The sequence below is a fragment of the Microtus oregoni genome, unplaced genomic scaffold (genome assembly GCF_018167655.1).
Source record: "Microtus oregoni isolate MIOR12 unplaced genomic scaffold, Mior012 000022F_ref0000154, whole genome shotgun sequence".
Taxonomy (NCBI): domain Eukaryota; kingdom Metazoa; phylum Chordata; class Mammalia; order Rodentia; family Cricetidae; genus Microtus; species Microtus oregoni.
In genome coordinates, this window is record NW_024543081.1 from 6,983,075 (window position 1) to 7,426,790 (window position 443,716).

A 443,716-nucleotide genomic window follows, 5' to 3' on the forward strand; every position below is an offset into this window, starting at 1 on the left:
AGTAGTGCTGTGATGGCCAAGCCAGGGGCGGGGAGGGAGGGGGCCGGGAGGTGGGGAACAGTAGGAAACTGAGGCAGTGTGAAGCTGCCGCCGAATGGATTATACATGATGTCATGAATGGGAACTGAAGGAAAACATTGGTGGGAATGACGGGGCATCTTGAAGACTTCACTTGGTACTGAGACATCTTGAGGGAGAAATCTGAATCCTGGCATGTTGATGGGGCAGAGAATCAGAAAGACAGAGAGAGAGGGAGACATTCTAGACCCTTGGTGCAAAAGCCACTCTCTGTTGTGAGTTACTAAGTTCTGTAGCCCATGGCCCCCTCTGTGATTCTCTTCCCCTCTTCACTCCGCTCTCCAGACACATACTAACCCTTACCACATCCCATGACCTCCTTTACGGACTCCTGTAACCCTGCCAAGCACACATGGGAGATGAATACTCTTGTACTCCTTCCAAGGGCCAAGTCCACCCCTTGTGTCCCCCACACACTGTCTCTCTGCTTCTACTCCACACAAATGATGGCAGGAGCAAGTTGAGGCCATCAGAGCGCTCCCTAATCCAGCAGCTGTGGCCTGTCATCTCACCATGGGGCTGGCTAACTGGCTTTCACCAAAAAAAAAAAAAAAAAAAAAAAAAAACACAGACTTCCTGGCAGGGCATCCCCATCTCTCACCTGCTTTTGCACATGGTCTCATCCATCCTGCACTCCTGCCTCCAGATGCCCTTGGCACCATCCCAGCTCCAAGCCCCAGCCAGTGCTTGCCCACCCAAGACAGTCAGAGCAGCCATATTGAAACAGCAGACCCCAACAGGCCAGAGCCAGAGTCTGCCCACTTTCCCAAATACACTGGGTATTGGTGATGTAGACACACTGGGTGTTGGTGATGCAGACACACTGGGTGTTAGAGATGCAGACACACTGGGTATTGGTGATGCAGACACACTGGGTATTAGTGATGCAGACATACTGGGTGTTGGAGATGCAGATGTAACACGAGGGTAGGCTTGTTGGGGTTTCTGTCCTGCCCAGTTCCCACAGCTGGTAAGCCCCCAAAGAAAGTCACACAGAGGTCTCCATGAGTAATAAACTGATTGGCCCATTAGCTCAGGCATCGTATTAGCTCTTATAACTTATATTAACCCATTGTCCTTATCTATGTTAGCCACATGGCTCAGTACCTTTTTCAGTGGGGCAGGTCACATCCTGCTTCTTCTGTGATCTGGGTAGAACTGGTGAGGGAGCTTCCTGCTTCCCAGAATTCTCCTGTTCTCCTTGACCCACCTCTACTTCCTATCTGGTTGTCCCACCTGTACATCCTGCCTGGCTAATGGCCAATCAGTGTTTATTTAAATCATAATTGACAGATATAGGATTGTTCTCCCACACCATGCAGTCACACTGGGTGTGGGAGACACACACACATTGGTTGTTGGTGATGCAGACACACTGGGTATTGGTGATGCAGATACACTGGGTGTTGGAGATGCAGACACACTGGGTGTTGGAGATGCAGACACACTGGGTGTTGGAGATGCAGACACACTGGGTGTTGGTGATGCTGTGAGCCTTTTGAGGCGATGACCCATTGATTGGGATGAAAATGACAGGATGTATGCACTTTGGTTCCTGATGACATTGTTTAAATTGCTTCTGATTTATCACTGAACCAACATACATTGTCATTTCTAAGTAATTAAAGGAAATATTGAAACGTAAGCATCAGTACATCAGGAACGCAACTCCTCCTCCAGTCAGCCTGGCAGCAGCAATCAATAGCTACTAGTTTTTCAGGGTGAACATGTTGAGAGGTCTCACATCCCCATTACTGTGGCTGAGCTATAAATCCTTCTTTGTTAGAGAGCAAGGAGCCCACAGGCATCCTGCACATGCACACACAGGCGCGCGCACACACACACACACACACACACAGGTTCATCCTTCCTGCAGACTTCTCCATTTACCCTTTAGCTGATGCCACTTAGAGGCCAGCTTGGGACACAGGGTCCCAGCCTCTGTCCCAGGTGCACAAAATCGGCCTCCTCCTGGGCAACCTTTGTCAAAGATTTGTCATTTGCTGGTGTCTACCCAAAGCCCAGGAGCATGCTTGGGACACCAGGACCATGAGGGACACCAGAGCTAGGGTAGAACGCATTAGGTATTGCTGAACATGCATGATACCCTGAGACCCATGCCCAGCACTGTATAATGAAGAAAAGAATCCCACGAATGATCTGAAGAAGATGTGAAACAGAACCCAGACAATATCCTAGGACCAGCTGGCGGGTCGCATACACGTACCTGTGTCATGTGATGTTGTCCAAGCATGTTTCTGCTCTGCCTCTCACAGGTTAGGGCCCAGGGCAGCCTAACCCCTTGAACCCATCTGTGTCCTGGTGAAATACAGCTAGTACCATCCCACCTCCTTCACACTGCGGCTAGTCAAGACGATTGAAGAGGCGATGAATAAGAAAATGCCCACGGTCACAGATGAGGATGGTCCTGGTGTTAGCACAGAAGAGCAGGAGTACAGATAGTAGGGGCCCAGAACAAGGACATGGAAGCTACAGCATCTGCCTCTATCTTAACTGCAATGGTTTAATGCTGTACTTTGTCAAAATGTATTCTCATGTATCATGGACAGCTCCTGTGTGTACAGTCAAAACTCATTTTAAAGGGGAAGGAAAACTCCTACTGCTATATCACAAAGGCAGGAGATTTACTTCTAAAAGTAAATTTCAAAATTTAACATGAAATAAAAGTATATTCCACTAAGATGCGCGAGCCTGACAAGTAGAAGGAAACTATGGATTGCTGTGTGCTGTGCATGGCGTGGCTGCTACAGTTGTGAACTCCCGGCATCTGCAGTCACCTGCACTAGACCTATGCGAGATCAAGGTGGCCAAATAGTCCCATTAGAGGCAGACAAGCCCAGGTACCAACACTCACTGAGGAACAACTGGCCATGGATAGCTGCCGGAGGTATGGCTTTTTCTTTTTGAGGGTGTGGCCTCCCCTGGGTCTCACCCACTGAACAACAGAATCTCACTCCTTAATGTAAGAACCAAATCTAAAATTCTATGAAAAAGAAGTCATAAGCATAACTCAGGGCAGTGTCAGACCAGGAAGTGGCTTCAAACTGCAGATGAGAAAGGGACATGCTGGGTGCCGTGTAGGTGGGGGAGATGAAAAGGGGACTGGAGGTGGAAATGATTAGATTTCATTGAACATAGATGTGAAATTCACAAGAATAAATAAAAATTATGAATAAAAATGGATAAAGAGAAAAAATAATCTTCCATAAAATATAGAGAAAAATAAAATATCACACCATAGTCCCCAGGTTGTATAGGGGACCATTACTAAGTTGGGTTTTGCAGTAATGGGTCTATATTTAAAAAAAAAAAAACTATTCTTGCCAGACACAAAGATAGCAGAGTATAAAAGAGCACATATAATCACAAAAATAGAGATGAAAACAGCACTTGATAAAACTCAAAATGCAGGCAGAGAATAGAAGCCAATGAAAGGTGATCAACACTTTAACCTACAACAAGCGTGGCTGCCTCTTCATTCAAGTGAGTGGCCAACAAGTACGTGGCTTCACACTGATGTAATGAAGACTGTGAGGATGACAAAAATCTGTATAATTTCTGAAGCACACGGCGCACATGATTGGCCCACTGGAGATGTAATTCGCCCCGGTGTATAATCCTCTTGGGCAAAGTGAGCCATCCAGCAGCTTGTCATAGAGTCACGCGGCTGTAGACCCACACAGTACATTCTAGAACATTTTCACCACCATGAATAGGAGCCCACCACCCCTCAACTCATTGCAAATATCTATCCATCTCCTCTCCCTCTTGAGTAGCCAGCTCTGAACATTTTACATACACAAAAGCATATACTATGTAGCTTTTGTGGTCCAATTTCTTTTTTTAACCTGGCAGCATTTACAAAGGGAACTCACAATGTAGCATAGGTGGCTACTTCATTTCTCTTTATTGCCAAATAATATTCCGGGTATGGCTGTCCCACACTTTCATTCACAAGCTAGTGGGCAGCACTCAGACTTAGTGCTCCAGATGTCTATTGTACTGAGCACACACCATCAGGGCAATGCGCATCCATCACTTCGGGGAAGGAAAGGTGGGCTTTCTGTGTTGGCAGTTTTCATGTTTGGGAAGCTTCTGGGTTCGTCATCCAAGAACCTACCGCATTTAAACCCCTGGGAAGCATCCTCCCCTGAGGGGTTTGCCCTCTCCACATTTTCTTTAATGCCCATAGTCTTGTTTTGGCTCAACAGTCACCCTGAAGAGCTTGAGGGAGTGACCCACCATGATTTAAACTACCTCTTTCTGATGACTGTGGGTGACCGAGCATGCTCTGGTGTGCAGAACTATTTATCTGCCTGAGAAAAAAAGTGTCTAGTCAAGTTTTTGCCCACCTTTGTGGTTCTGGAGATGGAATCCAGGGTCTCAGGCATGCTAAGCAAGTGCTTCCCCACTTACCTATACTCTCAGTGACAAGGTCTCACGACATGACCTGGCTGATGTCAAATCCCTCTGTAGCAGTGCAGGCCTCAGACTAGAGGTCCTCGTGTCTCAGCCTCCAGAAGAGCTGCAATAATAATGCGTTGTGAGTTTTTAATTAGATCACTTGTCTTTTTATTATGGAGTTATTATTATCTCTCCCATATCCTGGGCATCAGTTCCTCTATCACATACATAATTCACAGAAGGTCTAGAGAGACAGCTCAGAGATAGAGAATGCTAGTTAATCTCCCAGAAGGCCTGAGTCCAGGTACCAGCACCCATATAAAGGTAGCTCACAATACCTAGAACTCCAGTTCCAGCGATCTGATGCCTCTTCTGACCTCCGCAGCCATGAGCACTCAGGTGCACATACTGACAACAGTACATATACATACACCCATTTATTAAAAGTCCTTAGAGACAAAGATGTTTAATCTGGAGTGGTGACTGAAGCTGAAGGATCGACATGCTTATGGGACAGCCTGGGCTACATAGTGGATTCTAAGCCAGTCTGGGCTTCAGAGGGGTGGTCCTTATCTTAGAAAGAAGAAGAAAGAAAAGAAAAGGAAAGAATAGAAAAGAAAAAAGAAAAGAAAAGAAAAGAAAAAAGACAGGAGGCCTCTGCAAGGGAGAGAAGCAAGTCCGTGAGATAATAAGGGGGGAGAAGCAACCCTTCACTGTGCATCCTCTCTAGTTGAAAACCTGACACAGCCTAATGACAGCACTAGCAGTGGGTATGCACACACACACACACACACACACACACACACACACACACTCCTGAGGCCAAGGTAGCCAAGCCCCACTGTGCCCACACTCCGCTTTGAGCTGTTCTATGTGCAGGGCAGAGTGTGGCAAGCCTGACTTCCCCAGGGCCCCTCATTCCAGCTAGAAAGCAACGAGCCCCCTCCAGAGGAAGCTAACAAGACCCGGGGCCTAACATAAACTACAGTTCTCAGACACAAGGCCTATGATGCAATCAATACCCATGCGCGCAGCAAGGCAAAACCAAAAAATCGGTAGAGAACAAACACATTGTTCCGTAAATGCTGCCAGAATGAATGTCAGCGTTCAAGAAATAAAATCGAATTTAAACTCTGGGATAGCCCTGCAGTGCACCAGCGGGGACTTTCCTACATATTTAAGTTCAAAGGTGAGTTCAAGCTAAGCCCTCTGGCCAGTCAGGCAGCGGTGGGTATGCAGAGAAACTCCCAGGTTTCCAGCGGCCATGCCAGCCACAGTGCCAGAAGCAATGGTGGCAGAGAGCAGCCGTCTATCCCAGGGTAGATCTGCATTGTCACCAGTCCAGGTACAGCGTCTCATATCTCTGAGGAAATCACACTGCAAGTCCTGCATACTTTACATGATGGAAGGAAATCTCCTTTAATGTCGCAGGCCTGAATCGAATCCTTTTCTGGGTGTACTGTTTCTATACAGCATCAACTCCAGCTAGCTGCAGCTGCCCTAGAAGAGGCCATCAGAGGCAGAAAATGCAGCTGATCTCAATTCAGGAGCTCACCCCAGACTTGGGCCAGCAGGGTCCTCAGCTCTAGGGAAAGGCCACGCATACAAGGTGCCACTGTACCCCTATATCACTCAGCACACAGGGCTACCTTGACTGACTGGGGAAATGACTCCAGGACAGAAGGAAAACTAAAAACCTCATTGGAGAGAACATGGGAGGATGTCTTTAGGACCTCAAAGCAGGGAAAGATTTCCATAGACACTTACACCACACATACACACATATACACACTACGCATGTACACATACACATAGCACACATGCACACACACATACATCACATGCAAACACACTTACATATCCACACATACATTCTCACACATGCACATATACATACATACACATAAACACACCACACATGCAAACACACACACACACATGCATACATAAAAAAATAAAGGAATATTGTTCTCCAGTGCTGGGTATTAAACCCGGGACCTTACACATGCCAAAGAAGACAGTTTTACTCAATGTAAAGACAGCATCCAGGATGTCCTAAATGGAGGGTCCTAAACGGAGGGAAGAATATGGCTACCTGGAGTATTGAAACCACACAAAGACAGGTCCCGGAAGACGGGGTGCTCACCCAGCGTTTTCCATGTCCCAACCTAATAAGGCATCTGTGTGGTACATTTGAAGAAGGGCCACATGGCCTTGGATACTGGCAAGTTTGAAATCCATTGGGTATGCCCAGGCTGGAAACACAGGCATCCCCAAGGCAGGGTTTCTTCATCTCTAGCAACTTCATTTTCTGCTGAGGAGTTCTGCAGCTGAATTGCAAAGTGACTGTTTCTTTACTGGAAGCCAAGGTGACAGACCACGTCCCCCAAATGCCTTTAGTGTAACCCCTGCATTAGGGTCCCATCAAACAGCTAAGTGCTAGAGGGTGCCGAGGTGGCCCCTAGGTGAGGGGAGCAGGCTGCCATCACTAACTGCAGGGGAAAACACAGGCACAGGTAAGGCTATCAGAGCACAGAGCTGTAGGGGCTTTGTATTTCTGGCTGGTGTTAAGTCTCAAAACCTGGGACAAATGGCTGAAGTGCCTGTTTAACAAATCAAAACAGACCTGGCAGCCAGGTTCTCCCAGAATTCCTGAGTCCCTACCTGTTATAGGTTATAGCTGGCATACCCCACTCGCTAAACTTCTCCACTCCAGGGGCTGGGCTACCCTTCCCCGAACTTCCCTTCCCTATTTAATCCAGCCATTTGACTATCAGGTGGTCAAAGCTTGGCTCTGTGACTTCTTGCTTTGGCGTGACCTTGGGGGATGTAGCGTAACTCCCTATTCTCTCGGTGACATTGTAGAGCAGCTACATGGATCTAGAAGCCTGTAGATGTCACACATAAGGGGACCAGGGACATGCACGCTGCAATTACTGGGTACACCAACCAACAAACACAAGCCAGACATGCAACCCTCCCATTTCCATATGGTCCCCAAGACTGGGCTGGGAAGATGGCTCAGCAGTTAAGAGCACTTGTTGCTCTTTCAGAAGGCCTAAGTTCAGGTCCCAGCACCCACACTCATATCAGGTGGCTCACAATCACCTGTAACTCCAGCTCCAGAGAATCTAATGTCCTTTTCTGGCTTCCCTGGGCACTTGCATACATGTACACATAGCTGCTGACAGACACTCACAGAGCCCATTAATAAAAATTAAAAACAAAACAATACAAATCCATAGAAGCTCATGTGACAGTGAAATGGGAGTGGTCTGTGTGCCTGGAGTGGGAATCTGGGTGATACCTTCTCCCAAATTTGTAAAGTAACAGCCAGTGGCCCCTCAGTTAATGGGCAGGACCATGTTCTTAGAAGACTTTGTTTTCAGACTTTTCAAACCACACAGTCACTAACTCTGACCCATGGGTGGTGATCTGCCAGCTCCTACACTGCATAGTTGTAGCATCTCTCTCTCTCTCTTTCTCTTTCTCTCTCTCTCTCTCTCTATCCCTCCCTCCCTCCCTTCCTTTTCTTCTTTATTTCTTTCTTCCTTTCTTTTTCTTTCTTTCTACTTATTTCTGGAGCCCTGGCTGGACTGGATCTCACTATATAGACCATGCTGGCCTCCAATTAGATGGCGTCTTCCTGCCTCTGCCTCCCAGCTGCTGGGCTCACGGGTTCTGTGTGCCAGCAGACCCATCTTACTTCACTAGCCTTCCAACTCGGTTCACTGCTCTAAGCTGAACTTTACCGTGAAAATAGATATAACTAAAGAGTCAGATCCACCCGTATGTAAACGTGCACTGAGAGTAAAGACCCTCACTTGGCCCTCACTCGTTGACCATACTCCTTCTCCAGCACCTTCTTATGGGTTTCAAACAGACTGTACTACAGCAATTGCAGCTCCCATGCAGAACTTCCAATGTCCTTCACTCCAGATGGCATCAGAGTCCCCTTCCCCAGAGAAATATATGCCAAATGGCATGAAAATAACCCCCAAACCCTCAAAGTGAAGAACCCCACTTCTGGGCAGGACAAGAGTCATCCCCACGATATAGGACACACTGTCCTCATTGACACCAACAATGCCAGCAACCAGACCAGAGAGAGCCAGCCCTCTTCCTGCCCACCTATCTCCAGGTTCCACTCACCAGCATTTAGTTGCCACACTGGACCCCAGCAGAGCTGGGACTGGACAGCTGCATGTGAGCTCCAAGGGGCAGAGCCTATGCAACAGGATGAGATCCTCTACCCGCAATGGGCACTTCATGTACACTCCTACAATTTGTGGCATGGCCAAGCCCGAAGTTATCTATCCATCCTAGGCCTACAGCTCCCTGAGTTCCCAATAACAAACTTCTTGTACCCATGAACTCCACAGCAGAGAACAGGAAAACAAAGCAAATGACACACTAAAAGCTGCAGTGTGGCCCTCCCGCAAGGAGAGGAACACTCAGAGTGTCTTTTCCCACTGGGGCCTTCTATGGACTGCTGCTGCCTGCCGGCTGCTGCTGGGGAATGAGAATCCCCAGAAGATGACTCTGTGGTGTTGCCATACCCAGGGGCCCCATTTCTGTCTCAGAGACATCCCCTGAGGTCTAAGCCCTAGGCTCAGCTTAGGAAGCCCACCCTCCCGATGCCTAGGCACAACTCAACCCAGAGGAACAAATGGGTCTCAGAGGCAATGTCGCTCACCTTGGTGAGAGACAGGGCTTCTTTTGAGATGAAAGTGGGTTGGCTGCCTCCCAGGTTTTAGGTTCTCACTGGGTGACAAGCTGAAATGGGAAAGGCTATGTCTTGGTGACAGAGCCCCATGACACTGGAATGATAAGCAGTGGGGCCAAGGTTTGGAAGCAAGGAGAATCTTAACACAGGCAAGATTTATCTGCCTGTCACACGCCAGATGTACTTACAATAAAACCTGACATCACAAGGCTTTCTGGAACAAATATTTATTTGTTCTGTGCACTGGCTTAGGGGCCAATCCATCTCTGAGTGGCACCATGTACAAGGAGAAATGCCAGCCTCTAGATTTGGCAACTGTGAAGATTGGGATCATCCCTTCCAGGCCCAGGAGCTCTGGGATTGGGACATCTGGGGACAGCATACCCACACTACCCAGTGCTCACTGATGGTGATACCTGCACTGTAGGCCTGCACAAATACCTGGGTAGTAACCTGGAACAAAGATCTACACTCAGCCCCACTGGCACCTGCTCTGTGTCTTGGCGCAGGTGACAACCTCCCGACTCAGGACTCATTATGCTTCTGGTATAGTCATCTGGGTAGACTTGGAGTGAGACACTAAGTGAACCAGAACCTGGAGGAGGGACAGAGACACCATGTCTGGACAAAGCAAGGCAGTAGATGATTTAAGAGGACAAGGTCAATCAATATGCCTGGACCAACTGTGGATGCATTTATCATGGCAAGGGACCCAAGGGGAGCCCAGACTTTGGAATGCAGAAAAAAAGAGGAGACTATGAGACAGAGGGAAGAGATGAGCTCTGTGGTCCTTCTGAGGAACTTAGATGGGGACTATCCTCGTGTCACTCCGGATTCTGTCACTTGGAATTAAGCCTACACCAAGCCCTCGGAGGGCCGCACAGCTTTCTGAGATCACGTGGTCAGCACTATGGACATAGAGCTTTGAAGCCAGGGCCACCCGTCCCTCATCCAGCACTATATTCCTACAAATGCCTAATAACTCATGTACGCTATGTCCCCAGGACACTGGCGGGCACTGGTGCTTGAACAATTGCATGTCCTGGGACCCTCCAGCATCCCTAGCATCTCTAATGACCTCAGAGTTCCAGAAAACCCTGGGCCTCTACCCAGAAGCACCCACTCCTCTGGGCCACCTTCCTCCCTCTCCCTGGCACAAGCAGTGCTCCCGCTGTGCCCCACCCACTTTCTTTGCCCACAGGGATAGTTCAAATGAAGGTGAACAGGAGGATCCAGAGCCTGGCCCTTCTGTTAGCCCAAGGCCAGGACAATAGAGAGGAATAGTAGGTCTGTGGTAAGCAGGAGGCTACCTGCTCTTTTTAGGCAGGGGTCCATGAAAATCGGGCCAAATATGGCTAACCCTTTTGAAACATCAAGGAGAAAGCAAATAGAAATACAGGGTTCAGATGGATCCGATCAAGTTCAGGGGTGGCTTTGAAATTTTGTTAAAACTCTTAGTCTCACGGACCTGTTTGCAGAAGTGGGCATCGTGGTCTATATTGCAATGGTGATCTCAGAATGGACGGAGATGTCGGGCATGTCTGAGCAAAGCCATTCCTGAAAACACCGTGGCAGGAGCATAGAGACAAAGCATCATGATTGACACAGGAAAGCCACCACTCGGCAGAGGAAGATGGAAGCCCCTCCTTACCTGGGCTTCATAGAACAAACAGAGCATGCTCAGGCCAGTTCACAGAGGAAGACTCCAAGCCCCTCTTCACCTGGGCTTTACACAACAAACTGAATATGCTCGGGCTAGAGGGCCAGGGATATATATTTTTGTACCCTTAGAAATGCACCTAACAAAATCAAATTACCCCATTGTGTTATGATAGCCTAATAAGAGTCCTTGACTAGAAACTATAGGATTGTGTAGGAACAGTGTGATTGCAGGTTTTAATTAAGTGTGCGGGGTTGTGATAGCTTAGTAGAGACCCTTCCTATTATGAGAAGCAAATGCTTTCCAGAAAGCGCCCTAAGGAATTATTGCCACAGCTGCCTGGCCAAACCATAGATCCTGCCGGGACTGCTCCCTGCGATGTTTCTTTCAGCAAGCGTCTGGAACTATAATGGAAGTTTCCCTCAGTGGGCATGGGACCCAAAGACCGCCCTCTTAGACGGCCACAAAGATAGGGGTTTCCATAGTGCAGTCTGTCAGCGCTGGGGTGCTGGGAAACTACCAAACTAGGTTACTCTGTGGGAGGAAAGAAAAGTTTACTGGGGGATCAAACTGGCAGGCTCCTAGCGTAGAGGACAGCAGCTGGCAGGAAAGCTTTGCCAGTTTTATGGGGAGCAGATAGCATGGGGGCAGGGGGCAGTCAGCACAGCCTGGGAGTTGGCTGCCAGAGGTGGCTTGCAGGGCCAGAATAGACTGCGGGCTAGCATGGGAATTTCGAACTGGGGTAGGCTGGGTTAATCAGGAACTAGATGCCCTTTGCGAGAGTAGCTGGCTGTAGGGACAGATAAGGGAAGTACTGGCTTTTCCTGACAAGCAGAAACCCCAGTTCCCAAGATTTCTGAGGAATGTTACTTTAAGTAGCAATCCTTCTATTTACCTTGTCCACATCCAGCCAGAGCTGAGCCCACACCATCATTTAGGGTATTGTCAGCAGCAATGCCATTTTGGGTCCCACTTTGGACCTAACACGGTCTAACTTATAAAAGCTGAAACTGTGGACCACTGCTGGACTTGCATAGAACATTAGCTTGGGTCCAAGACTGTGCAAATAAAGCTGAATTTCTCCAACTTTTTGAGTGCCTGCTTGTTTTTTCAATGATTAAAATTGCCATTTAAAAAAAAAAAGCCCTTCCCAATCTAGGCTTCATCTGGCTAACAGAACATGCACCAGAACAGCCCAAGACGGACCAACTTGGGAGAGACAGTGCTACAGAAACCTCCTAGAAAGGACTATGTAGCTCCTGGGCCAGCTCTTCTCGTTCTTCCCTCCTTCCACTTGCCTAGTTCCATTCTTAAAAGTGGCTCTCCTTTCTTAATAACCTGTCTCTATTTTTCCTTCTTTTATTATTTTTATTTCCTGTGAGTACAACAGTCCCATCATATCTCCCCTCTCTCCTATCTCGAATTCCTCCCGTGTCCCCTCCCACTCAAATTCATGACCTGTTAATTTTTACTATTGTTATACACACTACACTCATACACACACATGCACATGTGCACGCGCACGTGCACACACACGCACACACACACACACACACACACACACACACACACACACTACAGAGTTCATTTAGTTTTATCAGGCTGTATATGTACATGTCCGATCAGTTCTTTATCCTGGGAATCAAGAGCCTGGAACCAAAAGTCTTCTGAGCACATGGCCTGGTGATAAGCGTGGTTTTTTCCTACTCTTAACCTAATTTTCATGGACTGGCCTCAGTGAGTGCACTTGCCCTGACGATTTGGGCTTTTTCCTGCTGTTTCTCTGACCTTGGTGTCTAACTTCAAAGTCATTGCTTTTTCTCCACCAATCCTTCCTGGCAGCTTCTTAGATTTACAGCCTGCCTGCCTTGTTGGTTTGCTCCCCGACATTAGTAACATTGCTCCCCAATTTCTTTCAGAGTCCATTTTTAAACTCTTTCTCATTAGTGAGGCTAAGAACCCCCCCCCAAAAGACCTCATTCTCCCCAGTTCCATGGTCACCTTTGGAAAGGAAAGTTTTGTCAAGGAAGGGGACTCACAGAGGCTGATAGATGTCGACAGAGCCCAGGCCAGGCTGGTGGAGCCTAACTCAGCTTCCCAAGACAGAGAAGCCTTCTAGCCCTCTTCATTCAGATTGGAGTGCATGAACCTCAAATCGCAGGGCCCAGGGACTGAGGCCCACAGGTATCACCCCCACTCACCCTGGCTTCCTCCTCGGCATTATCCCCCCCTAGCCAGCCATCTCCCTCCTGGAGTGGAAGGCTCTTGTTTGCTGGGGAAGAATGCCTGAAAAGCTCCCCAGGCTGGAACAAAGAGCACTCTGAGATAAAGCTGTTAATTACAGCAGTGCTTCTGGCCTCCACCTGTTACCACGGGGCTGGCAGGAATCCCTCAACCAGCAGGGAGAGATGTTAGCAGGCTCCAGCAGGGCAGCATGGGACCTCCCCTGCCTCACTAGACCCAGAAGTCAGTCTCATTACAGCGAGGTGGTATCCAGGAACACGGAGAGAGGTCAGGGGACACAGACCCTGATGCACAGGAAAGAGGGTCTTTGTCCCCTGCCTACTGCAAAGACCCAGTGTGCTTGGAGCCCACAGTGCTGGATGGATGTGGAGGAGAAGAGAGCCTGAGCATTCGCTTCTTGGCACAGAGTCAACAGATAGAACTTGGGGGCTGTGGCTACAGAGGAGAGTCAGCATCACCTGCCAAGCCCTGCCTGCCATGAGCTCGGTCTTCCGCTAAGGACACTTCCGCTAATGCCCAGCTGGAGTGTTGATGGATGCATCTGGACAGGTAGGCTGCTCTAGACAACACCCAGCACCCAAAGCTTAGAGAATTCAACGAGGAGGTTTCTACAGTGGAAAGACAAATTCTGAGCCAAGATCCCTGGGATCACAGCCCGACAGCAACACAGTACCCTCTGTGACCATAGGGAGCACCCTGACCTTGCTCCTCTGTCACCATAGGGGAGCACCCTGACCTTGATCCTCTGTCAGCATGGAGGAGCACCCTGACCTTGTTCTTCTGTCAGCATGGGGAGCACACTGACCTTGTTCTTCTGTCAGCATGGGGGAGCACCCTGACCTTGCTTCTCTGTCAGCATGGGGAGCACCCTGACCTTGCTTCTCTGTCAGCTTGGGGGAGCACCCTGACCTTCCTCCTCTCCTAAAGCAACCATGAAAGAGAGATGCTGGGATGTGGTCCGAGATGCTCCTGGGTCTCCCTTCCTCATCTTTCTGCTCTTCTCTGCATCTGCAAAGACTCCCATCAGCTCCTACCGTAACCCCAAAGCTCCATTAGCAAAGACAACGGGAACACAGTGGTCCCTCTGGAGGAACAGCTGGGTGATGGCTTGACCCCTAGATGCCATGAATGAGTGGGTCCTGCTTCTGCTTCTCCAACTGGCCTGGGGTCCATCTCTCTCTCGCATCAACAAGGCTAGGATGCCACAGACCTCAGGCAACCTCCCAACTGCAGAGCCAGAGGAAGAGGGCAGATGAATGGCCTTGTCACGGTAAGCATTTCGGAGGACATGCTTAAATGAAACAAATCCTTCTATTAGAAATAAACCTCAAAAACATTTTTAACAAACGGGCGTTAACGTGTCTCCTGGCAGTGGGAACGTGAGACTCTCAGCAAACTTTTGGCAATCATTCAGACACATTTCCCTACCACGCACAGCAACGATTCTCAGTGGATTATCCTGGAATAATCGGCCCATTCCGGTTGTTAGGACGTGGTCTTTTAAACTGAGTTATTCCCAGACATCTCAAAAAACCGGGGCTCTTCATCTCACCAATTATGAAATACTGCAGGTACTGCCTGCTATCAGGGAGGGAGATTTATTTTCCACCATGATGGCAGGCGGCCGCTCCTAGGCCCTAGGATGCTGCTCTAGGGTTTCTATCATGTTACAAGTATCAATAGGGCAAATTTAACTAATGGGGGGGATGACTTCACAGCCACCATAGAAGGGCTGGGAGAGGCTCTGATGAGGACCACAGTGATGCTCCAGTGGGCCTGAAGGCCCCTTTAGCTGTTCCGCTGTCCTCCATCCCACCTCAATCTCCCTGGATGCTAGAAATAAGGTACCACCTCCCAGAGTTCATACTCAGAGACCAGTTCTGATGGGTAAGTGCTCAGCAGATGCAGCAGGATGCAAAGAGCCTGCTCCACGGGGGTGGGAAGCGTGATTCCAACCCAAGCGCTCTCTGAGCCTTATGACCTCATGAAAGGCTAGCACAGTGATTCTGTGGGAAAGGGACCTTGGCGGTGGGTGAGAGCTCAGGGTGGGGAAGGACAGACAGATTCGCCTCACAGACAAAGCCTAGGTGAAGAGTGTGTTGAGAGAAGAGGGAAGGGGATGGAAGAGAGAGAGAAAAAAAGAGAGAAGCAGAGAGAGGGGAAGAGGTGGGGGAGGGTGGCAGAGACCGGCTTACATCTTCAGAAGAACAGCAGAAAGAGAGAGCAGAAATGGGCACATCTTGTCACTTAAAGGAACCTTTTGCATCTGCATACAAATAACAGCCATAGGACCCTGGACTGGCCAGGGTACTGCCTTTGTGCAGCCTGCCAGGTGACAGGGGCCGGCATAAAGCCTGAATCCTAACAGCTAGTATAACCAGACGAGTAAAAGGCTAGGGTAATGGCTTCACAGGCCCCCAGTTGTTCCTCTCATGAGACTGAGAAGCTGCAGTTTGGTCTTTTGTCTTGCTGGTTAGTCAGCTTGAGACGAGAGATGCTTAGGGCCAGTGAGACACACCTGGGTGTCTGTATGTGGGGAAAGAGTTGACATGCAGGACAATTTCTAAGAGGAAAATAGCCACCTTCGACATGAGCTGTACCTTACAGCAGGGTACAGACTCCCAGATGAGAGGGGAAGGAAGGGGAGTCCAAGGAAGACAAAGCACGCAGGACCAAACGTCCATCAAACACCAGCTTCTTTGGCCTTTTACCAGGGACTCGAATCCGGCAACTGTCCAAGGGTTTCTGGGCCCTCTGCACCAGACTGGGACTGCTAAGATTTGTGGACTGTGTAGCCTCTAAGCTAGCTGGTTCTCTAGTCTCTGTGGTATAAACCAACTCAATAAATCCTTTTTATAATACATATGCACTATTGCTCTATTCCAAAATAAATAAATAAGAAGCCTGCCCAATTTAGAGAGTAGAGAGTTAGAAAAGCCCCTGTGGAGAGGCAAATGCCATTTACCCCAAACCCATGTATGCCTCGGAAGGCAGACCATGACCTTGCTTGGTAATAAAGAGAAGGGTCGAAAGGCAAAGTCACCACCGAGAGATGTGTTCGCTACTAAAGGTGGAAGGGCTCCTTTTGGCTCATGGTTTGAGGCCACCAACTATGATGATAAGACACAGGCGCTTGAGGTCACGAGGTCATGCTGCATCTGTAGTCAGAAGCTGCTACTCAGCTTGCTCCTTTCACACAGTTAGACAGCAGCCTAGGAAATGGTGCCACCCACAAGGAGGGCGGGCCTTTCTTCATTGCAAGGCCTCCTGGTAGACCCTGTAGAATGTGTTTCTACAGTGATCCTGAACCCAGCCAAGTTGACAGTGACGGTTAATCTTAACAAGTAGGTTTGACCCCAAATCTAATAGCCAGGATCTATTGGGGGGGGCACTCACAGACATAAAAAGAAGTCAGTCATGTGAACATGGAGGCAGAGATCCAAGTAACCTGACCACAGTTCAGGGACACCTGGAGTCACAAAGAGCTGGAAGAGGTGGGAAAGTACCTCTCAAGAGCCCCAAGAGGAGCATGGCCCCACTAACACCTCTGCCTCACACTTTTGGCCTCAGACTGAGGGAAGAGATGAGTCTGTTGTTAAAGTTTCTGCTGTGTGGTCATTGGTTAGAGCCATCCAGGACATCCAACCAGGCCCAGGAGACTCCTCTTCCTCGTGAGTACTCTAGACTAAAAAAGCTGAGCACTGAGCACCCACCTCCTCATGTGCTCCCAACACCTCACTCAGGGAAGGGTTCTGTAACCTCAGCCTCCCATACAGGACCATGACAGGGTGACTGAATGATGCCTGTACCCAAAGGGAGGATGCTTGTCCCATATGGTCCATGGATGAACTGAAGACACACTTGCTGTGATAATCATATCAACAGCTTAACAGGATAGAGGCTCACCTGAAAGATGCAGCCTCTGAATGTGCCTGGGAAGGAGTTTCCAGACTAGAATAACTAAATCTGGAAGACCCGTTCTAGATGTGGGTGGCGCCATTCCCTAGGCTTCGGTCCCTGGCTGTGTAAAAAGGAAAAAGCAAGTTGAGCACTAGGATTCATGGCTCTCTGCTTCCTGACTGCGGGTGCAATGAGAAGCTGCCCAGAAAGCCTGCCGCCGTGCCTTCTCCACCATGAAGGACTACACCCTCAAACCATGAGCCGAAATAAACTGTTCCTTCCTGAAGTTGCTTTCGTCGGGTATTTTATCATAAAAGTGTCTAACATGCCTGCAGAGCTGGGGAGACGCACGAGGAAGAACTTGTCCCTGGGAAAGAAATGACTAGGAAGACATGGAGGCCTGGACAGTGGCAAAGCTGCCCTTAGCCAGACCAGGTCAGTGCAGGGACCAAGCCTGGATCCCAGTCTAGCCTGGCTCCCCACCCCTGTATGACTCTGGTATGCCTGGAAGAGGGAGGGATTGGCTGCCTGAAAGGCAGAAGCAGTGTGGACAGTTCCCTCCCGTTATTGCTCCTGCTGCACAGCCGCTGCCGCAGAACTGAGCGCTAAGTCAAACGTGCGCAGAACTGGGGCTCTCGCTCTAATTGCAATAAATTAATTTCAAAGCTCTGCAGTGGTGAAATGACTTTCTTTCCCTCAAAGAGAGCCCGGTTCGTGTCTCTCTGGGCCCGCCCCCTTCATTTTCAATAGTGGCTAGCCCTGTGTGACCTCCTGTACATCTACCCCACCCCAGTTATTCCGGGGCCTCTATGAAGGGCTGGAGAAAGAGGCCGTATCCTTTCCTGCTCTGTCCAAGCTCGCTGTAAATCAGCTGTCCCTGCTAAGGATGTCTGCATGTGAAGGACAAAGCTGTAATGCCATCTCTCTTGTCACCACTGCCACCACCACTGAATGGGAGGCTCTGAGAGTCTTCCAGACCTGGTATGAAGCCTTTCCCGTAACACCATCTTTGGGTGGAGCCCTCTGAGAGATCCCCAGATCATGGTGTCTGCATCCAGGGCTGAATTGGGGGAAAGGAGAAGAATGAGTCACATGTGCCCCCACCCCCCACCCCTCTGGACATAACTCTTAACCCTCCACCCTCCACTACTTCAAACTCTGACTCTGTCATGTTCCGCAAGTTTTCCTTCATGCTCTGTCACCTCTCTTCCCCCAAAACCAGACCCCTTTACCTCCCCATAACCTGCATCACTTAAGACCCTCCCCCAGTTGCTTTTCCTGGCACCTAGAACAGAGTACTGGTCCTTAGACACCTATGAGGGAGCTCACAGTGGCATAGCCCTGTAAGCATCCTACATTATCTAAGCAAGTGTCTGTGTGGCCTGCTAGACAGATCCTCCCAAAGCAGGAGCTCCTTCCTACAGCTCGCAGCCTTGCAGAGCCGGCTCCTGACTCTGCTCTGAGCACAGAGGGCCCCAGAATCCTTGAAGCAACCCACAGAATAAAGCACCCTGCTCTCTGGGCTTCTGTGGAAGGTGGTCTAAATACTGCTTTAGAGGACTAACGAACAGGCAGAGATCCTCTTGGGTGCTGCCCGTAAATATGCAAGGCACAAGGTGAACATGAAGATAGGGTCCCTATGAGACTCATCTGTCCCTCAGTTACAGGAGAGAGCAGGAGGGCAAGCTGACTCAGAGCCGCCACACCTCACATTTGGCAGGGCTTAGGGAGGAGCTTCTGCCCAGTGTTAATTTGGGAGCTTAGGCCCCATCCCCTTGCATCTATCCTAGCCCCCTGACCCTGAGAGTTAGCACTCTGGACTCCAAATCCCAGCAGGCCAGATCTTGACCCCCCCCCCCCCACACACACACTCCCCCCAGAGTATTTAAATGAACTCCCAAAAGAGGAACACGTGGTCTCTTTTCCTTCCTCCCCTTGGTCACATTCGCGGCCCCTAACGGCCACCTGAGAGCACAGAAACTCCCATTAAACCTGGATGTTTCTTAATTTGGCTTGTTTTGATTTGGCTTGATTGGGAATTTGCATCGGCAGAGAGCTCATGTTAGGAACATATTCCTAACACCCAGGACCAGAGTAAACAGGATGCGAGAAGGCAGCTGAGGGCTCTGAGGTGGGAACAAAGACTAAGATGTTTAAACATCAAGGGTCTGGCTGAGTCATGAAGCCCAGAGCCTGGACTTATAGGCCAGGATCATTGAGTGACTCAGAATCAGTGGAGAGGGAAGGGGACAGGACAGGACAGGGTAAAGAACCATTCCCCATGCCTGAACAGACCCTACATAAAGACGGAAGGAAGGGACCAGTCCTCAAGAGACTACCAGAGGACAGCCTTGGCCGAGCAAGAGGGAATGAAAGAGCTTGTCAAACAAATGTAACTATAACGCTAACCCTCAAACCAGTCAGGCACTGGAGAAGGGGTCCACACACTTGTCTGTGGCACACATACTAAAAACAGTGCAGGACTTTAGTTTAGCAGATATGATACCACTGTTAGACACAAACATCTTAGAGGTATTTAGCTTTGGAGTACTAGAAGGGAAAGGGCAGGGAGGGTTGAGAAATAGTATAAGGCACAGATTTCAACAGCTGTCATAACCAGAGAAAAATTCTCACTTCAATGTGATAAGCATTTATGTTGGTGTGTACAAATTAGCTGCTGCATAATTAGATCTATCAAGCAACAGGGACATGCCTAATCTGACAAATATGAAAGCAGCCTAGAGATGTTTAATATTTACATAGATGTAGACATTAATTAATGGGAACATAAATCAACTTTAAAAAGTGCAAAAGTGAACGCCGAGATTTTAAAACAAAGGCAGACGGAACACAGGAGCTGGGGAAGTCGAGGTAGGGACGCCTCTCTCACTGTCTGTGGTGTCAACAGAGGAGGAAGTAGACTTGGGGGGTTTAGAGATGGTCACTGAAGCAAATGTCCCACCTTCCAAATTAAGAAAAAAAAAGGAAGGAAAGAAGGAAGGAAGGAGGAAGGGAGAGAAGGGAGGGAGGGAGGGAAGGAAGGAAAAAAAGGAAAGAAGAAGGAAGAATACTAAGGCACAACCCTGGGGAAGCAGTGCGAGCGCCCCCAGGATGAATTCAGAGGTAACGCAAACAATGACAACAGACCCAAGCTTTACCTAATTCAAGAAGGAAACCCCAGGGACAGAGATAAGCTGAAAACAAGCTGCTCACAGAGGTCAAAGATAAAAAGCACAGAAGGTAAATGCATTGTTTAAAAATGCAGGGACAACAATCAATACCAGACAGGCCTTATTTGGGAACAAAATGCATTATTTAAAACCAGTCACTTTATAATGATAAACGGGGCAACTCACTAAGAAGCCCAGCAATTACCACCCTTAGCAGGTCTCAGGGAGTATCAGCATTCAGAGTGCAGCGCTCAGGGACTGGGTATAGCACCTCAGTCCAGGGCGAAGCTAAGTGGAAAGGAAGGAAGCAGATGTCTAGGAATGCCAGGCAAGGGTCCCCGGGCTTCCAGGGAGCCTGGAAAACAAGGGAGCCCACAGAGTGACGGGTGAGGGCTCACTACCCATCACATTAAGTGCAACACAAAACCCAGAGTCTATAGGAGAAAATAAATTCGCTGACATTAAAATTGTTCATTTGTTTCAGTTTGGTTCTGGTTTTTGTGGTTTTGTTTTTATTTCAGTGTGTGTGTGTGTGTGTGTGTGTGTGTGTGTGTGTGTGTGTGCATGAGGTGTGGGTCAGAATACAACCTCTTTTGTTGGTCTTCATCTTCTACCTTGTTTGTGGCTATAGAAGCCTGGATAGCTAGCCCAGGAACTCCAGAGCCCTCCATCTCTACCTCCCATCTCTCCATAGGATCGCTAGATTACAGAGTGTGCTACCAGTTCTGGCTTTATACGGGTTCTGGAGATTCAAACTTAGGTTCTCACAGTTGCACGCCAAGCATCTTACACACTAGGTCATTTCCACAGCCCTCCAAATTATCTTAATCTTAGTGTCAAACACTTCATATGAATTAACCCAAAACCTAGTGAAAAGTTAAGAAGGAGGAGGAGGAAGAGGAGGGAAGAGAAGAGAATTGTTCATCATCATTGATAGGTTTTGGCTATGTAGGTTATTTCTACTCTCCCCCCACCCCTACACACTAATGGTTCTGGTTACGATTCTCCTTAGAGAATCCAGTACCCTGTGTGGAGTTATCCATGGGTCCTAGGTTGTGTCCCCAAATTTCTGTTCTGAAGTCTACCTATTTATTCTCTCAACCACAATATGGGACCGCATCAATTTTTTTAAAAAAATAGAACTAAGAATCTCCTCTTGGTATTTTTCAAGTGGATATAAAGTGGGACCACATTATTCTTTTTACAAAGCGCGGTAGCTGTGTGATGTGTTGGCTGGGGTGGGTCTGATTCCAAGAATCCCCCATGCGTTTCTGCCACAAGAGCCACAGGGGTTCTCATGGGGCTATGTGGACAGGAAGGATGCTCTCTCCTTTGGTAGAGGAGGCATCCGTCTGCACAGACTGGCCTGCCTCAGGGCTGGGAGGCAGGGCCAGGTGTCTGCTCTCCTTTTCTCCCCATCACCCACCTCTAATCTCCTCACTTCAGTTCAAAGAGAAGGGTTCAGCTTCAGTAAGACATCACCAAGACAGAGACCTTGCGAGAGAAGGGTCCATCCGCTCTGTGGGCTCTGCTCACGCCGTGACCTACAGCTTGTGCTTATCATATCCATCTCACACCCTTCCTTCTGCTGTCTGACCTGAGGACTCTAGGCTCCAGTACTAGGGATGAAGATAGCATCGCTGGGGGACTGTTTAACCAGCCCCATAGCAGACCACAGAGAAATCTATAGCCACCTCCATTACCTCCTCCCCATCATCTTCTTCCCATTACCTCCCTCACCTCCTTCTTCTTTATCACATCCTTCCTCCTCACCTCTCCCATCACTTCCCCTTCCTCCTCACTTCCTTCATCTCCATCACCTCCTTCCCCATCATCTCCTCCCCTTCCCCATCATGTCCTTCCCATCACCTTCTTCCTCCCCATCCTCATCACCTCCTTCATCATCTCCTCCATCACCTCCTTCTCCATCACCTCCTCCTCCTTCCTCCTCACCTCCTCTCCCATCACATCCTTCCTCCCCATCCTCATAACCTCCTTCATCATCTCCTCCATCATCCCCACAGCATCATTTCCATATGTTTCTGATCCTCCACTGATTTAAAAATGTTTGCTCACATCTAAGGACATAACTCCCTAGTTTAGATCCGTGTCTAACAGGTATCAGGACCTGAATTTGATCACCAACTAACCCCAGAAAAAAATCCAAATCCCTCAAAGTTAAACCACAGCAAGAAACCCCCAAGCCAAAAACTATTGCTTACTTGTGACTAGATCATACACAGACCCCGGGCAAACAGTGGTGGAGAAAGTGACCCTCCTGCCTGGCCCTGGCCAGCGCTTGCTGTTTCTCATAAATACGGAAACATTTTGTATGCATTCCATAAGCTTTTATATGTTAGGTGCTTTTGATCTGTACACAAATCTCCACTTTCCATGTACATGGAAACACACCACATAGGCAGTCTTGCTTTGCTTACTCAACAGTGCGTCCTGGAAATGGAGCCATCGCTGTCTCCTGCGCTTACCTCAGCATTTCTCTCAAGTGCTGAGACTTCACTGTGACCCACTCCTGCTGCTGTCTCCACTGTCCTGTAGTAGTGGGTGTTTACAGTTCTCCCATCTTACGTCACAAGCAGTTCTGTGAAGAACGCCCATGCCTGGGTCATTTTGCACACATGCTAAAATTCTGTGGGTGAATCTTGGCTCTGGTGGAAGCACTGGTTTGGTGGGTGTTGTCCACAGATACCACACTGTGCTCTGTAGTTTTTTATTGTCAAAGTAACATAGCTTTCAGTCACCTGGAAAGAGGGAACCTTAATTTAGAAATTGCCTACATCAGATTGGTCTGTGCCTGTGCCTGTGAGAGATTGTCTTGATGGATTGATGTGGCAGGGCTCAGTCCACCACAGGCGGCCTCATTCCCTGGGCAGGTGGTCCTGGCATATATAAGAACGTTAACCGAACATGAGCTTGAGCAATCCAGCAAGAAGCATCCCACTGCTTTCTGCTTCAGTTCCTGCCTTGAGTTCGCTGTGACTCGCTCGGGGAAGGACTGTGATCTGGAAGTGTAAGCTAGATAAACTCTTCCCTCCCTAAACTGCTTTAGATTAGAGTGTCTGTCACAGCAACAGAATGAAATTAGAGCAGACATCAGCAAACACATCTTCCATCTAATCCCGTCTCCTCATCCATCATCTCTGGGCATACCCCTCTCACGCAGGAGTCAGAGCCTGGGAGGATTCCCCACAGTCTTTCCTCATCACAGATCCCATTAGCTTCTGCGGTGAAATCTGCCCATGAAATCTGGAGCCCGACAGGACCAGAAGCCGACTGCGTGACGATGCTTTGAGGCTTTGGCATCAGTGAAGGCTACATAAGTTCTACCAGAAGCTTCTTAGGGCAGCACTGCATATCGCCTGTGCACACAGTCAGGTCTACAATGCTGGCTTCCCGTGGCTTCCACTCTTCGTGGAACTACAAACCTTTACTCCTTTCAAAGCTTTGTTGTTGAATCAGTGAGACCCCTGATTCTGAATTTCTTGTAATCCCCTGATCTGAGTGCCTACAGCTGCTCTGAGCACGAGACCTTCAGGAGTTCCTGATGGCAGGAGAGTGGTTTCTGGTGGGTTTGGCTGGGGCGTGGCTATCTCTATATAATCTGCCCCTGAACACAATAAAGGGGACATTCTTGGGGAATTCAAGGATGACCCGTGTCGCTGTCTCTCTGTCTGTGTGTGTCTGTGTATTTTAACCTCCAGCCCCCTTGCCCGAAGCTCACGAACTGGGTGCCAGCGCACCGAGTGCAGACACAGGGGCGCGGTATGCAGCACTTTGTAAACCTGTGGTCCCCTGCATAAAACCCGCTCTTGATGGAAGGACCTGAAAGGTTTCCCTTAACCCGGCTGAACCCTGACTGACAGGGTTGTGTTCTCTACAGCACAGAGCCAAAGTCAGCGTGTTTCTGCTTTTGTAAATGACTTTCCTATCATCAGTTGGTATTGGTGTTCTTATGCTGTAAAGATGGTTTTGTTTAACAAGAGAAACAAATTGGTCCATATAGTCCAGGTCGGCCTCAAATTCTCTACATAACTGAGGATGACCTTGAATTTCTAGTCCACCTACTTCCATCTCCTGAATGATAGGGTTACAAGAGTGTGCTACCATGTTGCTCCAGTGTTGGGGGCATGACCCCATGCTTCATGCTTGTTGGCCAGCACTCTCCAGCATCATCTTACTGTATGGAATCATTGAATGCTGCTTATGCAGCTCTTGCTACATGGCAAATGCTAGCAGTGCTGCATGAAGGAAAGCTCAGGAACCACCCTGCTTGCCCAACGCACCCATGTGATGAGCTACCCAAAGGCAGAGGTCTACTTGCAGGGCCTGGAGATGCCACTGCCCTCCAGGCTGAGGAGCTCCCAGGAAAATTAACCTAGCCTGCTGCCCTTCATCCACTCTGCACAGTGATTCTGGGTCGTGGCACTGTTCCACAGCTCAGCTAGGAGTGCTAAACCACAACACCAGCATTAGGCACAGGCTTAAGCACCTCAGGTCACATGACCAAAGCCTCTTCCCCTCCCCCCAACCCCCAGCATGGCAGCCCCAGGACAGGAAGTTCCTGTTCAGTTCCAAAGCTCCCAACACACCGCATCCCCACTCCCCTTCCTCTTGAGTCTCTGAGGCAGGGGAGGCAGCCGCCTGCTGACTGCTTTTTGCAGATTCATCTAATTTTTCATCCCGCTCAAGGTAGGGACTTGGCAGCGATTTCTATTCCCTTGACAAGTCCATTTGTGTTACATGGAAGAGATTTCCAAATTGATTTAAGAGAGCCGCTCCCAGGTGGCGGGTCCCAGCAGGTCGGAGATACTTCCAGCCTGGCTTCTAGGCTGTTCCTACTTACCTCCGAATAGCACTGACTTCGGGGAAGAGGCTGGACTGTGAAGCCTGAGGAGGGTGGCATCTCAGGAGGAGGACCACCAGCCTGCACAGAAAGGACCTAGCAGCCCCTTCCTCCGTAGGAACGATACTCAGAGACTCTGTAGCAAGGAGACAGTGCCCCTGTTCCTGTGTGTTAACCCCTTTTCATCCACCTTCATCCCACCAATAAGGGCTCGGTGTTCAGCTTCTTGCCAGTGTCCTAGTAGGGCCCTGGGGTAGACTGGCTAAAAAAGCCAACCCCCCCCCCAAAACCTACCATTGTGGCAATGTATCTTGGTGTCCATAGCAATCTAGGTCCTAGTCTTTGCCTATTGTGATGGAATGCTACAGACTGGGTGATTAATAAAGAAATTTGTATCTCAGAATCCCCTGGAGGCTGGGAAGTCTGATATGGAGGTGTTATATTTGATGAGGGCCTTCTTTCATGGTATACTGTGGCAGAGGGCAGGAGGAAGCAGAAGTAGGCACACTAAGAAGACTGGACTGAGCCCTACAGTGGCCTGCTCTCAGCAACTAGCCAGCTTCCGCAGCAGCAATAGCAACTCGATCCACTGGACAGATAGCGCTCAGAGTCTAGTGACTTCTTGAAGATCCTACCACCTACTAGAATGTGTCACACCTGCTAACCAGCCCCTTCATCCCACCTAGCCACAGCATCTAGTCGTCTGTCCATCCCCACTCCACTGTCCCATCCCCTTCTGTGGACATGCATTGTCCATGTTGCCTACAGATCTACTAGACTTCCATCTCTACCCCCTGGACCAGACCCAGAGTGGGGATCCAGGCCTGGTTCCTGCCCACCCATTCACCCACACATATTCCCGTGCAGCTGGTATCCCAGCCCCTGGCCAAACTTTCTGCTTCTCACCCAAGTGTTGAGCGAGCGGAGGGGCTGCATCTCTGGCACCCAGCCACCCGCATGGCTTATGCCCTGAAATAATTACCCAGAAACTGTATTCTTTTAAGCACTGCCTGGCCCATTAGTTCCAGCCTCTTATTGGCTAGCTCTTTCATACTGATCTAACCCATTTCTAATATTCTGTGTAGCACCACGAGCTGGCTTACCAGGAAAGAGCTTAACCTGTGTCTTTCTGGAGTGGGAGAATCATGGCGACTCACTAACTCAGCTTCTTTCTCCCAGAATTCTGTTTTGTCTACTCCGCCTACCTAATTTTCTGTCCTATTAGGGCCAAGTAGTTTTCTTTATTAATTAACCAATGAAAGCAACAGATAAATACAAGACCCACCTCCATCACCCAGGAAAGTTCCAGCCACATTTTTTAATATAATGCAACCAAAATGCCCATATGTCTGGTCATCTACAGATCAGGTTGTTGCTGGAAGGGCAACATATGAGAACACTTGACACACTGGTGAAGTCTGAAATGTTGCTCCATCCAAGATGGGCTTCCTCCAACTGGTCAGAAAGATGGAGGCTATCCTAGGAAGAGCGAGTCAAACCCACACTGGCCTTCAGATGCAACTGCACATCTCTCCTGGTCTCTTATGGCCTCTGCAGAATTCAGACAGCCAAGTTCCACCATCACATGAGCCAATTGTCTCCTTTATCTGCCTCTCCCTGCCCCCACACACAGTGGAGTACCACATCACATCAGGTCTAGGTCCTAATAAGCATCATTAGGCAATTGTGTCATCATCGGCATAGAATACACTGACACAAACTAGGATGACCGTCTTAGCGTTTCTACTGCTGTGAAGAGATGCCATGACCACTGCAACTCTTATAAAGAAAACATTTAATGTTTAATGGAGGGTGACTGGCTTACAGGTTCAGAGGTTTAGTCCATTGCCATCACGATGGGGAGCATGGCGGCATGCAGGCAGACATGGTGCTGGAGCAGAGAGTGCTACATCTTGCAGGTAACAGGAAGCTGACCTATTGAGGGAAGCTTGAGAAGAGACCTCAAAGTCCACCCCTACAGTGACACACTTCCTCCAACAAGGCCACGCCTCCTAATAGTGCCACTCTCTTTGGGAGCCATTTTCTTTCAAATCACCACAATGACCAGGATTGTGATGGGGCAAGATAGTGCAAAGGTTCCTTCAACCTCTATTCTTGCTGAGGCCGTTCCAGGTTTAGCTGGAATCTGATCTTGATGACAAACCCCATGGAAAACATTGTAGTTTTCATCTAGGAACCAAAGGTCAGGGTGTCTTAGCTAACGGAGATTCTGTTAAAACTGCTTGCTTCAAACTGCTTCCTTCTGCAAAGTCCCTTGCAGCTGCCAAGTGAGATGCCAGGATGTGGTTTCTGCCTTTAAAAAACCCATGCTCTGGACACTCAGAGATACACCCAGGTCCCCAAACACTTGAGTATGGTCCCAATAGGCTGGAATAGAAACTTTGAATTGGCCACGCATTGTGTCTGAGTGGTCATCTCTGGTGCGTGCCCCATAATGTGATGTCACGAGGTGACATTATGTCACATGAACACTGTGGAGGACTGAAGTGTATGGAGTATAAGCATGTGTTGGTATGTAAGTGCGTACATGCTCACAATCCTATATGCACTTACACACATCCCACTGGTTCCATTTCTCTGGATGAACCCTAAGCACCACCCCTATGCATTTCAGCCTAGACAACTATCCTCCCTTCAGAAGCCTGTATCCCCAGGCCAAGATGCCACAGAGTCCTGTGCCAACTCTTTGCTCTGCCTGAAGCCCTGGGACCTGCCCAGCATGCTGCCTTGCCCTGGACTGCCACCTGCAGGGCCTCCTGGACTAGGCTCCTGTGGAAGCAAGCACTCTGGTCAGGGAGTGGCTGCTGGAGAATCATGAATCATCAGGCAGTTTTCTTTCCCCGAGGACAATGGACGTTTATAGGTTTTCCTTCAGGGTGGAATCCTTATCTTGGGATCTCACTCTGGAGCGCTGTCATTGTCGAGCTGAATGGCAGAATGGTTGGCGAAGTTGGTGGCCTCTTCCCCTGGGATCTCCCTTTAAGCAAATCGATAAATCGCTTCTGAGGGCTTTAGCATAGATTAACCAAGTAAGTAAGTCAAGCCGGGGGTTTATTTAGCTTCCCTGGGTTCTGTCGGCTCTGAGGTTAAGTAAGTAACAAGGGACCAGGATTTCGAGGCCCAGGGGGCTGATCACTGCAGATACATCATCCCTGAATCACCAAGGGATTCCCTCCTCTACCCATGTGAAGCCAGAGTCAGATTGACCTGGTGTCATCTGGTGCTGGGGGTAGTGTCAGAGAGTACCGGGCTGGAGAGATAAAGCTTCAAATTAACAAGGGAGAAGCAGTCGGCAGAGGTCTGGGAGCCTTTCCCTACCTGGACTATGGGCAACAAACAGAACACGCCCAAGAAAGCCTAAGATTTACCAACCAGGAGAAACCAGGTCCTTAAAGACCTATAAAGGATCGCGCGGCTCATGGCCCATGCTGAGTGCCCACTGCCCACTCGCTCACTTCCATTTCAGTCTTAATAGACTCTCTATTTCTGCTCCTAACCACGGTGCAATCCTTTGCACTGGGAAGCAAAAACCTGGATGCTTGAGTCAGGGATTCTGCTCTTTCCGGGAGCATGTATTGTATGGCCCTCACTGGGGTGAGGGGAAGCACTTCCCTGCCTGAGCTCAGGCTTGGACACAAAGGACATCCTAGAGCACACTGACCTACTCAGCCCTTTCTGGCCCCTCAGGTGTGACCCAGCTGGATAAACATGGCCATCCAGGTCACGTGCTCTTGACCTTGCTCCTTGGTGCTCATGGTGCCATTCTGAGTTTGGAGTGATACTCATGGCTCCTGAAGAGTGTCAGAACTTGGGTCCGAGCTGCAGTCTGACTACACTCTGTGCTTGCTGTCATTGCAGATCCCAGCTGGGCTCCTTCTGCTCAGCATTTGTGACTTCCTTCATCCACAGCACAGCAACCTGCAGTTTTTGGTTCTTCTCATTGTTCCCAGAAGGTTCTGATATCCAGAGAGTAAATCCTCATTTCCCCAGCACCCCGGAGTGGGAGAAGAGCTGGGCATTGAACATTCTCCCCAGCAGTGAGAGAGGAGCTTCAGGGGGAAGTGTAGGAGACAGTCCTGCCTAAGCCATTATTAAATGCTTCTGGGGTAGAGGGCGCTTCAGAAAGGTGGCCTAGCTCAGCAGGAGGAGGGCACTCCAAACTGTGCCATGTCCCTAACTCAGTGTTTCCCAGATTTCTCCCATCAGCAGGAGGGGCAGAAGGAGAAGTCTGCATTTTATGTTTTTATGCATTGGTCAAAATACATTTAATTAAGAATAAACCCAAACACCTGATAGGGACCCTATAAGAAAAGAAAGCGACTGACCAACACTTCCCTGTACATAGCTACAAAGGCTTTTAGCAAAGTCGCAGCCAAGCAAGCCTAGGACCATATTGACTAATGTAATGTTTCTAAAATGAGCCGTTTTGGGCTAGAGAGTAGCTCAGCTGTTAAGACGCTAAGAGCACATACTGTTCTTCCAGATGACAGGAGTTCAATTCCCAGCGTCCCCACCACTTGACTCACAGCTGCCTGTAACTCCAGCTCCCGGGAATCTGATCCCACACTCGTGTATACACAGAAATATAATCAAAAATGAATCTTTTTGGAAAATGAATTTATCGTGCTAGTGGGACATGGGCCCTGATATCCTCTTCTCTGTCCACACAAAAGAGTTAGCATTCACCCCTCTCCACTTTCTGACTCTGGGTGCGATGTGACCACCTGTCTCAAGTTCTTCCCCTGTGACTCCCCCACCCTAACGGAATGCACCCTCACACTGCAGGGCAAAATAAGTCCCTTCTTTCTTTTTTAAAGTCAATGGAACGTGAAAAAGAATCTGGCTGCAACCTTACCCACCTCCTCCCCCCTTCCCCTCACCCCCACACTCTAGAGCCCTGAGGCAGGAGAATCATGAGTTCAAGACTAGACTGGGGAAGAGACCTTATCTCAAAGGAACAAAAATGTGCTAAATCCCTAAGTGTCACTAGTCACCTGAGAAGTGCCATTAATATAACTAATGCCAGTTATATAACTACATGGTAAAAATATAGTCCCAGGTGAAGAGAATGTGGACTGGATGGGGCTCTGTCTCATGACAGGCGACAGCTATCGTGACACTCCTCGGCTGGCCGCCCACTCACCTGCTCCAAATTTTATTTCCACTTTTTGCTTAGATCCACACATGCTCGGGACAGTTTATTTCTAACCACAAAATTCTGTGGACAACTCAAGCCACCGTCGGTGGGTGAATGGGTGACGCACAGACGGTGACATAAATTGATAGCACAATATTCTTCACCACGAGAGCAAATGAACCCACCACAACATGCATGCAACGGCACAGGAAGCAGTCACCTCACTAAGCAAAGAAATCCACACACGTGGTTTGATATTGGTGAATAATTCTGGAGCACACGAAACTCTCTAGAGCAGTGGCTCCCACCCCTCCTAACACTGAAACCCTTTAACACAGTTCCTCTTGTTGTGACAACCCCCAACCAGAAAATTATTGTTGCCGCTACTCCGTAACTGTAATTCTGCTACTGTTGTGACTCGTAATATAAATATTTGATGTTTCCAATTGATCTTAGGTGACTCCTGTGAATGGGCCATTTGAACCCCCCAAGGGTCACAGCCCACAGGCTGAGCACAGCTTGCTCCAGGCACAAACTTGCACAGGACTAGAGGTGATTAGGAGCTTGACTAGGGACAGCAAGAGCAAGTGCTAGTGAAATATTCCAGCTTTTGACTAAGGTGGCTGCTAGCATTCACTGTCAAAAGTCGTCCAACAGAACTTAGCTATGACGTAATGCGCTTCATAAGTGATAAAGCAGTTTTCAGAACCAAAGGGCGCTTGACCAGACTAACCATTGAAGAATTTACGTGAGTGCACCATATGCTTTGAAAAGAGGCTCAGTATCCTTACAGCCTGGAAAAGTCCAGACAAGAACCAGTGTGACTTCACCCATGCTGAGGTCAAAGTTCCTCACCACATACCACCACCAATGTGAGGGTGTGGGGAGAGCCGGCTTGCCCAAGGGGTGCACCCCACTTTCAAAACCTTTACATCTCCTTACAAAGTTGAGGCAAACTCCATCCTATGAGCCAGAAATTGTATTTTTTAGATGTTTGCCCAAGGAAATGAAGACACAAACACACATGAAGCTTTTTCCCAGGTCGGTTATAGAATCCGTACCATTCATGATTGCCCAAAGCTAAGATCTACCCAAATAACCATCAGCAGATGAATTCAAAAGCAAATGATAGCAGGTCTGTCTGATGAAACACACAATAAAGATGAACGACTACGGATGAAGGGGACAGCAGAGATGAGCTCAGCGAAGGTGTTCACCAGAGCAGACAAACACTAACGGGTGAGTCTGGTCAACACAGTAAAGCTCGTTGCTGTGACAGAAAGCCACGCAGCAGTTCCCTCGGCAGGAGGGACAGGACACTGGCCCAGAAACAGCACTGGGGAAATTTCTTGGTTGAGACTTTCATGACTTGAGTGTGCACAGATGTCAAAACCCGTTGCTCTGGAGTTTACGTTCTGTGTGATTTACTGTATGCAAATTACCCCTTGACAAGCTCAAGAAATAAAATTTTACAATACCATCTGAAAATATGAGAAAGAAATTAATCTAACAAAATGCAAAAGGTCTTTCTTGAAGAAACTATAAAGCACTATAGAGAGTGTCGAAGAAGCTTTGAAACTGGGAGGAAGCGATTTGCTGTGATTAGAGGCTCTGGCCTCCACAGACGCGCATGCTCATATTCTTGAATTTGTGGACACCACAAAATATGAACCAGAATCCCCAAGAGATGTCTGTGAGACTTTGACAGACTAATTCTAAGGTTTTGCTCGTGTGTGTGTTCAGGCATGTGTGTGTGTGAGTATGTGTGTATATGTGTGTGTGCTTGTGCACGCGTGTGTTCATTAATATGCTTATATAAATGTGTGTATATACATGGGGAAACCCATCTCAGGCATTCTCCCTCAGCCGTCCATCAACCTCAGTTTCTGAAATTGGGTCTCACAGTCTGAAACTTATCAATTCATCTGGGCTGGTTGGTGAGAGGGCCCAGAGATCTTCCTGAACACTAGAATTTCAAGTGTGTGCCATTGTGCTTGACAATCTATGCAGTGATGAATTCTGAGACCTAAACTCAAGTCTTCATGGCAAGTACCCTATCAGTTTCCTCAGCCTCTGGCTCAACCATTTGGATGGAAATACAAAAGGCAAGATTCCATTGGCAAATGAAACTGGAGACCATTTGCTCTGCCCGCACGTGGAGCATCATGAAGCCCCTGCAGTGAAGACATGGTGGGTTTCAATACAGTGAAAGAGAAGAGGGAGATAACACAGCCCGTGGTGGACGACACCTGGCTCAGGAGCAATGACTATGAGGAAAGATGGCCTTGGGACCAGCAGCTATCTACCTGGGGGTAAGAAAATGAAACTTGATTCCCAACTCCTTCATCCTCAAAGTATTAATTCTAGACAGAACCAGTTCCAAATTCAAATGTCAAAACACTCACTAAAGCTTTTAAAATATGATGGAGGTGGACATCTTCGTGACCTTTGTATGGGAAAACATTTTGGACAGGAGTCAAAATGCAATAACCAGAGAGGAAAAGTTGGGTGTGTTTGACCACGCAAAAATTAAGTATCTAGGCCCATCTAAAAGTGTCAGAAAGAGTCAAAGGGGGAAAATATTAGCAGGAAATATTTGCAGCACACACGATTGACCAAGATCTCTAATCTACAGTTAACTAAAGACACATTTAGAAGAAAGGCATGGCAGACACTTGAACAACCTATGCACTCCTGAGTCTTCACCAGTCAGAAACATAGGAAGTGGTACCCAATGGTTGTCAAGGAAAAGCAAGCTGGAAACTCAATAGAAAATCACCACCGACCCCTACAAAGAGCAAGACCAAAGAGAGGGCGACAATTTAGAATGACAAAACACACGCTCATAGGAGGAGTTCTGGCTGCCCAGGATTCACACACACACACACACACACACACACACACACACACACACACACACCCTTGCATACTCACATAATACATTCTCACACACCCTCTTACACACTCTCACTCACATGCACACACATGTGGACTCACACTCATATACACACACGTACACACTCATACACTCTGTCCCTCTCACATACACCCTTACACATCCACACACACAGGCTAGAGAAATAGCTTAGTCAGTAAACTACTCATGTGAGCAGGAGAACCTGAGATGGAGCCCTGGGGCTCACACTGTCAAAGCATAGAGATTAAGTGTCTGTGGTATACTCTGTTCCAAGTGGACATCTCCAGCATTCTCTTGCCATAGGAGGGTGTGGCTGGCCCAGCAGCCAGAAAGCAGAGCGATCACTATTCATTCTCAAGAAGGAAGTAGAAAGAGGGAACAGGAAGTAGAGCCAGTTATAAAACCCTTAGTCACATACTTCCTTTAGCAAGGCTCCATCTCCTAACAGTTCCACAACCACCAGGGGACCAAGGGTTCAAACACATGAGCCAGTAGGGGGTGTTCTCATCCATAGGGAAGAGCCTGGGGTGGAGAACCCACATGTAATCTCTGCACTTTGGAGCCCAAGGTGGGAGAACCAGGAACTTCAGGCCAGTCTAGTCTACATAGAAAATTCGAGACTAGCCTAGGCAACAAAAAGAGACTAAAAGTTCAAAACAAAATGAACTATGTAGGCTTACATGTGTAGCTTTACACGAAGGCTCTGTGTTGTTTTATAGATGGGACTTGAGCATCTTCAGGTCTGGGCATCTGCAGAGTATCCTGGAACTGGCTGTGCACGGATGCTGAAACTCTTGTGGGAGACACTGGGATAGGGTGGGGACTTTGCAAGGAGAAGAATCACATAGCAGAAAGAGGTGCTAGCCAGAGTTCCTGTAAGGTCAGGAGAGGATTTTTTCTTCAGCTGTGGGCCAGTTAGGTTTTTGTCCATGTGACACAAGCTGGGGTCATCTGGGATGAGAAAATCTCAATTAAGGAAGTTCTTCCTGCAAATTTGTCTGTAGGCAAGTTACTAGAGTGATTTCTTGATTAATGATAGATATGGGAGGGTCCAGCCCACTGTGAGCAATGCCACCCCTGGATTATATAAAAGCCGAACAGAGTAAGCCACAAAGAGGAAACCAGGGTGCGGCATTCTTCCATGGCTACTGCTTTAATTCCTGCCTCCAGGTTGCTGCCCTCCTTGAGTTCCTGCCCTGAATTCTCTTCATGATGGACTTTGATTTGTAATATAAAATAAGCCCCTTTCTCCCATATTGCTTTGCTCAGCATCTTTTATCATGGAAACAGAGAAGCAACGGGGATAAGCTGGGAACGAGAGCAGTCAGTCTGCAGCTGGCCATCGTGGTCAACAGAAAGAGAGATGGCCTCAGAGAGCCAGGAGCAGTGGGAGAGGAGGAAGAGATGCCCAGCTAGGCAGGGGGATGATTAAGTGAGGTCAGAGGGAGGTAGGTGGGCCTTAGACTTTCAGGGAGTTCACCTAACAAAACATAGGCCCAGAACAGATGCTCATAGACATAAAAGGGGTGCCTTTTCTGTCTCAGGGAAGATGTATGTCGTTCATTCTATCTTGCCATGACTTCTGGGAGAACAAGGCTTCTCTGCAGCTCTGAGCTTTCCTGTCCCAGTTGCTCCACTTGTCCCAGCTGCCCCATCTGTCCTGCTCACCAAGACAACATCTCTCAGGTATGGAAAGTACAAAGTTCCTGTGGAAAACCCTGCAAAGATGGAGAAAGCAGCATTTGCTGGGGGCTTCTGCTCGAGCCTGCAAATGTGATCCCTCAAGAAGAAGGCACAAAGGAGCATCTCCCACCTAGACAAACTTCAGCAGATAGAGTTCTCCAAGTGGCTCAGAGATGTGCCCAGTGCTCTTGTCAAATTGTACAACCAGACCGAGCCAGTGACCTCTGCAGGACCAGGCCTGAGCCAGGGACATCTGCAGAAGCAGGCCCAATCCAGTGCCCTCCGCCTGAGCAGCTCCAGCCAGAGACCTCTGCAGGACCCCCCCCCACCCGGAATAGACCCAAGTCAACAACCTCTAAGGGAGAAACTGCCAACGGAGCAGACACGAGTCAGCACCTCAGTGGGACCAGCCCTGGGGCAGCAACCTCAGCGGGACCAGCCCTGGGGCAGCGACCTCAGTGGGAGCTGGCCCAAACAAGTGACCTTGGTGGGAGCAGGCCCAAATGACCACAAAGTTGCAGAGAAACCCTTGGGAGCACCAAGTGATCTCCAGGAATGTGGAGTGAACTCTGGGGTGACAGAAGCCATGGCCCTGACTACACCACAAGGAGCAACCATCTGAGCCTTGGATCCACTGGTACCTGGAAGATTGATCACCAAAGACATGACCCCAACTACATCAATCAGAGGAAAAGATGGGTAGACAAGGTAAGAACACACTCAAAGCCACAAAAAGTAACAGAACACCAACAAAACTCTACAGCAGCAGGACTTGAAAACCCCAATATAGATGAAGCAGAAGAAAATTACCTAAAAATAACTTTATGAGAATGACTGAAGCCCTTAAAGAGGAAATGAAAAATTCCCTCAAAGAAATGGGGGGGGGACAAAAAAAATGGATATCAATCCACACACCTACAAACCCCTGATTTTTGACAAAGAAACAAAAATAGAAAATGGAAAAAAAGCATATTCAACAAATGGTGCTGGCATAACTGGATATCAACATGTAGAAGAATGAAAATAGATCCATATCTATTGCCATGCACAAAACTCAAATCCAAATGGATCAAAGACCTCAACATAAAACCAACCACACTGAACCTCATAGAAGAGAAAGTGCGAAGTACACTTGAATGCATTGGCACAGGAGACCGCTTCCTAAATATAATACCAGTAGCACAGACTGAGAAAAACAATTAATAAATGGGACCTCCTGAAACTTAGAAGCTTCTGTAAAGCAAAGGACATGGTCAACAAGACAAAATGGCAGCCTACAGAATGGGAAAAGATCTTCACCAACCCTTCATCTGACAGAGGGCTGATCTCCAAAACATACAAAGAACTCAAGAAATTGCTCCTCAAAAAACAAGTAATCCAATAAAAAAAAAATTAGGTACAAACCTAAACAGAGAACTCTCAACAGAGGAATCTAAAATGGCTGAAAGACACTTAAGGAAATGCTCAACATCCTTAGCCATCAGAAAAAAATGCAAATCAAAACAACTCAGAGATTCTATCTTACACCTGTAAGAATGGCCAAGATCAAAAACACTATTGACAATTTAAGCTGGAGAGGTTGTGGGGTAAAGGGAACACTCCTGTATTGCCAGTGGGAGTGCAAACTTGTACAACCCCTTTGGACATCAGTGTGGTAATTTCTCAGAAAATTAGGAAACAACCTTTCTCAAGACCCGGTAATACCACTTTGGGGAATATATTCAAAGGATGCTCAACTATACCTCAAGGCCATGTATTCAACTATGTTCATAGCAGCAATATTTGTTATGGCCAGAACCTGGTGTAAGGGAATGGAACAAGGTCGCTCCATTGCCTGTGCAGGAGTCACACTGTTAAGGTGTTTTGGGGATAAATCCCATTTAGAAGGGAAGAATCATGGCTTCACAAGGTTTCCACAGATACGACAACAACTTTCCCAAAAGACAAGTGTTCCTGCAGCTCTGCAAAATGGGTGCCCCATAAGTTGTACACTGTGGTCTGCGTTTATGAATCTGTCAGTTGTACATTTACTGTATAGTCTTGTGGGCTCCAACACAAATATAATATATACTCACTCATAAGTGACTTTTAGACATAAAGCAAAGAAAAACCAGCCTACAATTCACAATCCCAGAGAACTAGACAACAAAAAAGATCCTAAGAGAGACATACATGGATCTAATCTACATGGGAAGTAGAAAAAGACAAGATCTCCTGAGTAAATTGGGAGCATGAGGATCACGGAGAGGGTAGAAGAGGAGGGGGGAAGAAGGGAGGAAGCAGAAAAATATATAGCTCAATAAAAGCAACTTAAAAAGGGGTTGTATAGGGTTGGGGAGATGGTCAGTCAGTAAGGTACATACAAGCACTAAAAAAAAAATGTACAACCAGTGTAGCTGCAGGGATGGTGTGGGGAGGAACGCCTTCCAGAAAATTCCAAGGTCCAGGGCCTTGTGTGCCTGCAGCTCTGAGATGATAGTATGGCAGCTGCTGGGGACCCGGTTTTCTCCAGTCAACTGCAGAGACCAGGGTCAGAACCTTAGAACTGTGGCCTCTACAAAATAAACTACAGGCAGTGAGGCTGACTTCTGATTCGGTGCTAGGACAGGAAAATTTCAGCCTAGTGGATTCACTGGGGCATAGAAATTGCCTTCCCTGGGGCCTACAGCACAGACTTGTAAGACCAACACAAATTCATTTGAAAATAGAAAGAACCACACAGAAATGCAAAGACATTTCACAATGTAGTTTATGGGTTCAAAGCAAAAGCATCATCTCTGGGAAAAATGCAAGCTGAGACAGCTCGTCGGTGACGTTGAGTGAGGCTTATAATTTGATGCCGGAAGAAAAATTATTAAAGTCCTGGGAGCAACATCTGTGGATGGTGAGGGAAATGTCATCATTATTTTGAAATATTTGATATAAAATTTCAGTTAGATTCAAACCCATTTGCATAACTACACCACACACACACACACACACAAATCTCAACATTATATTTGTCAATGAAAGAGAAGGACAACTCATTAAATTGGAAGAGCAAGGACACCACCAGGCCCAGAGGAGAGAGCTGGGTCCAAAATCTGGGTCAGCCCCGAGGTGATCTTGCCAGTGGGAAGGACGACAGCAAGTGGTGTTTGGTCACACGACCTGCGTCTGGCGAGAGCTTCGCATCTACACTGTGAGAAGAAGGAAGCAGAAGTCTCCCGAGGCCATTTCGAACACAAGGTCATGCACCAAGTGCACTATCTGACTTTCATTTTTAATCTCGTTTTTATTATATTTTATTTATTTATAGAGGGTGTACATGCCATGCAACACATGTGGAGACCAGAGGACAACTTGCAGGAGTTGATTCTCTCCTCTTATCTCGAGGACCCAGGCATTGAACTCAGGTCATCAGACTGGGCAACAAGGCTTCTACCTGCTAAGCTATGTTAGTAGCCCAATTTTCATTTTTTTTAAAAAGATTTCATTTTGAAGCTTAAATTCAATGTGCAATGTCTGCACCATGTAGTACTTTTTTTCTTACCATTCCACGATGTAAACATATAGATATTGTCACCAAGGGGTAAGTGTTCGGCCCTGGGGATGAAAGCAGTACTCAGAAGATTTCAAATGGTGGCCAAAGGACTGGGCAGCCAAGCTCCAGGAAGAAATGCTAATGCAAACCCTACTCCTCACTGACAGGTATTCAGACAGTAGAAGTGTCTTTCTGAGCCTGGTTCCTCGTCTGGAGACTGGAACACCTGACGAGTTGCATCAGCATCCAGAGGGCAAATTCACTAAGCAGAGCAAAAGGACTGTGTGGCACACATCAGAAACCACATTGCAGATGTAAGACAGACCAGAAAGGCAGTGGTCACTGGGTCGACCGGGCTCTTCGGGCTTCAGTGCTCATGTCAAGTCCCAGCTGGATGAGGGCAGAGCTACATCTTCCAGACCAAGGCTCTACTAAGCACATGAACCCAGTAACTATGGCCAGCTTAACAGCGTTAGGTACTCGCCCTGAACATGGCTGTCTGAAACAACCCAAGGTCCATTTGCCTCTGCTGTTACAGGGAGGGATTAGCTCAGGCAGGGTCCCTGTGGGCCAACAGCCCTGGAAGATGGATCAAAGAGGATGGAGATGCAGTGGCCCCTTCCCACAGTTGCTCCTCATCACAATTCACTCAAGCATCTTGAACCAGTTGCAGACTCCTAGACACACTATGGTTCAAGTCAAGACCCTGTCAGGCCCACTGAGGTTCTGGCAGCATCGCCTATCCAAGAGATAGGTCCTTATCAGTTCTTGGACCTAAAGAGAATTCTGGGAAGTCAGCAAGGTGCAGAGCATTCTCCCACTCAGATCAGATGGAGGCAGTCCCTCGGGACATCTTATCACACCCCCCCCCCACACACACACCCGCTGACTCCCTGGCACCATGCCTGGGAATGCACAGGCACCATGGGCGTCTGGCTCATCTCTGCCTCTTGCCAGCTCTGTTGCCTCTAGCCAGTGAGCAAGCCTCTGTGAACCAAATGCCACAGTAGATGCTGTTAGAATGGGCTTTGCCTTAGCTACGAGCAAGGCTGGGGAGACCAAGACAGCAGGGGGAGGTCACACACCCAAGCACAAGGTGTGAAGCCTTTTTCTAGCCTTAGACACCACCTTCTTCTGTGCGCTTCCAGCTCAACCATCTGTACCTATCTAGATCCTTCTATAAACATCATTGATGCTGGGTGGAGTCCGCCCGCATTACTTCATTTAGTTGAGTCAACTCTGCAAAGTCCCTGTCTCCAGACACAGTCACATCCTCGGTCCTAGGGTTATTCCACCTGACGGATTTCAAAGACTACCCTCAGCCACACAACAATTAGCGCCCTTGTACTTTGCATGTCTCTGGACCCTCCATCTCTCTTGTCTGCTGACAGCGGTGTGAGCCTCTCTGTGCCTCGCACGGCCAGCATTTTCACGGGGGTTTTGGAGCAAGGCACTCACAACTTGCTTGTTGCCTCGGCAAGCCTAGCCCACCTTCCCTCCTTACAAAGTGGAGAAAGCAGGAAGCAGGGACAGTTTGGGCAAGAATGCCTGCAGGTGAATGCCTGTTGCAAGAACTTAAGCCATCTGCCTCTGTCCCCTGTCTTGCTCATCTGCCTTGGGTGGGTCCAGGAGCCATTAATAGATACTGTGTCTAATTGCCACATTAGCCAGAGGAGAGGGCTCCCAGGGGGTCTGTCCTGTTTCCCCAAGACCACTAGTCCCCCAAGGAGTCAGCATGAGCAGGGATGATAGCCACATCTGCCACCACCAAGCTGTCACTCTGGGTCAAGAACTGCTCCTGTCACTCCTGTCTCACTTCTTCAGCACAGCAGGTGCCCACAGAGCTCCATTATGAACTTTCTCCACGGGGACACAATGGAGGCTCAAAGAGATCAATTTACTCATCCAAAGTCACACAACAAAAGCAGAGGCACCTTGAACAAGACCTTCACTCTACCGCACTGCCCACCAACTCAGCACGCCAGGGTTAGTTCTCATAGGGAATATCGAAACCAGCAGTGACAGGGAGGTGGCTCTGTAGGTGGAGGGTTTGCCGCAGAGCACAAAGGCCTGAAGTTGGCTCCTCAAAACCCACACAAAACCCAAACAGAGTAGAGTGTATCCATAATCCAGGCGTGGTTAGTAGAGATGAGGAGATCCCTGGTGCCCCCAACTGGCCAGCTGGTGAGCTCCAAGTTCAATAAGAGACCCCCATCTCAAAACACAAGGTAGAGAACAACTTACTGAGACACCCAACACTAACCTCTCACTTCCACATGCAGAAACACATGTGCCCATGTACACACACACACACGTGCACACACACAAATACATATTCCTATATACAATACACACACACACACACACACTCATAACTTTAAAATATGCTCAAAGCAAAGACCCTCTTCTTTACACTCTGGAATCTGAGTCAAGCTGAAACTCTCTAAATAGACATGCTCTCAGTCCCAGTCTGAGGCCTCACAGCTGGGTTGGAGGGGGTCAGGCCAGGCTTTGCCATAGAGATGGGACTCCCTGGAACTAGCTTAGAGTCCTGGGAACTCAGCTGGCACCAGGCTCTAAGAGAGTGAGGTCAGAAACATAGGGTTCTCAGATCCCCAGGGCTCAGCATATAAGTGAGCACCAGTGGACAGCCCCAGGCATTGCACTCACGTGGTTAAGGCCTTAGGACAAGACATAGCAGGAGGTATGGAGCAGCTCTTCACAGCTGGCCAAAGGCAGCTGAGTGCTTTCAAAGTGCAAACTTTTCAATCCAGTATACCCTTGCCTAAGAATTCACCCCCAGAGAGGCACCAGGGGTTGGCACAAAAAGTGTATCTACAAAGCCAGGCATGGTGGTACAGGTTTATAATTCCAGCACTCTGGGTACTGAGGCAGGAGGATTACAAGCACAAGGCTAGTGTGCACTACATAGAGAAACTTGAACAAAACACAAACACTCTCTGGCCCAAGAAGGGAAAATTTTCTTTTCTGAAAAGAATTTATTTATATGTATGTGTGTATAACTATGCATGTATGCATATGAGTGCATTGCCCAGGGAGGCCAGAAGAGGGTGCTGAATCTCTTAGAGCTGGAGCTAGAGGTGGCCAGATGTGATCCTTCCTGCATGGGAGCTGGGAACCAAACTCCAGAAGAGCAGTGTGTGCTCTCAACCTCTGAGCCATGGAGAGAGACATTTTCAAAGTTTAGATGCACAGCACAGTGCATGTGTATGCTGAGGGCATGTGTGCTCTCAAACCTAAGGCAAAGCAAGACTTTCCTTCTAAGGGAGAAAACTGGGCAAATACTGACTCCTGTCAGTGGATGGTGAGTCGTATGCCTTCTCCCCGAGCTCCTCACTGTCTCCCGGGCTTTTCATAACAAGTATGTCACTGTATCTAGAAAAGTGAGCATTTTAGTAAATCAGCAATATTCAGTTTATGGGACCAATCATAACTTAGTCCTGGGGACCTGGATAGCTGCCCTCAAATAAAGTATATGTGTATGTATATGTGGACTATGGTTTGCAGGAAATCCAAAAGAGACACCTGTGCCCCAGGATAGCAGCTACTCATGTGCCCACCCTGGCACTGTGTCAGCATCCAGCCTCACCTGTGGGACAGCCTTCTCCATCCTCCTAAGAGAGGAATGGCCTGAACTGTCAGTCAGCCCACTCCTACCTTCCTTCTGTGTGACTCAGCTTAGCGGGAAGCCATGGAGAAGGGGACTTTGAACCAATACAACAGGGGGGCCTGAACCTGGCCATCTTTCTGGGTTTGGGAGCCGATCAGAGAAAGCCAAGGCATGCTATAAGAGACGGGGTTCTGATCACCTCACCAGTGAGCCCTAGGTGCTTAATTCTACTCCCCCAAGCAAGGTGGACTTGTCACCCTAGCAGCCATAAGGCCTTTCTGAAAACTGAAGTGAGTGGGACTCTGGGCTAGCACCCCTTTGAACCATGAGACCCCATTTCACCCTCTCCATCACAGTAGCTGTAATGAATTCTGGGGATGAGGCAACCGAGGCTCAGAGAGATAGCCACAGGCTATGGTAGGGATAGCTGGCACAGTGGGGTTGTAGAAGTAGAGTCGCTGAGGCCCAACGTGTGTCATGCTGGGCGCATCTGGCCTGTATTGCAGCCTGATCTGATTAGCATCACTGTCACCTGAGAACTCTTCTGCCACCGAGACCACAAGCACCTTACCCATGGTGATACACCTGGCCAGGTACTGAGCCAACGTCAGACCCAGAAGGTGGAAAGTTGACTATGGCTACCAGGCCTCCTGTATCCAGCACTCTGGTACCCATGTGGTAGTGCCATCTTGTACCCATAAGGCTCAATCCTGAGGTCCTGATGCTAAATGTTCTCATGTTGGCAAGACACCTGAGCTCAGCCGACCAGGTCAAGTTCAGTAGAGTGGTTCTGGGGTGGGCACAGATCTCAGCTGGTCTGAGCTCTTCACACAGGTCAGATTAGGGATGTTCCTCCCCTTCAGCAGCCCAGGCTGAAGGCTCAGGAGAGATCCAACAAGTCCCAAGAGTGAGATCAGCCTTTCAGACTCAGGTCCTGGGGCCTCTCAGTTGCTGGAGTGGAAGGATGAAAGAGAGACTAGGAAGAGCCTTCCGGAGTGTTCTGGAACTTTCAGGGAGAAGAACTAACAAAAGCAGAAAGTTAAAGAACTAAAGCCCACCAAAGACAAGTGTGGTCTAGGAAGCCTGGAAGACCCAGACCTCGTCCAGCGCCCTGTGCCAGGTACAGCTGCCAGTGGGAGCAAGCAGAGACATTCTGAAGGAGCCCAGCTGCACGCTCTCTACGGTCTCTGATCTGGAGAGGCACAGAATTCCAAATGAATCCATCCACCAACTCCTTACACTTCCTCAGACTGCTCAGAAGCTGAGCTCAGAGAGGCCCTTCCCAACAGGGAAGGGGAATGAGGAAAGTTGTATTGCTAACGATATAAAGAAGCAAAGCCGACTTTCACCCCTCAGATGCCAACAGTGGACTCGCAAGTACAAAATCGGCATGGCGTGCATGTCCTCACTTCACCTTCCCTTCAGAGCCCCAGTTTTCCCTGACCTCCCCCCTCAGACTCACACACCCATCATGGCCAGATGCACACTGGTAATTATCTCCCCAAACCTCTGGTGGAGACCAGTCTTCTTTGATTCTTGTCAAATGCCTTTAATTATAAGTTTGCAATTGGTGCACTCACAGACTCACCTGGGAGTGGGAGGCCTGCTTTCCACCATGCCAAGTTAGAAAAAAGTTGAGCAAGTTGAATTTTCAGAAATAGGTGGATTTTGTGAAGCGCAAGTGTGTTCAGGGCTTGGCAAAGACCCAGCACCCCCAAGTACCAGGCTCTGCCCTGTTTTCTTCTTCTAGATGTTGGGAAGCTATGGTCTGAGCCAGCTGCAGACAGAAGCTTTGCTGAGGACAGTTGACAAGGACAAAGACAGTCTGTGAGGTTTCCAGAGTCATTCAGGGTATGCCCTGACATATGTACATGTATACACATATATGCATGCATGCACAAACACACACACACAACTTGCCTGTAGCTCAGATACTCCTCCCTTTGTGTATGGGTAGCCTGTGACTTGCTTTGATCAAAAGAATCTAGCAAAAGTATTGTCAGGCACTGACAGGCTTCAAGGGACCTTATGGGATCCCATCCTACCCTGCCCAGAATATCTGCTGAAGGGACTGTAAGCAGGGAGAGTAGAAGTAAGCTGGCCCACCTCTGCCCATGAGACCCGATGGCCCAGGCAGGATCAGCCACTATGGCCTAACTGAACACACAGAGATGACAGGCACTCTGAGGGACTGGATCAGGGTGTCAGTTATGCACCAACAGCTGATTGATGCTGACATCCCCCTCAGCCTTCTGAGCCTGTCCCAAAAGTCAGTGCTTGGACAGGGCAGGCATCTCTACCCAGGCTGTCCACAGACACCCCAACTCTGAGGACACAAGAGAGAACTCCCAAAGCCTACTCTGTCTTGGAATCCTAACACTTTACACGTGATCGTAAGAGCACTTCAGGCCCAGGATGACATCTTGTCTCGTAGATGTACAGGAGACCTTCCTCTGGCCTCACTGAAGTCACAGGTCCCATGTAATACATCATACACAGCCCTATCCAGACATCCAGTATCCAGCTTCTTATAAGCACCCCAGTACTCCAAGGAACCAATCCCCCCAACCCAGGCTACATCCTTCTATGGTGACTTAACTGTCTTGCTATTCACAGCAGCCAGCATGCTGCCCAGAGGTCAGGGTACCCTTGCTTCTGCCAACAGCCAGCTAGTGACCCAATATCTGTTTTGCACATGGACAAGGGTTTAGGATCATTACAGCCTGGTCACAGGGGTGAAGTCCTCATGTCAAGGGCGGTGCTGATGCAGGGAAGGTTCGGGAATTTGCATACCAGGACATCCTTCCCCACTCATCCCTGCAGGCCAGCTCCTGCACAAACCTGCCAATGTCTAAACTTGACTCCCTAAGGAAGAATGTCTTATGCTGGGCTTGCAGCTACAAGACTGGGTGCAGGAGATCATGACCCAGACAGTCAGCCGCTCTGCCAAACCAATGTCCCCAGCGGGCACCTCTTCAGCTTCCCACCTGGCCATGTGGAGCAGGTAGACATAGCCTCCCTCCAGTCCATCCTAGGCAGATAATTAGTCCATGGCCTTGCAATCTCTGCATTTTGAAATTCATCCTGAACCCTCGTAACCCGCTGGGCTTCATCTCAAATGCCCGCGTACTTTCATCTTGCCTTCATTAATTCTCACACCCGCACCCAGGCACCGAGCAGCCGTCTCTCCTCGCAGGACCGTCTGCAGTCTCGGCCCTGCAAATTGATCGGCGCTTCCTCCTCCCTGGCATTTGCACAACGGGAGATGGTCTCTGTGTCTGTGACTGGCCCGTGTCTCCTTTCCCTTCAATTTGCAGACAGCTCAGCTCCCAGAAAAGAAGGTGAGGTGAGATTAATTGGCAGAACCAAAGGAGGACCGTTCTGCTCCCAAACTGGGCATGAGGCCACGGACAAGTCACTGTTTAATTGGTTACATGTGACCCCGTCCTTTTTTTAAAAAACTTAATTCTAAGTTTTAACATTTGAAGAATCATCAATATTAATTATTGCTGTCTTTCTCTGACTCACCTCTTACCCAGGAAAGGGCATATCCATTTCTCACAAGGAGGAAAACAGACTGGAGAGTGACCTTGAGATTTCAGAAAGAAAAGGCCTAGCTCCCTGTTTATGGGGAAACTGAGGCTCCACGAGCAGCTCACTCCCCTGCCTTCTGATGTCTATCTTGCTGTTTGCCTGCCAAGAGGGAAAAGGGCAGGCCCAGTACTGAGGGAATGGCAAGAGATAAATTTCTACTGTGAGAACCACGGAGTTTCGGGGGTTGACAACATTCTGGGGAATTAAGACAAAACCCATAGTGGAATCCCACCTGACTAGGGGTATGGCTTGCTGGCAGAGCACCCATACTGAGGTCCTGGAATTCCTCCCCCATGCCACAACAAAAGAAAGACGGGATATCACACTGACCACAGATAGGAACCCATATTCCGTCCATTTTGTAAGAAAGCTAAGTTAAGGCACAGAGGTGGGAACCTAGCCAGGGTGACCAGCAGTGGTCCCCGTGCTCCTATACCGTGCTCTGTTCTACATCCCAGTGAGGGGAAGGCCACTTGCAGCACCTCAGGGACAGAATGCATGGCTTCAATTCTCACTGCCCACATTCAGGTGTGACACATCAGCGATTCTCCTATGTACTGAGAGACAAGTTAGGCAGCTGGGTTACCTGATTTTTTTTTTTTTTGTGAAGATTGAGCAACAGAGGGTCCTGGATGAGAATCATGTCATTAACCATCGACACCAGGGGAATGGCGAGAGAAAAGAGGTTCAACAGAGAGCTATGCTAGGACCACTAGCATGCCATAGGTGACTGGACACAAGGACCTAGTCACCAGACACTGGAACCTGAGCTCACAGCTTGCCGTGTGGGCCTGCCTTCCCAGCAGGCCCTGGGATACCTGCTCCAAGCTTCAGGCCTCAAGTTCCAGAGTTCACTGATTACAAAATATGGTTCTCTGAGCCGCCTGCTCTAATTGCAGGCAGCGATTACTCCCACAGTTTCAGGGACAGCAGCTAGGCTAAGTGGCCGTCCCCAAAAGCCATTTCCTGCCTGGCTGGGTACAGAATGTTCTTTCCCTCTAAGTAAAATAAACAGGTCTGAACTCATTGGAGTTTCTATCTGCTGTCCACTAAAGGCTCCTAGCTCCTGAGTTTCCACACAACTAAGATTTATAGTGTCTATTCTCCGCAGAGCAGAGTCCCCAGATAATGTTAATAGATGGCTAGTTTCGTCAATAAATCCCTCTGGCAATGGAAATATCTATTTCAGATGAGTTCTCTGGAGCCATGCTCCAAGTGTAGCGAGCACTTAGGCGGCTGCCACTCACTCCACCGGCAAGAGCACATCTGCAGAGCTGGCTTGTGCCACTCTCTGCATCTCAGGACCCAGAGAGGTCTCGGGGCTTAGGGCTTAGGTGAGAAGTGTCCCTGAGACAATAGAGCACCAGCCATCCTTGGGCTTAAGGAATGGGGACCTAGAGGTAGTCTCACTGAGTGCTCACCATGCTCACTATGTGAGTGATGGATCTGTCCAGATGTCATGGTTCCTCTGCTCAGGCTTCTCTCCCTCCTAATCCCACCAGTTTAGGGGGTGCCTATCTCTCTCTGCTTCTCCCTGCACCTCCTGACCCTGGGGCCTCTGAGGGGGCTCTTACAGCTTCCTGACCTTGGGCTGTCAGGCCACCCCTCCTCACCCTGTGGCCATATCTCTTGTCCTAAAAGTTGTCCTTCCTTAACAGACCCCTGCTGAGCTCCGGGGTTTCCATTCATATTAAGAATGAGGCTACCAAGAGCATGTGAGGGCAATCCTCTGCTACCTGAGACCTGCACAGCTGGGTCCCCAGCTTCCCTTCACAAGTGGACAGCATCAGGACCACACCTCTGTCCCCTCTGCAGTAGGACCTTCTCTGTAGTATCCTGTCCCCCTGCTGAAGGCACCTAATCCTGAGGCCCAGGAGGAACCACCTTCTTCAAGGTGTTTTCCTGGGGCTGGAAGATTGTAACTTCAGCCTGAGCCATATAATAAAATTCTGTCAAAGAAAAGGAAGCAAGAAAAGGAAGGGTTATGGAAAGAAGGGGGAAGGAAGGAGAGAGGGAGGAGGAAAGGAGGGAGGGAGGGGAGGAGGGAAGAAGGGATGGAGGGAGGGAGAGAAGGAGAAAAGGAGAGGAGGGAAGGAGGGAGGGAGAGAGGGAGGGAGGGAAGGAGGGAAGAAAAGGAGGGAGAGAAGGAGAAAAGGAGAGGAGGAGGGAAGGAGGGAGGGAAGGAGGGAAGGAAGGAGGGAGGAAGAGGAGGAGAAAAGGAGAGGGGGAGGGAGGCAAGGAGGGAGGGAGGGACACAGCTCTGGTTAATCCTAGAACAGAAGATGGAGACAGATTCTCTGGTATCAATAATAAGAATTAATGGGGAAGGCAGCACTCACATTTACCTCTGTGTTCTGTATTAAAATTGCTCTCATGCGTCACTGCCAGCACACAAGTGACACATTTACTTAAGTCAGTCACTGCTATTGTCAGAGTATTTGCCTACAGGAGGCACAGACAGACTCGCCCAATGACTTTCCTCCGTAGCCAGGTTCCTTTCACATAAACGGTAAGGAATGACCACATGGATCCAGAAGCAGTAGGGACTGGCTGGGCTGTTTCTAAGCAGAAGCCCTGTAGCCTGGGAATCCAGGCTATGCTTTCGCACATCTTACTGTCTCTGGGGACAAGGGACATCAGAACAAAGCTGGTCTCCACCCCCTACCTCCAACACTGGTGTTGCCCAGATCTAAACCTACTTAGATCCACGCATGCTGGGAGGGTGTCTGGCCTCCACTCCACCAGGCTTCCAAGCTGATGTCATGGTCCTGGACACTGTCTCTTGCTTGCTTAGTACATGGTGGGACCCAACTGGGCCAGTGAGGACAGAACAGAAATTCCCTCAAAAGCCTGTTGGGTATGTAGGCTGGACAGTAGAGTCATTTCTGGCACATTAGGCTAGCCTCAGAAATCAGGTCCTAGGGTGGGCTGACATTCCCAGATAGTTCTCGCCTTTTCCCTATAAACCCCTGAGTTGAAACAACTTCTCCCAGTATCCTCTCTGCTCCTAGTCCCCCCTCACACCTAATCAGGGGGATTCCCTCCACCTCGACCTTCCCAGCATCCTCCTCCAAGGTATCCTCACAAGCACTGGGTCCCATGGGACATCCCTGTGTGCTTGCTTTCTCTCCTGGGTACCATCGTGCTTCTTCCCTTGTCATGAGTTGCAAGCTGCTCAACACAGGGCAGAGGCTCCTGGAACGTGAAGTTCAACACAACAGGGTACAACAGGAGCTGGGTTAAGCTCTGAAAAGAAGGGGATTTGTGGAAGGTCAGGAGGGGTCATAAAACAAAGACCCCAGGGCAGAAAAATGCCACAGAGAACAACGCTGCAGCCCAGCCAGGGTATTCTCCGGCTCCAAGATCAGCACTGCTATCAGAAAGCCAGCACCCCCACCCCCAGCCTCCCTCACAGGGCTCATAGATTCTGGCTGTGCAAATTTGTGGTCCAAGACCTTTTTATGTCAGGAAAGTGCAGCCTTGTCACACTAGAGCTCTGCCAAGAAGATGGTCTGCTAGGCAAAAACTAAGAGCTCGGTCAGTGGTGCAGCTGCTCTGTCCTGAGACCCAGGTTGTTTCCAGTGGTGGAAGGAGAGGTGAGTGTGGGGGACAAATGGATGGTAGACAGGATGGGTGAATAGATAAGTGGATGGGAGCGTAGATAGGCAGATGGGGGAACAGATGAGAGAATAGATGAATGAGAAGATAGGTGGATAAATGGATGGATGGATGGATGGATGGATGATGTATGTATGTATGGATGGATGGATGGATAGATGAATGGATAATGAATGGATGATGGATGGATGGATGGATGGATGGATAGACAGATGGATGATAGGCAGACTAATGGGAAATGGATCCATAAAAAAATGTTAGAGGCTCCAGGCATGGTACTTTCCTTCCCCTGTAATCCTGATGGCCCTGCTACTCATCAGGTCAAAGAGTTCCTGGATCTTGCCACAGCCAACAGACCAGGTTGGTCATACCACATGACTTCCTAGTGACAATATTGGCCCTCTATCCCCTTCTACATGGGACTTTCCAGCAGAAACACAAACTTGTATGTTGAAGGTCCTTGGTCAGCAGGGATCTCAGGCTAGCTTCCCACTATGCTCACTGAGCACCTTTGCATTTGTCTGGTACCCTTTGCCTCCATGGTGACTGTCTCCTGCCTGGGGAGTTGGTGATGCATACTCCAGGAATGGAATAGGGGAACTCAAAACCAGCTGCCTATGTCTCTAGACTCAGGAGGCCACCACTATCTCAAGGAAGCCCCATGGAAACAGTGGAGCCCCAACTTTACTCTCTGGGATGTTCAGATAGTGAGAAAAGTCCATTTCTTGGCTTCAGGACCAAGGACCATGACCCTTAAATCCACTGCAGCTTTCGGGACCATCAATCACCATGAAACACATGCACATGGCAGCATGAGGATGGGAACACCCAACCCAGCTGCACATCACTCATGCAAATCCTCCTCCTCTCTGTGGACACGTTGTCTCCCCCCTCCCTGTCCCCCCGTCCTAAATACCCCAGAGGACATCCATTCCGGGCAAACACAGATGATTTTTCTGCAGATTGGAGAGATGCCACAATGTCCCCAGAGGGACCTATGCGCTCTTAGTCTCCCTCTCAGCTAAGTCCCCTGTTCTGGAGTCTGCACATGGTACGTGTATGTGAGACAGAGGACCCAGGCCAGAAGTGTCCAGAGTTAGAAGTGACCTTCTGGCCTCCACGTTCTGATTCTGAGTTTCTCCATATCCAGTGCTTTACCTCAGTCAGCTCCTAGGGATGCATCTCCATTCAGGGGTCCCCATGTCTTCCACAAAACCAGGCGTTGCTTGCTAACATGAGACTCTCGAAGCCACTGGCAAGGAGATGCCTGAAATCTGCTGGGCCTTGGAGGAGCTGGGAAGATGAGTTGTCCTAGGCAAAAGTAATAGCTGTTTGGTCACATCAAGGCCTTCAGTGCAGGCGAGGCTATTAAGGGCTGAGATGAGAAATGGAGAAGGCTCGCAAAGTACTGTGATGTGTCATTTTCCTGAGAAAGAGGTGGCTGTCCTCAGGGTACCCAGCACAACAGGCCCCAGAAACGGAAAGAGCCTCTCTTTCCTACCACACGGAAAACAAGCAGCTCCCCCAGTGGGTCACCATGTCCCAGGACTAAGGATCCATTTTCTCTCCATGTTCATCTCCACTAGGACAGGATGGAACAAGTCAGATCCCGTAAGCACTGGAACTGGTATACTGAGGTTCAGGTAAGAGCAGAAAACTGGCCTGCATCCAGCTTCCATGTCCTGCAACAGCACAGCCACCACACTAAGGAAATACAGGGGCATGCTTCGGGGAAATGCGCCCAGGGGGATGCCTATCCTTCAGTGGAAAGCGAGAGGGACCCCCGCAAAGTTGTTGGTCTGGGCTGCTGCAGTGGCCTCTCCCTACTCTGCCACTGATTCACGAGTACATGCAGTTCCCCTGTCCCCAGCACAAGCAAGTCAGGTTGCAAGGACTCTACAGCTGTTGGATTAGTAACAGCCATTTCTATCCACGGGTAGCCAACTTGACTTCCTTCTAGAGAAGACTAATAAGATAAGGAGTGGGTGTGGCCCATGCTGTGCCCCTCTCCCGAGAACTAGGAACTGACGGGCAGCAACTGAATCCACCCGGGCTCTAGAATCTGGCGCTGTGTAGCTGAGGACAGAATACAAGAGAAGGCACCAGATAGACCCCAGACAGACATCACACAGTTGTCGCCTTCATGGAGAGTGAGCTAAGGACCAGCAAGCTTCCTCATGGACCCAGATATTTGTGTCTTGCTCCCCAGACTTCCTGAGGTGCCTCATGAAGGTTCCATAAGATAGTGTAACAGGAGATGGAAGACAGCCAGATCTAAGAACCAGGGGTCTGTTCTCCACTCTTAGTTCATCAATAAGGGACTCGGTTTCTCTGCTGGGTAAAGGAAAGGTCAGCAAATTTCAGGGTCAGGGGCTTTCAGATCCTTGAAGTTTTGATAATCTGCGAAGGGGCAGGAGACAGCTAGGAAACCCCACCCAGCCACACAGTCTCCCTCTTGCTAAGCCTTGAGACACCCTCACTTTGCCCAAGAGGGGTGGTAGAAAGCTTTCTGGATGCACCATGGGGTAGGAATCCTGCCCCCTCCACTCCAGCATGACCCCACCTAAAGCCTCACCAATCACAGCCCTTAGTCAGCTTCCAGTCACTACCTTCCCCCCATCTCTGCCTTCCCCTCTTTTGCCCAGGCCTCTCCTAAGCAGCCCTGGCTTGGGATCCCAGGGACCCTTGGTTCCCACCTACAGAAAGACCCAAAGCTGAGGAGGACTCATTAAGCTAAAATCGGGGCATTACTGACAGAGCTACGCTCCTTCTGAGGCCCCGAGAAACACGCTTCTCTTCCTGCTTCTAAGGTGCCCGTGTTCCTGGTCTCCCAGTCCACTTTCCCCATCAGAGTCAGCCTCCACCAATGGAATCTCGCACACCTGCACAGCTCTGATTCTCAGCCCTGAACCTCCTCTTTCATCCCGAGGACTCTGAAGATTAGGGTAACTCATCCAACACCCCCAGAATGGTCTCTGGCCCAACACCCTTAGTTAGCCACATCCGCAGAGACCCTTCCATCGTGTGTGTCGACTTTCCTATTGCTATAACGGACACCATAACCAAAGGCAACTGAGGGGAGAAAAGAGTTTATTTGAGTTGTATTTTTTTTGGTTTTTTTTTGTTGTTGTTGTTGTTGTTGTTGTTTTCGAGACAGGGTTTCTCTGTGGTTTTGGAACCTGTCCTGGAACTAGCTCTTGTAGACCAGGCTGGTCTTGAACTCACAGAGATCCGCCTGCCTCTGCCTCCCAAGTGCTGGGATTAAAGGCTTGCACCACCACCGCCACTGAGGGAAGTCGGGGCAGGAACTCAAGGCAGGAACCACGAAGGAACACAATTTGCTGGATAGTTCACTCCATCTCACTCCCTGGCTCATGCTCTGGTACCTTGTCTATACAGGCCAGGGCCATCTGCTCAAAGAATGGTGCTGCCCACAGAGGGCCGAGCCCTCCCACCTCAGTTAATAACGGAGACTGACCCTCACAGATGTGTCCACAAACTAACCTCATCTCGGCAATTCCTCAGTTGAAGAGTCCTTTCTCAAAGGGTTTGAGGTGACGATTAAGGCTAATCAGAACCCTCATCCCTGGGCTCAGGGGGTTAGAATGCAAACATCTTTAAGGGTCCTAATTCTGACAGCCATATAGGTCCTAGGCAGGTTAACCTAGGGTCAGTCCCGGGGACTTTTCCCCGGGGAAAGACCTCTCCAGGACCCTGGAGACAGAGATAGGGACAGCAAGTGCCATCTAGCTAGCTCCTGCTGATAACCAGCCTGAAGATACTGAAGATTGAGCTAGCTCCCCAGTGTGCAGGAGTCAGGCAAGGGGCATGAACCAGCTAAGGACCCCCAGGCACTGGCAGAGGTCACAGGCAATACTTGCCACACAGCCATGGTAAGCAAGAAGACGTCAAACTCAGAGGTCAGAGATGTGGCCAAGGGCAGACCCTGATTGGCCCGTGTAGCTTTAGCCAAGAGCATCCTTATCCTCCCGACAGTCTCCTGGGACTCATCTTTTCTCCTTTGTCCATTTTCCCAGCATAACAATGGTTCGATAGTGTCCCAATTACTCAGGAGTCGCCCATCCATGAAATAGCCAAGCCTGCATGCCGTCCAGATAAACTGACCATTTCTTAGAACTAGCTTGGACTCTCTGGAGGCCCCCCTCTCAGGCTATGCTGAGGCAGGGGCTGTTGTGACACCATCCCCAACTCCTCCTCACTGAGGCAAAGTCCCAGCCCCTTCCCCAGTCAAGATGGAATAGCATCGAATGCTGTTTTTTCAACTTTGCTCTGAAGGGATTTCCTTGATCTGGAGCTAATTGTATTGGCATTAACCTGTTTTAACAGGACTAAAGTATCAATAAATCATTTTTTAGTAGCTCTTCTTATTACAGCCCTCTGTTAATGCATCGCACTCACGGTGACAAACAGCCATGAAACCATGGCTTTCCTGTAATACACTTTGTCTTTTTAAGCCTTTTGTCCCCCTCTTCCTGCTACTTCAGAGACTTCTAAAGTTGATTTAGAGGCGAGTAAAGATGAACGCAAGGCCACCACGGTGCCTTGGCCATGCCTGCCTGCTCTCCACCAGAGCGCTATCTCTCGATGACCACTTGCCTATTCCGCCATCACCGAGTGCTCTCAGGACTAACTCACAGTAAACAGGGACTTGGGGAAGGAGCTCAGAGCTAAGTCTCACACAGAACAAGTCTTCGAGGAAATTTTGTTAAGCAGCCAAACCCAAATGCCAAAATATCAGCACCGAGATTGCCAAAATCTAGTGTGGAGTTTCCTGGCAGACAGGGCAAAAAAGGAAATAGTTTCTGTATTTTATTTGTCACCAATCAAAAAGGAACTGACTGACGGATGTTTCAGGAGATGCTCATTCATAGTTCTGGGTTCTAGGAGGTCTCTGCCACTTTATTTAGGAACACCATGAATGAACAGGTAGCTCCCCCTTACTGAGCTTCCAGGAGGCACAAGCATGGACGCAGACCCTACAAGATAGGATCTGTTCTCCTCCCAGATGCACATGAGAAGTTATGGCACAGGAAGGACAGAAAACTGGCACCTCTCAGCTCCCATCTTGCCTGCTGACATCTACAGAGAATGTTCCAGAACATGCCGGGTTGGTGTTGAGAGAATAAGCAACAGCAGGCTCATGCCGTTAGGGTATGTTTGCTCCCAAGATACCTCCTTCAGCATCACCCCAGGGACAAACTGGTCCTGAACATGAAATGCAGACGACACGGGTTCAAAGCACCCCAGCACTTATCACCCGGGCAAGCCCCTCCGAGACCACATGGCTATGGCCACAAAATGTACTTTGCTATTCTGCACAGCTAAATGAGAAAGTCATGCAGGGCTCTGGAGCATCATGGCAGATGGCGAGCTCTTGGTGGCTGGTGGCCAGAGTCAGACGACACAGTGCCCTCCTTGCCTAAATCCAGGGGCATCAGCTAACGGCAGCACTGAGGTCCCCCGGATTCATTTAAATCATACAGGCTCAGGGCTGTTCATGGGATGAATACCTTCTTTAACAGCTCCAATGGGGGTGTCTGTGCTTCAATCTCACTCAGACTCTCCACTGGAGACCCGTGGGGGGCGGGGAGCAGCCCTTGCCACCCAGAGCCCTGCAGCTTGTCATTTGTCTGGATATGCATCAAATGAGCTGTCTCCTTTAGTGACGTTCCCCACCCAATAGGTCGCAAGAACAAAGGTCTCCGAGCTGTTTTAGAAGGCCTGATGCCGGGAGCATGCCCTGAGATGTACCCCTTACCACAGGCCTCAGCACCTGTGCCACGGGGGCACTCACCCATGACAACCAGCTCTGAAAGCCTGGTCGCCATGGAGAGAGGGCAAAGCCTGAGTTGGGCCACTTGGTTTTGTAGGAGGGTACATTTCCGTCTGGGACGCACACCCCTCTAGAAGAACCTAACTATGCAACGGGACACTGCCAGCAGACAGCTGTCCTGGAAAAGCCAAACACCAGAGGGAAGTGGCTCACACCCACACCTGGAGATGGCTGGGACCCAAACCCATGCAGAAGGAGCCAGGTAAGCTGGTCAACCCTATCGTGGCCAAGTACCTACTGTCGGTCATTGGTCAGCCACCAGAGAGCAAGACAGAGTAGATATGTCCTGAGAGCTTAAATCATCAGGAACTTTATGCCTGTTACCTGATAGACAATAGCATAGAGTAATCTGCTTGTATTTGAACTTAGATATTTAGTTCATCATGGATTTGGACATTCATTTTGGTATTTAAAACTATTAAAAGGTATTTATTTTGGAGCTGAAGAGAACTCTGAGTTAGTTAAGGCTTGCCCCTGCAGCATGAGGGTCTGTGTTTAGTCTCCAATACCCACATATAAAAGCTGGTTTTTTTTGCAACTGTAATCCCAGCCCTGGAAAGAAGGAAGCAGGAGAGTGTCTGGAGTTCACTGGCAAGTCAGTCTCACCAAATTTATTATCACCTGAGCAGTGACAGACTCTGTCTCAAAAAATATAGTGGAGAGGAATTGAGGATGACACCCGATATCAACCCCCCACTTATACACACACACACATACACCCCACACATACATACACATACCACATACACACACACACATATACCCCACACATACATACACACACACACATGCACCCCACACATACATACACACACACCATATACCACACATACACACTACAAACACCACATCACACACACACACGAACACCACACACCATACACACAGCACACACATACACCACATATGCACACAACACACACACAAACACTCTTCATTGTGATGGTGGAGTTTTGAGGGCCCCTTGCAGATTAGCTGGAGATGGCCCTAGGCCACTTAGTACCTAGATGGTGCCACACTTCTGGATCTGGGCCACCTGTGTCTGTCAAAGCTTTGTCTCTCCCCACTGAGGGTTAAGGATGCCCAATTCTCTAGGTTCCCACTTCCTGTTTTCAGCCAGGAAGGATAATTAATCCTGTTGATCCCTAATTGACTCGAGGTGGCTCAAATAGCAAACATGATATCATTTCCTTCATGAGGGATTTCTTTACTAAACTGGCTTTCAGTCTTCTTTGGAAGAAAAGAATAAGAAAATTAAAGCCACAGGAAGATAAGAGAGCAGAAAATAACCAGAGCGTATTTACATATGCAATCAGGCGCTGTGGAAGGCTGGGAACAAAGAAGAACAAAGCTCGCGCACACGAACACACAGGCACACACACATGCGCACAAACACACACACACACACACATACACACACATCAGGGAGGCTGTGAATACTGAGCAGGGAGCCAATAGCTGTGATCCTGGAGGCTGGGGCCACTGCTCAGCATCCCATGGAGACAGTGTCTGGCATCTAGAAGGTTCTGGGGATCCTCTGTCACTCCAGATAGATTCTTCCCCTTGGAAGACCCCCCTCACACACACTTACTATTCTAGAAAAGTCTATTTCACAATGTACAGTCCACAGGGGTTCTGGAAGTGGGAAAGGGAATTCTCAGTGCTGGTTACTTTAGGAAGTGGGGAGAGCGGCTGTGGTGGACGGGAGGACTGGGCTTGCAGACACAAGTCTTTAGTAGTCTTCAGTTCCGGGACACTGTTCTGAGTGAATGGGTGCCGTGCATGCTGCCAGGGGGAAGACACTAACTGTAATGCTCCACAGAGGTCTTGTGTCCATCTCCCACACTGGTAGTGTATTTCATTTGTTTTTTAACCAATAAAGCTGGCCTGACGACCAGAGAGTGAAACAGCCCCACTGGCCAGCCTTACAGACCAGGCAGTGGGGACACACACCTTTAATCCCAGCAGCCTCACTAGTTGCCATAGAAACTGGGTGGTGGTGGTGCATGCCTTTAATCCCAGCCTTAGAGAGGAATATAAAATGGGAGGAGACAGCTCTCACACTCAGTCTCATTCTGAGATTCCCAGAGGCAGAATCACCATTTCAGACTGAGGCAGAAGTAAGAGCCAATAGCAGGTTGTTTTGCTTTTCTGACCTTCAGGATGAAACCCCAATATCTGTCTCTGGGTTTTTATTAATTATATTACACACACTGATGTGACCAACCCACCCCATGCCTGCCACCACAGGGTCTTTTGGGGTGCTATTGTGTGAAAAGGTACAAGGCATTGAGCCAGGCCTTCTTGTTTCTGCTGGTACTCAGAGAGGGTGACTCTGACCCTGTCACACAGCAAGGAGGCCACCACACCTGGATGAGAAGCCACATAGGTCACATGGTCTCTATCATAATATGCAGCTCTGTCATTGTAAGATGAGTATGGTATCCATGATACATAAATGAATGAACATGGATATATTCCAATAAAGCTTTATTGGCAAAAACAAGCCATGAGCCACATTTAACCCCTGCTGGACCATCTGCAGTTCTCTGAATGAGTGTGGACAATGTCCTGTCTCTTAACCCTTAAGTCATCTTTTCAGCCCCAAGGTTAAATTTGGAACGGTCTCAGAACCACAGCGACTCAGGGAGGGAATATGTGATGTGTCCCTGTTGTCAATGAAAGGCAGTTATGTAAAAAAATTTAACTATAATAGTTTAATTAGTGATATCATTGTACTTTGGGGAAGAAAAATAAACTATGTAATAAGCATACAATAATTTGTCACTTATGCATTTTTTGTTTTATCATTCATCTTGGTCTGTCAACAGCCCACACAGGCAAATGCACTAATAATCAAACTCCATTTGCTTAGATATTTTTCCAGCTTTCAGTTATCAAAAGGATAACCTGTACATTTTTCCATGCTGTTCTTACAAAGGTATATTTTTCAAGACAGAAAGCATGGAAACAGTTCACTGGCTTGAATTATAATTCATAAATACTTGAAAGTATAGTAGGCAGGTCTGTGTTTATACTTTTGCCCAAAGCCTCACAAATGTGAGAGTTGGGGCAGGGTAGTGGCAGGGAAGGAGGGAGATGGAATTAGGAAAGGGAATTAGAGGATTCTACACTTCTAGAACATTCTATTTCCCACAGGGCTGGTGGCTGTGTGGGAAGACATTGCTACTTTTCTCTAGAGTAGTCACAGGGTTTTTTTTTCCTCATTCTTTTGAATGCAAGACACCAAAAATAGTGCATAATAAAATGGAAGAAATGTAGAGATACAAGAAGGGTTTGCCTCACGCAGGGGTCGGAAGAGTCACACATGCAGGATGAGCAGAATGGGAAGAGACACACAAGAGCCTGCTCTGCGGGCTGGAGCGACTGTCTCCGAGCCGGGGTTTGACTGTGCATCAGCTCTGCTGGGAGACGAGAGCCTGTTGACATTTCCCCTACCAGAATTGTTAATAACAGGTTTTCTTCCCTATCGATTCTAAACACAGTGCTTTCCCATTTTGGGAAATTCAGAGACAAAGACTAAAGAGCAAGGATCTAACTCACGACCCCAGGGAGAAGCACTGAAGACTGCATATTATAGCCTTTTGGAGCATGTCTGTCTTTCCATCTGTAATTTTCCATGATTGAGATCAGTCTCCCAAGATAATTTCTACCTTGTTTTTCCCACTTAATATGCTAGACGCTCCCTCTGTGTTATTACAAACTCATTGTAAGCATCTTTGGCTGCATAATTTACTTAATCATCTTCTCATTAGAGGACATTTAGGCAGGCTCTAGTTTCTCACTCTCGCAAATTACCAGGATATGAACAGCATGGAGGATCCCCACTCGCATCTCAGGACCGACATCTGGAGATGGCCCGAGATGGCCTGGGAGAGTCCTTAAGATTCCAGAAGCAGCTACTGAAGATTCTAGGCGTGCATGGCCCCTAACTTCCCCATTTGTACGTTGACACGCACCCCTTACTAAACATATCTGAATGCCAAAGGGAGGCAGACAGATTTAAAATTGCATCCCAGCTGTGCAAAACATTGTCCGGGCCCTCTCCAGTGCCACCGCCTCTCTGAGCCTTGAGTTTCTCATCTTTCATCGAGGCAGACAGACTCATGAACAGGTACAGCACTCAGAGAAAGGCTTAAATCACTGGGGGTGAGTACCTCACCCAGTGACCACATCTCATAAGTGATGGCCAACACTAATGTTATTAAGCCTGTCTCCTTAGTGATTTCATCAAAATGTTTCAGGGAAGTCCCTGATTGGCCTGGCTCGTGTCATGTGTCATCCCCTGAGCACTGGCAACGACTGTGAACTCTGATTGGCTTTCCAGACCTGTGCTCGCCTCTGAGCCAATGACCTATGACTCTAATGCAAAGTGCAGGGTGTTGTGCCCACCCTGAAGCTGCAGCTAGGTATGGGGTCAGCCCTACCCAAACTGTAAGAGCTGAGAATTCTGAGTCCCAAAGAAATGAATTATATTCTGAAAGGGAATGAGCTACACAAAACAACTATAACAATGTCCAGGCTACCCTGATGAACCCCTGAGACCACAGGGACACAGGAGTGTAACCTATACAGTATGTGTTTCCATTGGAGGAGACTCAGAACAAAGCAAGGGTGGAGGAGGCTGGAGGTTGCTGCCGTGGCTTCTCAAGATGAAGAGAGTAGAGGCTGGACGGTGTAGAAAACACTCGCTACACAAGCATGCAGGCGAAAGTTCAGACCCCCAGCATCAGCCAAAGTGTCAGGTACACATGGCAGCTACCTATAACCACAGCACTCAGGAGGACAGGGACAGAGGTTCCCCAGAAAACACTGGCTGGCCAACCTAACCACATCCACAATCACTGGTTCCAGGGACAGATTTTGGCTCGTGAATAATGTGGAGAGCGATCAAGGAAGACTCTCCACATCAGCCTCAGATCTTCACTCTTCCACACACTTCTGTACCTGCGCATGCACACAAATGAGAGAGAGAGAGAGAGGGGGGGGGGGGAGGGAGGAGTATATCTGATTTGGGTGGGCATGCTACCCCAAAGACAGCAGGCCTTCCCTGCCCAGGAATCAGCCCCTCCATCAGGAAAGTGTGGGCACAGCCTTTGCCAACAGGTGCTCCCAGACTGTTCTGACAGACACATTCACACACCCAGCTCCATCCCAAAGCCTCCTCTAAGAAGCCCTGCTGAGCCTATCACACAACCCTGGGCACCAAAGGCAAACAGACATACATGGGATCCACAGTAGAAATGGGCATCTCCAAGCAACTCCTAGGCTCTCCTGACACCCACCACTTGCCCAAGAAGACACAGGAGCCAGGGAGCCCACTATGGACACGGAACTCCTCAAAGTACCAAGACCCATGATAAAGTCCAAGATCTGAGGTAAGTTTTGGGTGAGCCTTCAGTCAGTGTGGACTCACATTTCATCCTGCTGAAGTTGTATACAGTCCTGCTTGGCTAGAGCCCTATGGGTTAGCAACTGGGGGGCGGGGGGACAAAGACTTGTCTGCCAATACCACAGTCCCCAATGAAACATTAAATAGACTCATTCCTGACTCTTTCACAGGAGCCACAAGTCATGCAGGAAGGGACTTTAAAGTTTCAAGGCCACTGAACTCCCATCAACTCAGGCTGTGGGGACACAGAGGCCTAAGGTGACCCAGGCTGTCCAGAACCCATGTCCAGGCTTCTCTCTTTCTACTCCTTCCCAGATGCCCAGTTCGATATTCTTGTCATAACTGAGCCCCTCTGGGTGAGAATATTTTTGTCACCTCACCAAGACAACTAATGGGTGGGCTTCCTTTAAGAGCCTGGTTTTGCAGAACTATAAAACAGAGGTGTCCAACTTGCCTGCTTACAGGCTCCCTGACAGTATCTAAAATCCCATCAGTAATAGCTAAACTTCTGGCATCATGATATAATGTTGTCTATAAAATCTGCACTCCAAACTGCACAGTAAGATTGCAAAAAGCCATACACACCCTTCAAATCTCTCATAGTGTTTAAGTGAGTTTATAATTTCATATGGGGCTGATTCGTAGCCATCCACAGCTGCATGCAGCCACAGGTTGGACACATCTGGAATTCAGAGCAGCAGTGACTTTAAGGACAACAGCAAAGACATGGAGTGGCAGGGAGAGTCACCACGCCTAGCAGACACAGAGACCTCCTCCTGCCACCACTGATTAAGTGGCTTCATCTCCACCTTGAGTCACTCGGCTTCTGAGCTGGCAGATTAATTTTATCTTAAATCTTCAGCTCGCAAGCACATCAGAATGGAGGTTATTTTTACAAGCAGATATGGTAACAAAACAGAAATTATATCTGTGTTTGGGCAGCATCTGCCAACACCACTGAGCACACTGGGAGAGGCTGCATGGGCCAGTAGCTAGCAGTCCCTTCTCTGCTGGAGAGGAGGCACTGAAGGCTGCCTCTCTGCTCAGGTCTGCTGAGTCCCAGGAACAAATCAGTCATTCCCCGAGCACGGATGAATTTGGACAAATGATGAATTACCTGCTAGACACCCTGGTGGTCCACTATGCGACCGCCTGATTGGAAGCAAGCATTCTAGCAACACACAAGGTAAAGGATGCCCTGGGCCATGGGAGACCCTGGCCAGAAAGAAACTACCCAAGGATGTTTCCCAGAGATTGCAATGTATCCCGGTTTGGGTTTTTTATTGCTGTGAAGAGACCCCATGTCTATGACAATTTTTATAAATAAAAATATTTAATTAAGGGGTCTTGCTTACAGTTTCAGAGGCTCAGTATATTATCACCATGGTGGGAAACAGGCAGATATGGGGCCGGAGCTGAGAGTACCACATCTTGACTCAGAGGCAACAGGAAATTGACTGTCACACTGAGGGAAGGAAGCTTAAGAAAAGAGATCTCAAAGCCCACTCCCACAGTGACTTCCTCCAACAAGGCTACATCTCCTAATAGTGCCACTCCCTTTGGGAGCCATTTTCTTTGAAACCATCACACCATGGCTGGTCTTGAGAACAAACAGGATTCAGATTCACACTGAATAAAAAGAAGGGGAGCATGATGACCAGAAAGAAAGATCTGCAATGGGGAATGTCCAGGACGGAAGATGGGAAAGACCTGAAGGGACAGCACACCTACAGGCAGAACTTGGGTTTGCACCTGGAGACAGGAGATGGTAACACAGGAGGAAGTCATACAAGGGTCTTCCCTCTGCCTCCTACAGAAGAACAGAGCAGAGCCCCAGAGGGGAAGTGCTAGAACTTTAGAAAAAAGAGGAGGCAGTGGCTTCAGAAGGCATTAGAATGAGGTATGGTAATGATTTGACCCTTATAGGTTGAGGCTCCATCCAGGAGCACTGCCCCAGCCAGGTCAATCCAGACATCTTCCCCTAAACTTGTAGCCCAGAGCCAAAGAAATAAATCATTCTCTGTGCACACACACACACACACACACACACACACACACACACATTTAGAATAAAAATAACACTACATGAAGGTTTTCAAATCCTCACCTGCTATGGAATAATCCTCTTGTACACTGTAAAGAATTGTCACTTGAATTGGTTTAATAAAATGCTGATTTCCCAGTAGCCAGGCAGGAGGTTTAGGCAGGGTGATCAGACTAAAGATTCTGTGAAGAGGAATTGTGGAGTCAGAGAGTCGTCAGCTAACACAGAGAAGCAAAATGAGAATGCTATACTGAGAAAAGATGCCAAGCCTAGATAAACCTAGATAAAAATTATGGGTTAATTTAAGTGTAAGAGCTAAATAGTAATAAGCCTGAGTCACTGACCAAGCATTTACAAGTAATATTAAGTCTCTGAGTGGTTATTTGGGAATTGGAGGGTGGGAAAGAATTGTCTATTTTCACCCAAACCAAGATCACAAGAAGCCTCAAAGACAGATCTTGTCCTCGTTCATCTGAATCTGTGAATCTGACAGAAGTTGTCAAGGACCCTTAAAGGCAGAAGAAGGGGAGGAGAGAAAGAACACTTGTTGCCACCTCCAGGGCTTCATGGCAAGGCAAAGCCATTGTGTTCTTGCCGTATGCCACTGGGTCTTCCCTCGGTCATTTGAGAAGGGGCCAACACTTCACTCTTACTCATGTTGCTGTGTATCAGTATGCTACCACAGCATTTCCCATCTTGCCCACTGGGTAGGGGATTACCTGCACAAGTGATGTTTAGTCAAGGGTCTCCTTGACCACAGGGTGAGAAAGGAAGGGTGTTAAGTCATTGGAGATTCTTTCTTCTTTTCTCCTGTTGTTAACATTGCTCCAGGGAGAGTGTGCTTCATAGTCCAGGGCCCAGATGAAGAGCCAAAGCTATCATGATGAGAGTGTCTTGTGAGCAAGAACTTTCAGGGATGCTGTTGCTGCAGCAGAATTTAACTTAATCTGTCTGTTTGATATGAAGCCAGAGTTGAGGTAATGGTTTATCAAGAATTCACAGAGCTGGCAGCTGATCCCAGTTTGGACCTATCTCTCTATGTGATGTGGGAAGGTCACATCTGTTGATTTCATTGGTTAATAAAGAAACTGCCTTGGCCCATTTGATAGGCCAGCCCTTAGGTGGGTGGAGTAGACAGAACAGAATGCTGGGAGGAAGAAGGAAGTGAGACAATCGCCATGCCTCTCCTCTCTGGTCAGACGCGATGAAGCTCCAGCCCAAGATGAACGTAGGCTAGAATCTTCCCGCTAAGCCAAATCTTGTGGCGCTACACAGATTACTAAATATGGGTTAAGCAAGATATGAGAGTTAGCCAAGAAGAGGCCAGATATAATGGGCCAGGCAGTGTTTAAATGAATACAATTTGTGTGTTGTTATTTCGGGGGCTAAGCTAGCCAGGCAGCCCATAGCCGGGTGGCAGGAACGCAGCCTGCAGCTCCTACTACATGTATGCCTTGTCTGGCTCTGTCTACCTCTCCTGGCAACTCCCTAACAGAAAACAATGGAACCAAGGAGACAATCAAACATGGCTACACTAGAGTCAACTAGGAACAGGAAACTTCAACTCTGAAATTGCTCCCATGTGAAAAAGTCTATGGGGTAATTTCTTGATTGATGGCTAATGCAGGAGGGTCCAGCCTATTGTGGGCAGTGCCCCCTTGGGCAAGTGGTCCTGGAAGGAACCGTAGAGAGCAAGTCAGGAAGCAGCATTCATCTGAGGTCCCTGCCTTTGGTTCTGCTGGGACCCTGTTCTGACTTCCCTTAGTGATGGATTGTAAGAAGAAATAAATCCTTCCCCCTCCCAAGTTGCTTTTGATCATGGTGTTTATCATAGCAACAGAACCAAAACTAGAATAATGGCAATGACTTTTCAGATGGGCTTGCCTGTGTCTCTTGATCTCTTCATATGCCAAGCACTGTGTCAAACGCTCTTTGGGTGACCCCAAGGAACAGAGGAGAAGAGGCCCCTCAGCTCAAAGGTAGGAACACTGAGAGCACACCATGGCATTCCAATATGAGTTTACCTGATTCTGTCCTAGCATCTGTTCAGCACCTCACAGGATGAATATGGTTGTACATAAGGACCAATTCCCCCGCCAATAAGCATATCAGCAGCTTCCAGGCTCTGGGGATCACAAGCAACACGGCTGTTCTGGTGTAGATCACGGGTGAGAGAGCACACGACTCCAGGGGAACCAGGATCTGGAAGTGGGACTACAGAGATGAAGAATGCATACATACATATGCTCAGCTTTGACAGACACCAAGATATTATCCATTAAAACAAAACAAAACAACCCTGCACTGATGGGAACAATCTCCACACTCACTGACAGTATAATACCAGTTGGTTCCCAACATCATTACCAACCCAGGCTGTCAGCAATATTTAAAACACACAAACCCAGCATCTAAAAGGCAATATTTAGCTGTGTTTGACCTCCCCCCCCTTCTGAAGCCTCTTTGAATGATGAGCAGCCACTGGGCTCTGTCCTTACCAGATGTCTTCTGAAAGCACCTTTTTCTGGTGGGGCCCTTCCTCAGGCCTGTGGCCTTCTCCTCCATCCCACACCGGTGTGCTCTAGACAGAGGCGCTAGACATCTCTGCAGCTCCTCATCTTGCGGAAGATGGTACCCTAGCCACATGTGCTCAGACTGAGCATATCAACGCACATGCCTGCAAAGCACACACTGTGTCACTGTGTGTCCAGAACTTTGATTAGCATTCTACCCCTAGGATCTCAGAAAATGAGACCATGCAGTTTTGGGAAAGGGGTTATATCACCCCAAGTTTCAAAGTTTGCCCAGGGTTTATATGTAACAGGGAGGAAATAGAGACCCCCCCCCACCGCCATGCTCACTGCAGTCTTCCGTGCAGTTCTGTTTTTGAGAGAAGATATCACGTATCACAGGCTGGCCTCAAACTCACTATGTAGTCAAGGGTGACTTTAAAACACTGACCCTCCTACTTGACATTCTGAGTGCTGGGATTACAGATGTGAGCCACCACACCCTGCTTCCACCGTTTTTAATAGCCAATATATGGTTCAACATGAGTGCCCATAAGGAAAATGTGGCATCGATAGGCTAACACTGGGGGCTGGAGAGATGGCTTAGCAGGAAAATTGCTCAGCACATAGGCATGAGGACCCGAGTTCAGATCCCCAGAACCCCTGTAAAGCTGGACATAGTATATTTACAATCCCAGTGCTCCTTCAACAAGCTGGGAAGTGGAGACAGGATGGGAAGCTGTTGAGCCAGCACTGTACCCAGTGGTCAACAAGAGATCCTGCCTCAAAAAAGATGAAGGTGACAAGCAACATACAAAGTTGTCGTAGGCCCTCCACACATGCACACCATGGCATGTGGACATGATGGCATGCATGTACCTGTACTCACATATGCAAACATGCATACACACATACATAAAAACAGGTAAAATACTTGGGTGACTTAAGGATAGGCGAACACAATAGGGTAGCCTAGCCTTGCCTAGCATCTGTAAGCCTTGGGGTTCAATCCCCAACACCACACAATAACAAAAATAATAAGGTCTCACTCTATATCCCAGGCTATCCTAGAATTCACTATGTAACTCAGGCTGGTCTCCTTCCTTGACCTCCCAAGAATATGATTCCTTTTTTTCCATTCCAAAGTCTAAAGCGAACAAAATAAGAAAGATTTTTCATAAGTTACTTGGCCAAAAAAAAAAATCTGTCCTGATGTCCCACAAGACAGCCTGGAAGCTTTGCTCTACTTTCTTGGTTTGAATAGTCATGCTTAGCTTCTAAAATAAATTCGATTGGGGAGTATTTACTCTGGACCCCACAGGCAATGCTAGGAATTGTGTTGCATGCTATATGATCTTCCCCAACTGCAGTAGGAAGAAGCAGCAGCAATGGGAAGCCTACCTGTCACCAAGGCTGCAGCTAATAAATTATAGCCCTGTCTGTACATCCTCGTGGTACAGACGAGAGAGAGAGAGAGAGAGAGAGAGAGAGAGAGAGAGAGAGAGAGAGAGAGAGAGAGCAGAGAGACAGGTGCCTCTCCTCCAGAGCATGCTACCAAATGACAAAGAGTTCAACTCTGACCCAACTGGGCCCTTGCCTCAGCCTAGTCCTGTATCTGCCCGGCTTCCACAGGAAGCCTCTGACTTGTGAAGACTACAGTGAACACTTGGTAAGAACCTCACATTAGTTTGGTTACACTTGGCCTTATTTTGAGGGACAAAGACGGGCCCCTGAAGCTTACTTGTCTCATTGGGGTTGCAGTTCCAGGATGACATCATGGCTCATCAATGCCCTCGAGGTTCTGGGATCCCTAGCAGGGTCTGGGACCCCACAGCCTGTGGCTAGGGGACAGAGGAACCCAGGCGAGGCCGAAGCCTGCCCATGGGAGGATGGCTGGCTCCCTCCCTAGCAGGCTAGTTTAATTAAAAGCAGGATGAATGCAGGGTGCTTTTGGAGACATCATTAGCCGATCAAAGCCTCAGGTAGAAGGCTGTAATTGCATTTCACAGAAGCTTCACTGCTATCAAGGCAGAAGTAATCGATAATTAAATTTAAAATGGAAACAGGTTGCTCCCTGACTTAGCAGATACCCAGTGAGCTCCATGAGGTGCCAAGGCCGGGAGAGCAGGGGGGTTCAGCCTCAGCACCCAGTCCCTGAACCACCAAGAGAGGACCGCTATGAACAGTTTACTCCCATCCAAGCCTGGAATGGCCTTTGACACAACTAGTTCTGAAATATTATCATAGTGTGATTCCACATCCAGCATGACAGATGGGTGAGGGGAACGGAGGAGCTGGCTACAGAGAAACCACCTGGGTGCTGAGGGCTCCTTGAAGCTCTGAGAGTTCTGTGTTCTAGGGATGACTGACAATCTGTCACCATGTCCTCCCTGATCTTGTTCTCCCTCCCCTCTCCCTCTCTCCCTCCCTTCATCCCTCCCTCTCTCTCTCTCTCTTTGTCTCTCATTCACTCACTCTAACTCTCTCTCTCCCTCTCCCCCTCTCTCTTTCTCTCTCTCCCTCCCCCCTTCCTCCCCCACCCCCACCTCACACACACAGCCCTCCCCTAGCTCTCTGACAGTTTGTTACACTCAAGGTCATGTGATGTCCCTACCACAAGCAGTGTGAGTCGCTGTCAACCTGTGAGACCCTTCACTTTGCACAGTGTCTGCTCACCCAGCCCCGTGAGGGTGGCTCCACTTGCGGCACAGGTGGAAATGAGCCCTCTGAGAGGACAAGAATACTTCAGAAAGATGTGAACTGTGATAGACAGACCTCGGCAACAAATGTCTTCTGTGCTGGTATCCAGGAACTGGGTTCTAGGTTTAACTCTCCAGAGGCAGAATATGAAGCCTGGGGTAGGGACACACGGGTGACACATCTTTAGCCTCACTCCTGAATGCCCACAGTGGGTGTGGCGTAGTTGAGAGGAAGCAGAGAAGCTGGGCATCTCCCAGGCCTTCTCTGCTTACACTTATCCCTTATGGGAAGCCTGGGCACCTCTCTGGCTGCTGAGGAGAGAGCTGGCAGGAACAGAGGGTTTCTACCTATGTGTCCAGCAGCCTTCCTCCCCCAAGGCTCTAAATGCAACCCCTCCTCTCCGCCATGCTTCTCAGTCTGCAGGACCAGCTGGTAGAATTCTTGAAGGTCTATCAAAGTCACCTCCTCTGTTCAGATCTGCCAAGTCTGAGAGCAGATCCTCAGTTCGAGATGAAGGTGGGGAGAGGAGGGAGAGCAACCCCTTCCACCTCAACTGCCAAGATCGAAGTTTCTCAATGTCATGTGCACTGACTCGCTGAGCATGTGCTCTGTCCTTGGCACTGGGCCAGCGTGAGGAGACAGACTGAACAAGAGGACATGCATGGCTTCTGTCCTCAGGAAAGCCCAGCAGTGACAGCCTGAACTGAACAGACCACCTGATAGCTGGCGGAGAACCCAGAATTTGGGGACTGATAGTGAACTCAGTGGAATGACTCCAGCAACTGAGTAGGGCCACCGACCTGGCCTCCGGACACCAAGAAAGGTAGACACTGGACCAACTGCACCCAAAAAGGCCAGGAGTCATGCAAAACCTTGGCTACCTGCCTCAGCAGGACATCAAGGGCACATGAAATGGGAAGAATTGCCCTAGGTGACCGATGGGGACCAGAAGGAACAGGTCAGTCTATTTAGAGAGCTCAGTCCAGAGCAGAAGGATATAGATAAGCTGCCTCTGGGACACGGGGACTCCGATCACAAGGGAGATCTGGGAGTGTCAAGGAAGGTTTCGTGACTGTGACCAGAGGAAGGACGGTAGGTGCTTCAGAGGCCATGCTGAGAAACCAGCAGCAGAGGAGAGGCTCAGAGGAGGAACTGGACACAGAACACCACCAGGGCACAAAGAAAGGGGTCCCTGAATTCTGGGTACAGATAAATAACTGTGAAATCCCCAGCAATCCTGGGGGAAGGAGAGAGAGAGATGACGTGTGTTTTAGAAACATTCATCGAAGCCAACAGGAACATCTGAGAAAATTCAGCTTCATTAAGTGAATATGAACACAAGCGAAAGCAACCGTGTGTCCTTGCAGTCCACTTTGCTATGGTCCAATGACACCAAGTAGAGAGAGCATCCTGGAGTCACAGCAACCTGCACTCCACGTGAGAGTCTCCTAGGCATCCAGACACTTGCGGCAAGGAACCAGTAACTGCAGAAATCATCTGACCATGGTCTTTTGGCAGGAAAGAAGCAGTCTCTACACAGGTTACACCATGTCCTGAAGGTCACCGTTCCTGTGGGATGGTTAGCGAAGGTTCATCTCACTACTGCACAGATGCTTTATGAATGTTGTGCTGAATTTGCTCAATATATAATTACAAATAACAAATGAAAGGACTCCTAAAATGACAGACATTGGAGGAAGATGCACAAAGGAAGGAAGGGTCCTGGCTACATCAGGAAAGTATTATCAGTGATTTTTTTTCTTTTCTTCTTTTTTTGTTGGGGGGCGGGTTGAGACAGGGTTTCTCTTTTTTTATTTTTTTTATATATTTATTAAAGATTTCTGCCTCCTCCCCGCCACCGCCTCCCATTTCCCTCCCCGTCCCCCTGAACAAGTCCCCCTCCCTCATCAGCCCGAAGAGCAAACAGGGTTCCCTGCCCTGTGGGAAGTCCAAGGACCACCCACCTCCATCCAGGTCTGGTAAGGTGAGCATTCAAACTGCCTAGGCTCCCACAAAGCCAGTACGTGCAGTAGAATCAAAAACCCATTGCCATTGTTCTTGAGTTCTCATTAGTCCTCATTGTCCGCTATGTTCAGCAAGTCCGGTTTTATCCCATGCTTTTTCAGACCCAGGCCAGCTGGCCTTGGGTAGTTCCTGATAGAACGTCCCCATTGTCTCAGTGTGTGGGTGCACCCCTCGCGGTCCTGAGTTCCTTGCTCGTGTTCTCTCTCCTTCTGCTCCTGATTTGGACCTTGAGATTTCTGTCCGGTGCTCCCATGTGGGTCTCTGTCTCTGTCTCCTTTCATCGCCTGATGAAGGTTAATATTCAGGAGGATGCCTATATGTTTTTCTTTGGGTTCACCTTCTTATTTAGCTTCTCTAGGATCATGAATTATAGGCTCAATGTCCTTTATTTATGGCTAGAAACCAAATATGAGTGAGTACATCCCATGTTCCTCTTTTTGGGTCTGGCTTACCTCACTCAGGATAGTGTTTTCTATTTCTGCCCATTTATATGCAAAATTCAAGAAGTCATTCTTTTTTACTGCTGAGTAGCATTCTAATATGTATGTATTCCATACTTTTTTCATCCATTCTTCCATTGTAGGGCATCTAGGTTGTTTCCAGGTTCTGGCTATTACAAACAATGCTGCTATGAACATTGTTGAGCATATACTTTTGTTGTATGATAGGGCATTTCTTGGGTATATTCCCAAGAGTGGTATTGCTGGGTCCAGGGGTAGGTTGATCTCGAATTTCCTGAGAAACCGCCACACTGTTTTCCAAAGTGGTTGCACAAGTTTGCATTCCCACCAGCAATAGATGAGTGTACGAGACAGGGTTTCTCAGTAGTCATGGAGCCTGTCCTGAAACTTGCTTTGTAGACCAGGCTGGCCTTGAACTCACAGAGATCCTGCCTCTGGCTCCAGAGTGCTGGGATTAAAGGCATGTGCTACCACTGCCCGGCATGAGAGATATTTTTAAAATTTGATCGTATCTTGATTTCTTTCCCAGTTACTGTGATAAAATGTCCTGAAAGGAGGTAACTTAAGGGGAGAGAAGGGTTGTTTGGGCTCCCAGTTCCAGGCCACAGAGCACTGGAGAAGTCATAGCGGCAGTATCTTGAAGCAGCTGGTCAGACACCACAGTCAAAAAACAGAACAATGAACACATGCACAAACTAGTTCTCAGCTCAGCCTCTCCAATCGGGCACAGTTCTGGATCCCTCTGGCCAAGGAAAGGTGCCTGCCACTCACTCACAGTGGATGGGTCTTCCCATTGTAATAATCTGCTCTGTCCCTCCCCTGTATGTCAAGGCAAGCTGATCTTCAGCTTCCAACCTGAGTTCTCTCTCTCTCTCTCTCTCTCTCTCTCTCTCTCTCTCTCCTCTTCCCCCTTCTCCCCTTCCCTTCCATAACCCACTAAATAAATATCCAACTTCACACTGCATGGCATGCCTATCCATGTCTCTGTCTCTCACCCACCACGTGGCTCCTTGCCCACTACCTGCCACTGCTCGGGGACCTGCGGTGTGGTCTCATGGCCTGCTGCCCACTGCCACCACTTGGGGACTTGCAGCATTTTACTTTTACCATTTCATTGGTGCTGTGACTTGGCCAAGGTCTCCACATTCTTTCTGGCCCACCCGTGGGCTGGCTGAGGACACGTGGAAGCCTGGGCTCGGGAACCAGGTTTCTTTACAACAGCTCTCCATTCCATCTGCCTGGGTGCAATTTCTACGCACATCACCAGCTTCAGTTAGTGAGTTCCCCCATTCTGGTCAGCTTAACTGAAGTCAGGTGACCTTACCACCATCTTAACTGAGGTCATGTGGCTTTACCATCATCTTAACTGAGGTCAGATGACTTCACCACTATCTTAACTGAGTGGCTTTTCCATACAGCATGTGACCACTGCCATTTTGACTGAAGTCAGGTGACCTTACCACCATCTTAATTGAGGTAAGGTGACCCTACCACCATCTTAACTGAGGTCAGGTGACTTCACTGCCATCTTAACTGAGAGCCAGGTCAGGTAACCAAGTTCTGCCATCTTTACTGAGGAATTCCCTGTCTGGTTCCCCAGTGCTGACTCTGTTGCATGTGTGTTTTGCGCAATGGCATGCCATTGGTTAGGGCCCACCTAGAGCATCCGCTTCTCCCGATTCCTGTTCACTCTGTGTGTGTTCATACATGTAACTTAAATGCACCTATGTTTACTGATACATGTTACAATTGTCTGTTCATTGCATCTCATTTCAGACTACAAAAACAGTAAGTCTTGTGTTTTAAACTAGTATGTACTTTTAAGTCTCTTACAAACATACTTTTTATAAACCCCTATTTCTCTACTATTGTCAGTTCTGCCATTAAGCTTCTGTTGCAAGCAGTTTTTTTTTTCTTTTTGTGTTTTATGAGTGTAAATCTTACCTGTTAAGTTAGGAGCCAGTACAGTCAAGCTCAGATCCTGCTCTCCAGACAGCTTCTACACTGTAGTTAAACCTGATAAACAGCCCTGAACTGCTCAGAGATCTGGGGAATATGGATTCAAATATTTAATTATTAAAAGATTTTTTCATAACAAAAAGAGACAGGTTAGCTCCTAGCAGCTGCACTTTACTTTTTCCAAAGAAGACAGAAGACAAATGGGCACAGAACAACGTCCATCCACAATTTGTTTCAACTGCCAAACACTGACCATAGGGCAAAACTGTCTTTCATCTAAACCAAAGATCTCCAGACAGTGGACAGAATCACTGGAATCAACAGCCTAGCTGCTCAGGTCAAGGTTGGCTTATCTTCCTAGAGGTTTATTATCCCACAGGATCTTCTGGAGCCTGGCAGGCCCTTTGCTAAACAGTAAGAGGCAAATACAACCTTCAGTGAACATGGAGGACCCTGAGGAGTAGCTCTAGGTGAGAACAACCAAGTAAGTTCTCTGAAGTTTTTAATCAGTAACTCAACAAATTTCATCCTTCTTAAAGATCTCTGATACAGTTTGACAGCTGAGAGGTTTTATCAGTTTAAAAGGACAACCTCACCAAACAAATTTCAGTAAAATACAAATACAAGTTATTAAGGTGTGTACCTGCAAGTTATAAAGGTGTGAGGACAAGTACAAGTTAAGAAAATTCTCTCACGCTGCCTTCCACAGTTTTAAAAATACTTTTCATTGTACAAAAACATCTGTCACAGTCATTCTAATATAAATAATGCTGCCGTTTAAAACTTATGTTTTCATAAATGCAAAGAATTCTTATGAGTTCCAGAGAGCTGAATTGAAGGCTACACCTTAAACAGGTCAGATACCCCCCCCCCCCCGCAAGTCCCTGATCCTAATTTTTTTTTCCTAAACTTAACCTTGTCCTCTGTTCTGCCAATATCTTAAACAGGTGTAAGAGACACCAGACATTTCCATACCACGAACACTGGATAGGAACAAACAGACCAGATGTGCCAGGATGTGACCATTATCCAGTTCTACTTCGTGGTGACTAAGCATTGAAATATAAGTCTATGGGGTCAATCTCATTCATACCTCCATAGTCCATCTCTAGCTGGTAAACCGCAGAGGCAATTCCACAGCCCCTTTCTTATACCCTTGATTCTAAAGCCAGAGCCATGTGATCAAGGCTGCCAACTTCTTCTGCTTGCTTGGGCTGTAACCTGGCCCTCTCCTTGAATTAGATTTGCATAAACATTTAAGTGTGTGAAATACCTCAGACTTTCCCTTTCAAAGCTTGCAGGATTTACTGGGTAGGGTCTTGCCCTGGGGGCACCATTCCCTTTATTTCACTTAGCATCAGGATTTTCTTTCGACTTTTTATCTCCTTTAGCACAAGACTTGGCTCCAACACCATCTTTCCTGGTGTCCTTTTGCTCCTCACATTGTACATTTTTAAAATTTCTCTTTGTCCAGCTTGCTTCTTTTCATTATTGATCTACATAAGAGTGATCACTAATAACCATGTGACACAGTCAATACGAGGCTGTCTGGAAGTCTCCTCTGCCAATGACATTAGTCCAAAACTCTTCCATTTTGCCTCAGGCAGATTTTTAGGACAAGGGCAAAAAGCAGTCACATTCTTTGCCAAAACATTCCACGAATGGTCCCCCGTAAAACCTCTGAAGCTGGGGCCCTAGAGTCCACATTACCCTCAGCACCACTGTCTTCCATGTTCCTTCAAAGATGATCCATTAAGCCCCTCTTAAGTCCAAATTCCCAAAGTTCTAATTCCTTCAAACAACAGTATGGCCAGGCTGGTCACAGCAATACTATCACAGCAATACCCTAGTCCCTGGTATCTGTTTCTGTCTTAGTTACTGCTCTATTACTCTGAAGAGACACCATAACCATGCAACTCTTAGAAGAGAAAGCATTTAATTGGGAATTTGATTACAGTTTCAGAGGGCAGTCCATGATCATCATGGCAGGAAGTAGACCATCATGGAGCTGGAACCGTAACGGAGACTAACCTGATCCACAGGTAGATAGTCTGCCAGATAATCCTAGGTTCTGGGAAGTTAACAGTTCACACCGCCCATCACATGTCTGTGCACACGCATGTGCGCACACACACACACACACACACGTCATTTTCCTCCAGGGTCTATCTCTGTCCTGCATCTGTAGTATTTTTAGAGTCATGTGTTGGGCTGGAGAGATGGCTCAGCCGTTAAAGGCTAGGCTCACAACCAAAATATAGAGTCATGTGTTTTAGTATGATTTTAAATTTTTATAAAATATGATTCATGAGCTTACATGAACTTTTAATCAATGCATTTTACAACCCCCTTTTTAAAAGACATACTTCTAGCTTAGAAATTCTTCTCTCTGTAGAAATGTAGGCTCCTCCCAAGCCCAGAGGGAGTCATGGTGAGCAGTAAGTATTTCCCAGATTGATGCTTCTGCTGTTCAGCAAGCAGAAGAGTACTGCTATCTTTGACCTCTATTCATGGTGTGTGTGTGTGTGCGCGCGCGCATGTGCATGCACACACACATACAGGCAGATGTACCTGTGTATACACACTACACACACACAAGCAGAGGTCAACCTCAGGTAACACTGTCCACATCTCTTTAGAGACAAGGTCTCTTACTGAGAGGAGATTCACCCAATCAGGCTAGGCTGGCTACCTTGCAAGTGCAGGGATTTCCCTGTCTCCACCACCCAAGCATTGGCATTACAAGCGTGCTCAAACAAGTCTGGTTTTGTCATGGGCACCAAGGATCTAACTTGGATCTTCACGCTTGCGTGCCAGGCCCTCGAATGTCTGAGGCATCTGCTAGCCGAATCCAGGTAGGTATTTTTTGATGCACAGTATTTCCTAACAAAATGTGTAGAAGAAAGCCTAGCTATTCATGATTCTCCTTGACAACTGGTCCAGTCATGGATGCCAGATATTCTGGGCCTTCCTACAAGCTCCCTCCCCACCTTATCACAAATGGACCTGAGGAGAGGAAAGAACTATGCTTACAGGCTCCTCCCACAGGCCAAGAGATGCAAACTGTGAGTCAGAATTACCTGTCCTGGAGTTTCACTTTGTGCCCCATGCAGCCCCCTCTCATCTCACCAGGGCCACGTGCACACCCCTCCCACCTCAGCAGATCCCCTGTGCAGCCCCTCCCTCGCCTTCTTGGGATAAATGGCAGCTGTGTTCCTGCCTGAGAGCTTTGTTTCCCATAATTACAATTTGCTAAAAATGTTAATAACTGACATTGGTGGATTCTATTCATGATTGCTTCAATTAAGGATTTCCAACTGATTTTTATACAACTGTGTCCAAAACTTAAAGGTTTGGTTTACAAAGGGCTTGGTTCCATCACAGGGTACTGGAGTCAGCTTGCCAAGTAATTGTTCAAGGGCTCGAATTCTCAGGAAATCTGATGCTTGGGAAAACAGGAGTACTGTCATTCGAAGTTATGGTAGATTTTAATAAATGTATTTTTAAGAGCACACGGTGGTTGATTTCAAGGTTCTCTGGGTGTAGGTGTTGAGGACGACTCCCGTTCAGGCAAGGAGATTGCTGTGCCTCATTGGAAAGGACTACGGCCGCCCAAGCACATCTCCACACTCAATAAGGGAGAAATATTTCTACTGTGTGACATTAGTTTTGCCAAAATTTGTTTTCCTGCTGAAACGGTGAGAGCGGAAAACATGGTTTCCACTCTGAGTTTTCAGATGAGTTCACAACAGCATCCTGATGTCACCAGCAACAAAAGGGGTTTAAATCCCCATAAACCTGGAATTCAGAAGAAATGATAGAGACAGCTTGCATGCAGCAAGGATGTAAGCCTGGGATCTTTATGTGGCTTCCAAAGTCTTCCTTTATGTGGCTGAGATGCAGATCAGAAATGGTACCTCAGCTTTTGTGTATCAGAAGAGCAACTGGAGGGGAAACTGAGAAAATTGGTGCTGAGGATGGGCAATGGGTCCAGGTGAAAACTCATGACTCACAAGGGCCTGCGATTCTCCTATGACTTACCAACATCTTCAGAGATGCTGCCTCTGCAGCTGTTCCTGCACGGTATCTGCATCATGTGTTGGGGTAGGAGCAGGGTGTGAATGCCAACCAATGAACATTCAATTTGAGGTTTTTGAGTTCTGTGATCCCAAACAATTGATGAGTGGCTTGAGAACACAAGTGGTCAGTGGTTGGAGAATTAGCAAGGTAGGCCATATCACATGTGGTACAAATCTCTGCAATAGGCTTGCTGACCACTCCCAGACTTTGCCATGGACAACTTGACTCTCTAAAAACCCTTTATAGACATGCTTTACATGCTCCTGACTTTCTCCTACTCTCTGGGACAGCCTGCTCCAGCAGGCAGGGACAAGTCTCAGGTGGTGACCAAAGGGCCACCAAGTTCACTAGTGCCCAAAGTTGTCCCTAGCTATTGCAAACTGGATTCCCAGGAATCAGACTGGTTCATAATCAAGTCCATTGCTACAGTTTAGACTTGAGCTGTTTCCCCATGGCATCATGCCTTGATTACTCATTCCCCAGCATGTGGACCTAGTATGAAAGCTACGGAACCATAATGTACTGAGGCCTGTTGGCAGAAGCAGGTCCTTGGAGGTTCTAGCCTGTGCTTTTCCGTCTGCTTCCTTCTGTCTGATGTCCACCTCTGACTCCCACCAACACAGACAGAGCCAGTCCACATGCTATCTCCACTCTGAACAAAAATCTCTCAGAAATCACAAGTCAAAATAAACCTTTTAGCCACTGAATCAACAACAAAAGACCAAGATGGAGAATAGGTAATCAAAGAAGCGGAGCTGGCGTGTGATAAATAGCCATGTGGTTCTTAAGTCTTTGGAATGAGTTTTTGTGAAGAATTTGGAAAAGCTTGAGACCATTGGCTGGAGATGCCGTAGGATGCTGAAAACAGAACTCAGTGAGTGGTTCTGTAATGTGGACAGTTTATAGTCAGATCCAAAGCTCTGTCAGGAACTGATCTAGACACCAATCATGCTACTTGCTGGCTAATAGCTGAGTAAACTCTGTTCAGGTCCTAAGAATATGAGACAGAATAGATTTTTAAAAGTGAACTAATTTGGGTTTTGAGTTTTTTAGGAGGGTGTGTGCACATGCCCATGAACCAGAGGCCAGAAGAGAAATAAGATCTAATGGATCTGGAGTTCCATCTGGTTGCAAGCTGCCCAACCTGCATACTAGGAACCAAAGCCCACTTCTCTACAGAAACAGCAAGTGCACTCAGGCCCTGAGCCACCTCTCCAGCCCATAGAATGGATTGGTTTGTTTGGGAGAGGACACCTCAAGATAGAACAGCATTACGGTAGTGGCATGGCTGTTACTGGCTGCTTTTAGCCATGTTTAGAGTGTGAATAAAGACAGAATGCCTGCTCCTATGAGCTCCCTTTGTTTCTGAGCAAGTGTGTCTGTTGCTACTTTCACTGTCTAAGGACACTAGAATCCAGCTTCTTCGGTCTGTTAACACGGGGAGCCTCTGCCCTTCAGCCCTGGATTAACTCTCCTGAAGTATTCAGCTGCTTGGACTGAGAAGCCATAGATGGCCATTTGGAGGCAATCCAGCCTCCATCATATAAGCAAATCACCCAAAATCTTTTATGACATGTATATGTGTGTGTGAGTCTCTCTCTCTCTCTCTCTCTCTCTCTCTCTCTCTCTCTCTCTCTCTCACACACACACACACACACACACACACACACATTGTTTATTCTATTTTTCTAGAGAAATCTGACTAGCAGAGAGGTCATTGGGGTTGAGTGGTATTAAATGAGAACCTGTGTCCTGCCAAGACAATCTGGCCCTTATACCTTGGATGACTGTTGTTAATACAGCTGCCCTTGCTGGGCAAGAAACATATCTAGCCAGGTTACCCTGAAGGGAGTCCAGCAAAAGGCTGGCCTGCTTAACCATGCTGTCTTTACACAGACAGCTGTTTTTTTTCCAAAGGAACGCTGGGTACTTTCATCTGTGCCCCTCTCTCTCCAGGGCTCCACTAGCCCACTGCTTGCTTAGATTAGATTCTTAAAAATATAAATTTATATCTCAGCTGGACAGAGCCAAGATGGCATGGTGGATTGCAGCCTGATAGTCTAATTTGATGAAACTCATTAGCTTGTCCCTCCCACTCCTGGTGAGACTGGTACACAGGCATGTGAGAATGCTCACACATGTTGACTAAACCCAGGCCTCTTCTGGCTGACCTGCATGCACTCTGGCAGCAATACTTCATCTAAACAGCAGAACCTTAAGCAGGCTATGCAGAGTAGCTGTGATAGGCACCACTTTGGAAGGTAGGGGACATAAGGGAAGCTCCCTGCTAATGGCACACTCCTCCAATACCAGGCCCAGCTGGGAGAACCCTGCACTGCACTTTTCCCTCTCTTCCTAGGAGGACTTTTTTTTAGGCTCCAGGCAGAAGCAAGGGGTAGGGTATGGGGAGGGCTTCCCACCCATGGTGATGGGTCATTGGCAGGAGCCTCAGGTGAGCCATGGAATCCCTTGAAATAAAACACCAGTTCTCATCCATACACAACCCTCTACCATAGAGAAACTGGAGCTATGGTGATAGGGGAGCCATTTGGAATTTCCAGAGCTGAAAGACAGAATCGGGGTATCGCCAAGACTTACTAGGAATCCTGTCACCCCTGGATTTATTGCAAGGGCTGTATGTTGTAGGAGACAAAGGTGGCAGTCTTGAAGCTGGAGGAGGGAAGGACCTATAATCCCCAAATCTGATGGAAATCAAGATCCAGAAAGAGCCTTGTGTCTGTCTCTCTTTTGATGACTCCATCTGTGCTGGATGGTCACACAGGGAGGTGACCACAGTCTAAGAGCTGCGATTCTGAGATAATAAGATTTAACTGCCACAGGGCTAGTTGTTCTTGGTATGCTTCTATAGGTGGTACAAAAAGATCCCAGGGTTCCTTTCTGCCTAGCTCCATAGTCTACAATATATACAGTTTATGCAAGCATCTCACCGGAGTGTCAAGGAGCCCATGACAACCAGCTGTCCCCTCTATGTGCAGGCATAAGGTAAGAGTCTGTATGGTCTTATGTTGGCAATGAGGTCTTGATAAGAGAAATATGGAGTTGAGAAGTGGCAACTTATAGGGTCTACTACCCAGCTCTGTAAACTCAAAACACAGACAGTGACTAGTGACTCTGCCCTCAAGGGACAGGTTTCCTCACTCGGTACCTGCATTGTCCCAACTCAGCTGTCTCCTTCATCCCTGAATCTGAGGCCTCTGTGGTACAGCAGTCTCCTGGGACTCTGAGCCCATCATATTTCTTAGTAATGGAGATTGTGCAGAAGAGCTAATTTGAGAAATGAAGACAATGCCCTCACACTAAATACAGCCCAGGCCTTTACACTGGGCTTGTTGAGCCATTCCCTAGATCCTGAGAGGCTCTGACTTCAGGGAAAGTACATGGGAAGGCCGGCCTTTTCTGAGACTCAAGAAAGGAGATGGGAGAAGACCCAATTCACACCTCTATCTGCTCTGCCTTGTCCATGCAAGGTAACACATTGTCACTGTGCCAAAAGAAACCAGGAGCAAACACCCTCTCAGCACTGGCACCAAAAGGGAGGGAAAAAGACTCAGGGCTGCCAGCAGACATGGTAAGACTGCAGTGTTGCTGCTCGGCTGGGCTTGGCAGACACAGCGGGAGGTGGCCTTTCATCTTCCCCTCTGTCTGACCTCCTGCCCTGCACGCTGGAGCTGTCTTCCCTGGGCACCTTATCAACAGCAACAAAATATGTCTGTCTGCACATCTGTCTGTCAGATAAGAGATACAGACAGAGAGAGCACCCTGGGGACTCATTCAGGCAGACTGCTGGGAGGCCCGAGGAGCCGTCACCACATTTGCAGGAGGGCACAGATGCTGCAGGCCAGCCAGCCTTGTTCTAGTCTGGCCTCAGACTTTCCAGCCTCCAATGTGGACCTTAAGTCACTCCTTTCCAAGGACACCCAGGAAGCGGCCCAACCAGTGGCCTCTTCTTGTCCCAGTTCTTCCAGCTCCGTGCATTGACCACACACTTCACAGAGGCCACTGTCTATCTCTGGCTCATCCTCTGTTCTGGCGAGTCTAGAAGGCCCAGGCTAGGTCCCATCCATTGGTCATGAACTCACCTTACACAAGTAACGGCTGCTGAGTGTCTGGTCCTGTCCATGGTGCTGAAAACAGGGTCCACCCTCCCTCTAACCTGACTTTGACTCTGACCCTCCCTCACCCACACGTTACTACCCACCTCAAAGCCTTTTCCTGGCACAGACAGAGGCGTGATGAACACAGAGAGGGGGGGTTTGACTCTATATACAAAGCAAGGTCGTGAATCACGTGCGGCACACCATGGCTCTCTGGAGATACAGGCTGGCGGAGACTAATACGTGCCCCATAAGCCCAACCCTGGTCCTGGGGCAGAGTTCATGCATATACGCCATCTGGCTACCAACCTTGGTTTGTACTGAGAAAACTGAGGCTAGGAGGTGGGAAGTTTAGTTCAGAATCCCATTTTTCACAAGTGTTGAATCCAGGAAAGCCACCATTGGGAGGTGGGTGGTGTCAGACTCAAGAACAGGCTTCTTCCCCATAAGAAGCACAGTATCTCACAGGAGGGGCGGAGGGCATCACAGCACAGCAATCAGGAGGCAAAGACTCTCCTGAATGCCTTCCCATACCCAAACCGTAGGAACATGGCCCATCCCAGAGCCCTTTTCCAGAGACCCTGCCCAAAGAAGACCTGCAGAGGACAGCTGAGCACACACAAGGCTCCAACCTGAAGTCCACTTAGGCACCCCTATAAATCACAGTGTACACCCTTAGTCATGGCTCCGTGTACCGAGTCTGGGGCTTTAGCCGTGGCTCCATGTACTGAGTCCAGTTAGCCCTTGAGCAACTCCCCCGACCTCTTCGTGCCTGAAGCTGGTGTCCAGGGTCAAGTATTTTGTGAGCCTAGACATTTCTTACCCTATGACCATTATGTTTATCCCTGTAAGTGTATATGTGTACTGTGTGTGTTCATGTTCAGGTGTACACACATGCATGCATTATTGTATGTGGAAGCCAAAGATGACCCTTGGGTGTCATTCCTCAAGCCCTGTGCACCTTTTTTTTCTGAGACAGAATCTCTTACTGTGGCCTAGGAATTGCTTATTCAGCTATGCACGCTACCCAGCAAACCTCAGGGATCCTTCTGCCTCTTCCACCCCCATGTTTGAATCACAAGAGCTCACACCAATGCCCAGCTTTTTACAAGGTTTCTGGTGACCGAACTCAGGTCCTGATGCTTACACAGAAAGTACTTAATTGACTGAGCCATGGCTCCAGCACTGTGACCATTGTTTTTAAGCCTAGACAACCACAAATGTCCTTTTCTGTCTTTGTATTTGTTTTCTGTGATGACACTCAACATTCCTGAAGTATTAATGAACTATTAATATGGAAGGCTAGGGAAACAGCAGGATTGTAAAGAGCATACATTTTTATTCAAATAAATTACATGGATTTTTTATTAAAATGCTCCACTTATAATAGACACTTAGTCACAGCCCTTTCTGGGCATCCACTACCGGTTCCCCGCCTTCAACGCAGCCACACAGAACAAAAGGTCTATTCAGAGCACAGGCTATTTGGAAGTCCAGGATGGTCCAGATTGTGGCATCCTTGCTGCCTTCCCATTTGGTACACCTCATCTCTCAAACCCACTTCTTTGGAAATAAATCACCTCTGAGAACCAGTGCAGAAAGAGAAAAAAGATCTCCCCACCTCTGTGCCTGCTCTTCCAGAATCTTCTCTCCCAGGGCCCTTTCAGACTCTCTTTGGCTCTGCCTGAGCTTCCTTCCATCTTGCAGCTGACAGCAGCTGGCAGAAGGCTGACCAGCTGGTCCAAGCATCCTCTCAAGTAGGACCCCAGGCACATATCTATTCTAACTGTTCAGAGAGCCCCATTTCCCTGATGACCTGGCTTTGTACTCATTCTTTTGTCATGATGGATGCCAAAGCAGCTGGTAACCCCATCTTCTGCAAAAAGGTCACCCAGTCCAATCCAAACTTGGCTGAAGAGCAAAGCCTGCCAGTGTTTCTTTGGGGAACCCTCCCTTCCTGGGTGTGCAGCTCAGAGTATCATCTCACCAGCTCCTGAGGGGCAGGACCAACTTTCTCCTTCTTCTGCCTCTGAGATTCAGATCCCAGCTCATGGTTGCCCCATCACCCACACAGTGTTCACAGTCACAAGCTGGATATAGTCCTGTCAGTCTTCTTATCTGTAACGGAGAGTCAAGCTCTACTGGGGCACCCTTGTCCATGTTGGAAACCCAAATACAGTCTGACAACCAAGATGTGATATTTCCCATTGAGGACTGACAGGAGATGTAGGCAGGGTCTGGATGCTGCAGTATCCCACATTGGGACTGGATACTGCAGTATCCCACACTGGGATGGATGCCGCAGTATCCCACACTGGGATGGATGCCTCAGTATCCCACATTGGGATGGGGCCCTTGGTTCAAGGTGGGAAGCATTATTAAATGCTTAATCTCACCTGCAGATATGAAGGCTAAACACTTGGAAGCATGGTGTCTTTGAAGCATGGGATAATCTTGCTGGCATAGTGCTAGCCTCACCAGTTCCCCGGTCCAAAGCCTGGCCACAATGCTTCCTGCTTGGGCAGTCTCCTCTACTGATGATTCCTTTTCCCTCTCTGACATTTGCCCTCATAGGTAACTGCCACCCTCCGAAATGATCTCCCTTCTCCTAGATGGCATCTGTCCTTCTAAGTGACTTCTCTCATTTTGATCTGCTGCCCCCTTAGTGACTACCCTTGGAGCCAGAGCCCTATAGGAACTAAGGACTATGCTCTCCTGGACACGCCTGGTTCTTTCACTTCTGAAATGTTTCGCACAATAAACTCTCATGGCCTGCCTCTGATCAGTCTCGAATATAGCTGGAGCGCTTGGTATCCTGGTGACACCTTCACCTTGAATGTATATTCTTTGCTGGTGTGTGTCATGAAGGCCTAGCTGGGGTTATCCTACTGTGGGACAATGGCCTTATACCTTGTCACTTATATTATATTGTTTTAATAAAACACTGTTTGGCCAGTAGCCCAAAAGAAAGTATAGGCAGGGCGACCAGGCAGGAAGTATAGGCGGAGCAACCAAACAAAAAAATTTTAAAAAGAAGAAAGGCCAAGTCTACAGTCGTAACCCAGATACAGAAAAGGCAAGATAAACATGTCTCACGAATAAAAGGTACCAAGCCACACAGACAAAAGTACAAGCTGACACAGACAAAAATTATGGGTTAATGTAGGATATAAAAGTTAATAAAAAGCCTGAGCTAATAAGCCAACCAGTTTATGATTGTAGACCTCTGTGTGTTTCTTTGGAACTAAACAGCTACAGGGCCGGGTGAAATAAAAACCTTTGTCAACACTACCCCTCCAGTGGGGTTGTGCTTTCTTCTCCAGAAGCCTGGGCTGTGTCCTGTCAGGATCTCGGGCTTGCTGAGGAAGCACTGGATTCCCTCTGCCACCTGCTGGGCTGGGAAATATGTTCCTCAAATCACAGGCTGAGTGGTATGTGGTCCAGCACTCTCAGCAGCCCAGAGATGCTCAGTTCTATGCTTGCCCAAAATGTCCCGTGAGTGACATCTCCCCATGCTCACCTACACTCCAGGTTGTATGCAGTGGAGATCTGCCTTGGGGACAGGAGACAGTGATGGCCACTCACCATGACAGCAGAAAACATCATGAACATCACAGTGTCACCTGTGCGTGCCCCTAAACACATCTAACCAAACCAGTTTCCCAGTGTAGCTCAGCAGGCACAGAGAGAGCATGCAGCCTGCTTTTGTATTAGGGCAATGACCATGTGGGAGCCTCAGCCATGTGAGACAACAGCCTGGCATATCACAGATACCTAAGAAAATGAATGCATGAAGAGAAGACTCATTTGGGCTCAGGGTTTGAGAGGCTGGTCTCGTCATATTGGGCCGTGGCAAAACAATATACCATGGTGGTATTCAAGGCAGAGCAAACTGTTCCTCAAAACCAGCAAGCTAAAAGGCAGAAAGAGGAAGGGGCCAGCACAATTGTCTTTAGGATACCCCGACAGTGGCCAGATGGCTTCCCACTGGGCCCCACCTCTTAGAGTTTCCACCGCCTCCCCATAGTACCACTCTGGGGACTAACCACCAGGGCCCTTCCTAGGGAGACATCTGATAGACAAACTATAGCAGGTGAAATATGCGAGCCACCAGCAAAGAGGCACAAGCCTAAGGGATACCAGCCAACTGCTAAAGTCCTGTAAGCCTAAGCAATAGATGAAGTGTAGCCTACAGGTAAACAATCCCCATGAAAGAGGGTCTGAGAAGAGACAAGGCAGGGAGGAGGGAGGGAGGGAGAGAGAGAGAGAGAGAGAGAGAGAGAGAGAGAGAGAGAGAGATCTTGGGGTCTGGTATAGTTGCAGTTCAGATTCCAGGCCCCTCCTGGAGGTGGAGATGGATGGGATGCCATCTCTATTCACAACACTACTGAATCCAGAAGCAGACTGACACCTCCAGAGCTGTCCCTCCACCAGCACACTCCCGGTAAGGTCACAGAGGCCAGCCCCCCAGGGGCAGATAGAAGAGAACATGAAGCTGGGGTTGAAGGAAATTGGGCAATGTCCTCATGCCCAGAACCCACAGCCTTAGGATTTCAGAAGGACAAGGACCCTCCTTCTCCCTTGCTACCTGGAAACCAGATACAAAGTGAGCTCAGCTGAAGAGATGAATAGCATCAGCACAATGGAACTTTGGGTGAAAATGTGACCAATAATCAAGGTAACAAATTAACACAGTTAGAGAGACCTAGCCCAGGTGTGAGAGGCAGCATGTGACTACTTTAAATCGTTACTGTGAATTTGTTAATTAATTTACAGAAAATTGTGGCCAGAGTGAGCCAAGAGAAAGTTTCAGCAGCAGCACAGAAGTTCTGGCTGGAAGACTCACCTTTCCCCTAGGAAAAAAAAAAACAAAATAAAACTAAAACTCTAAAAATGTTATTAATGGGACAAACAATTATTGAATAGATTGGAAATACACTCAACATGTCTAAAAACCAGGAAAGGACTAACTGGAGAAATTTAGATAAAACCACTCTTCGGCAAATCCTAGTCAGACTGTTGAAAGACAAAGAAAACTACCAAAATTATCTCAGAAAGAGGGAGGGGAAAGAGGGTTGGTTGGCAAAACGGCTCTTGACCCTTGTCTCCAAGCTTGACTACCTGAATTCAATCCCTGGGACCTATAGAGTAGGGAAATAACTAACTATCCAAAGTTGACCTCTGACCTCCACATGCATGTGCACATATACACAGATAAATAAATAAAACAATTTTTAAATGTTTTAAGAAAAGCACCTGAAAGGGCACGGAGAATGACGGCAGACTTCGTAGGCAACAATGGCAGCAAGAAGACGATGGAGGGTGGTTTTTTTTTTTTTAATGCAGAACATATGGTCAACTGCCAATTCTGTATCAAGCAAAGAAACATTTTTAAATTTTTTTTATATTTATTTTTACATGTGTAAGTGTTTTGCTTGCACATTGCATGTGCACCATTTGCATGGCTGGTGCATGCATCAGATCCCCTGGAACTGGAATTACAGATAATAATAAGTTAGCAAAGATATACTTTTAATTAAAAACAAAATAAAGATATATCAGACAAAGAAAAGTAGAGAAAATAAGTATGTGTGGGAGCAGGGCAGTGACTTCCCAATGTAGGGTCAGGGATAAAGCAGACTCTCCTACAAGAGCCCATAAAAATCTCCTTCCCACACACTCTACAGAGGTCAAGGTAGGTGTCTTGGACCTTGTTTGCGTCAGTGTGTTCTCCTACAAGCAGGGGTCACTACAAACAAAGGAGCGACTTCTCTAAAGAGTCTCTCCAGATTGGAATCCAGAGGGCAGACTTCATGAGCTGGACTGGAGTCCTATATCCCTTCCTACTTCAACACACATACCCATCTCCTCTGCCATATAAAATGGCCTTGCCATCCTCGGGGCCTTGAGCACATGATGACATCAGCCCTGCTGGGCTTCAATGTTCGGTGCTGAGTCATCACCTAGCATTTCACAGGCTTCAGATACATGAGTTGAAGAACTGTTGCCATTAGACTTTTGAGTAGGTGATTACTGGGTGAATTCCTCCCACCCCCAAAATGTGTATAGCTGGAAACAGGCCAAGGGAAGCAGTGCCAATGACCAACCCAGGTTAACAGGCAGTCATCCCTGCCCAGGGTGACTTCAAGGTCAACAGCAGGTCATGGATTTCAGCTGTTATTTGACCTTCAACTTCTTTCTTGGCTGGGCAAAAGGGAAAGTTGAGCCGGGACCCTACTTATGTCCTTGTGGTAACTAAAAGCTATCCCTTCTGCCTGTAGCCAGGACCTCAAGACTCTTATGGAGTCCTGAGACTAATCATGGACAGTTCATACCATCAGCACCCCAACTCAATGCACAACCCGTGTTTCCTGCCAGGACCCACTGTTCATCACATAACTTTGTTCCACAGCCAAGATTCCTGCCAGTGTGAACTGGAATCAGCACGCCATCTGGCAGGAAACTTGCCTCACACTCCCCAAAGAGCAGAGCCCAGCTCCTAACACCAACATCCAGTCATGGTCTCTCCACTCTGGCCATTATGAGGACTGGTTTTTTTTTTTTTTCCTTTAGAGAAAATGGATTTGTGTTTAGTTGCTTCTTGAAAGGGTAGGGGCGGGGCATCTGGGGGAAGAAGGATGGAAGCAAAGGGACAAGAAGGTTCCTGACTGTTTCCTTTTGAAGAGCCTACCATAAAGTAACCAGAAGTCAAAGTATACAGGAAGTCACCCAGAACAAAGAACACCCCATTAGATGAGTGGCAAGATGTGGAGGGATTACAGCAACTGCAGCTGAGAATAGAGGGCAGGGTGAGGGTGGGTGGTGGAGCCCAGACCCCAGAAGGCACTTACCCTAGGGAGCAGCAAATTCTCTTGCAGGGAACCCCGGAACCCTCAACCCCTCCAGCTGATGCTACCCAAGGAAGATCAGGCACCCTAAGAGCAGCAGAAAGTGCCCCAGCCTCAATGCACTGAAGACTCATCTCTGCAACATTGCTTATTCATCCAACAAACATTGCTTGAGTCTAAGCCCATGCTGGGAGCCAACAAGGATTACCTGTCCCTGACCTTCCTGTAGCAGTGCCTACATGGGGGAGGAGGGCAGACATGTGCCCAGCAGGCCTCATTGGAAAGCTGGCTTTCTTGGTGGGAGAGGGCGAGCCTTAAAGGGCATCTGCAGACCATAGACCAATTGACATCTGCACTGAGGGCAGAGGGAGAAACCAGGCCAGTGCCATGGCCATTGGCACCTTGGGCTGTGGGGTGTGAGGTTCCCATGTGAAAGATGGAGTGGGTAGTGGGTGGGGTCTGCTCAAGCTACCTCGATCTCATGCTCGTTATCCAAAGACCCTCACCTTCCATCTCTCCTCATCCTTAAGACAATTTCACCTTCTAAGTGAAGAGCCCAACCATGAGCAGGCAATCGGTCTTCCCAAGGTCACATAGCAATTGACTCCAAAAACTTCTCTTCCAACCCATTAGGGTCCTCAAGCAGGCCCTTCCAAGATGAGCCAGTTTGAGATCTGGTAAGGGCCAGGTCAGTCGAGTTGGCTATTTAAAGCTGCTGGGTTGTTTTTGAAGAGCAAGCTGTTTCTTCCAGACTCGGAAGTGCTACATCAAAATTGTCCCTCCACGTGGAGATGCGGAGTGAATAAACGTTCCTTGCTATCAGCTAGGAAGTGTGCTGAACAGGAAAAACCCTAGGTCTAGTGTCGGCCTCTTACAGCTGTTGCATTCACAGACCAGACACCTCATTGAGCTACAGTTTCCCATGGCCAGGGGTGGGGATTGAGAAACTTCTTTTACAATTATTCCAACACTATCATCTTACTCCTAGAACCACAGCATCTTCCAAGAGGCCTCTGCATCCTCCTCCTGACTTCCCATGTCGTCTAGGCTATGAGCAGCCTCTGCATCCTCCTTCTATCTTCCCATGCCATCTAGGCTATGAGCAGCCTCTGCATTCTCCTCCTGTCTTCACATGTCGTCTAGGCTATGAGGAGCCTCTGCATCCTCCTCCCGTCTTCCCATGCCATCTAGGCTATGAGCCTGACTCCCATCAGGGGTCAGATTCTCTGCATCTCCACTCAGAGGGAACAGCCCACTTCTCTACTCTTGGCCTTCACCTTATAGACTTGTGGATGGTATGAAAGCTGATACCTATCACCCACTTTGCTCTGAGGATGGGCTTTGTGACATAAGCCAAGTTGATCAGCCACCCTGTGCCTCAGGTTTCCCACACATAAACTATCCATGATAATGTCTCCAGGGCTTTGATGAGAATTAATTGAGCCAACTTAGCAGTTTAGAATAGTGGCTATCACATAGTAAGAAAAATATGTTTTAGTAATTACAGACACTACTACCAATATCATCACCACTATCACCATCATAATTACACCATTATCACCACCACTAATATTGCCATCACTACCAAGATCACCATTACCACCACCATCACCACAAATACCTCTACCATCATCATCACCACTATAATTACACTGTCATTATCACCATCACCAATTCCATAACCACCACCATCACTATCACCACCACTATTTTCATCATCTCTTCACTCATCATTACTATCCCCACCCCACCATCAGCACCACCAGCATCACCACCATCAGCACCACCAGCATCACCACCATCAGCACCACCAGCATCACCGCCATCAGCACCACCAGCATCACCGCCATCAGAACCACCAGCATCACCTCCATCAGCACCACCAGCATCACCACCATCAGCACCACCAGCATCACCGCCATCAGCACCACCAGCATCACCGCCATCAGCACCACCAGCATCACCGCCATCTCCACCACCACCATCACTATTATCACCATCACCATACCCAATACAACCACCACCATAATCACCATCACCATCATTTTGGCCCCGGTTTGTTCAGCCATCAAGCAACCAAGTGCCAGGGGTGCTTTAGAACTCCCCCATGGCTCCTTGACCTCTGGCTAAGCTCCGGTGTGAACAGGACCTTCCTGTGTTATCTCAGAGTGCAGCTTCCCCATGCCCTGTCACAGGCCTCTGCCAAGTGTCTGCTTTGCCGCAGAGTTATGAGAGGCCATTCGTCTCGCTGGTGTAATTGACCTGAGCAGCCTAACGAACTCAGCGCCGCCCTGGCCCACCCTCAGGATGAAAAGGCTGCTTCAGCTCTGCTCACCCCTGACCCGACGGTGTCTTTCCCGAGCAAAGTGTCGCTCAGAGGAAAGTGGTGGCACGTAACTCATCAGCAATATTCATTTGGGCTCCACAGAACCGCCTTTATGCCCATAAAGTCCAAGGCAATTTGGCCCACTCCCTGCCAACCCTGTTCAGGTAGGAATCGTCTGATGTTACCATGGCAACTCCCTGACCCATATGCTCACAGGCTGTGCCAAGTGCATCTTCCTAACATGCCATGGACTTGGGATCTTCACTGTCGTGTCCCCAAACCACCAGCTCTCACTGGACCTTTGCGGAAACCTCCAGGCTTGCCTCCAGTCCATCCTCCATGTGACCCCTCCCTGGTGATTTCTATAAGTCAAATGTGGTGAGCCCATGCCTGTATTTAGGAACTTGGGGCTCCCTATTATTTTAAAGCCCAAATATCTCATCCTGAAATCCAGGGATTCCCCTAGGCCCTGCCCCTCATTTGCAGTAGTTCTATGACTGCCCTTACCCACAGTGGTCCCCTGCCACACACCACACACAATGAGGTGCTTGCTCCCTCTAACAAAGAGACCTCTCCGCCCTCTCTGCTCACAGCCTGCCACACAGTCATTTCTTAAGGCCCAGGCTAAAGCAGGTACCTCTTCTTGGAAGCCCTCCTACTCCTGCTACTATAATATATTTTGATAATGTTTCTAGGTGATTCTCCAAAGAAACTCCAGGGTGAAAAACAGAGTATCTCCATCTCTGAGTCTCAGAGCTCATCATAAAAGAATGGCCAGGAAAAGGTCAATAGTCAATGGCTGGAGAATGTATGCATGATGGGTGAGTAACTGGCAGATAGGTTGATATAAACGCTGGATGGATGGATGGATGGATGGATGGATGGATGGATGGATGGATGGATGGGTGGATGGGTGGATGGGTGGATGGATGGATGGATGAATGGGTAGATGATGGATGGATGGATGGATGGATGGATGGATAAATGGATGGATGGATGGATGGATGGATGGATGGGTGGATGGGCGGATGGACAGATAAGTACATGTACAGACTTGTGGATACAAGTGATAGATGCCTGGGTGGCAGATGGGCATAGTTGTAAAGAATGAATGGGTAGGTGGGTGAATGGGAGGATTTAGGGAGCAGAGAAGAGGGTGAACTGTGGGATCTGTGGATGGATGGTATATTCCCAAATGGATGAGTGAGCAGATGCATCGGTGGCTGATGGATGAATGCATTTGTGGGAGATTCATGGTTATAAGGGTGGGAGACTATAAACACACCAAGAGTGTTTAAAGCTGTCTGTGTGGGGCCTGAGTGTATGTTTGTCTTCGACACCGCTGCTATGCTTTTGGGGGCATTGCACTTACATCTTAGATTTCTTCTTTTCTTAAAAACATTTGAGTAAGGTTGTGACCATTTGGGAATTACATTTAGCCAGTCTAAAGGTCGAAATCCTGGTTTTCTCGGCTCCATACAAGCTGTCCTCACACTGCTAAAGATATTCTTCAGTGTCCACATCTCAGGGTGAAAGGCAAAGATGAGACGGCATCTTTTCATACTTCCCTTTTCAGGAAAATCTGACTCTACTTTCTCTCCTGTTGACCCTTACAGTAAAGACAGTGGAGGCTCCAGGGAGGACAGCGCACCAGCTGTTGCTAAGAGGGACAGCCAGGTGCAGGAGCACAGAGCCTTGACTCTCTTCTTGTCTTGGTCCCCAGATACCTCCCTCACAGAAACCCCTGTGTTCGTCTAGCCCTGGCCATTAGTTCCATAACTCTGTCCACAGCAGAACTATCATCATGTTCCAGCCTCATACACGAGTCCCATTCCTGGGAAGATGACTTCAAGACAGTATTCACACATTCTGAGTAGAAACACACGCAGGAGAACTGGAGCCTAACAGGAGGAAGTTCCAGGCTAGTCATCTCTTCCAGTGGGTGCTCACACCCTGCAAAGGAAGACCACAGCCGAGCAAATGCATCCCCTGGCTGGAGGGGAGCAGGGTATACCGGCACCTTATGGGTGGTGTTGACACTTTTGTACACATAGCCATTCAATCCACCATGACCCTGAGAGAAGGGGGTGATACCCTATTTCACATGTCATAGGAAGATGTGAGACTAACCCCATATAGTAACAATTACACGACAGAGTGGATTCCAACCCTCAGAAGAGAGCTTGTTCCATGGAGACCCTTCATCTCTGCTAGCCAGGAGGCTCTGCCCTGCGCCACTGCATCTAACACCTAATTCCAGGCTGCCCGGTACTGAAGCGGTGCCTCCCCTTTCACTTAAGGTAGACTGGTTTTCAGTATTGTAGCTCTGTAGTAGAGTTTGAAGTCAGGGATTGTGATGCCTCCAGAAGTTCCTTCATTGTACAGGACTGTTTTGGCTTTCCTGGTTTTTGCTTTTCCATATGAAGTTGAGTTTTGAGGTTTGTGAAGAATTTTGCTGGGATTTTGATAGGCATTGCATTGAATCTGTATCTTGCTTTGGATAAGATTGCCATTTTTACTATGTTTATTCTAACTACCCAAGAGAATGGGAGATCTTTCCACTTTCTGGTATCTTCTTCAATTTCTTTCTTCAAAGATCTAAAGTTATTGTCATACAGGTCTTCTACTTGTCTGGTTAGAGTTACTCAGGTATTTTATGCTATTTGTGGCTATTGTGGAGGGTGATGTTTCTCTGGTATTGGCATAAAGACCAGAGGACCAATGGAACCAAATCAAAGACCCAGATATCAATCCACATACCTATGAACAGTTGATTTTCAATAAAAAGAAAAAAATATCAAATAGAAGAAATAAAGTATATTCAACAAATGATGCCAGCATAACTGGATATCAACATGTACAAGTGAATATAGATCCATATCTATCACCATGCATAGAACTCAAGTCCTAAAGGATCAAAGACTTCAACATAAAACCAACCACACTGAACTTCATAGAGAGAAAGTGGGAAGTACACTTGAATGCATTGGCACAGGAGACCACTTCCTAAATATAACCCCAGTAGCACAGACACTGAGAGAAACAATTAATAAATGGGACCTCCTGAAACTGAGAAGCTTCTGTAAAGCGAAGAACACAGTCAACAAGTCCTAAAAAGAGAACTTTCAACAGAGGAATCTAAAATGGCTGAAAGACACTTGAGGAAATGCTCAACATTCTTAGCCACCAGAGAAATGCAAATCAGAACAACTCTGCAATTCCATCTAACACCTATAAGAATGGCCAAGATCGAGGCCTCAAGGACCCCCGAAAGGGAGCCCGGGCACCTTCAGCTTGTGCTCCAGGGGTGCCTGTGCACTCCTGGATCTCGTCCCACCTGCCCGGTTTCTTCCTTTTGTCCCCGGATCATCGGGCTACCAGGCAGCCCTGTTTAGGTACTGAGGAGTTCCATCTGGACTGGACGGTTCCTGCTTCTACACTGAAGAGTTACAACCAGAGAGTCAGTCACAGCAAAGACTGGACCAAGACACCAGGCCTCTCCTGGCTCCATTTGAAGGAAGAGATGGGAAAGCGCCAAGGCAAGAATTCCTCCAACAACCTGAAAGGCAACATGACATCACCAGAATCCAGAGATCCCGAAATAAGAAGAATTGTACACCCTACTCTAGAAGAATTAGAAGAAATCGACTCAAAAGTGAATTATATGAAAATAATAGAAGAACTTAAACAGGAGGAGAAAAACTTCCATAAACAATTAGAGATCACAAACAAAAAGGTAGAGGAAATGAATAAAGCGCTCAAAGATACCCAAGAAAACCAAGAGAAACAAGAAAAAGCAATTAAACAGGTAAGGGAAGTGGTTCAAGACATGAAGAATGAAATGGAAGAAATGAAGAAAACACAAAGCGAGGGAAGGATGGAGATGGAAAATCTGGGTAAATGAACAGGAAAGACAGAGACAAGTACTACCAACAGATTACAAGAGATAGAAGAAAGAATTTCAGATTCAGAAGATACCATAGAGAAAATAAACACACTGATCAAAGAAAACAGCAAAGCCAACAAATTCTCAACACAAAACATTCAGGAAATCTGGGACACAATAAAAAGACCAAACCTAAGAATAATTGGGATAGAAGAAGGAGAAGAAGTACAGCTCAACAGTCCAGAAAATATATTTAATAAAATTATAGAAGAAAACGTTTCAACCTAAAGAATGATATTCCTTTGAAAGTTCAAGAAGCATACAGAACACCGAATAGACTGGACCAAAAAAAAAAAAACATCTCCTCGCCATATAATAATCAAAACACAAAACATACAGAAAAAGAAAGAATATTAAGAGCTGCAAAGGAAAAAGGCCAAGTTACTTATAAAGGTAAACCTATCAGACTCACACCTGATTTCTCTATGGAAACAATGAAAGCCAGAAGGTCCTGGATAGATGTACTTCAGAAACTAAGAGACCATGGATGCAAGCCCAGACTACTATACCCAGCCAAGCTTTCATTCACTATAAATGGAGAAAACAAAATTTTCCAGGATAAAAACAAATTTAAACAATACGTAGCCACAAATGCAGCCTTACAGAAAGTAATAGAAGGAAAATCACAAACCAAGGAGTCCAATAATAACCACAATAACTCAAACATCTAGAGACCCTTCACCAGCACAACTCAAAGAAAGGAAACACACAAACTCTACTACTAAAAAAGTGACCGGAATTAACAACCACTGGTCATTAATATCACTTAATGTCAATGGGCTCAACTCACCTATAAAAAGGCACAGGCTAAGAGATTGGATATGAAAACAGGATCCAACATTCTGCTGTTTACAAGAAACACACCTTAACCACAAAGACAATATACGTTCTTCTCTGAAGCTCATGGAACCTTCTCGAAAATTGACCACATACTGGGTAACAAAGCAAACTTCCACAGTTACAAAAAAATATTTGTAACCTCCTGTGTCTTATCAGATCACCATGGATTAAAGTTAGAATTCAACAACAATGTTACCCCCAGAAAGCCTACAAACTCATGGAAACTGAACAGTCAACTACTGAACCACACCTGGATCAAGGAAGAAATAAAGAAATTAAAGTCTTCCTCGAATTCAATGAAAATAAAGAAACAACCTACTCAAACTTATGGGACACTATGAAAGCAGTCCTAAGAGGAAAGTTCATAGCACTAAGTGCCCACTTAAAGAAAACAGAAAAAGCACACATTGGAGACTTAACAGCCCACCTGAAAGCTCTAGAAAAAAAAGAAGCAGACTCACCCAGGAGGAGTCGAAGACTGGAAGACTGGAAATAATCAAACTGAGGACTGAAATCAACAAAATAGAAACACAGAAAACAATTCAAAGAATCAATGAAGCAAAAAGCTGGTTCCTGAAGAAAATCAACAAGATTGATAAACCCCTATCCAAACTAATCCAACGGCAGAGAGAGAATATGCAAATAAATAGGACCAGAAATGAAAAGGGGGACATAACCGCAGACACAGAGGAAATTCAGAGAATCGTTAAATCTTACTACAAAAGCCTGTATGCCACAAATCTGGAAAATGTAAAAGAAATGGACACTTTTTTAGATAAATACCATATACCAAAGTTAAACCAGGACCAGGTGAACGACCTAAATAGACCTGTTAGTCGCGAAGAATTAGAAGCTGTTATCACAAACCTCCCTACCAAAAAAAAAGCCCAGGACCAGATGGTTTCAATGCGGAACTCTACCAGAACTTCCAAGAAGACCTAATACCTATACGCCTTAATGTATTTCACAATATAGAAACAGAAGAGTCATTGCCAAATTCCTTTTATGAAGCTACAGTCACTCTAATACCAAAACCACACAAAGACTCAACCAAGAAAGAGAATTACAGGCCAATCTCACTCATGAACATCAACGCAAAACTCCTCAACAAAATACTGGCAAACAGTATCCAAGAACACATTAGGAAATTATCCATTATGATCAAGTAGGCTTCATCCCAGAGATGCAGGGCTGGTTCAACATACGAAAATCTATCAATGTAATCCATCATATAAATAAACTGAAAGAAAGAAACCATATGATCATTTCATTAGATGCTGAAAAAGCATTTGACAAAATCCAACATCCCTTTATGATAAAAGTCTTGGAGAGATTAGGGATACAAGGGTCATACCTAAATATAATAAAACCTATATACAGCAAGCCGACAGCTAACATCAAATTAAACGGAGAGAAACTCAAACCCCTCCCACTAAACTCAGGAATACGACAAGGCTGTCCACTCTCGCCATACCTCTTCAATATAGTGCTTGAAGTTCTAGCAATAGCAATAAGACAACATAATGGGATCAAGGGGATTCGAATTGGAAAGGAAGAAGTTAAACTTTTGTTATTTGCAGATGATATGATAGTCTACATAAGCGACCCACAAAACTCCACCAAAGAACTTTTACAGCTGATAAACAGCTTTAGTAATGTGGCAGGATACAAGATCAACTCCAAAAAATCAGTCGCCCTCTTATACACAAAGGATATGGAAGCAGAGAGGGAAATCAGAGAAGCTTCACCTTTCACGATAGCCACAAACAGCATAAAATATCTTGGGGTAACTCTAACCAAAGAAGTAAAAGATCTATTTGATAAGAACTTTAAGGCATTGAAGAAAGAAATTGAAGAGGATACCAGAAAATGGAAGGACCTCCCTGCTCTTAGATTGGGAGGATCAACATAGTAAAAATGGCAATTCTACCAAAGGCAATTTATAGATTCAATGCAATCCCCATCAAGGTCCCATCAAAATTCTTCACAGATCTTGAGAGGACAATAATCAACTTTATATGGAAAAACAAAAAACCCAGGATAGCCAAAACAATCCTATACAATAAAGGATCTTCTGGAGGCATTACCATCCCTGACTTCAAACTCTATTACAGAGCTACAGTAATGAAAACAGTGTGGTACTGGCATAAAAACAGAGAAGTCGACCAATGGAATCGTATAGAAGACCCGGATTTTAACCCACAAACCTATGAACACCTCATTTTCGATAAAGGAACTAAAAGTATACAATGGAAGAAAGAAAGCATCTTTAACAAATGGTGCTGGCACAACTGGATGTCAACCTGTAGAAGAATGAAAATAGACCCATATCTATCACCATGCACAAAACTCAAGTCCAAATGGATTAAAGACCTCAATATCAGTCAGAACACATTGAACCTGATAGAAGAGAAAGTGGGAAGTACCCTAAAACAGATTAGCACAGGAGATCGCTTCCTATGTGAAACCCCAGCAGCACAGACATTAAGGGCAACATTGAATAAATGGGACCTCCTGAGACTGAGAAGCTTCTGTAAAGCAAAGGACACTGTCACTAAGACAAAAAGGCAAACTACTGACTAGGAGAAGATCTTCACCAACCCCACAACAGACAAAGGTCTGATCTCCAAAATATAAAGAGAACTCAAGAAACTAGACTTTAACATGCTAATTGACCCAATTAAAAAATGGGGCACTGAACTGAACAGAGAATTCTCAACAGAAGAAATTCAAATGGCTAAAAGACACTTAAGTTCATGCTCAATCTCCTTAGCGATCAGGGAAATGCAAATCAAAACAACTTTGAGATATCATCTTACACCTGTCAGAATGGCTAAAATAAAAAACGCCAATGATAGCCTTTGCTGGAGAGGCTGTGGAGGAAGGGGTACACTCATCCATTGCTGGTGGGAATGCAATCTTGTGCAACCACTTTGGAAATCAGTGTTTCTGTTTCTCAGGAAATTCGGGATCAATCTACCCCTGGACCCAGCCATACCACTCTTGGGAATATACCCAAGAGATGCCCGATCATATGACAAAAGCATTTGTTCAATTATGTTCATAGCAGTATTATTTGTAATAGCCAGATCCTGGAAACAACCTAGATGTCCTTCAATGGAAGAATGGATGAAGAAAGTGTGGAATATATACACAGTAGAGTACTACGCTGCAGTAAAAAACAATGACTTCTCGAATTTTGCATGCAAATGGATGGAAATAGAAAACACTATCCTGAGTGAGGTAACCCAGACCCAAAAAGATGAACATGGGATGTACTCACTCATAATTGGTTTCTAGCCATAAATAAGGGTCACTGAGTCTACAATTGGTGAACCTAAAGAAGCTAAATAAGAAAGTGAACCCAAGGAAAAACATATAGTTATCCTCTTGCCTATGGGAAGTAGACAAAATTGCTGGGGAGAAAAGTGGGATCTTGGGGGTGGGGTGGGTTGGGGGTAAGGGGAGATGGGGAGAGAAAAGTGAGAAGGGGAGGATGGGGGAACTTGGGGAAACAGGATGATTGGGATAAAGGAAGGCTGGATAGGGGAGCACGGAAGCACAATTCTTAGTTAAGGGAGCCACCTTATGGCTGGCAAGAGACTTGAACCTAGAGTGGCTCCCAGGAGCCCAAGGCGATGTCCCCAGCTAGTTCCTTGGGCAGCTGAGGATAGGGAACCTGAAACGACCCTGTCCTATAGCAATACTGACAAATATCTTGCATATCACCATAGAACCTTCATCTGGTGATGGATGGAGATAGAGACAGAGACCCACACTGGAGCACTAGACTGAGCTCCCAAGGTCCCAATGATGAGCGGAAGGAGGGAGAAAATGAGCAAGGAAGTCAGGAGCACGAGGGTGCTCCCACCCACTGAGACAGTGGGGCTGATCTATTGGGAGCTCACCAAGGCCAGCTGGACTATGACTGAAAAAGCGTGGGATAAAACTGGACTCTCTGAACATGGCGAACAATGAGGGCTGATGAGAAGCCAAGGACAATGGCACGGGGTTTTGATACTATTTCATGTTCTGGCTTTGTGGGAGCCTAGCCAGTTTGGATGTTCACCTTCCTAGACATGGACGGAGAGGGGAGGACCTTGGACTTTCCACAGGGCAGGGAACCCTGACTGCTCTTTGGACTGGAGAGGGATGGGGAGAGGAGTGGGGGGAGGGGGAGAAGGGTGGGAGGAGGGGGAGGGAAATGGGAGGCTGGGAGGAGGGGGAAACTTTTTTTTTCCTTTTCTCAATAAAAAATAAATAAATAAAAAAAGAATGGCCAAGATCAAAAATACTGATGACAACTTATGATGGAGAGGTTGTGGGGTTAAGGGAACACTCCTGCATTGTTGGTGGGAGTACAAGCTGGTACAGCTCCTTTGGATATCAGTATGACGATTTCTCAGAAAATTAAGAAACAACCTACCTCAAGCCCCAGCAATACCACTTTTGGGTATATATCCAAAGGATGATCAATCCTGCCACAAGGACATGTGCTCAACTATGTTCATAGCAGCATTGTTTGTCATAGTCAGAACCCAAAAACAACCTAAATGCCCCTTGATTGAAGAATGGATAAGGAAAATATGGTACATTTAAACAATGGAGTAATATACAGCAGAAAAAAATAATGACATCTTGAAATTTGTGGGCAAATTGATGGATTTAGAAAACATTATACTGAGTGAGGTAGCCCAGACCCAGAAAGACATCATATGTACTTGCTCATAAGTGGCTTTTAGACATAAAGCAAAGAAAAGAAAACCAGCCTGTAATTCACAGTCCCAGAGAACCTAGACAACAATGAGGACCCTAAGAATGGCATACATGGATCTAATTTACATAAGAAGTAGAAAAAGACAAAATCTTCTGAATAAATTTGGAGCATGGGGACCATGGGGAGGGTAGAAAGGGATGGGACAGGAAGGGAGGGGACTGAAGAAAAACATATAGCTCAACAAAAACATTAAAAACAAATAAAAAAATTTTAAAGGTGGACTGGGTTGCATGACCTCTGTGCTTTCCCTGCTGGGGCAACCCTGTTCCTCACCAGCTCTCCATCAGGATGGAGAAGCCTCCTGCACAGAAGCAGAGAACACTGGCCTGCAGTAGCTCAAGAGATGCTTTGCTACGTCTTCCACTCCTGCTTTGAAATGCTGTAACAATCTGGGGCCTTTAAAGCTTGTATCACATCTATGTCTAAAAGATTCCATACTTTTTTCCCCTTAAATGAATGATTGTCCTCACAATGATGTCGCTTAGCTGACACTGTGGCAGGGTTGAAATCTTCTGTCACACCAGCCACAAAAAAACAAACAGAAACATTCAGGTGGCTGAGGGAGTAGCTGGAAGCTCAGGGAGAATCTGGAAGCTCAGGGAGTAGCTGGAAGCTCAGATAGTAGCTGTCATCAAATGTCTCTAACTGAGGTCAATGCTGTCTTCTATCTCTTCCTACATTAGTTTTTGAGACTGGCTCTCTCACTAAACCTGGAGCATACCAATTTGGCCAGACTGATTGACCAACAAGTCCGCCCCCAGGACCCCTGTCCCTACCTCTCAAATGCTGAGAGTACAGCGCATACCACCAACTTGGGTTTTTATGTCTGTGCTGGGGATTTGAACTCTGGCCCTCATCCTTGTGCAACAAACACCTTACCCACTGAACCATCTCCCCAACCTATACAATCTTCTTTGACAGCAAATATTTGGTTCTGCTCAAGCCCCAGAATGACGTGAGACAGTAGGCTCCTGAGCACGCAAGCATATTGGTATGTGGAACAGCCTGTGTACATACGTGAGGGTGTGTGGAAGTCAGAGGTCAATCTTGGACCTCGTTCTTCAGGTCTTGTCCATGTTGCTTTTTGTTGTTGGTGCTGTTGCTTTCTTTTCTGAGGCAAGGTCTTTCATTGGCTTGGAGCTTGCCAATTAGGCTAACCTGGGTGACCCAAGCAATCCCTCTTCAGCTCCAGGGCTGGGGTTACAAGTGGCCATGGTACTAGGGTTCTCCATTCTCTCTGTTAACATAAAGTACTATATCTGGCTTTTTTTTAGGAGGGTTCCAGGGATCAAACTCGGGTCCTTAGGCTTGTATGTCACACTTTTTACCCTCTGAGCCATCTCCCTGCTTTGAGCTTTTCTTTTCTTTACTAATTTATATTGATTGTCTACAATGCAGGCTTCATTGTGCCTTTTACAAACACTGGTGTCTTTAGGAATTCACATGCGAGTTGGATATTCACGTTGTAGAAGTGTATCTCCAGAATTGAAAATTCATATCTGTTTTCCATCCTACAGGTCCCAGCAGCCACTATGCCAGCAGTCCTGATAGTCTGACATCACCAACAGTGTACAGGTCCCAGCAGCCACCATACAACCTGGGCCTGATAGTATGACATCACCAACAGTGGATGTTCAGGCTATGCCTCCTTATATGACTGGCTGATCTTACTCAGTATAACATCCTCTACACTGATCCATGTTGTAGTCTGAGACACAATTTTCTTCCTTACCACGACTCTGTAATAACCCATTGCATTTATGTCCAAAATCTACTACTTGGCAAATATATTAAAGTCTATCTACAGCATAGAAATTAGAGAAAAAAGCAAGATACATCTCAGAGCAAACAAAGAAACAAGCAGGAAAATTTAGGGATTTTTGTGTTAGATAACCAAGAGAATGTTCCAGTAAACCAATATGTCTCACCTGGAGTTTTGTTTGCCTGTGAGAAAACAGACAAATCTCTGGGAAATGTAACTCAAAGCATAAAACACAAAGATGCATAAATTATAAGGGTTCTGTGTGTAGGTTTGATGTTGTGTAATACAGTTTTGAATTCTCAACGAAATGGAGCATTTCCCTGGAAAATCAAAATTCTAAAAACCCTAGACAAACTCCATGCTTAAAAATAAAGCAAAGAAAAATGCAAATGTAATTTAAACACCTCCCTGCTGTTCCTGGCTTAGCCAGCTTCAAATAACATATCTCCAGTGCCAGACAAATCGCTCCAGACCATTGCAGTGGGTCCCTCGCTTGTCTGATAACAGCAGTTAGCCCTGAAACAAAACCTTAGCTGTGGGATATTTGAAAAACCACAAGCCGATCTCACTTGTTCACAGGGCATGCCAAAAGTCCCTCCTTTCATTGGGCTGTGGCAGTGTGCAGAATTTGAGCTTTGTTCCCAGACCCAGCCTGGAACAGGGTCGTGAGGAAGTAGACACTCTACATACAAGTCCACAGGCAAAGAGTCCTGAAAGGCTGGGAGTTGGGGTCATAAGCGATACCCCAGGCCAGAGAGTAGAAGGTAGACAGAAACGGGCCTGCCTCATGCTAGAGAGAAGGGACCATGCAGGAGGGGAGAGATGCTGAGTGATGTGGATGCCGTAAAACTGTCATGACTCTTCGCAAGGGACCTCACAGCATAGGCAACAGATAGTCACAAGCCCAGACCCAAGATGTGAGCCGACAGTGCCTACTCATCATACTAGATAAAACATGCTGGTCATCTTCAACATGAGATACACTTAGTGCTCGTGAGAGAATCACAGGTAAGCAGTGGACCCTGAGATTCCCTAGCTGGCAGCTGGCACCTGTTTGTCCAGGAGTTCTCAGTTTCACTCTCTGCTATATGACTGAGTCCACCAGCCAGAAAAGGGGGAAATCTTGGGCCCCAGGATATGCAGTAAGTAAAGCTCTGTGTGTCCTGAATCAATAGGACAGGGATCTGAGAGGGGGCTATGCTTGACACTGGGAAAGTCGCACCTCCCTGTAGAACCCAGATGAGGAGAAATTCAAGGGCGAAGGAGGATGTAGTTAGGAATATAAAAACCACCGCTTTGTGCCAGGTAGGGTTTGGACCATTTTTGCTTTCTCTAGGCTGATGCCTGGAGAAGGTTTTAAAACAAACTGCGCCACCCTCTCTACTGCATCATCAATGCTCGTTCTAACACGAGAAGCCCCGCCTCTCACACAGCCACCCAATCTGCTTCACCCCAGGGGCTCTGGGATGGCAGCTGCTGCAAAGTCAGACACAAGCTCTGAAAGATTAGGACCCTCCAAATGGACCAACAGGACACCCTCTTCCTAACATCAACCATCGAGGTGCCCCCATGAACAGTGGGTGCTAGCCCAAGAGTGTTTACCTTTGTCATGACAGTAAAGTTAACCCCCATCTCCTAGACCCACACGGGTGCCAAGAGCAGAACGGGTGTGTGGTGGTTTGAAAGAAAATGGCCCCCAAAGGGAGTAGCACTATTAGGAGGTTTGGTCTTGTTCCAGGAAGTTGTGTCATTGCTGGGGCAGGCTTTGAGGTCCTTTTCTGCTCAAGCCTCCCTCAGCATGACAGCCAGTCGACTTCCTGTTGCCTCTGAGTCAAGAGGTAGGACTCTCAGCACCACATCTGCCTGCATGCTGCCATGCTCCCTGCCACGATGATAATGGACTGAACCTCTGAAACTGCAAGTGAGCCCCCTCAGTTCAATGTTTTCAATTATAAGAGTTGCCATTGTTGTGACCGAAGCATAATTAATAAAAACTTAGCGAGAAAAATTGGCACTTACCTTGACCTCAGTCCAAAATGGTGATCCTGCCTTCAGGAATCTCAGAATGAGACTGTGTCTGAGAGCTGTCTCCTCCCATTGTATAGTCCTGTCTAGTTCTGGGACTAAAGGCTTGCGCTACTGGAATTAAAGGCCTGCACCTCCCACTTTCTATGACAAACTAGTGTGGCTTCTGGGATTAAAGGTGTGTGTTGCCATTACCTGGTCTGTAAGGCTGATCAGTGGGGCTATTTTACTTTCAGATCCTCAGGCAAGCTTTATTTACTAAAATACAACTGAAATGTCCCTGTATATGGTAACTCTTCACAGCAATATAACCCCAAACTAAGACAGGATGGGATGTCTCATACCCTCAGGTGAGTCTGCAAAGGTGTTTCCAAAGAGGCTGACTGAGGGGGGAAAGACCCAATCTGATTGTGGGCAGCACCATTCCCTAGGCTCGGGTTCCAGGTTCAATTAAAAGGGGAAAGCAAACTGAGCACCAGCACCCGTCTCTCTCTGCTTCTGAACTGCAGGTGCCATGTGACCAGCTGCCTCATGCCCCTGCCACCATGTCTTCCCCATCACGATGGACTTCCTAACCCAGGGGTTAAAATAAGCCCCTTTGTACTTAAGTTGTTTTATTGAGTATTTTACCATAGCCACAGAATAGCAATTAAAGCCAGGTGTGGTGGCATCTGTCCTTGATTCTAGTACTCAAGGGGCAGAGACAGGCGGATCTCTTCGTGTTCAAGGCCAACCTGATCTCAAACAAACAAACAAACCATCATTGATATTGTTGGTTTAAGAAAAAGAGGTTCTGGCATCGTGCTTACCAAAAAGACATCTCTACATCTCCAAATAACCCAATAGAAATGACCTTAAAGCAATACACAATTGAAAATTTAGCTATTCGACTTGATTGTAAATAAATATTTTTAAAAATCTACGCTTCTCCTCTACAATAGCATATATAAGAGCAATGGGCAATTAATGTCCACAATGGGAAAAAATAGAGCAGTTTGCTCAAAATAGCAATAGAGAGAAAGCATATTAGACCTAGAAGTCACTGCAGTTAAAAAGTCAGTCCTTGTGGCAGGGAAAAAATACTATGAGTTTCATTGAGAAAATATGAATGTATACGGAGAACTTGATATATCATGGAGAGTCCCAACATCATAAACAGGTCAGTTCTCCTAAATATGTTAAATATTTGGCCCAGTCCTAGAGGAAGTTCAAGCTGAGAAACAACAAAATACCACATAACACATGTCAGCTCTTTCCTGGCACACAAGCAGAAGAGAATGAAACAAGAGTTTGGGATTGGAGGGGAACAAGGACCCCGCTCCCGACCAACTACTAAAATACATGCAAAAAAACAAACCAATGTGACAAATTCCCCTTTAGAACGTGTGTGCATGTGTGTGTTTGCGTAAAATGTAAATATACGTACATAGACACATATTGTATTGGTTCCGATCCCCTAGAGCTAAATAGCACATGTATACCACACAAGAGAACTCTCAAGAGGAGGCCATGATTGTCCCCCACTCCCTGTGTGGGGATGCCAACATCACCCTGTGGACCAGTCAAGTCACTGAGGCATCCCCATGAACCCAGTCTAGGAATCACAGAACATGCCTCCCTGGAGCTGTGTCTAGGTGAGGGGAGGCACGAACTTCAGGAAACTTCAGATGGACAGGGGTCTCAGCTCAGCTATTGTCCCATCGCAACCCACTCGATGATATCAGATGTGGGCCTCAACATGGCGCTGGGAAGCGGGTGAGTGGACGAACTGGAAATCGCAAGAACCCAGGCCAGGCAGCCCAGGAAGGCCCTGGAAGACACCCTCAACTGGCGGACTCTGCTAGAGACATAGGGAGGTCCTGGTTTAGAGGGACCATCTAGGGAGTCACGGTAGATGGATCAAAGGCCATGGAAGCTGAGATGGAGCAGAGTTGAACCAAATAGTGGCGGCCATGGCAGCTCCTGCTATAGCTGCCTGCTCACGCCCAGTGAGATTCACCAAGAAGGGGATGAACCAACAGGCACCCATGGGAGTCAGAGCAGAGTTGCAAACCTCAGCTCTGGACCAAGAATGAGGTTCAGTTTGGATAGTCATATTCATACCAGGCTAGGCTATTGGCACTAACTGAATATCACTCTGTGTTCAGTGGCCCGGGGGACTAATGACAGAGGCCATCGGGCCACAAAGCCAGAGCTATTAATGCTGTGGTTCTTTCCAGAAACATCTATCAAAGTTGAAGAGAAAAGATAAGCCTTGTGGCTGCTCCCAGGCTTCTGCAAGCTATGCCACCAGAGAGAAACACATTCACCCAGACAGCTGGAAGTGCCACAGGGCAGCCAAATGCTACAGTCACATCTTTAAAATGACCCAGCGAGTCACTAATCCTCCGCGGAGCTGGATTAATGCAGGAAATGGGGGGAATTTGAAATTTCTGATTAGCATCCCCAGAGAGACTCAAAAGAATATCGTATCTATATAAAACAAACCAGCTGCGATGTTTCAAGTGCAGGATTAAAGAGCAAGAAATAAGTCTTTGATACTGAAAACCCAGTCATCGGGGGCTGGAGAGGCGGGTCAGTGGTTATGAGTGATTGCTGCTCTTGCAGGGGATCCAAGTTCAGTCTCCAGCACCCACATCAGGTGACTCACAGCCACCTCTTATTCCAGCTCCAATGGATCTGACTCCCTCTTCAGACCTCTGCAGGCACCCCTACATGTCAATCACACACACACACACACACACACACACACACACACACACACACACACATCTTTTTAGAAACCTTTAGAAAAAGAAAGGAAAGAAAATGTAGTTATTACAATAATAGGAGCTATGGCTGGCACAGCTGGATCCCAGCTGAGGAATTCGGCAACATCACTGAAGTCACCGGGAATATCGAGGAGAGAAAGAGACAGGAGTTAGGAGCATGAGGTTAGGAGACACTGATTCCAGATCCAGAATAGCCATATTCCAGTGGGGTACAAGGCAGGGGTGGGATGGGATGGAGGCAAGAATCGGTTTTAAAAATTAAGCAAAGAAAACAGCCTCTGAAATGAAGTGTATCTCAAGACCTTGGGTCACAGCGTCCTAATGAGGAGACTTGGAAAAGTGACACACATCCATACAGACATGGCCGAAAGCTCTGACTCAGGGCTTAACAATTTCTTCAAGATTTCAAAGTAAAATAAAATAATAAAATAAAAAGGGCTTGGCTTGGAATAAAAGAAAGAAATCTGGTTCCCACTGGCCATCCTTGTCTGGCATCTGATGGATAACGCCTGCGCACTGGCCAGTGTTTCAAGGTGGCAGGACTCAAAGGCACAATTCTGTCTCCAGACAAGCACAGACCCATCCTGAGGGCAAAATGAACTTGGACCAGAAAGCAACTGTACATTGCTCTGTCAGACAGAAAAATAACCGTGGGGGGCAATTCAGTAGAATGAAAGCAAAATAAGAAGGGGATAGAATTAGCATAGAAAACAATGGTGAGCAAATAGATCATTAAAAGTTATGGCTAAGTCCAAGTAATTACTGAGAAAATGAGGTTTAATGCCGTTGTTAGGAAATAATTCCCCAAATAGACAAGACATAATGTTCTTAAAGTAATTGGCATAATGTAAAAGAAACTTGGAGATACTCTGCAAAGTAAACTCCAAATGATCATGACAAAATTGTGCCAAATGTCTTATCATATTTGAGTGGCAATTTGTGGCAGCCGCACGATGCTTGAAGTTGATGAGAATATATGTTTTAATATTTTATTAGTGAGGGTTATTTTGGTCTCTTGGAGCAGAAACCCAGTTCACCTGGCTTAATGAAAACTGGATACTTTGAAAGGACGCTGCATTGACTCACAGAACCCCTGGAAAACATTAGAGTTGGCTCTCAGGGACAAATGCAATTGAAGACTGTAACACCAAAGGTCCCCATCATTCTCCTCCCAGAGACAATCATCTTCCTCTGCTCTTGAGAGCCACCAGCAAGTCCTGGTCATAAGGGCACTTACTCCACAAATCTGCTTCTTCCATTGGCCCTCAGGGAAAGTTTGGCTTCTTCCTGCTCAGTTCCAGGTCCGGAGCCTCTGGGGGAAGACTCTAATCAGATGAGCTTCAGTCAGTTCCTACCCCAGAATCAACCAGCTGGGACCAAGCGTCAAGGTCATGTTGTTCATACAGGAGGCGGGAGGAGGTTTCTGATACATGATGTGGGCCCGTGGCTTTAGAGAATGGGTTCTGAGTAGCCCCGTTGCTGTGTGAAGCAACCCCTGTCAGCATGACAACGGGACACTTGCACATCCATGTTTATTGCAAGAGTCCTCACGATGATTGAGAGGCAAGACCAGTGGAGGGGTCCTTGGTGGATGAGTACACAAAAAGCGGTAGGACTGAGGATGTAGTTCAGTGGTACTGGCTTGCCTAGTATGTGCAGAGCCATACTCTCTCCCAAATTCACTCCCAGCACGGCAAAAGGAAAAGAGAGGAGGAGGGAGAGGAAAGGCGGTGTTTGTACACACAAGGTAATATTGTCAGCCATAAAAAGAACCCAAAGGCCATCCCTCATAGTATTGGAAGGTGCTATGCAAGCTGCCAGGAGAGAAAAAGAAATCAATAGTCCTACCCAGCTGAAAAGTCTGTGAACCACAGCAACCATCGTCCTGGGAAAATATCACCAGTGATACAGCAGCAACACCTGTGCCTTAGAACTATCTAATTGGACTTCAGAATTGCTCAATAGGAGGGAAGTTATGTCTGTTTCTGTAAACCTAGCCAGGAACCTGTAGCTGGAGAGGTCACAGTTGTTACAGGAGAATCTAATACTGCCATTTTCCTAAATCAATATGTTTTCTATCTGCATCCTAGATGCCCTATGCCCATAGATTAGTGGAGCTCTCAATCCTCTTCAAAGAAGTTTCTTTTTGCAGCAGATGGATACCATTATAGAAATCCACAACTTGCCAAAACGCAGAGAATAAGTGACCACAGGGTGCCCGGCCCCAACATCTCAGAAGAGGGGGCAGAACGATTGTAAGAGCCAGAGGACCAGGATGCTTGCTGTGAGACGGTATCTTCAAAACGTGACAGGGAAGCCACATCCTTGTAATCTCAACAATGTGGCTGCCTGCACAAGACTTGCATGATGACCACAGTGTTGACATGTCACTGTGGGTGAGTGACATACTCACAAGGCCCCACCCCTAGATGAAGAGCTCCAGGTAACCAATGGCTACTGGTGGTGGAATCAGGTTTCTCAGGAGACAAGCCTCCTGCAGTGTCAGCCCTAAATACATGCACGTATGTAAAACATTGAGTTGACTCAGTAGGATATATGTATGTATATATATATATACAATATATATTGTATATATATACAATATATACAATAATTAGGAAAAAGGGTGGTGAATTCAAGAGAAAATGGGCAAGACATGGAAGGAGTTGAAGGGAGAAGAAGGAAGGGTAGAAATGACATAAGTACAATATTGTTCAGGTATGAAATACTCAAAGTATTTTAAAATATATAATCCTGTAGTTCGAAACACCGTGGATGAGCCAGGATCATTATACTAAGCGAAATAAACCGGACACAGAAAAGCAAATACTGCATGCTTGCCCCCAAATACAGAGTCTTTAAAAGTTGGTCTTGACGCAGAAAATAACAAGATAGTTATATTACTAGAGGCTAGGAAAAGTGGGTTAGGGGAAAAGATTGATGGAAGGCTAGACACACAGCCAGAGACGTAACTGTCGTGTTCATAGTACAGTGTGACTCTAGCTCACAATAACATCCTACTTATGAGATTCTACACATACAGCACTACATGGAATGTTACATGTAGCATATGTAGAAGTGAAGTTTGGAGTCTCCAAACATAGAGAAGCAATGAGGGCTGAGTAAAGTGATGTATACCCGTGACCCCAGTACATGGGAGGTAGAGGCAGGAGGGTCATAGTTCAAGAACATCCTCAGCTACTTAGCAAGCTCAGGGTCAGCCTGAGTGACAAGAGGTGCTACCTCACAAAAGGGGAGAATTAAGAAGAAAAAGAGAAAGGGAAGGAGGGGGAGTAGGAGGCAGAAGGAAGAAGAGAAAGTAAAAAAGGAGGAAGGGGGAGAAGTGGGAAGAAGGAAGGGGAGGAACAAAAAGAAGGAAGGGGATGAACAGGAAGAAGAAAGGAGAGGAACAGAAGGATGAAGGGAAGGAAGAGGAAGAAGGAAGGGGAAGAACAGGAATGAGAACGGGGAGAAACAGAAAGGAGGAAGAGAAGAAGGGGGAGGAACAATAAGAACAGGAGAATAAGAAGGGAGGAGGAGAGAAGAGAAGGAGGTAGAATTGTGAATGACCCTGACCTAACCATTACACATAGCACACATGATGTGAAATACCACATACACCACATAAATACATCCAATTACATACTAAATCAAAAGAAAAATTAAACTTCAAAAATAGAAAGAAACCAGGTGCTGGGGTTTAAGTTCATCCTCATCAGAGAGCATCATATTCCTCACCTGCCCACCGATGGTGAGCTCACTCACCCCATATACACCCCCTTATAAACCTAGCTCTGCCTACCAGGACTATAGCCCAACATGAGGTCGACAATCAGGCCTGTCTGCTCTCTGGGTGGGGTGGGAGAGCTGGACAAAGAGAATCCTACGCCTGTTCTATTGGTTGACCCTTTCTGCCAGGTCCAGAGCCCAAAGTAAGCTGTTGAATCATCACGGAGCCTGAGTTGGAGACCACAGATGTGACCATGAGCAAAGACACTCAGGGTGTGACCTGAGGTCTTGTAGCAATGAGGGGCACAGAACTCACAGCCAGGAATAACTACTTGGCACTAAGATGATGCTGTAAGCTAGTGGTTCTCAACCTGTGGGTCATGACCCCTTAGGGGATCAAAATACACTTTCACAGGGTCACCCAAGACCATCAGAAAACACAAATATTTACATTATGTTTCATAGCAGGAGCAAAATTACAGTTATAAAGTAGCAACAAAAGTAATTTTATGGTTGGGGGTCACAACATGAGGAACTGTGTTAAAGGGTCACAGTGTTAGGAAGGTTGAGACCCACTGCTCTGGGCGGTTGGTAGAGACACACAGACACATTGGAACATCTCAGCGCTACACCAGCACCATACTGTGACTGTTGGAGGAAGAAGGGGCTCCTCTCAATCCTTTGGGAAGGCATTGCAATGTCTAGAGGAAAGAAAACTGTCAGAAGCAGGCTTATTTAGGGGTGCAATGATTTCCAGGCCACCTCCCTCTGCTTGGAAAGCCACCTCAACTCTATCACCCCACCGTGTCCTAGTTTCCATTGCTTTCCATTGCTGTGATAAACACCGCGGCCCAAAACAGGCCCAAAACACCCCACGGCGGGGGAGCTCATTTCATCTTAACACATGCAAGTCCCAGTCCATCACTGACGGAAGTCAGGGCAGGAACTCCAGGCAGGAACGTGGAGGCAGGAACTAAAGCAGAGATTCTGGTGGAAGCCTTGCTCCCCATGGCTTGCCCAACTACCTTTCTTATATGGCCAGGCACACCTACCAGGAATAGTGCCACCCCAGTGGTCTGGGCCCTCATGCATCAATTAACAATGACAAACCATGCCCACAGGCATGCCCAGGGGTCAGTCTAATGGAAGCAATGCATCTTTGAGAGTCCCTCTTCCCAGGAATGTCTAGGCTCATGTTAAGCCGACTAAAAGTAAGACACGTAAAAAAAATAAATTAATTAATTAAAAAAATTAAAAAAATAATAAAAGTAAGACACGTGTTATAGCCACTGCATTCAGCAGAGCAGTCCGTACCTCAGTGCCCCAGACAAGGCTGCTTCCTCTCGGGTCAGGTACCTGCTCTGTGGGCTCACAGCCTGGTTGGTGGTCTTTAGGTTGGGGACAGTCAAGAGGAGAGGTTTCATACTCCCAAAAATTCAGCTCCAGATACCACAGAAATCACCCCCGTACCCCTCCCAGAGGGACCTCAGGCATCCACAGTGCTGTCCCTGGTGACTTATGCTGGCACCTGCTCCCTACCCAGCCCTCCTGATCCAGAGCAGTCCAGAGGCAGGGCACACAGGAGACCAGATTTCCTGGGAAATGAATGAGTGACACCATTTAAACAGCTGCCAGTCCCCAGAGATAGAGACAAACACATTCATTCCTCTCAGGGAACAGCAATGACTGTAAAGCCTCAGAACTTGAGGAAGCAGCCCGCAGGGGAGGGTTGCAGGGAGCTGGGAGCTGGTTAATGTTGCGGGGGTTCAGGGGCGGTAACTCTCAGAGCAAAAGCCACATGAAGCGCTTGGTGCTAAACACACTATGCCACATGGAACAAATAGAACCAGGTGGAAGAGTGTGATGTAAGACCCATCAACAGAACACTCTACAATTATTTTAACAACAGGTTATTTCATCTTTATCTCAGCATTTCCCATCTACTATAAAAACCTCCAAGTGTACTTCCCTGCATATAATTCATAAATGCATGTATCAGGCACAGAGTCCGGCTTACCTTCAGTAAAGCGTGATCCAATATGCACCGAATGAGTCACTGCTTAGGGCAGAAACGAGGAACGCTGTGTTTGAATCCTGGCAGCACACTCAGCATCCGTGTGCCCTTTACCTCTGGGTCTCCATCACCTCACGCGGAAGCTGGGTACTGAGTGGCAGCCTCAGAGGGGGAACTGAGGCCTACAGGATCTGCCCTTGGCTAGGAACTCAGAAAGGACATTGTACCGAGTTCAGCACACTGTGAACCCCCTTGTAGTCCTTCATTGAGAACTCACTGTCCCCAGACACCCATGTCCCCACACATACATTGCTGTGTGTGACACTATTCCTGAGGAAAGGCGAGCAAAGCCCTTCCCTCCTGTTAAGAGAACTGACAGCAGACCCGTGTTAGGATTCCATCTGAGTCCAACTTGGTGATGCATTGAGGTTTGGCAGGGGGTTGGGGAATATGGGTGAGAGGTTACTTATAGGAACAGAAATGACTCAAGGACAGCTGTGTCACCAAAGGCTACTCGAGCATGGGGACAGCTCATGTAGTCTGGAAACCTCGAGCGCACTTCACAGGCTGCAGGTGCTTCCACAGGTGAGACAGTGTCCTTTCCAGGCAGCCCAGCTGGTCTGAGCTTCCTCAGAAATCCTTCCTGCTCGTATATTCACAGGGAGGCTTCTCAGTTATTCGCTTCCGGAGCCTCCCTTCAGAATTTCCTGAGTCGGGAGAACTTGCTGAGACTTAATAGCTTCCCTCTAAGATGGAATGCTTTAACTTGGAGGAAATTGCTACACGAAACACGTGTGCACAATCACATGCTGACACACACACCATGCACCATCTACCACACGTTCCTTCTATACCACATACCCCACACAGACTACACATACATACACAGCATGCCACATACCTGCCTATCATACCACATAACACCACATACGTAAACACACACAACGCACCTCCCTCCTGCATCATACGTCACATACATGCATGGATTCACGACATACATACACACTACACACACCAAATATACATGATGCATATATAACACATGACATACACCATCATACATGCACCACACACAATATCCACACAGCATGCATCACACACAACATCCACACATCATGCATCACTCCCTCCCAGTATCCACCCAGTATAACCCCAATAATATTTCCTACATCTTGACCCCAGGTGGCAAAGCCAGGACCAGCTCACCTGGGGAAGATGTGGCCATTAGCAACTCAAGGCATACCATCTGACAAGCCTTATTCATCTTGGTCTTCCCCCCAATCTGACAAGTACCAGGATCACCCCCAAAGAATCAGTGAGGATTTGAGGCCCAGAGAGCAGACACAATCAGTTGAAGGCACACAGCTGGTCATTTCACTACTATTGCATCTTGGATCTGAAAGATTTCTTTAAACATTTTATGTGTATGAGGGCTTTGCTGCGTGTATATGTGCTTGTGGAGGTCAGCGGAGGTCAGCCGAAAGCAACAGATTTCCCGGAACTGAAGTACAGGTGGTTTTCGGCTGACATGTGGTCACAAGGGACTGAACCTGAGTCGGTGGAAACATTTGCTCCGTCTCCTTAGTCTGACCCTCAACTTGTGTTCCTCGCTAATGTTCTAACCCGCAGATGTCCCCGAATTTCATGGGACCATCTGCTTCAGGATGCGATGACTGAGGCCTTAAATGTGTGACCCCCCCCCCCCACATGACTTCTGTAAGATTATCCATGTGAATGGATTTGAACTCCCATCCCGTGCTGAAGTCCCAGCTCTTCAGAGGAAGCCACCATCCAGAGTCAGCAGCTTGTCCCCTCCAGAGTCCGAGGAAATACTGCTGGGCAATGACTCTGTGGCCAGCCTGGAGAACAGGCATTAATGAGCACGAGACTGGCCTCCCCAAGGACAAGTCCCAGAGTAATTGACCAGACGCCTAATGAACGCGACAGCAAAGCATTTGGCTTAATGGCAGCCTATAAAATAAACAGGGGAAACTGGCACTTTCTCAATCCCCACACAGCAGTCACCGACTGACAACTGGGCCATCTTCCCGAGCCACTCCGTCATTAAGGACGGCCTCTAGCAGAGGGATCCACAGGGTATGGTGGCCCTGGGCCTTCTGTAGGGGTCAATCCTGGACCACGCGGCCATTCACAGGTACGTGTTCTCCCAATTGCTGAGTGGCTTTGAACTTTGCACCGCTGGACTTGAAGCACATGAGCCATCATGGGTAGGATGCTGTCGTCACTGGAAGCACTGGTTTACTTGTCAGTGCGGGGAGGGGACCACGGGGAGCACAGTGACATTCTGCATGTGCCCAGTAAGGAAGACCCCCTCAGCTATAACCATGGTGGTTCCACTCTACGTTTGCTGCCTTGGTTTCCCCAAGGAGCAGAACAGGCTTTTCCCATTCAGCTACTGAAGATTCACCGATAGAAGATACACACATGTGATCCCCACCCTGGGGCTTTCCAACACTTATAGAAGCTGGCAGAATTGGGAACTGGGACATCAGAGTCAGCTGGTGTTGAGTGAGCCAATGGCGAAAGTCAGCATCCCAGGATGGATACAGTGGTGTACACAGCTGTCGGCTGAACTCCAGGATGGATACAGTGGTTACACAGCTGTCGGTTGAATCCCAGCATGGATACAGTGGTGTACACAGCTGTCGGCTGAACTCCAGGATGGATACAGTGGTTACACAGCTGTCGGCTGAACTCCAGGTGTAGCCAGGTCCTCACTGAGGCCCTGGATAGAGCCAGAGGCTCACATTGTAGGGGGCCCTTCAAGTTATGAGGGTGACACTGTAAGGTGGCAGTGGGGCCTGGGCCAGCCATCAGCAGGGTCCGTGATACCCGTGGTCATAGGCTCCCTGCCTTTGGTTCCTCATAGGCACTCCACAGCCAAGGGTCAGACAAGGAAGAAAGGAGGAGCCAAGAAGTCAGCCTATGAAACTGGCAATAGGTAAACCACGTTCTGCAGCTGCAGAAAGCCCAGGGGAAATTGAAATGACATGGTGACCATGGTGGTGGCACCAGGGAAGTCTGAGCTAAGTGTGAGCAATAAAGGAGCCCCTAAGAATCTGAAGGAGACAGTTTAGAAAGGAGGAAGAGCTGGAGCAGAGGCCACGCAGCTAGAGGCACTGAGATCGTGTGGCCAGAGTCAGGGGACAGGAGGGAATGTGGTGGGGACGAGCTACAGCAGCTTGTACCGTTGAACCTTGCAGTCTGTTCTAATTTGCTTCCTGTTGCTATGGTACAATACCATAGGAACCAAGGCAGGAAAGGGTTCATCTAGCTCACTGGGATGATTGCAGACACAGACAGGAGAAAGAATGGCCAGTGGGCTTCTCATGCGACACCCATCTAACCCCAAATGCCAAGGTGCACTTGGCCTATGTCCAGGGGCCCAGATGTCAGGATGAAAACCCATGTCTCTTTAGATCAGTGCTGGCCACAGGGCCCGCACACAAGCAATTGGATAAACTGCTTTGATCCAAAGAGCTGGAGAAGCTGGGACTCATTAACCAAGGGTGGGCTCTGCCTCAGGCTGGGCCTGCCTGCTGTACCCAAATTGCCAGAAGGAGCCTGTGCTGTCCTCCTTCGGTCCAGTTCCAAAGGTGGTGGCTTGGAATGGCAGGCAGGTGCTAACCTTTGCAGAGCAGTTATTATCCTCAGAACCTCGGCCACATGTCTTCATTAGGTCACCAAATAAATTATTACATTATTACAGTTGAAGTTGACGAGTAAATCTTATTATCCAAGTGTAATGACACTATAAAAGACGTTTTATTCATCCGCTTCGTCCTCGCGTTCCTGGTGACACTTCATTACGGCTCCCAAGACGCAGAGAACTAAAACATTAATTTGGAAAATCGATGGAAATCTTTCAGGATCTGTGCTCCCTGAGTTCAGCCATGGAGCTCTGGTGGCTGCTCTGGGCCAGGACCAGCTCAGAGATCAGGGCAGGCCTCCAAGCTTTGACCCTCTGTGTGGATACTTTAAGGGCTCACCCAGCCAGCTTAGGTGTTCCCATCTACCCAACCACCATGAGCCTCTGTCAAACTGGTCATGTGACCTTGACTGTGATCAGACACCCCTCCAGTCCTCACCCTGCCATCTTTAAATGGCTCGGTGACTGGAATGTACCTGTAGAGTTGCTGTGAGGACCTGTTGTAGGAAGAGCATCAACTCTGGATTCAAATTCCACTCTGCCCTACCAGCTCCACAGGCCTGGGTACAGGCCCGAGCTCTGACCCTTGGCTTCCTTGACTAGATGGGATGTGTGTAGAACTGGAGCTGGCATCAAGGACATAGCACTGGGGACATGTCCAGCTAGAAGAAGGGCAGGGAGCGAAGAAACACAGCCTGTATGACCCCGGTCCTGGAGATTACAGCCAGATGCATGGCCTCGGCAGAAAGTGTAGCTCCAGGGCCAGAGGACTTTTGTATGAGTCCCAACCAGAAGGCCGGGATTCAGTGACAATGCCATGGGGACACACCCCACTCACAGAAGCAGAATCTGGGGGTATCTGGGGAACTTGCCTGACCTCCCACCCAGTTTTCCATATTGCAGGACATTCCTGGATCTTCTAGAGAATCCCGGAGGAAGCAGATGACAGACGCAGGATGTCGCCACCACCTTTGTCTCAGTCCCACAGGCTCAGCTGCAGCATGGCCTCTCCCCCAGGAACTGTCACCCTCCTCCCCGGCAGAGCCAGTGACAGATGTGTTTGGTGTCTTCTAAACCACCTCTAATTGGAGACAGCGTTCTTGAAAACAGCTCGATTTCAAGTTGTGATTCTAAGGTTGATCATTTTTCCTTCTTGCTGTCACCATTAGCAGAACACCAGAGACATTGCTAAGCAAATTATTTGAAACTAAAAAGAAAGGCAGTAAATGGTCTCCAGAGGGCCCTGGGGAAAGAGGACGGCGGTGGGTAGGTGGAGGACTGCCAGGGAGCTAGGCAGCAGCTCTAGGTCCCATACCCCTCCCGAGGCCATACCCCGCATGCCATATTCCCTGCCACGGCTTTCTCTGACCTCCACATTGGACCCTGGCCCCTTGATGCTGTCTGCTCAGGGGTGATCTAGAAGGTTCCTCGGGCTTCTGCCTTCCCTGTCACAGGATGTACGGACCCCTCTCTGAGCAGTCTTTAGGCACAACTGTCTTGTCATCATTGTCCCCCAGTCATGCTGCTGGCTCTGTTTCCCTACAGAAGAGCCACCAGTGATTGGGTCCTGTCCCTGCCACAGGTAAGGTACCAGCTATGAGTATAGCTCTATACTCACTTCTCTCCCAGTCCCTAAGTCCTTAAGTTCAAAGCCACAGGGACAACCTCTCCGAAGACACTGAAACCAACAGAGAACAGAGACCCTGGAGGCTCTCTCTTCAGTCAGCTCTATACACAGGTAGGTACAGCAAGGAGGACCAAGATGGGCTGAGTGGGGACACATGGTTCCTTCAAGAGCACGCCTCTACTGGAAGGGTGGAGAGAGGAAAGGCCTGAGCACAGAGATCTCAGCCCTGGTCCCTACAGCTCTCATGATGCTGGCAGGCAGACACAGAACTGAAGACATCATTGGACTTTAAAGGAAGAATCCGAGTCCCAGAGAGACCGGGGCACATGGGGTCTTCAGTGAGCATGACACGGCTTGTGTTCCACTTGCCCTGAATCGACCCATCCCCTCTCCAGGCTGCTGTCAATGGACCTGGAAGCGAATGAAGGTTGTGTGGGTTCACGATGGCCGTGGGGGCCGTATCTGTTTGCTATGCAGAGGCGCCTCTTTCCCTTGTCCCTCTGTCCCTCTTCTATCTATTCATCCTTCCCACCTCTCTCAGGAGAGTACCCAGCAGTCTTCACCGGACTCGTGGATTTAAATAGCTGAGAGACAGTCCCAACTCATCTTGGTTTCCATGGCAACATGAGAATAACTCACATTTCCCAGCCAAACTGAGAGCGAACACATTTTTCCTCCGTGTTATGGGTGGCCAATTATTTTTAATAGCCAGGTCAGCAGCAGCTGTCCCCAGATCCCCAATCTTCATTAGCATTCCCAGGCAACGACCACATGAGAATGCCGGCCTCTCAGAGGTCACTTAGATTGTCCTGGAGTGGGGACCAGAAGTATATACTCTTCCCGTATGCTCCCTCCATCCCCCCGGGAGCATCATGGTCAAACTGCACCATGTCCACCTCAAGGCTTCCAACACTACTGGAATGGCTTCAAGATTCTGATTCCCTCATTCCAGGGTCACTGATCTCCAAAGAGCAGTGCCCAGAAGATGCTAAATGTTCAATAAACGCCACGCAGGTCTACCACCACCAGTCTCCACCTTATCAGGCCAGGCTCAGCCATTTGCTAGGCAAAATGTAGCCGCCCCAGAAGATCACTGAAACAGGGCCCAGCAGGCCTGGGCTTTAGCCGTGGCATACTGGGAAAGGTGACCATCTAGGGTACGTCAGGGACACCCTGAAGTTGCCATGAAGCAGAAGTCAGACAGCCTTGACCTCCCTGGATATGAGCCCTGGGCATGCTCATTAGCCTCTCTGAACTTCATTACTCCATCTTCCAATTACCGGCAGGACAGGACTGGCCATGTGTCTGACTCCATTCTTTCTGGGAACAAGAGAGGGAGAGGCACAGCCTGCTCTCAGAGTAGGGCAGCCTGGTAGGGAGATGAGCATTCTCTAGCAAATGCAGAAGGGGAGGTGCTAGTCAGGGTGTTCTAGAACAGAGTGAAATCGTATTAAAATGGGTGCTTACACCATGCCCATTCAGTGATGGCCACCCACACACTGGAGAGGCTGAGAACCCAGTAGCTTCTCACTATATAAGGTTGGGTGCGGTAGGAGTCCCACTCCTGCCTGAAGGCCTGGGGGATTTGTGGAAAGTCACTGTTCTTCATTCAACCTTGGAAAGCCAAAGACACTAGGCTATTCTCATGGCAGCGATGGATGGCAGCAATAGGGTAGATGAACTCACCAGCACAACAGGAAGGCAAGCAGGCAAAGAGCAGGAAAGAAACCCCCTTCTATCTAAACTCCTCATATCTGGACTGCTGCTAAAGGAGCTGACTACATTAGGGGTGAGTCTCCCCACTTCAGTTAATGGAGTACAGAGAGTCCCTCACAGGTGTACCCGGAGGGCTGTCTTTTAGTTGATTCCAGATCCAATCCAGTTGACAATGAGATTAGACATCAAAGAGAAGGAAGAGGAGGAGAGGGAGGGAGACGGGAGGGGCGGCCTCTGTAGACCTGAAGCCCAGGCTTGCTCTACTGTCTGTTCGGTAGGTTCTGACCGTCTCTGAGGGTGCCTGTTCCTGCCTTGCCCCATGAGGAACCATCTTTGCATTCCACTACCCACCTCTGCCAACACTTCACCTTCAGCTCTGGAAGTCCTCCTTCTGGTCCACATTTCCATGTCTGCCTCCCACTGGCCATCCCCCAGCCCAGGATACCCTCCCTCCCCCCAACTTGTCCCTTCCCTCACAGTCTTATCCTCACTGGTCCTCTTCAGTGACCTCCCCGCCTCCCCCAATCTGGTCAACCAGCCCCTTCTACCTCCATCCAAATCCAGCGAGCCCACTACCCCATTCCTTTATTTGTTTAGAATAAAATCTATTCTGAGTTTGGGTCACTAAGCTGACAGGCCCTTCTCACAGGCTCTTAATGAACTAAGCCAATGGGGGAGAGAGGCTTTCTTCCTCCACACTGGAATCCAGTCCGAAACCACAGGAAGGGAATACATACGGCCTCCACCTGCCTGGCTGCCTCGCCTGGCCACTGACATAGAAGCTGCTCTAGCCCAACAGGGGTCAGGAACTGAAGACTCAAAATGAATAAAATTCCTAGAGCAGGAACTAGCCGCTCAGTTAAAGTCCCATTTGTCAGGTTCCTTCAGGCTCAGAAGTCAAAAGCCAACCACCACCAGACTATAAGGTCCAACTCCATGATCACACATGACAAATATCACATGTAGTCTGGTCAGGGGCAGCCAGGCTGTGTAATCAGCTGCTATGCTGGAGCTCTGCTCATAAACCACTGTGCTCCTAGATTCTGACCATGGATGGCATTGACACAGAATGCCGTGAAGCTGTCTAAGCTGTGTCAGACAGGGAAGACTCTCAGACAACACTCCAAGTCATTTATTGATTTACCAATGTTCAGAGTTTTCAGTTTCTTCTTGGGTCAGCTTTTGGAATGTGTATCTCCTTTCACTTCAACAAGTTTTCTAACTCCGGGCTTTTCTTCTTTCTCCTTCCTTCCTCCTGCCTCCTTCCACAGCCTTCTTTTCCTCCTTTTCTTCCTCCTCCTTCCTCCTTCTACATCCTTCTCCTCTTCTTCCTTTTCTTCCTTCTCTTTCTCTTCCTCCTTCTTACTCTTCCTCCTTCTTACTCCTCCTCCTTTCTCTTCTTCCTCTTCTTCCTTCTCCTTCCTTTTCTCCTCCTCCTTTTTCTTCTTCTTTCTCCTTCCTTCTTTTCTTTTCCTCCTCTTCTTTTTCTTATTCCTCCTCCTTCTTCTCCTTCTCTTCCTCCTTTTCCTCTTAGTCTTTGTGCCAGAGAGATCTGTGCATGGCTCAGAGTGTAGATACAGGCTCATGTGCTCATGTGGAGTGGTTAGGGAAGGTCATGGCGCCTTTACGAGGAAGAGCCCCTTACCCCCAGAGAAGAAGTGAATCCTTGGACGTGGGTTCCTAGGGGCAGCCCTTCAGGCTTTATATCTGAGCCCCACTTCCTGTTCACTCTCTGCTTCCTGAATATAGCCAGTCAGCCTCCTGTGCCTGCTGTCACGACTTTCTCACCACATTGGGCAGATCTCTCTGGAACCGCAAACCAGAATAAACCCTTTCTCCCCTAAGTTACTCTGGCAGAAGAATTTATCACAGCAATGGAAAGGAAACTAAGACAAATGATATAAAAACATAGGTGTACAAATAAAACATTTATCAATAATAAATCACAAGAATTTTATTTTGGAACAACTCTGAAATAGACGTATAATTTTACCAGTTACTGAAGACTAAAGCAAATCGGCATCTAGTGAGATGGATATGTTTATTTTTACATAAAGATTAATTAGATCTTGGTTGAATATTTCTTACTTCAGGATTCAGAGTGTCTTTAAGATTTTTGTAGAGTTAATCATAGTTTGATTTTGCAATTGTCAATGCTGAGAACACCACTTCACACAAATATATAGGTCAAAATGGCAGGCGTATCTTTAGGGCCATTTTAGAATTGTTGGAAATTCTGTCTTAAGTCCAAGCCAAAATGTATTTAATGGTTTTCATTTTAATGACTCTAGTCCACAACGGAAGCAGGAATTTTCAAGCTCTGCCATTCAGATGGAAGATAACCCAGTGCTGGATTAACTCTCGCATGCTCTGAGGAGTGCCAGCAGGGAAACGTGAGGACTCTGTGCTCTCAACTTGAACCATGTAAGAGCAGAAAGCTCTGGACTCTTCACAGTGTACGACAGCCTCAACTCTGAGCCCAGGCAGTGTTGGCTGGCACCATGCATGTGGTACACAAAGCATAAGAGGCTCGCGCTGGGCATTCAGAACTGAGGCTGCAGTGAGTCCAAAAGACGCCAATGGGCCAGGGCTGCAGAAGCACCCCCATTCGCTATGCGCTTGACTTTGCATTCACTGGCAGTTGCTGCATGTTCAGAAATGTTTACTCTCACCCTGTTTGCAAACTGCGTTCTGTTTAGTGACCTCACAGGGGGCACGAGCTACAGCTGGGCTCTCGCAGTCACTCAGAGACGCACCTGTGCTTTCTCTGGCTAATTGATTAGTCTTAGAGCAATTTGGGGATTGTAACACAATTCCGCAAAAATATGTCATTCTCAGTCCTCCTTCCCACGCTCTATGGGGATTCCCTGTATCAGTGTCAAAACAGTGGCAAGGTAGACTCAGTAGAGCAACATAGATCGACACGTTTCTACTACTCAAAGTCCATCCTGTACCTTGGGCTCACTCTTGGTGGCCTATGGCTTTCAGAAAAAAATATATGACACCCCCTCCATTACAGGTACAGAATGATCTCCCTGCTGGAGACCCTCTGTGCGCATGCTCATCCCTCCGCTCTGACCTGTGGCCACCACTGATTTCCTAGGTGTCCATAGTTTGACCTTTTCCAGAACTGGTTTTGTTCAATGTGCATGAATTTCCCATTTGCCATTGTGATTTCTGAGCTCATTTCCCACAACCCCTGAAGAAAATGCCATGGTAGGGATGTACCACATTGGCAAGGTCACTTCTTAAAAAATATCTTGGTGCCTTTACCTTTGGCAATTACAAATAAACAGCCACCTGTGGGTTTGCACTGACCATTATGAAGCGCCAAGTCAATTGACTGCTCTTGGAGCACACTGTGGAGTTCTATGTGCTAAGACACAGAACCACCAAACTATGGCTAACGTAGCTGCACCACATGGTCTTCCTGTCTGTGGTGAAAGAGCATGCTGGAGGCATCACATCATTACTAGATCTGTCAGTGATGTGAACTTTGACCCTTTTAGCAGATGTAGGGGAACCTCACTGTTTAAATTTGCAGTTCTCTAATGATCTATGGGAGTGTGGGGTGGAGGAGCAGGAGGCAGGAGAGGGGTCAGGTGGGGATGAGGGTGGAGGTGGGATGGGGAGGGAAGCTCGGGGTGGGGTGGAAAGGAGGGTGTGTGAGGGTTAGTGGATGTGGAGGCAGGGATGGGTGGGCATGGGTATGGGGCAGAGGTAGAGAAGAGGGTGGAAGTACGATGGGGAGAGAGTGGAGTTGGAGTGCTGGTGGGACCAGGGTGTGGTTCACTAGCTCAGGCATATGGCAGCAAGGACTGAAGGACCCCACTGCTACAGCTCTGTGGAAGAGTCCTGGGAACCCACAAAGTTCCTCACAGCCACACAGGCAAAGGCAAAGGAAGCCACTTTCCTTATAATAAGAGAGTAAATGGATTATGTTAATGAATGCAACTGGCTATAGGCAGCCATTAGAGTCAAGTTTAAAAGAATTTTAATGATTGAAGGTGGCGCCTCTGGCATCAACACATCCAGATGTCCCAAGAGGTCTATGTCTGAGCTGCAGAAGGAAGGACCAAGAGGGGCCAGAGAGGTACACTGAGTCATGAATGGGCAAGGTGGTTGTACAGCCCACCCTGCGGCAGCCAGGTTAACCACCCATCTCCAGGGAAAGTGGGGAGCAAGAGTCCCACACCTTGCTGTGTGGGAAGGTAATTTGTCAGTACCCATTACTGTGACAGATAGCCACCATCTGGCCCTGCAATTCCACTTCTCGATGAATGCTCAGCCCAACAGTGGGTGCTGGCCCTCCAGGAGATAGGTGCGCAGATGTTGTGAGCAGCACCGTTTATAACAGCTCCAACTAGAAACATCCCAGATGCTCACCAGACTAAGTGTGATCTCCTTATACAGCATCACGAGTGACTGGGCTCTCTCATAAAGCTACAGTATCAAGCCACCCGGCAATGGGAAAGCATGGGCAATGATCCCACAAGTCAGAAGGTAACCCAAAGAAGCTGGTCATATTAGCAGATACTGAGAGCCAGTGGGATGGTTCAGAGGGTAGAGGTCAAGGCTGCTGACCTAAGTGCCATCCCTGGGACCCACATAACTTAAAGAGACAACTCCTGCAAGTTGTCCTTTGACTTCTTCACAGGCGTTGCAAACACACACCTTGACACCCGGATAAATAAATGGTTTTATGAAAGTGTACATTGTACCCCCCATGTATACAATGAAGGCACAGGCAGACTGAAGTGTGATTGGCAGTTAGGGTGTGCTATGTATGCTTGTGAAGAGAAACCCTTCAGGGCTAGACCTGCTTCGTCCACTTCACCTGTGGTCTCTTGCTGCATACTTGGTGATAATCTGCTGGGTGCTACAGTCAGGTCACACCCTCTTTGGCTGTGACAACCTTGACAGTGTTGAAGCAGAGAGCAAGCTTTATTTTAGCAGAAGCATCGTGTAGCATAGAGACTGAGAGTGGTTTGGTTTTCTACTGCTGTGTAACAAAGGAGCCCAACTGTAGCCCAAGGTCAGGAGGCAGGTACCAATGTACACAGATTTCCCAGGTCAGGTCAGAAGTCAGGCACTGATGGACACAGACATCTCAGCATGGATTCCCCCACCCCCATTTCTTAAATGATTAGAGACGTGAATACGTTACAGGCACTTATGCTGCTTTTCTTCTTGAAGGTCAATGGTCTGGGCTCTACTCACTTTTATTGATTGCCAATAACCATATGTGCTAAGGAATTCTGGGCAGTTGAGGGGGCCAAGCAGGTAAAGGAACCTGACAACCCGAGTTCCATCCCTGGGCCCCCACATGGTAGAAGGAGAGGACTGACCCCTGTAAGCTGTCCTCTCGTCTCCACTTTCCATGGCAGCTGTGCTCACACATTAATTAAAAAAATATTATTCTAAGGAATTTCAGTGTCCTCTCGGTTGAGAACATGCTCACTCAGCTTGGCTATTGCTTTCATTCCCTAAGTTTCTCAAGTCAGGCAGGGCTTGCTGCCCAGGGGTTCCTCCTCCTATTCTGGTCTGTCTTCACACTGGTTCTCCTGTTGCCATGGGGTTCAACCCCTTGTCACTGACCCCTAACTATAAAGACAGCCATTGGCTCTCCACCAGGGCATTTGGAAGGTTTGTAATTTTCATGGATCAACCTGTTCTCTAGCAGTTCATTTGAGCACTCACCTTTTTCTTCAAAGAATAACTTGCTTTCAATGCATGGCTCCACTTGTAAGTTCTTTGTTCTGTTTGGCCAGGCAGTGTGTTATATCTGTCAGGGCCGTTCTTGGTTGTCTACCTGATTACTATCTAGTATTAACTGAAACCCAAGCAATTGGTACACTTGTGAGGGATTTTTCTTAATTAAATCACTTGGCGTGGGAAGACCCACCTTAAATCCAAATCTTTTGAAGTGGGAAGATCCATCTTAAATCTGGGCCACACTTTCTGCTGGCAGCCTATATAAAGGACATGGAAGAAGAAAGCTTGCTCTCTTTGCCTGCTTACCCTAGCTCTCTCTGGCAAGTCCATTCCTACACTGGCATTAGATTTACCTCTTTAGGATTCCCCCACACACTGAAGACCAGCCAAGACATCTAACCTTGTAGAATGAACAACTATTGGATTCCTGGAATTTTTGTTGTTAGACAGCCATTGTTGGACTAACCTAATCATACCCTGTAAGACAGTGTAATTAACGTCCCCCCATACATACATACACACACACACACACACACACACACACACACACACACACACACACTCTATCAGTTCTGTTCCTCTAGAGAACGCTATTATACAACAAGCTGCATTAAGGCCCATGTCTTTGAATATAGTTGGCACCAGACAGTATGATGCCTCAAGTTTTGCTTTCAGCTCATCGGACAGGCTGAGTTTCACATTCCAAATGAATTTCAGGGGTTGTTTTCTTTCTTTGGGCTGTGGCCGGGATTTTATTGCAGTCAGTAAATGAAGACACCGGCAATCTTGGCTCTTCAGTCCACGGACATGAGGCGTCTTTAGGTGTAGTTGTGCCTTTGTCAGTTTCTTTCATCCATGCTTTAGCCTTTAGGACCTAGATTTCTTACCTTCTTGATTTTATTTATTTCTATTTTATGCTGTATTTTGTTTTATTGTAACCATTGTAATCGGGACAGCTCTATTGAGTTCTTCCCCAGAGCTTGCTGTTCTCACACAGGTGTGCTGTGGCTTCGACTGCCAGGTCTAATTTCTCGCTTTTGGGAGAATCCTTCATGCCAACAGCAAATGGGGATGGGCTCATTTCTTCTTTCTCCCTTTTCATTCTCTTCCTTATCGCCTTGTCCAGGCAGGACTTCCAGTACTGGACTGCGTACCTCCGGAGTTGTACTAAATACTTCCAGCGCTATGTAGAGTATAAGCAGTGAGAACAGACAGCCTTCCTTGCCTCATCCAGGTCTTAAAAGAAAGGGCTTCAGCTTTCCACTGTGGAATTCTCACACAGGGCCTTCCCTGTGCAGAAGTCTATTCTATCTACACTGCACGTAATTCCTTGAAGTAAGTTTTTTTGTTGGCTGCTGGCTTACAGGGACTGACACAGGGACTTATTGCTAATCATGAAAGCTTAGCCTTTCGCTTGGGCTTATCCCATCTCGCTCTTCTATACCTTAAATTAACCTGTTTCTGTTCATCTATTTTCTGCTACACAACTTGGTTACCTGTCCTCTGTAACCAAATGTCTGATTTGTTCCACGTCTCTCGAGCATCTCCTCCGTACCTAGATTCTAGTGCTCTGAGTTCCTCTCTCTGCCTGGAAGTCCCATCTAACCTCTCCTGCCTAGCTATTGGCCATTCAGCTCTTTATTAAACCAATCAGAAGGCGCCTTAGGCAGTGACACATCTTTACAGTGTAAACAAATATTCCATAACAATTCCTCTATACCCAGTCTGAATAACTGTTTGTTTGTTTTTTCAAGACAGGTTTCTGTGAGGCCTTGGTTATCCTGGAACTTGCTCTGTAGACCAGGTTGGTCTCGAACTCAGAGATCCATCTGCCTCTGCCTCCTGAGATCTGGGATTAAAGAGGTACACCACCATGCTCAGCTTGGATCATTTTTTTTAAATGAAAGAATATTGAATTTTGTCAACTGCTCTTACTGTAAGACTTGATCACATGGCTTTTTTATTGTTAATCAGGCGCACCACATTTACCGGCAGGCTTAAACTGAACCATCTTTGTATGCAAGGAACAAATTCTCCTTGGTTCTCATGGACTGTCTCCGTGTGTCATGAATTCAGCTTGTTAGGATTTTCCTGGGGACATCTGTTCTTCTTTTGACTTTTGCTCAAGGACCTTGGCCTGCAGTTTAATTGTCTTTGAATGTCCTTGTCTAGTTTTTGTACTGAGGAGACTGAATGCTGGTTTTGTAAATGGAGTTTGGAAACTTCCCCGCCCTTTTGGGTTTTCGAAGAAACACGAGGAAGGCTGGTGCTGGCTCTTGAAATGCTTGGTAGAATCCAGCAGGAAAACCATCTGGCCCACACTTTTCTTTGGTGGGAGATATTAATCAGTCTCAACCTGTCAATGAACGGACCCAAAGGCTCATTCATCTGTGTGCCCCTGAAATTATTCCCTGCTAAGGATCTCCCAGGGCAGGGGCTGCAGAGTGGATCTGGAAGGCCTCCACATTATGTGGGGGCAGACCTGTGTGGCCTGGTCCTCGTGAGCTGGGTGCTACACTGGGGGGAAGCATGACTGGGGTGAGAGATGAGTGGGCCAGGGCAGAGAAGAGAGGGTAGAAAGACTCCAGGAGGAGGGCTTTCTGTCCCTGCACACACCCTCAGGATAGGGCAGGCAGATCCCTGGGGTTGCCCAGAGCTGCTGGCCCAGGGTGACACACATCTGGAGGCTGTCCGGGTGCACTTGATTCAAAGCCTACCTCCATGCTGCCACGTAAGACTTGCATGAGTGCTTCCACATGATCAAGTCACCCCAGAAAAACCGCTACCCAACACAGCTGCCCTTGCCGGAGGTTTGACTGCTCCAGGGGGTCACTTCAGGCATTTAACAGCAGTAGAGCTCAGCAGGTAGGGTCTTTTCTGTGGACTGGGTGTTCCTGGGTACCACTCAGGGTGGGGTCTTATCTAGGAACCCTGGGACTCGGGTACCAGTGTCAGCAGGGAAGACCTCAGGTAGTAACTGAGCATCACTCATGGAAAGAAAGTATGTGGCAGCTGTTTGACCGGAGCTGGAGTCTTACGCCTGGCCTCAGGGGGGATGACGTGCCCTGAGTTCCTAGGAATATGGAAGAGGGACCCAGATTCCAGGGTCAACTCCGTGAAGGCTTTTTACAAAGGAAACTCGGGGAGCTGCCTCTTGTCCAGAGCCTGATGGAGGGTCTGTCTGTGCTGGACCTCGACACTTACTCTGCCGGGTCCTGGGAGCACCAAGTCCTGGCTTCAGAGGATCAGGGCCAGGTCTGTGTCCCACCCTAACCCCAGGCAAGTGGCTTCCGGAGGCCATCTGGACAAGTACTCCTTCCTCTTATGAGGCCCCAAGTATGTCACTGAGGCCACAGTACTGCTGTGATGAAGGCACGGCCTAGAGCACAGGGCCCAGTGCTGGGGCCTGGGCCTTGAAGAGTGGCTCGTGGGTAAGCCATCAGGCTGACCATCTTGAGTTTGATCCCTGACACCCACATAACAGAAGAGAAGAGACTCCAGCAAGCTGTGCTCTGACCCCCACTCCTCGGCCAGGGCAGACACACTAGCTCCCCAAATAAATGGAATAAAAAATGTAAAGACCAGGGGCCATATGAAGTATCTTTATTTTCTGTTTCCAACACATCACATTCAAAGCACACATCCTGCTTGGCTCAGACGCAGGACTGTCGCCAGCGTCCCTTACACCCAGTCAAGCATTTGCACACATTAAAATACATTCAGGGCTTAAGTTAACCGCATGGGTCCTTGTCATATCATAAAAACAACCCACCATGGAGCAGTTCTTCCTTTTGTCTGAGGGGCAATCTGCACCATAGGAGGGTCAGGAAGGATGGTGCTTCCCCACAGAGCCAAAGACGAGACCGTTTTCCTCATAGCTGGGTGCCCCTCACCCAGGATAGGCACTGGTCTGAGGGAGCATGTCCCCCTACTGATCCAGGACATGAACTGCCTACCCAGCACTGCTGATGTCATGCCCTATCTGACCCAGGATAATCGGAATAGAAGCAGACACGCATCTTCCCTGTATCATCCCCCACAGCCTCTGGGCAGTGTCCTAGTGCCTGGGCAGTGGTACGCTGCTCCTGAGGGAGGGACAGGCCAGAGTGGGCCACGGTGGGTAACTGAGGACAGGAGCCTGCTCTAGGAGTCCGAAGCTCTTGTCCTACGGATGGCCTGGTAGTCCCTGGGGATCCTACATCATAGAGGCCAGGCAGCTTGGGGCATGCCTAGGAGCACATGTGGGAAGCCAGTCTGAGGGCCCTGGAGCAGCCAGGGCAACGGCTCCAAACCAGTGGATCCTGAAAGGGCAGCAGGGTAGGAAGGGATCCCAGCCCAGCAGCTCCTGGTTGTTCCTATGCCGATGATGGGAAGAACCTCCCCAGAGGCTGGGACGGCAGAACCACTCATCTGCCCTGTCATGGCCAAGAGTGGGCCATGACTGACAAAGACTCCTGCCTCCCTGGAGGTTCTTTGACCACCTCCCTGCCGGGATAAGTAGTGGGGTAATTAAAAACAGAGTAAGGTGCGGTGAGAGGCCTCTTCTTGTCTCCCAGCCTTCCAGGCCTGTGTAAACCAGGTCTGAACATGGCGGCCACTGGAGGCTCTGTGTGCGCAGCCCAGTCGTGTTCAGCTTTTGTCTGGACTTCGCTCTTTCAGTCAGAGAACAGATCTGTGCATTTCAGAGCAGGCCCGAGATGGCTGCCCACCTCTGCCTGGCACCCACAGAGCAGGCCCTAGGAGGGAAAGCTAGGGGCCCAAGGGTGGGCATTTGGCAAAGAAGGGCCAGGGTGAGGGACACTCCTGGCCGCATTGAGCTTCTGAAGCTAGGATTCTCTCCCGGACTCTCTTTGGTATCTCATCAAACTGAGGCTGCCAGCTCTGGACCATGCTGAGGCCCATTCTGCGAGGCCACACCAGGAAAGAACCAATCTAGAGGCCAGCATCCATCCAGGTAGGGAAAGGATGCCACCCCCAGGGTGAGGCCGCTGCCATGGGCCCCACGCTCACTTCTTGTAGTGATTCGGGGCGTCTGCGAAGGCAAACTTGAGGCGGTAGGCTTCAGCCAGCAGCAGGCTGACATCCTGGTCATCCCAGCGAGCAGTCGGCAGGTTCTGGAGAAAGAGCAGCAACTCCTGGAGGAGAGACAGACAGTTAGGGAGGGTCCAGGGCTGCAGACCAGATCCCAGCAGCAGGCACCTGGGAGAACTCAGTCAGTTGCAGAAGAAAGCATGGGGCAGTGCCCTCAGTTGTTGTGGTCCCCCCCACTCACTCACCCTTCAACCCCACCCAGTCAGACTATGCCCTCTATAGTCTTATGTGTCCCCAGCTCAGCATCTGAGAAGCCACACAGTGCATCTTCTTAGCACCGCAGTTGTGACCCATTTTCTAAACCCTTTTATACTCCAGGGACACAGCATCCTTGGTCCCCATGGCCAAGAAGGCACCATAGGCCAGGCTGCAGGAGAATTCTAAGAGCTCAAAGCTTCTCTGTAACCAGAGAGTAACACACTAATTCTCAATACACTCCCTCGTGTGTCCGGTGACCACCTCAGGTCTCAGCAATATGTTTGTACCATAGGCAGAGTCAGCACAGAAGCCCCACAAAAGAACCACCTGTCCCCTCTCCGCTCTTCTCCAAGACCAAAGGGAACAAGTTCTGACACTGGGGGCTGGACAATAAGATAGTCAACTGGGAACAACCATTCATGTCACCCTAGAAGCCTAGGGACCTCCTTTATAAACAGAGTAGCAGGACTGTCCTGCCAGCCATTGGGATGACACATAGACCACAGTGGACATGTCTGCCACCAGTCAGGCACAATGAACACACTAGACACATACTGCACACAGTGCACACACAGAATACAGGCTGAGTACACACTGGACAGCACCTGCCACTGTCACTCAGTTCTGCTGGCATCAGGGATGAGAAGGCTCTGCTTTGGGATTTTCATGCTGCAGCTCCTCGGCTTCATCCAGCATCCCAGGTCTGCACTGGGCCATTTCTTAGAGGGGGAATGTGGGGGTATCCCCACAGGCTCAGGGATATCCGAGAGCTAAGAACATGGAAGCAGGACAGACAGTGCTGAGGCTGAGTTACTAACAGCATCTGAGGCCAGTGACGGGAGGGAAAAACCACAGGGCCTTGGGGGCATCCATGGTGAGATGTAAGTGACCCCCATACATCATGGCATCAACAGCCGGGCCTCTCCTATCAGATGATGACTCACAGAGTCTCTGGGGACTTCATCCAGGACAGGACAGGTCTCGGGAGAGAGACTACAATACTTGTAGGAATTAAACTGACATGGGCCTAAGAGGTCTGTATGGTTATAACAGCTTCCCAGACAGGAGTCTCCCAAGATGAATGGGTGTGAGCTAGGCCACCACCTCCAGGGAGCAGCACACTCCTTTCCAATGGTTCTGCAGATACCAGTTCTACAGGACTTGGGTCCTAAAGCCATCCCATCCCAGCTCTAGACAGCTGACAAGAGACACAGAGCAGCTGGCTTCAAAAAAGCACAGCCCAGCAGGGGCTGATTCCCAAACTATGGCAGCTGCTGGACTCTGGCCCACCAAGTTTCCAACCCTACTTAGATAGCAGGGAAGTACCTGAGCTGCCCATTAATGTGGACTCAGGACAGCACTATCAGTATGGGTGGAGCCAGGAGAGGCTACAGTGGTTGATCAGAGCAGACTTCCCGTATCATCTCCAGCTCAGGAGGGAACCTCCAGCCGACACACGGAGCATACCCCAATCATGAGTGCCATGTGCCAGGACATTCTTCAACCACCATTTACTGTTGTTCCCCCACCCCTATTTCCTTTGCATTTTGGATACTTTCTGTGGGTCTTTAAATTGAATTCATGGAGCAGGTCTCCCTGGCAGCATGTCCTCGGGGATACATCAACATCAATCTACTGTCTTCAACCATTAGATGCAACTTACACGGATGCCAATCCAATTCTGAGCAGGTCATAAATAAATACCTTTGGTTTTATTTTTAATCCACTTCGCTTCATATTATCATGACCTCGCTACTTGCAAGGTGAGAAGCAATACCCTCCCATTACGGTAACATACCGACTCCACTGCACACTCAATTTCAGAATCTAATTTAGTCCCCCAGGTTCACTGGATGGAGGGAGAATGGAAATGCCCAGCTCTTCATGGCCTGCACTGCTAAAGAAGGAAAAATCTATCTGCGTGACCTTTAAGGCAGGCAAAGAACACAGACAAACACGGCCTTAAATACAGATTTCGTTTTTAAAAAGGCTTGTCTTCCTGTTGCAGCAGGCAGCGTTGCCTCTTCTCTGGGAAACACAGTGCATTTATTAGAGGCTGCTGTCTGTCACTAACATGGTACATGAGGCAAGCAATGACTCACTAAGCCATTGCTGGAATGTTATAGGGGCAGTGGCTGGCAGGGGACAGCTCTGTATTCCACAACTATGGTGACTGGGAATGTCCCTCCATGGAGCCCACACTAGAACTCTGTAGGTGGCACTTGACCCTTCTCCTAACCCCAGAACCAAGCCAGTGCTATGGCCACACTGGCGGCTGTGAAAATAAAGGGAGATTTCTCCTCTGCCACTGCCACTGAAGCAACTCAGGGACACTGCCCACTTTCGAAAGCCACCGAGCGGGTACAGCGGGGTGTTCCACACCTGCCTTTCTTGGCTAGCCTTGTCTTTCAAATAACAACGGAGGGCTCCAGTGGGGTCTGAGGTCAGTGAGAAGCAAAAGTGACGGAAGCCACTACAAGCAAGCCCTGTGGGTCAGTGCTTCTCAGCCCTGAGCGCATGCTGTGGGTGTGGTCACCAGAAGAACTCTAGATGGACACCAATGCCCAGGATGCAACCCAGGCAGACATCCCAGAGGAATGGGCTTGGAGCCCCAGCAGTGGCCTTGGTCAAGGGGATGACTGGGACACATCCTGGACACTATGGCCCCTTTACAGGACAATGCAGATGCAGACAGTTTCCATTCTACCTAGCAGCCTAGTCAGGGTACTTCCTGACAGCAGGGTGAACAGGGCTTCCCCTCAGGCATGGCTGCTTTGGAAGATGGTAGATCAAGCCCCACAAGCTGGGCTGCTTCAGTCTGCTCTGTATGCAGTGCTAAAGGGTACCCTCTTCGACAGTCTCGCCGCCATGTCTGGCCCCTGGAGAAAAGCCGAGAGATGAGGCTCCGAATGCTAAGAAGAGAGACTGTGGTTCTGTCTGCTCCTTGACAAAGAGTTTAGCTATTCAGAGTCAGTGCTCTGCAGTGTCGTATGCACGGGGGGAGGGGGAGGGGTCACTCTTACACACAGGTCCTTCCAAAAGGACAATGTGCTGACCGGATTACATTCTTGGTCTCTCTTAGGATCCAATGCTGGGGCTCTGAAAGCTGAGGCAGCAGTGGAGGAGAAGGATCCTGGGGTCAGATATCATGGACTTTTGTTCAAGCTATGGCTCTGACCACACCAACCCCACAATCATGTCCCTGATGCTGTCATGGAGATCTGCCTTCTCTCCACCATGAGCAGCTCCATGTGAACTCTGAGAAAACTTGGTGCACAGCCCTTGGTGATCACTGGGTACAGGGACCAGACAGTATATGGAATCACTGCCTACAAGTGCTGAGCAGCCAGGGCCTTTGTTGCTGTGTGACCCTGGGTAAACCTTATACCTCATTTGTCTCTGTTTCTCATCTGTAAAGTGGAGACAGAGCTGGGACCTCCCCTGCTGGTTGCCTAGTGTGTGCACAGTGTCCCAGAATGCTTGGAGTAAAACTCAGTGGCAGCAGCTGGTTAATAGTCCAACTGTCACTAGCGAGGTGACCAGCATCCCAGAGACAGCAGGCGCTGTGCAGCAGTGCTAGCCTTGAAAGAAGAGACCTGCTGCTGAGTAAGTTCCTTGTCTAGGGGCAATGACGAGTCAGTGAGCAGACAGGCTGTGTATGTGTGTGGGGGAGGTAGGGAGATAGATGGATGGATAGAGAAACAGATGAACAGATAAATGTATGTGCACGTGCATGTGGAGCCCAGAAGACAATCTTGAGTGCTGCTCCTCAGGAGCTAGTCACCTGAGTGAGACCTAGAGCTCACCCCAGGATTAGGGTAGGCTGGCTAGCCAGCAAGTCCTAGGGAAGTGCCGGTGTCTGCCTCCTCAATGCTGGGATTACAAGCATATGCCACTGTACTTAACTTTTGACACGGGTTCTAGGGGTCAAACTTGGGTGCTCGACAATGCTTTATCAGGTTATTCATCTCCCTAACTGGCAGACAAGCAATCAAGACAAGTTTAGCAGAACGTTCAAGGATGGAGGGGAGTAGCACCTTGCTTTCCTGCTGGGGGGGGGGTAGGGCACTGGATGCAGCAGGGGTGAGGAGGTTCTGTGGGAAGGAACTGCCAACGAGGGTTCTAAACCTGCTGTGGGCAGGAATCCACGACCCCAGGGAGCCACTGTACCTGCACACCTGCCAGGGTTGGCAATCTTAAGAGACGGCTGCTCTGCATGCCTGTACCATACCTGGTGCTTCTGAGGCCACGGAGAGGCAGAAGGTGGTGTCCTTCAATCTCGCTAAATCTGTTCTTGGAATCCTAACCAAGGTGCAAACACGAACTGTATTTAATTAAAAGTGTTTCCAAAGGGCTAACTGGGGCTTGAACTGCCAAGTGAAGAAAACAAAGCTCTCCCACCTCCACCCCTGCCTGTGTCCTGGGAAAACTGCATCAGACCGCCAGGGCAGGTGTGCTCAGATCACACAAGGACAGTGTTCTGTCAAGTGCTCTTGTACATGGCCTAACTTGGCTTGGTAGAAATTCATATGACTCTTCCGCATGGATGACATATACACCTGACTTGGCTGAAGAGGGCTACAGCCTGCCAGCACTACGGGCATGGACACAAAGCTCCAAGACACAAGATTTCTTATATAAAAGCCAAAATGTGCCCAACCCTGAAAGGTGCCATCAATGTGGCCCTGCCTTGCACCCTGCAGAAATGTGCTGGTAACAGCTGTCAGCACATGCCCAGGACCCTGCTGGACTCTAGTCAGGGTGCAGTGGGACGGACTGGGGAGGGAAATGGAGGGTAGATAACAAGCAGGGAAGATCTAGTCTCTGCTTCGGGGTGTGGTCACCTGCAGAAGATCAACAACTGAGCCAGAGAAGGGCCCGGCACTGCACCATCCAGATGGATGCTCCCAGCATGAGGGCTGGACAGAGAAGTACAAGCCCAGGACCTCCACAGACACAGAGACCCCCTAAAAGCAAAGTGCTGGGACAATGGGTCGAAGCTATGTGGTCAGCCACATGGGCCACAGAGCAGCTATCTGCCAGTGTCATGATGAGGCAGGGGCTATGTGAACTCCTGGGCACACCTTGGCCTCCATTCTCTGGAACACTGTTGTCTGTAGATGGGGAGTGTGCTGCAAGTATGCCTGCATGTTCCTGCATGGCCACGTGGATTCACAGGCCTGTGTGACTGGGATCTGATGTGATTGGTGAGGGAATAAGGTGGGCTCTTGTTTAAACAAAACTAAACAAAAACTCCTGTCTGCACTTTCTAACCTTTTCAAAATTACACACATTAAGAAAAGCTAAATGGAAGGTCTAGTTTGAGTCAAGGGGAGGCTTCACTGCTAGAGTGACATATGTCTGCTCCACACAGGTCCTCCGACAGTTTCCCTGCACGGCTAGAGGCTCTCTATTTATGGGGACAGGGAGAAAGCCTGGGTGGTGTGGGGCATCACCCTTCCCTCTAGCAAACAGGGTAAGAAGGGTGAATCATCCATTCCCTGGGGTTTCCCAGGTGCACAGAGGACTGCACCCTACCGCTGGGCCAGTCCTGCCGTGACAAAGTCAAGAGTAGAGATTATGCTTAGCAGAAGCAAGTGGGTATAACTGAGCGGTGTGCCGGCTAGCTGCTATGGTCCACGGGATATTTGAAAAGGAGTGACCAGCTGATATGTACTGCTGTCAGAGCCTGGATACATTTTGGATGGAGGGTACAGACAAAAGAAGGCAATGATTTTCTTCAATAATTCTATATGGAGCACAGGTTAAAATGAGAGCATTTTGGCTTTGCTAAACTAAATAAAGGGTTTTGTTAAACTTCATTACATTAAAATTTTTAGTTAGCATATAAAATGGGTTTCATTGCCACATTCTCATACATACAGATCGCTGTACCTCACTCTTATTCACCTCCACTGCTCTCACAATCCCTTCTCTTGGTCCCTTTCCTTCTCCTGGTTACCCCACTTCTGCTTTCACACCATGCACAGATAGTTAGAGCCAGTGTCTGCACAGAGGGAAGTCTGGCTGTCACCTTGTATTAGTCAGGGTTCTCTAGAGGACCAGAAATATACATATATTATTGTGCATGTGTGTGTGTGTATATATATATATACATATATATATACACACACACATCCTATCTACATATAATATATTCTCATATTCTATCTATCTATCTATATCTATATCTATCTATATATATATATGAGACTTAGGAAGCTATGTCAGTGAAAGAACAAGAGCAAGTAAGCAGAGCAAGCTTTCTTCTTCCATGCCCTTTATATAGGCTGCCAGCAGAAGGTGTGACCCAGATTAAATATGGCTCTTCCAACCTCAAAAGATCTAGATTAAAGATGTATCTTCCCACCTCAAAAACCCAGTTTAAGAGTGGGTCTTCCTATTTCAGATGTTTAAGGGGAAAAAACATCGCAGGTATACCCAGATTCTTGGGTTTTAGTTAATTCCAAATGTAGTCAAGCTGACAGCCATCACCCACCTTCTCTTGTCCCTCCTTCCCTTTACAGTTCTTAAGTGGCACCAGACACGTTAGTACATGTTTGTATTCTAGCACTTGAAGGCTGAAGTGGAAGGAATCCAAGTTCAAGGCTAGCCTGGACCATATATAGAAACCCAATCTGGGAAAACAAATAATTATGTGAATGAATGAATCTAAGTGGCTCTGCCCTGGGTCACGCTGCCTCCTGGCACTCCTGAGGCCCTGTGCTCAGAAAGACCGTGAGGCGTGGAGGCCAAGCTCAGCAGCAGCTCCTGCGCTGTAGAGAACACACAGGTCTGCTTAAAGCTACTCAGGCCTGAGGTTTACAAATTGCCAACACACAAAGATGAATACGTTAATCAGGACAGGGCTAAAGGGCCTGCTTGTCTCTTCTCATTGCTTTCTTCCCTAACTGAGAAAGATGAAGGAAGGGCCTCTGCCCTCACACACGAGGCAGGCAGTGGGGTTAATTGGTTTAACCCATCTCCCATCCAGCACAGCTCAGCTCTGTGCCTTGGCTAGAAACCTCGAGGGCTGGAGGTGCTGCAAAAAGCCTACCTGACCTATGCTTAGAAAGGAAGCCAGGTGCCACCTAGGCCATTGTTGGGGACATCCAGGGCAGAGCACAGGATCTCCTGGGAGATGGATTCTTGACTCCTTTCTTCCAACTTGTCAGTCTTTTAAGAAGAGGAAGCTGAGGCATGGAGAGGCTGGAAGATGTTTGGCAGCAGTGAGGAGAGGGAGTGTATGGAAGGTACACCTGTAGCAGAATCCTGCAGCCTGTCTGCATCCACTTAGGAGGCAGCAGTGAACAATCAGCACCACACACGGTCCCTTTGAGGGCCACCCTGATATACACGTGAAGACAAAGGATCGCTCCAAGCAGGACCAGTCACACAGAGGCAGTGCCCCCCGGAACCCGCAGTTTCCTTGTTACCTGTGGCAGTCGATATGATCCCCTCCTCAGGGCAGAGTTGAAGATAAATAAGATACACATGAAGCATTACATACAGGTTTTGTTGAGGTGCTGTCCCACTCCATGTCTTCATTACTACAGCCCTGGCTATGTGAACCTTCACACACCCCCTTTACAGAGCAGGAAACAGAATCTGGTATCCACGAGAAGATGGAGCAAAGGTCAGGGCAGAGGCCTCCCTGCTCCTGGCTCTGGGACCGGAACTGTCACACTCTCGGCCCTCCTTAGGGGGTCTGTGTCTCAGACAGTTGTTCCTGGCTCCCTCATCCCCATCCTGGTCCAAGCCTCTAAAGGCTCTGCAAACCTTGGGCTTGAGAAGCCACAGACTTCAAGCAGAAGGCAGGAGGACAGGACATTTGCACCCATCCACACTGGATTGCAAGGGTTGTGCCCAAAGTCAACGTGAAACGTCTTCTTGTGTTAGGCACATGCGTAAAGCGGAAGTATGTTGGGGGAGGAGGGCAGGACACAAACACTCTGAAACAAATAGGCAAAGGACAGGAAAAGAAGATTTACAGACACATGGGGCCACGTGGGCTTTAAGCCAGTGAAGAGATGCTCTCATCAATGGACTGAGATGACAGTCTGGAGACATCACTGGCCACCCACATTCTGCTGGCAAGAATAGTTGTGGAAAACAGATCTGGAGTAGGGAGATGGCTCAGTGGGTGAAGTGCCCATTGCCCAAGCACGAGAACCTGAGCTGGATCCCTAGCAGGCATGTTAAAAAGCAACAATAAGAACATGGGACATGGTGGTGTGTGCTTGGAATCCAGGGAGGCAAGATTCCTGGAACTTGTAGTCAGCGGCCTCCCTTACTTGGCAAGTTCCATGTCAATGACGTACCCAAGGTACGTCACATTACACATAATGTACACACCCCCAAATCTGGGGGGGAAATGGAGAGCACCTGGCACTGGCTGACAGCAGGGAATGTGCGTGGACTCTGCTGGGGTGGCCCAGTTCCCAGGACTGCGAGTGTGCATGCATGCAGACTCCCTCACTTCTCTTGCTGCTGTGAACAACTGAGACACTCAATAGAGGAAGGGTTGGTTCTCCTCAGGGTTTCAGAGGCCTTGGTCCATCAGGGAGGGAAGGTGCAGCAGAACAAGGCAGCCCTCACTTTGGTGGTCGGATGGCAGGGAGAGGGCTGCGCTCGCTGTATTTCTTTTTCCCCATGAGCCCATGGGATGCTGCTGCCCATATCCAGGGTGGGTCTCCCCTCAGTTAACTATTTTTGAAAGCATCCTCACAGTGGCACTCAGGTGTGCACCTCTTCAATCTCCTAGGTGATTGTGAGCCCATCCTGTGGACAATGAGGACTGGTGAAGATGCTGGCCTTAAGAGCTCACTAGCTAGCTCACCATCTGCTCAAACCCTGACTAGCAACCAAGTAGCTGAATAAATCTGTCTGCTTGCCAAAGCAAAGTGGTACTCATTCAACCATGCCTTCCATTTTTCCATATTTAAATTTCTTTAGTAATAAAATGTTAAAGAAAAAGACTACCCCTGTTAGTGTACAAAAAGCCTTGGCACAGCCATACAATAGGGTGTTTATCTAGGAGTTTAAAAATACGTTCTCAAGAGGCTTGAAGATATCCTAGAGCGTGAGAGCAAGTGAGGCGATGAGGGGGCTACACAGGCACTCATGGCCCTTTTTATGCCAACAGAGGCAGAACAGCAGGAAATGGTCCGTCTTTTGAAGAGCTGGGCTTGGGGTGGGAAGAGCTATCCCGTGGCTCCCTTTTTATAAATGTTATTTTCCAAGGGTTATATTTTTGCAGTGGAGAGTATTCAAAACATGGTTTCCATTTGCAAAGGCAAGCCAAGCATTTCGTCATTCGGAGCGGTTCCTGGCAGTGTCTCCTCGCCAGCAGGACTAGGCAAACTCTCCACTGCCCAGGTGGAGGGATTTAAGTCACATGCCCTGAAGGAGGGCTGCCTTCTCACTGCTCAGCATCCTGGCAGCCACAAGGATTCTTGAGCTTGACCACCAGGGCCTCCTGGGTGTATACCACCATCTATATGGTCCATGAACTTAGAAGCTAGGAGCCTTGGTCAAAGCTGTCTGGGACTTCCTGCATGACTCAGGCATATGTAGAACAGGCCTTTTCTGTGGTATAGGAACCATGACTGTTTCTCCAAGGTTAGGAGGTTAGGTTAGGAGGGCCAAAGCCCCATCTCACGCTAGGTGCTGGCCAGCGGGAGGGAGGCCACACTCAATAAGTTCCCTGTCACTTATCCATTCCCAGGCAGAGGAAGAGCTGCAGAGGTTCTGCCTCTTACCTCACAGGGTCACTCAGTGGCTATCAGCCAGTAAACCAAAAGCATACAGAACTTAATCTGACAGGCAGTGACAGGGAAGGAACCAAGGGCAGACTGCTGGCCCACACAATGCCTCTGTGGTAGACATTTTGTTGGTGGTCTAAATTCATCTGTCTAGGGATCTCTGCTTTCCAACAGAATCCACAACTCAGAGTGGGGTGACCTCACTGCCAGCTGTGCAGTGCAGACTTTCACTGCCTCAAGTGTCCCGGGCCCCAGCTGGCCCCAGGCCTGCAAGAGGAGCTGGAGGGCGCCATGGTACCACTACTTGCCCCACAGGGCTGTTGATAGTGGACTCTGGCCCTGAAGTCCTTTCCTGCCTCACTCTCAGGCCATCCCATGGGCTCAACTCCAGCTTTGACAGCTGACTTCTTTGACAATCCACTTATTAGTTTGAGAATGTTGTCAACTTTGGGTCCAGACCAGGACTAAAAATAGGAGAGTGACAGCCAGCTGGGACTGACCGGTGGCAACTGGCTGACAGCCCACTCAGGGTAGAAAGAGGAAGTGACGCCCCAACAGAGCAGTCCTCTGAAGAGCCCACCACAGCATGGGGACATGGACTGTCCTTGTAATTATTTTCTTCTCCTAAAAGGAATTCTAAAGAGAAAAACAGCATTTGGTGGTGACAACGGGCTGGCACAAAGGCTCCAACTGAGCTGGCTTCCCTTTCATCTCCCAGCACGGCTGAGACTTCTGATCAACATACAGAGAATGCTCACATCGAAGCACTGCGATTAGAGTCTGCTTCATCCCTAGCAGACTTCGGCGGCACCTGGGGCCGGGATGTGGGGTTATGTGGTCCTGAGGCATCACTTGGGAGGTAGTAGGGCTTAAGGCAGGATGTAATCACAGGGAAGGAGCCTACGCCTCCACTCTTATCTACAAGGCGGCAGACTCGCTGCCCTCACACCAGGATCCCTAGAGAGCACGCCTGTGCAGAGGGCCTCTGTGAGGTCTCTGCCAGCTCCTAATCTCAGAGCTATCACTGGGAGGCAGACACACGGTGGACAGAAGGGCCAGCAACACTAGCTTTGGGCCTGACACCCTGGGCCTTTCTGAGAGCAGCTGTCACTCCCCAGTCTGATTCCAGGCCCACAGGCGGAGGCTCTCAGCTATCGGAAAGTTGACTGGGAGGCACAGAGGGCATCCGCAGGTCCACTAGCCACCGAAGTCCAGCAAGTCAGGCCTGACTCTACTGCACTACACAGAGACAGAAGGCATCTATTCTGGGGCGCCTCAAGCAGTGCATGGACTTGATCTGGTCATCTAGCCCTGCCATCATGCCCATGGGGCATCTCGGCAGCAGAACAAGAATGTAGAGGGGCACTGGATATCCTGCTTGCTTCAGCAGCAAGGAGTGGAAGGCTCAGGGAGAACACGGTCCTGGGCTTAAGCAGACCTAGACTTGACCAGCCCGTGCTGGCCATATGTCCTGTCTGTACTGGTCACATTTCTACTCATTTATCTTGAGATGCGTCTACCCACACTCCACCAGAGGCCCTCAAATGGTGCCTTCTACCTTTTCATCAGACTGAATGTGTCCTCGCAGCTCTGCTTTGGAAATGACAGAGAGAACTCGGGTGGGCCATGAGAAACACTTTGCTCTCAGAGTGCCAGGTAGAAGCACCAAGTCTCCAACTAAAATGAGAACAAGGAGCAGATTCACCTTATTAGACATACTCAGGGGCTGTGGGTAAGCATTGCCCCATCACAGCCCAAAGGAACTCAATGTGCAACTGCTACACAGCAGGCAGAAAAGCCAGAGTTTCAGGCAGCTCAGCCCCCTGTATCGCAGGACTGAGAGGAAGCTGGAACCCCACTCAGAGTCTAGTCCAGGCAGCCTGCAAATGAGCAGCAGGACAGAAGCCACTGGGTCATGGCACCTGGATTCTGTGTGACGTGTGCCGTGACACCTACACTCGGGACAGGGTCTCTCATTCCTTTTGTATGTACCCAAGGTTCAGCCCTCTGTTCCTTGCTCATCAAGGGTCCTTTTAACCCCAGGGTGAGATGGGACCTTATAGGTAAGGCTTTCTGTGACTGCAGAAGTTAGAAAGAATTCAGGGAAACAATATCTCAGAAAATCCTCAAGCACAGGGAGAAGCCAGGCCTAGCACCCACCACAACCCAGAAAGCTAGCAAAACCCAGCAGCCAGCACAGCTCTGTGCCCCTGGTCAACCAGGATTCCAGCCAAGGGATGGAGGCCCTGCCCTTCAGAAAGGGTCAGAGAGAACTGGGCTTCAAGCTCCCTTCCCAGAAATGGTCCAACACTGAAGACTGCTTTCAAGGTGCATATTACCGACTGTTACAGAGTTGAGTTCACAGGTTTAGAAGCAAAATGGCATTTTCCTTGTAATACACTTTGTAAAAGTTCTTCAATTTCTGGAGTCATCCAAGTCTTGAGTTCTCACATTGATTTTCTGCTGTCGGGGAAGCCAGGTGGAAAGATACATAGGGTGGCTGAGGTCTGGAAAGGTCAGTTTTCACGATAGTGCATCTGAAGAGCCATGATCTGTCTCCCTTGGAAATGTGGGGAGTGGGCACAAAATCCCTCACTGACCAGAGCACCAGGTGCCAGGCATCACAGAAATCTCCTCGGAGTGATCAACAATTTATTGAGAACGAGAGCCCAGCCCCTACAGCCCGGCTTGTTGTGTACATGTGAAGACCACACATGTGTGATAGCGCCTCCTCTCCTCAGCTGAAGCGGGAGCTGCAGTGCACAGGCTGTGCTAAAGGAACAGGCACTAGTGCGGGCACGAGCCCAGGGAGACAGGCTGCTCTGCAACACCTTGTCCACATCAAGACACGCTAGCATTCTGAGCCCGGGCATCTTTCCTGAGCTTAGGATCTCTCTGTGTATGCAGGGAGAATGGGCTACAGGCACCATGTACCAACTTGTGCACGTAACCATCCTATTGCTCACATCTGTGAACTGCCCGCCAAAGAAGAGAGACACAGGTGGAGTAAGGCTGGTCTTCTACCTGGTCCTAAGGGAACGTTACATATGGGCGCTTTTGGGTGCAGAGGAGGCAGAGTATTGCATACAAGAGTCCAAAAGAGGGACCTGCCTCAGGCTAGGGCAGGCAGTGGGTAAGAGATCAGAGAGAGGCCTGGAGGTCAATACTGATGCCCGCTCACTATTTCTCAGAGGTCAACCTGGGCTGGCCTGTTAGTTTGTCCAGCAAATGGGAGATCTGTGAAAGAGCAGACTAAGGAATACAAACTCGTCAGGAGAAAAGGCTTGGATAAGCAGGCACGAGGATGAGCAGGGGACCAAGGTGCAGGGCATCCAGCTTAGTATGGGTGAATAATACTAAGCCATGAAAATGATGATGCAATAAGTATTTTGGATGGAAGGGACAATCCTGGCACAGGCTGGCATGCAGGCAGAGCCCTGGCTTGAACCCTTTCACCCCAGAAGGGTTTAGAAAGAGCAACTCGTAGGTTTGATTCTGACAGCTCTGAGTACTCCTGCCTTAGTGCCACTAGATAAGATTTCCCAGTGCTGGCAATAGAGGCCGCCCACCTGCTTGCAAGGCATGCACTCTGAACAGGGCACTGACAGTGCCATAGTGCCCCAGTCTTGTTGGTCTCGGGGGCCTGCACAGCCCTATAAGGTATGAGGTCCTTTCTTTGGCTTTCTCTTACTCTAAGAACAGGCTTAGAGAATGCACCAGTGGAGAAAACTATGCAGAGAAGCCGAGCCATACCCAAGGCTCTGACTGCCCTTGAGCGTGCAGACAGTCCTCAGTGCCCTGAGGAAGGGTTCTGTGGTTTCTGCCATGAACCTCCTGGAGGCACCTGGTGGGCTCACCTGAGTCTGGAGAGAACTGCAGCAGACATGTGTGTTGCACAGCCTTTAACTAGGAGATAGCATCAGCAGTGGTCACAGGCAAGTCACACCATTAGGACACTTCAAGAAGCCATTAAACCCTTAAGGGATCAAATGCGCAGAGCATGTACATCTTCTCAGGTGCCCTGCCTCCAGGGTTTCTCCTTCTAGAACTTTCCTTCTTGAGCCTCCACAATGGACACCTGCAGCTTGTACCAACCTCACTCTGTCACTCCCCCACCCAGCCTACCTGTAGGACACCTAGGCACAGGCAGCTGCCAGGGTACTAACCCATGGTGTGTTCCGAGCGCCACCCCACTGTGTGCTCAGGTGCACTGCTGCAGGTACAGGGGTATTCGCTTCTGCAGAACGAACGACGCAGCCAACTCTAGGGATAAACACTGGCTAGTATTTTGCTAAATGTCTAATTAAATTCCTATTTTTAGAACTTGGGGAAAATTATATGAGGAAGACAAATGGAAGCCGCATGACACACCATGATCCAGAAGCTTGTGTGCCATACCTGTTTTTTACTAATGAGGCCTGGGCCACAAGTACACCCCTGCAAGCTCCGAGACTATGCCATCACAGAGACCAAGTATGTCCTTACCAGATCATGGAAAGGTCTCCAGGCATGCCTGTCAGCATTGGTCCTGCATGCATCTCTAAGAGAGAGACCCCTAGTAAAACATGCCCCAAGTCTTGGTGAGACTGGAGATTAGATACTGATCACGAGCAGGAAGGGGGAAGTCTGACCCCACTCCTCTGCACTTGTTCTGTTCTTGCACCCCTAGCAGCTACACCAAGAGCTTCACGGAAGGCTACTGCTGGCAGGAGGCAAGCTGAGAAGGATTATCAGGCGTTGGCACATGAGATGGATGGGAAGTGAAGCAGGCAGTGAGGCCCTGGGAGACAGGATGAGCGCGAACACTAAGAGTTAGCCTGGAAGAGTAAGGAAGAGTAAGGTGGGGAGAGTGAGCCAGAGAGAGAGAGAGAGAGAGAGAGAGAGGGAGGGAGGGAGGGAGGGAGGGAGAGAGAGAGAGAGAGAGAGAACCCAGAGAGCGAGACTGGAAGAAAGAACTTGGAAGTGTAAGTGAAGAGAGTCTGGGAGAAGCTGGGACAGTGAGCCTGAGTAAGGTACCACATGAAAAGGAAGTGGCACCATGGGAAAGAGGCCCTGGGAGAAGTATGTTTCTTGCTATCCCCCACTTCCTCTGGGTTTTCCTCAGCCTGTCAAGGCCAGGGTGCAGCACTGCCCATGGGAAAGGTGATACTGGAACTCACTCACTGTCTAGGGTCTCATACACAATCTATGAACTGTTTACAGCCATTTTTTTTTAAAGATTTCTGTTAAATCCAACTGTTCTTTTCCTCTTATGCCAAATGCTGTCCCTTTCTGCCTGTATTTGTTTCAAATCTCTCTCAAGTATTTGCAGAAAGATCTCTAGATTGGGAACAACCTCCTCATGGCAGATCTTCAGTAGATCATGGCCCTGTGATGGGCTCTCACCTTTTGGGGGGCACTCAAGGGAACCCCACTTGCTGCCACAGAGGACAAAGAGGGGCTCTCCCTATTGATTCTGGATCTGCTGAGAGAAGTACTTCCCACCTTTCATATGAGTGTTGCAGGGCTCCCTCAGGTTGGCAGTCCTTCAGCATCCTTCCCCTGCTGTACCCCTGGGAAGAAGAAACTGCTGGCTGCAGCATCAGCCCCTAACACAGCCGAGGAGGCTCCAGATCCCTACTACCCCTCATGGACTCGATCCCCTACCCGAGGGGAGTGGAGTCGAGTACTTAATGAGGGCCAGACCCCAGGTGTAGCTCTGCTCCTCTTCTTTCTAGCCCCAAGGGCACTGCTCCCTGCTGAGCCATTTGGAGTCAGAAGCCACATCTGCCCCTGTTGATGTGCCCAGCTGGTTTTACAGGAGGGCAAGAGGGTGGCTCTGCAAAGAGGTCCCTACAAGAGGAGGTCCTCAACCTAAGTCTCACTGGCCACCCTACAGCCTCCAGAAGCCTATCAGAGCAACTGCTGGTCAAGGGCCCTAGCACGGAAGACCACCGCTTTAGCCTTTCCTTCCGACTCAAGGATACCCACTGGTCAAAGCAGCCAACATGGAAGTCCACTCCCTTCTGAGCTTTTCCTTAAGACTCAAGGACACAAAGCAGTGTCCTATGAAGGTGAACAGTGTTTCGCTCCACCAGTGTTTCTCCCCCTCAGTGGACAGCCCACAAATGTGGACAACAGTGATGGTCATGAGCACCAAATGGGTACAGGGAGCACAATGGACAGGAAGAGGGTAATGGACAGAGAGGGTAACAGATGCGAAGGTGTAGCGGAGGTGCCACTGCTTTGGAACTTTTCTTTTTATTTAAGGAGACACTCGTACAAAAATTAGCTCAAAGTGGATCAAAGACCTTAACATAAGACCTGAAAGTCTGAGTCACTAATGGAAAGCTGGGAGCATGTGAAATCCAGATGTGTGCAAGGGCTTTCTGAGATGGACCCCACTGGCTCAGAAAATGACAGCAACAGTGAAAAATGGACTGCATTAAATTAACGTAATTCTGCACTTCAAAGACGACAGCCAACAGTATGTACGGGAAAGACCCGTACATCAGAAGGAGGCCCTGCAGACAGACATTCAGCCAACAGAGGATTAATACTCAATACAGAACTTCACCAGGGAAAACAATCTGATCAGTAAGTGGACAACTAACTGAGCACACTTTTCACACGAAGACCTGCCCAGGCTCAATAAAGCTGGGGCTGCACCTTAGTGTAGAGTGATTACTGAGCATGCTCAAGACCTCGGTTCCCAGGGCACCCCCCCCCCAAAAAAAAAAAGCATATGACAAAAAAGTTCTTCTTTAGCCACCAAGCAAATGCAAATCAACCATGTTGAGATTCCATCTCACCCCAGTCAGAAGAGCTTCTTATCACAAGACAAACAGCAGATGCTGGAAAGGACTGGGGAAGAAGCAGAAGCACCCTCATCCACTGTGGTTGGGATGCAGCTAGTGCAGCTGCCATGGAAATCAGGGGTGAAGTCCTTCAAGAAACTGAGAAGAGACCTAAAGTGTGACTCAGCTACACCACCTCTGGGGACACTGAGAATAATCACCATCCACTTACACAATGATACACAGTAACCACCTAGGAGAACCAGCCATGTGCCTGTAGGTGGATGAAGGGATTAAAAACAAAAAAAGTGCTGTGTACACACACAGTGGAGTTTTGTCCAGCCTTGAAGAATGAAATTTATCTGCAGGAAAATAGAGCTAGAGATTATCACGTTAAGTGAAATAAATCAGGCTCAGAAAGGCAAATGTAGTTACTCTTCCTGTTGCTGTAGTGAAAATACCCTAACAAAAGGGACTTAAGGGAGAGTTTATCTTGGCTCATCCCCCGTGACGAGAGCTGAAGCTTGAAGCAGCCAGTCACTCTACATCCACAGTCAAGAAGCAGAGAGTGATGGATGTTGGTACTCAGCCCACTTTCGCTGTTTATTCTGTCCAGGATCCCAGGCCAGAAAATGGGTCTTCCCCAAATGACTTAACCAAGAAAATCCCTCCCAGGTGTGCCCAGAGGCTAAGAAACCTAATTTAGATATCCCCTCCCAGGTGTTCTTGGAGGATGCCTCCTACACAAATCTAGATTCGGTTGCGATAACAATCAGTGTCAAAAATCAAAATGAGCGTTTTCTATTCTATGTGGAATCTAGGCACATGACAGTAAAAGAGGGATATGGGGGCAGAAGGGACACACAAAGGAGGAGCGCTAGGTAAAGCAATGGAGAAGTGAAGACAATCAAAGTACATTTATGAAAATGTCGTAATGAAACACCCTCTTCATCCAACTAACACACACTAATGGAAAATAAAACAACAAAAGATTCTACTAGTACAGGCATGAAGTTATTTCCTTTTTTTGGTATATAGTATTTGCTGGCCTTTTAAAAGCCTATAATCTGGCTCTGACTTCTTTTCCTAAGCAAGGCTAACCTGCTCCTTCAGTTTTGTATTCGTGTTTTATATTTTCTTACCGAGAGAAGTCCTCCAAATGCTGTGGCCTTCAGGGCCATGCCCACTTAACTGTCATGTGCACGTGCCTTCCACAGACAGGTGTCTGAGAAGAGGAGCTTTCCAGGTAGCACATGGGCATATAGACCCTATGCACCTCCCTGACTGTGTGGCCCCAGAGCAGGCAGCCTGGCCTGTCAAAGAGTGGAAAGGCCGGTAATTGGTGAAGACTCCCACATCTGTCTTTGTGAGGCCAGGCCCTTGGGACCATGCTAGAACTGATGAAGAGATTCTAGGAAAACTGGAAGCCTCATTCCACAGATGAGAAGGACTGGCCCACAGTTCTTGGGCCAGGCAGACACAGCTGTTATCTTCCATGTCGTCCCCACCAGCAGGACCTCTTAATCTCCAGGCAGGGTGTCCAGCACCTCCGCCTTTCTGTAATAGTTCAGAGATAATCAAATCGGATTACCTCTCAGACAGGAATTGATTCTGGCTGGGTAGTGGAGCAAGCGGCCAGATGTTTCCTCTGATATATGGTCTGTGACTCAGTGGCCAATTCTAGATCTGACCAGAGGAGGCCTATGCATGCTGGGAAGCAGGAGGTCTTCTCATGGAAGCAGGGACTGAGGCCAAGGCTGTTCTGACACCGAGTGTAGTAGCTAGGGGCAGATGGGGCTCTGGCCACAACCATGCACTGTGGGACATCTGTCACATGCAGTGAGTCCATACCTCATCTTCATTCAGAAAACACGTTGGGCCAGCAGCCTGAGGGTTCTCTGCCTGACCAGACTTAGGCTGCTCTGGAGTTGCAGGCCATGGGGGATGGGGCAGGTGGGAAAGCTGCACTGCTGACCATATGGCCTGAAGGGAAGCTGCACAGGAGAGGACAGAGGAAGGAAGAGTGTACTGAAAAGGCGCAAGCACCCCAGGGGCTGAGTCAGTGGAGAATGCAGACCAGGCTCGAGAAGTGGCTGTGAGGGAGGTCAGTTTTTTTCCTAAAGAAGCCAAAGGGATGATACTCTGAAAAAGTTCTTAGTGGGTGTGTGGGAACTCTCTGGCCTTTGATTCCCTAAAGCAGGTGAAACCAGTTACCTCGAGGTGTTAACCCGTGCAGTGTATCCAGGCACTACTAGTAGAGGAGAGAGTGGCTAGCACCCCACACAGGAGAAGTGGTTCAGGCAAGAGGTGAGCTTTCCAGTTTTCCCTGTCTCTATAGGAGAAGGGCTGAACCAAGCCTCTTGTCCTACATCTGAAATGTCCTAGGCAGGGCTCTAGAGACCAATATTGGGCAGGTTCCTCCTGAATGGTACCACAGTGCACAGGTATAGAGGTCCCCCGGGGATTTTAGGTAGGGCCACCTGCTGGGAGAAGGACTCTGCCCTTCCCAGGGCTTGGTTCTGTAAGCCACTGTAGGCTGTGCTGCACTGAACGTGTGCAATGGTGCTGATGGTGATACTTAAAATGCAAGCTTATTCCTGGAAGCTGTTCAAAACTAATTAAGTAGCCTGGACTGCAGGGTTTTTCACTTCCTGGTTCCAGTAAAACGCAGGTTGTAAATCCTTTGCTGTTAGGACACTTTCCTTTTGTTTTCAAGAATGTTAAAGGGTCACTGCCAAGCACTCCAGCCTGAGATTTACAGACTCATGAGGGCAAACACTGCTTTTAGGGCTCTATCAATTTGTAGACCTGCATGTCTGCTCCTCAGAGGCATGGCTTGAGCTCAGAGGGGCGGGGCAGTGCTGGCTCTGGGGTCCTGGCACACCTGGATGGCCACCCTGCCTGAGAAGCCAGAGATCCTTTCAAAGTCAAGGCTGAGAAGGGCCACACTCCTCTGGGAAGCTGTGTGATTCTCAGTATTTCCACAGCATGTGCCTCATCCTTATCTCCAAGTGCCCAGATGCAAAGGCCCAGGATGTGGCGTGGGGAGTAACCAAAGGAACAAAATGGGCTCACATCTGGGTGAGTTAAAGCCACACAAGAATGGCCAAGATGAAAGAATGGAGATTTACGAGATGCAACAGGTAAAGAGAGTTGTTTCTCAAGCAAAGCCTCCTCTAACAAAGAGAACATGTAAACTTCATTTAGAGGGTCAAAACACATGCCCATTCGTGAGCATTTGTAGTTAAGAAATACATTTCTGAGCCTGCTCAGTGTATCAGAAATAAGATGGAAAGAGGGTGGACACATTTGGGGATACACTTAGCTCAAGGTCATGACACACATGTGTAGAAAGTTAAAATGGTAGACAAGAATTCCAGGAATTCTCAGTTTTCATAAAAATGCTTTAGCTGAAAATAAATGCCTGTTTGAAGGTCCTTTGACATAGAGGTTTGGCTCTAAAAGTGCCTATCTCACTAAGTCCCTAAGAGTGCTGTCCAAATGGATGCTGGGGGAGGACTGTGTGCAACTAAGTGCAAGGGTGGGTTATGAGAAGGATGACGTGTGTGAGTGGGCGAGAAGATGGATGGGCGGTGGGGTGTGTGAGTGAATGTGGGGAGTGAGTAGGTGGATAGCTGGGCATGTGGGTGGATGAGAGAAAGTAAACAATCTGGGCTCTACAGCCCTAATCTTCCCACTGGGAATGTAAAAGCCGGCCAGTTCTAGGAGGAGCCAACCTCTGCATGATGCCACCAGGCCCAGCAGCAGCAGGTACAGGAACACATTACCAGACTGGCAGAAGGCTGAGCATGCAGGAGGCTGATATCATTAATGCTCTATCAGTATCATCAATGGCAAAACAATACACAAAAAGCACAACAGACGAGTTTGGAAAAGTAAGAATTTAGTTATGGCTTTAAAATATCAATGGGATAAGCCCTGCTTTAGAACCAGTAGAGTCCAATAGATGAAACTATGATTTTAAAACCAAGTTACTGGCCGTTTCCTTCTTGCTCTCCCTTCCTAGGAAACCAAGCTCTTTGAAACAGACAATTGGTAAAAATCCAATTTCTTACAGAATTGAGGTGCCTGGCTGCATAATGGCATGCTGCCCAGGATTTCCCAGGGAACCTAGGCTAACAAAGCCAGGTGCCAGCTGTGTGACCCTGGCCAAGTAACTACCTTTGAGCCTTCAAATGGAGGCCATTCTACCTCCATAATGATTAAAAACACACATCCACACACAGTACACTGAGCGCCACACAAGAAGATACTTAGGTATTATACATACTAGTGACTCTTGGGACAGCCGCTTTGGGAAATGAGAAAGAGAAAGAAAGAAAAGCAAAGTCATCCCATCCAAGTGTGCCAAGGAGGACCACAGCTGATGGCCCCAGCTCTGGAGCCTAAGGTCCAGGTCCTTTTGGACTGCATACCTGTTCTAAGCTGCTTGTGCAAGTAGGTAGGGAGTGTATATGTATGCATGTGCATGGGTGTGTACATATGTACATATGTGTGTTTGAATGTGTGTGTGTTTGTCACTGTACAGACCAGCTACTTCATCATGGATCACCCAGCATAGGGTCTTGAAGGCCACAGTAATTGAGATCCCTCAGGATCACCCTTGGGCTATGGCCCCACATAGGCTTCCAGGGTCAGCAGGGGGCCCAACAAAGGAAGCTTGTGGACAAACAAGCCTTGTTTCCTGAACTGGGCTCAGTCATGAAGCATTTTTCACAACTGATGAGATCCAACTGAAAATAAGTGGAGCAAGCAGTGCTGCCCTAGAAAGAACAGACAGATTTGGCAGTCACATCCAGAGCTGAGGGATGTGATCTTTTCAATTGATTTCTAAATACATACAGCTCAATTTCTGCTCCAAGTGATGTCCACTGTGCCCAGCGAGGAGAAACTGCTTTAAAAAAATTGCCGAGCTTCATTTGGGGTATTACTGCTGTTCTAGAGACCAGTCTCCACAGTGACAGTGTCAGCAGATAATGATTATAAAAGATGCTAATGTGGCGGCGAGCACAGGCAGAATCATAGATGGATACTTAGAGCGAGATTCCAATCCTGAGTGATAATGGAAGGAGGGATGTCAAATCATTTGACTCTGTGACAGGTTCACAGGCTGCTTTTCGTATACGCCAGGAATTAGGCTTATTATAAAGGATTATCAGGAGACATAATCAGTACCAAGGACAGGGCTCTCTCAGTAAGGCAGGATGGGTGAGGGGAAGTGCAGCTTACCTCTCTCCTTCCCCTGCTAAGAGGATGTCACTGTAGACCAATGGCATGCCCAACATGCCCCAGGACAGGTGCCTCCTCTCATCCAGACAGTGGGAAGCCCTTGTATCCTGTACTGTACATGCGAGAGGGGAGGTGACATCCTGTGTGAAGCTGGACAGTGTCCAGCACCTTGTGGGGCTACTCTGATCAGCTTCCCCAGGCAACTGGTCATCCTGAGCAAAGTGGATCTAGGACCAACTCAGCCAGGAAGTACTCCAGAAATCAAAGTAAATTCTGACTCATGAGGCAATGAGAGCTGTGATTACCATGGCATTTGTGGCTCATGCAAGGGGCAAAAACTCTGTCATGCGGTTATGGTAACCTGTCTTTGGAGGCTTCAGGTCACTGTATCCAAGTGAAATAGTGATGGATAAATAAACACAGTCATCCAACAAACAAGTCAAAGGGCTCCAGTCTAGGCTGGGGCAACCATGGAGGCTGGCCATAATCAAAAAACTTGGGAGGGTTGATTGAGTTTATGATGAACAAGGTGTCCAGTGTCACCCCAGGGAGGAAGGTTCTCAATTCAGTCAGACCTCACAAAAGGGCTGATGGCACTCCCTGTTGTGTTACCTGCTCTTGGCTCTCAGTGCTGCCAGCTCAGTCAGGATAGAAGACATAAGAGGCTAGGCAGATCCATCCCAAGGCTTACACTGTAGCACAAGGGGATGGCGCCCTTAGATACACTGTAGCAAAAGGGGATGGTGCCCTTAGATACACTGTAGCAAAAGGGAATGGAGACCTTAGATACACTGTAGCAAAAGGGGATAGCGCCCTTAGATACACTGTAGCACAAGGGGGATGGAGCCCTTAGATACACTGTAGCAAAAGGGGATAGCGCCCTTAGATACACTGTAGCACAAGGGGATGGAGCCCTTAGATACACTGTAGCAAAAGGCGATGGCGCCCTTAGATACACTGTAGCAAAAGGGGATAGCGCCCTTAGATACACTGTAGCACAAGGGGATGGAGCCCTTAGATACACTGTAGCAAAAGGGGATGGTGCCCTTAGATACACTGTAGCACAAGGGGACGGAACTCTCTAACAGGCTCCTTGAGGACTGAAGAGTGAAGCCTACAGAGGCTGAGGTGGGCTGGTTGGCACCTGTTCAGACCACTGTGCTCCTAATGACAGTTCTCTGCTTGGGCACCAGGTCTGCACCACCTCCACGCCTGTACATGCTGTTTTGATCTGCATGTGCACAGTGGGTTGTATGCATGCACTCAGCTGTCCTAAGATGGAGGTGCTCACATTCTTTGGCAAGCCTTGAAGGCCACCACCACCACCATCAGGTCTGTGGCAGCAGAAGTGGTAGCTGTGGTCACCACAGTATCTGCAGAAGAGGTGGTGATGGCAGTGATGGTAGTGGTTGTCTCGGTCGCTGCATAAATTAGCAGTGGTGGTGACTAGGGCCAGTGTACAGCAATTCAGGCAGCATGGCCCCAATCCTGATTCCTGTCATACCTCTACCCTGTCCTGAGGTGTGGGAGGGCCCTCAAGGTATAGAGTGGTGGTGACTGTCGGCTAGGTCATGGAGATGGGGGCTCCTGATGGCATAAGCATCTCTGGCTATCCCAAAAGCACTCTCGGGAGTGTCAGGCCTTTTTCCCTTCTGTCTCACTATGATCTGAATATGAGAACAGGGAAAGGACTGAGGTTACAGGGGTCTTCATGGGATTAGTGATCTAATAAAAGACTCAAGAGACACCTTGCCCCTTCTTCCAACTGAGAACACAAGAAGAAAGCCTGGCCTCCCAGACCCCAGAGCTCTATCATGGACATCTAGTCTCCAGACTTTGAGAAGCACCTGCTTGCTTTTTTACAGGCTCCCATGGCCAGGATAACTAGTTCCAGAAGTCTGTGGCCAACACAGACAGCACTAGAAGCATATGGATGCCAGATGGACACTCAGAAGGCCAGAGGAGGCACTCAAAGAACAAGCCTTAGCCAAACCTGCTCAACATCTTGGGGAAGAAAACCAGCATGGTAAACTGGGAACAGGGCTGGGAGCTGAAGACATGGTCCCAAAGCTTCTCCACAAAATCTGCTGCTCATCACCACTGCTTCCTCACCTGTTCCCCTGAGGGCCTCGGACCATGCATTCTCAGCTGGTACATAAGGGTACTTGTTTGATAAGCTGTAACTGCAAGGAAGTTTTCCTTGGCAAAGGACAAGGTGACCACTGGGCTTTCTCTATCTGGTGATCCCCCTAAGCATCTGAACTACAGGGAGATTAAAGGGCTCATTGGGTGATAGACAAGTGATCATGGTGGTGACAAGCCATGGGCAATTATGCTCCAAGACAGTCTTGACTCCCCTAAGAGGGATGTCAGCACACCTCACCCGCAGATGGAAACTCTAGCCTTACAAGGAAAGCACTTAGCTCTGGTGGGCTCAGGGAAGCAGAGGCAGGACTCAGTCCCTGTCAGAACAGGCAGTGTTCTAGTCCCTCTGAGTTTGTGCAACCCACCTTCAGCCAGGACCCAAGGTCCTCCCTGCCCACTTCATCTTGGGCTTTGTACAAATGTTCTTTACCCCAGATAAGCATCCCAGAGGCACTGGGCTGGAGTCTGTCCAGCACAGATATTACAAATCTGAGGTAGCTACAGTGAAGAAGCCATGGAGAGAAGCAGGACCCAGCTTCAGGATGCTGAGGGCAGATATCATACAGCTTGTAAAAGTTGCCGCAATGGAGGATGGAAAATGGGAATGTGGCGAGAAGTCAGCTCTTTCTGTGATGGGCCTGAGGCTCAATGTCAGGTCTGATGAACCCACTGTCGTGCCAACCACACTGAGAATCCTACACACTAAACACGACAAGAGCAAATAGTTTTTCTTTGCATGAGGAATTAAAAGATCAATGCAACTTCTTCTGTGTGCTCTATATCAAAAACCAAACACCCCAAAGTTGAATTGAGAAATCCTGTCATATTTGCCCTGAAAATCCTCAAACCAATTAGGGTAACAAAGTGAGCATGCCATGCAAATCAAGGGCCTCTTGGATGGGAGGCGGATGGTGAGACAGTCCAAAGACTCCCTCAGCACCTTCCTCCTATTTCATTTAATTTCATTCTTTCCTTTTGTGCTAGACACGGGTGAAGATTAACAAGGACCCTGTGACAGTGTCCACTCCCTGCTCTACCCATGCTCTAGTAGTGGTTGCTCAGCAACACTAGGCACCGGATAGGCCAGGTCTGCAGGGATTCAGACAGAGGGCATGTGTATCATTCACAGCCACTAGTCTGGGTGTCAACAGCTCATGTCACATAGGGCTCCTGTGACCTGAGTATCAGTAGCATCATCAGGGGCCTACTCATCCTTCTTAGTATTGCCCAGGTCCAAGGGGGACAGCAGGTAAACAGGTATTTAGGGTCCCACAAGGACCTAAACTTGTCTAAAGCTTGGGAAGTAAAGACATGTGTATTCATTCTGGCACCCCAGGTTTCCCTTACCACTGAACTAAGCCTCCCCTAGCAAAGCCAAAGCAGAGAGTATTCCACTCCCCAAATATACCCCAATTTCCAGACAAACTATGGACAGCCAACTGACATTTCAGTTTCCTACAGTTTTGGTCAAAGTATTGTGCTGGATACTATGAGGGCTATAACCCAGGGAGGAAGAGGCCCTACCACAAGGCACAGTCAAGTCCATTAACCAGGTCCAGGAGAGGAGGGGAAGGGAAGGCAGTAGAAGAGGATGCTCAGGGACCTCAGTGGAAGAAGCCTAGCACTGGCACCTGTGTCTGCGTGTCTTTCATGTCACCATGCCATTTCCACTTCGTTAGTGCAGATCTGAGACTCTCAAAGCTACCCACCACATCCTCCATGGCTCATAGTGAGAATCTGCCAACTCTTACCAACAAGTGCCACCCCAAAATGCTCCTTGCCCATCCAGCCAGCCAGAGCAATCCTCGTATGTGAGATCACACCACATGGGCCTAGGGCATGCCTGCTGCAGAGATGACACTCAGTGGACCACCTGTCGAGTCTCCAAGTGCTTTCCCCTTACTTCCTCTCCCATGGTTTGGACTGAATCTGCTCTGGACACTTGGATCTGTCACCAAGCTAGAGATGAAGCATATTCCTGAAGTTGAATTGCAGGAGTCCTCCTCACTTCTCTCTGATAGCCACCAGGCCTTAGCCAGGCCTAAGGACACAGAGTGCCATAACCAACCTAGCTCTTGAACCCAGCTTCCTGACCTTGGCAGCTTCAGTGCCCTACATGTGGGACTGGCACTGCCCCATGCTGATCACAACTTATCCTTGACTCAGCCATGGTGGCTATCTTCCTGTTCTCACCAAATTCACTTTATGGTCACTGGGCTTGGTTTCTGGTTTGCTTCCCCTATAGCTTGCCAAGATGCTCAGTGGTGGCCAATGCCACGAAAGCTGGCCCTACTTGGTATCCATAGGGACAAGGTTCCTTTCTCCCAGGATGGAGGACAGAAGGGTTGAATCCAACAGGATCTTAGAGTCACTGGGAGGAGGCAGCAATGATTCCTATAATGCCAGCTTAGATGGTAAGCAGGCTCTGTCTGGGTCTAGCCACCAATGCAGTGGGCAGTCATAGACCTGAGTAGGCAAGAGAGTCAGAGAGCCAGCAGATGGATTAATGGAGGTACTAGGTGACACATACCCTGGCTGGAATTAACCCAGTCTGAAGCTCCAGTTGGGGGACTCCACTGTATGGCCAGCCCCTTTGGTGCTAGCTGCCCTACCCCAGCAAAGTCCAGGAGGCTGTCTCCCAGCCTGCACTCATTCTCTAGATGTGGCTAAGTGAGGATAAGGACAGAGACCACACAGTACCAGCAGCTCTCTGCCAAGAAGCCCAGCGGCTTGCCAACCAAGCAAGCGATGGAGAGTATGGGAGACATTGTACACCTGAGCCAGCTTCTTCCAGCTCCTTTTCACTCAGGTGACCTAAGAATGTTACTCTCTCTCTTTCTCAGCCTTTCAGCTCTTTGACTGTGTCTACCAAAGTTGGCTAAACCCTCCGAATGTTGTCAGTGGGTTCTGAGCAAGTCCTGCTTCATCACCTAACCTGCAAGGACATCAGGAGACCTTGGGTCTCAGGGAACCTGCAGGCTGCAGGCCCACCAGTACTCCAGCAGTGCTTCTCTATGACAGTGTCATTTGTATTTTCAAGGCAGACTTCTTTCAGTGTCCAAAACAGGAAGCAAAATAGGACTTGAGACAGCAGAGAGGGACATCTTAATAATGCCCAAGTTGTAATTACGTTTCTTTGAGGGCCAAACAGGTTAGATTCCCCAAGTTCATCTGCCTTAGATATCAAACACCATTAATAAGCTAATAAGGGTCTTTTAATTAAGGATCTGAATGGTGTGAATAATTTTTTTAATGGCAAGATTAATTCAAAGGCATGAGTGAGTGATGATGGCAAAGTCTTGAACATTCAGCTGCCTTCCACGTTACCCGTGGGCACATTTCCTTTGATGCAGACTTGAGCTGGCCCTTCTGAAGTACCTGGAGATGCCCATGGGAAAAGGTCCTGGGATCCAGATACCAACTTCACCCCACACGAGGAGAGCTCTTTCACAAAAGGGAGTAGGAAGGATACACAGGACCAGGAGAACTGGTCAAGGCTGCTGCTGTATGAAACCTGACTCACCCACAAGCCCACAATGTCACAGGCACAGGCCAGGTTCCAGTTGTCATGGCTGAAGCCCCACTGCCCTACAGCCACCTGCTAGACCCAGGCAAGAGCTCCAGATGGAGGCCTAGGGACACAGAGAAGCACTGCACACAGGGGCCTGCCATGCTCTTAGAGAGCTGTCTTCTAAGCTACTCCACACAGCCACAGTCCCTTTCCAAGAAAGGCTGTCCCTAAGCTATTCTATATAGACATGGTCACTTCCCAGGAATGAATGACCCCAGGCTACTCTATATAAACACTTACTAAGGTACTCTAAACAGCCACACTCTCTTGCTAATGAAGACTTTTCCCTAAGCTACTCCACACAGCCACAGCCATTTCCCAAGGAGGACTGTCCAACGATACTCCACACAGCCACAGTTACTTCCTAAGATTTTCAGTTCTATTGGGGAGCTGAAGTTACAACCAAACCATACAATATGTCAGTTAGTGATAGACAACATACAGGACAATGGTGTCATGAGATTATACTACTCAGTAATGTCATAACCATCTCTGCCACCGTTTGTGTGGGGGGATGATACCATCACCCTTTGGTGTTGGGGGGAGATGCTGTTGCTCTTGGGTGTAAGGGGATGATACTGTCGCCTTTGGTGTGGGGGAGAGATTCTGGTACCCTTTGCTGTGGGGATATAATACTGTCGCCCTTTGGTGTGACGGGGAGATGCTGGTGCCCTTTGCTGTAGGGGATGATGCTATTGTCCTCTGGTGTAGAGGGATGATGTTGTTGCTCTTTGGTGTAGGAAGATGATGCTGTTGCCCTTTGGTGTAGGGGGACAATGCTGTTGCCCTATGATGTGTGTGTAGGGGGAGAGATGCTGTTGTCCTTTGATGTAGGAAGATGATGCTGTTGCTCTTTGATGTGTGTGTATGGGGGGATGCTGCTGCTGTATCTTGCCTTTATACCCAATATTTCATTTAAAACATGAGTGGAAGCCTCTGCTTGCATTCATCACGCCTAGAAAGTTAGCAGCACACGGGGTACTAAGGTCTACAGTGATGTCAAGTAGCAACCAGGGCTCGTTAAGACCATAGCTGCAATAGCCTGCACACCTGGGCTTCTCAGAACACTGAAATGAATCTTCCAAGGTGGTCCTGTGTGTACAATGTGCCAGGATGGCTCGGCCTTCTCAAAGGAAAGTCTTTTTAATGTATTCATACTTTTATACTCTTTAGTGCCATAGGAAGCATCCTGCCATCCTTAAGATGCCCTAAAGGCAGCTTTCCTACTGCCCTTGTGCAAAATACTTGGTTTCTTTCTGATGTCACTAATCCCTTCAGCCAGCAGGTTTCTCACTCTTGACTTTACATTTACATTTCTTCTGGACAAGTTACTAACACCCTTCTCCTGTTTTTATCATCCCCATTGCAAATCTAACTAGAAACAGCCAGTAATGCCTACACCAAAGCCTGCAAGTTCAGTGGTCTTGAATTTCGTCCAAATTCAGCTTTAAGCAAAGTCTCTAGGCACGGATAAAATGCAGGCAAGTTCCCCACCACATTATAACACAAATGGCCTTGGCTTTCCCTCCCAACAGAGTCTCCCTTCCCATCAGAACCCTGAGAAGTCTTTACTTTCCACATTCCTGGCCTCATTCTGGTTCTGAACTCCCTTGAGAGCCACCCACTAAGCTCTGCTTAAAGCACCTCTAGTCTACCTCTCCAGACTTCTCCAAAGCCCTCCTGCAAGCCAGTTCCCAAAGCCCTCCATCCTTTCCATAATCACAGCAATGGCCCTGTTGTACCAGCTGTCCATGCCAACCAACTTTTCATCACTGTGACAAGACACCTGGGAAAATTACTAAAGACAAAAGGCACATCTGGCTCAGCTTCAGATCCTGGTGCACTAACTCCATGGCTTTCAGGACTGACGGCAAGGCAGAAAAACCATGGTGGGAGGGCATGGTGGGGCAAAACTGCCTATATCATGGAGACCGGGCACATCCTGAAGATCTTGGGATTTTCTTCATTAAGGCCAATGAGGCTGAATAGTTAACAGTCTCTGTAGTGGTTTGAAAGGAAATGGCCCCCACAGGTTCATAGGGAATGACACTATTAAGAGGTGTGGCCTTTATGGAGCAGGTGTGCTGTTGTTGGAGGAAGTGCAACCTTGGGGATGGGCTTTAAGGTCTCAGATGCTCAAGCCAGGCCCAGTGTGGCACTGTCATATCCTGCTGCCTACAGACCCAGATGTAGAATTCTCAGCTATCTTTCTAGCACCATATCTGCCTGCAGACCACCATGCTTCCCATCATGAAAATAATATACTAAATCTCTGAACTGTAAGCCAGTCCCAATTAAATGTTTTCTTTGTAAGAGTTGCCATGGTCATGGTGTTTTTTTACAGCAATAAAACCCTAAGACAGTCTTCAAACTTTAACTGCTATTCACATGAAGCTATGACATATTACTCATTGAAACACTCAGTGACTGGACCTAGTGACATGGCTATGTCTAAGAGAGGATAGGACAGCCCTGGTAAGCAGATATGGGAAACAAGAGCCCAGCAGACAGCCCATGCAGAGACACAGGCACAAAACATAGATAGACAGTCTCGGTCTTTGAGGTTATCTGGCCATGTTCACACTTCCTCACTGACTATACCTGCTGGCAATCATGACTCTGGAAGCACTGAGCTTTCCCATGTGCTCGGAGGTGCACTGACACCTGACCACCTTGAACAATACCTCATATGTTTCAAATGTCTGTGTTGACCATGAACCCAGCCATGGCCAGGCCATGTGGGCTGAAGTTGTAGCCGCTCATCCTGCAGAGAAGGTAAAATCCAACACAGAGAGATGACTTAATAAAATATGTAGGTGTGTCTGAGCATAGTCACAGGACTCAAATTGATTTTCTGCAGGGCCAGACTTCCACTTCTTTCTCTGAGAACTGCTGGTGGGTTCATTTCTTAAAGGAGAAGCAACCGCAGTAAGCCTGCACTAACAGCCATCATACCTTTCCATGGTCGGTGACTATGGAGAGGTGCATGAACCCTGTTGTGAGGGTTGGGGTAGTGTGGGGTGGGGATGGGGTAGAAACTCGGGGACTGGAATGGAAACAGACAACTCCTCCTTCAATCAGCAATTTGGTGTGTCTCTTTCCAGGGCACTGCCCTCTTGAAAAGAGTGAGAAACTGAGGCAATGAGGAAGATAATCTAGGTGGGAAAGGATGGGTAGATAACACAGGTCAAAGGTGAAGACTGTATGTCTCAAAAAGAAAGGTCACCGGGTACTCCCAAGAAGGTACCTCAACTTCTGTGGCCCAAGTGCCTCTCAAGGCTCTAGAGAGCACATAGCCACTGCCACATGGCATTTGGGTAAAGGGTCACGAAACAGAGATTCTTCCTTCCCACACACAAGCATGCCACCTTCCCTTATGAACAGAAAAAGTGTAAACTGGCCTCCTGTGAAAGTCAAATGTCTCTCGAAGACATAATAACTAAATAACAAAAGCACAGGGGGTCATTGTGCCAAAGGAAATTCAAACAAATTCTAGACAGGCAAGCAGTTTTCTTTACGCCTATTTCAGCAAGAATTTCCCATTTGTAAAAAGAAAGGGCTTGTTTAAGAGAAAAGGAACAGCAACATTTTCCATACCTTGTTTCCTAAGAAATACTAAGGGTATGCATGCGTGCTTGTCGATACATGCCTCCATATGTGTGCATACTTATCTGCTGGTATCTGCACACATACACACACAAACACACACACACACTATGTCACGATATGGATGCATATGGTTGTGTGTATATATGTATGTGTACTCTGTGTGAATGCATGTATTCATTCACTTGTCTATATATCAACATAGGCACTGTGTGTGTGTTAATGTTCATAAAGAAGCAGCAGACTGAGTCCCTTCTCCTCAGATTAAAAATACAGACATAGCAGAATATCCCCTCACTATCCTGCCTCTCTCTGTGGACTGCCATACAGGCAGGAAAAAGGAGCCCCCAGTATCAGTGCTGCCAGTCTCTGGGGCAGCAACCCCCAGACTACAGCTTCCTAGCACTGCAACCCCCAGGCCACGGCTTCCCAGCACTGCTCCTGAGGCTCTGCTCTTTGATGCTGTACCCTCCGGCAGCTAGTATGAGACAAAGCAAGCTTACTCTGCTTAGGGCCCTGAAGCCTGGTACAGACCACGCACAAGCCCTCAAGCATCCTTGCAAGTCGCATCCTGCAGCAGCAAGGAGGGTATTCTTTGGTGTGGCCCGTGTTTTCCCTGCATCAGCTGAGCCACAGGAAAGAAGCACTCATTACTCTCCTTGGACTTAAGATCCTGTAAGCCACTGGGCCCACAATCTGCTCCTTTCATCTTTCCTCACACCTCATCTCCAGCCTTTAATCACTTCTCCTGATAAGAAAGTTGCTATTCAACTTTGTAGCCCACAGGACACTTCCCGCAGAAAGGGCTCAGATCTTCAATGCCTGCCGCCATTACCATAATGAGCAGTAGGGCTTAATAAGGAAGGCACATCTTCTGAGGTCTGAAAAGAAAATTACTGCCTGTACTTGAATGTGCAGACCAGGAAACAAACATTCTACACAGGCACAGGGCACGGGAAGGGAGGAGAAGGGGGGTGGGGATGACACATGACCACACTCAGGCTGCCCATCCTCTGTGAAAGCCTGCCCCGTAAGTATAAAGTAAGTTTGGGATGGCAAGCTCTGTGGAATGGCTCTAAGTACAAGGAATGAGCCTAGATCTCCTGTGAGAGGTGGACAGCTCAGGCAAAAATTTCTCACTGTCTCCCCTTACCTGTCTTCAGGCTCTCTCCCTGAGCACAAACGTCTCCAGCCCTATACTACACCTAGGGCTTGGCCTGACGCTTCTCTTCTGCAGGTCCTGTGGTTGGTTACTCTGGACCTTTCCCTGCCCCCACACCCCTACAGCTGCTCAGCTGGGAATCATCAGTCACAAGCTCTGTTCTACTCTGGACCCTGACTTACCCGCCCTGGGGGCCTAGAACTCAGCACCCTGTGACTCACTGGTTCCTCTTAGAAAGTGATTGATCATCTGAACCCAAACCCATCTCTCTCTGCCATGCTATGGGGCTGGAGCAGCCTGTCCCCTCAGTCTGTGGCCACTGCTCCCCCACATCTCGACCCAGTTCCCACAGTTCTGTTCTGTACATCCCTCTGCCTCCTTCAACCCAGCTCCTACCCAGCTGCCTCACCAGCCATACTGCAGGCTGCAGGGCCTGCTCAGAGCTCCTGCTTTTACCAACTGCTCCTTGCTCTCCTGAAGGCTGTGTCCACAGCCTCTCCAGGACATGTTGTCCCCTCAGGACCGTGGCTCTTTCATTCTGGAGGACACTACAGTGCCTGACTCCCACCTTTGTTGCTGTATCATCATCTGCAAATCCCCAGACCCTGATGGTCCACCAGTGAGCAAGTGGTAGACAGAGAAGTTAGATGGCTCCATGGAGCAAGCCTGGGTGTATGCAAGGTCTGCTGTAGCCTGCCCAGCCCACACACTCATATGTGCCCTTGTGTGCTACCCAACTAAGGGAAGGCCTGCTGCCCCTTAGCTCCCAGACAGCCCTTCCTCCTGACCAACAACATCATCATTGTCCCATCTTACTTTCAGTCTGCTGGCCTTGCTGCAGACCAAAGCCCACCTGCCAATAGAAGAGTCCAGTCATTCCAGTGGTCCTGCCCTCTCCATGTGGTCTAGAAATCTGTTCTCTCTCTGCAGATTTGTCTGAGGCCAGGAAGTATCCACAACTGATCTAGTACAGTAAGGGCGGTGTTCCTAATGCATTTCACTATATACCATCAGGACATGGCAGGTCAGGGGTGCTTGGCCCCAAGGTCCTGTTCAAGAAGCTGAAATAACACACCCACACTACAGCATATAAGCCTCATGGCAACACACCCACACCATAATACACGAGCCCCACAGCAACACACCCACACTAGAATACACGAGCCCCACAGCAACACACCTACACGACAGCACATGAACCTCATACAACAACACACCCACCACACTACAGTGCACCAAGTGCATACAGTAACACACCCAAACTACAGAATGCAAGCCCTGCACAGCAACACACCAGTCACACTCCAGAGCAACAGCTCCACACAACAGCGCATACAAGTCCTACACAGCAACACTTACTACACTATAGTGCACCAGCCAGCTAGCACAACACACTCACACTACAGCACAGGAGCCTTATCCACGGAGCACCACAGGCTGCTCTACCCACCCCCACACTCCACTGTACAGCTACCTGCCAGAGCAAAGGAAGCAATAACAATCCACTTCCAAGATCCCTTTTCAATCGACCAATTTTGTCCTTAAAATGTCTAGAAACAATGAAGAAGACAACTGATCTTTAGTTTGGCATTTTGTGACATTTGCTGCTTCAAGGGTACAATGGGTGAGACATCAACCTGTATAAAACCATTAGCCCGCAGTGGCTATTCACATGTCCAGTTAGCTACTGGAAAGAAGACCATATGCTATCTCAAGTCCACTAGATGGCCCAGGAGGCAGGACAGGACCTCTGAATAATTAGCTGGGCTAGGCCTGAGGACCAGGACAGCAGCGGCCCATCCACAGAGATGCTGGAAGGCCGTGCCAGCAAGGCCATGAAGATGCAGGTCTGCCAGAACCAGCACACATCATCAACCTTGCCTGTGTATAATGACTGCAGGATTTGATTCTCCCCGAATCAGAGGAGAGAGACTGGGAGGCAGGGTGAGAGTGGGGTAGGGGAAGAGGTGAATGCTGCTTCTAGAGTCTTTCCAGTGGAGTCTTTCCAGTGGCTTCTTACCGCAGCTTCTTCTGTGTAAGGTCTGGGCACTTAAGAAAGCTAATGATTCAGGAATGGAGCCCTGGGAGGGGGGCATCCTTGGGGAGGTCCCAAAGAAGAGCTGGGCTCTGGGTGTGGCCCAGAGAGGGGCCTGGAAGGTGATGTGTTGAGGTTTGATTCATTTGTATGAAGATCCCACATCCATTTCTCAGAAGTGACTTAAAATTCACTACTCTGCAGAAGGAACACTGGGACAACAGTTCCAGAAGTTTCCTCACAGTAGCTACCAGAGAGAAGGGCCAGCTGCCCCAGTACTTCATGCAGCTTGGGCTCTGTGGGGGAACTGCATCATTCTCTTCTGCCTCTGTGTGATCTCCGTCCCACACCCCATGCCTCCCAGTCTCTCCTGTGGTTCAGACAGAACCGCATTCTTTTGTGTCACTATACACAGGCATCTGTGAACATCAAGGTCCACAGAAGAGTGGGCATATGCCTTACCTTAGCTCCATCAGTAAATTCTGTGCATGTGTCCACATGCCTGACTTCTGCACTGCATCCCAGAAAGGCTGTGGGCTCAGAGCCCAGCATCCCTCAGTACCTGCCCTGAGCCATGAACTCACAGAGCAGGGGCTGCCCTGAAAGTGAACACTGCCCTGGTTAGAAAACCACAACTATGCACATCGGTCAGAAGAAGGAGAAGGCTGAACAAGAGAATGAAATCATCTGGACACCACTAACCCAAACTGATCATCACTCACACTGGGGCTTGCTTTGTTCAGTCTCCTCTGTGCTTTAAACACAAGCCAATCTGGGATCGTCTTTGCACTGCTGGTTATGTGTGGAGGAATGCAATTCCGGGCCAGGTTTCTCCACAGAAATACGTCCAGCATCCCTAAATCCACCAAGGTTATTTAAGACCAGGTTTGGGTAGTTACAAAGTATTCCAAACAGCGATTCATGTGGTTTGGAGACCTGCCTCTGGCCCTTCAGACTGCTATTGACCTGTTCTCCCTGGATCACAGGCTAGTACTGGGGCAGTGGTCAGCCGGGGACTTGAACTTCTGGGATGTCTCCAGAAAGGCTCTACACTTAGGTCTCCAGGAGGCGCAGGGCAGTCTGCTCCACTATACACCTGCTGATCTCCATGTCACAAGTGCTGTTTGTCGACAGGCATCACCTATGCTCATTTTCCAGTGCTGTATTAATGACTAAAAGATACTTCACATTTTCTTAACAGTTGCATAATTCTTCAGTGGCATGTCTGACCGCTCTGAGTGTTTTCATCCATTTTCCATGAGGACATTTCCTTTTCATTAGTTCTGTGTATGAATTCTTTGTATATTAAGGACACAGGGTGGGCTTTAGTCCCAGCTGAGAACAACCAAAAAAAAAAAAAAGCAATTTCTGAGTCTCACCTGCCCTTTAATTTGTGCTGCTTCAGACAAACATTTAGGTTGTCTGCACGTGCTCAGAATAATCTTGGGAGATACCTTCCCTTGGGGATCTCGTCAGTTAAAAACCAACATTATAGTATCAAGTGTCACAAAAGCAATGTAAATGTGTGCGGAGTGAGCTTCAGCAAGTGGTGCTGGAAGGGTCTCCCATTCAGCTACTCAGACAAGCAAGACCCAGGAGCCCAGGGCTGCCTGTGCATCCTGGTTCCCAGGCAGGATTCTAGGTTCCCACTTCAGGGGAAGGGTCTCTGACTGCCCTTTGCTAGGCCTGCTTCCCCTGACCCCATGTATACAGGGGATGGGTCCCAGTAGGAAGAAACATGTGCCTTCAGGGCACAAGCTGATTCTACTGCTGGGCTACCCTGGAGAGTTCATGGGTCTGAACTATCCACGGTTTAGAATAGAGGGAAGCAAGCCTTCCCAAGCTGCCTCCTCACCCTACGGATAGGATGTGCACTCCTGTTTCCGTCACTCCCTAGGAATGAAGGCTATGGGTTTCAGACATCTCTCAGCACGCTAAGAAAGTATGGCTACTTCTACTTACTGAGAAGTCAGTTGTTTTCTTTCTCTTACATCTGGAAGAGCTACTGTACTTGTAGGAGACCCCGTGACTGCCTTTAGCTTACTGTCAGAACGTCCTATCAGCAGTATGTGGAAACACAGCACCTAGGAACATAGCTTTTGATCTATTCTGTGGGTGCTAACGGTAAGGAGCAGGCCGTGTCTGGTGCCAGCATACCTGGACTACTCTCACACGTGGCTTACCTGGTGTTAGAGGGCAGAGGACGCCCTGTGACCATCACACAAGAGCAGCTTTAGTTCCTGGATCCCTAAAGGGCATGGCCCCCATTTTCTGTTGAGAGAATATGTTCCATGCATCTCTTGTAAGGAGTATGCGGGGAGTCTGCTCTGGGTGCCTTTCATTCCACTTGATCTGGTCATGTCGCAGTGACATTCCCACTCAGCATAAGTGTAACTGGGATTTACTGGGGTGCCCACCTAAAGGAACCCAGATGTAAAGTGATCAATACCAATAAACTTGTAAGCAGCAAATCAGCCTGACAAGACTAGGTAACTATGGATTATGAACTACTAGATCAGTATATTAACACTTTCAAGAGTATTTGTATTTGTATTGTGAGAGGGGAATTAGATTGTCACCTGATTTGTGCACAGGCTTTCTTTCATAACTGATACCTTTACTTGTCATGTGTACATTCCTACCTCGTTCCTGGTGAGTAGTCTGTGAGCTATCCCTGACCTGTGGACCTCATGTAACCCACATACAACTTTACCCACAGTCTCAATGCCCTCAACATTCATACAGAAGGCACTTAGTCCCCAAGGTGCTAATACTAAAAAGAATTTAGTACTTGGTGGGAAATTAAGTCCCCTTCACAAACAGAGCAGAGCCCTCACCAAGGTGTTGAGTCCTAGTGCCTTCTGTTCTCTGTGGCAGCTACATAAGGACACAACACCAAGGCACCACTTTGGAAGCAAACTCTGAACCTGCAGCACACTCTTAGACATCCCCCATTCTAGAACTGTGAAAAATGTGTTTCTATTGTTTATAAATTACCTCTCTCAGATATCAGCAGACATGGAGAAAGACTAACGAGCAGTCAGAGGCATACTGCACAGTAGTCCAGTGACTAAGATGAGGACAGACCAATGTGCCTGAGCTCTGTAAAACAAAACATGGAATTCTGTTTCCTTCAGGGGGACCATGTGAGCACACTCCCAGAAAGACATGTGCGGGCTGGAATAGCCAAGTTCCAGCCTTATCCTAACCTAGCCACAAAGAATGGTCCTACCCAGGCTGCAGGGTTAAAGAAAAGTCATCAGGCAATTTTAGCATTGTGTATTCTCCCCAAATATCTAATTTCCCCCTTTTCACACACCTGCCTCTTGGCCTGCCTGTCACTGGCAGCTTTAAATCCTCCAACATATACTTAACAACCTACTTCTCAGCTCTAGTTTCTTTCTTTTTAATTGTGTGTATGACAGATGTGTGTATGTACATATGTGTTCATATGTGTGGAGGCACATGTGTGGCAAAGGTGCAGATGGAGGCCAAATAACATCTTCAGGTGTCAGTCCTTGTCTTCCATCTTGAAGAGACAAGGTCTCTTATGTACACCAGGTTAGCTGGATCTCATAGGTGGGGGGTGGGTCGTCTCCTGTCCCCGCTTCCTATCTCATGGCAGAGGAGAATGAGTGCAGGATTACAGAATGCACTACAGCCCCAACTCTACATGGGCTCTGGGGACCTGAACTCAGGCCCTCACTGGTGCATGGCAAGTGCTTTACCCACTGAGCCATCCCTCTAGCCCCTCAACTCCAATTTCTAGCCCATTCATTTTCACTTATTAGTTTCTTTATTGTTATAAACTGGCCTCATTGTTCCTTGTTTTGAGCTAAAGGTGACTGTGTTTCTTCTGGAAATTTTTAAATAAAATTACTTTAGCTTTACATCTATCTACAAGCCTGGTACCAGCCATGTAGCATGTTTAAAACCCTGTCTGTGACTCTGCGATCATCTTCACCTTCATCATCTGTTCTCAGCTTGTTGGCGTCTCTGTTTTGAAGCACTTCACTGGGGAAGACAGTCCACATGGGATGGCTGCTCTGACCTGCAGGCTCTCTGACTGAGGCTGATGACTTGCTTCTGGAGATGCTGTACCAGCTTAGGAAGATGCATTCTCTGTTGAGAATCAGTGTTTACTCAGAGCTTCTCATCCCTCTCTATCAGACTCCCAGTCAGCATTTTATCCAGACGATACAGGGCTTGGTTTCCTCCTGCAGCTCTGCTGGACTCCTCTGGATGCCTCACACAGGCGGGAAAGTGCACAGGTCATGACTTCCATGGTGGTACATTCATGGTTACCACGTGGCACCACAGAAAGGCATGTGGTCCTATACCATCAAGGCTGTCTCACTACCATCCCTCTCAGAGATGCTTCTGGACTCTAAGCTGAGGTGGCAACTCCAATGCAGAATCTACGCATGAACCACCTAGGATCCACACTGACTGGCCCCATGGTGACTGTGTAAAACCACACAAAACATGTTTTCTCTTCACACCAGAGTGGCCATCGCCCAGCTCCTGTTCATGGTGAAGTCCCTGTCCTTCCACTGTGGTCTCCAGGCTCTTCATAATTATCTGCCTCTCCCACCCACTGGCTCTCCCTGGAAATGTTACTCTCTTCTGCCCTGTAGCTCCTTCATTTGTTCCCCATCTTGTCCCAGCAGGCTCTTCTGTCAGCCTCACTGCTGTAGCTCCCACACGCCTTTGCTGGGGGTATCCTTAGTCCTCATTCTAATGTGTCTGTCTGTTCACCCTCCCCTGCTGAACCTCAATGTTCCTTGTCCTGGGTACATGTTCCATTGTCCCTGTCTGCCTTCCCTCTCTCCTGTCCCCAAAGCCCGCAGCCCTTTTATAGGATAGCAGTCACCAGACCCATCCACAACGGCAGTGCTATTCTGTCCTCTCTCCTGCCAGTTCTCTACTCTGTCCCCAATCCAGGTTCCCATTGCAGAGTGTCCCATGCTACCCCAAAAAGAACAGACCCCTCATTGCCAAGCTACCCTCCATGGACCTGGGCCAAGTAGGATTCTGGGAGTGATTACTGAGCACATGTAGAAAAACATAGATGGAGATTGAGGGGACAAGGGACAACACACAGCCTGGAGCCCACACCCAGAACTGCCCTTATCTGTCCTATCTAGTTTTCAATGAGCAGCCACAGATACCTCTGGTATCTACTCGAGACCCAGATGAGAGCAAGAGGAGGTACCAGGTCATTCCCTACAGTCTGGCTAGGTCCTGCAATCCTTCTAGTGCCACCAGGAACATGGCCTATCCAGGAAGGCAGGGATTTGACATGGAACATGGCTTCCAGAAGTAGGCTGCTGTCCCTCATCCTGTCCCTTGCTGAGCACTCACCATGGGCACACAGATGTCTCTTCTCACAGTGACGCTGGTGGCCATGCAGTAACAAGGCACAGTGGTGTGTTTATCTACAAGAGTTGTTCACAGACCACTAAGTTTGTGGGCTCCTCAGCAGCTCGGGTCCACAGAAAGACAACAACTGTCCTCCAGACTTCATCTAAAACAACACTGTAGGTGGCTGTCACCTCTTGTTTCTTTAGAGCTTCTGTCTTTAAGACTGAGAATAAAGGTTCTATTCTTTCCACAGGGGAAGCTCACCAACATAATGCTCACTACTCCTCTGGGCCAGCTGTTTCTGGAGGTTGGTAGGACACAGTCAACACTGTCTGGGCTAAGCACAAGCGTGCCAGGCTCTAGAGGCAGGGAGGATCAGAGTATGACTGGATAGAGTCTACTCAAAACCTCAGGCTAAAACCCTGGCTAGAAATCTCAGAAGTCAGTTAATAAGACAAGACACAAAGCACATTTTACAACATTGCACTTGATGCAGTCCAAAAGCCAGAAAAGGCAGCATCTAGAGCCCCAGCGCTAGCACTGCAGGTCATGGTGTGCAAACAATGCCTCCTGAGGAGGTATCAGCAGTCTTGCATGGGGTTTTGCATGGTCCGTGTCTCAGCTATGCAGTCTACTCAAGCCTTCTGATTTTGTATCACACTACAGCAAGCCCTTTGGGGTTTATTTTTATTTGCTGTTCCTGGCGTGGGGGGACAGCAGGCACTGAAGGAAGGCACAGGTTTCCTTCCCCTCACTCCCAAGGTCACTTACTGTTAAACAATCCCACAGAAAACAGAGGAAGCAATGAGTGACAAGTAGTCCCAAGGGGATACAAGGCATTCTACACCCTGGAGCTTATTTCACCTGAAAGACCCCTTCGAAATCTGGCTAAAGAAGGACACACAGGAACACAGAATCTCCCTTGCTAGCAGAGATAATGTAGCTTGTGGAGAGACCATAGTCAGACACTCACTGTGCAGAGCCTATGGGCATCATGGGTAATGTACTGAGGGGCACCAGAGATAGAGATGGAAAAGGAGGTGACTGCCTGTAGGAGGGCACCTTCACATAGTATACAGATCCTTGTGTACCTAGCCATGCACACTCCCTCAGAGAGGTGCCTCTACTCAGGGCCCAAAGGCCCAGTGCATAGCCTGAATTTTTGCCTGTTCCACTCTCCCAAGGTGGCCCAACACAGCTACAGAACCAGCCCACAGCCAGCACCCTAGCTGCCACCTCTCTGTTCTGGCCTAAGGCTAGTCCCTGCCTTGCCCTGGGTGTGCCTCCTCCTCAAGCACAATCCTGCTCCTATGGAAATGACAGGCGGCAACACATTACTGCCTACACAGCAAATCTCAGGGAACAAAGCAGGGGCTGTGGAGACCATTGCCAGGAACACCTCACTGCCAGAGGCTCACCCCACCCTATCCACAGGGCAGAAACATTTCCTAAAATGTCACAGTGGCAAGCACAATCTCTTGAGCTCACCAGCACCCCAGGGTTCTTCATTTAATTTAATTCAGTTCTCTACAACACACACTGGGTTCATGACACACACTCTTTCCAGCCTCCAGGATATCAAAGTGCCACTTTATTCTAGCACAGAAGAAAATCTACCCTGTGGCTCCCTGCCCTCGCCATCCACACCCAAACTGCAGGTTTGTAGGGTGGCTTCCAGGCAGCACCCACACCCTGTACTGGCTGTGTGAGGAGGTGGAGAGGAGGAGGACAACACCCTCAGGAGGCCAGCAACACACTGTGCTCAGACTCTCAAGGTGAACTCAGTAATCATAACAGCACAGCTCCAGCCAAACAGCAAATAAATACATCTCTTAAGAGAGTGCTGAAATCACGCAGACTGAGCAAGAGCAGGGGATGCCATTACAGCAGCCTGTCAGGATGCCATGGGTCCTGTCTATCACACACATAGCCACAGTGGCCCCAGTCACTCCCAGTGGCTAGTAGCTGCACATAGCTTTTGATTACCTCTCAAGGGGCATAGGTACTGCTGACCACATGACACTTCACTGCATATATTCACAAGATAAAGGCTGCACCACGAGCCCGTGACCAGTGTTTCGATCTAGTCCGAGCCAGTCTGTAGGGAGAGGACTGACAGCCCTTTGCTGAAGGTGGCTCATGAAAGAACTCTGGGGCAGGCTGTGCTGGGCACATGTGGTCTAAGGTCTTTCCAGAAGGCTGCAGAGGTATTGCTGTAGAATTGGGGGATATCTCTCCTAAACACATGGCTGTGTATAACATGAGTTCTCTACTACCCTGTATCCTATGACCCTAGGCTGGCCTAGCCTGGAAGGTATTGCAATCTGCCTTGAGCCTTCTTAGACACCGTTGCCCAACCTGAGAGATCAGATTCGAGGTGGCAGTAACCTGACAGGCTAGCTCAGCTGAGACCTCTGGCCCTCAGGAAGATGGGCAGTAACGTGAGTCTGGGACAAGTTCTCTGGGGCTCCTAGGAACCGGTCAGGCCAGGAGTGCATATTGTCCAGCAGGAACATAACGCCCCGGCCAGCACACTGAGTGGTCACTGTACACTGGGAAATCAGGAAAGCAGGGCCTTCTCTCTTCCATAAACAGGTAGTTTGGTCAAATGGCCAGGCAGGTGCCTGTACAGCCAGCCCTGCTTCCCAGAGCTTCCTGAGGACAAACAAATGTACTATGGGAGACAGCTGAGCATTCAAGTATACTATAGGAGCATCCTCCCAATCCTACAGCTGAGCATTCAAGGAGTTTACTCCAAATCACTTGGTGACAGGACGAGTCATGTTCCCTAGAGCCTCTATGTTCTCAGGATGCAGCAAGAAGGGCCAGGTAGGCCAGCAACCTTGCATATGCCTAGTGGGGCAGGGAGCCAACATATGTCAACCATTCATAAACCATGTCCACAAGGCTAGATGAGGGAGCCTGGAGTGCTGTCCAGCCAAGGACCCCAGTCAGCACACTGAGCAACCCACAAGACAACTGAGCTCTGTAATGACAAGGGCAGCAACTTAGGAGGACAGCCTCATGTCCCATGTACTTAAACACTAAGGATTGGTGGGCAGGCTGGTCTCTGCCTGCCAAGCCAAAGGTCCTACTGGAAGCTCTTTCCCCTAGCTTACACCCTCACCTGTCCACAGGCCTTTCTTCTACTAGGCCCTTCTTATTTGAGCTGCTGCCAGAAAGTGCCAGCCTCACCCAGAGAGGGTCTTCACACATCTGTTGAGGCCATCAGGGCAGTTTTTCAGGTGAGGCTTCCTACTCAGGTCATTCTAAGTTGTGGCAAATGGACACTAAAAGCAACTGTCACCCCTGAGATCCGAGCAGGACTCTTGTGACTATGCAGGACTTTACCAACACCTCCAACAGTTATCAGATGGGAGGCAGGGAGCTCAGAGTCATCTGAGAAGCTTAGGGTTGAGGAACAAGACTGCCGAGTTCCCCCGAATTACCATACTGGGAACTTGGAACTGTAGGCCCCCTAGCCTATCAAGAGCTGGGTGGCCAAGGGAGTGAGGTGGAAGACAGTGACCACAGATAGTGCAGAGTCCTGTCCCTCCAATGTTGGTGTCTTCTTTGCTCACCCTAAATCACCCCACCCTGCCCAGCAAGGCCTTTCACCACTAGTCCTCTGAGATGGATTCAAGGACTCTCTGACATCTTAGCAATAGCAGAAAGCACCTAGGAAGGGTCAACAGTACTCATAATACTTTGGCCACCTCTTGGTGGCACTCAGGTTGTCCAGGATGTGGGGATCTGGACACATGCAGTTTCCTGGATGCAACACAAAGCTGGCAGGATGTACGTCCAACAAGGCCTCTGACAACTGGGCTCTCTAGCAGCTTTACTGTTAAGCTGGTAAGGAAACTTGCACAGAGAGTTAAGTGATGTATCCCAAGTCACACAGCCACCAGGTGACTGATGAGATGGGAGCTCGGGCTGTGTGGTTTCTTATCCCAAACAGCCTCTAGCGTATCACAGGGGCTGAGATAAAAAGGTCCTGGGAGCTGGAGGTTACACCAGGCCTTCCAATGTCACACTGGTGATGACACATGGCTCAGGGAGTCTAGGTGAGGGCTTATGAAGCTGGCCCAGGCCCAGTTCCCACCACAGTGGCCAGTGCCACCAGCTCTGTGTCTCAGCGGGAGGAACTTCCCAGCAGCAGGAGGTCAGTAGTGACGACAACTAGCTCTCCTCACAGCTCCTCCACAAATCAGCCGTGAACGAGAACTTAATAAACCTTTCAGCAGAAAGCATAACAGGGGCTCTTCTGAAGAGCAGTTACTTACTTGGAAATCTCTTTCTTCTAGAATTTCTCTCCGCCATCTCACGAGGAAAGCAGCACAAACATACAAGTGGAAATGAGAAAAGCCCTCGGGTTCAGACTGAAAGAGAAAAAACATGGAGCGAGCCGCTTAGTGCGGGGAGACAGCAGCCAACAGGTGAAGCTGTCCTGGTGGGCTTTCTAGTCAGGGTTATGGGGAGAGCTCACTGTTACTCAGAGACTGGACTGCAGCATGCTCAACCCATTACCATAAGTGCCATTTTAAAACCAACATTCTGGTAAGCAGAGTCCCAGCCTGGGCTTTCAATATTGCCAAAAACAGTGGATTCACGGATGACAGCCAGGAATAGTGTCATTAGATGTGGCAAATGCCCATCCTACACCTGAGCCTTGGAGAGCAGCCCCCACTTCCCAGAGGAGAAAGCAAGCCTGAAAGTTGAGGAACCAGGTCAAGTGGGAACCGAACAAGCTGTGGGGCAGGAAGTTGTCCTGTGGCATTAATAGGGAATGCAGCCGGCAGGACAGGAAGTCTGGTGGCATCTGCCTGAACTCCCACCTCACGACTCTTTCCAGTACAGTCAGATGCACCCTTCCCTCTGTTCTCATCATCTCATACTGTTGCCACCCTTGGAGGCCTGAGCAACTGCCCAGACCACCCCTTCGGGCCCTCCCAGCTCCTTTCTGGAAGGCTCTCCTTTCTTCAACCCCCTGCAACTCCTATGTGGCTCCAAGGCCACACACAAACTACTCCGACCGGGGGTCCCAAGCTTAGGGCTCAGTTTGTTAGCTTCATGGTTCTGCTATGTCCACACAGACCTATGTAGTCACTGTTATTGGTATATTATAATGAAAGTATACAGTGCATCAGAAGGTGACAGCTATGGAGGAAATACAGCAAGGGAGAAGGTGGGTTAACAAGAGGGGTGTCTCTACACAAACTTAGGGGCTGACCCTAATTTCTATACAGTGCTCAGTCAGCTAAAGAGGAACTCAAGCAAAGAACCAAGGAGGGCATGCCAGGCGGACACATAGAGCACACCAACATCCTGAAGTCAAAAAATGTCGGTGACAGCCCCAAAGCACTGGGGTCGCTCAGCAGCACTACAGCAGACAGCATGGCTGGCAGTGCGGGGAAGCTTGTGGAGGACAGACCTGCGGGTCCCAGGTACCAGGTGCCCTCATGAGCCCAGGAAGCTCTGAGGAGGGAAGAGACACTCAAAGGCTTCACTGGTGTCCCACTGAGAACATGGCACAGGGCAGGCAAGGTGGAGAGGCAGAGCTCACGACAGGCAGGGACACATCCATCATAAAACTGGCAAGTGTTAGTGCTGCACACCAAAAGGAAGCAAGAGCTTGTAACTAGTGTGGAACTTCTAGATCCAGGGTAAAGGGTGAGCCCACAAAGTACTGCTACATGTGATGTATTCAGGTCTAAGGGAAAGAGGGGGAAGGGCTTTAACTAGGATGGATTTGCCACTTTCAAAGACAAGAGGCTTTGCAGCTGAAGCAGGACACCCTTGATGAGATCGCTGTGACTCTGCTGAGACTTAGAGTAGGGTGCACAAGGAGGTAACCAGTGGTCTAGACCAGAAACACCCTGACAGGAGTCAGGGAGCCCCAGGGATGCCAGAGGCCCCATGCTACAGAGAGTCCAACTAGGAAGAGTGGGGAGGTGGCCAGTGGTCTTAGTGACCTGCAGGCCAATAGCAGAGCAGGCTGCCCACTATCAGTCCTAGAGGTGGGCATTGCTTCTTCGTCTCCCTGCACTGCCTGCCCAGCGCTGTGTTCGTGCAACTTGCACAGTCCCTTGCTCTACTTCTTGCCTGTGAGGGGACCGACTGCCACCATTTCATCACAGGGAATGATGTCTGCTGAGGCCTGCCATCACAGCAGTTAGGAAAGTCTCTTCCAGCTCCAGGCTGAAGAGAGCTCTTATCACAGTCACAGATGACTTCTGCATCCGCCGAGATGATAAATTCATCTGGTAGTGGGAAGATGCCTTGAGAGTCATGGTTCCTTTGACTGAACCACCTTGAATTCCCAGGGTAAACTGTATTCAGTAATGACGAACTCCAGCTTTTAATCCTGGCTATGTCCTGACTGCACTCACCAGGCAAGAGGCAATTCTCGTTTCCTCTAACTGCCTTTGTAGAGTTTAAGCGTTAGGCTGTTTGCCTCTCTCCCCTTTTCCTTTCTCAGAAGAGTGTACACAGCTTTAGGATGCTTCCTTCCGATTCCCGAGAGACAGCCCCTGTGTGGTGAGCGGGGTTTGATGACTTCTCTGTGAGCAGAACTACACCCCAGAATTAATTTCTATATGGTTACAAAACAATTCAGACTTCCTCAAAGTTTTTTATACTCTTATTTTTCCAGAAATTTCTCATCTGGATTTCTGTGCATTTACAGTAATACCCTATTTGGAAATGTGAACTCCCCTTCATTTTTTAGGTAGGCTCTCACTAAGTAGCCCAGGCTGACCCGGAGCTCATAATCCTCTGCCTCAGCATCCTACTGCTGTTTGGAGCTAACAGAATTCCACTCCCAGTTGCCATTTCTTCCATCTAAGCTGTTAACCATGCTGGAGTTTTCTAAAATCCAGTGGTTTCCTAAAATCCAGTCATTTTCTAAAATCAATCAACCAACCAACCAATCAGTCAACTTAAGACTCTGATGATGAGTATTGTATTAAGCTCTCCTGTTATCTTGATTATTTCCTTCCTGTAAGTTTGTCTCTCTCCTTCCTGTAGTTTGTTGTGGGCATTCTCAAACACATACAGAATTAGAGTACTTTCTTTTTTCAGTTCCTTTTCTAACTTAAGGGAGATGGCGGCAGGCTCATTAGTGTCTGGCTTTTCTTCATTTCTGATACAAGCAAGCAGTGCAAGCCTGTCAGTCACCCTTAGAAGCCCCACTTCAGCTGCACTCCAAGACTTAATGAGCCTTTATTATCCCAATGTCTAAGAACATGCCACTGGCTTTTATGATGTCTTTTTTGAATCATACCTGATTTACCAGTACATCTTTTCAAATCTGTAAATGCACGGTTCATTTCTGTCCCTTTAGCTTTTGAGTTATTGACTGTGACTTAATCGAGTTCTTAGAAAATGGGACTTAAGGACTCCAGGTCTTTGAAGGTAATTTGGAATTGGGTTTAGGATAGAACACATCTTCCAAAATGTTTTATGAGGTAGCATACTTGAAGGACAGGGATGGACACTGAGGCCACAGGCCTGACTCTGACATGACTGAGCTGTCAGTGAGTGACCCACGTGGATGGGCCAATACTCTGTAAGTAGACAGAATAGACTCCCTGACTCACCAACCTGGACCTGGGCTGGGTCCTTTTTGCTGGTGTGGAATGAGTAGATGTTTCTTGACATCTCCACAGAAAAAGTTACACCACAAAATGTCTGCTGTTTGTAAACACCGGACTAGAGCTCCTGGAGGCAGCAGTTCGTTTATGTCTATTAAAGAAAATTAGCTCAAAGTGTTAATTCATCTTAGTGGTTTTTAATCTGCATACAATCTACTAGAAAATAAGGATTATTAAAAATTTATATGACAATGGTAGATTTTCTCCTTGTAGTTCTACCAAATTTGTTTTCTATATTGGAGGTTATGTTATTGGGTACATACAGATTCAAAGTTTCTTCACTATCATTGTCAACACATATGACCCCCTTTATCTCAAGCAATCCACTGCATAAGTCTCTGGCTTAGGGGAGCGATAGAGCAGGAAGACACACCTGTGACCATCTATCTATCACGTGTGCTGCATCATCTATTTTATAATTAGCTACGTTCTGCTATATGTGACCCTGTGAAAACATTATCACAGTTAGGATAGTGCACTTGTCTGTCACCCCATATGTGTCCTTGTGGCCATTTATAAATCCTCTCAGTCTCCAGGTAACCATTGAGCTATTCCTCAATGCACACCAATTAACATCCGACACTTGTACGGAGGTGCTACTGTACTATATGTACTGTTCTTCATAATGTCCTTCACTTAGAGCTACTATTTTGAAATTTTTCCTTGGTATTCCATGCATTCATTCTTTGCAAATTCCACAGAACATTTCCCTGAATGGCACACCACACTTTGTTAATCTCTGAACCATCAGATCAGCTTGTTTGTCCATTCCTGGCAAATGTTGAGGTAGGTTCCCCTGAACCGGCGGGCACACCAGAGTTTATCCCTGCAAATGCTGAGGTGTATTCTTCTGAACAGGCATGCCACAGCTTGTCTATCTATTCCTGCAAATATTGAAGCACGTTTCCCTGAATGAGCACACCACAGTCTGTCTGTTTATTCTGCAAATGCTGAGGTGTGTTTCCCCTGAAGAGGCACATGTTAGCTTGTCTATCTATTCCCTACAAATGCTAAGGTGTGTTTCCCCAAATGAGCACACCACAGTTTATCTATTCCCTGCAAATGCTGAGGTGTGTTCCCCTGAATGGGCACACCACAGTCTATCCATTCATCAATCTAGAGACACTGAGCTGCTTCCAGCTCAGGACTATGAAGCAGAGCTGTGTGTACAAATGCGCTAGACTCCCTATGGACTCGTGCTGTCGAGCTACTTCCCAAAGAGGCTCTACCACTTTATGTTCTGAGCAGCAGTAAACAAGACTTCATGTTCCATCCTATCATAGCCAGCATCTACAGTCAGACAAATGCTTTAATTGAGCTTCAACAGCCTGCAGTAGTAGTGTCTCACTGTGGCTCCCAGGTGCCTAGCCACACTTCCCAAAACCAGTGACCAAGCATCCCTCATGATACCCAACATCCTTTGGTTTTCGGAGCTTTTCCTCACTGTTCTCTATTCTTGTATTTTACAAATTGTTTTCTTATATTCTACATGGTAAATCTCTGGTAAGCCTCTGCTGGGAACATGTAGTTCTCAGATTAGAGCTCGACTTTCCACACTCCAAACAGTGACTGTCGGGAAATGTGTCTTAAATTCTGATAGAGGTTCCACTTATTCATTTGTCACATTTAAGAAATCTTCCCCCAATTCAAGGGCACACAGGGCTTGCTTCTATTAGAATATTGTACTTTCTGTTTAGGTCTCTGGTCCATTGCCAGTTGCTTTTTCGCATGTGAGAAGAAGCTGAGGGGGCACTTGTGTACATAAACATGAACAATACTTCAGCAATTTCAGAAGTCTATACCCAACCCCATAAGTTAAGGCTGAGGCCACCCTGGTTTTCATTTTTACCCTTCTCTAGAGCTCTGCTGGCCCCCATCTCCACACTCATATCAATTTAACTGCCAGTTTATCAATGAGTGCAGAAAAGACCTTGTGAATCTATAGATCAGCTTGTGTGTGTGTCTCTGTGTGTGTACATGCGTGTCTTTATATATGCTCCTCTCTGTGTATATGTGTGTGTATGCATGTCTCTGCACATGCTTCTCTCTGTGTGTCTATGTGTGCTTCTCTCTGCGTATGTATGTATGTCTCTGTATGTCTGCAGGCTTACCTGTGTACCTGGCTATGTCTGAGTGTGTCTCTATGTGCACACATGCCCATCTTAGAACCTGAGTCTTCTGACCTATCACTTACTTAGGTCTTCTTTATCTTCAGCAGTATTTTATAGCTATCAAAGATTCAGGTTTGTTAGATATTCCCTAAAATGCCATTCAGTGATGACACTGAAAACACTGTCCTGAGATCTTCCAATTCTGTTTCCTTATGCTAGTTGCTGGCCAACTTCCAGAACATGTGCTTTGTTTTTTGGGATTTTTTTTTCATCCCTAAGTCTCTATAGTGACAGGTCTTTCCAAATGCAGTCAAGGCCCCTATTCAGCACTTGACCCCAACCAACCATGACTGAAACTCTCTGGTTAGTCTGCACCCTCGAAATCTCAGCCTGCTGGTGGTTCCACATCCTCACTGCTTTTCTCCTTGTTGTAGTGAACTAACTTGTCTTTATTCACTATTCCAGTGTCTACTTCTAATGGACCTAGAAATTACTAAGTTTCTGCTGTTATCTGAACAGCAGCCCTATTTTAGCAGACAAACTTAACTTGATGGTCTAAAGTGGGGTCTGCAAGATGACATAGGGGGTAAAGGTGACTGTCACCTGCCTAATAACCTGAAATAGATCACTGGGCTCCACACTGGGAAGGAGAAAACAGACTCCTACAAGTTCTCCTCTGACCTCACCTCATGTGCACTGTGGCACACACACACACACACACACACACACACACACACACACACACAAGATGTTCAGTAAAAGAAAATAAATCATTATCTTTATTTTGATCCCAAACAAAATAAGAAATTAGGACTATCTCCTTTGTGGTCATAGCCAAGACACACAGTACTCTCCCCTTCCCCAGCTTCACACTGGTGTTCTGGTGCCACCCTGGTTATTTCCCCTAGAAAACAGGGTGCCCTTTGTGCTACTTTCTGGATCAGCACTTACTTTGATTTGCTCAAGGATCTGCCCTTTCTTTCTCACCATGTCTTCTTGGGTCAGACCCTCCCAGTCATCAGCTTTCATGAAACCCAAGATCCTGACTTTCCTCTAATGTGGGAGCTTTTGACTGTGGTCCTGACCCACAGTTTTCATCGTTACTCCACTGTCATCCTCTGGGCAATTCTACACTGCCCAGTGTTAAAGAGTTCATTACACTGTATTCTAGCTTCAGATATTTAATGCTCTCGATCTACTTGTTATTCTGCCCCAGGAAATCTCTGGCTGCTTTCTAGAACCTTCTTGGTCTTTGGTCCTTTGCAGTTCCTTTATTATGGTTATTTTGTCAGAGATGTCTTATCCTTTGGAATCTAGGGGGCAGCTCTGATAAGAGGAAACCATGATCCAATTCATTAAGTTCACATAAAGAATTCACCTGTCCCTCTGATGGTCTCTGCATTTTCTCAGATGCTGGTGAGGCTGATTTCCATTCCAACCCCTATTTCTTTTATATTCTACATTCCTCTAGGAAAAGTAGTTTCTTTACATCTTTATTCCTACTCACTAACCTCTCCTTTTAAACCTTTTATTATTAAGTGTATTTGCCTCTTTGTGTACTCATGTACCACATGCACATATATGCCACAGCATGTGGGGGTCAGAAAACTGCCTGTGGAAGTCCTTCTTTTCCTTCCACCATGTGAGTTCTGGGGATCAAACTCAGATCACTAGGCTTGCTGGCGAGCACCCTTATCTACTGAGGGATCTCGCGGGTGCCTTGTGCTATGATTACTGTTTAATCTGTTTATTAAGTTTGAATCTGAATCTTTTCAGTCTAGAACACTGACAGTTTCCTTTCCTTCTCCTTCCATTTAGTATCTTCCTTGTTCCATCTCCAGCAGTCCAAGCATATTCAGGGTACATCTCAGGTTCCTCCCTGCAGACCCCTCTCTGAAGCTGTCTTTTCTTCTGACTCCTGCGACTGTGACTTCTTTCGTTGGAACATGAGCCTGTTGGGATCCCCCAAAGCCTGATTTCAAAATGCCTTTATTTTTGCTGGTGCTTTATGAGACTCTGACCCAGGCTACTTAAACTAGATTGTCAGTGGAGACTTTTCCAGGCAATTACCATGTGACCTGGAGCCCCAAACCCACCTGAATGTAGGACAATGGTTGGAAAGTGTGGGTGGGTGGACCCTTCTCTTTTTCATGAACTTCACAGCCAAAGACAAGAAGGGAAAGTCTAGCACCTGCTCTCTACAGTGTCTAGGTGCAGCAGTCGGCTCATTAAAAGTAGGTTGTGGATCGCAGAAATCACAGGGCAGACATCTGGGCAACGCAGCTTTGCAGCCAGTATTTCAAGTCTAAGTCTCTCAACAGGGCTCCCCCAGATGTCTGGTCTCTGAAGTGCTGTTTATGTTTGTGAGAACCACACCAGCACCTGTGGTGCATTCTGGGACAGGGGGACCTCATGGATTTTGTCTCTGCCATCTTATTTCCTTCTAATGGACTTCTTGGGAGAGCTGCACTGGATCCTGCTAGCCTTGTAGCATGTCACGGCACCAACAGCACATAACATCTTTCTATGCAGAAACTGATAGCAGCTGAGTGAGTGCTGTGAGGTGCCATTAGACTTTTACCCAGCGACCTTACCACTCTCCACAGAATGACTGGGATGTCTCCTCTAAACAAGGAGGGCTCCTATCATGTCATCTTTACCATAGAGGACCAGGCTATCACAGTTACTGCTAGCCTCTTTTTTTTTTTTTCTTCGAGACAGGGTTTCTCTGTGGTTTTGGAGCCTGTCCTGGAACTCGCTCTGTAGACCAGGCTGGTCTCGAACTCACAGAGATCCGCCTGCCTCTGCCTCCCGAGTGCTGGGATTAAAGGCGTGCGCCACCATCGCCCGGCACTGCTAGCCTCTTATCTGACGTCCCTGACCTTCAACCTTCTCCTGCTTCTTCCAGGGCACCAGACCTGCAGCCTGCCAGTATTGTGCAGGGCTGCTGGCTCAGCTGGCTCAAGGGGAAGCACCGCACAAAACCGTGCTCTGCCAGAGAGGCCCACTCCCTCTTTCTATCAGCTGAACCCCACCTCTTCTCCTGGGTCCTAACCACGTCTGCTTCTGTTTCCCACACTGTCATCATTGGTGGTCGCACACTTTGGTCCTCTAGTTTTCTGTACCACCCATTCTGGAGTCTCTGGGCCCCCTTTTTCTTTGCAATCCCTGCCCCCAAACCCAAAAGTAGGATTAGAGACAGAATGAAATTCCATTCCTCCAAAGTTCTGGCTCCCCTGTGAGCCCCATTTGGTTGACAGGCAGCATTAGCGAACAAGACACTGAGCGGTATCTAAAGAAACAGGGATTTGTTTCCCTTTCAAATGAACACTAACGGTGACCTGATCCTTAAGGATTGGAGGAATGTTCCCTAAGGAATGAAGGACAGAACTCAGCATTGCAAACACTGAGAGAACCAGAGGCTCATGCTGGGGATATTCCAGACTGATAGATTTTCTACAGAAACTTGGTCACACTCATCAGCCTTTTATTAACCAGGGAAAGTTCAGGTGGGCTGCAGACATCCTCCAGGCCAACCCCACTAGGAACTCAAGAGTTGGGCTGTGAATCTCGCAGCCCACACTGTCTCCAGCTGAGATTTGAACAAGGCATGGGCTGCACTTCTGCCAAAGCAGGCGCTGTAGACAAATGGAATTTTACGGCTTGGTCTAAGTGGATTATTTGTCTTCAGTCACTTAGTAAATTATATTAGAGTAACAATTTGATAAATAAAAAATTCCCATCACAAATGGAAAATGGACCTCTGCTTTAACGAAGCTTAACCCAGATGATTCATACCAGCATCCCGTGAAGGGTATTGCACAGTGGGGGAGGAGGCAGCACTCTAAGACACACCAAAGGCCAGGCCTGCTCAGTCTGCTTCATCCACATGCTTGGCACCATTCAGGACAAAGGTCAGGCCAACAAGCCTCTTCCAAGCCTTTAAAGAGCACTATCCCAGCCAAAAAGGTTGTGGCTTCCAGGATCCCCTTGTTCAAACCCTAGAGAATTACAGTATAGGCCATTTCAATGTGGTCATGCTGGACAGCAGGACCACAGGCTTCTGGGAGGGTCTGACCTTGGTCCAATCTTTCTAGCTCTGCTTCTGTATCCTCTCTGACTTCCCTGTCTATAGCCATGACCACCAGGCCTAACTCAATTTCCCAGGCTCTAGGCTCCATGGAAGGAGAAAGGGGAGGGACAGAAAGGAGGACAGGAAGAATTGTCCTATGAGCCCCTGGACAACTGTGATCTTGTTTTATCCAGAAATTTCATGGGTGGAGCAGGACTGCCTCCCTTAGCCCATGTACCAACGAAACTGTAGGGGTTCTAAGGATGCCCGGCTTTCCTAGCAGAAATCCAGAAATGAGAAAACACTGTCACATGTGTAGAAATCTCTGAATGGGGAGGGAGGATGAGGTGTTTGCTGGGTTGTCTTGTCAGCTAGAAATAATTATGTAATTCCTGCACCTTGTTAGATTAAAGGGCCCCAGCTACCCATCCAAGCCTCTATATTTCAGGGATCCCTCTTCAATGGTCCCCAATGATGAACCTACCCTGCTTCTATCCCCCTGTAACTAAAGCCTCAGAGGCCCGAAGAACAAACCTTGGAACATGCTGGCTTACAACCATGGTGTGTCCTGAGTGGAACACCTTAGCACAACCTCCGCTGTGTTCACACGGGTGTCTGGATCCTCATGCAGAAGGCTCCCACAGGCCAGGCACAGAGCAGAGGTGTGGCCAGAAGGAGGAGTGCCAAGGCCACCCCGAGAATGGTGCTGGTGGCCAGTGTCTACCAGTCTTAGCAGAGCACCCTCCCTGTAGGGGTGGCACCAATGTCCTTGTGCCTCTAGTCTTCAGAGGAAACACATCACAGGTTCACTGCAGGCCAACTCAAGGTCCATGGCTCTTATTATGTGCTGTGTTAGTAAATGTCTGCTGCTATGATAAAACACCAAGACCAAAAATGACTGTGGAGGAAAAAATTTACTGGGGCTTTCGGTTCGAGAGGGATAAGAGTTTTCATGGTGGGAAGCATGGCAGCTAGGAGGCAGGCATTGTGGCTTGTGCAGAAGGCTCAGAGAGCTCAGAGAGCTCATATCCTAAACTACAAGCATGAAGGAAGTAGTGAGAGCAAGCAGAACTAGAGAGAGTATATATACTTCCAGTCCAGTGACATACTTCCTCCAGCAAAGGCTGCGCCTCCTAAACCTTCCCCAAAGCATCACCAACTGGGGACCAAGTGCTCAAATACCTGAGAATGTGGAGACATCTCATTCACATCCCTATGCTCGATAACAGCAAAAGAGCAGCCTTTATTCCAGATCATTTCAGCATTACCCTGTCTTATCACTAGCTAAGGAAACAGCGGCTGTAACTCCTCAGCAGTGAGTCTGCCAGGGCCAGACTCGGGCCCACTGCTCCACTGTGAGCACTGTCTACGTCGGGAGATGCGCCTGAGCTTTGAGAAGGAATGATGTTTGAAATATCCTGCTGGGCTCATGTGCTGCCTCACAGAAGCCCAGAGCTAATTTAGATGAAATTCTTTTGGTCTGCCCAGAGACCGGCCATCATTCTGCCGCCCACCATTCGGAGAAAAGAGCTCCTCCCTGGCAGGGGCTAGTGAAGCACTGAGGACAAGCCAGGACTAGTCTGTGACAGCAGAGACAGGCTAAGCACAAGCTTTAGAAGCCACCTAGCTGGGCTTTAACCTCTCTAGTCTATAGTCCCAATCACTTCCCTGCAATGGCAGCCCCATTTGTGGCTGTCAGCACCTGCCCACCCACCATCTACACTATGGTTTATGGCCTTGTCCTTCAGCCCTAGCCTCCTGAACCCAGGCCTCAGGCTCTCTGTCCTCATGATGAGAGTATATATCCAACACCCTAGCTGGGCAGGCCCTTAGGATTAGCTTGGGTGTCTTAGCTAGGATCCCACTCCAGGGCTGTAGGGTTGCAGCCTCACGGTGTGCAATGCACAAAAGTCCCGGTATGAACAGTGACCCTGACATCTGTTGCAATGTGACAATACCTACACCACCCTTAAAAAATAAACAAACAAAAAAAAACCCACCTTATTTTTATACACCAAGGATGGGGCTGAATATTGACCTGGAGCTCTGTTGCAGCACCTTCCCTGGAACAGCCTGCCCTGGCTTCTCCATCCAGAGACATCCTATATGTCTCTGGAAGTGAGAGTAGACACACCTTGTCTAGGCCCTTCTTGCTCCTAGTCACCTACTAAGGTCACAGAGAGCCAGCTCCATATCCTAATACTCTCCAGCCTTGGCAACCCATGCTCAGTCTCAGGAGTGCTGGCTTTGTGAGGGCTGGACTTCCTCCTCTGCAGTGACCTTGGCAATGTGAAAGCCTAGAATGGGTGGTGGAACTGTTTGCTCTAGAAATTCTTCTCCCAGACTGGGAGAAGGAAGGAATTCCTCTTCAGTCCCTCTCTAGCTGTGACTTTGGCTCTACAGTGTGTGAACTCTGAAAGTCAATGCAGTAACCACTGCTCCCACACCTACAGGCCTCCCAGAGCCACCTGGTCCACACACATCAGCTACCAGGGACAAAAAGCACCGAGTGCAGAGATCATGGAGTCTACACATCACTCCATGGGGAAGAGATGCTGGTGAAGGTGACGGACAACAATGACTCATCTAATCCAGCCTAGAGTTGTGGGATGGAGGAACAGGCTTACTCTGTTGCACAATACGGAGGTGAAGCATGGTGATGCTGCGGCCCCGTCACAGTGACGTCAGGGTGAAAAGATGGCTACATGAGTCATGGCTGCTTTTGAACGCACTCACTGCCCCGCTGGCCCTTTGTAGAGAGGTCTGCTGGTAGAGGGCCCTCCTAACTTGCTTACCCCTGGAACAGCAGCACCCTTCCTTTGGCATGGTCTTCCTCAGTCATCCAGAGTCACTCTTAGCAATCCTGAGTCTCCCAGAAGAGACAGACAAGTCTGGCGGAGCCTGGTGCACTGAGAAAGGACCACTAAGAAAGCCTCAGCCCACGCAGCTATATCAGACTCTGGAGTCTCCCAAGTGCCTTCATCAATGGGTGCTCCTGCATCTCTCAACTTTACCAGGAATAAGTGTCAAGAAGAAACTGAGTAGCCGGGCGGTGGTGGCACACGCCTTTAATCCCAGCACTTGGGAGGCAGAGGCAGGCGGATCTCTGTGAGTTCGAGACCAGACTGGTCTACAAGAGCTAGTTCCAGGACAGGCTCCAAAACCACAAAGAAACCCTGTCTCGAAAAACCAAAAAAAAAAAAAAAAAGGAAGAAGAAGAAACTGAGTATAGAGGCTGTGCAGTGGAAAAGGCTCTGTGTGCTGAGTCACCACAATCAAGTTCATCAGCACAGCTGTCACCCTGCAATTACCTGTATATGTGACAAAACTTCTTCAGACCCACCTTCTAAGCAAGCTAGGAGTCTCTATATAGAATTGTAAGGAAGTCAACAGGCTGTGTTCTCCATGACAGAGTTTACTGGTCCTGGATAACTAAAGCTCTGCACCCTTTCAGCTCTCCCCATCCTCCACCCCAGGCCCTGGCAACCACCATCCTGATCTATGCAACTGTGAACTCTACTGATTTAGCTTCCACATACTAGTGAGCTCATGCAGCCACATACTAGTGAGACCATGCAGCCACATACTAGTGAGACCATGCACTCACATACTAGTGAGATCATGCAGCAGTCTTTCTGTGTATGGCCTAGTGCAGGGTCTTCCAAGGTACTATAAAAGGCAAGATCTCCTCCCTGGGTAATACCCACGCATTTAATGTACATATATGTTCCACATTGATATACAGAATAGGCATATCACTGCATGCCACACATGGCTAGAATCACACGCAATTTTGCATACCATCACTTGTTGAGAATGGGCATGCAGGACCTTTCCTGTCTTGGCTGTTGGGAATAATGTTGCAAAGAACCTGAGTGCAGACATCCCTCAGGACTGACTTCACCTCCTTCAGACTGATCCCCAGAGCGGGATCATAGATCATATGGCACTTCTATCTCTAATATTAGGAGCCTGCATACTGTTTTCCATAATGACTATGCCAACTAAAAAATCCCACCAACCCTGTAAAAATGAAATATGATTCCTCAAGTTCTCTAGGAAAGGGCATGTGAAGATAGGTACAAGGTCAGTGGTGGGGATGGGTACAAGGTCAGAGGTCAAGCTGAGTTATTTGTAGTTGCAAGATACTCAGGAAGTACTGGCTGTGTGACTGAGGAACAGTCAGAGCCCAACCTCTCCAGCCAGCGTGGAACTGAAGTACAGGAACAACACAGTCAAATCCATCATGATGGACCAACACTAGCAACACAAAGTTGCATTAATCATGCTGCGAATGATGTTTAAGCGCTGCTATTAATGGACTGTGTATCCAGAGTAGTACTAAATTGTTTATGGGTATATATTTGATTAATAGACTAACAGTTTACAAAGGGAATATAAAAGCCAATTTCAAGGCATTTCGCTATAGAGAGGAAGAGGAAAGACTTTGCAGTACATGTAAAATTTAATTTCTAAGTAAATAAACAAAAGACCTAAGGTAGGAAATTTTTTAAAAATCTCTTTTAGATTTGATATCCTGGGTATTAAGTAAATGGGTATTTGTTGAATTATCACCTAGACTTTTATGTATATTAAACATTTTTCATAATTAAGAAAAACACCAGGGAAAATTTTGCACGGTCTTGCCTAGTCATCAACAGTCTTACCTATTTGTAGGGTCTCCTCATGATGTGGGAGTGTCATATATCAATTTCATTGGTTAAGCAATAAAGAAAACTGCTTGGCCCTGATAGGTTAAAACATAGGTGGGAGGAGTAAACAGAACAGAATGCTGGGAGGAAGAGGAAGTGAGCTCAGACTCGACAGCTCTCCTCTTGGGGGCAGATGCCTCAGAGAGAGGCCATGCTCCTCTCTCCGGACCAGATGCACGCGATGAAGCTCCGACCCAGGATGGACGTAGGCTAGAATCTCCCTGGTAAGCCACCTCGTGGGCTACACAGAAATGGGCTAGTCCAGGTGTGAGATTTAGCCAAGAAGAGGCTAGATAGAAATGGGCCAAGCAGTGTTTAAATGAATACAGTTTGTGTGTTATTTTGGGCATAAGGTGGCTGGGATGCTGGGGACGCAGCCCCGCTGCTCCTTATTACAACACCCTCATCTGGGTATCTCAGGCCTGAGGACCACAGGACATGAAGACAGAGAAGCAGATTGGTCAGCTTCCTGCCCTGCCAAGCAGGCTCCACAGGCTCATCTCCTCACAGCCTGGCCATCATAACCTTGGAGCCCTGCCCAGTGCCTTTGTTCTGGCAGATGAGCACTGTAGAAATGTTCCCAGTGGCTTCTCTTCTGCTGGGCACATTCTGCTCTGGCCCTGCACTGTGGGACTTCTACCCACTTGTTCTTTGAGAAACTGCCTCTGGTCTCAGTACCCTGCATCCTGGATTATAGAGACACCCAAGGGAATGCAAAAGCTCATAGAGAAGTTTTTTTTGCTGTCCAGACTCAGTCTGTCAGCTACTCATGTCTGTCATCTACTCTTGTCGCCTTACTTAGGGTTTCTACTGCTGTGGAGAGACACCATGACCATGACCACTCTTATAAAGGAAACATTTAATTGGGGTGGCTTACAGGTTCTGAGGTTTAATGCATTATCATCAAGACAGGAAGCATGACAACATGCTGGCAGACATGGTGCTGGAGTAGGAGCTAAGAGCTCTATATCTTGAGCCACAGGCAACAGGAAGTGAGCTGTGTCAATGGGTGTAGCTTAAGCATAGGAGACCTCAAAGTCCACACTTCCTCCAATAAAGCCACACCTCCTGATAGCGCAACTCCCTTTGGGAGCCATTTTCTTTCAAACCACCACACTTGTCCATTAGCAACTGCCCTCCATCAGTTCCTAGAGGAAGGGAGAAGGTAAGCCCTGATACTAGCGACACCAGACTTCCCTAAAGCGGCATACCAGCTTTCTGGCAGTTTCTATTTGATTTACAAAATAAAATGAAGTTCAAAGGTGACTACAGATTAACTAAATGCAAATTACATATGGCATATACTTTTAAAAAATGTGGTAAATAAGGTAAAAAAAAAACCCACCTACAATCTTCTTAAGGTTTTTTTTTTTTTTGTAATAGCAAGGAAGTAAAAGGAACATTTTTTTCACCTTTAATTACATCATTAAATTTTACTTATAACTTTTGGCACTGGAAAACCAAATAGCCTTCTGGTACTGGGAGATTCCCCAGTGCACATGTATTTACACAGAGGTATTTCTGACCATTCAAATGAAGGGAGCTATTTCCTAGTCTTTGCTCAGATTCAAATACACCAACTTCAGCTGTACAGGCAAACGCTGGGCCATGATTTCCTTTGAAATATTCATCAGCAGGCCACTTCATGACACAATTACCTACTGGTAATGCAGAGCACGGCCCTTTTAAAATCACACCGATATCCCTGTGTTTGGTACATAGGCCAGTAATGAGAACTGTAAATCATACTTCATTATGCGGCCAAATCCTAGAGCACAAATGAGCCAGCTTCAAAGTGACCGATCTATCAACTCCACGCCAACCTGCATTAGCTCTGGCCAGATACTTATTGGCAGGTGTCTGTCCATGTCTGAGAGCATTCCAGCTGCTTAAATGACAAAGGTCACAGGCTACATCTGTGTATCACAAGGCAGACTCACATCTCTGCAATCTCAGGAAGGAGGCCTAGGGGAAGGAGATGACCCTTACGGTCTGCACCAGCTTCTGGGACTCTGGTTAGCGCCTTCAATATATAAGGAATCTCGGACTGAAGCCAGTCTTTGAAAGCCAGTGGCTATCAGAACACAGGAAATAATACTGTCGGGATTTGTAAGTTCTTAATTGACATTGGTCCTTCGGTTAATGTATTGATGAGGGTTCTCCAAAGAAACAAAGCCAACTGTGTGTGTATCCGTCCATGCACACCTGTTCATGCTAGGAGCTGAACTGAGGAAAGTGACACATGCAACCAGACAACCAGAGAAAGCAGTTTAAGGCCAAAGGCCATATACTAGCATTTCTTCTTGCTCATAAGGTCAGTCTCCAATCTATTCTGGCCTTCACTGAGTAGATAAGTCCCCCCTATATGATATGGAGCCATCTGCTTTATACAAAGTCCCCTAGTTTAAGTGTTATCTCACTCCAAAAATACTCACTAACTTCTGGAATACTGCTTGTCTAAATATCTGAGCATGATGGATCAGCAACTGAAATAAAAATTCATCATCACAGTCAGGGGCCAGGCAGGTCAAGGTCTGCTTGCGATTTTGAAGGTGCTTTCCAGTGCTATGTCCCCAGGTTCCTTTAATATTCAATCGAAATCAGCACTCCCTCGACAGCTCCACTTCCTATGTGGCTGGTGACTCAGAAGGCACTGACCAGTTCTAGACTGTCTAGAAGAATCTAGAGATCATGGGGAGCAGGGAGCAACTTTGAGTACCCCAAACTCTAACTATAGGATCTGCTTCTGGCCCTGTAAAAAAGAAACTACCCCCAGTAGACAAATGTACCCCAGCAAAAGCCAGCAGGAACCATACAAAAAGGGTGGCCTTGATGTACATATCCATCCGAGCAAGGATCTCAACAGGGATGCATGATCCCCCCCCCCCCGACACTCAGGGAAGACAACATAGGACAGTGTGGGGTCACAGGGCTGTCTATTACTACTAAGCCTTACATCACATGAAGCACGCTGCCTGCAAATGTTGCCTTCTTGATGGAGGGAATCAAAGGTACCCTTTTAACGCTGCTGGGTCAAAACTCCATGAATTATACAAACACTGAAAGACTGTAGGGGACAGCACCTTAGGAAAGAAGAATCAATGCACCACGCTCCCTCGCACATCCCAGGTCTGTCTCACAGCTCAGCATTTTCAGAAGACATTGTGCCACTTGCCTAGTCTATCAGTGCTGCCACGCAGGAACTCGTGACACCCTCTCCAACCTGAAAAACTCTACCACTTTTAAATTTTTGTCAAGGACGTTCCTAGCAAACTCAAAGGAAAAGATCCTGCTGTGGGCCCTGATTAATTTTACTTTGAAGAAAGAAATGACATCACGCCAGTTAGTAACTCAAAGCCTCAGTGCAAAGCCAACTTTAGCCCAAAGGGCAGGCAGGCAGGAAATGAGCAAGGGAGATGTAGTTCTTTGGTCAGGCCTGCGAGGGGCTGGGTCGTCCCCGTGGGAGGCAGGCACCTATGAGCATCACCTAGATGGAGCAGCCTGCACCCACTAGGCACCAATGTTGCCGTGGGCCTGCCATGCCTGCTGTACACCATCACTCCAGTTCTCTGCTCAGGGTTCCCGACCTACTTTCTACAAGGACTGGCCCGTGTTCTCAGAGCTGGGAGGCCCCTTCTTCCCTCCATCTATCCCTTAAGGTCTTTGTCTGTTGAGATTCTTTGGGCTCTCTCCATGATACCCTTGTCCTGCACTCAGGGAACTTTATCCCTCCATCACTCAAGGACACTGTGGCTAGCACACTGTTCCCTGCCTTTCCCCTGGGGATTCCTGCCACCGTTTCTGTCTAGAGCTCCCCAGATACAGGAATTCCCAAGGCCTTCTACTCTGTGGGAGCACAGGGCCACTGAAGCCAGACAGGCCCCCAGAGACAGCTTCCACCCTTCAGGACAAGTCACTGTCCCTGCCTCAGGCCCATCCTCACCTACACAACAGCACAGCATTTCTTGTCCCTCAGTGCAAACTCTGGTGAGCATTAAATAGAAGGCTGTCTGTCTACATGCATAGCACACAACCCTGTCTCAGTCAGTGCAGCGGCTCAAAACTGTAATCCCAGAATGTGAAGGTTGAGGCAGGAGGATTGCAATGAGTTCGAAGTTAGTGAGTTCTAGGCCAGTCTGGGATATACACCGACACTGTTTCAAAGAAACGAAAGCAAAACCAGCTCTGTGCTCCAAACTGCCGGCTGAGAATGGTGAAGCTAACAGTGGTCTGCATGCATCTCGGAATGAGCAGCAATGTGAAAATTCAGCACAGGTTTTCTCAGCTGAAGAAAGGCAGAATTAACCAGATTAACCCTGAGGCCCTGGATAGAATGGAAACTAGGCCACAAGGCCTGCATTCCAAGGCTCTGTCTAGACCAGTACTTCTCAACCTTCCTAATGCTACAACCCTTTAACATAGTTCCTCATGCTGTGGTGACCCCCATGCCACAAAATTATTTTTGTTGCTATTTCATAACTGTAATTCTGCTACTGTTATGAATCATAATGTAAATCTCTGATATGTGGGATATCTGATATACGGCCCCTTTGAAATGCTTGTTCAACCACTAAGGTGGTCACGTGAGAACCACTGCTCTAGATCATCAGAACAAGAAACCACAGCAAATCCATCCCCCAAGAGACACCCCTAGGTATGAGCCCCAACTTGACCACATGTGTGTCTCCTTCATGGCATGTCAACAGCAAGAACCATCTGAAGCTCAGGCTACACTGCCTGGTCATTCACCTGTGGGCTCCAGGTCAGCCTGCATAGGGGATCTAGCCAACCATTTGTTATAATGAGGCAATGAAGACATTCATGCAGGCTGATAAGTCGGGTTTCTGTGTTGCTGGCAGGGGCTCCCCACAGGCGCTTGGCTACTGGAAGTTGGAGGAGGAGATGGCAACATGGAAGTAAACAAGACTGGGTAAACCTGACGGTCAGATAGGAACAACCAGTGTCCCTAAAATGACTTCAGGCTGGGAACTGCTGGGAACAGTGAATGGACCTCATGTGACCTGTGGCCTTCATGTCCAGCTCTGAGCATGGAGGGTTTAAGGATGGGCCAGCAGATATTTCTTTCTTAGAGTCAGACAAACAGAACTCTTGGCGGTGGCCTAGGAACCTTCATTTGTAACAAGTTCCCGAGATGAGATGACTCCCACCCAGAGCAGAGATGAAGAACCACTTGCTGAGCTACAAGCTTCTAGAAGAGACCCTTCCTTCTCCTCTTATGGGTCCCCTCTGCACCCTGTACCTCTGCTCTCAGTGGGGATTCACAAGTGAAAAGATAATGAGAGAATGAAGGAACGCTGTGCTAACTTCCACATCATTTACTAATTGGTAGCTCCCCGCTGAGCCACTCTGATCCCTGACCCCTGACCATCACTGATGGCTGAGCACTTAAATGGCCTGGACCACCAGCCTTGAACAAACACTGGCACCTGTCCCCCTGCAAATTGGGCTGTGGATGTGCCTTTTATTGCTTTGAAACCAATTTCAACAAAAGGGATCACCTAGCAGACCTTCCCCAGGGAACTGCAGATTTAGCAGGAAGTAGACCAAGAGAAGAGTTCCCGATGAGAGGAGACAGGAGACCTGCAGCCCAATGAAAGCCAGAGCAAGGAGAGTGCGGTTTCCAGTCAGGTAAGCTGACCTCACGCCCAGCCCAGGTTCAGCCTGTGGCTGCTATGGCCACTCACCACCTGCAGACTTCATGCACACATTTGATCAGGTCAGGCCTATTAGTACTTGCAAGTGTGTGAGTGCTGGGGTGAGGAAGGGAGATCTGTAGTGTGGGCATGCATGTGTGTGTGTGCATGTGTGTGTGTGTGTACATGTGTGTGCGACTTCATAAATAAATACAATGTATTCTATCATATCTACTCCTCTGCCTAACTTTTCTTAGACCTCCCCATTTCCCTCACAATTTTATGTCACCAGCATCACCTTTTTAAAAATAACCCACACAGCTTTCTGATCTGGACTTAAGGCCCGATGTAAGGAACTTACACCTTTCTGTGAACTGGGCCTAGAGCCAGTTGAGGAGGTCATAGGTCCAATTAAGGTTGTTTTGCTAAAGGGGCATAGTATCAAGTTACCTTGTAAATACTTACGTTCATACCTGTAGACTAGTGCAGCTCTCAACTCGTCAGGGACGCTTCTTTATGAAGCAAACAGTGGTTATGCAAACTCACACGGGGAGGGCTCAGCCCTGGACATGGTCAAGTTCTTAAAAGCATTTTCAAACAAGTCTTTTCAAAATTTCCTCAAGGGAGGAAGTGCTGTGTGAAAATCACCCACTCACGCTGGGGTGCATGAGGACCTGGGCTCCACCAAGGAGTCTCCTTGCCAACCCCACTTCAGCCACACTGGATCATTCTACAGCCACCCCGGGCATCAGGCTTCACCATAAACTGCTTCTTTTAGAGCCAAGAACTCTTTCTAAAAGAAGACAGATCCTCCCCTTAAAATGTCTGTTTCCTCAGTGTGCCTAGTGGGCCTTCAGATCCCATGCCCGCGCACTGCTGCCCTGCTCTGATGGGCTTCAAATGCATGGCCTCACTGTATTGCACATTGTACAGTTGGTCTTGTGCCTCAGAAGCCAATCTTAGGACCCCCTCTCCTGTGCCTCAGCATTGTTTTCTTTGAGAATCAGTCCTTTGCTGGGAGGGACTGTTCACTCTACTAGTCTTCAAAGAGTCATTCTCAAAGTGGGTGTCCCATCTGTCCTTCTTCCCTGGTACTTCCTGGAAACCAGACTCAAATCAAGCGGCTAGGTTGACACTGAGGTGTTTGGCCCATTCTGCCCCATCAGGAGACAGAAATGTCTGTGGTCTCCTTCTTAGGATATGATGATGGAGCAGCAGGCCCAGGTCTGCCACACACAACCGTCCATCATGCAGCTCCCAGCAAGATCTGGGCCTGGCTGGCTTCCGAGAGGCTGGTGAGCACGACCCTGGCTCACTGGTTCCTTAGATCACACTGCAGGTCTTCCACCCCCTCTGCACCTCCACCTGCATTTCTCCCTGGAGGAAGTGTATCCCTTCCAAAGCTGCCTGGTCACTAGGAGAACAAAATGCATGCCCAAAACTTTCCTCTTGCTCACCAGCTGGTGACTTAGCTACCTCCAAAGGACAGCTAAGTGTTCATTAGAAATTACACTGAATGCATAGATCTCTACACTACCCCAGTGAATGGCAATGAGAAGAACTCCCAAAGTCCCTTTCAATCAGGGTGCTGACAGGCCTAGGGGTCTATCAGAGGCCCTGTTTTTTGGTTTGTTTGTTTGTTTTTTTTTTTTTTATGGCTAGTGTTCATGGCTCATTTGGGCATCCTGAACCAGAACTATCCTAAGAAGCCCTAGCCCCTTCTCACAGGACGTGGTGGAGGGCTGACATAAGACTATTCCCTGCCCACATTCCTCCTGGAAACTGATTCTGCATAAAGAACTAGGTAATATGATTTCATTTTTAAAGGAAAAATGCATCATAATTTCAAACCAATTCTTAATTGATATTTAAGATTATAGAGATTTTAATTCTTTGAATTCATGCTTGATTCTCTTCTCTCTGATATTAAAAATCTCAGTTCCTATAGCATTATCATAATTACTTATTTGTTTTGCCCTAATATACATATGTAAATATGCATTTCAATCAGTGTAAACAGTTTCAAAACAACACTAATATTACTACTGCGACTATGTTTATTGAATAGTGCTCTTAATTTTTTTGCCTAAGATATCTTCTACAAGGACTGTACAACTCAGACTGTTTGAAAGTCTATTTGATCCACATTCTCTATGGATGATTACATCATACACTTGATGGAATTTTGGCTTTTTTTTAAATTCAGTTTTACTCTGGTTTTCAAGGACGGATTTATTAACTTGGTGTCATTTGGTTTAATAGTTAAAGTAATCCATGATCCCAAAGTGAACAGTAAAGAGCAAGGCGTACTGAGAATGGGCCTCCCTCCTGTCCCTTGCACTGTGAACCACTCCATTTATATGATCTCTTTGTTGGGTCCTAGCTTTTCCTTCACTGGCATTCCATTTTGTGTGAAATACAAGGACACAGCAGTATGTGAGCATGCTCACACTCTGCTAAGTATTCACAGATAAGTGATGGAATCTCTTACACATGCCTTGCTTTTCCCAGTAAACAGCACTACAGAGCTCACTGGCCAGCACATCTACAGTCCTGTCACCCACACGGGACAGTCCACAGGGAGAAGAGGGCTCTGTGCCAATTCTCCTCTCTGACACTGAAAACAACTCTAGAGTATACAAGATGTGATATTTCATGTTCTTACCAGCTTAACTTAGGGGTTGACTCTGGGCCAACGAGTGCGAATGGAAACGTGTTACTTTCTAGAGTGAACTATGCATTCTCACTTGACAATTTCTTCCCCCAAACAGGGTTTCTCTGTGCAGTCCTAGCTGCCCTGGAATTCACTCTATAGACCAGGCTCGCCTCCAACTCAGAGATCCACCTGCCTCTGCCTCCCAAGTGCTGGGGTTAAAGGTGTGCACCACCACCTCCGGGCAGCAAATACATGCAGCAACCATGAAGGGATATAAAGCACTTGACAATCTTAATCTGGACACATGATCTCATATGGCTGAGTTTAGTTTGTACTACAGACTCAACAGGGCACACGAGGCACAGGCAGATAACTCATGTACCTGTATGCATGGATGTGAGCATCAGTGAAATTCCTTCTAAACAGAGTCTAGCTAGTTGTTCTCCTCTAGACTGCTGATTAACAATATTAGCTCAGCCAGAAGCACTGCATTGCTTAGGCCCTTGTATAATTTGATAGTTCACAAGCTGAAGGGAAAGTGCCTGAACTCTCCATCTGCAGTACTGATGGCTTAGATCCCAGCTACACGGCTTATCTTCAGACTTACAACGTATGCATTCAACAGGGTTTTGCTATCATTAAAAAAAAAAAAGGGAAGAAAAGAAAAAAGACCAAAAAGGCTTTCTTTAACTTAATACCATCTTCCTGAAGCAGTCACTCTTACAACTGAGTTTAGCACTCCACTTTTGATCCTGCTCAAGTCTGATTTGGAAAGCTTTGCCCAGCATTGTGTTCCCAACCCTTCTCTATCCTTTAAAGGGAGAATAACTGCTACGCTGGAAGCTGGCGCAGAAGTGACAATCAAAGATTACAGGAGCTCTTTCGACACATAACATCACCCAGCCCAGCCTGTCTGGGCACTCGGTCCGAATCCTCAGGGCACCCAAGCGGGCAGGAGTTCCTTTGTTTCTATAGCCTGCCTGCACCAAGCAAAATAGGCGCTTTGTTTGCGAGCTACCCAACCAGCATGGAGACCTGATCTCTCGGCGCCAGGAGAGCCAACGTTGGGGTGAGTTTCTGACCCCATGGCGCCAGCCCCGGACAGGGAACTCAGAAGTTCCTCAATCCCCCATCCTTCTTGGGCTCTCTGCAGGGCCTCTACTCACTGCATACTGCCTCTTTCTTCCTATCCCACCCAGCTTGCATCCAGAACCCTTCCCACTTCGGCCCCCCTCCCTTCTTTGGACACATAACATCACCCAGCCCAGCCTGTCTGGGCACTGGGTCCAAATCCTCAGGGCAACCAAACGGGTGGGAGTCCCTTTGTTTCAATAGCCTGCCTGCACCAAGCAAGGTAGGCGCTTTGTTTACAAGCTACCCAACCAGCACGGAGACCTGATCTCGGTGCCAGGAGAGCCATCACTGGGGAGAGCCATCACTGGGAAGGTACATCAGTAGGCAAGGAGACCTGATCAGGTAAAAGAAGATCCATAAGAGAGCATTTGGAAGAAGAGATGGGCAGACGCCAATGCAAGAATTCACCCAACAAGCTGAAAAGCAACATGAAGCCACCAGAAACCAGCGACCTCACAACGGGAGGACATGAACACCTTAATCAAGAAGAAGTAGAAAAGACTGACTTCATGAAAGTGATTGACGCCCTTAAACAGCATGTAAAAAACGCCCTTATAGAAATGGATGAGAAATATAACAGAAAGTTTGAAGAATTGAATAAATCAGTGAATGATACCCTAGAAAACCAAGGAAAAACAATGAAACAGACAATGGAAACAGTTCAAGACTTGAAAACTGAAATGGAGGCAAGGCAGAAAACACAAACAGAGGGCCGGCTGGACATGGAAAATGTAAGTAAACAAACAGCGTCTACAGAAACAAGCATAACCAAAAGAATACAAGAGTTAGAAGAAAGAATCTCAGATTCTGAAGATACCATAGAGAAAATAAACACACTGATCAAAGAAAACAGCAAGTCCAACAAACTCTCATCACAAAACATTCAGGAAATCTGGGACACAATAAAAAGACCAAACCTAAGAATAATAGGAGTAGAAGAAGGAGAAGAAGTGCATCTCAATGGTCCAGAAAATATGTTTAATAAAATTATAGAAGAAAACTTTCCCAACCTAAAGAAAGATATACCTATGAAGGTTCAAGAAGCATACAGAACACCGAATAGGCTGGATCAAAAAAAAACATCCCCTTGCCATATAATAATCAAAACACAAAGCATACAGAATAAGGGAAGAATTTTAAGAGCTGCAAAGGAAAAAGGCCAAGTCACTTATAAAGGTAAACCTATCAGACTCACACCTGACTTCTCTATGGAAACCATGAAAGCCAGAAGGTCCTGGATAGATGTACTGCAGAAACTGAGAGACCATGGATGCAAGCCCAGACTACTATACCCAGCCAAGCTTTCGTTCACTATAAATGGAGAAAATGAAATTTTCCAGGATAAAAACAAATTTAAACAATACGCAGCCACAAATCCAGCCTTACAGAAAGTAATAGAAGGAAAATCACTAACCAAGAGTCCAACAATGTCCACAATAACTCAGACAACTAGAGACCCTTCACCAACACAACTCAAAGAAGGGAAACACACAAACTCTACTACTAAAAAAGTGACCGGAGTTAACAACCACTGGTCATTAATATCACTTAATGTCAATGGGCTCAACTCACCTATAAAAAGGCACAGGCTAAGAGATTGGATAAGAAAACAGGATCCAACATTCTGCGGCTTGCAAGAAACACACCTCAACCACAAAGACAGGCACCTACTCAGAGTAAAGGGCCGAGAAAAGGCTTATCAAGCAAATGGACCTAAGAAACAAGCAGGTGTGGCCATACTAATTTCTAACAAAGTTGACTTCAAACTTAAATCAATCAGAAGAGATGGAGAAGGGCATTTTATACTCATAACAGGAACAGTTCATCAGGATGAAGTCTCATTCCTGAACATCTATGCCCCTAATATAAAAGCACCCACGTACATAAAAGAAACATTGCTAAAACTCAAGGCAGCCATCAAACCGCACACACTAATAGTAGGAGACTTCAACACTCCTCTCTCACCAATGGACAGGTCAATCAGACAGAAACCTAACAGAGAAACAAGAGAATTAATGGAGGTAATGAATCAAACGGACTTAACAGACATTTATAGAACATTCCACCCAAATAGGAAAGAATATACCTTCTTCTCTGCAGCTCATGGAACCTTCTCAAAAATCGACCACATAGTCGGTAAAAAAGCAAACATCCACAGTTACAAAAAAATATTAGTAATCACCGGTGTCTTATCAGATCACCATGGATTAAAGTTAGAATTCAACAACAAGGCTACCCCCAGAAAGCCTACAAATTCATGGAAACTGAACAGTCAACTACTGAACCATACCTGGATTAAGGAAGAAATAAAGAAAGAAATTAAAGTCTTCCTAGAATTCAATGAAAATAAAGAAACAACATACTCAATCTTATGGGACACTATGAAAGCAGTCCTAAGAGGAAAGTTCATAGCACTAAGTGCCCACTTAAAGAAAACAGAGAAAGCTCACATTGGAGACTTGACAGCCCACCTGAAAGCTCTAGAAAAAAATAGAAGCAGACTCACCTAGGAGGAGTAGAAGACTGGAAATAATCAAACTGAGGGCTGAAATCAACAAAATAGAAACACAGAAAACAATTCAAAGAATCAATGAAACAAAAAGCTGGTTCCTGGAGAAAATCAACAAGATTGATAAACCCCTATCCAAATTAGTCAAACAGCAGAGAGAGAATTTGCAAATTAATAAGATCAGAAATGAAAAGGGGGACATAACCACAGACACAAAGGAAATTCAGAGAATCATTAGATCTTACTACAAAAGCCTATATGCCACAAAACTGGAAAATGTAAAGGAAATGGACACTTTTTTAGAAAAATACCATATACCAAACTTAAACCAGGACCAGGTGAACAATCTAAATAGACCTGTTAGTCGCAAAGAATTAGAAGCAGTTATCAAAAACCTCCCTACCAAAAAAAGCCCAGGACCAGATGGTTTCAATGCGGAATTCTACCAGAACTTCCAAGAAGACTTAATACATATACTCCTTAATGTATTTCACAATATAGAAACAGAAGAGGCATTGCCAAATTCCTTTTATGAAGCTACAATCACACTGATACCAAAACTACACAAAGACTCAACCAAGAAAGAGAATGATAGGCCAATCTCACTCATGAACATCGAAGCAAAAATCCTCAACAAAATACTGGCAAACCGAATCCAAGAACTCATTAGAAAAATTATTCCATTATGATCAAGTAGGCTTCATCCCAGAGATGCAGGGCTGGATCAACATACAAAAATCTATCAACGTAATCCATCATATAAATAAACTGAAAGAAAAAACCATATGATCATTTCATTAGATGCTGAAAAAGCATTTGACAAAATTCAACATACCTTTGTGAAAAAAGTCTTGGAGAGATTAGGGATACAAGGGTCATACCTAAATATAATAAAAGCTATATACAGCAAGTCGACAGCTAACATCAAATTAAACTGAGAGAAACTCAAAGCCATCCAACTAAACTCAGGAACACGACAAGGCTGTCCACTCTCACCATACCTCTTCAATATACTGCTTGAAGTTCTAGCAATAGCAATAAGACAACATAAGGGGACCAAAGGGATTCGAATTGGAAAGGAAGAAATTAAACTTTCGTTATTTGCAGATGATATGATAGTCTACATAAGAGACCCCCAAAACTCCACCAAAGAACTTTTACAGCTGATAAACACCTTTAGTAATGTGGCAGGATACAAGATCAACTCCAAAAAATCAGTCGCCCTCTTATACACAAAGGATATGGAAGCAGAGAGGGAAATCAGAGAAGCTTCACCTTTCATGAAAGCCACAAACAGCATAAAATATCTTGGGGTAACTCTAACCAAGGAAGTGAAAGATCTATTTGACAAGAACTTTAAGTCTTTGAAGAAAGAAATTGAGGAGGATCCAGGACAGGCTCCAAAACCACAGAGAAACCCTGTCTCAAAAAACCAAAAAAAAAAAAAAAAAAAAAAAAAAAAAAAAAAAAGAAAGAAAAGAAAGAAATTGAGGAGGATACCAGAAAATGGAAGGACCTCCCTTGCTCTTGGATTGGGAGGATCAACATAGTAAAAATGGCAATTCTACCAAAGGCAATTTATAGATTCAATGCAATCCCCATCAAGGTCCCATCAAAATTCTTCACAGATCTTGAGAGGATAATAATCAACTTTATGTGGAAAAACAAAAAACCCAGGATAGCCAAAACAATCCTATACAATAAAGGATCTTCTGGAGGCATTACCATCCCTGACTTCAAACTCTATTACAGAGTTACAGTAATGAAAATAGTGTGGTACTGGCATAAAAACAGAGAAGTCGACCAATGGAATCGTATAGAAGACCCGGATTTTAACCCACAAACCTATGAACACCTCATTTTCGATAAAGGAGCTAAAAGGATACAATGGAAGAAAGAAAGCATCTTCAACAAATGGTGCTGGCACAACTGGATGTCAACCTGTAGAAGAATGAAAATAGACCCATATCTATCACCATGCACAAAACTCAAGTCCAAATCGATTAAAGACCTCAATATCAGTCAGAACACATTGAACCTGATAGAAGAGAAAGTGGGAAGTACCCTAAAACAGATTGACACAAGAGATCGCTTCCTATGTGAAACCCCAGCAGCACAGACATTAAGGGCAACATTGAATAAATGGGACCTCCTGAGACTGAGAAGCTTCTGTAAAGCAAAGGACACTGTCACTAAGACAAAAAGGCAACCTACTGAGTGGGAGAAGATCTTCACCAACCCGGCAACAGACAAAGGTCTCATCTCCAAAATATATAGAGAACTCAGAAAACTAGACTTTAAAATGCTAATTAACCCAATTAAAAAATGGGGCACTGATCTGAACAGAGAATTCTCAACAGAAGAAGTTCAAATGGCCAAAAGACACTTAAGGTCATGCTCTACCTCCTTAGCGATCAGGGAAATGAAAATCAAAACAACTTTGAGATATCATCTTACACCTGTCAGAATGGCTAAAATAAAAAACACCAATGATAGCCTTTGCTGGAGAGGCTGTGGAGGAAGGGGTACCCTCATCCATTGCTGGTGGGAATGCAATCTTGTGCAACCACTTTGGAAATCAGTGTTTCGCTTTCTCAGGAAATTCGGGATCAACCTACCCCTGGATCCAGCAATACCACTCCTGGGAATATACCCTAGAGATGCCCTATCATATGACAAGAGCATTTGTTCAACCATGTTCATAGCAGTATTATTTGTAATAGCCAGAACCTGGAAACAACCTAGATGCCCTTCAATGGAAGAATGGATGAAGAAAGTGTGGAATATATACACAGTAGAGTACTTCGCTGCAGTAAAAAACAATGACTTCTCGAATTTTGCATGCAAATGGATGGAAATAGAAAACACTGTACTGAGTGAGGTAACCCAGACCTAAAAAGATGAACATGGGATGTACTCACTCATAATTGGTTTCTAGCCATAAATAAGGGTCACGGAGTCTACAATTGGTGAACCTAAAGAAGCTAAATAAGAAGGTGAACCCAAGGAAAAACATATAATTATCCTCTTGGCTATGGGAAGTAGACAAAATGGCCGGGGAGAAAATTGGGATCTTGGGGGTGGGGTGGGATGGGGGTAAGGGGAGATGGGGAGAGAAAAGGGAGAAGGGGAGGATGGGGGGAACTTGGGGAAAAAGGATGATTGGGATAAAGGAAGGTTGGATAGGGGAGCACGGAAGCACAATTCTTAGTTAAGGGAGCCACCTTAGGCTTGGCAAGAGACTTGAACCTAGAGTGGCTCCCAGGAGCCCAAGGCGATGTCCCCAGTTAGTTCCTTGGGCAGCTGAGGGTAGGGAACCTGAAATGACCCTATCCTATAGCAATACTGACGAATATCTTGCATATCACCATAGAACCTTCATCTGGTGATGGATGGAGATAGAGAGAGAGACCCATACTGGAGCACTGGACTGAACTCCCAAGGTCCCAATGAGGAGCCGAAGGAGGAAGAAAATAAGCAAAGAAGTCGGGACCACGTGGGGTACACCCACCCACTGAGACAGTGGAGCTGATCTATTGGGAGCTCACCAAGGCCAGCTGGACTGTGACTGAAAAAGCATGGGATAAAACTGGACTCTCTGAACATGGCGAACAATGAGGGCTGATGAGAAGCCAAGGACAATGGCACAGGGTTTTGTTCCTAATTAATGTGCTGGCTTTGTGGGAGCCTAGCCAGTTTGGATGTTCACCTTCCTAGATATGGACAGAGAGGGGAGGACCTAGGGCTTACCACAGGGCAGGGAACCCTGACTGCTCTTTGGACTGGAGAGGGAGGGGGAGAGGAGTGGGGGGAGGGGGAGAAGGGTGGGAGGAGGGGGAGGGAAATGGGAGCCTGGCAGGAGGCAGAAACTTGTTTTTTTTTTTCCTTTTCTTAATAAAAAAAAAATGTAAAGCATTAAAAAAAATTTTACAGGAAAAAAATATGTACCCAATAGGAGGGTTGAAGACAGCATTTTTTAACTCTATTTTACTTTTTAGAAAAACTTAACACATGATCATCAGTGACTCTATAATTTTATGGGCTTTAGATAATGTTTTGGTTAAACACATTAGGTAATTCATAAGTGTGGAGGTTTTAGCTTATGAGTTGCAGAGATGGCCCAGTGGTTAAAGCCATTGCCCTGAGAGTGTAAGGACAGAAATTGGAGTCCCAGAACCCACGGGAAATGCTGTGTAGGTATGGTGCTCCATCCTTGGAGGTAGAGACAGGGCAGTCCCTGTCTGTGTGTGTGACAATTCTCACTACTTGATGTTCCTATCCTTGTTCTCTTTGTCTTCACTCCAAAACAGAGTCCTGAACCCACAAGTGTGTGTGCACGCATGCATGCACACTACATAAACACCCCCCTCACTGAAGGGGTCAGAATGCTCCCTAAAGTCTGGGGACACAGCAAGGCTGCTCCCTCCACACTTAGGTTGGAGCCCTCTAGACTAATGGTGTTGTTCAGCTCTACTGCCTGAGGTCAACAATGCACACTCCTCCACCCCAGCACCTAGGCAGGTTTCCCAACACATAACCTTGAGTCCCTACAGCTTGAAAAGTAAACCTCCAAGTCTCACCCACCAGCTTTGGGTCTTAACTTTTTTTTTTCTGATTAGCATCTCTAGCCAGTACTTTGAACAGTTTTCTTGACTTTTTTAATGTATAATTTAAAACACTGAGATCTGAGCATGCTGTTTGATGGGTTTTGCAGAAAGAAACCACCTGTGGGGTCTGCTTCCCTGTCAAGGTGGAGAACATGTCCTGTCACTGGGAGCCCCGCCCCCATCCAGAGAACATGTTTTAATTCCTATCACCCTGATGGTTCTGTCAGTGTCAGAAGGTCCTAATCATGCTACTGGTTTCTGTTCGTGGCTCCCTTAGCCAGCTCGATGAAGGAGACCCTGCTCTGCTGTTGGGGAGCTCTGTGAGGTCTGCAGAGACCCTCTCAGCCTGATATGCATTTAAGACTCAGAAGGCATGAATTCTGGGAACAGGAGCCCTGTTTTGTGGACATGAACATGTGTTTCTTGTCCAAATCCTGAAGAATAGAGCTGCTGTGTCGTGTGTGTGTGGGGGGGGGGTCCGAGAAATTCCATTTTCTAACATGGCAGCATACCCACCAGATGCCCACCAGGCATGCTGGAGACCTCTACAACTATTGTCCTTGCTGATGATTCGGGTTGTCCCTCCAAGAGGATGATGAGTTCTCTTCCCCAGGTCTTCATGGATATTATCTTAGATCCTCCACAACTCTGTAGACATTTTAGACTAATCCTACCAATTTCTACCAAAAGTATTGATATGAATTTGGGATGCCACCAGTTCTACAGATCAGTCTGAAAGGCACTCGTGTTAAGTCTTTACTCATCAACATGATGTATTTAGGTCGGCTTCAATGACAGCAGCACGGGGCAGAGTTTAGTTGGAAGATCTGGAGTGATTTCAATTGAATTTCTCTCTTTACATTTTTATGGATTTCCATGTAATGATAGTATTTGGCTTTAAATTTTTATTTTCCAATTAATTTCTAATATACAGAAATTCAATCATGTCTTATACATTGACTTGTATCCCATGTCACTTTTGGCAAATTCCTTACAGTTTTCTAAATATGCGGTCAACAATGCTGAACTCATGCCCTGTCACCACACTGCTTTGCAATGTGCTTTTGAGACTATCCGGCTGTCTGGCCATATGGCTGCCTGGCCTCCAGGACAATACTGAAGGAAAGTAGCAAGAACAGACATGCTTAGGGGGAAAAGCATTTGACCCCACCAGGAACATTTCTGCAACTCCCTCACTGTCCTGTACACAGGAAGATTCCTTTATTAGTCATAGTTTTTACATGAGTGGGCATGGAATTTTGTCAAATGCTTTTCCTAGGTCTATTGACATAACCATATGGTTTCTTCCTTTATTCCATAATGTGACTAATGACATTGATACATTTTTGACTGGTGAGTGAACCTGGCATGTCTGGGGTAAACCCACACAGTCGTGATGTAGTGCCACTTTGATGCATCAGGAGATCCAATTTGCTAATGCCTTCTGGGGGATTTTGGCATCAGTGTTAATGAGAGATGTTGGTTTCTAATTTTCTTGTAATGTCCTTGTCTTTTTTGGTGTCTGACTTATGCTGACTGATAAAAGAGGTAGGAAAAGCCCCATCTTCCTCTACTCTCTGAAAGAGATGTGAGAAGTTCCCAATGAAGTCACCTGGTTGTGTCCTGGTCTTTGGAAGAGCTCTTAAAGACAAATACCATGATGATGGCCTTCAGAAAGCCTGACCAGGTTAAGGTTACTGCGGTACAGATGTGATATCCCGTTGCTACCTTTTTAATTTGGGTAGTTCCAAGCCATTTTCTCTCTTCCATTCCTGGCACTGCTTACCCTTTCCATCCCTGATGGCCTAGCTATAGACTTTGATTTCAACATTATTAATCTTTTGATTTTTGTTTGTTCCTATTGATCACCTGGTTCTGTTCCACTGAGTCCTGCCCTCTATTATTTCCTTCCTTCTAATTCCTTGGAGTTCAATTTCTTTTTCTCTCCCCAGCCACTAAAGGTAAAGTTAAAATTAGCCATTTTAACTCTTTTTGTACACACATACCTAAAAGCACACAGGAGCTCTGTCAGTGCTTTGTCAGTTGAGGCCCACAGACTTAGGTGCGTCCTATCTTAATTATCTATTCAACCGAAATGTTTCCTCATTTCCCTTTCACTTCCTTGACTCAGACTATTCCAGAAATGTGACGCTAGATCATTTTATCAGAATTTAGGAACTATCTAAAATATCTCTGGCTGGTTTTCAATAATATTCTCTCGTAGCCAGATTTCAATCCTTTCAAACTATAGATTTTGATGACCCAAGAAATAGAGCAGCTTAGTGGCTGGCACTGGACCCTTGGAAAGATGCTGCACGGACCTGCACTGATGGACACAGCATGCCCTGCCACTAGTGAGCTCTGCAAGCCATCTGAGGATTTCACTTGAATACCGGACATGTCTACTGAATTTTGACCTATCCATCCTACTGTTCAGACAGTCTCTAGTTTTAGTTTTCTACTTTCAGGTGTCCTCCCCCCCCCCCCCGGTTTTTCGAGACAGGGTTTCTCTGTAGCTTTGGAGTCTGTCCTGGAACTAGCTCTGTAGACCAGGCTGGCCTTGAAAGAGATCCACCTGCCTCTGCCTTCTGAGTGCTGGGATTAAAGGAGTGCGCCACCACTGCCCAGCTTCAGGTGTTCTTCTAATATATCTGTGGGGTTAGCAGAGCCTGTCACCATTAAAATAAGTCTTCTTTCACACGGGCAGCCTGGGGGCTCTGTCACCTGACAGTGACATGACCAGCGTTCCTCTGACCAGCACCTGCAGGACCGTCTCTCTCCTCCCACATCAGCACATGAAAGTGCAGCCCAAGACTGGATCTGATGTCTTTCTGGGTGCGTGGCCCACTTACACTTAGCATCACTGTTGTACGAGGGCATCTACATCTTAACTTGTTTTTGATGTTCCGTCTCTTCCCAATTCCTTTTGCTACCTATACTCTGTCCACTTTTGGATTTAAAACAAATAAACAAACGTGTCTTGGGGCTAGAGAAATGGCTTAGTGGCTAAGAGCGGATACTATTTATCTTGGTAAGAGTTTCAATTGTTGTGAAGAGACACCATGACCATGGCAACTCTTGTAAAGGAAAACATTTAATTGGAGTGGTTTAGATTTTCACAGGTTCAGTCCATTACCATTATGGTGGGACATGATGGTGTGCAGGCAGACATGGTGCTGGAGAAGGACATGAATGTTCTATATCCTACACAGGCAACATGAAGTAATCTCACTAGGCATAGCTTGAGCATAGGAGACCTCAAAGCCCACCCCTACAATGACACACTTCCTCCAACAAGGCAACACCTACTCCAACAGGGCCACACCTCCCAATAGTGCCACTCCATTTGGGGGTTACATTCCTTCAAACCACCACTTTGTGAGAGCAATATTGGACAGCTCACAATTACCTGTAGCTGCAGCTCCAGAGGATCCAATACTTTCTCTGGCCACCACAGGCATTGACATTCACATGCATGTACCCACACACAGACACAGACACAGAAACATAAATAGCTATTTTTAAACACTCTGGAGGTTTTCCATTTTCTCTTGTCTGCTGGTATGTACACCCATTTGATATAGTTAGCATTTGCTCTGGGCTTTTGAACAACATGGATGTGGCCCATCTGAGTTCACAATTAGTCATGACGAAGCTATGCCTCAGTGGGATATACTGTCACTTAGTAGCTTCTTTTCCCTTGAACTATTATAAAATTATGTTTATGAATGCTTTTAGGGCTTGTGTTTGACTCTAATGAGAAGCTGCCATTTTACAACATTCTAGGAACTTCAATCTTTCTTTACAGCAACGGCTGCCCATGCTGCATCTCACTCTGCAAGAACAGCCCCATGAAGCTGAATCCTGCTCCACTGTGCATGTGTAGGAAGGGTGGGGGTTCTCCACAGTCAACCTCACAGTGACTAAACACTCCTCACTCTCACACCCGCTCTTGCTAGTCCTTACACTCCTGATATTCTTTTTTGTTTTGTTTTTATTTTTGTTTTTCAAAACAGGGTTTCTCTGTAGTTTTGGAGCCTGTCCTGGAACTAATTTTTGTAGACCAGACTGGCCTTGAACTCACAGAAATCTTTCTGTCTCTGCCTCCCCTCTGGATTAAAGGTGTGTGCCAACACAGCCCGGCTCAGTCCTGATATTCTTGATCAACCACAGGCAGTGGCTCCAGACGGGGACACAGAGCTCGAAAACAGAAAGTTCTGACACATAGAGAGGATTTGGGGTAAACACAAGAAGACATTTCCCAGTTGTGTGGGTCCGAATCAAAGGGGAAGCATGGTGAAGACAATTCCTACTGTCACCACAGGTATTCAGCAGAAGTCAAACACTCAGCCAGAGGGAAGCAGCAGAAAGCATTCTACTGAGTGGTAGGTTTCCTTTAGTACAATGACTGAGCACCCTACTCATCTACAGAAGGTGAAAAATGTTCCATATTCCTGTTTATACCCCCAGGCATGGTTGAGAGGCAAGCCAGACACAGAGAGGAGCCCTAATCACGGCTGTACACAGGGAAAAAATGGTTCAAAACCAGTGTGCTGAGTGAGGACTGCAGTATGTGTGGCTGCCATACTTTCTGTGTAAGCCATTTTGAGCTTCAAAATGGCTTTGATTTATTTGAATTTCATGGCAGTATCAACAGGCTGGGCTCTAAGAACTCCTTGGAGTTCAGCATCTGAGCTTCATCTGGTTAGCACAGGAACTATCCAGAAGGTGATGGGATGGCCTCCACATGACATGAGCCCTGGCCCTTGGTGACCAACAGAGAACAGAACTAAGGACTGTTCACTGGTGTTGAGACACCATCAACTGCACAGGTCAGTGTGCCTGGCGAGTGGAGGGCACTGCAACAGCTATGGGTCTATTTTCCTAAAACCTACACAGAAAAGCAAATTATTCACTTGAGGAGACATAGCTTAGGAGCAACGGCAGACAGATTTCACCAATAAGCCTAGCCTGTTCCTATCCAGAGAAAAGGAACAGGAGTTGCCCAGTGAGAATTAAGACTCGGCACTAACACAGTGCCAGTTTTCAGCATTGCTAGAGTTGCCATGGTGACACTCGTAACCAGGAAGTATGGATGCTGGCCAGTGCTTTCTCCTAAATTGTCCTGCTGGGTGTGGTGACACATGCTAGGGAGAAACAAGTCCACAGACTCGTCTGAGCCATCTCAGCTAGCTGGTCAATCTACGTCCTTCTAAGACAGGGACTGCTATGGCCAGCTGCCAGAGTGAGAACTGGGGATGGGACACAAACATTGTCAGATCACCATACATGGCTATGGAATAGGAGTGCCAGTCAGGATTTCAACAGCAAACTAGCATTGTAGGGTGTGGGGCCCATACAAGGCTGTTGCACCAACACTGCTGAACTCAGTCTTCACAGAACAAGTACCTATGTCTAATTTCCCTCCCCGTGTCCTGCCTTGACATCTGCTTGTCGGGGCCATCCCTGCATCATTAACTGAATCTGGGTGGCAGGTCCCTTGTGACTTCAGGGTTCTAACCTATAGCCTCCAGCACTGATTGGCTTACAGAGCTCTGGGGAGACCTGTGAGGGGTCTCGGTGCTCCTGTGTGAGGGAGGGCATTTTGTGCATAACATTTGTGAGGTTGCCTTTCCTGGGATGCTGCAGTGTTCCCGATAGGGAATGTTGGGTGATGAACATCCAGAAGGTACGGTGTTACTGCATTCATAAAAACGCCAGCAGCTCAGAACAGATTCCATACTTCAAGAACATGAGTAACAATAGTTGTTTGCCTCAGCCTCTATCATTGTACAGATGTAGTTTCTGTGAGTGCATGCTCTCCTGTTTCCTCTGAATTTTCTGGGTCATATGTATTTCTTTGCCCAGTCTACACTTCTGCCTCCACAGTTAGAAGAGTCTTTCAGTATCATTTTCCCTGGAATAATTTGTTATCCATCATTTTTATGGCAGTGTTAAATTTTAAGAGAGAATTGAGAGGGATAGAAAATCTACTGCATATTCCAGCCCCAAAGAAAACCTTTAATAAATTCAGAACTTTTCAGTTTTACATTCAGGTTGGACCCCAGAGCCAAAATCCTGTTTGGCACAGTCTGCCCTTCACTAAGGGGCATGGAGCCAATTACCCAACTGTCTACAGCCCAGAAATGACTCAGGCAGGCTCTCCCTTCAAGCACACTAGGACTGAAAGCCTTACTGTGAGAGGAACGGCTAGAGGACAGGGCCCTATTGTATTCCATCCAAACATGGGCCACATTTTCACAAGCATACTCCATCAGACACCAGGTAGTGCTGGGCTCCTTCTATGTCCTGCCCATCCCTTAAAGATGCCAGGACACCAGATCCCATGCTGAGTAAGGTCGAGCCAGGCACAATCCCTGCTTAGAGGATGCCCTCAGTTGTGGGAGTGGCAGAAGCTGATAGAGTACAGAGCAGACAGAGTTCTAACATTAGAAGCAGGAGTACCCAGATCTCAAATCTGTCATATGTGCACTGCAGACCAGGCCCCTGGCTAATCAGACCTGGACCACTAATCCCAGCCACAGAGGAACAACCAGGCCCATACGGCTGAACATCAAGTGGAAGATACAGAGAATCAGGTAGAGTAGCTCCAGGGAGAAGTCATGGCCAGTGGCTAAGTCTGAACTAACCTCCAACTATCTGGGCAGCCCTGCCCCAACCCACTTAGCTCTGGATTACACAAGGTTCTTCAAGTTCTGCTCATCTCTCTCTTTTCCCTTCCTAATCCTAAAAGAAGCAAGCTCCTGGCCATGGCATCTGTCATGGTTGGCCCTTTACGGGCAAATTATCCATGGAATACTGGCCCTCTTTTAAAAATGTGATGTTTTCTATAATACTCTCACAGACCAAGGGAACATAGGTCTGTTTCCAACATTAAAACGAGCATGTGATTTGCAATACAAACAGGCAGAGCGTCTCCAGAGACACCATGCCTGAGCCTGGCCAGACCCAGTGCGCACTTTATCATCACGAACAGGATGACGCACAACGAGAAATCTTCACTCTGCTTCAAGAAAGAGAAGATTGATGTCTGCCTCATATTGACTCTCTGGACGCCAAAATTCAAATGAGGAAATAACTTTTATTTATTAGGACTGGCTCATTCCTGTTGCTCTTTCCCAGAACCTCAACAAGCCACAGCTATAAAACATTAGCAAGTGTTTCTGGATTGACAGATCAAATGGTTGGATGATTGATGGGCAGTGTTTCATTTGAATGAATGAAGGAAACAGCATGGCTAGGTCCTTTCCTTCTGATTGAGCTACAGGTTTTGTGTTTTCAACTCTAGTGGCAAAAGCAAACAACCGAAAAATGGGGTTCACTCCACCCACAACAGGCAGACCAATGTAAGAGCAAAGGCCACACTGTTGTAGGAGCTCCAGGTCCCAGTGTTGGGGGAAGGGCACAGAAGGACTCAGCCACAGGGCCTCCTGGGTGCTTCTGGCCCTTCTCCATCTCAGAGCTATAAAACCTCCTTCCTAAGTTTCTGCAGCACTAATGAGAAATGGGGTTCCAGGTTGTGTTCCTCATGAGGTTCCTGCGCACAGTGTGATAATGGCCATGACAGAACCCAAGGCTTGTAACAAGTGCAAACTGCTATAGCATTCACTATGTCCTTCTATGACTTTCAAGTTGTCCACTAAAGATTTTAAAGTGGATCGGGTGTGGTGGCTCACATCTATCATCCACATACCTAGAAGGCAGGAAGACTGAACGTTCAAGTCCAGCCATACTTAAAAAGGGAGGGAGGAAGGAAGATAGAAAGTTAGTTCTGTGTAAAAAATTTTAAAGTGCCCAAGTATTAAGCTCAAATACTTACAAGCGGGCTTGCCACTTTAATAGTGATTCCTTAACAAATGTGGAGGCATTTAGTCTCCCAGAAATGCAGCTCCTGGACCATCTGAGGGCAATGCAAGCCCTCACCTCATGAGCAAAGAGTAGATAGTGAGGGAAGCCCTGGTCAGTCAGAGTGGCCAGCCATGTGCAATAAAGCACATCTACACAACACAGAGCTGTGCCAGCCACTGCCTAACTATCCCGATGCGGGCACTAAGGTGGTCTAGTATAGAACTGAGACCCAGATGGACCAAGGTCCCCTGAGGATCACGCTGCTTCCTAGAGTGCCATGCAGGCGACACAGCCTTGTCCTGTGGCAACTTCCATTCAACCACTCTGGTCACAAGGAAGCTGGTTGTCAAGATTCACCATCTGATCAGATTTGGGACAAAATGCATGAGCACCTGTGAGTTCTTACTGAAGCTTGGTAACTTAGTCAAATTAACTCCTCCAAAAACTTGTTTTTGTAACTTTTGTTGTATTATTACATTTTGCAATAGAAGTTATTTTAACAATGCACAATATAATTAGCCACTTAATGCTATTAAGAGAATTTATGAGCCTTTATGAGTTGAAAAACAGCCCCAAATGGTATTTATTAAGTATCCAAGACTAAAAATAGGGCCAACTGCCTCAGTGAACCACGTTAAAAAATGTATAGTCACAAATAATATGTCTAATTATGTATTAAACTAATTCTTGCCTTCACCTTTTGAATTTCTAAACTCCTTACCTCATGTATCATTTTAATTATTTTTCCAGTTCATTCCCAGGAAAACTGGCTGATGGGGAATTAATTAATGGGCCCAATAAAGAGGCTGCAGCATTGTTCTACCACAGTCTGCACCCGGACTCATTTGCATGTCTCCTCTTATTCCAAACAATAGCACTGCTGAGATTTCAGCCTGAAATTGTTAGCTCATTAAAGAGGACACAATCATATCCATCCCCACAGATACTCATCAATTAGCGCCTCTTACTGCAACATGAATCCATGAATAGAGCACCCACCAGAGCTCATGGCCCCCGAGTAGTGGAGACGCCACAGGCATGCGAATGCGGCACAGCACGGGCCACTTGCTGAGATGACTGAGGATCATCTCACAAGAAGTAGGCATGGGAACACATCAAAGTCCACAGCGCAAGAGCCAGCTCGGTCTTCTGAGGGTGTAACTTCCTACGCAACCACTGCTATAGAAACTGCAGAACAACACACAGCTTGCTAGGGATGGTGGCACACAGCTATTATCCCAACACTCAAGAAGCTGAGGCAGGAAAGGTTCAGTGTTACAGGCAGAGGAAACACAATTTCCTTTGATGACAACTGCTCTCTAGTGGCTGCTTGCTCTGTGCCCAGATGATGGCAGAGATAAAAGGAAGAACAATGGGAAGTTGGCTCCTCTCCCTAGTTAGAAGACATGGAGAGGGGCTACCTGACCCCATGTCAGTAGTGCTCCAGAGCAGACAATTGCTCACAGTTCCTTGTCTCACACTTTCACAGTGCCTGGTCAGGGAGAATCTGCTTACCAACCCCACTCCACTGAAGATTCCTCTAAGGCCAAGGGTCATCCTCACATTCTCACTGATCTTCCCATATTCCACAGATAGCACTAGTAAGAAACATACAAAGCATCAAATGTGAGCATGTGGACAGATGGATGAACAAGTGGATGAGTGTGAGCTATATGACAATACTTGTAGATGCCCGTCTGTGGTCCTAGGCAGAGCAGGGCGATGAGCCTTGATGGAGCATAACTGGTCAAATGTTGCAAGGCCCAGGTGTGTGTGCATGCATGTGTGTACTTCCACATGCTTGCTATGTTTTATCTGTTTCTTCTGAGTTACAATATAAGACACCATGCCCCTTCTTGGGCGTTAGCATCTATCTGGCTTCATACTTTCCTGCCTGACACTAATAACTTGCAAGGGGAGACAGGGTGTGATGGCCACCTTTGGGAGCTCTCAGCACACGGTGACTTTGCCACAGGTGCCTTCACTGGCTGTGTGCTGACCTCATTTGGTGTTCAAGTAGACATGCATGGGAAGTGCAGCTGAGGGTGAGAAGACCAGGGGCACCCCTTCTGCCAGCTACTGCATCCACTGCCCAGCTTCCGGTTTCTCTCCTGAAAGAATGAAGATGGGAGCTACATAATTTAATAATCTATCACCTGTAGAGCTGGAACTTGAGTTCATACTATGGCAGTTTCTGTCTCAAGAGAAAGAATAGTTAGAATGGCTTTATATAGAACTCTGGGATCAGGCAGAACAAGCCAGGAACGCTGGCACCAGCCAGAAGAAGCATCTAGGAGAATCACACACGTCATTTAATAGTGCCAGCAGACTCAGAAGGAAGTTGACTGTCCAGACAGAAACACTAAAGCCTTTAGAAAAGACAGATTGATGAAAGCCAGGGAGTGAAAGTCGAAGTTCTAGCCCCCTCAGAGGAGGAGCAGAGCTGGGACCAAGAAATCCACCTGCCATGTGATGTGAGGATGGACAAGTTCCAAAGAAGCCAGCTGCCCCAGGAGTTCTGGCCTCCCAAGGTTCTGGGTGCTGACTCCCAGCACCTGAGTGACAGGTGAAAACTGCTGTGCCACGCCCATGCTCCGCTTCCACAGTAAGGCTGTGAGCAGGACATCTTCCCAGTCTCTGCCACATCTGCGCAAAACACTCAGCGCTGCACCACCTACAGGACTCCTGGGCAGACACATATCTGCCCTCCCCACCTGCTGACTCTCTCATTCTGGTTACCTGCACCCTGCTAAGGATAGTGTGTCCTAACATGCTAGCCACACTCCACACAACACTGGGGGCCAGTCCCTTGCCTGATGACACCCAGACAAGAGAACAGAGCAGTACTCTAGCTCTCTCTATAAATGTTAGCTGGTTTTGCCATTTTGAGAGCTTGGGGTCCTTTGCAGTAAAACAACCAGCTCCTGAGTCCTTTTGTGTGTGCTTTGATTGACTGAAGCATTGGTGGCTCAGTTCTTACGCTGGAGAACCGCAACAGGGAGGAGTCTCATGGTCAGTCACCTCTAACTGTCCTCAATAGGCACATTCCTTTCCGTGAGCCTGCCCACTGCAAACTAGGGCACATCTCAGAGTGGCTCACGGATCAGAGCTTTCCCGTGGATCCATAAGTTCAACACTCACAGGGCATGTCCCTAAGATGTGCCCAAATTCAACATGCCCATGTATGGGCCTCAACTTTTATCCCAGACGGGCCTTTGTAAGGGCACCACGAATAGCCATGGGGGTTGCTGAGGAATGTAGAGAAGTTGGAAAGCTACCAAGGAGCCCTCCCTTCATCTCCTCACTTGAGGACCGGAACACATTAGCTCAGAACAACACAGAACATTTGCAGTCTCTGCCTCCAGGCACCACAGAACGGAACAACCAGGCCCTGGGGAGCTGAATCCACATAGGAGGACCAGGCTCCATGAGCAAAGGGCCAGTGATGCCCTTTTCTGCCCTCCATCACTGTGAAGAGACAGAGGTGGGGAGAGCAGAGAGCTGGCGATTGTTTAACCTCACAGCTTCTTGGCAGCCCCAGCAGCTGGGTGTTCTGATCCCCAAGCCTTAGACCCTCTTCTTCTCACCTACAGTCGTGACCCCGCCACAAAATGCTCATTCTGAGACTCCCATTCCAGCAGAGGACTGGTGAGTGCAATGCAGGGATCCAGCCCAGTGGCATCCCAGCCTCATAGCAGGCCCTGGAGAGGACCTGGGTATCTGCTCTGGAAAAGATGAGCAGGACCGTGTGGAGTGCCATAGCTAGTGAGGGAACCCGACCCTTCACTGATGGTACAGAACCCAGACAGATTTAAGCCCAGACTTAAATCACTATCACCATTGTTCCCCTTTGCAGAGTTGATAAATCCTTCAGCAACAGGCCTGTGTACTGCAGGAAATTAGTGTGCAGTACATTTCTCAAAGAGATACTGTCAACTGCAGAAAAGAAGTTGTGGGGTTCTAGAGTTAACACCTACTAGTTGTGAAATTTGATTAAAGAAACACATTCTTGATGGCCAGTGACCCTGAGGAGGGAAGACAGACGATGGCTGCAGGGCCGCTCTGAGTTTAAGGACACAGGTGCTCCTGGAGTCTGGCTTAGAGAACTGGGCCATGCTTTGTGCTCACAGTGATGGAGGCTACAGACCCCTGCCAGGAACTGAAGCAGGGGTTACACATGACTCTGCTCTACTAGCCAGGGGCAGGCCAGGCCCCTCAAGCTACACAGGTTTATCAGCAATAGTACATTCACAACAACAAGGAAAGGAACTCTGTTTTCCTGAAGCCAAACCGCCACCCTATACTTAAATGAAGCATCATCAGGTGAGAAGGTGGGAGGGTGCCACTGAGTCCTTCCTGGCATTAGCCACACTCAGCGGCAGACCTCCATCTGGGCTGAGTTCCATGGGTACTTTGAACTTCCAAATTCTGTGTTACTAACACAAAGGACAAACCTGCTCAGCAGGAGCTAAGGCCATGGGGTTGGTGGCACAACTGCTCAGGGGTGGCAGCAACTGCAACAAACAAAGGGCCCTGTGTAACAGTGGCCTCGCAAGATGTTCAGAGCAGCCCTTGGGCCAGAGATGTTCGTGTGCCTCGACCGGTGTCCCAGAAGTGACACCAAGGGGTGCTATGAAAGTGACTGTGTTAGGAAACAAGTCTCTACAGATCTAAGAGACGGTCATGCTCCGCTGGGCCAGGGGGAGGGGTGGAGTAGGACGGCAGTGCTCCATTCCAATGGCTCCATTCCAAGAAGAAGCAATACAGACACAGACACAGACACAGAGGAGGTCATGTGACACTCAAGACAGAGGTTGGAGGGATGCTACCGGTAGCCAGGGTGCCTGGGAGGATCTTCCTGCTAAGCTTTTACAGAACTGTCTTTTGTTCTTTGTTGTTTATTTGTTTGTTTTTGGCTAGGCCAACAACCCCCAGCAATCCTTCTCTCTGTTTCATGATGGCACTGAGGTTATAGGCATATGTGGCTGTTTAGTGGGACCTGAACTCAGGTCCTTAGGCTAGCACAGCAAATGCTCTGAGCCACTAAAACACCTCTCCAGACTCACTAAGTCTGTAGAAGGAATGGCCCTGTCATACCTTGCAGGCCTCTCGCTTTGCAGTTTTGAGGGAGCCAATGTCAATATTCATTAGCCCAGTCTATTATACTTGCTATGAGACCCCAGGAACCAGATTCACTGGCATGGGTATCCCCAGTCATGATATTGTGCCATTCCTGGGGTGTGGCTAGGAGGGTACCACATTCCACCTAAGACCACTCCTGAGAAATGTGGTAGGAAGCACATGGCCCCAGGCCCTGCACCACAACCAGTCAGTTCATCCCCAATGCCTACTGCAGGCTGCCTTCTGCAATGTCATTTCCCTTCCATGCCCATGCTCTGTGACACTATGACCTCTCTATAATACCCCAAGGTTTATAAGAGCATGTGTGTTGTGTGAACATGATTTCCCAAGCCTAGGTACTTTACACGCCAGGGAGAAAGGGCAGATCTCAGTGTGAGGACTGTGTGCCAGAAGGCAGTGTGCCAAGCAAACATTCTGGTAGAAACAGGATGTGAGAAAGTAGCCGACAACCATGATCACAGACTCAAGGGGTATGTGGCCCCAATGGCCACCTATCCATGCCATCCTAAAAAGGAGCTGGCTCTGATGAGGTGGTACATTGCCACATCATACAAACAGGACTCTGCATGGGACCAGGTCATTGTATCAACACACCAAAAGAGTTAGGGTCTGAGCTTGTCTGTCACTGTTTCTGGTGTCATATGTCTTCACCAAGCACCCATCAGAGTTAGTCAGCAGAAGCAGGGCAAAAACACTAAACAGTGGCTGGAGTCTCTGAGCCAAGGACAGAGCTGGTTGGAGGTCACTGGCTGGATGTGGGGGAAGGGGCTTTGACTCTGCCCTAGCTGGAACCCTTTTTCCCAGGGGAGGCTTCCCTGATCACAAAGCACTTCTCAGCTGAATGCTCAAAGGTTAGAGTGGAGCTGATTAAATTGCATTTGCATATGTATTCCCATTTTCAATATTCAAGGAATAAGAAAAACTTGCAATACTTTTTTAATAACTTAGACTTAATTCATATTTAGATCTGCCTTTGTGTGCAGCTGCTGGCTTTGTTGGTGGTGACAGAACAGACAGGGCTGTGGCAAGGGAGTGCTTGCTTATTATGCAGACCTCTCTAGACCTGCTGGGGGCTGGGCCAACAGGCCCCTCTGATGGGCTTTGCTCCTGGAGCAGAGAATGGTCCAGACTCATGGTATACTTTCTGCCTGGCATGAGGAAAATTATACAATCCTGCCTGGTGTGAAGGAAATGATACAATTCTGTTCACTTGGGGTCCCCAGAGGCTGCTAAGCCTGACAAAAAATGGGGTGTTCAAATAGGCTTGTAGCCCTCTGGACCAAGCACACACTGAAGGGAGAGACTTGGGTTGGCTTAGCTCAGACTGACAGCTTCAGGGAAAAGTCATTTTACCTCGTCAGCTCCAACTCCTGATGTGATGGAACGGCCCAGATGGTCACATCCCCGCACCCTCGGTTGGGAGGCTGCAATCAGGACAGGAGCTGCCCTTTATCCACATGCACCTGCTGTAATCCCACACAAGAGTGCCAGTATCTACAACACCTGAAACAGGTGATCAGAACCCCAGAGCGCATGGAGACCGTTCTTGTTGGAGGCAGTGTGTCACCGGGGATGGGTTTTGAGGTTTCAAAAGTCCATGCCAGGCCAAATGTCTCTTTCTTCCTGCTGCCTGTGGATCTAGTTGTAGAACTCTCGGCTACTTCCCTAGTACCATGTCTGCCTGTGTGCCACCAAAATCCTCACCATGATGATAGAGGACAAATCTCTGAAACTGTAAGAAAGCCCCAATTAAATGTTTTCTTTTATAAGAGTTTCTGTGGCCATGGTGTCTCTTCACAACAATAGAACAAAGACTAAGACACAGGAAGACTGTGGAAAGCTTAGATCAGGTTGGAGCCCCCAGTAACTCTGCAATCTGCTCTCTCAGCTCTGCCTTTAAGAATGTCAAAAGTGTGGTTTCTGCTGAGATTCTGACCTCTCACTCCACCAAGGAGCAAGAGCCACCATCAATTGCTGCAAAACTGCTCTCAAGCAACAGTGCATGATCCACCATGTGGATGGCATTAGGTGGGGTGCAAGCACAGTGCCGAGGGGCCATCATCCATCCTCCCAGAGTTCTGCTGCTTATGATCTCAGAGGGCAAATGAATGGCATGCCGCATGCCCCAGCTCTGAGTTGGTACAACTGAAGACAGGGAGGTCTTCCAGGTGGGGAGTGGAGAGAATAGCCATTGCACACAGGGCAGGGCATGGACACTGCCATAAGAAGCCTCCCTTTTCCCCATGCTCTTTCAGAACCTGGCACTGACATATTATGACTTAGAGTTTATGTCCCCTTGGTCATGGAATTCCTCAAAGTCCACTAGAAGTGATGCCCTAGTGATTTCCAAGGTGCCGCCATTAAGACAGGCACTTGGGTGAGCCTTCTCAGAATTCAGCTATCATGCTGTGGACACTTGAGCAGCCAGATACCCAGTGGAGAAAAACAAGCTCCAGCCTCAGCCCTCCAGGGCCCATGCTGCCCCAACTCAGCACACTGTCTGCTAGGTCGGTGAGCCATAGTCAGGGAGGACTCGGGCACAAGGCCAGTCACCTGCCATGCAGTCCCTGCTGAGCCTGAACAAACTGCACAAATGTGACCAAACAGCAGCTGTGATCTGAAGCCACTTAGCAGAAGCGTGGGGCGACAGAACAGAGCCTAATCCAGGTGGACTTGAGGGCTGCCTGAGCTGGTACTCTGTGAGGCGGATGGGGGCAGAGAGGCCTTTCTGGCTCTAGGAACCACTGCACAGCCACCAACCACCCTGTGTCAATCTGGCCTCAGGGCTGACCAGACTCCAAAAAAAGACACACATCCGCCACAATGATCTAACACTGAATGCTGAAATTGCTAAAGATCCAAATCTCTATAGCTAAAATCCCTAAAGTCTACATGCCTGAAAATCACAGCACTGAGAAATGAAAAGCCCATTGTTGAAATCTTCAAAGTTGCAATCCCCTGGGAGGGGCTACATAAGGGTAAGAGAGGAGGGGAGGCAGCTGGACTCTGGAGAAGGGAACAGCCATCAGTGTGGCCAAAACACACATCTCAGCCTAGAAATGTGTCTCAGGGAAGTCTGCATTTCCAAAGATAGAACTTCTCGAGATCTTGGTGCTTGTCTGACCCACTTCACAAATATGTTTAAGGTGATCCACCATGGTAGCTCAGAAGGCCTCAGAAACAAAGCTGCCCATATACAGTCATCACCCAGCAATATGCTTGTAACACTTGGCTTTCTGGCCAGTCTCTATGACTAGAGTTCACTGACTATGCCTTTAAACTACAACACTGCTGTACTATTCCCGAATATTAATACTCACAAATATGTTGTAGTCCATTCTGTTGTGTAAACTAGCCTATGAAGAGTTCTGTCGTGATTTTGTTTTTCAAATAAATCACCTTCTTAAAATACGTCTTTAGGAAGAATGTTTGAATTTTTCTAGAATTGCATTTCCAGGTCTTTGATCATTCAAGAGTTTAGACTTGGGGATTATGGGATATGGACTGTATCTTTGGAAATGATGGCATGAACTACCTGGTCCTGAGTTGGGTTCTACTGGTGAGAAGCAGCTGAGTGAGCTTAGGGAGCAGTGAAGCAAGAGAGGGTTGCTCTTTGATGCCCACCTTGGGGGAACTGACAGGAAAGTGGGTGACCCTAGGTTTGGGTGTGGAAATGAGAAGTACGCTGAGAGTGCTGGGTGACAGATAGCAGGGGTCAGAAACCAGGGCACTGGCCTAACAGAGCACTTGGAATTCCGTGTGCAACTACACTTGAGATCAACACTGATTCTATAACAGAGTGAGGGGCAAGTGCTGGCATCTGATGGTGCCTATCACTGAAAGCCACCCAGAAAGAGTGGTGGGACAGGAAGAAAAACAGCTTTATTTGAGACCAGGAACCAGTGTTGCCCAAAGGACCTTCCGGTACCTCTCTCCACCCCACCTCATAAGAATTATAGAGCATTGCCAGCCTTTTTCCTGCTTTCTATCAGGTCATGATTGACATCTATCATCACACCAACCTCACTCCTCACTCTACCAACAGAACTATGATGACATGCTCTGGGGGAGCACTAGGAACTATTTGGGAATAAAAAAAAACCATAAAATTCAGTTAGGACAAAGAAAACCCTGTCCCACTCTTACAAGACCACGTGGTTGGTTCTGGATGTCCTGTGTGGGTGGCAAAACACCCCAAGGTCAGCAGTCCTCATGCCTGAGAAGAACGCCCTGGTATTTGTTAAGACAGACCACAGGGTCACACGGAGCTGACACTGAGCACTGCATCTGCAGCACACTCAGGTGACACCAGGGAAGAAGCCCCACCAGTTCCCTCTGGGGACCAGTAGGGGCATGAGGGGCCCTGCCAGAGTGTTGTCTAGACTCAGGTTGGTGGGCAATGGCCCGAAAATTCTGAGCAGCATCATAATGAATAGACTCTGAGCAATGAAGGTGCCCCCTCCTGACAGCACAAAAGGACTGGTAAACTCAAGAGGGATGAGAAGAATCCAGACCAGAAAGGGACAGGCCACAAGTCCATGCTTATCCAACGTTCTAGAAGAGATAAAAATCAAAGACCACCAGTGGACAATGGTCTTTATTGAAAGGCTAAATAAGGGCTTTGGCACCACCCTAATACCTGGGCAGTGCGTGAGGTAGCCACGGTATAGACAACATACTGCTTAGGGCCTGGGGTCGAGGGCAAGAAGGGAAAACACCCTAGGGACCCCAAGAATAAACACAGAGACAAGAAAGAAAGGACCATAAGCAAGGCAGAAGAACTGAGGGAAGTGGGAGAAGGGCTGAGGACATGAGGAACATCTGAGAGGGAACCTTCATTCCTCTGTTTCCACAAAAACAGCTTCCAAGCATCTTCATGGAGGACAATAGCATAGGAGCAACCTCTCTTCCAGTTCATATTCACAAAATCTCAGAATTTATTTTAAGGGACCTGAATGTCCTTCAGGGGCTGCATATGGTTTTGAAGTGGGTAGACAAAGCCTCTTAAGGTTAATGGAAATGACGGTCTTTGCATCTGTTGACACAGAGACCTGAAAGGCCAGGCACCAATAGGAGGGGCCAGGCACGATCCACACCTGCACAGTAGAGAGCTCCCAGGGGTTCACGTGCTGACCCAGCTCCAACTCACACACTTGCCCTTTATGACAGCACTTCTCTGCTCTGTCAGTTGGTAATTATTTGCCTGGTGAACTTTCAGCAACTTTCTCCTAAGGAGAAAGCAGCCCTTAGCAGTTTCCCGGAAGTTAGTAGGGCCTGCTCCACTCAGTGGAGACATAGAAAGACTGGCTTTGAACAGCTTGGCTTCAGTGATAAGCGGACCTGACAAGCACATACAGAAACAGAACACCAACAGCCATGGCACAGCTGCCCCAGTCCTGACCCAGTGGGGCCTCTCCAGATCCTTGGATCCCCAGCAAAGGGGGCCAGTTCCATCTAGCCATGGATCTAGTTCACTCAAGCCAGAGGCACCCTTGCTCATCCTGACCACGGGAAGGCCTGCTAGCGCTCACATGTAGCTCAGCCGCAAGGCCCGGAGCAGTCATCACTTGTTACTTAAGAGCCCTGATCAGACATGGGTGAGTGTGCATTCTGTGGGCTCAGTGAGACCTATGCTAAGAGCTTCCACCTTAATCCCCAAGACCTCTTAACCCGCAACAGGACTTCTAAGTAACCTCACATGGATCCACCTGTCTAGGACCACTCTCCCCAACTCCTGCGGCCTGTTCCACTGCCTTTCTGATGGCCCTTCTGTAGTATGGATGGGATCTTTCTAACTTCTACACTCTATGCCTAAATGATCTCAGATCCCGGCTCTGGAATTATGAATGCCGAGAAGATAAATATCCTATCCGGGTGTATCTTAAAAGTACTCCCCACCTCAGAGTGCTAGGGACTGAACCAGGGCCTTGTACACACTAGGCAAACATTTTACCACTGAGTTATAACCCTGCCCCAAGGTTCTGAATTCAGTCTTTGTAAGAAAGAAGGCTGTACATATTGCCACAGTTACTACCACGGCTGTTTTCCCCCAACAACCATCCTCTGACCTTTTCGCTAGGGCAATTCTCGGCTCCAAGCAGCTCCTCTAGCCTGGTGGCCTGGAAACTCCCATAGTTCCTCCTGAGTATGAAGTCAGATGGTGATGGTGACAAAGACCAAGTCCCAAGAGTGATGTCAGCTGGGTGAGCAGAGCTCCAGCAGGGCGAGCACCTGTGCCGCGCCACATGCAATACATTGACCCTGACTCCTATGCGCCTTCTGAGACTCCTAAGCCACAGCAGTGTTTTAAGAGTGAGAAGTGAGAATTGGTCCTGACCCCCAAAGCCCTAAGAGAATATATACACCCCTGGGCTATGTCCAACACTAGTGTGCCTGTACAGGGTGATGATGAAGGAGAAGAGGAAGACTCCAAGGCCACTGACAGGCCACTGCCCTCTCTGCACTGCTCCAATGTGTCAGGGCTATTTGTTCCCGACCACAGTTCTCATCAGCTATCTCCCAGACCCTGCTGCTGGCCCCGCTACTTGACTTCAATCAGCAGCAAAGATCCATTCTCTTGTTTCCACATCCGAGAAGGGAAATGAATACCCAGACTCCAGCAGGCCTGTGCAGGAAGGGGAGCCACACTGTAGGAATGGCAATGAGCTGCCACTGGAAAGCTCTTGGCTGGGCCAGAAAAGAAGTGGAGTGGAGGGCCAGAAGCAGACGCTGAGAGGCAGGAGGGTAAAAAGGGAAACATGGTCCAGAGAAGAGTAAGGCTGGGTATAGCACAGACCAGGGAAAATTGCATCTCTACAATCCCAATGATGTCCACGACCAATGACATGATAGCTGCTTGTGGTGGCTGTCAGCTTGGTGAGCCTGCTACAGTGGTAACTGCCACCTCCCATGTGTGGGATGACGCTTCAGCATCGGCTGTACGTCCTGCCAACACTTTCCTCTTTCTCCAAGCAGTACCCACCTGTGCCCCCAGCTTCTCTCCTCTCAGCCAGGTGCTGGTCATGCTGGGATTCTGCTATTACCAAGTAGTTCTGCAGAGCTGAGAGATCTGCAGAAGTGGCTACTTCTCAGGGGACCTCGGACCATACACCAGGTCTTAGCACTTTTAAGGTAAGTGAGAATATGCCAGGGTCTTTGCAAAGAGTCTCAGTTTCCTCATCCTAACATGGAGAAGCAATCGCCTCACAGCACAGCTCCTTATTGTTCAACATTCCCAGGACTTCATTTGCTCCTGATAGTATGAGAGAGTTCTCAGGTTCCCATTCCATCAACTGTGTCCTATGCCTGCAAGAACACAAGGGACCCTGTTTCAATGCCAGGAGGCTGCTTCAGCGAGGTTAGTAAGGTGACTCTTCCCACAGCGAATACACTGCTCATGGGGGAGGGGTGTGCACCAGAGTGGCCCCACACAGTAACCGGCACTATTCAGATCTATTCAACAGGGGGTCTCTTTCCCCAGTGTCTGGGCTCTATTACACTCCACTCTGTGATGCGTGATGTCATGATGGCTTAGAAGAAGCCGTGCGGGACACCTGTTGGGAGTTCCAGGCACTGAATGAGACGCACACACTGGCCTGCTCCTATCAGGACTAGCTTGTTGCGTTCAACATTCAAGTGCAGAGCCTTGTTCAGCATCTGGATGCTAACTCCAATGCTCAGTGACAGTAAGGCAGCAGCTGGTCACCCCTGGCCTAGGAATAGAAGCCAAGCACCCATGAGGCAGAGCTGTGTCACAACAGGGAGACAAACGGAGTTCTGGCCTTATCCTCCTGGCCATTAACAAAATGTCACAGAAAAACAGACCAGAAACCTTGAGAATCCTTCCCACATGGGCTATGCCAGGCTAAGCTCCCAGAAGCAGCTCTTGGTTTAGCTTTCCCAGCACATAAAGATGAAGGTGATTTTCAAGCTCAAGGGGTGCTGGAGGAAGAGTCTCTAAATCAGGACGACGTGGACAGAAGGCACCCAGTGCATGATGCTGGAGGAGGCTCTCCTGCCTCCATGCAGGGTTTGGGGACTGCACCACTCCTACCATTCCCTAGGAACAGCAGTTTTTCTCAGACCCTGGCTTGGGACAGAATAAAGCAGCTCTCCTTCCTCTCCCTTGGCCAGGGGTTCAGAGTATTAGGAGCATGAGTGACAGGCAGGGACATGGGATCTCAAGTTACCAGGAGAGAGAAGAAAAAGTGTAGAAGGCGGCACACATGAGCTGATGCAGGGAGAGGAGCTGTGGGTGGCCCTGAACCCTAGGGAATATTCAGTTCGTAGTTACCAGCTGCCCTCTCCTCAAGGCTGGCAGCTGTCCTCAGAACAATCTGGATGTAAAGATGGTCCTGCCTTTGGGTCTTGACCTTTGTCTAATGTACTGAGCATTGTTTCTTCTCTGGCCCCAGGAGACAGTACTGTTCCAAGCTTCAGGTAGCACCTGTTCAGAGGGGCAGCCCACATCTGTGCTGTGACCGAGGATAGCAGAGAGCTAACATCATGATGATGCTGACCTCAGTTAGTGACAACAGACCATTTGATCATCCATTGAGGTTATGTAGATCTTAAAGTCACTTTACAATGAGACAGGTTCATATAGATGCATGATCACTATGTGGGACCAGCCCTTAGCTCCCTTTCCCACTGTACACAGGATTTGTGTCCCAGGAGCCATGTTTTGGTAATAACTGCAGATCTAGGACTCTTGAGATAGCCAGGAGGCATCCAAACCTCAAGTGGACCCTACTTCAGCTTTTTCTTGTGATTACTTAGTCCTCTAGGCTGGGAGCAAACAACCCTTGCACATACAGAAAGCAAGGAAGCCATTCAGCTTACCAAGAGGAAGTCAAGCCTAATGGCCTAAGGGAGAAACAAGGATGGAAACGTGAAGCCTCGTCCACTCCATGCCGAATGCTGATATCTGTGCCTAGAGAAGTCCTCATGGAGGCAACGGAACAGAGCTCCGAACAGGACCAAGAGAAGAAGTGCAGAAGCAGGAGGTTAGTAGGAACTTGTAACAGCAGCCCCATGAAGATGGGAACACACATCACCTAAAAGCACAGGACAGATTGCACGTATCATCCCTCAAAGCGGAGTTCTACAGGCCCTCTGTAAGCTACTGGCTCATGTCTGGTCCCAAGTACACAGCAGATCAATCTTTTGTCTCTTCCTGTTCTCATGAGGACTGCCTGGCTATCTACAGTGACATTCCTGTCACTGTAAATATAGATCAGTGGCTTGTGAAAGGCAGACATATCTGTGTCCTCCTCCTCAGTGTCCCAGCATGACACCCATGGAGGGTGACTGGATTCTTCAGGAGTATGTGTTAAATCTCTGGCCACACAGAATGCAATAATTCTTCTTAAAGCATATGGTTCTTATTTAGGACGCAGCCCTAGTTATTATTCTTCATATGTTCACCTTTCTAATCATGCTGGGAATCTCTCAGGCTGTTCATTTTTAGCAGAGGGATAGGACCTTGGTATAGGGGAGTGGCTAGCTCCCTGGAGGAGTGACCTGCTTGTAACCTGTGCTCAGGAGAAGCAGCCCCACACATGCCAGAAACTAAGTCCTCCTCTGGGGCTTCCTCTCACAGCCCTGACTTTCTTGAATCCTTTGCCCAGATGTCTAAAAAAGTTAAATAAGTTGCTTGGTCACTCTTCAGATAAAATTTGCATGAATACATCATCTCAAAGATTATTAGAAACAGGACAGGACAAAGTCCTTGTGACATCACCTCTAGCATTCCTCACTCCTGCAGAACAAACCCACATGACAACCAGCCATTCATAGTCCTGGATAGAGGAATCCTGGGCCCAGGTCCTAGGAGATCACCAATTCATTTTAGCTCTAAACCTCTTCACTGAACACACAAGGTGAGTGCACAGGCTTTCAGAGGCCCAAGCCCTATGACATCAGCAGCCCAAGCATAGACAAACTTCTGTTTCAGACCACTGCTGCCAGGCACACAGACATCAAAACCAATGCTTACAGGGGAACCCAGCCATCAAATGCAGGCACCCTGTGTGCTCTAGGCTTTCTTCCCTTGATCACGTGTGCTCTATTGCCTACTGCACATAGGGTGGGGTAGCCCCTCCCATTGGTCTTTACTTTGCCCTCATCAGTGACCCTGGCATCTCCTTATGCAGTCCTCACACAAACTTGATAGACAGGAATTAAGAGGCTTTCCCAGAGGTTCTGTGGTTTGTCAGAGACCCACATGGCCAGGGTTTCTCCATGGAGCAGTGACCCCACCTGCAGATGTTCCTAGCAGGTTACAAACTGAGCTGCTTGAGAGTTCTATGGGGATATCACCTAGAGATGTCCACACTGAAGCTACAAAGTCCCCAAGCTCTTCTCAGATTTGCAAACATAAGCAGGCTTTCCTAACCATTCCACACAACAGAATAAGGAGTCTGAGGACCTTTCACTCAGCTCCATAGAGCCAGGCCTCAACAGAACAGCCTGTTGTCCCCATTCCTGGACCTTACTGTCATTTTAAAAAGACACTTGCATTAAAATTCTCTCTCCTGTGGATGAAACCAGGCACACATACATAACATCACATGGACAGCACCTCATGTACTCCACCCAGGGAATGTTGCCATCTTCCCAAGGGGCTCTTGCCACCATCACAGCAATAAGCCTCCTTCTGCCATTTTCTTCTAAACCCCTTGCTACGGAGTCTTGAGATTCCCAAGCCCAGAGCTGCTTCCTAATGACTTCTGCCATATACTTTTGAGAATCAGAGGCTATTGGGGGTGGAGGAGGGGGGTCTTAGAAGCAGAGTATAAGGATCGTGGGACATGATCAGGATGCCCAATGAGCCTTGGGTCCCATCCAGTTCTCCACATCTGCTGTTTCTCAGATGAGCAGCAAGCACTGACCCTTCCACAAGAGGCTGTGGTAAGAGACCACAGAGGTCAAAGCTAGTGACCCAATTATTCTGGTATCTACTTCCTGGTTGGTTGTCTAGTACACAATAGGACCTCCTTGAGGGCCTCCAAAGCGATGTGCCAGAAAGCTAACTTGATAAAAGTGGGGCCTTGATAAGTGGATACTTTTCACTACCCAATTACAAAATAGCATAACCATTCAATTCGCCTCCAGAATTAGCTACTATTCTTGTCTAGTTTAAAGTAAGTACAAAGAAATGCATTTGGAGTGGTCACAATAGATTGCCACATAGCACCTGCGAATGATGCTACAGGAGTTCCCGAGCCCCAAACACAACAAAATTGGAGATCAAAATAGGGAGAAGAATGGCAAAGCCCGAAGGGTACTCCAGACACACCCTAATCTGGCCTCTTATTTTCCAGGACACAGGGCAGGCTGCTTCTGCTGCTCTCAAGGGGTAGGCTCACCCTCTCTGGCTCCGCCCTGCAAACATAACAGCAGTGGGTCCATTCTTGCTGAGTGTTCTGTTTCTAAATCCTCACCAGACTGACAGTGATATATGCTCGCTTCCTGTAGGCGGGTAGACATGAAGAGCCTGCACTCTCAAATCTTAATGGACTTATGAAAAAGTGTGTTGTAAGGAGACCTGCTTCCTCAGGCTTATTAGATTAGCCCAATCCACCAGTTCCAATGCCACCTAAGTCACAGAGCCAGTGCTGAGGCACCTAGGAGGTCCAGGAATCATGATGGCTGTCCACTGGGCACAGCTAAGGACATGGCAGGCTAGGAGCCTGTCCTCAACCCTGGACCTGAGGTGCTCTGACAAAGCCATACTTGGTCATGCCTCAGGCCACACCAGCTGTGACTACCATGAAATGCACAACCCAGCACAGTCACCTCATTGGACCTACTCTGTGTGGCAGACTGAGCACAAGTTTCCTATCCTTAGTACCCCACTATGTCTCCTGCTCAACTCCCTAGACAGATGAGGCGTCTGCCCAAGCTGCCAGTGCCTGCCTAGGTCATCGCAACATGTATGGCTGATTCTGTCATGTAAACCCTTCCCAGGCCAGCTGTGAGCTGCTGGGTAGGAGTGCTTGCTCAGATACCATGATGTTGTGCCATGACCTTATACAGGCTCTCCACAGAACAGGTGTCATGTTATAGATGACAGTGGGAACACGGGGTTGGGTGGATGTCAACAGCAGACATGCCTCCTAGGAGCTCAGAAGAACACTGGAAACAACTTAAACCAACTTCATGGGCTAATGCTGACAGGCTGAACCCACTGTGAAGTGACTTCTGAGAGTCTTCCACCTCCTACACCCCAGTCCAACCTCTGTCAAAATCATTTCCTTCAAGAACTGCTATCTGGGGCAGAGCTCTGTGAATCACACAAACTCTGTAGCATAAGCAATGGTGACTCCACAGTTCCCAGGACCAGGAATCTGCCATTCAGTTTTCAGGGCTTTTCATAGCTACGGTGGAGGTGTCAGCAAGGACTGCGAGTCTCTCAAAGATGGCTCTGTCTTCTAGTCCACTCACATGGTTGGTGGTGGTCTAGGGTTCCAGGCGGCTAGGAACACAATTCTTCACCCTGTGGAAGGCTCTAAGGAGCAACTTATCATAAGTCAGTGTCAATGCAAACAGGGAAGTCTCAACTACGAAGAGTGTTCTCTATCTAGTCTCAAGCCTAGTCCACACCAAAGAAGGGACCATTCTAGATGCTTCCTGCACACCTAGACTCATTCCAACCCCTGAGCACAGCCTTTGTACAAAGAGGCTGGCACACAGAAGCACATTGGGGGGGGCACCCGCTCTATATATCCCACCATTGCTGACTACCACCACATGACGAATGTCCAAATGTGAGTGACCCCATCCTTTAAAGCCTTTCTAGCAATTCTGTCTATGTACTGACCTCACCCCCTCCCTAGAATGCTTGCTTCATCAGCTCCATCCTCACCAGGCTCCTGCAACACGAAATGTTCTTCACAGATATCCTATAGTAACTTAACCACACAGTTCCCGGTTGGCCACCTTCCCATGAGACCTGCCTGGCTCTGGAGGTCTTCTACAGCATTGTCCCTAACACCTGAGACAAAGGCAGTGACAAGAGCATCTGCTTTGTAGCCAGGCTCTTACACTGGCACATGAGCCCTGTCTACAGTACTCCCCAGGACCGGAGACTCAGGAAAGGATTGACTAATATGTGTCAACTGGGTGGCTCACGGATCCCCAAGACTTTCCTAAGAGTACCTGGACATAGGCTAAGTGCACGGAGGCCCTGACTCCAGCTGCCTTCCAATCCACCTCTCCCTGGAATGGTGAAAGTGGCAGTGAGGACAATAAATAAGATGGGGATACTTCCCCTAAGATGTGAGAAAGGAGCAGGTGCGAGAAGACACAGTTGGAGCAGCAGAACAGGACAGTCTTCATCAAATGACCATCTGAACGTACCACCTTTTGTGCAGGCAGAAAGCTATGTGTCCCCCACAAGGAAGAGCAGTCTGCGGAGCATGGAAGAGTAAAACGAGGACAATATGGGCTGGCTAGATTGGCTGGGCTGGCAAGCACAATGGCCTGGGGTTGGGTTAACTGAACTTCACAGTTGCAGCCCAGCACCCAAGGGACAAATTCCAGAGTTGCTCTTATGTGAAGGGCTTAATCTGAGGGGGTGGTGCTTCTGGCAAGCCTGGATCCATGCTCTATGGAGCACCTCAAAAGAGGCTTTCATAGGGTGAAAAGCTGGTGCCAGCTGCTGTGATAGACTGCAGGAAACCCTGAGAGGACACATGTCTACATGCCCATGCTTGTGCCATCCTAAGACAGTTCATCCATTTCCTGGCCACAGTCTCATCCAGGGCCGGAGGCAGGGTTCTTATCAATAGCCTTTTCCATGACCTGTGTCCCAAGCGAATCTTAAGCCACACTGTAAGGATGATCCTGTCAATAAACGCCCAGATACAAAGAATGACTGCTCAACTTTTGTCTGAGGATGACTGTGTGATCCCTTGCCAGAAAAGGCAGTACAATCCCAAGGCTACTCAGGCCTGGAAAATGGGAACATCCTGATTTTTAAGATGGGGAAAAGGCTTATGACCAGGGTCAGGTCAGTTCAAGAATGAGCTCATGGTACAAATGAGTTAATTTGTGACAAAATTAAATTGCAGGAAAATTAATGCAATGAATAGGTCATGAGTATACTCAAAGACTGAATGACACCTGAGCACTTCAGGGAAACAGTGCAGGACACTGGTGAGCTGATCCGTCTTCTGTCTGCTGAGGTGTGATTGACTCAATTCCTGCCTTATTCATAATGGGACAGAATTACAAGGAACTCTGAGCTTAATGAGCAGGGCCTGGGTCATGAATGGCCTAAGCAATCACGGGAATGAGAGCATTTGCAATTTACAGGATATTAAGTTTTGTTTCCTGTCACCCAGCAGAGAGCCAATCGATGCACCCGACTGACAGCTACTTTAGCCAAGCAGCTCCAGGTAAGGCTTTATTTCCCAGTTAATATTACTGAATGAGAATTCTACAGTTGCCATGTCCTGGATAGAAAATCTACAAATCAAGAGCATGCTCTGCCATTAAAAGCAGCCAACGACACAGCCCATGGAACATTATCGCACATGCCTCCATGACAGCACCCCAGAACACAGGCGGCAGAGCACACAGCAGGGCGATTTTGATACCGTATGCATATTAGCACTTGTCTCATTGCTCAGTGAAACACCCAACAAAAGCAGCTTGAGGAAGGAAGGGTTTGCTCTGGCTCACGGTTCAAGGGGACAGGCTACCAGGCTGGGGAAGTCTCAGTGGCAGGAGTGGGCTAGTCACATGGCATGTGTGGTCAGGAAGTAGAGAGCAGTGGATGCAGGGGCTCAGATCACCGTCACCTTTTCATTTAGTCTGTCAGTTGGGGTAAGTCTTCCAACCTCAAGCTAACCTACATACATCCTCATAGACTTGCCCAGAGACTAGCCTAATGTAAATACCCTCACCAGCAGACCTAGAGGCTAACCTCTAGGTAATTCTAGAGCCTGTCAAGTTGACCAAACTAACCATCATAGTAAGTATTGGGGGAAAAACAAAACAGATATCCACAAAACCCATATATCCAGTATGGGGCACACAACACACCACCAGTATCTAGAACAAAGGGTGATGCTATCATCCAAGAGGATTCCAAGCTCAGGCAGAGATAGTAGACACAGGGCCCAACAGCACTCTGGTCTGTGGGAAAGATGAGCGCCCATTGTCCTGTGAGTTGCTAAACCAAAGATACCCTAAAGACTTAGTCTTGCTGTGCAAGGGCCCTACCTCCACCAAGCTCTGTGTGCCCATGTGCAATGTCCTTATCCATGTGTGTGCCCATCCAAAGCCTGGACACATGCCACCTTGTGCTGACACCTGCTACCTGGAGCCCTGTCTTCTAGCCCTGCCCCCAGCACCATTGCAGTGCCCACTTTGCAAAGCCCTGGCACACAGCCCACTAAGGGCTCTCACAGCAGAGAGGACTTGACTCTTCTACTGTAAGGAAGAAAACTAACCTGGTGCTTCTTTCCTTGCCCTCTGGGGAGATCCGATGCCTCACCCCGGGCCATGGTGCCTATGGCTGCTGCTGAAAGGCAATACCCACCCCCACAGCACAGGTCAGCTTCAGCAGGCCTCATACACAGAATGAAAAGAGGCTAGAATAAGCAGTGGACACTCAAGGGAGCCAAGGCGGCTTCTTCCGGAAAACTCAATCTCCTGAAGACATGAATTTCATCAAAATTGGTGAAGAGTGGAAAATTTCATATTGGGCTGCATCTGTCAGAGGATTTCTTTAAATCTTTATTGTAAGTAACTCAAAACACAGACAACGTGTGAGTCCCTCCCGAGTGTGAAGTTTCTGGAAGAGTTGCTCGGATGTACACAGAAGGTACATGATTACTTGGCCACACTTACAGTTTGACTCTGCTTAAAATGTAAATTGCCAGCGAGAATGGAGAGACTGTGGCCAACCAGCTGGTGTGCAATCAGGTGACAAGGAGAACATTATAAAGTCCTCTTCCTGTTCTACATAGTCAGGTGACAGGAACACCAGGGCTAGACATTTTAAAGATTTTGTTGCATGGAGAGGATACTCTGCAGGGAATCCAGTACAGAAGGAGGCAGGGCAGGGACAGGGCCATGGGGTGGGGGCTCACCTGGTAGGTGTCCCACAGGCGGATGGTGCAGCGCAGGGGCAATTCCCTCATCAGCAGGTTGTTCATCCAGCGGAAGGCAAACTGCAGGTATCGCACTTCGTGCCCATCCAGATGGCGGTGAACTCGCTCTGCACAACACAAGCACAGGCTGTCAGGGAGCCTCAGGGAAAAAGAACCAGTTCCACCAACAAAGGACTCCACAGTCCGCTCTTCAAGAAGAAAACAAATAAGGGGCTGGAGAGATAACTCAGATGTTAAGAGCACTCATTGCTCTTACAGAGGATCTGGGTTCAACGTCCAGCACCCAGACGGCAGTTCACAACCATTCCAGTTCTGGTTCCACAACCCCATATCCTTTTCTGACCTATGGGGCACCAGGCACACACATGGTGCACACTCATACAAAGTACCCACACACATAAAAATGAGTAATTTTTTTAAAAGAGAATAACGAGGGTAACAATGATGGTAATAATGATGATGATTCAAAGAGTAACAGCTGTGTCAGGTACATGTGCACATTTGGGGGTCTTTACACCCCAAAACCCAGGAAGAGAAGAGAACCCATATTCATGGGGAGCACAAATTAAGAAGCACATGGCTCCAGAGGTGAGTGCCAGTCTCTAGGGTGAAGGGGTTAAAACAGATGAGGAACTGGGCCATCAAGCTCCTAGAGACTCCATCCTCACCCAGGTATCATCCCACCTGCACCCAGACCTAGCAAACCTGTCCCTGTGCAGACCAGGCAGCCTCTAGGTGCAGGCTGAAGTACTAAAAACTAGGCTTCCCAAAGAGCCAGGCTCCACCAAACTGTTCCCAAAGCAAGGACCCTGTTAGTTCGAGTTACTACTGTTGAGATGGGACATCATGAACAACAGCAACGCGAGGAGAGAAGGGTTTATTTCACTCCCAGTTCATCATCGAAGGCAGGTGCTGATACAGAGACCATAGAGGTGTTCTGCTTACTGGTTTGTTCACCATGGCTTGCTCAGCCTGCTTTCTTACACAACCCAGGACCACCAGCTCAAGGATAACACCACCCACAATAGGCTGGGCACTTCCCATAAATCACTAAGAAAATACCTTGGAGCCAGATCTTAAGGAGGCAGTTTCTCAATTGAGGTTCTCTCTTTTTAGAAAACTCTAGTTTGTATCAAGTTGATATAAAACTAGTCGCCACAAACCCCTACCAGTTAGCTACTGGCTATGCCTCAGAAGAAAGACTTTCCCAAACACTGAAGGAGAAACCCTGTCCTGCATCTGCCCTGCATCTCACAAATGATCCTTGCATGTCAGGGTAAGAATGGACACACTTAGCCAGGCTGCCGTGACTGGGAGGCAGTCAGGCCCACAAGAGGTTATGATATGAGCTGACCCTAGAAAAGTAAGGCCTCAGCACTAAGGCAGTTCCTGCACTCTCTGCTCACTGCTGTCCTCAGCTGACCAGAACGCAGGCTGGGACATGATGCTCATAGGGCTGGGTCATAGTTTGATGGTGCTTTGAACCCTCAGGGTCCATGTGCTGGAGGCTGGGTCCTTGTACGTAGTGGAAGAGGCAGTGAAACCTTTAAGAACTATGGCCTTGGAGGAGTCCTTATGTTAAGGAACTGCTCTCAGAAAAGACTAATGTAGTTCTCATGGCATCCTGGTTGTTCTCACAAAAGGGCTGTTACAAAAGAAAAGCCTGGTCGCTTTCTGTCCTCTTTGGCTCCTGTTCTGCAGAGTGAGCTGTCTGTCTCACAATTTATCACCACTGTGATGCCACCTGTCCTCATCAGAGGTGAACTGATGCCAATGTCCTGTGCCTGAATTTCTGGAGCTGAGCTAAATTAACCTCTTTTTCTTATAAATAAGCAGATTCCAGTATTTCATTATAGTATCACCAAACAGACTAATATAGGTTGGTCTGGTGGAGAAAGCTTAGGGATAAAGCCACTGTTGATACTGGGAAGTAGAAGGCAATCCAAGCTGAGTGGAAACAAGGTGGCGCATAACTAGAGTGGAGCTGATGAAAATGGCATGTTCCCTCCAGTCTTCACGGAGGCTGGAGCAAGCACGCACTAAGAAAGCAACTGTCCTACGACTTTAAGGACAGAGTTCAGGAAGAGGAATGACGGCTCTGAGGCCCCCAGAAAAGGACACTGGGTAGGGTGATGGCCCTATGACCCCAGGAAAGGGCTCTTGGACTAAAAAGCAGAAAGACCTTGTGGTCCCTGTATATCTGCCACATGCTGCTTCTGCAGGAAAAGATCTAAGAACCCGGGTCCCACATACAGCAGAGAAAGACCCTACCATACTGCTGGGCAGTGGGGCTGCCTGCGTCATAGCCCTGCCAGTTGGTGACAGTCACTACGGATGCTCAGCTTGCACACAGGAGTTTGTCTGGATTCTGTTTACTAAAGATGTCTGGCACAGGCCTGTGCTAACAGGACTACTAGACTTCCAAATTCTAAATAGGTAAAAAATTACTGCAAGCCTGAAATTAGCTGTAGTTACTAAACTGACAGAAAGATCCAAGGGCCCAAGTGACTCTTCATGCCAGCAACCTGTGCAGTTCCCCAAGGACACATCCTGCTGGGACAGCAGCAGCCTCGGCTGTGGCCCAGTGCACTGAAGCAGGGCACTGCAGTTGATGTGAAACTCAAATCTGATGAACACTTGCAAACCTGCAGCAGTTTAGAAAATGACTGAATTTACTCAACAGGGTTCTTTCCACACAGGAGCACAAGGAATGAGCTTTCAGGGATATGCGGGTGGCTGCTTGGGGAGGCCCAGGGATGGGGGCAGCACTGGGGAGGAAAGAACAGGCAATGAGGGCAGGTGCCCTAGTTCCACTGCCCCCTTCCAGTCACAGTGATCCACTGTTTTCAGGCTACAGCGGTCTCACCTCTACCTTCACTAGTTAGCAGCTCTTCGGCTGTCCTGGAGGCAACAGCGCGGAGGTCAGCAGCCACTTCCCATCATCCTCAGATGACTCACTGGGTGCCCACAAGCACCGTCAGGTCTTCACGGCTAGACCCAGCTTTCCTAAGAGCAGAGAGGGTCTCTTTGGAGACTCTCTGTGTTAAAGGAACAGCTGATGCTAGAGCTCAGAAAAGGTAAAGGGGAAAAAACAAGCACAGCCCGCTATGCTGGCCACGTGCTGCCTTTAGTATCAGCAGCCCACCCACAGGGAAGGTCAGACTCTTGGGACCTGGAAAACAAACAGTTCTAACATGCAACCCAGAAGTAGGCAACACCTTCCTAAGACAAACTGGGCAGAAACAGCTCTAAAAAATTAAACACATATTTCTGGACTATCTCTCATTGGAGTAACCTAGCAGAAAAGTGGAAAACTCAACCCTTCTTCCCCTATTCAAGGGACCAGCAAGCCGCAGCCCCCACCCCCAGGTAAGCTGACTTGGTAAGGGGCAGGTTCTACCAGGAGTGCATGATAGGCCCCAGGTGTGGTCACTTCCCTTTACAGAGCACCAGCCCTGCAGAATGACAACACTGACAGCGATAACCACATAGGACACAGGTCAACCCTACAGGGGGAGGCCTGCTGTGCATCAGTCCACAGCGAGAATACAAAAGGGGCCTTCCACACAGGGCTGCCTTCAAAACCCAGCCACTGGAGGGTAGGCTGCTCCTGTCCTCCAAGAGCCAAGCAGAACAAGTCTGGAGCCTCTCAGCTGCCCATGTCACCAGGCTTCTGAGCACTTGGCCTTCACTCCTGCTCAGCATGGGACCTTAAACTCCTGAGTTTGCTAAAAGACAAACACCACAACATGAGACCATGAGGACCTCTGTGACGGTCTATGGCCAATGTTCTGCTGGGTGTCCTAAAGACTGCCATGTGAAACCACTGACTCCAGCAGATGGAATGTCCACCCTGGAGCTACCTGGGCAGTGTCCTTGTTCACAGGGAAGTGGCCATTTTTCACTGACTGCATGCTACTCGGGGAATGAATGATAAAGAGGACCAGCCACCAGCTCTTCAGTCAGCTCCTAATGTGTACAATGAGTCTCAGGGAGGGACTCCTATTTTGAATGTGGTGTAAGATGGACCACTAAACTCTGGACATGACTTCCGACTTCCATACATTAGAGCTGCCAGTGTGTGCTGAAATGACTCATTTCTCCTGTTTCATAAGCGGCCATGAGCACACACTCTCTCACTGATACAGGAATCTCATCTGGTCAGCAATAATTCCAAAACCAGAATTTTCATTTCACTGGTAATCAGAGTTCAAGCATAATGAACAACTGGGCAGATATAATTACTATCATCTTTCAAGCCAACATGTCCTGTGTGGCAGGGCAAGGTGCACTATTGTAAAGTCTATCAGAAGGGACAGTAGCCACAGCCTGCAGAGTGCTCTCCTCTGTGTTCAATAGTGGGCCCATGGGCTGAAATTCCACCAAAAACATCTAGTCTTCAGGACTGAAAATGCGGGCAAATTATGCAAGCACACTGCATCCTGGAGTTCCCACTACAAGTTAGCAGTATTGACATGGGACCAGGCAACAAAGATTTATTTGCGCAAAGAGCACACACAATGGCCCACTTTTAGATACCTGACAAAGAAATCTTTTAATCCCATGCTGAGCTGAGGGCAGACTGAACACCGCCCACTTTTGTTGGGTCTGGCTTGAATGGGTTTTGATTAAAGGGAAAGATTCCAATCCTCTCATCAGTTAGGAGGATAAAAAAGAACAGAAGCAAGAGCAACCAAAAGTCAACACAGAGCTCTGCAATGGAGAAGCTGCTTCTTTACAGCACAAAAAGTCAGGTCCCAAATGGGTGCTGCACCTAGTACACCTGCCAGCCAGAGAACCTGGGGACCTGCTGTGACAGGATAAGGGGCTGAACCAAGAGTCAGAGAGGAAGCCCAAAGCCACACTAGAGGTGATGACAGCAACAACTCTTCCCCCTCCTCCCCCTGCACCAGAATGACCAAAAAAGCTTGCTCTCAGCAATGCCAGTGAATCAACCTCCAGCAGAGTGTGCTCAGAAAAATGACAGGAGGGCTGGAAGTGGGAGAAGAGTCAACAAAGGTGGCCGATAGGAAGTAAGGGCTCTGGCGGCACACAGGCCAGGGCTGGGCAAACCAGGGCTATGGAGATCAGGACCCAAGAGATCAGGGCTGTGCATACCAGGGCTCTGGGGACCAGGCCTAAGCAAAGCGGTCTACCTACCAAGAGTAAACAGGAGTACACCTTACCAGCTCAGGGCTCCAGTCCAGGAAGGGGGTTCTCACTCCCTCCTGGCCTAAAAGTGTAGAAGAGAGGAGCAAGGCCCAATGGATGGACTGAAAGGCAGCTGGGCCAGCCCTAAAGCATGAGCCAGGCTTCATCTGGCTCCTGGGATAATCTGGTTCAGGAAAATGAGAGTGTGGGGCAGTGCCTGTGAGCACAAGTGAGCTGTACTGCCACACATGAGCTCCAACACTTCCACAAACACACTACACTCTAATAACGGTCAGATAACCTCCTCTGGAAAAAAAAAATTCTTTTCCTCAGAAATTGTAATGGAAATCAATAGGAAGTGAGATTTATTTTAAAAATTTTAACACCATTTTCAGAAATGTGCTGATCAGGCAAAGAAAGAAATCCCAACATCCTCACTGCTACTCCTGAGCCAAGAGCTCTGAATCTCAGCTGATCCCAGGACCAGAGAGGCTGAAGGGGCTTCCGTCCCTCAGAAGCAGCAGAGCCAGGAAAGCTGGCTTCCCAGAGGTGCATCTGCAGCCTCTCAGAAGCTGCCACCTGCTCTGTGATGAGTTTCAACAGACCCTATGCCTGGTCCTGACAGGACGCCCTGAAAACCTTGCAAGGTCTCATTATACCAGTAGGGTTCCTGGTGGGTACTAGAGAATTCCGGGATGGGGCTGGCCACCTAAAACCGGAAGCTTTGTTGGTCCCTGGAAAGGAGAGAGGAGCTGGAAGGTGAGTGCCACTATGCACCCAAAATGCACTTGCCACACCCACAACGTACATCATCAGAGCTCTCAGCAGCCAACTTTGTGGAGTCCCCTAGGAGGCTAGAACTATGATACAATGGAGAGGTGGTGGTCCTGATACCACAGGGATGGGGATGAAGCACCGCAGAACCACACCTCTACCCTATGCATCTCTTCGTTGGGTTAATCTCCCTGGCCCATGCCCCCACAGTAGACTGTAGCTGTGAATATGTGCTTTCTGGATCTTATGAGCCACTCCAAAGAGCTATCCAGCCTTAGAGCTGCGGACACTGATGAATTCTGAGGCAGGCAGTAAGAAATGCACATGGCCTGGGTACCACAATGTGGCTGTCATCTGGGAGGAGGGTGGTCATGTGACTTCATCCATGACTTGTAAACTCTGACTCTAATTCAAGGTGGATAACATCAGGAATATGGTAGACACCAGGTTAGGCAGGCAGAGAGTAAAGATTCTTGCCACCATCAAATGGCCTAATGGACAGATATCCCCAACAGACCTTAGGGTAGAGGATAAATGCATTCCTTCAAAACAGGTCTTCCAAGAGTCATTTTAGCATGGCCAACCAAGCATAAAACTGTTGTCTTCTTATGTGCTCAACAATGTTGGTGAGGGCAGTCAGAACCAGAAGGCACAATGTTTCAAGGCAGGCAATTCGGCCCCAGAAACGGGCCACAGCATACTCAGTCCTGGGACTTGCAGGAAGGAGACAATACCTCCCACTCTTGGGATCCCAGTGAGCATGAGCTCAGAATATAATTAAGCCTCCTGGCACACTGTAAGCATCAGGATGTCTCTGACACCACAGCACACAATCTTCTCATCTCTGGAGAGGCATTAAGATCTATTTTTTGACAGTAACATAATCTAAAATACAGGTTCTTCTGGAGCTACACAGAGCTGAGGCAACGAGGTATTAGATCACACTTGCTTCACAGATGTGCTCATAAGCATCTCAATAAGTCCCTCCAAGACAGGGCTGTCACCACACCAGAAAGCAACTACCAATCAGATTCCGTTGGAAAAGGCAGCATAAGTTTCCTGGAGGGCCAGCACTCAGGAGGTCTGACTGCACTTTCCATGCCAGAGCAGTGAAGATTGCAGCAGAGAGGGAGCAGAGAACAGGGCAGCTGGAAGACAGCCCCATTCAAATTGTTTCACATGCTGACGAATTTTGCACACTCAGAAGTCAAAGGTCACTATAAGGTGTGTCCTCAATCATTCTACCTCTTCTGTTTGTTTGTTTGTTTTGTTTTGTTGCTTTTTTTTTTTCGAGACAGGGTTTCTCTGTGTAGCCTGATGCCCAGGAACTTACTCTGTAGACCAGGCTGACCTAGAACTCATAGAGATCCCCCTGCCTCTGCCTCCCAACTGCTGGGATTAAAGGCACACATGCCACCACTCCACATCTCCCCCTTATTTTTTGAAACTGGGTATCTCGTAAAACCTGGAGCTCACCAGTTCAACTAGAGTGGGTGGCCAGGGAACCCCAGAGATCTGCCTCTCTCTACTTCTCCATACCTGGGATTAAAGTCACGCACTAGCACACCTACTTTTTTTACTTGGGGGAGGGGGATCTAAACTCAGGTTTTCAAGCCTACATGACAGGCACCTTACCAAAAGAGCAATCTCCCTAGGCCTTGTCCATACGACTGTCAAGAGATGACACTGTAAAGGTCCAAACAGGGGCTGCAGCATTTGGAAGGCAGCTATGCTCACTCTGGATGGAAGCATCTGAAGAGCAACTTTTAATTTTGATATTTGTCCAAATCTCCTTAATGCTCCGTTTGGGTGTCTTTCTAAGATATCAACTCCAATACCTAACTTCATAGCACAAAAGCTGTGTTTCTGCAAGCCTCAGAACCCGAGGTTTGAAGTGTCTCATTCATTCCCACTCACTTTTTAACTTTGGCAAAGACATAGTGCAAGTTCCTTTACACAGTATGTGTGTTCTGCCATTGAATTTCTTCCCCACCTTAGTGGAAGCCAATTGCCCGTATGTGTGGCTCTTTCCAAACACTCTACCATCCCAGTGCTCTTTACTTCAGAGTCAATAAAACATGGCCTTGATCACCATTCTTGAACTCAGCCAAAGCTAGGCCTGGTATGTTGTTCTTCCTGGATGTGTCTAGATATGCCAGGGACTCTGTCTGCCCATGAACTGAAAGATCAGCTTGCCTTTTCTGCAGGAAAGCAGGCTGAGACCTTAACTGGGATTGTGTTGAATGTGTGGTTAATTAGAGGAAAATGTTATTTAATACCTGAGTATTTGAGGCTGTGACTGGGTCTTCTGAATTTCTCTAGGCTACATTTTGTAGCTTTCATGTTCAAGATGATTGCATCAAGTATTCCTGAAATTTTATGCTACATTTTTTATACTACTATAACCACTGATGTTCATTCAGTCTCAAGTGCTAAAATATGTGCATGTACTTATATAGGCACACACATAGCCACAAATATATACAGGTCAAAGAAGAACCTGGAATGATGCCAGATCACATCTACCTGGTTATTTTTGAGATAGGGTCTCTGGCTGGCCCGAAATTCAACAAGTAAGTAGGCTAGATGGGCAGCAAGCCCCAGGTGTCAACCTGTCTGCCTCCCTAGCACTGGGGTTATAAAGCATGTACCATGATGCCTATTCATTTCATGTGGATTGAGTATCAAACTCAGACCCACCAATTGAGCTATCTTCTCAGCCTACTCAATTGCTGATTTCTTGTTGCTATTATGTTAAAACCCTATTTCTGTGTGTTGGCATGGTCTCCTGAAGCCTTGCGAAGCTCTCTTCCAGGTTCTAGTTAGTTCTTTTACTGCTTCCATCAGCTTTCAAGAGATGAAGGGGTTTCATTTCTCCTTTTCCAGTCTGAGGGCCATTTGCATACCGTGTGTGCTTCTATTTGCTGGTTTTGCCTGTGTGTCCTGGCTGGACTCCCTGTATGCATGCTGAATAGAAACAGTGAGAAGGAACAGGCCTGGACAAAGCATTCAGACTTGCATCGCCTGTATGAGTTCAGCTGCCGACTTTTGCAGAAGCCCTCTGCCAGAGTTAGGACATTCCCCTCCACTCCCAGATTACTGGGGGCTCTCATTAAGAACGAACACTAGGCTTTGTCAAACGCTTCTCCAGCACACATTGAGATAATTTTATGGGTCTGTCCTTTTTTGATATTTTAACATGATGGACTATATCAGAGGTTTTTTCAACAGTTAAATCAACCATACATTCGAGGATACGGCACATGTCACAGTGATATATTATTCTTTTAATACAGTGTTGGATTGGATTTGCTAAAAGTTCTGTTCAAGATTTTCCCATCTATGTTCTCAGAGGACACTGGTCTGTACTTCCTTTAAAAACACCTTTGGTTTGAGAAGAGGAACACCAACTCTACAGAGTAAACTGTGACGTGCGTTCCCCTGTTTAGTTTACCAGAGCCCATGCAGAATCAGCTAGACTCTACTGGACGTTTCCCAGGAAGGGCATCTGTGCCTACAATCTTCACTGAAGGGAGATTCAAACTCCAACTCACTTGCTCTCATGAATGTGGGCATATTCAAAACATTCACTTCTTCGAGGGTCAGCTGTGTAATTCTGTTTTCAGAAAAAGATGCCTGCTTCATAACATTGTCAAGCGTATTGTCAAAATGTGAGCAACAGCCCCTATCTTCGTGCTTAGGGGAACTGCACAGTGGTGGCTGTTCCATCTGCTTCTTTCCCCCAATAAGTTGGCTATAAGCATTCATGTATTGATTCTTCCTAACAAGACTTTGGGATTCACTCCATCTGACTCCCCACTCCAGTTCCCTAGGGCAGGAGCTGAGGTCCCTGATTTGATAACTCGGGTTTCCTTCAGGAACCTATGTGTTTCCCTCTATGCACTGCTTTGTGTGTGTTCAATAAATTCTCTCCCACTGTATGTCTGAATATTCTGACCATTCACTTCAAAATACCTCCTCGCATCCTTTGTTGCTTTCTACTATGTTCACAGGGTTACTTACAGGTATATGGGTTGCTTTAGAAATCATGGAGCATCTCCCAGTTATCATAGAGATTTCTACAACAGCTCATTGTTCTTGGAGAGCATGCCTCATATTCCTTAAATCCTCTAAGTCTCACTGAGACATCTGCCGTGCACATGGGTGTGGTGAGGGACACGTCTTAAAGTGCTAAGTCAAGCAGTTTACCGAGAGTGTTGTTCAGGTGCTCTGGGCCCTGTTCTACTGTCTGAGGAGAAGCGAACAAAATCTGCAACTTTAACACAAATCAACCATTTCTTCTTAAACTTTGGAATGTTGTTCTGAATATTTTGAAACTCAATACATGCAGTAATACCTGGTAGTAGGGGCAGGTGACCAGTTTTTGTATATATATAAACACAGATTCAAGTACACATATGATTATACTATATGAAAATTTATATTCTGCATTAACTCTGTTTCACTGTGACAGAGTGGTGTGAGCCTCATGTTACTTTAAACCATGTGTCTTTGTCTTCAAGAGGGACTTCTCCCATGAATCACATAGGTAGATCCTACTTTTTAGTCCAGTCTGACAGATCTGCCTTTTGATTGGCATACAAGGCCATAAGTGTGCACTTCTCTACATGCTGAGCGGGACCCTGGGGTATTCCTCCTGGTGCTCTGTTTGTCCCGTCGTTCTTTACTCACCTTTCACACTCTTCTTGTCTTCCTATAATATGCACATCAGCTATATGATTCCACTTTGCTTCCTGTGCAGCTCACTGGTTACAGCTCAGCCATCTTGTCACCATACAGCCTAGGTACCTTGCCAGTTCACCTTTGTGTGCGTCGCACAGCCTAGCATGCAGTATGAGGACCTTGGACACCAGTCTGTTCTCCTGACAGCATGGTCTTTATGCTCTGTTGGTTCTCCTCCATCTCCCACTGTCACTTTTTCTGTTTTAACTTTCTAGTTCTTCCTGATCTCTTTGGGATTCTCTTAACTTTTATCTAAAGAATGTTGATTTGGCCTCAATTTCTGGGAATGCCTATTTTTGGCTAGCAGCTTTGGAGTTCTCCTTTCAATGGGGTGGACACGTGGCTCTGCTGCTGCCTGGGATGCTCCTAAGCCATCTGCCATGGCCCTGACACTTTTCCGGTTCCCCTTCATGTTTTCTTTTTCAGTGGCTTTAGGCACTGTTCCTGTGAGGTGACTTAGTTTGACTGTCTTGCATCTCACGCTCACTTTCCACTTGTCTCTGTGATTCTCTGGACTTAACAGCTTCTAAATGTTTGCCAATAAGCCAGTACATTTCTTCCTGTTTCCCAAGAATGCACACCAATCACAGGCACATAAGCTGCCAGAACCTTCTGTGAGGCCACAGGTGCCATTTCCATTGTCTTTCTCCTTGTTCATTCATTCTGTACAGACCCAGCTGCTGTGCCCATGGGCTCGTGGAGTTTCTCCAGAGACTAGTCTCCCATAATCCCACACAGTGTGTTTTACATTTGTCTCACAGCCTTCATCTTCATAAACTCAGCGGGGACCATTCTGACGTCTTCCATCTCTGCTTGGCATGATCTCTATTTTCTTATTGTCTCAGTGTCACTGTCTTAACTAGTCCGACTTTCGTGGGTCACTTTCTCAGTGAACCCTGTGCAGGCTAGGGTTCAGTTCTTACTGACTTCTGGCTTGCAACAGTTCCCTGCACCATCACCACCATCCCTGCCATGCCTGGCAGTGCCCTTGGGAGGTGCTGTTGGGACTCTGTGTTTGTTGGGTGCTGAAATTTTGTCTTCTAATTCTTGATTTTCAGTTTTCACCTGGGGTACTTTAATTGTCTTTCTTTGTGGCTTTGGGCAGAGAAGTGCCTGGGCTTGTCCCCTTGGTGCCCCTTGGTGCTAAGGCAAACCCTTCTGCTCAGGCTTTCAGGAACAGACTCAATCCCACACGAGACTCAATCTCTTCTGTGCTGCCCTTCCTCTCAGACTGCTCTCCCTCAGCACTCCCTCAGACTGCTGTCTGAACACAGTGATCACTGGGGTCCTCTTAGGTCCCTCCCCATGGTGCCCAGAGACACAATCGCCACAAATATAGCTAGGAACACCACAAACTGATGATAACACAGTCTTTGTGGTCCAGTTTTGAAGTGGGGCTTCACAAATCTGCAAACATAGACGAGTTTTCATTCAGGGGCTAGCCTGGAAAAGACTCTGCTCCAGCTTCACTGAATGAAGTAGTTGTCAAGATCCACTTGTTTACAGGTCTCTGATCCAAGGCCAAAGCTCTCTGCTGCCTACTGGTTGAGGCCACCTGCAGGTTCTGACTATGTGGGCTTCTCCAACCAGCTGCTCATGTCAGGAGCAAGGACCATGCCTAGCACCACTTTGCAAGGTAGAACCTCAGTTGTGATAAGACAGAGACCCACCAGCACTGCCACCAAGGCACAGGAGTCACCAGAACCACAGAAAGGCTGATTACATAGAGACAGGAATACCAGTAGGCATGGCATAGCTTTATGGGACCTCCTTAGGGTCTGTCCATTACATCCACTTCATACCTACTCCCCACTGAAGCACGGCACAAAGGAAGGGGCTTGACTCACTAGAGTCCAGCTCAGAGGAAACCCAAGACTGTAAGTGAGAGAGGATCAGGCCCATTCTGTCAGACTGACAGTTCCAAATGGCAGGCAAAGACCCAAATCAAACTGAGGAAGACACAGAGAAACTGTTAGACAAACAAGCATAAAAGCCTCAGAGTCAGCTCCTCAGAGTCAGCCCTGACACAGCCGCAGAGAGGCTGAAACAGCCAAGTTCTCCAGATACACTCACTTCTGCTGAACAAGCCAGCTGAGAGCACAGCTACTGCAAACCTGGCTGAGCTGCATCCCAGGCCCATATCCTCCCCGCGCCTGCTGCCAGTGTCTGCTTGCCTTTCAGATTCAGCACACACATCACAGCCTTCCCTGCTCCTGACTTCCCTGTATCTCACAAAGCAGCCCAGTGCCTGGAGCATGGCACATATAGAAGGAACATCTGCAACCACTGCTGGCCTTGGTAAACAGTGTGGTACCTCATCATGAGACTCTGGTCTCCTTTCCAGGTTCAGAACCCAGGGAACAAGACATAGGAAAAGATCTCCTTGTCAGCAGAAGGGTCAGACAGCAGGTGGACAGACCAGCAAGTTCAGGGTAAATGAATTAAGTCAGAGAGAAAAAGACCAAGGCTGATGAGGAGGGAGGGATGGGGCATTTTCAAAGTGCTATGTAATGAATGCCCACATGGAAGCCCCCAGCAGGACCTGAATGTTACTATTTACCTTCTATATAACCCAGAGCTTCAAAGGTCAGACCGTTCTGTGAAGGCATGGCAGCAATACCCAGACCTAGCCACAGGACCTGAAACTCCAGAACACCAGAGAGGCTGGGGCACACAACAGACCTACCCACTGCAAGCCAGCCTCTAGGAGTGTAACCTTACAGCATAGTTATTCTTGGGCAACCTCAGTGTTTGACATCAGTCCCCAAAGCCACCAAGGGGTTGAGTCAGCATCTAGAAAGCTGACCATCCCAGCAGCAAGTGGTCAGCAAGACAAAAGCTCTAAGCTCCGGTTTTACATGAATAAATGTATATTTGAGAGTTTGCTAGAGATGTCATTTCAAGGGCAGCTTCACTCATGGTCATTATCACAGTCAATGGCCTAAGAGGGACAGGTGCATAATTCAGATAGTAAAGAAAGGTCTCCCTGTCCTAGTGCTGAAAATCATGTAGCTTCTGTCACTGGCACCAATGGCGGGTAGCTCTAGCTCCTTTTCTGTCTAGGGGCTTACACGCCTTGGCCTTCCTGGATGACAAGGAAAATTTCCCCCAAAGAAAATAAGTCTTGGCCTCCAAGCCCCATGCCTCTCAGGTTATGTATGAAATCTGGGTCTAGCTTCAGAGCTGACAGACTGGACATGCCAAGGCTCCCTGGCCACACTCTTTGAACACCACACTACACCTGGCTCTTCTCATGCTAGAAGTGTATCTGGTCTTCCAACTCCACACGGCATAAGCCATCACAGGAAATGCAATTGCCATCCCATACCCACACTAAAATCACCCCCACTCAGTGGAGAGCACCCTTGAAATGTGATCTACACCAAGGTAGTAGAGAGACAGAGCTTCAAATCATAAATGAGAATGACCTATGGCCCTATCTATTGAAGCAAGAAGCCTAAGTTAAAACTCTGGTGAGCAAATGGAAAGCAAGGAGAAAGCCTCTATTTTTCAAGAATAGTAGGCAACAAAGAGCTGTCTTCCACAGTCACCAGCTGTTCTCAACATTCTGGACACAAGCATCCAGTGCAGGACCTACCGTATAGAGGCATGGGGAAGGAGTAGCCAAGCCTCCAGAAGAAACAACCCTGAGTCCTTGTAGCAGGTACCAGTACTGTTGCAGTTTTCTGTACAGTGAGTCCCTGCTTCTTAGCCACCCACGCGTGACTGTCCACCTGTTGAACACAGCATACATGGACACTGGGTGGCAAACTTCACTCAATGATGGGGTACATGCAGTCCCAAGATAAATCTTGATTCTTCCTGAGTTCTGTCTTCTCGGAGGAAGGAAAAGAAAACCACGAGAGCAGGATCAGTGTGCAGGGAATTACAGATTCCAGCTGAAACAGGTTTTCTGGAAATGAGGAGGGCCATTTGGTGTGGAAGGTGGGTATGCCGATTGTTCTAGGGATACCTGTGAGTTTCAGAATATTTGCTTAACTATGAAGAGATGTGTTGCATTTGTTTAATTATGTAAAAATGTGTTGCTGTTTTACCTTGCCTGCCTAAGGCACCTGACTCGTCTAATAAAAAGCTAAACTGCCAATAGCAAGGGAGGAGGTACAGGCAGGACTTCCAGGTAGAGAGAGTAAGTAAAAGGAGGAATTTAAGCTCAGAAAATAAAATGGGGAGAAAGAAAAAGAGGTACTAAGGAGACACTAGAGACCAGCCAGCCAGACACAAAAGAAGCAGGAAAACAAGACATACAGAATGAAAGAAAGGTAAAAAGCCCTGAGGCAAAAAGGTAGATAAATAGAAACAGATTAAATTAAGTTGAAAGAGTTATTGGGAAAAGTTTAAGCTAAGGCTTTTCATAATTAATAATAAATCTCCATGTTTTTATTTGGGAGCTGTTTGGTGGCCCAAAGAAAATGTCAGCTACAAATGGTGTCCAATATGGGGCCCAAATTTCCACACAGGGCCTGAGAACAATGTAAAAACAAACAAATACATACAGCTCCTTTAAGAGGGGCTGCTGTGAAGCAGAACACTTGAACAGTCAACACGCTAAATAGAAGGAGTAAGCTAAGTAAAAAAACACCTGCCACAATGCAGGCACCAACTTCCTAGAGCTGGGACAGTTAAATACAGTCCTCCGATAAAAGCATCTCCCAGTTAAATGCAGCTCTCTGCCAGGATACAGGCTCAAAGCTCAGCTCTTAAGAGGTGGGGTGGAGCCAACCAACAGAGGGCCTAGCCGCCACTTAGCAGGCTAAGGTTTGGCCCACACTGTCAGAGAATGCTACATGTGCACAGTAAAAACAGATCCAGACTGAAAAATCTTTAAACAGGTTACAGTATGAGTAAGTGCTTAAGAAAGAAAAGAAAATGGGTATAGATGGTCATAGGAAAAAAATAGTTTTAAAATAATTACGTAAAGTCTTTAAAGAAAGAGTAGTGTAATATAAAAAGAATAAATCACATCAAGATGGGATCTACACAGGAGCCTAGATCCTGTATGCGGCTTTGGTGACTTTGAATTTTTTTAGATTCTAATGAGCAAATGGCAGCTTCTGAGAAACATGGAACTGTAAACAGAATTGCTGAGTTAAACTAGTTTAGATACTTTGGGGATGTCTTAACTTTAAAAGGGAAATCAGAAAATGTATTGCATTGAGGAAGAGGTTATCCTTTTCTTTTTCACAGGAAATGAAAGGCTGTGAATTTGTTCAAACTTAATAGAGACCAGATTTGATTGGGGGACCTCTGAAATCTTGGCTACAGACATATAGAAATAAACCTAGAAAAACTACAAGACAGGTGATGTATATGCTGATCCCTGGACTTGGGAATAGCTCTGATATTGAATGAGCCATGATAAATCTTGTTGGTTACAGAGTCCTAATGACTCATTATTACATGCCATCCCTTCATATGGCATGGACAGAGGTTTGGTTATACAGTTCAAACAAACTTACAGAGTTGACTGATGTCTTTTGCCTGCTCAAACATAAAACAAAATAAAAAAAATCATCTTTGGCTGGCCTGTGTACAACACACAGTCCATACTTGTTAATGCAGATAGATATGTATGTTTCCTCTGAAAGTTTGTGTGTTTTCAGAGCAAGGGGACCAGACACCAGTGAAAATGGGTGGCTCAGGTAATCCAGCCTTTCAGAGTGCCTCTGTAACAATTTGCTCATAGTTCTGCATTCAGAACAACTTTAAGGCTGCTAGCTGAAATGGTTCAACTCCACTGACTATTCTAGCCAGTACTTCAGATAAGCCTTGCAGTTTCCCATTACACATAGACTGGACAACAAATACTATACCTAGTTTCCTTAAAAATTGACCATTATCTCAATTTTCTCGGGGTCCCCTGGAGATGCTGTCACCCCCAGACAACAAGGTTGTACACTAGAGAATACAACATCCACATTCCCAACAGGTGGGGTGTGCTTTTTTGGTCATTTGGTGGGTTTTGGATGTTTGTCATAATTTAGTAGGAATTTGGGAATATAGGATAAAAAGACAGCCATTCATCTCAAATATTTTACATCAGTGTGGATTTTGGTATGTGATGAAATTTAAGGTTATTTTGTTATATCATATATGTTGATACTCTTGTTTAAGATATTGTACCCATACAGCTTATTTAAAATTTTAATATAAAGTCCTAGTCCTTGAAAGTTATTATTTAAAGTGTTTAGGATAATTAATAAATACAAATTAACAGTTAGTCATCTATAACAAACTTATAGTCATGTTAGATTTTTTTTTCAAGGTTAAAATTTATTTTACACTTCAGAGACCTACAGAATATGACATTTCTGATGTTTAATAACTTAAGGCTTTTTGGACAGTGAGACATATCTGCTCATGGCAGCACCAAACAACTTCATGAAACGATAACAGGCATCGAAGAACCTCCATATGGAGTTTGCTATCGTTGTGGAAAAGTTAGCCATTTGAGCAAGAAACTGCCCTTGTCTCAACTACTGACAGTATGCTGTACAAACCAAACAAGAAGGACACAAAACTAAACAAGAAGGACACAAAACTGAACAAGAAGGACACAAAGGGAAAAGACCTCCAAATCTGCCAAGACAAGGTAGAATAATCCTTCAAAATTTCTGCTTCACAGAAAAATCTGTCAGATATTCTAGGCCTCTATGTAGATATGTAGGCCAAAGATAGATGCCCTAGTGTTGCAGATGGATCTTGGATGACTGTCCAGGAAGTCAGATGTCTTTGTCATTTTCTATAGTTTTGAAAATTGCTTGCTCTGTACTTCCTATATACTCAGATAATATATCCTTCTTGGATGGAATTGAAAATTAAATAGTTATAGTTTTCTTTGTTATCAAATTCAGAAAAGAAACTTACATAAAAGATATAAAGTTTAAGTTTGAGAAACATAAAAGCTTACATTGTTTATCTAAGAAAATATTTTGAGGGAACTGGAGAAACAGCACAGAGGTTAAGAGCACTGACTGCTCTTCCAGAGGTCCTGAGTTCAATTCCCAGAACCACATGGTGGCTCACAACCATCTATAATGAGATCTGGTGCCCTCTTCTGGCATGCAGGCATGGAGGCTGAACACTGTGTACATAATAAATAAATAAATCTAAAAGAAAAGAAAATGTTTTGAAGTCTAAAAAGATAATTTGGGGATTGGTAATACAAATTAAGATAGAAAATAAATTAGGCACAAAACTTTGGACTCACCAAGATAGGATAGATAATGGAGTATTTTCTCTAAATTTGCCAAATTCAAATGAACTGGATATTGTAAATATAGTTCTTACTTGAGAATTCTTCTTATTGTATATAACCTTACTATGTTAAAATTAAAACTTTTCTTTTTATTTAAACAAAAAAGGGGAAATGTGGCAGATTATCTGATTAACCATATAAGGATGTGTTACATTTGTTAATGTTGCAAAATATTTGTTTAACTATGTAAATATGTGTTGCGTTTGTTTAATTATGTAAAGATGTGCTTCTGTTTCACCTTGCCTGCTTAAGGCACCTGACTGATCTAATAAAAAGCTAGACAGCCAATAGTGAGGGAGGAGGTATAGGGAGGGCTTCTAAGCAGGGAAAGTAAGTAGGAGAAGTTTAGGTTCAGAAAAGAAAAAGGGGAGAAAGTAAAAGAGACGCCAAGGAGACACCAAGGGCCAGACATATATGGAGAAAGCAGGAAAGTAAGACATAAAATGAAATAAAGGAAAAAACCCTGAGGCAAAATGCAGATGAATATAAACAGATTAAATTAAGTTAAAAGAGATAGTGGGACAAGCCCAAGTAAGACTGAGCATTCATAATTAATAAGTCTCCATGTCTTATTTGGGAGCTGGTTGGTGGTTCAAAGAAAATTTCAACTACACCTGTGCAAATCAAGTGAGGTACAGCCCACATTCCACCTGTACATTAGTATTCCCATGCGCTTACCCTGACTGTACCCATGAAAGAAAGACCCTCATACAGTCTGACAGCCCTGTTGTCAACATCCCCTAAGGTTAAGATGTACAGACTGGGTTTAGCAGAGTGAGGCATGAACCCATGCAGTGATGGGGATACATGACTACAGAGAAAAAGCAGGTGAGTACAGAGGACACAGGTGAGCTGGAAGTGGAGCCCACCAGGGACTAGAGTATAGAGGACCCATCCTAAGTCCCCCTCTGAATGGGAGACTAAAGTAAAAGGTGTGGTCTCCAGACCTGTGTGTCACAGACCCTGGCTGATGTAGCTACTTAACTTGGTGGTGGTGGGGGGGGGAGGGTAAGGGGAGGTTCCAGTCCTTTACCATGAAAAAGACAAAACACACGGACCCTCTCCAGCAGCATAAACAGGAAGGATGCTGCAGCTCATCTCAAAGGCAGGTCTGATGTCCTACATTCAGGCCAAAACTTTTCTTCCTAAGGTCAGGCGAATCACTGCAATCGGAAGTCTCTGCTTACGATGTAATTAACTGATCTAAGCTCAGCAATAAACCCGAAACATCAATCTCGGCATGGGGGCCACAGAGACACCATCATCTGGTCCAGAGCTCGCCAGGCTTCACTGTACTTCATTGCCCAAGGTGGCCATTGCCACTTGCAGGTGGTAAATACTCCACACTTGGCACCCATCTTGGTTCTGCCTCCCTGTCCCAGAACCTTTCAGTGGTGGGGAGAGAGAGGTGGGGGTAGTGAAGAATCAGTGCCAAAGGACAGAGGCCTGTGTCTCTGTGGAGTGCTGGTCCTGCCTTCCCACCTTGCAGTAACTGAAGCAGTTTGGTTTTCCCACAGCCGTGAAATGGGCCATGTGGGGAGCAGAGATGTGCTGGGGGTCTCTTTTAGAGCTGCGCTGAGTGTGGCCTGGGGAAAGGGCTCTCAGAGCAACTGTTACCATTCTAATGTAGGACAGAACCTCCTCTGTGGTCATAAGACAGCTGCCCATCAGTATGAGGCCTGAAGGGGGGGGCAATCCTTCTATCCTGCCGGGGATTAGTGTATGGGCAGATGACCAGAAGGCCACAAGTCCCAGGATCCATGGGGTGTCCCCATTCTACAAGTGGGACAACAAACTGACTCTTGGTGTTAACAAAGCCCTCGCAGCTTGTTAGGGAAGAGCCCTGGAGATGAGGCCGTGCTGGGAAGGAAAAAAGAAGGAGTGGCAGGACCTAAAAACCACAAGGAAGTGGAGGGTGAGGGAGGACCCCAGGGATAGACAGGCTGCTCTTCCACAGCCGTGAAATGGGCCATGTGGGGAGCAGAGATATGCTGGGGGTCTCTTTTAGAGCTGTGCTGAGTGTGGCCTGGGGAAAGGGCTCTCAGAGCAACTGTTACCATTCTAATGTAGGACAGAACCTCCTCTGTGGTCACAAGACAGCTGCCCATCAGAATGAGGCCTGAAGGGGGGGGGGGGGCAATCCTTCTATCCTGCCGGGGATTAGTGTATGGGGATGGAAAAGATGGCCTGCTGGCCTGATGTCAAGATTCCAAGACAACCCTGTGGACTGAAAATGTGCCCTAGGATCAGAGACTTGAAGCAAAAGCTGGCAGAAGAGCAAGCTAAAAATAGCATTCCAACATGGGGCTGGTTCTAGGCTTTCTGAATGAAAAGGCCAGAAAGCCCAAGAACTGGCTGAGAGCAGAGCTGTTGCAAAGGAACCGAGCATCTGGTCATCCTAATAGCAGTGGTGGCAAATACCATTGTCCCCCAGATCAAGACTCTGTAGGCAGAAAAGCATGCCAGTCTCCCCAAAATGTTATCCATTTAGGGGGAAAACCAGGAGACCCCAGAGGCCTATAAGTAAATAGGTATACAGGGCACAACAGGGATACAGTCCTCAGAGGAATATAAGCAAGCCCTTAAGACTGGCTCTTGCCAGTTCCGGATACTGTGGCACGTTCCTAGGGAAAGGGTTGAGCTAGGCCTATGCTGCACACTACACACAGGGCTTCCTCTGCCCAAGGGAATAGCCCCAGGTTGTGACATGGTCCCAAGCAGACTGCATTTACATATGTGCTTTTCAATTGGCTTGTCTGCATACGTCAAATGAAACACCATCATCATTTCCAGTTTGGAATCAGCTATTCTGAGGCCCAATGAGGCTGCACATTGGAGAGGCACTGCTGTGTGGCAAGAGGCAGTCATAGTAAGGACTGCCTGGCCTGAGCCACACCGCTGATTTATTCTCTGCTCTCCGACTGCTTACCTTGTCAGAGTAATAAAAATATTTTCACTTGGCTGGTAATAAAACTGAATCTAGTTTACTAGCTATAACTGAATCCTATCTTGAAAGAATAAGTCAATTTTAACCTTACAATGTAGTCACGACAGCTTTCAGAGAAATTTCATTAAAATCACATTTAACTGGAATTAAAAACCCAAGAAAGGGAAAATGTACACGGAGATAAAGCCGTTTAACACGCAGAGGTAGGACTACGGCTCAGTAATGAGTTCTAGTGTGTTCTTCCTTAAGGGAACAGGGGCAATATTGGGAAAAATTATTGGCCACAGGCCCCTCGCCAGCTTCCACCTGTGGCCTCCTCTATAACTGGTTACCCAGGAGCTGTACCTGGGACCCAGTGCTGAGGCGAGTGTGTAAGGCATCCTGCTAGCACCCCAACAGTAGCTTCTCACTCTGTATAAAGAAGCTGGCTTTGCATGCTTCTCCCACGGCCTGCACTAGGCCATCCTAGTCTTTGACCATTTCTGTTCCTGTCACCCCACATCTTCACATGTGCTCACTTCTGGAAGTCACAGTACTGCCATCATGAATGCCACCATGCCCTCCCTGCCACAAAAACATAAGGCAAGGGGCTGAAGAGATGGCTCAATGGCTAAGAGCATTTGGCTGCTCTTCTAGAGAACCTGAGTTCAATTTCCAACACCCACATGGCAGCTCACAACTATCTATAACTCCAGTTCCAGGGTATCTAACACCCTCACATAGACATATATGTAAGCAAAACACCAATGCATGTAAAAAAAATAGTAAATATTTTCTAATGAGGCAAAATAAATCCTTTTTGTAAGCTGCTTTGTCAGGCATTTAGTCACAGTGATGAGAAGAGACAACTGACTGCTAGGAAGGTAGCAATAAGGTCCACAATGGCTTCAGACAAGGAGGGAACAGGCACAGAGACCCTGCGTGTGCCCTGAGCACTCCTGTAAAGGGAACAATGGGAATCCCTAGGTCTGGCCAGTCTCAAGCTGGGGAGAAAGAAGGACAAAGGAGGACAGGGCAGTCACTGTGCCATGATTCTAGAGGTGCAACTCAGTAGCTGGCCAATGACATGAAGCTTAGGGGAACACAGAACCTCTATAACAATGGATAACCAGCCAGGGCTCTCACCCTAGGCAGCAACCTAGTGTACCTGCAGACTTCAGTGACACACTGTTAGAGCACAGGGGCCAACATCCATGGCCACTGCAAGAACAAAAGAAAAACCAAAAAGTCCGTTCTCCTGCAGGCTCTGAATGATGGCAAATGCATCTACCAGCACAGTATAGGAACACTAGGCTAGCCTTGCAGAGAATCACTCATAAGACAGAAGAGAGAGAACCTCACAAACAAAGAGCAGTAGGTGTCCAGCCTCAGCAGCATCTCACAGTGAAAAGCTGAAGGGACCTATTGCTTATGGAGCTCAGTCAGTCTTGGCCACAGAGAAGAATACTTTGGAGACCAACAGACCAAGACACAGACTCATGTAGCCAGCACCAAGACATCTACAGGACAACGGCAACAGCAGTACTGGCCAATGCAGTGTCCACGCCAATAAGGAGAGCCACATCTGAAGGTGTAAAAATGACAGGGCCAGTGACCATGCCAGTAAGGGTAATCACATCTCTGCATGTGCGGGCGTGCATACATGCGCGCGCGTGTGTGCGTGTGCGTGTGTGTGTGTGTGTGTGTGTGTGTGTGTGTAGGTAAGTAAAAGTGTATACAAAGGTAGGTTAAAAATATATACACTGATGTATATATTTGTATATAGGTTTAAACATATGTATATATAGGTATATCATGTGTACAAAGCTGTAGATATGTGTATACATAAATGTGTATAGATGTGTATAATATACATATGCATACTGGTGAATGTCATATAGGTATGTCTATGTATAAGGTATATATAAGCATACAAACAGGTATGCATGTGTATATATATGTATATACAGATACATGTGTATACATACAGGCATATAATAAATGCATACAGCTGTGTATGCATATTGAGATTCATATGCAAGGGTATATAGATGTGTTTGTGTTTATGTGTGTAGACAGATGTATGTGTATGTATATACTGAAGTACATATACACAAGTGCATGTGTACTTATGCGTATACAAGTGTGTGTAAATATGTATATAGATATATATGAATTAATATGAATGTATATACAGGAGTATGGATGTACACAAAAGTGTTTAGTGCATACAAGTGCAGGTGTAATACATATGAATACAAACATATGTGTATAAATATACAGGCACATACAGTCAGGTGTGGATGCATGAGGTATGCATAGGTGTATGCAGGTGGTATATAAGCATACATGTGTGTAAAAGCATGTATGTATGTGCACACAGGTGTATATATAGGGGTGCGTATATATGTATATACACACAGGCACGTATATGTGTGCTTTGTGTATAGGTACATGGATTATATAATTGATGTGTACAAGTGTATGTAAGGCTGTATGTGCATAATTTCAAATAAGCTATTATACTTAAGGCCATATTCTCCCCATTCTCTGAAGTTTATAGAAAGAAAAGTGAGCCTGAAGCTTAAATTATACTTTGCTCCTTTGAACCCACCCTGGAAGGGTTACAGGTAAGATAAAAGATGCCCAGGGAAGTCGAGTTTTGCTGAATACTGCCCAGGTATGTGACATTAAAAACCTGTCATTGTTCTCCTGAAAGTCAAATACAAAAAGTATACAAAATACAGCAACAGCTTTTTTTTGCTTGCTGAATCTAATGCCCTGGACCTGTAGCAGGCATGTGAGGTGGAGAGATTAGATCAGAGGACAGAGTTAGTCCTGTTTTTAGTAAGGAAAGAGACAGCAAAGTATGTAAAGAAACCCAAGAAGGTGCATTTCCTTAGCTCAGTCTCTCTAAGTGGAAGAGCCACAGCTTCCATGCCACTGCAGCAGCATCTCTGGGTGACCCTCCTCAACAACCTTTGCTCTGCCTGATTCACCAGTTTCCCAGCCCCACCCCCAGCCCACCCGCCAGGCCCAGCAGTTCCTCTCTACCTTAGGCTCCCTCCAACCTCCCGGGGCAAAGCCCAGTAGACCCAGGTCCAGGGAGAGCAAAAGAGCTCCTGTAGTAGCCTCTTCCCTACTCCCTGAAGTCACCTCATACAGTCCATGTGCCTCCAGAAACAGGCTTCTTGGGGATGGTATCAATGCCTCCCTGAATGGCCAACACTGCATCTCCTCTGTTAACTCGCTCTTGTGATACTATCCGGTCTTCTTGAATGGGCATGAGCAGTGTCTCTTCAGGCACTGCGCAGGCTGCACATGCTCGAGCCATTTCTAACACAGAGCAAGCTCTCTGTCTCACATGTCAGAAGACACAGCAGAGGTTACATCTGTGCCACCATGAGACATGACGTGAGGACAAGGCCTGGAAGTGGGCTCTGGCCCAGGACTCCCCAAAGGTGTTCTGGTCACAGCCTTTGGGAGGCAAGGGTTGGAAGCCTGCTCATGTCTGGCAATTCTATCTTGGCAGCAATCCAGGCCATGTGACCTCAGATATAATGGATGTTAACGACAATATGTGCAAGGGGTCATTACGATTTGCTGCAAAAATGTAAATTCTCACTTCCAAATACACATATGCATTCCAGATGCAACGTGGGCAAAAATCACAGGCTGCCTTCCTTGGGTTGATTCCCCTGGGAGGCAAGAGTCTAACAGACACCTATCACTGAAATGGGAAATTACTTAAGGGTTGGAGCAAAGGACTATTACATATAAAAGGGCTTCGATAACTCAGATGAGGTGGACAGTGAACACACATGGTATCTTCTGTAGCCAGCAAACTCCTAAATAAATTTGAACAACAAGAAAGGCAGGACAGAGTAGAGCAGACAGCATTCCAATCCTGCTTTCTCTGGAGCTCTGTGATGCGCACCTAACTGGAATATGGGCGGAAGCCACTGTAAGACACACGCAGCTTTTAGTCATTTAAGGCCCTTGGCTATAAGCTTTGTAAGGTTTAATTATTCTTCCTGAAGCCCTTAACCTTTCCTGACTTCAATGTTCTAGATGTTTGTGAAATGGATTCAAGTTTGGATGGGACCGAAGCTTTTTAAACTCTCTAATGTCCTTTCTGAGCTGGTGACTGTAGTGTCCATTAGCTGTGCTCAGGACTGCCCTCTCAGTTTGGGCTGTCCCCTGCCACTAATGCAGCCAAATGCCCTGGGCTGCCCAATTAAAATGGAAATGGGCTTTCTGGTACCGGTTCTCTGAACACACCAGGAGCTCATACATGCTTCTCAGCCCCTTCCTCCTGTCTCAGGCACTCGCCAAGTACACGTGTGACAGTCGCTACCATCAGCCTGAATCATAGAGTGAAGAGCCACAGGACGGAGCCCCCAACCCACAACAGGAAGGCTGCATGAGGATAACTGCTCTGAGCTGCTGAGCTGCAGACTCTGTGACTCCCAAGGCCTAGGCCATACTCTAGCTTCTAATTCTAAGGGTGATGTGGACTTCAACACTCAACCACTTGGAATTTGGCCACCATGCTACTCAGTGCAACTCAGGTATATGGCCATGTACTCATGAGCTCCACAGAGGAGTCCCAGCTCACCTTCTCAGAGAAGCAGGCAGTGCTGAGTCAGGAAATAATCAACAGAGGCCACTAGAAGAGGAGGAGTCACTGCTGACAGAAAGTTGAGAGGAAGGAGGAGGTGGCAGCAGGCACATGTGGGGGTGAGAGAGAAGTCACAGAGTGACGGGAGCCACTAGAGTTGCAGACCTTGTACCGCAAAATGGCACCACATCCCAAGCAAACACCAGAGTGTTCACATCCCACTGGGATATCTAGGCTGGCCTGAAGGCTTTAGTCCTGGTCACACATGGTCCTGAACATGGATCCTCTCAAGTTCTGCAAGCAACAGAAGAGTCCAAGGGGACTGCACAGCATCATTCCCGGGTCACCAGTGTTCCCAGCAGCATTTTTGGAAGATAGTAAAGATTTTTAAACCACACTAGCACAGTAAGCAGCTGTCTGTGGTGGCTCTGCAGGGAAAGAGCATGGGTCTGTATTTCTCAGAATAAATGCTTTCACACACAAGCCTTCCCAAACATGCAGTCTGCCATGTCCACCACAGGTGGGGTGGAGGACTGGAAGTACAGTCCAGCTGCAGGTTCCACCTGCTTCTCCCAACAGAGAAACAAGCAGCATGTCTTAGAGCAGACCAAGAAGTAATACAAAAAGGAAAAAGAAATTGGGTGCTATTTTGAGCCCATCAGGGGACCTGCCCACCTCCTAAAGGCCATACCTGTTCAGAAAGTGCCCACAGCCCAACTGGCACTATGTGGCAGTCTTCCTTAATACCCACCTCCCAGCAATCCAGATGGCCCAAGTGAAGCCCATTTCTCCCAAGGGAGGTGGCCTGTCAAGGCAGCCTGGCCCAGAAGAAACTCCTTTCCCAGAAGCTGCTCCTTCAACACTAGGGCAAGAAAGTGTGCAATTAGGAGGGAATGGGGGCTGCATGCTTGTATGCCCAAGGGCTGTGGTTCCCACAAGGGCAAGGGGCAAGTGAGGATTGGAAGCCAGCTTCTGCTATGGATATAGCTGCTCTCAGATGGGAACTCTACAATCATTTCCAATGCCCTGGAGGGCCCGTGATCTGACTGACCCTCTAGACAGAGAAAGAGATTTTGCCTTTCTTGAAGTAGTGCTATCTGGTTTGTCTGCAGACTTCTGATTGACAGCCTGCCACTCCCTACAGGTTGGACATGTTGCTAAGCTGTCTCCTGCATTGGGTCTAAAACTCCCAGGGACCCTTCTCCTGCTTGTATCACCCAGGCAGCTACCATATGCGTTTATTCACCTTCCATCATATTTACAGTGTCCTGGGCCAGTGTGAAACAATCCGGGTTCACACAGACTGGCATTTCCACCTTAAAGGGTACATTTGCTGGTTGCAGACCCAGAGGAACCCTTTCAGCAGACCAACAACATGGTCTGATGTATTATTAAGACCGTTCCCGATGAACAGCTATCCCTGATGAGGATCTTCCTTCTGTAATGGCTTTAACAGTTTCTGGTGACTCATTCCAGCACTCAGAAGCCTGAGGCAGGAGGATCACAAGATTGAGGATGTCTTAATATACATTGTGAGAGTTTTCTAACACACAAAGTTTCTCTCTATGGTTGGTTTAATTAAATCCATTGTGATGTATTGCGCAGTTTTCTCTGTTAATTCCATCTAGGATCCACTGGCCTCTTGACTCTGAAAGTGGGTGGCATTGTTTCTTCAGATTACTAACCTCTGTACTCTCTTCCTATGGAGTTTTTAGTTCATGTTCTATGTCTCTACCTTACTGCACTTCATGTTCAGGATTCTCTCTGCTTCACTGGGCCTGTCTCTGATCCACCATCTTTGCACTGGCTGCTCTGCGGCCTCCGTCTCAGGTGTTAGGCCCGGTCACCGAGCTCTTCATTTAGTTGGTTTTTAAGTGTCATATTATTATCGGGGGTGGGGGGAGAAGGAGAGGGAGGTATAGAAGGAGAGAGGGAGAAAGGGAGGGAGGGAGGGAAAGATGGAGAGAAAGAGACGGAGTGTAGATGGCGTATATGCGGAGGTCAAAGAGCACCTCTGTGGACTTTGTTCTCTCCTTTCACTTTTATGTGAGTTCCAGGGATCAGACTTAGGTTACCGGGCTTGCATGGCTGGGCATTTTTCAAACTTCTTCTGAAAAACTGTATAGTTTTCTGTTCTCTGAAGATATATTCATGATTCTTTCTCTCATTCATAATAAGAATAGCAGTTCTACTGTGTGTGCCCACAGATCAGCAAAAGCACCCCACTTAATGGACCTGGCTCTTTCAGCTACTTATCCCACTGCAGGAGTCTTGTGTACGGATCACCTCTGACTGTGTACAGGTCATCATTTGAAAACAGAATGCAGTGAGAACTTAGGTTCTGGGGGGCAAGGAGGGCTTCCTCCAGAAAAGATTTTGTTCTCTATGTCACAAGGCTTGTGAAGAACTCCAGCACAGAATCTCCAACAATACCAGTCCTCCATGGCTTGAAGCTAGGCTAGGGTGATGTAAGGGCTGTGACCCCCTACACCCGCCCCTGTGATCGCTCCCACCCCACACACGAACATACACATCCTGGTGTGTGTCACCCCCCCCCCCACAAACATACACACCCTAGTGTCTCTCTCTCTCTCTCTCTCTCACACACACACACACGAACATACACACCCTGGTATGTCACACACACATAAGAACATACGCACCCTGGTGTGTCACTCCCCCCGCCACACAAACATATACACCCTGGTGTGTCACCCCACACACACACACGAACATACACACCCTGGTGTGTCTCTCTCACACACACACGAACATACACACCCTGGTGTGTCTCTCTCACACACACACGAACATACACACCCTGGTATGTCACACACACATAAGAACATACGCACCCTGGTGTGTCACTCCCCCCCCCACGAACATACACACCCTGGTGTGTCTCTCTCACACACACACGAACATACACACCCTGGTATGTCACACACACACACGAACATACACACCCTGGTGTGTCTCTCTTACACACACACGAACATACACACCCTGGTGTGTCACTCCCCACACACACACGAACATACACACCCTGGTATGTCACCCACCCCCCTACACACACACGAACATACACACCCTGATGTGTCACCCACCCCCCCCACACACACGAACATACACACCCTGATGTGTCACCATTCTAGCAATCAGGAAGCAGACAGCATGTCCAAAGTAGGACAGAGTCCAACTAGCATCCCATAAGGCTGGCAGATGGTCCCTGGGACCACTTGTCCTAGAAGTGGGCATGCCTACCGGACAGCAGTGGCTTTGGCACTGATCTCACTGGGGCCTACCAGGAAGGTTCAGTAACCCTTGTATCTCTGACAGCATCCCTTCTCTCCAAAGACTCTTGAGTTTCTTTTCTTTCTTAATTTTTTTTCTGTTCCTTTTCATTTCTTTCTTTCTTTCTTTACTGGTTTTGGAAACATTACAGCTGCCTTTTAAATTGTTCTCAGCAGGAATCTACTATGGTAAAAGCTCCTCCCATTCCACCTTCTCTTAAGTCCCAACTCCAAAGGCTCAAGTTGCCATTCCATAGGGCTTCCATGGATGTCGCGGAGGCCATCTGCCCACTCCAGAGACAGCCTTTGCTCCCCCGCTCCAGTGCCATCTCAAAGGCTGCTGCCTGCTTCCTGCTCTGCCTCCATTATGTGACCCTATTCACCTGTGCACCTTCATGGTCCCATGCACCTTTGCACGGGGTTCAGCCATGCTGGAGAACCATGACTCAAAATGGGAAATTTCTAAAAAGTGTCTCTGGAAAATTCTTGAACTACTCCTTACCACAAGAAAATAATGACAGCACCCATCTTCAACAGTCACCACCCTTCAGTGCCTGCCTTCCTCCCTTCTCTAATTCTCTCTCTCTTCTCCCCCATTCCCACAGCCTCACACATCCACCACTCCCGGGTTCTCTACTTCTGTCTGCAGAGATATACCACCCATCTGGAACAGAGCATAAAACCCCCATTCTTCAGCAGGCCTACAAGAACTTCCCCCTCACCAAGGCATCAATGCTTACTGAAATAAATACTGACCTTCCCTAGAAATGCAGAACTCAAACAAGAGATTAGAATTTTTTTCTACATAGTATATCCTGCCATTAATGAAGGTTTACAGTTAGGCTACTAGATCTGCAGCCTTGGAGTTTCTCCAAACACTGGTGGAGGCAGGTGAGGAAAATGCTCCTAGCCAGGGCTGCAGGACCCGAGGACTAACATTTCCTGCTCACACAGTCCAGTGTCCTTATGATGAGGTAGTTACATACATTTTCAGAGCTTTTGTCATGAGAACAGAAACAAACAGGTTGCACAGCCTGCCCTGGGATAGCAGACACCATCCTGTGCTGTAAGGAGCTGATCCTTGCTAGAAATAAAGACGCGCTTCACCCAGAGCGCAGGCGGGCAGCTCTGCGGTAGTCGCTGCTGCTCTTCTGAACAATCACAGTGTAAATCTGCAGTGTGTCTCCTTCTGAACCACAGCACCAGAAAAAAAAAATCAATTCAAGCATTTCCCCAACTGCAGCGCTGGAGCAAACCAGCCCTGGCCACAACTTAAGGCTCATGGAAAATATAAAATAAGCCTTCTAAGGGGCACAGGAGGAAAAGAAGAACCTGCTAGAAATGTGTAACTCACAGCTCTTGCAAATAGTATTTCAAAGAACTAAATGAGGCCAGGGACACTTGTGAAATCGCTGGTAGGAAAAAACTTCAACCAGAGCTGAGCAAAAGCGCAACGTGAGTGCAGAATAAATGCACAGGGTGCACTGACGGAAGAAAGAGCAGCACTTTGGAGAGAGGTTGAAAAGCAGCTAAACACACTGAATCCAATAAAGCATCCCTAGAAGTGCATGGGACTTCATAATATGGAAATGAGGTAATAACCATCAGACAGAACCGACTCCCAGGCTCAATCAAAGAACACAGTGCAGTTTAGAAATTTTTGGCTCTGGTTTATAATGCCACTCAGTCATTTCCCAAACCAAGTGTCTTCCTATGAAGAGGGCTGTCACAATTTTCTCCTTCCTTAGTAGCAACAAGGGGAAGGCTGGGGTGGAGCCTGCACATTCAGAAGGCACACAGCCAGGACTACATCTCAACAGTGCTCTGCACCTTTGGCAAAGGGACTTGCCTGACTCACTGGGGACTCTAGGAAGCAGGGAGCATCTTCTACAGCTCAGTGCTGACTGGCTGGTGTCACATATATACATAGGCCTGGTTCTGCTTGGCATCACTTTGTTAATGCTCTGCTCATTAATTTAACAAACTATCAGGAGGCTCTGCTTGGAATGGGCAAGCATTATCTCTCAACTTTCATTTAATTAAACTCTGCTATTGCAATATGACATTCAGCACATCGCAAGGGGAATTATTTTAAGGACGAAGGTAAAAAGTATTTCAAAGGCCTCACTTAAACATGAAAGCATAATCTAAAATTGCCCGAGCACACACTATAATTTTTCTATAATATTGAAGATGTTCTTTCTGGACTTGGTAATTAATTGGATTCCATGGAGAAATTATTCTATCCTCCTTGATAGCAAATGATATACACAGGCAGAAGAGGCAAGGCAAAGGACAGCCATCAGCAACCACCCGGTTGCCCAGACGAGAAGCTGCAGCTGACCCAGGAGGGAGGCTGGCTCCAAGGAGCATGGGCGTCTCCTTCTCCACAAAGTCCTGACTTGAGCCCAGAATGAAGGAGCAGAACAGCATCTTCTCCTGTTAAGGATGCACTTGGGTGAGAGCTAGCAGGCCCAGGTACCACCAGCCAAATGAGAACAAGAACAGTAGTGTCTGGTAGAGCTGAGGAGCAGGGCCACACACCCCCCCAAGGCTTCCTTCTAGCACTCCCCTGCCTCAGGGAAGGGCTTCTCTGGAGCTGACTCACCATCAATCCGGCTCACAAGTTCTTCCAGCATCTTCACTTTCATTTGAATCCCAGGCTGGGCAAAGGTGTAGTTGTCCTAAGGAAAAAAATAATAATGCATATGATATGTACATAAAATAAAACACGTGGGGCTGGAGAGATGGCTCAGCGGTTAAGAGCATTGCCTGCTCTTCCAAAGGTCTTGAGTTCAATTCCCAGCAACCACATGGTGGCTCACAACCATCTGAAATGAGGTCTGGTGCCCTCTTCTGGCCTTCAGGCATACATGCAGAAAGAATATTGTATACATAATAAATAAATAAATATTTAAAAAAAATAAATAAAATAAAAAAATAAAACACGTGGCTAAGGAGGCTTTGAGACCTTAGATTCAGATACCTAGGACCCATATAAAAGCCAAGTAGCTATTGAGGCCACCTGTGACCCCAGAACTTGGAAGAGACAACAGGGCACCCCTAGATCACAGTAGCTGGCAGACTAGCAAGAACTGGAGAACTCTGGATTCAACCAAGAGTCTGTACCTCAAAAAATGAAGTGAGATTGAAGAAGACAGCTGATATCAATTCCAGGCCTAAACATACACCAATGCACACATGCTCACACATGGGTGAACACACACAAAGACATACCACACATGAGTGCCACTCCCCTCCAATAACCCAGATACTCCAAAAAGAAAAAGCACCGAAAGCAAGTTTATAATGCAAAACAATTTTATAAAACAAACCAAGTACACACTGCTAGGCTGCCTCTTGAGAAACAGATACAGGGCGACACTCTGTATAAGACCAACAGAGCACAGCACCATCAGGTCTCACCCCCATCTGATGTCAGAGGACGCATACAGTTCCCAGGAACGCTTCATGGAACATTTCTATCTGCTAATGTTGAATATTTACATTTAAATTGAACAAACCAGCACCCACGTGTCTGGCTCATTGAGCAGAACCATCTGCTGGAATGACCACCTCGCTGGGCACCTGGACAGCAAGCACCAGGCCCACCAGGGAGCCGATGAGTAACGGGAAATGTGCTGACAGTGCAGCAATCCAAGTGCTAACAATACAGTCACTGCATGGGAAGTGAGAGGTGACAATTCTCAGCCATGTGGGTGAGCTCGGGTGGGCTCATGTAGACTGGGGGTGGGCAGCACAGCCTGGGGGAGGGAGCTTTAAGTGAGAGAGACCTGGAACAGAACCTTAGCCAATATTTAGGAGACTGTGATATCCACAAGCAGTTGGTTTCTCTGGGTTTGTATCTCAACATCTATGTGATGGGAATGAACACCCTGCCATCTTGGCCTGCTTGGAAGTCTCAGAACAGAACCCAGCGGAGCAGGGAAGAGCTTTCAAGTCCAAGATGAGCATGACAAATGGCAGCACTCAAACCTGACAGCACTCCAAAGTAGTTGAAGAAACTGGGGGATGACATATCCCCTACTTCCCACCACACCTGAGGGATACTTCACATGGTGAGAGCCCACCCCAGGAGATTAATCACTGTTTTAAGGGAGGACAGAGGCGCTGTGGGCTCATCACTTGCCCAGCCTGCGCCCATCAGCTCTGGCTGGAGACAGCAGCCTGGGCAATACTGGATTTAGTCAGTTATTTGGCTTTCATGCTAGAAAACCACATCAAGCCCCTGTTCAACAAGAATGGTAGCCCTCTTTGCTTCCACCTGCCACTGTTTTGTTTTATTTCTAAGTCTGTCCAAAGCTCAGGAGGGGAAGACGACTTTTCAGAAGGACACCAGTCTGTAAGGGAAAGAAGAGGAAGAGGGAGGAACGACCCTACTTTGAAAAGACCTCTGAGGCTAATGAGAAGGCCTTGGCACTCTGGCCTGAGGCAGAAGACAAGAACAGCAACACTCTGACTGGTCTAACACAGGATGGGCAGAACTTCGGAAAGAAAGCCCATCTTAATGGAGGTGCAGGGTGGTCCAGCTGGGGATGACCCTATTTCTATGTCTAGACTGGTTCCATGGCTTGAACTCTGCCTTGAGTCCAGGCTCCATGAGCTCTGGTAGCAGCTGTAAAGTCCACACGGAGTGCTCCAAGATGGCAATCACTGGTGCTGAGAGTGGAAGAGCTGGGCTGCATGAGATGGCACAGAGAAGGAAAGGCCTACTGGGTATCCTGCTGACTGCCATCCTATACTAACAAAGCTACACAGACCCTGGGCTTATCCAACAGCACCTCCCAACACACACGCACAAACACACGCGCGCACACGCACATGGGAAATGCTTCACTTAGAAAGTTCCAGCTGTGCCAAACTGGAAACAAAACATATAGACAAGAAGCGACATGAAAGGCAAGACCACAGTGGGTGCTGGCCCTGGAGTATAGCACAAGGCCTGGCTAGGTATGCCACTGTGAGGATGTGAGGGCTGGGCTGAACGAGACAAGGTTCTAAGTAAAGCTAGAAGTAGAGATCAGAGCACAGAGGGGCCCCAAGGTCCCTAGGGACAATGGCATATTCAGGAAAGGGGAAGTGAGGGCAAGGCAGGCAGTGGAAGAAGGCCATTCTGAAGTAGCTACAAGCAGATGGTGAGAAAAAGGCACAGCTGCCCAGTGACATCAGCCAGGGGAAAGGGCAGCAGCCCACTGTCATGGCTACAAAATTCATACTTTGGAAAGATCCCTGATTGTGCAGTGTAGAAATAACAGAGAGGGACCAAAGAGGGTGAGGACTATCAGTTACAAGACAGAGGCCATAATAGAGACAAAATGATTACAGAGCTTCCTACTGAGGACGCAGTCAACCCAACTGTCCCAGCTGCTTCCCACTGACCTATACTGACTGGGTTTTTGAACTTGAATACAGGATTTTACATTTATTCCTATTAGTGTGTGCATTTGATTGGTTCTGGGCTGGTATTCCAGGCAGCTGAACTCATTCTGAATCGTGATTATGTCATCCATCACATTAGCTGTCCCTCCAAGCTTAGAAGCACTGGTTAAAGCAATACCCTCAATGTCTCCATTACAGTCTCAGAGAAGAGATGGGAAGGACAGGGACAAGGACGGGGCTAGAGCAAGCCTCTCAGAGTGCAGTCAGCATAGAACAGCTCCTGAAAACACATGGCACCTTGCCTGACTCCTTGTTTTCCCACCTGCTAGCTCAACTCCCTCCTGCTTCTCTCACCTATGACAGGGAGGCAGAATGACCCCTCATACGGGCGGGCGCAGGGTGAGGGGTGAGCAACTGCATCAAATGGAACCTACCATAACATCTACCCCAAGTACATTCTCCACCTTCTTGCATCCAGCTTGTAGCTCACAGGACAGGGTCTATCACTGAGGGGTCCTGCCAGGCACAGGACAAGGAGCAGCATGGAACTGCAGCACAGGGTCCAGTAAGACAGTGCAGAGTGGTCAAAACAGAACTGCCACTGGATAAAGGACAGCTGTGGATCCGAGGCAAAACAACAGGATGTGCACAGCCAGTCTGGAAAGGCCACCCTTCCAACCATGTGACATTGTGACAAAGGCAAAAAACCATGGAGACTGGGTTCCAGTGGAAGGCAAGGAGGATGAACAGGTGGAACATGGACTGACTACTGAGGACTAATGGACAGCACATGCTGTTAGGCATCTGCCAAACCCGGGGTTTACAGCATTGGGGGTGAGCCTAAAGAAACCATGAGCTTGAGTTGATCATGACTCATTGATATTGGCCTGTCAGTCACAGTGTGCTACACTAATTCAAACAGTCTTACAGGGGAAGGACGACTGGGGAGGATACGGGGAGACTACATGGGAACTCCCCAGTGTCACCTTTTATCTGAAGTTGCTCTAAAACAGCCATTAAAAAGAAAATAAAAAATAAGAATTTATTACTAGATATCAGGCATGGTGGCATATACCTTTAATCCTAGCACTTGGGAGACAGAGGCAGGTGGATCTCTGAGTTCAAGACCACCCTGGTCTACATAGTAAGTTCCAGGACAACCAAAGCTACATAGTAAGGCCCTGTCTCAAAAGAGTGAGAGCGAGAGAGAGAGAGAGAGAGAGAGAGAGAGAGAGAGAGAGAGACAGACAGACAGACTGACTAAGCTCCAGGCACTCCTAGGTAAGGGCTCACTGAGTGTGTCAGTGAGAAGGCACATGCTGTGTGTTCTCAGAAGCAGCACAGCAGCCAGTACGGAGACTCCCTGACTTCTCCACAGCATGTGGACTGACCATTTTCAGGCAAGGGGCAGCTAGGTGACTTAAAGGAGCACCTTTTCTGTTCAGGCAGGAATGTGGATTTTTATGTTTCTCAATGCCATTTTAAAAGAATTTAATTTCACCTTTAAATTGCTTACTGCTCATTCTTAATGAATCTTTGCAGCCCAGTTACAGAAGGACTTTGTCAGTTTAATATACCTCTATTTTACTGAGCAAAACTCTAACATCACATCTTGACTCTTCAGCACACAGAGCCGGCCTCAGTGGGTACGTGAGTGAGGTCTGCATCTGGAAGTTGGCAGGTACTCTCCATCTGCTCACTCCCAAGTCAATAGGGTCTCCTGCAGACGGCTCTCCCCAGTGTCCACAAAGGCCAGCTCAGAGCCCCCTGACAAAGCACAGTGCTCCTCCCTAGTTCTCCTTCCTTTGAACTGAGTAAGCAGGAGTCAGCTCCCTGGGACTATGACCTGGGAATTCCCAGTGGTCTGAGCGCATTCCTGAGGGTCACCACAGCTCTACTTGAAGGTCACCACCTGCACCAGGTCAACAATCCCCACTTCAGGCACCAACCTTCTCTGGTGGCCTTCTCACCAACAAGTTCCAGGATAATGGAGCCACTTTCCCTCTCATTCCAATTCTACCAGGCCACCAACCAGTTCTCAGATTGAATAATTCCTCCCCAAGGAAAGGAAATGTAAATGACTAATTATAAAAGGCAACGGTTCTCTTCTCCTCAGAGAAGCTGTCCTGCTAAGTAATGAGTCCAAGAGTAATAGTATGACTTCAGGGTAGGCGAGTGTGGAGCTGTAATTCAGGAAGTAATGGCTGGCCGACAAACCCTGGCATGAGAGCTGTTAGGGAAATGAACAGACTGGCAAAAGCACAAGAATAATCCTCCAAGAGCCACAGGAGGATGCCCGCAGCCTGGAACTTCAACCTGCACCCAGAACTCGGACACCACAACCACAAAGGGCTAAGACTCCATGGAGGCCAATCCCCAGCCTGCACCCCCACCCCAGAAAACTAACGTTCAAAACAGCTTCATCAGACCTGTCTCCACACAGTCCGCTGTGAAGAACCAACCCAGCAGAAACCCTTCATACATATTTCCTCAGTCTACACCAGAAGTCATCGCCAAAAGGAAGCCATAGACACTCAACAGTATTAACAGATAGCGCATGTGTCAGAAACAGAGCTGAGGCAGGAAGGTCACAAGTTCCAGGCTAGCCTGAGCTATAGAGAAATATCCTATTTCAAAACAAAAATAGAAAACTATAGAGCAACTGAAGAAACTAGGCCCAGATTTTTTTTTTTTAACTCTACACCTCTTGCTGGTACTTAGGGGCAAAAATAAGTGCCCCTGCATAGGCCTCAAACATAGGTCTGCTGTGTTAGCTGGCAGGAGACCCAAAAGCCTCAGCTTCCATTTCGGATGACCACAGGGAGCCAGAGCTAGCAGTGCTTCATTCACCACCAGGCTCTTTTCTTACAGCCTCATTCATTTCTTAAGGCAACGCCATGCATCACAATTACAGACAGCGTCTCCTGGGTGCAAGCATCTGCTGACTGCAAGCCCAGACTCTTTCTACAATGCTCCTTCCTGGGGTGGTGTTAGGATTCTATCTGCAAATAGGATCTAATGCCTCACCACAAAGGTGTAGCCCAAGCTGACTTCAAACTCAAGACCTTCCTGCCTCTGGCAATTCAGCATTTCCTACCAGCATGAGTACCACAACCAGTACAACCAGGTAAGTCCACACAGAAGGACTGAGCATAGTCAGAACATTCCCCTAAGCCTGCAGATCACTCCCCAGACTTATCGCTATCGTCCCTTGGCAGTGTCTGGGGCAGCCATTCTCACAAAACCAGGACTCAAGCTGTCCACTGGCCCAGCCTAACACTGTGCAGCACAAATGCCCCTCGTGGTAGGAATTTTAGTTTTTCACTAGCATTTATTAATTATACACAATAGGTTTTGTTATAATGCATACACTGCATTACCCGCCCCCAACACACACAACAAGATGTTCTCCCTCTTCCCAGCTAAACTCCTTGTACTTTCACCATCTTTGTATATTTGTTTGTGTTTTGGTTTGGATTTTGTTCTTTTAGTCAGTCTCACTATGTCACCCTCACTGGCCTGGAACTCACTATGTAGACCAACCAGGCTTGCCTTGAACTCTGCTTCTTAAATACAGGTCATTGTGTCCAACTTTCATGTTGTTGTTGTTAATGTTATTGTTTTAATATGGGCAGGGGGCATGGAGGCCAAAAAACGCCATGGGATCCCCTGGAGTTAGAGTTAAAGGTGACTGTGAACCACCTGAGAAAAGCTCTCAAGCAGGGTGCAATACACACCCACAGTAATTTCTTATCCTTTCACACTGACTCCTGGAGGGCAGTTGAGCAGAAGCCAGAGCTCAAGAGTCCAAAATCTCAATATGATACAGTCTAGGTGGTAGGTGCCTGGGGGCCTCTTAGGAGGATGGGGTTAATGGCTGCATTTTCCCCACCCATCCTATCATTCTGTACCATCATGTTTGGCATGACTGCGTTAAGCAGTGCACAGCTGACCCCTAGTTTTCAATCCAATCTATCTGGCAGCTTCTTTCTTCATAGCATCAAGCATGTTTTCCCACTTTCTCCTCCCTCTGCTGTTTCTCATCTACTTCCATCTCCATTTTCAGTTTGTAGGCTCCCACCTACCCTTCCTCTGAGGGTGCCTCTTCCGGCTCCATACCTTTTGCCTCACACCTACATGTCTCACTTGATTCCTCTCTCGAGATTAGTTTTACTTATTGACTCTATGCAAGAAGGACTTAGATTCCAAGGCCAAGGTGGGGATACTCAAATTGTAACTTCCTAAATAAAACAAAACAAATTTCAACTGCTCAGTCATCATCTTCTCAGTGCTATCTTCCCCCCAGAGAGTCTGTCTGGGTTTGCTCCCACCCCTTCATTTCCTCAGACCCTCATTCAGTCCCCAAATCCTCTCCGGTTGTGCCTAATGGGTTGCAGAATGTGATGACTATAATCTGGCTGCTGGAAGTTCCAGTTAGTCGTCAGAGTTGTATTCTGGTTGCAAACTGTGCCTCTACCCTTCATACTTTAAACCTAGGCATACTATGGCCCGCTCAGTCAGTGTACTAGGGCTCCCATCCCTGACAACAGTGATGTTGGAGCTCCCTGCCATATAGGCTCATGGCCTGCTCTGTTGCTGGGAGCCAGGCTGACCCAAAGCTTTCCCTAAGACCTTAGTGTATGGAGAAGGAATGTAGTTCCTTGCCTAAACCCAGGAGCATGCTTGGCAAGGCCAGTAATGGCCTGGGGCCAGGGTCTTGGGGGATCTGTGACTTCAAATCCTAGAAACTCAACTCTTGCCCCCACACCAAGGGCTGTGGCTATCAGTCTATGATGTTGTGTACTCAGTCTATGACGACTAAGATATCATGTGTTCTCCTTGTACAACATTGCCGGATTAGCTTCCTGCTGGCTTTACCCCATTGTATGATAGCTTCCTGCTTACTCTGTCCCATTTTCCCCTGCAAACAGTATAAAAGGTGCTACACTTCTTAATAAGTCTGGTGGCTTAAGCCAGATCACCTGATTGCAAACTTCCGTTACCTCTTATCTTCACATCCCCTGGCCTGTCAGGAACCTGGCCCAGGTAACTCTGTACTCTCTCTCTGACCTCTTCTGGAGCTTCTCAGTGAGAGAAGCCATGTGTCTGGGTTGAGAAAGCACGGGTCTCATGCAAAAGCCTTCAATCACTAGCCAACTGCTGGGGTTCCTGAGACCCTTTCAAGTTTTTCTGATAGACCAAAACTGATTGTGTTCCTAACAATACAGAAACACTAAAGACCTTTTTCACTGTGTTGAGATTTGCACTGAAGCACACAGCAGGGTGAGTGCACACCAGAGCACAGGGAAGAATCCAGGCAGCACCATCCACCCTTGCTGGCTGCTGGCGTTCAGTGCATTCCCAAAGCCCCGTGACTTCAAACAAAAGGCAGTCTTGCTGAAGAACACCCCTCATGAAGTGGTCATCTTAACTTCTACATTAAAATCAAGTCTAATTTTACTAATGACAGTGTTCAACTCTGTCTGGAAGAAGCACCTTTCTAACATTTTGAGGCAGGATGGAGGGCAGGAAAAGCCTTGTGTATGAAGGCAGCTGAGCTCTCCTCCAGGAAAGCTCCACGCGGCTACTGTAGCTGAGAACTATAAAGGATACCACCTTCAAGAATCACCACCTTCAAAGGCAAAATGGCTATGCAAACCTGGGACTTACCAGTTATTTTCCCAAAAATGAACAGTTATTCTATCACTTCAGACACTAGATAGTGATTGCTACCAATAACAACATTTGAACTTCCAAGTAGAGAAACTGAATTTTGAAAGGTTATCATTCACTACTGTGGAGCTGAGCTGGAAGAAACGATGTTAAGGAATGTGACTGGTGATCATCTAATCAACATGGGAAACCTCTGACACTGAAGCATGGGGGCACGGGACATCTCTGCTCTGCACATCCCTGTCACTCACATCTCCCAGGGCATGATGGGCATTTCTCTTACTTGAAACAGTCTGGGACAGGAAAACCAAGGCCACAGTGCATCTGCAGACTCTCCTCAAGTGTACTGGCTGGCTTCTAACAGACCAGCATACTTTCTTACTGGAGGACTGCCCTTACTACTAACAAGCCACCAAAGCAGGTCACATGTGTTCTACACACAGTCACCAGCATCTCCAGGCAACTGCAGTGGGAGCAGTTTTTCCAAAGTTTGATATCCTCTTGGGCCAATACTCTCTGCTCACCCCCACTGCTATCCTGTCTACCAACAAGCCCCTGGGCTTCAGATCTGGGCCAGAAGGGCGGTACTAGTCATACCCACCATAGTGACCCTTAGCACCTGCATAGGCATGCTCATCATACTTTGGAGGAATTAATAGCTAGCAGATCAATTACAAAAACTTAGTGGACTGGACAATGGTGGTGCATGCCTTTAATCCCAGCACTGGGGAGGCAGAGGCAGGAAGATCTCTGAGTTGGAGGCCAGCCCGGTATACAGAGTAAGTTCCAGGACAGCCAGGACTGTTCACATAGAGAAAAACAAAATAAATAAATAAATAAATAAACAAACAAAAGACACAAAAACTTAGTAGGCACAGAATCTCCTAAACAAACACAGCTACAGCTATCCAGTGCGTCCAAAACCAAACAAAACATAGTTGCAGTTTTCTACCCTCTGGATCTCAACCTGTGGGTGGCAATCCCTTTGGCAAGCCTCCATCTCCAAAAAAATATTTACAGTATGATTTATAACAGTAGCAAAATTACATTTCCAAAGTAGTAATGAAGTAATTTTATGGTGGGGCTCACCACAACATGAGGAGCTGTATTAAAGCATGGCAGCATTAAGAAGGTTGAGAACCACTGCTCTAGAATCCGCCCTGCAAAACAATTCACTCTACCTACTTGAGCAAAGCAGAAACATGGGAGCCATGCGGAGTCCAGACATAGGCTCCTTCACAGGCTATATAACCTGAGGCTGCCCTGTCTCCCTGGGCATCCACCTGGTGCACAGGGTCTGGTACAAGGTTCAGGGTCCTGCAGTAGGAGATACACCCAACTCCTGTTTTCCTCCCTTAAGTCACTGCCTATTAACCACAAAGCCTGTGGCCCTAGTTTGGTTCCTAGTCTGGAATCCTGAGCCCCTGGAAGACCCATAGAAAGTGTGTGGATAGCTAACACACTTTGATAAGTCAACTTAGCCTTATAGAAACCCTGAAGACATGGGTAAAGGCCAGATAGGAACATCTGCATTCAACAAAACCAAGACTGTTTTCAGAGGGTCTCCAACCCAGACTGTGGCACAGGGGAGAATTCCAGCAGAACAAAGAATGGAGGAGAGAGAGGTGTGACCTGGAGTGGCAAGTGGGTGAAGAGACAAGCCACCACTGGTAAGGGGCAGGGTCATGCAGGCCCTTGGAGGATAGAAAAGGTTCATTCAAGCCTGTAATTTTTTTTTTTTTTTGAGACAAGGTTTTGCTGTAGCTTTGGAATCTGTCCTGGAACTAGCTCTTATAGATCAGGCTAGCCTCGAACTCAAAGAGATCTGCCTGCCTCTGCCTCCTGAGTGGTGGGGTTAAAGGCATTGCTATCACCACCCAGCTTCAAGCATGAATTTTAACCAAGCTTATACCCTTACAGGCTAACCTAAAACAACACCGGCTCTTGTAGAAAAGGGTCCCAAAGTCTCCAGTCTCTTGGGATTGCCTTAGCCATAAGAAATATAGTCAAGTCCCCAAATCCCTAATGGTGGAACAGCTCACACAAGGCTCATGTGGAATCAATCCTAGCCGCATGAGGAAAAGACAGATAGCTACCACCGAGCTGCAAACGTGCCCTAAACAAAGGCGCCAGAGGAGTGTTGTGCCTTCTGCTTGTCAGTCCTGTCAATAAACCCTTTTCCCGACAACAAAGCCCAGGTGAAAAATGAAAGGGCAGCATTGATCTCGTTGTACAGCCATCTTATTTACAAACAGAAGCCAGATAATCTTGGATTTAAATGGCACAAGTCCCATCACTCACAATCAGAGACGCGACAATGTTAATTTATAAACTTTACATTATAGTTCAATCCCTTCTCTTAAAAGGGAAAGGCTAAATTCTGAAGGAGTAAAAAATATGAAAACATTAACAAAGGAGAGAAGTGATGAATTGATGCTTGGGCCAAAACATGTCTCTAGTGGGCACATTTGTCTTTACAAGAAACAAAATAAGTCAAGGGCCATCTGGATCAGCAGCAAAGGAGAGGTCTCCGCTCTTCAGTTAGACAAGTGGATGCTAATTGCTCCCCATCCACCTCAGGTATGAAAAGCACTGCAAACCCAGACCTCCTTCACAAACCACTTGGCTGATCCCTTTGGATTAAGCCTTGGGGTCTAAGCCACACATTTTCTGAAGCTTTATTTGACCTTCAGGTCCAGTAAATGAGCTGAGACCACTTCAGCAGAAACACCTACTCAGAAAGATGAGGGCTACGATGGCTCAGCTGGCTTCCTGATGCCCTGGGGGCTAAGACGCCACTTTAGCTAGCATGGTACAGGCTATGGCCTTCATGTATAGCTTCTACAAGATAAGAATTCCCAGATGAGAATCTTGGGAATTTGGTCCCTCGTGACAGTTAAACCCCACTCTAGCCTTCCCCACTCCTCAGTCAACAGTGTCCTATGGCACCTTGTTTTGCCACACTCAGTCCTGGGAGGCTGTTGCCACTTCTGTGTGCAGTACTGAAACACCTGGGCTCCAGCCCGCAGTGTGGTCCCCTAGGCATGCATCATGCCTTGCTCAAGGGCAAAACACAGTGCCAGGTGCAAAGCAGGTACCTAGGAAAGGTATTATGAGCCAAGACCAACCCAAACACTCCACAAGGCTAAGGGCTGGTATGCCTACTTCACCATTGCTCTACAAGTCATCCAGCTCCTGTCCCCATCCTATCAGCCAACAAAGTACTTTCCTGGCACTGTGCAGGTTCCAACACACAAAAAAACTAATCACATAAAATCAAGCTGTCATAGGGCTTTTCTGTCAACATCCCAGTCACTAACCCTTGCTTCTGTGGAGGTCAGCAATGTCCCCACCATGGTGCCCAGGTACCCAGGACTCTAATAGCTGGTGTCTCCCCATGAACCAGGCACAGTGAGAGCAACCCATGCCACCAGAGAAGGACTATGGGCTGCTCACAGGTCTAGCAGGTACAGACTATAGCCCTTAAAGGGATAGATAGGTGTCTAATAGTTGGCCAAGGACTCATGGACCAGTGGCCACAGTGGTGCTGAAGGCTAGAGTAAACAGGCATAAGCGATGGTGAGACCAGAGCATGGGGATCAGAGTCCACACACACCTTCCTATTGGAATACTTGGCAGGATACAACGGCTATTCCCAGAACCAGGAGCACGTGTGACCCATCTCATGTCTTGTGACCCTGGGGAGGAAGGTTCCACATAGAGAAAGGCTACCTGCTTTTTCAGAATTCAATTCAGAAGCCAGTGTGTGGAGAGTAGCCCAGCGGCCTCCCTCCACTTGGTTTCCTGAGCCTCCGGAGCCTCAGGCTCACCTGAATGCCATCTAGCAGCTTGCTCATGCACCAGTAGGTGTCAGCCTCAATGTTGCGAAGCACCTCTGCAGGCACACTGGAGACATCGACCTCATCCACGTCCTCCTGGTCTGTACAGAACAAGCATGGAAGATACAAGAAACAATCAACCATGTGAAATAAACAAACAAGAGACAGCAACCATACGCATGCACGCCAGCCTCCCTCCACCACGCTTTTCATCACGTTGAATAAATGGTTCATGAGCCTCACACCTCATCACTTAATGGTTCTCAATTTTAATACCTAATTAGTTGCAGATAATTAATATTCTGAATCCACTCTGATTAATTAGCATAATTAATATATTATAAATTATTACTGCTCAGACATCTCATATTCTAAAAAGAGAAAACCCACCATACATTGCTAAGCCCTAACAGATCTGAAAGTTTCTCAAACAGAGTTTTAAAAACTCTGCTACTAACAAATTTACATATTCATTCAGTAATAATTCCTCTAGACTACTGTTTCTGAGGTAGAGCTTTCCAAATCGCTCTAGGTAAAAACTTCTGTGCTAGCGTCTAATACCCCAGGCAGAGGCCCAGATGAGCTTCAAAGAAGACAACGGTGCTCAGAAATCATTTCCTTCTGAAAGCAGAGAAGACAGACGCCTAATTGAAATGTTTCATCAGATATTTGAGCAAACTCATTTTAGACCCTTAGAAGGACAATCACCCAGGAAAATGCACATAAACATTTTAAAAATTGACCATCCACTTATCATTTTATTTTCATTTTATTTGCAAACACATGTGCATCTTTATAAAGAAAATGTTCTTTAAGAAAGAAGCATTTTAGCCCAGACACATTTAGAAAGTTTAAGCAAAGTCCAGCAATGCTAGCAAAACTGCTAACAATTATCAAGAATTCATCCTTTTCCCATCCCCCTCTGTGCTTCAGACAGACGCACTCAGGTAACCTGACACCACTCTGCTCCCACTGTCGGGGTCTCTAACAGTCTGTGGCATGCAAACAGCAGTGCAGAAGAGGTAAAGAGACTGGAACTCAGGAAGTCCTCAGTCACACCCCACAACAGACTGGGGTCAAGTCTGCAGTCTCCCTATTATCCTCAGCCATCACTTCAGACCATCTTCACAACTGCTCCCACAAAGGACCTGGGCCCCAGCCCACCAGCCTCCTGACCATCCTTAGTGACTTCCTCAGCAGCATCTGCATGGCTCCTGGCACATATAAGGATGGGAACACCACCTTCCTGGTTCTTTGTGTTCAACAGAGACCAGAAAGGTAATGGAGAAAGGAGTTGTCACATCAGGGTCTCTGAGTAGATTATAAGCAGGCACTTTGTGCTGACTTACAGAGTCTGGAGATGGTAACAGGCCTACACACAACCAGCAGGAGCCAGTTCTTTGGTCATGTACATCAGTGACCACCAGTTCCCAGCTCACCTGCAGTGATACTGGGTCTGTAAGACACCTATGCAGAAATGGTGCTAGTGCCCCCAGTTCTTTCCATGGCACTGCTTAGGTTTACGGCTTTTTTTTTTAAATTGTGACATAATTCATACCATGAAATCTACTTTCTAAATGTGTAAATAAAGGACCTTCGCCACATTTATATACTGCAAGCACATGCCGTTCTGTGTAAAGAGCCTGTGAGATCACCTCCATGAACTCCAGAGCATTTTCCTTACCCCCGTAAGAATCCCTGTACCCTTCAGGAGTCATCCCCTTTCTGCCCTCTTCCCAGTTCTTGGCAGCACCCACCAAATTCCTGTCTGCAGCCGTGCCTATTCTGGATGCTGTGTAGAGAGGAGCCAACTCCTTGTGGCCTTGCCTAGAATCTTTCACTGGTATGTCTTCTGGATACCTGCATGTGGAGACTGTGCAGGACTTCTTTTTTGTATGTGGCTGAGCAAGCAGGGGTGACTCTCTCAGTTATGGGGCGCTGGAAGTAACAGGTGGCTGGGTTGATGGTATTCTATATGGGAACTATTGCTTCAGCCCCAGCCCTGGGCACAGAGCTAAGTAGGAAAGGCATGTCCCCCAAAAAGTTAATTCATTAAAGGTTAACACATATTCAGGGGTCAGAACAGCCCAGGTGACAGAAAGAACAAGGGTCAGTGACTGCTGAGACGCTAAATGAAGGATGCTGTCACTCCTGTCATGCTGGATCCAAACGAGACTTGTCAACTTTCCCCTTCCCTTGGATACAGGTCAGATTGACAGGCAAAGCTGTAGCACCTCACCTGACCCTCCTGAGTTGCCTTGTGATGGCCACACTCTCTGGCAGCTCTGCTCCCTACTGGCCTGCAGCAATACAAGAATCCTCCTCTATGGCCTGCCCTCAGAAGTCCAATTCTTGAAAATGTCTGATCTGGGAACCCTGCAGGCCCAGGAGGCCAGCACTTGATGTGGACAGACCCTCCGATACAGTCCCTCTGTGATTCTGCAAGAGTCTCTCAGGCTGCAGAGGCAGAGGGTATTACCTCTCTCAGGTGACAGATGTTCTCACTGCAAGGCAGCAATGGGGGAACCCCACAGGCCTACCTCACATCCAGCCCAGCCCCACTGCTTCCCTTTCCACTGAGCTAAACCAGCCCCACTGCTTCCCTTTCAGCTGAGCTAAACGGGAAAAGTCAAGAATGCAGATGTGGTGTGAACCGCCTTCTCCTGCTCCCAGGGAAAATGGCTTCAGCAGAACTGATTCCCATCCTATTTTCCAGTTTTGGGGCATTGAATCAATAATCACAGTCCGAGGACATCTTCTAAAATGTTTTCCATTGACAAATTGTTTGTCAAGGGCCTTCCAAGAACAAGGACATCTCCTTGGGCATAATAAGAGGGAAACAGTGAGAAGAGCCCTCTCAGACTGCGCGTTCACAGAAGCAACTGAGTTAGCACAGCCTGGGCCTACATGAAATGGGCTCTGCATGGGGCAGGCAGAGGCCTTAATATTTCTTAGTCTGTTTAGCCAGCTTATTATTTTATCCAAGGAAATGTCAGCAGCCTATTCTGGGCGTCATTTCTCATAGCAGGTCATTTGTTACTCGTCAATGTAATGAAGTAATGGCATTTAACTCCAAGAAGCCCTCTGCCGATTTGTCTTCTAAACGCCAAGAGAATCAGACTTGCCCTCACTGTTAGAATAAGATGAATACTCTGAACCCCATGGCAGTCACACACACTGTAGATAGACAAGGATGGAGACACAGGCACTTTGGAAGATCCAGGCTGTGGGTACAGATTCAGAACCCAGTGCAGACTGCCAAGACCAAGAAAACAGGATGATGACCATCCCAGGAGACATGGCCTGGGAAGCACCATAGGTAAGACCAGCTGACCTGAGTCCCTTTCCATCTACTCGGAGCTAATATGCTGACCTAGTGACTCTAAGAAGCAGGCAGAGGACAAACACAGGGTGGATCAGTTCTCTCAGTCAAGACATCTAGCTCCAGAAGTCACTCTCTCCACAGAGTGTGCTGCCACAGGGAAGGAAAACAAAAGGTCATGCTGGAGGAAACTGGAGTGGGGGCCAGCAGGGAAGCCCCATGGATGGGGGCTGTGTGGACTATCAGGAGAATGTCCAGAGCTAGGAAGCCTGAACTGATGCGGAAGAGTTTAGCTCTCCAACCAGCAAACACCCCAGTTGCAGCCATCCTACCCATGTGGAGATGTCACCATCATATCAGTGGGAAAATACATTTCAGTTACGGTGACAGGTAAGAAAAGACAAGTAACCCTAGGGTTCTAAGGAAGAAACATATTTCAGAAGGAAACACTATCGACACAAAGGTAAAGACGGGGTAGGAAAGCTGACCTGGACAGTTACCAGCTGGAGGGCAGAGCCCAAGTGAAAATGCACTAGCCAGATGTTGGCCCAGCACAGGGCCAAGGCTGTCCTTAGAGCTGTTTAGAAGCAGATGGCTGTGGTGGAAGGTAGATGATGCACAGTGCACCCCTGGACTCAGACAGGGAGGTTAAACACAACCTTAGCCCAGGGCTGGACCCAGGAACCCATGACAGGGCTGAGCACTGTAGGGACTCTCCGAGGTGCCTCAGAACTAATGAATTATTAAGTGTTTTTCATCTGAAATCTGACAGGAATCCAGTTCTTGCTCTTCTACTTAATTATAAACTAGAATGGAAACACGCAAGTACGACCCTGCTCTGGGGTGTGCCACTCTTCTCCCCACAATCTCAGCACCTTATCCACGCAGGACCCAGACTCTGAGCCCTATACCTTGGGAACAAAGACCCCTCCAAAGTCGAGCAGTTAACGAGGCACACAAGTTACCTCAGGGAACCTGAAGGAAGCAGAGAAGTGTCTGGTCAGCCAGGACAAAGTTCTGTGGTTCCAAGAGGACACCGAGGGAACAGTATGTCAGAAAGAAGCACGGACATTAGATTCAGGGTGACATAACTCCTTAGATCATGGGGAAAGCTTTGGGGATGAGTTAAATGAGCTGCTTTGAAAACGCTATGTTACTAGGTACAAAGTCAATCTGAAAACAACCTCATGTTGTCAACAACTCCATTTACCCTGCAGGCATCACCAGGAGGCCCACAGCTCACAGGGCACACAACAAGCTGGGCCCCTCTTCCTCCTCTGCAGAAGGGTCCAGGGTAGAATGACAGACAAAGGCTCATAAGTAATAAAAGAAGTGATGCCGCTGGAGCCGTAAGAACAGCGCATCCTTCCCGGCTGCCAAGGGCAACGTGACAGGGATGTGTGCAGGACACCTGTGGCCTGAATGATTAGGTGAAGAAAGCTGCTGGCATTCAGTGGGCAGGGACAGTGCTATAAGGGGGAACAGCACTGGAGGAAAACCCTAACCATCCCCAAGTCTGCATGGAAGTGTGGGTAGACAGCTGCAGAGGAGGGAAATTGGTGGGAAGTGGTGGGTAGTGACGAGGTGGACAGACAGAAGGAACAATCAAGGACAGGAGGCAAGCACACAGGTATTTAAATGCTACTTTGCAGTATCCAAAAGCTATGTTAGAAAAGCAAAGATCAGAATTTTCCATCCATCTTCCCACACCCAGTAACAAAGAGGAGCAGGGGGAAAGACAGGCTCAAAATGGAGAACAGTCCAGTGATGAGGGCTGCCTGCCTAGGATGGCGGACCAACAGTAACAACATGTGCCAACTGCTGGTCACTGAGTCTTGATTCTGAGTTTGTGCTGGAGCCTGTTTGCACACACTCAACCCATCTAATGGGAAAGCGCCTACGAGGGCACAGACCAGGACCTGCAGGGAAGTGACACTCAGGACAGGGATGAGGAAGGGTCAGAGCCTGACATGAATCCTGGGCGCTCCCTCCAAATTTCTCCTGCCTCTTTGACATACCGTGGCCTCTAGCTGGGCACTGAGTGGAGGAGATCTGACAAGCACTGACTGAACCCACTTAAACAGCTACAACTTAAAATATAGGACTTAGTGACTAGAAACTGTTGGTAAAACATTCAGCACATGGGTTGTCACTCAGGCAAAAAAACTAAGGTCATGACATCACCCCAAGTTAGGGTCTCCTGGGCGAGTAGGCCTCCCTTTCTTCACAGGGCTCCACTGACTCCAGGAACAACGTCAGGATTTGGAATGTCAGGGCAGCTGAGCACCTGAACTTTACCTGGTAAAATGAAGCAGTGACTGGAGCTAGGCTCTCCTCATATCAACTCGGGTGACAGAGGGTAGTGACTGGAAAAGGGGAAAATGATTCCAGTTTATATGTCTCCCCTTGTCAAAGGATCCTTCAACACTGGTACAGATGTCTGGTATGCCAGGATGTAGGTAAAGAGCCAGCACCTGGCAGAGAGCGAGCTCCTGGAGGCAGGAAGGAGGGAGAAGCTGTTGTCATGACGACACTAATCACCTATGCTGCACAAACCCTGCAATAAACCTCTTCACATAATTAGGAGCTTAACTGGTAATCAAAAATATTCTGTTCTTTATAAGCAAGCTGGAATTGCTCTATGGATCTAATCTTCACATTTCCCAACTCGGGAGTTTTAAATTTGAAACCCTGACACTTCGGTGATGGAGATTTTACCACTTAATTACGTAGATTCGGGTTCTGTCGCGAAGAAAGGGTCTTGCTTTGGTTAAGGGTAGTGCCACCACTCCACACTATAAATTCACAAAGCTCTGGTTCAGCAAAAACAACTAACACTGTGATCAAATTGGTTCTGCAGTGAGAATGTTCAATTCTAATATAAATAATGCTCAATTCAAGATTGGAGAATAAACCACAGCCACAGTTCCCACTCTACTCCACAGCTGAAAACTTCAGCCACCACCCGTGGGGCCATAGGACAAGCCTATGGTTAGAGGGCAGGCTGTGAACAACAAGAACCACAAGACAAGGGTGAGGTGGGTGAGCCAGCCCATATCCACGACTGTTCAGTGACCTGGAAGAGAGTTCCAGGTGATGAGAATCAGCACCCCTTCCCAAGGCAACACAATTCTGTTCCCATCTCCCCCCACATGCCCTGCAGAGGCCAGAACAATCTCACAAAATGGACAAGCAGGAAACCAAGACACAGCAAGTGGGAGAATCTGTGATACAGAATGCTGAGGAGGATGTACGCACTAAGCACACAGAGAAAGGCACCTCCTGGGCCTGTCATGTCATTTTTGTTCTTTAAAAACAAAACTTTTTAAAGCACTCTTTTAATCTGCCTAGACTTAGCTTCATACCACCACAAGAGTGGGCATTTTTGTTTATAGGGAAACTATTTGCAAAGCAGTAACTGGTTCTATCGTAAGCTTGAAGCACCAGCAAGAATCTGGGTTAGGAAGGAAGAGACAAGAGAAGCCTTAATGTCTAAAAGAAGAGTGGCACACTGCTCCTTCACTATCCTCTGGACTGAGCAGTTATTGGCTGCTCACTATAGGGATGCTAGCCAATAAAGAAGCTGGAAGGAGGAAGCAGGTAAGACAGAGACAGAGTGAGGATCCCTTGCTTATCCAGAGTGTATGCCTGCCCACAGTAAGCTCATGGTGCTAGGGAAGGTGATATTGAGGTGGGTGAGGGCTGCGACTTGGAGTATCCTGACACTAGGCTCTGAGCTGACCCGTGTAGATCCCTGTCATCAGAGAGACATGGTGTAAGATAGGCCAGAGAAAGATACAGTGCTCCTAAAGTGGGCAAAGGAGGGGCAGCGCCCACTGCAGCACAGACGAGCACAGCCCACTACAGCCAGCAGTTATGCAGGGGAACAGGTCAATTCCACAGTCACAATCCCCACTACAAAGGACAGAATAGATGCAGTGGTCCCACACCGCACAAGCCAGAAGCACTGTCTCCCATCTCTGTTTTTACCTTCTTGCCACTGACCCTCGACACAGAAGAATACATCAAGGCCTATGTCTCTAGCACCTAGAGCAGTACTGAGCACCAAGCAGAAGCTCATTAAATGCATGACAAGGGATTGAACAGACTTCCTTCAAAGAGCTTGTGGTCTAGGAGGAATGGATAATTACAAACATAATGAGAAAAACTATTCCTTGGAGAATAAGAACTAAGCGCCAGCCCAGCTCCTCAGCTCCAGAAACATTCAGGCTATTACTGAACTGAAGGCAGCGTATGAAAACTCTAATTTGTGTATGCCGATGACAGCACAAACAACACTACAATAAAAAGTAACTTACTCAAACCAAAGGAAGCAAACATGCTTCCCAGCATGCCTCTAAGTCGCCAGAGCCACCTCCTGAAGAAGGCTCAGTTCTCTCAGGAGATGGAGAGCAATTTCACTATTTTGAAACCCTCACAAAGCTGCGATTGTTAAAGCTGAGGTTGCTTTTGAAAATTATAGGTGTGGCTTCTTAGGAAAGCAAGGTACTTGTGTGTCCCTGGAAGACCCTAACTGTCCCAGTGGAGGAGGCTTTCAACCTCCCACCCTGCTCTCCCTGCCACACACCATAGGACAGCAGAAAATCCATGGACCTCATGGGTCATTAGGCCACAATGTGTGCAAGAGAGCAGACTCCGCACTCCATCACCTCACAGGATGCCTGACTGCACATGGCTTTAAGAGATTTGGGTCCCTAGTTATTCCTTAATGAGGAAAGGTAGCTAGGACTTCCAGCTAAGACCTTCTTTCTGATGCTGTATTCCAATTAGGAGACTGCACCGGCACCCAGCTCTCAGCAGTGGGAACCTACAGAGAATGAACCCACTAAGAATACAAACTGATCATAAATTAGTCTATTAAACTGACTTATCTCTTTATCTAATTAACTCAAAATAACCTACGATAGATAATCAGGTCATCATGTCAGCCAGCAAAACAGCTCTGGTTCAGATGGCGAGTAAAGTAGCAGCGCGACTGAAGGACCAAAGAAGGCGGGTCCCTGATCAGAGCAACCCTGAGTCCTGAATCCTTGGTCAGTTAACACCAAGGAGGTTTGGTTCATTCCACACCAGGGAGTCTTCCACTGGAAGAAAAGTCTCCTCAGTGGGTTGTTTAGGGGCCTTGCTTGTTTCATTCCATACGAACAAGAACGTGGCGCAGGCTTTGGAGAAGCTGTGCAGCTTACCACACACACACCCTCAGGGGCAGGTCAGAAAGGCAGCCGGATAAACAGAGCTACTGTATCATGTAAAAACTCGTAAGTGGTTGTAAGAGGGAAAGTCCAACAAATTTATTACGGGCCAATGGCTCATAACAATAATCTACAAAGAGTTATTTCTCAGTAAGAAATACATGGCAGCAGGCCACCTGAGAATAAAGAAAACACCCTGAAACAACCATGCAGCAAAGAACTCAGCTAAAGCCATAAAGCAAAACCAACTGATCCATAAGATGTACCGCTCACCCACACTGGGATGTTCATTTCAGCTAAAACGGAGCCTGCCCAATCCAGGAATGAGAAGCTGACTTTCAGAACCTACAAGGACAGCTCCAGACATATTCCTAAGCCCTACAAAGACAAGAAAGGAGAGTTTGTCGGGGAGAGGTTAACAAAATCCACTAAGGTCTCTGGGAGAGAGTCTCAGAGCACAGGTTAGCAAGAGGCTTCACAGTATCATCAACCATGGTGGAAAAATCAAGGCAGCAGGGGCTGCAGCAGCTGGTCACACCACCTCCAGTCAGAAGAGCACAGTGAGTGCGTGGTGCTCGGCTCCTTTTCTCCACTCATATGTGGTTCAGAATTCCCTGCCAGAGAATGGTGCCAGCCTCAATGGGCAGTTCTTCCTGCCTCAGTTAACATGATCAAGATAATTCTTCCCAGGCACTCCCAGAGGTCCATCTCCCAGGTGACTCTAGATTCTGTCGAATTGAAAAGTAACACTGATCATCACAAGCACTAGCATGCAAGAGCCTGCAGGGCAGGTCCAAGTTCTTGATGCAGTAAAATGACTAGGCACTTTTTGAACACTCAACCACAGAAGAAATGAGTAACTCAAAATACTACATACAAGGGGAAATTCGCCAAAAGTCTATCACCTAAAGTACAACCATCTCAGAAGCTGCTGCACAATCCTTCAAGGAGTTAATCTCAGTTGCTCAGTCACACACATCCTTTCTTTGGGAAGTAGACATCAGATCACCTATCTTACCATTTTTTTTTTAAGTTTTATGTGTATGTATGGGTGCCTGCATGTATACATGCACTGAATGAGTGCTTGGGGTGCTGGCAACCAAACCCAGGTTCTCTGTGATAACGGCAAATGCTTTAAACACCGAGCCAACTCTCTGGCCCTACATCCCACTATTAGAAAGAATGTCCCATTAGGCAACTTTTCTACACAATGTGAAGCACATTGAGAAGGATTTCCTAAAATCCTAAAATCTCAACCCACCCAGTCCCACAGCCACTTTTAAAATATCAACTCAGAGGCTTAATATTAATTACAAACTGTTTGAACCATTAGCTCAGGCTTATTATTAACTAGCTCTTACAACTAAAATTAACTCATTTCTATTCATCTATATTTTACCATGAGGCTCATGGCTTGTTACCTCACATCTTCCTTCTCCTGTGGCTGCTTCCTGGCATCTCTCAGACTCTGCCTTCTTTTTCCATGTATCTCTGCTTGGATTTTCTGTCTTGCTCAACTCTGCATGGTTATTGGCCAAATCAGCTTCTTTATTAGCCAATGGTAATAAAATATATTCACAGCAAACAGAAAGACATCCCACATCACAATCACCTCAACCACAGGTGGCAGGTAGAAGGCATGCTGAGGAAGGACATGCTGAGGGTCCTGACACAGACTGGAAGGGGCATGCTCAGATTTACAGGAAGCTAGCAGGGAGTGAAAGAGACTACCTTGAAGACTGCTCCTCAACCATGATACCATCCCTTCATCCCTTTACACAGGTAGATAAAATATCAGCATTAATAAGTGGATCTGCATATTTGTATTTTCCACCGCCAGAGGCTCCCCCAGCCAGGTTTTGCATCTGTGTCTCATTTGAGCAGTGTTCTCCTGTCACACCACACTGGCCCAGCTCAGCACCTCGAAGGGCTCAGGAATGCTGTATCAACACACAAGGATGATATTGTCCTACCAGCCTCTTTCACAAAGTAATCCATCACAATCCACAATCACAATACTGTTTGACATACAACCTCCACAGTCACCTCTGTCACTTAGATGGACACTAGTGGCCATGCATGGTGATGCCCAACAGAAATTCCAGTACTTGAGGCTGGGCTGGAAGGATCAAGAGTTTGAGGTCATCCTGGACAACATAGTGATTTTTAGTCTGGCCTAGGCTACATGACAAGACATTATTTTAAAAAGAAAAGGAAGAGGAGAAAGACGGAAGGAGAGAAGAATCAATAGTATTTACCTTACCTCCCAACCCTGAATACCCACAATGAGTCCTTAGAAGGCCTGCTACTAACACACACCAGAACTTGGTATCTCAATTTCCTGGGGCGAGCACAAAGCCACTGAGAGAGGAACTATGGAGAATGTGGTCTTTATCAACCCAATTACGTAGAGTTTTCTTCCTCCTCATTGTGTTTGTGTTGAGATCACGAAATGCAGAATTTGGGGTGTGGGCCTGGAAAACCTCAAACCACACAGAAATTAGGACATATGACTGAGTCAGGAGCCTGAATACTGAAGCCTCTTGTGCTTGTTCCAGGTGAATATCAGCTCTAAGGATGACTCATTCAATGTCATGTGGGTGGCCATGGCAAGGAACCTCAGTGTCATTCCACGGTGGAAATTCACAATGAATCTAGGGCACAATTTTAGGAGATATTGGAAATATCCTTAACATTCATTTTTAGTTGGTTTTTAAAACCAAGATGGTCATAAATTAGTATAATGAATATCTGTGTTTATTCAAAAGCAGTTAAGAAATGAGGGTCAACACTTAAGTTACCTAAGACAAAAGGTGAACTATCAGAATGAATGCAAGTTATCTAAAAGCCAAGAGTGAAGACCCCACAGCCTCAGGTAAACCCAGACTCCAAATTTAAGGGGCTCCTGGACTTGAGACTTCACAGTATCATTGCAGCAATCAGTATTTAACTCCTGAGCACCTTGGTCTTTGGGTTTTCATTGAGGGATGTCCAATCTGTAACATCTGTAAAAAGACTGCAAACTCTTAAGCACTGACATCTAAACCTCTGACTCCAGAATTTCGGACAGGCAATGCTCAGCTTGCATCTGTATTCTCCAGGAGGGTTTTATGAAAGACTCTTTGTGACAAGAAGCCTGGCCAAAGGCTTTCATTTCTTATCTTTAAGAAAATATGTTCCCTTAAAAGTTGAGTGGAAATCTTTTTGTTCTGTGCTGTGCTCAGGTGGTGTTGACAAGCTGGATGGCCTGGACCTGTCCACTTTAGGTCAGTTTGAGGGTCTTTGAGTCAAGCATCAAAAGGATGCAAAGGATAAAGCAATTTCTAAATTGGGTCCGACACCGTGACTCACTCTAAGATTTGACAGCAATACACAGCATGTCGGCACCAGAATTCAAACAGACTCAGAGCCTCCTCTGTTGGAGGCAGGAAAAGATACTTCCTTAAATTGGAGGGACAGCGTGGACTTGTGGCCTTTCCCTGATTCATCATTAGTAGGCAATCCCTCTGTGTGATTCTCAATCTCCCAGGAGCTTGAGCCAAGAGCAAGCCTGTATCTTTGTACAATCCCCCAGTACAAGAAATCAGAATCATGTTTTAGGCAGAAGTCAACAGGAGCCTGCTGATGAAAATGGAGGCAGCTTTCAGGGATACTGGGGAAAGGAATGCTGAGAAGACCAAACAAAACAGGTCAGATCAAAGGGCTAAGGAGCCACAAAGCATCAAAAGGAAACAGACAACAAGCATTCCAGGCTGACACTCAAAGGAACAGTGAATACAAACTATGACAAAGAAAAACTCCTACTACCAGGAGTGAACTGGTCGTGCCATACTGCTAGGAAGGGTAGCAGACTCTTCCCTGGTTCCTTGGCTGCTCTGAGCAAAGGCCTGTCAGGAAAGCAGCTAGACAGATACCGCTACACCGGCACCAGCCTTTCTAAACACACGTGAAACACCTTAGAGAAACTGCACAGCAACTGCAGCTGTTTGCTGCTGAAGCACAGCCAAATGTTTCAACTGCTTGCACCATATTCCCTGCCAATTAGGGAGTCAAACCTCTTCTCTACACATACACATGCTGTTCAGAAGATAGAGCGTGCTTTTAGCTGCTACTCGTTTGTATCTCCTACTTCATAACATCAGTACTTATTTCTCAAGCCATTCTTGAGCCACATATCTTCCCCACCAACCTAAGAAGTTATTCATCAGGAAAACCAGCACTGGCATGAAAGCCAGGGCAAGGAGAGCCAGCAGCAAGGCTACCAGATGTAAATTTTAGGTAAACCAAAATTAATAAACCACTTCAATAATAAATCAAAAAATCATAATTGGTATTTTAATTTTTTATACATAATAGACCACGTAACACTAGACTGAATATTATATTACCACCACATAATTACACCACAACATGCTATACAGCCCATCCTCAACACTGTTATTAGACTCATAAAATATGCTTCCAGAATGAGAAAAAATAGCTGTCAAGAACTGCATCTTATTATTCAACTATTAAACTTTCTTAATCATCAATCAGTTTAATTGCTCCTGACATGGGTTATAAATAACAATTTGTGGTTCAATAAAATACTACCAAGGGTAACCCCTTCACTCCCAAAGCTGCTCAAAATTTCTCCTAAGATATTCAGAAATGATCTTATCTGGGATTCAATCATTTCCATTTCACCTGAATTTAGCATTTTGAGACATTTTTCTAATTTATACAAAATCTGTGATGACACGGTTATATAAATTACATAGCATTATCTCCCATTAGATCCCAATGGGCAGACACCCACTTCACTGTAGAAAATATTAGTGCTTAACAGTGTTCAGGGCTAGTGATTGTCCACGCTCCAATTCAGTCAATGAGGTCCTGAGCTCCTGCTTGCCACCCACTGCCACCCACTGCCACCCACAGCAGTAGCTGCAGCAGACACAGGCAACCAAGGACCTCAATTTTGAGGAAAAGATGACAATCAAAACAAGCACTAGGAAAACGGCAGAGCAGAGGCAGAGTATGGTCAAACCAGAACTGGTGTCTCTGGTGTCCAGAGACATGGTATCAGGGAGGCAGAGCTAAGGAGCTGGTCCAAAGGTAGAGGACAGAGGGGAAACTGTAGAGGCACAGACTCGGGACCTGAGCCTGAGGTGCAAGGGACTAGAGACAACAAGGGTCTTTGCTATCTCAGCCTACTGAGTGGATACAGCAATCAGAGAAGAGCACAAGCCTCTCTCCTGACCTCAGGGTACGTGACCTGTGTCTTTAGGAACTGGCCAGGAGCCAGCTAATGCAGGGAGGGAGGCGCAGGTGGAGGTTGGACTAGAAGCGTAACAAACACCAGGTCTCTTCCCTGAACACCAGCATCCCTGGCCAAGAGTGATGGAGAGATATCCATGGGTCCAGAAAAATACAACTGACATATGTGGCTTAGCTTCTGAAGGTCACAAAGCATCTATAAAGTACTTGTGGGCTTCTACACACACAGCACTCTGGAGCAGAGGACAGAGAAAGAACCCCGAGAGAACCAATTCCAGACAGTGGGAGACTCGCAAACAGTCGAACAAGGAGTCAGAGGCAACAGTGAAGAAGAGGACTGCAGAGGAGGCCAGGAGAACTCACTGACCTGCAGCCAGAAGGAGAAAGTTTTCAAAGACAAAGAGACAGGCAATAAACAGAAGGGCAAATGGTCAAAAGTGAGCTCAGAAAGAGCTCACTCACAGAGCATACAGGGCCACACCTGTCCTATAGAAACATCCCTGCCTTGGCCATGTGCCTCATCTTGTTCTCAGGAATAATGAACCGCCTCCTCTAGCTGACTCCTACCCTTACCACAACTGCTCAGTGAGTAGAACTGTCTGTCCTGTGCCTGTGGCAGAGTATGCTTTCACCAGATAATCATGACTGGAGACAAAATCAAAAGACAGACATTGCCTGCACCATAGAGCTGTGCATTTGAACCTTCTGCTTCAAGCAGCTTAAACTTCATTGGTTATAAATCATGTTTATGAATTTTGTATGGATCTGAAGGGAAAAAAGCCATCCGTCACTGCTGAGATGCTTGTCCACTTCCTGCCTCACTGTAGCTGGATGGCTGGCACAAGGACTTGTCTCTAATGATGCATTATCACCAAATCAAACTCCAAGGCATGGAAGGCGGTGGCACCCCACCTGGAATGAAAGACAGCCTTGTCAATGCAGACTTCCAATCTGCCCTTCAGCACCACTGGACTGGCTGTATATTTTCAATACTCAGTGCCCTAGGCAAAACTGCACAGCCTTCATTACTCTTTGGAAATACATAATACATGAATCATGCAACCAATAGCAAAGGCCCAAAGTTAGACCATGTAGCTCAACCTCAGAAATGCACTGGTATAGAGACTTTTCTTCCACAGTGGTTCTATATTTCATGGGCAAACTGGTACATTATTGCTGCAATAATGATTTAAATATAAATACCATCAAAGCTGTAATTACAATGGACATAACTTTATTTCAAAGACTTCCCAGCACTCACACTCTCAGTCATTAACTTCCCTGAGCAGAGAAGCTGCTGGCACTGTCTGTGTTCTGCAGAGGTTGAGTCCGCAGGAGACCCAAAGGCAGATAGACACATAAAGGCTAGGAAACTGTGGGTGGCTTTTCCCCACAAATACACACAGGTGCATCCATGCACACATGGATACAGATGCAGACTTCCCCCATGTCTCTACAATGCCATGCCTGTATCTTACAGGGAGCACAAAAACATGGGTTCTCTAATGAAGACCAATGATGTCTCTTTGCAGCCTGGGTGAGCACCACCGCTTCTGTTGTTCTGGTTCTCTGGTTTACACACATGAGCATATAGAAAGCACAAGGATCATAAAAGGCCTACCCTTCTCCTTCCTTTCCTCCTCTTCAGGAGTATGACCCCCATTTATCATTCATCTCTTCACGAAAAGGTTTGCAACTATATTAATCCACTTGCTACCATCACCCTTCTCTGTGGGTCCTCAGAACTCCCTGACATCATTGTATCCAAGCTAGAAATGACGACCAGCCAGCCTGAACATAGGCAACTAACTAGCTCTGACCTTGGGCTGTTGGCAACAAGATGCAGAAATCCTAGCAGGCACCATTCTCTGCTGACAAGGGAGTCCTGTCCTATGGAGGCCCAGCCCATGGGAAACCAAAGGGATTGGGTCTTACACTCAGAGCTCCAATCATATGCTAACAAGAGTCTTTACTGTTGAGTACCCAAGAGTTCATGAAGCAACTACCACTGTCTGCTAGCAAAGCCGTGCTCTGGGGCAGAACTAGCAAAGGGAGAAAGAGAGAGGGTCACATCTTGTCACTTTAACAGCTGAAGTGAAAACCTGGACTGGTTGAGCAGAAATGAGTGCTTGTTTCTTGTTCGCCTAAACTGTCTCATTTGATGGCATGCAGGCTGTTTTGTACTCAGTTTGTTCTGTCAATCTCTCTTGTTCATCTCTAATGCTGCAGCCCTCTGTCCTTGTGGACCTCCAAAGGCATGTTTCCTAGACAACACAGCACAGCTCAGAACACCTCATTTATGCAAGTGTACAAAGAGCATCCTTCTCTCATTCACAGCTGGCATTAAAAGACACGTTTATCAGGTGCGAGCAGGATTCTAAAAGCCCTGGCAATTTTTCTGCATCTCTCTGGAGAAGAAAGAACTCAACAAACAGGTCCCCCAAGTGAGCAACACAAAGCAAGGGGGCAGCAGGTTCTCCCAAAAGGACTGCCAACTGCCAAGCAGATGAGCATAGCGGGGGCAGGCGACTCTCCCATCTCTTGAACACAACCCTGCCAAGGAAGGGAAGAATCACAACAGCCAGGGCCAGAAAACCAGGATGTACAACAGACAGACAGACAGATACACAGATGGACAGGAGATGGTGAAGGGCAGGCAATGGCTTCCACAAGCCAAAAAGCACTGCAACTTAAATCACAACAGTGAGGACAGCCGTGCCCCACAGTGCTTCTGCGGGACTGCACCTCTCGGTCCTATCTGCAGGATTCCAAGTTTCTTCACTGCAGAAAATTCTATGACAATTCAAAATCAGTTACAACAGCCGGGCAATGGTGGCGCACGCCTTTAATCCCAGCACTCGGGAGGCAGAGGCAGGCGGATCTCTGTGAGTTCGAGACCAGCCTGGTCTACAGAGCTAGTTCCAGGACAGGCTCCAAAGCCACAGAGAAACCCTGTCTCGAAAAACCAAAAAACAAACAAACAAAAAAATATCAGTTACAACAGACGGAAAAGCCTAAGTAGAAAATTGAAAAGTTTATTAAAATAACAGTATGCTACCAGTGCTGGTGGCTTCACCTTGGGAAAGCCAAAATGGGAGAACAGAACTACCAAGAGTTCAAGGCCAGCTTGAACTAAGTAGCAAGTTCCAAGTCAGTCCAAGCTACCTTATGAGACCCTCTCTTAAAAAAAAAAAAAAAGAGAAAAGAAAGGAAAAAAATGTGCATTTAAAATTAAAAGTTCCTAAATGAATTATAAAATTATCAAACATAACTGATATGTAAAAATAATAAAACATAAAACATACTCAATATTATTGGTCACCAAACATACAAAGTAAAACAACTAAATAGCACTTTGTATCTACTAAGATAGCTAAAATGAAAAAAATAACAAAAGCTGACAAGAAAATCATGTCACCAAAAGGACTGTAAAAGGGTTTGGTTAAAAACAGAATTCCCATGTGACCAGTTATTCCACTCCAAGAATTGAAATTGCATCTGTGCAAAAATGGCATGAATGCTCCCAGTTGCCAAAGGTGAAAACAGCCTGCCCACTGAGGAATGGCTGCGGAGTTCTCTTCACAGAAAGGAGTGCAGGTATGTGCTGCCCAGGGATGCATGAAAGCAGCCAATCAGACAAGGTCACACAATGAAAGACAAACGTCACAGAGAAGTGACGAGAGATGAGAGGTTGCCAGGAGCTGGGAAAAGGGCCCAGACGGGGCAAGATGGCCTTTGGGGAGGTAAAGTAAGACAGTGATGATGGCAGAAAGAGGATGGGACTATGTCCCTGAAGGAACGGTGGTTCATCTCTTCAGTCAGCATCCCTGGTGTTCCACCCTGGACATCTAGCAACACCGTGGCCTTCATAGCTGAACATTGAAAGCACCACCTAAAAAACCACTTTTCTCCCAGGCTCGGTTTCTAAATTCTGCTCCTACAGAGATGACCACACTACAAAGCCACGCCTCGTCGGAAGGAAACGCAGAGCTGTCTCCTGACCCAGCTAAGGAGTGCCAACAGACTCCAGCCCAGCCCAGCACCTCGTGGCTTCCAATGGAAGATGGGGTTCATTAATTACTGGGAGATGGGTACCACAGGAAGGCTGGGAGCAGCAGCCAGAAGTGAAGCATGTGGTTCCCCCCAGAAAACATCTCTCCCCTCCTAATTACATTAATTGCAATTAGCTCTCTCCTCCTTCACAATTCTCCCACTCTGACACCTGCACAGGCCTGTGGCTTCTGTTCAGCACCATCTTAGCTGCCAGTGGTCCTCAAGCTCATTTCCAGGAAGTCTCAGCAGGGAAGTGCTTCTGCTTTGCAGCCATAAGTATGCGCGCACCTTGGCACGCCTTCTCTATTTTCACTAGCAGCCCCACACCTAGTCTTCAGAGCAAATTAATATCTCTCATCCTCGGCCTGAAATAAAGTTACTGATGATAGACAGACACTTCATTTTTTCCCCATAATTCATTCACCCTGAAGGAAAAGTTTCATAAGTAATTAAATTGATTTTCCTTCCTATTTGGGACACAGATCTATTAGGAACAGCAAAGTAATGGAAAGCCTGTTTTTCCATGAGAATCCCTTTGGGAGACTGGCAATCTGCGTGTTCCAGCAAGAGGCGCGTCCTGGGATGCAGCTGAGGGAGCCTCAGCAGACGGGGAGCCAAGCGCACATCGTCTCTCTTCCTAATTGACATGTGCTGTATACATTACATTCAGGAGGGGTTCACAGGCACTTTCTGGATCTAGAAAGGCTCTTAAATATTAATGCAGTCTGAATCCATCTTGAATACTGTTCAATTCTTATTACTGAAGCAAAACCTCAAACATCTGACAACACTGGCATAGCTAAGCAGCTATGAACGTGTGACAGAAGTAGCCACTTCTAATTACCCACAGGAGACTCACTGAGCCTTCCCTGGAGAAACAGATGGCCATGGCTAAGGTTGGGCCTTTGGGGGTGAGGAAGATGCCCTCATAAAGCAAAGCTCTTCACTCGCAGACAGACATGCCTTCCTCATCCACCACTCAGAATGAGAAACTACTCAAAACAAAAATAAGACAGAAAACAAGACGGCTCCATTACTGCTGCCTGAAGGTGAGCAGCACGCAGGTACCTGCTAGGTCCTGTCAGATTCCCTAAACACAAGGGGAGAAAGAAGAACTAAGACATACTTATGGCCTCAACTGGAAAAAAGGGTGCAATACACCCCAAACATGTCCCTGAACTTCACAGGCATCAATTTCCCTGCTGTGATACAGGATTGGCTTTTAAGATTAAAAAGAATATATGTAAAATGTGGGATACAGAACCTGTCACAACAGAAAGGTGTGTCTGTGGTGCATGGTGAGTGTAAGACCTTCTTTTTCTTCCTACAGTGAGCAGCACAGGGGTTTGCATCCAGGATTTGTACACTCACTGGCCTAGTTTACTTTCAATGCTATGATAAAACACTGACCAAAAGCAACTTGGGAGGAAAGACTTTAATCCAGCTTACAGGTTATAGTCCAACATTGATGGAAACCAAGGCAGGAACCTGGAGGCAGGAACTGAAGCAAAGACCATGGAAGAACACTGCTTATTGGTTTGTACCCCTGGCTTGGCTCAGCTACCTTTCTTACAAGGTCTAGGTCCACCTGCCCAGGGTAGCACATCCACAGTGGGCTGGGCTCTTTCCCACACCAATCAATCAAGAAGTGCCCCACAGACCAATCTGATGGAGGCAATTGATGTTCCCTCTTCCCAGGAAAGTCTAGACTTATGTCAAGTTGACAAAACTAACCAGGGCATTCATTTACCACAACACCTATTTCCAAATTTGAAAATCAGCTGACAATCGGCACAGCCCATACCTGCTCCACACTTAAATGTTACAAGTCTATTGGGGCCCCACTGGCTGCTCTGAAAAGCCATCTTTGCATTGTTCCTGGTGCTGCTCGGTGCTCGCTGCAGCCGCCTTCGCCTTCGCCCGCCCGCCGCCTCCTCCTCCTCCTCCTCCTCCTCCTCCTCCTCCTCCTCCTGCTCCTCCGCGGAGGACTCCGGCAGCTCTCTCGCCAGAGTCCTCGAACTCGATTCGTCTCGCCCTCGCTGCAGCGGATCACCGGCATGCCCCACCATGTCAGACTCGGCCATGGACACCAGCTCTGAGATCACCACCAAGGACTTGAAGGAGAAGAAGGAAGTTGTGGAGGAGGCAGAGAATGGAAGAGACGCACCTGCCAATGGCAATGCTCAGAATGAGGAAAATGGGGAGCAGGAGGCCGACAATGAGGTAGATGAAGAAGAGGAAGAAGGTGGGGAGGAAGAGGAGGAGGAGGAAGAAGGTGACGGTGAGGAAGAGGATGGAGATGAAGATGAGGAAGCTGAGGCTCCTACGGGCAGCAGGTAGCTGAAGACGATGAGGATGATGATGTTGACACCAAGAAGCAGAAGACTAACGAGGATGACAGCAAAGGAAAAGCTAAACTGAGGCCGCCGTGATCTGTTCACCCTCCACTTCCCGTCTCAGAATGGTCACCTTCGAGTAGAGGAGCAGGCCCCGCCCGCCCACAGCGGGCAGTGCCACCCACAGATGACATGCGCTCTTCATCAACCCACCAAAACCACAACATGAATTTGCAACAGGGGAGGAAAAAAACCAAAACTTCCAAGGCCCTGCTTTTTTTCTTAAAAATACTTTAAAAGGAAAATTTGTTTGTATTTTTTATTTACATTTTATATTTTTGTACATATTGTTAGGGGTCAGCCATTTTTGATGATGACGGGTGACCAGACCAGCCTTCAGAGCGTTCTCTGTCCTACTTCTGACCTTACTTGTGGTGTGACCATGTTCATTATAATCTCAAAGGAGAAAAAAAACCTTGTAAAAAAAAAAAAAACGACAACAAAAAAACAATCTTATTCCGAGCATTCCAGTAACTTTTTTTGTGTATGTACCTAGCTGTACTATAAGTAGTTGGTTTGTATGAGATGGTTAAAAAGGCCAAAGATAAAAGGTTTCTTTTTTTTCTTCCTTTTTTTTGTCTATGAAGTTGCTGTTTATTTTTTTTGGCCTGTTTGATGTATGTGTGAAACAATGTCCAACAATAAACCAGAATTTTATTTTGCTAAGTTGTTCTAAAAAAAAAAAAAAAAACAAGTCTATTGGGAAAGCCTGCCTATGCCCCATCGCCAGGACCAAGCACTCTGAGCTGTAAGACTACCTGAGAGACATCTCCCGGGAATTCGGGAAAATGAACCAAGCCCTCTGCTACTCACTGTCCTAGAGAACCATGGCCCTCCATATTAATGAGACCCACATTTAAGGATTCTTAAAACTGCAGCTCAAAATCTGTGCCTGCACAGAACAGGCACAGCCATTTTCATGTCATTATTCCCTGATCAATGCAGGAAAACAACTGTTTACATACATTAACATGCAGGGTATGATGAGTCATCTAGAGACTGTTTAAAGTATACGGGAGGAGGTGAAGGCTGCATGCAAATACTATGCATACATATACAGATGCGAGCATCTGCAGATTGCACTGTCCACAGGGGTCCAGGAGCCAATCTCCATGGATGCAGAGGGACTGAAATTGCTCAGCAACCATCCTGACTAAACCTGAACCATCTCAGAATTGCAAATCCTGATGACATATTCCAAATTCAGTGTGGACACTCCCTACCTACATAGGGTTCCTCATTCACTCAACTGCTGAGATGGAATCATAACTCCAAAATGGCAAATGTGTCTTTGATGGAGATAGGGCTTTGTTTTTTAGATTTCCATTGTCTAAGTGTACTACTTTTTAAATATTTTTGATGGCTTATGACTTTGCAGATAATGCCCATCTCCTTTTCTCTATAATGTACAAGATTTTCACCTTTAGATTTATGAACAGATGTGAGCAATGGACATTTTCATCTCTGTATTTCCTCTCTCCTTGCAGCAGTTAATCATCTATAAATTGTAGATGATCTGTTTGATCTGAAAACACCATTAAAAAAGGAAAGAATGTTCTTGTGTCTTCCAAAAAAAAAAGAAGAGCATCTGCAGTCTTGCTCTAAATACCACCTGCTGGACTTTGGATAGTGACTGTCCCCCAACCATCCATGTGTAAGGGAGAAGTCACTAGTAAGTAGCAGATCCTTTCAGAGGCAAGGCACCATGGGAGGTCCCTAGGTCATTCAGGGAACCCAGCCCATCATACAGAGTGATAGGTCCTGCCTCACCACACATGCACATGCCACAATCGTGTGCTGCCCCACCGCAAGCACACAGCAACACAGCCTGGTAATCTTGACCTCGGGCCTGCAAAACAATAAACCTAAACAATAGACCTTTCTTATTGCAAGTTAATGATCCAGGTATTTGGTAACAGTGACAGAAAGCTGAGGAGCACAGAGTCCTTCCTGTGAGTAACAGGGTGAAAAGATGTCCTCCTACATACCCTTGAGAGTCTGTCCACTTGCTAAAGACACCATCACCTGAGGCTGCAGTCGGAATCTGCCCCCACAATCAGCATGCCAACACCATGTCAGGAGAGCTGCTGGCAGTCTGCTGCCGCATCTGATTTGCTTCATAATGGCAAAGCCCCATCCTCTGCCAACTTGTATCTGCCACTGTGGCTCAAAAATAATTCTTTCACTGGAACCTGGGGAGGCAGACTTCAAATGCTGTCTCCATATTTCCTTTACACCCTCCTGAAAGATGACGCAATCACGGGGCAACAAAACAAGAACTCAGGTTCACAGGAGAAGGTTCCGCTCACATACAGGACCCTAGTGCAACTTTTACTTGCTCACCCTCTACTATGTTAGTTTCTTTAAACTCTATTTGGGAATATATGATTAGTAATGACAACAGACTACCAATGGAGACAAAGAACACTGGGAGACAATACCAAAAGAAAAAAATAAAGTGGGGGGGGAGGGAGATTTTAAAAAATGATTCAGTCAGTAAAGTCCTTTGTTTAATTTCCTGCACCCATGTAAAAAGCTGGGCATGACAGACTGTTCCTGTAATCTCAGTGCTCAGACGACACAGAGGATTCGAGGGGCTTTCTGGATGACCAATCAAGCCAAACCAGTAAGCTCTATGTTCCATGAAAGGTCTTTCAACACCCAATGCCGACTTCTGGACTTGTGCATACAAACACACACACACACACACACACACACACACACACTTCTCTCTCTTTCCCCCTCCCTTCATCCCTCCCTCTCTTAAAAAATTAAAAAGTGATGGCGCACGGGAGGCAGAGGCAGGCGGATCTCTGTGAGTTCGAGGCCAGCCTGGTCTACAAGAGCTAGTTCCAGGACAGGAACCAAAAGCTACGGAGAAACCCTGTCTCGAAAATCCAAAAAAAAAAAAAAAAGGTGGGGGGGAGGCGGCCGGAACCGGGAAGGCGGAGGTGGCCAGAATACGGATGGCGGAGGTGGCCAGAACCAGGACTGCGGAGGTGGCCAGAGGACGCCCTCTGTGGCCAGCGGGGACAGGCTGGGACCGGCTGGGACCGGCTGGGACCGGAGTGGCAGCAGAGGACACAGGCCGCAGGCAGCCGGAACCATCGTGGCAGCAGAAGCAGGATGCAGGGACTGCTCGCAACACCGAGAGCAGATCGCCCCACTACAATTAAATCAAAGAGGTAGGCCTTTGGTTGGGGAGGTCCCTGGCAAAGGAGGAGCCGGGTCCTATTCCTGAAGACCCTTCTGAGGGGTGAGAGGGATCTTGGCCCCCGGAAGGAACCAGGAAACAGAGCTAGGGCATTTTGTAACAGGAGCCCCTGGCCAGCAGGGAAACCTGAACCAGTTTTAACAGACCCCTTAGATAGCATCGATAGGAGGAGATGGGCAGGCGCCAAGGCAAGAATTCACCCAATAATCTGAAAAACAGCATGAAAACACCAGAACCCAATGATCTTACAACAGAAGGTCTTCAACACCCTAACACAGAAGAAGTGGAAAAAATTCACTTTATGAAAGCAATAGAGTCCCTTAAACAACATGTGAAAAATGCCCTAATAGAAATGGATGAGAAGTATAACCAATAATTTGAAGAAATGAATAAATACGTACATAATACCCTGGGAAACCAAGAAAGAATGATCAAACAGGTAATGGAAACAGTTCAAGAATTGAAAACTGAAACGGAAGCAAGGAAGAAAACACAAACTGAGGACCAGCTGGATATGGAAAATCTAGGTCAACGAGCAGAGCCTACAGAAACAAGTATAATAAATAGAATACAAGAAATAGAAGAAAGAATCTCAGATTCTGAGGACACCATAGAGAAAATAAACGCACTGATCAAAGAAAACTGCAAAGCCAACAAATTCTCATCACAAAACATTCAGGAATTATGGGACACAATAAAAAGACCAAACCTAAGAATAATAGGAATAGAAGAAGAAGAGTCACAGCTCAAAGGCCCAGAAAATATTTTGAACAAAATTATGGAAGAAAACTTTCCCAACATAAAGAAAGATATTCCTTTGAATATTCAAGAAGCATACAGAACAACAAACAGACTGGATCAAAGAAAAACATCCCCTCACCATATAATAATCAAAACAGAAAATATACAGGTTAAAGAAAGAATACGAAGAGATGCAAAGGAAAAAGGCCAAGTAACTTATAAAGGTAAACCGATCAGACTTACACCTGATTTCTCTATGGAAACAATGAAAGCCAGAAGGTCCTGGATAGAAGTACTGCAGAAGCTAAGAGACCATGGATGCAAGCCCAGACTACTATACCCAGCCAATCTTTCGTTCACTATAAATGGAGAAAACAAGACATTCCAGGATAAGAACAAACTTAAATAATATGTAGCCATGAATCCAGCCCTACAGAAAGTAATAGAAGGAAAATCACAACCCAAGGAATCCAACATTGCCAACACTGCCTACAATAACTGAGGCATCTAGCGACCCTTCCCTAGCACAACTCAAAGAAGGGAGACACACAAATTCTACTTCCAAAAACAATAAGAATATCCGGAGTAAACAACCACTGGTCATTAATATCACTTAATATTAATGGTCTCAATTCACCTATAAAAAGGCACAGGCTAAGAGATTGGATACAAAAACAGGATCCAACATTCTGCTGTTTGCAAGAAACACATCTCAACCACAAAGACAGGCATCTACTCAGAGTAAAGGGTTGGGAAAAGGTCTTTCAAGCAAATGGTCCTAAGAAAAAAGCAGGTGTGGCCATATTAATTTCTAACAACACTGACTTCAAACTAAAATCAATCAAAAGAGATCGAGATGGACACTTTATACTCATAACAGGAACAATTCGTCAGGATGATGTCTCAATCGTGAATATTTACGCCCCTAATATAAAAGCACCCACTTATGTAAAAGAAATATTACTAAAACTCAAGGCAGACATCAAACCACACACACTAGTAGTAGGAGACTTCAATACACCTCTCTCAGCAATGGACAGGTCAATCAGAAAGAAACCTAATAGAGAAGTAAGAGAACTACTGGAGGTAATGAAGCAAATGGACTTAACAGACATCTATAGAACATTCCACCCGAATAGGAAAGAATATACCTTCTCCTCTGCAGCTCATGGAACCTTCTCGAAAATTGACCACATACTCGGAAACAAAGGAAACCTCCACAGATACAAAAAAATATCAGTTTCCACCTATGTCTTATCAGATCACCACGGATTAAAGCAATCCTACATCCAGAAAGCCGACAAACACATGGAAACTGAACAGTCAACTACTGAACCACACCTGGGTCAAGGAAGAAATCAAGAAAGAAATTAAAGTCTTCCTTGAATTTAATGAAAATAAAGGGACAACATACTCAAACCTATGGGACACTATGAAAGCAGTGCTAAGAGAAAAGTTCATAGCACTAAGTGCCCACTTAAAGAAAACAGAGAAAGCATACATCTGAGACTTAACAGCACACCTGAAAGCTTTAGAAAAAAAAAGAAGCAGACTCACCCAGGAGAAGTAGAAGACTGGAAATAATCAAATTGAGGGCGGAAATCAACAAAATAGAAGCACAGAAAACAGTCCAAAGAATCAATGAAACAAAAAGTTGGTTCTTGGAGAAAATCAACAAGATCAACAAACCCCTATCCAAACTAATTAAACGGCAGAGAGAGAATACGCAAATTAACAAGATCAGAAATGAAAAGGGAGACATAACCACAGACACAAAGGAAATTCAGAGACTCATTAGATCTTACTACAAAAGCCTGTATGCCACAAAACTAGAAAATGCAAAAGAAATGGACATTTTTTTAGATAAGTACCATATACCAAAGCTAAACCAAGACCAGGTGAACGCCCTAAATAGACCTGTTAGTCGCAAAGAACCAGAAACTGTTATCAAAAATCTCCCTTCCAAAAAAAGCCCAGGACCAGATGGTTTCAATGCAGAATTCTACCAGAACTTCCAAGAAGAGCTAATACCTACACTCCTAAATGTATTTCACAATATAGAAACAGAAGAGTCATTGCCAAATTCCTTTTATGAAGCTACAGTTACCCTGATACAAAAACCACACAAAGACCCAGCCAAGAAAGAGAATTACAGGCCTATCTCACTCATGAATATCGACGCAAAAATTCTCAATAAAATACTGGCAAACTGAATCCAAGAACACATTAGAAAAATTATCCATCATGATCAAGTAGGCTTCATCCGAGAGATGCGGGGCTGATTAGACATACGCAAATCTATCAGTGTAATCCATCATATAAATAAACTGAAAGAAAAAAAACATATGATCATTTCATTAGATGCTGAAAAAGCATTTGACAAAATTCAACACCCCTTTATGATAAAAGTATTGGAGAGATTAGGGATACAAGGGTCATACCTAAATATAATAAAAGCTATTTACAGCAAGCCGACAGCTAACATTAAATTAAATGAAGAAAAACTCAAAGCCATCCCACTACAATCAGGAACACGACAAGGATGTCCACTCTCTCCATACCTCTTCAATATAGTGCTTGAAGTTCTAGCAATAGCAATAAGACAACATAAGGGGATCAAGGGGATTCGTATCGGAAAAGAAGAAGTTAAGCTCTCGTTATTTGCAGATGATATGATAGTATACATAAGCGACCCCAAAAACTCTACCAAAGAACTCCTACAGCTGATAAACACCTTTAGTAATATGGCAGGACACAAGATCAACTCCAAAAAATGAGTGGCCTTCCTATACACTAAGGATAAGGAAAACAGAGAGGGAAATTAGAGAAGCATCACCTTTCACAATAGCCACAAATAGCATAAAATATCTTGGGGTAACTCTGACCAAGGATGTGAAAGATCTATTTGACAAGAACTTTAAGTCTTTGAAGAAAGAAATCGAAGAGGACACCAGAAAATGGAAGGATCTCCCTTGCTCCTGGATTGGGAGGATCAACATGGTAAAAATGGCAATTCTACCAAAAGCAATCTATAGATTCAATGCAATCCCCATCAAAATCCCATCAAAATTCTTCACAGATCTGGAGAAGACAATAATCAACTTTATATGGAAAAACAAAAACCCAGGGTAGCCAAAACAATCTTATACAACAAAGGATCATCTGGAGGCATTACCATCCCTGACTTCAAACTCTACTACAGAGCTACAGTATTGAAAACAGCTTGGTATTGGCATAAAAACAGAGAAGTCGACCAATGGAATCGAATAGAAGACCCTGACATTAACCCACAAACCTATGAACACCTGATTTTCGATAAAGGAGCTAAAAGTATACAATGGAAAAAAGAGAGCATCTTCAACAAATTGTGCTGGCAAAACTGGATGTCAACCTGTAGAAGAATGAAAATAGATCCATATCTATCACCATGCACAAAACTCAAGTCCAAATGGATTAAAGACCTCAATATCAGTCCGAACACATTGAACCTGATAGAAGAGAAAGTGGGAAGTACTCTACAGCACATGGGCACAGGAGACCACTTCCTACGTATAACCCAAGCAGCACAGACATTAAGGACCTCATTGAATAAATGGGACCTCCTGAGACTGAGAAGCTTCTGTAAAGCAAAGGACACTGTCACTAAGACACAAAGGCAACCCACTGACTGGGAGAAGATCTTCACCAACCCCGCAACTGACAAAGGTCTGATCTCCAAAATATATAAAGATCTCAAGAAACTAGACAGTAAAAGGCTAATCAACCCAATTATAAAATGGGGCACTGAGCTGAACAGAGAATTCTCAACAGAAGAACTTCAAATGGCCAAAAGACACTTAAGGTCGTGCTCAACTTCCTTAGCGATCAGGGAAATGCAAATCAAAACAACTTTAAGATACCATCTTATACCTGTCAGAATGGCTAAAATAAAAAACACCAATGATAGCCTTTGCTGGAGAGGCTGTGGAGAAAGGGGTACACTCATCCATTGCTGGTGGGAATGCAAACTTGTGCAACCACTTTGGAAAGCAGTGTGGCGGTTTCTCAGGAAATTCGGGATCAACTTACCCCTGGACCTAGCAATACCACTCTTGGGAATATACCCAAGAGAGGCCTTATCATACAACATGTTCATAGCAGCATTGTTTGTAATAGCCAGAACCTGGAAACAACCTAGATGCCCTTCAATGGAAGAATGGATGAAGAAAGTATGGAATATATACATATTAGAGTACTACTCAGCAGTAAAAAACAAGGACTTCTTGAATTTTGCATGCAAATGGATGGAAATAGAAAACACTATCCTGAGTGAGGTAAGCCAGACCCAAAAAGAGGAGCATGGGATATACTCACTCATATTTGGTTTCTAGCCATAAATAAAGGACATTGAGCCTATAATTAGAGATCCTAGAGAAGCTAAATAAGGAGAACCCAAAGAAAAACATATAGGCATCCTCCTGAATATTAACCTTCATCAGGCGATGAAAGGAGACAGAGACCCACATTGGAGCCCCGGACAGAAATCTCAAGGTCCAAATAAGGAGCAGAAGGAGAGAGAGCACGAACAATGAACTCAGGACCGCAAGGGGTGCACCCACACACTGAGACAATGGGGATGTTCTATTGGGAACTCACCAAGGCCAGCTGGCCTGGGTCTGAAAAAGCCTGGGATAAAACCGGACTCTCTGAACATAGCGGACAATGAGGACTACTGAGAACTCAAGAACAATGGCAATGGGTTTCTGATCCTACTGCACGTATTGGCTTTGTGGGAGCCTAGGCAGTTTGAATGCTCAACTTACTAGACCTGGATGGAGGTGGGGGTTCCTTGGACTTCCCACAGGGCAGGGAACCCTGATTGCTCTTCGGGCTGGGGGGGGACTTAATTGGGGGAGGGGAAGGAAATGGGAGGCGGTGGCAGGGAAGAGACAAATCTTTAATAAATAAATAAATTAAAAAATAAAAAAAAAGGTCATCATAAATACCACTTACAGGAATTTGCTGCTCTTCTTTTGCCCTCTAAAGAAGAGGAAACACTAAACCTGCCTTGGCCAGAGGATATGTCCCTCCACTTTTGCATGAAGAACACTGTAGGGCTCTAACCAGCATTCATGGGAGATGTCAAAAACAAAACTCCTAGTACTCTATGGGGTATCTCCTTAATAGCTGTTCATAAGAAAGACTCCAAAGGCCCCTGGAACAATGAAAGCGATTGTCATTGTTCTTGGTTGCTCACCAGAAGTAAATAAAAAGACCCTATTGCTGAAAAGCACCACATACTTTAGTTCAAGATATAGAGAAATGTAGCCAGATGTGTCCACTAGTACAGTAGTGGTATGACTGCTATAGGATAACAGTTGCCTTCTGATTAGACCTGAGGCCCACTACATAGGAAGGGGCAGTTCCTGGTACTGTAATCCAGATCAGAAGCCCATAGCTAGGAGGCCATGGGCTCTACTATTATTGCGTTGCTAAATGTGTTGTCAAACTGCCTTTTAAATAGTTATGTTTATATCCATAGATTTGTTTTGCACTAACTTTGGCCAGAGAAGCTTCTGTTTACAGTAGAAAGCAGTCAAATTAGAGAGCTGTGTCAATGTGCTAAGAACAAGGGATGCTTGAGTTCATAGTCCTAAACAAGACACCTGTATCACCCTCTTCCAAGTCTCAGGGAACATGAGAAAGGGAGCAAAAAGAATAAATAAAAGACTAGGAAGATCAGAGAGGAGCTGTGAGATGCTGCCTTCTGGACACGGAAGGGATTGTGCCCAGGAATTCACAGCAGCAGTACCTGCCTCCACAGAACTTGCAGTTTTACGCCACGGATGGAAGAAGAATTTCACAAGCCACATCCACCCTCCCTCCTGTATGAAAGAGAGTCTCCCTAAAGAACTATGGGCAACTTACTGATGGTTGCTGAAAAGCAGAAGTCATATCTCTCAGGGGTACACCTACTGCTACACTGCCTCTGCTCAAGTAGAAAAACCCCAATCCATGCTCATGCAGGTAACCCCTAATTAAATTCAGTAGTATGCATATATATAACACACACACATGTGCACACAGGAAATCGGGAAATAGGAAGAAGGAATTTGCTGGGGTAAGGAATTGAAAAAGAGAAGTGGGGGACTTTGATCAAAGAACATTTTATGTGTGTATAAAGTTGTGAAAAAATAAATTTTTAAAAGAAAACGACCCCACTTTGATAGACTTCAAAAATGGCCAGAGTCGAGAGTTCACGTAACATTTTGCTAGGAAAAAAAAAAAAGATTTTGCTAGTTTCCTTTTTGGTTAGGAACTTTATTTCCACTTTGTTGAAACAGAAAACACATGTTTGTAGGAAAGAAACACAGGTAGCAAAAGACAAGGGCTGTCACCAAACACTGCTTCCCAACAATTGCCCCCCAAATACGAGAACAAGAGGGAAGACACAAAGCAAGCTTCAAACTATGTGCTCAGTACCTCCTGGAAAAGGAAGACGCCAGGCCTGGAAAGAATTGCTGGTACCCATACAAAGTCCAGCAGGCAGCTCCTCTCTCTGATGCCCTCCCAGGTTCAGCCACTTCAAGCCTTCACAGGGAATGTTGCCTTGGAGAGGAAGGAAGGGCTCCCTCTGAACTGAGCATGAAGAAGACACTTCTGGTGTAGCAAGTACTGAACAAACCCCATAGGCAGTTGTGACTCCAGCCTAGGAGTGCTATATAATAAAAAGTCATGCCAGAAATGTGGTCCCATTCGATGTGCTTCCCTTCCTGTGTCCCACTGAGGTGACTGAGGCTTGAGTTCCCCGGCCCTCAGGCCACACCAGGGCTCAATGTATCTCAGCAGTCTCGGGAAGTTGCAAGAGCTCATGGTGCCCCACGTGTTCAACTATGAAGGGGGTGCACGGCCCAGGCTTTCACGGATCCAGGCTACAGAGTAATTAAGCACTTAGCACAGCATCTGACAAAGTGAGCTCATTAATAACAGCAGTTAATGTTCCATCCGACTAGCAGAGCACTTACACCTTCAATAATCTCACAAATGGCTGCGCACATAAGCCAGAAACGAAGCCTTATAACACCAGAGTAAGAATTCCATAACAATTTATCAGTATGCTGGCAGACATCTGTCTTCTCAGGTTGTCAGTTAAAACACAAAGTGACAAATCAGAACACAGCAAAAGGCCCTCATAACTCAGTGGAATATCTATGACCCAACACAAACAACACACAGCACACGGGGAAGCAGCAAGGCCACACCTAGGTGAAGCTGTTAGCAGCTCCTGGGTAGTCACTATAGGCTCCAAGTCAGGTCCAGGAAGGAGACAGGCCATGAAACCTCTGCAAGTACAGGTCAAGATCAAGCCTGAGGACAGACATCTTCCTATGACAGACCACCCTAGCTTCCTTTCCAGAGACATCCATCAGAGATACACAATGCAACTGAGACTGAGGCCACATCACTACAAAGCTGCCCACACTGGCTGCCCTTCCTCTGCCTTTTTTTTTAATTTATTTATTTATTAAAGATTTCTGCCTCCTCCCCGCCACCTCCTCCCATTTCCCTCCCCCTCCCCCGATCAAGTCCCCCTCCCAAGGCTAGAGTACTTCTGTAAGCACACACCCAAAAGACGGTCAGTGAGATGCTCGCTTCCACTACACTGCCACACACCTACCAAACGACTGCAGCCATGAGGGTCCAACATCCCTGCTGTTTTGCTATGCATGTGCGCACACACACACACACACACAGATGAGCTCTCTCTAGCCAATCATGTTAGATAACAGCAAAGACAAGGGGAAATGGAAGCCCCTCACAGAGCTGATGAAAAATATGTATTCCATCATCTTTACAGTGTACTTACTGCCCAGTAAATGCTGTCAAGATGTAAAAACTGGCAGCAGACGTTGATTCAGTGGCACCTCTTCCAAGAATGAGTCAGTCATTCTTGGTGCCTCTGAAGCTACAATGAAAAACAGTGGAAATGCAACCAAGAATGTGCTTACTCAAACGCTGCATGAGTTATCAGCAACAGGAAAAGGGGAAGGCTATGCACGTGTCAGTCAGCACAAAACTACAACACTGTGATCTCTCCTCACAAATGAGGCCCTCCATCTTATTCTTGAGATACAATTCAAATACCATACAATTCAGTCATTTAAAGGTATCCTTACTATATATACTAAATTAAACAATCGCAATCACCATCTAATGTAACATGTTACACCTCCAGAAGAAACCCTGTACTCATTCCCAGGCAATCCCCACACCCACATTTCTGTTGCTGGGACACAATGCCTGGCAAGAAGCAACAAAGGGGTTTGTCGTGGCTAAGTCTGAGAGTGCAGAGCAGTATGGCATGGGAGACATGGTGGCAGGAGGGTGAGCTTGCTGGTTACATTGTACCAGTTAGAAAGCAGACAACAGATGGGGGCGGGGAGGGGTGGAGGAACAAAATTTCAAAGCCTGACACAGGTGACCACTTCCTTTAGACGGACTCCACCTCATGGGGGTCCATAACAGCACCAGCAGCTGGGAGCAAGTGCCCAAGCACATGAGCCGGGGGGGGGGGGGGCAGTACACATTCAGACCACAGCACTTGTTACTGCCATCCTGTCTATGGGAGTAGGAAGAATTGGCTCACATTGTCTTCCTTGGTGACTGATAGTGAATATTTCCATGTGTTTTTATTGGCTGTTTGCATATTGTCTTTGGAGAAATGTCCACTGAAACCCTTTGCCCTCTTTGAAACAGGTCATCTTATCAAGTTATAAGGGTCTCTGTACACACCAGATATTTCAGCATACTTATAATTTGCATACACTTCTCCATTCTTAGGTTTGTGGTTTTATACTTGAGGGTACCATTTACAATACAAACATTTTCATTTGAGGAAGCCTGGGTTTTGCTTTTGTCTCTTTTGCTTCTGGCATGGTATCTGAGAAAAGATGGTCTAACCCAGGTCATGATAGCTGATTTCTCTTCCCCCACCCCCCCCATCTCATAAAGCTTTCTTCTTTTTAAATTTTTGAACCAGGATCTCACTATGTAGCTGAGGCTGGCCTTGAACCCCTGAGTTCTGGCATTAAAGATGTGCACCACCATGCCTGGCTTCTCAAGAACTCTTAGACATGGGTCTGTGGTTCACTTAACGTCATGTGAGAGCCAGGTGATGCTTTACTCCTTTGCATAAGTAAAGCATCACCTTTATTAGCTGTCCTAATATGGCGATTCCTTCTAGCACTCATTTGTAAATGTTTTTACCTCCAAAATGTTAGGCTACATTGGGTTTTGTCAATATTTTTTTCTATATTAAATGGCATAATCACTTGGTTTTAGTCTTTAGTCTGTAGATAAAGGATATTATATTGATTTTCATACACTGAAGCATTCTTGAAGTCATGGAGTAAATTCTACTTCTCACAACACAGAATCCCTTTATCCACTTTGCTACACCTGGCTTGCTGGCATTTGTTAAGGAATCTCAGTGTGTTGTTTTCTTCTTGCAGGGTCTCCCATCTGGTTCTGCTCCTGAGGCAACAATGGCCCTGCATGATGAGTGTAAAAATGTTCCTCCCTCTTTTATTGGAAAAACTTTGGGTTATCACACATATGGCCTGGGCATTATGGAGCTGTTTTAGATATTACATCCAATCTCATACATGTATAAGATATAGATCTATATTATACCTATAAACATGTGGAGGGAAGGGAAGAAACTAATTTCCAGAAACTGGCCCACAGGACTGTGGAGAACAGCAAATCTGAAATCTACAGGTAAGTAGAGCAGACCAAAAACCTAGCAACTCAACCACAGGCTACACACGTAAGGAATCCCTGCTTCCTTTGGGACAACGCTTTCTGGTCACTCCCTTCAAGTGACTAGGAGGAGGCACACTTATACATTGGGGGTTGTCTGCTCAACTCAAAGGCAACTGATTTAAATGTCACTCACAAATTCACGTCTGCAGCAACACACACTGGTGTCTGGCCATCAGCCTGGCTATACAGAATTAGTTAGCACAGCTTGGAAACCAGTGCCTTCTGTGCAATCCCTCCGTTCTGCATTTACTTGAAGGTTACTCATGAAATCCCTTGGTGCTCTGCATTTCTGAAATTATCGGTGTCAATTACTTGAGTGCCTTCCTCTTTCCTTTCCTCCAACCTGCTCAGTTCAGCTAAAGCTGTGCAGACTTTCTCTCTTCTGCTCTACATCTCATTTATTTCTCTTCTAGTCTGGCACACCCCTCCCCGTCTTCTGTTTGTTCCTGCTTTCGTTTGTTCTTCCAGTGTCAGCAAGCAACCTCAACAGCTTGAGAGCACTTCTTAGTGCAGTCAGTTCAACTATGGGTCTGCGCTGGCTCTAACCGGCTGCACCCGCAGCTTCTATGCTTCACGTTCACCTTCTTCATCTCACAGGGCTCCTCATGCCCGTTCTGAGTTCTAAAATTTCCAGTTTTGTCAGATGGCCACTGATTTCCGTTCTGATGCTACAGTCTAGAACACAGCATGCCTGATTCTCACGAGGTTCCTCTGAGTGTCAGCACCTGTCTAGCATGGAGTGAGTGCCCTATGCCCTAAGAATGAGCATGTCCTTTGTTCTTGCAAAGTGACCAGCAGATGGTTGAGAAGTGGTCCTCCATCTCCCAAACTTTGACTGGTCTTCTGCTGAGTTTTCCTACCCATTAGTATAACTATTACATAACCAATTTTTAAACATTTCTTTTCAAATGTTGGATGGCTTTGCAAATACTAGGAGAGTAAAAAGAAAACAATCCTGAAACATGTGCACACAACATCATGGCTACCATGTACAACAGTGCACTAACAAGACCTAAGAAGACTCCGCACCTCCCAGGCACATCTCCCGGCCCATGTGGCCACACTTGACCAAATGTGTTTTCCAATCTGTCAGCAGAAGTGCACTGCTCTGGCATTTTGAAAATGCCTGTAAATTTATAGGCACTGGGAATCTGCAAGCCAGGACAGCTGGGTCAGTCACACTCTAGGTCACTTACACCATCTCTGCTTCCTCCTGGATGACAGCTGCCACAGAAACTGCACTGTACACAGCACTCTGGATTTGCCTCCACGAGCTTGGAAACAACCTGTGGACAGCAGTAGCATTTCCCCACTGGAGGAAGCGGGCAGATGAATTTAGCTGCTGTCCAGGCTCACATCACACATGAGAAAGACATGTACAGTGAAGTAAGAGTGAAGCCCACACAAAAGCACACACTGCTAAAACTGACCCTGAATGAGATTCGAGCAGCACTTCATCCTCTCACGGTTCCTCAAAGCCTGACTCCGGTGGTAACACAAACTGGAGGGCAACCCAGCTAGTGTCCAGTTGTCCAGTAGGAATGTGCTTCCTGTGCCAATACACTGGATACAGCGCAGCAGCTCTACCTACGTTAACCATGGTCAGGAACATCCTCTCCAGAAAGCAATGCTAAGAGCAAGCTGTACTTCTGAAACTCTGACTTACACAGGAAACACAGAAATAAATATTCTTAATGCTCATAGGAAAATGCATTGTTTGTTCCAGTCCCCTGCCATGTTTGCTTTCAAGAGTAATTTATGGGAAGATGACATACAGAATCAAATCAACCTGAGATTAAACCTCCTGAGCAAGAATCCACTGTGAGATAGTCTTCATCGGGCAGAACAGCCATCGTCATTCTCCCCGTGCAGCCAACGAACATTCAATTACCCTGAGGTATCAGCCCAAAGTGCCTGGTCAAAATTGTTTCTAAATTGAAATAGCAGAGATGCGTGGGGGGAATGCATCTTTGTTGTTTTTTTTTTCCCTATGCTCAAAATATTTATTTAAACTAAAATACATACTCTGCTGAAAATGTGTGATTCTAGATGATGAAATAATGTTTCTTAATTTTAAGCCAAATTTAACATTCTTGGACAAAATATGATAGTGGCTAGGATTTACTTAAAAAATATATTGGGGGGGCTTTAAAAAATCCAATAGCAGCAGAATGAGTTCATGAATTATACGACATTATCTCACAGACTACCACATGCAGGAGGCAGGAATGAGCCTCAGAAAGATGTCTCAATACAATAGAGAAAGCATATGTTACAGTCATGCAAGAAAAGCAGTAAGAACACAGTGTGCTGCCAACTGCACAAATACAGGTGTGCAGAAGAGGACTCAGAGGGAACACCAAAATCACTGTCACCCACAAATGACCACAGGCTGCATGACCACCCTCCTCCCATCTGCTAACCTTTACTGTGTCACAAGTGACCACAGGCTGCATGACCACCCTCCTCCCATCTGCTAACCTTTACTGTGTCCCAGGAACCCAAGCGACTCCTCAGCAACTAGAGGAGGGAATCCCAGAAGAGTGCACCAACGAGGGGAGGTCGAGGGCTCCCACCTATCCTTTCCCCATTATCTGTACTTCTCAAAAGTGGCAACACTCTCTTACATGGGTTTAAAAATCTGGCTCTTAACTGCACAGCAGATAAACATCGTAGGGATGCAATCCAGATGGATTTGCCAAACTCCTACTCTGCAGCATGACACACCCACGAGACAGTCCTGAGGAAAATGCAGACACCCAGAAGGGCTCATATAAACTGAGTCATAGTAGCCAAAGGGTTCATCTGCTTGCCTGTCTCCCACCTGGGCCCATTCTCTAGGACCCTATCCTCTTCCCTTGGCTGTAGTGACCTTGAAGGTGATGTAGAGCCTCCCCCATCCAAGCCCCTAAGACCTGCCCTTCTCAGGGCTGGTCCAGAGCAGTGATTGCCTGCACTTATCAAAACTTCTGAGACACAGCCCATGCACATTTCTTTTCTCGGAGCCTGCAGGAATGCCAACCCAGGTCTGCAAGTCTGGGTCATCCTCAATCTCCGGCTGTAATAACAGTTGAGAACATTCTCTGTGAAAACAGTCCATCTCCCTAAAGCTCTCCAACACACTGCTATGGTCACCAATTCATCTTTCTCGGGCCCAGTTTCTTCTCCACACTGGGCTATTTCTCTACCTCCTGTAACTTAAATTTTTTTTTTCTCTGTGTAGCCTTGGCTATCCTGAAACTCGCTCTGTAAACTAGACTGGCCTTGAACTTAGAGATATGCCTGTCTCTGCCTCCCAAATACTGGGATTAAAGGAATGTGCCTCCATTGTCTAATTTAAAAAAAATAGTTTTAACTTATTTATTTAGTGTGTGTACATAAGTTCATATGTGTGTATGTTCATTTGTATCTGTACATGTGTATTTCCAAGTACAAGCATGCAGCGTGTGTGTGTGTGTGTGTGTGTGTGTGTGTGTGTGTGTGTGTTCAAGTAGGAATGCGTCTGCACCCAGTTTAGAACTGACTCAGAGCATAGTCCCTACCTCCTCCAATCATTGTTTCTCCTGGACAATTAACACACAGTCTTTGCCATTTACCCTGTCTGCTAATAATCAGGAAATGCATTAAGAAATGCTTGGGTCTTACAACATAAGTCAGTGATAAAGCAGTTAAAGCAAACGTATTTACCACATTAATCAAACGCTCCATTTAGCCTGGACCATCAGTCCTCTAAGCGTTGTGATTGAACTTCTCCATTAACTGAGGGCCATAGACAGAGGCCCTACTGCTCTAAGGACCATCAGGAGCACCCTTGTTACCTCTCAGACGTGGCAGGGGAGGACAGAGATGCTAGAGAGTAAGCAGTGGCTCTCCCTAGTTGTTTAGCAAAGACCCATGATACAATCCGCTCACTGGATGTATTTTCATCCTTGGGGTGACCTGTGCTTGAGTGATCCCATCTCTCCAGATGAGGAGGGGCTCAGGGAACAAATACTGTCGATCTTAAATGCAATGCTCAAGCTGAAGAATGACCCCGCCTTTGTACTCAATTTGTTTCCACAAATGAATCAGAAAGTGTACACATCACTAATCAGACTTTTTATAAACTTAGAAGTGCTCGGAGCAAGTAATATCATTTTACAGTTTGCTACTCCAATGCAAATGAAAGAAAAGGACACATGAGCAGGCAAGAGGCCTCAGTGGGCAAAGAGGCTTGCTGCCAAGCCTGAAAACCTGGGTCCAATCCCCAATACCCACATGGCGGAAGAAAAGACTTCCACAAATTGCCCTCTGGCCTCCACAGGCATGCTGGGGCATGTATCTACCTACCTCCCTACCTGCCACCCAACCTACCTACACACACACATACAAAACAAGCTCTAATTTTTTTTTAAAGATACAGGTACAGTCTACCCCTCACACAGCTAACAATTTGCATGTAATTCTTCAAATAAAGCAATGCTAGTGATGTCAGAATTAGAAAATTCTGAAAAGTCAACAAAAGCATGCCTGGCTCACAGCTTAGACACAAGTCACTGAATATCAACCACATTAGCCTTACCCAGTGAAATGAAGCCCTGAAAGTCAGTGGCCACTAGGAAAACCCAAATTCCCAAATAGACTCATTTCTCCACATTTAGTATTTTTTTTAATGGGGTATTGTCAGTTGTGAGCATATCTGCAGCAGCTGAGTGTGGATTTCAAAGTGTTTTGGTGTTGTTTTTTTTTTTTTTTAAAGCTGGCCTCAAGGATAAGACTGTCCCTCTCCATGATTGTAACGGCTATTCTTGGTTGTCAACTTGACAACACCTGGAATTAACTAAAACTCACAGGCTGTCTGGCTACTGCTTCTGCTGGCAGCCTATATAAAGGACATGGAAGAAGGAAGCTTTTGCTCTTTGCCTGCTTGTTCTAATTCTTGCTAGCAAGTACATTCCTTCACTGGCCTACTTCTTCAGGATTCTACCACATACTGAAGACCAGCTGAAACATCAGCCTTAGGGACTAAAAAACTACTGGATTCTTGGGCCTTCCACTGGTAGAGAGCCATTCTGGGACTAGCTAGACCACAGCCTACAAACAATTGTAATAAATCCCCTAGATGGAAGGATGACAGACAGAGAGTCAGACAGACAGACAGACAGACAGACAGACTTACTGAATCTATAAGATCTGTCCTTCTAGAGAGCCCTGACCAACACAACTGTCACTCATTAGTATTGTGATGCCGAAACGCTTTTCAGCACTGATATAACTGTGCAGAGAACAGAGCGGATCCACTGAAGCTCACACTGGGCATTCAGGAGGCACGGTGTTGTGGTGTGCGCCTACCTATGTACTCGCAAATGAAGACCACGAAGAACGGAGTGACCAGGTCGTTTATCCCCTGAACGTATCCACTGGCAGGGTGTCGGATAGCCCATATAAACAAGATCCTTTCGAAAATCTGAAAGAAAATGAAATTGGCAGTAAAGCAAGAAATGAACATATTAAAAATTTACTTAAAATATATGCCATCAATATTTCTCACTGTCTCCAATACTAAGGCACAAAACATAGACAGATATCAATTCCAGTTTCTTTGCAAAAGTCCAATGATCTTAACTTTTTATTGGTTCACTTTACCAATCCCAGAGTTCAGTTCTTCCCCACCATTAGCACTAGCTTCTATGCTCCCTGGAGACCAGCAGACCACAGGGATGGAAAGCAGAGCAGGGCTTGGTAAACAATGGCTCTCTTCTTAGAGACAGATGGGTGGGCAGGTCAGTGGGAAGTGGGAGGGGGTAGAAGGAAGGGAGGGAAGGAAGGAGGGATGTAGCACACATGCATGTATCCATTTCTCATGCGCATGTACATGCATCCATGTCCCCACAAGGTAAATAGATTTCTTAATTTCCTAGAAAGTTATCTCTATCCAAGAAGACACATTTAGGCACCCAGCTTCCTGAGCCACAAATGTAATAATTATCCTGGCTTCCTTCTTCCTCAGGACACTCACCTTCGACTGACCCTTCCTCTTCAATGTCCTCTTTCAACCCACTCTCTCTCCTCCATCTTCACTCTTAAGATTAATCTTATCAAGGTACAACAGAATCACACCACCCAGGCCACCCACACATATGTATGCACATCCCTGCCAAGGCTAAAGACTTACTGTTGATCCATAACCATAGTGGCCCGCTCTCCCCAAACCAAAAGCCTCTTCTAGCCAGTACCCACATTCTGTACCGTCCTGAGAGCCCAGGAGGTTGCCATCTCAGTTCCCACAGCCCTAAGGGCTTCTCCTTGCTTCTAGATAAACTAAGTTCTGGTATTTGAGACCAGTTCAACAATTCCTTTCTGCACTGTCTGCTCCCTGCCCACCTTTTCTATGGAAAAGACAGTCACGTCCTACTTTGTGACTCTCTGGTTTCCCGTCCTTCCCACTGTCATTCCCTGGTAGCTCCTGCTTAGTACTGGGCTCCAAAGCCAGCCAAGGCCAGGTCTTACTACTCTGCCTGACGTCACACAGGCAAGCAGTACAGTAATGGCAGTAAAAGAATGCTCACATGAATAAAAGAGTCGCAGACCCTCTAAGCACACCAAATCTTGAAGAGCCAGCACACTCTGGGACATCAGGCTTTTCCTACATCACCTGCACCCCTATGTATGACTGGGCTTGGTAGTCTAGAGCCCCAAAACACATCAACCCATGACTTACAGAGGAGAGGCCTAGAGCCCACACAAGCACAGCCTCTGATCCCAAAAACAAGGAGTTTACCAGTGGCAAAATGAGCCCTGAAAGGCAGCCCCACTCCCACACCAGTACATCATCACCCCGCTGCTCGAGTGAATAACAAGCAAGCACCACCTGTAGCACAGCAGGCGCCAGCTCAATATTTGCTGAATGAGTGACACACTCATGCATATAGATTCATATACATTTTCCATCAGTCAAGTTTTCTAGAGAGAAATGAATATTTAAACAAGTTCAGAGGCTGGGGCACAGCTCGCTAACCGAGCACTTGCCTAGCATGGGTGAGGGTCCTGAATACAATCACTAGCACCACTAAACAACTAAAATAAAGTAAAAACAAGCTCAGAGGCTGGGGAGACAGAACAGACACAAAGTGCCACCCTGTAGCACAAGGACCTCAGGTAGGAAGGAATACATATGAAAAGTCAGAGCTGGCTATAATCCCGATCTTAGGGGCAGAAATAGGTAGCAAATCTCTGGAGCTCACTGTCCAGTCTGCCTCACCGAATCTAAGAGCATCAAGGTTAGTGAGACACACTGGATCGAAAATATAAAAACAGAGGCAACCAAGGAAAGAAAGTCAATGCTGACTTGGGACACATCCACACTAACAAATCCACAGTACAGGTGCTCAGTGCACAGGGGACTGCCACAGCCAACCAGAAGGAGAGCTCCATCTGTTCATACCCACAGAGGCAAACAGGACACATCATGAAAGGCCTGAGAAAGTTGGGGATAAAGACCTGAGTTGGCCTGGGCTCTAAGACTTAAGCTCCAAGCAACCAGCCTCTGTCAGTGGGACTCAAGGTCTATCAGGACCACCCAAGAGTAAGGCACAGCACCTTCCTTGGGAACACAGGCACTAGAAGCACAGAGTGTGTTTTGAGGACAGATGAGCCCAACTTGCAATTGGGAGGCCAGTGCCCTCCAGTTCCTCTACAGAGAGCCAACAGTGCCCCTGAGGGAGTCTCAAAGCAGGCCTCTGCCAGCTACTAGCGACCTAGCACACCTCACCACTCCTGTAGCTCAAAGAGCAGGCTGCACTCCTCAGAAAAATCCAGAAATACTCCAGTTTCTTATGAGCAAAGGCAAGCTTTCAGTCAGCTCAGCTGTCCAAGTCTGATGCTACCAGACCTGTCTCGATGATCTCAAAGACCTAGCTTACCCAGAACCGCACGGAACAGGCACAGGCACAGGCAGCTAGAGAAGAAGCTAAAGCTGACTTCCAGTCAGTGGGTGGTAGCTGGAGTGGCAAAACCAGTCCTGATTCCACAGTCACTTAACAATTCCTGAAAATCTTTTGCCATATCATCTGAAAGTGTTCTGGGGAGTGGGGTCATTCTTCATAGAGCCCACAATTCCATGAGAAGAAAAAAAAAAAACTTGGATTTTCGAGCACTTTGAGCAGAAGGGTAGAAGCAATGTGCTCACATTAACAGGAACGTCAGTAGAGGCAGGGTCAGCACCAAAGAGCATATACAAGGAGGTCATATGAGGCACAGGACATTAACTTATGCTGAAGATGTGGAGAAGCAAGCATGATTCACCAAAGGGCATAGCAAAGAGAGACCCTTGCTCCATGGATGTGCCTACTGGAAATATACTGGTCGGAGAGGCCTTGACCATGGACACTCAAAGACATTATTAGTTCTTAGAGTCTGTTCACCATTCTTGATATCCATGTCTGCTAGTGGGGGACTGTATCAAAAGTAGCACAAACTCTGAACTCTTCCTAAAGGCTCTTTTCTTAAACTTGCTAATGAAATACTCACTATCACACGGTTCCCCATGTCTGAAGAAATCAAGTGGCCAGGCTGGGGATGTGGCTCAGTAGGTTAAGTCCCTGCTATGTAGGCATGGGGCCCTGAGTTCAGAATTCCAGCACCCACATAAAAGAAGTTGAATTATGAGGAGCATGACTAGAACTTCAGCACTGGGAGGGGAGAGGGAGAGAGATGGATAGACCCCTAGCATAGGCTCTAGATTCAGTGAAGCTCTGTCTCAAAACATACTGTGAAGAAGCAACAGAGAAAGATATGAGAACAGCAACCCCTTGCCTCAATACAAACTACGTGGGTGAGCATACATGCATGCATACACACGTACACAAACACATTCAAATATACATGTTCACGTATAGGCACGCACGCGCATGCCCACGCGCACACACGTACAGAGTCTGAGCACACCTGTCCTTACTTGGTATGCCTTATCAAACATCCACCATATGCTTCCTCTGCAGAACCAAACATAGCCACTCAGCACACATGAGGGAACCAAGATGTTCTGTACACTAAAAGGGAAACAGAGGGTCAGTGAAAAGAGCAGGGGCAGAGCTGGACTGGACAGACTTTCCCTGGGGCTGAGCGGGATGGTGAGTGCTGAACAACCCAGCAGTCGCCCTCCCCCATTTGGCCACCGGAGAGAAACACACCCTGAGTCTGGAGTCTGTCAAAGCAGGATCTCGGTTAATGGTATCAAGCAGGGTTTTGATGGGGGTGGAGAAGCCTGGGATGGGCCAAGGCAGACTAAGGAATAAAGGCCAATGATTCTGCCACATTAGCAGTGGCTGGGCAGAGGCAGGCCTAGGTTGGGTAGCCAGAGACAGGTCTCCAAACTCAAGCTAGGCTCAAGAAGTTACACTAGGCCTCACCAAACTCAAGTTAGGCTTAGGAAGTTACACTGGATCTCATGCCCAGGACTTATGAGGCCCAACAAAATGTCACTTTGCTCAGGATTCCATATCAAACCTGGTGCCAGAAATGTTAAATAAATAAATAAATAAATAAACAAACAAACAAACAAATAAATAAATAAATGATCCTGCCACCACAGCACACACTACTGCCAAAGTCTCTCTGAGAGGGGAGCAGCCCTTGCTGGAAAGACCTGTGGTGTTCTCATACTTTAAACTCCAACAGCACAGAATACTAAGGAGAAAAACCAATCCTAACACCTGATGAATGAAACAAAACAGAAGTGGAGAACACACTGAGGGTCTGGAGAGCTGGCTCAGGCACATCACAAATGCCTCTAACTCCAATTCCAAGGAGTCTGATGTCCTCTTCTGACCTCCATGGGCACCTGAACACACATGGCATCAATTCACACAGACCCACACATAAACAAAAATATAAATAAATCTTTAAAACGCAAAAGTCTATAACAAGCCTGAAGTGTGTCTCAAAAAGACAACCATATTATCACATGAGGTACACACTGTGAATCAAGATTCCAACTGTGCTGTGTCCCTAGCACTTTCTACATTGACAATGGCATTAACCCTAGTATTAACACTCTATATATTGACAATAAAACAGTAAGACAATGAAAGTGAAAATTTAAAAGATACTATAAGACTGTCTGAGCACATTTCACAGGTTGTCAAGGTAAAAACTCTATTTAAAGTTAAAGAAAAGTGAGGCTGAAGAAATGACTCAAGTAAGTAAAGCACCAGCTGCTCTCACAGAGGACCTGGGTTTCATTTCCAGTCCGCATGGCAACTCACAGTCATCTGTAACTCCAGTTCCAAGATGATCTCACAGCATCGTCTGGCCTCTATGAACACCAGGCATTCACATGGTACACAGACAGATGCATGCAAAACACCCTTATACATCAAATAAATAAGTAAATAAAAAAATAAGAAAAGTATAAGTAAGAAACTTTTTTAAATATAAAGACAAGGGGAGCTAGAGAGATGGCTCAGTGGATAAGAGTACTTGCTGCTCTTCCAGAGAACCTACATGGTAGCTCACAATTGTATATAATTCTAGTTCCAAGAGATCTGACATCCTCTTCCAGTCTCAGCAGGCTTCTGCATGTATGTGGTATAGGTAAATATGCATATATGTAAAATAAAATTAATCTTTTAAAACTAAGGACAAAAACTAAGTAAACACAAAAACAAAATATTAGTTCTCTCCAAACTAATCAACAGATGCAACTCAAGTTGTGAAAGTCCACAGACCTAACCAGCTGACCTTAACACACAAGGAAAGGTAGAAGCAAACAAGGAACAGAACCAGGCGTAGGTGGCCTTACCTAGCCCACAAGACTCAAGGAGGCAATAATCAAGGACTAGTCAGAACAAAGAAGACAGACAAACCAAGGGAGCCAAGGCCAGGGGAAGGAGTCCCAGCACATTGGAAATCCCGACAGACAGCAAACAAGTGGTTGCTGGTGGCCAGGGCCACAACTGGCTCTCCACATGGGAGCCATTTCAGAAATGCACATGGAGAAGGACAAGCCAGAAGCAAAGTAGCAATGATGGAGCCATCACAATCCCTGAGCCAAAGTACACTACAGAAACACAGACCAAGGGAATAGAACCCAAGACCCAGAAACAAGCCCACGGAGCTACACCTACCTGACTTTCCGTGGGTGCCAAAGCATACACTGAAGGAAACACAGCCTTTTCTAAACCACTAGAGGGAAATGACTTAGATTCTATCTCTCAACCAAGTTTAAAAAATCAATTCAAAATAGATGACGGACTTTACTAAGACCTCAAACTTTAAACGTGAGAGGAAAACACAGGACTAGGACTTCAGTGGTCTGGGAAACCCCAGCAAGAACTGACAGATTGGATTGTATGAGACAAGAGTGCAGAGATGGCATGCAGAATGGAGGGAGCAATTTGTCCTCTGACAGGCAGTTGATATCCAGAATCTACAAAAACCACAAAAAGCAGAATACCGAAACCTCATCCCATCAATAAACAGGCAAATGAACTGACCACACAAGTCTCTAAAAGGGAAATACATAGAGCCAATTAATAAATGAACAAGTTTTCAGCAGCCTTAGCTATGAGGGAAATAACAAAACCGAACTTCTTTGAAAGTCTATCTCACTCCAAAATGAGAGGCTACCCTTCAAACAATAACTAACGCTAGTGGGAAGGAAACGCCTTACCCCACAGCTGGGGGAATGTAGACACGTGCAGCCCCTAGGAAATCAGTATAGAGTGTTCTTAACACACCCAAAACAGAATTGCCATATGATCTTCCTACATCATTTCTGGGTATTTAGCTGGAGAGAATTAAGTATGGTTATGCAAGGCTATGCACAACAGCCAAATCCATTAACAGATGAATGAATAAAGAAAACGTGGTAGCCAGGCAGTGGTGGCACACGCCTTTAATCCCAGCACTCAGGAGGCAGAGGCAGGTGGATCTCTGTGAGTTCAAAGCCAGCCTGGTCTGCAAGGCTACAGAAAGAAACCCTGTCTTGAAAAATAAGAAAAATGAGAGAGAGAAAGAAAATGTGGTATATGTGGTGAATGTAGATAATCAAGTTTTATTCAGCTATAAAAGATGAAATTCTGCCATCTACAGGAAAATGGATGGAACTGGAGTGCATCACGTTAAGTGAAATAAGCTAGATTCAGATGATTATCATGTTTCTCTTATGTGCAGAATATGGTCATGAGTGTATATGTTTGTGTATGTGTGTATATACATGAGGGGGAGGGGGCAGAGGGAGAGAGGGAGGGAGGGAGAAGGAGAGAGAACTAGAAGAGACTAATTAGGTTTCAGGAAAGGAGCAAGTGGCAAGCGAGCAAGGCAGAAGAAAGGATAATTAATGGCAGGAACACAAGCAAAGTACATACATATGTAAAATGTTTTAATGAAATCCATTATATTGTATGATTAGCTTTTTTAAAGTAAAAATGAAAACATTCGGGAATAGGGAACACATAGATATGTAATACTCAGGTAAATCCATTCAAAGTACTTTATGTATGAACAAAAACACCCTTATGAAACACACTAGCTAGCGCACACTGCTAACACCATCTGTCAACATCTACCACTATAAAGGACAGGCATACTCAGGGGCGCACTGCCCAAGGAGCACTACACATAAGCACACTGCTAGGACCATCTATCAATGCCTACCATAATGAGTAGCAGTCCATACATATGCCACATGGCAAAGCCATGACAAAAAACTAGAGAGCCACCATTATCTCAGGGGTTACTTATATCATATAGAGGAGCTTGAGGAAAAAGAAGGGACTTCAAAGACACCAACACCATTCTCTGTCTTGGGCCTGACAGTGGGGACTTGAAATTAAAATTTAAATTAAATCTTAGATTTCTTTAACTTGGGCATATATGTTAAAGGCAGCCAGTCTTCTGCTCTGATGTTTTTGCCAAAAAAATCAAGAAGAGGAATGATTGATAGACCAACTCTTATCTGACAGACACCAGAAAAGTTTGATGAACTGATCCAATAGCAAGTAAAATTTCCTGTGGCCCCATTTGTGAATTAAAAATAAAAAGTAAAAAAAGGAACCATGATACCAAGTGTAGTGGTTTGAATGAGAACGGCTCATATATTTGAATGTCTAGTTCCAGTTGGGGACTGTTTGGGAAGGACTAGGACATGTGACTTTGTTGAAGAAGGGGTGTCACTAGGGAAGTGTGTCACTAGGGGTGGGCTCTGAGGTTTCAACAGCCCACATCAGGCTCAGACTCCCCTCTCTCTCTGCTTGCAACTTCTGATCAGATGTCAGCTCTCAGTCACTGCTCCAGCACCATGGCTGCTATCTGCTGCCATGTTCTCCACCACAATGATCGTGGACTCACCCTCTGAAACTGTACACGAGCCCCCAAGTAAATGCTTTCTTCAATAAGTTGCGTTGGTCACGGTGTCTCCCCATAGCAACAGAACCATAACTGAGACATCAAGTAAAGTGACAAGAAGCAAAACCAATGTGGGAGACACGGCAGCCTCAGCACTGCTAGGCTGTGGGAATGCCAGTGTCACTATCCACTGCTCTAAATGCACAGTAGGGGGGAGGAAGACCTGTAAGAAGAATCAGGGTGCAGTGAGAAGGAAGGGGACGCTTCTCCCTGGCAGAGCCTGCAGACCAAAGACAGAGTAACAGCAAGGTGGTTCCCACTCAGCATCTCAGCACAGCTCGTGGTGATGTGGACAGTAAACATCACATGAGGGCAGGGATACTGCAGCACAGTCATGACAAGGAGGGAACAGGGGGCTGCTGTCAGTCACCTGGCAAGCACAGGTGCACCAGCAGATCAGGAGTCCTGTCAACAGGGGCTACAGAGCAGAGAACAGCACCTGCCCCCAGCCCCCACCCCCACCCCAAGCACATGAGGCATATGGGGACCAGGATCTGGACCTAGGCATACTGCCACCTCCACTCATAAAACATTTGATGTCTGACAGAAGAGGCTGATGCTCCACTGGGACCTGAGTTCGAAAAACATCCCTTCTTTCCCAGTCACAGGAAGCTCCTAGGTCCACTCAGAGTTGCTGGTCAAAGCTTGGGTTTCACAGCCTATGTGGTTCACTACGCTGGGTCTGTTCAGGTGTAACAAGGTATCGTGTCTCAGCAGCAACCTTGGAGCAGTCTCTTACTTCTTCTTACTCTGGCTGCTCTAAGAAGCAAAGGACAGACAACAGGATGGCTGTGGAGGAAAGGCTCCTGCGCAAATATTGAAGTTGCCAACATCTGCACTTGAATACAGGTCTTCAACAAACACACAGGACTAGCCCCAATAGCTAAGTGCCACAAGTCGTCTTAGATGGACTTCATTCAATAAAATGGGCAGGAACTAAAAGTGAAAGGTGGCTAACTTTTCTTTCAAATATCAATACTGGAGTTTTGGGGGAAAAAAAGCCTGATTTCAGAAAACACCCGTGAGCCTCACCAAGCTGCCATGTAAAATTCTGTTCTCAGGATGCTGCTTCATTTTCCCATCTATGTCCAGTGAAGTAACTCCATGTCACCAAACTAAGTCACCAGGGTACAAGCAGTACCACACTGCCAACTCATATGACTTCAAAGGGATGTGCCTGCTCTTCCTATCTGTGTCATATTAATTCCCTGCTAGTGGGATGCAAATGTGAGCAAGAGCATCAAGCAGCGGCTTGGACTCTGAGGTTAAAGTCAAGTGCACAGTGGCAACCAGTTGTCTGACAAACAACTAGCTCTGAGGACGCTAATCAACTTCTATCTCATGAAGCTACCATGCCAATAGATTTGCTGTCACCATGGATATAGCCCAACTTCAGAGGTGCCAGAAATCTAATTGGCTCTGGAAAACTAGCCAACTCAAGACCTGCCTTTCAGTGTTTCTCCTCAAGCCCCTGCTCCTCATGTCGTATTCCCCAGTGCAGTCACACTCAAATTATCCACAGTCACCCTTGGCAGCCTGGATAGTCTGCCCTCCTCCCCCAGAGGTCTGCCTGTCCTACAGGCTGCTCAGTCCCTGCTCAGCCCTGCCAACTGCTAAATACACACCTCCATAGCTCTGGAGGAGTCTCAGGGGCTGAGTAAAACTCACAGTCAGGGAGAAGCTGCAAAGCAAGAGGACCAACGCCTGACCACAGTCAGTCACCAATGGCGGTGACTCTGAACCACAAGTGAGACCAGAGGTCACAGGCCAGCTCTGTAAGCAATGTGCCAAGTTGTGGGGTAAAAACACACAAAGACAAACCAAAATCTATTTTCCATTTTTAAAGAAAACCTTAAGTAAAGGAGAGGTGCATTAGCCTTGTTTCCAGACTCTGTGAGCACAGCACTGAGAAGGGCAATCAGAGAGAAGGGCCTTGGAGCGGCACTCCTGTGGAAACTCATTTCCCCTTCTGTGCCCCACAATCTACGAGCACTTTTATTTCAGCAATGTTAGAATTTTTGAGCAGCTTTACTGAGCAGGCAAGAGATGTCCACGGTTCAAAATGCATTTACTGGGGAAAATAAAGATGAAAAACAAAGTATTTCAGAGAGTAAGTCTACTTTAAAGCGATACCACTTACTTTAGTAACAAAAATATAAAGGTTAGGAATAAATCTAATAAAGCATGTACAAGGCCTTTCATAAAGGTTTCCCTTGGTCTACTGGCCCAGGCCTACAATCCCAGATACTTGGTGGGATAAGGCCAAGAGGATCTGAAATTTGGGGAATGTGCAAGAGTGAGTTCAAGGCTACCGTGGGCAACTTAGACAGACCTAGCCTCAAAATAACAAATAAAAATAGGACTAGATTCCATTCAGAAACCAAATAGACTTTAAAAAGAAAACTGTTAAGGTGATTCTGAAAATAACACGAATGAGTGAAGGCTAAAATAACCCAGTCAACTCAGAAGAGTAAGGGGGAGGCACTAGGGTCCTCATGGACGCCTGCAAATGTGGCACAGACAGAACACTGCAGTGACAAGGCCAAGTTCCTGCACCGTCCCCACTGACTGCCTGCAGATGCTGCTATCAGCTACAAATTAAATGAATGGCAGGGAAAGAAAAACTTTCAGATGAGAAGATGAGAGAAGACTTACAAGACAGATGTTGAGGGAAAAGAGTTCTTAAAGTAAGCATTCCATAATAACCTAAGGGGGCATCATATTCAGCTCAGCAAGACTAAGCATAGCCCATCAAATAACTGTCAAAAATTAGAATCCCAAATGTATAAAGATCACAAACTTATTTTTTTAATGGGTTAAAAAAAAAAAGAAAAGGGGTGGTATAGACAGTCACAAGCATTTCCCAGAACAGGGCACAGAAGACACCCATCTCTATATGCCTATATGCTCTTTAGCTAGGGAACGTGAAGCCAGGAGCATGATAAGAATATCCACCAGACACACAGAGCTCAGGAACCTGGACATGCTCCAAGAATTGCCCAGGAGTGGAAATCCAGACTTCCAGCACTGCAGGTGAGCATCATCTGCAGACCCCTCCAGGAAGCACATTGATGTTATCACGAAAGCCTCGAAGAAATTTTCACAGGGGTACACACGCATAAACGCACATGAGGACTCTACCAACACTGTCCCAACAGCATAACATTGGGAGGCATCCAGACATTTGTCCTGACTGCTACACAATAGAAGAAAATACGAGTTGCAGAGACTGAATTGCACAAAGAATGGCACATACAGCTCCAGACTCAACAAAAACACCACACTGCTTCCTTAGTGCTAAAGCCACAAAGTATGGCAAATATAAGTCAAAGATGGATAGTCTACTCCTTATTATGGGGGGATGGGGGTGGGGGCAGAGATGACGCTTGGGTAGCAGAACCATGAGCATGGAGAAATAGCTTCTATGCTACCAGCTTCAAGCTCACAGAGGTAGTTGGTCAGCACTGGAGGGATTCTGGCTCCTAAATTCAAGGGCATAAGTTTCTGTTATAAATACTCATACACATATTACATATATTCTTTTGTATGAATCGTTATACAAGAATAACGTTCTGAAAATAATCAGTGGTTCACATGTCGACTAATTATGGACTTTGGGGGCTCCTGGATCAGGCCCCTCAAGTGCAGTGAGCAGCAGTCACACAGAGAGACAGACACCAGCAGAGACTCCCCAGCCAGTGCTCCTCTTACCTCCGTCACCTTGGGCTGAAGAATCAGCGCTTCGGGGCTCATCCGAGGGATGTCGATGTGGATCTGCAGATGCAGAGAAACATATGCTTAAATTATAGGATGAGAGAAGTCCTGGATGACACATGCTACTTGCCCTTAACATGCTCTGAGGACTGTCACGAGGCTCCTCAATAGGAGGTACCCAACTGAGCAGGACTCAACTGTCCTCAGGTGACAGGCATGCTGCATGGTTAGGAATAAAGTGGACCCTCAGCTCCACAGTAACATAAGCCAAAGCAATCAGTGAACACTGATTTTCAGCCCAACACTGAGCATGATTCAAGGACACAGACAGAGCCTAGGGTTTCAGCTGTGCAAGACTATCTGGAACACAAGCCATAATTTCCTCTATTGCACAATGTCCATGAGGAATCTAGAACACCTTAAAGGAAGCATTTGAATGTCTCTGCTAGTGTCAGCAGATTCCTGCCTGAGCACCACCTGACATGAGAGTCTTGCCACTGTTTGCTGGAACTTCAGTAGAGACCTCACGTGGGTAGGATCCAAGAGGTGACCCAACAGGAGCATTCTGAGCACAGCCGACATCACAGACTGGCTCCACATCCCAGGCGGGCACCCCATACCAGTAGCACTAGCATCACTCTGGAGTTCCAGAGCAACAGCCTGCACAGACAGAGAAGAGGCGAGCCATTTAACCCAAAGGGGACTCGCAGTCTCTCTCTATCCTTGTCCATGTGCAGAGAAGCAGCTAACATCTAGTAACTGGGGTCACCACTTCACTCTAACACTAGCTGGCCTGTGGCCAACAGTAAGCCATTAGGTTCAACCTCCTCACCTACAAAAGGCCTGCTCTCTGTGTCCTTCAAAGGGTTCCTGGTGACAGTCAGAATCTGGGTCCTCAGCACAGGGGAACAAGGTGAGATAAACTTAAAATTCAAATACACAGAGAGCACATAGAAGGAAAGTCCATAAGCACCCTGCTGAGGGACACCCACATAGAACAGCAAGATCAAGCAAGGTCAGAGAACTCAGGAGGGCCACATGCAGGAGCCCAGGCATGGGTGAGAGACAAGAATGCCAAGGTCCACTGGTTGGAGAGCCACCCTCAGTACACGGCTCCCTTCAGTGACAGTCCTGTGGAGAGGTACACACTGTACACTAGACTCATGGAAGATGGACTTGCCTCTATGCCCACTACCAGCAAGAATAAACTTATACAAGAGCCACAGGCAATGTATTTCTTACGTGGATAGGACAGCACATCCATCATGCCCCATATCCTACCCCTAGCCTGCCTCATCAATTGCAAGCCTGAGAAAATAGGAGAAAGGCTACAAGTGTTAGCAAGACTAACCTATAGAGAGAAAGCCAAACCATGCAAATGCTATCTCTAGCTAGATGCCTGTGATCTGGACATAAACCTTCAGGGGCCAGTAAATATATAATAATCAAATGCAGGAAGGCAATAGTTTGAGGAGCTATAGTCCTACAGAAACAGGCTACAGAGTGCCAGCCACAAGCCTAGGCACCACCCTCCAGAAAGAGGCTGTAGAATGCCAGTCACAGGTCAAGGTGCCACCTCTCAAAAGCAGGCTAGAGAGTACCAGGAACAGGTCAAGGTGCCACATGCCCACCATCACCCAAGGCAGATGAAGGTCGTCACTAACAGAGCTCAGCATCTATTTTGTAACCTGACTTGAGTCTCATGCTTTACCTCCAAGAAGGAACTCAAATAAGCCAGATGTTGCTGCTGGTAGCAAATTGCCATTAATTGCTTTCAAATGTTTATTGTTAGAAAACATAAATCTGCAAGCCTATCAGGTTCCTGATAGATGAAACATCCCCTACAAACCAGCTCCAAACCCCAGTATTGAGTGATACGTGGGAAAGAGAAAGCCCCACATACCTGGCGATATGTGTCCTGGTGAACTTCATCATTCCTCGAGTTGTAATAATGCTCAATGAAAGCAAAGTATTCCTTTTGCTTTCTCTGCAGTGTGGCTGGTCTCCGGTCAACGTTGGCAGGAAGATAACCCTGGAGGAGCAAAAGAAACACAGGCATCCATGGTTACTGTGCATCAGAAGCGTGAAGAACAAGTGGTCACTTCCAGAATGACCCAGGCATATGGAAACCCATCTAACAGAAGGGAGGACATTACGAAAAAGCTGCTCACACAGAACAAAGCGACAGGACAGCACACAGCACCAGCACCCCCACCAGTGTTGTCAACCAGGTCTAAATCATCACTCGCATCCACCAAAAGTCATCTGATGGCACCTGGACTGTACGCTTTCCTAACACATGGTATGGAGATGCCAAAAGCCCTCTCCACATGGCTCATGTCCACAAGGAACTGGGAGCCTGTCTGGTCTTATACTCATACCATGCACATATACATACACATTGCATTTATGTGCTCAAAGCTGCTGTGTGGGTAATTGTGGATCTACTCTTTGAAGCCCCTGGGGCTTCTGACACTATGCAATACATAAAATGGACACATGTCCAGAAAGAAGTAGGTTGCTTCAGCAGCCATAAAGAGTTTGACATTTTATGTGGCTTCTTATTTGTTTTCTTGTTCTACATTTTAAATTAATCTTATGATATGATACATAAGTATAATTTTGAAATTTTGTCAATTTTAAGCATAGACCTGTGACCTCAAGTAGAGCTTCAGGAAGTTGACTACTGTTCTCTGAAAGACAGAGGAACTTTCCATTGCCCAAAATGACGGTGTCCTCTGCAACCCATTCCCACCATCCCACCTGGACCCTGGAAATGCTAGTTTCTTACTAGGGATGACTGGGCTTGTTTGAGACTCTCCAAAAACAGACTCACTTAGAACCTAGGATTTTGTGCACACTGTCTTCTGAGATCAGCCACCTTTGGGTATGAGGCTGCATGGCACATGTTAGGCCACACATGGGTAAGCTATTTATGAATGAACAAAGCTCAATGGGTATGCCTGCAGACTTTGGAAGCACGCATCTTAGATTTCTCAGGGCTGAATAGCAAGGAGAGATGCTGCATCAGAATGTAGACAGAAGTTTCTAAGAAATTGTCAGATCTTTTCCAAACAGGTAACACCATGTCAATTCCAGCCAGCACTGACTGAGGCACACTAGATGGGTACATCATTCCTCTGGCCACAGAGACCTTGAGGCTCAGAGGTCAAGAAGAGACCCAAAGCCCAGAGCTTTTCTTTATTGCTTCTGTGAATCAGGTGAATATATGCAGTCTGAGCAGTGGCAGCAGCCACCCCACGACCACAGTGGTGAGGTACAAGCTGTTCTCCAGCCTTGCCAGCATGTGCTTGCTCAACCAAAGCTCCCACACTGGTCATTCGACCTCTCTGCAGCCAGCTATCCAAACCAGAACACGGTCAGAATCTGTATTTCCCAGGGAGCTGTTGGTGGCACAGCAGGGGGTAATACTGAGGGACGAGCACAGATGCAGTCCACTTTCCGGTCAGGTCATGGCCTCCTCCCAGGTCTGCAGCTGAGGCTTGTGGGAATCATCCTTGTTCTCGCTGTGGAGTGGTGCTGCTGTGCCCTGGTGAGGCTGTCCTGTGATGAAGAATAGTCTCTCACTTGGAGAAAGCCCTAGTTACTGATGTACAGTTTGTAGTGATATTTCATTTGCATTTTAATAAATAAAGCCTGAAGATTAGAGAGTAAAACAACCACACTGATAAACCTTACAGACCAGGCAGTGGTGGCACACACTTTTAATCCTGGTAGCCACACTAGTTTGCCATAGAAACTCGGCAGTAGTGATGCATGCCTTTAATCCCAGCACTAGAGAGGACTATAGGATGGTAGGGGACAGATTGGAGGCTCAGTCTTACTCTGAGGATTCCTGGAGGCAGGATCACCATTTCAGACTGAGGTAGAGGTAAGAGCCAGTGGTTGGCTGCTTTGCTTTTCTGGTCATCATGTTGAATCCCAATATCTGTCTCTGGGTATTTATTCATTGTGCTACAACAATGGATCCTTTTAGGGAGACACCCACTGCCCAACATTTAGGTTTATATGCTGCACTTTAAAGTCACAGCCTTTAACTGTGCACGCCTTTAATTTCAGCATTTGGAAGGCAGAGGCAGGCGGAGTTCTGTGAGTTTGAGGCCACCCTGATCTTCAGAGAAAATTCCAGAACAGCTAGAGCTACATAGTGAGAGCATACATTGTCTCTAAAAACACAAAACATACATACATACATACTAAAATCACAACCACATTCTCACTGTGATTAATTGCCACTCAACAACAGAAGCCACCAACTAAACTCACACCTGCTTTTGTAACTGATATCTTGTTGGGACACACTGTGCCTGCGTGTTGAATAATATGTGGTTGCTCTGTTACAGTGCCCACAAACTCCATAGCTGCATGTGATCCATGCACTGACATACTGACTATGGAGCCTTACAAGAATGCCTGCCAGCCCCTGCTGAGACACCATCCTAAAGGCAGAACAGCCACGCCATGTGTCTACACACATCTACATAGCCCATCCCATTTCTAACATAGACACTATTTCCAATCATCAAGTGGAAACACACAACATCTGGTTATTTCCTGACATGAACTCCTCCTATGTGAGACTGTGAGCATCCCCAATTCCAATGCTTATTCCCAAGGAGCCCACAGGAGGTGACCAATGACACACCCAAGCAGCCCTATTACACACGTCGAACACAACTCACAGGTAAACAAACTGGAAAATGCTCACTTGATAGCTTTCGAGGGAAAGGCTCGCAGCATTCTGCCGACTAGAAAGCACAAGCAGCAGCCTTCCCTTCTCTTCCCTGCAGAAAGGAGACTACTACGACTCCAATGCAGTCTGCCTCACATACCAGCTGTTTCACCAACGGACCACAACTAGCCCAAATGTCACCCACCTGGTAACACCTGTGGTCATCCCAACAGAGCTCTTGCTGCTAGGGACACAGGGCTGCCCCTGAGATGAAGGCACAAAATTACAAGGGCGAGGGTACAGACAGATATTTCTTCATCCGGTTAAAAGCTTCCCCAGAAACAACCCATCCAGGCAGTAGGCTTGTCCATACCTCCTTTCTCCTTGTAGCTATCTCAGTTCCAGTTTGTATAAACTTAGAGAATAACAATTTCCTAAGATACATCTTGTTCGTTGTTTGGTAACTTCCCATCCACAGGGTTTCTAAGGAAGGTGCAGCCCCTGATGTGGAATTCCCCTCTGTATGGTATGAATATGTTTTATTGCCATTGGTTAATAAAGAAACTGCTTTTGTACAAAAGCTTAACAGAATATAGCCAGGCTGGAAAAGATATAGAGAGAGTAGGTGGCCTCAGAGAGACAACAACAGACACACTGGAACCTGGCTGGTAAACCACAAACCTCATGGTAAAATATAAAATAATAAAAATGGGTTAATTTAAGGTGGAAGAGCTAGCTAGAAATAAGCATAAGCTACTGGCCAAGCAGTGTTTTAAATAACATAGTTTCTGTGTGATTATTTTGGGTCTGGGTGGCAAGGAAACGAGTAAGCGGCCACTGCTTACAGAATGGCACCCACTCTCTGGGGCATGGATCCAAATAAGACTTAAAAAAAAAAAAGCTTACAAAAAAAATGGGAGCCAAGCACAACTTCTTAGTAGCCACATTTTTTCCAGATAAGCTCTGTTTGCTGGCGGCAAACGGGCGCCACAGCTCCTTATAGACAAGTCTTCCTGATTCAGCATTAGTAGCAAAAACCGTGCAGTTTCCAAATGAGGACTTCCTGGTTCGTGCTAGTTACACCAACAGCTCTTTCAGGAGGCTGAGCAGCTTAAATGGGATCTGTGAGCAATATGTAACAAACTGTGTAATGGTAACAACATAGACCCGCTGCGACCCTGGAGCTGGGACAATGTGCATGGCTCTCAGAGTAAGTGAATAGGCCTCCTCCATGTTGGACTGGGAAGAGCAAGCAGGCAAGACCACTGAGTTGGTCCTCATCACACCCGATTAGCATTTTAAAGAAAAAAAGCACTTCTGGTCAAAAAATAATTACAGATAGGCAGGCAATAAAGACAAATTCAAATGGAAAAGACCTCTGAAATGGGTCACAGTGTTGGATAAATGTATGTAGGCTTGGGGGGGGGAGAATATAGACAGTTATAAAAAGAAGTACATTGTTTTAAAAAATAAATCAAAGTCTTTAAAAAGAAAGAGTACAGACAGTCATAGATTAAAGAAATAAAGAGAAATAAGCCACGTAAAGATGGAATATACACAAAGAGTCTGGATTATATATATTATTGTGTTTTCTTTGAATTTTTGACTGTGAATAAACTAAGTACAGAGAGACATTTCATTGTACAGACTGCTAAACTAAACCAACATATATACTTTAAAGGTATCTTGACTTCAAAATTTGGGTCTAAGGATATGTTGCTTTGAAAAAGAGGTTCTGCTTTTGTTTCCACAAAGGATGAGAACCTGGGATTCCTTCCAGACTAATGTGGCTGGATGGAAGAAGACCCCCTGAAAGAGCCCTGAAAGGTCTCCATAAACTCCTAAAATTACTTCATCCAACAAAAAGCAGGAAGTGATTTGGAGAGAACAATGCCCAAATTCCCTAAATGATTGTTTATAAATGTTTGTTTACATTTAAAGGGGGAATATGATATAGAGATAAATATTTTGGATTGGGGTATGGATCTTGGTTTATTGATACAAATTTAAAGTCCATTTTGTTATATGTATTTCTGCTCTTGTTTAAAGTATTGTGTTTGTGCAGTTCATTTAAAAATATAATGTATAATTAAGAAATACAGGTTAATAGTCATCTATAATAGTCAAACTTCGCCGGGCAGTGGTGGCACACGCCTTTAATCCCAGCACTTGGGAGGCAGAGGCAGGCGGATCTCTGGGAGTTCGAGGCCAGCCTGGTCTACAAGAGCTAGTTCCAGCACAGGCACCAAAGCTACAGAGAAACCCTGTCTCGAAAAAACCAAAAAAAAAAAAATAATCAAACTTGTAATCATTTTAGTTGCTTTCTAGAACTACACAGATATATTTCAGATTGGATAGGGATTCTTCAAATCTTTCAAAGTCCTTCAAAATATGGCATTTAAAATGTTTTAAGATCTTAGAACTTTTCATGACAATGAGACTCATTTGTTCCTGGCAGCACCAATCTACTTCAAGAGGATGATGGACATTGAAGAGGCTCATTATGGAGTTTGCTAGCTGTTTGGGCAAGAAACTGCTTTTGCCTGGACTGTTTGATGTTATGCTATATGAATTGGACATGCAGAATCCACAGAAAAATGACTTGCCTAAAGAATGTAAGACAGTCTTCAGGGTTCCTACTTCATGAAAGAGACTGCCAGACATTTTGTAGGACACAGAACGTGACTGACAAACTACCAATATAAGTGGAACTGTCTTTGAAATTTCCTGCTTCATGGAAAAGTCTGCCGGATACTATGGCCCTATAGGTTTAAGATTGGTGCCCCAGGGTTACAGAAGAACTTTGGGTGACTGTCCAGGCAGTAAGATGTCTCTGTCAATTCTAGAGTTTTGGAAGTTGCTGACACTACACTTACTATTAACTTAGGTAATATTATGTCCTTCTGGAGTCTTTAATGGAGTTGAAGAATAGGTAATTATAGTTATAGTTTTCTTATTTATGATAAAAGATAAAGTAGATATTGATGGAGGAGGGCCATCTGTCTATCTGTTGCTTTCATTGGTTAATTAATAAAGAAACTGCTTGGCCTGATAGGTCAGAACATAGGTAGGCGGAGAAGACAGAACAGAATGCTGGGAAGAAGGGAAGACAGGCAGACGCCATAGCTCTCCTCTCCGAGATGGATGCAGGTTAGGATCGTCCCGGTAAGCCACCACCTCATGGTGCTACACACATTAATAGAAATGGGTTAATCAAGATATGAGAGTTAGCCAAGAAGAGGCTAGATATAACAGGCCAGGCAGTGTTTAAAAGAATACAGTTTCCTTGTAATTATTTTGGGTAAAGCTAGCCGGTGGCTGGGAGCTGGGTGGCAGAAAGCGGCCCGCAGCTCCTTCTACAAGATATAAATATTGTATCTATAATTCTTGCTTGATAGCTGTTTTGTTGTATATAATCATGCCATGTTAAAGTTAAAACTTTCCTTTTTATTTAGACAGAAAAGGGGAGGTGATATGGGATTCCCCTCTATATGCTATGAATATGTTATATTGCCATTGATTAATAAAGAAGCTGCTTTTGCCCAATGGCTTAACAGAATATAGCTAGACTGGAAAAGAAATAAAGAGAGTAGGCAGAGTCAGAGAGACCTGTAGCCACCGCAGGAGAAAGACATGCTGGAAACTTGTGGGTAAACCACAAGCCTTCTAGTAAAATATAAAATAAGAGAAATGGGTTAATTTAAGATGTAGCAGCTAGCTAGAAATACACTTAAGCTATTTGCCAAATAGTATTGCAATTAATACAGTTTCTGTGCAATTATTTCAGGTCTAGGCATCCAGAAACAAATGAGCAGCCTGCGCTTACAGGCCCCACCATGTACAGGACAACTCAGGGCTACTTTAGTCCTAGCCACTTAGAGGTAGTCAATGTTTCTGCTTTCAGATAGGAAGACAGACTTGCCAAACCTCAGGGACATGGTCAGAGCCACAGGGATATAAGGTCAGACTCGAGTTAATGCCTTCCCACCACATCAGAGGTGCCAGCTGACCCCAACTCACAGAGAGTCTAGGGACAGTCCACACTGAGACCTTCTCTCACACACAACAACACCTGTGTCCTCTGTCAACAAGGTGACTCTGGAGAGAAACCAGAGTGCAGAGAGCTGCCCATGCAAGAGATACATGCCCATCTCCTCCACTCTCTGGCCTGGTAACACTTATCTCTGCATTAAGGCTTCAGAGACCAGAACAGACCACTTTACCATAACAGTCACTCAAACTCCCAAGACCACTTTACTACAACAGCCCCTCAGACTCAGGATATGATCCCAGGTTGCCTGGGCCCCGCCTGGCCTCGCCTCCGCCCCAGTCAGAGCACACATGTTCCTACCTCCCAATGTGACAGAGTCTCTGCCTTCTAAGCAGCTAAACATGCCTCACACATCACACCTCCCTGCCTCAGGGTCTCCCTCTGAACTCACTACTTCCTCTTCTGAGACCCACTAGCTCCAACCACAGGCCAGGCACTCTTAACTTACCAGTCTGTGAATAAACCCTGCAAAGAACACAGCTGTATGCAGCGCACACCAATTCCTTGGCTGCTTTAGCGCAGAAAAGCAGGGCTGTGTGGCTGAAGCAGGTCTACAACACTGACCCAGCTGGCACCTAGGGATCAAGTCTGATAACTGCCATTCAGATGTCTGTGGCCAGGGGCAACCCTTTCACAACGCCACACCCTCTATGGTCTCCGTTCTCCCTCTGCTGTCTCAGCTTCTGCTATGAGCAGTCATCCCTCACCATCACTCATGCCAACCCGCTCTAGGGATTAAGGGGACTGACTATATGGTCTATAATGTACCCAACATGGCACTGAAACAGTCAGAACCAGACTATGTCCCCAAACACCTGCACAGTCCTCTCTCAAATCCTAGCTCAAACATCCTCTCTCAGTGAGGCCCACGAGGACCACATACATAAACAGTACCCAGACCGCTCTCTTACCCTGCCCATCACCCATCAACCACCTCTGCCAACTTCTCCTACCCAACATACTTTCAGCTCACAGATACCCCCAAGGGCTTAGAACATTGTTCCCCCATAACAAACACTCAGCAAATGTTAGATGGATGGATGGATGGATGGATGGATGGATGGATGGATGGATGATGTTGACACAATACAACCCAAGGAAGGATGAAACTGTCCTAGAGTCTCGGGGAGAGACTAAGTTAGCGCAGTTTCTTGGCTGGGTTTGATTGTGATAGTAGAGGATAGAAAACTAGACGGAGTCTGGAGTGTGCAGGAAGTAAGTCCAGGCTGGGCAAAGACCAAAGACGAGCCTGGCAGATGAAAGGCTTGGTGCCTCATCCAACAGCAGAGTGAAGGGCCCAAGCCCCGTCTGCAATCCTAGACAGTGGAGTCACTAGGATGGTTGGCAGGGAATGTAGACAGCCACACACAAATGCTGACAGCATCCTTAGGGAAGAGAATGAGCAATCTCAGGAAGTTTCCTGTTTCCAGAATATAAACTTAACAAAACACAAATTCTAAAAGGCAAGAATGCCATCATAAAAGGCCCACCCATTCTCCTGCCAGTCCCTTCCTACAGGAAAAAACACATGTGCAAGTGGAGGCCTCTTGATAATTAAGCAAGACTAGAAATTATGCAAATGAAATACATTCAAGTATGCAATGAATTTTAAATGACAGAACTACAGAAGACTTAATTGCTGTATTAGCATGCTATAAAAACACTAATCATAAATGTAAAACAATGCATGCAGATACTTAAATCCAAACTGTCCTGGTGACACAAAAATCAATGTGTTCCCTCCCACTGTGTTCATATGCAAACCGACCGCAACACACTGAAAGGAGATATACTGATACTGGAGCCTCATTGTCATTTTTAACCAATATACTCTCTAGCATAAATGTTCAATGTTTAATTAGTTTTTGTTCACTTTCTGAAATAGTTACTTTTTTTAAAAAAAAAGATCCAAAAATATGATTCTCTTCCGGATCAATTTTGAAAAAGGTCCTATGATGCTTGTATGTAATTTAAAAGTAAAATATTATCACTGCTGTTTAATGGGTGCTCTGGCTCAGCACTCTGCTACTTCTTCAGAACAAGAGCCACACACCCAGACTTCCCTAGAGCAGAATTTCCTCTCGTTAATTAAAGTAACACTTGTCCATGAACACTAGACTTGTGCTAATGACAAATCATGTACATGATGGAGAAAGGTCACTATGTGCCAGATCTTGAACTCGTCCCTACTCACCCACCACCCAGGCCAGTCTCCTAGTTCAAGTGTCTCAGGTCCACTGGGCAACTGCCCTTATTGGGGCAGTTTCAGAGACCAACTTCCCAACTGCTTCATGAGCATCCTGGTCCTGTCTTCCACACTGCTTTGAGCCCTATAACATTGGGGTCCAACCTGGATGTACTACCGAGCCTGGGCATCAGCACTGCCCTGTGACAGTGAAACACAACCAGGTCAGGAGTCCATACCTCTGACCTTGTCCTCCTCCTGCAGTCTACAGTCAGGTACTCCATGGACACTCTGACTCACAGGATACCAGGTTCAATGCATATGTGATATCTTTGTCCAACCTGGATTGTTCAAATGCTCAGAAAAGTCACTGCCCGTGTGGGGTGGTTTGAACAGGTATGACCCCCAAAGACTCATGTGTTTGAATGCTTGGCCCATAGGGAGAAGCACTATTAAGAGGTGTGGCCTTGTCAGAGTAGGTATGGCCTTGTTGGAGGAGTGTGTCACTAGGGGAGCAGGCTCTGAGATCTCCTATGCTCAAGCAATGCAGTACTGACAGCTGCTTCTGCAGTACCATGTCTGCCTGCACTTCCATGTCCTGCCATGATGATAATGGACTAAACCTCTCCAACTTTAACTCTCCTATTAAATGTTTTCCTTTCTAAGCTTTACCATGGTCATGGCATCTCTTCATAGCAATAGAAACCATGTCTATGCCCTGCAGGAAAGTCAGTCTCTCTGCCTGCTCTAGTGACCAGACTCCCTCCGTACACATGTAGCCTTGACCACTGACTCCTTCCCAGCCCTTCCCAACTGACCCTGCCTCAACTTGAACACCTCCCAGCTTCCCTGATGCCCTGGAAGGCACCTCATCACCACCAGACACTGTGCAGAACTATTTGGTGACAGTCACCTGCTCATTCTCTAGGAGAACACAACTCAGCTTCTAAGGAAATCTGAGTAGGCCTTGTCCTACACTCAGCAAGCATTCAATAAAGGAGCAAATGAGGCACAAGAACGGGGTCCCAGGGAAATGGCTCCTTTTCTGTGCAGTCAGCCTCAGGCCTGTGCTGTATAGTAACAGAAGGATGAGCATTCTCTCTGTGCTATGCAGAACCTAGGAGAGCTGGGATATAGTCTCAGGCTTACCCTGACCTTTTTCAGCACCAAACACAGTGCTTGAGACAGAGTTTAATTGGTCTCCAGAAAATAACTAGATGGACTCACCAATGACTTTCTAGGTTATTTCTTGTGGAATATTAATTTAAGACATGCTATATCTGTTTATGCTGTGGAGCATTTGTCTAATGATGCAATGATGTGATGCATTCTTACATGTTGCATATTTTTAACTCTGTGAAGCTGTTACTTTGCCTGCCCAAAACATGTGATTGTTCTAATAAAGAGCTGAATGGCCAATATTGAGGCAGGAGAGGATAGGTGGGACTGTCAGACAGAGAGAATAAACAGAAGGAAAGAACAAAAAGAAGGAAGAGAGGGAAAAGGAGGAGAGAAGGCATCAGGAGCAAGATACACAGCAAGCCATGAAATAAGAAGAAAAGAAAGGTATATAGACTAGAGAAAGGTAAAAGCCCTGAGACAAAAGGTAGATAGAATAATTTAAGAAAAACTGGCTAGAAATAAGCCAAGCTAAGGCCAGGCATTCATAAGAAAGAATAAGTCCCAGTGTGATAATCTGGAAGCTGGGTGGCAGACCCCCAAAGAGTAAAATAATACAACTACAGTTATTCTTCTTCCAGAAACAGCTGCACACCCCAGCTCAAGTCCTTCAGGATAAGGGCCATGATGCCTCGGTGTCAACTATACACATGGTCTCCTGATCCCTGGCCCTCCTCCCTGACTTCCTACAGAGGCCTAACGGGAGCACTTGCCTAGTCTATGATGCTAACCTGCCACACCCCTAATGCACCTGTTAGCCTTATGACCTTCCCAACTCCCTCATCCAAGTAATACTGATATCCTCCAGAGGTGCTGAATAAACATGCATCCATGCCAACGACCCTTGCCTGGCATCTCCACTATTTATACTCCCCTGAAACTACCCCTTGGCAAAGCATAGTTCTGCTCACTAAGCTGGCATTTACCTTCTCATGTGTCAATTCAGGTCTAGCCCTCCTGCCCTAGCTCTCCTGCCCTCCTTGTGCACTTGTGATGTCTTAGAAACACAGAGTAAAGCCTCCCCCTTTCAAAACCAACCCGAGGACCTGCCTAGAAACAGTAAAGGCTATAGAGACTCTGGGGTGGCTTGAAGGAAAATAGCTCTTGAAGAGAGTGGAATTATAAGGAGGCATCCCAACCCTCCTCTTGGCTGACACTCAAGCCCTGAATACCTCACAGGTATACTATGCCAAACTGTGCTGGACTTATCCCGCTGCATGTTTGAGCCCCTGACCTCTTCCTAGAGGCATCTGGGTCTGTCTTAGTTAGGGTTTTCATTGCTATGAAGAAGAGACATCATGAATAAGGAAAACATTAAATTGAGGAGACTCACTTACAGTTTCAGAGGTTCAATTCATTATCATCATGGTGGGGAACATAGTGGTGTGCAGGCAGACATGGTGCTGAAGCTGAGAGCCTCAGCTTGCAGACAACAGGAAGTCAACTGAACAGTCATACTGAGAGAAGCTTGAGCAAAACAGACTTCAAAGCCCACTCCCACAGTGACACACTTCCTCCAACAAGGCCACACCTCCCAATAATGCCACTCCCTTTGAGAGCTATTTTCTTTCAAGCCACCCCAGAGTCTCTATAGCCTTTACTGTTTCTAGGCAGGTCCCTACAGGTTTTCTTTGGTTTACACTGCCAGCACTCCTATGTACCTACTCCCAGGTCGACACCAACAGGGTGGAGCTGCCCACCACTCACCCTACCCCAACCCCTGTTGTTCCTCTGATGCTCTGTATTATTGATACGGCAACCACTATGCAGTTAGGCAGTTCAAGGAAGTGCGGCTATGACTTGCACAGGAGCAGAAGTGAAGGAAAGAGCAGGAGCAAGAGCCTCTCATGAAACTTTTCACCTAGACCAGTCCATGCTTGATGAACACAAGACCATGACATGGGGTCTTCCAGGCATTTACATCATAGCCTCCTACAAACCAATCACGAGTGTATAACCTCTCTTACAGGGCATTTAGAAATGTGGTTATAAACACTTAAAAACCACAAGAGAGAGTACAAGGGAACACAGCGGGTCTAGCCTTAATTGCAAGAGATATTTAATCAATAAATATTTGCTGTTCAGAGCTGCATCTGCATTTAGGATTACAAGGTGATAACCTGAAAATTTATTGTGACTCATTAGCACAAAAGTCTCTTAAACACTGAAAGTCAGACTCAATTTAGAGTAGGGGCCTAGAGTTCCCCATGACTGATCTTCAAAAATTAAAACAAAAGTAAAAGAGAAGAAAACGGCCAATAAAGTATGCTCGCTTCCAATCTTAAGCCAGGGTTAATTAGGTGAGGGCATGAAAACAGCCATTGACAACCACTGAACTTTTCCAGAAGGACATTTGGATTGGCAGCTTGGATCTGGGCACTGGCACCTACTCTCCATCACAAAGACTATTTCCAAAATCTCCTGCCCCATACCTCCTTGTCCTCTTCCTTTTCCTGTCCTTCCTCCTTCTTCCTCTTCCTCCTCATCTTCTTTCCTCTCTTCTTCCTCTTTCTTCTCTTCTTGTTCTTTCTCCTCTTTCTCTTTGTTCTCCTCCTCTTGTTCTTATTCAATAACAGCATTACCAAGACTTCTTTGCTTACACATACCCATTTTCTCTGAGCTGTGTGTTCTTCTGTGCTCTAAGATCCTAAGTCACAAGTCCGCATACAGTGATTCTTTACTGGTGGAAGTTGGAGTGAACTAATACAGCTGTCACGAGCTGTTGCTTGTCCTCACTTTCTGCCAGACTTGCCAAACCAACCTTGAAATTAAACAAAAACTAGACAATGCCATTTCAGCCACAGCAAAGTCCTATGTCATTATGCAGCCAAGACAGGCAAGTTGGCCAGCAAGCCATGCTCCTCCAGCCAGGTACCAAGTCACAGTACATGCAGGAGGACATGGCTAGGCTGACCACTGACATACAGACTTACTGAGAGAAGCTTCCATGTGATTGGACGAACTGGCTTTGGGATTCCAGACCAACTCAGCTTCCGTAATTCCTCTATTGGAAGAAAAAAAAACAGAACAGAGAAAATCAAGGTCACAAGTGGCTCTAAAGCATCATACCATATCCCATCAGTGTCCCTGGGGGGCAGGGAGCCCTACAAATGGAACCAAAGTAAGCCTAAAGTATAAGCATTTCAGAGAGTGACTGTCCTCAATGAGTTACCACTCTATTAAAGCAAAACAGAGCATTGTCTGTCTTTGTGTGTCTTAGATAAGACATGTCTATCAAAGGCAGCCAAGTATCTCTGATGCCACCTTGGGACAGGGAGGCCCTTCCTCCCTGAAGCAGTAGCATCCAGGGTACCAGCTTCCTCCCCTCCCACTATCTATGTGTCCCCTTGAACTCACAAAGCTAAGTCTCCATTTGGAAAACTTAGCTGACTCTCTTCTCCCTCCCACTCCATCCCACTCGCTGCTTCTTAATGCCCATTCAAGATGTCTTCTCAGCACTGGTTTCTGGGAGGTGAATTTGTCTTTACACAGCATTGACAAAGGTGAGCCACACGATACACAGCTAGGATAAGAGGGCTTCACAGTGGACAAGCACAAGACCTGGATGTCTTTACAAATACCACCAAGGAGCAGAACCAGAGAAGGACTAACCAAAGAGAGAGGGGCCTGCAGCCAAGGCAGTGAGTATATGACACAGTAGGGAAGGACAGTGGGCCCTGGTTCTGTCTCTGATCTCCTGAGTGGCTAGTGGGCTCATGTAGGTACGCAGGGACATCCATGCACTCCAGCTCCAGCAAGACAAAGCCAATTGCTTCCTTTGCTTCCATTAGAATCTACTATTAGACTCTTCCAACAGCTCAGAGCTCATGATTAATACCAGGAATAAGAGAAGTGATTACAGAGAAGACTTTGGTAATATAATCAACAAAATGCAAAGTCCTGACATCTAATCTTTTTCCAATTACTAAAGTCTAAGTAAAATAAGTAGATAGTAATTGGGTGACTGCAACAGCAATAACCTGCATTCACAAAGGCCTCAGAAAACATCAAATCTCCCCCATCTCCCCATGGATGCCATGAAGAACAGGGGCCTAATATCTGAATGCCGATAACCGTGTTTGCTAACCAGGCTCACAGTATCTCTCCCTCCTTGCAGCGCTGGTCTCTGGCTGAGGTTTATGAAGAAAGCACTGAGAAAACACACTTGGTTAATGTTCTCTGACCCCATCTCCACATTAAATAAATAAATAAATAAAAAAGTTCCAAGTCAGGAATCGTGAATATACAGGGTGAGATAAAGTTCTCGTTTTGTCAAAGCGCAGTGTTTAAAAGGAGCTTTGCATACATTGTCTCGCTGGCTCCTCAAAGCAGCTTGGATTAATCAGGCCTATGAGCCCTGTCCACGCATGAGAACTGGTTTCACAGAGGTTAAGTAACTTGCCCTTTAATACCAGGTTCTTTTCACTGTATTAACTCCTATTCTTAAAGACTTTGTAGCACAGTCAAATACTACTTATAAATATAGACAGAGATCCCAAAGAAAGTCTTAACAGGCACAAACACAGTAATGTATCTGAAGAATAACATTTATCACCAGATTCACCCAAGGGTGCAGGGATGGGTGTGAAGAAGGTACTACTGGGAGAGAGCCACACTCTGTGATGACAGATGTCCCAAACATACTTTCCCTCCCTAGCAGAATGCCACCTGAGCAAAGTACCCGTCGTAATTCCCGAGAGCAACAATGAAATGCTAAGGTGTGGTGAGCCACTCAAGCAGACCCCACTCAGATGAAGCAGAGCTAAGCCCCCTCCCCATGGTCAATGTGCAATGGAGCTGGGGTTCCATCTTAGACACTGGGAGAATAGCACAACGGCTCAAACGCCAAGAAAGTCTCACTCTTGGGAAATCCTTGGGAGCAACCGTCTTTCTCTCTCTGACAGTGTGCTAGTTAGACATGAGACTAAGGATCATTATAAGCACCAACCAGCGCAGCCTACAGCCAACTAGAGAAGAGAAAGCAAGAACCAGGCAGGAGATGCGGGTCCATACTAAGCAGGATGGGCAGTGCACAAACTTGCCTGAACCAATAGCTTTTCCCTGTGTAATAGGGAAGTAAAAACTGCGAAGAGTGTGAGCCTAAAAACTGTGAAGGCCAGGTGAGGAAACTAACTGGCAGGCTTCCCTCAGAGATGAGCATGGAGAGAGAGAGGTACCATGTTCAGCAAGGTTTAAGGTATAGTTCCTCTGGGCTAGGCAGGCAGCCAGAGGTAAAGAAATCATGGCCAAGAGCAAGAGCAAATGTGGCCTCCATGCCCAGCACTGGGAAGGGCTCACCTCCCAGCCAAAGCAAACATCAAGCCATAACCACTCAAAAGAAAGGCCTAGAAGAGCTACAAAACTAAATGGGGAATGTTACATCCGGAAATCAGGCCGGTTCCTTAGAGAACAGGACAACTGACAAAAGTTGCGTCAACAAGAGTAGTATTCTAAACCACATCAGCTCATGCGAGCCTGACCTTGTATGGAAAACAGGCTGCAGGACCAAGAGTGGACACAAGGAGACTGAGGAAGCTCAGCCTACAGGGCAGCAAGAAAGAAAAGCAAAAACCAGAGAGAGAGAGAGATGCTAAATAAGAACAAGACAAGTCAAACCAGGTTGGATAGATAAGTGGGCTTCAGACTGAAAAATAGTATCAATTGTCACCAAAAAAAAAAAAAAAAAGGTAATTTTAACACAAAGAGAATTAAAATTGCAATGGGCTCTGCTGGATATATCCAAAAAATTTGCAAGCTCATCTAGAAGAGCAAGGCTCTAAGAGAGCCAATAAAACTCTCAAAAAGAATAATGTGGGGCTAGGAGATGGCTATCTATAAAGTGATTGCCACGCAAGTCTCAGGACCCGAATTCCAATCCAACCACCCATGTACCTATATAGTAGCATGCACTGGATTCCCAGCATGCTGGCCAGGAGGATCCCTGAGCCTGAGCCTTTGAGGAAAAAAATATGACATCGCCCTCTGGCCTCTATGCACATGTGCACAGACATGCAAGACATGCATACCATACACCATACAATAAATAAAATAAAGAATGTGGCGCTAGAGAGATTGCTCAGCGGTTACTATTGCTCCTCCAGAGGAGTCAAGTTCATTTCCCAGTATTCACATCAAGTGGCTCACAACCATCTGGAACTTCAGCTCCAGAGAATCTGATGCCTCTGGTCCCTCTGGCCACCAGCACTCACATGCGCAAACACACATGCAGACAGATACCAACACATAATTTAAAATAATAAAAATAAGTCTTTTAAAATAAAATCTTCTTAAAAACTAAAGCTTGTGAAGAGATTTGCAGCAATAGTTAACGTCATCTATGACAGAATTATAGACATGAAGATAGGGCCTTCTGTGAGAGACAAAGGGAAGAGACCTGCAAGGCAGGAAAAATGGTTCAAATCAAACCTGCGAAAACATGAACACCGAGATGTGATAAGACGATAAAACAACATTCACACAACCCTGCCCCCGTTTCTAGATGAGACTGTGTCTTACCAGAAAACTAAGTCTGAATGATAACAAATCTGAATGAGGGCAGCCTGGCAGTCTCTGTGTGTAAAAGGAAAGACTAAAGCACAAGACGAAAACAGAATCTTCTGCTGTGCTGTATGGGGAAAGGCCCTCCAAAACATGACTCTCAGAAACTACAATTGAAAAGATTAATAAACTAAGTATACAAGTTGGGATGTAACTATACAGTGTAAAGAAGTCAATTATTCCAACAGCGGGTGGCAGGCTTGACAGTTTCGTGCAGTGTATAAAAAGTCTCACACTACTCATACATAAAGAGCACATACACAAGTTAAAAGGCGAGCTGCCCACAGAAAACATGAAGACTCCCACAACACATGGCAGTGGCTACATAAAAGCAAGGTAGAAAATCTGTGATGTGACCAATGCACTACACATTTAAATAAGAAATCCCCTAAAATAAGGTTGGACTAAATTGTAAATGAACCATGACACCCAATACTGAAAGACTGGGCACAGAGCTGCTCTCTGACAGTTTGCTGTGAGTTCAGACTGGGGTAATTTTTACTGGATCCGATTTTTTTAAAACCTCTGAACAGCCACTTTACTGAGGAAGCCTATGGTTTTGTTTCCAAAACCAAGTAAGGGCTATGCCCGAGGACTTCATAGCAGAGAGTGCTATGAGCAAACCACCAGGAGCAAGCAATGTGTCCATTGGTAGAGACGGGACTCTGCACCGAGAAACACAAAACTGCCACCAGGAAGACCAGATCCCTGTTTGTGTGGACACGGAATAAGCCCACCTAGGCAGATGTGAAGGACAGAACAGAGCACACCACAGCTGGTGTTGGGAGGGCTGGGGCACTAGTCAGGCCAGTAGAAGACTCCCATTATAGAGAAGCCCCACCAGTCTCTGCAGAATAGCAAGATTCTGCAGCTCAGGCACCTTCATCCCCAGCCTTTTACAATTAACACACATTCACTACACAACATGGTATGTTTTTATGTTCTCATGTAAGTATTTCATGGTCTTGACCACAGTACTCCTACACTGCCCTCTTCTGACCTTGCCCCCTCCCTGCTGGTCTCCCTTATCTTCTCCCAAATTGCCCTTTCTTAAAAACATTCACGCTGATCAGACTCCACTGTGGGTTCATCCTAAGTTTTCTGTATCATTCATCAATGGGCATCTAAGGTACTGTGAACAGGGCTACAGTGGACATGGACTTGCAGTTATCTGTGGTAAGCTGATGTAGATGCCTTCAGGTTCATACTCAGGGATGGCTGGGCAACATGCTAGTTCCACTTTTAATTTTTAGAGGAATTTCCATACTGATCCACAGGGGCTGTATTAATTTACATTCACACCAGCCGTGTGTGAGGCAAACTGCAGCTATCCAGGCCCAGCCAAGTCCTGTCAGATCTACAACTCCTAACAGTGTCCATCACCACTCACTTCCCTCCTCTATGGAGACAACCTAACTCCGTAGGGCAGTGTCCTGAGCACCTGCCCCCTCTCCAGGAAGCAGTTTTCCCTAAGAAGGTTCTCTAAGGTGCTGTACTGTATTGCATATCCCCCAACAATAGACCAAAGTTCCAGAGTCTGAACATCCTGGTCAAGATTTTCCATTTGAGCCGTTACAGGAGTGTTAACCAGCATCTGCTGTGAGTTAATCAGTCCTGTGATGACTGATCACCCTGAGCGCTGTGCAGACTCTCATGTTGGGGCCACTTCTGAATCTTCTGTGAGGCGCTGACATCTACCCACCTCTTACTGGGTGCATCAATGTTTCATTGTTGACTTGGGAGTCTGTTTCTTCTAATCCCTGGCTTTTCATCTGCCTGTGAGTCACATGTTCATGTCTCACTGCATGCTGGTTACCGTGCTGAATACTTAATGTGCTGGTATCAATCAATGCCTGTGTAATAATAGCACCAGGTCTGTGCCAGTCAGCATGATCTCCTCCTCCAGAGGGCTGGAGGCACAGGCTCCTGACTAGGCTCTGTATTCCCTCTCTCCAACACTCAGTTCCCTACAGCTCTGGACTCTCTGCTTAGACCAGGGACCCTGAGGTGTCCTCTGCAGGTACCTGTGTTCTTTTCCTCACACTGGCTTCCTCCTCTCCAGCACTGGACTCCTGGTCTTCTGCCTCAACCTCCCAAACTCTCATTCCCAATTTCTCAATGCAGTAAGATGTCAGCAGATTAATTTAACTTTCCCTACCTACATGGTAGCCTGGGAACTGTTTCAACTGCACCCAGAGCAACTGGAAAGTCAGACCCTGGTGCCACAGCTCAGCACACACTAATGCCCATCCAAGCATGGCTGCCCACACACTGGCCTAGTGTTCTGTCTGCAACACAGAAGCCAATCCTTCAGCACTTATACCCTAGGGTTAAGCAAAAGTCAGTTTGCTAAGATTTTCAGATGAGATCAGCATGTTTAGGGTGTTATAGCCACAGATTGCTAACATTCTCAAAGAATTTCTGTCACTGAAGTTAGCGGTACCCCAGGATGAACTGTAGCAGGTTTCTGGGTAACCCCTAAAGCAGACATCCCTCAGGCAGGCTCAGGTGAAACTGGGACCTGGTGGGGAGAAGTGGACACACAGTGTCCAGGGAAAAGCAGCTATGGCCTAGGAAAAGCTTTCCAGGGGAGACTGGTCATTACTTGGCCCAGGAAACTGATGCAAAGGGGCGGAGAGGGGGTCAGGAGGGGCAGGAAGCAGGGGACAAGCCTGAAAACCCACCACAGTGCTGAAACATCTCACATCACAGAAAAGTACATGGCATGGCTCCTTTAGTTCCAGGAACAGTTCTAAAACTCCACTATGGGGCTCAGATTAATCATAACTACAATAAAGGCAATGACAAAAGTACTAGAGTCTAGCTAGTACTAACCTACTAACCTACTATACCAGTTCATCCTGGATGCCATTAGCCTCAATGCTTGGATGGCTGTGGATCTAACAAGGTCACCCACAGAACCAAGCATGAAGAAAGACATCTACCTCTACCACACTTAGTAACTGTCTTAGGGTTACTATTCCTCCGATGAAACACCATGGCCAAAAGCAAGTTGGAGGAAAGGATTTATTTGACTTAGGCTTCCACATCACTGCTCATCATCAGTAGAAGGCAGGGCAGGAACCTGGAGGCAGAAGCTGATGCAGAGGCCATGGAGGGGTACTGCTTACTGGCTTGCTCAGCCTGCTTTCTTATAGCACCCAGGACCACCAGCATAGGAGAGACACCACCCACAATGGACTGGCCCTCTCACATTAATCATTAATTAAGAAAATGCTATACAACGCTGTCCACAGTTGGATCTTACAGAGGCATTTCCTCAGCGGAGGTTCCTGTCTCTCAAATTACTCTAGTCTGTGTCAAGCTGACACTTAACTAACCAGCACAACAACACACTGTAGTCATCACTGTAACCGTCCCTGGCAAAAGCAGTGTAAGGAAGGACGGCTTGACTCTGGCTCACATTGAGGGCACAGTCCATCATGGCAGGGAACGCATGATAGCAGGAGAATGCCATGGCTGGTTACACTGAGTCAGGAAGCTGAAAGAGAAGAATGCTGGGGCTCAGCTCACTCTCTCCTTTTTACTCAGTCTGGGACCCCAGCCCATGGATGGACTGATGCTCCCCATTTAGGGCTGGTCTCCCCATCTCAGTGATCTGTCTAAACACCCATTCTTGAGCACACCCAGAGGTCTGTCTTCTATGTATTCTAGATCCCATCAATTTGACAATATTAACCATCAAATATACTATGTTGACATGTATCTCTTTTCTCTTCTTGGAAAAGCCTGGTTCATCTTTGAACTGCCACCTTCAGTGACATCTCCGAAGGCCTTCTCTGTCACTTTGGAGATCGGCCCAGCCTGGGCTGTTAGCTCTGTAGTGGTTCAGACTCTGTGACCCTGGATGTCAGAGCTCCTGCAACATTGGTCCATAAATGTGGGAGACACCTAGCCCAGGTCCTGTGCTAGCTGCCCACAAAAAGGCTCCTCTTCTGCGGAGGGCAGACAACAGCAGGGACACTGCTTTCTGCCACAAACCATGGTGACTCAGGTGAAATCTCTAGAAGCATGCCAGCCTGTCCTGCTTGCTGGCATGTGCGAGGCAGGTGCTCCAAGAAGTTTTTTTTCTGTCCTCTGCAGATGTTCTAGTTGATGTTTTTCTGCTTTGAACAGTTCCATAAAGTTTGTTTTTAATAATGTACACAGAGAGAATACACCTTAACAGTAGAGAACAATCCTACTGAAACAAAGTGTTTTGGAGGCACATGGGAAAACAGTTTCTGTGTCACCTCCTCTGGGTGCCCTGCCTCTCCTCAGCCTGTCATCAAGGATACTAAGGCTATCTCTTGCAAGCCCTGGAAACATGTCCCTTTAGTGTCCTTGCTAAGAGCTTCCTCCCTGTTGCTCTTCTTCAGAATCAGTGAAGGAGGCATCTAGGAGTCCAGGCTAAAACATCACTGCTGAACACCAACCTATGGCACTGGACCCAGCTTGGTGCTACCCAAACAACACACAGGTCACAGCTGTTGGACCAGGAAGCAGTGCCACATGACCTGCTGGCCCAAAGCCGCCATCCCTGCTGCCCCAACCTGTAGGACTACAGTCCCATCCTCACAGTGGCCAACCTAAACCCAGAGTACAACTAAATGTCAGGAGCTTGGAGAAGAGCTGCCCAGGAGCTATGGGATGGAGTGTGTGCCCAGCATGCAAAAAGTGAGATGTGACCCCAGTACTGAAAAGAAAATAATAAAGCAAACACCATGAGTGTCAATAGTGGAAAGACATGCAACCCAATAAAAAATGAAAAGAATATGAAGAGGCATTTATCCATGGAAATACAGACAGCCAAAAAAGCACATGAAGAGACACTCAAAATCACACTGACAGGAGGAGCCACTTTACACGCAATAGCTAAAATTTCCAAATTCGGGAAATTCAGAAGCCTCACACACTGCTGGTGAGTGTAAAAAAATGGCACAATAGGAAACAGTCTGCCAGCCCTCAACACATTAGACACCCTCAATACCAATCCAAGAGCGCTGAAAACAAATCTTACAGAAATGTACATTTGAATGCTCTCAGCAGTGCTATTCACTGGACATAAAGCAGAAACATCCAAATGTCCGTCAGAGGATGAATGGATACACAGACTGCAGCCTGCATACCACATGGGTCAGCTTTCCACTGTGGCAACCACCAAGATGACCAGCTCCTTAGAGAAAAAGGTCACCATGGCTTAAGCTAACAATTTCAGGTCACAGTTTGTTGGCCTTGTCACTTTGGACCCTGTAACAAAGCAGCAGGTCATGACAGAATTGTTCACCTCACAGTCAGACTGAGAGAGAGGAAAAGGAAAGAGCTGGAATCCTCACATTCTCTTGGAGGGCATAACTTCCACTAACCATGAGATCCAGTAGGTACCATCTCTTAATTGTTTGGTGACACCCTCCCCCAAAAGTACCATAGGCTGAGGGAACCAAGTATTTAACACAGGGACCTTTGGAAGATACATTCAAACCATTGTACAATGGAATATTAAGTTTGCATTTGGCAAGGTGGATAAACCTTGGAAACAATGTGCTGAGTGAAAGAAGCCAGTCTGCAAAGGTAATCTACTTATGGTTCCATTCATAAAAATGTTCACAATAGGCAAATTCAGACCAGCAGTGGCTGCCTAGCTGAGGGAAGAAGAGGTGGAAAAGTGGGGAAGATGTTCAGAGATTGACTCCAGTGGCTGCACAGCTCTGCACACACTAGAGAAACTGAAGATTCTCTGGCATGTGATCTAGCCCTCAAACCACACCACCTTCTCAGGAAGGTGGATCTGGAAGATGGAAGCTTTGCAATAGAGGGTACGAGGGGCCAGGCTTTGGCAAGCAGTTTTTGTTCCTGACAGGAGGGCTTCCCCTGAACAGGAGGCAGAGCCATCTGAATCTGGATGTGACTAGCCACAAGATGAGCAACCAGTACAGAGTTCCAAGAGGAGCTCAAGGACCACTCCACCCTTCACCAAGTGGAAGGCAAGTGGAGGTGACACTAAGTGGATCTCTGTGGAAGGCTCCTCTAACCTGCATACCAGTTCATCTAAAGTTGTCCCACTCCCGGACAATAAGCTTTGTTCCTAGGACTCTGAAATCATGCACAGTACAAACAAGCACTTAATACCCATCACAACACTGCTTACACATTTAGCAAAGAGATGTTTCTCGCTCAGTTCTTCTCCTCCCTCTCTACTCCCCCATCTCTCCTCCCTCTATTCCACATACACAGATGCAAATATTATAATGCAGAATCAGAGTTTTTCTATTTGATACTGTGACCTCCAGGCCTCCCATTTGGCCTGACCTAGAGATCTATATAGGTGAAACTTCTATTTTGAAGGGGTGTTCTTTATCGTAAAGGTCCTAAATGAAAGCTGCTACTCAGGGGATATCTGAAAACACACCTGAGATGATGAAGGAGAACTGAGAGCCTTCCAAAGACCACAGTAGGGAAAAGCAAAGTACAACTAATGGGCGTCTTGTGAACCAGCTTCCTCTTCCCAGACTGCAAGAGCCCTAATCACCTGTTAGTCACTTCACAAGGTCTAATTACACTGGTTTTCCCTTCAATACATTGATCTCACAGCCAATGCTGCAGAGCATTTAATTAAAGGAAAGGCTACTGCTATTTCATGCTAAAATTCTAAATCCTTACAAACAAATTAGGAGCTTGAGACTCCCATTTGTGCTTTCCAGTAAGAGCCACTGAAGACAAACCTTGAGCCTCCTAGAATTTCAGCGCACAATATCCTGTATTATAGTATTTGTGTATGTAGGGAGGGGGAGGAGGGCAAGAACCTAGAGCTATACTTAGTCTCACCCCACTGAGGTGGACCACCTGCTGACAACAGTTCCTGGTGGCTGGTCACTCCCTTGTACTGATGCCATCATACACAAGGCAGGATACAGGCTCCTAAACACTGCTTACATCCTGTTGGTGCAGAGGGTCAGGACTCCAGCCCATCCATACCTGTTCACTCCAGCGCCCATGCATTTGAGCATCCTAACACCACCATCTGCAGAAGGCCCTCAGTCCAGAGCCCTAGACAACTGTGGGAGGACAGAGGTGTGCCCAAGCACTCTAGAGGAATTCCCTCTGACTGCTTTCCTTCTGTAGCCAAAAGACCAGGAGCACATCCCTGGATGTCACATGTGGCTGAAGAGTCCACCAGCAGGAAGCTGGTTATACTTGAAGACCAGAGACAACCTTGTCGATGATAAGCCCAATTAACTTCAGATAAGTACTCAATATCATTACAAAGGCAGAGCAACATATTCCTTCATTCTCTGCAATTGATGTCACCTGTGATGCTCTGCGAGCCAGCTCGGGTGGCAGTGAGACGGCTGAAGCAGCCAGGAACTGGCCAGAGTCCCCACCCACCAGTCCATAAATCACTGGACAGACTCTGGCTCAGGACAGCATCAGCATACATCTATCTAAAACGGTCTGTCCCAGGTTCCCACCCAGAGGTCTACTCCTGAGCCCAGAAAGTCATCCTGTGGACCCCACAATGATCCTACTGGAGTGCTGAAGTGAGCACACCGTCCTCTCAGGGGCCTTAGGCCTCCTCTTCTCCCATGCTGAAGTGAACATTCCTTTCTCTCTGGAGCCCTGGGCCTTCAGCTCACTTCCATTTGTACAAGTACTAGGTGACCTGCTTCCAAGCCTATGTGTACCCTGCTCACAAGTCCCATGAGGATGTGGGCTGATGAAACAGGTAAGAAATCAGGGCTTATCTTAGTTAGGGTTTCTGTTATTATAAAGAGACACCATAAGGACAGCAACTTTTATAAAGGAAAACATTTAATTGGGGCTGGCTTACAGGTTCAAAGGCTTAGTCCGTTACTGTCACGGCAGGAAGTATGGAGGCATGAAGGTAGACATGGTTCTGGGGAAGGAGCTAATAGCTCTACATCAAAATCAGCAGACAGCAACTATGTTCATAGCAGCATTGTTTGTAATAGCCAGAACCTGGAAACAACCTAGATGCCCTTCAACGGAAGAATGGATGAAGAAAGTATGGAATATATACATATTAGAGTATTACTCAGCAGTAAAAAACAAGGACTTCTTGAATTTTGCATACAAATGGATGGAAATAGAAAACACTATCCTGAGTGAGGTAAGCCAGACCCAAAAAGAGGAACAACATGGGATGTACTCACTCATATTTGGTTTCTAGCCATAAATAAAGGACATTGAGCTTATAATTCATGTTCCTAGAGAAGCTAAATAAGAAGGTGAATCCAAAGACAAACACATAGGCATCCTCCTGAATATTAACCTTCATCAGGCGATGAAAGGAGACAGAGACAGAGACCCACATTGGAGCACCGGACAGAAATCTCAAGGTCCAAATCAGGAGCAGAAGGAGAGGGAGCACAAGCAAGGAACTCAGGACCGCGAGGGGTGCACCCACACACTGAGACAATGGGGACATTCTATTGGGAACTCGCCAAGGCCAGCTGGCCTGGGTCTTCCGGACTAGCTGAACATAACGGACAATGAGGAATACTGAGAACTCAAGAACAATCACAGTGGGTTTTTGATCCTACTGCACGTACTGGTTTTGGGGGAGCCTAGGCAGTTTGGATGCTCACCTTACTAGACCTGGATAGAGGTGGGCGGTCCTTGGGCTTCCCACAGGTCAGGGAACCCTGATTGCTCTTCGAGCAGATGAGGGAGGGGGACTTGATCGGGGGAGGAGGAGGGAAATGGGAGGCGGTGGCGGGGAGGAGGCAGAAATCCTTAATAAATAAATAAATTAAAAAAAAATCAGCAGACAGCAGAAAGAGAGAGTGACACTGGGCCTTGCTCAAGCATTTGAAAACTTAAAGTCTGCCCCCAGTGACACACTTCCTGAAACGCAGGAAGAGAGAGTAACACTGGGCCTTGCTCAAGCATTTGAAAACTTAAAGTCTGCCCCCAGTGACACACTTCCTGGAACAAAGCCACCCCTCCTAATAATACCATTCCCTATCACCCTATGGGAGCCTGTAAACAGAAGGTCTCACCTGGTTCCATTGGACTGGTTTCTCTTTACACACCTGGTCTGCTTGCTAGTTCCCACAGCTGCTTATGAAATAACCACTCTGAGGCTTATTATCAGTTATAATTGTTTAGTCGATGTCTTAGGCTTCTTACTGGTTAGCTCTAACTATTAAATTAACCCATTTCTATTAGTCTTGTATTGCCACAAGACTGTGGCTACATGGTGTCTCTCTGACTCCACCTACTCTCTCTCTCTCTCTCTCCCTCTCTCTCCCTCTCTCTCCCTCTCTCTCTCTGTTCAGATTTCCCACCTGGCATTACTCTGCTAAACCATTGCCTGAAACATCTTTATTCATCAACCAATAAAAGCAACACATATACAGAAAAACCTCCCAATTCCTTCAAGAGCCAATTTCATTCAAACCACCACAGGGCTCCAGGTATGCAAAGGAGCCCCCACCCTAGGAAGGTTACCATTCACACCTGTAGGTAGGTAAGTAACCATGTGACACACTATTCAAAGCCAACAAGGAGGTATGGTGCGTGATCATGTCAGGACAAGAGGTAACCAGAAACTGAAGCACTTGGGTCAGTGCTCAGCCTGTGTGGAGGCATCATAGGGTACTCTAGCTGGCACAAGAATAAGGCTTCCTTGTGACACTGGGACCATGAAAAATGGGGGAAGGAAACAGATGCTAACTCCTGCTCTTGTGTCCCTCTTGTCACAGTGTCCTAAGAGCCTTCTATTATCTAAACACAACCTTAATAGTTAATATTCACAGGAATCTGCAGAGAACAAGGACAATCCAGACCAGCAGGTTCCCGCTGCACAGAACAAAAGTATGGACAGGATTGCAGCTCGGCAGGGCTCAGTAGGAAGCTAAGCTCTCTTCTGGAAGCAAAAGGTGACTATGAAAGTTGCGGAGAAAGATCGGTCTCAGTGTGACTCCCCTCCTTCGAGGACAGGGAATGAACTGGGAGAAAAAAGCTGAAGGTACTGACTGGAAGTCCCTCCAGGTTGACACAGAGAACTCTGAACAAAGGCAGGAGCGTGGGAAAGCAGAAAGAACAATACGCCAACACAGGCACTTAAATCTAAGCAGTCGGTCAAGAAGACTGCCAGTGCTAGGTGTGCTAGCACACGCCTTTAATCCCAGCATCCAGGAGGCTGAGACAGGAGGATTTGTAACCTAGGCTACTACAAAACAGAATCTATGGAGAGAAGGAAGGCCTGAGCCTCTACTAACACAGCTGGATACGCAAAGTCCCTGCAGATTCATATGCTGGGGGTGTGTGTGCTGGCAGCTGCTGGGCCTTGGGAAGTGACGGGTGTTGCCCTAATCAGCGGATCACTCTAGTGAAAGGGTCATCACATGGTGGCATTTCTGAACAGAAGAAGTAGGTCACTAGGGGTGCATGCTGGAGAACGAAAATACATGCCTTGCTCTGGCTGCCTGTCCGCTCTGCTTCCCAATAACCACAGGCTTCAACCACCATGTTGTTCGCAGACTCAATGCAACAGAGTCAACCATGAACACATACAACTACTTCCCTAAGTTATTTTCTAGAGTATCTCTGTCCCAATGGTGGAAAGTCTAACATGGTGAACACTGCCATGGCATGGTGCCAATGGCAGGCATCATCCCAGTGATGACATGGCACCCTGCAGGACAGTTCCCATCCCACTGTACAGATGAGGAAAGGACTCTACACCGACTCTCAACCCAAGTCCATGATCTCTACACTGAAATGGGTTCATTTCAGATGGAGCAAGTCAGAAGAGAGGCAGAGGTCAGAAGCACTGAGGGTACTGAGGAGCAAAGCTCAAGACTGGGAAAACGCTGGCTCAGAATAAACAGAGATTTCTAAAGAAAAGTCGAGAGATTCACTTTAGTAGATGTTATAGAAGAGAACGGAACCATGGCAGGGACATTCAGAGGGTAGGGGACACCCAGAAGACATGTCACAGATAGCTAGAAGAAAGCTTTTCAAGGATGCGGAATAAGAGGAAAGGACTTCAGAGGGCACACAGATTGAGAAACACTGCCCGAAGAGCAGACAATGAGCTGGGGGAGCACTTCTGGTCTGGAATCCATGGCCCTCTTGAGGGGAGTGTCTTTATCTCTGAGTCAGGAGACTGAGTTAACCGACTCCCTGGCTCCGGCTCCCACTTAGCTCTCCAACACACCTGGGCAAAAAACCTGCTAAGCCTCAAGAAAATGAGTAGTGAGAGCTTAGCATCACCTCAAAAGAACCAAGCCAAAGATGTGCAGAAGCAGCTGCCTGGGCCCTGGGCCAGTGGAAGCAGAGCTGTCTTTCCCAGAGGACCCTTCAAGAAAATGGAGCCTCCAAAGGGCCTCGGCACCCTTGTCTTTCCACCTCCTCCTCATCTTGGCCAGGCCAGGCCAGCCAGAAATGCCAGCCCACACGGCACCCACATTATTTCTGCAAACAGCGAAGGACAATGTACAGGAAGCACATCTGACCCTTGACTGTGCCCTTGGCCTGTGGAGAGGAGGGGTGCCGCATCCATGGAGCCCGACACAGTGAGACAAGGCCAGCCCAACAGTGCAAGGCTCTCCTGCACTTCCAACACTGAATATGCAAAATGAGGGACTATGGGAAGTTCCTGTCAGCTTGTTAGCACTGTCTCTTTCAAGTATCCATTTCTATAACTTGATATCAGGTAGGAAAAACATGCACAAAGGAAGGACCTAAAACCAGAGACTGCTCTGTGCTAAGCAATGACCTCCTCCCACATGACTCCCTTCTCTCCCCAGCCAATAGCAACACACTCTGAGACATCTGAGCCTACTTGTGTCTCCTCCCCAGCTGCTATCATGCCCCCTCTGAGCTGTGGACTTCTGATCAATGTTCTAATCTACTCACATCCAAATCCATGGAAGAAGACTCATTTTGCCTCATGGGCAAAGCAGCCAGTTTAGGGCCATCCTCCTATGCTGGCTCGAACTCAGCCTAAGTGAGACAGCCTTCACATACAAACAGTTGGGGCAACAGAAAAACTCTAGGACCAACACAGGGACACTAGAGAAGCCCATAAGAGATACCCACCCCAGGTCTGGCATCGGATAGCAACACACTGAAACTATCACCAGCCTTCCATCCCTGAGCTTACCATCTAATACCATCCCTCCTGTGTGACAGACTGAAACCTCCTACAGACACAGCCCATGACAAGAGCCAACAAGCACACACTTTAAACTCTTTCATTGCTATGTAACTTGCATAACACCAATTTAAAGTGTACAATTCAGCTACCAGTGTGTATTGGTCTTAAGCAAATAACCACAAGTGTTATGAATCTAACCGAACAGTGGTCCTGACCCACAGAAACATGCCCAGAGGAGTCTGTTGGCAGATGTCAAGGGCAGGTTACCACCAACGTTGGGTGGTATAGTAACTGACAGCACCATCTGCCATTGCCCCATGGAAACAGGCATCGGCTTAAACAGCCAGGCCCAGGCCACAGGGCAGAGTCCATAATGAAAGAGAGAGTTTCCCATTTCACATCTACCCTGGCACACCTGAGACGTTAAGATAAGCAGTGTGAACAGATGCTGGGAGGGCAACTCTAAGACCTGCAGACAGCACCCTAAGAAGGCTCAAACAGAATGAGGTGCAAAGAGGGTCCACACAAGGTCTCTTCCACAACTCAGCATTATGGGATTTAGGAAGTCACATGGGGAAAGTCCATCGGTTCAGAAAAAAGGAATCAGACACTGTTACCAGGAACTAACACACACCAAGAGAAATGCCATAAGAAGAATATGAATTGCTCAGCCTTGCAACCCAAAGTGTACGTGAGACTACTTACAGCAACGTGTCATAATGCAGTCAAAACTGTAAGCATATTTATGACTATTTGCAGCAGAAATAGTATATAATAAAAAAGTAATATAGAGAAATAGCATAAACATCATCTTACAGCTCTAGCTATGGTAACCAAAAGCCCTTGTCACAGGGAGAGAAGTGATAAATATCTAGCAAAGAGCCCATCTTGGCCTGCTGTCTGCAGTACTGCAGAAAGCCTGCAAATCAGTGGTTAGCTACCCTGACCCCAGGTTGCCCCTCAGCTCTAAGATTCCATGGCCTGCTCTGAAGCAACTGTCTCAATGAGGCATCACTTAAAATTCACATGCAGCCTGCTTTAAGTACCACTGCAGTTAGTCACAGACCAATTTATGGGCCTAGAGTCAACTCCAGCTAGCTACACAAGCACTGCCTCTCCACAACAGCCTCCCTCGGTTCTCAGGGTCCCTGACGGAAAGGGGCCAACCTGAGACTACACCTGCAGGGTGAGGCAGACCCTAATCTCCATGGGGATACTTCAAGAGTTCCTGCCACATCCCTCCTCTGCTCTGTCTGGGCAGTGAAAATGTTAGAGGCCCTGAAAACAGGAAATGTATCTAGCCACTTCTAATGAGAAAAGCCCACAATGACAAAGCCATCCTTCAAATAACAAATAAGCTCTCTAGAACAAGACTGCCACCCAGGAAGAAGGCCTGCCACTGAGGAGGTACCCAGGGAGGCTACCATTGGTGTTTTCTGTACAGACATCCACACATGTGAGTAAGCACACACTAACGTGCATTCTCCACCCCACCTTGCAGAATTTAAACTATTTCCCAAGGTATCTGAGAACTGACCATGAACATGCTTTTTAGATGTTTTCTTTACAAATGTCAACTTGGAACTGAAACTTTTTCACTACAAATGCTATTTTCTCTCCTAGGAATGTGGGAGGCAGTTGTCTCCAGTTAACCACAGTGCCTGGTAGGCACCAGAACAAAGTGAATGTGTGTACCTTATAATAAAAAACTCTAAAACTTGGCAAGGATAACCTGAGATCAAGGGGAGTCTGCACATGGTAGGGAGGACAGCCAGAGATCAAGGGGAGTGTGCACGTGGTAGGGAGGACAGTCGGAGATCAAGGGGAGTGTGCACGTGGTAGGGAGGACTGCCTGACATCAAGTGGAGTGTGCACGTGGTAGGGAGGACTGCCTGATATCAAGGGGAGTGTGCACGTGGTAGGGAGGACTGCCTGATATCAAGGGGAGTGTGCACGTGGTAGGGAGGACTGCCTGATATCAAGGGGAGTGTGCACGTGGTAGGGAGGACAGCCTGACATCAAGGGGAGTGTGCACGTGGTAGGGAGGACAGCCTGACATCAAGGGGAGTGTGCACGTGGTAGGGAGGACAGCCAGAGATCAAGGGGAGTGTGCACGTGGTAGGGAGGACAGCCTGAGATCAAGGGGAGTGTGCACGTGGTAGGGAGGACAGCCTGACATCAAGGGGAGTGTGCACGTGGTAGGGAGGACAGCCTGACATCAAGGGGAGTGTGCACGTGGTAGGGAGGACAGCCTGAGATCAAGGGGAGTGTGCATGTGGTAGAGATGACTGCCTGAAATCAAAGGGAGTGTGCACGTGGGAGAGTGGACAGCCTGACATCAAGGGGAGTGTGCACGTGGGAGGGAGTGAGAGGTAGAAGACATGAAGAAAATTAAAACAGTCATGGCAGGGGAAACAAGACACAAGACACACCCAGTCAGTCCCCCACCCAGGACCCATGATGAGACTGCGGGACTGAGGATACCCCAGGGCAGGTCAGCCTCCTGAGCTCCCAAGCAAAGCCTCTACTTAAAACTAATGCCTCAGAACACAGTAGATGCCCCAAGGTCATCAGGCCGCTTAGGTGGGGTCTCAGACACTGAGTGTGATTCCTTCTGAAAGGTCTTTTTCAACCTGAGTCCTTAGCCCCAGTCCCAATCAGCTAGAGGTCGTGCGTTCCTGACTGTAAGGAAGGCAGGAAGCCTTGAAGGGCCAGGCCTGGCATGCGGCGTCCCCACAAGTCCCCACTGAAGGAGGCCTGTCTGAGGGGCTCCTGATAGCACCGTGTTCTGAAAATAGCAGGAGGCACAGAAATTTTTTTAATGCATACTGAAGTACAGGAAGGTGAGATGACATGATGTCTGGGATTTGCTTTGAAATACTCCAGCAAAGAAAAGAAAAGGAAAAAGGGACAGATGAGTCGACTGCAGCGGCAACCTGACAGCTGCTGGATGTTGGGGACAAGCGTCCTGGCTTCACTGCATGTTCTCCTGACCTTTGTGTGTGTTTGAAATTTTTTAAGGCATGAAGGAAGGTAAAGGAGGCACCGACCTTCCGACGATGACTGATGACACTCTCGTTCTGGAAAACTAAGCTTCCTGAGGAGCTGCCTCCCTGCTCACACCAGGGCCCCCTAGGGCCCAAGGAACTATATTATCTACATTTCTTAGTGTAGCCGCCCAAAGATCTAGTGCTCTGACAAGGAAGCTGCCAACGCCCAGTGATAAGCACACACGCAAATGGGCAGTCGCGGCTAACAAGAAGCACCCTCCCCACGGAACATCACAGCAGAGGCTGCCGTTCACCTCAGTGTCTAGCAGTGATGCTTACGTGAGGCATATATGTGCTGCCGGGAAAGACATAACAGGAAAGGCAAGAGCAAGGCGCCCAGCAGAAGACCCTCAGTGGCAAACTCCTCAGATTTTGCCTGGCAACAGCACTAATGGCAACATAGCACCCGCTTCTTGTCCCAGACAGATGGATTTTAAGAAGCCTCTCTTCCTTTAAACACTGAATTTCTTCCCCTGAGCCAACACCCAGTCTTCCCAGAGGCCCTACGCTATTGCCAGCTCCCAGCTGGCTGCTCCAGGCAGGAACTGCGGCAAGACACTAGGTCATCCTGGAGATGCCTCTGCGCCACTTCCTCCCTGAGAGCTGAAGCCCAACTAGATGATGACGACCCACTCTGAAGTCCCCGGCCTGCCACGTCGACATGATCATCATTCTATCACTTTCAAATAAGAGCCTAATATTTTGAGCATAATGATTTTAAGGAGCTCAACAATTTCTTTGCATGCATTATTCATTTGTGACACAAAACTGTTATTTCACTGAGATTACTGTAAATCGCTACATGAAGAGCTGGCTTGCATGAACAATTAAATGATAGATATGATAAACTAGATTTATAAGCTTTATGTTCCTATAACATAAATTCCCTGAATGATTTAACTCAGCAGAGCCAGAAATCCCTTCCAGATGTCGAGTCCGTGGATCTGCAGCTCCCCCACCAGCATTTCCCAAAAACTTACTCAAGGCTGAAAGGAAAACATTTAATAAAAGGTTTAATGTCTCTATGGTAACCAGTGCAACTTGTTTCAAAAATGAATAATAGCCCTGTTAGGTGCTTCATTAAAATTTTCCCAACCAAATACTGCCCTTAATCTTCTCAATGGAACAAAAGGCTTATTCAGAATACATGTACACGACTGAGACTCAGTCAGACACAAGCCTGTGCCTGAGTGCAGACATCCGTCAGTCGGCAACATGAAGATGGGATCTAATCAGCTGAGATGAGAGAAAGTTGGGTATTTATCTGGAAACAATTGATTAAAAACCTCAATATCCCACTGTTTGGGTCTTTTCTTCACTAATCAGCAAATTAATGATGGCCCTCCTCTCAACACAGTAACTCTCCTGACACAGGTGACTAGGCCTGCAGACAGTGCCCGAGGCTGCCAACCAGACAGAGCTGACTTCTCTGGAGTTCTGGAACAGAAGCAACAAGAACTTAAGACCGGGTCACAGGAGGAACCCCTGGATAACACCTGGACAAGGCTTGCTGTGACCATTTCTCCCCAAAATGCTCCTGTCATTTTCCATTCAAGAGTCAAGCCAGGGCCACAAGCTCAGAATACGTTCCAGCCCACAGTCCAGCATGCAGTTCTGCCCATCCGCTGCTACAGTACCTGTGGGGGTGCAGAGACTGTCACACTCACGCATGGGACTGGCTACAGACCCTACAGGGGCCCACATGGAAGACCCAACTCAAGCCAACCCTGTTTAGAAACTACCTAGAAGCTTCGGCCTGTGCATCCCACCTGGACTTTATGCCTGGACTGTCTACCCCAACCAGCCATCAGCTCTCCCACTTCTCAGATCCAACCACTTTTACAATTTGCCCATCCCGCCTCCATCTCAGGCCTTAGTCCTGTGACTCTATTCCCTGGTACAGAGGAGGTGTTTATGAAGCCATGCAGGTGCACACACAAAGGGGAAGGGGCCAGGCAGACTCCAGCAGTCACCTCACTACAGCTGTGCACACACACTTCTCCAAACCAGAGAGGACAGGGAGCAGCAGCAAATGGGTGAGCACTCCGGGTCTGCAGGCAGTCAGCATACCCAGGAAGCACAGCTGTGGGAGGTCCTATGACTGTGAGATGCAGAAAGGAGACGATTCTCAGCGGGACCCTTCCTCAGAGGGTCCAGAAGCACAAATAAGAGTCCAGCCCCCACACCCACCACATCCTGCCCTCCACCTAGCTCAAGACTCTTCTCCTTTGCAAATGACAGGCCAAAGAGAGATTATGGAATCATGTCTTACTGAACGCCACATGCATCTGGCCTGAGACTTCTTGACGCCCTCCCAAATGTGTTCCAGCCCCCCCACAGTATGGCACTGGCATCTGTTGTGTGATCAGTTGAAAGCAGCTGCCCTTGCAGATCATGTGAGAACATAGGATGTAATTCACTGCTGCTTGTTCGTGTCCATTCGCGGGCGAATTAGCTTCACAGATACAACTCACTGTCATTAATAGGAAAGAAACTTGACCTTTGTCATCCCAGAGAAGCAGGAGGTAACACAGCCCTGTCTGCCTAATCACCTCAAAACAGATAATGGACCCTACAGCCCTCCTCTCAGAGCATCCCAAAAGTCCCTAGGAGCCAAGCACAGAACAAGCGATTCCAAGAGCAGCTTGTTTCACCGAAGGCATCCTGGGGCCACACTGTACTCCAGTGTGCAGATACCAGGCAGCCTGGGCGGCTCAGTCACAGCAGAGGGAGAGTACATAAAGCAGCCTCACAGTGACACTGTAAAACATGGGGAGATGGGAGGTGGGGGAGCAGGCCTGGGAGGAACAAGGGAGAAGAAAACTCACCAGGATGTAATATATGAGAGAAGAATACATACATACAAACTCACACACATATACATAAGTACATACGTACACACATACATATATACACACTCACATAAAACACAGGACTGGGGACATAGCTCTGGGGCAAACTGCTTGCTTAACATGTGCAAGGCTAGGTCTTGTAGCCCAGCACTTCAGAGAGGGGAGAAAAAAGTCAACAGTGTCCTCATCACTCAACACCCAAGTTAAGTAGCTTAGAAAACACCATGGGGCAGCCATATTGTGCCTACTCCCTCAGTAGACCAGGCTAGCCTCTAACTGACAGATGACTCTACCTTCCATGTGTTGGGAGTAAAGGTGTGTGCCACCATACCCAGCTCCATCCTCATGATGAGAACTTCACAGTTACACCCACAGCCACAGAAAGAGCTAAAGCCCTGCATATACCGAGCACAGCACTGGTAAGAGTCACCCTGAGGACTTCCTGCAGTGGGAGGCTGCTAGGAGTCCAACCAGTCAGCGACATCAGCAGCATCTCAGACCCTGACTATTTGGCATGACTAACGAAGGACATTGCCACTGACACACCACCTGTTCCCAACTCAACCAGCCAGTGAGCAGCACAACTACTCATACACAACTAACCAAGGTTATCGCCACTAACACACTACCTACTCTTTAACTTATCTAACCAGCTGTGGACCGCTATTCCCATCTGACATGAGACGATGATGAAGCACAGAGAAACTGGCGTTTTCAGCTCATCCTGGTGAAAAGTAACAGAATGGGCTGGGCCCATTAGTCACCACACCTCAGTAGACAGTATTCTAAGCAAGGAAGAGAAAGCCAAGAGAACTTAAGAAATGGCTCAAAGGTGAAGAATAAAGCCAAGGACAATGGCATGGGGTTTTGATCCTACTTCATGTTCTGGCTTTGTGGGAGCCTAGCCAGTTTGGATGTTCACCTTCCTAGACATGGATGGAGGGGGGAGGACCTTGGACTTTCCACAGGGCAGGGAACCCTGACTGCTCTTTGGACTGGAGAGGGAGGGGGAGAGGAGTGGGGGGAGGAGGAGAAGGGTGGGAGGAGGGGGAGGGAAATGGGAGGCTGGGAGGAGGCGGAAACTTTTTTTTTTCTTTTTCTCAATAAAAAATTTTTTTAAAAAGGTGAAGAATATCTGATATATGACCTCCTCCCCTATGAAAGGGCCATTCAATTTGCAAAGGGGTCACAACCCACAGGTTGAGAATCGCTGTCTAGAGGAAAGGCTTTTCTTTTTTATCATCACATATGGGGCTAACAGTGGTCTTGTCCTGTACAGCCCCTTGCTAAATTAATGTGCACTTCTATACCTAATTAAGTGAGTTATTTATTATGCAAAGACACTGACTTTTTCAGCATCTATTGAGGTGGTCCTATGCTAATTTTCCCCTCATTCTGCTACTGAAACTTACCACACTTGATGACATGTGTATACTGATCATGGGGTTAGATATTGTCACTGTACTGCTGAATGCAGTTTCTCAGGACTCGGAGGGTATGTGTACATCAGTGTTCATCAGGAATGCTGCCAGCAGTTTTCCTGTCTCGTAGTGCTCTTCTCTGGAATTTTCATCAGGTTGTATCTTCTAACACAGGAGTAGAACTGCTCCCCTCACTTACATTTTTTAGAGGAATTTAGGAAGGGGAGAACTCACTAGTATAGTCACCTAGTCTGGGGCTGTTTGCTGGGAGTCTGTGACTACTGAGTAACTCTCCATCTCACTGCTCGTTTACTTATCCTACTTCCTATGCTCCATGGAAACTGTATATTCTAGGAATCGACCCCTCCTCTTATTATCTAATGTCTACCTATTCACTGTAGTCTCACGTCATCCCTGGTATGTGTGGTATAAGCTGTAATGATTCCTCTTAATTTATAATTTTATTTGCATTACCCTCCTCAACCTAATCAGTCTAGCCAAAATGTGTTAATTTTTTTCATATATATATATATATTAGTTTGGCTATTGCTTTTCCAAGTGTATATTCTATTTCTTCCTAGTCTTTGAACTTAGTTTATTTTCTTCTCTCTTTCCTTAAAATACAAAATTCATCTGTTTACTTGAGATCATGATTCTTAAAAATCATAGTTTTCTTTCAAGACAGGGTTTCTCCGTGTAACAGTCCTGGCTGTCCTGGAATTCTCTATGAAGACAAAACTGTTCTCAAACTCAGAGATCTGATTGTCTCTACCTCCCAGGTGCTAGGATTAAAGGCATGCACTACCATGCCAGGCTGAGATCATGTTTCTTAATGTAAGCAATTCACCTCAGGGCCAGTGAGCTGATGTTAGTAAGGGGAAGGGGCTGAGTCCCATAATTCCTTTCGGGTCCTTTAGACCCTTTGATCACTTTGTCTTTTAGTGTTCCACTAGGCTTAAAGGCGATCAATACCACAGGGAGTTTATCTGGATCTGAACGTGAACTTTACCAGTGAGCTAGCCTTCCTCTATGCTCACATTACTGACTTAAGGGGAACTCCCTGTAGCACTTGTTTTAAAAGCAGGCCCAGGGGTGATAACTTCCTCTGCTTTCCTTTGTCTGAGAAAACCCTGGTTTTACCTCCATCTCTGAAAGACAACTTTGTCAGGGTGGAGTAGCCTGGGCTAGCAGCTTGATTTCTCACTGGGTATCTTGAGTATATAATCCCATCTCAGGTCAGGGTTTCTGTTGAGAATCTTCTAGTGAGTCTTTTAAAGCTCTGTTCTTTTTGCTTCTGCTTTCAAACTCCTCTGGATTTTAATGATGTGATGAAGTCCAATGGGCTTGAGTTTCGGTGTCTCTCCTCAGCCTGGAAGTTTTCAATGAGCATTTCTTTAAACAAAGTTCTGCCTCTGTGGCTCTTCTCCTTCTGGAACTCCTCTGTGTGTAGACTGGTTCATTTAGCAGCCCCCTGAACCCTAGTACCGGCTTCACTCGTCATTCTTTTTCTCCTGACCTGTCTCCAAGTTTGCTGGCTCTTCCTTCTGCTAAGAAGAGTCTACTACTGAAGGTTCTGGTGCACTTTTTAGTTCAGTCATATTCTTTAGCTACAGAATTTCAGTTTGCTTCTGACTTCTGTCCTTCTGTCAAATGGCTCACTTTGCTCCTGCCTTGTTTTCTATGTCGGCTGTTTGTGAATTCTTGTTCCCTGTTCACTCAACTCCCATAAAACAATTGAATCCTTCGTGTAGGCCTCTATTTCTTTGGGATATGTAACTAGAACATGCATGACCTTTCTTTGGCCATGTTGTGTTTCCTTAATCTTTTCTCTTTATTTTCCTTGCCATCTTGCGTTGTTAATTCTACAGTTTTGCTAACTAGCTTTAGAAGAAAGTTCTCCTCGGGTTTCCTAGGTGGCCTGCTGTCACTGTGCCAAAAACAACTTGGGGAGGAAAGGGTTTATTTGCCTTGCATGTCCTGATCACAGTTCACCATTAAGGAAGTCAGAGTAGGAACCCAAGCAGGAGTATAAACAGGAATCCCAGAGGAACACTATTTGCTCCCAATGGCTTGTTCAGCCTCCTTTCTTGTACAACCCAGTACCTGGGCCCTCCTACGTCAATCATTAATCAAGAAAATGTTCCATATACTTGCTACAGGAAAATTTGATGAAGGTAATTCCTAAATTGAGGGTTCCTCTTACCAGGTGACTGTAGTTGGTATCAACTTGACAAAGACTCGGCAGCACAAGGGGACACTGACTTGTAAGAGAAAACACATTCTACTTGTAGCCCCTTCTGCCAGGGAAGTCTAAGAGGAGAAATAGCTCCCTGGTGCCTGCACTGCACAGGCTCTAAGATGTTCCTGTTTATTCCCCCTAAGGCAGTCTTTCTAAGTGTTCAAAGTCAAGTTCTGTCTCCCAAGCCAGTGAAGTCAGAGCTAGTTACCTTTGTGCTCATACACCATCTGCAAGGCCTATGTGCTGTATACAGAAAACGGAAAGACAATGTCCTAGGACACTTGCTTACAGGGATTGTCAGAAGTACACATGGGCTAGATGGGGGTGTCTGCAAGTGATACTTCCTTAAGACTCAAAGGCAGGTCTCTTAGGGGATGTACTCTAGGCAATTACTACAAACACAATCCTTTGCTGAGTTCCAGTCACTGGGGAACCCTGATCTTTTCCCGTTATAGGCATTTGATTATTGTAATAGCGTCTTCCTTAAAAATCTCTTTTCCCTGTCCCCAGATCAGCCACATGATTCCTTCAGTGCTCTAGGTTAGTGAGAAGGAGCAAACACAGGCGCCCATGTGGCTAGCCCTTCTCTGCATTTTCACTTTCCCTTCTGGGCAGAAATCAAAGCTGACGGTCAGCCAGACAGCTCAGCAGGCAAAGGAGTCCAACAACCTAAGTTCAATCCCCAGGACTGAGTAGTGGGAAGAGAGAACCTACTCTGATCTATACCTGTCTGTGTGTGTGTGTGTGTGTGTGTGTGTGTGTGTGTGCGTGCGCGCGCGCACACACACACACACACACCACAGAGCATACTCATATGCATGTATGTGTATACTAAATTTTTAAAAATGTTTTTAAAATTAAGAAAACATAACTCAAAAGCTGAAGGAGTGTCTCATTGCACTGGGCAGTGTAGGCTTTGGGGTCACAATATCTTGGGTTCTTCCCTTCTTCAATGCACATTTTTTATTTATTGCTCCAAGAGCTGAGATCTCCCCACTGGACTCACACACTAGCACAAAGGTCTCCTCTGTGGGATGAGAGTCAAACATCCTGATTCCCACCTTGCAATGTCACAGTCCTGTGCCATTTACTCTGTCATTTCCTCATACCCTCGGGTCTCTCCGTTATTTGGTCAGCAGTCTGTGCTCATGCTCCTTAATCTAGATGTGAGCTTTGTGTCTGTTGTCTTTGCTGGGGCTGAACCTACCCAGGGGTCAGATGGAAGGGGATGAAGACCCAGCTCCCCTGCTGGAAATCCTTGTCCCCTGGCTTACCCATGAAGAGGGATGGTCAGGAACCAACAGGCTAGAGGCAGCTGCTCCTTCACTAAACTCTTACACCTCCACCTCACTTCTACACCCTTCCCTGATGGCTCCACCCACCAAAGCTTAGATCCCCACCACCACCTCTCCCTCCTTGTCAGTCTGCCCAGATTTCAGCACAGCCTTGTTCACTGATGTGGGCCCCTTCACCTCTCCAGTCCTTTCTGGCTTGGACAGGTAATACAGCACAGCTATGCCTGAGACAAAGTAGAAAGATGTTGTGCTCTAGTTTCCAACCTTGTAAGGCCAGTGAGCACCTTGACTCAACTTCAGGTTGTCCCATGACTGGTCCTCCTGAGAGGCTACTAACCAACAAGTCAAGTGCCTTAAGATAGAACCTGACTTGTAGCCATCAATGCGAACATGTCCCATGAGCATGGCCAAGTTAAGAGTCACAATTATGCTTTAATCTGAAAAAATGCAGATCAGAGCCTACTCATCACATGTATAAACCAGGCCGTAAAGCAGATTATCTTCTATTAACCAGACAGCTCCAAATGGCATGGAGGCTAGGCTTCCCAACCAGCACATGCCAGCGAGCAGCAGGGCCCACCCTGTGTGAAAAGATCTCAAATCGCATGAGGCTTTGTTCTCCTCAGGCCCCATTTAAACACACAGTCATCTTCCATTCTTTGCCTCTGCCCCATTCCTTCCTGTATCATACCACACAGGATCTACTGGGAGCTAAGGAAAGAAGCAGTAACATGTTAGCTTGTCAAAGTCTCCATCCAGTGAAAAAGCTTTCTGATTACTATAGATCTCGGTTAACAAAATTGCTCTCATCTACCACAGCAGTCATGATGAACGCATCTTCCTCAAGTCAATCTTTCCATAAGGTATTAAAACGTTTTATTAAAATTCAGAACATTTTAGGAGAATGTATCTTTTTCCATAAATCATAAAAACTAAGAACACAAGATTTCTTTTTTCTTTCTTTTTTTAGTTATATATACACATATGTCTGAGTATGAATTGAGCATGTGAGTGCAGTGCCCACAGAGGCCAGAAGGGGGAGTCAGATCCGGTACCTGGAGTTATGGGCAGTTGAGAGTCTCCCAATAAAAGTGCTGGGAACCAAACTCAGGTCTTCTGCAAGAACAACAAGTGCTCTTAATCACTGAGCCAGCACTCCAGCCCCAAACATACAAGCTCTAAGGCAAACAAGGAGACTCCTCTACCTTCATACCTCACTCCATCATCTTACCGCCTACCCACCTCTATCGCTGGTCTCTGGTGCCACCATGAGGCACAGCTCATTTACACAAGCTGCATCAGAATGCACCTTCTGCCCAAACCCAAGCCCTCTAGGCCACCACCACTTTCTACAACCAAAAGCTCAGGATTTTACTCTGAAATAAAAATAAAATCTACAGTTTCAACTGACAGCTTTATTTCACCTGGGGAAAAAAATAGCACTAATAACAAGAGAAAAAAGAAAAAGAGGACCTTCCAACACAGCTAACACCAAGGAGTGAATTTCCGTGGAATCAGCTAATTTTCATACTTAAAATATTCCAGCCAGTTAGCCTGTCCTTCACTTCACTGACTTTGCCAGGATGATGGACGGCCCCTTCTCCCTCAAATGGATTGCCAAACAGCATTTTATTGGGGATTTCCTCTAAAAGGCAATTGGAGGTTCCTGCTACACAATTTATAGGTGCATTGTTTCCATTTATTTTAATTTTATTTATAGCCTTCTGTCCAGAGCCGTTGGGCACAGGCAGCTGTAAATCAGAGACCACAGACAGTGTGCTTTGTTCCTCTGTTGATGCTCAAATATCAGGGAATTGTTTGGAAAGCCCTAATCTGAATACTAATTACTTTTTCAATCAGACCTTGGGTGTAAACTCCCCTTTAGAAACTACACAAAAACACTGCACAAAACAAAATTTCATTATCTAGCATTCATAATCCTGAACTGAAGGACACTGGGAGTGGCCCTGCTTGAGAAGTGATGCCACCCACTTCAAGACAGGAGGGGGGGTTAGATGCAGGCACAACTCCTGGGTGACCTTGGGGCAAGGTTCTTGACCTTTATGAGCTTCAGTTCTCTCAACTATTAAACAAAGTAGTGGCAAAATAAAGTCCTTCCAGAGAGTTACTGCCCATCAAGTGAGAGCCTGGAGCAATGTCCAGCACTGACCCTCCAGGCCAGAGTCCTGCAAGTGTCAGGTCAGATTGGGAGGGATGTCAGTATACACAGTACCCACTAGAATATCTTATGCTCCTGCAAATCCAAGTGTCCAGCACTAAATGCCTTGAGCATGCCCAATCTGTCCCACCTCTCATGCCCTCTTCCATGACATCTACTTGGATGTTAAACCCAAAAGTATGAACTCTCTACTGACAATGCAGTTCCCCATGTAACAGCTTCCAAATCCTATTGACTCTCACCAGTGTCTCCTCCTATACCACACACTGCTCCATTCTCAGCACTAACTACCTGGCTCACCTTTCCCACTACACCAAAATGAACTTTCTGGAAATTATCACTTAGAGATTACAGTCTTTTAGACAGGCCAGGTGGCAGCCTCATCCCTGTCGTGAAGGACAGGCCTCACTATAAAAGGATTATGCATTCTCATCTGCTGATGCTGGTCTTGGCTAGGGGCCACCGGGTAGCAGAAAGAAGGTGGTGATAACAAACACAGTGTCCTGGCAAGGCTTTGAGAGGCACTGGGAGTCTCCACCATCCCTTTGCTTCTACCCTCTGCCATGAGAACAGTCTCAGACTAGGCCTTCAGCTTCAAACTTGAGCCCAGAGTGAGAAGACACATAGAGCTGTCTATAGCCCTTTGGAGACTCCAAGGAACCCTACTCCTCCCAGGTAGAACAACTGCTGTCAACCAGGGAGAATGTGGCCCTGCAGTCTTAGGGACTGGAGCTAATTGTCAGCACCTGGGAACAAACAGGAGCGACAAGAGATGAGCATCTTGGAGCTGGCACCCAAGGTCCTTCACAAAGAAGTTGCCCACAACTCTGGGGCCCTGAGTGCCTCTAAAGCATCCACACACATTCCTGCCTCTGAGGAAGCACTCCTGACGCCCTAACTCCATGCTCAGCCCCAGTGCCTGTTGGCTCTCCCCAGACCTGCATTCTCACTGGCAGCTGCACTGCTTGCCTCTCCACCAACCGGCAGCACCAGGGATAAGAGTCTGCCTAATTTTCCTTTGTGCCTCCCGCTCCGTTCACGCACATTCTCTGGATCTGCCTGGTATGGGGTTTGCTTTGTTGGTTTGCTTTTTTCATAACATTTCCACTGTCCAAAAACACTAACATACTTGGTTCTCCGAAAAACCTGTCACGTAACACTCAACCCCAAAGCTCTGGTCTTCAAACAGGAAAAGAGACCGTTTTAGAAAGAGAGGCTAGGATGACCTCAGAAACCTACTGAGGACACTACAAGCCAGGAGACCTTTGGGAGACATAGAACGCCACTGCCCCATCTCAATGAATAATGGCTGAATTACCACTTTCTACCTTGGGCAAACAGGCCATTGTAAATGCTTATTTTATGACTCAGGATTTCATAAATTATGCAGGGAGATTCTCTTAAGTGGCCTTCCTCTGGCCTTCCAGATGCAGCATTAATTTGGCAGCAATGTTAAGTAGACGGATCCACTCCATGCTGGTAAGTCTGTTAAGACTTGTGTCTCAGCAGTAAAACCAGAGTTGACTTCATAGCTACAGAGAACAGTGGAGCTACAACAAGGTAGTCCTCCCCAAATCTTCAGCACCAGGAAGGTGAGATTCCACACAGGAAGTTCACTATGACGTTGTCTCTGTGTACCAGGGATAGTGGGATGTAAGAAACAGCGGTACCCTTGGGAGCTCACAAGCCAGGCCGCATGCACCTATGAGCGTGTGCGACATGACAGCACAAACGACTCCTGGGGTGGGAGAAGGCCAAAATTAATTAACTCGTTGATTAATTATTAGATGCCGGCGAGAGGAGGCATGAGCGTGACAATGTCAACATCTCAGTTATTTTTCTTGTGATGGAACACTGGGACAGACACTTACGAGAGGGGAAGGTTTATTTGGCTCCCAGTTTGAGGTTAGAGTCCAGCTTGGTGGCAGGCCTGGTGGCAGAAGCTTGAGTCAGTTGGTCACACTGTACCCACAATCAAGAAACGGATCACAATGAATGCTTGTGCTCAACTTGCTTCCTACACTTACACAGTCCAGGACCTCGGCCCAGGGAATGGTGCCTCCCACAATTAGAAAAAAAGTCTTCCTACCTCAAGTAACCTAAAGATCTGAGAGTGGCTGGGGAAAGAGGGAAGCTGCAATCAAACTATAGGGTAGGTTTAAAAAATAATAAAAGAAATTAGGAAGAAACAAAAACTTATCATAGGAATGTGCTCACAGGTATGCTGGAAGCTTATCTCCTCAGTGATCCTAGGTCCTGCAAACTGACGATTATTAGCCAGCATAGCAGAAGAGTCCAGAAACGCAGGTAAAAACAAAGAGGCTCGAGGCTGGAGATCACTGCTGGTAAGATGCTAACCCTGGTCCTGTAACCTGGGAGTCTGCTTACAACATCAAGGTCTCAAGCTCCTTGTCTGAGACAGGGAAGCTGCATCAAGCAGGAAAAAAAAGATATATGAAGCCCTCAGGACAAGCTTAACACATGGGAAACGCACTCTAAGTGAGGGGGGGAATGTGTGCATGTGTTTGTGTATGTACAGCCCATTCAAATAGAAGAGCCCACATGGCTAGAGAGAAGCTGAGGACTAAAGAGCACCCAAAAATAAGCCAAAGGCTATATTAAGGTCAGAGGAAGGGAGGTCTGGCCTCCTGCCCTGCGGTAAGGAGTTTGCACTTCACTTTGAACTCAGAGACAAGGCCTAACAAAGGCTCATAAGGCAGGAGCTGAGACAACAGACTTATGTGGTACAGTCCCAGCCAAGAGAGACAGGCAGGAAAACACTATCCACAGAGGCTCAAGGCCAAAGGAATGTAGACTCAAGGAACAACCATGGGTTAGAGATTAAAATGCAGAAGCCACTTAAAGCCCAGAGACCATCAGCCAGAACAAGAGCACCTAAGAACACAACAAACACTTAAGAAATAAAAATGTCTTCCTGCCTTCACTTCTACTCCATTGTCTTTCTTCAGGCATGTCCCAGTCTCTCATCTTAACTCCCACAGATTTACATATGTTATTAGTCTGAGGGAGAGTCCACGCTGAATAAATGGGGAACTGGCCACAAGGCCTCTGCTGCTACAAGACACAAAGCGTCCCAAAAACCCCTTGTCACCAGACTTCCAAATGCCTTAAGTGACCAACAGAAGGCCCCAAGTGGGAAAGGCACAGAGACTCTTCTGGGGAAAGTACAAGAAGGAGGGTGTGGGTTCAGGGCCATGGGGTGTCATGTCCTTGTGTGATTCAAGTGTGAACCCTCCAATTCGCAAACAGGATTAGATGCTTCCAGCTTTCTTATGGCTTTGTCTTCCCTTCCTTGAAATGGGGGCAAGAAACTCTGAAAGAAACCTCACTGTTCCTCAATAGAAAGTACCAGCCATTCTAGGTACCTCTATGAGAGAGAATAGTCAAGTTCTCACCCCCAAAAGAACCCACTCAATGATCAAGCAACCCAAGGAGTGTGTGCAAATAGAAGAGACATCCACACCATCTGGGCAGGGCATCTCCTGTAATGACTAGCTGTCCTTATTAGCAGCCAGACCTCTATGGTTCAAAGTATCACTTACCAAGATTCATTTGGTATATACTGAAAATATGGGTCTAAAACTGGGCACAGGGCACACACCTAGAATCCCAGACTGAGAAGGATGAGGCAGGCAAGGCTCAAGTTTGGGTCAATGCAGGCTTACCTATTACATAATGACTTTCAGAACAGCTTGGGCTACAAAGACCCTTTCTTAAAAAAAACAAGAGCTGGGAAAATAGCTCCATCAGTAAAGTGCTTACCTTGTAAGCCTGAGAACCTAAGTTCAACTCCCAACGCTATGTAAAGGGGAGGGCATGGTGGCACTCACTGACTTGTAAGTCCAGCATTGGGGAACTAGAGACAGGCAAATAAATCCCTGGTACTCACCGCCCAGCCAGCCTAACCTACTTGGAAAGAACCATGTTAATAAGAGACCCTGTCTCCTGAGAAATAACACCTGAGGTTCACCTCCAGCCTCCACACAGGTGTGCCTGCATGTGGACACACACATACACAAATTATATCCCATGAGCAAGGAACTGAGGATTCACAGCATCTTAAGGATGGGCAAGGTAAGCAAAGTGCTCACACTTAAGCACAACGTTCACTCATAGTGAAAAGGTCATGCCCTGCACAGGTCTGTCCTGAGGCTGTGCTCACTAGCATCCATGCTGCACTCACCTGCGAGACAGCAGCCTGCGCACCAGGAACACTGTAGGACACAGATTATAACCAAGTGGTACTGCTGAACTGTGAAACTTATAAATAGACTGTGAAGAACATTTTAACATAATTTGCTTTCCAGGCACAAAGAACCATGTCAATCAACTCTACACCCCAACAGAGGCAAGAGTCTCTGTTGACGGCTTTCTGGCAAATGAAAAAGAAAAAGGAAGAAAGAAAAAGGAAGAAAGAAAAGACAGATTTTACAGTGAGCTAATCTATCTTTAAAATAAAAAATTAAAAAATGGAAGCTGGAACTGGATTCATGTTTTCACTTATTTATTCAACAACTAGATGCTAACCATGAGCCAGGAACCATCCTGCACATGGCAGCCCTGAGTTCTACTCTGGAATCAGATGAACATAGGGGACACCCAGGCTCCCTCTCCACAGCTAACAAGGCCCCACAGCTAGTTTACACAGCCTCCTGTCCATGGGAAGAGGTTGTCACTGTGACAGGTGGTGATGCAACATGTGATAACTCTGGACCAGGCTCTCAACCAACAGCCCAGTCACCTGGGGTGAGAGCCAGAAGCTTCGAGCTCTTGCTATAGCCTCTCCCAGGAACATCCTGAAGAAGCAGCCTCCAAGAAAGGCCAATGTGGAGAGATGGCAAGGGCAACTGAGATAGCTCCACCTCTTGCGCATGACAGCAGCTGCTGGGGAGCCTGTGTGACAGCTACAAAGTATTAAAAACTTCTAAGCAAGGGAAGCTGCAGGAAGGCAGAGCCACACACCTACTAACTTGAGGAAACTAACTCAGAAATGACTGCACATTCTGAAGCTGTTTTCAAGCTATTCACAGCATAGAGCAGCCAGCAAGCTAGAGAAATCAGTGAGCGGGGCGGCGTCTGCTGGGCCTTCCTGGAGCTCCATAACCATGGGTGCTTTATTACTGCACAGCTTCAGTGCTACGATGACATTGATTACCATTTTAATTTTTCAAAAATCAAAATGTACAGACTTCACAATCAATGAGCAGATTTACCAGGCCAGCACTCTGTGTGTTAGCAACATTGATCTCACTTAAGCTTCCCAGCAACTCTGCAAGGTGAAGGGGTGCTCATTAACCTCACTGCAGAAAACAACACCTACAACAGGCCGTGGCTCTCAAAGGGCAGAGTCGGACTTGGGCCAAGCCTTTCCTTCCAGAAGGGTGGCTGAGAGGCAGCAGGAATCAACCCAAGCATTTATGTAAATGTATGGTCTGAAGCTAACTCTTTTTAAAATGGACCAACCTAAGCTACAAGCAAACCTTTGGGCTTCCTGATGGCACATTCCAGTCACTACTCACCTTGGTGTGGGGTGGAACACAGAGGAACAGTAGGGAGAGAGACAGGGCCCTGGAGGCAGAGTCAGTGAAACAGAAGTGACAACTGAGGTGTCACTCTTCCCTTGTGTATGTGGTACCCAAGAGTGGGGAATCTTGAGCTGGTCTGTTGGATCTAACTCCTCTCTCCTGCTCTCTATGTTAACCGGGTGTAATGGCATTCCAGGGTCACTGTGAGAGATAAATGCCTAGTGTGCTGAGCCACACTGGAACAGCTCTGTTCTAGGGACCCCCACTCCAGGGGTTTGTCCTGAGATCACTCACAGGAGTCCAACTGCTCGTGGTTCTCAGGCATCCATTCACTTTTCAGCTAATGAGGGCTGAGCTCTACAGGGAATGCCCTCTAACAGGACAGTAGACGAGACAAGAGTGTGGCTCAATGGTCAGTCCAAGCCAGGCACTACAATCTGAGCACCCAAGAGGCTGAGGCAGAATGTAATGGTGTTAACTGTCAACTTGACAGAATCTGGAACCACTTGGTGATGTCTGAGGGAGACTATTTTCAATACATTAGTGGATGTGCAAAATCTTACCTACAGATGAGACCACTCCCTGGGCAGGGATCCTACTATAGAAAATGTACACAGCAAGTTGAGTACAAGCTAGCATTCCTTCTGTTTCTATTTTGGATGCAATGTGACCAGGCACTTCAAGCTCCTACTGTCTTGACTTTCCCTCCATGACATACCATCCTTCAAACGTGAGCTGAAACAAACGCTTTCTCCCTAAAATACTCTTTGTCAGGGGATTTTATCACAGGAACAGGAAAAGAAACTAAGACACAGGAAGGATGTGTATTCAGGGCCAGCCTGGGCTACACAGAAACCTGACCTCAAAAATAATAATGGTAATAATAATAATAGTAGTAATCAATTGGGAAAACGAATGACAAATGGAGACATTTGTGTAAGCAAAAAGACATGGTAAAGTCTTAAAATATGGGTGTCCTCGGTCAACAAGACAAAACAACAGTCTACAGAATGGGAAAAGATTTTCACCAACCCCACATCAGACAGAGATATGATCTCCAAAATATACAAAGAACTCAAGAAATTGATCATCAAAAGAACAAATAATCCAATTTAAAAAATGAAGTACAGACCTAAACAGAGAACTCTCAACAGAGGAATCTAAAATGGCTGAAAGATACTTAAGGAAATAAATGTTCAACATCCTTAGTCATCAGAGAAATGCAAATCAAAACAACTCTGAGATTCCATCTTATACCTGTAATGGTGTAATGGACAAGATCAAAAACACTGATGACAACTTATGCTGGAGAGGATGCAGGATAAAGGGAACACTCCTCCGTTGCTGGTGGGAGTACAAGCTGGTACAGCCCCTTTGGATATCAGTGTGGTGATATTTCAGAAAATTAGGAAACAACCTTCCTCAAGACCCAGCAATACCCCTTTTGGGTATATACCCAAAGGATGCTCAATCATGCCATAAGGACATATGTTCAACTATGTTCATAGCAGCATTGTTTGTCATAGCCAGAACCTGGAAACAACCTAAATGCCCCTAGACCAAAGATGGATAAGGAAAATGTGGTACATTTACACAATGGAGTACTACACAGCAGAAAAAATAACGACATCTTGAAAATTGCAGGCAAATGAATGGAGCTAGAAAACATCATTTTGAGAGAGGTAACCCAGACACAGAAAGACAATTATCATATGTACTCACTCATAAATGGTTTTTAAACATAAAGCAAAGAAAACCAGCCTACAAATCACAATCCCAGGAAACCTAGACAACAATGAGGACTCTAAGAGAGACATACATGGATCTAATCTACATGGGATAAAAGATCTCCTGAGTAAATTAGAAGCATGGGGACCTTGGGAGAGGGTTGAAGGGGAGGGGAGAGGCAGGGAGGGGAGCAGAGAAAAATGTAGAGCTCAATAAAAACCAATTTAAAAAAAGAAAACTAAAAAAAAAAATGGGTGTCCTTTAAAGCAACGAGTTTCTATGTAGCAATTATCCCAAAGAAACAATCAGACACCAGAGCAGAGATGCAGGCACCAGGATGCTGAAGGCAGTGTCTGGCAGGGAAACTTGAGGACAAAACAAATGCACAACAATAGGGGGTGTCACTATAAGCTGCAGCGGTGGCTCTGTGTGGTTATTAAATGTTTGCTTGCAGAAGGGCATCTAATCATGCGGAGAGAGGAGGGTTATTATTAATTGTACAAAGAACAGTGACAGCCTCACAGCCTAGACGAACTTCTGCTTGAAAAATATTTTCTCATATTACGTAGTTAATATGTATGTGAGGGCCATTCTATTGAAAACCATTCACTGCGATTCACATAATTCCTATCAATGGAGAGGCCAGCACTCTCTGCAACCAACAGCAAAGGGAGAGGAACAGTTGGGAACCACAAAGCAGCTCAGCTTCTGTAAGGACAGCTGTCCCTGAGACCCCAGACTTCAGTAAGACCCACATCACACACAGAAACCTTATTTTAAAGGAAGACATGAGTACCACCAATTTTTATAGCACAGAACTATGCACTAACCTAAGAAGGTTAACACAAGGGCAAGAGGAGTACTGTGCAGAAAAAGATGGAACTCCGGGTACCAGCCCTGTAAACAAGCCACCATGCCCCCCATCTATTCCTCCATTGAACCTCAGATGCCCCACTGATTTCCCAAACTTTATATGACTCCAACCAAGTGATCTTTTCTCCCAAAACCTACTCCTCAAGTGCCATTTCATTAAGTAGTCACACTGACTGGCTGCCATCCAGCCACAGGCTGGCAGTCACTCTCAAGGACCCTCCTCCAATTCCCCACATCCGGTCCATAGCAAGTCCCTTCTCTAGATCTCTGAGAGACTCCCACAGGGCTGCCATGCTTCCAAATGCCTTCCACAGCCCACCCCTTACCCCACAGTCCCTTGACCTCATAGCACCTTCCTCAGAAACCATCCTACCTTCGTGAAAAAGTCAGCAGCACTTTCAGGAAACTCAGCCCTCTTCCTGACAATGGTTAAAACCTCCACCACAGTCAGCCTGATAGCAAACCTCCCCACACCCTCATCAAGTGGTTCAACCCTGTCAGCTGCACAACTTTCCCACACTGCACGGCAGCCATGGTTGACTTCTTCGTAAAGTCTGTCAGCACAGTGAGCTCCGCTCATGTCTGCTCTGCCCCCAAATAACCACAGGGCTGACTCCCCAGCACTCCAACCAAAACTTAAGCATCACTTCAGGAAGAAGCCCAACCCAGTCACCTGCGTAAGGAGACACTTACCCAACTCCAGTCCTGTGTTGTCCAATACAGATGCCACCTAAAACACGGGCCAGAGATGTGCCCTACATGTGAAACACATACTAGGCTCCACAGACAGGATACAAAAGGAAGACTGCAAGTTGCCTGGAATGGTTCCTTTGCCAATTTCACATGAAATTATGATGGTATTTTTATTTACTGGGTTAATTAATAAAATGTTAAAACAAGTCTCCCTGCTTCTAGGCCCTTCCTAAACATGGTTAGAAGATTCCACAATACTGGGGAAAGTGAGGAGAGGGAAACTGTAGTTGGGGTGTAATGTATGAGAGAATGAATTAAAAATTATATAAATAAATAAATGGGATTCCGCATGGCACATATATAAGAGGCACCATCTTACCTGGGGCAGGACTGCCTTCATTACCATGCTGCCCCATGCCATCCCCTCCTTTTGTGCTAATGATGGCTTTGCCATCAGGTAGGAGAGGGCCCCTGCCAAAATCCCCAAGTGCACCCAATTGTGGAACAGCACCAGGATCTTCGACAGCAAGGGAACTGCGAGAGCTAAGCTGAGCTCAGGAGCGAGAAGCAGCCACAAGAAGCAACTCAGTGGCACATTTACCAATCACTATTACCAGAGGCACCATGTCCTCAGCACAAGGCTGCAGGTAGCTCGGCCAGGATATAGGGTGCTGGCCCTGGTGCTGACGGTCCTTTCACGTCACTCTAGAGTTCGGATTCTACCCATGATTCTGAGGTGGAAAAGAGACAATTTTCCCACGTGCCCAGCATCCCTTCACCAGTTGACTTGAGCCCTACCAGAGCTCCATGCCTGCCAAGCCCACTCTAATCAACTCATCTTCTTCCTCAGCTCACCCATGAACATGCCATTCTAGAGACACCGAGGAGCCATGCTCTCTCTGACTCCTCCTATACAGCCTATACATGCTCCCACCCCAATGTTGCTCACAGCCAAGGCCTGGCACCACTGGACCCACAGAAGCCTGACACTGTTGACTCGACACAGTCCTCAAGCAGCTTGTCTTGAAGCTATTTCTCCTTTGGGTCCCCCTCAGAGGCTTCCTGGTCTCAATGGAAAGCAATGGCCTCCCTCCCTCCACATTCAGGGAGATTGTGAATTTCTCACACCACAATCTGACTGAGATGAAGGGAGAGCAAACCCCACCCAGAGCAGAGCTTATCTACCAGATGATATCACCAAATAGTTGGAAAGCAGGGCTAAGGGGTGTGCCCTGGCCCCAATCCCTCCTAGACACTTCCTGAGCCATACAGCAGGAGAAAGAGGGGGAGCTAGAGAGAGCTGGGGGTGGGGGTGCACAGAAGGCAGCTCTGAGGGAGGAGAAAATGAACAAAGACAAGTAGGAGCAGCAGCCAAGAGAGGCACTGGGCAAGAAAAACAAGATCAGCAGAACACAAGGTACAGGACAATGGCTTCTGTAACACCAGAACATGACGGACAAAGAGCAAGACAAGGACCCCAACTCTAAATCCCTGGCCTGTCCCAGGACTAAGTAAGAGTGTCTGTAGTGGTGGTGGTCTATTTTAATGTGTTTTGTTTGTTTTTTGAAACAGGACTCCACTATTATAGCCCAGGCTAGCCCAAAACTTGTGAACCTTCTGTCTGGGCTTTAAGTGCTAAAATGGCAGGTTTGACACCACGCCCCAGTAAAGGGAGGCAGTGTTAAGGAACTGTAAACAGGGAAAGGTCACCACCTGCAGGATAAATCCAAACTAGCTTCCCATCCATACAGCCCTCCTCAGGATCTATCCCTAGAACTCACAGTGGTGTGTGCACTCTGCAGGTTGCACCAATCCCTATGGCCCTGAACTTTCTCCCTCCCCCATCGCCTATGGAAGCCTCAGAAGGCTGAGCCTTCCTGTACTGCCACCCACACAGCGGGGACTCTGTGGTGACTCCCTAGTGGCTCCCAGCACAGCAGCTTCAGGGCCAGCTCCCAGCTCACAAGAACATCTCTCCATCCTCAGCACCCTGATCCAGGCAGGAGCCTAAGAAATGTTTCCAAATAAATGAGGGGACAAGTCAATGAGCAAACAGATGAATCAATTAGTGAAGAATAAATAAATTAATTCAAATGAGAGTTGGCTGCAATCTTGTTAAAACTGTCTACTGACCTTTGAAGAGTCCAGGAAATGCTGTGCAGAAAACCCTCTGTGAAAGTCACACGGAGAAAGGCTCACAAGCGCTAAGGGACAGAGCAGCAGAGTCTAGATAAATTGCTGTGCACCCTCAATTCAGAGCACTGACAGAGATGAGGTGCAAGGGCAGAGAGCAACGAGTCAACAGCTGTTATCAACCTCCCCAGGATCGCCAGGGAGCCGCAGGGTTGAGCACCACCACATAAGAAAGCGAGTGACCGCCAACAAGCCTCCATTTAACAGCAAGTCCCCTTGAGGACTCACGCTAGGAAGCAGGGAAGGCCTCAGACTCTGTTGTAACCACAAGCTACACTAGAAGCAACTTGTCTCCATGTAAGCAGACTGGCTTAAGGAACTTCAGTCTATCAGTAAACAGAGGAAGGGCTGTTTTAAGCATATTGCAAAGGCACTCACAATCATATTTTCAAAAAATATCAATGCCACAGGAAGCACCATAAGTAAAAAACACCAAGATCATGGAAGGAAGACAGGCTACAAAGGCACATCCAACTGGACAGGACAGAGGGCAGCCTCAGAGACCATCCTTAGTAAGCTACAGGAGTCTCTTTCTTTCCTCCTGAGGCTACAGAACGAACTCAAGCAAGGTCACACCCAGAAGCCTCAGACACATCTAAATACTTGGCCCAGGTTGTTACCCATCTGGCCCAGTCTCCCATCTTAAACCGGGTGAAGTAAGAAGTGATGTAGAAATGCATATAAAATACTTTGCACCACCCCAGATTACAGTAAGCACTAAAAAAAAAATCAAATACTAACGTATTTCTTATTGGTATGTTCAGTGTTGACTAAGTTTAAAGACCAAAGGTTCTGAAATAAACCAATCACTTGTGAGGCTAAGGTCCAAGGGTTCAATTTCAGGGCTGACCTAGGAAACAAAGAGAGGTGCTGTCTCCAAAAGATATAAAAGAAGGGCTGGAGGGTTAACTCAGTGGTGGAGTGCCTGCCTGGTTCCATCTTCAGTGCTACCAAATATTGGGGGAGGGAGAGGCTGGCAAAGGGGAACCAGGCGTGGAAGCTGAGGTGCAAGGTCATAGCAAAGATAAGTAAATACTCCAGAAGAAAGAGCTGGAAGCTGAGGTGCAAGGTCATAGCAAAGATAAGTAAATACTCCAGAAGAAAGAGCTGGTGCAGGAGCAGCACCAGCAGTTGGTGAAAGAAGACAGAATATCTCCCAAGTGTGCAAAAGCTGCTCAGAGTATAAAGCATCATGGCTCTGCTAAGGGCCTCAAGCCAGTTCCCACGTCTGGCCTCTCTACACAGACACCCAAGTCATGTCACCTTCCCAAGAACCCATACATGTTCAGATCTCATTCTAGCCCGAGGTATCCCCTAACCTGATCCAGTCCCCGCTCAAGGTGGAGCTCAACCCAAGTCATGATAGGGCTCAGCTTGGGCCAAGGTAAAGTTCATTCAACTCAGGTGAGGATGGGAGCTCACCTGGTAATAGTAGCCACCCAGCACAGACACCATATATGCAGCCATCCTCGCAACAGGTCACACCCCGCAGCCAAGACCCTCACTGTGTTCCCAGTCTGGACATGTACCTGGACGTGTCTCTTCCTTCATGGCTCTGCAGAGGTCACTTACAATGCACCTGTCTTCCCGCCTCAGGAAGCGCTCTACATCCCTAACGCCCAGCCTTCTGGGAGCTCACGGCATACCGTAACTGAATGAAGTGATTTCCACTCTTAATAGAAGCATTTTCCTCTACCCCAAGAAAATGAAGAAAAAAATGAAGATGAAAATAAGATTTCTCTCTCAGAAAAAAAAAAAAGTCAGCCATACTAACCAAAGAAACTTTAAATTCTCATATGACAGAACCATAAATTAAATGCTGCATACACATTGAGAACCAGAATGGCTTTGCTAAGTAGCTGTTATACTTTACTACTTGCTTTAGGTAATGGAGATGGTTTTCAAGCATAGAAAACTAGGAGCGTTTTAATAGCTTCTGAGAGAACTGGCACACAAAGGAAGTGCATGTCTTACTAATCCCATAGACATTTATTCAAGAAATAACCATGAACAAATGGGAGAAAGGACAGGGCTCTGCTGTACAATTAATGGTCTGTGCTAGAAGGGCCTTAGAGCGAGGACAGAAGCAATGACAGCCAGTGCCCTGCACTAAGACTACAGGGAATGGACAATAGGCCACATGTGTCACCAGGGGCAGCCTGGACATAAGAAGTAATCTGTAAGGTGCAAGACCATACAACCACACTCACCAGAAAATGACAGGTAAGTATCTAAAGGGAAAAAAATTTAAAGAAAGCACAGGGTTATCTCCAAACGGACCAGCTAGGATTTGGAGGGGTCAAAGGAAATGGAGTAACAATCCCCACATTTGACAAGTCATTAAGTTCAGGAAAGTCATCCCAAAGTTGGAGCAGCTTGCCCACACCTCCAATTGAAAGTCACCTCAGATTACAGTGAGCCTGCCACAATTTCCTCACCTCCTCGGTCCCTGAAATCCATTTCTAAATGATTCTAGAGAACCAGACAAAGGCCTGGCAGCCACCAAAACAGCAGCCAGTAGCTGGCCCCTTGAGTTAGCTGAGAACTGGGGCTGAGGAGACCCCAGGGCTAAGTAGTCAGCATGTGTGAGCCCTGGGGCCTGTATGGCTCAAGTGCCAGCGTCCCATCTGGGGCTTGTGATCCCCATGATTCATGAACAGCTCCCAAGTTCTCTCTGCCACCAGACAACTCCAAACAGCCTCATTATACTTGAGCCTGCTGTGACCATAGGGTGTGCAGAGAAGAAAGGACCGGTGCCAGGGAGAAAGCAGGCAGGAGGAGGCAGTGGCGGGGAGAGCAGCTTCCACCAGACCCAAAAATGGCACAGAGGGAGTTCCAAACAGCTGCGGTTCTGAGCCCAACTAATTCACTTGCTGCTGTATTTCAAAGTGTCACCCTCATGTTGCTACTTCCAGTCTTCCAGCAGGACTACCACAAAGGGACAAAAGCCTGATTAACCTCCCCCAAGCACAGTTCTGATCATCTCCTCCCCTACCCACAAATATTCCATGGCTCCTAGATAACCCCAGAACTAAGTCCAAGTTTGGGAGACTTTCCGATCTCCACGACCATCTCCACCAAGTCCTTAGAGAACTGGGGCAAAGCATGGCATCAGTGGTGAGAAGGTCTGAGCTACAGAGGCAGAGCTGGAAAAATGTCAGCACCTCCTCTGCACCTCCAGTAGTTTCTTTGTGGCACACCTGCTCCCTCAGAACCAAACGCTTGGCCCGCGGCTTTTGTCACAGAGACAGCACTCACACAAACTGGCCAACTAAGACCACCTGGTCTCAAGGGCTGCTCTACCAGTGGGGTGACCCTGAGACTAGGAATGACTGGTTCCATGCACACCACCATGCTTGCACACAGCTCTAAACCACCAGGCTACTTCCTCCCCTGTTCCCTGGGACATCTACCTCCACTGCCCCCTTTTCCTAAGCAGCTTCCGCATAGGGATGGCCTTGTCCTATTTTCCAGCCACTGCCATCACGTTCATAAGACAAGAAATTCACCCATGAACACCAGCCTCAAGAAACACACTTAGTGTGCACATCACCTTCCAGCACAGGTCAGGCCTGGGCAAGCAGCTACTTTACATATGAATAGTGGTTGAAGCAGGGTGACCCTGTGCCTTCTTCCGGGAGTGTCCAACAACAGTACCGCGCTTAGCCCTCATCCAGCCAGCACCTCCTCCCCTCTAGCCAGCCAGCCTTGCAACACAGTACCAGACACCAAAGTCTTTTCACAGAAGCCTTAGTTCTCCCTAGTATCTGGCAAAACAAGCTCACTTGAGTACCCAGACGCCTCTCTGCCCAACACATAGCTGCTACAGCGGTATGTTCAGGGAGTCTGACCAGAACCTGCTCTCACACTGTGTGAAGCCACTCTCAACTATGCCTTTTCTTCCTAAGAGTTATTTATTTTTACTTTATGTATGCGGATGTTTTGCCTGCATGAATGCCTGTGTACCACATGCAGGCAATGCCTGAGCTGAAAAAGAAAGCTGGATCCCCTGGAACTGTAATTACAGATAGTGGTGAGCTACCACATGGGTACTGGGATTCAAACACAAGTCCTCTAGAAGACCAGCACGTGTTCTTAACTTTTGAGCCATCCAAAAAAAAGCCCCAACTATGGCTTTTTAATAGCTAAAAACTGGAATTGCTACAATTGGTACAATGGACTTGGGAACACTAGGCAATGTTACAGTGGCCATGAACAACACAGATCAAGTGAACAAGCTACATTCCAGACTTACTCTTCCCACTGAGCCCCAAATCCTGAGTAAGACGGGGCCTGACAGAGTAGCACATGCAGGGACTCTGCATCAGAGAGGTATGGCTTCAGTCCCCATTTCTACCCAAGAATTAAGATGTGAACCACAGCAACTAGCTCAGGGTTGCAGGTGCCAACTGGACAGGAGGTTGTAATGGTTCATTTTCGGAGCTACCTGGATGAGGAATCACATAGGAGACACATCTCAGGCTGTGTCTGTGAAGGTGGTCCCAGAGATTAACTAAGACCCATCCTGAACTTGGGCAACACATCTCATGGTCTGGGGCCCCAGATGGAATAAAAAAGGGAAGAAAGGGGAAGCCAATTTAAGTACCAGCATCGTTCTCTGCTTCCTAATAGATGCAGTGTCCAGATGCCTCATTTTACTGCCACCATGTGCCACGACCATGACGGACTGAGCTCTCAAGAAACCTTCCTTCCATAGGTTGCTTTCCTGGGTATTCTGTCACAGCAGGAGGAACAATAACTAATACAGATGGAGGCATACCAGGCTGAGCATCGAAATGCTCCAGGAAGACGCCATCTGCCCACCACAAAGGGAAGAGCAAGTAGATTATGCCCAGTTTCTACTTCTGATTTCAGTGCTGTGCGATGCTACCCTGAGTCTCTTGTCATCCTAGATGTCAGTGGTATAAGTGATTGGCACCCCATGGTCCCCACAGTCCCTACATGAGAAAGAAAAGATCCGACAAACCACTAACAAAGAGGTAACTGAACCCTTAACAAGAGAGCACCATGACCCTGGGGAGCACCATGACCCTGGGGAGCACCAGCAAGGACCCTCTCTTCATTCAAGAATAAGAATGAGAAGTCCTGCTGGGTGGTGGTGGCACACACCTTTAATCCCAGCACTCAAGAGGCAGATGCAGGCGAATCTCTGTGACTTGGAGGCCAGCCTGGTCTACACGAGCTAGTTTCAGAACAGCTAGGGCTATTACACAGAGAAACTGTGTCATGAAAAACCAAAAAGTGAGAAGTGCTTAATTGTATTGTTACAGAAACTGTAATTTTACAGAAGCCTTCTCGGGTGAGAGACCAGCTGCCAATCTTCTGTAAGAAAGTCACTCAAGGAGGTGGCCACTGGATATGTGGTGGTGGGGGGTAGCTGTCTGCCCTAAGATGACCTGTTGTGCGTGATTTTAATGTTACATCAACTTTGAAAACAGAGTATTTCTCTCATGCACTGATTGCTCTTGTGACGTTTTGACACTGGTGAGCAGAGGGAGGAATGACGGAGAGTGGATGTGGGGGCCTCCTGTCCTCAGGCTCCCAGCATCAGGCATTTATTTCTAAGTAAAGAATGAGGACATCACGACGACATGCTGCCATTTGTCTCTTTAAAAGAGTAGGAGGGCACGAAGTGTGCTTAGCCACACCTCCTCCTGAGAAGAGACAAGACACAGGTATTTCGGATGGCAGAGGGAGAGCAGTCACTGTGTGGGCCCTTCGGGAGCACTTCAATTCTCTAGCTTTGTATTGCAATGCAGCTTTTCAATTAGAATAATTAGGGAATCAAAAGTAAAAGGAAACATTCCCAGTCCCCAGACTCTGTGGCAGGCCCTGACTATTCCCAACCCTTCCCTCCTCCCTTCCCCTCCAGAACGTCAGTGAACAGCATTCCTGTTATTGGACTTTAAGTCATGATTCAGAAGACCACTAAGCATGTCAAGTTTTTGATTAAGCATATAAATATAATATTGCTTCAGACAGATATGCAATTTTTAATAACAATTTTAAATAAATATGATTTTTAAAACATTGTACAGCCATTAAAAATGACAGCTATCGGAGCTGGAATGATGGCTCAGCAGTTCAGAGCACTGACTGTTCCTGCAGTGGACCTGGGCTCACTTCTCAGCACTTACATGGTGGCTCACAAACATCTGTAACTACAGGTCCTGGGGATCTGGCACCCTCTTCTGGTCTCCTTGGGCCTCTGTATTCACATAGTGTACATGAACTCACACAAGTAAACATATATACACATAAAAATTCCATTTTTCAAGTTCTTAAGTGGTGGTTATGGAGAAAGTGACAACATGGAAAGACTTATGACATAACATTAGCCAGGGGAAAAGAAAAATAGCAGTCCCTGGGAAAATACAGCAGGGGAGTGCTAAGACAGACAGCCGGGTGACTGCACAGGGTTCCTCACTAACCACTCCCTGAGGGGGCCTCATCTAACCTCTAGGAGCTGCAGGCGAGTACCACCGTCCGTTCTGCGGTGACAGAACTGAGGCTCTAAGGGACTTTTAAGAAGCAGAGCATGCCGAGACCACCCTGTCAGTATGCAGCATTGTACAGCTAGGACCTGTGCCCATACTCAGTACCCACGCCACCCTGTCCCCCAAGATGCTAAGAGCCAGTGTGCAGGAACTGAAAGTTACAATTTCACACTTTTCTATAATCCATTTATTCCTAAGAACCTAAAACAAATACATGGGCAACATCGTAAAGGAGATCTGAGCTGCTGTAGTAAAGTGCATCCTTCAAAGTGCACACAGTGAGGCCCAACTCCCACGGTGACTGTAGTACTTACACACAGAGTCCGTGAAGGGGAGGCTGGGGCCAGATGAAGTCATAAAGGTGTGCACAGTGCTGGCCTCTCCATGTGTGACTCACTTGTACCTGCTAGCACTAACTGGGCTCCCTCTCTTCTCTGTCCCTGTCTCTCTCCTCCCTCCCCACCTCTCTCTCTCCCTTCAATTCCTACATCCCCTCCTTTCTCTGACTCTCCTACACCTCCTCCACTTCTCTCCTCCATCCCCTCCCTCCCTCCATCCTTGCATCCCTGCTTTCCTCTTATCTCTCTATCCCCTCTCCCCCACTACACCCTAGCTCTCGCTCTCTCTCCTTCCCCCTCCCTAATTCTAGCTCCTCCCATTCTCCCTGGCCCCTTCTTTTCCGCCCTCCCATTTCCCTCTATCACTAACTCTAGCTCTCTCTTCCTTCCCTCCTCTTCCCTCTCTCTCTACCTCTAGTTCTTTCCTTGCTCTCTCTTCCTCCCTCTCTGTAACCCCAGCACTCTCCTCACTCCATCCTTGCTCTCTTTCTAGCTCTTTCTCTGTTTCTCTCTCCTTTTGTACATGTACAAAAGCAGAGCCATGTGGGGACAGACTGTAAGTGACGTCTTCAACCAAGAGGATGGGCCTCACCAGAAAATCCCTCATCCCACCCCCAATCTTGGAAAGCAATGTGGGTCCATGTGTGCCCAGTGCAGTGTTCTGTGACGGCAGCCTAGCACACTTAGTACACTCACTTAGCACACGCTTAGTACACTCTCCACCTGTTCTGAATTCCTCATCTGCACTGAGGCACTGCATAACCACCAGTCTGGTCAAACAGGCTTGAACAGCACATGGGGGGGGGGGGGTGTACCTCAGGAGTATAAGCAAGTTCCACCTAGACACTGCAAACTTCAACTGAAATCAATTGCTTTCAAATATCTGGCACTGTGAATGTTTTCCCTCTGAGACCATTTGGCATAATCTAAGACTTTGCCAGAAAGTCTCTCCTGGACATCACACCCACACAATGGAACTGGGCAGACACTCCGACCTTCCTATATGTAACACAGGCATACAAACACATGCAGGCACACACTCGCTATTAAGCCCTGTCACCGTCACCATCAGCACTGCCATCACCAGCACTGTCACCACCAGCACTGCCACCACCAGCACTGCCACCACCAGCACTGTCACCATCAGCACTGTCATCACCAGCACTGTCACCACCAGCACTGTCACCGACATCAATGTCAGCAGCAGCAGCACTACCGTCATCTTCTTCATTGTCCTCTTCACTATCATAACCATCAACACTTGGTCCTCACCAGTATCATCCTCACCAACATCACTCCTGACAGTTGGAGCGTCCACGCTGGCTCAGAACCTGTTTTCCTCTACTGTTCCCTGGTGGAGCAGGGATGGCAGAGTAGGACAGGCAGCACTCTCTTATGTCCCTATGAATCTGGAGGGAAACACTGGACCTGAGCCTTCACAGTCAGGGAAGGAGAGCAACACAGTACACAGAAGACTGTGGGGATTAGATACACACAGAAATACTGAAAATCTGGTTGACGTAAACAGACTGTGCTGGACTGCAGCAGGAAAAGAAGACAGCACCCTTCCCCTGCTGGGGCCAGGAAAAAGGAACAAAAACCCCTGTGAGCGAACACACTGGAAACATACAACACTGGAAGCTACACCATCGCCTATTGCCAGGGCAAGGAGGGAGCAGATTCCAAGAGAATCTAAAAACTAATCACTCTGCCAAAATATTCTACATGATCACTTTCCAGCTCACCCTGCACCCACTGGGAGATGAGACCCAAAATAGAGTCATATGACCGCCTTACAGATACTGGCCTGTGAGCAGACTCACTCAGCAAGTGAGACCCAGAGAACCACAGAGCCATGCGACACCCTGCAATTGTGCTCAACTAAGACAGCAATGGTAACAAGAAAACACCCAGCACAAGCACAGCCCAGTGTGGGCGGGGCCACAGCAGAGTCTTGGGAAAGCAGGACCACTCAGCAAACTGAGGGAAACAGGAACAGGGACAAATACTCCTAAGTGACTCCCTTGCTAGGTCTAGAAAACTCCTAAGGGAAGGCTGACCCCTGCTGTCTGAAGCAGAAAGCAACACCATGGGCAACCTCATTCTCTGCACTGAGGCACTGCATACACACCAGTCTGGTCAAAGAGTCTTGAACAGCACATGGGGACGGTGGCCCCTCAGGAGTATAAGCAAGTCACCCAGACCTGCCTGCAAACTTCAACTGAAAGCATGAAGATGATTAAAGGGAAACCTGGGACTGGGCGCACAGCTTAGCAGGGAGGCCCTGTTTGCTCTCCAGCACCATCAAGAAATTAAAAAAAAAAAAAAAATGAACCAACAACCAAATCCCAGATGTGCAAATCAATGCAGAAAATCAAGGCAACAGACTCCTTAATTCCACAATAGTCCTCAGCTAAGAATCGGCTGGAGAGGTGGCTCAGAGGTTAAGAGGTTCAACTCCCGGCATCCACATGGCAGCTCACAACTGTCTGTAACTCCAGTTCCAGGGGACGTGACACCCATGATGTAATGGTCTGTCCTAAGGCAAGCAGATCTTCCTTCTGCTTCCAGTGTGTGAGTCCTTCCTTCCTGTGTCTCTCTCCCTAAGAGGCAGCTTCTGCCATGCTCCCTTCTCCCTACTTCTCCCCTTCACCCCTCCTCTCTATCTCTATCTATCTCTATGTCTGTCTGTCTCTCTCTCTCTCTCTCTCTCTCTTTCTCTCTCTCTCCTCTTCTCCCTTCTCCCCCTCCCCCCTTTCCCTTTCCCCTCCATAACTCACTAAATAAATACTCACTTTCTCTACATGGTGTGCTTATTCATGTCTCTGTCTCACCCACCACACAGCTCCCTGCCTAGCATCTGCTGCCCCAAGTGACCCGTGAACCACAGCCTTTTATCACCGCAGCTCCTTGTGGCCTGCTGCCCGCTGCTGCCACTCGGGGAACGGCGCCATTTTACATGGCAAAACACCAATGCACATTATAAAAAAAGAAGAAGAAGAAATCAAAGAATTAAAAAGGAATGGTTTTAAGAATGTTGGCAAACTCAGAGAGGACACGAATTCCCGAATGGATTCAAAAACAATACAAACAAACAGCTGAATGAAATAAGAATGCCAATATGGCAAATGAAGGATGAATTCACTAAAACAAATACTGAAGAAAAAAATAAATTGAAAGAAGAAAAAAAAAACCTCAGTGAAGACCTCACCAATAAAACAAACCAAGTGTAAGACAGACTACCTGTGTGAAAATAGACTGGATCAAGAAAACTGAAATAATTTCTTACAGTCTATGTGATTACAATGGACTACAGACAGAAATCAACAGCAAGAGAAACTTGCAAAAAGCACTGGCATTCATGGAGACTGACACACACATCACCAAAATCAGAAGAACAATCTTTAAATTCCTACAATTGAAAGATGGAAACCCAACGTGGAATATGGGCTGCAGTGAAAGTAATTCCAAAGGGGACTTTTTAGCTATTAAAAAAAAACTACAGGTATCACAAATAAATAACTTAATGATATATGCTAAAAACATGGAAAAACAAGTGGCTGCCAGGCAGTGGTACCACACGCCTTCAATCCCAACACTCAGAGGCAGAGGCAGGTGATCTCTGAGAGTTCCAGGCCAGCTAGGGCTGTTACACAGAGAAGCCCTGTCTCAAAAGAAAAAGAAGAAGAAAAAGAAAAACAAGTGGCTGGATAGGTGACGCAGTGGTTAAGAGCACTTTCTGCTCTTCCAAGAACATGGATTCAGTCCCCAGCATCCACATGGCAGCTCACGAGTGTTTGAAACTCCAGTGCCAATAGACCCTCTGGCCTCCATGGGCCCCAGGCATGGACACGGTAGTCAGACAAGAATGCAGGTAAAAGACTCATACATACAAAATTAAAATAATTTAAAGAACTTGGGAAAGTAAGAACAAACCCAAACACAGTAGACAGAAAGAAATAATAAAGACGAGGGCCAAAAAAAAAAATCAATAAGACAGAAATAATACTACCAATGACAGAGTTAGCTTTTTGAAAAGATAAACAAGACTAACAAAACATTAGATAAACAAACCAAGAGAGTAAGGAGGCACAAATTTGTAAAATCAGAAATGACAAAGGAGTCATTAAATTGACACCCACCAATGAACCTCATTAGGTCATCAGGTCATTGGAAATCCTCTATTCCAATAAATTAGAAAATGTAGCTATAGGCACATATGGCCTATCAAAAATAACACCCAGCAGATATAAACAACTTACGTGAATCTCTAATAAACAGTGAGACCAAAGCAGGAGGGAAAGACTCAGGACTACAAATAAAACCCAAAGTCAGGGGGATTCACCGCTGAGCTCTACCAGACCTCTCAAAAAGAACTTCCACCCATACTTCTCCTGCTACTGAGTAAAGGAGGAAGAAGGAACGCTACAAAACTCCTCTAGGAAGCCAGTGCCATCCTGCTAGCACCAGAAGAAGACACACACAAACAGAAAATTTGTAAAGCAGCTTTGAGAATGAACATGAAGTCAGAATTTCTGCTCTTGGGGCAGGCATACATATGTACATACACACATATTTAAAAACATTTGTAAAAATACAAAATAAACCCGGGTGGCAGTTAACCACATCTTTAATCCCAGTACTCAGAAGCAGGTGGACTTCTGTGCATCTGAGGTCAGCCTGGTCTATAGAGTGAGTTCCAGGACAGTCAGAGCTGTTTACACAGAGAAACCCTGTCTTGAAAACAAGCAAACAAATAGAAAATAAAAATACTAAATGTAAAGTTTTTGTGGCCCAATAAGCCTCTCTGCCAACACAATAATCCAAATCAGACCAAATCAAACAGAATTAGAAAAAGCCCAGGTTTAATGGATGCCAGCATTACCCAGTGGCCCTTGGAGAAAACACTGAAAGGGGGAAGGAGAGTCTGAAAGACCATGTGTTCTTCTTTGCGGGGGGGGGGGGGGGGGGGGGGGGGGGGGGGGGGGGAGCAGTTTAAATAGCCTGTGGGAGTGGTCTTGACCCTCTCTGGGGAGAGGTCACCATTTGGTAGGCTTTCTCGGAGGTGGGGTTTGGACTGAGGCAACTCCCAGGGGAGGGGGCTTGAAATGGAACTTTCCACCCAACATTCCAAACTGAATGTCAGGGGCGTGAGACTTCCAACCAAACATCCCAGACTTTTTGGATAAGGATATCAGGGGTTGAGATGATGCTTTCAACCAAACACTAAAGTGGAAGTTTTTTTAAATAAATGGGTAACTTCCGAAAGGTGTGTTACCGACCTAAATTAAACTGAGATAAGATAAAGAACACTGACAAAGATAAAATATTGGCAAAATCAACTCAACAATGCGTCTAAAAGATCGTTCACTGTGATCAAGTTGGCCTTGTTCCAGGGATGTAAAGACAGGTCAACATCCACAAATCAATATATGGAAAACATCACATAAATAGACTCAAGGACAGAAATCACATAATCATCTCAACTGATGCAGAAAAGGCCTCAACAACAGTCATCATCCCTCTAGGATACAAACTCTGAAGAAACTAGGAACAGAAGGAGCATGCTTCAACATAAAAGCTCTACACAGCAGCCCAATTACCAACAAGCAGTCAAACTCAAGCAGCAGCTGTAAGGAAATAATGGCAATCTACCAGGGCAGAAATTAATAAAATGGGAACCTAAAAAAAAAAAAGTCAAAGAATCAATGAGATGAAGAGTTGGCTTTGAAAAAAAAGACAAGCAAATTCAACAAACCCTTAGTCAAACTAACCAAAAGAAATACAAGAACCAAATTAATAAAATTAGAGATGAAAAGGAAAAGATACTAACAAAAGTTCACAAAAACCATAAGAACATATCTTCAAAACACATTCCACACTAAAGAGATGGCTCACAAGATAGAGGTACCTGCAGCCAAGCCTGGCAGCCTGGGGCTCGATCCCTAGAACCCAGGCCAGGAGAGAATGCTGACCTCTTGTGACATGCACATGCACACAAACACACACACAAATAGTTAAATTTCTTTCTAAGTTTTTAAAGTATTTTTAGAGACAGTGTTTCTCTGTGTAGCCCTGGCTGTCTTGGAACTCATTCTGTAGACCAGGATGGCCTCGAATTTACAGAGATCCACCTACCTCTGTCTCCTGAGTGCTGGGATTAAAAGTAAAAGAGACTTTTTTTAAAATACAAAACAGAATACTGAACTAGGAAAATCTAAAATAAACGGACAACTTTCTAAAGGCATGTTACCTACCAAAGTTACACTGAGATAAGATAAAGAATGTAAACAGATATGTAACGAGCAACAAGAATGATACAGTAATTAAAAATCTCCCAACCAAAACAATACATTCAGGCACAGATGGATTCACTATAGAATCCTACCAGGCCTTTAAAGACAGCAATCTCACTCAAATTATTCCATAAAATAGAAAAGAGGAATGCCTCCAAACTCATTTTAACTCCAAAATCAAATATTACCTCCTATCAAAACCAGATGAAGGGCACACACACAAAAAGGAAGGCTTAGTCTGGGTTACTATCACTATGACAAAACACCATGACCAAACGCAAGCTGGGGAAGAAAGGGTTTTATTTGGCTTATGCTTCCACATCCATAGTCCATCACTGAAGGAATAAAGGACAGGAACTCAAACAGGGTGAGAACCTGGAGACTGAAGCTAATGCAAGAGGCCATTGTGGAGTGTTGCTTATTGGCTTGTTCCCCACGGCTTGCTCAGGCTGCTTTCTTATAGAATCCAGGACCACCAGCCCACCCCTGACCAATCACTAATTAAGAAAATGCTATACAGGCTTGTCTACAGTCCAACCTTATGAAGGCATTTTCTCAATTGCGGTTCCCTCTTCTCCGAACCTGTGTCAAGTTGACATAAATTAGCCAGAACAAGCATTGATTCTGATCAGTTTGGTTTCATTTCAGCAATGCAGGGATGGTTTAACACATACATATCAATAAATATAAAACATCACATAAACAGATTCCGGGACAGAAATCGATAGTCATTGCAATAGATGCAGGAGACACCTTTGACAAAGTCCAACACCCTCTATGATAAATGCCCTGAAGAGACTAGGAATCAAGGGAGTATATCTCAGCATAATAAAGGGTATTTATGACACACAAAGCCAACATCATGAAAAATGGAGAAAGACTCACTGAGTCTCCACTAGACCAGGAGCAAGACAAGGTGTCCCCTCGCTCCTCTCATGCAGTATACTGCTTAAAACCTTACTAAAGAACACTAAGACAAGAGAAATAAGATGGTTACGAAAGGGGGAAAGTCAAATTATCCTTACTTGCAGACCACATGGCTTATATATAAGAGCCCCTATAGACTCCATCAGGAAACTCTTAAAACTGATCAACACTTTCAGTAAATCAGGGTATAAAACCAACTTATAAAAATCACTAGCCTTCTCATATGCCATAAATGAGCATACTATAAAGAAGATCTAAGAAAGAAATCAAAATATTAACTCCATTCACAATACCTTCAGAACAATAAAATATATTTGAATAAACTTAGCCAAAGAAATGAAAAGCCTCTACAATGAAGATGTTAAATGTTAGTGCAATCCCCATCACAATTGCAAATTCTTTGTAGAAACAGGAAAAACAATACTAACATGCATATAGATGTGAAAGACCAGAGAAGGCTAAAGCAGTTCCGGACAAGAAAAGCAATGCCAAAGACCTCAGCATACCTCACTTCAGGATGCACTACAGAGCCGTGGTAATAAAAACTGCAAGGCTGCCACAAAGGTCAATGAAAACAAGAGAAAATCCAGAAACAAACTCAGTGGCCACAGGATTTTTCATAAAGATGCCAAAGAAAAGGCAGCCAGGCAGCCTCTTCAACAAACAGTGCTGGGGAAACCAAGAATCCACATGGAAAAGAATGAAGCAGGAATCAATTCAAAAGGGGTCAAAGACCTTAACGTAGGACCTGGAATTCAGAAACTGTTAGAGGAAAACATGGGGAAGCAAAGGCAAGAAGACAAAGGCAAAAACTTTCTGAACAGGACTCTAGCAGCTCAGGGAATAGGCCTGGGTCAGTCAGAGTGCACAAAACTGTAAAGTTTGCACAGCAAAGACAAAAACTGAGTGAAATCCCTGCAAGGTACACAAGTGCCAGAGAAATGGCATCTATGACATATGAAGATCTAAACAGACTGAGTACAAAATGCCAAGCAATCCACCCAACAAATGGGCTAGTAAAATAGTCCTCAGAAAGATTAAGTACTGGCCAATAAACATGAGAACCAAAGTTCAAAAGCGTTGGTAATGAGGGAAATACAAACTAAATAACAGTGATGTTCTTCATCCTAATCAGAGTGGCTGTCATTAAGATAAAAACAGATGCTGGTGGTGGTATGGGGGGACCCCACACACGTCACCAAAATGTAACTGGTTCAGTCACTCTGGAAATCACTCAAAGAAAACTGACACTAGAACCACAGTGTGACCGGCTAATCACTCTAGGGTGACAACCTCCAGGACTCCATGTCAGCACACCTCAGAGACTGCACACCTGCATTTGTTATGGCAGTGCTCATGACAGCCAGACTACCGAATCTGTACCGAGTCCATCAACATCTGAGGGTCATATTAAGCAATACAAGTCAACTCGTGGGGGGGAAACGCTGCCATCTGCTTTTATTTGTGGATTCTAGATCTCACATAGATACATAAAGTCATACTTATATACATACGGCATTGTGACAGTAGACGTGAAACTGTCTTGGAAAAGGAATGGAATAAGAGGGAAAGGAGGGGAGTGGTACTTATGTGAAAACATCTTTATGAAACCATCATTGTGTATGATGAATCTATGTCAACAAAATACATCAAATAACTAAAATCTCCCTGATTCCAGGCTACAGACCAAAAGATAATGATCGCCACCTTGTGGACATACACGGGGAGGACAAGAGACTTGTAGCTGGCAACAACTCCCAATCTGCAGAACCTCCAAAAGAAATACAGTGCCATATATGTAAAGGACTGTTTTCCTGGAACTCCTCTCATGCTATGCACTGGAAACCCTCTTCTCTGGCACCCCGGAACACAAAGCAGTCTATGTTAACTGACGAGCCAGAAATACTGGTAACCACTAAAGACACCGAGCAGGAGACAAACTGACAGCGGTGACTCCAGTTACTTCACTGGCACTTTCTTAGACTATTCCATACACACACCTGTCACAGGTCACTAAAATATAAGGACATGAGGCTCAGAGGCACAGCCTTCAGGAGGCCCAGTCTGTAGACTGATGGACACAAACTCAAATACTATTAGAGGCAGACAAATGATGGGCATTTAGACAATATTGCTGAGAGAAAGGAACAAGGGATTCTGTTGGGGACTGCGGACCCTCAGACCTTGAATTTTCTGTGACCCCTTGCCTGCCAGAGTAAACACCTTGTTTTCCTGTGCTTGCAGCTGCTCTGGGCATAAGACCCTCATGAGTTCCTGATGGCAGGGGAGTGGTTTCTGGTAGGCTTGCAGCTGAAAAAGTCCCAAGAGCTAGGGCATAGCCATTAGTCAAGGAGAGCCCTATATAAGCTGCCCTGGAACACAATAAAGGGGGTGTTCTTGTTTCAAAGATGACCCGTGTCTCTGTGTGTGTGTTTGTTTCAATCTCCAGCCCCTTGCCTAACACACGAACCAGCCCGTGGTAGACAGGCAGTACAGTACAGGTGACCTGTACAGGCAGACAGTCCTGTACAGGCGGACTGTTCACATAACAACTATTTACCAGCAACTGAGTGTTGCTTGTGCTCTTGATGTGGTGTGTATTCTGTCAATTCTGTATTTTGTCAATTATATTTTAAATAAACATTGATTGGCCAGTAGCCAGGCAGGAAGTGTAGGCGGGACAAACAGACAGGAAGTAGAGGCAGGGCAATGAGAACAGGAGAATTCTGGGAAGGAGGAAGCCTATTACTCTCCAGTCCTGCCCAGACACGGAAGAAGGAAAATGTGACCTGCCCTGCTGAAAAAGGTACCAGGCCATGTGGCTAACATAGATAAGAATAATGGGTTAATATAAATTATAAGAGCTAATACGAAGCCTGAGCTAATGGCCAATCAGTTTATAACTTATGCAGACCTCTGTGTGATTTTCTATGGGATTTACCAACTGTGGGAACTGGGCAGGACAGAAACCCCAACAAAGCAGGCTCTCACGTTACATTGATGTATGAAGTGGCAGGTGAAAAGGAAGCCAAGTCAAGACTTGGGAATTGTCTTCTATATGCCAGATCACTTACATGTCAGTAGCTCAAAACGGCCCTTCCTGATGAGATCTGGAGCAAGAGTGAATTAGCTAGTGCTTGCTTTGTCTCTCTCACATTATCATCTTCTCCAAGCCTACCCAAACCTTCAGTAAACATGCTGAACACAGACAGACACACACACCCTTCTCTAACACTCAACACAACCCAACTAGGGGCATAATGCTATTATGTGGCTCTGGCTTCTGGAGGGGAGCACTGGACACTGGCTGGTCAGCTGCCTGAGACATGGATAGCTCTTCCAAGCCATCAAAGCTCATAGCAAACCTGTTCTAGACCAGATGTCAACTACTCCAAAAAGACCCACAAGAGAGAAAATCACTTCTTCTGGTCTCTGAAGAGCACTAAGAATATCTATGTCTCCTGGGGAGTATTATTTTATTATTTTAAGAGTGTGATTTTTGTTTATCTGCATTTGTTTAACTCTGTGGAGCTATGTTACTCTGCCTATCTAAAACACCTGATGGTCCTAATAAAGAACTGAATGGCCAAGAGCGAGGCAGGAGCAAGGATAGGCAGGGCTGGCAGGCAAAAAGTATAAATAGGAGAAACGAGGGGGAGGAGGACACCAGGGGCCAGCTACACAGCGAGCCATGGAGAAAGAAGTAAAGAAAGGTATACAGAAATAGAGAAAGATAAAAGCTCAGAGGCAAAAGGTAGTCAGGATAATTTAAGAAAAGCTGGCAAGAGACAAGCCAAGCTAAGACTGGGCATTCATAACTAAGAATAAGCCTCTGGTGTATGATTTTGGGGGGGAGCTGGGTCCCTCAAAAAGTCAAAAGAGTAAAACATCACACAACAGCTGCCTACATTAACCAAAAATGAGAGAAACTGAAGGCTAGAAATAAGAGCCCAAAACCAACCTGGCCTTATCCTGCCCTGCTCTACTCAGTGAAGGGCTGCCTCAGATGCAGCCCCCTGAGCAGTGAGCCCACTGCTCTGGGTAGGCAGGGGGTGCAGTGGAGTTGGATAGAGACCATCCTGAGGCACCATGCACTGGTCTGCAGCTTTCAGCGGCATCCGATGGCCATGGTTTGCCCCCACTGATGAAATGGCCCTCCTAGAAAAGTGCTGACTGGACCACCAGTTGTTCTCACATTTGCTCCAAGCTAGATGCTGTGGCCCTCTCCTCCCGGTCCACCCAGCTTCATGCACAGTCAATCAGGAACCATCCATTGGGCTCACCAGATAGTACTTGAAACTGATCACCCCACCAGGTCCAATCCCAAAACCCTTGGCTCCCTTCCCCCAGATACCACCTTCCCTCTCCTTCCCCTCCAATCGCCCAGAATCCCACCTAGTTCAAGGCCACTAGCCACCGTTGCTGGAAGCCCTCAGGGTGCTTCCTTCCAAGCCTGACTCCAGAGGGCGCTCAAGCAAAAGCTGAGTGCCTCCTCCTGGCCCTCTGAGCCCTGGAGTCCAAGTGCTTCCAGCTCTACACGCCTCTCTCCCTCCACCTCAGTGCCTTCTTGCCATCCTCAAACAGCTGAAGCTCTCCCCCACAGGACCTCTGCACCCTGGCTCCTCTTCCTGGAAGGCCTTCCTTCATACTCAGCCTCTCTGCACACAGGGCTCAGCAGAAACACACTCATTTCAAAAGGTCTTTGACGACCACTTACTCGCCAGCAGCATCTTCATTATCCCTCAGCACTACTTCATCCCAAGACATGCTTACCACCTGCTGACCAGTGTACTATTCAGTGTGGGTATGTGTCTGTCTGTCTGTCTGCCCCAGAGTAAAATGCAAGATCTTGGAGGGCAGGGCTAATGTTGGCCTGGATCCCTATTTCTCCCCTATGATTGAAACATCAATTACCTCCTGCCGTCTCAGGAACTCTGGAAGGTAGGTTGGATTTCCTTTCCACCCTGAGGTGAGACACTTAGTGAGCTGGTCACACAGAGAGTAGGGGCATAGCCAGCACCCATGCTGGGAGTGAACTCACCACCATAGGCCCTGTAATGTGGCCCTCAAGTCAAAGGCACTCAGGAACATCTGCTCAAGGCCATGCTTCCAGGGAATATGACCCCATAGTTCATTTATGCCTTCCTTCTGACTATCCAGGCAAATTCTCCATCTTCAAACCCAGGGTGGCTATACATAGGTACTAGCGACCATGGCTATGTGCCTGGCTCACTCTTCACAGGAAAAGGGACACCTGTTCTGCTGGCTGACTGTTCTCTGGTGCCCGTCAGTGAGCTCTACACTGAGCCTACCCACAGAGGCCCCACTGCTGTGTGCAGTCTCTCAGCAGCCCTCAGGAAACGGCATACTCTGCACATTTTGATGGTGTTCCTGCTCGGCAGACACACGTACAAACATGAATGTCTCCAAGCATCCTTTCTCAGGCTTCAGCGCAGGCAGTCTTTGTGCAGATAAACACTGAATGATGCTAAAGGGGAGTGAGCTGTTAAGTTCTGTTTGCTACTTTCATCCCTGGGCTCCTAACAGAGCATAAGCTAAACAAAGAGCAGCGGACGCTGGCACAGACCTGCAGCAGGTAGAGCCATTTCTGATGGCCCTTTGCACATCAGCGATTTGCTTCTCCAACTTCGACAAATATTTACCACTTTGGTTTTTATGTAATGGGAGGATAATGTATTCCACTGTCCTCAGAGCTACCTTAAAGGCCTTAGGAAAACAGGCAATTTACTGGCTATGTTTCTCTTGCCACTAAATACAAATCCAGTAATTGTTTATCTTTGAAAGTAAATGGCTTTTACTTTTTGGCTTCAAAGATTCAAACAGAATTCTTAAAGAAAAAGGAATAAGAAAACCATAATAATCACACCAACCTGACAAAGAGCTTGATTTTTGTATCTAACCTTTCACCCACACATGCTCACGGTGACTCTCTAACTCTGGAAGCTTTATTGCAAGTTTAATTTGATTTCTAATGCTTCCCTAGTGACAAGACCCACAAGAAGATACTAGCTGCTGCCCAGAGCTGAACCAGATCAGGACTCCCATCAGGTAAACCCGTTTTTATCAGGTATCTCCTGGCCACCTGCCTGTGGCTGTAACCGGTGGACATAAGCAGGAAAATGTCTGGAAACAACTCTGATGCATCATGGATCACAAGTGGCCATACTGCGATAATCAGTATAGAAAGCCTACAGAACAACTCTAAGGCAGCCCATGGGCATTACCTACAGCCAGCACTCTAGTGGCCTACGCATCATCTCAGTCCAGCTCTAGGCACATCTTGTGGATGAGCAAGGACACTAAGAACCAGGATCACAAGTTACCAAGCCTGCTCAAGGTCTCCACCCAGACTGCCAACTTCAGATCCTCCTCCCATAAACACAGTGGGATCCGCCTCCTCCCTACACATCCGTTAGGCTCCAGCACAGAACCTGAGCAGCTAACAACCCCTGTACAACAAAACATGGGTGCATGGTGTGCTAGAAATATGGTTCCAGCTTCAGCCAGGGGATTCTGCTCCTTTCTTATGAGCAATCCTGATTTCCTTCTATGGTGACAGGAATGTCTACCCACCCAGCTCTATGCCAAACCTAAAGCCACCCTATCTGTGGTCTCTTCCCCACCCCAGGTGAGAACTGCTCTATGGTCACCATCATCAAAGTAGCAGATGTCTTCAAGAGCTCTCGCCTCATCTGTACAAGGTCCAGGCTGTTAGGACAGAAAATCGGGGGTATCCTCCATGCCCATCAGTAAAGGGCTTGTGAAATAAACTGTGGGACACCCAAAGAGTGGCATCTGACTCTCTATGTGCTACTCTGTAAATATATATAAATTTAAAAAGTGGGGTGTGGATGAAGAAAAAGCCCTGCATAAATGCCCAGACTCCAAGGCATCCCTCTACAGACGGCTGCTTAGGTGCCCAGAGAGGAGAAAAGGGTGAAAAGGACATACACCCCAAAGTGATGCCCTGCTGAGCATCATGCACCCGGACCCAAGCACAAAGAAGATTCCGACACACAGAGACAGGTAACTGTCTGCACACCTTGAATGTCAGGGTCAAAGCACACAAGGAAGGGGAACTAGCATTCAGGTTCATGGAGACATCAGAGCAGAGGGGATTGTGGGGAAGGAGCCACTGAGCTCTGAACTGTGGACAAGGAAACAGGAGATGAGCACTCTTGGGTACACCTGGTAAATGTGAACACGCACTGCGCATCCTCACAACAAGGAAAACAGCACTGTGTCAGGGCTACACCTCTTTAAACTGACAGCCTGTGCTCTTAGGAAGTACACGGCAAAGCCCTCGGAGTAAATGGAAGGAAGTCTCCAACTGACTCTCAATTGGTTCTGCAAACACAGCACAGAGAATGGGGAATGGGCAAAATGCAACAATTGGTAAAAGTGGGTGACACTGTGTACAGAAGTCGTTTGTACTGTCCTTGAGACGTTCCCTAAGTATGAAATTACATAAAAAGTGTCTGAAGCAATGTCCACAGGCCACCGAGGCCCACTTTCACTCTTCATCCTGTTGTGCTCCATCAAACTGTTAAGATATTCGTGGTGACACACGCCTTCAATCCCAGCACTCAGGAGGCAGAGGCAGACAAATCTAGTTGAGTTCAGGGTCAGCCTAATCTACATAGTTCTAGGACAGCCACAGCTATATAAAAGAGACCTCACCTCAAAAATAAAAACCAAAAAAGTTATTAATCTAAGAAAAAAAAGTCCACTGTACAGACCTAAGGTTGTCCTGTTCCAGTCAAGACATCCTCCCTACAGCTTCCCAAATGCATGAATCAGTGTGCTGCAGCCCAACCACAGACCCCACTCGCCACCTCCTGGGCAAATTGGGCATTGCACCTCCAGCTCAGCCCTCAAAGTGCTGCTCTAGCACTACCTGTTCAAATTTTTCTTCCCTTTCTATGAGTATCTCAAGCAAGACCACCTGCTGGCCCTCAGAAAATTCAAGCACCTAGGAAACACTTATCACTGAGTTCATTCATCAAATACAGGCTGTATAGATGAAAGAACAAATAATCAGATGACAATTCCACCACAAGTGACTTGGAAGCCGAGCCAGTGTCCACACAGGTACTAAAGGGATCAGGCAAATCACAAAGATTTACCCTGATAACCGTCCTCTCTCCCCAGTGCCCACCTGGGCCTTCCCTGTCACACTCATGTCACCCATAGCCCACATCTGTAAAGTACAAAGTTCAGGATGGTAGTCACCTCCCCCACTCCCCCAGAAGTCACTGACAAACCATAGCCTATGGAGTACAGATCGCTACCTGCCCAGCCTCTAGGGGTTCCCCGAGGACCACAGTAGGAAAAGTATTCTGCAGCATTAGTTAAAAAGGAAGGCCGGGTGGTGTTCACCTGCACCTTTAATCCCAGCATGCAAGAGGCAGAGGCAGATGGATCTCTGTGAGTTCAAGGCCAGCCTGGTCTATAGAGCGAATTCCAGGACAGCCAGGGCTACAAAGAAAAACCCTATCTTGAAAAACTACACACAAAAAAAAAAAGTACTTGCTAGGAAACTAGTTTAGGAATATGTTAGCAAACATGGCTAAAGGAAGATGACTACCAGCATATTAGAGACTCAATGTCATGAAAACACAGCGTGTGTGCAACCAGTAGTGACACCTGTGGTCTTGTAAGAAACAGACAAGCCACCCTCAGGGACTCACCGAGGTCTGTATTGGGGCCAGCAAGCAGCTGTTTGAACTTGTCCAGCCGAGAGGCCTCTCTGTTACTCAGGGCTGAGCCACCAAGTGCATTTGGGTCAGATGTGCCACTCAGTGAAACAGTAGCTGAGTGGGGGAGAGACTGGGACCGTTGCAGAGGGACCGGATCGCTGGTGCTTTCTAGAAAGGGTAGAAGAACAGAGGGTAAGGTTAGCGGAAGCCTCTAACCTCCTGAACACACCTTCTCCCTTCATCCGTGTGGCCGCATGCTCACCATAGCATTCACTGGCCCTCTGTGAACATGGTCAGGCACAGCTTTCCCTCTCCCGTCAGCAGCACTAAACATAACTCACTGACAGTGCTATTCACCAGTAAAACAGATACACCTGCATCTGAGCACATCCTGACAGCCCGGAAAGCCCAGAGCACTCCTCTGACGGCTAGCTCTAACCCCCACCCAGCAGCCTCAACTTTCAGAAGACGGAAACCAGTGTACGGTCAAAAACGAGCCACAGGTAAGATCTAAATTCAACACGCTAGTGCCTACCTTAGGCACTACAGATGATGGGGTCAAGAACCCACCTGTGCCTGCATCCATGCTGCTCCACTCCCTTAGTCAGGATAGGAAGCCATCCAGGCAACTCAGGAGCAAGAGTAAAGCTCCTGGGCAGAATCAGGATTAATCTGAGGACCTCTGCTCCTGCCTTTACCTGCAGGGAGCATTCAGAACAAACCCCCACCCACTAGCGAGAACAGGCCTGGAATTCAAGAGCAGAATGGCATGGGGAGAGTCTGTGCACACGTGTGTGGTGCACATATGTGTACTTGCGTTTAGAAGCTAGAGTTCTACAACAGGTGTCTCCCTCAAGCCCCCATTTTTGGAGGCAGGGTCTTTCACTGGGCAGGAAGCTCACTGATTTAGCTAGACTCGCCAGTATGTCCCAGAGATCCTCCATTATCTATATATTCTACCATACAAGCTGAGATGGTTTAAGTAGGAATGGCCCCCATAGGCTCATATATTTAAACATTTGGCCATTAGGGAGTGACAGGGATTAGGAGGTGTGGCCTTTTGGGAGTAGCTGTGGCCTTGTTGTAAGAAGCGCACCTCCGGAGGTGGCCTTTGGAGTTTCAAATGCTCAAGGCAGGCCTAGTGTCTCTCTCTTCCTCCTGCCTGTGATCCAGACAGAGAACTCTCAGCTACCTCTCCAGCACCATGTCTGCCTGCATGTCACCATGCTTCCAGCCAGGAATGGGAGAAAGCCTCAGTTAAATGCTTTCTTTTATAAATAAGAGTTGCTGTGGCCATGGCATCTCTTCACAGCAAGAGAACACTGACCAAGACAGAGGTCACAAGAAAACGTTCTGGAGGCAGAATCACACACAGCTATCTGGGAGGCGCAGGAGGGAGTGGCTAGAATCTGGCTGGGTTGGGGATCCAGTGGCCTTCACATTCCTTCCTCATATAAGGAAATATCAACAGTCCACAGGTAACAGGAGCAGGGAAACGGGACCACATCTTCTCCACACATTCCTGGAGCTCCCAGGACCAGTGTAACCAATCCTGGCAGAAGTCCCACCAACTGCAGCACAGCACTCCCTGGCCTCACCCAAGGGAGTGGTCAGGGGGATGTTCAGTCACTACCAGGGCACTGTAGACATTTGAGCAGCATCCCTACCACACCTACCATGTTCAGTGACAAACACACCCTGCTCCAGCTCAAACACACTACCCAAGATACCGCCACATGTCCCCTGGGGGCAAGATCTCTGGACGAGAACTCCTGGTCTCTGCAGTAGCCAGCACTAGCAGCAGGGACCTGGAGCCACTGACCCTGGGTTTAACACCCCAGGCCCACCTCGTGAGTAGTTCAGGGTCTTCTTGGTGCCACAGCTGTAAAGGGAGACAACACAACTCTCTCCTAGAAGCCTAAGGTGTTTAAAGAGTTCATCATCAAAGAGACTAGCCACACAGTGAACATCCCCAGCATGCTATTATTATTAAGTGCTCAAAAAAACCACCTCTCCTAGAAAGCAAACACAGAATGCTCAACCCACAATTTGCAGAAGACACAGCAATGAGATCACAGCCACTTCTCCAGTAACATGACAGTCAAAGAACAAGTCGCTTTACTTGTGCCAAGGAGGCTGCCACAATGTGACATATGCTTGGATCTGAGTTTGCTTCTGGTCAGGACCCCCAGCCAGACACAATATAGTCCTGCCCACTGTCAGCTCCTACATCTATGTGTTGAGGGCCATCGCTGGCGCTAACAGTACCCTAGATGCCCTACCCTCTGTGGGGGCTTGAGAAGTTGTGTCCATGACTCACAAGCACAGCAGTGAGCCAACCCTTGGACACCACCACTGGAGGTGGAACTCTCAGAGAACTCAAAAGCCACTGCAGTTCCTGGGTAAGCTCAGCAATTCTAAATTCGTTACAAATGAAATAAACGCAGCTTCTCACCTGAAGAAACTAACATCTTAGCACATCAGCTCCCAGCAGGCAGTTCTGAAAACCAGACTAGGTACAAAGCCCCTTTCGGAATCTAGCAGGGTAGCTTTAGGCTATTGTGGATCTGCTCTCTCCTCTGTAAATGAGAGGAAAGCGCCCTTACCCAGGAGACGCATGCTTGGGGGCTCTTTGCTCCTTTCTGAAGGAGCCTGTGATCTCACATCTCCTGTGCTGCTCCATGGCCCTCTCGTGGGCCCGTAGACAAGCCGTGAGCCTTAACATTTCATTTGTAGGAAAGACGCCCGCAGCTCCAGGAAGAAAGAAAAGCACATCAGATCCCATGGGCAATGAGCTGGTTTGCTGGGTCTGGGAGTACCACAGACACATGAAAGATGCCCTAACAGGCTCTCCTGGCCCAGAGTCCTGCTGCAAATAGACACACAGCTCCCCTTATTCCAGTCCAATCCATCCTTGGCTCTACTATCCCTTCATCTCTACCTGAAGGACAAGGAGTGTGGCTCTCACTGACAGACTTCACCAGACGGAGGTCACCACTCGGAGCTACAGGAGGCTCTGCTATGGGCTGAGGCTCCGGCTCTGGCATCTCCTTCTGTGAGGGCTGGCTCTGCCTCTGGCTGTGGTTGCGCAGGACACGGTGAGCTGTCTCCATGACCACCTCAGAGTTCAGGCTCTCCGTTGCCATAGCCAGGAGCTCATCATCATCTTCGCCCGCATCCCAAGCGTCACTGGTATTGCTCTCAAACTCCTGGAAGGTGCTGACCTTCTTGGCTTTCACTGGAGTGGTGGGCACCTTGGGCGTGGACTTGAGCAAGCTACAAAGCAAAGGCATCTTTACTGTGCACATTCAGCCAAAAAAGAATCCCCAGTGAGAGTACAATTCGTCTAGATGAGGGTGCCAAGAAAAGCACACTGTGCAGGCATCAAAAGAGGACTTGGCACTGCGTAGGCTGCGCGATGGGCAGGGGGACATTTCAGGAGAGAGCGGTAAAAAGCACAGGAGTATAGAGCAATGTGCCAAAGCTAGAGAGCGCATTCTCCCTCTCCCTCCATCTCAGCCCGGCTCCAGAGCAGCAGCAGAGGGGGCCAGGGAAAGAGGACCCTGCAGAGAACAGGGCCTTTGCGTACACACAGAGATGATTTCAAGGAGTTCCCTCCAAGCGTGACTACACATCCCAACAGCCCCAGTATAAGGGAGGAAATATGACAGACAAGTATAGCACTACACCGAGCCCAAGAGTTGGAGCAGCCAAGCCCAGGACAGAGAGAGTACAGCACATAGGGAGAATTCACATGAGCTGTCAGGACAGTCTGGAGGCACACTGCCCTCAAGCCAGGAGCGCCAGCTCTCTACCCTCTACAAGGTACTACGACCCGCAGCCCCCATATCCCACCGCCCAGCTACAGGGTAAACGATGCACAGACAGCAGTTTCTCACAAAGCAAGTGAATGAGCCATCTGTTGACTGACAGAACACTTCCCCTCCCTCAGAAACCCCAATGAGTTGGCAGAAGCAAGACACTGACTGCCACTTACGTGCCGTGTAACAGTGGGTCAAAGGGTGGGTGCTGGGCTCCATACACATGCTGGATGCTAAGAAAACAGGGAAACAAAAAATTAGCTTTTCTTTCCCCCAGCTCTACTGAGAGCCCAACACTGACTGAATCAAGGAAGGCGCCAGTTCCTAGGCCACAAGCCCAAGAGAAGCCACATTCTACCAGCAACTACACATCTAGCCACCCAGGCTAAGGGCCAATCCAATGAGGAATGGCGCCACACAGGCCACACCCCCACCAACAGGCCAGACATTCAGGCCCTTTCTGAGATCAGGAAGCATGGCTCTCCAGGAGTCCTCTCAGACCCCTGCCAATACCAGGGTCCCTTGAGCAACTGCTGGGAAATGTGTTTTACAAGCAGAACCTGACCTCACAAGGGAATGTCACTGGGAATTTCTACCAGGCGCTGCTCTGTCTGATTACCCAAATATAAACAAAAATTGTGTAAGCAATTTAGAAAGAAATGAAGGCTGTAACTTTTCCAACAAAACCAGACAGGCTCAGCCAGCACCCTTGGACCTCGGCTTCTCCCATTCAGGCATGTCCCAGAACAGAGGTGAGGTGAAGCCTGGGTATCTCTCTCAAGAGAATGAAGGCACCTCTGAAAACAGAGCAGGTCTGTGGTGGCTGCAGTGAGCAAGGGCTCCAAGCTAACCACCTCCTTTCACTTCCGGGTACAGGAAGTAAATGAAGCCCTATTAACCCCAGCCACTGTCATCTGACATCCCAACTGGTACAGTCCCAAGGCAGACATGACACTCTGGGGTTTTGACACAAGACCCTGGTGAAGAAAGAAGTGTACAAAGAGAAACATGAAGACCAATTCAGGTAAACATGTTTTGTTTTGTGTTTTAATGAAATTCTGGGACTACACAGGACTCAGCTGGTAACAGCACCTTCTGCCAAGCCGGACAACCTGGGTTCAATCCCTGAGTTTAATCATCTACACGGTGAGAGGAACAAACTGAGTCCCAAAGTTGTTCTCTGATCTCCATTAAGCTCTGACATATGCATGAAAATAAATGTTGTATTTTTAACGTGAGTTAAAAGATGTTTTTATTTTTTAACCTTTTTCATACAATATACTTTGATCATATTCTTCCCCTCCCCCAGTTCCTTGCCACCTCCCTCACAAAGAACAGGAAAAATCAAAACAATAAGACAAAAAAATACCAAACCAAAACAAAAAGTACACAAAAAAAGATGGAGTCCATTTTGTGTGGGTCAAATGCTCCTGAGCACGGGGCCTGCCCTGGAGTGTGGTTGATACAGCCAGGCAGCTGAGCACAGGGCCTGCCCTGGAGTGTGGTTGATACAGCCAGGCAGCTGAGCATGGGGCCTGCCCTGGAGTGTGGTTGATACACCCAGGCAGCTGAGCATGGGGTCTGCCCTGGAGTGTGGATGATACACCCAGGCAGCCTCCACTGGAGAAAGCAGACTGTCCCTTCCCTAGCAGGTATCAGCAGCAGCAGCAGCAGCAGCAGCAGTTTCTTGGTTAGGTCCACGTGCCCTTGTCTCAGTGCTAGGATTTTGTCAGGTCTTGTTCCTGCTGTCACAGTGTCTGGGAGTGCACGGGCAGATCAGTCCTGCTGTGTCTGGAAGAGGCTGTCTCCTCTAGCTCTTACAACCCTTCTACCTCCTCCACGTAGATCCCTGAGCCTTGAGGGGAGGGGCTTGATAAGGACATCCCATTTAGGACTGAGGGCTCCAAAGTCACTCACTCACTCTCTGCGCATTGCCCAATGCTGATCTTGATCTCTGTGCTGATTCCCATTTACTATAAGAAAAAGCTTAGAAAACATTTTTATATTAAATCCTAGGGTTGGAGAGATGGATCATCTACATCATCTACAATTCTTGCAAAGGACCCAAGTTCAATTCTAAGCATCCACATCAAGCATCTTAAAGCTACCTATATCTCCATCCCCAAAGAACCAGATGCCTTTTTCTGGCCTCTATGGGCACCTGCACTCCTACGCACTCGTCCCTACATATTCACACACATAAACATAATTAAAAGTTAAAAAAAAAGAAAATTAGTATCACTAAAACACATCAGTGGATAAAACTACTTGCCCCTAATCATGACAAACTGAGTTCAATCCCCAGGATCCACACAGTGGGAGGAAAATTCCTACAAGCTGACCTCTGATTCTACCTGCATGCTATGGCACATACACATACAAAAAAATAAGTCAATAAAATGTAATAAGATTATTTAAAATAATAATAAAAATAATCTTTTTAAAAATTAAATTCTACCTTCCTGATTCTGAAATAGGCTATGAAGTATTTCCCCATATTATGACTTCTTCTTCACTTTCTTCAGTTTACTCAAATCATTTATTACCTTCAGATGTGTGACTTGATATACAGAGACTAGAAGTAGCATATGCAAATTTAAAAGCCTACTATGAGGTTGAGAGTGTGCAGACTTCCCTACACATCCCTCTGCAACTCCCTGTAAATCTTAATTATTTCAACAGTAAACGCTTTAAACACCACAGGAATAGAATGAGCGCCGATTACCTCATCTCTGGCCTGTGCCACCTCCCTGGACAGTATCAGTTCTAATTTCACACTGTGCTACCATATGGCTACAACAGAATGAGTTTACCCAAGGCTGACTGCAAAACACAGACTGATTTAAAACTGTTTGTGGTCCCAAGGACAGCAATAACACCTCTGGAGAGGAATGACTACACACCACTTGATAACCTCCGGAGGACAAATTCTTGCAATGGGAATGCCCTGGACATAAGGCACGCACTTAAAGAGGCTGGTCATACTGCCAAAGGACAGTCAAGTAGTTCCCAGCAAGGCCTGGCAGATGGCCAGACACCACTAACTGGACAGAAGGGAAGCAATCTCCACGCTGGCTTCATGCCTCAGATATTGTTGACGGGTGCCTTTTCTTTATGTAAACTCTTCATATCCTGTGTCCATCTGCTAACAAGAGTTCACCCTCTTACTGATCTGCAAAATGAGAATTTTTTCTTTCATGCAGTATGGCCAAAATAGCAATCTACCAAAGATGTCCTCGTCTAGAACCTGGGAGTATATTACCCTTTCCAGTACAGCCGTCGCTTTCTCCTTACACACTTGAGCAGAAAACGTGTAAAAAGCAATCTGCCCAACACCACTGTTTATATTGTATAACCTCTCCTCACTGGCTTAAGGACAGCTTTAAGACAAGCTAAAATATGGCAATCTTCTGTTTTCAACCTTGTAGGCCCAGAGCACAATGTCTTAATTATATCAAGTGTTTTTGTAACCTAAAAATGTTAGTGGAATTTAACAAACACTTTTTGGATAGCAACTATATGACCAGACAGAAGAGAGGCAAAAATAGGTATAATATCATTTAGTCCAAGTGTTAGGGTCCTTACACTGTGCCAATCCAAGCGAGCAGCCTAATGTTACAATACCCTGTGATAATAATTCCTGTGGGAACACAGCATGGGCTCACATTAAATCCGGTCTTGGTTTTCCCTTGAAAAGGTGTCTCACCTAAAATAGTGGCAGGCAGAAATTTCCTGACAGATGGGGCTAAAGAGATGGCTTATGGCTAAAGTGCTTGCCATGCAAGCAAGAAAAGAACAGGAGTTTGTACCCCAGGACCCAGTTAAATAGCAGAACATGACAGCTCACCTGTAATTCCAACCTCAGGAGGCAGAAACAGAGGAAACCCAGAGCAGGCTGGCTAGCAGGACCAGTGGTACCACACCATCCAGTTCTGGATGATTGACAGACCTTGCCTCAGTGGAAAAGTGGAGAGCAATGGAGGGAGACTGGCACTTCTGGTGGGTAAGTCCAGTTACATGAATTTGAAAGGGGTGACCGCAGGCACACGGGATATGAAAGGGGTGACCGCAGGCACACGGGATATGAAATGGGGGACCGCAGGCACACGGGATATGAAAGGGGTGACCGCAGGCACACGGGATATGAAAGGGGTGACCGCAGGCACACGGGATATGAAAGGGGTGACCGCAGGCACACGGGATATGAAATGGGGGACCGCAGGCACACGGGATATGAAATGGGGGACCGCAGGCACACGGGATATGAAATGGGGGACCGCAGGCACACGGGATATGAAATGGGGGACCGCAGGCACACGGGATATGAAATGGGGGACCGCAGGCACACGGGATATGAAAGGGGAGACCGCAGGCACACGGGATATGAAAGGGCTGACCGCAGGCACACGGGATATGAAATGGGTGACCGCAGGCACACGGGATATGAAAGGGCTGACCGCAGGCACACGGGATATGAAATGGGGGACCGCAGGCACACGGGATATGAAAGGGGTGACCGCAGGCACACGGAATATGAAAGGGGTGACCGCAGGCACACGGGATATGAAAGGGGAGACCGCAGGCACACGGGATATGAAAGGGGTGACCGCAGGCACACGGGATATGAAATGGGGGACCGCAGGCACACGGGATATGAAATGGGGGACCGCAGGCACACGGGATATGAAATGGGGGACCGCAGGCACACGGGATATGAAATGGGGGACCGCAGGCACACGGGATATGAAATGGGGGACCGCAGGCACACGGGATATGAAAGGGGAGACCGCAGGCACACGGGATATGAAAGGGCTGACCGCAGGCACACGGGATATGAAATGGGTGACCGCAGGCACACGGGATATGAAAGGGCTGACCGCAGGCACACGGGATATGAAATGGGGGACCGCAGGCACACGGGATATGAAAGGGGTGACCGCAGGCACACGGAATATGAAAGGGGTGACCGCAGGCACACGGGATATGAAAGGGGAGACCGCAGGCACACGGGATATGAAAGGGGTGACCGCAGGCACACGGGATATGAAAGGGCTGACCGCAGGCACACGGGATATGAAATGGGGGACCGCAGGCACACGGGATATGAAAGGGGTGACCGCAGGCACACGGGATATGAAAGGGCTGACCGCAGGCACACGGGATATGAAAGGGGTGACCGCAGGCACACGGGATATGAAAGGGCTGACCGCAGGCACACGGGATATGAAAGGGCTGACCGCAGGCACACGGGATATGAAATGGGGGACCGCAGGCACACGGGATATGAAATGGGGGACCGCAGGCACACGGGATATGAAAGGGGTGACCGCAGGCACACGGGATATGAAAGGGCTGACCGCAGGCACACGGGATATGAAATGGGGGACCGCAGGCACACGGGATATGAAATGGGGGACCGCAGGCACACGGGATATGAAATGGGGGACCGCAGGCACACGGGATATGAAAGGGGGGAACTAACATTCTTGCTGAACGTTGACTAATACACCACAGCTTCCACCTGACTCTCTTCAACTCCAGACAATACACGGAAATCCAAACTAGTTACAAGAAGTGCCCATGAATACTTACCTCAACTGACCCATCACAACTAGCAACCTATAGCAGCCACTGATCACAGTAAGACAAGAAAGTGAAGAGCTTTATTTCAGTCCCAATCTTCGAGTCCTCCCAGAACATCCTGGAACAAGAATTGAGTCCCCACAGCCCTGTGCACTACCTGAATTTCTGACTACAGACCCCTGGAGAATCAGGTATGTGTTGTATGTCAAGGGAGAAAAGAGATACATAGCAATTGAGATCACATACAACTTGGGGTGTCCTTCCCCAAAACCTTACTAAAGAAGTATCCTAAGACTGCTGCAGAGCCCTCAGGATGAAGAGTCAAACAGTCCCAGGTTCCACTTCCAGAACCAACACTTACTGGCTGGTAAGGCTGGTAAAGCTTGAGGCGAGTCAACTCTCCGGACTTTAGTTCCCCATCCTGGGAACCGACATGAGAATTTACACAGGGTGAGAGCGTGCAGCAGTGGCAGTGTGTGCTTGCCAGTATGAAACCTGGCATCCAAACAGAAACAAAGCAACACTGTGGCCAAGGCAGCCACAGTGGTAGTAGCCCCGCGTGTGTACACAGAACGTGACCCACACAGAGCACCTGTCACCACTGCCAATCTATCTTGACACCAACGTTCACACGCTTCTTCTTACCACCCCCCCCCCAATATATTCATATTCCAAACAGTAGGCAGCTTGGCCTGCGGGGCACTATTTGCATGTCATTTTCATAAAAGTCTCTACAGCATTATCAAAGGCTTTAGGCCTTTCCCTCCCAACAGAGCGGGAAACTCATTAATTCTTCATAGGCAAACCACTTGTGTTTATTGAGTAGAAAATGTTCTAACAAAGTTCAAGCTCAGACTTAAAGGAGTCTCATTTTTACCTTATTAAAATTGCATTTATTTGGTCTAGCATTTCTAAAAAAGAAAAAGAGACTTCACCAAAACCACTGAAGAGCAGTGGCAAGTGACATGCATTCTTACCTCAGATAAGGAAGCCCTTCTGTAAAGAACATTCATGGCTGGGGATGTGCTGCAGAGCTGCATGTGCGGGATGGCCCCAACCACTCCCCAAGAAAGTACATAAATGTGCTTTTGAATAAATTACACATCTTTTAAAACTCTGCACTAACCCAGGACACTGGGAACTCATCATGAAAAGGATATGTGATAGAAACTACATCCTGGCACAGAGACACAGAAAACGCTGTGAAAATATGTAAGGAAAGAAGCCGGGCAAAGCTTGTGATACTAAAAAGAAAAAGCAAAAACTTGTAGCAGGGTTGGGCGTCGGAGTTAGGGTTTCCTGTGTGCTATGTCAGCACTCTACCACTGAGCCACACCCCCAGCACACATACAACCAGATGCTGCGTCAGTGATAAAGTACTTGCCCAGAAGTGCTCCAGGCTCTGTCTCCAAGATGCTCATTATCAACTAAGGAACAAATACACAGAAAGCAAAGTATGATGCAGAAACTAACCACAGTGAACAAAAGGAGATCAATTAATTGATCAACAGTAAACTGTGTTTATGCAAAACACTTGCATTTTTGCATGTGGATATGAATGGAAAGATTCCTACCACGTGTGTCTCAGCTACTTTTCTATTGCTGTGATAAACACCATAACCAAAAGTAACTTGAGGAGAAAATAATTTATTTCATCTTTTGCTTCCAAGTAACAGTCCATCTCTGAGGGCAGTGAGGGCAGGAACCTGGAGACAGGAACTGATGCAGAGGCCACAGAGGCACACCGCTTACTGGTTTGTTCCTCATGGCTTGCTTAGCCTTCTTTCTTCTTGCACCCCAGGGGTGGCACCACCCACAGTAAGCTGGGCCCTCCCACATCAATCATCAATCAAAAAAATGCACCATAGACTTGGGGAAATTTTCTCGATTGAGGTTCCCTCTTTCAAAATGCCTCTGGCTTTTGTCAAGCTGACATAAAAGCAGTCGGTACGGCATGTCTGAGAATGAAGGCTAACTCAGAACAGTGGCTGTCTAGAAACAGAGAGAAGGAACTGCATGCAAGGAGAGAACCCAGCAACCGCCACGGTGTGTGATGCTTCTTCTTGGGCTGTGTGCTATAGTAATCTGTGCGGTTCTTTTCTGTCTAACTCGTCTTCTAATGAACGAGACTCTAGGGTCACAAGAGATAGAATCTCTAAGGGACTGACTCACTGAGCCAGAAGGGTCAAAGTTCAGAGTCCTCGGGGATGCAGGTCACAAAGAGCTGGAGAAAAGAAAGCCCAGCATGACAAGCAGTCAGCAAGTAGAAAGGATCCAAAGTCTTTCACCTGGTGAACAGGGAATGACAGAGGCTTGTTCACAGGAGGGAGTATTAAATCATAAAACAATGAAACCAAGTATTGCTGCACACCTGGAATCCCAGCACTCAGGAAGCTAAGGTAGGGGAATCTTAGTTCAAGGTCATCCTGTGCTATGCGGCCAGACCCTGTCTCGGGTAGAGAGTGAAGAACTTACAAATGGTCCCCAACTTATGGTGGCTCAACACAATTTCCACATTTCACAACGGTGTAAAAGTAATACACACTCAACAGAAAATACTTTGTTTTGGTTTTTCAAGACAGGGTTTTTCTGTAGTCTTTGGAGCCTGTCCTGGAACTAGTTCTCATAGACCAGGCTGGCCTCAAACTCACAGAGATCCTCCTGCCTCTGCCTCCTGAGTGCTGAGATTAAAAGCGTGTACCACCACCACCTGGCTTACATACATTTTAACTGTGGTCTTTCCTGGGCTCACAATATGTGTGTGATACCATACTTTTTCTCAATACTGGGCAGCAGCAGTGAGCCACAGTTCCTGGAAATTGTGATGCTGCACAGTGCACAACACCCCGAGACTAGGTCTGGCAGGCTACAGTGCTATGTGCACTCTCAGCTTACAACAGAGTAGGTGCCAGGATGTGACCCCACTGTAAATGGAGGAACACCTCAACTGTCCCATGCTGCAGCATAGACAAGCCTAAAAATATGCAAAGCGAAAAGGAGGTCAAACAGGACTCAAGAGGCTGAGGCAGGAGAGTGGCAGGTCAAACACAGTCTGGGATACACGGTGAGGGCCTGTCTCAAACAAACAAAAAGCGCTGTATGATTAGAGCAAGTGAAACGTCTAGAGGGTCACCACAGAGACGGAGTGCCTTACTGGTGTCCAGGGAATGGGGTGGAAAGTAAGGCATAATGAGATATGGTTTCTCTTTCTGCAATGAAAGTATTCTAAAATTAGTTGTGGTCATATTAGATAATTCTGAATATGCATTCTAAAATCCTGAATGTCTGGGCTGCCTAGATGGCTCCTTGAGTAAGGAGAATGTTTACCACAGTAGATCTGAGCTTGAATCCCAGAACCTACCAGGTGGAAGGAGCTCAGCTTCCCAGACTTTGTCCTGTATGCCTCCCAGATGTGCGGTGATCTACCTACCTGCATGCACAAAAGCACCACACACAACTTGCTTACATGCTAGACATTTTAGATGGGTGGACTGTATGGTATGCAAATGTTATCGCTAAAACAATGGAAGGAGAAATGAGCTACGATGCTGTTACCACAGGCCAAAAAAAAAAAATCAGGGTACTTCACATGAAAAGAACAGAAACTTTATATCCACACACACACCCTCTGCAAAGCAGAAAAAGAAACTTAAAACGCACTCCTTAGTTACCAGAATGCACTGAGGGGCCATTAGTCATGCTCCATTGTCCACCCTGTATATAGCTTGATGATCCCAGAACAAAGCAGGCAAGAAGGGCTCCCCCAGGACGCAAGAGCAAGTGAAGTATATCACCAAGGCCACAGTGGCTACCCTGTTCCACAGCACAGCTCTCCAATGGAAGCAGGGCAAATAAGACAGAGGGCAGTAGATCACAGGGTGAGCCAGGGAAGGGCAGCGGAAGAGATGCTCAAGGAACAATGCCCTGAAGCAGATGCCTCACAGCTGCTAGCGGGATGGATAAAGTTTCTCTTTTTCAGCACAAGAGAACTCCATTAAAATGTCAGCTCAAAAAAAGGAAAAAAAAAATGAGGCAGTCGTGGCGCACACCTTTAATCCCAGCACTCAGGAGGCAAAGGCAGGTGGATCTCTGTAAACCTGAGACCAGCCTGGTCTACAAAGAAAGTTCCAAGACAGCCAAGGCTGTTACATGGATGGATGGATGGATGGATGGATGGATAAGACAGACAGGCAGACAGACAAATATAGAGAAAGCCAAAGAGTGGTGGCATACACTTTTAATCCAGCATTCGGGAGGCAGAGGCAGGTGGGTCTCTGAGTTAGAGACCAGTCTGCTCTACAGAGCAAATTCCAAGACTGTCAGAACTACACAGAGAAACCCTGTCTTGAGATGGGGGGGGGGGGGAGTCAGCTTAAGGAGGATAAATGAGAGAGCAAGGATGGGTAGGAAGTAATAATATAGCCCAAGAATAAGAGGTACCTCTAAGGACCTAGGGTGGGACAAGACAGGCTGGAGACACTGAAAAGAAAGGTCCTGAGGTGCATGCCAAAGGGCTTTGGACAAAGCAGTCTTAACTAGTCAGGAAAGAAAACACCAAGTACCAAGTTCCCCAGCTTGGCCTTCACTTGAGGAGCACCATAAACACTGTCTGCTCTGCATGGACCAGCTCATTGAAATCGTTCATCAGATACCACATACTAGCAGCACCCAATGCTAGTACCAAAGGGGGCAAGAAACAAGTGACATCCCTGTCATTTGGTCACTTTCACAAGGTGGACAATCTATTAGAACATAGCACAGTGAAGGAGGAATTCAGTGACAAAATCACAGGTTCCAACAAGAAGACAGCTCTCCTGACTGGTAAAGGCAGCTGTCCCTGATGCTAAGGTCCACCAAAGCACTTGTCCTTATCCAGGATCTGGTGCCTTTCTACTTGCACATCATATGTCCACAGTCAGCACCCCTCAACACCCTGCTCATCTCTATTCAGATGACAAGGATCAACATCATTTGTATGGCCCTGGAGTTCAAATGTTCAAAGAAAGATGCCTCTTCACACCAGCACTGCAACATATATAAGGCAACAAGCAGACACACAGCTTCTGGACCTCTGTCACTGAGTCTGCCTAGTGCACAGCTGGGCTTAGGCAGGCACAGTGTGAATGCAGAGAAAGGTAGCAGCTCAAGGCACGATGGGCAAGTCCTGTGCATACATCATGGCTGAGGTACATGGCAGAGGGTGAATCCTAGAATAGGCAAGTACATCCAGGAGGGGCTGTGGACAGAACCAATGCTCTAGTTGAATGTGCATACCCATAAGGGTCCAGCCGGCTCACAGAGGACCAGCAGCCTGGGGCCAGGGCTTGGCTTCCACACCACAGCGTATGTAAGGGACTCACTGCAAGGCCAGGCTCAGCCGCACTGTCTCTCCAGTCCCATCATCATCCTCAGCCCTGATGCACAACACATGAGAGAATCCACAGCTGTGCCCTGTTGTGACATTCAGGGCTAGGAGGGATGGGGCAGGGGAGACTTCCACACAGTCCCAAGAAAAGAGGAAACAGCACTTCAGAAAGGGAGAACAGAAAGGCTGGGGTACTTACTCACAGCAGAAGTCCCTAGCACAAGCCACAGGAATGGGAAGGACAGTGGTTCCACTCTCTTGGACCCTGTGACATCTCTGCCTGTTAGCTGTAACATGAACACCAGGATGAGCCTGGAAGAAGCTGCTTGCCTAATTTGGCAACCCCAGAAACACAGTCAAAAGCAGCCTGGCAGCTCAGGGGCTCAGTGCTTCCTGGGCTCTGAAAAGCTGGTGGGAGTCCAAGCTACCCCTGGGAGCACCAGTTCCAGTGGGCTGGGGTGAGTCGGCTCTCCTAGAGATGCACGGCTAGGGGATGAGGAGGGGATGAGAAGAGATGACAGTTGGGCACAGAGAAGACAGAGAGACTCCCCCAGTTCAAACCAAACAGTTCTGAGCAAGTGACTTGGCTTTGTTTAGTTGGCTTCAACTGTAAAGGGGAAAACCACAGACCCCTCCCCCATCAACCACTATGAGGACTGGACCAAGATAAGCACTCAGTAAACAATCCCACAAGCCCTGCCACCAGCACTGGGCACAGGCATAGCATGGGCACGCTCTAAGAATGAACTTTAGGGATCTATCCCTAGATTCTACACTAGAAGAAGGACATGATCATCACTGCTGCTCCTGAGGTTAAGAGATATTTCCCACATCCACTTTTGTGTGCAGTCCCTGCAGCCCCCTTAACGCTGGCAGAAAGCTTGGTCCCTGATGACGGACCCCGTCACAGAATGGCCTGCTCATGGCAGGTACTGAGAAGTGAAGGATGACTGTGGGTGAGGGGGGACGGGGACAGGGAACTAGGCTGCAGGAAGAGGAAGATCATCCTCTGGCCCGGATTCGTCCTGCTGCAGCATGGAGATCTGGGGAAGAGAGCAGAACAAGTCTCGCTGTCCTCATTCTGCCACACCCCTCTTTTTCCCTGGACACAGTAGGGAGCTGGGAATCCACGTGCTGTCCTTGTAGTTTATAAACTACATAAAAATCAAATAATCAAATAACACCAAATCAAAACATTACCAGGCTTTTGTTGCTGCGAATTGTGGAGAGAGGCCAGGGGCCTCACATGTGCCAAGCCAGGCAAATGTTCTTCTACCTGTGAGCAATACCCTAGCACAAGGGATTTTTTTTTTAATTTTTGTCTTCATTTTAAATTAATTCCAGTACCAATTTGCTATATTAACTATGCAAGGGAAAATATGACTCACATTTATTTTCAAAATGTTGCTGATGAAATGAGACATTTGACATGGCAAGATGAAGTTCTTACTAAGGGGTAGGAAAAAATTACATACACAGTAGAACCACCTGCTAGTGCTTCCACAGCCCCCAGTCACACAGACAACCCTCCACATATCAACAGGAACGTTCAGAGAAACCCGCTCCCCTGAACACAGTCCCTATGAGCTCTCCATGGCTTCCCCATAGGGACGCAAACTCCAGGGTTTCCCAGATTCTGAGAAACAGGAAAGTGGGGACCAACCAGGTACATAGCATTTCAAAGTCACAAGTCAGGAGACAGAGGTCTAAGAACACAGAAGGACAAGGGAGTCAGTCAAGGCCAACTGATTGACCATGTTGAACCCCCTGTCAGGTAACACGGTTGATTCACAGGTTCTAGAGATGGGGACACAGACCTTTGGGATCATGCACTAAGCCACATACTATTGATCTTGCCTACCCGACATCCAGGCCATCAGTGAATGTGCAAGTTCCATCTTTCAGAGCCTTGACCCTGTCCACTCCTCTCCAACAGCCTCTACCCTGTCCTCACTTCCTGCCTGATTCCTCTTGCCCACTCTGCAAGGCTGAGCAGTACTGTTGTCCACCATGCCCTGCTTATCATCCTTCAATACTCTCAAGACTCTGTATTCAAACCCAGATCTTCTCCACAGCTTCAAATGCCTCAAATGCTTTTACAGCCTGGAATGCTTGAGCTACTCTGATCCCTTCCCAGACACTGGTGTTCCCTGCAGCCCACCCTGCACCTCAGAGGGGCAGCCTGACTCCTTCACCACTTCCAGGTCCCAAGTTAGACAGAATGTCCTCAGAAGGGATGTGATCATTTCCCCTTGTAGGATGCTGGAATTTTGCCAACGGGCCCAAGTTATGACCTTCACAGAACTTCAGTCAGCATGCATATTCACATGTGCCCGGGCCCTTCTCCCACTGTCTCCATGGGCTGTATCTGCTGGTCCAGCAATAGGTCTCTGGTATGTCAAAGGTGCTCATACACGTCTGAATGGCCTCATTATTCCCAGCCCTCCTCCCTCTTCAGCTGGGCCTGAAACAGGTCTATTGAGCAGTTCATTTGCTCACACTCCCAAAGGTTCCAACAGTAGGGGCTGAAAGCTCTCTGGCCATGGCACTGAGGCTGCACCTCTGCCTTGGCCTGACCCAAGAATGCAGGACCTCGTCACAGTTTCTTGCCAACACTGCACTTCCAAATACCATCCCTCACCTACCCCAGCAACATGCATTCCCTACTGTAAACAAGGCTCAGAGTCAAGCAGAACCATGCTAAAACATTAAGCCCCAGCTCCACACTGAAAGACTGCCTCTGTTCTCAAACCCAATGTGTGGGGTTTTTTCTTGGCATTTAAAGTTAGTGTGGCAGGAATTCCAACTTTGATGATGGCAGAAAACAACAGTCCTTTAGGAGTCAACTGAGTCAATGGCTCCAGAAAGAACAGGCCCATAAGAGGCAAGGACCCAGGCCTTCTGATTCTTATCACCTGCCTACTGCCTTTCCCACTGAAATGACCACCACTCCTGTCCCTACTAAAAGTGTCCCAAGAGCCTCCTACCTGGTCCCTTGCTTATACCCTTCTCCCCTCTGTCTGTGTCTCTCTTCGCTAAAGCAACCCTGTTTCACAAAGGGCTGCCCCATCACACAGCTACTCAGGTCCTCCAAAGGCTCTCCACCCACTCAGAATGGAAGAGTAATAGCCCGCATCTTGCTTTGTCCGTATAACCCTGACCTCCCCTCAGCCTCAGCCACCTTGGTTCCTTGCTCCTGTCCTCTCACAGCAGCTGGGTTCGAGGAGAAAGATCTGTACTCAGAAGGCAACTTCTCAGGGAGAGGTCCCCGGTCACTGTTTCACCGTGAGACCCTCCCACCACACCTGGCTCTAAGCTATCCACCCTTCTTCCCTGCAGAGCTTTGATAGCGGTCACCACCTTTAAACTGTCAGCTCTGTATGGGCGGAACACAGACAGTGGTCACTTTTGTAGCTGGCAAGTAGCATGAGTTAAATAAAAATTAACTGGATGAATAACTTATCATGCTCTCAGATAATCAAAGAGATATCTATCTCTATGTGTCTCTTTAACCAGAAAGAATTAGGAAAGGAGTTAGGCTGTGTTAGACAGTTTTATGTCACTTGACACAAGCAAAGTTATTTAAAAGAAGGATGCCTCAATTAAGAAAATGCCTCTATAAGATTTGGCTGTAAGGCATTTGTTTGTTTGTTTTTCGAAGCTGGGTTTCTCTGTGTGACAGCCCTGGCTGTCCTGGAACTCCATTTGTACACCAGGCTGTTCTTGAACTCACAGCTGAGATTAAAGAAATGTGTCACCAAGTCCAGCTTGTAGGGCATTTTCTTAATTAGTGATTAAAGGGGCAGGGCCCAGCCCATTGTGGGTGGTGACACCCAGGGCTGTTGATACTGGGTTCTATAAGCAGGTGGAGCAAGCCATAGTGAGCAAGTCAGTAAGCAGCACCCTTCCATGGCCTCTACAACAGCTTGTGCCTTCAGCTTCCTGCCCTGTTTGAATTCCTGACTTCCTTCGATGATGAACAGTGATATAAAAGTATAAGCTTCTTTCCTCCCCAACTTGCATTTCGGTCATAGTGTTTTGCTGTAGCAAAAGAAACCCTAACTAAGACACAGATCAAGCAAATTTTCTCTTGGCTCCCATGGCCACCTGATCAATGTAGCCTCCTCCCACTACAGACACAGAAACAAATAGCTCCAGGAACGGCATACATTGGAGACTAACACATAGATCACAGGAAGAGATGTTAAAACCCAGTCAGCTCCCTAGCATTCTGGTAGAAAGTATAGTCTTTCTGTATGTGAGCACATCCAGAAAAGGAAATTCTAAAAAAGACTCACTCAAAACACACATCCAAAGACCAGGAAGTACAAATATCAGAAGCTCTTACAGGAAGACCATATCTCATGCAGCTCTTGTTCTCACTCTAGGCTAATGTGAGAGACAGCTGGGATCAGCCACTATTCCTCAGTCTTTAACAATGAAGACGGGGGGGGGGGGGGGGTACTTCCTAAACAGGCAGAGCTGTGGCCTAGTGAAAAAGCCAGTATGTGAAAAGGTGCCTGAGTCCCAACCGCAGAGAAACCAGCAAGGCATTAAGGAAGCAGGCTGCAGATGCAGTGTGGAGAGTAAAAGGAGGGAAGGAACATTCCAGTCAGCTACATGAGCATGAAAATGGAAAGCTAGTACCACACGGAATGTGGAAGGCCCTAAAGTCGAAGCTCATCATGCATTGCTAAGGGCACATAAAGAGAATGAGCAGGAGATGGAGCTATACAGCTGAGCAGCGGCCAGGTTAGAAAGGTGAGAGACAGCACAAAGAAACGCCTGTGCGTGACACGCATTTCTACAGAAGCAGCCAAGGGGTTTTAAACCCAACCTGCCTTGGTGAGTGTTACCTAGAGGACAAAGCCACGTTTTGCAAATGACAAATCCCTGGCAGACAAAATACTGGTGGAGCACCAAGGCCTTGCTGGAACCCCATCCAACATCTGCACTAGCAAGGAACTGACAGGGGTTCTGTTCTGCAGAGCTCCCTTCACTGTCTGGAACTCTGAGGTAAGATTCTGTGTCTCCTCAGGCTTCTCCTCAGGGCTCCCTGGTGGCAGACAATAAACACAAGGCCCACTGAAAGAGCAGGCAACACCCTGGGAGCCTGGCCTAGCTCTCTGCCAGCATTGCACGACGCAGGTGAAAACCCAGAGTGTGGGCATTCAAGAAGAAATGGGGCACACCTCTGAACATTCTCCTTCAGACTTTCAGGCTGTCACCCAAAACAGGAACACTGCCACAAGGGAGAGCTACAGGACAACACAGAGGCTGCACAGGTTCTCTGCAGGGTCCAGCCTCTCCCCTGCCCTGTCCTCAGCAGCAGCCTCTAGCAAGTCACAAGATTCCCCATCAATTCTGTGACATGGGAGCTCTTCTCAAACGTATATGATATTGCCGGGTGGTGGTGGCGCACGCTTTTAATCCCAGCACTCGTGAGGCAGAGGCAGGCAGATCCTTGTGAATTCGAGGCCAGCCTGGTCTACAAGAGCTAGTTCCAGGACAGGCACCAAAGACACAGAGAAACCCTGTCTTGGAAAAAAACAAAAAGAAAGAAAAAAGTACATGATAGGAGGCTGGAGAAGTGGCTCAGAGGTTAAGAGCACTGGCTGCTCTTCCAGAGGCCCTGAGTTCAATTCCCAGCAACCAAATGATGGCTCACAACCATCTGTAATGAGATCTGATACCCTCTTCTGTTATGCAGGCATACATGCAGGCAGAACACTGTATATATAAAACATAAATAAATCTTTTAAAAAAATTAAAAAGTACCTGATATGATGCAGCTTGGCACGAAAGCCAAGTGGAAAGAAATCTGTCTTTGGTAATGTGGGGTCACACTGAAAAGACTGGGATTGTATTAGTTTCCTATAACAAACAACCATAAAGATAGGAGCTTAAAGAGGTAGAAATGCGTTCTCTTTTGGGTCGTTAAACCAAGGTGTCAGCAGACTATGCAGTCAGTGAGGGCTGTTTCCTTCCACTTCTAGCTTCTGCTGGTTGCCAGCCTTCCCGGGCTTTGACTTGTAAATACATCACTCCAATCTCTGCTTTCGCCTTGGCAGGGTCATCTTCCTTATTTCTGTCTCTCTCTGTATCTAAAGTTCCACCTTCTTACGGGAACCAGAGACTGAATCAGGGATACCCAATGGAAGTATGACCTCATCTTAGCTCAGCGACATCTACAAAGACCCTTACTTCCAAGCAAGGTCACAGTCTTAGTTCCATCTGTACAAGTATAAGGGACAAGACTATTTAACACAGTGCAATGACAAACTACCATGCCAGGTGTAGAGACATGTATACCAGGATACTGACACAGGAGAGTAACAAGCTCAAGGCCAGCCTGTAGTACAAAAGAGACCCTATCTCAAAACACATATAAACACACACACACACACACACACGCACACACGCACACACGTACGCGCGCACACACACATCTTTGATGAAAAAGTTCATTGGCTTCTATAACTCCACACAGTAACTCCATTGTTTTTATATCTCAGTTGACTCTCAGTTAAGTGTGAATTAGTTCACGCTTAAGGAGAACCAAAGCCTCAAGATGTAAAGGCAAAAGTCACACTGCCATGTGGCTCTTTTTATATAGACACTAGGCTCTTCATGTTTGTCCCTGTGACAGTAGGCCCTCCTCCTCACTATTATCCCAGTATCTTCCACTTGTCTCAAACTATGAGACATCGGTTTGTATAACAGTTCTTAACTGTTCGAGCCTGGTCCTGATACAGTAAAAAAAAAAAAATACAGTATCTGAGCACTTCTCAGGACTTACTCCTTCTCCCGATCACTGTGGCCCTTCAATCAGTAACTCCGGCTACCTCCCAACCACTCTGAAAGTACATTTTATGGCTGAACACAATGAATGTCAAAGTTTACAATTTTAACACTCACACAATGGCGTCTCTTGTGAAGTGCAGGAGCACAGCCCATTTTCTTTGCTACTGAATGGCTCTATTTAAGTTACTTCAATGTCAAAATCGGAAGGGCTGAAAGGATGGCTAACGTCAGAATCTTAGGTTTCAGTATCTCAGGCTTTGGTTTGGGAACAAAATAAACTACGTTTGAAATCTTGAGGTGCGCTTGTCTGAAACACGGTCTAGTCCGTGGCTGACTTGAGCTTAGGTATTTTCTGTGCACTGTGTCTTCATTCCCTAAGACCTGGAGAGGCGTCAGGCCATAACCAATCGCAGAAGGACTTTGGAGCTCTATAGCTTCCAGACTGCACCCAGGTATCTGTTTCCTGCTGCTGTCAGAAGATTAGAGTCTAGAGCCAGAAGGTGGGAACAGACAAATTCACAAGGGGCTTTCTCGCCCAAAGCAAAAGCATCAGCCCACCAGAGACAAGAAAGCCATCAAGTGGTCAAAATCACCAAACACCCTGCAGAGACCAACATCCCCGGCAGACGCTGCCTCTCCCCGGCCAGTTTCCTGACTCCATCAAATTCTCCGGGGCATGACCCGCGTCAGTTCCTTCCACCTTCCCCAGGGAGCCAAAGAGTTTCGCAGAAGAGAACCTGTCAGGCTCTGGAGACACTTGGGGTCAGTTCCTCGTCCTCCTCGCTCCTAGGTGCGGCCACTGTCACCTCCCAGACCCCATGCCCCCACTGCCGACCCCATACCCCGAGCCCCTCACATCGCCCCAGTTTCCTCGGAGGTCAGGTTCCCCTCCTCAGACCCCTACTCCACCAGCCGTCCAACAGGACAGCACAGCCACCTGACCTCTGACCCCTGACCCTGACCCGGCCCTCCCCGTCACACCCACCTGCCCGGGACCTTGCTGTTGCTGCGCTTCCAGAACTGCTTCCTGGCCCCGTCGCTGGCCATGGTCCCTCCTCATCCCTCAGATTCGCAACCCTGACACCCGAGCGCTGTCGGTCCACCCCCGGAAGCCCTCTCCGGTGCCCCGGTGGCCCCCACGGCGATACCAGGACTCCCGAGCGTAGACCCGAGAGGCGCTTCCGCCTCCGTCCGGAAGTTGTGACTCGTCGCTTCCGGAAGTCCCGCCTTTGCCGCGGCTGCTGCGCTCATTGATGCCGTGAAAAAGCGACGCTGGGAAGTGCGTGGGAGTTGTGCAGTCTAGCAAGCCGAGCCTTCGATTTGCGCGTGCTCTGCTTGTTGCGTTGGGAGCTATCCGGCTTGCGGCAAGGGCTGAGGTCGCCGGATCCCCGCCTCCGACCCTAAGGGCGAGCGGCCGGCCATGAACTCGGGAGCCGCGTGCATCTGGCGTCCGATTCTGCCTTTGTTTGCTCGCAGCCGACTAGCATTGACCCGAGGTCAGTAAACACCGACGCGGTGAAATGAAGAAAGCAACTACCACCGGAGCACATCAGAGGCGATGGGGCATATCCGCCCGGATTCAGCTGAAGAACGAATAGGCACGAAGGCATGAGGAATCAGTCATCTTGCCGGTGCTCGTGCCCCTCAAACTAAGTCCGAAGTAAAGTATGCTTTAATTGTGAGATACATCCAATATCCAAAAGCTTAGCATGGAAATATTAATTTTCTAATTTCTTATTGAATGATAATTTATATATATTGGGTTCCGCAGAAAAATAGTTTTAAATTTGCTTTTATGTTTCTTTTTGCTGTGGAACATAGCTACCAGAAAGCTTGAAAGTACTTATGTGATTGGTGTTTAATTTCTATGATCTTAGAATCAAGGCTGAGGGGTGAGAGGCTGACATGTCAGGTCAGAGCTTTAGTGTAGCAATGGCAATGCCAACTGCCAGAAGTCTTTTAACGCCACCCCTCCCCCATGCACCCTGTTAGGCGTGATACTCAAGGTCTCCTGTACGCTAAACAAGCACTCTACCACCCTTTTTCCCTTATGTTGTGGTCTCCCTGTTTAACCCAGGCTCTGACTATATTCGCAGAGACCTGGACCTCTAAACACACTGGCGAGTGGTGTTGATTAGCACTTGATGGATGCAAGAAATCCCACTAAAGTATTTTGTATACATTAGCCCAGATGCGTGCCAGACTCATCCTCGGTAATCAGCAGAATGAATGGCTCCGCAGTGCACTCTGTAGCTCTCAACTTTGTACCGATTCTTCGAAGCATACCGCACCTCCTTATAAACTGCAACATCTACCTGACTCCGCCTTTACTTCACACAAAGGAGTGGCTCCTATTCCTTTTTTCATTTCCTGCACAGTGATGGCCTCAGGACCTGAAATAGTACACGGTGAATGTTTGCCACCTGATGACAACTATAGGGCTCTTCGGGGATCCCGTTTGACACAGGCAGGAAACACCAGGGACAATGTCAACAGACCCTGTGTGATCCCTTCAGACACAACCCTTAGAGCATAGTTTCGGGTCCTCCCAGGAACCCTGTTTCTAGCAGACCCTGGAATTTGAGAGATTTGGCAGTTGGGTGTGCTCACTTCAGAGATTATCATGGCCTTTGCTAAAGGATGACACACAAACTGCTGTGTTTCTCCGTGTCTGTACATGTGAAGATGCATGTGCAGGCCGAAGACAGTAGTCGACATCAGGTGTCTTCCAGTACTGGATCAGGAGACCAGGCTGAGGAACAGCCAGGCTCTGCCCTTCTCCCCAAATAGATTTCTTACCGCAGGAATGTGAACATCTGACTTGTCTACTCTTGCACGGGTCCCAATGCTGACTCCACACTGCTATCCCTTATTCAACCTATCCTTCTACATTCTCCTTTTGAATCCCACATATGCCCTTCCTGTAGCCATTACTGAAGATTCCCCACCTCAGCTTTGTCTTTGTAACTGTCAGTCATGACACTGCTGTCCTCTATCACCAAGGTTTGGCCCTTGCTTCTTTACCAACCCGCTTCATCTATGAACATGTGTTCTCTAACAAAGAGCCTGATTTGTAAACTTAGCCAAACCAGTCATCTCACTGTCACTCCCTGCCCACAAGACAGCATATAGAAAAGCCTGGGGTGTGTGTATGCGCTGGTGATGACTGGACTTAAGGTGCCACTTGCACACCCAACACATCACTAACAGCTGTTGAGTCCCACTGTGGTCTTTCGGCTTTATGTTTCTTTCTGCTCTTGTGCTTCCTCCTAGCCCTGCTGGCTTTTTTCTTTTTAAATATTAGTATAAATCAGATTGAACTGGAGAGAACCCAGTCTTTGGTGTTGCCCAAAGGGGTTCCTTGGAGGCTACTAGGACCCATCTCTGGGAAGGTCTCACGATGAGGTCAGAAAGATCCCTGGAGCATTTTTTTTTTTTTGAAGTCAGGGTCTATGTAGACCAGACTGACTTTGAATTCACTGAGATCTTCCTGTCTCTGGTTCCCAATTGCTGGAATTAAAAGTGTGTACCACTATGCCTGGCCCCAGTGGCCTGCGAGAACTTCACCAGGGGAGGATTCTAAGACTTTTTCTCTCAGTACTGGGAACAAAACCCAAGGCATTGCGCTGTTCCACTTCGTTTCCAGTCTCTTATATGTTAATTCTATTGATGGAGGGCCTGGCCATTATAGGCCAAGTTGATCTTGAACTTGAGGATCCTTCACCTGCATCCTCTGGTGGCCGGGATTACACACCTGGGCTCAGGTTTGTCTATTTTAAAAACATGAAACACTAGGATGGTGAGACAGCTCATACCGTTAGTGCTCGTGGTATAAACGTAAGGACCTGAGTTGGGGTTCTTAGCATTCATATGAAAGCCTGGTGTGTTCTAGAACCTTAATGCTGGGTGGGCAGAGAAAGGGAGCTCCCTAGAATAGTCTAGGCAAATGATGAGTGCCAGGTGTAGAGAAAATTCGTTGTAGGCTTGAGACTGCTTGTTTGTTTCCCGGCCGCCCAAACCCGAAATAATCACACAGAAACTATATTAATTAAACACTGCTTGGCCTATTACTTAGGCATATTGCTAGCTAGCTCTTATATCTTACATTAACATTTTTCTGTTATTATAGGAGCAAGGTTCCAGCGGGCCTCCCCCAGTTGTCTTTCTCCTCCGGACTAGGCGTCTCTTTGACTCCACTTACTCTCTCTCTCCATCTCTGTTCAGATTTTCCACCTGGCTTTATTCTGTTAAGCCATTGGCTGAAAGCAGCTTCTTTATTAACCAATGGCAATAAAACATATTAACAGCATACAGAAGGGAATCCCCTTTCCTGTCTAATTAAAAAGGGAAGTTTTAACTTTTACATGTAACAAAACCGTGAGAAAGATAAGTTGGCAAGCAATAGTGGAAGACATCTGATGTAGATGACTGGCTTCTGTTCACACATGTGCACATGTACAAACATGGGGGAACACAGCAGTCTGTGTGTCGTCCTTTTACAGAGGCCATGATAATGTCTGAAGTGAGCACACCCAACTTTTCATTTCTACTCTCCTGCCTCAGCCTCTTGAGAAGCTGGGGTTACAGCTCTGAGCCACTAAAATTTTCTTTCAGGGAACACTCTAGGATATGCTAGGAAATGGTTATTAATCTAGCTTTGCTAGATCTCTCAAATTCCAAGGTCTGCTAGAAACAGGATTCCTGGGAGGACCCCCCACTCCCACCCCTTACATATCTGTGACTGTAGGTGAGACACAGCTGTTGCGTGGCAGCCATCAGTGACTCACATTCACTGGTTTTTAGGTGTGCAAATCAAAAGCAACAATATACTGTCTGACAAGGAAAAGATTGGTTAAAAAAAAAAAACTGAATGCCAAGACTGATGTGGGTTTGTAAACAAAGACAAGCTTTTATGGCCTGCAGGAGGGGATCAAATGCATTCAATAACTTTGGCCATTTAGAAATTTCTAGCTGATAAAGATATTCTGCAACTCAGCAGTTTCCCTCAGGGTATGTACCCTGGAACAGAGCACCCAGCTGTGCAAAGAAAAGACGGTTCATTGCATCTTCTCACCCAGTGGAGGTGGAGGATGGGAAAAAGCAATCAAAATGTCATCTGCAGGAGAGTTGACAAATCAGTTCCCTGGTAAAATACTCCGTGGTAATAAAAAATAAATTGCTTTTACATACATCAACATTAATTTCTCACTGTTGAGACAAAAGTCTATAATGGATGCATATGGCACAATACCATTTAGTAGTATTGTGTTTTATTAATATCACTTTTTAAAAGCATAAGAATGCTGAAAGCCAAATTCAGGAAAATGTTTGCCTCTGGGTGTTGCAACAGTAATGAGAAAATTCATAGGTTTTCTTATGCTGTTGTGCGTGCTCTCTTAAGACAAACTACATTCAGGTGTTTGTTGCAGTCTGTATGATTTTTACACATTTACAACCATTTGAGCTCCCACCCCGCTATGCACTGAGCTGTTTTGAACTTAGGGGTAAGGAAGGCAAATTCAAATAATGCAGCCGAGAATGGGCAGAGTTTGCTGAGAGGCTTTGGGGAAGGGAGGATGCTCACGCTGGGACTCTTGTGACCATTGCTTAAGATTGAGATTGAATAGGTGAGACAGGACAAAAATGCAAGGACTGTCATTGCTTAAGAGAAGAATCTGAACTAGTGGTAACAAATGTCTCAGAGTAGCTGGGGTTTGGTACAGGCTGGATTCCATGGGAGGAAGACAGATCCTGGTGTGCAAGTAGTTTTTTGGAGAAGAAAGGTTGAGCTGTGACCAGCTGCAATGGAGGCACTGTAACAGTCCCCACCACTACCATAAAACTCAGCGTGCAGACAGTACCACCTGCCAAAACAAAAATACCTAATCCATCAGAGCTCTGGGAAAGTCTCTTGCTTTTTGGCTTCTGTGGTTCTGCTTCTGGCTAACTGAACTGAAGTATGTCAACCCAGGGTATGGATTTTGTGCTTGTGGGAGAATTCTGAACATCCAGTGTAATTGCCAGCTGGCTAATAAAGACTTTTCTATTGACTTAAACCATGTCTGAGTAGTCTTCCATGATGGAATCCTCACAACACCACCAAACAGAAGGGATGGTCTACATTAACAGCAGTTGATAGAGCACATAGATGGTCATGGGAAGTGGCTTGCCCAAAGAAGGGAGCATATCATCTGGGGGAGCCTTCTCTAAGGCTTCTAATTGTCATTCAGCCAAGGACAGTTCCCAAGGAGGGCTTCATCCATGAGCCATCAGTAATCAGCATTCCAGCACTGAGAGTCCTAAAATGGGCTCTGCACAGCATCTATGACAACCTCTCTTGACCTCAAACAAGCTCAGCCACTGGGAGGAGTGTTTGCAGGATTCCAGATGACCTACTTTAGTGAGGAGCAGGCCCTCGTGGCCACCACTATTATTGCCCCAGAGGAGTGCTCCCACCCCACCCTTCTATTGAGTCAGCACCTCTATTGCAGGCGGCTCATCTGGTGGAGTGACCCACATTTCCATCCTGAGTTTCCAGAGCCCCTTGTCACCAGGCCCTTCTCAGGCGTGGTTCTGTGCTTGGCCCATGGCCTTCAGAGTTGGGTGGGAGAGTGTTCTCTTCCTCAGTGTCACAGAAGAGCTAAGCCTCACCATGCATTAGCATCCCTGACACCTCACAACAAGACAGTTATTCCTTTCCTGGCCTTCTGGTCGCTTGACAGCGAGCGTGATTTCAGCAAGAGGCATCTGTAACTGAAAAGTTTATGAGACTTCCTGACTCCCTTTAAGAAGCGAATGTACTGTGTCCTGCAGAGATCAAGACTGCCAGAACAGTGAAGACAGACGCAAGTTTCAGTGATTTCTGCCCTAATCTGCTTTCTATTACTGTGATAAATATCATGATCAAAAAGCAACTTGGGAAAGAAAAGGTTGGTTTGGCTTACTCGGCCCAGTCAGTCCACGGTGGAGGGAAACCAAGGCAGGAGTTGAAGCGAAGACCGTGGAGGAACACTGCTTCCTCGTTTGTTTTCCATTGCTCATTCAACCTGCCTTTTTTTATACAGCCTAGGACCACCAACCCTGGGGTGGCAGCACCCACAGTGGGATGCACCCTCTCTCATCTTTAGTCATTAATCAGAAAAATAGTCCACAGACTAGTCTGCTGGTCAACCTGATGAATGCAGTTCCTCCATATTGAGATTCCCCCCTCCTAGTTTGTCATATTGACAAAAACTAACCAATATAGTGACGATAAGAGAGGCCACTCCTACCTCTTCTCCTGGCTCCCACTGCCAAGTTTACTACTCAGGAAACTTGGGGCTCCTTGAGGTGAGCCCCGCTTCGGCCTAAACAGGTACTACAATGTGCCACAGAACCAATAGTTAGGGCCTCACTGCCATCACCTCTTCATTTCAAAGTCGGTGTTTTGGTCCAGTACAAGGCTACACTCAGACTCTCATGGGTAGATCAGATACACTGAAGCCCTCAGAGTCCATGCCAATAAATCAATCACCTCAAAACTACCACAGAAGTGCAAGTGATTCTGGGAAATGCAGTCTCCAGACTGGGTGTTTCCACTTGAAACTGTTGAGTGGATGAATGGCTGCCATCAAACCATAGCAGGTCTGTGCCACACTGATGGAGCGCAGCAGCAAATCTCCCAAGTTAAACGGAGAGTGTCTGCTAAGCCGGAACATGCTGGAAGAGCCGAGCCTTTTCAATCAGTCACAGGAGTAGCAGAGGCACACAAGCCACAGCCACTCCACAGCAGCTTCCATCGGTTCAGGCCATCTCTCTGATTGGCACACCCATCCTATTTTCCCCTTTTACCCACCGAGTATCCACGGATACCTTCGGGGCCATTATCAGATCATTACAGAGATTCAGGCCTCTCTGAACAAGGTGATAAACATAAATATTTAGAAAGCAGTTTGACAACATGTCCATTTAGCAAAAGAGCAGTAGTAGGGTTTCCCCTAGGGCCTATGACCTCCCTAGCCATGGACCTTTGACCGTGTTTACAGTACCAGGCATGAATTCCATCCTGTGTAGCAGGCCTCAAGTCTAATTTTAAAAGTGGCTGGCCACCCCATAACAGTCTTGCTGCTATTGCACGAGTGGGCACAGCTTTCCTGGCAGATCTGGTACTGTAGGGTCTACCTGTGACAAAGCTTGGGATGCTCAAACAGTTCTTCTTTATCTCTGGCTGTTGTATCCTCTGTACATTCTTTTTTTTGTTTTGTTTTGGTTTTTTTTTTTTTCGAGACAGGGTTTCTCTGTGGCTTTGGAGCCTGTCCTGGAACTAGCTCTTGTAGACCAAGCTGGTCTCGAACTCACAGAGATCCGCCTGCCTCTGCCTCCCGCGTGCTGGGATTAAAGGCGTGCGCCACCACCACCACCCGGCTCCTCTGCACATTCTGCTCAAGAATTGCAACCCAAGGCCCCTCAGAGACTTACACACCTGCATTTTCTCCATAGGAGCTGGCAGACTTCTGCGGCCGCTGCCCAGTAAGGAGGATGTTACAGTTTGGAAGTGATATGTTCCCCCTGCCTGTTCGTGTGTGTGAATCCTTGGCCCCAGAGGATGGTGGCTTTAGGGAAGCATGTCATTGGGAGTGGACTTTATGGATTTAGCCTGGTCCAAGCTCTCTCCACTTCCTAGTTACCTATGCAATGCAATCAGTCTAGGGCCAATCTTACCATACCCTCTCAAACCATGAGTCAAGATCAAGCCTTCCTCCCTTAAATTGGGTGTTCTATTCACTATAACAAAGCCAGGAAGCATGTGGGGAAGACTTTGTCAGTGTGACAAAGGCTTGTCAAAAATACAATAGAATAGAATAGAAAAAAAAATATTTAAGTTCCACGTCTGAAGAGAAGTTAGTATGCACAAATCTTGTAAGTAAGAAGGTCAAAGAGTCCCAGCAGGAAATAGATGTGATTTTTATAATTAAGTATGCATTTTAAGACTTGTGCTAAACAAGCAAGATATTCAAGCAAGAAATACAAATTCTTAGCAAATAAAAACTGGGCATATGGCACACACCTGTAATGTCAGCACCAAGGAAGCAGAAACAGGAGGAGCCTGAGTTCAAGGACTGCCTTTGTTTTACAAATGAAATTGTTTAAGCCAGGCCTTGGCGTTAAGATAGTCTCAGCACTCAGGAAGGTGGGGTAGGAGGATCCTAGATACAAAGCAAGCCAGGGTTGCAGAATGAGTTCAAGACCAGTGTGGGCTACAAAGTGAGACCATGTCTCAGAAAGAAAATGAAACTTAAAAATAAATAAATAGAAAATACATGAAATAGACTTCATATCAAGATTGACAAAGATGAGAAAGAATAATGTGTAGCCAGGTATGGTGGCACAAACCTTCAAACCTAGCTTCCCAGGAGGCTGAGGCAAGAGGATTGTAGGTTCAAGGCCAGCCTGGGCTACTTAGCAAGACCCTGTCTCAAAAGTTTAAAGTTTAGGGGCTGGAGAGATGGCTCAGAGGTTAAGAGCATTGCCTGCTCTTCCAAAGGTCCTGAGTTCAGTTCCCAGCAACCACATGGTGGCTCACAACCATCTGTAAAGAGGTCTGGTGCCCTCTTCTGGCCTGTAGGCACACACACACACACACACACACACACACACACACACACAGAATATTGTATACATAATAAATAAAAAAAAAGTTTAAAGTTTAAATAATAAAAGGACTGTGGGTATAACTCAAGACAAAGTTATACCCACCTAGCTTGAGAGCCTAGGTTCAAGCCCAAGTCACATAATTGGTGTGGTGGCGCACACCTTTAATCCCAGCACTCAGAAGGCAGAGGCAAGTGGATCTCTGTTGAGTTCGAGACCAGCTGGTCTACATAATGAGTTCCAGGACAGCCAGGGCTACACAGTGAGACCCTTTCTCTAAACACACACACACACACACACACACACCATGACACAGTTGTATGACCGCTGGAAAGCAGCACACAGCCATTGGGAATGTAACCAGGGTCACATTTCTGAAGTGCCATTTGACAAACTGGATGAGTTCGGAACCTTACCAGTGTACAAACTTTTTGCCCTTCAACTGCTAGGCATTTACCCTAAAGAGTTGAACAAATAAACACACATCTTCAGGTGTCACCTGTACCACTACTGAATACTGAAAATTCACAGTCATATGACCAACTGTTAAGTGAACTGTGTGCACAGCTACTGACTCGGTGCAGTGTAACCACGGTCAAAACAACGGCACCAATATTTGTTTGTTTGTTTGTTTGTTTGTTTTACAAAGGAAATTGTTTAAGCCAGGCTTTGGAGTTAAGATAGTCCCAGTACTCAGGAAGGTGGGGTAGGAGAATTTTAGATAGAAGGCATGCCAGGGTTGCAGAATGAGTTCAAGACCATTCTGGGCAAGTTAATTCGACACTGTCTCAAAATAAAAAGTAAAAAGAGGCCTGGGATGTAGTTCAGTGACTGGGCAGGAGCTCAGTATATTTGAAGACCTAGGTTCAATCCCCAGCACTGGAAAAATAAAAGTCATTTATAGTATACTATATTTAAAAAGGCCTATTTCCAACTTTTGTTGAGTGGTGTTTTATATGTAGACCAAGAAGATTCTAGAAGTCCGTTATATGAGTTAAGATGTTTCCAGATGAACAAAGCATGCACTGACTTAAACAATTACGGGAAGTTGCTGGTTGCCCAATGAGAAAACCGGGAATAAGACAGGCTTTGAACACGGCCAGCCCAGGCTGCAGGTCCACTTGCGGGCTGTGTTCTTGCCTTTGACCTCCTTCCTGTGGTAATGAAACTGCAAACTGACTTCCCTCCTTATCATAGGATGGCTGCCAGTACCCAGCAGCGCTGCAGGCATTCTCATTTGGCACCTATAAGAGTTTGCCTTGAAGTGATGAATCCGGTCCTAAGCAGTGATGCCCTGCACTGCCTGGCTCCAGCTTAGATGCCAATTGTTGTTACTCTGTCTCTGTGGGTTCCACATCTGGTTTTTGTTATTATTTTTTCCTAAGTAATACAGTATGGCGCATATCTACATAGGTTTGCATTCTATTGGGTGTTATGTAACCTAGAAATGATTGAAATTCTTGGAAAAGTTTGTGCAGGCTCTGTGCAAATACTGTATTCTCTGTACATGTGTGCACATACATGTGGGTGCTCATCACATGTGTGCACATACATGTAGATCCCATAGGGTTGTATCAAATATCTTCTTCAGTCCCTCCTCACCTTATTTTCTGAGACCGGATCTCTCAACCTGGAACACACCGATTTGGCTAGTCTGGCCAGCAAACACCCAGGATCCCCCTGCCATTACCTTACAGATGTGGGCCACCATGCCCAGCTTTTACACAAGTGCTGGGCTGGGGATCTGAACTCAGGTCCTCATCCTTTTGCAGTGACCGCTTTACTAAGTAAGCCATACCCTTAGTCAAGCTCTTTTATGTAAAACCGATGGGCTGAAGCATCTGATAATTGCGGCGGGAAGATGCTGAAGGCTGACTGAACTTGACATCCCTAAAGCAATCAATCTGTGAAGAGGCACAGCCCTACTCTGATTGGCTTAGACGAATCACCCTGGACACAGAGTAGGGGCAACCCTTCTTCATCGCCCAAGTCCACTAAAATACAGAGCTTTGTAGGAGATGGATGGCTATTCAAATCCACCTCAGCAAAGTACTATAATGCTAACAGTTGTCCTCTGGGTTGGAAGTTAGCTAGGGATGTGTTATCTATCAGGATACATGCAATATATTGCCAGACTAAGAAATATCTTACAAGGCTTGTCTTGCACAATCACTCATCAATTTTACTATTATGAAGCTTTCCCATAGGAAAAGACAGTCATGCCTTTCACACAGTAAAATTTATAATTTCAGTCAGAAGGTGGTGACTCATGCTTTTAATCCCAGCACTTGGGAAGCAGAGGCAGATGGATCTCTGAGTTCCAGGCCAGCCTAGTCTAGAGCACGAGTTCCAGGACAGCCAGGGTTACACAGAGAAACAATGTCTCAAAAAAAGTTTATACTTGCCTTCCTTCCTTTCTTTCTTTCTTTTTTTTGGGGGGGGGGGGGGAGGTTGGTTTCTTTTTTTCTTTTTTATTTTTTCCGTTTATTTATTAAAGATTTCTGTCTCTTCCCCGCCACCTCCTCCCATTTCCCTCCCCCTCCCCCAATCAGGTTCCCCTCCCTTGTCAGCCCATAGAGCAATCAGGGTTCCCTGCCCTGTGGGAAGTCCATGGACCACCCACCTCCATCCAGGTCTAGTAAGGTGAGCATCCAAACTGCCTAGGCTCCCACAAAGCCAGTATGTGCAGTAGGATCAAAAACCCACTGCCATTGTTCTTGAGTTCTCAGTAGTCCTCATTGTCCGCTATGTTCAGCGAGTCCAGTTTTATCCCAGGTTTTTTCAGACCCAGGCCAGCTGGCCTTGGTGAGTTCCTGATAGAACATCCCCCATTGTCTCAGTGTGTGGGTGTACCCCTCGCGGTCCTGAGTTCCATGCTTGAACACTCTTTCTTTTTAGATTTAAATTTATTTTATAGTATATGTGTGGGTCGTTTGCCAGTATGTATGTCTGTGCACCATATAAATGCAGTACCCGGAGAGGCCAGAAGAGGGCATTGGATTCCCAGTGAGCTGGAGTTACAGACCACTGAACCACTATGTGGGTGCTGAAAATCCAACCTGAGTCCTCTAGAAGAGCAGCCAGCACTCTTAACTGCTGAATCGTCTCTCCAGCCCATTATAATTTCTTCATGTCAGCATCTCCCATTCCAGATGAAGTTTGTTCTTAGTGTTTTCTGCAAGTGGGGTTTGAATAGTCCCATCCTTTGAGATGCCCGACAGTCTATTTTCTGTTAGTGAGATATTTAAATTGTCTTACTATAAAACAAAGAAGGTCCAGGACAGGGATTCTGGAGAGCCTTATCTGGTATAATGAACAGTTGGGACTACCAGGGGACTTTCAGGATGAGTATAACACAAGTGGACAGATAAGTCAGAAAAAGTCCCCGGGCAGCAGAGAAGCCCTCTGGAACTGAACCCCTGGCTCTGATGAACATCCACTCCTACCCGTTAGTGTTGTCCCATCCTCACTGGCTCCTGCTCTGCAGAGTGGCATCTGGAGGAGCAGTGACAACTAGGAGTTGTCCCCAAAAACAACAGCTTTCAGGTGGGAGGCTCAGGGTGCTGGGGACCACGGGTTCCTTGCTGTGAAGAAGAAGATGTCTACCCAGAGGGAGAGCAAAGCTACACACAAACACAGCAGGTAAAAGAGAGAGAGAGAGGGAGGGAGGGAGGGAGAGAGGGAGGGAGAGAGAGAGAGAGAGAAAGGAAAGAAAGAAAGAAAGAAAGAAAGAAAAGAAAGATAGCATCAGTGAAGGTTTTACAGGCTGAATCCAACTCTTCCTGAGCCCATCACCTTGCTCTTCTTAATCACAGGAAATCATGCCACCCCTGTGGCAGTGACCCTGGGAAAGATGACAGACAGAGCAGCTGGGAGAAGACACCAAAGGCCACCTGGTGACACCGAAGGAGACGCCTGGGCAGGCCTCACCCTCGGCTTTCCATGACTTCCCACTACCCCGACCCTTCACATCTGTGGGCCACTGTGGTCCTCACATCTCCAGTCCTGGAGGAGAATACAAGCTTCCAGGCAGGATCTACCCAGCTTCTACCACCACGAGCCTGCCCAAGGCCAGGGTCAGCAAGTACAGTTACCCCTCCCTTGCTGTAAGACAAGGGCTTGGGCCAACAGCCGCCTGCCAGCAAAGGGCCTTAAGTAGAAAGAATTGGTGTCTTGGGCTACTCGGGGTGGGGTGGCTCAATGAGAAAATATGTTGGAGATGACAAGCCTAGATGGTGCCAAGGAGCCCCATGGGAGCAGGACTGCCAATGGCTACATGGAACCCCAGTTCTTCCTCTAACTAGCTTTTCTGCCCTCTCCTTGCCCTCACAGGGCAGCAGAAGGGTTGGGAGTTGGGGAACTTACTGCTAAGCATGTCCCCTGTGGATGCCAAGCCCTGTGTTGAGGGCATTGACCAGCAGAGGGCAGAAGCCTAGCTAGCTATGTCAGGCAAAGGAGTAGTCTCCAGCCAGGGACTGGGCCCCTTCAGTAGAAGCTGCCATGCTGTCTACAACCCTCTTTGCCCATTCTGCATCTCAAACAGCCTATGTCTGAAACCCACCTCCTCGCTCTATTCCTACTCTTCTGGTTATGCCAATAGCCCAGCAGGTGACAACCCACCCTACACTGCCACCAACCACTTGTTCAGTAGCAGCAGACTGGATGTTGAGAACATGTTCATCAAATAAACTAGAACCAATTTAGACCCTTGTCCCCGAAGGCTAGATGCCACAGAAGCCTCGTCCTAAAGACCTGGACACTCCTGGTCCTTCCTGATCCTACCAGCTACTTTACCGCCAGGGGCCAGAGCCAAGTGTTGAGGTTACTCTGGGCCGAAGGTGTATGCTGAGAAGAATGGGCTTAGCTTCAGGGCTGGGTCACATTGCCTCAGCCTTAGTCCTTTCCCGGGACAGTATGGTAGTGTTGGGAGGTAGTGGGGAAGTGGCCTGAGTCTCACCTCTCCCGCTTGTAAATGGGGATTATGGTTTCTGCCCTGCCCATGCCACAGACCTTCTGTCGAGATCTGGGCTCGGGGAGGAAGAACTAGAATCCGGAGCGGGGAGAAGGGGGGGAAAAGCTGAGTCACAGCTGGCTTCCTCTTGTTTAAAGCCTCAGATGAGCAACTGGATAGTCCCTTAACCCAGACTGCCCCTTTGGACTCTCAGCTCGGGGCTCATTCCTAAGGTCTGTCAGAAGTAGAATCTGGCTTTCACATGCCAGGGAGGGCATGGCGGACAGAGCAGGAGCCGGGCTTGAGAGCATGCCCTACCCACTTCCTTATTTCTCTGTTTCACTCTGTCAGTCATTGGCCAAGAGTCCTGCTCATGGCACAGCAGGGACTGTGCAAGCCAAGGAAGAGGAACCTGACTCCTGTTAGCTTCCCCCAGGGATCCCTCCCCACTATGGCTGCCCATTATCCTCTAGAGGAGCGTGACCCATTCCAGCGCCTATGGGAAAATTCGGCTGTGAGGTTCAGACTTCTCTAGGGTCTCTCTTTTTCTCCTTCTCCCCAGTCCTCTCCGTATTGACTTCAGGACCCTTTCAGCCTGTTACTGAGCCCCCTGGAGTCCCACAACCACAGGGCATCCAACCCTAGCTTCTGTTTCCTTCTGTGGTTCATGCTTCCCACCACAGGCCTCCCCATCCCGAGTGCCTGTTGACTTGACAGTATCTTTCTGCAGCTCTCTGAGGTCCCAGAGCTACCTCTTAGATGACCCAAGCTCCATGGGACCTAAGTATGTCCTAGCCACCCTCTTGCTGAGCTTTCCCATGCTATCTATAAAAGAAACCAGCTCCACCTCGCATACCTCATAGGTAAAGATCAAAGAAGCGATTTCCTGGATGTTTGTGTTAAGAGTTTTTTTGGATTTAACATTTTCTTTGACTGATGACTTTATTTCCTCTATCACATCTTTAACTCCTGAGAGTTTCTCTTCCATATTCTGTTGGTTATGCTAGCATTTGTAGTTCCTGTTTGTTTACCCAGATTTTTTATTTCCAGAATTCCCTCGGTTTGTGTTTTTCTTTAGTGCTTCTATTTCAGTTTTCAAGTCTTGAACTGTTTGAACTGTTTACTTCACTTATTGAACTGGTTTTTTCTTAGTTTTCTTAGCTTTCTTTAAGAGATTTATTGATTTCTTTCAATTTTTTTGTTTATCTTTCCCTCCATTTTTTAAAGGGAATTTTTCATTTCCTCTTTAAGGGTCTCTGTCATCTTCATAAAGCTATATTGAAGGTCATTCATTTTCTTCCACTTCTGAATTATATTGTTCAGGTCTCCCTGTTGTAGGACCGCTAGGTTTTGATGTTGCCATATTATTCTTTATGTTGTTGATTGCATTCTTGCATTGGCGCCTACCCATCACTTCCGAAAACTAGTACAGGCAGTGCCTTTGCCTCTTGGTCCAATATTTGTAGTTGGTGTCGAGTTGCCCTGGTGAGAAGCAATCTCCTGCCAGTAGAGGGCCAGGATTTAGTTAGCACAAAGGCAACTCGGCAACCAATTCTCTCCCGAAGACTGATTCTGTGATCTTCTGAGAGTGGGAGCTCCAAACCCCACAGTTCCCCCTCAAGCCCATGGCTGATTAGGAGGCACTATGCCAGGCTGAGTCCCACTTCCTTACTGCGAGATGCAAAGCTGAGCGGTCACCCAGGGCTCCTGCCCTGGCTGCAGCCGTTCTCGCTGTCCTGATGCAGAGACTGCTGGCCCCGTAGGATGATGTTAGCCTGGCA

The 443,716-nt window shown here is 47.2% G+C and overlaps 2 protein-coding genes across 2 annotated transcripts; one reads left to right on the forward strand and one right to left on the reverse strand.

Annotated features, from left to right (window-relative positions):
• Positions 1–127,701: 127,701 nt before the first annotated feature.
• On the reverse strand, positions 127,702–428,562 carry Tbc1d22a (TBC1 domain family member 22A). The gene is made up of 13 exons (XM_041672324.1): positions 428,340–428,562; positions 409,779–409,835; positions 408,723–409,057; positions 405,773–405,949; positions 343,162–343,232; positions 330,024–330,152; positions 328,118–328,180; positions 316,352–316,466; positions 277,010–277,119; positions 264,715–264,790; positions 233,302–233,429; positions 173,364–173,459; positions 127,702–129,250 (listed from the first exon to the last, which is right to left on the reverse strand). The coding sequence occupies exons 1-13, from the start codon at positions 428,399–428,401 to the stop codon at positions 129,122–129,124; spliced, it is 1,548 nt and encodes a 515-aa protein (XP_041528258.1). The 5' UTR covers positions 428,402–428,562; the 3' UTR covers positions 127,702–129,121.
• LOC121461314 (prothymosin alpha-like) lies at positions 296,933–297,258 on the forward strand. Its single transcript, XM_041672325.1, has one exon. The coding sequence runs from the start codon at positions 296,933–296,935 to the stop codon at positions 297,203–297,205; it is 273 nt and encodes a 90-aa protein (XP_041528259.1). The 3' UTR covers positions 297,206–297,258.
• Positions 428,563–443,716: the final 15,154 nt, after the last annotated feature.

Excerpts from the sequence above, each read along its gene's own strand:
- LOC121461314 (XM_041672325.1), top strand. The coding sequence starts at position 296,933 with ATGTCAGACTCGGCCATGGACACCAGCTCTGAGATCACCACCAAGGAC.
- Tbc1d22a (XM_041672324.1), bottom strand. The coding sequence starts at position 428,401 with ATGGCCAGCGACGGGGCCAGGAAGCAGTTCTGGAAGCGCAGCAACAGC. Across the intron at positions 264,791-277,009 it reads AGCTGCTAGATGGCATTCAG|GACAACTACACCTTTGCCCA; the intron begins GTGAGCCTGAGG and ends TTTTTTCCTTAG. Across the intron at positions 129,251-173,363 it reads TAGAAGAAAGAGATTTCCAA|GAGTTGCTGCTCTTTCTCCA; the intron begins GTAAGTAACTGC and ends TCTCTCCTCCAG.